This window comes from Gallinula chloropus (genome assembly GCF_964237585.1).
Source record: "Gallinula chloropus genome assembly, chromosome: 2".
Taxonomy (NCBI): domain Eukaryota; kingdom Metazoa; phylum Chordata; class Aves; order Gruiformes; family Rallidae; genus Gallinula; species Gallinula chloropus.
This window is the reverse complement of record NC_140086.1, coordinates 133013507-133590222: the sequence shown is the minus strand read 5'-3', so window position 1 is coordinate 133590222 and position 576716 is coordinate 133013507. Positions and strand designations below refer to the sequence as shown.

The 576716-nt window shown below is 36.7% G+C and overlaps 2 protein-coding genes across 8 annotated transcripts; both read right to left on the bottom strand.

Annotated features, from left to right (window-relative positions):
• Positions 1–19361: 19361 nt before the first annotated feature.
• Positions 19362–83384, bottom strand: ETV1 (ETS variant transcription factor 1; the record flags this gene model as incomplete). Of its 4 annotated transcripts, XM_084280530.1 has the most annotated exons (13): positions 19362–19704; positions 22199–22300; positions 25967–26136; positions 29150–29218; positions 31581–31649; positions 43638–43885; positions 47677–47865; positions 49395–49524; positions 69922–69975; positions 79893–79940; positions 81723–81810; positions 82614–82747; positions 83309–83384. In XM_084280530.1, the coding sequence occupies 12 exons, from the start codon at positions 82656–82658 to the stop codon at positions 19483–19485; spliced, it is 1434 nt and encodes a 477-aa protein (XP_084136656.1). In that variant the 3' UTR covers positions 19362–19482. The 4 variants fall into 4 exon arrangements, with proteins under 4 accessions (XP_084136656.1, XP_084136657.1, XP_084136659.1 ...); XM_084280531.1 differs by lacking the exons at positions 79893–79940; positions 81723–81810; positions 82614–82747; positions 83309–83384 and adding an exon at positions 79355–79415; XM_084280533.1 differs by lacking the exons at positions 47677–47865; positions 79893–79940; positions 81723–81810; positions 82614–82747; positions 83309–83384 and adding an exon at positions 79355–79415.
• Positions 83385–138735: 55351 nt separating this feature from the next.
• DGKB (diacylglycerol kinase beta) lies at positions 138736–455323 on the bottom strand (the record flags this gene model as incomplete). Of its 4 annotated transcripts, XM_084260022.1 has the most annotated exons (25): positions 138736–138843; positions 148407–148467; positions 150333–150453; positions 212112–212307; positions 217828–217918; positions 274069–274133; positions 334668–334828; positions 337757–337846; positions 339113–339198; positions 350721–350795; positions 357768–357841; positions 362332–362448; positions 366165–366197; positions 375113–375211; positions 379323–379439; positions 379520–379608; positions 382356–382473; positions 392708–392827; positions 393357–393431; positions 394808–394857; positions 398141–398281; positions 402643–402796; positions 418437–418457; positions 424640–424716; positions 455254–455323. In XM_084260022.1, 25 exons carry the CDS (start codon positions 455321–455323, stop codon positions 138736–138738), a joined length of 2409 nt encoding a protein of 802 aa, XP_084116148.1. The 4 variants fall into 4 exon arrangements, with proteins under 4 accessions (XP_084116148.1, XP_084116150.1, XP_084116149.1 ...); XM_084260024.1 differs by lacking the exon at positions 366165–366197; XM_084260023.1 differs by lacking the exon at positions 418437–418457.
• Between the last annotated feature and the right edge of the window lie 121393 nt (positions 455324–576716).

Genomic DNA, 576716 nt, shown 5'->3' with positions numbered 1-576716 from the left:
TGTGAAGTAGGTCAGGTAAAGATCAGAATAAAAAGACAGGTCTCTTGGCATTCAGCACTGTAACTCATTCATTTTTCCTACCTGTCTGTAGTTTGACTGTCTGTAGTTTGATCACAAATTTTAAACATACTTTCCCCTGATAAACATCAAAGAAAAGTCCCCTACCCAAATTCTTTCATACCAAGATGAAAATATCTCACCTAGGAACCAATTCCTCTGCAAAATAAGGAAACATACTACACCACCAATAACATCATGCAACCAAAGGAGTTAAACTGACAAGGAACAAGCAAATAAACCATATGTGCTCATGTTTCTGGGTTAAGAATTGAGCCCCTGGACTCATTAATTTCTCACCTTTTCTCAGATGGTTCACCTGTAATTGCCATCACTCTACCTTCCTGTCAGAGAAATATATCTGCTGATACTCATACAGATCTTTGCAAGGTCCTACAACTGCAGTCCAGCTGCACCAATAATACTGCAGAGGGACTAAAAAGAGATTGCTAGGGATTTCTTTGATTCTGCACAAGATCACACAAAATGTTCTATGACTGCATAAGAAAAGATTCAACATCTATCTCAGACATGGAACAGTAGCTGTCACAGTCCATGCAGCATCAACTACACAACCACTACAACACATTACCTAGCTCTCATTACCTATTCCACATTAATTCTAAGATTAAAAAATTACATTTACGTGGAAATTCTTTCTCAGTTACTCAACATTGTTTTTAAAGGCAGAGTTCGAAGTTAAATAATGCCATTTTTAAAACAGTAATCTGCATATTTTATGAAAGTCACATAGCAGAGATCTGAGTGAAATAAGTCATGTAAAGTATTTTTCTGTCTCTAATTAATTATTTTTCTAAGCTGCTGTGATCAGGCTTCCCTCATCCTTGAATGACAGAATTATGCAGTTGGTCCTTGCATATCTTAAGCTGACTTTTAAGTTTTACTATTTTAATCAGGTAAAGATTGCTTTTATCCCAAAACATCAGCATCATTCTGACATTGCATCACGGTTTACAAAACTTCTCATGGTGTTTAATTTCTTTTTAATACACACAGACACGTGTACACACAAAACAACAACACAGGCTTTCAAAATTAACTCTGAGGTAGAATGTTCTCATAAAGATGGAAAAAACCTCTTTAATCCTTCTCTACTCTTCAGCTTCTCACTTTCAAATTAATTTGCCCTTCCATTCCCCAAAAAGCTGCTAAAGACAAAAATTGCACTATAATGAAAGCCCTACCAGCATCTTACATCAGAAAACAAGATTTGTGTGCATGGAAGAGACAGTAGTTGTTCTTTATGTAGAAGAGGCAAAATATAGACTATACAACATATAGTATATAAATAATGTTATATGTATATTAGCTAATCATAATTTCTTTCCATATTCAAACAATTAGTATATTTTCTTTTCTATTCTGTAGAACAGAAATATTCTGTATCCAAGCTTACAGCCAGAGCCAACCTTTTCCAGCTGGTTAAGAGTTTAAGGAGCACTGCCAATACTTGCTGATTCACAAAGTCATGTTACTTATTCTCTCTTTGTCTATCTTCCACATTTTCTCTACTTTTGTCTCTACTTTTCTGATCAGTATTGTACCAAAGAAGCAGTCTTTTCTTTCTTTGCATATTTGTTCTGGAAGAAAATATTGTTGATGGTTCTGATAATGACCAGAGTATGATTTTTCTTGAAATGTTCCAGATTTGCATTTCAGAAAAAAATAAAGCACTTTTTCTTTTTTTGTCCACCCTCACATCTTTAATGTTCTACACAAACAGGCAACTAAATGAAGGTTTATATACTTTAGTTTGAATGGAAGCCAACTTTATTTCTTAAGAACCAGACAACATTTTCCATCTTCTCATTTCTTTGCTTTTTGCTTTTCACAGTACTTAGGCAATTGAGCTTTCCGTGTGTGAATATGCAGGGTGAGTTGCAAATAAAAGTTACAAATCTAGAAAAAGTTAGAAGTTACAACCACAGGTTTCACAGTAAGGCTCAGTATTTGCAAAGTACATTATATCACATCACTGCTATTTTTAGTACGGCAGCAGCAAAACACAGATTCCAGACCCACTTCACATGTATAGTGTAAAAACAAGCTTTTTCTTCAGAAATCTTATTAACTCAGATCAACCTACTATGGACATCAGCGGAAACAATCCTATTAATTTTATTTACCTCCATGTTGATTTGGGCTTAATCTGTAATCTACATTATAATGGCTACAACTCACATATACACCTCCAGAAAATTGAAAAGGCTTTTGTGAGCACAGCTAAGACAAAAGAAAAAATAAAGCCACAGAGAATATGTTCACTATCTGACTTTGGGAAAGTAATTTGGGCATGTTAATTGTCAGTGTTGTTTCTAAAAGGAAAATCAGAACAACAAAGGTAGGAGAATTGCACTACCTGTTGGCTCTGTGGCAGATCCTCCATTTCTGTTCCAGATATTTAATAAGATAAATGAAGTAAAAAGTTAAGAATTACAACTACAGGATGAATGGAAGTAGAAGAGAATATGATACCTGGAGTTGCATGTAGCTGAGATACATAGAATCATAGGTGCTGGAAGGTACCTTGAGAGATCATCGATACATGTCACTCCAGGTATCATATTCTGGGCTCAGTGCTTCACGGCATGCACCATGAGCACCTTTGTGACTGAATGATGGTGCCTGCTGCAGCCCAGCAATTCCAGCAGTCACTACTGACTCGGGGAGGGGGCATCACCTACTGTAGTCGTAAGAAACCACAAAGGCACCATTTGCTGTTTGCAGCAGCTGTGACAACCAGTGCCTCAGTTCTGCTAGAGCAGATGTTTCACTGCAGCCCAACAGAGCTGGCACCTCAGGGTAGATTCAACATGGATTTACAAACAAAGGATTTCCTCATCTTACCGACAAGCTCAATAGAAGTGAACAGAAATTTCCTGACACAACCCTTTAAAATCACTATGGTAATTCCTATTATTGAAAAGATTTTTTAAAAACATCTATACATAATATTTTGTGTTCCATTACAAACCTTTTTATTTTACATTAAAGTCAATAGAAACCTAGGGGTTTCAATGCTGTTAAATTTTACCGACATTTCCATGTGGAGAACTACTATTGTACTGGTAGTAGATTCATTGATATATGATAAATCTTTTGGAGCAATATAGTCATTTGACCATGCCAACACATAGAAGCCATAAAGGCACACACTTTCCTCAGTGCTTTTTTTTTCTGCCTAAATTTGAAGACATTAACTAGCTAGTAATTCCTTCCCTATGAATTTTTACCTCAGTAAATGATAGAGGCATGAAATTTCTGAGTGAATAAACAAAAGAAAAAACTCTAGGAACGATTTTCTATCCGACAACTCAAATGATTGCAATTAACAGCTTTCACATTTTCATGAGTTTAAGAAAGAATTTGACCTTAAAGAATCAGAAAATGAGTACTCTTTCTCTTAAGCTCTCTCTGAAGCCGAGCTAATTTAATTCTTGGATGGCACCAATTTCTTTGCTGTTGCATGAGTGCAGAATTTGACCTTATACCTTATCAAAATTGGTTTTCACTGTAACTGCATCAGAGATGTTTTCATACAGCATTAATTGATGCTTATTGGATGCTGAAGGGCTGATCATTTAAAGTTGCAGTATCAGACAAGCCTCGCTTGTGGGCCTTTGCGACATGACAGCAAGTACAAAGACTATTAAAATCTCTTTGTGAAAACACACAAAAATCAATCCTCTTCCACAAGGAGGTGCCCTCCAGCACAATCAATACAAACTGGTACAACAATATCTTATGGCATTTGTCAGCTACTTTAAACCTTTTTGCTCGGTAAAACTCACAAAGTGCCGCTGCCTTTCATCTGTGCTGGATTGTGCAGGATGAAGATATATTTCTAGATGAGTTTCAGGGGCAAATGCTGCCATCAGTTACACCCCCACACACCCCCCGCAGATGGCTTTAAATTCAGCAAGTTTGTAGAGGACTCAATTCAACTTGGATTTTATCCAGTAGAGTTAAAGAAGATGAATTTGTTTACTGCTTTGAGACTTTATTTTTTCTCTACTTTAGTTATATGTATTACAGGTTCTTGATGAAATTTTTGTTTGACATTATGATTCTTGCATGCCAGAGAGCCCAGAACAACAAAAGAAACTAATGACAATCAACAGGTTCTTTCACCTTTCTATTACTAACCAGTGTTATTAGCTCTAATTACAAAACAGCTGTTAGAAGCTAACTTCTTCATGAACTGTATGTTTTGATCAAGTCAGCTTGATCTGTCAACTACTTCAACTTTGTTTTGACTCACTGGGGTGGTTGTGTGCCTGTTAGCACACTTTTAACATACATCTGCGGAAATCTTTACTAGAAATCAAATATTTTCCCCAGCTAACTATGAACCAGGGACCTGATAAGTGGAACAACTTGGCTCCTACTGCCTATCATCTAGTTCTATCAGTTTTATCTTTGGTTACGTATTCATTGAAAATAAGCACCACAAAGACCAAAGTAATAAAGAGCTCTAGGTTAACATAACATTGCTAAGCGTTAGACACAGGAAATGCTCCACTAGCCCAGGACAACATACCTGCACACATATTTAATAAAGACAGACAGTTGATAGGCTTGTTTAGTAAAAAATTAAACAGCATTCTCTCTCCTTGTGCTGTATTTCTTTATTCAATGAGACATCAAACACCATGACTGAAACCAAATCCCATAAAATCTTGTCCAAACAAGCCCAGTCAAATCAAAATCCCTTTTATGGAAATTAACCTTCTGTGAGAAGAAAAGAAAACTCAACCAAATAGGCAGCTGCGTGGCAATGTAAATTAGTACATTAGCCTCTCAGCCTTAGGAGAATAAAGTTTAAGTTCTGGCATTAGGTGCAAAAGCAAACAAATTTTGAGGTCTCATATGAGCCATGCTCATGCTGTACTTCTGATAATGCATGTTCAAAGAAAGGTCATTGTGATTTGGATGGATCACATAGTAGATCTTTAGCCTACTGAATGAATTTATTAAGAGTGAAAAATTAAGAACTGTCCTTAATTCCCCACTTTTACGAAAAAAAAATATGCAACTGCTACACAGCCTGGTTTGTGAGCCAGGGGATGGTACTAAAAACGTTACTTATTCAGTATTGCTCCATCATTCCTTCAATTCTACAAAATACTTTAGGCATAGATGGAACTGTATGAGACAAAACAGCCTCCTAGTAAATGCAGACCATATCTGATGTGCAAGGACTCCACTTCATTTTTTCTCTTATTAATATTACAAAACCTCCAAAATCATCAACTTGATCCTATCCTTTTCAGTTGAGTGGAGCTGCCATTATGGATCCTGATTAGCAGGAGATGCCTGTCCTGACTGCGCTCCTGCAGAAATCTAGGATTGGCCCCTAACGTCAGATGCTAAGACATCTTGTGAAAATTTCAAATAGGAGGAGGACCAAAACACGACAATAGAGTACTTGGCTCCCTAAACTCCTTGTACCTAACAGTTGTATGAAACTGCTTATCAGCCAAAACAGTGCTGAGCTTTCCATGGGACCTGTATCTTTCCCTTCCCACTGAACTCCTGTCAGTTATCTTGACCTCCAGTCTAGGAAAGAACTGCAGTCATGCTAAATTCCACAGCAGACAACTAAGGTGGGGTTGGAGTTCAGTGCAAGGGCTTTGTCTGAATGTACTGCTCCTTATGAGGCTCACATAGCCCCCGTCAGAAGAATTCCTTAGAGACTCTGTGCGTGGAGAAGTAGGAAATTGCATCCAGTGCACAGTCACTAACCTAAATGCAGATGGATTCAGCTCCAGATCAAATGAATCCTTGTGGGGCCATTCCTTACCCATATCTCAATATGTACCTATAAAGCAGGAAATACACTTTCTGATCCTATAATATTGTGAGGAAGAATTGTATAGCATTCAGTGAAGTTACAAAGCTCATACCTGCTTAGGAATATGGAGAACCTCAGGTAAATGCTTATCTTTTGCTGTATCTCCGAAGTACAGAAGTCACCTTGACTCAACTGACTTTTAGTGAGGTAATGTCCTCTAAAATAACTTTGCACATGGCTGAAGGCTATTCATATGCTGAAACACGCGCTATGAAAGGTATCGACTTTTCCCAATAACTCCCATGCAAACATATTTTTATACTTCTCATGCAATTTTTACAATGTATTAGTCACAAAATAGATACTTAATATTTCCTCGGGGAGCTTGTCCCTGGTAATACATTAGGTGTAATCAGGGCATATTTCAATGAAGAAACACAAGTTTTCTTGTTTTGAAAAAACAGCTCATGATCCAAAGGTACTAGAACTGAAAGCGTGCAAGTTGAACACCAAAGGCTGATATAACCTGTCAGTGGCATTAATTATTAGCTGCTACAGAATATTTCTTTCTGTAGATCTCAAACCATTTTACAAAGACAGGAGAATCCTGTGTGTCACAAGGGGTAACAGAAAAATAAGGAGCTTTGCAAAAGGGCACCAGCAGTGCTGGAAACACAACCCAGACTGCTTGGGTCACAAGTTGATGATGAACATCTTTCCCTCTTGACCTAGCAGGCCAAGTAAGGGTTTGAAATGGTTCTGTCCATATGTGTCAGCAAGCAAGATGTATTTAATAATGTATAATATCCTTGTATAGAATTCTAATGGTGTTTATGTTCAAATACGCTGAGACTAAAGGTTGTGGAAACTTGCATTTTGTATTCTCTGCCATGTGTAAGACACTTTAACCCATCTGAATACATTGATATATCTGTCTTAGCTTCCTGAGAAGGGAAAAGATGGAAGAAGAACCCAAGCCAAATGAAGTACATGGAACAAAAAGAAAAAAGGATTTTTCTTATCTGAAGAGAAGAAACAGCAGATACAATGCTCTGGTGGTGACAAGAGAGGTATGGAATAAAAAAAAAGTATAGCCTGTTACAGCTCAAAAAACACCACAAAAGAAGAAAAACTCTTATATTTGCATGGAGAAGACAGCAAACAACTGCATGTCACAGCCCAGTTCTTTACTTATCTTCATTTGCATTTGAGCTGATTGGTTTGACCTTGCTCGATTCACACCCTCTATACAAGAATAAATGTATAAAGAAAGGGCAGAGGCAGAATGAATCAGTGTCCTCATAGCAAGTAAACACAAAAAAAACCCCTCCAATAAGGCATACAAGATTTGCTTCATCCATATGATAATGAGGTAGAGTAGGGATATCTTGGATCTAGTCTAGTTGAATTCAACAGAATTCAGGGTTCTTGTTTTATCTAAACTGTACAGAGAAATTTTTTGCAACACTAAAATGCTGGACATTTTGCCAAGGCATTAAGTGGAGTTCTACTGTCAGCAAATGTTGACAAAAAAATGATGCTTCAGATTGTGTTTGGCCATTAATTTCTGTCCCCTCACAGTTCAGACTTCCCACCTGGCCCAGAGAGTGTTTGCGTGTTCAGGAAGCCACACATCACAGACGTGTGTAAAGGAGGCAGAGGAACATCAAGTCTGTAGATCTTAAGGCAGACTGAGAGAAAGCATTTGAACTGTGTACATTAAAACATTGTGACTAAATATTCTTCTCTCTAACTTCTTGTGACAGGGTTGATATTTCCAATCCGACAGTCTCTGCTACCTGTCATAGTTATTATACTTAACCTTAAACTCACTAATTATTATTCGCTTCCTTGAAGTCTTCTGAAGACTCTCTATTTCACAATTCTCAGGGGAAGCTGATTTTTTTTTTCTATTTTTAAGCAGAAACTTGCAGCAAATAAATGGATTAACTCATGGCAGTAAGAGGAATCTGTTAAATGTTCTTCTTGGAACAGATTCTCAGTCCTTTTCTAATTTCCACATCCATTTTGAAACTGCAAAAAGGAGAAACAAAAAGTTTTATGTTTTTTACCTGAATATATTATATATTGATGCAGGTCTTCCTCTAGTCTGTTCCTAAAATCTGACTGTTGTCAGTTTGGTTTAAGTTCTCCTTGGTCCACTTCCATATTTTTTTCTACCTGCCTCACCAGAAATCAAGCTGTGTGTTCCCTTTCCAGGGAAGCAAGACTGGCTGCTTCTGAAATACTTTTATTAGGAAATTTTATGGGCTGGGAAGAATTTACTCCAGCTTTTTTGCCTAATTTTGACAGACCGGAACAAGTATTTTATGGGGATCACACTAAGTTGTGCCTTACAGCTTCAGGATGGCAGGATCATTAATGACATCTCTTAATAGAAGCACTTATATATTAATAATGTATACATTAATTACATGGCTATTATATAAAGTGCCTATAGAGTCTATGTACATGAATAGCATCCATGTTGTAAATCACAAAGCTATATGTCAACTGTAATTATCAATGAATTTTTAACTTTATTTTTCCTGCTCCATCGGGCAACCTCCCATTCCAGCATGCTGAAAAAAATTATTTTTTTTTTTTTAAGGATAAAGTTTTCTTTCTTTTCCCACAAAATGTACTTTCTTGCCTAAATTACAACAGACTAAAGATCAAAATTGAGTAATTTTGTTAAAACTCAGATCCTCCTTAAAAACAGTTTTCTTCACCTAGAAAACCATTCAGAATGTTATAACTGACATCTTAGTAAGCTTATAGACCCTGAGATTTTCAGATGAGGAAAATCCTAGGAAAAGTCCTCAAAGCCTGAATTCTCAAGGCATTTTTAGAGTATCCTATAGCCTTATCATGATAAATTTATAGCTTGAAATTTCTGAGTCTTTACACAGAAAATAGATGATAACAGTAATATATAAAATGTCTCAAAGGCCCTATTGTTTGCAGGTGAAAGGTTTCTTCTTTCCTATTGCATTTCTCTCCATTTCCACAGCCACAACAGAACTACTTCAGCCTGGCTTGGCCAGGTCTTCTCCTGAAGAACCCCTACATTTCCTCAGACAATTTAGGCACAGAGAAACCCATTACAGGGAAGATGTAAGACAATTTTCATTGTTTCAGCAAAACAGCAAGAAAACAGCTTGAGATAGACTCAACCACATTAACTCAGCTTCTAGTAGAAGTTTAGGCAAGACAGGAAACATCAGCTTCTATCTTACAAGTGTTTGAAATGATCATAACTTTTCTTGAAAGAAGCACTTTGAATATGCACGTGAGTGCTACTTCTCTAAGACACTCTGATCTCACTTCCACATCCTGTGTCATCAGGACCTTAGACTTTCAGTTGCAATTGTTAACTTCATAGGCAGACAAATTACAAAACCTGTGTCATTATTAAAAAAAGGCTAAACATTTGAAGAACAGTTTGGTCCTTTTTGTTTTTTTTTCCCCCCCAGCATATGAGGCTCAGAGAAAACAAAAGATGCCTGTGAATGTTGCTATAAAAGCCTTTTCTATTTTGCAAGGAGGAGCTGTAAAATATACTTCTGCTTTCACAAATAAACATCATGGAAATAACAAGCAGCTTGGGTACGGTAATATATCTCCTTCACATCCATGTCAATGAAAACCTTACACCACACAGCTCCACGATGTATTCTATAATTATGGCGTAGCAACAAAGGAGTGGGTTACATGCTTCAGCTTTAAATCTGAATTTCAACTATAAGATTAAAGAAAAATATTAGGAAGTTTGGCAGCTATTGGATATTTAAGGGGAGGCTTATTTTTCCCCTCATAAAGCAAGGTCATGTGAAAAAAGGAAGCTACCCCATACCCACATAGACATTAAAAAACCTGAGACATTGGACGGGCTTGCTTTTCTTCATGTCCTTTTTGCTATGTATATAAGCTCCTCTGGATCCTTTTCTTTAGCAATAATGTTGCTGTCTATGCACCGATTCCCATTATTTTAACTTACCAACAGAGAGTAACAGTTTTTAACATGATGACTTTAATACATCTGGCCGAATATTCCAGATGGACTTTTTCTCTGCAAATTTGAGAGCATTTCATATTGTGCAAAAAATTCATTGGCTTGAGCTCCTGAAACATCTAGACAGAAAGGGGATCCTGGATGTGCTGTACACCAGAAGCTGAATTCATCTGATGCCCCAGAATTCAAGGTCTCCAAGCAAATCATCCTAAACTAATTTTTATTTCTTGTGAATTACAATTTATAGCTTGTAGATGCAAATTTTCAGTAAGACCTGTGCTTAATGGTGTCAGGATTCTTTCTTTGCTCTTCCCTACAGGATAGAGCCATACGTGACACTGTCCTCCTAATATATGGAACTCCTAACTGTCCCATATAGGCTTGTATGGGAAATCAGCTCATGCTTGCAATGATATTTTAGACTGACACCATTTTGGGACAATGAGTCAGCAGGTCATGCTTCTCTGCCTAGATCCTCTTACATAAATTTTCAGAAATACTGACTTCCCATTACATTTTATGCACAGGGTCATCCCCAAGTAACACAAATCAGCCAAATAATCCTGCCTTTTGTCTTCCAGCAATATCCGTAAGTGAAGACACCACATACACAGCATTTCTGGAGCTTTTTCTATTATTTTGTGTGAGACATTTGGGTCTCTTGCTGTCTGTGCTTGTCAAAACCATCCCACCAAAATCCAAACCATCTTGTCACGAGAAATCTCTGTGTTGATCCACACCTGCTTTCAAAGAGTCAGATGTACTGGTCTGTTGATAGAATTGATATAAATGCATGAAGTCACCTAAGGTTTTAAGCAAGAGTCCAAGTCTGATGAAATTAGGATATGTACTGCTTAATGTTATCTGTTGAGGATGGAACTTAGAGCATTATGGAATAAGTTATTGATACAGTTAGAGGCAATATGAGAAGGGAAAGAGCTTCATTAGTGCGTTTTTCTCTCTCTCCTTACTTCGAGGGGGTTATTACTTCCGAACTGGGCTTCAACTCTATATGTTACTGAATAGCCTTAGCTTGCTATGTGCACAAATACCACACAGAGAGAAAACACGGTGAAATGCCAGGTGTTACATGACAGGGACATAAAACAATATAAAATTTTGTTCTTGGTTGTTTATTCTTTGGGGTTTGTGGGTTTTTGGGGTTTTTTGGTTTTGTTTTGGAGACATGTAATTCCCAGCTAAACACAAATGCAGCAAATGTTTTCCTTCTCCCTTTAAAATTAACTCCAACCCTAATGTCAGCAGCTTAGTAATCACATGCCAAGATGACAATAGCTCTTTGTAAAGGATGTGTTTGTTACCAAGGAAAATAAATTCTAGAGAAAAAAGATTCCAGGTTCAAATTCACAGATTTAGTGCAAAAAAACCCAAACTCCTTAAGCCAGTTGTGTTACATCCTTTTTAGTTCAATCGCAGGACCAAAACAAAATGCAGGATACAGAACACTACCTTGTACCACCAGAATGTTGTGCCTTCATTTCAAATAATACACACTTCCAGGAGATAATGCTTTACTCACCTGTAGCCAAAGGTCCATCCATCCAGGAGAGACCAGCATCACTGTTTAGAAAGTGCATATAGAAAGAGGGTGACTCTGAAGTCCTCTGAAGGTTTGACAGTCTCTGCATTAGGGGCTTCCTGATTTGGAGAATTCATAACTGTAGTTGGGAATGATTCTCGGCCATTTCTTCCACAGAATTGTCTAAGCAATTTTTCTTAATTCATTTAAGACTTGTGCCACCCAAAATACATCAATAAATTTCACAGGCTAATAATCGTGCTGTGTGATAAAGTACTTCCTTAATGACCCTTACATGCCTCAATGGCTTTTATTTTTTCGATTGCCCCCCTCAATAAACTTGTTATGAGACCCCATAAATTTTGATTCCCTATTCTTTTCTCCAAGCAATTCGTGATCTTATAGACTTTGATTTTATTCAACTCACAAGTTGAATCCCTCTAAGTTTCTGCTAATATAACAGCCATTTTTAAGCCTTGTTGCTTCTTACAACATCTGTCAGTATATTTCTAGGTATCCCATAAACTAGCTGTGGTGATCAGAACTGCAGAAGCAGTCAGAGGGACAAGAAAAGGTTGCATGATGTGGGGAGCTGCTTTCCTGGCATTTAGCTGGCATAATGCATTAGTAAGCCAAATTGAGGTTCAAGGACTGGTTGTGACACAGCCAAGTGATGTCACTTACCCAAGGCTAGATCATGATCACAGAAACTATTCAATTTAATGGATTGCACAGTTCCAGGAACTGACATTTCCTTATGTGGCAGTGATTCTTCAATCAAAGCTACACTCACAAAAAAACCTACATAAAGTAGAGCTTTACAGTGTTTAAAAGATAATTTGTTACTGATCAGAAGATTCCCCTATGTATGAGGAGGAATTAAACACCAAAAAAACAAGTTCGTGAAAGCTTGAATGCAAGAGCACGCACATGCATGTACAGAATAAAACTAACAGTTCTTTTCTGGGTGTAGGTATCTATTCTGGGGTCCAAAGAAACATCCAACTGCCTCAATTCTTATGAATTCCCTCCTGCCGTGTCAAGATGAAACCCCAAAATAGTAATAGAAAAGTATTAATTGTATTTCTGTGTAGATGCAGGTCTAGATCTTCAGTCATTTTGTCTCCTACATTTCATTCCTGCTGGAAGCAGAAGAGCCCTGGTTCAGCTTTTGAATGATTTTGTGGAGACTCTTAGATATCCTAAATACTTATGGCTGGCCTCACAGAGCCTTGTAATTTGGAGCAGAGTAGTGGCTGAAATTCCTTTGCAAGTCTAGTCTTCGTGGCTAAATCTGCAACATACCTGAAATTAGCTAGTCCTGAGAAAGGCTGGAAGATCAGTGCCCTCCTTAAGACTTCTAAATGTCCACATGATCTTCACAAAGAGCGGGGAAGGCAGCCTGACCCTACTAATCCCAGCCTCCTTTGCAGAGACCAAAGCCGAGCCACATGTAGCAGGGACTCCAGCATGTACAGTCTGCCAGCATTGGTCCCAAAAAAGACCACAGTAAGAATGAAAAGGATGCACAGAGCTCCAGCAGAGAGATTTATACAAAAATGGAATGAGTTGGCTACATCAGTAGAATTCAGAAGACATACATTTTTCTTTAATTACATCTTTTATTAAAGTCTCATCCTATGCCCCAGGTCTTGAACATTTGTGTATCTTTCTGAATAACCTAACGTGTCCTGTGTATATACCTCACTAAACACACACTACTAAAAAAAGACCACAGATTCTGTTAGCATAAAACTGCTTAGCTGACTTCAAGGAAACCGAGTTGATTTACATCAACACAACACACAATTTGATCCATTATTCTGTAAGGTATTCTGTTTTGTTTTGGTTTGTTTTAATATAGCGGGACAATAAAGTCACTACATTTATAGCCCAGAACACTCTCTGCATATTCCAGTATCTTGTTTGCTCTTTTAACAGCTACCAAACACTGTGCAGATGGTTTCACTAAATTATCAACAATTGCTCCAAAGCCAGTTCTGATACTCCTGTCCCTCGGGATGTACTACCAGGGCCAAACGCAACCCTAGTGCAGCTCTGTTAGTTGAACACATTTGGCCCACTGACCACAGAGTGCACTGCCACCAATTACCTTCTCTCCCTCGCTCTTATCTCAGTTTACTGACTCTAAACTTATCTCAGTCCCTTCCTTATCTAAAACACTGCAATCTTCCAGGTCCCCTAATGCAGTTCATGATTTGACTCCTGTTGTTCTCATCTATTATTATTGTCCCTTTCTGTGCGTTACTTTCTATCTTCCTTTTCCTGAAGCACTCCCACAAGCACTGGGGTCTTAAAAAAATCACTGCTGTTTACAGAGTTTATTACTTTCCATCATTTCTTATGATTCTCCTGCAGCATGTCTTTCAAATAATTATCTCTGTGATTTACTATATTGGCCATATAACCTCTTCCTTCCTGTACTAATCAGCTCTGGATTAGCTAGTTGGTAGGGCCAGATTGCCCCTGACAGACTTCTTCCCATCTCCGTCTCACCCAGGCATGCCAGGTCATGCTCTTTCCAGCTTTCTACATGCACACATAGCTCCTCACCAGGTCTTCCAGGGCAGGGTCTCCCCAGCCGGCCAGGCAGCAGCCTTAACTACATATTTGAGCAAAGCTCAGTGTTTGTCTCAAGCTCCAAGGAGCTGGCACCTCTGCAAAAACACCTCCTTCTGCCTCTATTTAGGTCATGTAGCCATATGCCACTCCCCATGCATGGCTTTGACTGAAAGCCACCTTAGAGAGCCCATTGCAGTACATCTAAAACACTCAACTCTGTACCTGAGCTTCCATGAAGTGCTGCCGAACTAGCTAATGAGCACAATATTCACTAAAGTATCATGGGTGAGCAAAGAATTGGTTTAAACTATCTTCCCATAGATCAGTTGGGTCCTATCACATAAGGGAAGGAGGAAAGAAGAGCAGCATATCACCTCTACTCTCTAGATAGCAGGAAGGAGCTGTCACAGCCTGTATTGTGGATTAGACAGCAAAAATGCTATTTCAGACCCAAAGTATCCACACAGTTACCTGAAGCGTGGAAAAGAGAGAAATTTCTTCTGAAATGAACAGCTCATTGCTACTCCAACTAACAAAAAACCCAAAACAAAAACAAAAATGGGGAAAAAAAAATCTAACACACAAACCCAAATGACAGCAGTAAAGACAAAGAGTTGCAGCTCAGCAGATCCAAATGCTTGATTGTGACCGTGCCTCAGGGGTACCTTCCTGTAACCTCTATTAACAGCGGGAGCTCATTTCCAACAAAATCTTCAGGGTATGCCATGTATTTTTGAGAGCAGTCCAATGGAAGTAGGTAATTCTGCTGCCGTATTGCGGGCGCCATGTATTTCTAGGGCAAATATCCCTATCATTTGGAGAACATGATGTATAGATATCTTCTCAGAGTTTATTTACCCCTTCTTTTGGTGCTGTTTGCTGTGTCATTTTCACGCAAAAATAGTTGTTTGGGAAAATGTCAACGAGACTCTTCATAGCCATTTTCGGACTATTACATAAGAAGATGGCACAGATATTTCCTTCCCACAGAAATTAAATTGATGTTCAAGGGCGAAACCAGTATTTCAACCTCTTGAAGTAAAAGATGCAGTTAACTACACCTACCTACACAGTCACAAAAGCTGGGTGGAAGGGTACAGTGCTTCACTGATACATTTATGGTTCTTAGGCATCTGAAAGACATACACTGGGTATTCTTGTAATTTTAAAATGCTGCTGCCCCTAGTTTGCTCCTCCTGCTCTGCCAGAGATTACCATCCCTCCTGTAGCAGAAGCAACAGAAGATACACTGTTCTGTAAGAGGACAAGGAAAGCAGGGCTCAGTTATGCATAGCAGATGCTCTAGTTCTCAGCCTGGTATCTTAGCAAAATGCAGGGGACTTTGAACTGGATTTCCTGAGGCATAGGCACCTGCTCCCATCTGCTACCTTCTTTCCAAGCAGAGTAGCCTCTGATTTTAAAAAAAAAAAAAAAAAAAAGTCAAACCACCAAAAAAGCAAACACACAACAAAACCTCCAAACCACCAGCAAAGACAACTGAAAAATTAAGTTACCATATTAATTAAGACTCCCAAAACATCTTTGAAGATTATTTGGGAGAATCCTCAGTGCTATTAATATGAGCACTGAAAAGGGCTGTTCATGGGTGCTATTACCTCTAGTACATGAACTGAAGCTAATGCTCTTCAGAGCAGAAAGTACAGCCATTAGCAATTCCAAGTTTTCCTCTTCATATCCTCAGGCACATATCGATGTATTTCCTGCTATTAAAAACCAAATAAACAAAAAAAGCCACCCCACAAACAAGGCAAAAATATTTACTATATTGTCCTGTGAAGATGGACTTGCAGCCCAAACAGGTCAGATGTCACGGGCAATAAAACTCTAAGCACTAATGCCTGGGGAATTGTCCCAGGTACCAGAGGATCCCAAAGATGAAAAGATTCTATGCAAAGGGCTCTTTTTGCAGGGAATTACCAGAGAAAATGATCCTTTATGTTCCTGTATCCCAGTTTCCCCCCAGTTACCACAGCAGCCGACTGGAAGTAAAGCAGGCAGACTTGGTCTGACAAGCATACGAAATTCATGCTTTCAGAGAACGTAATGTTAAGATTTACACTGTAGTTGGTGTGTGGTAAAGTTAGCCTGGTGTGACCTTGGAGAGAAAAGGCTTAAGGTGTCTCAGGATGTCATATTCCTAAAGCAAATTTTTGTGTTGCTGTAAACCTGTAATCTTAACCCTCTCAAATGGACCCCGAGGGGATTCGCCAAATCCTTATCAGATTTCACCTCTGTTCAGCCACTGGTGTGGGACTGAAGTGTCAGGGCAGAGGAGTCCCGTGCTGTCCCACAGTACGTGGGCCTTGCTGTGATCCTGCCTACCGCCCTGGGCGGCAAAAGCACACGCAAGCTAACTCCATTACGGCTCCTCCTAAAACCAGAGGGGAACCCTGCCTTCTCTCTCCAGTTGTGGTACAGCTTGAAAACAAAAAGTAAAAAAAAAAAAACCCTAACCCAATGAACAAAACAAAACCCCAACACCCCCACCCCAACCACCCCACATTCAAATTCAATAGGGTATTAAAATGCCCTGTAAATACATCTAAGTGCTGTTTGTTGGAATCACTCTACATTTACATAGACCATCCTCCCTTTTGTCAGTCAAATACAACGCTTTGGCAATCTAAATCCCGGCTGTAATTCACATGTGAATTGAACATACTCGCCACTTTTTTCTTTTTTTTGTTTTGGTTGCATTTTTCAGGAAGCCACTCAAGGCACTAGGAACAGACCTCTACCTTCAAAATAACCACCTTACTGCAGGGGCCTCTCCAGTCCAAATGGTTATGAATCCAATACACAACAATCTTGCAGAAATCAGCTGCCAGATTTATTATTCTACCTGAAAACCCCAAATGAAAAAAAAAAGCCCAAACCAAACAAAAAACCCACCCCCAAAAAAATCCAACAAACCCCAAACAAACAAAAAAGTGGAATAAAAACAGACTTTAAATAAACCTCTTAGGTACATTTTAAAAAGGGTTAATCAGTTCAGTGAAAGACTTTTATATCTTCTGCTGAGAGATCATGTAATGTTGGTCTGATTGCTTGTTTTGTTCAGTGAGTCACTACCGTATACAGATATATATATATTTCTTCTTAAATATTACACATTTGATGCATTTTTTCTTTTTTTTTTTTCCCTTCCCCCTCCTCTTTTGTCCAACCCCTTTCCCAAATACCCACATCCTGCCACAGGCAAGAGGCGCTCCGTGCTGACATTAAAGAACCAAAACCAATCCAAGGACTTTTCATCAAAGCATGTTTCATTTGAACCTTATTTCAATGGAAACCACATTTTTTTAAAAACAATCTTACTCAACCTTTTCCCTTTCCTTTTTGCCAGTTCTGCAACTTTAGACTACTGATTCTGAGTTGATCACTGAAAATTTAAATGCCATTGAGACTTACGGATGACAGAATTAGGTGACATATTAAGGCATATATACACTCCCATAAAATATTTTGTCTTATGGATCTGAGTAAATTAAATACCTGCCCAAATGGTTTTTATGCACCTGTGGTTTCTAGTGACCACTACTTGGCTACTTTTGATTAACTGCATATTAAAATATTCATAGATTAACTAGCATCTTAACTGACAGAGGATGGAAAATTAACCCACCACCTAGGATTGTCTTTGAAATTCATCTATTATGATGAAAATTATTCTTGTTGTTTTGTGATTGCGCATTCATTTTCCTCACGATTCTTGGAAATACAGGAAAATGAGGTACTCCGTGTAATGCCTATTGAAATTTCCCTGGGAAAAAAAAGATATCCAGATCTTACCCCTTGTCCCCCCCCATTCAAACTAAGGAATACTATATTTCTGAAAAGGTGCTCATAAATACTTAAAACTTCTGGGGTTTTGTCAGGGCAATTTTTTTTTTTTCATTTTACATACAGAATAGCATGTGTGGCTTGTGGTAAAGATTACCCCTCAAAAAAAGAAAACTATTTGATAAAATAACAACCAAAAATAATAAAAAAAAAAACAACCCTCAAAATTTAAATTGTCTTCCGAGCATATCTGATCACATTTACATTTAGTGTCCAAAACAAGTTGATTGGTAACATCAGTGCCAGCACTACAACGTCATACAGCGACTTCATGGTATTTCTTTGACAGTTCGTCTAAATCTCTGTTCCACCGAAAATTACAAAAGGTTCTGCAGAGCTTTCCTTAGCAAGCTGAAGCTTACTAGTCATTTGTGGATGCGCATAAAAGCTGCTTATAGCACAGCTATGGCGTAAGCTATTTTTCTAAGCAATAAATGGTTCAAGTCATCTATTTTGTCCTGAAATGCTACCTGTAGTTACAGCATTGCTTATAAATGGTCATAGTAAATTCAGCATCAAAGAGAATATTACAGAAAAAGACAGCAGCAGAAGCATTAGCATTATCTAGTATTTATATATGTTATCAACATAACACAGCAGTAAAAGGTTTAAATGCATATTAATGGGTACCGTGTCTAAAAATTACTAAAGTACCTATTTAGTGTATTGGATATTTTTCTCAAGGAGTGCTTGCTGTGTCTAAACAGCATAATTAGATATGTGACTTAGTACAGTTAATTCCTATTGATTAAATAACTTATTTATGTACCAAAGGAAATGGAAGGATACAAAATGTTTTCTCCCTCCTGATCACGATCCTGTATTTAATGCTGACATGATCATCAGAAAGCCTACCACATGTAATTACTACCCTCAAATGGATCTTGAAAGGTCTAAGCCATAGCATGGGTCATATATGTGTGGCAATGTGGCACCAGATACGGCATGCGGCTTGCAGTCTCTAGTCAGGGATTTTGCTGCTTGGTCACTGTAATTATGGCCACTCTGTCATTAAACAGTATGTATTTGCAAGGCCATTTAAAAAATTTAAAAAAGAAGAGGGGAAAACAGATACCTGCTCTCAGAGGCAAGGTGCAAGGTCTGCCACTGAAGGCTTCTAAATTAAATGCTGTGGTATATGCTTTGCTTCTCTTTTATAACTGCAGAAAGACAATTAAGAATGGCAAGAAACAAATGCCCTAGGCATGCTGTGCCGATATCATCATCAAGTGGTTATTTTGCACAATGAGAATTAACTGTACTACGGATACCCAGAGAAAATGTACAATATCTTATGCTGATATGAAACAAAACAGACATGATATAGCTTTTTTGTACTTAAAACCTGTATGTTCCCTTCCCAAACTTAAGTAAAAAGTAAACCCACCCTTTTCCTCCTGTTACACAGAATAACGTTTAGGTTCCAACCCTCCCCTTTCAAATAAAGTGCGCTGTCCATGGCAGACCATAGGAGTAATGCAACAGGAAAAGCCCCTTTTAGTGTACTATTTAAAAAACAAACTGAAGTCGATTCAGCTTTCCTCTGGGTCTTGTGAAAGAGGAGAAGCCTAAGGGAGGGGGAAAACATCCCCTTCAATGTCACTGTTGTTAATAGACATAGCCTTCATTATAGGGGTGGGTGTTGCAGCAGCCACCGTCCTGCATGTAGACCATGCTCTCATCAAAGTGGGACAGAGGCACAGTGTCCTCCTCATTGATGTGGCGCTCCATGTCAGTCTTCAGTAAGGGGCGTTGGTTGTCTGGAAAAGCCATGGAGAAAAGCGCTTCAGGGTCGCAAACAAACTTGTAGACGTATCTTTCTCCAGCAACCTTAGGACAACAAAAAGAAGGAAAAAATAAAAAAGGTGCGGCATAAGGCCTCGTGGCTTACGCAACTAATAACGCAGCAGCAGACTTCTTAAGGCAACAACACAGCAAAGACAACAGAGATCTCCAGAAACAGACTGCAGCATGCTCTTGATTTTGCCAACCATGATATCCTGTTGGAAGATGGACTAGATATTATATTCTATCTTTACTTTGTTTGCGATTGTTTCCTATACTTAACCACAAATGGAACCATTCTTAGTGGAAAATGTAAACAAATTGTCACTACGGTGGCAAAATAAAATGACTAAGTCCAACACTCTGTGTGCAAAGTGGAAAAAAGAATCACGTTGCATGATAGAGATCTGAATTTCACTTTACGTAGATTGATTCATACTTGAGTATAAAAGCACTTAGTTATAGTGCATGCTGATTGTACAGGGACAGCGTAAGCAAATACGTAGGCTAATATGTACTTAGCAATTGCTCATGCAAAGCTGGGACATTTGGATTTGCTTATGGAGGGGCAATTTGTCCAAAGATCCTAAAGTCTCCCCTTATTCAGAAATAGCACTGAATGTCTGTGCTTCATCTAGTTAAAAGTTAAAGAATGATAAAAATCATACAGAATTGTTTTGCTTTTAAGAAGTCAATATATTGCCTTCTCAAACACCTTATTTAAAGAATTACGTTAAAAAATATGAACCATGCTACATGCTTGCTATTTATGAAATTTGAGGATTGTACTGTCTACTTCTTGCAACTCCAGCCAGCACAGCATCAAAAGTGAGTGAATCCAAGTGGCAAAAGTACTGCAAGCTTAACTCAATTCTTATGGGTGCAGAATAGTCTGAAGCACCTCCTTAAAATTTCAGCTTGCTTATTCTACAAAAAATGTGAAGTTTTGGTATAGGCCATATCTGGAGTAGAATTTTTTTCATCCACCTAATGTCAGCAAGTTTGATAGCACTGGGCATGTGCACAACCTGTTATCATTGTTTAACTTAAAACAAATGGGGAAAAAATGTACATGCATACACAAAACATGCACTAAAAGAAACCTGCAATGAATCCATAAGCCCCATTAGTTTCTAGCATACATCAACTGGCCAGATAGGGTGATCCCAGAGCAAAACCTCAAACACTACTGTCAGAAAAATAAGCATCCAAACTAGCTTTTAAAACGTGTGTTAAACAAACTCTTGTAGATATTAAAGTAGTAGTTATAGATGTAGCAAGCTAGCTGGCAGAAGTACTTGTGAACTTTTCATTCTAAATGGATATGTGGGCTGGGCAGCACTATCAGCATCCCGGTATTCCCATCCCCACCTTTTTGAGTTGTTCCACTTTCTCTGCTGCTTGCTCGTGCCTCTGTGCTGCTTTTGAATGGTATCAGCACCACTGCCAGTGCAGCTGAGCTTTACCCTGCAATGAACATCTCCCCTGCCCAAAGCACCGCCTAGCAAGATCAAGCATTTCTGCTTCTCCCCAGACTCAATGCCCAGTTTTGTGATACACAAAAATGATGAGACACTGTGCTGCTGAAGCACCACCAGCCAATACTAGCCCAGACCACTGTCCAAGTTGGCTCGTGGGTAGTGAAAAAGGAGAGCACTACAACAATCTCATAATCATAGGAAGAGATCTTGTCAGAGGCAATTCCAAGCCGAGACTTCACAAACCGTGCTGGAAAAGCTGCCCAGTAACTTGAGCTGAGAGCTTTGTTTCCATTCATGGAATTGGCAAATGGCAGGTTTAAACGCATTAGTCATCACAGGTCACAAAGCTACCGCGAAAAGATAGGGAACAACTTGTATAACACAAGATGTTCATTACGAATTTTGAACACATCCACTAATTCTACAGATGCAGCAGAAAGGTCTCTCTCCTACTGATTTTTCAGTCCATCTACATAGTACTACATGGCAAGGTTTAAAAACATCCATGTAAATTAGCAAGCCACCATAGAAGAACGAGTTGAATACTGTCAGCAAGACCAGATTGTTATACATAAATTATTGTTAAATATTTCTCATAATTCAGCCTATTATAAAATATTAAATTCCACTTAAAAATGGTATTACAACACCACTATTGGTAAAATATTAACGTATTTGGTATTTTAATAGGTATCATTTTTCTCCCCTATCTTGCACTTACCAATGTACCTAAGTGCTGGGTAGCTAATTTAGATCTGCAAAACATTATTCATATCGTACTCTACTGTTTGCCTTTCCCAGGTGCCAGGAAGCTCTTTTGGATATTTTTGAATGCTACCTCTTTCACTATAATCATCATGTGCATTGTGTGAACTAAAGCCACAGACACTTTTTACATAGAAAAAAAACATCCCAATGGTAAGTGAAAAAACTTAGCATTTGCCTAAACAGATGAAGAACCTACCCAAGCAGTGCAGTTTACAAGTACTCCTTGTACGCGGAATTATGGATTAACATGCAACACTCTGATGTAATTTAATACAAAAATAGCTACTCACCTTTTGCATGATTCCCTTTTCATAGTAATAGCGAAGCGATCGGCTAAGTTTATCATAGTTCATAGCTGGCCTATTTTTCTGAATCCCCCAGCGACGTGCCACCTGCCAGAAAAATGGATTAGCGTTGATTTGTTAAATGCATTTAACAAGCAAAACTTATCATCAAATACTTTATTTGGGGACAGAGGAAGGGGAACCCTGCAGGTGCAATGAATAAACACAAGAAAAAAGGTTGCTGTGACCTGAATTTCCCATGTGCTACTATGATTTTTAATTTGACACACAGTCATCCATTAAACTTGAAGCAGACTTACTTATTTGCAAATGTGGTCAAAGGTTGAGGGTTTTTTTGTTCATTTTTAATAAAGAAAACTGATGAAAAAATAAAGTCATATAAAAAGATGATGGCCAACAAGTATTTATCAAGTCCCACCAAAAACTTTCATGAAAGATGAAAAATTTTCTTACTTTGAATACGTGGATAATTGTACTACTCCTGTGTTTTCCTTGCTGCCAGCAGACTAAGAGGCTAAGTGATACTAAACACACATGCATACAACACTTAGTTCATGAACTAACACAGACTGTACTTGGATTGACAGTGATACAGAGATTATTAGGAGAGATAGAAATCAAAAGCCCACTCCCACTCTCAAATATTACTCCAGCGAAGACAATGAATTATCAGAGGAGGCACGGTAATCTCTTGGAAGAACTACACACAGGGTAATAAGAAAAATGGGACAGAAATTTCATAGTTGCAGTTGTAGAATTTCCCTTAAAATAATAATAATAAAAAGGGAGTTGCAAGCAAGTCATGAAGCCATTCCACAGGGAACAATATGCCTTCTGCTCTGACTTATGATTTCTACTTGCCTTTACACTTCCTGTTTTATTGCGAAAGGTAGTTCTAGACAAAGAGACCTTTTGTTTAAAAAGCTTAACTGCTTATTCCCCACCTGAAACTACAATCGGCTGTCAGTGACATTTCAATTACGGGCTGTACAAATGACTATCATGTCACCAGAGGGGGAAAAATATTCGGAGCTCATGAACTCTTGGAAGCGCACGTTATAAAAATGTTTGCGAGGTGCACATGCATACAGCTGTGGAAAAAAGGAGAGAGCAGCCAAGCAGCTTCTCTGCAGCTCCACGAAACTTCAGCACAGGTATCTCGAGCCTTTCGATGCAAACCAAAGGTGACATGCAACACTGAGAACTGAAGGGCAGTAAGGAACAACAAATCGATGCCTTTGACCTCCATCTGGACAGTAATTTTTAAATTTTCTTTTAAAGAATTATTTCTTTTCAGAGCTACAACTTTTCAGGCTTATGTAAATTATCATTGCTCTGCTAACTTCAGCGATGTTATAGCTATATTGAAACACACCTCCAATCATGTCAATTTATTCCAGCTGTAGATTTGGCCTAGATGCATAAGCCTGATTCTCCTATCCATCTTTGTAACACATGCCTACATCATTCTTTTGTTTATTCCTGCCAAGTTTTTTTCTACATTAGTCAGAGTCCAAAAAACCCCTAACATAACAGGCTTGCATAATAAATAAACACACACCAAAGATAACTACAGCAAAATAATAGTTGAGAATATGCTATATTGTGTGGTACTTGGACATTCCTAAATATTAAGCAAGTCCTGAAGTAGTCTCGTTAAGTGAGTCTTCCTGTCCAGGAACTGCACGGCATTTATTAAGTCTTGCTCTGTGTGAGAGATTCAGGCTTCCAGCCTTTCACCCCACCTTCCTACTGAAGGCTGTTGTCCCTATGACAAGGCAGCAGAAACGGACCTACACCCAATTCTTAGTCTCCATAGTTCAGAGTTACCTACTTGCTGAATGAACTATGGTGCTCAAGGAGCTCATACATATTAATTTTTTGTTGATACCCTTTCTACAAGGGAATAAACCTCCAGAAAGGGATGGGATGGAAAGGTCATGTCATTGACATCCTAACCTGCCACAGCTGAACCAACAAGGTCATTGACTTCCAATTTTCACTTGGCAACCAACAGAAGAGTGCAACTTCCCATAGGCTATTCTTATTTTAATCAACGGTTTCTCTCAGATCCATGACATTCATGTGAAAACAACTCAGGCTCCTTTGTACTCCCCTGAGAGCACACAGGAGCGAGCAAGTTTCAAGTAGCCTGTCTTCTCCAGATCTGCTTAAAAACATAATGCAACTGCCACAAAGCTGGTTAACTTAAATCTGAATATCCAATACAATAAGAAAATCCTAGGGCTTTGTTTTGTTATTTTTCTTTCCTTAGCTAATAAAAATCTATAAAGTTTTTGCACCATCTGCTGGAAACCATTTTTCAATAAATTTCTTCGATCCTGAAAAATGTTGGATGTACCCCAGAACAAGACAAAATTTAGAGGGTAAAAAATACTGAGACCAGGGTGTGTGTGGGGGGAATCAGATATCTTGCCTACGATTTCACACTGTTCTGGGCCAGGCCACACAACAAAGCAGTCCACGTAGCCTGCTAAGGCTGAAGACTTGCCAGCAAAGTTTCAGTATCAAATTGACTGAAATTGTTCTGTGGTCAAATCCTCAGACATCGAGCACCAGTATCTGCCATCACTGGCCATCACTATTGTAAGGGATGCTCAGATAAAACAGAGCCAGCACGCAGGGCCCTGCAGCAACCTGCCCCTCAGCCAGACCATGTTAGGAAGGAAAGGGACATCAGTCCTGTCTCCATCCCCAGCTACTCTATCATCCCCGTAGGGCTGTTGGCAGACAATGTAATGTAAATGCAAAAAAGCTTTCAGATTGCTTATGCCAGCAGATGGATGGTAAACGGCAGAAATAGCTGGTGGAACGCAGAAGCAGCCTTACACCCCCAAACCTTCCTACTCAGCTCTAACTCAGAGGGGATCCTGACAGAAAATTGTCTCCTCTATTACTCAAGCCTGTCCAAGGGGCAAAAATGTAGACTAGAATAACACTGCTTTCTGACAACTCTAATGAAATCAATTAAATTCTGGCACATTAGATTTTCTAACAGTTTCCATGGCTGTTTAGAACACCAGGTCGATTATTTAATGTTACCTAGTTCAAAAAAGTTTACATAATAAAACGTTTGATTTATTCTTGTTTATCACACAAGTGAACTAGGCCATGCTTCAGCAAATGTTCACCAATACAAGTGATTTTACCTACCCTATAAGCCCTTCATGGTTCAAGGGAGCTGTGCACGTGCATGACCTAAGTATGCACTGAACAATATAACAGTACAGATAAGCCAGAAAATTCTGAAGACAACTCTAGAGACAGGAGGGTTTATATAATTTTGATGGAATTTTACCGTCTAACATTCTTAACTTCCTCTTCTGCCATCTGCTGACTTAAAGGTCTTTCATTCTACAGCCGAAAATTTCCAAGTTACTACATCTTCTCACTGAAGAATATTTGGTGTTCAAAGACTATTCAGGGACAAGTTTACAGAGGATTTTGGAACACAGTTCTACCCATGAAGCGGTTCTGAATAATCTGGGCCCCACAATTATTGATGAGTATTTTGTAAATGTAGCACTTGCAATGTTTTTATTATTTTGTGGGAGTAGGAATCAAGTCTATGCTAAACCACATCTCTGTCCTACCTGAAGCACTTCCCTGGCCAGTCCTTTCTGTCATCATCCTAAAGTGGTACGGAAGTAAAAAACTGAAGAAACACAAGACCTAAGTCTAAAGGAGTATTATTCAAGTTGCAGGGCAGGGCACGTTGTCAGTCTAACCCACCTCCTCCGGCTCAATCAGCTTGAATTCCATGCCTCGGCCAGTCCATGCTATGAAGTGAGAGTTTGATGGGTCGTCAAGAAGAGCTACCAAGAACTGCCACAGCTGAAGCGAGCCTCGCCGTTGATACGTAGGTCCCTCGCGGTACATGCCTGGCTCCTGTTTGACATCACCTGCACAGAACAGCAAAAACATTAGATGAGCCACGTGCAAAATGTATCATCACTCGGTTTGTGGGGATAAACCAGTAATCATTAGGCTTAATAAAATAGAGGGAAAGATTTCCTCCTACCCAATCACCCATAAATGCAATATTTCCTTGTCTACTGTTAATTGTAAACACTCTTACAGCAATACATACTGTATTACTGTATACTAAAACTATATATGCATATACTAAAAAGTGCCTAAATTCAGTGATGATTTATGGAAGTCTCCCTAAGCCTATCCCTGCTTACTTCTGATACATGCAAATCTCGCTTGCAAACCATTTTGCAATGCCCTCTATCTAAAAGAGCATGAACTATTTTTGTGTACTATACTTTGCACAAGCCCCAGTTTGGGAAATGTAACGTATGCTTCATATAGCTGCAGAACCCCATTGAGTGAAACTTCTTTTGCATGCAAATACTTCTAAGGAAAATTTGACAAACAAATTCAAACAGCGTGTGCTTTATGTATAGGTATGCAAATCCTGCAGATACGCGAGTTCCTCTGTGGCATATTGGACTTGCATATAAGTACATATTACTTTCAATCCTATCTACATATTAGATTAGTATTCCCCGTGAAAAGCAGATCTTTTCTAAAATTTCAAGTCCAGAGGAAGCTTTTAAAATATAACAATAGTCTGATAGCTGCTCCAAAAACTGCCAATGAAAAGCCATCCTGCAACATCCATACTGTGCCCCTGTTGTTTTTAAGTCATATTCATACTAAACAACTCATGTAAACAACAGCTAAAAGGCCTGATGCTGAAGCAGAAAACGTTTTTTTTTTTCTGCACACAATGACAGCAATCCTTGATATGCTGGTAGAACTCCTCAACTACCAAAACAGCAATACCCTCCAATAAGTAGTGTGACCTGTTTAATACAGAAAGCCAGGACTTTATGTTCAACCACAACATTAGGATGCTCTGATGGCAATTGCAGAACAGCTCTGTGTAGTGAAAATAAGAATAATAATATTAAAAATGGAGCACTTCCTTTTGTAATCAGGAAAGAAAATTGAGTCAATAGCTGTGGAAAACAAATAAATCAACACAAGGCTTTTTGGTTTATGTGAGGTTCAAGTTCCAGTCCTGAGAGGCCTTCTTTCTCAAGGACAGAATTTTTCTTTTAATGATAGCTGAGCAAGGCACAAATAGCAAGTGCAGTATTACAGAGGATCAGATTCTTTGCCTGTGCCGATCTTTGATTTCAAACAAAGCAGCTGGGAATCTATTTCTGAAACATCAAGACTAGACCTGAGTTTAGCCCACTTTTACTTTACTAGCCAAAACCTGACAACACATGGGCTATTTTTTCCTCAAAAGTCATCATGCTACAAGCATAAACACACTTATTTGTACCACTACATCAGTCTTCCAGAGTACTAGCTGTTCTCTCAACAGTCATAGAAGCTAGCAGCAAACTGCTTGCTTTGGAAGCACACAAATATTACCAAACATTTATTTCTTTTACTTTCTATTTCTTTTCCATTTTCATTCCCTTCCCTGTACAAACCGAAACAAACAAAAAGGATTTTCAAGACAGAGAGACAAACACTACTCCTGAAGAGTTTTAACCTCTTTTAGTACAGGGTGTGATCCCATTCCCATAAATGTAAATGTGAATTTGCCACTGGTACTGAAAGCAGATCAGGTCCACAGATGTTTTTGGGGAAGAAAAAAACCCTGACACAATGTGCTTTAAAAAGAAAAAAAAATGAAAAAGCACACATTCCAAAGCCAGGGCATAAAGCAGGCTTTCAATAAATCACTCTTTCAGCAAACACATCAATCCAGTGACAGTTCAGTACTGGATTGAGCAATCTTCAGTTAGGGTCTAATATTATTTTAAATCCTCTATTTCTCACTTTTCCTTACCAACTCCAAAAGGCACGTGATACCCCCATTTGAGGAATGTGTAATGCTTCGGGTTACTTTAATTTTAGTCTCTCTCATTCTTCAGCAAACACAAGAAACGCTGCTAGACACGCAATAGTTTTGTAATATGTGTAAGTGATCCTCGGGGGAAAACAAAACAAAATAAAACACAAGAAAAACCCCAAGAGTTTTCTAGCTCTACTTTTAGCTTATGGTCAGAGAGCTATTCATAAGTTTATCAGAATGTATCTAATCTTTCCTGCTAAAATAAATAAAGTTGGACATACAGACACTAACACAAAGAAGCCACTCTAGCAAATTTCAGCAATTGGCTTCCAAATTACTTCCCAAAGTTGCAGACTAACAGAGTCACCAGCAAGAAATATTGAGTCCATCTACTTTGTCTATAATGAAATAAATCTGAAATCAACTGAGTTACACCAGGAAACTGATTTTACATCAGAGTAACTGAGAATAATTTGAGCCATTTATTTTAATTGACCTCAGAATCCCTCTTGAAAAAAAAAATCTGTTATACTGGATAGCATTGTGAAAAGCTCATTGATTTGTTATCAATCTCACTGAAAAATAAACCACTAGTGCAATGTTTAACATAGTGCAAATACACTGACACAAACACAAAAAATGCCCTATACACTCACTCCCCACTATTCATCACTTCACAGACAGCAGGACAAGAGGCTTAATCCTCAGTAAAACCAAAACTGCTGCTTTCTCCACCGTTCTGTTAATTACAAGAACAGCTTTCATTAAATCTCAAACAACAAGCAGTATGTGATCATCAGTGCAATGGAAATCCTCCTATTACTTCTCAACAGCACAGGAACTGAGCTCCTCTGCCACAATTCTGGATACAGCATCTCTCGCTGGCAAAAGGCGAACGAGGTGCTATTGAAAAGGAGACTTTGGTTTCAAGAGACAAAGGTCAGCTTTGGTTGGGCGCACCGCAAATGGTGTGTTAAGGAATCCTAAATTGGAACGTTACCAAGCTTTTTTGATCAGCAACAGAGAAAAGTCCCTCATCTGCTCCTCTTTCATCTACCCACATAAGAAAACGAGAGATGTGTCATACATACCGTCAAACTTCTCTGGAACAACGCAAGTGTCATCATAAAACTGCCTAGGTCCCTTTTCATACATGCAGCCTGTAAGTTGAAAAGAGAGAGGTGTTTATATAAAAGATGCATGGAGAAAGAAGACATCACAGGCTTAATGCCAGAGGGAACACTAAGTCATAGAGGAATTAGATTAATATCCCACATCCTTTACACACCACCCAATTGCAACATTTTGGCCTCAGTACAGGGGTGTTTAATTAATGTGTGCATTCCCAAAAGACTGTTAATCTCCACCTGCAAAAATGAAAATGCACCCATTTTTCTCTATGATTTATTCCAAATTGTTTGTCTCATTTCCTGCTTGAACTAGCATGGCTTTGACTTTTAACCATTAGTTCCTCCGGGTCTTCTCCCCGAGAGACTGAAAAAGTCCTACTTGGTATTTCCTCCTCACACTCACAGAAGCTACTCCCCCTTGATGTTCCTTCCAATTAAGATCCTTCAGTAAAATTTACTTTCTGTTGTTAAGAAACACTCTGCTTTCTCTCTTGCAATCTCTTCCGTACACACTCATGCTTTTCAGTATTATTTTAATGTTTTGCTCAGCCAGAACTGTGTTGCATGCCAGTATCAGCCTCACCAGTGCTACTTAGTGAGACAAAACATCTCCTCCTCTCCTGCCTCCCTATGACCCTCCTTTTGACTGTGCAAATATTAGAGAAGGCCTTTTTGCCATACAGTTGCAATGTTTGGTTGGGCTGGTTTCCCACTGTGAAGCAGAGGAGGTGGCCCATCTCAAAATCATTTTTTCCAACACACTGTTTCCCGGTTCCATAGGTCTGGTCTACATTCATCATATTAAAAAAAATTTTGTTTAATGTGCCCAGATTACCAAACAATTCAAATTGCTTTGTGTGACTGCCCTGTCCTGCCCGTTATTTACCACTCTGCCTATCTTTGTGCCATAAAGTTATCTATTAACTTTGCTCTGTATCTTTACTGAAAATGTTGAATACCAACACTCCTGATATCAATTCCTACACAACTATAATAGAAACAATCCATTCAGAGATGATTGCCCAGTGACAGCCACTTTTAGATCTGTCAGTTGGCCAGGTCTTAATGTATTTAATGTGTACTTTATTGATAATGCTTTGTGCTAACTTCTTAATCAGAATGTAATGCAGTGGCAAATTGAATGCCATAAAAAGTCTAACTATAGGATACAAGTATCTTTATCAATCAAACTTTTAATCTCAGCAAAGAACAGAATCAGATTTGACACGACCTTTATTCCACAAAATTGTGTTGACTGATTTTTAAATACAGAAACCAAATATTTATTGAACATCACTGCTTTTTCTACGTCATTCATAACAATTTTACCACCTCCAAGTACTTATGGGTGCATAACTTTGCTAAGATTGTTTCCCCTACCTGTGCTGGGATTAAAACTCAAATCTGTTGACCTTAGCCCTGCAGTTTGTGGATTTTTCCCTGATGCCTTTCACCTCCCTTATCAAGCTACTGTATTTCATATGGTTTCATATACTAAGCCTGTTATAGATTTCCATCTCCGATTTCACCCTTCACATTCAACATTACCTTTTATTTGTACTTTCTGCCTTTTCCTCTCCATACCAGAAGCAGTTAGGCTTTTAGCCATGTTTGTTATCTTTCCAGTTGTCTCTTTGTCACTAGTGAATGAAGTCTTAACTAGAGGGCTTTGGTTCATATATATGTCTGAACTCTCATCAATCTCAAAACTAATTGCCCTCATGTTTGTGAAACTTGCCCCTTGGAATAAAATCAAACAAGCCTTAACAAACAAACAAAAAACCCATATACTGACAAGAAAGATACACCAAAGCAGGAGAGTGGAGGGTATAGCCTCTCTTTCAGTGGCCATTTTTCCTTAGTTCTGTTTGCCTTCTTATTTTTAATAGACATAATGTGCTTTTACTAGTGCGGGGATTTTGGTATGTTATGTGGCTGCACAATTTAGGCCTAAGCAGTACCAAAAAATAGTGAAAATCGTAGCAAAAGGAAAAGCCAAAAACCTTCACTGAATTAAAAGTACAGTAACGGCTTACTTAACAGTTAACTGAGCCTGTCACACCAATAGCCTGGAAAATATCACTTGAGCAGAATGGGTAAAATGGACACATTTTTAAGCGTCTCTTCCTTTCAACAGCTACAGACTTTGAAAAACAGAATGAGTAAAATCATAATGTAATTGCTGCTATCCTGATCAACCTGTGGCACCACAAGAAGTTACCAAAAAAAAAAAAAAAAAAGTGCATTAAACTCAGGACTGGAAAGGGAGAAAAAGATGATGTGAGTCTTCCCAGCAGCAGAATTAAACCAGTGAACCCCAAATCCCTCCAGGCTTTTTAATTTTTTACGTTTATTTCTCTCGTAGAAAAGTGATACATAATAGAAAACTTAACTTCTGTTCTGTTTGGGTGAGCCAGGAAGCCTTCTTGCCTCATGTAAATGGAATGGCAGCTAGGCACTTCTGAAAGGAGAAGACGACAATGCTAGTCAAAAGACTGTCTGGAATTAAAAGTGTGCAGGTTATCAATGAGACAGGCTGCAGGCAGAGGAGCAACAAAAAGGATGGAAGTCACAGCAAGGGAGGACCTGTCAACAGCCAGCTTTTCAGAGCAGCATGCACAAGGCATGGTGGAGGAGAAAAATCACAACGTGAGGTTCACAGATCCCACATAGGCACTTGAACTCAAACCCTTATTGTGATCAACTTTGCTAAAAGCTGACTCCTGTGACAATTACATTTCAGAACATTTACAGACCAAAATATCCACGCGAGGCAGTAAGAATATTTTAAACCCTGTGCTTGTATATCTGTCTTTGTAACTAATTTGACCTAACATTTTTAATCAATTACACAGAAAAGCCTGCTGATGACAGTGGAGGCTTATAAACTCTACATTAATACAAGGAACGTCAGAGTAAATTTACAGTGGGATATGGCTTTTAGACTCGGGTTAAGGATTTGAAGGGTTAATGACATTTTCTGCAATTGCTGAGCATTTAATCTGGGAATTCAGATGCATCAATTTCACCCTCCAGCTGTACATCCTTAAACAATAAAAAGACACTCCCCCCCCCCCCCCCCCAAAAAAAATTAACATGCACGTTCTAAGCAATACAGATATTTATTTGCCATTCCCCACCTCTACTCAAATCTTTAAGAATAAGAAAAAACCCAAACAGAACTAATGAAAATGGTGTTCTTTAAATGTCTGTCTATTTTTTCCCGTGTCTTGCACTGTCCCCAAGTAGCCACATCCTGTGCAGAGGGACGTGCAAACAGAAATACACCATAAATGTTTGCCTTTCTAGACCATGTTTAACCCACTTCTTGGATATCAAAAGTCTTGCTTAACAAAGTCTATTTGATCTTGTGATAAACTCCTACCCTAAGCTATGCAATCTGTTACCAGTAACTTGTAACTCTTTAAGAGATGCAAACAGAGGTCGAAAGAGCAGACATTATTTTTCCAACACTGCCTACAGACTCTTTTCTGACTGTGATTCCAAATTTCACTGTTCACTGACTAGTGATGAGTATCAAAGATTTGGCAGGATAAGAAAATGAGGTTTTACACTGACTTCACAAAACAAGTGAAACACAGGGCAGTAATAATAAATATCCTCCAACAGTCTGCAGCCTCTCTTGCACATCTGTGCCGAACTCTTCATTACCTTCCTCTCTGGACAAAACACTCAGTGCCTGCCTGCTCAGGCCTTGAAAATCTCTTAACGTCTCACGTAGCTATTCCGAGCAACCACAGGAATCAGTGATTCAGTGATCACCCAAGACAAGTACAGCTCTCTAGGCTAGAAGTCAAGGCTTAACAAGTAGTGGTTCACCTGCAAGGAATCACTCATGTTACCAAGCCGTTTGAATTTTAAGGGGAATGGAAAAATCTACGTATAAAAAGAGGAAGTTGTAGAACTGAAACAGATGCTATTTTCTATTTTAGGTAAAAATTCACTAGTATTGGCAGCAAAACCCTTTTTGACTCATGAGCTCCACTCCTGCAAAGTGATACAGCAGAGTATACAGAATAAAGAATTACGTACGCATCCAAGAGGTTCTGTTCTTAGCCAATTTCGGGTTTCATCTCCCCTGCTCCTAAGTCAATTATAATTAACATCTGGAGTCTTTTTAAGGCAAGCATTGTTTGCACCAACATTACTTAATCTTCTGGTTAGCTTGTGCTTAAACAGTCCACAGAGGACCGAAAAATACAGCAAGGAAGAGTTTATTTCTCATAAAGTAACTAGAGTCTTGTTATCCTAAAGTGCTATCAGTTAATTTATGACTATCAGAGTGGGTCAGACTCTAATCAAATTGTAGAAACATTTCCAAAGTGATTATTCAATCAAATGACTAACATGGTTAATTAGGAGCCATAAACATTGCTCTGAAGTTCATCAAAGTAATGACTTGCCCAGAAAAATTACTGCTAATTAAATTGCCTGCTGCTTTCATTTCTACCTTATCTAATAAAAAGTCCAACCAATGAAATTTAGCATTGCATTTTTAAATTGTACTAAATGCTTGACTAAGACCCAGAAGTATTTTTACTAGCTAAGCGGAGCTACTTCAAAAGAAAACATTTTAGTGCAGAAATTACAGAGCAATTATATGTTTTCTTCTTCTTAAAACATTGTTTCAAGACAACAAATGAGACAGAATTAAGCATAAAATACTTCCAGGGCAGGATCCAAGTGTTTGAGGTGACTGATTCTATCACCTCTTAGTAATTTTTAGTCTTTGAAGAAAAATGTGCTGGGATTTAAGACACACAAGAAGCTTATTTCAGACTTTTAATGAAGCAATTCACATTGTAAATTTACATCATCTCAAGAACAGTAGAGTCCTTTTAAAAAAAAACATAGTAAAAATATGGAGACATAAAAAAATTAATTTATCTTTTATTATTAATTTGGAATACTTAGAGGTCATTCAACATAGCTCCTCTCGCTAACAGCAACACAGCAGTCATCTTAAAACAATGAATACGGCCTGTTGGTTAGAAATCATTTTTTCCCCAGTAGATGTTAGTTTAAAATTGAGATGTTATTTTTGAAATTGAGTGTAATCTAGGCAGTGTAGAATCCATTCTCATGTGGGAACGTCGGCGAAAAATACTGGAAATAAGCTCTGCTCTGACTTAATCAAAATACATCTAAGCAGAAAAAGCCCAAATAAACTTGCTCAGGACAAGAAAAATCTGCTACGGAATTTAGCAGGCACAGGTTCTAGGTTTCATGATTAAGATGCTTGAGTGATCCCTTGGTAAGGATGTCTTTCACAGTAATTACTGTAACAGAATTTAAAGGGCTAGGTTGTCTCATCCCTGTATAACTCAAAGTAGGTAAGGGATCCTTAAATCCTCTTTTATGATTGTTTTTTTTGGAGATAGGGAACAGGTTTCAGAGCCTGCACAGAAACAGACAGAATTTCAGCCTGCATCCCTCGCCCGGCAAGGCGCAGGGATGAGAAAGCTTCTGCAGGCAACAGGATAATAAAGTGACTGTCTTCTCCTGAATGAAGCAGAACAAAGCAGGAACTGGAAACCTGAACCAGGATTTATTCTTCGTCCATTCCTGTTTGTGAACATACATAGCTTTCCTAACTAAAGGACATGTTATATTACACATACTGAATTACTTTTTAATTAACTTTATCAACATCAATCATGAGAAGATTTGAAGGCCCAGGGCACTGCCCATGTGCAGGTGACAATGCACATGTGCTACAGAATTACTGTGATATGTATGCACATGGGTATAGAGAGAGAGGGAAACAGGGTGTGTGAAGAAGTCGAGCTACCTGCCTGACGTTGGACTCCGCATGGCAGTTCAGGTGACCTGTACGTTGTACTTGTGAGCTGCCTTATGCAGCAAGCCCACTAAGGAGTCACTCAAATTCAGACACCTCAACTTTTAAGTGGAACTCACCTACTTCCCTGCAGGTATAAAGCAAAGCAATGACACTACAACTAGAACTTTCTTACTGTTTGCCTGCCTACTTCTCTGATTCATACTTTAATACCAAGTCATATTAAGAAGAATTCCCACAAGGAGCTATTCCCAAAGAAGCAGTTCCCCAAAACTCTGGAGGGACTGCACTGGCAGCAGATACAGCCAGGTCTGTAATTTAACTCACACCACACCCTCCTCAATTGTCCTTTTGGTCTAAAAAGTAACGGTGGGTTTTGGCTCCTATTTCAGCAATTCAGAGTTGGTCTATCTATACAGACAGACTTACATATGTTGTGCCACTTGTCTGCGGGAAGACAAGAATACAGTGCAGGCATACTCCTTCCCTTTGTGGTATTGACCACAGAAGGGGATGCATAAGCCCTCTGGGTAGCTGGGACAAGCCAAGATCCCAGATGCCATCACGTGTGTCAGCCTGACCCTGTGCTACACACCCCGAGTACACCAGTCCTCCCTTTGGTGCCTTGCAGAGCTTTGCACAGTGGTTACTTGAGCAATAGGAGCATTTCTCTGGTACTTGGAGAGGTGGTTGGTGCAGTGGGTGAGATTTTCACCAAGTGTAGAGACAGAGGTAGCCTTTTTTAAACCAAATGTTCAAGGCAGAACACATCATACTTTTGGCCTCTAACTCAGAACATCACAATCACACTGCAAGTAACTTTTCTGTTCATGGATTTCCAAGAGCACTGACAAACTGTTTACAAAGAAGCACTTCATCCACCACTGAAATACATTTAGCCTTCTGGTAGAAAGCAGCTGTTTACCACCACGGAGAAGCTCTGACCAGCTCAAGGGTGAAAAGCAGTACTGAAATCACTGGAAAACAGACAGGGGGTTCTATGTAAGAAAGGCAATTCTTCAACCTAGATTGCAACATGTGGCTAAGGGGGCACCAAGCATCACTAAGAAAAATGCATGATCTGTGTTTTGTAAAGAGAAGTACCAAATGATTCTTTTTGTTCATGAAACCTATGATTTTGTAAACCTGCCGAAAACATTTAGATTAAAACTTGTCTCTCCAAAAGAGAAATTCAGGTAGAAATACTATAACTTATTACAATCACCCTATACAGGAATTGCTTGAGCGTACTTCACAGCTCAAATGCTGGGGACAGGTTTTTGTTAAACCACTTTTAAAAGCACCATCCCCTAAGAAGCTGTGTTATTACAAGAGTCCTACAAATTGGTAAAATCATGGTGATACAGAAGTCAGCACTACTTTTACATTAGCAGGTTCAGCATGAAAAATGTAGGTGCACTGAAGTTACGTCGGTGAAAATAAAATCAACATAAAAATTAAGCAGCATTTTCCCAAATCATTACATGCTTTTAAAAACATTCAGTAGGAAAGGTTTTCTTCATCGTTTTGCCTGTCACTAACCTTCATATCACCAAGGGGGTGGGAAGGGAAATATCTACAAGTAGGTGCACTCATAGACATACATACATTCCCTTCTAAAAAATACCTAATTAAATATGTTAAGTTTAATTTCTTACATCTCACTTGACAAAAACCTACAAGAAAACTAGGTTTTGGCCTCAGCAGCTCACGTCTAAGTGGAACTATTACACACATACAGAAAAAAAACAACCTTAAGCAAACAGCTTCCTTTCCACAACTTTGGTTTTTAGATCTATGACAACATCTAATGCATTTTCTGAGACCAGATGTCAACAGCCTGTCTAGGCGATGTGTAACTTTTTATACGGCAGAACAGGAAAACAAAGGCTCATACATTCAGCTCTGAATTGAAATTCCACATGGAGCTGATCTTTTGAGCATACTTTAAAATCATGTATTTGCTTTTATTAACCTCAGTAACTGTAAAGTTTATTTTAAACATCGCTTCCCTTTGTATTTAACAAAGTAAAAAAGTATTTTTGCTCTCCCTCAGTCCTTTTTATTGGTAATTTCACTGAAAAAAAAAAAGAAACAAGAAAAAAAGAAAAAGAAAAAAGAAAAAAAGACTGTGTTGCTTTTTCTCCCCCACCCCATCCCCTGCCTGTAAAATCGAAGTTGGACAAACACTGCACGGCTGAAGTGACATATTTGAATGGAATTCAGACCAACCAGTTCCTGTTTATGTTTCTGATTTGAGAATGTAGCCTTCTCATTCACTATACATTAGAAACACACCAAGGCCATAAATGGTGTCAGGTTACTGGCAGGCAGGGCCAAGCAGCATTAATCATTACTTTAAGGCAACTGGCAAAAGCAGCAGCTGAGGGAACACTACACCCTTCAGCTCCGCATAAATGGACATTCCAGGGTTTGGCGTGTGTGGTGGTTTTTCTTTTTTTTTTTTTTTCTCTTTCCCTTTTCCCCTTCAGCATCCATTTTATGAATGAAACTTCAGGCTGCACAGAGTCCATTCATATAAAAGCTATGCTCACAGGGCTCCGTCTCTCGGGATCAATCGGTCTTGGGTAAGGCTGATGTGATTGGTTTAAGGCAGGCTTCAGCCTTCCATTACTGATTTAAAATGCAGCCTGTGTCCATTTGACCTGCGTTAATGCACAAAGAGTAAATCCAGACTGCGCTCTCAATCCTCAAATCAAATCATTAGCCAGTGCCACTTACTGTAACTGTAGATTTAGAGGATATTTATCCATTTCTTTGAAAAACAGGGACTGCAGGACAATTTTTCAGATCGTACTGTCTGCTTTGAAAGGAAAATAGATGTACGGTCGGTCTCCTGCCTATATGCTCGCATTAACTTGGCATTCAAGTTTTCCTTTGTTCATGAAGATAGTGTTACAAGAAGAATCCTGTGCTAACTACACACTTCTTTCAGACAGAATTACTGAAGAAAAGAAATCAGCTCGATAGGAAGCGAGGAGTTCAAATTCTGCCTTTCACAGCAATCTTCTGGAGTCCAGGTTTCCCAAGTTTCCCCTCAGATGCTCCTACTGTCTACTGTCGTACCATCCAACAGCAGATTTGTTTTTATGTGTTTTAAGAACAAGTACAAAGTGCAGCGCAGTTTAACTACTGAACAAAAATCCACCCTCATTCACTGAAGGAACACAGCAAAGACAGGCTCCTGAAAGGAGAGCCTGAAAGCACGGAAGCGAGACTCGGGAAAGCTGCAAAACCAAAAACAAGGAGTGGAAACTTCTTACAGCTACTGAGCTCACGAGCAAACCCCTATCCCTTCTCCCCTCCTGCCTTTATGCCAGCCACATTTTCATTAAGAACCTTCATACAGCTGTGTAAAAGAATTTCTTTAACGTGGTAAGGAGATGCAGTTTTAAGGCACATGTACTGAAGCACCATATCCAGGAAAATGACGGAGACGGTTCTGTTTCACAAAGCATTTTATAAAACCACCTTCAAAAACTGTGCAAATATTTGCAGCCTGACCAAAAAAAAAAAAAAAAGGAAAAAAAAAGAAAAAGAAAACCTAGAGAGAATCTGAGGAAAAGATTAAGCAGCTGGAGGATTTATGAAGCAAGATCTCAATGACGAGTCACACAGACAGACTGAGCATACATGCAAACTGTCTACAGAGATTTAGAGGTGGTATGTTAATACCAAGGAATTGTTTAGGATGAGCCAAAGAGGTGTAGCTATGAGCAAGGGAATGCAACTGATCAAAGGGAAAATTTAGGCTTACCATCAAGAAATATTTCTTAACTGTGAAGTCTATTAGTGTGTGAAATAATCTCCCAGGGGAATAATTGTAGTAATAATACTTAGCACTCATAGAACACTTTACATTTTCAAAGCACTGTACAAAAATTAGCCAATATAATTAAAGACAGTAGTAGAAGCATCATGAACTGTGTCATTTTAAATGCTGCACTGGTCAATGAACTAGAGAACATCCTGGAACAAGCAAACCTGCACTGACTGACTGACAGCTAAGATTCCCTTTTTTCCTTCATACTAGGATCTCTCAGTGCCTAAATGGTACCTCCAAGAAGTACAGTAGAAGATCCAACTGTTATTAAAAAAAAGAAAGAAAAAAAACCCCTAAACTAAATATACTTCCAAGACATAAAATTAATGTTTTCTTTTCTTGAAATTTTAATTCAACACAATTATGGGGTTCTGCAAAATCCCAAATTTAAGGGTGTCAGACAATCTCTATGATAGAATGTGCTTCTACAGGTTTTCCATGTTGGCTGACATTGATTTACTTTCCAAAATACACCACATGAGGTATTTGAAAGGACTCTGTTTCCTGACACTGGCTAAATACACATTTGTAACATGGATGGTACAATGTCAACAACATCCTATACCTATAAGCGCAAATTTAGGAGGCTAAGTATCACAATTACAACTTCCTGGGCAACCTTAATACCACTCCAGTGTTGCAAATGAAGTGCAACCGCAGGCTCCTGCCTGGGCACTCCTGCCTCTTGGGTGCACACGTCAAAACTGTTTGGGGGAGGGAGACCCATGCTGTAAACAGCTTTGCAGGTGGAGCCCCTGCTTCATTTGTTACAGAGGCTGGAAGTTAATGAGGCAGAACATTTCAAGGAAGGGAAAAATGGCCTCAGCTGAATGGTCAGTTTTAGGCCTCAGCAAAGTGCATTCCAGTTAAAGCGAAGTTTTCCAAAGTAGTCATGTCACTTCTGCCAAATTTTTTTGTATTATGCATTTATTTGTGCAGTGCTTACACAGGGAACCTGGTCTGATGTTCCCATACTTCCTCATCTGGAAACATAAAGACAGTAACTAAGAGATCAGCTTTGAACATACATAATGTTCTTTAAAAGGTCCTAACTGGGTACCCAAATAAACAGGTGCATTATATATCTCATGTGTGACTCTGCCTCCATTTTCCACCTATTTTCACATGCCAACACAAGGCATTTATTGCTTGTGAGGCATCAAGAATTAAAGGGATGAGTGACTTGCAAAGCAAGACATGGAGGCTTATAATTCTGTCTGGATGGTTCATTCTTTAAGTGATGTGACTAGTATCTTAAAAGAAAACTTAGGAAGTGGCAAGTAGAGAATCCGAATTTTCTAAAGTCCATTCAATCATGAAGATACCCCTGATAATGCCTACAATCTGCCCAGGAAAGACTGAATCTAACCAGATTTCTTTCAACAGATCCATTCTTGGCACTCAGTACTAAGTACACACAGGGAACATCTCTTCTACTTAGATCTCTAACACCACCTTGCAACAAATTTCAGAATTCCAAAAGACATGGTCACAAAAGAACTTCCCTACCAAACTATTTCCACTGGGCAAAACAAAATATGAGATTTAAACTTAATACTTCAAGATGTCATTGCCAAACCAGATTTTTTGTACTAACTGATGCATGCATAGTTAAAGGTCATAGTGTATTCACAAATACTATTACATTAACTAGGGAGGATCAAGCCAGCAAAGATCTTGCTAAAAACAAAGCCCAGAATAGGTGAGGTATGTCAAGTTCAGCCTTTTGTTTGAGTACCTGAATACAAGAACTGAATTCTAAGAGCGCTACCTGTACAGGAATGCCCACTATTAACTGTAAACAAAGGTCTTGGGAAGCCTTCAGGCATATACTTATGATTCTCAAAGCTTTGTATGTTCTTGTCTGCACCTTTGTGCTGCATCTTTGTGCTTAGAGTTGCTAGATACAGCATCAAGTACTAAAAACATCTGACCAGAAGCCGCAGGGGAAAAAAAATAAATCTGTGGCAGAAAATAAGGTCTGATTGATTGAACATATATGATGCACTGTGACTTCTAGAAGTGTGGATGGATAAGGAAGAGCTTATACTCTGTTGACATTTTTCTTTTTCCATTATCTCAAACATTCTGCAGTAGAAATTGCATACCTGCAATTACAATTACAACTAATTGATCTGCCATTTCCCATGTCATAATTAATGTCATGTTTTAATAGAGTTATAATCATTCCATAATAATGCTTTTCATTCACCAGCTTCCCACAAAATATAAAAGTATAGTGCACAAAAGCAATGAACTTTTATGAGCCTCTTTCAAAAACATCCCAAAAGGAACATCTCAGTGTATTACAATGAACTTTTAAATATGTTTCTATATTCTTATCTGAACTGCAATAAAATACCATGCAAAAAGACTTTTCACTCCAACATTCCTCCTTCCCTGAACATCCATAGGTGAAAAGTGAAATCAATGATTCAGTGACAAATACATTATGTTTCCTAAGGGGTTATTTAATGTACTCTTAGCAAGGATGGAAAATGATGGTTTCTCGAGAACAGATGGTAACAAGACAAAATATCAACAGACCACAGTTGTTGACTGCAATTTATGGAGTGTACAGATGTGTCAACTTAAATGCAGTGATTCTGAGGCCGATAAAAGTACTTCCTGATACCAACAGATTAATTTTTCATGACCACTGGTTACACAGCTATTACATTTTTAAAAACTAATTATTCATCTACAAAAGAAACAACAATTTTGCTTCAATGTCATTACTATAAAGTGTAATGTTGTTCTTGTGCGCATGAAAAAAGAAGGCAAAACAGAATTAGAGACAAGTTTGAACATCTTCCTTTCTGAATAAAATTTCTTGCTTTTTTACATAAAGAATATTCCAAAGAAAAATGAATGCTAGAGTCCAACCCAGATTTAAAGTAATAGTATGCAATAAGGAGATCGCACTTCGTAGCCAAATATGAAGCATGCTTACAAAAGGGCCTTTTTTCAGCCTTTAATTTAGCAGGATGAATAACGGTGCTTGTGAAGGTTGCAAGGGACTGGCAGTGCCTGAAGCTGCAGTCCCCCATTTATTATCCATTGCCACATTAACTATGCAGACGGTCTCTCCTATGCTGCTCTGTACAACTAAAGATACGTGACTGCCAAAGCCACGTATCTCAGAACCTTCATCAATGAACAGGTGGAGTTCTAGATTAGATCCTTGTAATCTGCACCCATTTTCATCTTTTCTTATATTTCAACTTGGAGAGATACTTCATATCTGATATGGACCTAACTCAAAATTACCTAAGGACTGGTTCTTTGCCTGTCAAGAAAGGAGAAAGCAGCTCTACTTTCCAAATTCCGCTATTCTAACACAGAGATCAACTCTAAAACAAGCACTTTAACGATACCCCAGAACAGCTCACCTAATAGACAATGTTAAGTTAGCTGCAGAACAGACAATATAGAACGGTGCTCCACTGTATCAAACTGCAAGATAGTTTGTCATGGGTTAAACTTGCAAAGGAAACCTCAACTCAGCTCTCATGTAGCCTTGGGAAAACAAACTGCAAAAGCATCTAGCTGGGGACTGAACCAGCAGAAAAACACCACAGGTACTGCAGCACCCTGAAGAAGACAGGGTCAGACCACCGTCAGAGAGGGCCACCCATTCTCCTTGCCCAACTCAGCATGCATGTGTACAAAAGCAACGTGACCTCATCCAGAAGAACGGTAAGGACTCACTGAAATCCCTCCCTTCCAACTGTGTGGCATATACAGAGCAGGACAGAGGCAGAAACTGAAGAGGAGTTGCAGAAAACTCTTATACCGAAACTGAAAAACGTCTTTTGATTTCATTTTCTTGGCTGCATACTGATCAACTGTTTACCCCACTTAGCCCACCATGCTGTTTCAATCTCAGCTTCTCTCCACACCACTCTTCCAGTTTCCTTCTCCTGATACTTCATACTCATTACTAAACTACTTTTTGCTTTCCCAATTCTCTCTTTTCTCAAATATAATATAAATAGTGTTGAAACTATGGCAAATATTTACAGTGTTATTCCCTTGATTTATGTTTTTATCCTTTCTATTGCTTATCTTCTCTCTTTTGACCAGAAGCTATTGAGAGAGGGCTCTGCCACCACCTCCTCTGTTCTGTGCTGCCCGTAGAGCAATAAGGCTCCATTCCAGTTGCCCTATAAGCACAATCATAATAAACATTATTAATAGCAACAGCGTATTCTCTACATCAGCAACCTGGCATCGCAGATTATGTACCTCCACAAAACACAGCAGTATGCACAAACTGAGAAGCTGACACCAATTTGGCTGATTCTTCTCCCTCATTGGTTTTATAGCTGTATAAACCTCACTTCAGCGGAGTTACTTCTGATTTAAAGTAGTGCAAGCAAGAGGAGAAAGAGCCCTCTATTTCTGGCAGACAAATGAAAGAGCTCGTAAAAACAGAGCACGCAAATTCAGAGGTCAGAGATGAGATAGTACAGAACAACCCTCCTCTTAAGCAAAGCTCAATTTTGCACCCATGATTTTTTTCTTCTCTGGCTTCTTTAACCTGTGCACTTTCTGGACAGAGAGTTCTGGAAAGTTAAATCCTTTACACAGCAAGCAATGGGGGCACGAGTCACACTGCACTGTGTAGTAATCTTACTGCTTTAGTAAGTTATCTCAGACATGAATTACTTTGGGAGACTTAGAAGCCAAAAGAGCAAGTTTCAATTCATATGATCAAAACATCAACAGCACTGGCTTGGACTCGTTATTTTGCTACACAGAACTAGAAGTGTTTCACCTACCTGAATCATATGCAAAATCTCTAGGTTCCTGTTTAATCATCAGAGGAGGGGGAAAATTTTGACTGGCTGCACTGCCAACCATAGCATTGTGTTCATAAACTGGATCGTGGTACTCTTGCTTAAAACCTTGAGGCGGGAAAGGGATGTTTGGCTCAGACATCTGGCGCTGATATATCGGACGTCCTTCCCTTGGCATCGCCGGCAAAGGTGGAAAAGAATTGCAAGGTTCAGAAAGCTGGCGGCGAAATCTAGGACACAAGTGAGAGAGGACATGTAAAGGGCTTGAGCTACATTCCATTTCCCAAAGATCTTCATGGACTATGACAAGTGGCTGTGTTGCTTTCTCAGTAGCAAACATTTTGCTTATAATCATGCCAAGCACTCCCATCAAGATTACCTGCATTGTAGACCTGCAACAAAAAAGAAACAAGACACCCACCTATTAACACCAGCTCTGAGGACCTGTCCCTACTACCATCCTCTTTGCTTTCAGCACCTTCTCTCAACAGAAGAGGCAAAGAGAAAATGCATCAGCTTCAATCAGTGAAAGACTGAAAGCCTACCATACTAACACAAAGGAGGCTTGGGTGGAGTTCTCTTCCACAAGGATTAGTGATATAGTGCTTGCACCCTAATTTAGACTTGCGTTACACAGAAATCACTCTGACCACAACACACACAAACATTATGAATAAAGAGTATTGCCTGCTGTGATATCCAGAATCATTCCAGGGTAGAAGTCTACAGTTCTGTCCTCTAGAGGATAGGACCATGGGAGATTTGTCTGCAAGGCTGGCACTGCATTCCACCTCTAACAAGAAGGGCATGTAAGCACCCCAGAAAAACAAGAGGGTACAAATTTTCACTGAGAAGAACAATGCAAAGAAATTTCCCTCCTGCCGTTACTTGTTCCCTTAATAATTTCTGCACAAAAAAAGTTATCCATACAAGCCACACTGCCATTTGCTACTTCCAAATGCTCTTCATTAGGTATAAAATTTGAGAATTCAGTTTTAAATTAACTACATTTGCATGCAACGCTACTCAAGAACCTAGGCTTGGCTTTTCTTCCAGAAAACAGATATACTTGAACTATAAAGCCTTTATAAAATTACTTGGACATCTGCAGGTTCAGAAACATAAAGAAGAATACCAGGATGCTATTCTCCCACCGTGCCCCAATGAACTGCACAAAGGCTTCCTGTCATCTTCAGCAGATTACCACAGTAGTGGTAACGACCACTGTACTAATATTGTGTCTGCAATAATCCATAGCAGACGCAACGTTCTTACGACAAACTGCTTACTAGTCCTGTTATCACTCATCCTGAACAAGACATATTAAAAAAATAAAGATAATAGATCTATGCCTTTCTCTGCAAGTTTCTCCCCGTCTCACACACACACACACACAAGAAAACCAAACCCCAATATTAAGAATTCCTCAGCTTCCTGTATTTGGAATCTGAACCAAGTTCAGCTCATGCAAGTGAAAACAGGCATTCTCAGAGAAAACTGTGTAAGTGAAGAACACAGGGGTTTCACTGCACGGGCAATACAATCCCTAACTATCAACTCATGTGTACATTTTTCTGAAACAATTTAAACTCCACTACTCTGTGTGTGATAATACTGCTATGAACTTAGTCTGACAAATATTTACTGGTATAGCTTAATTACAAATACTGTGGGAGCTACAGATAGAAATTATTACAATGTAGTAGTGGAGACAAAATGAATTTTTTTAATGCTGCTGTAAATATTTTGTTTTGCAGTAGAAAGAGTACTGCACTGCAACACTGGGTTTTGCAATTCCACCTACACCTGCAGAAAATAAAGTTAGAAACTCAAATGTATTATGAAACAGTTAGGCTGACTGGCGCTGCATTCATTTCCCTCTTTTCCTTTTTTCATTAGCCAAAAAAAGAAGCAGAAATTATCATTAAGAACTGTCAAGGAGTGAATCAGAAAATTGCAACTTGAAGTTAAAATAAGAAACAGGCTCACTCACAAAGCCTCAAAGGAAGTTAATAATACTTGTTGTACTGGAAGCTTTGTATGGAATCAAGCCATTTGTTTATACAAGTGGATTTGATTCCTGTTGGTACTTGTTAGGACCACTTATCGTTCATATATTCATGCCCCATATGAAGATGTATGGGCTGTACGTCCTAGATACTAATGCTATCTTATGCCACCAATGCATGTTCCAAAGAAATATGCCTTGAGCTAGAGATTTATCTGTGAACTCACGTAGGCAGGTCATTTGTTTAAATGACATTTTCTGAATACTCTCATTGTAGTAGCGTATCACCTCGTAAATGGGAAGATTTGAATTTCACAAAAATACCAAGTACGCACTAGCTTCCAACAACTGGAATCGAGACAATTTGAAATAAATGAGAAAATGAGGAATAATATCTTCCTCTACAATTGTGCTGTTCATTAAAAGAGGAGAAAAATTAGATTTATTTTCTTTTGTCTGAATCAGGTATTTCGGACTTCACTAAAACACATGTTGCTCTATCATGGAAGGGAAGCGCTAGTGCAAAATGCTCTCAAGAACATGATGCAGGTGTGGCAAAGGGGAATCATGTAAAGACCTATAAAGCTTGTGCAGGACAATTGTTATGTGTATAGATAAACATATATATATAGTAAGATGTATGCAAATGTCTATAAACTCTCAAATTAGGACTGACATACGGTTTCAGTAGTCTCTTGACAAGTTGTTCTAAATCAAAAGATTTTTTCATCTGAAAAAAAATACTACTATTGCTCTCTGCATTGAAGCTATTTAGTTTCTGAAGATTCGGTGTAGATGCAGAAACACGCTGTCCTGTAATCAAATCAGGTGCTTGGCTTCACTGGGGGCCTACAGAGTTAGACCACAGTCTGTGAAGGGAGAAAAGATGGTGACTAGAGCAGCTAAAGGGGCCGATTCACTGCCAGGAGGGCTTGTAGAGAACATTGAGTGATATTTAAAACTCTTTCAGCAGAGCATAAAATAGGAATATAAACCTTAGCAACTCTCTTCAGGAGTGATCTGCACAAATCCCTGGAGATAATAGCCCTTATTAGAGCAGAAGCATGCAAATCGCACTCCCAACAACTGTGATTTTCTTTTCAGATGCTTCTCAATTTGCTAATGCTTAAGCGATAAGTCAAGTTTCTAAACATATGTATCTCTTCGCATGCAGCTGAAATTTTAAATGCTCAGAGCAATCACAAAACACATCAGACAAAACCAGGTTCCTGCAATAAAGGTTAGGATAAATAGAATTCCAAAAACAAGTGTTTGGTCTCAAAAATCAGGGAAATCCACTGAGCATGTGTGTTGCAAAACTGAGCTAAGAAAGGTAGTCAGTTGTCTGGGGATTTCTAACAGATCAGAACAAAACAGGGTGAGTTAAGGATAGTTTAAGCTTTAATTCTAGTCTCTAACTCTTGCGGCTTTTACTCAGACTAATGTTATTTAAGCACAGTTTATGTTGGCATCTTAGTTTGTTTGAAATGCTATATTTCAAAAGGGGCTGGAAAAATGATCCACCCTTCCAAAGAATATTCTGAAGCATGGCTACTTATCTCTTAGATAGGTGAATTGCTTAGCAAGAGGTCAGATACTTATAGCCGGGATCATGCCTGCTAGAAACTTCATTGCCTCCTAGGGCTTGCTAGCCTTAAGTGAATCACAGAATGGACCAGGTTGGGAGGGACCTGGAAAGACTATCTGGTCCCACCTTTCATGGAAAAGGGAGTGCAGATGAGATTATCTAGCACCCTATGATCACTCACACAACAGAGGCAGCAGGTCAGTAGAGCTGTGTCACTGCCAGTATGAGCTCCTACCAAAGTCCACCAAGTCAGGTGCTGGACTTTCATAACACACATGCATTTGACACTCTGAACCCAGTCAGCTTTTGTCTTGCTCCCCTAGCCCAAAAGGGAATAGTTATGGGCAGGAAACTAGTACTACCCTACATAAGAGACTTGCAACCACAACTGACACGCCTTCTTGCATGGGTGTTTTGTGTTTTACCTGTGGTCCATAGGGAAGCTGTTGTCTTGAATGGACTGGGATGGAGGGAGATGGGTAGGGAAAACCCGGTCAGGTTTAGGAGTCTGAGCTGAGTTTGGGGAGGCATGGTGCAGTGGTGACACAGGAGTGCTGGATGGCGTCGGTGGGTTGGAGGGCCTCATTCCCACTTGTGGCTTCTGATCATAGGCACTATCAGTAAGGCAAGGAGAAAGAAGGTTATTTTCCTCTAAAACAAATTATAAATAATAATGTAGCATATAAAAAACCCCTCAAGTCTCACATTTATAACCTTTTTATTCTAGTTACCTTATTAACCAATTTTGGGCAGAGAAACTCTACATTGCAAAGAGCATAGGAAAAAAAATCTTGGTTCAACACAGCATTTTCTTCTCTGGGGCACAGAGATGTATTTTTAAAAGATTCAGTCTTACAGTGACATTCTAACAGGAGATATACAAAATACATAAAAGTAGAAGCACCTGGACTAGAGCACAAAGAGCCGGCAGTGCCTGTCAAGACTTTTTTTTAGAGCTTGCACAAACCACAAAGTGAGACAGTAAAACAATACAGCTAGAGGGAAGGGATCTGACCCAGAAAAACAATGGTATGTTGGCTTAGCTAGCCGCACTAGGATGTCAGCAGCCTCTCCTGACAGTTTTGGGTTTTTTTTTTTTTCTCTCTCTCTCTCTCAAAAATAAAGTGCTGGTCCTGCAAATACATAGATGCTATTTTCAAAGGTGTCCCAAATGAGGAAAAGATTTGAACACACTTTGAACATCCCTCATTCTAAACAGGAAAAATGCAGACATTAGGCAGCTAATAAGCACAAACTTGCATACTTTCCTGTCAGGTCCCTTAGCACCTATCAAATCCATCATTTGATTTTTGAAATCAACATCACTCCTCTATGACTGCCAAAGGTGCCAGTTTAGGGTTTTTTTCCCCCTTTCATACCAAAAAGTTAAATGTAAATGCTTTAAGTGCTAACACATTACTGAGAATAAAAATGCACAAGCTAGATGAAAGATTCTAAAATAGACTGAATTGTCAATAAGAAACCCTTCACTGCTGACACTAAAGGAAGGAGTGACACATAAGTGCAAACCAAAAGAAAGTCAATAAAGAATGCCATGGTATCAAGCCCATCCACCACCCACAAATAAATACAGCTTTTATTATCTATCCTTATAAAAGATGACAACTTGTTTTTGTAGAAGTAACGTAGATGCAGAATGTAATGAAATACTGTTCAAGTTGTAATCCCCACAAATACACACATATAACATCTGCAAAATTTGTTAAATGCTGTGTTGCTCAGACCTGCCAGTCTCTTGCCTGTGACACAGATACCTCTCTCTTTCCTAATGCATGTAATGTGTTTTGAAAGTACTTTCAAAACAACTCGCAGAAAACAAGACACTCCTTCCTTCTGTGTCATGCTTGCACCCTGGGTTTTTAAACTCTGGCTATCTCCCATGGATAAAGAATGGAGAACATGCATTTTCATGAAAAACACTGCTTTAAAATGGTTATATAAGTGTTTGATACAACTGTAAACAACTCCATCAGTGTTCATCAGCTAAATGCATTATCTCATCAGTCTGTTATCTGCTGAAGAGGTAACTTTTATAAGATCTCTATTATGGTTTTATTACTCTTTAGTCAGTCCTCATTTAAATCAGCAGTTCTCACTGCAAGCATGCTCCTGATTGCTTTACCTGACATTGTACAGGCACTTTTCCCCATAACTGAACTTGAATGGTTGCTCTTGACTGCAAGCGGAGCCAAGTTCTGAACATGGGCTATGGGGTTCCTTCTTGATTTTCACAGGGAGACCATGAAAAGCCACTGGAAAGAGAAAGAAAACGTCATTAAAAACCCAAGTACAATATTAACAATGAGCTTACTCAAGTAAGCTAGACACTGCTAATTAAACACGTGATTAATTAAACCATTGTAATATTAAAAACAATATAGGAAATAAACATTTCAAATATTTCTTCGGGTGTCTACTGAAAAATAGACACCAGAGAACCTTCACATTGGCTATTAGCACATTTATTGTTTAATAGAATGATGGCCAGGATCCCATCTCATTAGCAGGAAAATAACAGCCCACTTATTATTTGGCTTAACTACTGTAAATGTTGTCAGAGGCAAAATACTTCCCAGGCACCAAATGTTTCTAAGTAATATTAGTGAGGTAGCTTTTAGCTATAAATGCAATAGTAGTTCACTTCAAAGAATGGCACACGGATGATAAGATTTCCAAAATAAATTTCTCCTATATCAGCATTAAGTAATCTTTCTGTCCCCTAGAAAGCCTGAAAATTTTCAATGAAACTTATGAAACTGGATGATTACATGCAACTTTAGTAATGTCTGAAAAAAATACACAAGAAATGTCTTCAGCATTTTTTTTTCAAGAACAGGCATAAAATCCTGGCCTGATCAAACTCAATAGCAAATGTGATATAGGCACAAACTGAGGAAGAAAAAATACCATACTTCTTTAGAAGGTAAAAAGAACAGAGGGAACAGAAATGCAGCATTAATTAGAAGCACAAGTTGGTCTGGATTAAGAAAAAGGCCAAAGGTAAAGACAAGGTTAACCAGCATGTTAGTTTAAGCCACACAACTTTGCTTGTTTCATATCCAACCTTAACCAAAATTAAAGCAGAAGAAAATTCAAAGTTCACCTGACACAGACAGATCTAAAGTAAGTGGCTAGGAGGACAACAGACTAAAAGACAGCTTTGAAAACACACCCTTTAAGTTTTAAATAAAATTAGTTTGTAAATACATTTTTGAACTCCGAGAAGCCTAGAGTTTGGAGATCAATTTTATCACTGATTTTTGATGTTGTCATCAAAACACAGTAGTTTGAACAGCACTCTCCAGCCTGACACAGGCAACTTGTGCCTTTGTGGAAATCCACGTACAGGCAGCAGTCTCTGTTAAGAGAACCTCAGCGTGAAATCAGGTCTTTATTAGATACCATCAAGTAGCATCTTCCCTCTTCCCTTACACCTGAAGTTAGGAAAGATGATTTGTTATGCACTGTACGTTTCCTGATACTAATGCACCTGCATGCCTACACACACATCTGTTCGATGGGGAAGGGGATGTAAATAAAATCCTGTCTAAGAAGTGAGCATCAGAACCAGTAAATTCTGTATTTAGAAGTATCTGTAAGATCTGGATTGCAGATTCTCACTACAGGTTTTCTCATGCTTGGCCAGTGTTCAGAGAACTCCTTCACAAACTGGTCATCTTGTACCCTATAACACTATTACCTTTCAGCAGAGACACCTGCAAGACAGCACTACGTTATTTTGCCATGTGTTTTCACACAACTCACAAGAATTTTCTCAAACTGCTGTCCAGCTTTTATATTTGGTGGATAATAGTCAATTATCTATCAGAATTACAAAGGAAAAGCAGACAGTAAAACAGGTACACACACGCATAGCACAGGAACTTAAAAAACAGAGATGAGAAGTGGTGAACATCACAATAAGGAAAGAACTTTCTGAATAAAAATGCATGAACTTTCATTAATATAGAAGACCACACAAACTTCTCGAATAAAAGATTCTCAAATTCAGTAATACAGCAAAATGCAACCCAGTCAGCTTTCTGCCGTAATCACAAAGCAGGCAGATATCAAGCAGTTTCTTTTGGGTTTTTCCTAGTGAACTTTGCTGACTTTCCTTGAACATCCTGGTCAGGTAACGCCCACCCCCCATTTAATGCATACAATGGGCCCCACAACTCCAGGACGGTGGCTCCAATGCAAAGGTAGGCAATCTCTTTGACTGAAATCAGAGAATCAAAACACAACTGCAACAAACAAGCCCCTCTTTTTAAAGCAAGTATCACGTATTTGCACAAAGGCCACATGCTGCTCTATTTTTTTTTTTAATTTTTAAAAAAAATTATTTTTATTTTAACTTTGCTACTTCCTTGGAGTTAATCTGTTATGAAAAATTACTTCCCTTATTTATTTTTAAATAACGGGAGTACAGAGACTCCCACACCACAGCCCTGTGCGGAGAACTGGCTGGGTATTTCATCACAGCGCTGAGAGCCTGAACGTCTGCTAACAGGCAGTTTTCCAGCTCACTGGCACAGGCACAAGTGAAAGCAGCACATTCGTTTTGTGCAATTTGCTTTACCTTCCCACATGGAGTTGGTGCATGTAAAAGGCTGTTAAGTACTAAATTATTCCTTATCAAATCACCATCATCTGGAGTCATGATCAACACTAATTAAATTACTTTCACTGAACACGGCTCCAGCCTGCTGCCTCGGCTGCGAGGTACATTTTATTTTGCTTACTGTACAGTCCTAGCTAGGTACAGGGCACAGTGCTAGAGGCATCTGTGCTGTAGTTTTAATTAAAGTTTACCTCACCTTCCTCCCAGCTTTATAAGCTACGGTAAAGTGTATCAAATCAAGTAGGTTAACGCCTTCATTTCATTTAGGTAAAGCATTACAGTCCAAAGTGATTTTATATTAGATCTTTATCTTAACTATGGCCAGAAAGATAATGTTGCTGTAAAATTTAAAGCCTTCCTCGGGCGGTCCCCCGACACAGTCACCATGCTAAGCTTTATCTGTAACTCCTTAAGTGTACACTTTCAGAGGCAGAAGAAAAGAAAAAAAAAAAGAAGAAAAGCCTGAGAGAAATACTTACTATATTTGGGATAGGGGTTGGGGAGGGGTTTCTTGAAGGCTACTCGATGTTTCAAACCACATCTTAAGCATGGCTGAAGATGACTTATTCCAACAATAAAATTTCAAACATTCAAAACCGTTCTCATTTCATCACTGAAACCCTTCACCCGTCACTCTTCATTTCAGAGTGACACTCATTTTATAGTGCACTCATTAAAACAGATTTTAAACATATACCATTTTGCTAAGCTGGATTTTATATCATGCTTTCAATGCGTTTTCTTTTGAGGAGAGCAAGGTTGCTTATTTATACAATCTAATTTTAGTGCAGCATACCAAGCTACCAACACATCCAAATTAACAAAATGACATTTGAAACAACCAACTCCTCATCATTTTTTTCTTCCTGATGGCAGATTCATTTCACTTAACCCCAGAACAGAGTCTCAACCCTATTAAAGTAACAGGTACTCTGCCTTAATCACGATCTTATTAAGAAGTGACCAAGGGCCAAGATTTCACCCGGAGCGATTGCTTACAGATAACTACCTCTGAACTTGAAAGGCAAACAATCTTACAACACATATTTAGATGGATGGCTTCAACACCTCATCTCAACCACTGAGGAAAGTCAAGCTTATCACTATCAGGATGGACCTAATCCACAGACCCTGTCCAGAGCTCCGCGGAAACCAACATGCAGCTATAAGGAAAGCAGAAGGACTGCTACCATCTGCAGCAAACTGATTAAGGTATAATACATTACTGTATGCATATTCTCTGTGCATAAATATATGTCTATATCTGCAGTGTAAGAGGGCTTGCATGTTATACATAATGTGCCGTTGTACATACCCAGATTTTATACAAAACAAGAACAATTTCACCACGATGCAAACTTGCACACAACAAGCAAAAATACAGGGTGAAACCTGCTACCGCTCATTTTAAAGTACTGTTCTCCTTTGCTGTCAACAGCCAAATCCCCAAACATTTAGTTCATAACATTCAGTTTAAGACCCAAATGAAGAACAAGTGTATTAAGAACTCTGAAATTAAGGGAGGAATCATTTTGTTTCAGAGAACACTGATTTGAGCTACTTTCTAGCCCAAGAAACAGGAAATATACAACCTCTGTACAGACAGAACTGAAGCATTTCTTTTGAGAAAGCCCCGGAAACACACTGCATCAAATATGAAAGCAATGGTTTAAAATATTTTTCAAGATGATTATTCAAGATGAAGAAGAAATGAGGAATATTTCATGTGAAATTGCAAGTAATTTCTCCTTTGAGCAAGAAGTTACAAGTCTCAAACGTCATATTCCTGCCCAGAAATCAAAGTCTGATTTTATTTTCTGAAAACAACTTGATTTAAACATATTGTTAAAAGCATGAAATATTACTGGTAATTCAACATCATTAGCTAATGGCAGGCATTCTTGACTCCACCAACCAAAGAGACTAACATTTCTTATTATCAACACTTGTAGGGCAAGCACATTTACTACACAGTATAAAATCAGCTGACAGCTGCAACCTTCCTTGTGGCAACGAACTCCAGTATCTCCTAAGTCTACTGAGTTGAAGGACTTTGTGTACCTGCAGAGAAAGGAAGTCACTGGGAAGTCACCCTAAGTCATGCCCTTAACATATCCTCTGTGTGTTTCTAAACTGCTTTTCACATTTATGCTCTCAAATCACCCTCTAAACCCAATTTAGTAAATAAACTCGTTCATTTTTATGATTGATTGAGGCAAAACTGTTCATAAGCAATGTAAGTTTAGAGAGATTTCTTGAACACATTTGAATAGAGGGGATTTGATTTTCTTAACAGCAAGATGAAAAGACAGAAGATGTAAAAATATTTAAGTTAATACCACTACAGGTTCAGGTGCTTGACTGAATGAGGTGACCCCGAGGTAGCACTTGGTCAAATTTCAAAAGCAAGAAGAGAAGGGGCCCTGTCCTTATAAAGCCAATACTGTCACACTTTAAACCTATCTCCCAACACACAGAGAAATGTAGCAGGCACTTCAGATACATCAGAGTCTCTCCAAGGTTCTTTTCCAGTACATTTACCTCTGCCAAGCCCTCCCCTTCCCCAACACACAAAAATCCATTACTAAAGGGTCTAATCTCAGCTATCAGCACAGAGTGCCTTTTATGGAGCCATTAAACCATTTCTCTTGTTTACAGTGCCTGAAGAAAGATGTGAATTATGTCTGTGACAAAACAGGCGATAACATTTCTAAACTGCTATCAAAATGCAAACTGAAATACACTTAAGGACAGGGACCCTAATTCGCGTTTTTGCAATTTTCCTCACTATAACTTAACAGCACTCACCTGATGATTCAAGCAAATTATTTATGCTGTAAGTACAACAGGTAGGCATTTTAATAATAATAAAAAAAATCTTCTTTCAATAAATGAACAGTTTATTGAACTGTTCAAGGAGTGTAAAGCACTGGTCACTTCTCAGGTGACAGTAATGACCAGAGTGCTCTCATCAGTAGGCATTTTTTAAATATCCAAACCTCGGTACTGTGGGTTCATATGAGGCCCAAGATGCTCTATTTCTGCAGCAGTTATGTACCATTTGAACCATATAAGCAGTATAGGTATTTCTACATCTGATGCAATGAGTTTTCTGTATGACCTTCTAGGTAAGATTGCCAGGCTTTGCATGTATTTTCTGAGGAGGTTTCAAAAACATCTATTTAAGTGATGAAACCAGAGCCTTTTGCATTCTGGAAGCTATTTAGTGATTATTTCTAAATCTTTATGCTTTAAGCTACAGACCTTTGTAGGAATCTGATTAAAGATAAGGGGATGCCAGAGCAGGATGCTCTTACTCTTTCATTCCACTATACATTAAGATGAGAAATGTTACCAGCAATCTTTGGGATCCAAACGAGGAATTAGCTAAAGCAAGTACTGGACCCAGCTGACTGTTCCGTCATACTTCAGAGGTTAATGCTGCTGCAGATGAATGTGGCACGCAGCATGGTATACCAATAAAACTGAAGTAAAAACATCATGTTGAAGAGGTGACAGATGAAGATAGGTAGGGCAGGAGGATGGAAAGACAGCAAAGGCTGGTAACGGAGTCTTTCCAGCTAAACTGTTTCCAGTGATTGTGAATTAAAGCCTACGTACGCACCACTGCAACAGCTGAAGACAGAGGTGACTGCAAACACGGGTAACTGAGGGAGACAGGATCTGAATTGTTTTCACCTTAGGCAATCTCTTGCCTAGATGATGGCAAAAAAAACCCCTTTTGTTTCTGCATGCTGCAATGGCTGCAAAGATGAGCAAGACTTGAAAACTGTGTGCTGATTTAAAAGTGGATGAACAGATTACATCTACACAGAATCCACAAAGTTCTTCAACCATTTGATCTATCTAAGTCACCTCTATCAGATCTTAGCTAAGCTTCAAGTCAACTGAATTTCATTTAGGTCTTGCTCTCTGCCAGATACTGGAAGAAGCTGGTGACAAATTGGATATCTGACACACAGATGTGTATCATCATTGTGGTTTCTGAGACAATCCTGGCAAGTTTATATAAAAACTGAGCACAGACAAAAGACCTGAGTGTTCAATATCTCACAAATGCAAGCTGCTATAAAGGGGGAGAATCTAAGCAATCCTGTCAAGTAGTTTTTTTGAAGTACGTTATATTATTATTATTCTATATTTTATGGTTGCACCTAGAAAACTAGAACTCATTTACGAAGCAGAATTCAGCCCTAAAGACAACTGACCTCCATCTAGTCCCACTGAGTGGTGACTGTTCACCTGAAGCAAAGCCTGCACTTGTGTTGGGGGATTTGTGTGTGAGCACATGGGATAAATTGGAAGTAAGCATACCGGATGTAAGTACGCATGCCTCTGCAATGATGCACTACGTATGGTCAGAATATGTGTGATATGGTAATAAAGGGCGGTAAGTCCTCTTCAAATGCATATATGTAACTGGGGAGAATATGGGGAAGCAGCATGCAGAAGGGAGGAACAAAACTAAATGTGTACAAATGCATCCAACAAAATGCTAGCTCTTTCCTACGTGGTGACCTGGCTCTAAGTCCAAGGAACGAAATCTGAGGATAGCCTCTACCATGGCAAATGCTCTGCCCCCCTTCACCTCAGTGCTCTTTCCCAGAAAGTGGAACTTCATGACTGGGCAGTACTTGGCAAACCCGTTAGATATGATTCCATCAATTCAGTCTTTGCCTTGGCTTCAGATCAGATCCTTCCAGCCCCTACCAGCTCAATAGATAGAAACAGCATGGGACCTCATTTTTTGGAAGCTAGTTCTGAACGATGAGCCCAAGCACCAGCTTTCAAAGCCAACTGGCAAGAATAGAATACGTGGGCAAGATGGATCTATTTGAGAACCTTGTTTAACAAAAAGAAAATACCAGCTTTAAAGTAATCTGTCACCTTTACTGGAAAATATGCAACTACAAATGCACTTTAATAACAGTTAGAACTCACTCTGCAAAATGAAGCAAATTGCTTATTTTCTCTTCCAGTCTACAGCATATAATACTGTGCATGACAATTAACGGTCTACTTGAATACTGCATTGCACAAATGCTACATAATAGTATAGTCTTTAAAATCCTCAGGGGGTGAGGAGGGATTGGGGGAGTGGGGAGAAGGATAAAAGACATCCCAAATTTGTGGGATTCTGTCCTCAAAGTCTGTCTCAGATGACATGGTATGAGAAGAAGAAAATATTGAGTCTGAATTTGAATTAGGAAAATGTAGCAAAGCAGGTGAAGATGAACTGCATTGAAAGCTGGAATTTATCCCGCTTTATATTGCTAGAGTTCCAAGATTGAAATAACAGCATGTTTTCCAACTACTAATATAACGGAATTCTGGGCCTTAAAATCTGAAGCAATGTATTCATATTAACAAGCATTGTTCATTAACTTCCTCTTTGCTTTGACGTGTGAGAAGACCTTTTCTTTACTTTTTTTTCCAAGCAAAAAGCACTACAGATTAATGACTAGAAGACAAAAAACAAGTACTGATGACAATCAATTTTGAATTAATTGAATCACCTGTATGTTAATTGCATATATCCTCCATAATTTTTGCCTACCTTTACTATGATCTGGCATTAATAAAAACCTTTGAAAATAACAGGTGCGGAAAAAAAAAAAGGTTCAAGTAGAGAATAAAGATGGATTCACTGTACCTACAGCACATCCAAGTTGCATCACTATGCATAAAGCAGGTTTACATGAGGGCATTTGTACATGGGGAACAGTGACCAACAAAATCATCATTATAATGCAGACATATGCCACTTCCATACAGTACAGCTTATTCAACTTCCAAACATGACACTCTTGCCCCTGTTCAGGGGAGAAACTCTTCTAGATGTTTCTTCACAAATAGAAATAAATGTCATTCTTTAACTGAAATGTGCTTTTCTTCTAAAGCTTGCGTGTTTTAAGACACTAAATTTTTTTGCCAGTTTAGCTATTTCCAGGCAGCTAATCTAAGACCCCTGCCATGATGGATGCAGCCTTCCTGAGAGGTGGAGGGAGTTACAGCTAGTGTGGAAAAGGGGGCACAACATCAGAGGTTGTACCCATAAAGCTTAATAAGCTGTTCAGTGGTATAACCCCCATTTTTAGAGCAAGATATCCCACATTTGCTTGTCAGTGCAGTTGCAATTTCTGAAACACTCATTAGAGTTACCAAGGGTACACCTGCAGCTTTCTGATGCTGGAAGTGCTGAAGGCACTGAGATAATTCAGATATTTGTAGCCACTTGGCTTCTCATTTCAAAGGACCGTGCCAGTTGAAAATTGAAGTCTGGGGGTATGACTGGTATATCAAAAATTAAAAAGCCCACCCACCCAAAGAGTAAGCCACCTTGCTAGATAAGGATGGGGGCAGGGTGGGGCAAGGGGTGGAGGGTGTGTGTGTTTAAGGGGGGGGATAAGGGACAGGCAGAGGGAAGATTTCAGTAAACATCAATAAAAGTTAACCTTCTCTCTAAGCCAAAAGGCAGAGCAATTGCAAGGCAGATTTTTCAAGAGTCTGCTAGTAAACACCTTGTTAGGACACTACAGGTCCTTCAGCCTAAACTGACACTGTATTTGGGCAGCTGCTAACCAGCTGAGCTGCCACATAGTATTAGAAGACTGTCTCTTCTACCTGCAAGCAAAGAAACAGTTTGACACAATTTTGCTTAGCTGACCCCTCTTCTCCTCCATTCCCAAAAGACTTCAGCTTCTAGTTAAGAACTGCCTAGAAGGTATTTCCATGCAGCAGAAGCTGAAGTTTCTGACACAGTTTCTCAGCCTCCAAAAGCAGCAACCTCACAGGAATGCTGTCACAGGCACTGGTTTATTCTTATTAAGTTCCCCTTCGTGCAGCGCTCTCCTTCCTTCCCACACAGGTACCTGTCCGGCTGTAAGAGATGGAGGGGAAAGCGCTGCCAGAGGGGCTCTGCCTTCTAGCAAGTACCTCCAGGGCAGGAGTTAACCTGCTGCCAAATACAGGGACACTGGATAACTCTGAGAAGAACGGAAGGAAATTTGCAGAACATTGGTGGAAAGGGAGGATTAAGCTAGGAGGAGCAAACTGGCTTGCTTTGATGTTGGAGGAGAGTAGGTGAGGCAGGAGGAAGAGCTCTCCCTCCCCCCCGCCCCCAAAATAAACAGAGGCTTAGGGCTCTCTGGAGGAGGAAGCAGTAACCTAATAAAAATTAAACCAGCTGAGTTCTGTAGCAATTGATCTAAAACCCGTGGATAGCATAAAATGATTGAGGGGGTGGGGGAAAATCCACTGAACTTTTAATTCCTCTAGGCTGGATCTGCAATCCCCAGGACCCTACAGAAAAATGGGGTGGTTCTTCATCTGCATTATCTTTCCATGTTATAAATCCTGGGAAGAGATCAGGGGCATTTGCTCCTACAGTTAATTATAACGTAGGTGGCTCCAAAGGCTCTCAGGCAGGGCACAAAGGGAGGTGATCCACCTTTAGAGCTCCTGCTAAGGAAGAAGGTCTTCATGTAAAACCAAGCCTGGGAGAAGATCTAAATTGTATTCCTACCTGGGAATTATCAATAAAGTTAAATGCAAAGAGGAGAGCTGGCCACTAAATCAGGGTCTGTGTGCGTTTCTGAAGACAGGGTTTCCATTTGCAGCAATTTCCAAAATTTAATTTAAATTGTAAGAGGTAATGGCTAAGTACTGTGTAACTTCCATTACTAAAATATCCAAGTGAGATAATATCCTGGCGTTTTGCACACACACACACACTTTCCACTTAAGGTAAATCTGCAGTTTGAGGGTTTGGGGTCTGGATTTTAATAGCTTCAGTAGAAACAGAATCATGAAGAAAACTTTGGAAGTTAGAAAAGGTGTTTGTTTGTTTGTTTTTTGCCAGAAGTAGCAATAAACTTTAAAAGAAAACCATTTCATTTTTATTTATTTTTTTAAATGTACGATCAGCTTTATATTCAGGAAAGCATGCTTACAGCAGAAAACAAACAACTGATTCTGCCCTTCCCTCCCACCCCTCTTACAGAAAAGTTTCAAGTTAAATCAATCTGGTCACTATTTTTTCATTGTTCTTTTCTGATGTATTTGTGCAAAGAGCTAATAGCCAGCTACAGATGAGAAGGCTGCTGGTCCTATACTTACAGCTGGATGAAACGTGAAAGAAACATGGTTTAATCTCTGGTTCAGCCATTTGTTGTTCATAATCTAAACAACTGGTGTCAGAAGGTGGCTCCTCGTTTGAAGTAGCTTAGTCTTAGGAGCCTACCTTCAGAGATTCAAAACCGGTGTGTCGGTTTGCTTCCCTATAAAAATAGGAATACCCTCATAATAAAAGAGCATCATAAGAAAAGATTATCCTTAAGGATAATCATGCCTCTCTGTCAGTTATCTACTCAAGAATATGTGAAAGCAAGAGAAGGCAATAAATAATGAAATGGACTAGACAGCAAGCTCTCTCTAGCATGAATTAAACAACTAATTTAAAAGACTGTTTACAGTTTGTTTTTGTTTTAGCAACACTCAATAATAGGCACTAAAAGGAACAAAATTGCATTTTGAGAAGATGATTTTTAATTTGATTTTGCCTTTAACAATAAAAATGTATAAATTCATAAAACAAGTATACACTAACTCAGGGTAGCTAATGGGATTTTTGTTTACTTCATTGGGAGAACATGACTGTCACCACTCAAAATATGCATATCCTTCATGCTTCAACTTTAAGTTTACACAAACGCTCACCAGTGAGGGAACTCTAACAGATCTAATCTCTAGTTCATTAAAGCAAGGCTGAAAAATCTAAATCTTTAGTTCACTACCAAAACCCACTGCAAGAACTGCAGCCTCCACTGGAAAAGGTGCGGACCATTGAAATAAGTCAACAATAAAATTCAGCTCACAAGTTTTATCACTGATTCAACAGGGAGACAAAGAAGCCATTGTCAGAAGTGGTTACATCTGGGAACATAAAGTCAGGACTTAAATAAGTAGCCCGATATCCAAAGACTCTTAGCAAAGTGCTCTTTCTGGAGCTGGTGGAATTTTGACCACCTGCAACCAGGCTCTGGTTTTCAGCACACACATTTAAAGCTTCTGCCGCTACTTAAAGCACTCTCAATGTATACATTAAGACCAGTAACTGAATGTACCAATACACACACTGCATATTTTTTTGGAAAAAAATATTAACAGAAAAAGAAAATCCTGAAGTTGTACAATTATTTTACATGTGCATGCAATCCTTAAGACTGACAATTGTGGGGGGGGTCTATTTCTTACATGCATGTATGAATATATAGGTATATATATGTATATACAGAGTATGTATACGTACACAGAGTATACACTGAGTATATATATGCGCACACACATACACTTGCATAAATCCAGCTCCTAAATTCTAATCACAAATGCTTGAAGCTTTTGGTCTTTACTGAATACTGACACTTTCCAAAGTCTCTTGTCTCCATGTGTGTTAGTGCTCTGGTAATGTGAAATTCTATTTACAGATGGATTAATAAGGAATCATTGCACTCAGTCGCAGCATGAAGACATAGTATTACAAAAAAAAATTAAACTGTTTGTCTTCTTTAGGTATACATTAGAAGCAGAAAGGAAACAACATTTGAGCAAAGAGGATCAAATTAGCAAGACTGGGAATTGTTTTTGCACACATAATTTTTCAAATGTCCTTGACGACTCATAATATATAAAGACAAAAACCTGGCCAGTCAGTAACCTTCCTATTCAGTGACTGCAGGACTTGGCAGTAAATGTCACTGCTAAAAAATATTTCACTACATTAACTTACTGGCAACCACATTTGCTGAATAAGTTCATAAACAGCCACGGGAAAAAAAGACAAGTGGAAATGAAGTTGCTAATGATTCACTCTTCTCTAACATGCATAATCCTCAGCTTACAGAACAAATACGATATGTAAGAATAAAGATATCCTTTACCAAGACAGTTCACTTTTCTGTTCACCTCATCAAGGTCAAACTGTAATCCAGGAATAGGTAAGAGTAATGTGTATCAAAGACAAGAACATGAAGAGTAAATGAAAGGAAAAGAAAGAATCCTTCTCAGGGAAAAGACGAAGCACATGCCTTTGAAAAAGTAACCAGTTTTCCATTGATCAGTTTAGACTAGGTTTAAATAATTCCTAGAAAAACACAACCCACTGATGACTACTAAAAAAAAAATAAATCATAATTTATGCAGTATACATTACTTCCCAGTACTGAAATGCATAGGACCATAATAAAAGGACATGGAACCTGAAACAAGGATTATTTTTTCTGTATGCTTACAGAGGGCTAGTGATATCGGTCCTACATGACATGAACGTGTCAGGCTCTCCAGTGCTTAGCTAATGTTTTTAAGGACTGTCGTTCTCTCCTCCTATTTTTTTTTCCTGCTACATCCTTTGAAAACTTCATGGCAGCCTGTGGGAGAGCCTGGGATTCTGTCTTCTGTTGCTGAGGCAGCAAGCAGAAGACAAAAAAAATGATACAGACTGTAAATACATTTTACCAATGAAATAAACAGAAGTGGATGGAATCAGCTTGCAAACTGCCTCCTTATTTTACACCAACCCAGAGCTTATGGATTTCCAAATCATTATTTAGGCTGCTCTTCGAATACAAAACACATTTTGTAAAAGCACTGATTGAAAAGCAGTTTAAGGAGAATAGCAGTTTGTATCAAAATAGAATCACGAAGACCCTTCAATCTGCCTGGTTTCGTTTGTGTGAAAATACAGTTGAAACAAATTTCTGCATACTTTGTTTAATACAACTGGAACTGAACAGATGCTCTAATACATATACATACTCCTGATGAAATTAACTAAACAACTATCTGTTTTAAAACAGAAATAACTGTAGTGTGTCAAGAAAATACTGCCGTGCCTACAAGTTACAATGTGAGGCTCGCCTGTATTTCCACAGATGGGATCTTCACAGAGTCCGTATGGGGAAGGGAGGAGGGGAGGCTTCCTCAGAGAGGAAATAGAAGGTTTTTTCAAAACTGAAAATTCAACATTTTGAATAAAATATGTTTAATGTTTTTGTTTTTATGTAAACAGACCTTAGGAAGTGATCTGACAGCCCTAAGAAATTACCATTTGAAAGAAAAAAGGTCTACATGCTTCATCTTTGATCTAGGAGACAGATTTATCACAGGACAGGATGACTGAAGTTTATTCATTAGCTGATAACCTCCACATGCAACCCAAGCCTTTAATCTGCAATAAAACAGCAGAAGAGGATGGGGCTCTGAGGAAAGGAAACTAAGTCAGCTCGTCTGAGCTGGGACATGCTGTTGGAAAGCCAAGGGACAGACAAGGGGACAAAACCCCACAAGAGCAGCTCTGTCCAGCTGGCTTGGGCACCTCCATGTCCCAAAGCTTTGGAGACCATCGGGTTCAGAGAGGCCCCGTGCAATTAAATGACGTGCACAACGTGGCTGCTGGGATACACAGATACACCTTTCGGTCAGTGATAAAATTCACACCACGGCATGCAGGATGCTCTGAAAGGCACAAATTCTGCTTTAAAAATCAGTTTTAAAAATCAAAAGCTATGTACTTGATAGGGTCCTGTCATTTGCTTCACAGTGCTACTGCCACCATCACACTACCTGTGAGCAGCTACCCCTGCTCCAGTCCAGGAGACCCTAAGGCCTTGCACCTTCAAAGCTGGAAATTCAGCATAATAATACAAGCAGAAAAGCAAACATACAGCAACGGCTCAATAAAATCAAAGGAAACCCACAAATTCTCTACTATTAAGATCACAAGTTAAAGGCATTACAGTCAACAGCCTGCCTCTTTGTAAAACTTTGTCAAAAATTAAATCTTACAGTTACAGAAAAAGCTGCAACTGTGGCAGATTTAAATATTTCCAGAAATCCTCTAGAGGAGAAAGGAGGGAAAAAAACTAGGTATTAGCACAGGCTAATGCCCGATGATGAACCACAAAACGAGCCCACAAAGTTATCTGAAAGACACCAATTCCTTTTTTTTTTTTTTGAATACAAGTTAAAAAGAGAGGAAAAAAAAAAGAAAGTTAACAGCTGGTAACAGTTTCAGTCCTGCTTTAAACAAAGGAAACAAGTGCTCAGGGACACAATGAAAGAAGTGAGGCTATCTAAGGTAACTATGAAGGGAGATAAGGTGGTCAGCATCGACTCCTCAGTTTGACCTCTCCAGCTCTTAAAACAGCAATTGCATTGGACACTCTTTGTAAAATGCTTTTGAGATCTCTAGATAAGTGATCATTAAGCAAGCTGTGTATCTCACAGCAGCGTGATACATGCATTTCTGTACCTACTTCAAACCGAGAAACAAAAGTGTTAAGCAACATGCCCAAGGTCATGCAAAGCTAAGAGCAGGAGCAAGCCGCAGAGCCTCGACTATCACAGCCCTTTAAAACAACCCCTCAGTCGGGCACGCACTGAAGTAAGTAAATGTCTCTGTATCTGACAACGTCTGACCTACGAAAGGAAGTAGTTTCAAGACAAGTGGCACGAAACAAAACACAGCTGCAGAAGAAAGCCCTACCAGGGAATAGCTACGCACCAGGAATAACCAGCACCACCTTGCTGAGCACTTGCCGGACTGCCTGCTGCAGTACCGCGCTTGCCAAGGCTCACCTAAAGAAAAGGTGATGACAGACGCTCAAACCGCCCCCCCCCATCAAAAAAACCCACCCCAGAAGAAACTCACAACGCAACAACAAAAAGAAATACACACTCGTGTGTGCAACTTGCCACCACACAGAGAACCAAAACACCCCCAACTGCAGTTTCTAGGACACTGTGCACTACCAAGACATGACTACCAGCTGCCTGTGTAGTGAATCATCGCATTAGAAAATGTTGTCTTTTTTTTTCCCCTCAGTCCACAAATTTTTTCCTAGAAGCTCCAAAATTAAACTATTCTGCATCATAGACAAAGCCAGTGAACAGACCTCTTTGTGACTTCAACAGGCCCGTCAGAACTTATTCTGGTGTCTTCTATGTTGTTTTAATTGTATGGGGCTTTTCTCCAAAATATGGCAAAATAACTGAAAATTAACCTCTACCGGTTGCTCGCCAGCTCTTGTTATACTAAAGCAAATGGGAAATGACCTTCTAGTTCTGAAATTTGCTTTTGAAATTTAAGTCACAGAAAAAGAAAATAAAACAAAAAGCATTTTTCCCCTGATACAAAGAATTGTATGCTACAAATATGTAAATAAATACTAAAGCTTTTCCTTATTTAAACTGCATTTGGAATATCCTAAGCCATTAGTTAAAATGACAGAAGAATACAGCTACCTGAAGCCTATGTAAAGAATCTCTCTTTAACAGGCTTTTAAAGATTGCAAGCCTGAGCATCTAAAAAGCACATCCCTGAATAATTTAAGGCTCCTGGCATCTACACATTGAAAGAGCTCCTTTGCTAAACCTGAAGGTAAAAAAAAAAACAAAACAGAACAAAACAGAGGTAAGAGAAAGAATAAAGGTCGTGAAGGATCAGCATCAAAATCACTACTAAAAAAGTATTTTTTTCTATTTTAAAGTTTAATCAGACATGGAGGAGCACGGATTTTACAGCCAGCCCTTCCCATTTACTGTCAACAGCTGTGGTCTAACATTAACATTTACCCCTTGGCAGTGTTAAGTTAAGGCTGTAATGGTCAGGGAAACAATACAGGAACAAAATGAAAGAGAAGGAAGGAAACCCATCAAGAAGGTGAAACAGCACAAATCCTTATTAGCAGAAATTCAATAAACAAATAAAAAAGCAAAAAGCTAGAGTTTATCATTCATTTTAAATGGGTAACCTACATTTTAGGGCAAAAGACAAAAAAAAATAAAGAAAACAAAAGTTGGAAGAACAGACCAATGTAAAGACATTATTAAAACAAAACATGATTACACTATTAAGACACCAGGCAATCTGGTTTGGTGCAGGGTAATCCCCATTTATAACCAATTGTACCAAGGTCAAATTACAAATCAGTGTATTGTTGACAGTACCAAGTTTTCTCTGCCAACTACATCCTTTAAACATCAGCAAATCCTACCTACTTCCTCTTGTGTCTGTCATAGAAACCATCCAAACAATGGGAGCAAGCAATCTTCACCTCAACAGCTATTGACTTCGAGCAAACTGAACACTTTATTCATTTTCACCCCTAGATTGGAAAGTCTTTGCAGTTCTACAGTATCTGAAAGCCTCACCACTGATTACAACCAGTTCAGGATCTGGCTCCTCCTCAGTATATGAAAATGGACTTGAAACAATAGGAAACCTTATCTGAGGAAGTTAACACAGGTCACCCTTCTGAACACGTGAATGCTGATCTTGTGTGGACAGAAAAACAGTCTTACAAATTAGGTAAGAATTTGGAAAAAGTGTCACATGAAGAACGTGGATTTAAAAAAATAATTAAAAAGCATTAATCATTTTGGAGAAACAGGTTTCAGATATTTGCTTTACATGACTTTTCACGTAATGGCTAAGAGGCATTAGGAAGTCACTTGAATATACAGCTAACAGGTCAGCTGAAGCACAGAATAAGGGAAAACCACGCTGCCTAGGACAGAATTTCCAAATAGTGCCTTTAAAAGCGATTCTTCCCTCTTTTTGTGGAATTTTTATTTCTCAAGAGACTGGAAATGAAAGACAATTACAGTATTTAATATGCAATTATGATATTTTTCCACTGTAATTACAAGCTGGGAAAAAAAAATGTGACACACATTCTTTCTTAGAACTCAAAAAGTTCAGTTGTTGCAGAAAGCAGAAGGTTACGAGAAACTAAGTGGCGATTTGTTTTTCAAATTTCATTAGAACAGCCTAATTGTTATCTACTCTTCATTCTGCTCACTCTGAGCTAAACTAAAAATTGTTCTTTGTGATAGGCATTCAAAGTTTAGGGAAAAAAACCCAAACAAAACCAAAACTGGCAATACAAGATGGGGCTTGGGATGCAGTGACCAAAAAAAAAAAAAAAAAAGGGTGTGGAAGTGCAGGCATTTGTAAGATTATTAATGGTATGAAGGACCTCTTTTCAGAAGACATAATGAAGTAACAAAATAAATTCACCTTTAAATAGGTGAACTGAAGTTTAAAGCATTAAGGGGAACCTTAACATGGTAGATTCTTAGCTAGTAGAAATACGCATGGTTCCAGTAACGTCAATAATATCACATGAAGTTATGCTAGCTGTTGATCTCACTTGTAATATCTAAAGCCCACACCTAACTATAAATACATATATATTATGTTTGCTTTTTGAAAACTGATTGAAGTTTAATAGCAACTCATAATTGAAATATTCATGGTTCCAAGCTAGCTTTGATGTTAAATCCGTAAGTGGATAAAGTGGACTGTATATCTAATCTAAACTAAATGTTTCCCTTAGTTACTAATACCAGTGTGGTTTCACTAGTTAAAATCATTATTGCAGAACAGAAATGCAAAACCCACGGCACTTTAAGGGACATTTAATCCCACTCAGCACTAGGACACAGTGCATGTTCTTGGCAGTATCAGTTCCTTTGCCACATTCTACATCTTCACTTCTAGAGTGGACTAACCCCGGGATCTCTAAGCAACAAACTTTTAACCATGGCTTTCCAGCACAGACACTGTTACTGATGTTTCTTACAACTCCTTTCAATGTTACAAGTTTCAATTTGAGGCCAGCAATCTACATCACTTTTAAAGCAAATTTTTCAAGCGACGAAACTAGAAAGAAAACATCACTAATTTTTGTACCTGGAAAGCAAACTAACAGTTTCAGTGCAGGAGTTCAGTTTTCTTCACATATTCTACAAATTATACACACAATCCCCTATATATAGCTCCATAAATGAAATCTGTGTAGCAAATTTAAATGATGTGGCTGGCCACAGTTTGGTTGCCCCTGAAGTAGCAAGTGGTTGTGGCCTCCTTTACTGGTCTACAAATTCTGCCCTTCACCATTTTTAGCTCAATTAAATATATTAAACACCAAACCTATTAAAGCTTGTATATCCTCTCCCCTGTTTAAAAATAAATAAATAAAGTGCTCCTGCCAGGCTGCTGCAAGTAACAGGGTGAGCACTGTACAGACTTATAGATTATATATAGTAAGTCATTATAATAGAGTTTGAAGGCAGGTTTGGATCCAAGAGAAAACAGTCAGAATTGTGCTACTTCTGCCACAGTAATTTCCCCATGGCTTTGGTTATGTTGATCTCCGTTCCTGTTTCGCAGAGCCCACAGCTACATACATTATATCCAGTATATGTCTGAAACTCCATAACCTTTGCCAGAGTAACTCTCCAGGAAGCTCTCTTGACCTTTACGTAAGATAAAGAAACCAACTGAAATGAAGAAATAAATGTTCCTTTGATAATACTGTGTAAGCAGTGGCTAAGGAACTTTGAAATACAACAGCATTAATAAAATAACCATATTAGGAGAATTTCTTTATCACCAAAAGCAGTGACTAACTTCAATGGAGCTTTTCATTCACAGTTCACAAATTATTTTCCAAGAATCATTGACTTGTTGTATAACGATAATTGTGGGTTAATAGAAGCTCCAACTGAACTTTGTACTCTTACACAAAGGACGTATGCATACATGACTATATTTGGACACAGCTCCATATGTAGGATAACGTATCTGATTTTCAACTTATAGTTTTGGCTTTCATATTGCAATTTAATTTTTTAAAAAGGTTTTTGAAAGCACAAGAGGAAAAAAAAAATAAAAATCCAGTTACAAAAGTCAACTTTAAAAGTTTAAAAAGTGACTGTGACTGTTGGTTGTTATATGCACCAGAACTTCTAGAGAAAAAACAAAAATAAATTGAGTCCAGAGGACAAAACAAACTTTTTGAATCTCCCCCCCCCCCCCCAAAACCCACATAGTTACAAATACTCTTGATAAATTCTTCTCAAAACAATTCCTCAATAAGTGAAAAAATACCCTAAAAGATTTATAAGAAAACTCAACAAGTCCAAACTTGGGTTTTTTGGGTTAAAGACTATTTTAATGCAAGTCCTAATCTCTTTAATTTTAATCCTAACATTGCAGTAGGTGAATGCTGCATTTAACAGCTATCTGGTTTAGTGAACTGCAGTAATTCACTCTGATAGGATAAATTATTTAAGTTATTTAGCAAAACAGAAAAGCTACCACATGCTCTGCTGCAATCAGCAGACGCTGTTTAGAAAAGACCTTTATGACAGAGAGAAGCCTTGCCACAAGGAAGGAAGATGCATAAAGAAGCTGTAAGAAGTCTCTGACATTTCTTTATTACACCCTTGCAACCACTCAAGCCCACCGAACAGCAGGTGTAGCGAAGGAGAGCCAGCGATTGACAGAAAAGTAGCACTTCAGCAGGTGAAAGCAAGATTGGAGGGGTACAGGCTTTAAAAAAAAAAAAAAAAAATGAAAAAAGTTTGGGCATATGTTACAAGAAGTAGCAAACAAGGCAAAGCATCCAGCTTAAGGTGACTTCTGCTTCCTCCCATTACTTCATGGGGAAATTTTGTTAGAGTAACAAAATGCCACATACTACAATGACTTAAAAATGCTTCAGCAGTGCCTGTAATGATTATATGGAGAATTTATTTTATCTATTTATACACAAAACATACCAAGCAGCCTGATTTCTGCTCAGCAGAGTTACCTCCTACGTTCCACAGTATCTGATCCATATTGGCTCAACAGGCTCTTCACATCACTCTACGGACAAACTCCCTCCACTTCCACATGGTATTTCCTTGCTTGGCTAGGGGTTGAGAATTACAAGAAGGGTCCCCCTGCTAAAGGTTATACCCTTCAACCCAAACAACAACTTCTGGCTGCAAGTCAAAACACCACTTGCTTTATCTATTCATCACACTGATGTCACCGACTGGCAAAAGGAGCTATCACATGACTGCAAATGACAATAAATAAAAAAGTACAAAGACCCCCAAATATAAATACACAAATACACAGTTTTTAAAAAGTGAGGAGTCATACTATACTTACAACTTTCAGCCTGATAGTCTGGCACAAACTGCTCGTCATTGTCAGGTACCTGAGCTGAAGAAAAAAAACCAAAAACAAACAAACAAAAAGAAACAAAAAACAAGGAAAGAATTAAAAGAAGCCATTAAAGCATAAATAAAGACTCTTGTGTAATTAGAAGCACAGCCAAGATTAAAACTAGGATTTCTTTTTTTCCGTTATTGTTGGGTATGAAAACCAGGCAAGCACATCATTTTAATATCAGATAAACCCCGGGGTGAAGCTGTACGATGCAGCGTGAGTCCAGAGCAGCCCCGGTACAGAACGATGGGGGGTGGGAGGGTGTGAAGGCTGACACTGGCACTGGCCCTGCCTCACTCCCCACATGAGGGTCTGGACCTACCATGCCACTGATAAAAACCATCAATGCTCACTTTTAAAATGAAGTCTGCATAAATCCAAATCCCAGCGTTTAACACTTACTCATCACGAACCCCAAACTACCACACCTTCCGCTTACTTAAAAGCGATTCCAGTTTTTCATGGCAATCAGCCAGCACAGTAGGGTTTTTTGGTTATTGTTTCTAATACTCAAAAAGGACTGTTTTACCAGACCACAGAATTCCTGGTTCAATGACAATAATTCAGGCATTAAAGATATGTATATATTTTTTTAAATTACTTTAAACAAGAATCATTATTATCATCCCTTCACCTTGTGTAAGATCATCCTCACTTTCAGGAAACTTTCATCACAAACCTGAGCTATAAAATACAATCATTTCACGGGCTGCTGATACATAATTTTGCATCTGTGGTACCGGAGTTCCTTTTCATTGTATAGCTAAGACATTAGCCATCTCCCATTAGCCGTGTTGTAAACTCATTTAAACCATTTAAGCTGAAATGCCATTGAACACATATTATAGGTGAATACAGCCGAGTAACTACAGGACATTACACTGAGAAGCGGCACCCTCAGAGAAAGATTTGCACGGAGTACATCCCGAGAGAGATGCAGCTTACTGCCTCTGAACTTGGTCATCTTGTCCTCAACATACAGTAGAATCATCACAGCAAAGCTGCCTAAAATTATGTTCAAAAATATCCCAGTTTACACAGTTCTTGTCTAAACACAAGGAAATAATTCATATGATCTTAATTAAAAGTTAACATCTGCAGTCATCTGGTTACCCAACAAGATTTGAGAGGTAAATACTGGTTATATAATCATTTATGGAAACTGACTACTGCGCCATTAAATACATTAAATTATAAAATATAACTTTTATGCCATTCAGAACACTAAATTTACAATGCCTATGTTCCCCATTATATATATATGTGTGTGTGTGTGTGTGTAATTGCTACTAGTTTTAAGAGAATTTGTTTGAAGTAAAAATACATATTTAAGTCTAATTACAATTATTTTGAATAGGCACCACAGTACGCTTCATGGACCAAAACTCCACTCCTTATTCAGGAAATATTTCTAATGACTTAACTGAGAGATTTTTACCTGGGTGAAGAGTTCAGAATCAGGCTCAGTATACCAAAAAATTACTTGCTTTCTGCTTTAAAATAAATGTTTAAAGTCCTACTGTCTTAATTGTAGCAAATACCCCATAAGAACAAATGACCTTGGGAAATCTCCAAACACAGATTTGAAAAGAAGGGTAAGATAAATACATAAAGTGTAATTGGCATTACTCTGGAAAAAAACAACAACAACAACAACAAAACCAACCCACAAAAAACCCCATAGTTATTGTTGCTTTGTTGTTCAGGGTTTTTTTAATAACCTGTCCTTTAGTAGTAACTAGTACCTCTGAGGATATGTCAGGTCCTCGAAGTTTGAAGCCATAAAAACCCCACGTATTTTACCAAACCAAATACTACCTGTGTTTTTGATGCATTAAGTTTTTCTTTCCTCCAGAGAAACCACAGGACTTTTACCAGAAATGAACTTAGGGGCAATACAAGCCCAATTTCTCTGCAATTTCTGACATTTCATGCAATTCCCTGCATGTGAATGTTAGGCACTTTCCTTACAAAAATGCCAAACATTTGACTGTTACAGAAGAATCCAGTTATGAAATGAAGGTATCCTACTTAAAAAATCCATTTCTAAGGATTCCTTACATTTCCAATTGTTTTTGAAGGGTTTGAGAGTACATTCAGTGTTAAAGTGATTGCATCAAGTAATTCCTTGTTTACAGAATGCACATCCCACACATTTTTCTTAAGCCAGCTATCATTTTCAAATGCAGCAAGGAGGCTAGTATGACTCTCATATTTTTTATACACACGTGCCTTTTTTTATATATGCATGTATATATGTTAATTTGTGAATCCAGGATATCTAAAAAAAGGCTAAAAGAAAACAAAATCCCTCCTGTTAAAACTGAGAGGCTACATTTAGTGATTGCAGAACTGGGACAGCAATCTTATATAACTTTCTAGAGTGTACTCTGAGCACCAGACTGTTTCACCGAGGCTTTACTCGGGTTTTATCTGTTTAATTTGTCTTGCTCCAAAACAAACCTGTTGTTGAGATATATGCATATATTGGTACATGAGGTGGTTCTTTTTCCAGCAAAAGAAAAAAAAATGAAATAAAACATATCTGGTTGAACTGTCACAGAAAACCTGTATCTTACTTTAGAGATACTGTCATTACACTTGATTTGGTCTGGAGTAAACAAGAAAAAAATATACTGCATTCATGCAACCCCCGAATTTATGAAGGATTATTTAGCACAGAACAAGGTGCATCACTTTATCAATACCGTAGAAATAGGTGGAGACTATGCTGTCAAAATGTATTTTTAAATACAATATTGACATAGCCTTAAAAGCCTCTGTACAAAAAGGAATACAGCAAGTTAAGAAGTGTTTTAAACCCTGCCAAATACAAACAAAACATATCACAATATCCAAAACATTCAACCCAGGAACATACATTTCCTACTGGAATCTAATTTTAGTAGCATCAGTACCTTAGAAATAAACTCACAAGCCTATACAAGGAAATTAAAAGGAGCCTCTAACTGTTGGAAATGAGAGTTTAAATTATTCCTTTGTTTAATCTGATATTCTTTTTAAGTTACCAGAGCTGAAATTTGCACATGATCATGCTGCAGAAATGCAAGCAAACATCAGCAGCCCAATATACAGACATCTTCTCCAGCATCTTTCTGCAAGAGGGCAAATCATTGGGATATATCATCCTGTTACTCAGAAGGGAAGAAGGCTTTCTGTACCTTGAGTTTGGATCATTACAGGCGACTCTGTAGTGAATTAAGAGAGGTAAAGACACAATAACCTGAATGTCCCAAGGGAAAATGTAACTTACAGTGTTGCAACTGCCTGCACATTTATATACGTGTGCCACTCATTTCCTCTTTTATTCACCAATACTGCAATTCAGCAGGGCTGACATAACATCTTCTTCATCGGTCTTCTGTTAACATACTCAACGCAAGACACAACGCATAAATCACCAAAACTTTCTTTTTTTTTCATTTTACTTTGCCATTCAGGGGAAAATTGGAAAATATATCCGAAATGATCATCTAACTGAATGAGAATATTTCCCTGAGCTACTTAATTATGGGGGTTTGAGAAGGCAAGTATATTCCAAAAGACTAATAAAAGGTTTTGAAGGATATTAAGCACGTGGCTTTTACTGCTAATAGCAGAAGCAGCTACATTAGTTCTTTCCACATTCAGAGCCATCAAGTCTCAGACTCCTGAAGTAGACAACATCTGCAGCATAAGCTATCCAACTCAGTCTAGATTATTACCAAAAGTTTTATTTTTCTTCTGATTATAGCTACAATGTCTCAAGAGGATTTGGGAAGCATACAGAAATATTAATGATGAACTTGAGGATGTTACCAGTTTAGATTTTGCAGTTAAAATACCTACTGAGTTAAAATCAGTTTGCCAAAAGCAAACATTCACGACAAGAAAATACTTAGTACTTGTTTGTAGTTTTTAGAGCTTTTGAAAAGCTGAACTGACAGCTCATTTTGCAGAGGGAAAGCAATTTGGGAAAGGAAAACAGAAAGAGTTTAAAACTGGGGCCTGTTAGCTTACTTTCATTGCAAGTAAACAAAAATAAAAAGTCCCCATTAACAAGGATCCAGGACAAAAGGAGTTAATATTTAATTAAAACCAGCTCTATCCACTGTAACAATGACCTGGAGCCAAACAAGGCAGAAGATGTATGAGTCATTCTTTCTGCCAGTGAATGAGACAGCTGATCTCCAAAGCAATTCCTCAAGACAAGCAGTCAGAACTGGAGTTCTGCCTCCATTCACAAAAACACAGTCCAGCATGAACCATGTGGCCCCAACCACAAGCTTTTCATGTCACACCCTTCCAGAAAGCTACAGCAAAGTAAACTTGAACTTTAGGCATAAACAGACTGATTTCACTGCTTTGTCTCAAGATGCAGCACAGACCTGCTGAGGAACGTATTTAATAAATGAAAAGTTAAGCGAACTATAAAGGGCTTAAATTTAACTCTTCCTTCTCCCCGTCACAAACTGCTTCCAAAAGCTCAGCTGCACTCCAGGGAAAGGTATTCCTGTTAAAAAACGGAAACTTTCCAGAAAAACAAGAAGCTGCAAACCTCCTCGCTCCACTTGAAACTTTATTTTGGGTAGCAGAACACTTCCTGCAGCCCTGTGTTCTCTGACCTCACGCTTCACTTTTAGAGCTAAGAGCAACTCGGTTTAAAATATCGATGATTTATTCAAAGTGGCAAAAGACATTGAAACGGACAGGAAATTATATACGAACAGTAGTATTTTGGCTTCAGCTAAAATAAGACTTCAGGCTTCAGCAGGAGTGAGTCTATTGAGTTTTCTTTGATTCATTGTCACTTCTGAATATCTGAAAAACAGTACAAATTTTAAGTGTTCCTGAAGGGCCGGAGGGTGGGGGTTGTTGTTGGTTTTTGCTTGTTTTTTGTTGTGGGTTTTGTTTGTTTCTTTTTTTTCCACAGGAACAACTGTTTCTAACAAAAGAGCATTCAGAAGGCAAAACAGTGACAAATTTCAAGATAGTAAAAAATATTATTTCCCATAAGCACTGGATTTGCTGTGAAAACAACCCAAAACCCTTTTTACATAAACTGAGATGCTCTGACTAATAAACTTAAATGCAGTTCAAAACTAGCTCCAGATCTTAAAATTCTTCCTTATGTGAATAATCCCTAGGAATATGAAGATGGGTTTGCAGAATCTGCTCTTCATTTGCTGCTATACCAAAATTGAGAAAAAAAAAAATTAGTTTAAAAGAAACACTCACATTTAACATTTCACTACATTCCTTGTGGTTCACAAACCCCACTATGCCTTTGAAAATTATTATTTTGAGTAAAAAGCATCTACTTTTCCAGCAAACAAGAAAAACGTTAAAACGTTTATTACTACACAGGCTTTCAGACTTGTAGATTTCTGCTCGTTTCCTTTCTGATCGTTTCTTCCAAATCTTTCAGATTTCTTTTACAAAGAACACTCCTCCCCCCCTCATTTTTCCTAATCTTCTCTTTTTTGTGAACAGATATTTAAGTTCAAAAGTTATGAGTATTTGAAAGCGAAATCTGTCAGATCCCTAGAATCCAGGAAAAAAAAAAAGTGATATTCTCTGTATTAGAAACTTCAAAAATGAAATTTTTTTCACTGTTTTTTAGAGTGTCTGTCCCCACTAGACAGATTGAAGCCATGGAGCTATTAAATTATCATTTCTTGACTATTTCTGCTCCTAGAAAAACGCTTAGTTCTTGAACATGGCTACAGAGGTTGCCTTACACTGGGTACATTTGAACTTTCTGGCAGAAGAAAGCTGTTAGCCAGAGTGTGTTCCTACACATCTTCACTAATTTAAATGGAACCTCCCTAGATCCGTAATTTGAAGATCCAGCACTTCATGAAAAATAATCATCTGAGTACTAGAAAATGCTTATTTTCATATTTTATAAGAAATAAACTAGAAGTCAACACCAGCTCACACAACATGCCGACGCTGGTACATCCTTCACAATAGAAGTGAGGGCAGAACCTTGCTTCCTTAAGTTCATTCCAAATTTGGATATTAATTATTTGAGAGAAATAACTTACTTTCAGACACAGAGAACTAGCTTTTAAATACTGGTAGTTTGTAGTAGCCATTCACTCAATTTAGCTAAGCCGCAGTACAGGCATGAACCCATTACCTGTGGCTATTATTTCAAAGCACTTACTGTTCACTTAATCTTTTTCTATTTATTCAAGTCGCCCAAAGAACAATGTATTTTATTTTTCAGTTTCTTACCATCCGAGGAGCGTATTATCTATTGCCTAAGGAGCAAATCTAGCGCACAAATTCATTATTTGTCTTTGCTTGGGATGTCTTTTATGTATCTTTAACAAGCTGTAGGAGAAACTAGTATCCGAAAGAGTAATTTTAAATTAAAGTCTGGGGGGTTGTGTTAATCTCTTATTCCCCCCAAACCAAATGTTTTCACCATGGAAAGGAGACTTTTGCTAGGAATTTTTTTCTCTTTCTTAATTCCAGAATAATAACAGTTACTATGATGAGATAACCTTAGATTAATATTTGAACCATTTTATTTCCAAGTCACTGAACAATTGCTATCTGCCAAAACCAATCTGATTCTAAATATAAGGAATCAATAAAGTCATTTTATGATACTATCATGACAAAATGTTGCCATCAAGTTATTTAAATATGAAACAAAAGTTAAAATCTGAATACTATTTTCCTTTGTTAGCAATAAGCAATTTTAACTATTTCCTTTCTAATTGAAGGTTGAAACAGTTATTAAAGCCTTCTCACTTTCATTTTCTGACATCAGGAAATAGTTATAATCTATCTTCTGTCCAAGCTAACAACTGACATGAGGGAACATTATTCAGAGTAAGTTTTACATCAAAATAGTTTAGATTCTTTCTTACATATTTAATACTACACAGAGTAAAAAGCAAAACTCATTTCCATAAAAATCTAGTATGAAGCTAGAGGTACACATTCGTAAGTTTTCTACAGGTAGTATTCACCTTGTTAATTATTGAGTAATAAAATATTAATGAGGTTACTGAATTGTTTACGTTTTGGATTTATTCTTTAATACTTGTGAACCTCCCACCATTTTCCATAGGAAAATAATACATTTCTTTTTTCTGTTTTTTCTAACTTGTTTACCACCAACTTATCACAGGTGTCACCAACTCTAAATCTCCAGGCTAAAATATGTGATGTAGTAAGGACAGCTTCAGGAAAAGCAAAACAAAACACCACAACACCACAGTATTTTTTTGCGTGCCATAAAATTCAACTCATTTTCTTCTCCTAACTAATAAGTAGATTTTTGACCTGGTTACTCCCCAGTGGGGATCTGAACTCGTGGGAGAAACCTGGTCAGCTGCCACTGCTTTTCTTAAAAAGGGTCAAGATGTTTTAAAATTTCATGGTCATTTCCCTGGCTCCAGCGCATTATGAAAAGAAATATGTAAACATTACTGATGCTGCCAAATTGGCAGACTTCTAGCCTATGAAGGTCCAGAAGAACATAAATGGACATATCTAGCAATGGGTAAACAAGTCTGATTTCAAAATCTGCTTCCTGGCTAAGATCATCCATGTAGACATTTGAGCAAAGCTACAATACCCTCAACAACTAATACATTGCAAAGACTACCAAAAGTTGTTTGGGGTGGGGTTTGTTTAATAAAAATTTGGGATCGAGTTAATAGCTCAATATTTGATTTTCTTGTCTTGACTTTTTCTTTGCATTTTTAGTTTAGCCTTAACTGTGCTACGTTTGTGTTTTATGGGACAGCCAAAACTACGGTGTGGCCTGAAACACATAGATTTAGATTAGAACATCTAAAAGTCTATAATATATGTTTGTAATATGCCGTGGAAAAATATAACATTCTTGACCTTTGTTATCCTCTGCAACTTTTTTTTTTTTTTCAGTTTTAAGTACTTACCAGATGATGCTATCTGCTTTTACAAAGGTTCCTCAATCTAGCTGGCACGGGACTATACACCTTTCTCTCTCAAAGCCTATCTAAATTTATTAAGTGAAATAGACTCAGCTAAAGAGAAGAAAAGGCTTTCAAATAATTCATTCTAGTCTCAAATAAGCAATGCCTCCAGAATAAAAATAGCCATTGCAGTAATGTATGTACCTGCTTTAAGTATGAAATCAGTTTTAAATTCCTTATTACTTTTTCAAACTTAAATTTCTGTCTGTGCATGCATTATGACTCTGCCTGCATTGTTCTGTCTTATGATCAAAGACATCTAACAATTTTCAGAAGCAAAAATTTCCATGCCAGTGAAAAATCACACTAAAAGTTCTACTCTCCATCAAAAAACTGTATCTTTTGAGGAATATTTTAGCATACTTTTGGCTTGCTAGAATGCATGAGATGACAGAAAATAAAGAGATCCTTATGAAAATTACCACAGGGAGACAGTTACAGTTGTATCTCATCATTATACTACAAAAATGATCTTAGTGCAGGACACTGTTTTCAGTGATTAGGAAAGAACCATAAAAATATATCCTCTGACCCATTAAAGAGGATTTTTGATTACATACCAAATAACCACATGCTAAATATAATGCTAGAATAAAAATGTCAGCAAAATAAACAAGACCCCCACAACTTACTTAAGAGGTTAAGAACTTGACTAACTATATATAAAGCTGTTAAAACAAAATCAGTATGTAGGCAAGTAGTCATCAGCAGTTATTTCCCTCTTTCTATGAAAACCAGCAGCAAGCACTTCACCCCAACATCCCTCCTTTCCCAAAAAAAGCATAACATTTCTTCTATAGACAACTGTCCATAGAATAAAAATAGATAAAAATTAAAAATACTAGGACACACACATTCATTTAAATCAGTTTAAATTTTAGAGAGATTATGTTAACTTGCATCAAAATGTTAATTTCAGATGCAGAAGTTTATATAAAAAAATTCAACCAGAAATATTAAGAACAGACAATGCATAAAAATCCTTCTGCTTGAAAGAAACAGTATTGTAAATATATATATACATAAAAAGAAAATACTGCTGAAGAGAACAAATACACTTCAACAAACAGAAAGCTACATTGCATTTTATTAAAGTTCTCTTAATGCAGCAGCTCCTTTTTTTGCTATTGTCAAATGAATCTCTCCACAGCTACTCAAATTCAGATTCCTACAATATTGTTCTTAAACCTTCTCTTTAGCAGAATGTGCTCTGCAAGATTATTTTAAATACTTAAAAGCACAAGCAGGTGTAAAACAGACCGATGACAGTTTTCTAATCACCCAGTACACAATCTCACAACTACAAATCTGAAGACAAAAATAGCATGCAAAATATTTAAACGTTTCTAGAAAGGAAAAAAAATAGTACTTTTTAAGTATTCCATACACACCTAATGTTCTGTGTTGTGAACAAGGTGGAAAGAAGACACTTGCACTTAAATCTTGAAGCATCCCGTCCCGATGAACCCAGAGAAACTAATTTCTGCCATCAGAAAAGTACTCCACCAGAACACCAAATAATTATACGTGCTGCTCTAAAGGAAACAGCAAGCCCAGTTCTGGCTGTATGTAGTCTCTCGAGGTACAATAATATAAACCTGATCAATTGCAATTAAAATCTGAACAGAGGCTTAGAACTTGAAGTCTTGGTGCATTAGTTCTTGCCAAAAGCAGATGTGATTGTGAGCTGGAAGCAATTTCTCCTGGTAATTTGTGATGACACTGGGTAGAGCAGCCCCAGAGTCCCCAAAGACAAACTCATCAGAGGCTCTAATGTATGCATGACACATGAGGTGGCTCTTTTAGAGCTCAATTAATTGGGCTGAACATTAAGACAGCAAGTTCAGGACTTTTTTTTTTTTTTCTCTCTCCCTCTTTTCCCCCTCCAGAGTTGTTTTTCCTCTTTCTACAAGCAGTTTTTTCCCTTACCTTCTGCAAGCCATGTCTCCTGTAACTGGCTCAGATCTTGAAAGAGTTCTGCAAAAAAATGAAGACATATAAAAGACTCACACCTTTAATCTCTTTGTAAGATTAAGATATGCTCAAAAAATATTTTTCTTGAAGAATATACATTAATTCTATTTTGACAGTCAAACATACAAAGTAGATATTTTCAGGTTTCAGTTAATGATTTTCCTACACTTGTTAATAAAGTACTTACTGTATTCATTTATCAATTCTTGAAATATAAGCAGAACCTTATCCAAGTTCTATAGTATAAAAGGGTTGTGCAGCGATACATAGAAAAGTTAAAAATTATAGTATCTCTTACAGGTGAACTATTTTTCCTTATACAACTCGGGCCTCTTCCTGCAATATCTGCCCCAGATAAAGCTGCCTTGCACTTCAACAGGAGTTCTGCCTGAGCAATGACTGAGTATTGTTATTAGTAGAGTTGTAACTATCATATAAAGATTTTGAAGCAAAGACCCAACATGCTGCATTAGCAAACAAAAAAGGGAAAATCTTTTGTACTTCCCCTTACGTTTTACTTTAAATGACAAAAGAAGCTTTTCCCCTATGCTGCACTCACTATACTTTTAAAGTGAAACCACTTTCTACATGGACTGAGTTTTGCAGCCGCTTTTTTCTTTCTTTCCCCTCAATTCACTGAAATCAATTGCTTATAATCGGTGTTAATCAGAACAGCTTTCGGCTTACTTGCAAAGCTCAGAACCTCAGTTATGAAAATTCTGTTTACTAAGACTAAGTAGGATATTTGAACTGACAAATGGTTTATTTTTAATTTACTGTATTTTGAGAGAGACTTCCTCTTTTATGAATGCTGACAGATAACTATTTACATACACTTAAGTGACAGAGACTATTCATTTATCCTGTGGACTGATACTTCACGTTCACATCAGGAAATCATTTAACAGAAAATCAAAAAGTTGTTTTTCTTTTGAATATAACCCAAGAATAAACTTTTCCAAACAATTAAGTGGGGATTTTGAAAGGTGTATCAATGTGTCCTGACCCTGATAAAATTCATGTAAATGTTACTAGTAGGGCCCCGTGTGCTTTCCTGCATGACTTAGGTACTTACAGGGGTGTAGGCGTAGCATCTATACTGATCTTGTCACTTAAACAAGTGTTAACAGCTATTGCCAGACCACAGTTCTCAAGCTACAATCATGTAAGCAGCTACTGATGGGACTAAGTTGCAAATCTTTGGCTCTCCAAAATTTCTCCACCCTACACTTCCTTAATTGAATTTCCTAGGTTTTTTAACCCTACCAGTGTCACACAACAACAGAAGCAGGCTGGGGGACACCAGGACTGCCAGCTCTACAGTAAAGCTGGAGTGAAAACTGACAGTCTCCACACCAGCGTTCCCACTCCTGCTACCACCAGTGAATACACATTAGTGAAATGGATGTTAAAAGATGGGAGGCACAAGGAAAACCCTGAATCTCAAGAGGCCCGAAGGTGAAAGAGCCAGGTGCCATGACCCCTGTCAGATGCCGCAAAGGCTTGGCATGACATCCGTGTGCCACATGTGCAGCAGTACCTAAAACGCAACAGGATAAGTCAAGGAAAGAATACCAACTTTATCTGTTTATTGCCTTTGCCAGTTTGTTTTGCAGTAGTAAATGCAATTTTCTTGTCTTGTTTATTCAGATTGATCTAGATACATTTATCTCTTAAATAAATAAATAAATAGCTCTCGAAAAGCTTCTCTGCATTAGTAAGTATGCCCGGGAGGGGAAGGGGGAGGGGGGGGGAGAACACGATGGGACGACAACAAGCCCTCACCTTCTGAATCATGAGCCAGGTCTCTGTTAATGAATTTTCTTTTCCTGACATTTGTCGGTCTCTCATTACAGTTTCTCCCACGCGGATTCTATAAACAGGAAAGATCAGTTACTTCAGAAATCTGAGGGTTGTGGGCTTGGTTGGTTTTTTTTTTTCTTTTTTCATTTAATTAAGAATACTTAAAGTCAGCATGAATTCTTTACACTTTCAAACAGGGAAATTATTGTCTTGCAGCCTGCAATTTCTCACAAAAGGTTTTGCTGAGTACCTAACATCCTCCAAAAGACCCCTGTGTCTAAATGCAACACATTTCTATCTATGCAGAAATCTATTTGTGCAGATACATATATACTGTGTTCAAACAGCAACAGTCACCAACCATGTATTTTTAGCATCTAAAGTACACAAACCTACACAATAGCACATAAATCCCCGCTGCATAATCCACGCAGGAGAACCCAGATATGAGATTATAATAGACTGCTTTGTTTCCCTGTGTTACTTATAACACTGTTTGCAAAGTCCTGAAAGAAAAAGGCGGGGGGGGGGGGGGGGGGGGGGAAGAGAAATGTTAAACGTTTGCCTCAACTTCATTCTTCTGAGCGTTGCAGGCAAACGCAGCCAGAAACTTTGAATGCAGCTGCTGCTGCTCCTGCCTCTCTCATCCGCTAATCATGTGCATGATTTTTTAATCATCGCAAAACTGCCTTTAAAGAGAACATGATGCTTTATTGAAATAAGTAAGAAGATAGACTCATCTCGCAGGCAAAGCTCCCAGATGAAGAGTCGTCCCTACAGCGGTAACAAAGCAGAGACTCTTTCTGCAAAACTCCCCCACAGAAATAAGTCGGAGTCAAGTTTATAAACACCAACTTTGAACTGATCACTCACATTGGTGACCATGTAAGGCACTTGCTGGTCATAAAATCCATCCATTCTGCAGCTCTTCCACAAGTCTTAGCTCAGTGTTTTATTTACTGGGCATTTGATCGGGAGATTTCTTCAGGATCTGGACTCCAATCAGCCTAGAGGGGAATACAAGATGGCTTTTAGATTTAAGGAAGGGGAAAAAAAAAAAATCATGAATGAACTGCCTGAATTTGCATAGCTAATTAACCTCAAAGAGTCCCATTCATAAAAAACAACCCTCCCTTCTCTGCCTTCACCTGGGTTACACGCTTCTGCCAGGAAAACACGGAGCAAAAGCACTTGGAGGCAGCAGCAGAAAGCAAGGCGAGAGAGAAGCAGGGTTTTATTTACACTCCCCGCCGTATCCCCCGGGCGATCCGCGCAAGTGGCAGCCCCGACTCTCGCAAACGTGTGCTCAACTCGTAATGGCGAACGGCGGGGCTGGCCGCGCACCTCACGGCAGCGGCGGCAGCGCCCGCCAGCCGCAGCCACGCACGCACACACACACACGCACCCCCCACACTCACAACCACAACACCCCCCCCCCCCCCCCCACGCATCCAGCCACCTTCCCTCCACCTCCCCTCTCCCCCCCCCTTCCGCCCCAAGAATCGCTTTTGCTGCCCAGTACCACGCAATCCTGCGGGGCGGCGGGCAAAGTTGCGGGGAAGACCCACCTGAAGGCCACGCGCGGCGATCGGCTGCAAAAAATTCCCTCCAAATTTAATAAAAACATTAATTATTCCCCGGCACTTCCCCCTTGGAAGCAGCGAGCGCCACTGACAGAGCTCAATCCCGTGGTTTTTCCTCTCCTCCTCCTCCAGGGGCCCCCGAGCCGCGCCGGCGGATCCCCGCCGCCCATTGGCTCCCCGCGCCCCCCGCCGGATCGCCGGATCGCCGCGCCGCCCGCCCCGGCCCCGGCCCCGCCGCCCCCCGCCGCCGACGCGGGGGGCGAGCAGCCTCCGCTCTCCCCTCGGCTCCTCCGCCGGGGGTGAGGAGGGGGATCGGAAATAGCAACTCGGATGCGCGGCGGGGTCGCCGCACGGACCCCGGGATCCTGCTGCGGGCGCACCGTGGCCCCTACACCCCCTCCAACCCCCGGGCAGCTCCCTCCCCTCACATGATTTATTTTTAAAAATAATAATAATAAATTCAAGAAGGGGGAAAAAAGAAAAGAAAAGAAAAGTTTAGTCTCCCTGACTCCAGAAGGCAAAACAATACACACGCCTCTTGTGATGGCAGGGCAGTCCCGCAAAACTTCTCGGGAGCCCCGGGGTGAGGAAGAGGTGAGCGCGGCCAGAGCTCAGCCGCATCGGCGGAGGCTTTGCGCGGCTCTGGCCGCGGCCGGTGGCATCCCAGGGTGGCTGGGTGGTTTGGGGTTTGCCTTTTTCTTTTTTTTTTTGTCTTCTTTTCCCCTCCTCTTCCCAGCTGAATCATAGAAAGCAATTGTTATTTCTACGAGGATGACATAATTTCTAGGTTTTGTGGACAGAAGTTGGCAGCATCCAGGCACCGGATCTAGGGTGTTGGGTTTGGTTGTTTTTTTTTTTTTGGTGTAGTGGTGCCAGGACATATCAAGCTCAGGATTTCTGAGGGCTTCTCAAAGAAACTGAGTTTTCTTTTCTCTGTATAGAGAGGCCGTTGGAGGGCAACGTCCAAAACCTCTGCCTTTCCAAACTGCCAAAACACACCAAAGCAGATTGTGTGGTTTCATGGAGCAGCTATATTTGTCTTCAGCGTGCTAAATTCCAGGTATCATGAGAAGCAGGGAGTAAATTTAGGTATTCATGATGCTGCCTTGCTGCAAGATATGAAGTTTCAGATTTTTATGATCTGATATAATTTAGCAATTAACAGAGCCCAAGCTAGCAAGCCCAATTTTGCCTTCAGCCCTTCCTGAGGATTTGCTTTATAGCTGGGGTGTAAAAGACAACTAAAGAAACCTACTTTTGCATGAACTGGCTGCAGTAGTATTGAAAATATTTAGGTTACTTCTCTTATGCTACTTTGTTTTGAAATTTATGCTTGTTTTACTACTCTCTATTATGGAGCATGTTACTTTCTGTCACAACCTTCCCCTTCCTCCTTCCTGATCTCACTACTCATACTCACTTGCCACTTGTCCTGTCCAGCCAAGGCAGAGGGAAGCACCATGCTCCCACCTCTTCTGTCCTTCCCATACTGCCTCACCAAGGAAAACGCTCACCAGCAGTGGCTTGTTTTCTGTGTTCTCCCTGCTTCTGTTTCCACACATGCACACGCCAGCACACCTGGAATAACAAGAAAGTAATGATATTCTAAATGTCAGATAAACCTATAATTATTTTATTGTGTTTTGGCCAAGTCTCTGAGTTACCACTATTATAAGCCACTTCTGTGACACAATAGGGGAATAAAACTCTACCAAATGCACAGGTATAAATAAAGTTTTCTGGATAATGAGGCCATCATTTTCTTATTTATACCCATACCCAGACTAGAGCACCTGCTGAGCCAAGGATGATGGCTACAAATCTGTTCCTGGGGAGCATGTGGCCACTTTAGCCCCTCGACCAGCAGAATCAATGAAGCTACTGTCTCCAGTCATCTCCACCTCATCTCCACCTTGCTGACTAACTCTCAAAGCATCTGAGTTCATTGTGCACCCCTCCTAAACTGAAAACAGGGATGGTTTATCTGTAAACAGAGCACTAAAAATTGTTGGTGTGTCAGTCAGTCCAAATGGAAGTTTCCAAGGGACCTCAGACCCATCAGGTATTAGGAACTGCCTGTGAAATTTGCACCACTGGATACCATCTTGCATTTCCCAGCACCATAGACTGCACTTCACAGCACCATGGCCACCCCCCGGCATACACACCCAACAGCCATGGGTTTGGCATGCCAGTTTATGGAGCTAGAGGACGTCAGCACTCTGCAACAGCCGAGCTCTCTAGGCTCCTGGTTGGGCTGTAACTCCAGAAGAAGATGTGCATTAAAGGTGTCCTGACAGGAGACACCCTGTATGGCTTGCTCTTACTCCGCACACTACACATCTCTTCCTTCCCTCCTCCCCGTACATGGCCTTTTCACATATGCTGGGGAGGAAAGGAAGAGTAAAGCTATTCTGAAGCCCTCTTTATCCTCCTCTCTGTTCATCCACTGTGCTGAGTGGTACTCAGGGAAACTTCATTAACTATTAAGAGGTAGATGCTTACAGGAAGAAAAAAAAAAAGTGCTACCCACATATCTATTGGCAGCCCACTCCAGGGTCTGCGTGCAGAAATGCAGTCGTATACCATTCACCAGTCATACCTGTCTTACATGCAAACAGGTGCAGCCACAGTCATTTTGTAATTTTGCATGTTTGTCCAACATTCCTGCTAGTTTTTGTTGTTGTTTCTGTTTTAACTACTATTTTCAGAAAACTGTACTCTTAATTATACAATTTTAAATAATCCTTTTAGAAAGCTAAAGAATAACATCAAACCCACTATTTTAGTTGAAAAAAACCAAACCGTTTTTATCAAATTGAAAATATTCTACAAAAAACCCTGCTGCATTAATTTTGCTACAAAAGTTGTTTAAAAAATTCAACTTTTCAAATGGAACTGCTCTAGGTGGAAGTTCTTATTTTCTTTTAGAAACAGAAATGTTCAATTCCACTATAAAGCTTCACAATATATTGGAAATTACATATTATTTCCATTTCATAATGGCAATATATATTTCAGACACTTATCTGAAAGAGGACATTGAAATATATATTTCTTACATGATCTGACACAATGTGGAGCTACAAATAATTGCTGTAACATAAAAAATAGAAGTAAATCAAGACAGACAGAGCAAAGAGAAGATTTCATAAACACTGGCTTCTGGAAAGTGTGAGAAGAATTTAACCACAGTTTTAAATAAAGAAATAAATCATCATAATCCAGGACAATAAAATCTAAATTCAATGAAAAAAAAAAAAGAAAAAAAGAATATGAACTGACTTGATAACAAGACAGAGAAATGCAATCAAAAATGCTTTATGCTGAAAAATTAAACTTTTCAGACACCTTCATAACATTACGCTTAGACCAAAGCAAATCCTTCAGAAAAAGGATAGTCACAATCGAAATAAAATAGGCAGGTAAATTTCAAAACAGCATTAAGTTTAAAAAGTCCCACTTGTTTCTCTGAAATTGTTTAGCCTAACCATTCCTTTCAGGCATTTCCCCAGTAACTATAGGGATGCTGTCAATCCAGACAACTGTTGAGCGGCAACTTTTAAAACATAGCCTGTAGCAGACTCAATAAAATACCAACAAAGTATGTGACCGACTACAGCAAAATCATGAAAACCTAATGAGATTTCTGTCTGGTAAATTAACCCCTGACCACATTTTAACCTCCTGATGCTGACTCTTTCAGCAGGTTAACGGTGCTTATTTTATCATGATGCTACTGGCATACAAAAAAGTAGTATATAATGCCAAATTAAAAAAAAAAAAACCAAAACCCAAAACAACACATAACAACAACAACCCACCAAAAAAACAAACATAAAAGAATAAAGCAGATACTTGCCCAACAGTATGGCTTTTTGTAAAGCCTATGAATCAAATGCAGTATCCAGGACTGAACCTTGAATTAGGAAAAAGGAAAGTACCAGTAGGAAGAAACAGGTTATGATTATATCCATATGCTAAACTATCAGATGTGGAATTAAAAGTACAAGCAAACAAGTATCTGAAAGAAGGAAGGAAAACAAAGGAGTAATCCCAGTTTAACCATTTTTAATATATAGGTTAATAACATATCGTGTACATTATTATAATTTAGAACTAGTATTGTACAAACCCAGAGGCCTCCATAAGTAACTGTAGTTAAATGCCCATTTACCTGATAATGCAGTGCAAGGCAATTTTCAGTAAACATTTACATACTAGAAAATTATACTAACCAGGAAAACTGAAATGAAGGTATTCCACAAACAGTTCAAGAAATCAAAAGCCCAAACAAATCCTTTATGGCAGAAAGGTGAACATTAAGCTTAGTTTAATAACATTTTCAGCCTTCATACCTATGTTTGACTATAAAAGTTTTGGAAAGGAAAAGGCCTGAAAACTCACTTAAAGCACTGGCACGTTTGTTGGAGCAAAGTAACCTCAGTATTGTTCCAGCTCTGCCAGTAGTCTTCTCAGTAATCCCTGCACAGGCAACCCCGATGATCTCATGGTGGGTTTTGTGCCTATTGAGTGAGGCAATGACATTTTCTTCACTTGAGAATTCCTCTTGAAAATAAAATTTCTATTACTATTGATTGTGGAGCTCCTGGCTGCTCCTGGCTGCACAGATCTCTTTGGATGGTCCTAATCTACACTCTCTGAATCAGTGAAGGGCAAAAATCAGGCTACACGTATGTAGTAACTTCAGTGACAGCTGCTAGAAAGCAGGAGTGGGTCATCTAGACCGATGAATTGATGCTCAAGAAAAAGCACTCAGTTCTGCATACCATCACAACCAAAGCAGTAAGCAGTCCCCTGCCATAAGCTACTAGAGAACAAGTTAAAAAACAGCTTGACTGGTATAAATCAAAATACAATAAAAAAATAAAAATATAGCTCAGGACCTAATATAGGAATGTATTAGGAATATACAAGCCACTGTAAAAAAAAAAAGTAAAAACACGCAAATATAAGTTGTAATAAGTTCTTGCAGGGTCAGTGAAGTTCCAAGCTTGCAATTACGCTTGCAAAATGGCCAACTATGATTAAATGATAATGAAGTAGCCTAGAAATCTTTTGGAGATCAGGCCAGTCAACAAATTTCTGCAAAACCCCTATTCTCACAGATGGCTTTAATTTACATGTCCTCCCTTGTGAATACTAAGAAAGAATCATGCAAACACTTTTGAATCCTTCATGTACTTTATGGGAGATTTTTGCCCCACTAGAGTTCACAGGACGTGTAGAAAAACTCAGACCTCCTGATGCAGTTATAGTCAAAGACAAACATCAAGGAAGGAAAAGGAAAAGAAACGCTTAAAGATTGTGTTTACCAAGCTTGCTGGAAAATCTGTTGTTTAGAAGCTGTTCAGCACACATTAAATGTCTTTGGTAATGATTTAAGCCCTCACGATAGCCTGAAATCCAGAAGACACAAAGATGCTAGATACAAAGTGCCCTTTCAGAATTACAGACTCTCTCTCAAGATCACTGTTGGACATGCTCAGAGCTTAAGCACAGACATTAACATAGCAGCAAGAGGCCTGTAGGAAAAAGCAAGGCCATTTATTAAATGAGTGGCTATAATGACAAAAAAACCAAACAGGCTTTTGGACTCAAGGAAGAGCTTTAAGTTTATCTGCGCTTTTTTAGTAACTGCATCAACTGGGCCAGTAAAAAATATAACCCCTCTCTACAAATGTTCATTTATGAATTTTGGCAGTTAACAGTGATGATCAGAATTACTACTGTTAGCAGACAATGACTGTGTTGGTACTACATCACATTATTTGCATTATTAATACATTAACTCTCTGTGACTCTCTCATCTTTATATCCTAGTCTCCCCATCTGGAGCTACACACATACATGTGAAATCATAAACATTTATATTCATTGCGACATAACCATTCACTTTCTCACGTCTACTGTCCTGAGACCCAGATGTTTGAATACAAAATCCAAGTATTCCAAGAGCAACAATACTAGATTCAAAGGAAGAGGACAAAATCTAACCCCAGCTCCAAGCAGATAGAATAGCAAGATAACTGAAAATCAGATATACATTACTTAAAGGAAAAAATAAGACAGTGAATTTCTCTTAGTGCTTTTTTAAATAGTAAAAACTTCCCTTAACAGCAGAAACAAATAATAAAGACCTAGGTAAACCATAACCATAGCTGCATATTTGTTGCAGGTGCTGTTTTAGAGAAAAACCCTGCCCCAATCTTCAGCTAATTAGGAAGCTGCTTTGCTGGCAAGAGGGCAATAGGTATGTGCTGCCATTTTTGTTCAGGCGAGGAATTAATTCTTTGTGTCCTTTGGCAGCAAGAAGCGAGTATTTGTTATGGAGTAGCTAATGCAGGAGAAACGGACTGTGTTAATGTATACGACCTGATCATCGTTATAAAAGTTATGTTCTTAGTTTTGCCATATTTAATGTTTTCCGTATGTTTTAGCTGCTGAGAATACCAGCCTGGCGTTTCGTCTCGGTTGTGCCTGTGAAGGCGCTGGATAAAGATGCCAGTCTCTGCCCTAGAGAGCATATGAGTTTGTTCATCAAACAGAAATGAAAATGTGTCCTCCCTCCCGCCCCGAGCAGGTAGCCTTGAGAAGCAGAAGTAACGAAATAGGCGGTAGCTCAGTATGGTGTCCATCTGTGCCAAACAGAGGCATTTTAAGTCAGAGGTTTTAAGACAGCATTTGAAAGAACACAGGGTATGAGGTTCCCGAGCTTTTTATGGGAACCTTTCCCATACAAAGCAGAAAGTAAGCAGCAAATGTGGAGCACTGCAGGCTATTACAGCTGTTAGACAGCTACCCAGAGCAGACAATATCACAGTTAGGGTAAACTACATTGCAAAGAGCCAAAGGCAGAGTGCTTCTGTGAAAGATGGTTGAGGAAAGCATAGAAACAGGAGAAGAATGATAATACAAAGAGTTAGTCCTTGGTCATGCTACATGGTGTGTGCAAACTGAGGTGCCAGAAGACAAAGTGAAGTTCAGAGACAAAAAAAAAAATTGCAGGCAGTCAGTGACTGGGAAAAGCTGATATTTTCAGAATGTTTAGATCGAGGACTAGACAACTATTTCATTAATGTGGTAAGTGAATTCATTATTGGGAAGAAATTACCTAAAATGGAGCCTAAGATTATAGGTACAGGTGGAATAGGATGTACAGGAACTACAGGCCAGCATCCCCTCAGATGAATTGTGCAAGTCTACACAGAAATAGTAAATGTCACAGAGGATATACCAATACTTGAAACCTTAGAATTATAAAACATAGCAGGCACAGAACGTTTAGAAGCAGGAAGCAATCTTTTCATTCACTGAATTTAATGTGCTTAAAAACTTTCATTTGCACCTCCCAAAATCTGTTAGCAAGATAGGAAAGCATAATTACCCCTGTTTTTCGAAAAAGGAAAATTGGACTTTTATGAGCATACCAAGGATCAATAAAAGGGACAAATGTTGCATGCTGGGAGAATTTTAGTCATATTCAAGGACTTCATTGCTTCTCTGACCTAGCTATATTGGGTCACCAAACTCTGCTCTGATTTTAGAGGCTTCTTCCACGTAAAGTGCACAAGGTTACCCTCATTCGGAACTTTGCAATTCATTAGTTTTCAGTATTTGAAAAAGAGGGGAAAAGGGAAGAACATGCAATCTTTGAATGTTAAGAATTCCATTTTTTAAGTATCATGTTTTAATAGGACATTCTTTTCTTTAAATTACTGGTTCGTATTGGATTTTATTTTGCCCTAAAGAGGTTTTTTTGTATGTTCTAAAGAATAAATTATGTTTTTTTAGTATCTCCTGCATTCAAACAAACAAACAAACTGGAAAGTAGGAGGTGGATTTGAAACCCCAAATAAGGTGAGGTCTAGCCTCAGCTGATACAGCTTCTGTTAGAACTACAGGTTCACCATAGGGAGGTAAGCAAGGTGAACTGGACGCAGCTTAACGGTATATGCTCAGAAAAGGAGCATCTTGCACTCTGAAATATCTTGCTGTAGGTCCACGCAGAAATGGTTTAGGTTTTTCAGATCTGCCCAGCCATAGAAGAATTCACCAGCCACTTCCCATTATTTTATATTTAAAAATTGGTTCTATAACTGAAGTAATACATCTTCTGAGAACTGTCTGCTGCCTTAATAAGCAAACAGCCTGTGTACCATACAAAAAAAGCAAGGATTCTTCTAGCATAGTGACATTTCATGGCCCTACATTTCTAACACACTGAAGACTGGAGAAATCGTTCTGTGGTAAATGTGAAAAGTCTTTTTTTCCTCATAAGCCACTCCAGTCCCTCCGTTCCCTTGCATGTAGTATTCTATCTATTCATTTTTATCATTAAAAAAATTGTATTTGAGCAAAGATTTAGAAGCCAAATTCTGTAGAATCTCCTGTTTTGTTTTTAAAGAGAAGGGGTCAAGATTTTAACAAATTTTGCACTGATCTTATTTGTTACTGTAGCTTTTTATGTGATGTCTATTTTTTAGGCTGTCATGGTGTTAAATTGGGTGGTACCTGCCCTATATAGGAGTTTGGAAAGATCGAGACTCAAAAGTAACTGAAGTTGTTTGGGTTTTGCTGTTTGGATTTTTTTTGTGAGGGGTTTTCAGAGCATCTGCAGGGAAAAAATGTACTATTGTGAAAAACATCCACAGAAGCAGCTGCTCTTAAAATGTCACATGTAGGCACAGCAAGGGTTGCACAAAGTTTCCACTACTTTTTCAAAAGAGTGTTAAAATAAAATAATAATAATAATAATAATGGAAGAAAAAAAAAATCAGTTCAACAAATGCCAGTCAGTCTGAATGGAAATTTTCAGTTTGGCAGAATTTCAGAAATGGAATGGCAGAACAGAGGCAGAAGGATTTGACATTTACTTGCTTGTGTTTCGAAATCACATCTTGGTTGAGAAAGAGGGAAGGGGAAGAAATAAACATCTCTAAGAAAAATAGCAATATAAAAGATACAGTTTATGTTTGATAGGACTCAGATTATGTAATTACGTTATGCCATTCACATAGCGATCCATTATATTTCTTAACGTAACATTTAAAATACAGTAATCATATTTGGCTTTTGAACATAATAGGCTTCACTGGCATTCATTTTTTCAGTTTTGGTTTGGGTTCATCTTTATTTATTATAATTTTAGTTTCAAGTGCTAAGTTTAGCTCTCTTTCAATGTTAATTGCTATGTTTATTTTTCTTTTTAATTTTAGAGGCCTGCAGTACAGTTTGAACTGGAGATTAATTAAATTCCTGGTAAATCATATTCTAGCAGGAAATGCTGGAATCCCATTGTGAACAGGGCCAGGCTGTATTTAAAAAAAAAAAAAAAATCCTTCTCATTCAGTTAGAATCCAGTGCAAATAAGACCAGAAACTCAAAATGCACGAAAAATCCTCAGATTGTAGATTTGCCTTAGGAAAACCATAAGACTGTAATACTTCTTATATCTAAGGTTACAATCTCTGGAATCTGGTACTTTATTCAGGATGTTCCTGTTGCAAACTCTTTTGACTCTTTCTGTTATCATCACTATGCTTTTGATGATGGCCTAAGGAAGAAAGCTGGCTTCTATTCACATCTTACAAAGGACAGTTCAAATTTACTAAGCACAATCTTCTGAGTCATTTCGATTTTAGGTTTTCCTCCTCACACAGGAAAGCTCCAAAGGAAAAGATACCTGAATTATGGAACTTGCTTGCTTGTTTTTTCTTAGTGTTGATTTGTATTTACAACTCTGATTACTAAATTACATTTTGCAAATGTAAATCATCGGGGGAAAAAAAAAAGTACCAACTGTTTGAGCATTAGCACTGGGCTACAAGGGAAAGAAAAACATTCCCAAGAGGACTTTCAGTCTTCTAAGTGGTAACGATTTTGTTGCCTTGTTCTTTGGACTTTCTTTACTGTCAAGTTCTTTTCATAGATTCTCAAAAAAACTAATTTCAAAAACTAAAAAAATGTACGATGAAAATTATCCTTGCCTCCCAGGGAGGTTCATGTTATCTTAATAAAATGCCATCTTTGGGACAACTTCCTTGCATAATACAAAGGAGCAGCAATATATATACAAAGAAGCATGTATACACATAGACACACCTAAAATTATTCAAAAACTAAATATTCCATTCTCAATTCTACCCTTAGGATAGTAAAAAACTGTGTACTTGACAGATACTGGTAGGTTTGTTAGGACTTTATTATAAAAAAGCATTTGGAAGTTCACAGAAAGTGGAGAACTTACCAGATGTTTAAAGAAATTTTGTTAATAAATCTTGCAAATGTCCCCAACCAACATTTTTGAGTGGTACTGGCTAGTTTTTCCATATTTATTCTCCTTATCTCTGGCTTTCTGTTTCTGCAATCGATCAGAGAAAGAGGACATCTTGGTTTCTTACTGTGGGCACCTCCTTGATCAGAATCTTAGAAGCTGTTGTGAATTGCCTGGAGACCATTTACTTGGTCCTGAATTGTACCAGCTGCTGAAATAAATTGGATAGGTTACCTAAGTATGTTGCTAAACATTGAGAATTGTGCCACTATCTCATTTGCTTTAGTAGTTTAACCAGGATTATTTGGCATTTGAAATCCTGAATTGGCTTATCTGTTTGGTATGGGGCAGCAACTCAACAGTAACATGAAATACGTTTGAGACTTTGGCTCATATGTATCACTTCTTCTAATATTGCTTTAGTCCATTTTTTTAATTAGTTCAATTAATTTACAGTATACAGTGATACAAAGGAGAACTGGGGAGTTTAAAGCTACTCAGTCCACGGGTACTAAAAGTGACCCTATCTCTAACAGTAATCCATCTGTGAAATTCTCATTGTTAACATCATGACTTTAAAACCATTCCGCAGCCATTAAGCAGATATATTTGTTGTTTTTAAATCATCTCACAAAACTGTACATTTCCCATGTGCTGTTGCATGTTTGATAAGTAAACCAGTGGAAAATGTTGGATGGATGACTGAGCTTCAGCTCCTCTTTAAATAGAGTGAATGACTGAATACTACATGTAGCAGACATTCTGGTGCTTCCTAAGCCATGTTTTTCTAGCTACACCAGAAGGATTTTGCTATACTTGTTCTCAGTTAAGTTTATTACACAAGACTTTTTCCCCCCCCCCGGGAAGTCCAGTTTCTGGTATACCAAAATGTATCACTAATTAGTTTTTCAAGTATTCCTGGTTTCTTTTTATTAAAAAAAACCCCAAAACCTCACAACCCCATCACCTAAGTCTTAAAAAAAAAAAATATATATATATATCAAACCAACCTTTTTGTTTTGACATATACAAATATTAAGTTTCTTTCAGTGATTTCTTTAGCTTTTGAAAAATATTGAAAAAATATTTCAGATTATCCTAAATAATAGGTTTTATGTTTAACAATATTTTATTGACTGCATTTTAAAATATATTTTAGATACTCAGAAAAAAATAATCACATTTCAAGTTTTTGGAACTGCCCTCAAAAAGTCAACTATTCACACATTTTTAATCTGAAACGACTAGTGACCACAAAGAGGAATGCTGGCCTAATTTATAGTGTACGGTACAGTAACACAGGGTGATTTAACTAGTGCTTCTGTAATTGTTTTAGCTTTCTTCCTACTAGAAGAGGGCAATTACAGACTGCACTCATTTCTTCATAGCTGAAGAATGGACTTGATCTGAGGTCACAAAAGACTCAGCCAAGTTTGTAAAATTCCTTCCACAGCTTTAGAAAAGGGTTGTGATTTCACCATTTTCCTAGTGCCTTTTGATTCTACAGAAGGCACCTGATGATATGGAAGTAGTTTCTGCATAAACTACTTTAGGCTCTTCCTTCAGTAGTCTTTCCAAGACACGTTGCTGCAACGGCATAGGAAGTCAAGACTATTAGAGATAATTTATTATAACTTTTAATTATTTCTTATTTATTCTATGGGGTTTTTTAACAATAAGTCTTTTATTGCACGAGTCAGTCAGCTAAATGCAGCTTATAGGGTTGTGCAGCCTATGAAATTTTGCAAGCTTAGAAAAACTCTAACTAGAGTTTAAATTCAGTTTTCTCCTTAAAGCACAAGCACCTCTCTGCTCAGAGCTAAGAGAGACCGAATAGTGGCATTTACTTTAAGAAAACAACAACAAAACAACCCCCCTCAAAATGACCACGCACACAAAAACCCAAAACAAGCACAAACCAACCAAAAAACGAAGAGAACATAGCATCTTGGAGGAAGCTGAGCACTTGGGAAAATGCTGGAATGGCAACTCAAAGAGGCATCCACATTGCACATTTAAAAAGTAGCAGGTTTATATTAGGTTTAATATAGCTGAGAAATCTGTGCTGCCAGTACTGTCTGACAAACATCCCTCAGCTTTTCCAAGGGGAACACTTCTAAGGCAAGAGTGCAGTTGAGTCTTGATGAGCATTTAGGCTTAGGCTTCTGAGCAAAGACTGTCAACAAGGAAAGTATTCTTGCCAACTGTAGTGGTGCTTCTGCAAGACCACTAAACACAATTTATTTTTTCTGTCTGAATATAGCATTTCTTATGTTTGTCATGCTTTCCATATGGATATCATCTGCTGTTCTGAATGTTTAATGGTGCAATAGAAGTATATAGAAACATGTTCAGAAGCCCTCTCTTATCTGTACAAACACCTCCAGAATCAACTATTACAAAAATACTACCCACAGCTTTAGATACTAAACGTATCTCACCTCAGCATGAATACAAAACCACATTCATCCTATTTATCACTGTTATGATAAATTATTAAATATCAAAATAGCAAGTAGAAAAAAGGTGACTTGCTTGCATAGACTGATGATGATTGTGTCATATGCTGTTTATTAATAGCAGTATTTTTTAAAACACTGGTATAGTAACTGTTAGAGTAAAAAAGAAAGCACTGTCCAAAATGTTCGATACCAAATAAGCCACATCTAGCAACCCTAAAGAAGTGATTTAAAAAACTGCAAGAGCTGACCAATTCAACGCCATAGTCATCAGCTGTGTGACAGTGGCACGACCTATTATGATCACCTCAGCTTCCTCTTTTTCTCTTAAAAAAAAAAAGCAAGCAGCTAAGAATGTTGTTGCTTTAATTGGTCAAACTTTGTGAATCACCCCTTGGAACAGAGCACATTTGACTAATTCTAAATCAAAATTTGCTTTGTCAGTACAAGCTTGATACAACAGTTTTTATTTACATGGCAATTATTGATACTAGTCTGATTTCCTGCCTAACACAGTAATTTTTTCGCTCTGAATAAAATTTTGACAGAGATGGCAGTTATGCAGAATGAGCCCAGGACTTCTTTCATTTAGTATGACAACTAGAGGGCCTATCCTTGTTCATGTCCAGCGTAACTAATGCTAGTGGGATCCCCAGGTTTTCAGATGGGACTAGGAAAGCACATTCTTGTCATGTGCAAGTATTTATTTTTTAACAAAGAATGGAAGGCAAATCTTTAAATTTTCTGTAGCCTTATTGTTGTCTGAAACCAGGAAGAGGAAGAACATTGTCCTGAAAGGGACCAGGAGGCTGAGGGAAGGAAATGTAGAATAACACCTGAGGAATCACATTTTTTCCTCAGGGAGATGGACAAAACAAAGAGCATGTGCAGTTAAAAAAAAAATCATGTTATCACAGCAACACTAGACAGTCAGATGGAATGGGCATAACCAAAATAATAGTACTTGAGATTTTTATACTCAGAAGTTTTGTTTAAGGTGTTCAGATACACTTCAGAATTTCAGTGAAAAATTTTGAAAAACATTGATGGAGATGATGGGAAAATCTTATTCTTCCATTTCATATCAAAATGAATTCTGATGTTTAATCTCAGCTCATAAAGATGAAACACTACTGATGAGGTGGTAGCAATGACCATATTTAGAGCTAGCTGTGTAATTGTATGTTCCAGCTCACCTAATTTGCCTAGCATTTGGGATAAATTAATTCCTAAAATTGAAAAGAGAATGCAATTCAAATGTTTGTGAGGTTTTTGTGCAATATGGTATATTTTCCTTTTACTGTATTTAAACAGAACAAGTGTGTGGGAAGAAATGAGGAGACAAAAAGCATGGTATTTCTCTTGACCATATCAAACCAAAGAGACTCCCAGAACATTCCCATGTTTCCCAGAAACATCACCCACACAAGCGACACAGCTCAGTGTGCCGGGGAACCAAAGCTGGGACCTCATCCCTGCAAGTAAGAGTCCTCACAGACTCACAGTTTAAGTGCTTCTGAGAACAGAGCCGAGCTCTTCGGCGTGCCACAAGTATGCAGCCGTTTTGTTAAAAAGTCCCAGCTGTACAGTAATCAGCACACATTTTAATCCATCCGTTCTCTGCTATGAAACTGCAATAGAGCAGAATAGATAATTTTAACAAGCATCCACTACATTCAGTTATAATCTTCACTTGAGCCAGGACTTCATTTCAGTAGGTAATAAACCAGTATATATTGGAGAGGGAGTCTTTATCGGGGAGTGCAGTAATAGGACAAGGTACAACGGATTTAAACTAAAGGAGAGTAGATTTAGATTACATGTCAGGAAAAAAAAAAATCTTCACCATGAGGGTGGTGAGGCCCTGGCACAGGTTTCCCAGAGAAGCTGTGGCTGCCCCTTCTCTGGCAGTGTTAATGGCCAGGTTGGACGGGGCTTTGGGCAACCTGCTCTAGTGGAGGGTGTCCCTGCCCATGGCAGGAGGATGGAATTAGGTGATCTCTGAGGTCCCTTCCCACCCAAACCATTCTGCGATTCTGTACCACACAGGGATTGAACAGGACTGTTAATTTTAGATTTCTAAAACATACTAGAGAGGGATTTATAGGGACGGAGGACATAAAAGTAGGAGGGTAATAAGGATGTCACTCATGCCTATCAACACTGATCAGAATTATTTGTTTTCCTTGTCATGCAAGATGATGACAGTTATGGTGCTACATAGCACACACTCCCTCTGTCTTCCAACTCTGCAGCTGTGCCCATCCCTAACAGAGATCTGCCCTTGGTAGCAGCATACAGACATTCAATCTGTGCTATCTGCAACTGAATGTGTCTGTGGGGGTGGTTGTTGGGTTTGTTTGTTTGCATTTTGGTTTTTTAAGTCAACAGGAATATCTGGGAAAAGGTTTCATTAAGGTCTACTATTTAAAGCACTATTCTTAAGTGGTAGAGCAATTTTTTTAGAGCACAGCCAACTGTAAAATGGTATCTGACAAAATGGCCTGTTATTTATGTGCACAATGACACCTTGAGTTTTCCAGTATCTTAAGGGGAATTTCCTGCAAATTATCATCGAAGGGAGTGATTTGAATAAGTAACAGCCTTTAAAAGTGAGCACCTCAACTACTACAGGATGGACCCCAGAAGGTTCTGACAACTACACATGATCACTTTCTCCTGGGAAAGTATGCCAAACCACACAAACATCCCTTTTCCAAACTACAAGGCCTTTGACAGACTGTAACATAGACTGCTGCAAAGAAACAAGGCAGACAACAAGTCATGAGTATGGCTGTTTTTTCCACTGAAAACATTCAGTTTTGTACATAAATGAACTTGAAGTGGACTGTTCTGGCTGGACACATAAAACCAGATTATCTGTCCTTGAGCTATCATCTTTATTCACCTGGATATATTGTGCAGCCCCACGCTCTGCTGAAAAGAATCAATGCAAAAAATAATTATGTATAGAAATATTAATTAAAATATTATAATTTGTTGATAAAACTGGCAACAATGACTTCAAATTATTCTAAAAGAAGTAGCAAATTTTACAATAATATTTAGCTTAAAATTATCCAATGAGTTGGGTTTTATAGTAACCTGCAGAAGCATTGGTATAATTTTTAAATTCTCATTGATCATAAATTGGTGAATAAAAGATTTCACCTCAGTCATGTCTGAACAAATATGTTTCTCAAAAACATAGTTAAATCTATTGAAGATTCTATTAGACTAGATTGGTAACCAAGAAAAAGAAAATGATTAAAATATATTAATAACATACTACAGAAATTGAAAAGAGCATAAGTACATCTCATACATAGATTTTTAAAATTTTGACACAAAATCAAAATAAATGTTTGTATTTTTGTACTCTAAATTTCAGTTGAAAAACAAAGCTGAAAAGTATTAAATATTTTAAGAAAGTTATGTCAATTTATAAAAAATAAATTTATGATTTAGAGAATTTATTCTTATGTTCACTAACAAATTTATTTAAATCCTCTGTTTTTGAAAGGAAATGCTTTGTATTCAGAGAACTAAAACTATGGTTATGAGAGAGAGAAAGGTTTCTAAACACTGATGGATATGTTGCTCCTAATGCATACTGGAATCAGTAGGGACTGTTCTTTACCAATATATTCAGAAGCCTAAAGACAAATTTAAATCTAGTCCTAAATGTTAACAATTTGGAAGAAAACATTATTATCAATATATGTGTATGAAATTGTGTTCCCTGTTTGGGCAATTTAGTCCACATCTGTTCAAGTAATACAAAAAGGCACTCCTTCCTATGGATTTTCCAACAGACCACATACAAACTTCAGTAGTACTACTGCCTCCTTGAAAAAGTATTTTATGTTAAGTTTCTTAATGCAAGGGGAAAAAAAAAAAAACCCAAACAAACCTCACACCAAAAAAACACCACCACCACATTTCACAGTACACCATAGGCTAATCACCTTGTTCTGTCAACATTAGGAGTTAAGGGAAGAGTCTGCCAAAAGTTCCAAGGATTTTGAGAACGTTTTAAGAAAGAAATTACATGGAAATAAAGGCACCATTTGTGATTCACATTGTCATGTCTATTGGGTTTTAGAGACTGATGTTTTTAGATACTGTTAATTATTGTTAAAGCATTTCACTCTTTTCTATTCTTTTGATTTGACAGCACTTCAACTATAGGAGTACTTCCTTGGGAGGTCATGTGTGACATACAACCATAAATACCTGGCATCTTTTCCAAAGCATGAACTGCGGTGCATCTTCTAAACTATACAAGCATATAAACTGCATCTTGAGAATCTTAAAAGTGCTTAAAAATCAATAATTGAGTGTTTTGTATGAGCATCATCAACTCTCTAGTGATGGCTTAAGAGGACTTTAAAAAAAGGTCATTGTGTAATACTTGAGAAAGTATAACTCCTCTCACTCTCAGCATTAAAACACCTCTTCATCTTAAAAATAATTGCATAATAATTGCATATGAAGCAAATAGTTTACTTCCACATATAGATATTGCATACCAAAATAGCGTTCCTTGTAGGATGACTAAAATTTCACTGTAGCTACTACATGCACAAACACATGGAAAAATCAAGTATATTGCTTTTGAAAGGAATATAATCTCCATCTATTTCAAGACTAATTCTACAAAGGAGTAAGGTAATTCATTACACTGTATTTGTGGGCCATGTCAACTACATGGAGGCTGGGCCATGTCAGACCATTGTAACTTGTTTTAATCTTAGTGGCAAAGCTTTTCAGAGACATGGAGGTAAAGGCATGTGATGAGTCACTTTGTACCAACGCATGGGACGTAACCAGCTATAACAAATGATGGTGTGGACATAAACCTTACCTCTCCAGAGAAGTCTTGAACAAAGTCTACCAAACTGATTGCATGTAGCTACTTGGTCAGAAAAAAATAGTTTCTGGATGCAAGTTATGCTATGTTGCACAGTGACTCTTCAGCTGCTCTGTCTTTTCACTGATACCTAATTTCGGATAACTTCAAAATAAGAAGGAAAGAAGATATCTATTCTATTGACCTCCTCTAGAGAAACAAGGCAGAGAGGTAGGAATTTGTAATTTTCAACCTTAGCAACTAATCTACCTAGAACCACTTCAAGTTTATTTGATCTTTCCCCTAGATCTTCATGTAAAGCCATATAGAGTTGGTGGAAACATTTCTCGTACCTGCAGAAGAGTTTGGTCACAACAAAAAAATTTTCCATACTTTCCATCTTTCTCACTGTTCCAGTACATTTTTTCTAAGGAATATTTGCCCTAATTTCACATATAAAATATTTACATAAACTGCTGCATTAACTTTTTTGAAGGGATTATTGCTAAACTTGGTTTTGTAAGTGAATTTTAAAAGTGTAGCATTGTGTAGGCAAAGGTAGGCATCTGCTTGCTTTAAACTTAAATGGAATTGAAGATATATTCCTTGAGAATATTTAGCTTCAATAGTAAATTAGCAATTTGGCATAAGGGCTCATCCAATTATCCATTTAATTTTCACACTATACTTAATTTGTTTTCTGCTCTCCCTTCCCCCTCAAAAAAACCCAAACCCAACCCACAAATAAAAAAAAAGCCTACTAATATTATCTTCTCCAAAGAGAAGAGTTTTCTCTTTGAATATTCAATGACCTCAGCTTTTGTCATATCATAAACATGTTTCCAGGCATTGTTAACACTTAGCATAAACTAGTCACAATAAGCAGCTTGTTAGTTTTACACTGAGGATGCATGCTGTGACTGAGGCACTTTCATACTAAGAATCCAGTTTAATACTGCTTCTCTGGAGGACAGGGATAAAACGAAGGGATGCTGGGCAATTTTATGAGTGAAGTTTTTGCTCTGAAGCTGCTCTCCCTCAGACTGACTTCAAAGCCCTGTGACCCTCTGTTTCACTGAGCATGTCCATGGTAAAAAGCTGAAGATATATGCAGAGGAAAGTGAATTGGATTCCACTGTAGAAATAACATGGTGTCATAGAAATGGCATAGATGTGTTAGGAATATATACACCTACCTCAGGGGCATCTTATAACATTGCAAAATAATGATCTGCAGATTATATGATGTCAATACTCTTCAATGGAAGTTTCAATGCCTCTACTCTAAATGCTTCAGTTTTTGGCTTTGCTTCAATTATTCCTAAGGAAAGCCTTCAGGAAACATGCAATATAGTGGCACAGAGGTAAACAAAATAGAGTTGATTTTTGTTTAGACATAATGCACACTAATGAATGGCTCTATAGAAATGCACCATAGTAATTTTTAAAGCAAATCTGATTTATTAGTTAACATTTGAGCTTTCAGTAATTCAAAAACAAGTTTCCCTCAAATGTTACGCTGTATTAAAACAATCAAGTGCCTGTAAAATACCTATTTGGGGTAATAGGGCTTGCTAATTTTAAATAACTAATCCACAAGGACTTCTTTAATTCTTTACAGGATCTGTAACAGGGTGCACTCAGTTTTCAGGTGCGGGACAGGATGATGGTAATGTTGGGCTCCTACAGTCTCCATACCTCGCAAAAATAAAATCCTACCCACTGACATTTTATTGCTAATGCAAATATAACTAATGTAATAAATACAACTATGCTATTGTAAATGTATGATGCAAGTTCTGCCTAATTCAGGAAAAAACCTAAAATACATCTGACTTTCTAACGGGAGGAACACATAACTCTTTGTTCTTGGATTTGATTTCAGGACTGAAGATGCCAATCTTAGAGAACAGATACTCAAACTGTAAGAGACCAAAAGGACAAGGAATATCAAAATAAATTAATGTAATAAAAAATTGATAAATTTTATTCAATTGTCTTTTAAATTAATGTTTCTCTTCTCAGAACAGAATTTGCTTCCACCCATTTTAGTGTAAAATGCTTATAGACTCTGCAGAAAAAGAAATATGAGCATCCTTAAAAAAATCTTTTTTTCTTCAAATCACTGATTTGCTACTAGCAAATAGAATTTAAATCTACATTGAAATCCACTTTATATTTTATAAATGGAGTTTTTAAAATGAAGATTTTAATTCTCTTTCCAAGTTTTTGTAGCTAGCTGAGACAAATTGTTCATGGCTTTTTCTCCCTTTCAGATTTCCATAGGGCTACTATACAATATAACATTTCTGTTTTTAAGAAATTCATGTTAACATTACAGATAGCAAATGCCTGTGTGATTAAAAGGACTAAAACATCTCATATTGTAAGGATCTCAAGTGTAGCTATATCAAAGCACTTCCTCACATAGGGGCACTGGGGGTTACGTAAATCATGTCATGGGTATCTGTCCTGGTTTTGGTCAGGATGGAGTTAATTTCATTTGTAGCAGCAGATGAATGCTGTGTTTGAGAGTAAGATGGGAGTAGTGCTGATAACACCCTGATGTTTCTAGTTGCTGTCAGACAGTCAAGGACTTTCTCAGCTCTTCATGAGAAAGGAGGGGCAAAGCCAGGACAGGTGACCCAACTGACCAAAGAGAGTATTCCACGCCAGTTACGTCCTGCCCAGGATATCGGGGGCTGACGGGAGGAAGGCCTGGGGCGGCGTCGGGGACGCGCGGTTCTTGGGGGACGGTCGGGTTCTGGGACGGCTCTGGGTGGCACGGCCTGAGTTGTGTGGTTTGGTGAGAAACTGCATTGTGTATCAGCAGCTTCATATATTTTGCTTTGAAGTCCTGTTAGTATTGTTACATTGTATCTTTCTGTTATCTTAGTAAACTATCCTTATCCCAACCCACGGGCCTCTTAATTTCTTGATTTTGGGGTTATTTGCCCCTTTCTCTTCCTTTTCCCTTCCCTTACTTCTCACCCCCCTTCCCTCTTCCCTTTAACCTGCTCTTTTCCTTAAAGGAGCAGGCAGCTGCGTGGATCTTGGCCCTCAGCCGGGGTGAAACCACGACAGTCTTTTTGGCGCCCAACGTGGGGCCCGAAAGGTTGGGATAACGGTAGATCTGACCCTGACCCGATTGTAATTAAGTCACTGACCACGACAGTATCTAATGTCAACTGCCTGCCACAAGTCCTCCATACTGTGAGGGGTTGCTCAGGCCAGCAAAGAGGCCCTGGGTAGACCACTGAAAATGGTGAATGGATCCATCAGCATAAAAACATGTTAGGAATGGAAGAGGCCTGCTACATGTGTTGGTGCTCGGTGGGATGAAGAAGACTACTTTTTCTTCTTACCCAGTCAAATTTAAGTAACAAAGGAATCAATACATAAACACTTAGGAGAGAAATAGATGGTGAATGATAAATTACAAGGTTCAATTTAATAAAACCTATCAGACCACAATAAACAAAAGATGTATCTGAAAAAATTTAAAAGAGGTGGTTTGCTGGGTAAAGTGATTTTAATTGTTTTAATAGAGTTTAGCAATCTGTCCTGCAAGCTTTATTGAAGAAATGGAGTACACATCAGGAGGCCATCTAGTCCATCCCCAGGCCTAATCCATCCACAGAGCAAAACCCACCCCTATCACATTTATCTAACCTGTTTCCAAAAGCCTCCAGCAACAGAGACTCCACAATCTCCCTGAGCAAACTAATCTCGTGTTTAACTGTCCATGACAGTAACACTGTCTTTCTTAACAGTCAGGCTAATCACATCACTTCTTGCCCGATCCATAAAGAGCTCATTCTTTCACTTTTAGCATCCACCTTTACCTGTTGGTGCCCTAGAATTTCTTGGGATTTTTTTGTTTTCTATTGAGGTTCTAAACAACCTCAATTCTTTCATCTTTGCACGCAACCCATCCTCTAGCTCTTGGAGTAATGGTAAATAGGTAAAACACAAGGTGACATACTGCAGATAAAAACCATGAAATAGTACTCATTCTAATATTACCAATACTCTACAGTTACGTATTAAGAATTATAAAGAAAGGAGAACATAATTATGTAGGCATAGGTTCTTCCATGAAGGCAAATGGCAACTTACTTAATAGCCTTATAACCTTCACCTTCACAAATATCTTCTTATTGTTTATGCATGTATCATCTCCTTACTACAGAAATGGAAGTTAAAAGTCAGGTGTTAAGAAAGTAGCTTTTTTCCCAACATACGGCATTCATAGCTACCTGCATTCAAATGAAGATCACCATTAGCTGTAAATGGGATTTTAAATAAAGTAGCACACAGATAAAAGCTACATTCTAAACTTTATTTTAAGAATAAAATATTGGAGATATAATATCTCCAGTACTATAAATGAATTGGAGATTATTGCAGTTATGAACTATAAAAGAAACTATGACTTCAAGTCATAAATTAGTATTCACAACAAGTTCCTTAAAAGCATATGCAATGAGATATTCCACAGAATTTTGTTATCAGCCTTACTCTCATCATCGTCTACAGAGGTTTTGTTTTTCATATGACAGTTGCTTTAAATTCCAAGAAGCCGAAATCTGACATGAAAATTGTTAGCCAAAACCAGGATTTGCTTCTAATTTTAGTTGTTTTTTACTGACGTCTTTCAAACTGTAGAAGAGTCAAACGCAGTATTATGTCTACTCTGAGACAGCTTCTTAAAAATATAAAATAAACACTTTTTTTTCTTTCCTCACTTCACCTCTTGATCTTGTACAGGGTAGCCGTTGTTTACTGCCCTCTGGATTCGATCTCATGTCAGTAGTCTTACTCATGTGAATAGTTGCACTCTGTGCAACTGAACTTAAAGTTCTTTAACAGATATAAAATATATAGTATCTTTCATACTGGTATTTATATTTAATAAATACAATATCAATGCAGATACATTTATATTGTAAATCCTGAGCATTTTAAGAAAGCATGCACTGTAGATACATTTATGACCATCTATACATTATAGAATTTGTCAGACCTGCAGTAGCGATTCAGAATTACATTAGACTATGTCTATCCATAGCTATATCCATACATGTCAATGAATGTATCTCTGAAAAAAATTGCTTTTATACTTCCACTGTGGGTGCCAATTGCAGAGTTCATATACGTCCATTGATATTATAATAGACCACTGTCTCCTACACTTCCTTTGACTTCTCAACCATTATGATGTCAATGGAAAAGTCTATACATAATTTGGCTACTGAAAGGAAAGGAATAATAGAAAGGGCATTTTTAACATTATCTTTCATATTTAAAATGTAAATATCCAGCATACTTACAAAGTCCAGTAATAGAGGCTCTCTAAACAGCAGAAATGTAAACTTTCAACATGAAAATTAGCTTTATATTTCTGATATACTCTGTGAGTTATGAACAGATAGCTGGTTCTGGGTGTGGGTTTTTTTTCCAGCAAGAGGGCTTTTTTTGTGCCTCTGTAGTAGAAAGGGTGAGTAAAAGATTGTGGTTTGAGTTACATGCATAAAAGAAAACAAAGTGTTAATTAAAGAAGAAAAAAAAAAGTAAGTAAAATGTTATCCTGCACTCCAAAGTACTACGTACATATTTTTTTAGGATTTTCCAAAATTAAGGAGGGAGAGAGAGCTTTACAATTGTTATTTTACCCATCCAAATAAAGAGCTCCAGAATACACTACACAGTTCATCTCAGTCTGTACAAACCCTTTCCAAATGGTGTAAACTTATTTTTTGGCCAAAAAAAGAAGGAATTCTGCTTAAGGCACAGAACCATTGAAGGCTTCTACAGTGTCAAAGACCAAGCCAGTCATAACAGACCTTACTCAAGAGCTGCAGGTTACTTTTGAAATAATGAAATATGACGCTGCAAATCTAACTCTAAAATTCTTCCCTTTCCTTGGCTTAAGTCAGACCTTTAATTTCATTTTACTTCAGGGTGTTTTGCTAGTTAATTAAATACAATTTAGCAATGCAGAGTCCAGTGGAGATCTTTTGTGAGTACGGTTCTTCAGATATAGCACCTGTCTCTCAGATGCTAATAGCTTCTTCAGCATGCAGAGGCCTCCAGCATTTGGGGGTGGTGTGACAACATACATGGAGACAGAGGTATGATTGTAACCTGAACCTTGGTATAGATCTGTCTACTTCCTACCTTATCCTTAGTTTTCATGTCTCTTCATTGCATGCTGTATCTCACTCGACTTTCTTTATATTGATGGAGACTTGAAAGCCAAAAACCACTGTAAGGGCAGGAAATGCAAAGTGTGGTCACTTTCTGAAACCTATTATGAAATAAAATTGCTCAGTATCCTTTGCGTAACATGAGGTTTCATTTATTGATTCAGAGTAGCAACATCATGACAGAAAGTTCTGTAATGTATTGCTACTGTTCAGCAGTACAAAGGAAAAAATTTTTTAAAAAAGAGAGAGAAAATGGAGAGATAAACATAGCCTTGTGCTCTATTTTTTATAAAAGTCTTATCTACCCCATATATGTTATATCAGCAACTGCAAATAGGGCTGAACTTCTCTTTATCAGGCAGACATCTTCCTGTAGAAAGACCCCAAAACCTCTAGCAGGTTCATAACTTTTCTGTACTGGAATTTGGACGTTCCTATGTTTCATACACTACCCTTTGAGGTAGATACATCTATTTATATCTTTGTAAAGTAATTCTGCACATTCAAGAAAATGAGCATGAATATACTTCATTGAACCCTGTCTAGGCCTAAGAAAAAAAGATGTATGGAAGCAACTGGTTTATAATTGTTGATAGGTATGTGCAAAACAGACAAAAGCCACCTCATCATATTCTTAAATGGCCCAATCCAAATGGCAGAAATACATGCCCTTTAGCACAACTGTTATCTTCTCTCTAAATTGCCTTCCTTGTTTTTTCCATCTCAAAAGACCCTTTGTATCCCCCTGAAGATTATACAAACATAGAACGGTAGTGAATAGGACTCAATTTCTTCATATTTCTGAAGACATCAGTAATTAGTGGCTAAATTATATTAGAATATTCCAATTCTATAGGTTCAGAGAATGCTCATATTTATAACATTCCTTTCCTATGAAAAAAGTGAGCGTTCACTTCTTTTACTCCATTCCTAGGAACAATATCTTATCTTAGGGATTCTGGTGTGTATCGGTCAAAGATCAGCATAATTTTGATGGACGAGGTAATTATAAAGAAATCCACAACATGGGTTTCAGCTATACGATTTACAGGACTTGAATTAAAATTTTATCTTGATGCTGGTGTACAAGCAGGTTTCAGGACCTTTCTACACTTGAATTTACTATTTTACACAAGTCATTCACAACTTCCTGATTGAACTGTAAAGGGCACCAGTCAAGAAGGCTGCTCAGGCACAAAACACTAATTCATATTCTGCTGTCTATAACTTGCTGAGAAGGAAGTCAACACAGGTGAGCAATGAGAAGTTTCAGAAAATATTTCGGAGATGGACAGAAAGACTGTTCTGCAGTGGATTATTTATTGTGCTACTAATTTTCCAGGTAAAAAAATAGATGAGCTCTAGACAACATTACATTTGGTAGCCATTACAGACAGAGTATAAATAAGGATTGCCTAATATTCCTGGCAACCTGATCAAATGGCTGTGAACCCGAAAGGAGGAGGAAAAAAATCCAGTAGGATAACCAAGCTCTCAAGTGTGACCCTATACTGCAGGAGGACAAGTGAGAAATTCTCTTTATTGCCTAGATTTTCAAACAGGTAAATTCAGGTGCGATGAAGAAATAAAATTAGCTTTAATGTATTTTATCCACTATAGATAGAGGAAAAGAAGTGTGCAATATTAGAAACAAGTCGTCCTGCTTGGTTTTTAACCCACCTTGGTCTTAATCCACCAGTCAGCAGGAACTGACTTCTGCTGTTACCCATGTAGTAGTGTCCTGGTTTTGGTCAGGATGGAGTTAATTTCATTTGTAACAGCAGATGAATGCTGTGTTTGAGAGTAAAAGGGGAGTAGTGCTGATAACACCCTGATGTTTCTAGTTGCTGTCAGACAGTCAAGGACTTTCTCAGCTCTTCATGAGAAAGGAGGGGCAAAGCCAGGACAGGTGACCCAACTGACCAAAGAGAGTATTCCACGCCAGTTACGTCCTGCCCAGGATATCGGGGGGGCTGACGGGAGGAAGGCCTGAGGCGGCACCAGGACGCGTGGTTCTTGGGGGACGGTCGGGTTCTGGGACGGCTCTGGGTGGCACGGCCTGAGTTGTGTGGTTTGGTGAGAAACTGCATTGGGTATCAACAGCTTCATATATTTTGCTTTGAAGTCCTGTTAGTATTGTTACATTGTATCTTTCTGTTATCTTAGTAAACTATCCTTATCCCAACCCACGGGCCTCTTAATTTCTTGATTTTGGGGTTATTTGCCCCTTTCTCTTCCTTTTTCCCTTCCCTTACTTCTCACCCCCCTTCCCTTTAACCTGCTCTTTTCCTTTAAGGAGCAGGCAGCTACGTGGATCTTGGCCCTCAGCCGGGTGAAACCACGACAAGTAGGTTCACAGTATGTTACAGCATGGCTTGGCATATACATATCTAGCTTTTGGGTACAATGTGTACCATTTTGAACCTCAAAATAACCTTCCTCTGGTGTAACTCATTTGAAAATGCAAGCAAACATCTATCTTTCTTTTCAATGGGACCAACAAGTAAAACCAAAATTGTATATTGAACTAAGCAAGAATCTTTAGGATAACTATAATGCTGTTGACATCTTTAACATTTCTAAGAGTTACCTGGTTCCCAGTGAATGACTTTAATCTCAACAGAACGCTAAAAAACTTGTCTTTAGCCTTCAGAGGTTTTTTATTGTCTTTACCACCAACCATAAATTTATCAAGACTTCCATTGTAGCCTTACCTAATATTCAACCATTATTGACCGTCTGCCTGAGGTTTTATCGATGAGCAGTATTTATTCACTGAAAAGTATAGTGATGAGGCAATAGTTGCGAACATCTACATGCTCTGTTCCTGCTTCTAGCAGAGGGAAAATTTGCCTTTCTGGAAAGAATCTCAAGCTTTCTTCTTTCCCACTTCAGTGATAAGAAAAAAAAAACCCAAATGGTTTTGAAATCAAATATGTTCTTTTCAAAGTTGGATATATTGTCATCATTGTCAGTAACTTCCAGATTATGAGCTCCTGAGGTTGTTAATCGGAACCGTACACCTAATTTACCCTACCTCTTTTCCCCAGTGCAGAGAGAAAGAGAGAACAAGTACTGCATTATGCACGTCTGTCCATATTTAAGTATGAACTGTGTACAGATGTTAAATAAAAATTTCAACTTTGTATAAAACACACATTGAAAGGAGTAGTATTGTGAAAATGTAAAAGACCAACAGAAAACAAAGACAACATTTAGTACTACAACAAAGACAATAAAAGTTACTGAGCAGCAGGTCCAAGGAGTTATTTCCACCTGGATGGTAATGTGTGTTAGGTCAGTTGTCTTTGTCTAAGCAGAGGGCATTTGACCTTTCCAGCAAATAGAGTTTGCTAAATTGCTTCCTGTTTCAGAGACTGCAAAACCACAGGGTGAACATCCTCAAGAAACCCATGTGGGTTGAATATGGCCAAAGTGGATGCTTCAGGAGCTGCTTGTACTAGAGGAAACTCTATTTACAACAGAGTAAAGGTTGAAAGATCAAAGATCATGAAATATAGACAAAATAACAGTACAGACAATGACTCTTCTGCTTTAAGTTGCAAAATCCATAACAACAAAAAGGTACCTTGATTCATCTTCTGTATCACAGCAAAAAATTAAAGTAGAAAGTGTTCCTCTATGAACAAAAAGCATTAAAAGAAATTAAAAAAAAAATAATCATACTAGCTTGTTGCCAAGTTTCTTACTCAACAAAATAGGTCTTGCATAAGTATTGAAATAAGCTGTACATGCACAAGTAGTAAGGTTTACATGAGGAAGAAAAAATAGGCCTTTTTGAAACTGAATTTTCACTTAGTGCACAGGTTCTAGCGTTTGAGCACTTTCTATCTCTGTGTTGAGGTACCAAATGTGGCCAATTAGGTGATAAAAATCAAAATACGCGGGGAATTCACAAAATAGAGTTGAAATGTGTGTCACAGTCTGACAGCACGTAAATTAAAGGTTTGCTTTTAAGGCATGCCTTTTCATTGATATTAAACAGGCTGTTTACCACATCCCCCAGTCCTGTAAGGGCATCCCACAGCTGAATAGTGCCCAACTCCACAAAAATATTGACAGCATGACAAAGTGTTGTAGACAGACACATGTAGCTGTTAGATATTCTCTTAAAAGTTTAAATTTCACTTAGATGCTGCTTAAATGTCTAACAATGCATCTTAAGTGTTAGGTGAAACTGTACTTCTAAACTGGTATATTTGTAGAGATATTTAGTTTCAGGTAAGCAATTGCTTGCACCAAGAGATACACATATCACATTACCCAAGAACTCAATTGTTCCTCATTCACTTTCAAACTAATTTTCTTCACTTATAATAGAGAAGTAAGATCTGAGAGTGTTCCCAGTCACTGAGGACAAGTACTTAGAAGAATAACTAAGAGAAAAAATGATTTTTTTTTCATCTATTCCTTATCTAGTAAGATAGGATATTTTTTTTTCTCCAAGGGTTTGGGCTGCATTTTAATTTGGTTACTTTAAAGCCCAATTTTTATAGCATTTTTATGTCTTCTCCGGCAATATTAACGTGGGGCTCAACATGTTTAGTATTCCGTTATTAGTGGCCAGTTTGTAACCAAGAACAACAACTTGAATGGAAGTAGTACCAACGTGTATTTTGAGTGCTCTAGGAGTATAAAATTACAAAATGCTGTCAAAAATTATAAAGCAGTCATTTTTACATCCATGAAGTTCCTGAGTCCATTGTATTCTTGTGCTGTATGAGTAGGACTGACGCATGTTTGTGGCACTTATATGATGAGAACAACATTTTTAATAGGTATGGGTTTGTAACATAGTTAACTACGGGATATAACAGAGTTCAGCTAGAAATCCTGTGATTGAAATCTTCAGTGCATCACAAGAGAAATCTCAGGAAATCATATTTCCCTTTCCAAAAAGAAATCTCCCTTCCCCATCTTGCTGGCAGCACACATTTTTCTCCAGAATTTTCAACAGACAAACAATGTAAGTGATATTCTGCTTTACAGAGTGTTTTCCTCAGCTGTTTTATATATTATATTTAACCAACACTAAAAGCAGATTCACTTGCATAAGACATGGAACTGAACTCTGTGAGAATAGTGCTTGCTATGCGAAGACTTGCTCAGACCTCTGTGTGACCAGGAAACTTGCATCTTCACTCTCACTAATGCTGTTATCTTTTCCTTACTATTATGTGACTATAGCAAATACTAGTCAACTGTGCTGTCTACAAGCATGTTCTTAACCTCTTTCAGGGGACCAATAAGAGATGTAGTACACTTCTATTATCAGTAATATTCATATGGTTGGTGAAACTTCTGAACTAAACCAGACTTGAACAGTTTACTAGGCTGCCTTGTGACCTATGTACACAAGAAACATGAGCTGTATTTGTGTATTCTACTAATTTAATTGTATGGAAAATCTAGATGTCCAATGGAACTGAGAAAGTGCTGTTCCTTGTGCTTGTTTCAAAACAAGGAACCCACTAGACCAAACTCATCCCCAGGTAAAAATAATGTTAATTTTTCCAGTGACTTCAGGAAATATTTAACTGTATTCAGGATACTTAGGATTCGAACACCTTAAATACACAAGCTGTAGGTTGGGAGATCTTTCTTCTGACCTACTAAGTAGCAGCTATCATCTTGGCATGGCTACTGTTCTCAGCAGGATGACAAATCCCACCCTAAATTGAGAGAATCCGTATTTGAAGTCTGAAACCTAAGGATTCTGATGTTCTCAGTAAGAGGTTCTTTTCAGCATAGTACTTTGCACATCAAATGTACTTGACTCCAAGAAAAATAGATGCCATAAAGTCAGCCAGGAATAGAGAAGTCAAACTATGTCCTCCTTTATTATCATCATCACCAAAATAAGGGAAATAAAATTTAAATTGGGCCAATAGTTCTACTGATGTGGAAAGAACTACTACAACGTGTAAGTATAGCAAAGCCATCCCTCAGTCCCTACTGATGAAATTAATAGGTATGTTCTTTGTAAATAAAAATGTATGGTACACCTTTTGAATTGGAAAAGAGCATTTATAAATTGTGCAAGTTTGCTTTAGAAGGTTAAGTATGCAATGCATTGTTATAAGGGGGGTTTTTTAAGTGTTAATATAGTAAAAATTAGTAAAAACCCTCTGAAAATAGGTATCAGAAATTGTCATTAAATAGCACAACCTTTCAGAATGGTTTAATTCAAATCAGACATACAGCTGCAGAAGTTTCCCGTGATTATTTTAACCAATGGTATATGTGCTCAAATTAAAAGTTAAATATTGATCATTATGCTGTTTGAAGGAGCAAAAATGTTTAGGAATAATGCTAGTCAGCTGCTGATAAAGAGCATTTAGATTCCTACTCATGGACAAATCATTTAGGTGGATACTACAGTGTACTGCAGAATTCAAGAATGTGAAAGGTTCAGTTAGTTTACAAAGCAAACTGAGATGCATAAGGAGTTTAAACCCAGCCTAATTGGTATTGCATTCTAATTTTGCTTAAAGGTAAAATACCTGGATCAACTTCTTATCCACCATTAACTTCAGGTTTTTCTCTATAAAGCTGCTGTCTGCCTTCTGCCCCAGTGTATTATCAATTCCTAGTCTTATACAGTAGGTTGCACTATTAGCTCTCTGGGTCCATATATCAGAGTGCAATAAACACATGCATATACGCATTTCTCTCTCTCCCTAGTAAAAGTCAGAAAAAAATTAAAAAGTTAAGACTGCTTATCTGCAAGCAATTAGAACTCAAAAGCATTTATTGAATAAAAAAATAAAAAGCAAGGTGAAAAATGTTTATTATAAGCAACACAACAGTGAATTTTTAAAGACTCGGCAATCGATGATCTTTTCCCGAACTGATGAATGAATTTAGATCTGTTGGCTGGCATGAAAAAAATTCAGATTCCTGTTAACAGGATAGTCTTTGTTATAAATACAAGTCAAGTATGTTATTTTGCCTCAGCCAAAGTAGCCACCATTTGTACATCTGATGTCCACAAGCGAGACATCAAGGGAAAACTGTAGCCATATCCCAACAATTAAACCTTAAATGATATGCAGTAGAATGAGGGGTTATCTTGTTATTTATGAATATCTGCTTTATGGATTGTCAGAAACTTTACTTTTCCAGGAAGGTCTAGTTGTCACTTTTCACAAGCCCTGAATGCATACACAGAAGATGATAGAAAGCAAATAGTATCACAAAATGATGTATCTTAAGGTCATGCCAAAAACAAATGCCACTTACAGGCAGATAAAAAAGAAATTGCAACCAGAAAGAAAAGTGAACATTTTGTTCCCTTTTAAGTCAAAAAAAGGAACAAATCAAGATCAAAAGTACACTGTGTTCTAAATTAAGACAGAGAAAAATGAAAATGTGTTTCTTCTTGTGTGCTAAATGCATTGAAGAAATAGTTTGAGAAAGAATGGAGATCAGATTTGAAAACTCAGAATTCAATAATAGATGAGATGGAGTAACAAAAGGCCTATTCAAACAACCAACCAAAACAACCCCACAGATACCAACAACCGAACAACCAAGAAATCGAATACAAACTTATTTGCCACTCATAATATAATGTAAGGTAAACGAATAAACCCATTGTGCTGGAATGCCAGAAATGCACATCAGTAAATGCGAGTTGGCTGGGTGTATCTGTGCCTATTATCACAGCCGTACTGTGACAGCAGCAGCATTGCTGCTCCCACGTCTGTCTGTCCTCTCCCTGAGCCTGTGATGGGACCAGTCAAACTTGTAATTATTCACTAAGACAAAAGCTGGCATTATGATTCCTCCACTTCCAAAAGAAGCCCCAAAACCTCACCAAGCCAACACCTCATATGTGACACAAACACACACTTCAAAGGTAAACAGCATGAATATCTGAGTATCTCAAAGAACAAAGAGTAAACAGAGTATCGTTTTCATTCCACTCCCTATCAAAGTATTCCTATTTATACTCCTGACCTGACTGAAGTTTAAAGCAAAATCAAAGTTCTTTGTTTCCACAGGTCCTTCTATCCTTCTCAGATTCTTGTTGACTAATTACAAAAGCATGCAGAAGTTCACTTTCTCTTTATAACAAAAAGGGAGATTGTCACTGCTTTTATTATGTTATCCATGGAACTAGTGCTCCCCTCTCTCAGCAGCATTCGATTTGTGAACCCAGTGACAAAAAGCTGGGAAAAGACCAAACAAAGTAAAGAAAATGTTTTCACTTCTCACTACCTCAATTAATGGACCAAGTAGATCAATGAGAAACCTGTTCATACAAAGAGGTGACATATTTGTCTTCCGCATTGGATGAGGGAGTAGGAAGAAAACATGCTCCCTTTGCTGGCCAAATCACAATTTTTATATAGAAAGAGAGAATAAAAAAAGAGAGAGAATCAAATCCCACTGACCCTCAATCTATTCTGTGCCAGAGCCCACAAGTTCCCTCAGAGCACTGCTCCTTTTTAGGATTTGCCTCCTGTTTGTGGAGCATGTAGCATACAAAATGTCGAGACAGCAGCTGGACTGCACTACAGGGCTTAGTGACCAAAGAAAACTGCTAAAATTCAGAGCAGAAACAATACTGAGTCATATAATAAACAAGCTAATCAACACAGTTCTTAAAAATTTGCTTAAGAAAAAATTCTGCAGCTGATTCTAAAACAAAAGGCATGAAATAAGTAACAGATAATTCGAAAGATGAATGTTCCTATTCAGTATTGCTCAATTAAAAAAAAAAAAAAAAAAGTAGAGACTATAAATTCCCCCCCACCGGTTTTCAATATTGTAATACTTAAATTTTAACATTCATTTAAAATAAAAGAGATAGAGACATTGGGTCAAAGACTACCCAAATATTTCAGGGAAGCATTGATCTTTTTCTTATTAGAAAATAGCTATTTTTTCCCATTGTAATTTTTCTAGATTTATATTCTCAAATGATTTCAACTTCTTTGGAACTGTACTACTTCATATATTAATCAACAAAATTTAATAATATTGTAAAGAAGCACAAAGTATTATTAGTTTTACTGGACCCATAAGCAGCTAATACAGTTTTGTATAAAGACAACAGACATCTTTGTTTAAAAATACAAATCAGAATAGTTAAATGCTACCACAAATTCACTGGGGGATGAGAGATAAAATGAATGTTTTTGCATAGGAACTAGTACAATACACAATAGCAAAACTGCTGAGGTACACTTCTTCCAGAAAGGTATTCTTAGCCTGAGCATAGAAGATTACAACACGTGGATCTCATTTGCAGTAGTTAAATATCTATGTTGCTACACAACAGTGAAATCCAATTCCATGAACTTTTGCAAAAATTTTCAAAAAGCCTTAGATTTATTCTTGGAAAGGCAAGGAAGCAGAATGCTCAAAGACTTACAGTCTGAAAGTGATGAAAACTTGAAAGGTAATCTCCAAGTTTTATTGCCAGATGTTTGTGAATTAAAGGGTTCCAGAGAGTATGCCAGACAAGCAGTTATAGAAGTAAGAACAAGAAGAGTGGAGTAGACTGTTCCCATCCTTATGAAGTCTAAGCCTTAATTTTCTCTCTGATCTTTGCCTTAATGCTTTGGTAGGATGCTTGTTTAACTTTTAATGATACAGACTTCCAGACAATTCAGAGTTTCTCCCCAGAGGTCTCTTATGTACCTCTTGAGAAGCTTCTTTTCTAGTTTTCTTGCTTCAGGTTTCAGAAAACCTTCATTATATGCTCCAAAATTTGCTGGATGTTGTTTGCATTTCTGATTGATCCAACAGACATTCCAGTTCAAAGTCAGAAATAGTCTGGAATAGGTCATCACGGAAAGGAAGCAATCCAGAGGGATGTTGACAGTCTGGAAAGGTGGACCCGGGTGAACCTCATGAGGTTCAACACTGCAAATGTAAGGTCTTGCACGTGGGCCAGAAGAATCCCAGACATAGATACAGGCTTGAGAGTAGCCCTGCTGAGAAGGACTTGGGGATTCTAGTAGATAAGAAACTTAACATGAGCCAGCAGTGTGCTCTTGCAGCTTGCAAAGCCAGTGGTATTCTGGCCTCTGTCAGAAGAGGGTAGCCAGCAGGGACAGGGAGGTGACTGTCCCTCTCTACTCGGCCCTCGTGAGGCCCCATCTGAAGTACTGTGTCTCGCAATACAAGAAAGATGTAGAACTGTTGGAGAGGGTTCAGAGGAGGGCCACAAAGATGATTAGAGGGCTGGAGCACCTCCCCTACGAAAAGAGGCTGAGGGAGATGGGCTTGTTCAGCCTGGAGAAGAGAAGGTTGCGGGGGGGACCTCATCACAGCCTTCCAGTACCTGAAGGGAGCATACAAACAGGAGGGGATTCAACTTTTTGAAAGGGTAGACAGTGGAAGGACAAGGGGGCATGGATTAAAACTAAAGGAAGGAAGGTTTAGATTAGATATTAGGGCAAAGTCTTTTACAGAGAGAGTGGTAAGGTGCTGGAACAGGCTGCCCAGAGAGGTGGTGGATGCCCAGTCCCTGGAGGTGTTCAAGGCCAGGTTGGATGGGGCCCTGGGCCGGGAGGTTGGTGTCCCTGCCTGTGGCAGGGGGGTTGGAGCTCTATGATCCTTGGGGTCCCTTCCAATCCATGTCATTCTATGATTCTATGATCAGTAAGTGGGAAACCCAAGTCAAAGACAACACTGAGGTAAGAACATTAAATTAGCCTAATAATTAATTGTTTTTTCCCCCACCCAGCAGTTATTTAACAACTTATAAATGTCCAGTATCCCAGCCTCGCTTGACTAATGCTAGATGAATTTAACCTGGTGTTCCTACATGTATCTATTCCCACTTGATCTGCCTTAACAGGAAGTAGCTACTTTGCTCAACCAGTTAACACACATTTCTATTCATGCTGCACACAAACCTATGGAGATGAAGTTTAAGAAAAAAAAAAAAAGAGGAAGGCGAGTCTCAGTTGAAACACAAAGAAATTTCTTTCCAAACGAAGCCATCAGAGTCCTTTAAATCTATAAAGCAGGAGTCAAAATTATCGTGAACAATTCACCAATCCATGAAGTCCTGGACATCAAAATCTGTCTTCAGATGTTGATAGAGGAGTATGATTTGATGATGAAGCTCACTAGACTCACTGTCTTAGGTGGATCTAACTTCTGTATGGATAATAACTACTCTCTCATGCATACTAGCAAAAAAATAAAAAAAGCTAATAGAGCTATTTCCTCCACAGAGGGGAAAAAAATTGCTATTTTTACTTTTAGAAGCAAAACACCCAAAAACATGTTGAACTTTAAGAATGGTGATAAATCTATTTTTTTAATAAAAGCATTCACATACTTAAATGCTCTTTTAAAATCAGCTACCATCTTCATTTCTAGCAACTAACCTGCACTAATTTTACCAAACTGTGGAAATATCATTTTATTTGAAATATTTAAAAGAAAAGACAATCCAAAGAGGGGTTTGCTATAAAGCAGAATTTTCCACTTGGTGCAGACAAGTGACAAGGATGTTGTCATGTCAGAACTGTTCCCAGACTTCAAGAATACACTGGAAATACTTTTTGTGTTTTTAGAGGCTCACAAATGAAACTTACATTTATTAAGATTTGCAGAGTCAACTCTGGCCCTGACACTGCTTCCAGTCTTTGCAATGTAACTGAATAATTCTACCTTTCTGCTACTTCAAGCTATTGCTCAGGTTTTTCTAGGTATTCAGCAGCTGCTAGATGAAAGCTTTGACCAGCAGAATAGGTAAGAGGAACACAGGACTAGGAAACTGCTATTTGTGTTTTCTTCATTTAAGACTGCTGTGAACTTGTGTATGAAAGTATTTTGATTCCCTCAAGACAGAATCAGCATTTTGTTCTTATTTTATTTTGATAAAAAACCCCAAGCCTACTCCAGTTTATGTTGTTTTGTTTCACCATGAAGATGAAGAGCAAACTCCAGTATCACATAAAAGGGTTGAATCTGATGTGTAGCTGACAGAAGCCCTTCTCTTGAGTCTTGCTTTCTAAACTCCTCAGAAAGGAGCCCAGGTGTGGCTAGGTCCAGTCTTAGTACCAGACTTAGTCAATGGTTTATGTTTAAAGGATTTTCTCACCAACGTGGGGGAGATCATTAAAGGTGTTAAGAGTGGAGACAGCCTGGACTGCAGCGACCATGCCCTGGTTGAGTTTGTGATCTCGAGGAATGTGGGCCTGGCAAAGAGTGGGATCAGGACTCTGAGCTTTAAGAGAGCAAACTTTAGGCTGTTTAAGGAATTGTTGGGCAAGATCTCCTGGGAAGTGGTCCTTAGAGACAGAAATGTTGAGGAAAGTTGGCTACTCTTTAAGGATGCCTTTCTAAGAGCTCAAGAGCTCTCTGTCCCTCTGAATAAGAAAGTGGGCAGGAAGGGCAGGAAGTCACATGGTTGGCAAGAACCTGCTGGTCAAACTGAGGGAAAAGAAAGGCAAGTACAAGCTCTGGAAACAAGGGTGTGTAGCCTGGAAAGAATCCAGGGATGCTGGTCGAAATTGCAGAGATCAGGAAAGTCAAGATGGTTCAGATGGAACTGAACTTGAAGAGGGATGTTGAAAACAACAAGAAGGGATTTTACAGGTACATTGGCCAGAAGAGACAGCTTGTGCATTTTCAGCCTAGAGAAGAGAAGGCTGTGAGGGGACCTCATCGCAGCCTTCCAGTACCTGAAGGGAGCATACAAACAGGAGGGGATTCAACTTTTTAAAAGGGTAGACAATGGAAAGACAAGGGGGAATGGATTAAAGCTAAAGGAAGGAAGGTTTAAATTGGATATTAGGGGGATGTTTTTTACAGAGAGAGTGGTAAGGTGCTGGAACAGGCTGCCCAGAGAGGTGGTGGATGCCTCATCCCTGGAGGTGTTCAAGGCCAGGTTGGATGGGGCCCTAGGCAACCTTGTGTAGATCCAGGCCTGGAGGTTGGTGTCCCTACCTGTGGCAGGGGGGTTGGAGCTCTATGATCCTTGGGGTCCCTTCCAACCCAGACCATTCTATGATTCTATCATTATTTTTATATAACCACGTATCTGAATCAAAGTTTGTCTCATTGAAAGTCCTTTGGAGGAATATGACAGGCAGTTTCACAAAGTTGAAACTAATAGAAAGTTTATTACAGTGACAGATACAAAATGTTTGAGATTGCCATTGATAAATACAGTAGCACTAATATAAGACTGATTGTAATGCTACAAGACATTCTTGTATTCTTTTCCAATCTCTTATCAATTATATATAGGTTCTTTGGGGGAGAACTAGAAAGTCATGGGAGAATTCTCAGCATTCAGAAAATGTAGACTGCATCCTACTACAAAACAAGGGCATTCAGATGATCCTTGCATCCTAGACAGCAAAGTTTTAAACACTGAAATGCACAGATTATGATGTTTAAAACAAGTTCTAGCCTGAGTAAGCTGTTTCTGTTCACCTTATCCTCTTAGGAATAAAAAATGGACAGATAAGTAAATTTTGTGTTCTACATTTATAGTGAAAAAACATTACAGAAGTAGTTAAAGATCATACTTTGACGCGATTAGACATGACACTATGACTAGAGGACTGCAATGGATGGATGACAGACCACTTGATAAAGAGGTGAACAAAGCCTTCTTGGAAAAAAAAGCCAGAAGCCTTGTAATTGTGGGCCCTCTTTGTCAAGGACTCGAACCACACTGATATCTGCTGAAACAGGCACATCTCAGTACATAAGGAAACCACAAATTTTATGAAGCATGTCAGGGACATTTTTTTGAGAACAGAAAGTTGAAGCAATGTTGGGCTACCACAAAACATTATAAAAACATTTCCTGGTCATTCAGTAGCAAAATTAGGAAAGCCAAAGCTCAGATGGCAGGAGATGGAAAAGAACAGTTAGAACCTGTTGTTGTCTTGGAAGAAAGACTAAGTATGGGCACATTGGTGAACGGGAAAGAGGAGTTAATGATAGAAGACAAGAAAAGGATGAGAAAAAATGACACCTTCTTGCTTTGTTTTAACTTGTACAGGCTTCTTTCAGGTCTGCCTCCTAAGCCCTAAGGAACAACACTGGGAAATGTATTATTTGTGTTAAAAAGAAAAGTGAAAGACTTGAAGTAAGTTGTACGTATAAAGCCATGGATCCAGACTGAATGATCTCAGAGGCTGCTGAGGAAACAGCAAGTTTCATTGAGACACAGTCTTCTGTAGTCTTTGAAAGGACTAGCATATGTGGGAGCTCTCTGAGGACTGGAAGCAGGTGGGTGTCATACCTGGTTTTGGGAAGGACAGATCTAGAGAAGTACAAGCTGATCATTTTAACCCATGGAGCAGGAAAGAGGCAATACACAAAATTTGCAGGAAAGGAATTTTCAGTTAGACACTAGAAGAGATCTTCCCAAGGAAGGCAGTCAGGCATTGAAGTAGAGTCTTAATAGAATCTCTATCCTTGGAGATATTCAAAACTCAACTGAATGTGGCCATAGTCTCACCCCAGAGATGTTAGGCCCACAGGTCTTTTTTATCCAGGAGGCTACAGATAATCTCAGGAAGTCTAAATCTAAATTATTTTATGATTCCAATTTGTGATTTTGTGCAAGAGTATTTAATAAAAATTGGCAAGAACTACATGAATAATTAAAATGAAAATGGAAGATGCCTATGAAATCTTTGCAATTTTGAGAAGATCAGAAGGCCTAAAAGTGTTAGGAAGTATATATTTTGAATAAATTTAAATGAATTTAGGACAGAAAGATATCCAACTACTGTCCTACTACCTTTTAAAAAATGGTATGTATTCCCTATGTTGAAGTTTAATTCTCAAGGCGTTCAGCATGCTGGTGAACTAGACAAAAAGCCTGTCAGTTAAAAAGAGTAACCCAAGCCCCTCTAAAACTAAGAGCACTCCTCTTTAACAAGGTAGTTACTAATGGCTTTCAACAATTTGTGCATCTAGGAAAAAAAATATATGTGGAGCTCTCATGTAATAGTACAAAGGAATTTGAGATTTGGATCCTAACTCATTTGTGTGTCTCTGAAAATGTGACTGCTTTTTCAAGGGTATTTTGGGTTGGTTTGGGGGTTTTATTGCCAGTATCGAAGGACATTTTACAATAAGAAAAAAGTATCCCAAATTCTGTAGCCAAACTGTTGCAAGTGACTGCTTCATCTGTCATTTGCTTTATCAGCTGGCATTCCTGCAGATAAAAGAAGTCTTAGTGCCATGAGATGAGTAAGAAATTGGGTCCAATATAGTATGCTAGCAGACTGATTTTTCTCTCTCACACGCCTTCATATTGAGTGGGATGCGACTGCTAAACCAAATCCAGAAGAAATAGTGGATATGAATGTTAGCAGAGATGGGGGATGGGGGGAAAATCAACATTATCATTAAAGCTGCCTGCAGTTCTAACTACATTTCAGATTATGAATACACAGCTCAAGGACTTCTGGTATTTTACACCTTCGTCTGTGCTCCCCCAGCCAGTGTTTTTTTTTTTTCCCGCCATAAGAGGAATGCTTGGCATCCTTAGTTATTAAGACAATATCAATACAGTAAAGATGAAAGAGAGGAAAAATGGGACTTCAAGACAATCCCATAGCTCTATTCATTGAAACTGCTCCTATTAATTAATTGTTACACATAAACTTTATTTACAGCAGTTTTCAGTTCATAAATATTCATATATATAGCTTTTTTTTCCATTTTGCTAAATGCTGTCAGCTGAAATAAGGACCAAATTCAATAATCTGCAAGTCATGTGAAATGCTGACATAAAACTACTTATTTAAAAAGTTGAGGAAACAAAATATTTTACAAGCTGTGGCTTCTTTTATTAAACTAAGCTATTAAAGAGGAACAATGGTATCAAATACACTTGAGAAAAACTTAGAGCTTATCAATATAGTCATCAAATATACTACTTAAGAATTTAATTCTACATGCTAGAGTACTTCAACTACAGCTGAGCACTTAGAGCTTAAGCGTCCAATATGCCACAGGCATTTTGCTCTTCTCCTGTAACATCGTGCACTCTTGCTTGACTGTCCGGGAGGGAATGGAAGGCCCTGGGAGATGGGGCTGGGGATTGGTACACAACACCTTCTTAGCCTGCCACAAATGACTAAACTCCTAATTTCTTCAGTTGTCAATTAGCCCATCAATTCAGAGAGAAATCCAAGGTTTGCCCCAAGACAGACTATTTAATATTTCCTTCCCCCTCCCCAAAACATACTCTAGGCTTGCACTAAAGTATATTTAAACTGTAATGTGGAAAGAAAAGGATACCCTCCACCCCAGTATATCAGGCCTCATTATAGAAAGCTCTCACAGAAACTGGAAGATCAAGGCACAAGTTCCTTCAGGTAGACAGGGTTTGAGGCTGACTCATACCATGGAAGTGCCCTTCTCTCCATAGAAGATGCACAGCCACCGCATCCTTACAGTTTCATTTACAAAAAAAAAAAAACAAACTTGTCTTTTTCTTTCCTCCTCCCCTCCTCTAGTCGAATTCTTTCTCAAAATTTGCAAATCGTTTCAGGCTTCAGAAAACAGACCACTTGCCAAATCACATAGACATACAAAACCTCCACTCAGGCCCGTTTAAAAGGCCCACTCCATTTGTATTCACTGAGAATAACACATGTCCTTTCATAGAGACCAGGACATTGTCGGTCTAGAGCTAGCCTTTCAGCTGGTAATAAATCAACTCCACTGACTCTGAGGCAACTACTCCTATTTACCTCAGCTAAGAACCTGTCCCCAGTGCCGAAATGTCGATCTGATGAGTTAGTATCTACTTCCCTAAAATTCCTTCTGGGTATTGATTGTTTTCCCCTTCCTCTTTCACGCTACTGTGCAAAGTTGTTAGGCAGCGCTAAACACTGGAGACTAATTTTAACAGTGAATGGAATGATCCTTTACATCAACTATGGTGGGCAAAGTAAATGTTGATCATTCAGAATGATAGTGTATAAATAATGACAGATAATAGACATCTGATTGATCAAGATTTTCATAAGTCAGTGTGAGTAACGCTAAGTATTTTGTTAGAATAAAATGAATATAGAGCTATCCTTAGCATCTTCCCTCTCTTTACAAATATGATACAGATATTTGATTTTTCTCAGTATTTGATACTATAGTGTTAAAATTATATACATAATAGTAAATCATATTTAATATTTGAAGACAGGCTCATATCTTATTTCAGCTGAAATGTGACATCCTGTAGAGTGATTTGTTTGTTCTGTATGCATGGGACAATTTATATGCATCTTTTTACGAAAATATGAGTGGAGTTTGATCTCATTTAGCAAATCTTTTAATGAGGTTACTTATCTCCAGATGGGATAATTACTATACAGATACTAAGGTGGTGGTTGTGGGGTTTGTTCTTTTGTTTCTTTTTTGTTGTTTTTGTTAAGAGTGAACTTCCCATGTTCTTTTTTTTTTAGTTTATGTTGTTGTATTTTGGCCCCAAGATTAACATCTTTTTTTTCTTTCTTCATTCTGCCTGAATTTCTATGCCAGTAAAATTTGGGCTATTTAACTTCTGAAAGAACTAGGCATTAAAACATACAATTCTCTTTCATAGGTAAAGTAGTAGAAGCGTTCAACTAGTTGCTGCTTCTGGCAGACCCCTTACCTTAGCTTAGGCTATGTGACAACAAGAACATAAAAAGTGCTTAACTGCATATCAGTGATAAAACTTCAAGTATTTGCACTTATGATTTAATTTTGGAAGTCACATGTGCCACTTCTACCTGTTACAAGCAATTCACAGTCTGTCCAACTAAATTGAAATAACCATTCTCTAGGATTAGCTTTCAGAGTTATTCCTACTGTGCAATTCCTGGAAGCAATAAACCAATGCACTTTCGAGGTATCAAGTTTTGCATTCTAAAAGGTTAACCCTGGTGTCCTTAGGTAAAATCCTCTGAGTCAGAGTTCGAATTTTACTATAATAGGGACTGCAAGACTGAAGAACTACTACCTCTCTTTAACCTGCTGTTCTAAGAGTTTCTTTTGAGTTTCTGTGCTAATCTAATAGCTCTTTTGTTAAACTATAGAGCAATAAGAGGGGGTTTTATGCTTTGTGTTATACTGTGGAAACATTAGCAAATGAAATAAATGTGAATTTGGCTTTCTAGCACTTAGAAGTATTCACTTTGAACTGTAAATTATTTATGGTACTCAAAGAGACACTTTGTAAATAACAGGAAAACATCAGAAATCAAATGCAGATTGTGGTATTTAGTCTTGTCTTGCCATCATTAACCATTTCAGTCCCACAAAGTGGTTCAATAAATCAAGTGTGTCTTTTAGACATCTCTCCTAAAGGAATTGGAAATCAGCAGAAATAAATGAAGCTGTCTACAAGTGACAGCTACAAAGGGAAACCCAGGGAAGGAGGGGGAAAAAAAATCCAAGGTGCTCCTGTGAGCAGATGATAAAGCAGATGCTGTAAAACAACAGGGGGATTGCACCATTTCTTCTCCAGAATTGACGATGGTTTGATAAACAGCTAGTCATGCTCCTGGAAAACCCTGTCCATCAGTGCATATCAGTACAAATTAATGATGACATGTCCTGATTAAACTTGCTGTGCTGTGAAATGCAATGCATTATCTGCATGGCAGTAAATGAACAAATGCTCACAGGGAGTGAAAGAACAAGTAAAACCACACATCTCAGGTTAGGCCCCGAGTCCTAGCTGCCTGTGGTGAAATAGGTGTTTAGCTGCCAAAATCAGTCTTGTCTAGTGGGTTTTGCAAGCTACAGCTTTATGTTCTGCTTATTAGAAAGAGTTGTCTTGATAATGCCATTTCTGGAAGACTATTAGAAGTAAAATTTTTGTATCTCCTCTTCAAGAAAACCTTAAATAAGCTTGCATCCTGTGTACCTCAGCAAGACATCCCTGTTCAAAATAAACTGGATGCTACAAAAGCAGCAGTGACGACAACCTATCATCATACAACAGGAACTTTGCCTGAGTAAGAATTAAGCAGTTTCTCATTGAGAAACCCAAAAATTCATTTGTTAAAGGCAAATATATATTAACTAATATTCCAGGTCAGATTCCATTCTCATATAAAATCTAGAAAAATTTAGCTGATTCCTGTGGACTTAAATTACAATGAATGAGATTCCAGTCCAGTCATGCATTCCTTTTGACAGAAATTACAAGGCAGCGATAGCAGCATTCCCTTTACACTTTCATTCAGGGAATGGTCATCAAAAAAGAAAAAAATTATCTTGGGAATTTTGGGAGAAGTAAAATATTTAACCTTTTTAGTGCTTAGCTTCCTCTGTATATGGTACATGGCCAACAAATGAGTGGAAGATAACACACATTTATTTCTCTGCCCCTAAACACATGGTAGAGAAATACTGTACACAAAATTCTACTCTTAGGTTTTAGTTCCTAGAAGGAGAGAATTAGCTATGCAGGAAAACAAAGAAGCAAGCACTGCAGCTGCATACAGCTATGTAAACCACCCTGCAAAGTCTTTGTCCAAGAAGGTGTGAAACGCCAAAAGCAACCCTTAAAACAGTCCTAAATACTGTTCCTGAGTTTTAATAAAAGGTGCTAGGAGACCACACTATAGAGGAGGATGGAGTAATAGGCAAAATGTAGATTTAATACAGTGCTTCCATCATACGGCAGGCTGAGAAAATTGCAGAAACCCAGGCTATTATAGAGGCAGCCAATTGAGAGTCTATCACCAACCACTGTTCCCTTTACCTGGCTGCAGAGCCTGTGATGTACCAGGCACAGCCTGGCACAGAGAATGCCTTCAGCTTGTAGGCTGTCTCTGAAACAGAAAAATGCAAGACAATGCAACTTTTCTTCTCCCTTTTCTTTCATGTGGACTTCAACCTACTTCTTTTATTTGTGAAATAAAGGGTTTAATTAAAGCTACCTTCTATACAATGCACTGCACTTCAGCTCTGTTGCAAATAACACATTAATTTCCCCTGACTCCAAGTAATCTGACTTTCTCTCTTTTATCCCTGAACACATCTTGCCTGGGCGAACACCAATGGGAAATAACAGGTGAGGGCAACAGAACTGAGGTAGCTTACTGGAAGTAAGCATTTTGGCATTTCTCTTTATTTTAAAAATATATACTGCTTTATTCTTGCAGACTTCTAGTAACTTTATGGAGTAAGCCTTAACAATACAGCTTCTCACTGGAGGAATGGAAACAATGTAGTCCCAAAAGGGAAAACAGCAGATAAATAATACCCGAAGAGTACATGCTCCACTACTGTGCCACCCTGTAGACTATAGGCACTCTAAGCCACAAATCTCTCTTTGTGACCTCAGGTCACATTTGGCCCTCAAGCTCCAACCTCGGATGCCAGTATCACGGTTAGGGTAAAAGGCCTTGCATTTTTACCTAAATACTGAAATAAAAAATCCATTTTTTTTCTGATCCTGGATCACCTGCAAAAAAAAACCCCAACAACCAAACAAACCACAAAACCAAAAAGCACCACTGCAAGAAAATTTGCAAGGCCAGTTTCACTTCCTTTCTCCCCCATATATCACATATATCTCTGTTGCCTTAACCTTTAAATGATGTAGCTCTGGACCAGAACTCCTGTTGTGGTAGATGCTCTAGCACCACAGAATATGGAGCTGCCTTCTCCCCTTCACTAAAAGAAAGCTTGCAATTTGCAAACAGTTAAGAAACAGTACGTAGTTATATGAACGAAAACATGTTCTGATTTAAGTAGTAACAGCTGAAACATGGTCTTTTGGTAGATAGTTGAATGCAGGATTTGAAAGAAGGTAATGAAGTAGCTTTTTAGATGTTGCCAGAGGAATTGTAATCAAATACAAGGTATGCCAAAACCCCCAAAGCAAAAATTTTGCTTTAAAATCTAAAACTACACATTACAGAATGTCATCATGGCTTGATTAGATATAGATGATACAAATAGGTACCAGTCTTTATGTTGAGCGAATTATATACAATGAGAGCTCTAAGAATGATTTTAGGTATAGACATAAAAATACTTTTGATTAAGGTGGGCATAAGCCACTTGAATGCTTCATAAGTGAGGGTAAATAGCCTGTGCTTAATGCAAAAAGAAGAGGGAAAAAAAAAAGGAGGTCTGAAGACAATTCCTGAGAAAAAATAAAATTATGAACTGATAGACCAGGAATCCTTCAGAGGTGGACTCTGAATAGGAAAGGAAATTTACAAGGGCTGTGACTGAGATCACAATACAAGTACTTTAATTAGAAATGCACAAACAAAGCAGAGGAAAAACAAGGTGAAGGAGAAACAAACAAAAATGTCAAAGATTGAGGAGAACACAGATAATCAGTTATTTTATAACTGAAGGTAAAATACAACAGTGATGAGCCAGAAGCTGGAGAAATGCTAACTAGCAGTCCATGTTAATGACATGAATGGGAATAGCTGAATGAACTAAACAGTGGACAGTGATGGAAGGCAAAGAAGTGAGGCCAAGAACCGTGTACCTTCTCTACATTCAGTATGGCCAAATCACAAGTTCAAGGCTTACTTTAAAAGTGGTCTAAATTCTCCTTTACCACTGGATTAAAGCAATGAGTTAACTTTAAAAAAAATAAAATCATAATTCCATATGCATCATTTTTCTAAGCAATAAGACCAGTAGTTTTTAGGAAGGATTTTCTGTTTGTTTTTCTTAAGGTGAATAACCACTGTTCTTCCTTAGATTACAATTGTAGGAGAAAAACGTGCCACAAAATACATTTTGTTGTTATGTTTTACTATGTTGCTTTACACTAACTGTTAATTAACAATCTAATAACATTGAGGCAAATAAGGTATGAGATTGGCTTTATACCTCTGGACAGCATAATCTTGAAGGTGGACAATAGCTGCCAGAAATGACAAAAGAGCAGTCAGATTGCACTGACATTAAATGATACTGTAAAGGCAAGAGATTGAATGTGTACATTGTTCCCAATTTGCATACCTCTGACATATCACATGCTATTCAAGGTTTGCACACGTCTTGTTTAAAAAAAAAAAAGTTTTTATATAGCACCTAGCACTGGATATTTAAGCCCTGGCAAAAGCCTGACTCACTACTGCGTCACTGCTGTTTTAAGCATAAAAGACAAGAAATCCAACAGCAGCAGCTACTCTAGGCAGAAATAATTAGGAGTGGGCTGCGTGATGCTGCACAGATTTGGTTTTGCAGCGCTTTGTTGGGGCCTCTTAAGGCAACAGTATGGAATTTGATACCAAGTCAACATTCATCTGAACAGTGAAGCCTTAAGAGCTAGGTTTAAAGAAACTATTTATGCATATTAAAGTTTGGTGTTACATTACCCCAGCAGTGCGATTCAAAGCACTGATGGTAGATTTTTAAGGCTCTGAATAGTAAAAAAGGAGGAACATTTACTCATGCAGTCTATAAAATTTACATGTGAATTGGCAAATACAAAATAAAGTACTAGGAGTGAAGTCCACTTAGTTGGAGCATCAACATCCTGATGCCTTTGAGATTCAGAAGGTGGAGTTTAAGGACACGTCCTTAACTGAGCAGGACTCACCTGTAACATTACTTATAGCAGTTATACTTTGCTGAGAAATAGTCTGACTTCTTCCTTAATCTGAGAAATTTCAAATTTGCATTTCAGCATAGTGCTTAATCACCAAACAATAGAACCACGTGTATATTCCAGCACAGTATGTTATGGCTAAGGTTTCTAGAGACAGAAATACAGGATTGCTAAGGATACGGGAGAAGTGAGCAAGACTTGAGTACTCTGCAGAAAGGAAGAGACCTGGCAGCCTGTTTCCAAGTCAGTAGCATTGGGAAATTTTGCAGGTGTAAGCATTCAGTAGGCTTTTACAGATGTGTGAATGCACAAAACTACTCAATCTCTTTCTTGTATTTCCTTGCAGACATTTTACTTGAGGCAGGAAAGATGTTCTGAGCCCTAATACAAGACAGCAGAAATAAAACCTGGACTAAAATGGTAAACCAATTATTTTCAGTGGAGCTGGGTTTTCACTTTCACATCCTTACTTCACTTGAGCATTGTTTCAAACAAGGCTATATTTCAACCATAATCTCCAAAGCTATGACTTACTGTCACATTCTACATTAGGACTTCAAATGCTCTAGAGAGAATCCACAAAAGTGTAGCAGAAGTGGAACGACAGACAAGTTATCCCTATTATATCCTGCCGTCTCCTATACAATACATTCTTCAGCGCTGATTATTCTTGCAAATACTCACAGTAGCCATTGAGAAGCTATGCTAAAAAATGTTTTAATACCTTAAAAGGAATCAAATAATCAAACAAATAGTAATCACCTCTGTGTTTCTGTAACTTGCAAGTAGATACAGGTTTCCTTGCTTATCAAGGAAAATTTGCAAAGAAATTCTGTATGGCAGGGGAACCAGAGCTGGCAAAATATTCTCAGTCCTCCCCTAGGCAGTTGTGGCTGCATATTCTGGTGTAGTTGATAGCATAGCAACTCTCCAAATTAACTTATAAAAAACAAGTTAAAATGAAAGAACAAATGAGGCTGTAACTTGGCCAGAACACCCCTCTTTTCAAACTTTTACTGAGAAGGGACGGAAATGACACTAGGTGATTTTTCCTGCAAATCCCTTTGCTGTCCTGTGGTGTTGGACCAGGAGGTATCTTGGGGTCCTTAAACCATTATTTTATTGCACTTGTTAAAATCTGCTTTTATTTATATTATGCTATTGCACTGTGTTTTGTGGAGGAAGCACACAGTAGAAATAGTTAAAAATTACCATTTGTGCTACATTTGAGATAAGAAAATCATACAAATATAGAACAGAAGAATGAGTGTTATCAGTCGTAAGTTACAGATGTATTTAGGACAGACTTGTACTCTTGCATTTTTAGATAGACATCACTCTAGAAGCAGGTGAAGAAAGTTTAATCCTTTTTTGTACCTCTAACAGTTTGTTTCAACATCTGCCCCTGAGTCTGACCTCAGGTGTTCTGCACTGCTCACAGTTGTCTGCACAGCCATTCTGTTTGTGTTTGAATGCTTTGACTAGCTCTCGTGGTAGTACCTATTTCTATACACAAACCTATTTCTATACACAGACCAACAGAGAATGATTGGCATCTGCCATAAGATTTATTTTTTTTGTCCAAGATGTAGCAGGCAAGCCAAGGAAAAACTAGAAATCATTTCACACAGATTAGTATCTTAACTTCTTGGCAAAGCAAGCTGTTATATCTGATAAAGTGACAGGATTCCCACTGGAAAAAAGAGAACCTTATCTTGCGCCAAAGAACATAACATTTTCTTAAAGCCCCATTAACCTCATACGAGTCCACTCACCTCTTGTCCTAAGGCCATAAAAATAAAACTGAAGATTGTCACAGCAAGGATTCTAATGTTATATCAATTCAGTTAGACATTACTTAGTGACAAATGTGCAGTCACCAGAAAAGGAATAGCAAAAATCCAGACAGCATACACGGTTTGGGTAACTGTGAGGCAAAAAGCATTCACAGATTAGCTATCACACAGTATTAGCTGATAATTCACCCAAAAGATTGAGAGAAATTTTAAGGAACAGAGGATTTTGTGAATTAGAGTGATGCACTAATGTATTGGCAGTAATTGTTCAATCACATTGATAACTGAGTTACGGTGTATTCAGTACCTTAGAAGAAACACCAACATTATATCTGCATTGTTAATAATTTATTTGACAATACCTAGACCAAAATTTTGCCATTCACTTATTTTATAAGAATTAGGTTAACTTAATTATTGGATTTCCCTTCTTTAACTATCTGCCTGCTCTATTCTAACTTAAAACCCAAGTCAACTGCTGGGTTTTGAGATAACTATCAAGATATTTGATAAACTTTTAGGTTATGTGAAACAATCCTTCGTTTAATATTATTCTGTTATCAGTTTTTCTTCAGCAAAAAGATAGACCTGTACTTAGAGAATAATCTAAAACCAGAAGAAGCAAGAATCAAATACCAACTCCTCAAAGCTAACTTTTAGGACTTGTGCAGCTATTGGAACAATATAAATACAGAAGTCTTACATAAAGATTAGAATCTGATGTGTAGGCTTTTAGTCTGGTGACAACTGCAGCAGCACAGAGGTTCAGAGTTTCATTTCAGGGTCTTGAATAAATAGGAGAACTTTAAAAGTCTCCTAATGGAAATAAGAATTATACTCATATTGAAATAAGTGAATAATTTGATTCACTTTTAGCTTTTTAAAGTGAGAAGTCAGTTATGTTACAATATTAGTTAATCACTACATTAATGAAACAGAATTAATGAATGAAACAAATTAAAATCTTGCATTTCCTTTGACATTCAAGCACAAAATATTTTGACACTTAAAAAGGTAAATATGATTTGGAAATGGGAATTGGGTGAAGAATAGATCGATCAGGGAAGGCATGTTCCTCCCCACAATTTTGTATATTTTGATGAAATAGATGCAAAGGAATTTTTGACTAGCACTGGTGACAAATATGAAGGCCACAATTTGTATCTCAATACAAGGCTTGACTTTATAGAATAGACAGTTGGACTAAATGTTTGAAAACTTCCTCTCCTAAACTAATTATATTGAATCATTAAGAGACAGGTTAAGCCTCAAAAAAATTACTGTTCAGAATACAGACTCAGAAAAGTGATTGATATGTGTGTCTGTGTGTGTGCATGTGTATATATATTGTTCTAACAAAGTCATGCTACTCAGGAGAAAAACCCAACACACCCATCTTCCCCCCCCCCCCCCAGTTACTCCCAAGGTACCTAAAATTAACAAGTTGTTGTTTTTTCCTGCAGTAACAGGACTTTAACCATATGGAAGTAAAATTCAGCTTAAATGGAATCGTTCTTCTTGCATTTGCTTGCTTGCTTGCTTACTTATGTGTACACCATGAAAATATAAAATATGTGTCTGAATCAAAGTTTTAGCTCTGTTTACTAAAAAAAAAAAACCCATCCCCAACTGAACAACAAACTACACACTGAAAAAAACCTACACCACACCCTTTGCAATAGCCAACCCGATGGCTAGGCTGAAAGTACAGTGTTGATGCTCATTTTACAGAGTCCAATTACCTCACTGAGCGATATACAAATTGCCACTATCTTTCTGCAGATACAGTAACTTAAAGAAGAATTGTTATTACATATGGATTTTTTGTCGATAATGTAAAAAAAATGACAGGCTGGAAGATTGACAACTTGTATTTTCTTACTGGCAGGCAAACATGGGCCAGAAGTATGAGTTTCACTAAAAGAGTATGAAGTGTTCACTTCCTGGTCCAGAAAAAGCTACTTACTAATGCAAACTGTTATGTTCCTTGAAAACATAGGAGTTTGGCCCTAGGTAAAAAAAACCAAACCAAACCAAAACAACCCTGAACAAAGTTTTGTTCCAAATAGGTCAATCAGTAGCTAAGTATTAGCTTAGATGAAGTATTGACCTGAAAATTCATTATCTTTGCATCTCACTCACTCAGACCTAGCAAATAATTTTAGATGTTTATTAGAAACAGGTACCTTGCTATGAAACTGCTGCCACCTTTCTATAAATAACAAAGTCTGGTGATTATCACTTACTCTTTGTGAGTCATATTTAAACAGAGCCCTGAGCTGCTTTTCAGGTAGTGTCTTTGAATCATGAATCAGAAAGGGGAAAAAAAAAGCAACCCACTGAAATATCACCATGCACAGATTCTATATCTCTAGAACATATCATCACCAATTTATAGCTTCAAGCTGTTGGGCAGCTTTGCACAATGGACATAGCCAGTGGTCATAGAAAAGTTCCTCTGTTTCAGCTCTATCTGCAAAACTAAGAGAACCTGATAATGGTACAGAAAGCTCCATCTGTATCCACGACACACAAACAGAGGAAATGTCAAGCCTCCATATTTCAAAGTCAACAAAAATCCATGATCTGAACATAAACAGGGCATAAGAGCAACAGAGCTCAACATGGCAGAAACCCATGTTGGGCAGACACCAGGAAATCTTGACAAGACCTGAATGGAGATCATACCATCAGTCATTGCTGCACAGTACACCCTCAGAGCCTCACATACTGTGGATTTGAAACTGTTACAGCTCATTAACAGATTCAGCTTCCAGATCTCACCTATGTTTTATTTATTTTGCAGCCACTGCTACCATAAGCTTTTTACTCACCTCAACAGTACCACAAAAAGTTTCCTTCCTTATGGACAGAGAAAACAAAATGCTTTCAGACCTGATGGAGCTAGAGACAAGCAGCAATTATCTGACAAGAGGCTGACACATTCTTCACCACTCCTGCATAAAACATTGACCAGTGCTTCTCAGGCCCACCTCAGCTTTCTAAACTTATTTATTTATTTTCATGCAAACTGCTATTTAAAAGCAACAGCAAATGTCTTCTTTTTTCAGGGTATGAAAGTACTTGGAAATAAACAAAATCCTGGCAAGTCCTTTACCTTTGACCATCTTTCACTTTCTGCTTGTTTGCTTCCTTCACAGAAAGGCCTTGGCTGTTCCCCTTCTTGCATCTAAAACCTCTCAAACAACCTTTCCTCCAATGAAAAGCGAAAAAAAAAAAAAATCACTACCCAACTCCTTCAACCCCAAATAGGAGGTGTCTCTAATTAGCTTCCTTGGCACACCAACACTTGTTAACCATGAGTACCTTCATCTGGCCTCCCAGGCCCCACAGAGCTATTTTTGTTGCCTACCTTGGAGCCACCAATCCCTTTTGCACATCACTTTAAGCATCTCTTTCCATTCGTTAGAAAAGTTCTTGGATCTTCTCATACTTCCTTGTCTAAAGACAATTATTCCTGACTTTTTTTCCCCCTCAATTTTCATAGCCATTCTCGCTAGTCATTCTTCCAGGGAGGTAAGGGATGACACTGCTCTAAAGTAACTGCTTCCCGGAAATCCTGTCTCTTAATATGATCCACCTCAGACTTACAAACCCCAGAAGCCAGTTTTTACAGAAGAGCACTAGTACCCCAAGTCACTAATAATCACTTAATAGCTATAGTTTCAGAAAACAAACATTAACATAGAGATTTTTTTTAAAAAAAGTATTTTTCTTCCCTTGTAATTATATCAAACCCACACAGTCTTTGCCTATGTTACTTCTTACACTGATATTTTGAAAAGTGTTGAAGTCTGTGACTTTATTTGCCTCAATTTTGGATATCAGCTAATTTTGTAGCTAACTGTGGTGACTTGCATACAATACTACAGAATTGATAAGAGTGAGGAAATGTTACAGAACAACTACTTCTGCTTCAGAAACTAAGTACTTCCTAGTTCATCAAAGTCCTAAAGCATATCAGCATCTTACCCGATCTAGCATGCACATATACGTACACACACCAATGAACCTAAATCATGAAGTCTAACCCCCTTAGCTTTAAAAAATTGTGATAATTCGCATACAAATATCTTGCACGTACTGGAAACTATAATTCTGTATCTGTCTCTGGAACAAATTCTGCTTCCAACTCCTTTAACAGAACTCATGCGAAGTGAGAGTGATGCTAACCAATTTCAAAAGTTAAGATTTCTTCCTGAGATGTCATGTTCTTTCCTCAGCACATTGCCCAACTGCAACGCTCTAGTAGGGAGATGAAAAATTTGCAACCCTGTGTAAGATAAATTTCCTACATATTTGTAATTTCCACTTATGCTGCAAATTTCATTAATGAGGCCGTAAAGAATGCCTCATGGTAAACAGTGGAAGGTTTACAGCTACTACTTTTCAGTCAATGTAAGAACAGTACAGCTATTTCAGCTCTATGAAGATACATGCATATATTTTTAGTTTCACTTCATACACCTGTGTATAATTTCATTATGTTAATACTGTGCATATTGAAGTGAGAAAAAAAGAAAAAATAAAGGAAACCCTCCTGAAGTTCTCTCTCACTGAATCAAGCATTTTCCTTTCATAATAGGTTTTATGTACTCTAAGATTTTTTTCTTGATCATCAATAATTTCAACCTGTGAATTGCCTTAAATTATTAGAGACCATGCTAAAAAAATCAAACAAACATGATTAACAGACAGAAGGTCATTGTTACAATAAAAGCCAGTAGAGTAAAATGGCTGTTCCATTGTATTTTGCTGCAGTGAGAATCTGATATATGCTGACCATCTGATCTGATTTACCTTTCATATGTCTGGTCAGAATTGTATGTAATTCTGATTACATGAACCCATGTACCATCTAATCATTTGCTATCACAGACTGCCACATTTAAAACTGCATACATTATTAAATAATAGCATATGTAGAATTTTATTTGTTTTCAGAGTTACAATGTTCATGAGATAATCATAGAGAGCACATTATATATTATCATTAAACACATTTTTGCCACAAAAAGTTAAGAGCATTGGTAGAAAATACTATGTTGAGTTATGTGAAAATATTTATCACCTGTAACCATAAGTTCATAAAACCAATGTACACTTTATGTAATATTATGTCAGCAAATTCCTTCTTTTTGCAAATATCTTTTGCTCTATGCTTAATGTATATTTGCAGCTAAAGAGCATGTGTGTGTTTGCAATGCACAGGAAAAATACTAGTTTACTCCTACGGTAACTGTAATTGTCAACACCACTGGACCCAGGAATAGGGATTACAAGATCTTAATTTTAGCAAATAATTGCCCTCATATTTTTCTACCTAATGCTGAACATAACATTAATTGGTATTTACCTCCTAATGTTTACAGAACACAGACTGTATATTTCAAAGACATAATCCTTACCAACTATATACTGACTTTTATTTCAGTGTCTATTATATAAATTAGGACTCTGTCGAATTCATATACTGAGGAACAAATGATAGTAACTTTATTTAAATGCATGCACAGTACCGTGCACTACAGAATGATGAAACACTATTTTTAATGGATGAATGAATCAATAGAAAAATAGATTTAATAAATCATTAACATTTTAAAGTCTAGATAAAAATGGGAAATCATGCATTTCAAGCAAAGTTTTATTTTTTCCTTGTCTGCTTTTTGATGAATTCTCTGAGAACTTAAGACATGCAGAGCTGAGAAGCAGCTCAGTGAACAATGTTAAGACTGCACGTAAAGTTTTGATTGAGACTGTTTATATGCAAGGCTGAAAAAGTTGCCATTCTTGGACTTCCCTTCAACATTAGACAGTGCTGTGCAAACCTCAGACAAATCCCTGTATTATGATTTCTAAGCTGTTAGGAAGTCTCTCAGAGGGCTAAGAAAACAAAAACCTGAGCAACTGCCTCCCCAAAACTTCCAACAAGAAATGTTTTGATTCCAGAGAGCAGATCACAAAAGCAGAGCACACAACAGTTTATCCTTTCCTTAAGAGATTAATTTAGGGGATGAGTAAATTATGGATGGCATAAATTTATAACTAATATTGACAACAAAATTAGATATAAGCTGAATTTTCCAAGCTTTTGAGTATGTTTCTATTGTCTACATATTTAGTGTATGTGTCTGTGTATATCAACTTATGAAACAAATAAAAAGTGAGTATTTATTTGCAATTAATTTAATGTTTTTTCCTACCCCAACATTTCTCTGGACATTGCTAACGTAACCAAAAGAACTGTAAATTTTCAGAAGTGAGTTTACTCCAGTGAGCTTGATTAATTATGCATTAACCCATTTCTCTGAAGCATCCTCCACTAAATCTTTGGTGGGAAATGCACTTTATCAGGCATGAGCTTTGGTAATTTGTGTGCATATGCACTATACTATCAGTCAATATGCAGAATGATTTAAAGTTTGCCACGTTACAGAGATGAATTGCTCATTAAAATAATTGTACTGTTTCAACAAAAAAACACTGATGGCTAGTTTTGCAAGTATTGTTATTGTCACTCGTAGCATGATCTCTTTTAGCCTTATAGGTTTTGCTTAAACTTGCACAGATTTCCAATCTTACAAAAACTTACACAAGAGTTAATCATGATCATTTGAATACTGCACACATTTTTCAATGTTTTTAGTGGGTACAGTTGTTTACATACACAGGAGTTATCAGAATAAGATAAAAGATTTTAATGCTTATTAGAATCAAAATATTCTCAGGGTAGAAAGAAACGATAAACTAAAAGTACATGCAAATGAGACCTGTAATAAACTTTCCTTTGAAACAGGTCTAATTGGCTACTGACATGAAGATGTTTGGTTCAAAAGATACTATTGAACCTATGGCATATGTTCATTGTAGTAGAAAAAGTTGAAATGGTTAACAAAGAAAATCAAATCATCCATGGCATTCTCTTCCCATATTCCATGGCAGAATTAGCCCATAAATTAGTAAATGGTAAGGCATGCAACAAAAATATGCTGTATCACTTTATGTAAACATCTGCTTTCACCATGCAAAATGCCTACAAAACTGTGACTATTTTTTTCTAATAGCATAGTTTTACATCAGCTTGGTTACAGAAACTGTTAAACCAAAAATCCATGATTTTGCAAGTAGAAGATATTCTAAAACTCTTGAAAGATTTCCAGCATAAATATTCCAAAGCCCAACAAAGCTAATTGGTTTTCTAAAAACTAAACTACATAGGCTTATTCCTTGCTGTGGTTCCTTGTCCTTTTGATGATGGAAGAGAAAAGACCGGTTTTTGGAGGAGGTCCCATCAACATGGGAGCTTGGTTCTTGTGAGTAATTTTTATCTAGAGGAAGAAAGAAGAAAAAAAGAATTATCCCTTGAGCTAGTTCAATTCCAAGTATCTGAGATGCCCGAATTCCCTTTATATGTAACTTCCAAACCTTCTTAATTTATTCAAAGATGAAAGGAAAATACCTGCATTTTTACGAATGCTGTTACATGTGCAGTAAAGCAATCTATGTGCATTGTTTCCACGAATACTCAAAATTATACATACAATCAATATTAAAAATCATATGCGATAAAATACAAACCAGTATGTGATTTTACTTTTTGAGTGTGGGATTTATTGCTAGATGTTGAATGTTTTAAATATCTACAAGAGGAATGAGAATTTAAAAGTTGGAAAGAACGTACATGCTGACAGGCCAATCTGTTGCCTACTATTAAGATATAAGCTGTGTCTTTGTATGCTTTATTTATACATCTAATCAAGCTGTACTTCTTTTGGAACACATGACATTACTTAATTTCAAAATAACCATTATGAACAAAGTCAAATATTAATACACAAAAAAGGTCAAAAAAGATGAACTAGCATTTTAATTTGTTAATTAATTGTTAATAGAATAGATTCAAATATTGAAAAGCCTATTTAAAACACTTTGTAAGACTGCTCTAAAGCCACCCGTTTTGATTTCTTTCATATAAAACTACGAATCACCTTAAATGAGACAACCTTAAAGTAGATTATGTCTGCAATTTTCTCTAATTCAAGTCTAAATTAGAGAAGACATTTTATGAATGTATGCTATGCTCAAAGCTAATTGAAAGCAATTATCAAAGTGGCATTTTGTCTGTGACTTTAAGATACATTGTAAGATAATAAATGATTCTCATTATGTAATAAAAAGGTCACATCTTGCCTTTGGGCTAGTGACGCTAAGAGTTTTTCAAAAGCAATCTGAGACATTTTCTTTAGTGAACTACGACTAATACAAGAACCATCACTTATTAAATATCAGTTGTCACCTGCATAGTACCCACATCAGAGATGGGTATTTCTTTCAAAAAGAAACACCACCTCATTAAAAACTGGAAAAATATATCTCTTAAAGTGCATACCTGACATTTTCAAGTTAAAATGAATATCCTTCACTTGTCATTCACTAATAGTAATGAAACAAAAAATGTATGTCACGTGGAGAGGCTCATTAAAATATAGATCAGGACATTTCTTGGGGTGGAAATTTACTCTACAATATGAGGAGACAGAAACATAAAAATCTCAACAGAATGAGTGGGTTGATTTAACTCTATTAGAGCCTTTACTTTACTCTTCAAATGCTCATTTCCATGCCACCTTAGTTCATTAGTCTCAAGTTTCATACATGACCTATTTTTGTCAACATTGTTCATTAGTATCAAATTTAGCATACGGGATTTTTTTGGCAGCCTCAATTAATTTCACACAGATAGTAACTCTTGCTTTCAAAGACTAGCATCAACATATTTTCTCAGAAGAAATTCTGCTTCAGGCACTACTCTGGAAGCCAAATCTCTAGTTGGGGTAAACTGGCATTATTCCATTGATGTGACTTTATACCAGCTGATGATCTGGTCCTGGAAAACCGCCTCAAGGATTCTTGAAACTTTCACATGCCTCATAAGACGCATTTTGGGGCTCAGGAAGAGTGATGATATCAGCCTGATCCTGAGGATCAATACATGAAATATTCTGCATGCATGTGTGTGTGAGTGAATTCCTCGAGAATGGTAAGAGTTCAGCTTATTGCAAGATTTGGCCATGATGTGGCAGTAGGAATGGCCTCAGAGCTTCCTTTCAGAGGTAAATCATAGTAATTCTTTCTTAAAATGAATAAAAGAGCAAAGCTGAAACGATGGCTTTAGTATGAAGAGGTGAGGTAATCCTGAGACCCCATACAGATTGCATGTTGGATTGGGGCTGTTCAATGCTGCTGAGGATGAATGCAATTACATATTGAGAAAATGTTTCTAATTTGTAATGTTCTTTTTTGGCTTGAGCCATCTGTTTCAGAGACCGTGACCTCTTCAGTATGTTGTATCCTATCAGCTGAGATCAGCTAAGATGCCTGAACATGATTAACCACTCATGTGGATGGTGGTGGAGTTCTATATGCATTTCTCCAAGACATATTTTTCAACTGTTATAAACTGGCATGATTCCAGTGATGTAAAATACATTTTACATGCTGATAATACAAAAAAAAAAAAAAAAAAAAAAAAGGAAGCATAAACTTAAAGTATATTTGTTTGCTTATGCATAGTAGTGTATGTTAACACAGCACTGGTTAACAATGACAACCACTGATTCCTTATTTTCCTGTGGAAAAAAAGTAATTAAAATTTCTGCTAAAATTTGTGATAAAACCAGATCAGTGTGTTTGTAATACACGCTGGACCATTGGACTACTTCACCTGAAATAGGCTAATTTTGTCTTTCTTAAAACTTTTAGACTTTGTGTTGCTGCCTTGGACTCTCACTATGCTTCTGTTTTCAAACTGGCAGCACTGTCAGAGTCGGTGTTGTGAGTTTGGGTGACAAGTGACAGTACACTTTGAAATGGGAGGCTGAGACCCTTAGTAGGTCTCAGAAAGAGAAGTAGTGTGGTAGGTCGGAGTAGGACTGAACACTGGAAGTGTTGTATGGAAGACTGAAATGGGCAAAAAGGGAAAAAAAAGGATAATCTTTAATTACAAGCAATAGAGATTTACTTTAGTTAAAAACAAATCACTACTTATAGCTATATATAGATTCTCTGTACATGCATATAGAGTGTGTAAAGCCTAACATTTACCATTCAATCTCTCTTTCAGCAAGAAACCTCACAAGTTTTTTTGGTAGAAGCACGATTATAAAAGCTTTAAATAAGACCTTATTTATTTATTTATTTATTTATTTTTTTCTCCTAGGTGAACCTCTGATTTAGACACACATGAGAAAAAGAGATGCTCAGGGCAAAAAGCCCAAAAGCTCAAACCCTGATCTAACGTTTTTAGGAACTGACGATATATTGACAAACACTCATACAAATGACTACGGTATTCTGGAAAAGTAGTTTTGAGATCACTTAGTTTTATTGAAAACATCCAAAAACTTAGAGAAATTATGTAGGACATTTTATTCCTATATTAGAGGAGTGCCTGATTAGCAGCTTTCTGTTTGGCATATTTGTCAAAAAGTAAATATTTAAAAATAGGCAAAATAAGGAAGTAACAAAATTCTGCTTAGAGGGAAAGTAAAAATCCACATGAATTTCTAAGATGTTCTGGAACATTGACGGAAGCCTAATGCACAATGTTATAGCCAATGTATAGTTAATGCACAACTGTTGAAGTCAATGAAATGGATGGATGCGACACCTCTGTATCCAAAAACTTTTATCTTCCCACAGGTGACCAGGAACTTCACTGGGTATGGTGATATGAGTAAGACCTATAGAACGTAAGCGGTGCTAAACAAAGTGCTACCTGTGACTTGCAGTTTGTGGGTCATTTTGGTCAAAATATCTTCTGGTCTCAACCAATTGTTTTAAATATAGCATTATGCAACACAGCTTTTAAATAAATTTCTTAACAATATTATTGTGCAAAGTGCAATCAAATGTAATCAGTTCGGCATTAATTAAGCTCTAATAATATACTCTAGTCTCTCTTCTAAGTAGTGTGATCCGTTTCCCCTTCACACAGGTAGATTGGAAAACATTACGGTGTCATCATAATTTTTAAACATACCGAGAAAATGACAGAGCTGCAAAATTAAAATAAATGATTAATGGCATTTTTTTCATGTTTTGTACTAATAGGTATCACTGAGGTTTTAAATTAATAGAGCTGTCAAGCTCAGGGTTGTTACAGATCCAGTGCAGAACTAAAATGGAAATTATGTATTCCACAGACACCTAAAGATGACACTTTGGAATATTTTAAATTTTAATTAGTAGGTGCAATTGTTTTCCCCCCTCCTCCCTAAAACCACTGCAAATTAATTGGCAATTAGTCACAACTAATTCTTTTCTTAACAATCTGAACTGGAAAGAAAGGTGCATTACACGTTAAGAGTATTTGTATGGGGTGCAGAAAGCACACATGCAGTAAATTGCTTTGTCAATTACAAAAACTACTGTTGTGAAATAAAGAAAAAATATGCATAGGTAAACAAAATCAATTATTATTCAGTGTACCTGTGAGAACATAAAATAATGCCCAACTGCAAAATAAAGTGTTAGAAACTCAGTAAATCTCTCTGGCCTTGAAACAGAAACTTTGTTGCTTAAAAGAGAAAAAAAACATTTTAATATAACCTTTTTCTAGTGATTGACTGCCATTTATGGGTTAGGTATGTAATAACTGTCTACTACTCTACTAAAATTAGTTATCTTTGCTTTAAATAAGCAGACACAAACCTTTTAATTCTCTCCTTATAAACAACTGATAAGAAAATATTATGCGTTCAATGATATGGAAAGAAGATCCTTTACAGGGAGAGGCAAGAAGGCACCTGTGGCTTCTTCATTCATTCTACAGGCTATAGGAGCTATGCATTAAAACAAAAGCAAATCTGTGACTCTCTCAGTTTTCTCACCCAGCCCTGGTATATAGTGGTTACTGTAAAAGTGTCTTTTGGTTTGGTTTTAGTTCTTCAAGTTTTTTTATGTGGATATAACTATTAAGGTATGACTTCTGTACTCAGGCTCATCACATCTCTAGAGACTCAAGGAAAGGCTGCAGTGAAATAAATTATTCATTCAAAACTTGTTTTTAAGGTGCATTCAAATTATAATATTTTGAAAAGTTATTTCTGAGCTTCATTATTAAATGGCTTACTACAAGCACACCCATCAGTAAATAATTAAAAAATACTACATGTTTCAGACATTGATGAAACTGTATTTCTGTCAATCCATTAGGTGGGGTCTGACTATGAATTGTCATTCCTTTATTTAGGCAATTATCTTGCATAATCTATAGACGTTTCTGTCTTCTAGTTTTATTTTAACATTGTTAGCAGCTTGACACTCTATCAGATATGATGCCAACCAAGTCAGGAATAGGTGAAAGAACTGAAATTTCAGTTATTGCTCATTAAAATATAATATTCTTAGAGATTTTTTTTTCCAAAACAATGCCTATAATTTATGTAGCTAAATTGAAAGATTACTTTTCTTAAAAAATATCCTGATGGCTAAACCTAGAAGCGTATTGAATTAACTTGAGAGTCTTTGAAGTTTCATTACTATTAATGACCTGTTTAGAGATCAGGTGAAACCATAGATATCTTTCATGTTTCTATATTTGTCTAGGAGAGCTCTGATAGAATTTCCTTTTCAGCTAATCAGACAAGATGTTTAACATAACATTATCAACTTTCCTTCTCTGAAAGACTCCTCTATAAAAAACCCAGTGAAAACGATACAATTCGACACTCAGATTCTGCAGCTTATTATATCAGAACAGAGCGACTTTGTCAGACACTGTAGTTGGCATATATTCAACATACTGAATAATTCTAGATGACAGATTTTTAGACCAAGCCCCTCACATTTCTAAGTATGCACAGAACGTGCAGGAACACATTCCTGCTCTTGTTCAGGGATGCTAGGTGCACGAGCAATGTAAGAACATAAAAGATGCTAAAAGAAGCACACAATTTCTTTAGTTCTAAGACATCACAGGAATGAAGAAATCACAGATCACAGCTTCTGGGAAATCACTGCATTAACCTTTGTGTCCTGGCAATGTTTTCTCAGAGCACACACTGTCATTTTGGGGAAACATGGTCTCACATGCATGAGAAGGGACAGCTATCAGACAGCTATCTGCAACTCAGGATACTTGTATAAATTTTTTTCCAGTCAGAAAGAAGTAGCAAAGATAAACTTGATGATTCCTTCAGCTGGAAATAAACTTCTGAGCCTGCATGTGCAGCCTACATCCCATACATAATAGGGATTTGATGTAGTACTTGTTTTCTTTAATATGCATAATGGAATAGCTGGAAAATTTTGATCAGAGTGAACTCCATATCTCAAAAAAAGAATTCGTATAACACTCTCTTTTGTATCAAAATCTGAAACCGAATCAGAAGAGTACTTCTGATCTTAACCACTTGCATCTTGGGCCAGCATAATTCAATACTTGCTGATCATATGAATTTCTTGATCAGTCTCTGTAATTTTTATAGTTCAGTCCATAAAACCATTGAACTTACATGACACAGAAGTTACTTGGACTGTATCAAAATAATGTGCTATTTCAACTTTCTAAAGGACAGCTGGAGAGGGATGGAAAGCAGTCTTTTTTTTTTTTTTAACACTAGTTTTCTGTCTGGAGCACCAAAGAATCAAAACCTGAGACTCAGCTGCTGTGTCTACAGTGGTGTACATGATCTGTACAATAGAATAAGTTGCAGGGGTCTCTCCCCTAGTACTAGTGAGATGGTATATCTGACTAGGCCTTTACTGAGTGAAGACAGTAGCTCCTGTCCTTAAAGCCATATAACTAGTTAACTAATAAGCAACTTCCCTCAGCAACCTAATGAGGAGCAGCTGAGGGAACTGGCATTGTTTAGGCTGGAGAAAAGGAGGCTGAAGGGAGATCTTACTGCTCTACCTCTGAAAGAAGGTTGTAGCCAGGTGAGTGTTGGTCTTTTCTCCCAAGTAACAAGATGAGAGGAAATGGCTTCACATTGTGCCAGGGGAGGTTTAGATTGGATATTGGGAAAAATTTCTTCACTGAAAGGATTGTCAAGCACAGAAACAGGCTGCCCAGGGAATAAGTGGAGTTGATACCCATGAAGTAAAAGCATGCATAGATGTGGTGCTTAGGGACATGGTTTCACAGTTAGGCTTGGCAGAGTTAGGATAATGGTTGGACTTGATCTTAAAGATCTTTTCCAACCTGAGTAATTCTAGGATTCTAACACAAAATAAGAGGTAGCATGGAAATGTCACCACCATGTCTCAGTGTATGATATATGATTACTAGCACCTTTGTATATAAACCTCAGTTCCTTGTAAGAGCTAGGGAAAGAAATTTCTTAAGAGGTGAAAAAAAAAGGAAAACCAAACTCTCATATACTTCCCAAGGAACTAAACTCATCGTTGCAGTTTTGTGAGCATCACTTTTTTTTTTTTCCCCATTTAAAAACTGGTAATTAATAATTTGCTTTCAGGTAATTTTTGGAAAAAAATGCACTTTTGCCTCTAGAGAAGACAAAAGCTCATGATTCTTACATTTTTCTCTTTCTTTTAAGCTTCTGCATGTTCAAATAACTGGCTAAACAGTTGGCTACATATAAGAATTCATTTGGATTTTATGGGGTTTTTTCAGACTCTGGTTTTGGGTACCCATCACTCACATATCATCCTGATACTTACATTATCAAATACATTTTGGTTTCCAAACAAAGACCTCTGAAGTATACAAAATCAAATCTTAAGCTTCAACTGAGAGAAAGCTACCATCTACATTTATCATTGTTTCAGGAGGCTTTCCTAGGTCCTTTCAGAGAACTTTTAAGGAAAAACTGCAGTGTTGTTAATATTAATGGGGAGGAAAGAAATTGGACCATACATTTTTTTTTCCTTTGTAATATGTAGAAAACAGATATGGGTAGATGTACAATAATGCAAAAAAGCAATTGCAATAAGTACATTAAGCTCCCCAGCAGAGAAAAAATCCAACATTTCCTGAAAAAATAATAATATAAAATAATAATTCTGTATCTAAATTCATAGGGGTGCAATAGTATAGACAAATAGTTAATGTATTTTATTCTCAGAGGAAATAAATACATTCAGTGTATGGTTTTCTTGTGCAACATAAACTCTATTCTCTTAACAATAGTATAGCAGAAAGGATGGGTTCCATGGAAAAGTAGATGTCATTTCTACCACCTTTAAAATGGTACTTTAACTGGACAGCAGTAATTATCAGTAATAATTTACTGATTCCCCAAGGCAGTAATTGAAATGTAAGAACTGTCTCTTTTTGCAGGTCTGTCCCCAATCGTGCAGGCAGCTTCTGCTAGCATTATCAGTCAGATAGCAGGGATTTTGCACAGAGCAAGCACTCAAGGCAAAAAAAGCACATGTTATTGCCAGCATCCTTCCATAAGTTCTCTTCTGTAATCTGGCAACTGAAAAATTACATGTCTTTTTCTTGAACAAGTAACTGCTGGGTTCAGTACTGTTGCTCTACACTGAGCCATCACTGTAGAAGAGGTAAAGATAATGATATCTCTTAACTCCAAAAGATTTCCTGGAAAACACCTCATAAAATCCCCACTGTTCTGCCTTCACATGGTGTGTGTTCACATGGTTCTCCTCTCATTGCAGCATCTGAGCACTTACCATAGAGAATTAGAGTTCAGTGACTCTCCCTGCTGTTCAGCTGTACTCTATGTTGTACCAGGTAAACAGGAACTATCATATCCCTTCTCTGTCATCCTTACACAGACATTATCAGCCGCCGTGCCTGTCAGCATCTTATTGAAGGCGCTCCCTTTTGCTTTTTTGTGTAGTTTGTAATTCTACAGACATAAAGTTCATGAAAGTGCTCCAGTACCCCAGTTTGGAGAATTACTCCTGCCTGTAGAGGGATTTCTTCCTAGGCACATTACTGGTTTGTCATACCTGCAAGCTACAAGGATACAGCAATTCATCAACTTAAAAACAGCCCTTATTTATGGAAACAAAATTAGTAGACTTGTGTATTATACCATCTTACTGAGACCATATTTAACAATAAAGACAACATCTTCAACATCTTCTCTGAGTGCTCAGTTAGCCTGTATAATTCATTGGAGAGAGGTGAAAATGGAGAGACCTTAAACATACACCTTTCGTGTGCTGTCAGAAAACATTTATTCAAAAATCTTCCAGAGCAAACTAACTATCCTATCCTATCCTATCCTATCCTATCCTATCCTATCCTATCCTATCCTATCCTATCCTATCCTATCCTATCCTATCCTATCCTATCCACTGTTTACTTCATATGTGTGGGCACTGCAACAAAAGACTAAATAATTAGTTCTATCATGTAATTCAATCAGCACAGTCGAGACTTCAGCTTTAAATAAAGCATCCTTGATATGACTTCTGAAAAGCACAATGAAAAATCTTCCTAAATTTTTGAAAAGTAATTAGTTCCTTTATACATTTTAGCACCAAAATGAACATTATTTTTTCCTCAGCAAAAGAGACTATAAATCTGATACATCATCATAAATAAACAAACATGTTGGGTACAGAGATGCTGGGGTTTCACCCTTTGAATATTTTCCAAACTTTTAAAATAAATGCCTTTTTATTCCATCCTGATCTGTGGGAAAAAGACAGCATGATGACTGAAAATGCAGTGGGTGTTGAACTATATAACACCACTGTGTGAAGATGTTACTTAAGAAAATTGAGTTAATACTAATCACAATGATTGTCTTTTAAACCAAAATATTGTCCTTTTGTCATTGAAGAAGTGAAAATAATTAATATTTCTGACTATTTTAATTTTTGTAACTCATAAAAAAGTTCCTTTTTTATTTTCCTTCAGCACTCTTCCTGGAGATAACAGCATCCTTACCGTGCAAGGAGTTTGCATCCAAGGTTCTCCATCTATCTGCATAGGCAGAGACTTGCTGGTCCTAAAGGGAAATATTTCATAGTATAAGAAAGAGTAACTAGACACAATTGATAAAAACATTTATTAAGGAGGCATACATACAGTGGCACACACAAAATCCTGATTTACCCCTAAACTTCTGTTATCTCCAGTATGACCCAAAATATTTACAGAAGTTACCTAGTCACTTAGCAGGCCTAGTTTGATTTTCAACACTCAAAGAAGAAATTCTGCAAACATTCACACTTCTTGATACACTACCATCTCATGGGCAAATGGTCTGTAATTTGTGAAATAAAGAGAGAATTATGGAAGAACTTCGGGAATAAACCTTATTAAATTAAAAGCCAAAGGAACCTCTGCTATTTATATATAATTTAGACGGACTACTACAAAGGAATTAAGGAATAAATTTGAGCTCTATTATCACCATTTATCAGAAAGATAAAATGTGCTTTTTACACTTCTGTCTAACTCTGGGTTAGACAGAGCCCTCACATAACATGACATCTGTACTATACATGTTATAAATTTAAATCTCTAGTAAAGGGGCACTGATTTTAACATAAAGTTGCAAACAGTGTTCCCTGTCTTGTCTTGGACACCGCATTAAGAAAAGTATAGATAAAATGAGAAAAAACCCAAATCATACAAGAAACAAGAAAGGATTATATTCTAGGGTCTTTTCCAACCCTCTGTTTCTTCATTTAAAGAGTTTACACACAAAAATTACACAGAGTAGATAAACCTAATAATGAAAAAAAGAGTCAATTGAGCACTCATGTTGGTCAATGGAAATTCTGGCTTGGACATTATTTGAAATTGACCAACAGTTTGTGTGATTCTCTGGGATCTGAATTTTTTGCAGTTATGATCCTGTTGATATCGAATTATAAACATTATCTCTTGGTATCAAGAGAAGGCTGTAATGTCTCTGTGATCTTCCTCATCCACATGAAAGTTCTTCTGAAGTCAACATCACCCAGTACTTAAGGAGAATCAAAAAAACATGCCAGGCACTTTAGCAGATCCTACTTATTTTCTTAAAAGTTATTACTACTGCTCTTCAGTTTTATGCTCATTTTAGGCTTTTGATACTTACAACTGTACAGGTTATGGTTTTATTAAGATTTTGAAAAATTCTTCCTGACAAATATCTTCACTGAGAAAGAGTTGACCACCTCTCTCTTTTCCAGTATTTATCTAATCCAAAAGTTAGAATAATTACTTTTTTCTTCAGTCCTAACCAATTTCCTCTCTTATGAATATTCTGGTCCCTTTTAGCATAGCAAATGATAAAACACAACTAAATTAGTGTGCTCCACCCTTAGTAGCTTACACATACTAACACATTTATTAATAGTGGCTTGTCAGTGTTCAGTAAATAACAAATAAATTAAAAACAGAGCACTTTGACTTCTACAGCTCAAAAAAGTGCTTTACAAATACTAATTACATGCTACTATTCCCCGGTGAGGTATGCATTATAGATGGGTTAAAATGTGTCAAAGTAATGGTAAATTACTTCTTGCTCAAAATTTCATGGAGTGTACGTCAGTAATAAACCCCACAATGTTCATGCCTTACTTTTCCTGCTCCAACTGCCTGACAGTATTTGTTCATAGGATGAAATGACAGTTGAATACAACATGTTAGAGACTGAATGTGAACACCCTATTTCTATTTTTTTCACACATTTAAAGAAAGGCAGATGTATGGATATAGAATATGGATGGAATGCATATATTTTATATATAATAATGTTACTTTCACAAGCAATAAGTACACTAATAGTGGCTATTAAACTACTAAAGAAAGTGTACTGATGATATATAAAACTTCACTGTTTCATTACAACAGCACAGTGCAAATTAAAGCTGCTGATACCTGATGACAACAGACGAACACTGGGCAAGCCGTCTTCCAGCACTTTTCAGTCCTGTGTATATCTGTCCCATCTCCATGGCTCCTTCCAGACCAACCACTTCCATAAGTTGGTCACTTAGATCTACAAAAATTGGAAAAACACATTTTTTCCAGACAGTATTTTGACATTGGTCATCATGACGAGTAAGAATTTTCAGAAGACCAGATAATAAAGGATGTGGAGAACAGAACTGGCAAAAATTATTATTTCTAAGAAGTGACCGCACTTTTAAAATTGAACAGCTTTGAGGTTGGACACATCTGGGCCTGTTGTCCCACCATTCTAAAATAAGCTGACCAAAATGATTCTAAAATACAGTAATTATCTCCCTGGTATATTTTTATACTGAACAGATAATCTTATTACATGAGAAACTAGGCGAGATTCCTTCATTTAGGTTACCTGGCACTCATAAAATGAGATGATTTCAGTTTAAAAGTTTATGCTGTTCATTCTTTCAACAGATACATAGAATCTGGCATAAGAAAAGTCAGTGATCTAGACACTACTGGATTCTCTTCTACACAACCATTTCCAGATGATGTGTACAATGCTAATTCAACCTTTGTGTGCATGTGTTATTACAGTCTTTAATGTTTTACAATCTTATGTTTTTACATTGGATTTTTGTCTCAGTTAGAACACAGATTCGATGCAAAATGGACAGAAAACTCCCTTATATCAGCAACTATTCATCTAGCTTTTCTGAACTTTGTAGTGCTAGTTTGCACCCAGTTATACAATTTTGTTTCACGTTGCTTTTTGATTGTTTAGCATTTTGGAATGAAACTTCAAAAATTATTTAAATAAATACTCTCTGTGGTAAAATAAATATTAGTTTTCCTGGCTTCAAGGAACAAGGACAAATTGTGTCAAGAATTGTAGATACAGAGATACAAGCAAAAACCTAAACAGTGATATAGCAGTCTGGTTTGTGAAGCAACCAAACAAGGTAATGAAATATTATCCAGAATCAACTAGGGTGTCTTGTATGCAATGCTTTATATGTTCCTGTTTATATACATGCTGCCAAGACCAGATGGACAAGAAAAAGAAACATTTTTTTAGCTGCATATTATGTGCGTTTTATAGATTGGCTGTTAACATCCATGGTTCCAAAGGTACACTATTCAGTGAAGCACAGCAATGAGCTAAAATGTTAGTCTATCATCACACTGAAAAAACAAAGAAAGGAGAGCACATTAGTCTTTGTATATTTTAAACCCTTCAACCTTTAATGAAGGTAGAATTTCATGCTAATTATGTCTATGAGGCTAGTCCAAAGTTTCAAAAGGAGTCTTTTCTGTTCACGTCTTTGGGCTTTGAATGAACGTAATTAACTGAAAGAAGTACTGTGTTAGGGAGAAAAATAAAAAGTATTAAAAGCAAATAGGATTTATGGTCTGGATTATTCTGCTTCCAACCAGAAAATCTGATGCTATCCAAAGCCTTCATTTTTCTTCTTACACTTTCCTAATATTCTTTGCTATCTTCATTTTCTCCTCACAGTGAAATCAGTTCCATATAATATTAATGAAGCAAAAGTAAATCCTATTATTTTCTATCAAGAAAAAACAATAAGATGGACAAAAGATCATAATATAAAATATGAATAATTTTAACTATACATTTTTATAGTTTATATCCTTGAAACACATGTAAACACAATTCTTTATGCCCGGCTTTCTTCTGAATTGTTTCTCTCTTAAAATGTTTTCCTTACGTTACTCACTTTTAGACTTACCTCAGATTTAAATAAATTCTGCTAGCCACAGGGATTTAAATGGGGAAGTCCTACTGATTTGATAAAGCTATTATATTATAAAACCACACAGAACTCTGTAGATGTATTTCCAGCCAAAGAAAACATTAAATTCCTATTCACTGGGTTATTAGAAAATTATTATTTTTTTTAAATGGGAGAATAATTAAGAACAGATTTTTATTACTGACAGCTCAGGCAACATATGCAAGATTCAGAATAGTGACATTTGCAGTGATATAAATTTGATGCATCATTTTTCAATAGCTGTGAGATTAGCGCCAGTAACAGCAGGTAACAAGGGCCAAATCCTGCCCTTTGCTCTATACCACACATTGCAAAAATGGGTTGTATTAACCATTGGGAGATGGAACTAAACAATAGTCTTACCTACAAAAAAAGTGAAGTCTTTTGGAAAACTTTGCATTTGCAATGGCACATTCCCAAACAGGGTTATGTTAGGCCAAATACGAATATTTTTAGAATCAAGCTTAAATTAGATGTAACCTTCTGAAGTAGTAAAAATCAAAGCAAATGTAACATGCAATTATCAATTTAGGGTTAATTTGGGCTCTGGCCCTTGTTAATATATTCGACCTGATGGTTTTGCATAGTCATAACTATTTCAACAAATCCTTGAGCTCTGTTGACTTTGATAAGAATTTAGAGCGAGCAAAAGTGGAAAAAAGGAGTGTGTATATCTTAATCCCATTCTTCACAGACAGCTACAGGTACACTGGTTGAATAAAAAGGGCCATGACATCAATGAATGGATTATGTTTGCTCATAAATGTTCCCACCAAAGACTCCGAGAGACTGAGCTTTATTAAAGAGATCAGGTATTCTATTAAATTAAAAGACAGGAAAGGGGAAGCCATTCTTCGTTCTGGTGATCAGCTTATGACTGATTTCTCAGAAAGATCTATGGTGGCCTCTGTACTGCATAACATATTCCCCTAAATAATCTGGAAACATCAGTAGTGAGTTACTGAGGGTTCAAGGAAATAAAGCCAAATGCCAGTTATAAAAAAAAGGTTTGGAATTTTACCATACAAAGGGCAATGAAAAGGCAAAAAATTCAGTACATGCAACTTAATGCCCATGAGAAGAAACTGACCTAACTACATATAACAGAGCCAACTACATATACGAAGATTGTTATCTGCATATATATCACATTCAAAAATAAATGTGTGTATGTCTATGTGTATATACCCATATATATTTGTGCATTTTGCTGGGCTACAATTAATACCGTCATGAAGGAATTAGGATTATAAAGTTACTGCAGCTACTTCTATGAAAATGTAAGCTCAGTAGTAATCAAATATCATCAACTATTGTGATTGGTACATTCATACAGTAAGGAGCTTGTAGTTCTGGTCCACTCAGCAGTGCACAGGAAGATATCACATAACTGGACATAACAGAGCAAAAAACACAGTAACAAATATGGAACAGCTTGTATATGAAAAAAATTAGACTAGGACCCTCCAGGAAGTAAGGAGATGAATGCAGGAAAGATGATACAGGCAGAGAAAATAAGAAGTGTCATGGAGTAGGTGAAGACAGAACTATAATTCAGTATTTCTCAAAATGCAGGAACTAAAGAGATTCATAGCACAAACAGGAAACCCTTTTTACATAATCTTTTTCTATATCACAGTGCCATACTACACTTCAAAATTCCCTAAATCACAAATTGATCCATATTTGCTAGGGTACCTTAATAGAAGGATCACTGTAAGTTTGCCCTCTTATGCTTTCTTTCTAATCATGCAATACAGTTTGGAGTTAGAGGTCAGACACTGAGCTACACAAACTCATGGGTTGATCTAGTATCACTATCACACATCTTACAAAATGTAGACTAAAATAATGAATACTGTTCACTAAACATCATTCATCTCTTAAAATAGCTTATGTGGACTTTTCCGTGACACGTATCCCAACTCTGTTCAAGACATAATTCAGAAAGTCACTTCTCTTCAATCCTCAAATTATAGTATAAATACTTGTGTGTGTATCTGTGTGTATCTCTACCAACTGTAGAGCAAAAAATGTACCATTTTTTAGGCATTTCTTGTACATACTAGAGATTTTATTCTAGAGAGAGAATAATTAATTAGTGATTACACTGATAAAATTCTCCAATGCATGCTTCATGTATTAGAACCAGTTTTAGGATATTTACATTTAGGAAAATGAAGGTTACATTTTCAAAAAGAATTTAGCCAGCTAAATGCACTGACAGCAACTATCAGATACTGAGCAGCTTTTCAGTCCTGCCAGGTCATTTAGTTGCCTAAATGAGAGCTAAAGTCTCATAGGTAAGCTATCATGGAGAGCATCTCAGCATTAGTGCATTAGGAAAGTGTGTTTTGACTGGTGCCTTGGGGTTCTTGAGTCCGTTTGTTCTACTTTGAGCTTTGTGAAAGAGCTGAAGGCTCTCGCTTGTTTTCTATGTGAATGAGCCATTAGAGTGTGTGGGAATGTTTTCACAGCACCATGCCTCTCCTGCCCTCTTCCACAAACCAAAGTACTTCACGTGTCTCCTCACATTAGCCCCATCAGTAAAGCATGCCAGCTCTCCCAAGGGAGCGCTGCTGTCAGCAGACGGTGACTAGCATAAAGAGGGGCATCTGACCCCTTGCACTCATTCCTGATGGGGAGATAAAGTCACTAGGGAGATGACTGCCCATTTTTTCCCATCAGGCAGCAGGAGAAAGAGAAGTCCAAACAGAAACTTGCACAAGTGGCAGACAAAACACCCTATGTGAACATAAGCAGTTTCCCAAGGCATGAAGAAAAACGCTTGTAGACTTCAAAGTTTCTTAGTGAGAAGTTTACATTATTCGTTAGCTTGTCATTAGCTGAACGCTTCAATATTCAAAGTGAACACACAAGAGAAAAAACACATTTGGAATTCATCTATGAAGATAAAGCAAGGAAAGAGAAAGGGGGTGGGAAGAGGCATGGTGTGATTAGAAATGTTGATTTACATAGAGAACTTTCCCTCTGTAATGGAACTGGTTTTGATATCCAATTTATCTTTGCAATATATAAATATTGCTGTCCTGGCAAGAGATTGAATGACTCTATTATAACTTGGGGTTACTGCACTCACTCAGGCACATTTGCATAAAAACACTGTTGGTCAGTGGTAAATCTGTCTCTGGCAGCAGTTTGTCTTCCAAGAGAACGGGCTCCACGGCTTACTAAATGTAATCAAACCTTACTAATCATCACGCTGGAAATCTTTTTGTCCAGTTAAAATACTGGATAAGAATTTGAGAACTGGTATGATGCCAGAGGATCCTTGAAAATCTCTGGAGCTCAATGCTCTGCACATGAACGTTTCAGTATCTTCCTAGAACACAGCCTGCATTAACTCTGTAGTTTCCCATTATGCAGAAATGTGGGGTCTCTTCTATATGCAGGGATAGGCACCGTTGCTATATAAAATGCTAAAAATGCATTTAATGTCACAGTATTCTCCTGATTTCAAATGAATGACTTTTCTAGATTCCCAGTTGCAACAAATGAGTGGATCAAGAGCAATATGTACATCCTATTTTTGTTATGCTTTGCTTTTAAGAATCTACCCAAAGTAATATATGCCTCAACATTTGCAATTGTTTATATTAAGAGTTGTACCTGGAACTCCAGATGATATCAAGGCTCTGTTTTGTTATTGATTCACAGGCATATACCAAAAGACCGCTCCTGTCTTAAGAATTTATAATATAGACAAATAAACCAGACAAAGCATGAGAGGAAAGTAACATTATTACATCTGTATTACAAAGTGAAAATTGTAAACAGACAAGTTTAGGTCCTGCAGAAGGTTTGTTCTCATATTCAGCTGGATATATTGTGTGTAGACCCACAAGAGTCATAACATTATTTCTACCATGTAAAGTTAAGCGCATGAGTTCATAGAACTGACCTGGCCAAGATCACATGTGAAATTTGTGGCAGAGAATGGAAACAAATGAGCAACTCCTGAATTTCAACCTCTGCTTTTAGAAGTCTGTTCTCCCTCTTAGTAGTGACTTTGAGGATATATATCAAATCCTATGTCTATAGGATATATATCAAATCCTATGTCTATAGGATTTGACCCAGTTTTGAGTATTTTGCATTGCTAAGTTTGCTTGTAAACATTAATCATCTCAGGTGGCTCCATACATTTAGAACATTCTTAAGTCTCTACTCCCGTCTTCATAATTTTTTCCTGTTTTTAAAACAGAACAAGATAAGCCTGCCTTAGTGTAAAGAAAGGAAGATATAACACTGCTGTAATTTTCGCCCGAGTGAAATACTCAGATACGGTGACAATAAATTAAGCAGGTATTTTACATATATAAGCACACACAAAAAGCTCCACAGATTTTATACCTATATGGACATGCACACATATCATATATACCCCCATTTATGCATATGAGAAATTCAGTACATGTTAGCTCCACTATCTTAATTGATGAAGCACTAAGCTTGAATGGGGTAAGAATGCAAAGGTGCTACTTTTTACACTTAAAATGAATGCAATCAGTAAAATTCTTTCTCTGCCAAATTCAGTGGCAAAACTCTTACGGACTTCAGTGGAGCCCAGATTTCACCCAGTATCTTCATCAGTCTAGCACAGAGACTCCATCCTCAGATGGAATAGTTTAACAGATACAGCTCAGCCTACTACTGTGTAATGGATTTTTTTCTGAATGTAATGATCTCCTGATTCTCATTTATTATTGAATGACAAGTTTCCCCAAAAAATAGGAGGGCAAAAAAGGAAGAATTAGTCCTTATAATTAAGTATTTTACGAAACTTTTTAATGTGGACAGAAGGCCTTTGTAAAACTTTTCCTTAAGTGAACTTTTTTTTTCCAGATTGCCAGAGGGAAGGAGAGGAGAGTTTTTCATTGAAACTTTTTTGTTTAACAGTAAAAGAAGAAAAATAAAACATCACCAAAAAACAGCCCACTCCAGAACATTCAAATGAAATCACTTCCACCTAAAAACTGTTCCCAAATACCAATGTTCAGATGTTCAGCATTTGAAATAAGAGGTTTCATCTTCCAGTTCAGGAGATCATTATGGGTAAGTCTTTTATGGTAAAGCTTGGCAGACAAAATGTATTCTTTTTTTATAGATTTATTCTTTTAATAGTTTGAGGTACAATTGCATTGAACATGCTGCTGCACCAAAAAGTCCCCTATTATTTTAATCTGTATTCTTTTAAAAGTTATTTGTTCAAAAGGATTTCACTGTGTTACTCTTATACCCCCTTCATCCAGCAGAACAAAAGCTGTTCTATGAAAGGAGTCTAAACTTGGACAAACCGTAAAAAAAAAAAAAAAAGGCAAAAAAAAAGCAAAGTTCCTCTCTGTTTTTATCAAATTTGATTGCTGCAGCTGTTCCCAGTTTCTGTATTTTAAAAATAGCCTTATTCAGTGCCTTGTTGGCTAAAGGCCAGAGTACCATTAGAACATGCTGTACGGAAAACCTCTATTCAGTTACAGATACAGAAATATATTTAAGATCAGTGGGGGTCATCTGCAGCAAACACTTGTATGGGGGAAAATGGAATTTTAATGTGCTTGGACTGCTCACCACTTTTAACAGATATTTAAGAACTTCAAACCGGATATCTTTCTATTTGTATTGGTACTATCATATTACTGAGCATCAGGTACAATACGATATGAACAAGTCAAGATCATTTCAACTAACAAAAATAGATCTAATTCTCAAATTACTCCTTAGTAGTTCTGGCATTCACTTTAAATGGCTCCTAGTAATATTGGATATTTGATTAGCCTATAAAAATGCCACAGCCTAGAAAAGAAAAATACAGTAATATTGATGGAAATGTAGAAATCTGATCAATGAAAACCAGCTTTGATTTGTACATTTCTAAGAGGACTAGTACTAACAGGGGATAAATGTTCCCTTTCTGCAGGGTAGCAAACACTAATAAATGGCATTATCCCTATATTTATCCACCAAAGAGTTTTTTAGCTATCAGCCGGAAAGAAATCCTCATTCCATCTACATGAGTATTAAAACTGGTTTTGATTAAAGTGGTAGTAATTTTGGCCCACAAGGTCAGAACTCCCCTAAAGATGACCTACATTCCTCTTCCTCTTCATGAAAGATATTTCCATTTGCTTTTTCCATCATGCTACTATTCCATGGTGCTTGGAGATCACAGTATGCAAAATGGCTGCTGGTTGGAACAACAGCGATTTTTAGGAATCAACCAAGAGCCTAACCCCAGGAAAGTATTCTGGAAATCAACGAAATGTATCATAGACCACATTTAGCCATTAAATTGGTTAATGGCCACTAAACCAAATGTTTTTTGCGGTGTCTAAAGTGCCATAGGACTCTCAGGACATTCACAAGGGGCTGACAAGTCTGGTATAGGAGCAACAGAAGCAGATAAAAGGATGGTATCTTGAGAGGTCCTCTAATTGTATTAGGAATTTATATATGGAGAAGTGAAAAAAAGCTCAGTCTTCTCCACACAATGAAACCGGAAGAATCCAAGAGGTCTGTTTTTCTGGAGGAGTGTGGTTTTTTCTGTTGCCACTGAGAGGAATCTTGGGAGACAAGCTAGCAAGTTTGATCAACTTCAAGTGTATAAAGCTGAATTTCTGCTAAATGTACCGCCCCAAAATTTCTAAATGTGTTGGTTCCTTGGTGGAGGCTATGTAAGGCCTGCAGAAGTGATATACCCTCTACTTATTGTCTGATGGGACACAAGTGTGTTTGTTACTTCTAGGACTGAACTCCAAGTATGTGAACAGATTTTCCCAATGTCTACTTTCCTTGAATTTGTTCTGTTCTGTCGTTTTGAGTTTTGGTCTCTGCTACATAATCCACTTAGACACAAGCAACTGCAGGTATTTTTCTTCCTATCTGAACTACATACATTGCTAAAAAGTCAGTATTTTTGTATGATTACTGATTTACAAGATGACAGCTCCCTTTGCTATTGGTGAAGCCAAAGGGGAGAGCTACCTTTAGTAGTACCACAACAAAAATAAACATCTGTTTTGACAGGCATGCTTTGCATGGAAAGACATTGAAAAGAATCACAATAAAACAAAAAGTAATTTTTTTTGTTATATCTTTCAATATTTTTAAGTATTCATGACTGACATCAAGCCACTTTTCAATAGCTTTTCTCAACATTTATTTACAACACACATAGGAAAGACAGGTATTTCCATAAACATGATAAAGACAACTAGAAACCAGTGCCAAATTTCTTCAAGGACAAAAAGACCAGATCCAGCTACAAGTATCATGGTAGTGACACTCAAGTTAGTTTTAGTGCTCTGGTCCTGAACAGTATCAAATAGGAAAAAACAAACTTTATTTTGTTTCAGACAAGAAAAGATGACTTATCAAAAAAAACCTAACCAAAAATAAAAGAGAAAAAATGGATCATGAATCTGGAGATAACATTATTTTATTATAATGGTGTGCCATAAAATAAAAGGCACAATCTTTTACTACAAAACAATCTAAACACACACTATTCAGCTATAACACCACTTATGATGTTCCTAGGTGTCAGAGAAATATAGAAGTAAAGTCCTTGCCCAGAGCTAACTCATCCTGAGCTGAAAACCTATACTGAAATGTAGAGCCTTACTGAATTTGTCTTTAGAGACATTTGACAGGGTAAGAAAAATATATCCTGATAAGAGTTTAATACAAAATAGGGGACCTAAAAAAACTACTGGAATGGTGTTCATCTTATTTTAATTCTCATTTTTCACTCTCACTTTTGTTCTGAATGACAGAGAGCAAGAGGAAGCACAAGACAAACAGATAAGGAGATCAGAATTGCATAAATACATGTGTGTTTTGGATGTTTTCAGATGACTATGCTAAACCTGAATATGGCAATCCTATTCTAAATAGCGGCAATCAAACCTAGAGCTCCTCAAAAGTTCTGCTATCATTCCTGACTAGCTATGTTTAGACAGCTAGACAAGCCTCCTGGTTACTTGTTGGCATTGTGATAAGATGGTATTTCAGGAAAGGATTTCTACTTTCCAGCTTCACTAATTCATCTTCATGAATGTATCTTTGCTTAAATTCCTTTTCTAGGTATCGGGGACAAAACTGAAACAGTACATGTATAGGATTACTCTTTCTCAGTTCAAACACATATGAATTTGAGAAGTTATTTGGGTTAATTTAGTGCATGACATTCTAGGTGGGTCATGGTAGAACACCCTGTTGTGTTATGTTGTTAGTTCTACTGCATGTGCTAGTTGCATGATATATGCCATATATTGCTCGGCAACACTTGTAGGGAGAGTTAATATCCATCATGATGCTAACAGATACAGAAGGAAAAGACACCTTTCGAACTTATAAGTCATACCTCCAGTCCAAAACAGAAGGAGCAAATCTCAAATTGAATTCTAGTTTTGAACAAAGGTTCTGGGTTTAACTAATTAATTACCCACTGGAAAGTAAGAGTGGGTCAGTTGCTTTTTCGTCACATGTGGAAATTAAGATTGTTTATTAATATTTTAGAATTCATACCTTCCAGGTGCCAGGATTAGAGACAAATTTTTAAAGGAGCTTGATTTTGGTCTCTGCCCCAAAAATCCTCTACACATGGTTATCCAGTGATATCAGACTACATGCATGTTTCAAGCATGACTTAAGTGCTCTGTTTACTCAGGCCTGTCTCTATGGTAACCGCTTTATGGTACATGATTTCAGACAACTAATTATAAAGCAATATAAATAAGGTTGTGTACAACAAACAGGTTTGCATTTACATATTTGAGCCATCTGAAAATTCAGCCTTACCAGTATAATATAATATATGATTGATTTTGAAAAATATTTGTCATTATTGTAATTCATGCATGGTAATAGTAGCTGAATTTTCCATAAGACTACTTCGCACTAGTATCAGCGGCACAAGGGAACTGCAATATACTAAGGGAATTAAAGAGAGTAGAAGATGCAGGTGCACTAATAAATGGGTGGCCTTTGGATTACAGTATTTATGTGTGCTATGCCGAGCTAAACAGAAACCTAAATGTTACACATAAGAAGTGGTACAACAAGAACATCTGTGTTGGGGGACTGAACTGGCATGGCTAACACCTCCAGTGCCAGGTGCAAAGGAAATTTCAGTACAACTTGAGTAATTTTGACTGCTAGCATCTGTATACATTGGATTATCTCTCCTCTTCCCTCCATATTCCACTAGAGTATTTGTATTATACATCTGGCTTTAGAGTCTAGCATAGCAAAAGACAGGTTGTAATCCTTCCATTCCTGGATCCTAGCCTTTTTTTTTTTTTTAAATTTGGGTCTTGCTTTTCACAGATGCATAGGCCAGGGTTGCTAGCATTTTCTAGAAGTATTGTTAATGGAAATGAACATCTTTTCCCTAGGAAAGGAAGAAACATTAAAGGAAGAATTGTACCTTTCATCTATTTAAAGCTGATCAAAATGCCTGTAGAGAAAGCTTTTCCTCTCTAAGATACTAAAGTTGGACCAACACTCCATATTTCTCTGAGAACATCCACTCTTCTGAGAAATTCTAGATTTACATATAAAATCACTTTTAAAAAATCAACCTTCAAAATTAAATGAAAAATTTAATTTCAAGTTCAAGTGACATACTTAATTCATACAAATATTGATGATATTTGATGGAAGACTTAAGTACTTGGAAAAACAGGACAGCTGGTTGAAATGATCACTAGGAGATGCAAAACCTGTCACATGTAATGTGCTCATTGAAGTCCAGTCCTAATAATCTTCAAAAATACGTGAAAACCTGACGGAGACCACTGAGACTATAGTAAGTGGCTCAGGCTCAATCTTTTCTTACTTAGACTAAGATTTCAGGAATCAAACATATAAAACTGAAAGCTTACAAAAACTACCAGTGTTCATGTTAGTTCAGGTGGAAATGAATGGTTTGATCATCATTACCATGTCACCAACAAAAGCTGACACTGTTCCCAAGAGTAAATTTTGAAATGGAGGAAAAGAAAAAAATAAAATATAAAGTGCTTGTATTCTGGGACCAGAAAATCTACAGTTGGTGCACTGTTAATGTGTCTGAACGACAGCTCTACATTTTTGTCCAGCACTTTTGACAAGACCTACATTTCTATTCATGACAGGAGCAAAATGTTGTCAAGAGTACAACTGGACATATTGAGCTTTGAAAGAATTTCCTCACAAATGTTTGTGGGTAACTACTTTTTCTTGGCAATTTCAAATCACCTCCTTCCTTCCCCAGTCACTAATTAAATATCTTGAATAAGTCTAATAGATAATCTAAAAACTGAAAGGACAAACTATTTTAGATCTATATGTCTCTAGGAATTGGGAGTTTGTTTCACCACACGGTAAATTATCTTTGCTAACAAGGTGCGACAACAGTGCAATAAATACAAATAAATCCACAGGGAAGAGACTCAAAAACATTACAAAAGTCTGATTTTAGGAGAGAAAAAAAAAAGCTGTAACAAATTTGCAATCCCTAGTTACTCATCTTTTCTTTTTACTTCAATTCTAATGCCAAATTCCTTCATTATTTTTTGACCTGATACGAAACACCATCTGGCAAAAGCATGTTGCAATAAATGAAATAATTGGATGGTTGCTTTAAAATATATTTCACAAATAAGTACTACTATATGCTAGCAAAACTCACTTCGTACCATTTCTGAGCTTTATTGCTGAGCTATGACTTTTTGCATGCCTAGAAGACCTGGGATTCCCTTGTCTTCCCTAGTCTTCGATCAAATGCCAGGCAGTCATGAGCCTGATGAGCTTCCACAGTCGTACAGTATCAGATGCCCATATGTTTCATATCTATTTATTGTATGCATTATCAGTGTTAGATAAGGGTAGCACTACAGACTCATCAGAATCCCTTCCCTGTTGGAAAAGATTGTAGACTATCAGTCCTGTGTGCAACAGATTATAAACCATATATCTTACATTGTTAACTTCGAACAGGCCAAATGACTGTGATTATTCAGGAGTCAAAGTGGACCAGGTGTCCCTGTCATGAGATATCGTCATCACAGTTCGTAAGACCTTTAGAATAATTTTGACCTACCAATTACTTTTAATCTACTACCACAAAGCTGTCAAGGTCTGAGGAGACTATCCTTTTACTGGAGTCCTATGGATGGACTTTGTGCCTGCACAGTCTCATTTGTTAGTCTGGGGGATCTTCTGCACTGTGCACACCTCCTTAGGTACTCATCAAGAAAAGAATCAGGCCAGAAGACACGAAGAGGTCATTGATTAATTGGATACATGTTACAACATTGCTCATCGACAAGTTATGACAAGCATGGAGAAATAGTGAAAACCAAAATATTTGCTACTGATGAGAAGTGGTATACAAAACAGCAGTTGGTCGTAAGCAAACATTTTGCAGCTATAAAGACCCAGCTGCTTTGGCTGACTAAAATGAAAAGGAACAATGCTGTAAGGGTTGTGAAAGAGAAATCTCACAACTGATGGGTTAAATGGAAAAAAATCCTTCCTTATAAAGCATGAATTCTCACAGTCCTCTTTTCATCCATTTATAACGTATCTAATTTCTTTGAGTCAAGAGTCCTAGGTAAGTGTGCCATGCACTAAATGAAACCCTGTTTACAGCTGTTGAAAACAGTTCATTCTGTATGCTTGGTTTTGTATTTCATTAAATATTCATTTATTGATATTAGACTTATGAAAAATTCAGCATAATTTTAATCTTCCCCTATATGAATAGGCAAAATTAAAGGAAAAGGTAGTTCATTCAGGTTTATATGTATGTGTGATACAGCTTGTGATATTTCCAGAAAGTGACAACAATATCAGGAATCAATGAGAAAAAATGTCTTGTGCATCACCTAAATATTTAACTACAATATCAGCTTATGTTAATCATATTTCAAGAGTTGGGTTGAACATGCTGTAATTGTGCCATCAACCCACATGAATCAAAGCTTTATTTAATAACTGTAAAAGCTGCCATTTGCTACTTTTAAAATATCTCGTTTCTCGCGGCCTTTATTTGATAACGGTCACTAGAGTTACAAAAAGCTAAAAATATGAATGTTCTTGAAAACCTTATTTGAGTTCTTACTGCAGAAGCTGAAACATCTGTGTATAGCAGTTATCAGCTTCTTGTAATTTCTGGCAATGTTCAGTTAAAAAGGCTTTAAAAAGTGCAAGTAAAAACATTAGTGTTTTGACTACTTGTAAGAAACTGTTTTGTATACAATTAATATAAAGGGAACTGCCAAGTCAATCTGAGCTTAAAATTCAGGGGTTGTGTTATTTTTATTGCATGTATTTTTGAATTTGCAAAAATACAGAAACAAACCCCCAAGCTGTTGTAAAACCTAATACTAATCAAATATTTCAGGTATTCTATTTTCATTAAAATAGAAATATATTGTTAAATTCAACAGATATACAAAATAATAAGAAAGAGTAGAAACATCACTATACAGTTAATATCTGAGCAATCCAACCAAGATTCCTCATCCTGATTAATGCAGGAAAAAATCAAACAAAATCAAACTCTAAGAATAAGTGTTCTTTCAATAGCAAGCATAAAGAAAGTTCAACAAAAGTTTAACTCAACTCATATTCACATATAATGAGAACTGGACCCAGTCCTAAATCTGTTGAATAAATGGAAAAGTATCTTCTCAGAATAAAATAAAATTAATCAATGCTATTTTGGTTATAGCATGAAAAACAAACAAAAACAAAGAGGAAGATAAAAGAAGAGCAGTGAGGGAAAACAGAATTAATTGCTAAGTTTTGAGATATTTTTTCCATCATATGTTTTTTTCCAAAATATCCCTGAATATGACATTGCCAATGCTAATTCCCAGTGCTTAAACAGTTCTTTATATCATCAAAGCACATTATACACACTGAAGTTCATGGCACTTGCCATGGAAAAAGTACAACACTATGGAGTCCAGAAAATTGGTCTTCACAAGATTACTGAATTAAGGTTGGACTATCTGAACATTGGCACTGTCTATGTTTTGAGTTCTAACTGTAGCCTTAAGATTGTTCTTTTAACTCGGTTTTTATGGTCAATGTACATAACACTTCATAAAGTAAATTCACAGAATTTTCCACATGCATATACACAAAAATATATAAAATGTTTGTTGTATCTAATCCTACTACTTGCCATTTCAATTACATTTTAAATTTTTTAATTGGCAAAAGCTGTTGGTTAAAAATTTAATTAAAGCTTTATCAAACTGAAATTACTTTCTGCTTAGCCCCATCACACATAGATTTCCTTGCTGCAACACTTCAGCTGTAAAGGCTAAGACAAAGACTGCCTATTGCTTTTCCCATTTCACAAAATAGGACCATATTTTGAGGTTGTGTCGTGGGAATCATGACTACTGCTAATAATATGAAGTATAGATCTTTATTTGGGATCTGCTCCAAAGCCTGCCAGTTCTGTGGGAATAAAATAACCACCATGTGTTTGATATCTTAACTTCCTAAATGGGTATAATATCAGACAAGTCGTGTAAGAAATTATCACTTAAAGACTTTACTTTTCTCATCTTTACCTAAATATTAATTGCAAAGTGACAAAGACACAGGGAGAAAAGTCAGGGTTCTGCAACACAACCTCAGGAAAGCCAATATATCCCATTTACAACCCTGGTTCAATCATAACTATTGAATTAATAGAACTGTTTAGAATTGCTATAGGTCTGGATTCTTCCGTATATCACAGGAATGGGGAAACCTTAGTTTACATACATTTCTACAAAATTTTCCAATAGCTCTGGCTTAATACGTGAAATCTATGATCAGCTGTGGTCACCAATGAAGCACTGAGCAGACAGTAAGCTCTCCAGGGCATGGATTGCTTTTTTTTTTTGTTTGTGCAGTAGTCTGTTCCTGCAACTCTGCTATTTGATTAGGCTCCTTAGGAGGTACTGGAATATACATAAATAATAAGCAAGAGGAGACAATTAAAAAAAAAATAATTGCTACTATTAATCTAAAAGATTAAGATGTAAACTACACACTTCGTATTGCACTGCTGACTCCCAAGGGGGGTTTGTCAAAGAGAACATGCACACACGTGCACACCAGGCAGTGCCACTGAACAGTGCTCCCTTCCCAGTTCAGCAGAAATTCCACCCCAGTGCAGCCTGATGATTTGCGGCGTATTTTTCTTGGCTGACATGTGAAGTGTTCCTCACTTCAGCTCAATCACTCAGCCTTCTTGCAAATGCCAGCTTATTTTTCACAACTATTTTTTTCCATCCATGGGGATTTTAATAGACATGAATGAGTGAATGAGGACAGCTACGAAGGAAATTCATAGTACAAAGGAAAACCTTGAATTTCAGTTCTTAACTGGGCACCCAGGCTTCACATGCTTTTCAAGCTGACTAGTCCTGCTCATTTGGACAATGCCAATGATCTCTTTCTAGGTTGCTCATCATAAATACACTTGTATGCAGTAGTGTGGCTTTTCTCTGAGCTTTTGAGTGTGCCTGCAGCTCAATAGGACTATTCACATGAACAGATGTTACTCAATGTGAATACTGGTTGCAGAATTAAGACTGTCCTTGCTCTTCCTCTTGCTAGAAACATCAGCTGCTCAGACATCCAGGCTCATGTTTTTGGTTTTGGGTTTTTTTATGGCTTTTTGCCATACACAAAGCATGTAGACGACAACTTATGTAATTAAAAAAAACACCCTGAAACCTCCCATCTTTCATTAGCACTTACATAAACTACGGTTACATACTCCTCCATGTAGTTTCTTGTAAGGACGACGATAAAAAATAATAAAGTCCAGTTAGTTGTGTGGCATGATATTTAGTGGCTTTCACAGATAAATAGGAACACCTATCTGGTCATTTAAAAATATATACATGAATGTAAATGGCATGTTGGACCAACTTTGAGGTTTTATTTTCATGCTATACAACAAAATCTGATAAATCTACAGATTATGTTTGGCTTGATAGATTTAATTTTCATCACAAAACAATTTTTGTCTATACCAAATAAACCATATAATTTAAAAAGTATGTAAAACAGTTTTACATCACTGAAAAACACTTTAAGTATTACTAGTCAGACACTTAACTGTAATATGTACCAAATTTAAATATTAAATATATCATACTATTTCCTTATCCAGCTATCCTCAGTTTTAACCCAATTATCACTGTTAAAATGAAAACTCACATTTGGTGTAAGACATTCCAACTTAAGACATGAAGTGATGAGCGTTACGCTTCCTTGTAGAAATAGATTAAATTTCATGTTTGAAAATAAACAGTGATAATAATAATAATGCTTCCCATACTTATTGCCCTCATATTTGGAAACTGAAGACATTTTGTTTAGCATTTTACTTTTAGGTGATGGTAAAAACCGATCATTGATATTAGTATCTTTTTGACGATTTATATTTTTAAATCTCTGCGATTTGATTCTGTGCTGAATGCACAGCTGAGGCTCAGAAACTACTTAGAAAAGGTATAAAAAGATCCTTTGATAATGAAAAAGAAAAATACCTGCAGAGAGCAGGCTTCAGAAGCAGCAACTATATAGCCAGGTTTAAAGACCCAATCAAGCTTGTGGAGCTTGTTTTTGTTTGTGTATTCTTTCCTTTTCTGTGTTATAGAAAAGCCTTCAGTTATTTCTCTTTGTTACAAACTGTGAACCCAGTAGCCTAGGAATAAAGATCTGGGAGGAAAACTTTGAGGGAAATACATTTCAGATCCAGCTGGACCAGGTGGTGAGATCTGCCAGTTTACAGCTAATTGGCAAACCATTTGCTCTTCTTCAGACCCCTGGTACATAACCTGTTGTTAGTGACTTGTCAGAATTATGGCAAGTGGATCTATGATTTATTCTGACAGTTCTTTAAGAACCCTTGACCAAACATCATCTGGCCCCACAGATTTATGTAAATATTTAGGTTTTTTAAGTATTCTTTTACTTCCTTATTATTAATTTCAAATGATTCCCATGAAATGTTAACTCACTGTTCTTCTATGTTTTCATACTGAGAAAGAAAACCAACCTGAACATAGGGTGAGGAAGGAGAAGAAGAAAATAAACCCTAGAAAACCCTTAAAACAAATCCTTATGGCCATTTCCAAAAATCTGCAAGTTCCCTGTTTCTTCTTGGTTAGTAGCACAACATGCTAAAAGGAGGCAGAGGGATGGATCTGCCATCTAACAGAGTGAGCATTCCTGTTCAGCAGGCACAGCCACACTTGCTTTCCAATGAGGGAATCTGGACCATTTACTAAGCCCTTCTCTTTATCATCCATGCCCACAAATTACTCAAGGGAAAAAAATCCAGAAATTGTACTGATAGTTTCTTAAGTACCAGACATAAAATTTTACCATAATTTACACACCAAAGAAGAAAATAAGAAGATTCAGGATGACCAGCCAACTTCTCTCAACCAAAACTTTTAATAACAATGACCATTTCCTATGGTGAAGTGTGCATTACCTTCTTCATAGTCTATTATTTCTGTCAGGCTTTTTGCATTACTGTCTCTCACTTCCTCTGGAAAGTGCCATTATTTTTGAGCCTAGTATTTTTTGTTAGCAAAGTTAGTAACATATACTTACTGGTGTTTCCTTTTTTTCTTATTTCATATTAATTCCTTCATTCTCTCAGCTTACAGAGAACCATGTTGGTACTTCTAGTACCAGAACTGCCATCTGCTGTGCCTTTATTAGTGTATCATTCATTCTACGCAGTCTTCCATGTCCTGTCACCTCTTACTAACACTGCTTACTGGATCCTGGCACACTGATTATTTTAATGTCACAGTATCTTTTCTAAAATTCAGTGTATTTGATTTTGTTTAAACTTAACTGGTTTATTCACTATTACAGCAGATTGCAATCCACTACAACTAAATTCTAGCACTTCATTCAGGGGGCTTTGTAGGACAAATGTGCTGGAGATGAGCATATATAACCTTTCTACAATCACACACCTAAGTTGCCCAACTCATCAACAGGGAGAGATTGACTTAAATTAAGTTTAAGAAGATGCCCAAGTTAGGTTGGTCTCTTTCTTCACTGTCAGCACAGGAAAGTGGCAAATGTCAAACTGTCTCTTCCACTTAGGATCTGATCCTCCCAGCCATGTTACAAGATGGGCACTGGTGGATCAGGGTTGCCTTTTATTAAGACAGACAATTATAGCCACAGCAGCAGTACTTACTGATTAGCTCCTGGAACTAGGTGAAACCCTTAGGCTTTAAGCCATGTAGAAGGGCGCCTACCAGGTTCCGCACCATCATGAGGCATTGTCAATGTGTAACCACAATGTTAATTGTGATAGGATTGCACAGAAAGCAAGAAAATGTATTCCTGAAAACAGGACACATGGATTCAGCTACATATATCCATCTATCTATTAATATTAAAATATTAAGATATGTGTCACCAAAATGACTGGATTATTTTGTCCTGCAGATCTTACCACATGCTATGAGCTACAGTGAAACACTATGCTACAGAGTAATTATTTTGAATGACCTATGCCCAAGAATTATGACTTCTTGAAAATCAAAGTTTATCTTGAAAATGAAACAGTTCCTAAATTAAATACTATCAAACTATCCAAGTTTGAAACAGAACACTAGGATGAGCTTCAAAATATGTTTTTTGGCCTTGAAACTCCCTGAATGTCATGTTTTGGCCTGAGGAATTTCTGTTGCTGGATTATAAGCTATTGGTAGAGTGATGAAAACACTGAATTATTGTGTAACAGACAATGATAATATAATACTCTACTGAACTGTAAGAACTATGCACCTTACAGTGGAAACAAACCCACTCCTTCAGCAATACTGAATGAAAATTATAAATGATACTGATCCAAGGGACACTGAGAATCGTGCTGAAAAGCTGTATCCCCTGGTAGTAGGAAGTAAATGAGTTTTTATCCAATTCCAAAGTAGTAATATAAAAATGACACCTTATATATGCATAATAAGCATTCTCTGCTAATAATTTGCTTTGGGCCCAATAAGGACTGAAGAAGTTCTACCTCAGCACATGCTATGCTAGTCTGTTACATATACTATCATTTTTTTCTCTCCTCAAAGTGATCTGTATCATGTGTTAAGAAGAAAGAAGAAAAAGCATGCCTAAATCCATGCACAGAATGCCTACCAAAAATAAACAAACACACAAAAAAATAATGAAAAATCAGTAAGACACATAACATTTTCCAAATAGTATACAGACCCTTATTTTTTTTCAAGAGTAGCTATTTTATAGTGATGGAAACCTGGTCAAAGGAAACTTTGGAGTATACATTTCACTGGGGAAAGAATGGGAGACTCCTTCCTCAAAAGCAGAGTAACATAGAAGAGGGGCAGAGAAATAGTAAAAGCATAAATACTTGTATTAGACTTGCATTTAAAAAAGCATTTTAAAAAATAAACAAACAAGGTCTGATCTCTTGACTGATCTGGGAAACAATTCAATTAAAATAATCAACATGCCAGATCTCCCTTCCTGATTTGCTTAAGTAAGTTTGCATTTGCAATTGCAGAATTAGATTGTGTATATATGTGAGTGCTTCCCCCCACCTCTTCTCCCTCAGGGTAAATCAAACTTACAAGGGGTCATTTAAAAAATGTCATGGGGGATTAAAGTATCTTAGGTTCCCAGTATTTTGGCTATGTTAACTATAGGATTCCTATGCATTAAAAGCAAATGTGGTTCAGATTTAACTCAACTGTCTCTTTGCTAGCCCAGCTAACCAAACTTCCACTGGGTCAAGTACGGTTTTGGTCAGGAACTCTCCATTTGCTCCATCCACAGTGGCTGTAATTTTTATTAGTTTCTGTTCTACCTACATTTAAAAAGTTTAAACATGCATTTTGTTTTATCACCTTTGGACTTATCTGCACAAATCAGATGCATGACTAAAAAAAAATTAAAGATAATAAAAAAAATTAAAAATCTAAAATAAATAATCTGTCTAGGAGAATGAAATATGACATGATGATACATTTACCACTTTGAAACATAAATCCCTGATCCCAGTCAAACATTTCTTAAAATATGATAAAGTGTTAAAGGTCTGTAACAAAACCAAAGGTTATATTCATGGTAAAAGATACATTTCAGTCAGTCAGACAGAGTAGATTATGTCTTTAGAAATGGGAAAACAACCTGCTGCTTAGAGCTGTAACAGAAGAAGATACAGGAATAGCCGTGATGGCTATAGCAAAGCACACTGATAATGATAAGAGCATTTTCTGATGCTCTCTAAGACTTTCCCCACACAGAGTAAAGCACTTTGCTGAACAGACCTGCAGACCGTAGTCTCAGCAGGAATAAAGTACCAGCGATATTATTGTAAGTTACGTTAAATACCATCTACAATAAAATCATACGATAATGTAATGATGTCTCTCAAGGAGTAACACACAAAAGACTAAAAAGGCTTAGCTACTAATAACCACACAAGTGACGGTAACCCACAAATTTACGGATTATGCACTTTTTTCTATTTCACAGGATTCACACTGCTTGTATTTATAAACTTTCCTACACAACAGTATTGTCTGGCAGTTAATACTTTTCTGAAAAAAAATATGATAATAGCTTGACTTCACATTTATTGAAACTTCATCTTGGAAATAATTTCCCTCATTTCTCTAGTTATTTTAAAATATCGTATTATAATTTTCAGAAAACTTTCAAGAGATTTTTTGATAATTATTAATTTGCAATGACATTTTTGCTCCCCTCTCCCCCTCAAAGAAAATGATCTTTTCCACAATTAATTCGTTTCAAGGAAACACATATCTGAACTAAAAAAATCCTTATCTTTATTTTAACAAGGGCTACATATATACATTTTTCTATCCCATTTTTCACACAAAGCTAATATTCAGAACTATTTGGCCTTTATATTGATGATTTAATCTTCACTACTTGAATCAAGATGAATGAAAACATGGTGAATTAAATCACAAACCTTCATATATTATTATCGTTATTTATTTGTGTTTTGCAATTTACAGTTTTAAGTTGCTTCTAACATGACACTGAAGCCATGTCACAGCAAGGACAAGCAAAGATTTTAGTGAAGATTGAGCCATTAAAACTCACTATGATCTATATCATTCAAAAATAATCTCACACTTTAGAAATGTACTTCAAGTAATTTGCAATAGCAGTAGAGATTACTGTTAGTTCTACCTGGAAAAAAAAATCACTGGATTTTCCCTTTCAGATTACTGGAAACTATTTTCAAAAAGAGCTGAAAATTGCCCTTTCACCTGCTAATGACTTTATTTATGAATAAATATCTAATAATAATCTTTAAAAACCAGAAAACACCAGAGTCCCCATGGTTTCACTTTGTACAGGCACAGGCAAGATTCATGGTGCCCCACCTGGTGCAGATCTGAGTTTCCCGAGTACCACTGCAGATCATTGCTAGGAGATGGGAAGTGCATTCAGAGCCGATATAATGGCATAGATTTCTCTGCTCTTTCTGTCAGAGAAGAGTGGAATAAATGACCATGAAAGCTGTTCTGTGAGGTCTGGCAAAGGAACAACGAAGCATGCAATTTGGATTTCCTGGATTTGGGAATGCTATTGCTACTATCTGAATTAAGGATCGATTTTTAAATTTTGGTATGCAGTCTCTCTCAGGCAGAATTGCTTTGGAAAACAAATGAAATGTAAGGAAATGTACGCTGAACACACAGGGAATAAGTATATTCCCTCTCATGATAGCACTTTAATGAGGAGAGATAAGCCATCAATGTACCTCTCCTTCAGTCTGCTGAACTTAACCATACCACAACAGCTAGGGGATAGGATCTTGGCTGCCTCTTTGCCTCTATTACATGTTCTGGGAACCTCCACAAAAAAACTTATTTAGTATTACCCTTACTATTAAAACCAGGAAGAAGTCCTTTTTGTCACTGTGGCATCTTAATTTCCAGGTGAGCATTACAACTCTGAGAAAAAAAATAACCATAAGCAGCAAACCCAAACCCCCACAGAATTGAAATTTAATGTCTCTAAAGAAGGTAAATGTTTCTAAAGAAGGTAGTGTTTCTAAAGAAGGTAAGATTAGCATAATTAATACTGAGGTTATAGAATTGGCATCTCAAAATCCTTAGAACTGTTTGTGTACAAATAGAACAGGTGGATAAGTATCTGTATTCACATATGGTCCAACTTATAGTGACTTAGTGCTGTAATGGTCTAGCATACATATCCTGTCACGCATGTCAGCTCTGGAAACCCGTAACTGTAAGTCTATGTTTGGAAATCCAAAATCTAAATATACATCATCTTCCAATATGGATATCCTTTCAAAGTTGTAAAAAACAATCCCCCCAGAACCCCAAAAGAAAACAAGAAAAGCCCATACAAACAAGCTTGAAAATATTATGTACATTAGTGTGATAGAGCAAAAAACTTAAAAAATATGGGTATGTGTGTGCGTATGTGGGTATATGTTCAGTTGCTTGAAGGGAGAAAGAAGGCAGAGAGGTATAAGGACTTACCTAGCTTTCATTGCAGAAGTTCTAGTTATAAAAGGTTTGAGACTGTATTATGTCATAAGTCTCTGGGCTTCACTAATTCCATGACTGCAGGCTTCTTTGTGATTTTGATTTTGCAATTGAAACTGATTGGCTGGCAGACAAAGGGACAGAAACAGCTGCAGCTGGTATTATTGATTATTTCCTCAATTTAAAGGAAGTAAAGCAGGAGGCTAACAACATTGAAGGACAAAGGCTAAGTTGTTGCTCTACATCTCTGGCAAAGCCAGTCACTGTCCACTGCAACATGCTCTGAATTAATTGATAAAATGTAGCTATTATCATTTTAATACCATAGATTGCTGTAGAAGTCATAGGGACCTGCCTGTTATGATGGTGAGCTTTTAATCTCGTTATTGTTTTAGTAAAAACTGAAATCTCTAATATGGAAAGACACTAAATCCAATATAAACATTCTGGAAACTGCTTTTGGGCTGTTATCAGGAACATGAATAACTCTCTAGTGATATGCTGAGGTTATAATAGTTAATGCCTACCCTATAAGGTCTTGCCCTCAGAATGAGAATTGTGTCTTCCTAGAGAAAACAGAAGATAATTCTTGAAAACCAGAAGATACATTAGTAATCCATGGGGGGTGGGGAGGAGAAGAGAAAAGAAAAAAATCAAATTAGAGCAGGAAATGTGTAAATTTAGAAAGCAAATTATACAAATGTTGTTTTGCCCTTTTTCCTTACCCCCTGCAATGCACTGACTTATTAGCCACTGTTTTCTTGTGTCGGTCTTCAATTGGAAGGAAGTAGAAGAATTGAATAGAGCCTATCTACATTAAAGAATCTTATGTTAATATAGATGCATGGCATAAAGAGCAGCATAGATATATCCCCTTGCTATAAAATTAGGTTTGCACTTGCACAGCCTCCTCTGGTGAGTTACTGGATGGAGGCCTCTCATGCTACACAATCATAGCAATTTATGTTAGGCAGTGGGTATTCTGCTGATCCACGATGCAAGTTTTGAGCAATAGCAGCAGAAGGAATCCAACGTTCCCTTGTAACCCATACTTTTACAATAAATCTTAAAAATGACCAACACAGACATCTGTAAAGAGCCACAAACATTAAAAGCAGAGACTTGCAGGACACCCTTACTTACCTTTACCACTCAGCCATTCTCACAGCCTTGCTGTGATACAAACTCCTCCACCTCCCCAAGCACCTTATTCCAGTCCCTTGCTCTGATTACAATTACAAACTTTTTCTAGTCTAGCTCAATCTCTTGACAGAATTTAAACCCATTACTCGTTGTTCTGTTCTCCATGGGCATATAGAACAGATGATCCCCTTCTGCTTTAAGGAGTTGAAAGCAATCCTCATGTTCACTCAGTCTTTCCCAACTGTGCAGCAATCTTCTAAAAAAAATGCCCTTTAGGATCTGAGATTGTGCTTAGGTGATCATTAAGACTGGAACTGTGCATTACTGGATCATCTGATAATAAATATTATCTGCACAAGCAGATCTCAACATTTTTATAGAGAACATGCAATATAATGTCTCCTACACCCACGGATCAACTGCTTGTGTTCTCCATCTGCATTTTGTCTTACTCTCCTCTTGCCTTCCAGTCAAACTATGCTGTCTGTAATACTAAACTAAACAAGGTCAGGTTTTCTGACCCTGAGGCTAACTGGCACAGAATGACTTCCTTCCATACAGTGAAACTCTCTTATCCCAGATAACAGTATAGCTTTGTCAGAACTGCATATTGGGAACAGTCCCTGGCCTATGCCCAGACATTAACTAGGAAAGTTAGTTTCCACCGGGGTGTATTCTTGCTAATGAGCATGTGCCAGGGCTTGAGGCTTTTCCCTGTTTAATATACAACCATAAATGTAGCCAAGGATATTGACTCTATCAGGTTAGAGGAGAAGTTGATGGCTGCTAACACTTTGTGATATCATTTTTGGTTCCTGAGATTAGCTACCACCTTAGAAAAAGTCTCCAGAAGAAGAGCTATGCCACTTCCAGACTGCTAGTTTTATTTCATGAATATGACACCACCAGGCTATTTACATCTCCCCACTTGTTATGTATCATATTTAGGCTAGCCTAAGTAGCAAGTTGTGTATGGGTCTATATCCATGCAAAATCCCCTTTTTAGACACACTATTAGAGAATGTGAAACCTTTGATCCCATGCTGAGAAGCCACTATAGCTGAGGTGCTGGTGACTCCCGTTCTCCACTGTTGGAAAGTTCTTGGATAGCTAATAGAGAAAGTTAAGGTAGGCTCTGCTAATGCCAATCTTGTAATAGCATCAGGATTTTCTAATTACATCAGAAGGGCTTCAACTTTTCTGGCCTCTCCCAGTTCCTGAGAGGCAGAAAGGTATACTTCCGAAATGTGCTGAGGCTCTTGTGGAAGTTGATGATATCCAGAGAATAGGTTGTAGAGACTGGACATGCAGGAGAGGAACAGCTCCAGGTACTGAGGAAGCTGCAACTTATGGTTATGTCTTGAACTCTAGAAACTACTGTCAGCATCAAGGGCAAGTCCAGTCCTGTACCTGGCCCTACCACTTTTACATGGTACAACTGTACCACAATTTAGTAAGATTTAGTAAAAAACCTTTAGTTTTAAAGATTTCTCCAGCCAGTTAAGACATAAGGGGTTACACTGTCTTGTACTTGTGACTATTCCCATCATTTTGCTTCCTTATGCTAATATTTGTTACCTATCAGCACTACCAGAGATTCAACGATTAGGCATTTCATTTGATACTGTATTTGTATTAAAAGCAGATTGGTCCACTATCTTGGCTTGAATGTACTTAAAATTGCCTCTCATCACACACAAGTGTGTAAGGAGTTCCGTAACTTTGTTAACTGTTGTGTAAAAAACCTTTCTTTGATTTATTTAAAATAAACTCTTTTATTTTAAAGTGAGCACCTCAATTTCACCAGCTTTGTTTGATAGCTCCTCATTTCTTTATGAGGAGAAAGAAGGAGCGGGAAATTCCCATTTGTCCTCTGCAAGTATCTCATGATCCTACAGGCTTCTATCATAATCCCTAAACCTCTTTTGCAGAATGAAAAGGCCTATTCATTTTTTTTCTCAAAGAATCCTTTTCGTATTTTGGCCTTGATGTATTTTTATTATTACTATGTTTTAAGTATTTTAAAATAAGACTTAACATTGCATTTGATCATAATTTACTGATTTTGATAGTGCTTTTTTGTAATATTCAGTAATTAAATTCAGACGCCATACTGGTGGCTAACTATATACTGTATCTGGTAATTAAGTCAGCAAGGAGACTTTAGTGCATGTATGCATGACGGTATATTTGGGTTATTATTATGTATTTTATCACAAAGTTCTAATGTATGATTTTTTTGTTATTTATTGAGTATATATGCTATGACACTGCGATGTTTGAAAATACTACAAAACTCTGTATGGCTTACACGTCCCCATATGATCCTCTGTTACTATGAACAGTCTAAATTGAAAGGCACACAAGCTATTTTTACTGCATTAATTTTCACCTGTGTGTATAATCCTTTTGAAAGCACACATAATGGTGCAATAGGACAGATGACAGAGGACGTTCTCCCAGCTCACACAGAGACTAAAGGAGATGCCTTTAGATTTACCGTGTCCAGATGACTGTACATGTCCTCCTGCTGCCTCCTCTATGCTTTTGGGAGTCCCTGGAGACTCCAGCCCAGCATCGTCCAGGGTCCTCAGCCTTCATCAACACCCTATCTGTTTGTCCTCTTTTTACAAGAAGGTCTATTGGAAGATAGAAGAGGACGACTGAAGAAGTGATGCAGATTGCAGTTCTGATTCAGCACCTACTTTGGATAACAGCAAAGTTTCCACTGGTTAAACTGGGAACAGGATTGGGATGGATATGTGCATGTGTGACTGTAGATTTCTTTGTCTAATGTCGCTCTCACCTCCCCCGAAAAGACCTAATCTATTCTTGCATACTTAAAGAGGTATTTATTAATGTTTAGCTTCCTGTAGATAATTTGGCTGCTCTATGCAGCCATAAAATTTTATGACAGTAAACATGAGAGATGTGCCTAAATTGCACAGAAATGTTTCCAGACTGCCTGCTTTATTTTTCTTTTATAGTGTCAGTCCCATTAAATTTACATTGGTGCTAATTTTACAAAAACTTTGTGTCAAAATTATTAATGTGACAAATATGCTGAGTCTATTAATTTTAGCTATGCCCCCTGAATGACTGTATACAGTACTTTTCAGACTGAAGTGTATGTATCTGAAACCTCTACAGCAAATGCTGCTATGCTTATCCAACTCCTGCAGTTGTCAGAGGGACCAGTGATGACAGCAAGAGATCATTAAAATGAGTTTTTAATTGTTCAAATCTGAACATGACCATCAAAACACGATGCCTTTCAAAATAAAGATGTGTATTTTTCAACATTATGAAAAAATGTGCAGTGAGTTCAATAGAAAATATAGTTATTTAATAACATACTTTGATATAAACAAATAGCTGAATATTATACTACTGAGGTCAGCTGATACATCAGCTGCTAGACCTTCCCAAATACCAAAGCAGAGCACTCGTGATATATAGAAAGTACTACAAACCATTCCAGAATTAGCACAGCACAGATTTCTATAAAGATTGTGGAGAAAAGACTGAGATTTGGAAGACCTCATACAGAATAGTGTATCTTTTGATGAGGGAACATTTCTGCAGAATCATGCTCAGGGCCTACTTAGCTGAACTTTCCAGCCTGGGTATCCTCACCTGATAAAAAACAAGATAAGGCAATATAAGTCTGTGCAAGTCAAAGCACTTTTTCTTCATGCTGAAATTACTTCAAGCAAAATAATTCTTCTTTCTCCATTTTATCCTTGGTTTAAGGGTTAGTACGACTTTTAATCCCATCTGCCTGAGATAGGCACAAAAATACATGCGGGTCAATAATTTCTCCCAAATCCTAACTGAAAACACTACCAGTTTGTTTACAGTCAACTCTAACAAATCTGGCATGACAAATAACACACACCTCAGTTCTTTAATACTGGAACATTATTTTTCTGTGTATTTTCTCTTTAAGTTTTTTCCTTTTGCCTGCCTTCTCTTTTGATGTCCTCCTTTTTTCGGTCATGCTTTGGTAATGGTAATAAATTTGAGTTAATCAATGGTTTAGTTAGAAAATCATAAGGTAACAGGTTTCAGTTTTGCTACATGATTACTGTAAGATATTTTTGTCTGAGGAAAATATTTTTGTCTCAGTTCACAAAGTAGAACCTTGGTAGTGTAGTTCTAGGTTATTACTAGACATCTCATCAATAGTTCACTTCGACCTCCACTCCCCAAAATGTTCAGCAAGTACATATGCAGATTTTCTCCTGTTTTTTGGATTGGGGGTTGGGTTTTTCTTTTTTTTTTTTTATTTAGTTTTGTTTTCTTTTCTTTTAAATGTATGCCCAAAGCAGACAGGTATGTCTGATCTTCTGATTGTACCACAGTGAAGAGACAGATCAACCATGACACTGGCACAGTATTTTCCCAGGAAAATGATTAAATATTCCCAAATTCTATTTTCCTGAACTCCTTTCCCTGTTTGCTTCCCCTCATTCATTTTGCATTCATCTTTACCTTGTATCTGTTTACATACTAGCCTGTTACTAATCCACAGCATAACGGTGCAGCAGCTACCGCATCCCTTTCATATAATTTTTGCAGCTTTTGTTTCCAACTTGCTGGATTTTTAAACTTATATATGCAATCAAGCCAAGAAAGGGTATGAACACATAAAACAAAATGTAGTTTGAACATCAAGCTTTTACAACTTAGGCAAGGTTATTGCTGATGCCAGAGAAAAGCAATGTTAAAAATTGTCTGCTGGAAAGTTTAAGGCTCAAAGGCATGATAAATGAGAAACGCTAGGGATCCAAGATGTAGGAATCATAACAGATTTCTGATGTCAAGGATATATGACATACTTTACAGGCTATCTGTTTTTGCTTTGTAAAGGTAGCAAAACAGAGCTCCTCCAAACAGTACAACAAAGTCTTTGAGCATAAACTTACAGAGACTATACCTCTTTACCTACAATCTTCCATAGGAAGAAGTGATTTAAGAAAAGTCTAAGTAAATATCACTAAACCCAAAAGACATCCTTCAGCATCTCCACTATACATCTTTTTCATGTGAGCAGCAGTATCATCTTGTCCCATTTTCTCTGTCATAATCGGACGTGATCTTAGCTTTTTCTCTAAATGCTGGACTTCAAAGCTTCCTAACTAGGCCTATGTACTGTTTTGTAATGGAAGAAAAGCTACACACTCAAAGACAATAAAAAGGAAGCAAAATTAAAAAATAAAATAGCACCAGCTTTCTTATGAAGTAAATTACTGAACCCAGATTAGAAAAAGGTGCTGAGGAAACGTGTAAAATGGGATTCTGAAACAAAGTTAAATAAATAAACTCAGTAGAATTATTAATTGAGCCATGATTTCAATTTGTGTGGAATAGAGACTTTGTGCCTAAAGACACAACCCTCCCATAATTTACTTGAAGTAAGGAAGTAACTTCTTTTTCAGGTATTCATACTTACCTGTTGTGGGAATTCTTTCCGTCTCTGTTAAGCAGCCAATAGAGGTATTCAGAGAAAAATGAACTGGATCAATGAGTCAGTGACACAGTTTGTTTAAATAGCAGTTACTATCCTAAGACTTTTGTGCTTTCCATATTAAAAAAAAATAATCCTTTTCTCCTAAAAGCTCTTAGAAGAAATATTTTTGAGCTGTATGGGGGTATATTTATTTATTGAATTGGATAAGCTTATTGCATAAGCCAATTCTCTAGTCTCAGAAAATGTTAAAGGAAAAATAAATCTACTAATTGTCTGAGAAAAATATTAAGACCACATGGCATTGCACATACAAGACCTAGAAAGAATGAGAGGTCTAAAGCATGTGTCTGAGAAAGAGTGTCAAAAGCCCTTATTTAAGAGGACTATAAAAAGTGAGTAAAAAAGGAAATAAATATAAAATACTGCGCAGCAGGTATTTTACTAGCAGCAGCTGTAATATAACAAATATAGAAAAGTATAACAAATTGCAGTGGATTACTGAACAGCTGTAATTTGTACATTTCCACACACACACTTACATAAGAGTCCGAGTGCAAGGCAAATCTACATTCTTCCGTTCAGACTACGCAAGAACCTACACTACGTTTTAACTCAGTCAATGACCTGCCTGCAGGCTGACATAATTTTCCTTCGCTATCACTAGCCTCTGGCAGATACTGATTTTGACTTCATCTTCTACAAAATGATGTTTATGTAAATTACTGAGCAATCCAGATTTGGACATTAGGCCAAATAAAAACATTCAAGCCAAAACAGTTGTAAAAAAAAAAATTGCCCTTACGTTGCCCCAACAGTGATCTCCAGACCGACTATGTTAAAGGAAACAGAATTCAGGATACAGGCTCAATATGTTCATCCTTTTGTGGTACAGATTATTGGCTGCAATGTCTGGCTGCATTTGTGGAGTCAGATGTTGTCCTTACAGAACCAATGGTAAAATCCACAGTGGCCAGGTTTTCAGTTTCGGCATGGGTTATTATTTCAAACAAGGCAGAGACCTATCAAGCTTGCATTCTAGTCAATTTAGGTCAGGTTTTCACCAAATCCCAGGCCCATCTGGGATGTGAAATAAACCTTTAAGAAATAACTTATGACTATTCATAACTTGCATCACTAACAGAACAGAGGAAAACTACTCTCCATAAAACGTAATTTGTGATCTCAGAAGAGTGCTAATACCTAAAATATAACTACCCCTTTTATGACTTCCCAAATCAATAATAATGATGTTTGAATATGAAGTTAGACCTTCTAAATTCAATAGAAATGTCACTGACAGTAAATTTTAAGGAGACCTCGTACCCAAAGACATGAAAGCTCTTCAATAAACAGAAAAAAAAGATCAAAAAGTCTTCTGGCTCTTTCCCAAGAACACCTAGTGTATGTTGAGTGTAGAACAGGAATCTTCAGTTGTTCAAGAAATCATCCGTCTGTCCCCTCAGAATGAGGCTTTCTTAAAAACACAAACATACAGCTTAGAGGAAGAGGACTTTTTTTCAGGTTTAGGTGCTGATGAAAGAAATATTTCCAAGCACTCCTTTGTGCTCACAGAGGCTGAAAACATTCTTTTATGTTTCAGGGCTTTTTTTTTTGTTGTTTTGGGTTAGGGTTTTTTTTTTTTTAATAAAATGAAAGATATTCTTACTGTGTCACGTGATTCCATGATCTGGGGACTGAAGAAAAACACCAAATGTCTTGAGAGCTGGCAGCAATGAGAGTGTTACAAAACAAGCCCCTGAGCCAACTAGACTGAGAGATGTTGGCCTCGCACAGTTGCTATAGCGTAACGCTAAATGTTTAAGTTAAATGTCTATAGCACAAGGAAGCTGCCTCTGACTTCAAATGTTTATGTAGAAACTCGATTAGGATAATAGCAGATGCTATGGTATACAAAGCTCTCATGAGAAAACATGCTCCACGGTTCCCCCAAAGAGGACACGTCAGTGCTCTGGCTTTTCTGGCCCTCAGCCCTGTGCATCAACCAGCAGAAAGGCGAAGACAGAAGGCATGTGTTGTCCCTACAAATAGGTAACAAGTCGCGTGCCCTAAGAGATGTCATTATCTCAGGAGAGGGTGACTGAATCTGGTTGGGGCAGAGCAGCTCTGTTCCCATCTAAATGATTAATTGTACTGAACTGGTGCAACCATGCTGCACAGTTTTATTTCAGCCGTTGCTATACATACATACATACATATATCCATACATATATGAATGACATGGAATCATTCCTAAAATTCAAGTTGCAATTCTCTTCTCCCACTGGCCTTTTTTCTCCTCCAAAGAATGGGGGGAAAAAAAAAAAAAAAGAAACCCCAAATTACTTAAAATCTATTCCATCTCTGTTCTTGCTGGCTTGTCTCTGTTAGTCATTGAACAATTGTACTGAAATGAGTAAAACTACTCAAACCAATTAAGACAACAGAATTTGGGTCATTCTCTCATTTACTTTGATCTAGAAGATTGCTCTGCTGTGAAAATGTGGTCTCAAAGCATGCTAGCAAAGATAAAAAGGCACACAGCTGTGAGCTGAAAGAAATGCAAATGTTACCTGTGTTCAGTCCACATCCAAACTGAGAAAAGACTGAAAAGCTACTGGTCAGCTAATAATTCCGTTGTGTAGGAAAGAATCTTTCCAGCACTTTTAGAACAAAAGTACAAAACAGTGATTTTTTTTTTTTTATAATTCGTAGCAAATTTGGTTCTAAACAAATTTAAGTGTTTCCTTGATACCACTGAAGCTATTATTTTGGTACTGGCAAAGCTATTTTATTATATAAACAATATGTATTATCTGTGTTATATTTAAAAAAAAAAGTAGGATGAATATCATAAACACATCTCAAAATAAGGCAAGAGAGTAAAAAAAAAATTAAATTTAAAAATCCGATTTAATTCATTTTAATAGTATGCATTTCAAATAAAATTTCAGGGGAAAAGATATTGCAGGTAAGCTTTTAAATGGAACTGTGATACCATCTCCCTGTACTATTAATTATTGCTTTTGCTAGCAAAGGGTTTGCCAACGATGCTTATTACTTTCTTGCTGATAATCCTGAGCTTTTCTGGTGCTGAGATCCATCAGTGGTATTCTAATTCCAGTGAGGTAAATTCATGTGTTTACTCAAATGATGGGCAATAACGGGCTTACCTATCAAAGTATGTATTCTCTCACATAACATGTATTTTTGCTGGGGTTTTTGTGAACTTGGTCTACTTCTGGTGTTAATTATATTCCATTGAGCTGTGGGCAGGAGGTCAAGTGAGCCAGATCCAGTCTGAAACTGTCAGGAAAACCTGCAAACAACTAAGTGAGAAAATACCTACTACACCTTTGTGGTCTTCCCTGTGATCCAGACTTTTTTTCTAAAGAGTAAGATCAATAAGAGTTAATTACTATTAATTCAGATACAGTGCAGTATCAAATGATTCAGTTGACATTATATGCTTTCCTTTCTATTTTTCTTACTGTGACAAAGAGGGATCAACCACAAATTTCAGAACTTTTAAGGGTGTGAGCTTTCTGTAAACATGTACTTATATAAATTCATGGTTTATGTCAATAATGGATATCCTGAACTATAAATCTTATCAACATGTAAATTACATTAATGAATTGATGGGGTCTCACAGCCGGAGAAACTGATGCAGGTATTTGTGAGAACATTTAGTACCTGTGTAAATCCAGTGAACACAAATTGAAAACAAATCACAAGGGTGTGTTCTTAAAGCTAAAGACACAAAACCATTTAATCAAATCAAGATACATGTAGGGTTGAATTTGGTTTGAATTTTAAATTAGATCACTAAGGCTTTTATTAAATAAAAATTCTTTTGGAGAAGATAATATTGAAAGTACTGCAAGAGCTTAGAGGACATCAGCTCTGATTAATTACATAATACAACACATATATATGATTTCAGTAAATTAAACTTTTTAAAAGTACGTGGGGTGGAGAGGGTGCAGTCGGGGAGGAGAAAGGGCACCTTCACTCCAGTTGCTTTTAGGCACTTAACACCTGAAGTCAGTTTGTTTCTCACTCCAGGTCCTCTCCACAACAAATGGAGAGAAATGGGCAGTTCCAGATGGCAACTCTGTATGAGCCTCAAAGTGCTTAAATACTTAGGAGGTCTCACTTCCCAATCCTTCCTTTAATGACCCTGAAAACACAAGGTGTCTGCAGACACATCAAAAACTCATAACACCCTATGAAGAACAATGCAATCTGTAAAAGACACCAGCCATAACACCTCATTTCAACTTTTCTACTCATATAAAACAGGAAAGACATGGGAAGAATAAAAAAAAAATCTCCTGATATTAATTTAAAGATACATGAAGAAACCGCTGCTGAGACAAAGATTTTGGAAGTTGGTGATGAATAAACACATATTTCCAATCCAAAAGGAATTTTTACTGATCTGTATTTCCAGCATTGCCTCTCCTCCCGCAACTAACAGTGCCAGAAGTGACAGCAACACCTACAGGATAGTAAACAATATGCATTAATCTAGCAAAAGAACATCAAAATATTAGCAACAGAATAATTTTAGTAATAGCAAGAAATGGTTGGAGACAGAATGTGAAAGGCCACTGAAAGGCAGGTGCGAGTCTCTAATGGAAATATGGCATGTAACAAGGAAGGTTTGTAAAAGTAGTTATAACATTGCCCATTAGTGCCAATTGGGCTGTGAGGAGGATGGTTTATATTTGATAATGTGGTCATTGTCACTGACAAACTAACCTCTGCAGGTCTTCTTGCAATAAATGTCAATTAGGAGCAAAAGAAGCAGTATTTGGGGGCCAAGAAAAAAGAGAGACAAGGCTAATTCACTATTTGTTCCTGGGATCAAGGAACTGAGGGTTATCAGAGAAAAAGTGTTTGTTGATTCGTGATTCAAAGGCAAAATTGAACCTATGCAGATGGAGGTCATTGGGAATTGTTCTAATTAGCAAAGAGCAACAAGATAGATCATCTGTTTCTGCTTCCTCTCCCAAGTGTCCAAATATATCTCATCAAGAACAGCTGCCAGGAAATAAATAAATAAATAAACCACGTGAGATAAAAGTGTCATGAAAATTAGCAAGCGGCAACCATAGCATCTTTAGAATCTGTAACTGCGCTTCGCTATGAATTCCTACTAAAGTCATGAATGTACCTCTGCACCAAAGTTTCAACATAAACGCACACTGGAAGTGTATTCCTGCAGATTTAATCTAGCTGTTGTCAAATTAATGAAAGAATTTATATGTAATGAATACTAAACTGGTATATACAGATATATGCTCTCATTAAGCTGGTAGAGACTTATGCAAACAACATTCTTCTCCAAGGCATTGTGATAGACCTACAATTCCACCACTGCCTTACTCTTTGCCTAGAATTTATGTATGGAGCCAAAAATGCCCATAAAAACCAGCATAATTTGACATGCTACAAAATATGCTTTCACAGACAAAAAAAGAAAGTACTCTCCACTATCTTTACGATGCAATCATAGTTCAAAACATCTTACATTGTACGTAAGTTACCTTTATGAATGTGTTGATTTTGAAACTTCACATTGCACAGAAACATGGTTTATTATGGAAGAGAGGAAGAAAAAGAAAGCCTAGAGTTTACTTAGGAAAAAAAATCCTAAATAAATAATTCATACTTGGATGAACTGAATTCTAGTCTTTTAGAAGGTGCCAACAGATGGTTTACATTTATAGAAAGCACACTTGCTGACTTTGAAACAGAAATTAAAATTCATAAACTATATCATTAGTTCTCCTTTGAAGCACCATTATGTTTATGATGAAGATTTGGATTTTCCCAGGTGAACAATCTTTAATCATAATTTTACCAAGGAAAACGTTCAACATGCTACTTTTTAGCTACTGTTTTATGTTTGTAGGTTTAAAAAACTAATCTAATGTTCAAAGGACAAACCTAGAGACATGGAAACTGGATTAAGCTGATGTTTTAAGCTATTACAAATTTGAAAACAGTTTTAGAGTTTTCCAATTCCTTAAGTGAAGGACATTGCACTGTCAGTCCTAGTGTTAGGGGTTCATAAACTGTGACTTCACTTTATAATATCTCTGCTTGCACTGAACACTGTAACCATCACAATAAGCAGAGAGCTTGCAGATCATGTAAAAGTGGGCATGGAGCTTTTCTCTGTTAATTTTAGTAATTCCCTAGTGTAAGCACAGCCAATATAATAGCCTGGTATTATTGCAACACTTCATTTTTAGCAGACTAAACGTTAACACCTAACAAGGGTTATGATTAAGGCTTACTTTACACCTATAAAATATACAGCCATTAGTTTTCATTTAGTATTGTTATACATCTCTTTCCTTGTTCTGTAGCAAATTTACTGTTTAATATTTATTTTTGATATAGCAGAGTAATGCTAAGAGGTATGGAAGAATCCAGCAGATGGGAGAAAAGTTTGCTGTTGCAGTGCCAGTTTTCTCACTGGTGAACCTGGTCTAGTCAGCCTAATGAAGGCATTTCTCATCAGCCAATGTGTGAAATGAAAATTACTGACCTTCTTAACTAACTTTTCAAAACTATAAGCCATCAATATGGTGTAACCCATGAGAAAACAAATGAAGTCCCAGGTATCAAAGAAACATTGGGAAAAATTAATGTCCAGGTCTCAGAAAGATTAAAATTAATAATAAAAAAGATCAATTAGCTGAAAGAGAGTGGAACTCTTAAAAAGATCTGAAAGGGAAAAGGATTCTAGGCTACTCTCTATGAATACACCAAGGGTCTAGGATCACTTGCAAAGTTAAAAAAGCCCAACAGCACTGGCATAAAAACTATGGATCTGGACACTCATATGGAAAGGCTTAAGATATAGTTTGGTAGCTTTAAATTAATGTATTAAGTAATTTCCACACAGCAAGCCGATCATATCACCTATAACCCTTGTAGGTTCTCCTTCATATGTTCAAGGGATTTAGCTCCATCTCTAAAACCTTTCTTATTTTCTGCATAAAGGAGCTGCTAAAATCTAAACATATTATCTATTCACTTCACAGTGTGTATTTGACGCTGATGATAAAAGCAAAACTGATTGCTATGAAGGTAAGTTTCTTCCTGATATCCAATGTAGACACACACAATTCTTAAAACAACTTTTTTGCTCTAAGTACATCTGTGGAAGACAGTCTGTCTAAATTGTTGAAGAATGAACAATAGAATCACGTCTTATTTGGGGGAGCTTGTCTTCTAAATTTTCATATTTCATGTATTCTGCAAGGCTTCTCCTGCCCCAATCCCGATCAGATATCCTTCAAATCAACTGGAAACTGTAGTTTGGAAAGGAAATGGAAGAGAGTTTCCTGAGCAGCACCCCAATGGAAACAGGGAATGTTCACCACCTCTAGATTGCTGCATGTTGTATTTATGAAGGCTATCACACAAGGACTCAGGGTCACAATTCTGCAAATTGCTCAGGTCATTTGGATACATGGAGAATCATTCTGGTTACTGCAGGACTTGATCTGGTTAAAATCAGAACGGTATATAGGTATGGTATATAACACAGCTTATAAAGATAAATATATTATCAGTTTCATACAAATAGATTTGAATGGGAGGAGTGATTAGTGCTTTGTGACAGGATAGCTTTTCACCTGTATGAAACACAAGCTATTCTGTCAAAATGCAGCCTGAAATACCTTCAATAACAAGCCCCAGGCAAGCACTGTGTATTATACTCTGACCTGGATCAAGACCTTCACTCTTCATCCTCCCATACACTCTTCAAATGAACACCTTTTCCCCAAAAGGCTTAATCTTATTCTGGAGAAGGAATACAGCCTTTACATACCAGAAAATTAGGGGGGGGGTCTATCATTTAAACAACAACAAAAGACAAAAATTAACACTGCTTTAACTGTAAATTGCTAAGATGTGAAAACAAGCTACTTTCTATGACCATGTTAGAGACTGGTGAAAATAAAATACAGCCTGAAGGAAAACAGTTTTCTTAAGACCATGTTTTGGTACCCAAAGCCAAAGGCAATGTATTCAATTAGAGGAAATAGTTATTTCCACTATAATTTATAACTACTACTGCATTCAACCCTGCTATTGCTCTCTTGGGGTTTTTATGCATTGGAGTCTATGTAAACTAATAAAACTGAGATGCAATCATGAAAATGAGAATGGGATTTCTTGATGGAAAATGATGGAGAAGCTCTCAGTTCAAACAGTTTGATACAGGACTCATTCACAAGGCCTTAAAGACAATAAAATAATTTTTTTTTGTCTCTAGGTATCTTCCATGACTATGAATACATACAAACCCAACAGTATACATGACACTGTTTCAGGTACCTGCTCAGTTTAGGTGGTACTCAAGAGCATGTTTGGCATAGAAACAGTTCTTCCTTTTGTTTTTCCTTTTAAGACAGTGAGACACACTGGCCTTAAAACATCTGGAAAGTTAGCTGCCTTGCCCTGAAAGTGGCACTCAGATGTGGAAATAGTTTACTTTGTGGGATACTTGAAAAATTAGGCTTGTATGTGCAGGCTGTCCTGTACATAAGTGATTTAGCTGGACTGTTTGCATGGTGACATAAGCTGTTTCTCCTACTGAGTTCAGAATACAAATGCTTCCAAAGCTCTGGAGTATTTCACTGGGTTGGATTCAGGTCCATTATTAATAGCTAATTTCCTGACTGATATTAGGAGCCTCATTAATACTCTGAAATTTGACCATTAATATCACATATTGGTTTTTAAAGAACTGCAAGCTTCTGATCCTTAAAATATTTTTTCCTCTCACAATTCAGACTGTGTATTTATATATCTGGGATCCAGGTTTCCTGGAACTCAGAGAAAATTAGGTAAACTAAACAAAACAGCCTATTCATTGTTTGTTTGTACAGAGGCTTATTTCAAACAAGAGATAATATATTGATTAGGTTTCTTGAACAGCACTTTTAAATTACTGTGTTGGAAATCTGCCTGCTCCTAAAAAGGTTAGGAATAGCATAAATAATTTCAGGTGCAATCTGCCTTATGTAGCATCTTATTATGTATTTTATACTTTTTCACTTAATAAGGGGACAAAATAAGGAACATTATTGAATCATTCAATTTGCCATCACTCAGATGCAACCTCTTTGTCTGTCCAAGTCCAGACACTTGAGGGCTCTTGGCCTGCTTGAATGAGTGAGGATAACTTTCCATATGCAGACAAATAAACTCGCATATATTTTATTTGCCTGGTAGCAGTGATATTCACAAATGTATCTCTGCTGAAAAAATAATCAGTCACTCAATGTTATTTCTACCCTGAACTTATTTTTGAATGGCAAATCCTTCACAGGTATATTGGGTCTTATGTTTTTAAATATTTCATATGATATCTCATACAAATTATATATTGGCATTTCTGTAGAGAAGAGAGGAAGAAATTCATGCCTACTTCCACCTTCACATGATGCTGTTCTCATTATCACTATCAGTCCTAAAGCATATTTCTTTTCCTAAATAATATTAGTATTGCTACATCTACCGCAGTGACTTTGGCTGTACCTTGGCCATTACTTGCCAATTTCTATTAAAAAAAAAAAAAGGTTTTCCAAAGGGTCACAGACAATTTGGAAACAGAAAAGAATCTCTTGATCTTTCTGAAGAAAAGATATCTTTAACAACACAGCCATCAAAACCTTATAGTCATTACCTAGGAGTGTTACAGCATATGGATCCACTGTACAGTGGATGTGCCTGAACAGATATTCCATCTTGGTCTGGCTACCTCAGCTGCAGCTGTTTTGGCCCCCACCTGCTCCTTGTGGCCTCTCTTCAGTGCAGGGGTGGGTACAAACAGCTGGGAGGGCAGAAATTTCTGGGACAGCTGCTGGAAAACTGTGCATCTGTCCTGGCCTGATTCAACTGAGTCTCTCACCTGGTTTGCATCATATCAACTCCCACACACAGAAAGAACTCAGAATGATTTTAGCATCTGGAAGCATTATTAGCATTCCCTTCAGAGAACGGTCACACAAATATAAATGAAATATCGACACATTAAGGAAACCATTAGACAGTAGGAAGGAGGATTACTAGAGGAAAGCCTTTCAGGCTTACCTTATGGTCCTTTTAGACTGTCCTGTCACAGCCACATTGGTGGGAGGGCTATAGGGACAACTTTTGTTTCATCGACTTTGTCTTTGCAAATATTTCTGAAGGCAATATTACCTGTCGATAGTTAATCCGGTTACTCATCAACATATCTGAGTCTCTGAACAACAGACATGACTATAATCTGATTTATCTAATCTCCTTCAAACACCTACATCAGGAGGAGAAGAGGAACCATGCCCTGGTCAGGCAGCTAGCTACTGTGTAGCTACTTTCAAAACATAGGTGTGATGAACATCAGTGCTGATCTCTGTACCAAGACTGTACACCTAGAAAAATGTACTTGTCTTCTTCAGTTTCCACTGTTGTGCAGAAACAAAAACTGATGTTTGAAGACAACATCCTCTGTATATATGTACTGCATTGTGCATAAATAAAAATATATTATAAACGAGTTGGAATTATCTCTGTTTATAAAGATCCTGCATAAAAAGAACAGCTCCTAATTCTCACTGGTGGTACTCCTTATTACAAAGCATATTATTATAAGAAATAAATAAACCCTCCCCCATTATTTTACATTCATTTTTATAGTTAATGCTATCTAATCAGTATTTATTTCTATAGAAAGAGGGGCTGATTTCTGAGAAATTTCTAGTTAATGAATTCAAGATTTTTCTTAAGAATTAAGCATCACTCTGACGTTTTATCTTAATTTTGGGTCAGATTATTAAATGAGCTTTCACTAAGCCTTCATACTACATTAACAAAGTGGACTATGCATGTGTTTAATCATAGATGCAGTCAGTAATCCAACAGAAACCAAGGAGGTTACACACGGCTGAACAACTCTTTGGCCTTACTGTGGCTAAACTTAAAAAAGAGTGGAAAAAATAATTTCAAAACTTACTACAAATCTCAAACCAGTTGATCCTTACTTTTGTCTAAATAAAAAATAATACAGGCAGCAGGATGCTCACTGTATGAACAGATGTACTATTGTCCTATACACTGTTGGAAATGAAAGCCTGTTGTAAGACTGCTCTTGAAACATCTTAGAAATTTAAAGGCAGATCTTTCTAACAAAAAAAGAAAAAAGCTTTTTTTAAAAAGCATAGTCTGTATGCAGGTTGCAGATATTTTAGATATATATGCAGAGATTTTTGATGAAGCTGTGTGTGTTTTCCAACAGTTGTTCAGAGACCTCTTTGCAGTTGCTAGCGAGATTGGCACTTACCACTGTCATTCCCTTAACTATGTCTACTGACATTCCACTTTTGTCTTCAAACCAGATGTCATCCATTACAGAGAACATTCTCTCCACAGGTGCATTAGTGTCTCTGCATGCCAAAACAAATTCAGCAAGGAGCGGGAGATTTCAGAATGTATGGTATTTTTTTTTAAATTATTTACAATTTTCACCCATCTTTCAGTGAGCTTTCTGCACCCAAAACCCCATGACTAAGGGAAGAAGAGAAACCTCCAGCTGAAGGCAGACTTCCATTTCAGAATGTATAAAGGCTCCATTATTTAAAAATAAAATAAAAATTAATTTACCCTCCCTGTGTTTTGGGGACTGTGTTCTGCATGCTGTTAAGACAACACAGGATTTTGATTTAAGAAAAATCTCAGATTTGAATGCTGATGCCCAAGGAAAGAAACGTAACAGAGCTGTGCTTAGTATTGAAGAGAAAAAATATATACTTTTGAAGAATAGGCATGTGTAAATCTGCATAACCAAGTTACTCCAAGTAACTTCTGATACTAAACTTGTACTGTATTGCAATGTACAGGATTTAAGCCTCTGTTACAGTAAATGAGGCTGCACTGCAAGTCAGAAATAAGTCCATTCAAGCGCTATTCTATCAGTGTCTTAACACTGGGCTATCTCCTTAACAAGCATAACCATGGTCATAACTGTATGAAAGTCAGTGGGACTGGGGCTGAAATTCTGATGTCAAATAAGATGTGCCCCTGCTTGTGCTGCATTATATTGCTTGTACGTCCCTCACCTTCAGTCTCCCACCAACTCGGATCCTGCCTTCCTGCGAAGCAAGCTGGGATGTGCACTTAAACAGCAACTCCTTTTTTGACACTCATAGTTTATACTAAAAATGCTGTTGTGTGGGACAGTGAAGGAGCACTTCCAGTGCTGTTAAATCATACATTCAGCAATTCTTCCTAAGTAGAGGCCTATATATTCAGTACTAATTACTGCTGACACTGCATGGATGCAGTTGCTGATGGCTGTGATATTAGTATAAACAAAGTCTGTAATTAAAAGACCATGGCTCTTCCTATACAAACATTTCTTCCTGAGTATCTCATGCAGTGACGCAGTTTTCAATATCCACTCCGTATGTCAGGGAAGAATTGAAGGAACACCTCAGGTGAAAGCACATAGGTTTCAGATTTTCCTAACTTTCAATTTACAATGCTATTTCTAACTTTTGAGTTTGGAAATTTTTAGTAGTAAATAATGTATTGCTTTTCTTACAAAAATCCAGACAAATACATAAATTCTGGTTTTGCTATTCTTCTTTATAATGGGCTGCAAAAACTGACAGTGACACCAGTTTCAGGCAGTCAGAACATACAAGTAATATCCCATAGCTATGAGTTTTCTTTTTTTCCTCAAGAGAAATAAAATTATTTATTACTTTCCTTATAGTTTTTGAGTCTAAGTTGAACTTGGGTATTTTTCTGCAACCAGAATAGCCAAGACAGTCCTTCCTTACTGAAGTGGGAGTCTTTCTGAAGACCTGGTGTAGAATACACATGGGGTACAGTACGTTAGGAAATGCCTGGTCCTCCACGAAGAAAGACAGCAGGTACTTCACCTAATAATTCCATATGAGTACTAAACTACTTACATCAGTCTAACTCTTGGTGTGAAAGAGTGCTCACCTTTTATTATTGCTTCCAGGAGACCAGGAGATGACTTTCAAGGTTGTCTTGTACAGAAAAGTGTCAATATTTTTGTATTATAAGGGGACACAAATCGATTTCCTCTTATGGGGGAGTTCATTACATGCCACTCAGACACACAACTTCTATCCCCTGGACTGGGGAAAAATAATGTAAAAAGTTGCAGGAATGTACTTGGTTCTCAGTGGGGGGAAAGGTGACAGTGCTCCGAGAGCCTTCCCTGCTCACAGCCTGTTAGGTTGGAGGGTTATTATTATTCTTCGAGCCAGGGGATGTGGACATCTGTCAGCTTGCTTCCCTCACATGTGCAGCAACTGTGTGTGGTCTTCTAAATGAAACTATTAGCTATGCAGTTCTGTATTCATGTACCGATTCTGAGCAGGCTGAACTCTTGCCAATTAGAAAGTATTTTGTTATGGGTGGGTGAAATGGGGATACATAAATACTATAAGAAAACAAACTGCTTTAAAACAACTTTTTTTTTTCTTCTTTAACCTCCTCTCCAAATTTTTAATGTGTTCTCTTAAAATGAAAGCATATGTTAAATTAACGGGTCTGTTTTTAAAATGCGAGCTTGTTTTACGGCAGCATGCTCCACTGGATGATAATCACTGTATGAACAGCTGCTGTGGGAGGTCAGAGAAGTCAAAGAGGAGGAAAAGTAACCATGGACATGAGAAGATGGACAATCTCAGGATGCAGTTGGTTTAATGCACAAAATCTACATTACTATGAAGATTGCACTAATAAAGTCTACTGGGAACCAACGTTTACATACAAACGCTATTACACAACGAAGGATAGGCTACTAAACTCATTAATAAGAATCCTGTGATTCCACAGGTGTTTATGAAATACTTGTTGGGAGGTTGTCAGCTGATGCATAGCAAGCACAGATATGCTTCATAACACTGAATTAAGAGGTTTGCTTTGTTTACCGGTTTACTTAACTTTTCAGATTAGGGCATCCTTCAAGATTACATTCAAAACAAAGCAACTGTAAACACATATACTTTATAGCATAAATCTTGCAAAGCTGTCACAACAGCAATGTCCAAGCTGTATGAAATACCTTTTTGGGGTCATAACACACAGCAAGAAGCATTTTCTAATGAGGGGCAGAAAGACACACTCATCTTACTTCCTATTCCTGCCAAGAGAACCCAGCTATGCTACTTCACATGCTCTGCCACTTTTTTTTGTTGCTAGATATGTAACAGTGTCAGCCATGCTGTACAAGTAATATATGTTAGTTAAATGGATTTTTCTTTTTCAATTATCTAGCAGTATTTTGTCAATTATCTAGCAGCTCACATTGGCAAGACTTGTCATAAACTTCATAGATCTGTCAGATTCCTATAATGATGGAACGTATGTTAAGAAGACCCCAAAATCCCTTAAAAAAAAAGAAATCAAACATGTGGCCTAGACCAAAAGATATTTAATGCATGTACAATGAAAGGAATCTAGTGATTTTTTGAATTCACTGGTCACAATGTCACTCTTTCTTTCAAGTTGTTGCAAGTAGTTCCTCCACTTTTAAAGCTAAAAAGGCCATCTTCTCTCCTATTAGCTTTTGTTTTAGCACAGTCCTTTTATTTCCCCAGCAGAACAGATCTTTTTCCATGAGCCAACTACCAAGTGAAATTTTCTTTAACTACCTATCTCTCAAATCTACCCAAAGCCTTGATATTACCCTCAAGATACATCTGACAATTTGGGGATTTTTTCAGATTTTGACGAGACATACTATTCAACACATTTTTAAAGTTATTCAAAATGGATTTTTAAAAATCTTTTAGTTAGCCTGTAAAGAAACAACTTTTGAACACCAATGTACTAAACAGACATACTACCAAATTGTTATAAGCAGTCATTACAGAGTTTTGGATGATGTTTTAAACAGATAATATATGCCATTAAACTGACTTTTTTCCCCATTAATATAATAAAATACCTCTAGGTTCTTTTTAAATAACAATAATAAGAGACATACTCAGAAATGTGATATACAGAAAGACAAACAGAGCTTGTAAATATAGTAGTATTTTTTTACATCAGTGATATCCTTTCATTCTAGCTAAGTCAAATTAATGTAAAAATTAACTTGATTAAGACCCAGAACTGATAATCATTCAAACAAGGAATTGCCATCTCATCCACAAAACCTTTGCTCCACAAAAAAAAAAATTGAAACCTTATCTAGACGAATAGTGACAAAGCCCTTAGATCTTCAATAATGTTAAAACAATTGATCAGAGCAGACATTATTTCATAAAGGTGCAACTCAGAGGAGTAGGAAGTGATTTAGAACTTACCACTGGACCAACATGGTTATGTATGTGATGACAAATTTTCATGTTTAGAATATGTCTTGTGTAGTAAGAACATGTCTGAAAAAAGTCCAGCAACATTCCGTGTATCACATAGACCTTGGAAACCAGCCTCAGCAGCTCAGAGCGGAGGGTCAATGGAAACTGTTTGAGACTGCTTTCCATGGGGTTCTTGTGGGGCCAAACACATGCCCAGGTGAAAAAACCTTGTCAATCACTAATTTGCATTCTCTTCTCTCTAGGTTCAGTCTTCCTTTAAAATACAAGTTACATTTTAAGATATAAGTTACTGGAAAGTACTAAGGGTAGTAGGCTGTTTTATGTCATTAGTATGTAAACCCAGATAGAGCTTAGGTACTCATCAAAGTTTTGCAACACTGGACACATATATGAACAAACAGAAGACTACATCACAGTGATATTCAAACTGAGTTTTTGTTCCTCATTGTAGGATAAGGCCTGTAGGCTTAGACTATTTAAAAGCAAACATCATATATATGCTCATGAATTGATATCTAAAAAACTAGCTCTATACGATGATAATTGGGTGACAATTTTATAGCTGAAAATCCCTAAGTATACAGACTTTCACCTGTAGAAAACCATAGTTTCACAAATTGCTTCAGACAGAGCTAGACTAATCAACTCCATCACCCCCAAATTAATTATACAGCAATTATTTTCTGATGTTTTAAATGTCTTCTGATTACGTCTTACTCAGTAATTCTCAAAGTGTCTACACTTTAATATGATTTCCGATGTTATAACAAAAATTGCTGATTGTTTCTTACTAATGTAACTTTTTCATGCTCTAAAGACTTATTCATCAGTTCTTAGATAATGGGTCTAAATATCCCCAAACTGGCAAAGAATATTTTTAAGTGAATAAATTTAGAAACTTGAAACATGAATAGCTTCTCCACTCCCCTGCCCCAAGATTACAGAAAATGGCTACCTATAAGAAACTTTTGCCAGCCTGTAGAAGGCCATGTAAATGCGAGGCCCTTTGCATGCCAGCGAGCTTATTGCTATTACTTTTACACATCTATAAGCCTTTTAGGATGCAGAGGTTCTACATTTTCAGCCACTTTCTCATTAGAAAAAAAAAAAAAGAAAAGAAATTAAAAGAGAAATAAAGTAGGTCAACAAGAAAAACTGGAAGACTTTAGAAGCAAAATTATATTCTTGGGTATATCTAGAGTTCAGATAAATGGAGGGGAGGCCTTCGAGAAGATCCTATGGGTGGGTATACTGAGGCCCTTTCGCCAGCAGAGAACTCTTATTTCTCAGAGAGCTGTAAGAGCCCGTGGGATAGGATTGCTGGGTCAGCTAGGTCTCTGATCAAGTGAGTAAGAAAGATGAAAATAAAACAAATGACATACTGACTGCCTGAATTAGGGTCACATACACCCTGCATGAGATTGGACTTTTTAACCTTGCATTCAAGAACCAAATCCTTAGATTTTAGCAAATTAACTTCAGATCGTAAATTCTTATACTCTTTAGAGTGCAAGTTCTAGACAAGCCCCTGAGCAAGCTGATCTAATTAGGCCTGCTTTGAGCAGAGAGGGTTGGTCTAGATGACCTTTAGAGGTCCCTTCCAACCTAAATTATCCTTTGGTTCTGTGATGCTTCGAGCAGGAAATGTCCATTTGATCTGTGTTTATATAGTGCCTTGTGTCCAAGACCTTCAAGTGTTACCACAGAACGAATAAATAATAATCACTAACTGCCAATTTGTTCACACAGTTCACATAAAGCAATACAAGGAATGGTTTGGTCAGTCTTAACTTATCTATTGGGCTCTAAAAAGGCTATTTTTCTTAAGCTTATAAGTTTTTTCCCTGTACTTGATAGTGTATTAGCCTCCCTCTCCCCCCCACCCTCACCCCCCCAAAAGAAAGAAAGAAAAAAACAACCAACCAACCAAAAAAAGACAGACATTGTCTATGATTTATTACAAATCCATGGGTTCACTAGTCTATATTTTAAAGCATCTGTTGCACTGGATGGCAGCTGAAGCCACTAAAAAACATAAGGAAGCCTTTATGACAAGATGAGAAGTTACTTAACTAGTAACCAGAGTGTTCATTCTAAAATAATGCACATAGAAAGTACTTACAAGTTCCATTGAGGATGTGCAAACCAAAAAAAGAAAATTCAGCTCAAAGCCATAATTTTACCATCTCTGCAGTGCTAACAACTATTAAAAGTTACTGAAAGTGTGAAGACATGTGTCCGAATACTGATAAGGAGGATGATGGGACAACTCCTGAGCCCTGCACAATGTACCTCTAAAAGAGTTCAATTATCCTCTTGCAGATTTTTGCAGCACGGAACACATTGCCACAGGGTCAACAAAGCCTACATAGTAGCTTTAAGCTGTGCCTTCTCAATATCAGGCAAAGCAGCACAGCCAGAAAATGTATTGCCTGCAGGAACCACCCACTGGGGCTATACATAGGTAGCATGATTTAGTGCTATCAGAAATCACAACATATACAATAAATGGCAAAATCTGTACCTACCTGGATTTCACAATTAAGTATATACCTCTGCTTTACCGCTATTTTTCTTATGTCAAACTTCAAGGACTTCCGACGATAATAAAAACCCTCCCACTGACACATATGAAAGATAAGCAGTGTGTTTGTAACCCTGTTGCCTGGAAATAGTAGGTCCAGAAATAGTTGGCGCTAAACTTTAAATAAAATTATAGAACTCTTTCAACCTTTCTACTCTCACTGTGTAAATGTGAAAGTATTGTAAATCTTGCTGACAGTTATTGCCATATCTATTGGCACACAGTCAGCAGCAGTCTGAAAAGTGTTGTGCAGTATAGTTAGTGCCCATTACCTGTCTCCCTGTATTTTCTTACAATTTATTTTCACCCCAGCAGGCAGCACCTCACAATGCCATTAATTTTGCAGCTCATACTTTACAATACAGCCTACTTTACAATGTGCTCTTATAAACAACCTGGTGGTTTACTGGCAATGCTTAAGAGTGTCAGGAGGGAGGCTACAATTTAAAGGCAGCAGGTAAAAACAGAGCAGGTCATGGAGATGACGTGGTCTGACTGAACCTCCTCTTCTTTTATTTGATTCACCAGCAGTGCAAGTGCACAAAATCAACAAACTTACACTTGGTCTACATAAATATGAGATTGAAACAATGCTACTATCAGACAGGGATTTTTGTTGGCATGGTTGGACACATGCTTCTGCTACACAGTGTTCTGATAACAGAATATTTGCTAGCAGACCACAGGTGATTATATGAAGAAAACAAATAGAGAAGGAGGAAAAAACCCAACAGAAAAAAATACTCTTTAAATTGATCATAACAGCAAGTATGGAAAAAAAAATGCCAAAACCTCACAACTCCCTCTTTTCAGAGTAATTAGGCACTAGCAAAATACTTGCATAATTCCAACATATATTTATAGCTACACAAATTTGAATGCTTTGGGTAACACCAGTCTTTGCAGAGTGAAAGAAAAAAAAAACCTAACAGAACAAATTCAGCTTTTTTTAATATAACAGACTGAACTTGACATTTTTGCTTTAATATATGCTTATACTTCTGCATCTGTCTCATATGCAAACACTAATTTTCTCCTGTAAATTCCACTTCTACCTCTAGCAACAAATGGAAATTCATGTAGATCCAACCGATGGTCTTGGTTCTTCATATCATCAATATTTTTAGAGTATTTTACTTTTTTTTCCTAGTAACACTAATATGTATATTAACTTTAGCTGTCTTTCCTGTTCTTACTCAAAATTAAATTGCTGTCAATCTGACACCTTTTCCAAACATTCAAGGAACTCGAAGCTTTCTACTAAGAAGTAATAGAAAGCTGGAATGGATCAGAGGAAACGATTATGTGTCACATCAGCCACAAATGATCAGCTGGGTTATTCTATTTTCATTTCTGTTTCTTTAATCTAAAGATTCAGGCACCTGGGGCAGGGTTAAATGAGCAAACAATCTAGGTAATACACCAGCAAGCATTCCTTGGGAATACCTGTCTGCCATTAAACAAATTTAATATTGCAGAATGGTTACTGCAGCTTTTGGTGCAAAGGTCACAATATAAAAACATATGTTTGTCATCAGAAAATATTCCTGCAAATCTAAACCATATACCCACATATCAAGTCACATTTAGGATTTTGTGGGGGCAACACCCCCAACATTCACATGTGAAAGAACGTGAAATGGTTAAAGCTGCCTCAGTCTTCAATTCATCTAACCTTTCTACTTCATTTTTATCATTTTCCTTGAGCTTGCAATGTTTCTAATAACAGGCCAATTCCTTAACTCACACAGGAATCTAAATTACAATAATCTTATGCATTCCTTTCCCCAAGAAAGGAAACACCTGTTGTAGTTAGTTAATTGAGGACTTTTTGTAAGCTTTTGGAAGAAAAGTAACATCTACAAATAATTTATATCTGAAAAACTTCAGAAGCAGAGAAACACATGAATTATAGAATTGGTATGAAACTCAAAAACTATGTTGAGACAGTAACAGATGTTTTCACTTTGTTAATTAAAGAAAAAACTCTGTATCAAAGTACCATAATAGGATATGGTTATTTTATAACTAAGATGGGGCTGCTTTCTGGTCTCAGATGGGTTTAAAACTTCTGCAATAATTGTTACTCATTCTTTACAGCAGTAGGAAACAAAAATTAAACTCTACAAAACCATAAGAATTCACGCTTATATATATATATATATAAAAAATTAAATATGTGGACAAAAATCAATATATCATGTAGAAGATATATACAAAAAAGTTGGGTTGGTTCTTTAAAAAAATTATTCACTTGTTTGTTATGGAATACTTGCTGAAGTGGAGGAAAAGGCACATATTTATGTGATTATGAAAGCCAAAATGTCAATTAAACATAACTTGTCCTAGATACACACATTCTCAATCATTCATTTTTTTAAAAATCTGAAAGTTGTTAAGTTCTTCATGCACATTTCAATATGTAGAAAATGCAGAATTCTGACTTAAACCATGTTATTTTATTATTAATTTACATAAATCCGACAATTTTAGTGGAATTACCGCAAAAAGGACTTACATGCTGTGCCAATGCTCCTGTACAAATGCCCATACTTGATATATGGCAAAATAAATTTTAAATACCAACCTCTTATCTGCTGTGTTAGCTAAATACGAGTTCCAGACTGACCACGTCACACTGCTGCTACTATGCTGGATGAGTTGCTGAAACATGGTGGCAGAGTTCTAGTCAGAGCAAAGACCAACATGGATGGAAGAGTCAAAGAGTTCAAGAAAGGCAAGCTTCCCCTCTCATGTACAAAAGAGCTAATTATTATGGAGCTTTACATCCTGCAAAGTGTATTTTCAAGTCAAAGTCAAATCTTTACACAGATACATACCAGGAAAGCTGTTGCATTCGGTATTGGAAATGAGAGGAGGGGAAAAAAAAAGAAAAAAAGCAACCTGGGTAAGCAGGTCAACTTTGCTGCAATGAAAAATAGTATTTTGTTACTAATTGTGCACTGAGTAGGGAAAAAAGAATTAAAATCTTTGGCTATTCCATTCAGCTCCCATATCATTTGCCACATCTTAGCTAATGGCTGTCATACTGTGGGTAAGCAGTCATCCACCTAGGCTAATAAGGTGCAGGAGCCATGAATTGCTCCCAGCAAAGCAGAGCTAAGTATGTGTAGTACAGTGGAATGGGTCATATGAGCCTTCTGCAGGCACCGGTGTTGGGATATGACACAGAAGCAGCTCAAGTTGAAGCTAAAGGCATGTATACCTTGTGCTAGGTTAGACAGACCCAGGCTAAATTTACCTTGAACGCTGTAGAAGAGCCAGAGCCTCCTCTAAGTAGCTGGCTGAGTATGAGCATCTCAGCCTCATCAGCAAGGTGATGTTTCTTCTGTTCAGCAGCCAAAGTGAGCCCTAGCAGAGTATCGCACTAATGCTGCTGGCACAGAGATTGGCTTGATTATTAGGACATTACACTGTAGGTGTGCCCTAAAACACTAAGTAGCTTCCTACTTCTCGGTTGCTACTTAACGTGCCATCCCTCCCACCCTCACCTTGTTCTCCATACAAACCAATTTACTGGGACTTTTTTATACAACAGTTAGAGTTAATTTCACCTACTGCATTTAATGTCATAGGAGTTATACGTGTAAATCCCTGTACTTAGAGATAAGATAGTCCTTTATGCCATTTTAATCAATCTTTGTCATGGGTATGTTACTTAATAGCTCTGTCTTCCTATAGAAAATGAGCAACTTAAGGGAAATGAAACTTTTCAAAGATACATTTTCCTTCTGGCAGTCTGTGAAATACACCATAATTATCCTCTTTCGATGAATAACGTTTGAAAGAAAATGAACATTCTGTGCACCAAAAGGTATAATACAATGACAATCTCAACTGCCTTGTAAATAAAAGGAAATTGTTTTTCTGCTGTGATCTATATTGCACAGAAACATATATACATGCTTTATAAATACAAAACCAAACCAGACTATCAAGCCATTTTTCAAGGTCCCACTACTTCTTAATAACAATAAAATCACTATTTCACAGCAACAAGGAATTGTATTTATATTTTAAGAGGTTCAAACTGTGTTATGAATGATGGACTCCATCTCCCAGGCTGATAAGCCTACTTGTACAAGTAAGCGCTTGCTGAACACAGCACCTCCTTAAGGAATGTCAGGAAAAGATAAAGGTATCTAGAGGGGAAGAGTGAACCCCAAAGCTTTTCTGTTCTCTGTGTGTGTGTAAAGACAGGAAAAGGCTTTTTTAGTGGCATAATTAAATCACACCGGTCTAGACTCCATTTTATTATTAGAAAACCCAAACTTGGTAAAATAAAAGTTTGAATGCAGATCTTAAAAACTAATGGGTGCAATGCACAATTCAACTACAAGGTTAGGACAATGGGCCATTTACATCTTCTTGATATCTCAACCTGTTGTTCCAGGAAATACACGTATGCAGTACAAATCGGGAGCCAAGACCACACAACCTGCAGTAGCCAATATGGGACAAAGGCATTTGAATACCAGCCTATCATTCAGATAGCCAAAGTCCAACTTCTGAGTTAGGAAAACTACCAATCTACTGAGAAGGAGCAATTTACTAATGTGGAAAACCTGTGATGTTTATTTCTTAACTTACTTGTATTTTCTTTTTTTCTTTCCTCTTTTTCTCCTTCTGTCTCTACAGAGACAAGATTGTGCTGAGTAGTAGCAACACATCACAGCATGGTGCATTATGTTCCACAGTTTCTAGAAGAACGGCTGAAACCTGGGAACTACTGTATCAGTAGAAGCACCTTCTGAGTTGCACCCTGCCTTACACAGGCCCCTGATTTGCAGGAACAGGTACTACCACGGGGACAAACTGGCAAAGGTTCCTTGCTGTATTGAACTTACAACCTCAGGAAAGCCAGAGATCAACACCTCGCACAGTGATGAACTACACCATGTGGCTGCCTGGTGGGACACAGCAGCTCCTGCTGCCTACCGAATTCTCTCCTGAGCCAGGGAGCAATATGCCCTGAGCGGTGGCCAGTTACTGCTGTTACCATATAGAAAAGGCATTGCACAATGGCTGAATGCTGCAACACAAACAAGCCAGGATAATTCAGCATGGCATTTGGATCTTTAAAAGGTGACAAAATAATGCAGTCTCAACTAAATATGGAATAGTATGTAACACTACTGAATGCTGTCCTGTTTCCCAACACTGCTTATACTATAATCCCTCAAACTGGTGCTCCCCTGCTTCAGTTCCCAGCACTTGGAAACAATATAGACGGGTCTTTTGCCATAGTCTTTTCTGCTCAGCAGATTAGTGACTACAGTGCTCACGAAAGATGTGGGAGACATCATCTGTAGAAGGCAGCGTGGTTCAGCTCAAAAAGGCTTATCTGGCAGGGCAGTGGTCGGTTCCTGTCACTGGTCCAAGAAATGTTCCACACTATATGATGTTGTGCTCAGCATATAACACTTGGGGAAGGAAGAAAGGAAGGGAGGACATTTGGAATGATGCTGTTTATCTGCCCAAGTCACTGTTAGGCTGAATACCTGCCAGTCCATGGGAGGTGGGGAATGAATTCCCGGTCTTGCTTGCTTGTGTGTGCAGCCTTTGCCTTACCTGTTAAACTACCTTTATCTCACTTTCACTGTACTGATTCCCTCTCCCATCCCACGGAGTGGAGGGGGAGTGAGCAAGCAGCTGTGTGGGGCTAAGCTGCTGGCTGGGGCTAAACCATGACAGCTCCACTTGCAACAAATGCAGAGAGAATCACCTCCAGTGGGCATTTTATACTGCTTACCCTTGACCTGTATTTAAGCATGGCATTAACACTTTCTTAAGGTGACTCTGGCTATAGGGTTGATTTTTAGACAGTGAAGTTAATGTCATCCTAACTTTAAGAGGTCTTACAAGGATTCAATTTTCTGTAAAATGACACATGCTCACATAACTGAAATAAGAAATTTCATACAAATATAAGAAGTTTAGGTTAAAGCTTCAATATATCCTTTAAGATGCTCAGGTGAATGCTTGGAGAGGGAAAAAACCTAAATAAATCTAGGATTTTTTTTTCTAACAATCAAACTTTGAAGAAGTATCTGAGTTAGAAGGTTTAACATTGCTATTTACTTAGAGTATTTCTTTGCCTACCTAGTTTCAATCAAGGACAGAAAATATGCTGCTATTTTCAGAGCAATTAAACAAAATTTAGGAAAGAAATTAAAATTTCATTCAAGGATAATTTTGTGTTATTTTCCAAGCAAAGAAATTCAGCTACATAACCAAATGAATTGTGAGTGAAACAGTCAAAGTGTTTTAGATTCATGCAACACTATAACTCATCATATGTACGCTTTCTAAATTTATACCCTAGAAATAAGTTCCACTTGAGTGTTATAGTAGTTTACATTGAAGTAATAATGGACTTTTCTGAACTTCATACTCTTAATACTTTAATATATATCATCAGTAATAAGTCTTATTTAAATAGGCAAAGAAGCACAAGTATGGTTCCTCTTTTTTACTTTTTTTTTTAAACTGAGAGATACAACCTGCCATAACCCCTTTAAATTTAACTTATTTTACTGCTTTTTTGAGAAACTTGGTTTCTTACTTTTTCTGATCTGTGTGTTAGACAAGTTGCAGGTTTTCTTGGGTTGCTTTCATTAGGAAAAGAACATCTATGCTGGATTTTCATTATTCATACTTCTTCCTTACCATTACAGATAAAAAAATCATTTTCTTCAAATGTAGAAACACCTGAACAGAAGGGAGCCTCTGTTTATCTAACAGTTCTGTGGTCAGAATTTGGCTGAAAAAGCTGTCTTTCTGTTAAGTTTTTCTTAGAAATGAATCAACAAGTTTTTTTATTACTGTGTTCAATGCTTACTCTTTTCTCTATTCTTTCTCTATTATTTTTAACAGAAATATAGACATTTATGTATATTATCCAGCAAGGTATTTCCAGCATATATGCCTTGCTTGTAAATTTGTTTTGGATAGAGACATATACCTCAGTTTGTGTAGTCAGTTTCTGAGCAAGCTAGCAATCCATTTATGGTCCTTTGTCAAACACGAGAACGTGTTTTTACATTCCTGTTATCTATTCTAGTAAGTTTGAGCCTAGCTCAGAACAGTGTGTAATTATTATTACCTTTGATTAAGTCATTGCTGTTCATTAGCCAGACATATTTCTGCTTCCCTGAATTCTGAATACCAAATATATTACCTCCAGTTCTTAAAAAGATATTGTGATCAACTCAAGTTAGAATCATAGAATGATTCACTCGACAAGTCCCAGTCGACCTGGCCTTGAACACTGTCAGGGAGGGGACATCTACAAACTCTCTAGGCAACCTGCTCCAGTGCCTCACCACTGAATTTCTTCCTAATATCTAATCTGAATCTACCTTTTCTCAGTTTAAAGCCATTACCCCTTGTCCTATCACCACCTGCTCTGTAAATAGTCCCTCTCTGGCCTTCCCGTACATCCCCTTCATGTACTGGAAGGCTGCTACAGGGTCTCCCCAGAGTCTTCTCTTCTCGAGGCTGAGAGTTAATTCACCTGTTTTTTTTTCTCTAAAGTAACTCCAACACTGATTACTAAAACTGGTAGAACATGATTATATCATTACTACTTCCTTTCATCAACCTATATATGTAGGTACATAGAGATACCTAGTTAGAATTTTTGAGGCAGCAATTAAATGATTTTCCTTACATACTCTGTCTAAACAACATTGTTTCTCTAAGTTGAATGTCTTAATATAGACCAGCTATGCAATAGCTATAATTAGATATTTTTCTCTGTGTTAATGTATTAATGGCTATGTTGCCCCAAACTATCTAAAGAAGATACAAAATTAGTGTGATTAACTTATCTAGCCATTACATTGCCCATAGCTTTTAATAAAAAATATTAATAAAAGAGTTCATTATGCATGCCTCATATCTTGTCATAAATAGCCTGAAGTATACTTTAGTCTACATATTCTGTGTGTGTAGAACAGTTTCTAACTTTTTCAACTTATTAATTCATGGTCAGAGATCTCAAAATTCATAATATGTCAAAATTTTATATTTAGGGAGTTATAAGCAGCAAGGAGAAGTCACCTGGTCAGAATGTAGTTTATGAAAGACATTCATAAATTAAATCAGTCTGCTAGCCCACAAAGCTTGTAAGCTGTTTAGAAAACTTGGGATAAGTTTTTTCCCTGTGGAGTGGAATTTTCTCCTCTCTTCCTATGGATACATTGTGTGAAGTGTTTCAAGGCCTTCACAGTCTCTGCACGTCTCCTGCTTTTAACTGTAGTGAACTCACTCTATTACATTATTCTATTTCCAAAACTTCTGTGTTTCTGTTCAGAAAGTTGTAACTCCGTTATTAACAGTGATTTCCACACAGAGTTCTTGAATCACATTGGTAGGCTTGGTTTATGCCTCGGTGCTGTGACACGAATGCTCATTTTCTTGAATTAGTCTTGTAGTCTGACATGTTGCTGAGCAATAGCTCACTGCAGCTCTTAACAAGCTGCGCAGATGAACTTGGTAAGTACTTGGTTAAGTATCAGTGTGCCTGGTGATGTACGAAATAAATAGGAAGAAAGTATTGCACTGAAATATTTATAGTCTGAAGGTTTCACCCATTAATAGTTCATAGATATTGTCTTCAGGAATGAGTCCACTGAGGTGACTGGAACTACTCGTGCAAAAACAAGTTACATATATGCTTGCAATAAAGTCTTAAGAGACTTTAAACTTTAAAAGAGATTCCATTTCAGGACAGGGCTCTAACTGAACTTCAGCAATAAAAGCAAATCAAAACATAACAACATCTATCCCAAAGGAACCCTACTCCACTCAGCAAAAAGTTTAGTAGAGATATTTTCAAAAGAACCATTCCCTTTTTGTCACAAAAGGTTTGAAAATTTTATTTAGTATCTCTGTGAGGAAGAAATTTTTGCTGTTTAACACTTAACATAAGTGGTATATATATTTCATGTAAGATATGTTGTAATGATTCAATTTATGTTTTAGATGTAATTTCCTAACAACAAGTAGCTCAGTTATTTACATTTATGTTTCTCAACTCATACTTTAGTTTCTATGCAGTATGTTCATCTTTTTAAAGCACTGGTTTTTGGCATTTATCAGTATCTGTGTATATCCAAACAAAAATCCTGTCCAAATAATGTTCAAGCATAGTTCACAGTTATATGTAAAATCTGTACTTCAAAAAAAATTGTTGTGGATAGAAATATGATATGTACATACTAGAAGATTTTAAAACAAAACAACAAATGGAAATATTGCAAGTGTCAGATTCATAAAGTCAAAATACTAATTAAATAATCTACTTTCACAAATTGGTCGCGTATATCTGTAGTTATATTTTTTCCTAATGCATTGATTTTGTACAATAGAAATGATAATGATAAATTAGATATGAAAATTAAATTAGAAAAAAAAGACCTGATTTTTACCCTAATAACATTTGTTGAAAGGCCCTCTATACATCTGCACAGCAGCTGAAATTAAAACTGTAGGGTATTTTTTTTCCATCAGCAAAGATTAGGATAGTATTTAGTATTTAGCTAAATAAGGTTTTCTTTCCAATGAATTATAACTTAATCAAATAATTTTTCATATATGTTTTATATTAAAATATCAAAGGCAGATAATAGAAAGAAATATGATATACGCAGAGACACACATATCAATAGATTACCAATGACAAATGTTACTCTTTAGTGTACATGCACAACTCCTAAAGAGAAGCAGGGAACATAGTTAAATAAAGCAATTTTAAATTGCTACATTCCAATACAGTGTTTTCCAGAGTATGTGCAGATAATCAGATGTTTTCTAAGCACGTGTCCATTTGATTACTTAAATTCCAAATTGTGGTCTCTCTATTGAGTATGCAGAGGTAACTGGAAGGGCAAAGAAAATACAAGCATTTTTTGCATCAACAGGTGACAACAACAAACTGGTGGGGGTGAGAGGGGGGTAGGGTCAGAGGACTATACCTGCCCTGAATTGTACAGATAAATAAGAATGAAAAAAGATTTGGCAGAACTTTGACCCTTTTTCCTGCAGTGATGATCATGTTGCATGTACGTGGCTCGTGTTATGTGATACACATGAGAGCAGAGGGAGGACAAGAGCAGGACCACACACAGGTCTCTTCTTTGGATCTTCTCAAAGTCCTGCTGTTCCAAGTAGAGTGACTCAATGCGCTCAGAACTGATAAACCACCGGGAGTGAGGAGACAGCTTTCACTAGTCTGTACAAGTATCCTATTTAAGGGCTCAAACTTTGAATACTAAACTCCAGTTTAAACCACAAAGACTTGTATTTTCTTTGCACCACAGCACAACTGCAGTTTTTTAGCTGTGTACCAATCTGTATTCTTGTTCTCTCTTCGCTTTCATGGTCAAGTTAAGAAAAAAAAAAAACAACACCACTGCATTTTGTAAAATGTTTCCTTCAAATTAAAAAGTACGATCCAAATGTACTTAAGAAAACAATCAGCTAGACAATACAGGGCTCTCAGATATGCCTGTACGAAGTTATTGAAGGATTCATGGTGCTTTCGAAGTGACAGGCAGTCATTTCTGCAGTGGGTAGATTTAGGGGTATCTAGCAGTAAAATCGATTTAATTCCATTATTCAGCAGTAATCTTGAATACTGAGAAGAAGCTGCACACTCTAACCTGCGAGCCTATCATAGCTATCAAAATTAAGGAATTATTCTTTGCAGCATAAAATAGGAGTGGATCTGTGGAGCAAATTAGTTGGTTTTCCAACATCCATGTGTTCATTTTGGAGTTTTACTTAGAGCTGTTTTAACCTGGTTACATGGACTGAACACCCACATGCAGTCAGAGCATGTCTGCCCCTCCATTAAAAAGGAACCCAGTTTGCACAATCAAGACTGATCAGCATAGAATCATAGAATGGCATGGGTTGGAAGGGACTCCAAGGATCATAGAGTTCCAACCTCCCTGCCACAGGCAGGGCCACCAACCTCCAGGCCTGGATATACACAAGGTTGCACAGGGCCTCATCGAACATGGCCTTGAACATCTCCAGGGATGGGGCATCCACTACTTCTCTGGGCAGTCTGTTCCAGCACCTTACCACTCTCTCTGTAAAAAACTTCCCCCTAATATCTAATGTAAACCTCCCCTCCTTTAGCTTTAATCCACCCCCCCTTGTCCTGCCATTATCTACACCTTTAAAAAGTTGATTCCTCTCCTATTTATATGCTCCCTTCAGGTACTGGAAGGCTGCAATGAGGTCCCCCCCCAGCCTTCTCTTCTCTAGGCTGAACAAGCTCAGCTCCCTCAGCCTCTCTTCATAGGGGAGGTGCTCCAGCCCTCTAATCATTTTTGTGGCCCTCCTCTGAACCCTCTCCAACAGTTCTACATCTTTCCTGTATTGGGGGCCCCAGACCTGGACACAGTACTCCAGATGGGGCTTCACAAGGGCAGAGTAGAGAGGGACAATCACCTCTCTGTCCTTGCTGGCCAACCTGATGGAGCCCAGGATACCATTGGCCTTGCGAGCTGCAAGAGCACACTGCTGGCTCATGTTAAGTTTCTCATCTACTAGAATCCCCAAGTCCTTCTCAGCAGGGCTACTCTCAAGAAGCTCTTCTCCCAGTCTGTATCTATGTCTGGGATTCTTCCAGCCCAAGTGCAACACCTTACACTTGGCAGTGTTGAACCTCATTAGGTTCACCTGGGCCCACCTTTCCAGCCTGTCAAGATCCCTCTGGATGGCTTCCTTTCCTTCTGTTGTGTCAACCACACCACTCAGCTTGGTGTCATCCACAAACTTGCTGAAAGTGCACTCAATTCCATCATCGATGTCATGGATAAAGATGTTAAAGAGAACCGGTCCCAAGACAGACCCCTATGGGACACCGCTTGTCACTGGCCTCCACCTGGACATAGACCCATTGACCACCACCTTTTGGCTACGTTCTTTCAACCAGTTTCTTATCCACTGGATGGTCCACCCGTCAAATCCACATCTCTCCAATTTAGAGATAAGGATGTGATGGGGGACTGTGTCAAAGGTCTTGCACAAGTCCAGGTAGACAACAAGTCCAGCATTGCACACTGAAACGCAATGAACATACTCCTTTTAAGCACTAAATTGTAGATGCAACTAATAATACGATCTGTGTACTCAGTGACAAGATAGAAGTTCTCTAGTTTATGATACTGAGAAGTCAATCTGCTTTGAAATTGCCTTTTGACTGGAGCTATTTCCATCCACAGTGCATATAAAGTGACTAGAACACTAAGTCCTGAGACTAGTTTTTCTAATGCGAGGTGCATAACAGATAATGCAGAATCTTCTATTCACTCTTTAATATTTTAATTATTATTTTATTTTCTACTGTCCAGGAAAACAGAAATGGGAGTATAAAAGTGCCCTTCTAATACTCCAAAAATAGTACTTTGAAAGTGCTGTTAGGTACCTATCAAATACATATATAACCTAAATAGTTAGAGAGACTATAACATTTTGTTTCACTATTGTCAAGAGGGTGAAATGTCCTGTGTCCCTATGCAATATAAAAGCAAAAGTTTGGGGAGTCCATTACCCAATAGCCTTCCTCCATCTCTTAAAGCCAGGACCTTAATACAGAAATTGTAGTTCATGAAGAAGCTCAGCAGCTAAGACTTCAGCTGTCAGTGTGTTAGTAAGTTACTTCGAGACACTGAGAACACATGTCAAATTGCTAAAACACACAGCAACTTTGCATCTTAATATCCACTGCAACTTCCAAGCTGTAGAAAACAACTTTATTCCTAAACTTCTGTGATCCAGATAAATTAGCTGGATTAAACTACAACACATACTAATACATATCTAGTGACTTAAATTACTGCTAATGAAATGTAAAAAATAGGATATCCAAAACGAGTAAAAGGATCGCAGTAACATCAGACAGTTGAAGTCCAGGTCTGTACTCAGTTTAAATAAGGAGAAGCAGGAATATACTCTGAAGCAGGAGATACTACTCCATAGGATAAAAAAGAGAGGGGGAAAAAATGTTTTCAAGTCTGGTCTGCTCATCCCTGGGTGTGAACAGAAAAGTGTTTTACAATTACTAGAGTTTGTGATATGCAGTGATATGCTACTGTAGTATTCAGTATACAAAGTAGACTACAAAGTACTATACGCTGTTGATTTAGTCAAAAGTTCTGATTAATATAAAAAATTATGAAGCATGTGGATCCAATCACCAGGAAAGTATATCGGCCCTGAAAGGATGGATCACACCCCTGCAAGCAAGCTACAGCATATAGTTAGCAACGGCATACAGCATCACAGTATAATAACATAAAATGTATTGACAGCTTGCTTTTGTTACTCTGAAGTCATTTTCCACAGCCTCTGCCCAAAGTTTGTTACCAACAGACTGATTATCCCCAAATTTTATGCACACTGTTATTAAAAAGCATTGTAAATGCTCAGCAAGCATTTTCTGACTCCAAAAACTCCAGGTCCTTCTAGACCAAATATCATAGCAGCAAACAGTGCCACATGGTGTGTCTAATCTGCTTAACAGGTAACATCCAAAGCAGGTTTGCAAGTATTTAAAATACAATTATCAGCATGTCTTTGTTTATGCTTTTGCTCCAGTACTTCCCATCAGAAAAGCTAAATGCACAAGAAAAGAAATAGCTAAGAACCATCTATCCTTTTTCTTGACAAGAGGCAATACAATAGCAATTATACAACTGAGTTGACTGTATGGAGCCAGAGAGTTTATAGTAATCTGTAATTTTACCTTGGCATACAAACTTCAATTCCTTAGCATCTGTGACCGTGGTTCTTTTATCTGACCTCTTCTTTTCTGTCCGACGGTGGCTCCGTCTTTTCTTTGTCTCTCCCCAAAGATTCGATCCACCATGCATGCTTGGGATGTTCAGAATGGCAATTCCTTCCAGAGAAATATTGATTAAGTCTAGCTGAATTCCATCACACTGATTAGCAAGAAGAAAGAAGGGGGAAAAAAAAGAGAAAGCAGTAAAAAAGAAAGAAAAGTTAGAATATTCTACCTATCAGATATTTTTCTTCAGCAGTTCATCATTCTTAACACCATTAATTGTTTATTCAATGTTTATACCTAAGATACATACTTGAATCTAGAAAGGAGATAGGAACAGATCCTCATTCAGAAGGCAAAACATGATTTCTATTGAGCTCTTGATTGCTTAAGTGTAGGACTATTTGGTAGAGCCATGTTGTTATCTGATACCTATTCATTGACCCAAGTGAAATATATTTGTAGTTTCACTACAGATATTAGCAGAAAACCCTTTATAGTACAAAAATTTCTATAGCAATAACTGGATGTTTTCTGTTGCTTGTTCCAGATAAATTGCCTGTCTTACAATTTTGTAATGATACCTGCCATCATAACACCTGAGTCCCTTACACATGAACCTGAATATAGAAGTCCTTGCATACAGATCATTTACAGTTTCATGGAAAAGGGTCTAAGCAGGTCCTAAGAGCACAGAACACCATACCAATATTAGTTTCAATCCAAAGGCACAACTGGCACATTATCGTAGGGCTATGCCTGACTAGGAACTCTCACTAAGAGGTAAGATTAGTAAAACTGGGTATAGCAAAACACAGCTGCAGTAGCAGCACTTCTTACCCCAGAACACCAGTCAGTTCTCTGAAACAAGCAGCACTGCCAAAGGAAAACATGGGAGATGGAGCTAAAGAAGAGGTAGCAGTGCTCTAAAAGCCTCCCAAGACCTCCTGGATACACAAAAGAATTCTTACTCTGCAGGATAGTCCTTTCGGAGAGGGAATCATTGCTGTAAAGCACCTTGCATCACTAGTATTTCTGCTTTCTATAGCAACACTGGGCATTGAAGCATGTTATCAGTGTATGCTCCTTGCTAAATTTGGCTTCAAATTATATCTTAACTTCCAGAAGAATGGTTCAAAGACCTTATCAGCCTGTTCAGTGACAAACCACAGGATCTTCTCAGGTAGCAAAAGCCTACAACATTTGCAAACATTGTTCACCTGAGACACATTGGATGAGATGTACCCTGCTTGTTAGGCTACATCTAGCCTTCACAGGCTGTAATTTACTCAGGCTAAGTCCTCCTCCCCACACACTGTTTTAGGATTGGGGGGAAGCTCCTAACCCATACAAACCAGCAAAATACTGAAGAACCTCCACATAAGAAAAAAAAGACCCAGCTTCATATAATTATAGTTGAACCAGCAGGTGGAAGGCAAAGCAGCCAGTTCTACTTATTAATTCACTAAACCAGCCAAAGTCCCCCTAATTTATATACTTCTACCTTGGATAGTCATAGATAGGTTCTATGCCTCATAACATAACTAAAGAATATAGATATCCTGGTAAGTCACATCCTGGTAAGTTAGTGTAAAGAAGCATGCTTTGAAAACAAAAAATCCTACTCCTGTAATGTTTTGCAAGCCAATGCGGGTGGGGGGTGGGTGGGAAGGGGCAATCATGCATTTAAAATTGATTAGAGTCTTATTTTGTAATTCCAATATACAATAATCAGGAAGAAAGCTGGAAAAATAATTAACCATGCTTCAGTAACAGTCCACTGACAACTTGCAGTTTGCTGCTCTGTGGGTCACTGGCACTTTTTCCTCTCTGCCTAAACAGCTCTGAAGAAGAAAAGGAAAGTGCATCTCAAAGATAACTGTACATAGTTATTTATTTACCCTGAAAATTTCTGATATCACAAAACAGATCTGTATTATACTACATATTCTGCATCTTCTTAATTCTTCTAAGAAGTTTATAAATGTGGGTAGAGAAGAGTTTCAAAATTATGGTTTCCATTTCATATTTGCTCTTCAAGAATTAAATATTAAACCCGTGCATTGTATTTATAGAGGGGAACCTTTAAAGTCAAAAGACCTATTTGGAAGTGAGTTGGCAGATGTGTCAACTTCCATAATTGAAAGTGTAACTTTTTATCACATTTTTCTTATAAGAAAAAAGGCATGGATCTTCCCTGCTATTTTGGAAGCAAATTCGTAGTTCCCCCCCTATATTTTATATCTATTAAATATTAAGATGATTTTTTTACTAAAAATTCTGCTCATGTGTATGCTCACTTACTGCTATACATTCTAGATAAACAGATATTAATTTCATAATTAAAAGTAATCTTGTGTAAATACCCTGCAGGCCTCAATGAATCAAACACATACTGTGTGTCAGGCCTCCCACTGTCTTCAAGTGGAATGTACTGGCTGGATAATTAGATAGTACATATTTTTTAACCTTATTTGCATGCATATTATATCTTTTGCACACTGACAAGCAGCAGTAACAACAAAAGTCAGATTACCACAGGGAATTCCCACAAAGAAGTCTTCATTCCTTATAATTTGCAGCCTAAATTAAAATAATTTGATCTTTGACAAGGATGAAATGTCAAGCAGAAGGGGGTCCTCTACAAGCCACGGCCTGTGGCTTCTGAAATCTGCCTAATTTATGTCAGTCACTTCTTAATACATATTTAAGTATTACACGAGAAAGATGATAAATATGCAATCTGACACCTTTGGTATTTCCCTGCTGTTAATTTATAAAGGTCTGGCGTCCCCCAAACTGACTGGAATTATTTAAATAAAAGAAGAATTGTGAAATAGGATGGCACAGGGTCTGGCTTCCATTTTCACTCAATATTGAACACAGCAGGTAGTACACTAAGACAATTATTTGACTAGGCCTCAGAATCCCACAGTGACGAGGAACTTTCTGAATTAGTAAAGGAGGATTTCTTTTGTTCATACACAGAGAAGTTTGCGCTACAGGTAGCTCTGTGTTGTCCTAACACATTCATATGCTACAACAACAAAACACAGATGTGTTCTGCTCCTTTTTCTACCCTCTCCCCACCTCCCCAAATAATGCAGTGATGCTGCTAAGAATAAAAGCATGTTTATAAAATGTGGAGCATGCCTACCTAGATCAGAACTGAACACTAGCACTTCTATTTCTTTTTTGTCTTCTTTCCTAACTTCAGTCCCTTTCCAGGCATTATCTTTTATCATTCATTAGATCAAAATCTTTCAGATCATCTTGAAGTTGAGAATATATCCTTCCCTGAAAGCAGCTGAGACTAAGGCTTTGCTGTGCAACTAAGTGCACTATCATGCAAAACTATACAATCGTTCAGACTCCTTCCCTCAAGCCATCAATACCAGCTGGTACAGTAGGCTTCTTCTGGTCCCACAATGCTTTTACAGGGCTGCAGGTATGGACCATGTCATCTCCACTTACATTGGATCTATGCCTACCTTCATTAAATACCATTCACATGCCCTTTTTTCTGAAGTGTAATTAAAGTGTTAGTGCTCTAAAAGGTAGTCTCGTTTACTGCCACATTATCATTTTTTTTTCCCCTTCCTTTAGAATCTGTATTTCTCTCGTCCACTCCTTGGATCCTGATTTGGAAATAAAAACACTTCTTATTCTAAATAACACAATAATTTAGTGTTCCAACTTTGTTCTGTGTCTCACAATGAAAAAAATACAGGCAATGAGTGAGGCATGAAAGTCTATCAGGAAAGCCAAGCTTAATTAGGTTAGAAATCATATATGGGGTTTGCCTACAGAACTTTTGATCACTGTCTCCCAGCTCAGAGATACAGATCCTTAATCTTCATGGTCTTTGCTCATTCAAAATTTGGCTGTGGAGCAATTGCATTCTTTGTGTATTTTACCTGAGGGAAATGCGGTATCATACACCAGGCTCTCATTTACAGCAACATCCCCGAGGCAAGGGGCAGCAGGTTAAAAATCAGATGAAAACAGTGCTACTCCCAAGTGTTTATAACATACAAACAAGAAACATTACATACAAGCATAATGGCAAGCACTGTTCATTTAAATGCTATTAACTTATTGTAAATAAGTCTGTAAATAACTACCTCCTAACACTTCTTGTGTAAACACTTTGTAAACTCTTTCCCTTAGGATTTTTGTTTGTAAATGTAGGACTAATGATAATGACCAGGATAGATGAAGTGAATATTAACAAACATGTCTCATATACTGGCAATGTAACACTTATTTGGTAATAACGGTATTATTGATATGAATTGGTAATAATTATACAACTGGTATCAGCAGTTTCACAATCTTCCATGCATACTTTTTTGCTTTGGGATGTTAGTATTTCATACTTGGTTGCACGTGAATGTTTTCAAACATCACATCTTAAATGCTATGTAAGATTTTTTGCTGGATAGAAGTTTTTTCTTAGAAACCCCTGATCAATTCATATTTAATCAAGGTATTTATAACTTGCAATATATTAAAATCTAAACAAATGTGGTAAGTATGTATTACAAAAACTAATCAAGTGTCTTTCAGGCTACACATACTTAAACCCAAATGTGTGAAGCTGCATCTTGGGATGCAAGAGGTTTGTTTGGTTGACTTGTTTTAACCAGGGTTCTTGTTTGTTTTTGTTTTTTCATTTTTTAATCTAACATGTGAAACATGTTTCCACCTTAGAAATGAAACGTAACCACAAAACAGGTAAGTCTGGCACCACAGGTCTCAGTTTCAGTCTCAGTATCCTTTGCTACTGTTTTACTACCAGACCCTAGGTCCCTTAAGATCATTTCAGACTTTGCCTTTCAGGAACCTTTGTCCAGACTCTCACAGCTCTCAGCATACCTCTTCAAGCACCTCCTGCTGCTATACAAATAGTCCATTGACATGTACAGTTTCTCATTACTACTGGAAAGGAAAAGTACCATATCCTCTTCAGAAATTATTTCATTACTTAACTTAAATACTCAGGCTTGTATCTTTCATATTTTTCATTTACTTATTTATAAATATCAGCCTCCCCAAACAGTTTACGTAGTGTAGCCACTTATTCTAACAGCCAACAAAGCAGCAGTGGCACATTATTTTAAATTCCTATTTTGTCTATAACTATCCTGTGTCTTTTCAGTTAATGTTCAATGTGTAATGGAAAGATGACCCCTTGTGCAGAGAGAAAAGCTATTTAATGAAGGGGAATGATTCCAAAAAATATATATTCTTTAACCTTTATTCAGGAAAGTAAGTACAATTTTAGGGAATTGAGTTTTAAAGGTTATAAAAACTTGGGACCTAGAAATAATAAGATTTTTTTTTTATTTTAATCCTGCAGCAGCTCTCACTCCCTCCAACAGTCTTTCATTTTTCCATCTGACCTAGCCACACTCCCTATTGATTTCTAATGTTATATTTCACCTCTTGACCTCGTCTACTGTATTAAGACTTCACTAATCATCAAACTGAACTTTGTTCCAGTGTGCAGGGCTACACTACAAATAGACACGATAAAAATATTATTTTGGAATATAGGGTCGAAAGGATGCACACTGCTTTGCCTTGTTGGATTCAGGCACTCTGCACCCTTGCTCCCTGCATTTCAGCCAAACTAGTGACATTTCAAGGAGAAAGGCAACAATTAGTTTCTTACTTCTATTTCTACAGATTCATGCAGCTTCTTACAGGTGGCTGAGAAAGTTTCCGACGTGCCAAATTCAAAATACCAAAATTTGTTCTTCATTCTGAAACAAGAAAAAAGAAAAGAAAAAAGAAAGATCTTATTCACTATCAATATATGACAAAAGTGATCATCCTGTCTTCCATTATAAGTAATGGCAAAGGCTTGGGAACATGTGACATCCCATTTGAAATAGATGAGCTCATAATTTTCAAAGCTTAAATGTTGGTGTCAAGTTGTATGATATCCCCTAAAGGGATAACAGGAATGTGTTGAACTGACAGGTTCAAATGTACCTTTGACTTCTCTTTTTCAGCGACTATCAGAATATTTTTTTGTCACTTAACCAGTGACATGCCTCAAAAAAAATGTATCGATTTTATTTCATGTCTTACACCTACTATACAATTTCTGATTCATGGTTCAATCTGTATCCCACAAAATACTAGAATGTGCAAGCAGAGCACTCCTATGACGAAGAAGAGCCGAGACAAAAACATAGCTCACCTGAAGTTAGCTAAATGTAAAGGTAAATGCTGATCATTCATCATGACAAACAAGATATTCCAAGAAAATAAAAATTCCAGATGTAACAATCTTTAGATATTTTGCAGCAGGAGAGCTGTATTACCAGGAAATTAACTCATAGAAACATTTTAAATGAGTGATAGAATCTGAATTTTGAAGCTCATTAACAGATTCTGCAGAAGAATAAAACTAGGTATAAATGCTAGTAAATTACTTAGTTTATCATGACAGCAGGTAGAGATTACACTTTTTGCTTCTTAAACGCATAAAGGCTGCACTTCTGTTTTACCAGATTTACTGCACACTGTTAAATACAATCAGGACACCAGCAGTACCATTTCAAATAAGTACATGCAGTTTTGTTTAACTCTCATGAGTAATTATTATTCTGTAACAAAACAAGAAGCTAAGCAAAAAAAAAAACCCTAAAACCCAAAAACCCAGAAACTATTAGAATTCATTATTCACACTTAGGAATCAGATATGAAGAAAGTTCATCCACTCATAAAAGCTGTTCTCCGACACAGACACAGCACAGTGTGCCAGGAACTTGAAAATGACTGAGTTTGTATGAGCTACAAGTGGAGGAGGGTGAAACGCAGCTGTAGATGACTGTCGAACATGTCAGCAAACGTACAAATCCTATCCTTGGTACTTATTTCAAATTACACATAAAAGTCTATTTAGTGAGTCTTAAAGTCCATGTAATGGTTCTTAAAGTCCCAAAGGGAGAAGGGGCACTACAGCACTGTCTGTTCCCAGAAACCTGCAGGCACATGAGCCAGCAAATCCTGGTGCAGATGGGCCAACCTGGGCACCTGCATGGGGTGAGGAACAGACAAAAGTAGAGGGAAAGTGATACATCTCTGAAGAAAAAGGTACAGGCATTTCCAAAGTTTTTTGCACATGAATTCTGAAAATGTTTAGAAACAGTTTTCTGAGAATGTGCACTGGGATAAATGGCTTATTCTCAAAAGTGCTCTAACAACCAAGTGGGGTTAGACCAGATTCAGCTTCCAGACTCTAAAAGGCTATGAGTGGAAGTGACCTATGTTCCTTCTATACCTTCTATTTCTTTTGAAACAAGTGTGGTGAACAATGTTTTGAATTCCTCTTTGGTCTCTTTGGAAAATCTGAATGCAGCTATTTTGCTGCTACTTTCTACACGGGGATGATAAATAATGAAGCAATAAAAAAACCCTGCCACTATAAGTATTCATAGAAATATTTTGTCATTTCTTTTGACATTATTATTGAGTAAGATCAACAAGCCTTTGCATCATCTCCTCTGAGAGCCCTTCCTCTTGCTATTCTTTAATTTTTACCTCAAGTGAAGCATCTTTTCTTTTTCTTTATTGAAAAGCCTGATTTAAATTGACTTCTTAGCAGTCAATATAACTCTTAGACTTGCACGAAGATTAAACAGACAGATATATTTTAGAGTAATTCAGAATATATTGTGACTAATTATTTTGAGTTCAGGAAAACACAATCCAGAATTTTCAGTGCACTCAAGGATTAATAAAAAGTTTAAATCTATAAATAAAAACCTTGTAGAATTACATGACAGAAGATTAACTACATTTATCAGGTGAGGTTTTGATCTTAGATGTATTTCTCATTATTGTAGCTGCCATGGTTTTTACCCCTATCTGGCAAATAAGCACCACACAATCACTCGATCACTCGCCCCAGCAGAATGAGGAGGAATAGAATCAGGATGGTAAAGTGAGAAAACTAATGTATTGAGATAAGAATAGTTTAATAATTGAAAAAAAAAATTACTACTAAATTGCAATTAAAAGGAAAATAAAAAAATAAAACCCAAGAAAAAGAAGTGATACAAATGAAAAGAATTGCTGACCAATGCTCAGTAAATCCCAGACACCCCATCTAACCTTCCCCCCAGCCAACCTTCTACCCCAGCTATATATGCTGAGCATGATGTCCTATGGTACGGGATATCCCTTTGGTCAGCTGGGGTCAGCTGTCCCAGCTGTGTCCCCTTCCAACTCGTTGTGCACCCCCAGGCCACTCGCTGGTGGGGTGGGGTGAGAAACAGAAAAGGACTTGGGTCTGTGTAAGAATTGCACAGCAATAGCTGAAACATCTCTCTGTTATCAATGCTGTTTTCAGTGCAAATCCAAGCCAGAGCCCTAGACCAGCTGCTATGAAGAAAATGAACTCTATCCCAGCCAAAACCAGCACTGTAATATACACTAAAAGCTTCTATTAGACAAAAAAATGTAGCCTTGTGAGCGTATGCTCCTTTCAGTAGTTGACTACATCTGTTTTTAAGGACAGAAAGACCACATACTTGACAGCTTTTCCAGTACAAAGATAGATATAAATACAAATAATTTCATTCTTCATTTTCAAAAGGATCTACCAACTCCTTTCACCATCCATGAAATCGATTGTGTGGTTTCATTCAAATGCACTATATATTTTTTATGAAACAGAAAACTATATTAGATTTTCTATTATATGTACAAACACGAAGAATCAAGACAAATTATACTAAAATTTCCATAAGGAACACCAGTCTTTTTATTATAGTAAATATTTTTCTATTAATAAAATCTCTAAATTCATATCTTCCACTTGAATTCCTCTTTTGAATATATTTAATGACAAGTTTGCAGCAATAAAACTGTATGAAACCAAATCACAGGCTGCTGTCATGTCTGCTTTCTCTCTCTTCTAGAGAAGCTGATAATCTAGACTTGTTCAAACTTTTAATAAGAGATGACCAAAATAAAAATGAAATCTGTTTCAGTAAAAGGGAAAGGAAAAAAAAAATACAGTAGCACTTTTCTTTATGACTGGTTTTGTTGGAATAGGAAAGGGAATAGATTATTGTACAGGGAAGTGGTCTTGTATATGCTTCAAAGTGCATAGCTAAACTCTTAAACAACTTTGTGTTTGAAAATATGATATAAATAAAACATCAATCATGATTAAAGACTGACCTATCTAATCCTGCTATTGCATTACAGTATGTCAAAATATATATACAGTCTATGGAGGCAAGAACAACAAACCAAAACTGTACTTCAAGAGCCTTAACACTTTTTATGCTGGCGATGTTCCACACCCTCAAGTAACGGTAAATTTCCTGATGAATGGGACAACCCTCTTAAACAGGGATGAAAAAAATTGGCAAGACAGTATGGGAAGACTAATGCTGCCATTTTTTACAGCAATTCTGCAGTGTGCATAAATATCAGACTTAGAAACTTGGATATGTTTCTTGGGAAAGTTCAGCCTAATATTTGGTAATCAAGGCAAAACGATCAAAATAGTCTGTGATATGGGTTTGCTCCATTATCAGTTAATCAGAAACCCCCCTACTGCTAAAACTATTTTATCTAACCTTTCTGATTAAGCAATTACAAGGCATATCATTGAAAAATTGTCCTGTATCTAAATATGGAATTAGTAAATACTTTATTCTACACCTGAAAAGCATCCATACTTCACTGCAGTATGCACAAACTGTCAGAACATGCATAACAATAGAACAGGTACAGGCTGCTAATAAAAGGTCACAACAATAAAACAGGAATAAACTTCTATTCCAGTATTAAGGGTCTATAGTTGGGGCAAGAGCTTATTTGTAAGTTTGTCACACTTTCTAGCACATTCTATTTATACTCCTTATATTTATTATTTATATTTATTATTTATATTTATTATATTTATTTCCACTTTATATTAATTATGCAGTGTCAAGTTTCAATGACTTGAGCGAGCTAAAAATTTCTCCATCAGGAAATTTTTGTAAAATTTCAGCTGAAATACTTTGACCATTTTTGAAAATGACTGGAGAAAAACATGTATATTTGCTCATATTAGGCATGCTTGATAACATACACTTTGAACTCCTTTAATACAGCTACAGTCTTAGAGAAGAGATTTTAAATTTAGCACAAGGATGGCCTTGCATCAAGAATAAGCCTCTGACCATCTGCATGAAAATACATACAGAATTTAACTATATTAAGACCATTTGAAAATACATTCTGGGAAAGCTTTCCCCCCACCACCAATATTCTTATATGGCAGAAAAAGAACAAATTTTTGTCTTCAGTTCTGCCATCTTTTACCCTTTAACTCATACAAAGTACAGGGATTTTTATCCATGAAACTACTTGAATTTTGTTTTTTTCCAAGGTAAAGTCCTTGACAAATCCACTGCCAGGAAGCAATATCTACCAGAAATCTGTGCAAGAATGTCTGCTCATGGACAAGAAGCACTAGCTTTCCTCCTATACTGTTCCATAAAACATAATCCCTAAGCACTGCCTTTTGAAAACACTTCTTAATAAAACCCCCAACTATTCCAATTATGTTGCAGAAGTACTGTTTGTCACTGTGTGTCAAGAGTTGGTCTCAGTCTTTATCTCATACAGTTTCCAGCATAAAGCATAAAGCTCTCATTCTAAAAGCAGCATTCATGAATAACAGAATGTAATGAATTAAAAAAGAAAAAAATAATCCTTGGCCAATAAAAAAAAAAAAAAGACAGAACAGAAAAGAAGTCATATAGAGTGGATGCTTATCATCTCATTCACCACATTTCTGGAAGATGCTCAGAGTCAGGGGAAGTATTTAAAAGGAGCAGGTTTCTTTGGCTCCTTTTTCTTCCTTATTCACTTTTTTATCCACTGTTCCAAGGAAATGTGGAATAATGTGTAGAACTACCTCTGCAAGGTATCAAAAATACCAGAGAAATGGTCAGAAATGGAAGTGTGGGATAAAGGTGTATTTCCACAGCGGAGAAATTGTGAAGAGTCCAAGGGGATAAAGTGGCTGACAAGTATATGTGAGAAAAAAAGAGGAGATCATCATGAAGGAAAATAGAGGAATCAAGAAAGAAAAGGATGAGAAAAAGATAAGTACCTAATTTCAAAACACATTGAAGGTTTGCAATGCTGAAAGAAGAATGATGCTAAAATAAAGAAGGGAAGAAAATCATCCTAAAGGAGACCCAAGTAAAAACACATATTTCTGAAGTCTGAAAACACAGGTATTAAGGCCTAAAAATGAAACTGGGAATACAGGAAATGCCATATTGGGCAAAAGAGCTCAACATCTGTTCCAATATTCTGTCACTGACAGTGGTTAGTACCAGAGATTTTGGAGAACAGTATAAAACTCTGTGTAACATACAGCTGGGAATAATCTAGCTATAAGGAAGATATATTATTATTATTTATGATTCTATCAAATTGAAAGAGGGTATGTCTACCTTAGACATAAGGAAGAATTTTTTTTATAACGAGGGTGGTAAGACACTGGAACAGGTTGCCCAGAATGGCTGTGGATACCCCATCATTGGAAATGCTCTGCGTCAGGATGGACAAGCCTTTGAGAAACCTTGTCTGGTAAAAGATGTCCAGGGGGTTGGACCTCATTATCTTTAAAGGGAGGGGAGGGGAGGGGAGGGGAGGGGAGGGGAGGGGAGGGGAGGGGAGGGGAGGGGAGGGGAGGGGAGGGGAGGGAAGGGAAGGGAAGGGAAGGGAAGGGAAGGGAAGGGAAGGGAAGGGAAGGGAAGGGAAGGGAAGGGAAGGGAAGGGAAGGGAAGGGAAGGGAAGGGAAGGGAAGGGAAGGGAAGGGAAGGGAAGGGAAGGGAAGGGAAGGGAAGGGAAGGGAAGGGAAGGGAAGGGAAGGGAAGGGAAGGGAAGGGAAGGGAAGGGAAGGGAAGGGAAGGGAAGGGAAGGGAAGGGAAGGGAAGGGAAGGGAAGGGAAGGGAAGGGAAGGGAAGGGAAGGGAAGGGAAGGGAAGGGAAGGGAAGGGAAGGGAAGGGAAGGGAAGGGAAGGGAAGGGAAGGGAAGGGAAGGGAAGGGAAGGGAGCCAAATTCATGGATGCAAATTACCCATTTTAAAAAGAAAAACACACACACACACACACAACTTGTTTATGTTATTCCATGGCTGTGTTCTGCTTTATTAGAGTTTGGAATCTCCCACTGCCTTTTAAAAAAATACAATGATATAGAAGCCCTGGTGCTGGTTCTTATTGTATGGGGGAAAAAAAAAATATGTTTGCACCCAGGAACACTTGAGGCAGAAGCAGGTATGGAGGTCTGCTCCTACAACTGGGAATAAAACTGCTTGGAAACTCTACCATCTGTTTTTTCTCAGGTCGTGGAAAAGTTCCCTAAGGTGTGCCTGCAGTTGCTGCTTTTGATTTCTTGAGTCCCAGCCTGTGAGACATATATTCAAGAGTGAATGAAGTAAAATTTACAGAAGATTGTATGTCATTGTAATTGTACTTTATATTTCTGGTAATAAAAGTGTTCTGATATATTGGATTTTATGAAATTAAATACTGAATATCTGATAAATAAATAAAACAAAAAATATTTGAATGCTTCATACAATTCAAAATAAAGAATATTCTTATCAAGTCCTATCCATCTCACAGAAGTTTTCAATAGACAACATATTTTCCATCTTTTCTTACTGTTCATAAATCTATTATCTAGGTAATTTTATACTTAGGTAAAAATGATTTCACTGCAGCACATAATATATATTAATAAGAATGTATGACTTTTTCTAATGTTCTTCTTTTCTTTCCACTTCTGTCTTAACAATCATATAATTCCTGTTCTGCTTTATAATGAATCATACGCAAAGGTAAGGAAATAGCCAGTGGAGATGCACATCCATAAGAGATTTATGTGTGACTGGCATGATTTTAATAGAGACATCTTTGTCAATTTTTTTCTTTTTCTATTACCAGCTATACTAAAAATCTAAGTGTTAATCTCTTATGGAACATAGCATAAGCAGAGCCTGTAGAGATAAGTGCAGAAAAGTTTTAATCCTGAAAGAACAGTTCCAGTTTTTCACAATAAATAAAATTTTCACCTTATCACACAATGGAACCACCCATAGTTGGAAAGCTACACCATAAAAGCTTATGCCATTAAGTAACACTGTGAGATCATCTCTTCCTGACAATTATTAGTTCTACTGCTGCAAAGCTGCATTTGATTCCATTCTCTCTCCTACGTCACAGCACTGTTTTGCCCCGTAGCTTGCACTTCTATAAGCAGCTGGTCTGCACTGTCCACCTGCCTACCCCAACTCTCCAGCTTTCTGCCCACATTTTTTCCAAACTATATGCCTCTTCACTTCTACTCCTGTCTTCAGCTGTGCTCTAACATCCATCCGAGGAGACATTCCTGGACACCTTGTTCACTCTGACCACTTTCAGTAATGAGTACAAAACCCCAAAGAGTTGTAAACAGGGCCTTGCTATACTGAGTGACTGGGGTATAAAAATTCAGATGTCATTTAAAGTGATACACAGAGGAAAAAGACAAACAATCCTAACTTTAAAAAGGGATGGCTTCTCAGGGACAAGGTCTTGGGCTTAAAATAAATTGCTGAATGAAATGTTGGAGGAGTGCTTAACAACATTTGGGTGAATTGTGTTGTGATGCTCTAAATACTATGCAGTTTCCCATTTTCCAAATGGGAAGTAGGCATGACAAAAGAGAGAGGGGGGAGAAAAAAGGAAAAAAAGGAATGAAAAAAGGGGAGATTAAAATAGTACTGGGAAAAGTATGGAGAAAAAAATGGGGACGATCAAAATATTCAACACTTTGAATTCCTCTGCCTTGAAGGACGTAAAATCATGTATGCCATGTGGAGGATGAATAGGTATAACTAGACACCATCTCTCCCAAGAAAAGGCTAAAACAGGTAAGAACCTAGCTGGCAGTGGATACAACAAACAAAAGGTTTCTTAACAGAGCATGCTATTATGATGCTGAAGTCTTTGCAACAGGACGTTAAAAGTTAATCAGTTAAAAATGATTGGAAGGATTCGTGGCAGAAATAGCCACTGAAGTCCACATAAAAGCACCAGGAGGAACTTGATGACTTTTGAGCTGTGCCGCCAGCTGCATCTGTTCCGTTGCAACAGGACATTCATGAGAAGAAAGATGATGAATTTCTCCTAAAGTTACAGAAAAGTGGTAACACTCAACTGAGACAAACTACAGGAGGTTAACCTACATCACCTGTGATAAAAAACAGCTATTATAAAACGGTGGGATACCTGACTGATACAGTTTACAAGAGATTCCTCCATGTAAGAAGATCTCATCTGTGATAAAAATACCTGATTTAAATGAAGAATTTTGCTTTTGAATATATTAACAGTTATTAGTAGGACCAAAAAATCCACAGTTTAATGTCTTAAAATGTTTACTTAGAAAGTATCTTCATTATGTGTGTGATTTTGTCATTTTGCTCCTCTAAATGAACATTTCTGTAACACTTCTTAAATCCTTTGTGTCCATTCTCTATCATGAAGATTTCTGCTCTTAACATTTTATTTATTTTTATCTTGATATTTCCCCTCAGTTTCTTTCCCAAATTCCCCAGTCTTGGGAGCAGATGCTGAGGCACCAATGACTCATTAATCTGAAGAGGCTTTTTTATCATGAACAAAAATAAAGCCTCTAAACAGTTCCACATTTACCAGCCTCGGTTGTACTGGAGAGCCAACAAAGCTTTGTTTAAAGAAAAAAAAAAAATAGCCCTCTCTGTATATGTTTTAATAGCCCTACTATATCAGAGCAAGGTCATGGACCTTCACATTTCATCTTTAAATTGTGTCAGATGAATAAAACAATTTTCCTTCCCCTTACCCACTAATAAGGATATGTAAAAGCAGATATGACACTGAGTAGTACTTAAATTAATGAGACCATTGTTAAAGCAGTTCAGAGGTTCATGGACAGGTTTGCAAGGAGCAACTCCTCATTCGCAGCTTCACATACACAATTATCACTCTGTTTTGGAAAACAAACAAACAAATAGACATATAAACCAGTTTTGTTTCCCTATAACACAGGTGATTGTATGTACTTAAATAATCTTTTTTCTACCCGATATTTTAACTCCCACTGAAAAAATAAAGTATCTCAATACTGCTATTCAATTTTTGCCAAAAAAAATCCTTCCATTCCCTTAAAATACTTGAAGCACTATGCTTTATACCATTCCCAAGTAGGACGCAATCAGGAGACCAAGGGAAAGGAAAAAAGCAGCAAGCAATCAAATGCTTTAAGGGAAACAATGAGCAGCTCTTCTGTGCACACACAGGAGAAACATCAGATGCTGTGTAGGAGAAAATGTTTGACAAATTATTTTCTCCTTAGGATCCCTCCCAAAATACTTAAATCTCACAGGACTGGGGCAGGACTAAACACCTCTGCCCATCTGATTGGGATTCACAGGACTTCAAAGTTTCTTGGTTTTTTACTGAAAGAGCAGATTTATGAGTTTAGGAAGCCTTACCCTTTTCAAGCTTCATTGCCTTCTGATTCCATCATATGAGAAGGCAACTACCAAGAATTAAATGGCTTGTCTGAGATTTGGCTTAACACCATATTTAGCCATGCCAATGCATTTGTCTACCTGTGAACTAGACAGCTGCATTCCCACCAAAGATAAAAGACATCTACTCAGTGGAACTGAAGGTGTGATTCACCAGTCTTGAGTAGGCAGAACTGCTCTCCAGGCTTCACGAGAAATAACTGGCTCTCCACTGAACACAGAGAGAGCACTGACATCTAGTTTGTTTGTACACAGACACCATTAGAACCCTACACTGAGGTGTCTAATCTCTAACTGAAAAGCTATCACTTCAAAACACACCTCATTGGAAGAGACCCTTCCTCCCAAACCCTCCAAGAGAAATGAAGTCTCATTACTCCTCATTTTGAAAGTGCTTAGGTGGGACAAGGCATCCAAGCCTCCTTACACCTAAGGATGTCAGTAACTTGCCACAGAACCCAGGAACTTAACCCAGTCCACCCATGTTCCCTAAAATACCTTATAAACCAAAGGCAGCATGTCCCTCCTCTCCGTTCTCATCTTCCAGGAATTTACAAATAGGCATATAACCTCTATTTCTCTCCATGATATACATGGACGTTGTGCTACCTCATTTCCTACAGAAGAGCACAGCTGCCAGCTCTCAAGAAAGAACAGGTAGGTGAAACATGGGCCAATATTCATTCTCTTTGTAAAAGAAAAGTTCACAGTCATTAAATAACAGTACATTCATTTCTACTTTGTAGGGTAGGATGGGATCAGTTTTGGTTTTTTAAAAGGCCACTGATTTTTTAGAAACCTGAAAATATTACAATTAATGCTATATTTGTGAGTCTGTATTTTTAGGCAACGTTTTTTCCCCTGAAAACAACGCAGTCATCAGCTGTGGTTAAAAATGCTGCTCTGTAAATGTGCAGAGACTTCAGAATGCATTTTTAGTGTGGCAGCAGGCCTTTACTTAGTAGAAATCAGGACTTAGCATTGAAAATGCACATGGCAGCTGTATAAATAATAAATTCTACTACTATAACTACTTACCACCTTACTCTTCAAAATACAAATTTAGAAAACTTTCTGAACAGCAGCTAAAAGGATGAGGCAGGCTACCAGGCAGCGAGTAAAACTGAGAACACGGTAGTGGTTTCACTCCTTTACAAAGCTTCGCGACCAGGATTCATTCCATCAAAAATCTTGTTTCGGACTATCAGCAAATAACTGCTACATACCTGGCATGTCATTTGTTTCACTTGTTAGAATCCTGTAGTAGGCACACATATTGTTTTAATCCCTGCACTCCATTACAATGGAAAATACATGCAGCCAGGAAGAAATTTATACATGTTCAGAAGAATACCTAAAATAAATCTATGTGATTATATACATTCCACTTTGGGGAAGTGAATAGATATAGATCCTTTTCACTGGGATATATACAAAGATCACTTCAAGAAATTTTCTGCTATTCTAAGTTTTGGATAATCGTGTGCTACCGGGAGGGTAAATTTAGCATCAATGTCTAGCAGGACTCCTTCCTAGAGCCTGAGAATTGATGAGGAATCAACCTTTATGGGTGATAATTCTAAGCTATCAAGTAAGCTATCTAGTAAGTAGACCTGTATTTCTGCCTAAATTATTTGTTCTCTTCAGTGCTTTCAGTTTTACTTATACTACAGCTCCATATTGCATTTCTAATCATTACTTCACCCCAGCTTTTTAAAATCTCTCAGCTCCATGCTACCAGCTGTTGTTTTCTTTCCTAATGCACTTCACTTACAAGGGAAAAAAACCACCCCCACCCCCCCACCCCACCCACCCAAGATTTAGACTTCTTTGAACCTCATCCTTATTCACTGCTTTTCAGCTCCTGAGACAAAAGGAAGCAATCATTCTTTACTTTAAAGTTAGCAATACTTTAGGACTTTAACTTGATAAGGAAATAAAATATGGTCAGTGAAGATACTGCCATTTGGAGGCATTGGTCTGATTTCTTCAAATCTGCAGGATTCCAAAGACTCATTTTCTTGAAACTTGTACTAGTTCAGCCAGTTTTCTAAACTTAAATGAGTACAGATTTTTGGATGTATGCTACTAAACTAAGAAATGGAAAGCAAAGGTGCTAGTCATATATACAGATAAAATGAAGCACTTCAGTGCTCGCAGAATTAGCACCCTATTTCAGTATAAAACTTCATAACTTTAGGTTATTTAATAATTTTCTGACTGATCTAAATCAAGTCAAATTAAGCCACTCTGAAATGAAAGCTAAAATATATCTACTCTCTGATTTATTCCAGTTTAATCTTTCTATAGATCAAATTAAAAAAAAAAAGAAAAATAAAACCAACAGACAAATCTTGTATTAAACCAGCACTTTAAAAAAAAAAAATCTGGACATGTTATTCGTCATACAGAAAGCATCAGCTGCTCATCTGTTAACACACATGCATAGCTTTTTTTGAACTGGAGACATATCAGTAAGGATATACAAATTATCAGCACATAAAACGCTGCTTCACAGGGCTCACTGTAGCTATATGGGAACTGCAGGTAACATTTCCATTGACTTTCCTAGTTGTATAATGCTCACAGAATTTAGCTTGCAGGCTTGGCTTCTTTTCAAAACCCCAAACCTTAAGAGTATATTAAAGTATATAAGCCTAGCATGTAAAACAAATCTGAGAAATGTACTCAGTCATAAACTTTTTGGGAATGAAGAAAAGTAATAAAAAACAAAATATGCTTCTACAATATTGCAGCTGAGAAAGGGCAAGTGAACTTTCCCAAAACTTAACAGACAAAAAGGCTTAGAGAAATCACATATGAAATGTAAAATTTTCTGCTTGGGACTCAACCGTATATACTAAATTCTTATGTGAAAGCTTAGCATGGTGACAAAAGACATGCTTTAAAAAAAAATCCATCCTTTTTCATTTTAAATGTTGAGTGAAGAACTAGGATGGAGTGTACACCGAAACTCGGCTTTTCTGTAGTTCCTCTGCATCAGTCTACAAGTACAAAGGGTCAGTAAAAATTACCACTGTAGAATACATACCAAAGTCCTAATGACCCTTACCTCACAGTAATGCATTTTTTTTCTGTTGCTTACGGGCTTGGCCAGAGAAAGGGAAGATGGGATGTTTCTTCTTCCCACCAGTTCACAGCAATGTAGCACAGTGAAGAGGCTGAATCAAACGTATCAGTGTAGGATTAATGATTTATCTGGTAGGAAAGGTGGCATAAGACACATGTAGGATTTGAAATATAACTTTCAGATTTAAAAATCCATATTTATACATTCTTGTAGAAGCCTTAGAGCTCACTGTAATTATAGTTTCCAGGTTAAAAGGTACATGTTTTTGCATTAAGATATAAGCAGCACATTAACCAAGTATAACTCCCTTCAGGGAAGGGGGTTGTGAGGATGGAAAAAGCCAAGCCTGTTTAGTGAAAACAGCACTGTTTGCAGTAGACAACAGAGGCTATTCTGTTAAGGCTGAGCAATGCTTTCTGAAAAAAAAGTCTTATCTTTGCAAGTGGACTTCAAAAAAATGTTCCTGCAGAATTTTCCTAACTATTAATTATTAAACTATGTGGTCGTAATTAATATAGTAGTGTGGCTTTATCTCTAGAAAGGGTTATTATTAACATACCAGCTCCACTTTTGTAAGTTCCATGCAAACATGCCAAAGAACGATTTTGGTGACCCAACTTTTACATTCACAGCGCTAATACATCTGACAGTCTTTTGCATAAACCTAAGCCATTTTCCAGACAGGTTTTCTCTAGGAAATAAAAAACTATTAATTTTTCTTTAGCTGTGTCTCTAGCTAAAGACAATTTGTTAAAAGGACATCTAATTTTGAAAATACTTCATTCCAGCATTTTAGCCTGCTTTCTATCAGAGTTGTTCCTACAGCTAGATTTGTGCTGTGAGTATGAGGTATCATGGGCAATTGCCACGTGATAAATTACTGTTTTCATCCATCAAATATTAAAGCTGCTCACTACTGACCTTGAGCACCACTTATGCTCCCACAGCCGCGGCCCTTTTCTAAGTCAGCAGGGTACAGCTGGCACAAATTCAGCCAAGCAATCAGATTCATACTGGATGACAAAAGTTGGGACTGTTAAAAACACTGTTTCACATAGTACAACCAGAGACTTGACTACTCTTGAGAAAGGTCTCCAACACTAGACCGTTCCTACCGAGGAGTATTACCTGCTCACATTGATTTGCAGCAAAGTATTTCTCAGTAAGTATTTCCACTTAACATTTACTCTCAGGGAACCTGTGTAGTGGGAGATATTTACGAGTTGCTTTCAGCTTAAAAATAAATCACCTCTAATTCCTCTAAGCGAAATCAATCAAAAGTCTGTAAAAAATGGACTGGTTGTTTGGTCGATTCTGGCAGAAAAGTAAACAGCACTTCAGCTTTTCTCCACCATTAAGGTCTAAATGGCCTAGAAAGTAAATCAATATCTCCAGTCAGCCTTCTGGCTATTGTTTAGCCAGTAGATATGGATTTTCTCTAGCTTACTGCACTCCTTTGGGACTAACCTGTAATCCTCAGAGAGTAATAATAAGTTCGTTATCTAGTTCAGCTCTCTGTTGTACATTTAAATGGACCACATCCATCAGCAGCACTTGTTAAAGTTAAAGGACAATGACATCCAATTCAACCTATTTCACGGTGAAATACTTGAAATTCCTGATGGAGAAAATTGTTATAAAAAAATCTTATTTGTTGTCAAGTTATTAAAAATGAAATTTCACAAATGAGGTAAACAGTAAATAAGGATTTTTCTTATATATGTAACATTGTTTCTTCGTTAATGAGTTAAATTGTGGTGAAATTTATTTCTGTCATACATCATGCAATCGTTCATTATTCATATCAATCTGTTTCAAATATTTCTGGTTAAATACCGCTGCAATGCAGGCAGCTGTCAGAACCAATCAGTACTTTTTTTCCATTCCTGAGCTACCAGATGTTTGCCAGACTTAAATGATTTTCCCTCCCTCTATCTAGGAGCGCACAAGAAAGCACTCTCATTTTTACACTCTAAAGTTTTAAAAGGCTCTACTCCCAGATCACGGAATTTCTGCTATGCTCTCCGCCAGGGAGAGTTATGGTCTGTGATCTGAGCACTCTGGTTTATTGTGAGCACACATTTTCCTCTGATAAAGGGATACAGTTCACCACAGTATGACAAACCAAACTACAACCTTGTCATCCATTCAACATTATAAAAACCCCACCACCCAAACCTAGTAACTATTTTCTAGATACTTTGAGCATTTAAAAAAAACCCACCACTTACTACTTACTAGTCGCTATGACTAGATCCATACTGTAAATTATGCACATGAGGACTGCTGTCTGCTGGGGAATATGCTGCATTTTATCTACAGCCCTCAGAGGGGTTACACAAATATGGGTATGAGAGTCATAGCCACGACTACCACACTGCCGCAGGTTCTCTTCTACAATTCAAGAATTACAGGGAGGAACAAAACAAGGCTACAGAACTGTTCAGGCAAGTGGTTTGATGAGCAATAGTTTCTATAATAAGCAAGAATTCTTTTTTTCTTTCAGAATTGTCTATTTAGATTGCAATCACACTTAGGTGAGTGACAAATGGTCCTCAAAACAAAAGGAGTGTTGACAGATTCCTAAATAAGGATTAAGGAATTGATCCTTATACCGAATCATCTAAATTCAGAGGGTAAATCCGAACAGCAATGCTTTGTGGAACAACAAATGGAAATTTATGACTGGCAATTCCCCTAATTGCCAGCTTTAGTCTCTGGTGAGCTGCTGTTGGTACCAGGAGTCAGCTAGAGAGTAGCCAGAGCTCCCCTCTAACAACTTTGCTTTGTTCCTAAAGTAATTCACTTGGTTTGGTAAAGTTTTTCATCACTACACACAGCACTGTAATGAAAATCAATAGAACTCAGGTTCCTACGTATATGTCACTTTGAAGATATCTATTACTGCTGTGTGGAATACGGCTTATACACCTTAAAGTCTTCTTAATGTCACTAATCTTTGGCAGTGAATGAGGTCTAGTGAAAAAACAAGTCAAAGAAATCAAAGGCACAGAATGGAGTGCCTGAAAAGACATCACAAAAGGTATCCTTCTAAAATAATTCACAAAAATGGTTCTTGTCCTTTCTCTTTTGCTATGCAAGACATAAATCAAAAATAAAACTCTCCTCTACTTTTCCACAGGACTTGGGGGTTCACATTTCCCAAGAAACCAGTGATACAATAATATTCTAGGAGAGGGCATTGCTTTGCTTTTGGGATTCTGATTGTGGAATGCTGTTCCCTAGTTATGTTTGTTCTCTGGAAACTGTGTTGGCATTGACTTGAGAGACAATTCTTTCAACAGTTAATTACACTTACCGAAGAACATTTCTGTTCTTTGTTCCTACAAGAAATCTACCTACTTGCACCTTCTGTGCCTTGTAATACCTTCGTTTTCTAAACTGGACCGCCCTTGACAATTAAACAAGATGCAGATACTTGTTATGATCATCTCATACTTTAATCTCTTTCTAATGAGAAATTATCAAAAGTCAACTGTTTGGTGTCTTTTTCCAAACTTTCAACAACTTTCAGAAATCTTTTCAATTTTTAATGTTCTTTCTAAAGACTGGACACTGGAATTGCCTACATCATCACAGCAATGCTCTCATGAATACCACATAAAGAATCACCTTCCTACTTATAAGCATTATTCCCCTGTTCATAAAGCCAAATATATATCTGCTCTCCAAGCCCTCAAATGCTCCTGTTCAGCTCATTCCCAGGCATGACCATTTAATCCTTTGCAGAGTCAGTGTTCTTTAAAATAAAGTCCTCTATTCCCCTCAAATAATATACATTTGTGATTTTCAAATGTTTGACCATGCATTTAGCCATTTAAAAAAACACACGGACAAATTCAGCCAGACAATGGTGTTATTGACCTTTCTTCATTATTATTTACTACTCTTCCATTTTTTATAAGTTTAAAACTTTGCTAGCAGCACTATCTTACAGCTCTCTGACACAGACATTATGTTACACTGTAAAAAATATTTACTTAGTTTTGTATAAATTTTTGGACATGCAAATGTAAAAGAGTAATTGTAACTTTAGATTAGCCTGTGTAGGTTGTACACTTTTAGTCTGCATATCAGTTATAAGAAAGTACTAGAAACAGAATATACATAAAAGGAACTTTGGCTTTCATGCAGCATATTATAGGCTCCTTCTAATCAATACACTTGTAATCTCCTGTTACATTAAAAAATGCTGAAACCTAAATGCTGTTTAAGAAACTAAACCCTTTAGATATTTTTTTGAAATAATTACACCTATCTACTGTGTTCAGTTTTGTATCCTTATCTCAGTCCTATTTAAAAACAGTTTTGTGCAGGAGTCTTCACAAATTGCATAATTTAATAATTATTTTAGGCATTTGTAACGCTCATGTCCTAATCGCTGCTAGGGGAACTTATTCCCTAATGTTTTGTATCTAGAATGAAATCTGACTCTGCTAACTCAAAAGTAAAATTCACACCAATTTCAATGAGGTCAGTATCTCAGTCTTGATCTTCCAAGGCATTAACCTAATGCACTCCTGAAAGTCTGATTTTAGCAGCATTCTTTACTTTGTATAATGCATGTGTTTGTAAAACTACTTTTTTTTTTTTTTTTGCCAGAGAGCAAATTAAAAAGAAAAATCAATTTGGTTATTTTTAAATGCGATTATGTTAAGAAATTGAGCTCTATATAAACCATCCTTTTTCTTCACTCATCTACTCCTGCTGTCTCTGGAGTCTGAAGTAGAATGTTTTACCCAAATGCTGGGACTCAGGAAACCAAGTTCTTTTGAGAGCTTTGCTGATGAGGTGTAAAGACATACCCAAATTTACCTGTAGGTAAGAGTTTAAGTTCCATGTGAATATAAGGAGAAATAAAGCACTGGAACAGGCTGGCCAGAGAGGCTGTAGAGTCTCCTTCTCTGGAGATATTCAAAACCTGCCTGGATGCGTTCCTGTGTGATTTAGTCTGGGTGATCCTGCTCTGGCAGGGGGGGGTTGGACTAGATGATCTTTTTAGGTCCCTTCCAACTCCAAACGTTCTGTGATTCCGTTACTAGATTTTCAAAGCTGATCACCATTCTCAGATAATCAATATATAAGCAGAAGTCTTGTGTTAAAGATAAGAAAGAAAATGAGCAGTCTCACTACATACATAAAGCACCAAGGCATTAACAAAACAGAAGCATTACAAGTAACACTGATTATCAGAAGTAGTGGCAACAAATCCTCCAAATAGAAATGGTTTCAAAGTTGAGGTAAAGAGACTTTCCCTAGTGCAAAGCCCACAACAGGGAGCTCAGCTTCAAGATGCTCTGGGTTTTCTTTGCTGTGTTTAGATAATGTGAGAGAGCAGAACTTATTCTATGAGACAAGGGGTGTGCTCTGAGCGCAGGTGCTGTAGGTGGTAGCAGGAGGGTCACACATCCAGCTAGACTAGCACAAGGCATCCTGACAGCACTGTGGGAGATGTAGCTGGGATAGGTGATTTAACCATGGGGGGAAATGGGTCAAAGGCCCCTAAACTAGGACTCCCTTCAGTTATTCAGCATTTGGGAGCAGGCAGACAGCTGTTGAACTTGAGAAGCTTCTTAGCTTTCTAACATTCCTCTTTTGAATGAAATTCCAAAGCTCATGTCATGCTATGGAGAAAAAGGAGCTTGTGCATGTCATGTGGCAGGCTCTTCTTTCAAGCAACTAAAGAAGTTTTCAAAGCTGGGAATATGAATTGTAGCATGGTTTCCCTTGGCATTAAGGCCTCTGCTGAATGTAATGCAGTGTCCTGGCCTCACAGTCCCTCTGGGGTACTGTGTGTCAAGTTCTATTAACCATGGGCTCCTGGCACAAGGAGTTCTGTTCTAGGTTATCTGACTGAAGGCTAATCAAATAAGCACAAAGGCTTGGTAAGGAGTAATGACAGGCAGAGGAACCAAATAACCTTATCAGTGCAGAACAGAGCACAGACAATCTTAACATCAAAGGAGAATAAGTTCAGCATGAGACCATCAGATGCCACCAAAGTGTTTGGGACGGATGCATTTGTCCTATGAGGAGAGCCTCAGGGAGCTGGGCTTGATCCAGCCTGGAGAGAAGGACATTTTTTTGGGGGAACAGGTAAGATCCTGCTGGTGCTTACAGGACTAACCCAGGCTTTTCACAATGGTGTACGGTGGCAGGAAGAAACAGAGGGAACAAATTGAAATAAAAGAGGATGTGACAGGCCATAGGAGGGCATTTTTTTTCACCAAGAATACCTGAAGCCTAAAGAGCCTGTGCAGTCTGCATCCTCTCATATCTTCAAGGCCAGGCTGCATAAAGCCCTGAACAACCTGATTGCCTCTTAGCTGACCCTAGGATCTGAAGCTACATCTCAAAGTCTGTTGCTTTTACCACCCTACCACATGTTTTTCTAGGCATTAGCACATTTTTTACTTATGGCAACAGTGAAGTAAATCTCAAGAAACAGTCAGAACCTATGTTTTCTCCTGATAAAACCAAACCTGCATTTATTTTTGGCAAAATAGCTGAGAAGCATCCCAGAATCTTGTAATTTAAAAATGTGTAGATTAGAAGACACATTAGCAAAACCTACATACATGCCTAAGTGAATCCATCAGTGTTAGACATGAGTAAAATCAACTATTTATGGAAAACAGCATTACCAGGAGGTATCAATGACCTTCAACCTCTACAAGTCTTGCAACAGGAAAAACTAACGACAAGGGAAATATCCAATATTACAGAAAACAAACTGCTAATCAACATGTTATTGATCCCTTGTTTTTGTCAAGGTCATTTAGTGTTTTAAAAAATGATCTCATCCTAAATCTTTATAGAAAAAGTGGGCTAATTTGATTTACAAAGTAAAGTGCTATTAATTATGGAAGACAGTCAATAAAAAAGCTGATTCTTCTAAACACAAGGCAGATATTATGGCTTATGATTTATGATGATGATTATGATGGCAAAATATTTGCAGTTCTCACTATCATCTAACTTGCATTGGCTGGAACAAAAGATGCAGGTAAGATATAATCAAGCATCAACACAAAGAGCATTAGGAGACAAACAACCTTTAGAGGAGTAAAGGTAAACATCTGGATTAAGAACAGTACACAAAAAGAATGTGGCCTATTGTTTCTTTTCCTTCATAGAGCACACAAACCCCTATCACACACAAACTGCTGTCTTGGTCTGAGGTTTCCTTATGTATTACAGTCCCTAAATGTCTAAGTTACATAACCAGACATCTCAAGGGCGCACAACACAAATCTAAACCAATGTACTCATTGCAAATTTTCCCATTTGAGAATATTAGTATATCAATAAATTCTGGCAGTGAATTTCTGGCAGTCTTTTCACAACTAGAGCAAGCCTTAGATTTTACTAAAAACATCTTGTGGGATGGGACTTCAAAATATTCAAAAACCTAATTCCCTTTTAACAAAGTAATATTATTAAACCCTTAATGTAAAGATTAGAAAGAACATAACAGACATTTTAATTTAAACTATTTAACATTAGGCATATCTGTCATAAACCAGAAATAAAACTACATAAGGTAAACCTAGAAGGAAGCATGGGGAGGCCAAAAATGATTTACAGAAGAAATCAAATTTTAGATTAAAGAATAGAAAAATAAAGAAACTGGAAAAAAACAAATGCCTCTATCACAACATATGCAGTTTTCCTTTTGCTTTGTTTTTAGTTTGCAAAGTGAAAATGGGATAATTCACACTTCTTAGAATAATTGTTTCAAGCTGCCAATAGACAAAGACAGAAATAGTATTGGTTATGACAGGTCATATTTTCAATTTTTTTTCATAACCACAACATTTAAAGAATGTTTCTGTCACTGATGTAATCAAAGACCTACAAAAGCCAACATCCATAGCTTCAGTTTACACTATATGTGCATATGTGTCTTAATTCAGTCTGGATTTTATAGCTATTTCTTTAGCGCAAACAAACAGTTATTTATCCCACGTGTGAATAGAATAGCCTTTTCAAAGGACTTACTGAATTTCAGCTTACCAAAATCATCTGATTTCTTTATGCATAAGCAGTTGTTTGAATACAGTATCATTAATGTATAGTTGCAAGGTGCTGGCAAAACAGTCTAAACTGAACCTGTGCCTATCACTAAAAGCTTTCATCGTGTTTGCTTTGTTTTCATGTGAACAACATGGCACTTAATCTTGACAATCTGTCATTTTTCCAGCATGTTCAGAGAGCGGTCAGACAGAGTAGTACTTTTATGTTTTCCATCAAAAGCCTTACGATGCAGAACTGCTTGTCTTCTATTAGAGTCCTTGTCAAGCCCAGTGAGCTGTTTAGGCTGAGAGAGGACTATGTCATATTGTTTCAGGCTCACGTGTCGGCAAAGAGAGATATAGATCTAGTGGTTTCTATCAGCATTAATGCTTGCTTGTGCAATCGTATACATCAGATATCTTTCTTTGCAGGATGCAATTGGAGAGTGCAAGCAACCTATAAAAGCCTCCATCTTTCATGGTAGGAAAGGGCAGTGTAGCATGTTCTCCACTGGCCCGCTCTCCTGGACAAGCTGTTTGCACCTGTGCAAAACCAATGGCTAGCTGGGACATGTCTAAGCACTGCACATTGATGCTGAGCTGACAAATGAATTATGGAATGTTATTCATCAGCTCTCATTTTTAAGTTTAAAGAAAAGTTGGGGTTTTTTTCCATAGATTCACTCTCTTTTCAGTCTTAAGTAGTTATAAGACTATCAGGTAATTTCTTAGAACGTCCCCCAAAACAATTCCGTAGATTATTTCCAACTTTATAAAGTTGTAGCCCTAAAATAAAGTCTGTCTTTATTTTCTAGATCTCTCTCCAGGTCTTAATACTGTTAAAAAAGAAAAAATGAAGTCAAATAAAAAAAAAAAAAGTCTTTCATTTTTTAATAGGAAAAATATAAAAAATCATTTGTTATAGCCTGTGCACAAGAAGGAGCAAGCACACCCCAAATATTATTCTATTTTCAGCAATAAATCTGAAAGTTCATAACGATTTTGCATTATTTATCTAAATAAATAAGACAAAGGGTTTTTTATGGCAACTATGTAACCTCTTTTGGCTTTCTACAGAAAATAAATTGATATTCATACATCATCCTTTCTGGTGTTAAAGCTCTGCACAGATGATACTTTAAGCTAACTTAAAACCAGAAAAATTACATCTCTGTTTAAACCTTTGTTAACTAGAGCTCTGATGTTACCTACCATGCTTTGATGACTTCTTTAAGCACAAAATAATAAATTTAAATTAATTATACTAAATTACAGAATATACCATTGTTAAAATGAATTGATGTAACTTACATCACTCAAACTGCCATATGTTCCTGAGATCTAAGTTACTTCTAGCTGCACAATAATTTGTGGGTATATCAGTAGCATCTCTTTTGTATGAGCTCAAACCCACATTCAAGTCCCCGCCTGCCTTGCTTCCAAACTGTTGTACATCTGTGGGAGAGCTCAAGGGAAAGTTGTGGTTGCTTATGCTGCTGGACTCACAGATGAGTCACCTAGACGACTTCTCAGGAGGGTTGAGATTTGATGAAGACTGTACTCGGACAACTTACAGGAGCAGTAGAGGCAAGTGTACGGGACATGGTATAATCTAGCCCAGGTCAGGATATGCGCTCTACAAAGTAGAACATGCATTGCAGAGTATAGTCTAAGATGGCAAGCTGACGCTGTCAGTCCACATGAGTGCCTGAGGACTGGGTAGTTGAAGTTGTGCACGCGCAACAGGGCTGTCTGCTACATTTATTGGTTTGTTGCTACATCCTCAAATTATACCAGAGGTTTGCAGTCGTATTTAGACTGGAGCTTTGTTCAGCAGCACTCTGCAACCCACATGCTATAAAGCATTTTCCCAACGACATAGGTATGCATGTCCCAGGCAAACACCCTGACTGTGAAGAAAGCTTTCTTACAAAAATCAGGTACTCCAGGTACTCCAACTACCTTCAAGTAGGCTAATTTGAAGTTATTTACGAGCTTTATTTAAAGAATTTATTTAAAATCAAAGTGCAACTGACCAGATGGTCACAAAAGCAAAAAAAAAAAATAAGTAAGTTTTTATATGAATAGTTTTCCTGTCATTCTTTTTCCTACAGCAATGAGAAACCTCTGTCATGGAACAGGACACAATTGTGTCAGAAACACAAAACAAAAAGATGGTCTGTGAATCAGAAATCCCTTACATTTAATGGAAATGATGGGGTTTTTTCACATTATTGATCAGATAAGAGGCTTCTATTCTCTAGAAAGATAGAAGATTTCTGAAAGAATGCCAATGTTATTATTTCTTATATAATGGTGTTTTCCGATTTGGAACAGTGGTATTGCCAACTCTAATATTAAAAAATCATGCGTCAGGCCTCAAAAAGCATGTCATTTGGAAAAAATATATTTGGATACTTTATATTTGTCTTATGCTACTTTGTTTAAGGGAACATTCAAACCATAACTTTAAAATGTTCTCTACCACAAGAAAGACAGATAAACACATCTGCAACTGAAAGCAGGCTTTTCTGATAATCAGGAATTCAGAATTGCGACCAGAAAGCACGTCAACATTTTTACTAAAAAAAAAATCAATACTATTTGCCAGTACTGGAACCAAAAAGCCTGTGTTCCATGAGTCACTTGTAACTCAAGGACAGCCTCAAAAAGTCCTTGGGTAAGGTTTTGTATTGCCAAAGGGAGCTTTTGCAAGGAGCAGGCCAAGGTTCCTACAAAAAGGATCATGCAAAAAGAGGGATGAACACTAAAGATTAAGGATGAGAACAATATTGTTGTGTGTCACCCTCCCGGATAACAATTTGCATTTATTTCAGTTATTCTTCAGATTATTTTGAAATGGTTTTAGTCTGTATGTCCAACTGAACATGTTCTTTAGAAAAGATATTTAGGAAGCCAAGGTGAAAGAGGTATGAGAGGATAAGAAAAGAAGTTAAGATGTGCATCTTAACTCTGGACAGATGCAAACCACATTTCCAAGAAAAAATGCCAGTCAGGTAATACCTTGACAAAGAAAAGGCAAAGAAATGGTATTTCTTTTTACTATCAGAGATTAGGTGGTGACATAGCAAGTCAAGACAAAAGGCAATATTCATTTTCTCTGACTCATGCCTAAAAACACAGTGGAATGTGTTTCATTATTTGCCTAAATTACCCATGAAAAATGACCTACAGCTCTTAAACATTGATGCCAAGAGTCCCAAAGAGGGAATGTATCTGGGCTGTCAGCTCAACATCCCAACATTTTAGTCAAAAATTACCTATGACCACTAACGCCCCTGTATGAAGGGAAGGGAGGAAATATTCCAAGGCCCTTTGCTATAACTCCACAAAACATCTTGAGATTACTTCTGTTTAATATTTATCCCAGTCTTCTCAGTAAAAAGATTATTATGTAGATAGGGCTAATCTTCATTAACAATAATCTATTATTTTGACTTGGCAAACCAGCCTCAAAAAACAGCCAGCTTTTGAAAATACAATATGTGAGATCCTGCTCCATTAGATATTTCTAAGTATTATGATTTCATGTACAGACTCTTTGAAGGCAAAAATGAATACTATCAGAATACAGCAAGGGTCTGCAGTTGAAAATAAGAACAGATTCAACAGCTACCACAGCAAATAAAAAAAAAAAAAACAACCCAACATGTTATGATGTTATGCCACATGCACTGCCTGGCATTCATTCAGCTCACTGTAGCTGAAAAATAGCTGCGAGCATCTATGTTCCATTAACACTATGTTAATTATTATCATTGTCTCATCAGTAGTTTGTTTACGACAGCTCTGGGTGACAACGATACTGAGATGCTCTGTCAAAGCCATCACCTGATGAGATTTTTATTGGCATAAGATCTTTCTTTCCCTTAGTTAGCTACATTACAAAAATCACTGTTTCATTAAATGCAAATACTATTGCCTGCCTTTGGCTTTTTATGAGATTCATATGACTGATATAATAACTGATCTGGTACTGCATTAACCGGTTTCTTCTCTAAGTGAGGATAAACTACTCTATTTGTCTTCTGAAGAAATTCACACTGGAACGGTAAAACATCAAGTGGACATGTTGAAGCTTGCTTAATAAATCTTTTATTTCTGATTCTCCCATATATGAAAGACATAAAATGAACTGCTATTGTTTAACTAATAGTAAATTCCCTGGAAAGGTTAGCACTAGAAGGCAAAGATAGTAAATGCTTAATTATTCTTCATATAATGTTTACTTACTGTTACATTACTGAATCCTTAGGCATTCAGTTTAGATTATGACTTCGCTAATGAAAATATTCTAGAGCTCTTTCCTAGTTTCCTTCCTTAATTGGCCATGCCAATAAGAACAGCCCTTCCAAAACAAAATATGTTCTAGCAAGGTAAATGGTCCAGAGCCAAATGAATAAATAGGGGGATCTAATCTTTCAGTTTTGCTGAATGCTTTGGTAAGTGCTGTGGCTATTACTGAGAGGTCTTATATTTTACCTAAAAATGTATTTAAGCAGATCTTATACATGTTAATTTTAGAATGATTCTGACCAACTCCCATGAATTAATGGGCACTATATACTCCTTAAGCACTGAGACACCTGTACTAGAGCAGATAGCCTGAATCTACTATCTTTAGCTTCACTTCTCTTTGCCAAACACAAGGTATGACAGATCTAAAATAATTGCTCCTTCTTCTTCTCTTACCATTTTTTGAAAGGCAAACCCTGATACCTTTAGTAAAAATCAATTCAATTAGTATTTGAGGTTGTGAATAACAACACAAAACAAATACTGCTCCAGTAAACTGTATCATGCTAAGTACTGGGCTATTTCCATACTTCATCTTATTATCTTTCATATTTATCTAACAGTTTTTCTTCTGGCAGTTTTAATTATCTTTGTTATTAAATAGCTACACTATGTTATGCTGAACTGAGAACTGGCATTACTATGGGAAGAACATCATGTAACTCTCCTTTGCAAGCTACTCCTTTAGCAAACGTTCCTCCAACATGATGATTATTATTTTGTATTTGTGGTGTCTGTCTTCGCAGAATCATGGAACCATTTAGATTGGAAACGACCTTTAAGATCAGGTCCAACCATTTCCATAGCACTACAAAGTCCACCACCAAAGCTTGCCCCTAAGCACCACATCTACATGGCTTTTAAATATCTCCAGGGATATTGATTCAACAACTTCCCAGGGCAGTCTCTTCCAGTGCTTGATAACCCTTTTAGTAAAGAAATTTTTCCCGGTATCAAATCTAAACCTCCCTTGGTGCAACTTGAGGCCATTTCCTCTTGTTCTATCCCTTGTTATTCGAGAGAATAGACCAGCACCCATCTACCTACAACCTCTTTTTGATTAGTTGTAGATCTCCCCTCAGCCTTCTTTTCTCCAGGCTAAACAACCCCTCAGCTGCTCTTCATTAGGTTCCCTCAGCTGCTCTTCATTAGGTTGCTGAGGGAAATTGCTTATTAGTTAACTAGCTATATGGCTTAAAGGATGGGAGCTACTGTCTTCACTCAGTACAGCCCTACTCAGATATACCATTTCACTCCAGTGCCTGAATGTCTTTTTTGCAGCAAGGGGCCCAAAACTGAACACAGTACTCAGGGTGTGGCCTCACCAGTGCTGAGCACAGGCAATCACTTCCCTAGTCTTGCTGGTCACACTATTTCTGATACAAGCCAGGATGCTGTTGGCCTTTCTGGCCACACACACCACTGGCTCATGTTGAGCCGACTGTTGACCAATATGCCCATGCCCTTTTCCACCAGGCAGCTTTCCATCCACTCATCCCCAAACCTGTAGCATTGCATGAGGTTGTTGTGACACAAGTGCAAGACCCAGTACTAATCCTTGTTGAAACTCCTACAACTGGCCTTGGCCCATTGATCCATCCAGTTCAGATCCCTCTGTAGAGCCTTCCTACCCTCAAGCCGATCAACACTCCCACCCAACTTGGTGTCGACCGCAAATTTACTGAGGGTGCAAGCAATCCCTTCATCCAGATCATTCTTCTGTTATAGGAAGGATAACCCACATTCTGATTATGGTATGAACATCATCTTAACAGTACTTAGCTATTTCAAATAATTGTCATCATTCATCAAACATGTATTTCATTTCATATTTCTTGGATTAGCATTTCAAATATGCATAATTCCAGTCCATTCTATCTAAAGCTACAGCTGATAGTTTTGCTTATCATCACCAAAAGTTGGCCTCAACAAGTCTTTCCACAGTGGAACTTTTTAAGAAACCACATGTGAGATTAAACAATGTCCTTTGTATCAAACAGGAGTTTCCTTTGTATATACATTTCCAGTGTTCATGCGTGATTCACCAACAGAGGAAGTTCTCACATTAAATACTTCAGAAGCCTTATTTTTTTGAAAATACAGTATGAATATCATATTAGTGCTTACCACATAAACAAAAGCAGATCAGTCATCATAAAGAAAAAGGATCATAAAAATTAGTCTGAAAGTACCAGTCTGTTTCATGCAACTGCCTTTAATATGCCTTAATCATATAATATCCTTTAAGTGGCCATGAACAATTAGCAATATCCATCGAGGTTACTAAGAAACAATATCTGAAAAGCATCTATAAATTCAGAGTATAATGTTTACGGTTTTATACTTTAAAATAGTGAATGAAGGTAAGGCATAATTACCAGTAAAAAAAAAAGAGAAGAGAAACTTCTCAATGAAGCTGAATTTACAATTTCATTTATAATTTAAATTTTATAAATTATACTTTGTAATAGAATTACTTGCCTTCTCCACATACATGTTTCCAGACACTGGGCTTTGAAACTTTCAGTATTCAGGTCAACCGCTTAAAAACAGGAGCCAGAGAACCACCTTATCTTCAGTTTAATACATATCTTATTCTTTTTGCTCACATTAGTCATGCTTCAAATTAAACTTCATTATTATTTAGCTCAAAGTGATTTGTCTCCATTTATGATCTAAATAGTTTGGTAACAGAATCTACGAATTATTCCAGACCATTGCCTCAAGGATTTTTGTCACAGCTTGCTTGGCTTATGTATGGCTAAACTGAATTATTTGGTAGTTGCTTGCTAGAATCATGTCTGAAGAGTTAAAGTCAGCTGCACTGATGTGCCTTTGCACTTCTCTCTCACCAATTTTCAGTAAATTAAAGATCTCACCTAAGAAAAACAGTCCATGTAAGAAGAGCCAGTCATTTCTTAAAAAGAATTCGCAAATGCTTAAAAATAGGATGTATTTGTCACTTTTGCATCCAGAACTATGAGAAATGAAGACAACTAAATTTTTTACATTGATGTTCCAGGGATCTTGGCCTATTCTGTCATTCTGTACATAACAAAACTAACTATCATAAATTTTCTCAGCTGGTTTGAAAGGCTTTTGTGTTGTCATCATGTATTTTTGTTTTGTTTGCTTTTGCAAATCTGTATTTCACGAGTAAGGCAGGTACTAAGATTCTAGATTTTAAAGAAATTCATATGATTTTAATGAGCTAGATCTAAGAAGGAAGCAAGAAAGTCACATGCAAGGTTTGAAGATAAGTTTGGCCAAGAATCTGACCAAGAACTGATGAAAGATCTCTGGAGGTCTCATGAGTTTCAGGGTTCCAGGATTCCTCTGCTGATGGAGTCAGATCCTCATGGAAGTTTACTCCCCCTGAGTTTTCTCCCTTTGCTTTGGGATGGAATTGGAAAAGTATCTCCTGAATCTGTAAGTACACATTTCAAAGAAGAAATTCTGCTTAGCTTTGAACTATGATTAAAGGCTACAAGTCAAATGGACAATGGGGTGAGATTTTGTGTGTCTTTCAGTGTGCTTGTACTGAAAACATACCTTTCCATCATCCTTTAATCTATTTATTACTTACCCAAAGGACTTTCCTAGCCTTTTATGATGTCAAGTTTCAGCAAGGAATGACTTTTTATGACCCTATTATAAACCCATAAAAATGAAGGTTTACAATGGAAAAACTAACAGATGTTTATTTCTAGCTTTAAAAGAGGGAGCTTTGGACTCCAGAGTGAACATTGCTTTTATTTAAAAATAGTCAGTCTTCACAGCTATTTGGCATTTTGTGCTGGAACTCTATATTCCGTTTCATACAGTTTCTTCAGCTAGATCTATCATTCTTACATCAGTACTATTTGTCCAGATACACTGCAGTCTGCCTTTTCCTTTAAAATAAATTCTTATTCTTAGCTCTTAAAAATATGTTCTACATTTAAACTTGTCACTAAAAGTTGGGCTAGGGATGAATTTGTTTACAAAACTTAATAATGAAAAATACGCACCTATTTTTGAGTTTTCAATAAAACACGGGAATGAATGACTTAAAGCTTAAAAAATTGATTTTTAAATGGGTTTTTAGAGGCAAATAATTTGTACATGGTACTAATAGATTTGTTATTTTGGAAACAAACCCAGAACAAGTCAGTTCTTAAATATAGGTCAGAGTGTTTTCAATGACGATTTTATAAGTTAATCGGTAGGAATATTTAGTCCCTCCATTGCATTAAGAAGCTAGTGTCTGTAGAAACTACGATCATGTTACTGTGAATGCAAGCAACATTATGGCTAACACATCCAAAACTATACATCTATTTCTACATGTTACACCGATAATAATTCTGAACGAAATCCTTAATTTGGTTAAATTTCCAGGACTTTTCAAGACTTAACACAGTAAACAACAAATTTGGGCTCTAAGTAATGATAAATGAAACAATATGCATAAACCAATAAAGTCAGTACCTTTCCTATTAAATCAAGATCAAAACACAGGCCTTGAATTTTGGTGACATGATGCTGTAGTTCCTGGTAATAGAGGAACACCTTTAAGATTGTAAAAAGATGACACACAAATGCAAAGTGCAGCATATCTGTAGCATACAATACTAGGAAAATTGATGGGGTATTGCAACACAAGCCCAGCATTACTCATTTGCAGATGTATTTTAAACAGTCATTTCCTATAATCTCTCTGTATTTCCTCCCCTGCTTTTGCTGACTTTCCCTATAATGACTAGATTAAAAGGAATGTACTTTGTCAACAGCAAAGAAAATGGGCCTAATTCATTCTCTACAAATGCAAAAGCTTCTCACAATTTTGCAAAAGCCTTTTTCTATAGGGTTTTTGGATACACTGTAAAATGGCTCTATAACAAGAATCTGAAATTATTATGCCTGCTCAAAACAGAATGATTAGGCCTAATCACAATTATGAAACTTCACACAGAAAACAATCATAGTTTTACTATTGTACAACCCTGATGTACAATATCTTATGTGTTCTATTCTAGTTAAATTAGTATTATTCAGAGTTTGGGTTCCCTTGTATAAGCTTTCTCAGAATGGAGTCTACCCAATTTTGGTGGTACTCTTGAAAATTAGAAAGGTGACTCAAAATATACACTGTTGTGGGAAAGAAGGAGAACAAAGGATATTGAAAAACTACATAAAATTCTTATTTGGATAAACAAACGCTATCCACACCGAGATACTCAACTGTATTAAAGCAAAACATTATATAGTGGAGTGTAGATATGCTGAGGAAAACAGAATATTACAAATTAAATTACATGAAATACAACTGCAAAAAAACTTTTTGGTAGTTGTTATGGTCACCATAATTTCCCTGAGTGCAGCAACCATTTGATTCTTCAAAGTATGAAAGAGAACTTTAAGTTATTTCATTGCATCAGTGCATGTAGGCATACTCTTACATATATGTAATTCATACATATTTCTATACATTACATAAATAGCATAAAATAATACTAATGAAACAGAATCTTCTTAGGGCAGCGACACAATTTATTGTTAGCTTTTATCAAACTTCTTGATGATTAATTGATACCTCCACAAGAAAAGGTTCAATCAAAGAAAAAAAGATGACACTGTTTACTCATGTAGTTGCTCACAGAACACCAAACAACTATTCAACCACTTTGTGTTGTCAGGAAACAGCTGATTTACAGGTGCTCCTTCACAGGAACATATTAACAAAAGTTGCTGAATCTGAACAAGCAGTACAGGGCCCATAGTGTATGGCTAGGCTCTATACTAACGTGGAAAAAAAGACTACTCTTGTCCAAAGACAACAGATCACAAATGGATATGGGCTGGCAGAAGCAGGAAAAAACCCACAACAAATGAAATAGGAAATATGGGGCTATAAGGTAGAGGGTAGTATCGGAACCTGGAAAACTGCTGCAGAACATTGCAATGGTGGCATTATAAGGACAACAATTAAAACAGGAGTGATCTGAAGTTCATAACTGAAGTAAATTTAAGGCAGTTTATATTCCCTACTCTCATAGGAAGATTACAAATTACCTTGGCTGCTTTTGTTTTTCACCTCATATTGTCCAGTTTAAAGCTGGGGCACCCTCTTTTGATCACAGGATAAAAGGGTCCAACTTATTTATGATGACAGATGTAGAAGGAAACAAGAAATCATACAGTTAATCACTGAAATCTTTCAGTTAGGACATTAAATATACTTAGAAGAAAAAGAGGTATGTCATAAGACAGTGTCTTGTAAAATGGTTAGTAAATGAAATTAGGAAAAAAAACAATCAGATTGACAGAAATGTTATTTTATAACATAGATTTTAAGATTATTTCTTCCTTCTCTTCCAGGCAATCCTATTTCCTATTTAATGTTCCCATGAATCTACTGATTAAGTTTTATAAAAGTTTCAAGAGACCCTCATGTTCAGAAAAGTACTTCAAGTTAAATGCACACCACAGAAATGCCCTTGCATGCTCATGTGCAAGGTTCAGTAGGTATATTTGGTACAAGGAAGCATTACAAGGAAGACACAGTTCACAAGTAGATGCACATCGATACAGGTATGTAGGACCATAGGCATAGACACAGATGAGGGCTTAGCAAAACCACAAACAAAATTATAAGAAGTAGGAAATGTTGTTTGACTATGTTTTGTTAATCGATCACAACCCACTTTATGTAAATCATTCATTGGTGCACTTTATTCCTTCAAATGATTTATTAAAAAACTAAGACATTTACACAGGTTCCATGAATGGACGCAAGTGGCACAACACCGATAATTAATTTCCTTGTAGGGGTTTAGGAAGTAACTTGCCTTGTGCCCTCTCTATGCTAAGGTTTTCATAAGGGCATTTTTAGGCACCATTTGCCTGGAAGGAACAGAAACGGTAAGATACATGCTGAGGCCTGGGCTGGGCTGAGAGGAAAGGAGAGCCAGAAGAACTTCAGCAGGTGAGACTGGGGAAGCATGGGCAATAAAATTAAGAGATGCTGAAAATGCTCACTCTTGTGTGGGCATGCACATACAAGGTATCCCAGTGGGAGGGATAGTGTCAGGAGTCAGAGGCAAGACAACATTAGGGTAGAGATGTCATGCATGTTAAGAGAAAGAGATCTGAAACATTAACATCCTGATTTTTTTCTATACAATTATCAGTTGCAATTACACATCAAAAGAAACAAATCTACCCCCAGTTGCGATGGATGAACATCTGCACTTTCCAGACGTTCTTTTCCACAGGATTTCTTTGCAATAGCATAGAACAACCAATCAGTCATTTAATGACAGCATTATAACCCATTATGTTCAAGAGTCAATTACTCTAAGGCCTTACAGTTTTATCACATACAATATGTCTAAATTGGATGCAATACTGTGGATCAATCAAATTCCAAATTTTATCTGAGTCTGGCTGTTTAAGGCTACAAATGATTTATATTGGGGAGTGGGGAGGAGGAACAGTCAAAATTGCAAAATACCAAATAGTTGATGAGCCCTTAAAGAATTAACTACTTCTTTCATTGATACATGGCCCATACACAAACAAGATAATTGCAGTTTAAAGAAAGTGTCTGGCATTTTTTCCATTTGTACCAAAGCCTAGAAATCAGCAAATACTGATTGGTTAATCGGAAACACACAGTACAGATCAGCATGTGGAACTAGACCATATGTGAAAATGGGATTGTCACAGCAAGGACACTAAGGGTCACAGGACATACATCTGTAGGAAATCTGTCTTCATTACTTTGGTTGCTCATGGAACAGTTTGTTAGCACTATGTTCATCTATGGATGTAAAAGCACTAATAAAATAGAGCTGTAAGTTACTTTTCAGGAATGGAACACTATATATGTGGTCTGCCTAAGGAACAAAAGAATCACTAGAAACACAGATCAGATGTATTATTTACAAATGTTATGTTTTGCAGTATCTTGGCATTTGCCTGTTTGTAAAGGCTATGGGTGATAAATCCCAGGGGACAATAAAAGCATGTATTCCTATAACACTGGAAAAGAGGCTATTTTCTATCTGATGGTCAACATAGTTGCAACTTCATTATTAGAAAATATGATGTTCGCTGGGTTTAAGTGAGCATTACTCCATCAAAATCAATACTGTTGATTTTAACAGGGGGAGTGTCAGAAACATACATCAAAATTTCCTTATATTATCTGTTTTGGCTGAGATAGAGTTAATTTTTCTTCACAGTACCTGGTGTGGGGCTGTGTTTTGGATTTGTGCGGGAAACTGTGTTGATATGAGCGGGGTGTTTCAGCTATTGCTACACAGAGCCACAGCCTTTTCTCCTTTTCCCCTCCCAACTCCTGTGCACCCCACCAGCGAGTGGGCTGGGGGTGCATAGGAGTTGGGAGGGGACACAGCTGGGACAGCTGACCCAACTGGCCAAAGGAATATCCCCATACCATATAATGTCATTCTTAACATATGAAGCTGGGATAGAAGAAGAAGGGGGAAGCATTCGGAGTGATGGAGTTTGGAGCATGATGGGGCCCTGCTTTCCTGGAGATGGCTGAACACCTGCCTGCCCATGGGAAGTGGGGAATGAATCCCTTGTCTTGCTTTGCTTGCATGCACAGCTCTTACCATACCTATTAAACTGCCTTTTGTCTCAACCCATGAGTTTTCTCACTTTTACACTTCTGATTCTTTCCACCGTCCAACTAAGGGGAAGTGAATGAGCAGCTGAGTGGGGCTTAGCTGCTGGCTGGGGTTAAACCACATCAATCTGGAAGGAGAAGAGAGTTCTTTGTGGGCTTGTTGTTTGTTTGTTTGGGTTTTTTTAAATAATAACCCACATACACAACCATTCCTTACTAAGAGTTCTACACATCTCAAATAGGTACATATGGAATACAATCAGTGTAGATGTAAGTAGCAGCTCATTCAAATACAGGCCAAAAGAAGGGCCAAAATACAATCATCATTTTTTCAGCTGTTGTAGATAGGTGCTGTAAGAAGCATCAGAGGACTGGAAAGGCTACTTGGATATTTAAACAGCATTAAAGCAGCTGAAAGTAACCGTCAGTTGAGTTTATGACCACGCGGTCATACGTGAAAAGCAATCTGGTATAGGGAAGTTAATAATACAACATCAAATCTATGGCAGTGTTAGCCAAAGCTGATCCTACAAATTCAGAAACCACAGTAAATACTCTTGATCTATTAGGCTGGTTTGAATTCTAGTTGCCTGAAGTTGACAAAATATTTTAAGACATTAAATGTAATAGAATTCAGTTATGGTTTTGTTTAATAGTATTTACTAAGTAGGTGCTACCTGTCTCTTCTCAGGCAAGGGACACCACTGCCTTGAGTTTTAAGTGTGTCATCCTTTCAAAAGAAACCAAACCACTTCAATAAAAGCCACCTTTAAATTTCTTCATGCAATCTCCCCTTTCTTCTCCTACCATAAGTGGAATGTCCTCATTAGCTTAAAGTAATGGGATAGATGGAACTTTAATTTAAATAATTCTAATAATTAAAAAGTTAACTGTAAAATCCAGAACTCTATGGTATAGGTTATGTTAATAATAAAGATGATTTTTCTTCTTGATACATGTTGTATGTAACCCTTCTCAGATGGTGAGTTGCTCCTTCTCTCTTTCTGCCTAGCACTTGGCCAAAGATAAAGAAAGATTTAGATTGGTTAGATATTTGCCAGTGCTCCAGATGCCATTAAGTTACCTGAAGCAGCATATAACAGCATCAGCCCCATGGTTTCATCTGGAAGGGCTTGAGTTTCTACTCTTAATTGGGGTTTTATTTATTTGTTTGGATTTTTTTTTAAATTATATTGCAGGGACATAGGGCTGCAGGTACCTATGATCACATCTACATTCTTACTGTTGCAAAATACAATTTTGTGTCTCTCATTACTTGTTTTAAATTTCTGGCAGCAAGTAGAGAAGTATGTAACAGTACTGTGGATCTGATACCTGTGGTCATTTGAAAGTAATTTTATTGTATGTCATTTGTGACAGTAATGCATTGAATTTCATGTCTCAGATGTTTCCTTCAGTTCCTAGCTCCATAAATATGAAACATGCAGAACAACACTTACCTTCTAGATTTTCACCTCTAGTTTCTGGGCATCATTAGTTCAGAGACTTTCTGTACTGCAAATTGCAACTAAACTATAATTTTTAATAGCTCTTTTTCTCCATCTTCCATCTACTTGCTTAAATGCTATGACATTCTGTGGACTGCCAATGCTAAGTCAGGAGGGCTTGAACGACTCCTTCAGGTTATTCTTTCTGCCTTTTTTTATTAAAAATATGTTTTCATTCCTATAGTAAAAAGAAATTGAAAACTAATAGATTTGACTCTTCTATCCACAATAAACCTTTGGACGGATACTTAATGAGAATTTGTGTATCTGGGATAATCAAAGCAAGCAGATCCCCTAACCAGCACATGTTAGTGAGGCAGGAAATCCTACATTTCTTACTCACAGTTTCCATGAAAACAAAAGAAAAGGTTTCGTTATCCTCTAATCTAGTCAATGCACATTCTCTATCAGGTATTACAAGAACTGCACTGCTTCTGGCTCAATATGATCCACTCTCTCCCCGCACTTTCAATATCAAAGCTCACACTGCAGCTTCAGCAGCTTCATTAGGATTCCTATTCTATGTTTACTAGGAATTAGCTTTCTGTAGCCAAACCAGTAATAAACTCTGTGATAATGTTATTAGGAAAGTAGGGCAACCCAGATTACAGATCTGTGATACCCAAACAGTGTGTATTTGAAATTGTCATGTAAATTAAATAAGATGAGATGGTCAGTAAGAATATAAATCCCCCCCCCCTCAAGTCAGAAAGTACCATACTTAAAAAGAGGGGAAAAAACAAGAAAGAAAATATCCATCAAAGGAAGTCCTACAACAGGATATTTGCTATACTCACACAAGCTTTTCTCATACAGGAAAATTCATGACATGCTGGGAAATTCATGACAATTTTATTTTATTAATTTACATCCAAATGAATGTCTGGAAGGCATAATGGGACACCCATAGAGAAAGCAGAGTCACAACATCAGTGCCCTACAGTGTGTGAATCTGAAGGAATGTTCCTCTTCCTGTGGCTGTCTGTGAGCCACTGTGAAGACTCTTTGCCTTGCTTTAGGTTCACCTAAAGATGAACTTCTGTGGGGTTAATCACAATAATTAGGTATTTTCTCCCTCTCTAAGAAGCATTATTTGCTCTGCACCTCACACCAGGAATTGTGACGAATGGAGTTAAACTTGTGCATCAGCTGTTTGCTGAGTGCTGACTAACCCCCCCCATCCTGCTGTCCTATATAAATATGTTGCATAGTGTGGGTGAAGAAGACCTGGATATTGTTCATTGCTGTTTTTCTTCTCCAGAAACGTCATTTAAGCCATTTCTGTAACTGCTATCTCTTCATCCTACTCTGCCATGCAGCAAAGCACCTATCTTTATGACAACATAGAACTGAAACTATGTACAACCTGAATTTAAAACTCCACTAAGCAAATCGTATCAAGTTTCTCATTAGAAAATATTTTTTATTTACCAAATGTGATTGCACATGCAAGCTTTATTTAACTAGTTTATTATTTTGATTGCATACCTCCAAAATATGTTTTCAACTAAGGTAATTGTGTTAATTTGCATCTTGAAAGGGCACCTTTGCAAAACTGAGCATTTTATCAAGGTTATTCCTGCTGAATCAAAAGAAATTCACACACAGAGTTGTAATAATTACCTTCAATAGTAACATTGACTAGAAAAAAAAGAAAACCAAAAAAGCTCAAATCTTTTAACCCTAATATGGTTAAAAATGAAAAACAAAATTAATTTTTCAGTGGGACAGATACAAAAGTATATAATTTCTGGTTTTCAGGCACTTCTTAAGAACAAGACCCAAACCAAGAGGATGTGGTAGAGATAGAATCCTTTCCCCAAGTCTAGAGACAGAAACAAGTCAACTGTCCTAGGCAACAGTTAAATAAGTGGTGGCTGTTCAACAGAAAGTTTAACAATATATTGTTAAAAATCTCTTTAAGTTGCGATTTAAGTCACCTCTTTAAGGTGATTGATTTTGCTCCTTTTCACTTAAACTTTTACTAACAGTGGACAAATCTGTATTTGTTAGATTAGTTCTAAGGGTGGGGTTTTTTTGCAAGTCAGTACATAAAGACTTTTTTTGATTCAGTTAAAATGCCCTTAACACAGTTGACACCTTTTTCAATTAGGAGAAACAACATCAAGGTAAATTTATATTTAAAGTCAAATTCAAATGTTAGATTATATCACTTTAAATTACTAGAAAATAGACTGAACAGTTGAATTCAAATGTCTTTTGAGCCCAGACAACTCTAAAAGACTTCTGATTAGTGACTTCTGCCAGCTGAACCACTACTTTGAACTTGTTCTCTCTGAACTTTGGACACCCATGATAAGAGCAAATGTCACATAGTGCGTATGATCTCTTTTTGGGTCTTGTTCATACGTGTGCCACTGTACAAAAGAACCACAACACTGATGCTGCTTTTTTGGGTCTGCGGACTGTGCAAAACTGAGGTAGAACAACATGGTATAAGGAATCATACTGGTCGGTGTATCACCACATTTTTTTGTCTCTACAAATGATAGAGTTGGTTTACTAGAAATAATACTGTATGTAGACATTCAGTAACACACAGATTAAACAATCTATTACACACAAAACCGGAATGAAAAATCCAGATTAGCAACATAAAAGATCCCTTTGGATATATTCACAGGTGAGTAATTATGTGAAATCTCATAAATTAATTACATTATTCCAAATCTGATGAGTTGTATCAGAGTAATGGTGATATACCCAAGATTAAAAAAATTGGGATGTAAAACCCTGACTTGTTAGCAGCGAGTATGCTGTCACAGCTTCTCGGTGAACTGTGACTGAGATGTATTAGCAGGTCAAAAGGGCAAAGCTCTTCAATTTTTTACATTTCTAGAAAATGGATGACATTCGAAGAAAAGCTTAGTCTTAGCAGGGGACCAAACAAAGGGATTTTTTTTTCCTCTCTATATATTCCTAAAGAAGGAAAAAAGCAAACAAACAAATGCTGGGTCTGTTATTAAAAGGTTCTACTTCATGCTAGGCTTCTTCTATATGTTTATTGTGTACAATTTACTCCTTAAACCCCCTATAAAGCCCGCACAATGATTTGGATAAAACCAGAAAGAAAAGTGCTATGAATCTTGCTTCCTGGAGTGACAAAGGTTGGTCCAGAGGTGAGATTTCAATGAATTACACTCATAAGTGCCCATCAATTATAGATAACAGTATAGTTAGATGCATTATTTTATCTCAAATTAGGGCCATGCAATTGGGTATTCATAGGAGCTCGCTCTAGCAGCTTTATGCAAGTGTTGGCAGCTGAATGAAGTTGGACCTGACTATATCTTCTTTAAAGAAACAGATAATTAAGTATCTCCCAATCATCCGGCCTCTTCCCGCTCCCCCCCCCCCCGCTTTTTTTTATAAAGGTTAACACTTGAATGCTTTAAAATCTGAGTAATAAGAAAAAAATCTGGTGACCTGCTAAACTTCCTAACCTTTATTACTCTCTAAGACATTTTTAACATTTACAGTCCCACTATAATTTTGCTAATGCTTAATATTTTTCTCTGCTTGGCCTCTGTGGCAATATGAAGACCCAGGATAGCAATGTAATCAATAGAGGAAACACTGCAATAATCAAGAAGTTTGTTGCAAAAGGGGACAAGAGGGAATGCTCACTATATATTTCTCTTCCATAAACTATTTTCACAAATTACATCACATTTTTCACTCATGAATGTGTTTCCAGCATACATAAAAAGGATGAAATATCCTTTGATAGTTACGCCTTGGGCTAAATTTTGGAGGGCATTGCTTCCATATTAGACTCCCTGGAAAATCATTTACATCTTTATATACATGCTTCACTATCCTTGAAGATCTCATCTGAGATCTTACACTTTCACACTATATGATAGAGAAATTGTAAGTACACATAGAGCTAATGTTGTAAATATAATTGAAATTTAAATTATCTTCCTTATTTTGGAATTCTAGGGTATTTAAGCACAGATTACGAGCTGAAAGACAAAGACTGGCCTCTAAAGGCAACATTAACACTAGAAATGGAGCAGGACACAGTGGATCTGTACACATTTTCTCTTTCAAAGTCCAGAAATGCTTTGGAGTTGAACCTGGGTCTCAATAAACCATCTACTTGCAACATGGCGATATTTACTATGTGAGGAAGGCCAGTCTTACCCGGAGCTGTGACAGGATTTCTTCACTTGCGTCTACAGGTCCTTCTTTTAAACTGTGAGGAGTTCACCATATCTAGAAGGAAAGACTTGCAGCCCGCAAGTTAATGGGAGACCATCATGCTTCTCCAGAAATGTTTCACCTCTGGTACTTTGTAGGTGTCTTGTGTTCAGAATCCACTGGACAGGACTTGACAGGATACTCCTGCTATCCATATTCTATTAGCTTACTTAGAAAAGTCAAAAGTTCTAAGGGGAAAGCTTGGCATACACCTTATCAAGCTCTGGATCCTAGAGACCAAGGTTGAATACTTATCCAAGGAACACCCTGCCTATATTAGCTTTTCCCTCAACAAAGATGGACTTTCACCTAATGACTGCTACATTGAGGAATTCAACAGTTCAGAGATAATTTACAAAATGCCATTTTTTGGATGCTTTATAAGCACTTCTTGTTCAACCAAAAAAGATTTAGAATTAAATATTATAAAAAATGTCATTCAAAGCAGCTATTTACCATGATGATTGTTGTGAATGGTCTATTTAGAAAGGGAAAACTGTTAATTTTTTTCTAAATTGCTGACCTATATGCTTAAAGAGCCACGATTGATCAATTTCTGGGTAAGAGCACAGGGTAGTTGTTGTCATGGGATTTACTTTAAATGATAAGAGATGTGGTTAATATTTGAGGACAATTAAAAAGAAGACTTAACAATATTAAAAATATATTTTATAAATCCCTTCATGACTGAGTATATAATATTAATCTAGTGCTGTTAGATCAGTCAGTATTGCATCCCCTTCTGTAAATGGCTGCACATTTGTCCTTTTCAGTATGTATATTTAGCACACCAGAAAAAATATTCCTCCACTTCTTCCATAATGATAATAAAAAGAAACTGATTATATTTCACTTGTCCATAAAAAATGTCCCCACAGCAACCTGAATGTGATTAAGCTGGTATATCAAATATATATATGGAACTGTGCACACAAAGTAGGGCTTACAAGAATGTATATACAAATTAGATGATTGCAATATTTAATAACCCAGTGAACCCTTGCTAATGTAACCTTTTTTTTCATGCATTCGGTTATTTGAGATTGAAATAATTTCTAGCAAGAACATGCCGTTCTTTTAGTGTTTAAATCAGGCCTCCTTTATCAACACACTGATCATAAATGCTGTAATGAAACATCTCAGACTTTGAAAGTTTGCAACATACCGATGAAATACCAAGATACATTTGTGAAAACAGATTTTCTTCTTCAGTATAGGACTAACCTCATGTCTGTTGTAAACAAGACCAAATTAACAAACAACCTCTTTTCTCTCTTCCTACAATAAGACTTCATTCAACTATACTAAAAAAATCCTCAATCTTATTAAAAGTGATGAAGCTGGAACACTTAAAAGCACTTTAAATGATCTTAGCCTGCACACTTCCCACATTGGGCTTAGGACAGGAAGTTAGTTTTAAGAAGCATTTAATACTGCACGAATCCCAAGCAAAGGAAATTGGCTTCAGTGTTTTAAATCTTAAGGTCAGTGGATATTGCACTGATTCAATGTGATAGACACAAGACCCAACTGTTTAGATGTGAACCACTCATTTCACATTCATTGTTACTTTTCTATTGCTTTTATTTGAGTCTAGAAGCACCAAAAAACCTAGTCTGTGTGTGCTCTACCTCAATAGTAACCGCATTTAGTTTTGTGTAAAATACAGAATAAATCACTGCCAATATATTTTTTTCTTTTTTTTACTCTGACAGTGCTTCAAGTTTGCAGTGGAATTAGAAAATGATTGTTAATTTACACATACAAGATAATTTTATGTGACTTAAGAAAGATTAAATGGAACAATCAGGAGTGACAGTGGAAGAAATTAAATCAGGATATGAATGAGCGCTGTTTTATACTGTAGGTGTTCTTGCAAAACCTAATGCTAATACTTAAACTCATCAGTTAATCACTTCCCATATTCTTTTTCAAATATTAACCTTTTAAAAAGTTGAATTAGCTTAAGAATAACTCGATACATTATTAGGATCCATTTAAAAAGTCCATGCCGAAAAAGAATGCTTCTCTTTTTAAACAGTTTTTAATTATTGTGAGGCTTATATGAAGAGGAAAATATATTTTAACAAGCATCCACACAAGTGGTCTGATTATGTTATTCTAATCTGCAAACCTAATTATCACCTTCTTATGGAGTACAAGGAACAGCTTTAGAAGAAAATTAATGTATCTTAGCAGTGGGACAGTTTGTCACTTTATTAAATAATCATCTTCTTTGCAAATAAAATTGTTAGAAGCTTCATTGTATTAAGGAAAAAATAAAACCCCTCACACCATTACATATTAAAATTAACTTCCCACCGTTTCTTTAATGGTCTATTAAGCCTTCACTGTGGTGGATTATGAAGTACAAATGAGGATATCAACTGTTTCTAAAACTGTAAGAAACAAATATGTTCTATGCTCGTTTTTTATTATTGTGAGATATAATTTAGCAAACATTTAAACTATTTTCACCAGTTTCCAATGTAGAAAGCGTACACTAATAAAGCAGATAATGCATTTTTCCCCTCTTTTTTGATCTAAATCAGATAAATCTGTGGAGACAGAAGTGATATCTGTCTATGTCTATCTTCCTTTTTCTGTAAAACAGACAAATCACATTCTGTATTTCAATCTAGAAGAGAAAAAAAAAAAAACCAAATGTAAGCTGAAGAGTTGCCAAAGATGCCCCTGGGAGTAATCTTTAGACTGACCTATGGCATGAAAAGTGGAAATCATGACAGAAATTTTTAATACATCATTATTTAAAATATCATTCTACTCAAGACCAAAATTTCACCTCCGAATCCTCAAAGGCCTTCCGTACAGTAATTGCAGAATGTCACAGTTTGTGAATACATACAGGAATCTTACTTGTCTGCCCCGTAACAAAGAAATCTTATTGGGCTCACCAGTAACTAAAGATTTTTTTTCACTGGTCACTGAAGTATAAAACTCTGGTGTGGGTTGGTGCCTTTGTTTTTATTCCTCTCTCAGGATACATATTATGACTTTCACGTAGACCTAACCTGGATTATTTTTAGTTACCTTTAATTAGGCTATATTATTCATTGAAACAAAAAAGTACATAAAATGAAGCCAAATTTAATGGGATTTTTGTCTATAAAGAGGTTAGCTAACACATGGAGTACCACCTTAAAGCTACATATAAAAACATACTTATCAATGCACTAATTAAATACATCTGATGAGTCAATGTAAATCACCTGGTATTTAGGCAACACAGTTTGCATGTCTATTTGAACTAAAGACTTGAACTAAACCTCCAACATCTCAGGCATGTGCTCTTACTTTTGCAATTCTAGGCATGGTTTTCAATGTTACCTGCTGGAGTTTTCACCCTGGCAACAGGACAGCAGCATGAAGAAGCTCTTGGATGGACCTCTACTGTATCCAGTAGTTCCAAGCTGTCCGCTTTGGATAAATAAACATTCACCACTGCAGACTTAAGGAACAAATAAAACTCCAAACATCTCATCAGCTTTCTTGGTTTTTTAAGGCAACTAGTACTTAAGCAGCACAGAGGGAGAAGAGGAGTCCTTGTCAGGATGTTGAAGCTGGGGCTCTCTCATTTCAAACAAACCCTGCAGCTCTGAGGATAACAGCCACTGTGGCAGAGACAAAGCTCTTTTCTGTAACCAAGGCTTCATCAGGTTCTTTTTTTTTAAAATCAAAATTAGCCTTCCTCTACATAGGAAAGATGTTCTCACATCAGGGAAACTACTTCTGGCCCTGCACTATCATCTGAGGGTGCCTTACAAGCTACTTATTTTTTTCCTCCTTTGAGAAAGCAGGATACTGTGTCCTTATAAGCAAACCAGTATTTCCCAAGTTAAAGAACTCAGGATTCTGTTGTTTCAATATGTTCCATAGTTCTTTTCTTCTTTCCTATAAGACTGGATAAATGTCATAAAAATATCAAGTCTTGAGCTGTCATAAAAGTTTGAATATTCTATCCATACAGAAAATTTTTTAAGAAATCCTATCTGTCTTGTCATCAGAAAGATGGATGAAACTGGTCACGAGAGTCAATAATTATTTCATTCATAAAAGTGTCATTCTGGTTATCAGTAACATTTATATTCTTTGTGAGGAAAAGCTTTAGCCTGTGTCTTTATACACTGATTTTCCTCAAGTATTATATGATGCAGTTAAATGTTGACCTACTCTGGTTTATGGGTAAGGTGTGCCCAGCCATCAAAAATGTCCAATATTCTGTGACATGGGACACGATGAGTTCTCTATAAAATAAGACAATCAGATTGAAATATTGGGAGGTTACTTAGTTTTAATGTACAGGACACTAAATGAGTTAATGAAACAAACTGTAAAATCAATGGTTTAAGATAAACTCTACCTTTCTGTGTACCTTAATTCATGATAAAAAGTATTCCTTGTAAGAAAAGATCAAAAATACAAAAGCTCAGATAGATCAAGATTTCAGTGAAACATTGGTTCACCTATTATAACTTATTTTTTTCTGACATGTTTGGGCTTATATCCAAATCTAAATTCCTGAGGAAGAGGACAAGATAATACCAACGGTTAGCCATTTCAAAGCTCTCTCAAAAAAAGTGTAAAAGTGACTACTTCTAGAAAAAGAGGATAGCATTTAGTCTGCACTGGCATTGATACTTTGTGTAATACTTCCAAACAGACTCCAGTGAGGAAGGAATGTTTACACCTTGATGTCATTTTCCCAATTTTGACAGGATGCACTGGGCCTTCATTTCTACATGCTTTTAAGAAAGGTTGCATCACTAGAAGTCCTCTCAGAATTTGTACTGTACACCAAAATCTTGGAACAGAGACTGCACATGTCCTCTTCCAGGCTACAGGTTTTAGAGTGCTACCAGTTCAGGGTACTAAATTGGTATACTTTTGTTTGATTACTTAAATTTACATTATCAAAGAGTATCCTGGTGAAGTATACACCACAAGCAGCTGTACACCATCTTATAATTTCATAGAGAAGAAAAGCATTATGAAAAAGATCGTTGTTATACAACAAAGACTTCAGAAAAATAATAAATAGACTGGTCAAAGCAATACTTAAGATTTCAAGTAAGAGACACAGCTGAAAGACACTTCCCTCTTGCTCTGTCAGCTTCTCCGTTTCCTTTTTTATTAAAATACTAAACCATGAGCATTAAGCAGCTCTTAATTTAGCTTTATAATAAAAATTGAAATCCTTCTTAACCAGGAGTATAGTTTTGTGGAAACCTGTATCCTTGATTATTTTATAAGGTGAAGGAACAAAGTAAAGTCAAGAAAGGCAAGCAAAAAAAAAAAAAAAGACAAAAGTAGAAAGAGAAACAAAAGAAATCATAAGATGCCAGAAGAAGGAAAAAGTAGGCAAAGGATGAATGTGCCTTTTAGCAAGAACAGACTTACAAGTTAAAATTTCATTTCAAAGACTTCCTTCACTTGAGACAGCTGAAAAACATTTGGTAAGGATCAAGAAGCTGCTATAATGTGAGAGACAAGTGGTCACTAGCTTGTGAGCCAGAGTGCTCAACCACTGCGTATGTTTTATTCCATACTTCAACCGCATCTCCAGTGTGTAATCCAGCATGCTTTCAGGACTGCAGAGCTAGTGCTAATATCTATACTGCAAAAAGTCAAGCAAGACAGTCAGAGGGCATTGCTTTGTGCTGGAGGTAGCCTAAATATACTCCAAACCACAGAAGAACATGTACTGGCGTGCTCCATGCAGACCCTGCAGTGCCATCCAGCTTAGCAGCAGACATGCTGTTCATTACGCAGGAGGTCAGCTGTGACTGTCCATGAATGATTTTGAGAAATGGCAGTCAGAGAAGGTTCAGAGTAGCCCTGACAGGCATCTTCTTCCTGTCACTCTAAATACTTCTCTCTTTGGCAGTGCTTGCTGTGTCTGGCTAATGTCTTTCCAACCGGGACTGTTCTGCATCATGCCTGTATACACTTATCCTATAATTTGAGTGTCTTTGGGCATTGTAGGTGATGTTAAAGGAGCTTTGACAGACAGAAGGAAGACTGCTGCATGCACTCATGTAATATGTCAGATTGCAAATACTTTAGATTAGAATAGTTTCCTTATTCTTTGTCTAACAAAAAACAAAACAAAACAAAAGTTGAGAACCTCCCACTCTGATATGCAGATACCAGTGCACTACACATAAACAATCACCTTTTTAGCAGGTGTGTCCGGTTTCCATGATATTTATTTTGCTCATGAGAATAAAGTAATGGATAAATGTTGTTAGTAATTAAAAAACTTTTTATCCAACTTTCAATAATGCAGAAATGCTCTTCATGGGGTTAACGCCTGGCAATCTGATGACAGAGTCAAATTCCCACCTGTTTACTTGTTTTTGGCTTTTCTGCCATAGTTCTGTAGTTGCATTGTAGTCCAGCTGCTATTTTGCTTTTTGGTCATTAAAAACCTTCTCAAGCATGTCTGATTGCTCCTTGTCAGAAAAAGAAACTGACCCCCAGTTTATCTCTTCCAGGGTGACTGCCGTCATACTCATACATATAAACATACTCCCGTGGCTAGAGTAGCACAGCTACTTTGCTTGCAGTAGCTTTTCTACTGCAAGGTTTTTTGAAGCACAAGCCCAATTTAGATCAATCCACTCAGGATTAATTTTTAAAAGACCACAATTTGTCAATTCATGTTCCCAAATCACTTCCACAGAATATTTACACCACAACTCTCTAGGAAATCAAAGCAGCTAAACATATTGAAGATTTCATTCGGAGAGAGTTGTCAACTGTCTCATACCAGCAAGAAGAACATATTTCTTTGATTAACACACTTTTTTTCTTTCTTTGAACATCAACAAAATCTTGATAAAGAACTGGATTGACAGTTTAACACAGCTTTCAAGGCTTTACTATCAAAATCCAAATCACTTAAGAACCTTCTCCTACTTCTGCTGCTACTGTAGTTATTAATATATCATCATAACTAAAAGAAAAAAAAAATCCAATAAGTATTTTAGCTCATAAAAAAATCCATGCTGCCCTTGTTTTTAATATACTGTGAGCACAAATATTCTAACCACACAGAAAGTTCTTCAGTTGGCCATTATACTCCCAAATCACAAGTTACTGTTCCAGAGAGCATTCGATGCCTTTAGACATCTTCATAATTGGCTCAGAAATAGAATGCTGCAAGAAAGGTTAACAGACCTTGCTGTTCCTCATATGGACAAATCTTTATTAAAAAAGCATAACTGAAAGGTTCTCAAGAACCAGGAAACCATATTACTTGCAGCTGTTCCCTAAGTCTAATTTGAACAAAAAATGGCAAATCTAATGGACAGCTTTTTCCTCTGACTACTAAAATCGAAATCTTAGGCACCTTTTACTGTATCTACCTATGTCACATGGATTCAAATGGTGCCCTTGTCCTGAATTTTAGGTACATCGGCATAACAATTTAATGTAAATTCAATATGACGTTAAAATACTGTATTAATTTCTTAACTTAAGGAACAATATTAATCGTTGGCATATGTAAGCACCCTTCCAGGGACTGAAACTGGATATAATTTGAAAACTTTCCAAGCTTAATAAATTCCAAGTAATTACTTGGTAACAGTTTTTATGTCCAATGATTTTATGCTTTTTATATCATGAACTATTTTATGCCATGACATACCAACATACCACAAGCATCTGGCTCATCCTTGCAATCACTGATCAGTAAATGAATTCAGAATTCTGTAATTACTGTTCATTAAAACTCTGAGAAACAATACCAAAATTATATTGTTTCCCGCATGTTTCTTTGCCTGTCTTGTACCCCGTCTTGACAGTTTCCTCATACTTGGAGCTGGAAGAGGGGTGTATTCTGATCCTTTAGCCAACATTCTGCCACATACTTCATTGATCTGAGTCATTTTACCCAAACCAGAGCTGAACATTAGAGAGCACTCAAGAGAGACAGGTAGCATTCATAAAATGTGTATTTCCTGAAGCATAAGAGTCCTAACTAAAACCAAACCATTTTTGTTGGAGCAGGTTAGCAACACTTTCTAACTTCCCACAATTTCTCTGTCTGACAACAGAAAAAGCTGAAAGAAGGATGAAGGTACCCTGAACACCGTTGAGATAGCAAATTCACTAATCTAGTTCAGAAGCGGATGCAGATCAATAGTTGCCAATCATTCAGAAATATAGTAAGAGGAGAAACCAGAGAGGTATTCTTTCAATGCAGTGCTAGTTTACAGAAATATCTTAATATGAGTAAGCCTATGTAAGGAAGGGCAAGAACATAGGAAATTTTGTGATTTAATCTCAAATGATGTAAATCACTAAAACAGTATTTGCAAAACACATCAGATCTCTTGTTAGGCAGACAATGATGTCTGGCGAGGGAAAGACAGGCTGTATCACTTCAAACTACTCTTATCTTTTATTTAAACTTGGCTCCGATAGTAGCAGTGTCACATATCAGAATAAGCCATAGACATTCTCTTTAAACAACCAAGTCAGCGAATATATTTTTCGGGTGATTTTTCCCCCCCCTTTTATTTCTGATAATGTATTTAAAACTATGTAGCAATTTCATACACAGAGACACACACATATATGCAAAGATATTAAAAAAAACTACACACTTTGGGTATAAGTATATAATACAAAACATAAAAATTAATTAAAATACAATGAAATATAAAAATAGAATTAGAAAATATGTGTACATCAATGCTAAAGAGAGTCAATATTTTAACTGAGGAATATCCACAGGATTGATCTTATATTGTAAGATAGACAAATTATACTTTACTATATAAGTTTGGAAATATTTCTAGCTTTACAGCTTACTTAGAAAGGGCTATGTAACCTGTTGCAATAAAAATAAAAGATTTGAAATCAGATCAGAAATCTGTCCGATTATTTACATAGACATGAGCCAAGCAAACTCTATTCAAACAGAATAAAGAGGAAAATGGGAAATGTTCTCTAAAGTGATGGGACGTGGTGCCACAGGCTTTTTATTAGATACATTAAGTACTTAAAATCACTTCAGTTTACATAATTATCAAAGATAAGAACCATAGGTTACTTAATCAGGGGCTGGCATATTGCTTGAAGGAATTACTTTCCAGGTAATCTAGCAAAAAATGAATTTTGAACAGAAGTACCAAAATAGGGTTAGGATGATTGGCTAATTTTTTTTCAGTGATTTCCAATTACCTAAGTCTCTGTAATATGACACAAACTAATTTGCAATTTCAGAATGTAGAGTTGAAAGCCTGGGGTATATTAGTTGTAAGACTTTGGATCTGACGCAAATCTGGGAACCAATTTCTCCTAACTTTAGCTACAAGGCAAGCAAAGGCACATGCTGTATATCATGTCAATCTATGAACTAAAGGAGTATTTGGGCTCTCCCAATTATCTATGTGCTGTAGTACATGCCTGGATAACAACATTCTCTAAAAATAGGGGCTTAATTACTGGAATTAAAGGATTTAAAAAAAAGGTCCCATAAAGCACCCACAGTTCAGAGTAACGGTTTTCATGTTTGATTAAATTTTAATTTCTTTGTACTAAAGAATAATGTGTTTATGATTATTAAGTAGGAAGTGTAAAATTTAATCTTTAACAATTCATTTCATTGCTTTTAATGGCTTGGATATTGTCAATAATATTATACATAAGTGCACTGTGGCCACTTAGCAACCTTGACTGGATTTTGAAAGAAGGTTTTGTAATGTATATTAGAAATGGTTGCTGCTTAACTGTTTAAAAAGCCCAGCATCTGTTGTAAACATGAAAAATATCCACATAAAACTTAGGTAAAGTTTTGCAATTTACTTCAGAGATTTCAAGATTAATTGATCCAAAATGAAGTTTGAAAATCAGCTGCAAGTTACATTTTTAGTATTCACTAGGTCTGACTACAAAAATGTCACCCTTCCACCCCCCAAACAGGTAATATTCGATAAAAACCCAATTGTATCATAATGCATTCTAGTTAGTGTGTGCTCATGAAAATCAGGAAAAATAACCTTATTCATTTGTGTAGAAATACCTGACCATATTTTAACAGCAATAAGTAGCAAGCTGTAGTTTGGTAGTTTTGTTAAGGTGTTTCTCATCTCTGTTACAGACCCTCTTCACATGTGAATGTATTACAAATGAAAGCAGTCAGAGAACTTTTTCTGTCAGGGTTTTTGTTATTTCAAGCAGTGCGACTAAACAGTGGAACAGATTGAGATTTAAGTCCTATATAGCTGTTTGCCATTAACATATAGTAATAAAAGGCAGCAGGTTTAATTAATTAAAGAATGTGCGGATCATCCAATAGGCACTTCAATCCATACAAAAGGCTCAATGACTACTCTGAGTTATGAAATATAATCTTCAATAAATTCTTTTACCTACCTGACATCAGTTGAAGAAAATTAATTTTATTGACCTTGGCCTATAGTATATGGATAGATCTGCTGTGAATCAACAGTTTGTTTCTTGTAGAAAGCATGCTGGGCCAATCCCTCTATATGATCTTCCACCATGTTAAACAATCCTTTCTCCAAGACAATGCAACAATTTTTCCCCTTTTAACATGGCTATATATTTTACTTGACAATTTCTGAATCAACTATTTCTTTAACAGCTAGGTATCATTGTGTATCTTTAAAACACCTAACTTTCCTTAAAGGAAAAAAATCCACTACATTCCCCTATCTTGTCAATATTATAGTACATATTTCTGTTGTTTGTGTTTAAAAGTGCAGAATGGGGGAAGAATGTGTGTGTGTGTGTGTGTGTGTGTGTGTGTGTGTGTGTGTGTGTGTGTGTGTGTGTGACAACAACCTCTTCCAATGGAAGTGCCCAACAAACAGGTAGCCGTTACCATTATATCAGTACAAAACCTGACCCCGTTTTAGTCCTGCAGTAGTGAATTTGACAGCTGAGGACCCTGAGAAGTGTCCAATAAACACATAGCCCTTACCATTATATCAGTACAAAACCTGACCCTGTTTTAGTCCTGTAGTAGTGAAATTGACAGCTGGGGACCCTGAGAATACAGACATAAATTCACTGCTCCGCTTAGGGCAGAGATGTACAGTGACGTACTTTGAAATGCTCAGGACTTATGGATGCCTACATAAAATATATTTTATACAGCACACTGCCTACAGTCCTTACGAGTCCAAGCCTGAGGTTCCCCAGCCACACCAACCTGCCAGATGGCTACTACAGGATCACGTTTAAGAAAGTAAGAAGTCTCTCAAGCAGAGGGCATTAGCCCATTAGCACTTTCTGGAGAAATTATGAAAATGTGAAATCTTGTATCAGAGATGGGTGCAGACACTGCAGATCCACACTGCTGTCATTTTGCTCTGTAGACACAGGTAGGCTGAATCAGCATTATACCCTATCTATCTTCTTTTGTCTTAGATCGGTAAACTCAAGCATGCATTACACACTTCAGGCATTTTTAGATTCGAAAGATGAGATACTACATGCTTGAAATTTGACAACAGAACATGTTGATTCTTTGTGGGATTTCTCTTTCTGTCTATAAACATTATAACCAAGAGCTAGACAGAGTAAGCTGTCTAACTACAAGCCATCTCTTGCTCAAGTGAAAATATTTCACACTCTGTCATAAATTTTTTTCACCTTGTGTTGCTTCTTCTGATGACTATGATTGCAGTAACATTGCCTGAGTTCAGAGGTATTGCTCCCTGGAGTCTTATCATTTGATGAAAAGAAACCTGTGGGTTCAATGGGACAGGTAACAGATGTCTGCAATCTGGTCTCTCCGTGGGGCCAGTGTCTTCTTTACAAGTGTTCTCAGCTCAGTCACAACCAGAGAGGAAGGAGACATTAAAGAAAAGAGACTGAAATGTCTGCAAATTAGGAATTTTGAGTTGATGCTTAGTACGTTCACTTCAAATATGCAGTTGTGATTCAACTCAGGAGACTCCACCACTTAAGCTGAAAAGCTGGAATAATAACGAAAAATATCCCAACAGTTTTGTTCTATGAAACCTTTTGAATTTTAAGTTCAAAGCTAAGATAAGACAATTTCAAAACCAAGGCTAAGTAAGTGCATTTGAGAATGAAGCAATTTATTCACCCCAAGACAAACTATTTTGCTGTTAAACTGAGGTTGCCTTATTAAAAAAAAAAAAAACCAAAAAAAAAACCAAACCAAAAAAAAGAGGAAGAATGTTTACACTGATCTTTTTAAATCTGTGTCATTCAGTCACCAAACTTGAACTAGTACTTGCTATCAACATCAAGTGATTTGGGGACTCTCCAGTATGCAAGTGGAATCGTTGCGTTCTAACTCTCCTGCTACGAGGCTAGATATGACACTATTATGACTATATTGGATAATGCAGTACTCAAATTAGGACACATGGAAGAACTTGCTAAAGACTCGTTTACCTGCCATGTCTTCCACATTTTCTTACTGTGACTGCTCCAGATTAAACCAGCATCACATAACATGTAGGTCAAAACAAAAGCATAACTTCCTTTACTCTTATTCATTAAAAGAACACATACTCTTGGAGATCATTTGCAAACACTAAATAAGTATTTTCCATTATTGAAACATTTCCTTAGAGATGAAGTGAATAGATATTGGGACAAAATAAAAGCATAATTAAGGAAGTTGAGAGGGAAGCTTAAGAGTTCATGATCAAGAACATGATAAAAATCCATTTATTAGGAATAGGATCTATTTCTGCTTAGAATTTCTTCATAAAAGAGGAAAATAGACTGATGTTTGCAAATCTCATAGAAGATATACTTAAGACTGTAAATGCAGTTTATGAATCCTACTTCAGTCTACTGAGCCTAAGAAATACCTTGTATGCTACTGTGTGCCAGAGACTCAAATTAGTATGCCTAATTTAACCGAATATCATTTTACAATAGTTAATATCAACTTGAATTCTTTTTTGTTAAACATTTTCTTTGTTTCTGTGTGTATATTCCAGTCACATAACTACTACATCTGTTATTCCCAGCATCGAGTCTATGATGTTTACACATATCTCCCCACAGGGCATTTTGGCCTAACTGAATCGTTATTTCAACAGTATGTCCTAGTTTAATGATACTGTTACTTGGAATGTTGTCTTTTGCAAGTTTTCTACCCCTCTGCGGGGTTAACTCAGCTCTTCCACATTGAAATCAGAAAATGTGACCCTATGCTCAAACAGGAGGGGCTGGGAAGTGAACCCTGCTTTCTCCAGCACAACGTTCCCAGCACTTCATGCCTGTAGAGTGGGTAACGTGACAGCTGAAATTCCGGGTTTTATGAACCCATTTAAATCTTAATGCAATGTCAGTACTGCTTTCTGATAATGTCTGCTAATGGTCTGAAGATAATATTACTTAAAATGGCATATTAGGATTCATGCTTTTGACAGGGGTGAGATGCTACTGGGTTCTCACTTCCATTCATTTCTATTTGAAAAGAATAAACATTCTTCTCCTGAAGATCCATTTTTAGAAAGAAGTAAAGAATATTTTAAAATCACTGTCAGACATTTATGCTGAGACTTATTTGGAAAACAATATGGAGCCATTCCATATTGCAGCTTACAAGTATAACATTTTCAAGTGATTAAGGCATTTATTAAGGTTTTTTTCAGTGAAATTTAAGCTTCTGAACAGAGAAGACCATTTTGACAAAGGGATGTGATTTCAATTTAATAAGAATCTGAAACAACCAGGTGTTTCATTGAAAAGATGTGTCACAAGGTAGTGGCTAAGTCATTTTAAGATTTAAGAAAAAACAGACAATGTGCTTATTTATACATACTTAATCTTAGATATTCCAAAGAGCTAAATGTCTAAGTATCTCTAGGCAGTTTAGAAATCCACACATTTATTTATTTATTTCTATTTTTAATTTCAGTAATATTGAATCTTTGTGTCCAAAGTCTCTGAACATTGAATTTTCAAAATCTGCCAGAGTTCCAAAGCATTGCACAATATTGGCTTGTAGTCATTAAAACATTCCTTCTAAGCCTTGTGATATGCGCTCATCTTCATTCTGAGAAGCTAAAAAAGTGCAGAAAGATTCTGCTTTCACACACAAGAGCATGTCAGGAGTTTCCATACTGGTGTGCTCTATTTACACATGAAACTTGGGATCAGCATATCAAGGAATATCCTTAGGAATCTGAGGATCATTACCAGAATTTAAAGCAAAAGATTTTCCAACCCAAAACTTCACCTAAGTTACTTCACTGAAGCAAATACAACACACTTGGGTTTCAAAAGACTTCTGCGCACAATGTAAATTTATAGTTTCTCTTCAGTGAGGAAACTTTTTATGTGTTTACTTTCAGAGTTGAACCTCAGTGCAAGGACCTGCTTTACAAAACTGTGGGATCTCAAAACCTTGGAGAATCAGGCAAAAGAAAACTGACATAAAACCACAAAAGAATTATTTTTTTACATAATGGGAGATACTCGCATGTGACAATGTAGGATTTTCAGAAGCGTCAGGGTTATCACTATGCAGCCCACTGTGAATCTGACATGAGTTGAACTTGTTGATCCTAAATCACTTAGGTTGCACAGAAAATTCCACACTCTGGTGAACTAAGTCTTGTAGTTTAGCAGACATCTAAAACAGGGGTTTATTTTCACACACTGCAGGAAAATGCTGCTGCAACATATTATGGAGTGTTGCCACATGCAAATAACTGTTAGTGGAACAAACTATTTGTGAACTAACATAATCTGGAAAATTATATTCAATCAAAATAGAAATCCTTATTTTTTTTCAATGTAGAAGGGAAACATTTTAAAACATCAGTCTCTACTACAATACTTTACTCAAGTCTTTACATTCTTTTTTAGAAATGCATAATCTTTCTGAATGGTCTTTCAGTAGCCAGTGAATCATTGCTTTTTTCAAGTTCTTTCAATATCGCAGTACCAAAGCACGTAGGGACTGGAACTATATATTTTTGTAATTAATTTCCTTAAGATAATGTTAGAAACATCAGGTTCCTTAAAATATAGATGAATTTCAAGGTGAGTCTGCTAGCAGATGTTATTAATGGCATATGATTTATTGTGACATGAAATCTGATCTGAAACTCATGTTATTAGCTGAGCTTTTTATAAATTATAATTGCCAACCGCTGAAAATATGCAGAAAGACCACTGATAAACTAGCTTCATCTTCAGGGTCTAGAATATCTGCATTTGCTAAATGTCCAATATCTGTAGTACTGCTGAATGAGTATAATACATTGGGATGTGCAGATCAGGCTTAAGTTCAGATCTTTTCACAGTATAATTCTTTCTGAATGAGAAGCATTGGACGTAGGAAGAGGAGGTCATAGAAAATACATGTTTACTGTGGAACTTAAAAAGAAATATACACTCTGGTTCATAGTATGTCATTGCACAAATGCTAAACAAATCGAACATTTAACAAAAAAGCCCTCATCTCTGACTGTTAAATGTAAAATTTATCCTTTCAACATAAAACCAGTAAGAAGATAATATTTGAACATATTCAAACATCATTCTGTACTGTTCTAAGACAGAAGCACAAACAGTGTATTTTAGCATCCTAAGGTCTATGAAGATTTGCATCTACACAAGATTTTCCAGGTCATCCCCATGGAAAGCTAGAGAAAGTTTGTAAGTAGGCTCAAAATGACAAAATATTTGTACTAATAATTATTTCCAGGCATTCCTTGTTTATTCCCAATAATTTCGTGTCTTACTTTCCTGTCCCTACGTGCCTTTAAATGTTATTTAAAGTTTCTGAGATGCTGAATATAGCCATTACAACTTATGTGCTAAATTACCTAAATAAGAAGAGAGAAACATAAGTATTGCATCATGAATATTATCTACACAACAAACCACATATTAAAGAAGGTGAATTTACAGAACATGTTGTAATACATTTTTAATCTCCAGAAAAGCTCTGAGATAACATTGCAAATTCAAAAAGAAACACAAGGAACAGATGCAAAGTCTCATTCCTGACTTTTTTTTACATATTCAAAGCTGTTTAATGATAAAAGCATTTATGTGTAAAATGGCATTCACATGCCCTTACTAAGAGTATATATGGAAGAGCCCCCTGTCAATGTACCAGTGTGCGTGTGGGAATGAAACATAAGGATCACCATCTGCAGCTGTCTAATAAGTGTTCTTCAGTGCCTAATGGCAAAGTGTCAATTCAGGGATTCTCAGATACCACAATGCATCATCTTGTCCATGCTAGTCTTACAAGTCAAACACTTCGCATGTGAGAACAGTTTATTTATAAAGCTATTCACTTCAGTTGAAATACCAGATATAAAACAGTTACACTACAAGCAGTCTGTGAGCATATACTTCATATAAAATGCACCAATTTCCTCCCTTTTTTAAGAATCGATATTTAAAAGGATGTGCAAAATTTAACCCCTCACAAAACATACCTTAATGACATGGAAAGAATCTTTTGATATGCAAAGATTTTTACATTCTTACCTACTGTTGAACTTCTCTGGGTGTTTTTCTCTCATGATATGGAATCTGTGGGCAATTGAAGCATCCTAATGGGAAAAAGAAAACCGTAAATCCATCGTGACAGGAAAACAGTCAAACCTAAGACAATAACTGTAAACAAGGCGTATCATTTGTAAGGTGCTCTGTGAACCATCATTTTCAAGAAAAGCAATACTCTTGGCACTTAGAAAGCTTACAGGTACACTGTTCCAAGCACAGGATATATCTGAACTTGATTATTTATTAAGTATTACTTGTCAGAGTCTACATCATTGAACATGATTGTTACGTTTACTGAAAGCATCTTTGACTTCTGTACAGCAAATATCACCCAGATATGGCAACAGTTAACAGGACCATTCATACAGTTCTTTTTTGCTGGAATACTAAATAAAGTCAATGAAATCTATTCCTTTGGTACAGCTGAGTGAGAGATTCAGCAGCATTGTATACCTTGTTATTTGCATATGGACATTCAATAGTTTTCTGTAAAATATGATAGAAAAAAGAACTAAATGCCAGGAGATGCCCTGTTTGCTTTATGTCAGGATGTGAAATCATGTGGGGAAAAATTGATTTTTTAATATAAAATAGAGACTTTTAAATTAAATTAAATATATTTTATAAAAAATACATTTAAGTATAGTAAATTATGCTAACAATACATTTAAATAACAAGTACGTGAAATAGAGTCGTTGTATGAAATCCTCATGCATGTACAGCATTTTAAAAAGAACCAAACCATTATGGTGGTGGGAGTTGCTGAAAATAGAATATTTGGAACCGATGTGCTAGAATCAGTTTTCACAGCACTTTTTTATCTTCTTTGCTCATAAGAAAAGAATGTTTTCCTCATTCCAGATCATGTAAGATTTATTTCACAGATCAATAATGAAAAATTTGCAAACTGGGAATTAAGAAAGTAAAAAGTTTTTTCATCTTTTAACATATTTATTAAAGGAGGTGTTAAAAGTATGAAATCCACCAACTATTCAGTCTTAAACGAGATAATAGTCACAGAAAAATCCATTTGGTCCATGATTTTATAATTATGTCTTAAAATACTTCATATATAGGAATACAAATATAAGAAGAGTTAGTTCAGTTAGAAATTTAAATGAATCTCAGTTTCCACATAAAAAGAGTTTGACAAAACCTATCACTGTAATCAATTACTCTGTATAAGAAAAAATACATTAATTACCATCTTAAAAGATTATGGAAATATAAAACCTAGGAATTTTAGAGAAGTATCAAATTTAGTATGAAATCTGTATCTAGCAAAGTTTTAAATTATTTTCAAAAAATTAGAATTTGCATTTGGAGGAAAAAAGGAGATACTTAAATTTTATCTTATTGCTGATTCTAAACATGGTTAAAATATTTTGTTTAGAATAAGTTTTATTTAAACCAATCAATTGTAATATAAATCACAAATAAACAAGGAAGCCTTTAGTACAGATATATAGGTACCTAATAACATTAAATGTGGCTGCAACACCTTATGACTAACATATTTTAATTCACCTATAGCTTAAATAGTGCATACCCCATGGCCCAACCACCTTCAGGTTTGGTTTACTAACTTAAAGGTACTTTGAAAGTATAGATGTATGAAGTTCAAAATCATGTCAAAGAGAAACCTGTTCAGACAGGTTGATAATATTTAAATAAAATTTTAAGATTATGAATAATAAAATAAAAGTGACAATATTGTAGATGCACTCTAAGTACCCAATGATGTAGCATAGTACAGAATTTTTAGGGAACATCTTGTGAACACTGATCAATTAAAATCAGTTACTGGCATCACTCAATATCCTTGCCTCACTGAAATACCAACTTTATCAATGATTTCACTATGTAGCTTCTACACATGTATAGAGTTTGTTGGTTATTTACTTATTTTCCTGTTATATATCTTTAATGGACATTTAACATTTGACTGTTCTACAAGGAAATTACAGCAAAAATGGTTAATAACTTGGTTAGTCATAAAATGCCTTTTTGCTCTGTCCTGTCATCCAAACCATCAGCTGGAACTTTCAGTGTTATATTCTCAAACTGCGTTCATCACTACTCTAAATTTATTTTTATGCACAGTGCAATTTTATAAGGCTAATATCAAAAAGTATCCAGGTGATCCTACAGTTCTTGGAGAGGGATGAAATAAAGCTGACAGTAAACCCTGAGACATCACACTTCTAAACAAAGCCTGCCAGCTGAACTAGAGTAATAACTCTGTTAACTTTAGAAAGACCCCATCATTCATAGTTTATCCCAACATTAGATGTGCCAACATTAGAAAAGTATATTTGTTAGCCAGTTCTATATGAAAAAGAAATAAAAGGATTACTGTCGTGGTTAACAGTTAATTTTCTGCACTCTGAAGCAAAAGAAAAAGACAGGCCCAAGACAGAATGAATAAAGGAGTAGTAATGTATTTGACAGAAACTAGGAAACACTAATCAAGGACTAACTGTCTAATGAATGAAATGAAAAGGCTAATGTGCTTACTCATGCATAACAAATGCAAGGCACAAACAAGCTAGGGATCAATGCCCACTGCAGATGGCAAACAGGCAGTTGTTTCCATGCAAGGTTGATTTGATCAAAATTTTCCCCTGCCTGAACATTTGCTGACTCCAAAACAGATCAACTAACTTAATGAGCCTAGAGGTAACAAAAGTAATACGCAAAGCTAATTTTGACAGGCATAACACAAGACAGGAACGTCAGACTGATTTTATACAAAAGCTGTTGAAAGACTATTTTTATTAATGGAGAGTAAGCCAGAGTAGTAACTACAGCTCAGAAGAAGGGGATCTGCTAAGGTTTTGCTCAGTTGTACTGCCCAACTGCTCTTTCGAACACTTGAGCACAATGTACAGAGTCCTTTGATTCGTTAGCATGGGGACCTCTTCCCAACTGTAACTCCACACACACTACAGGAAAACCTGGAAACCTGAAACCATCCCATGCTGGTTAAATGTCAGCAAAATAACACTTTGATTTAGGGGAAAAAAAGAAGAGAGAAAAAAGAAAAACCTAAAATGAATTTTCTGTATTCCAAATGTCAATCATCTTTTATTTGTATATGATAGTACCATGAGTCCTAGTATAAATGAATGAAAAATGACTGGAAGAACTAAAAGTAATGGGAACTTGGGAGGGGGTAGGAATGCAAGCTCTGTCTCCTAAGAGCTGCACCCCTGAATCCCAAGGAACAGTCATTAAAGTTTTGTATTTCTGGATGAGGAGAGTGTAGGGTCCTTCACTGTCAGCTGGTTCACCTACCTTTGAAATAGGACTCATTTTAGCCATTTCAAAAAGAGGCATCTAGCCTAACCTGTGTAGAGCTTACAACTATTGTTGGACCAATAAAGAATGAATTTCTTTCTGTGTCACAAACTATATTAAAATCACCTAATTAAATAGAGAGAAAACCAGAGCAATATCCATAAGCATGGTAAGTCGAATAGTGTTTGCAGATTGCCGCCTGACAATGCTGACCTCCCCAGCTACTTGATATTGTGCATGGCCAGTAAAATATGAGAAACTACTTCTGTATTTGATAATAAAACTGATGTAAAAGAGAAAACCCAGCAGTCAGTAAAGCAAACTGACATGCCTTATGATATTACTTATCCAGGTAACAAGTGAACAGTTTTTTTTTTTTTTTATAAAGGTCATTTGACAGGCAGATACCACTATATAATTAATACCACCTGTGGGCATTATTTATTCATTTCTATTAATAAATTGTATGCTAGCCTGAAATACAATTTTCCAGCAGTACTATACTTGACTCTAAATAATTTTTATTTTTAAAAGTAACACATTGAAAGTGCATACAAACATGCCTAAAATCTGCAAGAGCTTTATTTTTAATTAAAATCTGAGGGGACAATGCTGTCAGGCTGGTTGCAAGGTGAAAGGAGGAGGAAGGTCTCATGGGATCACTGTAACACGAAACGAGTACCATGCTTCAGCCACAAATTCCATTTTATACTTAAAGCATTGTAGTATTTTTCACCAAACATCCAAGAATGGAGATAACTATTTCAGGAACACTTTCACATCAAAATCAATGCTGGTGCACAAAGTAATGCTGGATAGAGAGCATTTAAAACCAGAATTAAGTAACTAATTAGACCATTTTATGTTTCTGAGAATAATATATGAATATTTAGGTCATATGCTATTAGTCTAAATACTTAATTTTTTCTTAAGATATATAATTTTTTTCTTTATTTATATGTCAGATGTAATATATGGCAATGGTGTAGATTATGATAATTTCTTTGGCCTTTCATTTTACAGCATCAGCAATCTAATCTGAAAAAAACTACCATGCTTTATTGCCTTTTGTATGCCTCTCTAGTTTTGATGGTTTCCACTCACTGCTGTAGCATTTTGAAAGCAGAGGTGAAGGAATGGGTGTTTGAAGAACACACGATGCAGTTTATCCCAGTTGAAAATTACAAAATTGTAAACATACTTTTAAAAAAGTACCTCTTTATCTCCCAAAAATTCAACATGGACATATGTGTGATGAACATGTAGACACAGACACATATATACACCCTTTATTTGAATCTGTTCAGAGTCTGAAGTAGCTGAACTATCCTTCTTATATCTCACACAGGTTTGTTTTAAATCCTGACAGTGAAGATAGAGAACAGACAGAGCATATCTGAATCTACTCCTAGGAAATGGAAAAAATATTTTAATTGAACTAGGACATTTCTCAAAGTGACCTGCCAAGAAGAAAAGAAGCTTAAGTTGCTACACCTCTTTAATACCTTATGATTGACTTACACACATATATATTCATCTTTTTAATGGGTATTAGCATTACCGGAAAGCAATCTGAAGCAGTCTTTTCAGAGGAGTAACCTTATACATTGTGAATAACCTTATAGAAAGATTAATGCATTTAATATATGTCTATCTATAAGCTTGCTGTGATTAAAATTTCCATTAAATAATAATTTTTATGCTGGTGAACAAACAAATGACCAATGCGCATCTTCTTTGGATATAAATGGTCTGATTATTTTTTTTTCTAAGATCCTTCATTAATTAAGGCTTAATGGATCCACAAGGCTAGGAAGCTTAAGGGATAATTCAGCAACCTGTAATCTCTGGATCAGAATGCAAATCTAACCTGAACAACCAGTTAGCACACATCAGTTATTAATGTGGAATAGTACAGATGTACGAAAAATATAATTGAAAATAGATTAAGAAAAGTTTGCTGCAGTGGCTTTAAAACTAGAAGTTATTTTCTAAATAAACAAACATCCTTATGATTATGTGTTCTACTGTCTGCACATACACACAAAAAGCAAAAAACGTAGATACATCATTTGTTTTAATATTTCCCACCCCATAACAATCCACAGTCTCAAGTAAGCTAGTACTGAACCATTCAGTGATCTAAATCTAGAAAAAAAGGTACTGAAGGAGCTTCAGGTCAGGTCTTGCCTTGTTTTAATCAAGTCTTCATTTCATATGTAATTTCCAGGTATTTTTGATTCAATTATGTGCATTAACCTGAGAGAAAAAAATTCTAGCATCCTCAAAAAAAAAAAAAAAACCCACACATAAGTTTTTGGTTAAACAATAATTATGATAGTAATTTTTTTCATGATATTCTGAGCAAGTGTATCTGAGAAAGGTGATAGCTTGAGAAGGTCAGAGATTTCAAACTCTTGGATACAGCTTTACTAAAAGTTAATGAACATTCACTTTCTGGGGAAAAAAAAAAATCTGAGAAATTTGTGTTCCTGGTTTTCCAAGAAAAACATAGAAACTGTCAAGATAATGCTATTCATTTTGTCAGTGATATTCTTAACAGCCAGCCCTCTGATGGTCATGTTTAAATACATTTCAGCTCTACATGTATTACTAAGACAAGTGACAGTTCATATTTTAGATACTCATTTAAACAAGTAATATCTCTAAACCCAGGACGAAATATCAGCAACCAGAGTATTTATAAATCATAGGTAAAAGACCAGAAGATGGTATAGTTAGAAATAATAACAAAATATTTGGAATGGGCCTTCAAATGTAAGCATGTTTCCCCATCCTTTTCATGTGAAGTCAGTTTTCTGTTGAATTTCTGACACTATATATACATAATTTAGTACTAGAAATATTTCACAAAGACACAGGATCCATTTTACAGGGTAAGATTTGTTGGTGAAAAAACCCAAACCACTACTGTGTTCTCCCTATGTTTAACTATAACATCCAACTAGTGGACATGTACACAAATTGACTCATCAGAATTTACTATTGATCAGTTCATATAGGGTAAGCACACGTCCCAGCTGTGTAAAGGCCAGTCTAGGGACTAGTCCTGTAATATAAGCCTCTCTACCAGTACCTCAAGGATTTTCTTCGAGGAGCTATTTTGGATTTTAGAAACTACACTAAATTTCTATGTATCCATATTTTTAAATTACTAATCAAATTCATGGGCCATCAAAGAAGACTGGAAGATAAGGCAGTTCCGTTATTACTAGAGTAGATGACTAAAACAAACAGTGCTCCAGGACTCAATACAACGCAGAGGACATGTACCCTGTAAGATGATCTCTGCTGAGGATACATTGTGCTCCTGAGCACATCTTCCTTTCTTTATATTTGGTCACCCTAAATTTACTGTAACTAGAGAAGGGTTTTTCTAGATCCATGCTGAGTGTTTATGTGGTCACTAAAAACAGAAGAAAAGTGATCACGTGGCAATTAGCCAACATAGCCATATTGAGAGTGTATTAAATATCTGTATATTGAAAAGACCTCTGTGGTAAACCTTTAGTAGCATTTCTGATAACTGCTATGTTGAAATCGTCCCAAATTATTCTGCACAATGAGTTTGAGCATAACACAATCAAGGACACAGCTCAGATTGAAAGTCAATGTAAGAGATGCAATGTAACGAAATTGGCTGTTATTTTGTCTGTTCTTCAGAAACACACAGTGATGGCTCAGATATCTTCAGTAAAAAGCACAGCAATGAAGTTTACATTAAGAACCTGTATAGCTTGAAATGAATGCCTAAAGAGGAAACAAATGAGTAATTCTCCCCCCTAAAAAAAATTACTAAGCATTTTTTTGTGAAATACTAACTAATGCAATCACATTAAAAACATATCACAAAGAAAAAGTTATTATTGGGATAAGGATAAATTGCTTATACCTTGTCTTCAAAAACCTATTTATGGCTTTCAAACAATGTCCTAATAAAAAAAAAAAAAAACAAAATCCCTTTGAGTATTGTTATTTTGAGTTTTGATTAATTTGGCTTTAGTGTAATACTCTCAGTGGTTAAGTTTAGGCCTTAATTTTAGGTGCCAAAACTGTCAGGGTGGTATCTTTATCGTCCCGATATGCTCAACAGCAAGAACTAAACTCTTTGGAAAGGTTCTTCCAAAAAACATGTAGATGAATTTCTGTTTTCAATCATTGTTTGGAAATCTTTTGTTAGGAGCACATCTAGCTGCTCAACTTTATGAAGCTATGCCTGAAATGCAGCAGTTTGAGGAGTCCTCTGAAATCTTCACTGGGGTTCAAGCCAAATCTTGTATCACCACCCATTTTTATGCTCATTTGCTTGATAGGGATCAAATAATAAATGTTCACCTGACTTCTCCTTAGCAACTCCCCATAACTTGTTAGTCAAAGCCCTGGCAACACAGCCTTATAATTTTCATACATATTTATGTTATTCATTTGTTTCCATAGCAGATATTTATTTTTATAAGAAGTATGCTAACCCTGAAACATCTCTCATTGATTTACACTCTGAAAGAATATTTTTCTCTTAATTGAAAAAGGTCACTGTTTTCCTCATTCATTATGTTTACAATTTGAAATTTAAATTTTTGCATTAGAATATTATTTATTATCTTCCCTATTGGACAAATATTAATTCATAAAAACCCCAACATACTCATAAATTAGGACTAGATATTAGATTATTTAGTTACAGATGTTCTCCCTCTCTCTCTCTCTCTCACTGCACTAATTCACAACAAACTTTAAGATCCTCTCCCTCACATCTTTTAAATAGCCTCTTAGCTCTTTCTTGAAGGTGTAAAAGCAACTTTCTTCACTTCTGCTCAATATCTGCACTTGTTCTTGTGTTGCTTTGATAAAAATAGTTTCTGAATCCTTCTACCTTATTTTCTCGGGTTTGTCTTCACCTGTGTAATACCAACTAAGCAGACACAGGTTTTCTGCATCTCCTCATAACTCAGACTTTCATTTTCAAGTGTTTTTTTCATTTGTGTCAAGCTTCTTCCTTGCAAAGATTTCAGGATTTCCCTGTTCACCTTTTCTAATTACATTATTATTGACCTACTTCACCTTCATTGTCTTCTCCATTTGACTTTTGGTAAATGAGCCAAAATTCTGGGAGCTTTTGCCCTTAAAAAAGGATAGTTATCTTGTATGTTCCACATTATTTGATAAGTAGCTCTTTTAATGCCAGCTCTCTCCCTTTCAGGCAGTTCTCCTGGAACCTTATTCCAGAACTTCTATCTCTGACAACAGCTTCCAGGATCAGTGTCAGTACACTTTCTTCTATTCTCCCCGCAGCATTTTTTTCCCAGTGCAGATAAATTCACCAGCACTTTTCTGACCTACAGGAGCAGAGTCCCTGACAACACCACTAGCCTGCATTTTCCAAGTGTCTCCACTGATGAACAAGTGATGACTTCAGAGACTTTGTGAATGACTAAGATATTTGTTCAGTGTATTCAGCATAAGTGTTATGTCTAAGAAAACACTGTCCTCAGACTTACTCTTTCGATGGTCTCTGAGTCATAAGGCTAGACATTCAGATGCAAGAACCACCTACCAACAATGTACTGGCATACAGGCCTTTATTTTTATTTGAGATTTACACCCTGCACAAAAAAAAAAAACCAACCCACAAAAAAACCCAAACAAAAAACCTGTTTAATTGATACTGCTTTTAAGATTACTATATTCGTTTTCTCCTTTTCTTTTGCTGCACAGTTTTTTCTTCGTATATTTTACTTCTGTAGTCTGCTATTTAAAAACATGCTGCAAAATATATGGAATACCAGAATAAGCTCCATTTTTTCTCGTGGAATTCAGGACTGCTTAGGCTCAAATGCAACATCACAGAAGTGCAGTTAACTCAAGCAGAGTCTTTATGTTGCCTATATTTCATGTGTTCTTAATCTTAACTACACAATAAGCTTCTTGTTAAGTGTGCAGTTGTAGAATACTGTTTCACATGGAAAGAAAACCAAGTCATCACTGCCAAGCTCCTGATGTAAGTTCTAGATGACTACACATTAAAGCCATGGAAGCACCACACACTGAGGGCAAATTCTTTTGTCTACAGTTTGAGTGGGTGACGGTGTCAAAACAAGAACAAGAACAAAAGCCTTCAGTTCTTGCCATTGTTTGGTGACAAGTCTTGGTGTGAAGTCTGAGCAAAGAGTACAAGATTCCCCATTCCCACACAGGCTTCTATGGAGGTTACTTAAAGCTTCCTTTCTCTTCCACTGATCTAGACCACTTCCTTTTTAACCAGTAAGCACTTGGGATCCAGTGGGAAGGTAATGACAGTAGCTGCAGAGCATTCTTGGAGGCACTAGATAATACTGTCCTGGTAGGGAAAAAATGAGATGTATCCTACTCTTTTCATGCATTTAAGCATGACAAATATTTGCACAGCCTTTAAGGGCTTCCAAGTTCTGAAGAAGCAGTAGAAGAGACTAATGGAATGATTAATGGCTTGGTTCTCCCTAGAACCAGCTTGCCTTACAGCAGAGTGAGGTCATAGCAAAATGGCAGAAGAGGTTCACATCAAAGTGAGACAAACCTATTTAATAAGTAGTGCGAAAATGCCTGGGTAACTGAAAAGCCTCCAAGCATGAGCTAGAGATACAGGAGTCACTCATGCCAAGCTGACCCCCAACAGATTGGTTTCTCTGACTACCTAAAAGGGTACTGCAAAAATACAATTCAATGTTTATAGAGGTATTAGATTGAACAGATTAGACCCTACCTCATAGATCATCTTCATCACATATTGGTTTTATTGCTACTATTACTCTATAATTGTAACTTTGAAGGCGAATGCATACTGGTCTTCATACACAGTGTAAGTGGCCAGACTCCTTCCTGGAGTGCAAAAACCTATCTAGTTCCAGCCCTCTGCCATGGGCAGGGACACCCTACACTAGACTAGGCTGCCCAAAGCCCCATCCAACCTGGCTTTAAACACTGCCAGGGAGGGGAAAATCAAATTTTATATATTTGATTTTCCTCCTGAAACAGATCAAGCTTTCTCTATGGCTGCTTTGATTAAATAATTTAGGTATGTAAAACATTTTACAGATATGATCATTTCAGAGATGATGTATGGCACACAGAGGTTATGCAGTATGCATTTTCATAGTCTCGACATTAAAAGGCTTTGAGGTTAAATACATTTATTTATTCCACAGAGAGGTTCTATTATGTGGTATAAGGGGAATAAGGTTATTACCAAAATGTTGATGCTTAGTGACAACAAAAATTGCCCTTTATTGTACCCAGGTCACTAATAATTAAGAACTGTAAATGTATTTAACAAAATTAATACGCAGTTAAATCTGGCTTCAGCTAGAAAAGAAAAAGCACCCAGAAACTACCGATTCTATTTTTCACTGTTGCTTTATGTAGTCATACATCAGTAATAAGCAATCTCACTGAAAAATAAAAATATGGTTCTTGATGCAGTCAGAAACCTTGGAAAGTGAACTAATGCCCTTGACTATGATTTCACACATATGGATTTCTGAACCCAAGAAATCAAAATGTCCATATTGCTTTAGAAGTGCTGCACTGATTCTTCAAAGAGGATAAAAAAAAATGTTTTTGTTGCCTTTCATACGCCATAGGTCCCAGTCTGCAGAAGACTGCTGAAAAGGTCTAGAGAAGTGTATGATGAGTAGATCTGAAAAATTCCTTAACTTTTCTAGCAAAAAAAAATTCCCTCTCCCGAGTGTGCACTTGCATAATGCTTTTTGCTTAACCATCTGGACAGGCTCAGTGCGTCACGGTTGTTTAGCAACTTACGGCTTTCATGGTAGCTTTGAATATGTTATACCAGTATCCTCAGCCTCAAATTGTTTGGGAGGATTCTATATCTGCATAAAAACTCCTTGCCTAAGTCCCATTTACTCAGGATTTCCAATACAGATAAGATTTTCAAGCATAATAAGTTATTTACACTAAATACTGGGGTACAATTCCCCAAATTAATTATCTAGTTTACAGAGTAACTTTCCAAATGATCAATCAGCTGAGGGTGCAGCAAGCTGTAATGCAGGAGCATGAACAGCAGAACAACAACAAAAAAAAATTGTTTCCTTCTCCTCTGAAGCCAGCATCCCTTAAAATAATGCTCTCAGTTTGAAAAAAGCCATGGACCATGGAGTCACATAGATACAGGAGAAATATTATAAGTGAGCAAAAATTACAAACTATGCTTTTATTTCCATGGTCAGCTAGGCCCATAAAATTTCTTTGCAAAGAACTCGAATGGGACAATTTCTTTGAACTCCAGGACAGACAGTTATGTCATAAACATTTTTTACAGATGAAGGACCACACTTTTTTGGTAACAATAACTCAATCTGCTTCATGAGATAGACATTCTAAATAAATCTTTGGTCCAAATGAAAACATAATCAAATCACTCTTCAACTTTTCACCTTAAAAACCAACAATGCAGTAGGCTGAAAGCTGCTCCTAGAATTTTATAAATTTGTAAATCGAAGAGCACCTGTTTCTAAAATGCTGATTTGCTCAGCTACTTAAATAATGTAATCAATACTAAATGACAAGTTAGTATTCCTAAAGTTGCTGCACAGTAAGCAAACACTTGTCTTGCCAATGTTTGTAATAAGTAATCCTTGTAATTATAGCAAAGACAAATGTAGTTAATATTAACTTTTTACTCAAGCATATATATCACATCTATATGACATCAGCAGTTATGTAGGAGCAAGAAGGTTTTAAATATCGAAGTATTTTGTATAGTACTAGTATTAATAAAGGCAATAAAAATCAGTTAAATCCTACTTTTGTAAGGTTAGAATTTTGTTAATGAACAATCAAAACTTTCAAAAACTTCTGCAATATAAAGATCAGTGCAAACAGAAAATTCACAAACTTTTAGAAAAGTCTGAAGCCAGGCTTTAGTTTTTCTTTTAGTTACAGATAGGTACATTGTTTCAAAGCCATTTCCTATCCAATCACATGAAACCTATTATTGCCACATTCCTTTAAGGACAGCTTGGAACACAGCAGACATTTCTTTCTGACAAAATGCAAGCTTCAGTTCGAGCTGCCATGACTTTCCAAAGAAATGAATCCATGTCAACGTTCCCCAAAGGGGAATTTCATAATGGCCTTAATTTATACATTATCTGTGACGGAATCACTGCTTCTGGAATAAGGAGCATTTTTTGCCCTTAGTTTTCTTTCAGAAAAAATACTTACACTGTTTGAAATTACTAAAGTATCATCTACAGCAATTTCACTCTTATTTCACAAATTGTAAATTATGCTTTCTGAATTATGGATGGAATTTTTAAAAGGCTTCCATTTTTATAGTCTTTTGAAAGGACAATGAAATCTATAAAAAACCAAGATTACAATTTCAGCATTTAAAATCTACACAAAGTAATTCAAACAAATGTTATGACATTTAAGATAATGAAACCCTTCATTTATGCCAATGTGTCCTACTTCACATATAAGGAGTCAGAACAGATGTCCAAATACTGTAATGCCAGAAGAAAGTTAGGGCATATCTTGATTAATAATCTCACAGAAGTCCATGGTGTCTCTTTAAAACTGGCATGCGTTACTTGAAAACATCTATTCAAAATCCATTCTAGGAAACACAGCTAGACAAAGTGTTCCCAAGACAAAAGGAAAACAATAAAGCTCTGTATAACCCTTTTAGCAATGTAAGCTGCATATTATCGACAGACCATTCATTGCAATCAACAAATGATTAATTGCAAATTTGTTGCTAAATTGACCGCGAAAAAGACAAGCTTCGGGGTACTGTTAAAGAGGAAAAACTTATGTTAAAAATGATTGGAGACTTTTTGTAGTGAATTAATTCTAATCGATACTCTTGTTGACTACACAGTGGAATAATGACTTCCTTAAATAGCGTGTGTACCCATTATTGTAGACATTCAAATTAATATTTAACCTAATGTCTTGCTTTTTTTTTCCCTCCTTTTGAAACAGCATTTTTCTAATTTCCCCTTTAAGAAGTACAGTCTATCATCAACTGCAGCAAACCCCAGCTTTTTTGATATGTCTAATATCAATCGAGAGGCATAATACACAAGTTATAAAAAGTTCTAATACAGAAGTAATGATGTTTCTTTAGATTATTTACATTAACGTCTTTTTAAGTACTCCTGGCACGGATGAAATGCCATTAAGCATATCTACCTTATAAATTACTGACAACTATGCAATCATTGCAAAGGTATGATTGCAGATTTTCCTGGCTATGCCATTTTTCCCCTATTGTACATGCCATCATGTAACTAAAAGTTAACTTTGTAATGATAAAGACATTTCATTCCTGTGAGTGACAATGTACTAGTGAAAAATAGATAGCCCTTGTTGAGACTTGTGTGTTGGGGTTTTTTTTTGCATGGTAATGTTATCTTGAAAAGTGCTTTGGCTTCTTACATTTGATCAGGATTCTGGTTCTCAAATTTTCATTCAAGAGAAAATTCCATTCATTTACAAACATTGCTATTGATAAAGAAATCATTTAATGATTTAAATACATTCACAGCTAAGGCCTAACTTACAGTTTTGACTATGAATGGACTAATGCATATCTTTAAAAGTCTCTCATTAGTAAAAACTTTTCAAGAAGTAAGTTTCTCATAAATGTGGTATAGACTGCAGAGCTGAACTATTTTTATTCTATTTTTTTTCATTGTAATATTATAGAAATATTTTTAAGAGAATCTATTGAATAGCCATTACTACGGCTTGCGGGTTTTTGGGAGGGAAGAAAAAAAATATTTCCAGACACTAGAAACCTTTTTCTTCTACTTCACAACTACTCCTGAAACATAGATTAAAAAAAAAAAAAAAACAAACAAAGATATAAATTTGAAAAGATTCAAGTTTCTTTGACTCCAAAGGAAATGATAAATTTATCTAAAAAGCACAAACAGACAAGCTAAGGACACAGCTCAGAGCTGAGAGTTAAGCTGTTTACAAATTAATATCACTGTTAAATGTCTATCCAGGACAAATTTTTTACTTGTTAAGATTTCTGCTTTACAGATCTCTGAAATATTGTTTTCTTTGAGGAATTACGTAAAACCCCCACAAATTCTAGCTTTCAGATGCTCAGCTCAAGAGTAAAACCGGAACCCCACAACCATACCCAAAGCTCTATATGACCAAGTACTTCAAACCTTGACTGAAAATCCAGTATGTGTTACATATATAGATATATATATATATAGTCAAATATATCTGGCCATAACACTGTGTCCCCTCCACTGGAGCCTTCAGTGAAGTTGTTCTGCTCGCTCTGTATCCAGAGACTTGCAAGGAGTTACTCAAGACTATTTAGAAGAATTTAGCAGCGTTTATAAAATAACTCCATCTAGTCCAGTGTCTTGTTCCCTGTTGGGGTTAAAAACGGATTCTTGAGGCAAAATTTAGAAAGGCAAGCATGAGGTGATACTTACTCAGCATACTCTTTCAGCCTTCAAAAATCTTTTGGCTCGGAAACTCAGCTGATGGAAACCTCCTGAGTTCCATCTAAAGCAAATGCAAAAACTTGCATCTGGGATGGAATAATGCCACAATACAAGCTTGTGCTGACTTTCTGGGAAGCAGATCTCCACAGGTCCTTGTGACAGTATATTGAACGTAAGTCACCAGTGGAAACTTGCAGTGATGGCCAACAGTATCCTGGGCCCTATCAGCAAGAGTGACCCTTCCCCTCTGTTCATCATTTATGAAACCACATTTGGAGTACTGTCCAGTTTTGGGCTCCTCATTACTAGCAAGACTATGGACATACTAGAGCATGTTCAGCAGAAGGCCATCAAGCTTTTCAGGGATGGCAGCACATGCTCCTTGAGTAGCAGCTGAAGCAACTTATTCAGCCTCAAATCAAGCTGCTAATGAGAGATTTTATTGCTCTCTACAGCTATTTGATCACAGGATGTAAAACAAACAGCTAGACTATTGTCAGAGGTGCACAGTGATGCAATGAAAGGCAAAAAGATGCAAGTCAAACACTGCCCAGACAGATTGTGGAATCTCCGTTCTTGAACACGTTCAAGATCCAATTAGAGAAGTCCCTGAGGAAACTGATCTGATTGGACTTGCTTTGAGCAGGAGGTTAGTTCAGAGGATCTCCAGAGCATCCTTTTCATCTGAATTATTCTCTGAGAGCTAGAGGTCCCTGTTGAATACTACTTCATGAACGTCTCTTCCATGGTCTCTTAAGCCCATTCACTGGGAGCATCTTTGGAGGAGTTCTGCAGTTTAATTATATGCTGTGTAGAGAAATCTTTCCTTTTGTTTGCCTTAAAGCTGGAACCTAATAGCATCATTTGATGCATTTCAGCTTTTAAACTAGAAGAAACAGTAAACAAATTCATAACTCACCCTCTCCTTCTCACTCATAACTATATAGACCAAATATCTTTGCTGTGCTTTCTATACCAAAGAATTTTAGCTTATGTTACTGATATCTTTATGGAACTACTACTTATCTGTGATCATTCTTCTTGCCTTTTTATTAAATCTTCTTCTATTTTGATGACATATGTGAAATGAGAGAATTAAAACTGTACACACTAATTCAACAGGTAGGCACACCTCAGGTGTAATAGTAATCTTTTGTTTTGGTTATGAATTTCCTAATAAGAAGCCTTTTATACAATAAGCTTGAATATTAAAGTCACCCGAGAAACAGAAGACTGAGCTCCAGGAATATGTTCAGATATTTATGTGGGTTGAAACCACATTTTCATTGTCTAAACAGAACATATCATCAGCAGGCTAAATTGTTTATTTTTACAGGGAAAGTCATGCTCTGATGAAGAATGGATAAAAGATTCATTGAAAAGGAACACAGGAGGAAAATGTGAGCCAGAAAGCAGACATGACTACACATGTATGTGGTGCTGGTGCATGCAAGGAACAGAGCCAACTGATATAGTGGCTTAATGATGAAGTTTTGTTGACTGATTTTATAGTATATGGAAATTAATAATTTAAAGTAGCATTTAATATTTCTGGACTGATGAGTCTTTACTCATTCTGGTTCTATGGGGATGTTTTTCCTTAAATCCATAATTATATGCTCTTCATTTGCTTGAATATAATAGATTCAAAAAGTTTATTTTAGACACAAATTTATGAAGACAGTTCCTGGCGCTATTAGAATTAGAATAGAATTAGGAGTAGGATGATTCAGTTAGAAGTGACCTCCGATAATCCAACTGCCTGACCACTTCAGCACTGACTAAAAGTTAAAGCATGTTATTAAGGGCATTGTCCAAATGCCTCTTAAACACTGTCAAGCTTAGGGCATCTACTGCCTGTCTAGGAAGCCTGTTCCAGTGTTCCACCCTCTCAGTAAAGAATGCTTCCTAAGGTCCAGTCTAATCCTCCCCTACCAGAGATTTGAACCAGTCCCACACATGACCACCCTCTCCATTTACACCCTCAGGAAGCTGTGGAGAGTGATGAGGTCACCTCCTCAGAGTCTTTTTCTCTAAACTAGACAAACCCCTGGTGGCTCCTCACAGGACATTCATTACAATACTTTCACCAGCTTTGTTGCCCTTTTCTGGATGCCCTTCTTAAGTACCTTAACCTCCTTCTTAAACTGTAGGGGCCAGAATTGCACATAATAATCAAGGTGAGTCTGCCCCAATACTATACACAGGTATGTGGTTTCCTGTGTCTACCCTCATAACCTCCCTGTAAAATGGAATTTCCTTTCCTTGTTTTTCTTTTTTCAGGGGGGGAGGGTAGTTGTTGGGGTTTTATTTAAGCTGATTATTAGTGTCTGCTGTATGTACAAACCAGTGCTCTGTATTTACCATTCTCACTCTGCACCATTCTACACTTCATAAATACCCATGGCCTTAGGTTGAAACATTTCTCAGGGATATTGACTCTAGCAGTTAAATATTATTCATTACAACAGTTACGGGTTGTTGTTTTCAAAAACCTGTACTGTCAAAATGCAGCATTTCTCTTCCTGCAAACAATAAGAAAAACTAATAATGTGTTCTCAAAACAGTAACAAAAAATTCAATAAAATGATGTTTTCTTAACTAAGAAATGAGGAATTATAGGATAGGGCTGTGTTTGTAAGCAAAAGTGCAAATGTTCTGCCTAGTTGCCATTAAATAAAGAGATATAAACAGCTATAGCATGGCACAAAACCCAAACCACTCATATTACAAAGTAGACTCCATTTGGTATAAAAATGATTTTAAATTTAGACTTTAAACTGTATCTTCACAAGATTTTTTTTTGTAGGGTTATGTTTTGTTTTTTTTTTTTTAATAGGAGTCCTTTGTAATTCTGATACGTTAACCAAAAAACTGATATGCTATGTGAATTGAGTAGCCTCTTTGGATTCCAGCTGGCTTGGCTGTATGCCTTTCTAATGGTAATGAAGTCACACAGCTGCTAGGACAATCAGCTGGAGTTCAGATCATCACTAGCTAAATGGATATCCACTGACTGGCTTCTTATCAGGACTCATTAAAGTTCAGTGTTAACAAACTGTAGGGTTACTTAGGTTTACATGGTTACAGCAAAGTGCCTTTTAAAAATGAACTTGTTGGAGCTGAAAAAAAAATCTCTCCTTTTACTGCCTATAAATGTTACTTTGTGCTGGTCAACTCAAGAAACGTCCAATCCTGCTCCCAGTGAAGTGAAAGGAAAATTCCCATTCATTTGCATGGAAGTAAAACAAATCAGTTCCCAATGTTTCAGGGATTTTTGAAGAATACTGCTATTCAGATTACTTCAGAATGCCTGAGCTAAAGGGTCACTAAGTATTCAGCTAGGTCCAGTTTTCAGCTTAGAATGCAGTGCACAGTAAACCTGTGAGAATTTACCAGCTTTTGCTATGCCCATCAAATTGTTAGCAAGTTTACGCCACATAAAATGGTGAAGTTTCACCATTTCCAAAAAAGGACAATTTTTTATTATGAACACACAAGTAAATGTAAAATATTCTTTTTTTCAGCCTATCAGTACTATGCAAGCTTCAGTGTGAACACAATATATTTCAGTATTAACTATCTTCCCTATAGATAACTAGGAAAGTACAGTATGTATCAATTTTAATAAAATCATTATCGGTGTCTTTTTCACCTCTCTAGTTTTTGTCATCTGTTTTTAATGAACAAAATAAAAATTACTAAATCTTAACAGCACATGGAATATATAATGGTGCTTGATTGGGATAATAAAATGGAATTAAGGGTTGTATCAGTCTAGTGTGAATGAGCAGCAACAGAGCTTCTAAAGCATTCTCCACATTCTTCAAAACTGATGCAGTCCTTCAACAAAATTTCAGCTGCTACAAGTAAAGGAACCAAATGGTTTCCATCATGGGAACAAATATCAACTACTTTGCTAGTGAACATTTCACTGAGAAATAACAGCAGTCAAACAACTGAGCCTCTTTAAGTGAACGAGACAGTTTTTTACAGATATTCAATTGGTTGGGATTCTGGTCATCAGCTTTATGAGTCACCTCACAACACAGGAGCTGCACAATATAAAATTTGTAACGGACTTAAAAGGATCTTACAGTCCTCCTATATAATGACTTTATCTTATCTTTATCTTTATAGTGATTTATACAACAAGAAAAAATCCACCCAAGTTACAAACACACCACATCCTGCCCTCCAAACAGTTCTGACTTTTGATCTCTCTCCTTTTTAAGGCTCGCCCTGCTCTTTCCCACTGGGTTTCCTCTAAGAATCAAAAGCTAGTCAGAATTACTTATGTGAAACTCAGACGAAGGGCTTTGGCAACACCTCCAGATTATAATCAGCAAAATATCATACCTCCCACTAACCAATATATGGAAACTCACCCACGTAAATGATATCATCCTGATTCAACTAAGCATGCTCAAACTGAGCAGTGACATTCATGCACAGGGAGAAGTTCATAGAAGGAAAATAACAATACTCCTACAGTTAATTACACTCAAAGAGAAATGGGAAAATAATTTCTTTACACCTGCAGATACTCTGACTTCTACATCATATCTCTTGCTAGTAGCAAAAATATTATTCTAGTTTTGATTTTAAAGTGATTTTAGTGGCTAAGAAAACTGGCAAGATGACAGCATTTTCTACATAACGTCCTATATTTATCCACTGAGCTAGGTTCCTTGCCAATATCCTTTGGCTTTTACCTACAGGAGCTACTTCTGCTGGCAAGCAATAAGTTCATTTCCATGGTTCACAGTTGAGGCTGTCAACAAATGTGCCAACTGTATGACATGGATATCTATTCAATATAGAAGACTCAGCGGAATTATTCTATAGGTTGTATAAATGTCATTTGGTGATAACTTTTGGTTACTGTGTACTTAAGCTGAATTTAAACAACTTATCTAAAAAGGAAAATTTTTGTAACCCATTACCTCTCTCAGAAACTTATCCCAGAAAACAACCAACCAACTACATGTATCAACTGTCAGTTGACCTGATTTTGTCCACTAGGAAGCACACCATGTACTATAACGTACAACTCCATCTAAAAACCTACTCGTATCGGGGCAAATATTAACTTCTGTGGGTTCTTGATTAGCTTCTACCAAATTAAAACGAACAAGTATTTTTTAATGGAAAACAAGTGGAAAGAGTTTCAACTCAAACGCTACAAACTTTGTTTTTCCCTCCTTGGATTTAGAAAAGGTAGCTTTGGTAGCAAAAGAGAGTTAGGAAGAGCACATGATCTTTTTCTATTTCCAGTCACTGCAGTATACAGGTATGTCCACAGGATATAACAAAGTGTTAAAGTGGTGTCCAAAAGAGAAAGACTTCATACAAAATCGGAGCCACTTGCAGTGTTTTGCAGTGTAACCATCTAGAGCAATTGCTCTTGGCACAGGTCTAACCAATTTGTGAGCAGGCAAAATGCCATCTGAACAGATGGCATGAGGTACACAGCCAAATAGCCATGTATGTGCATCGGCTGTGGGTAGTAATGGCATGATTCCCAGCCATGAAGGTCTAAACAGTTGTCCATCCTGATCTTACAATCTCATGTTTATAGAGAATTGCCATCAATAATCCAGCTTTGTACTAAATTATCTTTCAAATAAAAAATGTTCCTGGAGCTGAAAATGGTAGGTAGTTGAGTTTCAAGAAAACTGCTGTGTTCATTTCTTTGTTACTTCATTTAACAAATAATAACAAGTACAGCTATGAAAATGGGCCCCAATTTTCCAGACCCATTCTACTTGTTGCTTGCTGCTGTGGTGATTCTGTGCAGCCAAAGATCTTGATCTGAAGAGCAGAGACTTAGCCTTTGGGTAAGGGAATCCCTGTGCTGCAAAACTGCACATTGATTGTGTGAACATCCTCCTCTTTCTTCTTGTTCCCAGATTATACAACTGTTCCCACGAAATAAAAGAACAAAATGTTCTTCTGCTCTAGAGATTCACAGGACTTATTCAAAGCACTACAAACACACCCATGGCTGGGTAGAATCAACTGTACCTGGAGCTTTACAAACCTTATCTATCCCTATAATCATGAATCTACAGAACAGCTATAATTCAACTTTGCCTGTAGCTGAAACACACTGTTTGGATCTGAAGATCCAAAACAATGATTTTGCCTAAGTAAATTTAATTTAAATCCTTCAGCACTCCAGCACAGCTAATAATTATTAACCAGCTATTTTTTCAACAGAAAAAAGATCCTTTTCTGCTTAGAAACTGCCCTAAGACATATTAAGATATCTTTGTGCTCATCAGTCGCTTGAAATTATTTTTCCATGTCATTTCAGTGATTGGTTCTTATCCTTAAATCCCCACAAATTTTCATTATTTTTGTTTAGCAGTTAGCATTGAATTGGTTTGTTGACTCTAAACAAAGGTTGCAATGACAATGTTTTTGTCATCTGTTTGGATGAGCATAAATTCTTAACATCAGGACTTTGATACAAACTTTTGTAATTTTAAGTTCCAAATGAAATCTTGCAAGTAACTACATTTTGTTTTTCTTTAAAATGCTCCCTGGTAGTAAATGAACATCCATGCAACACAAATATTACTTTGTTATTTTTATCTTTCTGAATGTTGGGGAAAAAAAACCACAAAATGAAGGAGAGATGTTCTGTAAACAGAATTGGCTATCTGAAAAGAATGAAAAATGCTCCCTTATTTTTTCAAACTAATCTTCTGATGCTTACTGAACTTTCCTTTCAGGCAACAATATTGCATTCTGTATCAGCACCCATCCAATGGTACAAGTTCTTTTTGCATACACAACATGTAATAGTATAACTTTTTAGGGAAAATCTTGCCAGCTGCAATTTATTTAGTTTTACTAAATGATTCATCCTTACAAATTCACCAGTATAGATAAGTTGACTCTGTGCAGATGACTCGGACTGATTCGATAGTGTACCTATTCAATACAATGCACAAAACACCATCAACTATAGTCTCTCAAGACATTCCTTGATGGATGCTTTTTGCATATGCCAAACAATCTGGGAAGCAAGAAGACAAATTTGGCGCCCTTGAAAAAAGAACAACAAAAAGCTTACTACTGCTTTCAATAAGATCAGGAAATGGCCTGTAAACATATTGCAGATTATAAAGATTTCAATATAAGGAATCACAAAGAATCACAGGACTATTTGTGGAGGAAAAAACTGTGTCATTACAGGTTACCTTTAGCAGCTTATTTTTTGACTTGTGCAAGGAACTGACGGAAAGACAGCAGTTTGCTTGAAACATAAAATAAAATTCAGAAAAAAAGCAGCATAATCCCAAAGAAAGTTTTAATCATCAGGAGCATGCTAAATTACCTTTTGCTTTTGCAGCATATCTTGAACATAGTTAACATTTTAACCTTACAGAGAGAACCTGTCTATTCTTAAAAGGATTAAATGATACAAATATATGAAAATAGACTAGCAGAGATGAAGCTTACATAAGCAAAAACTATTTTTGCTCACATAGCTAAAAGTTTCAAGTAGTTTCCAGTAAACAACATATATTTGCAGTTAGTTAAACTTTTTCTTCCCAGAATACCTTGAAAAAGAAGTTTGGCTTAGTAAGTGGCACCAGAAACAGATAATTGCCTGGATTGTTAAAGTCATCAGGCACACAAAAGAGAACAAATTACATATATATGCAGATGACAGGGATGTTGCATGTTGAGCAGAGGGATAAATATTTGACAATGGCATACATCCCTCTACTATAATACTTATCATAGCATTGAAAGTAAAAGCCTTTCAAATTTACTGTTTGTCCAGGGCAGCTGTACCAACAGCAGATTGTGTAATATGGTTCAGGAATCCAAAAGAAAGCCCATTTCTCCTAAATTTGCCCTACTGAGAACCTGGAAGCCATGATGGATTTGACATTATAAGATGAAATTGGAGGGTTTTAGTCCTATGTAGGAGGAGAGTGAAAAAATGAGATTCATGAATGACAACTATCTTTTCAGGCTCACCAAAGAAAACCTGCAGAGCTGATTAAAATGGGAAACAGAAAAAATCAGAATGAGGACCTACAAGAAATCTCCAAATGACAGCAACTTAGGTCTGAAGAAAAGACCAAAAGTTTAAGACAAAATGCTAGGACTGTTGAAAAAGAGAGACATTTTGGAAACCAAATGTTGAAGAACGTGAACTACGATGATGTCAAGAAAGAACTTAAATAACCATTGCTGCACTAAAGCTGGTAAGAGCAAGAAAGCCTAAGATGATAAAATAAAAATCAAAATAATCCTTTATAATAGAATATTATGCCAATGATGTATTCCACGAACCAGATAAAAATTGGTATAGATGAAGGATCTTTTAGAAACTGTTTTTCAAGCAGCAGAAGGGATGAAATCTGGTTTCTTACTGATGTATGTCTGTTATGTTTACATACCTATCTGTTATGCTTACGTACTTTTAATTCCCAAGACAATCCTTCTGGCCAAGAAACTGTGCCTCTAGCATCTCTTTCAAAACTAAATGTATGATAGTTAATGCACTATTGCTATGAATTAGATTGACAGCTGAATTCTGTCTCCTTTTCTTTCAAAGACAGCTTCTCTCCTACACTAGCTACTGATTTTCACAAATAAATGAGATCTTTACATGTCTAACTTTCCTGGAATCAGCCCAATGCTCACACAGATATACAATATGGTCATGTACATTTTATTACATTAGAGAACATGTTTAAAATCAATGAAGCTGCAAAGATGGCTGAGGACAGAAAACAGAGAAGGGTTGAAGGAGCTGTATGCCAGAGAAATCTCTGTTGAGCTTATCCAAGAGAGAATGATGTTTAACACTATTCCTTTTCCAGTAGCAAATCTAAATGTGGAAAAAAAAAGATAAGGAATTGGAAGTGATAAGCCATGAAAAAAACCCAAACAAAACAACAATTACAACACGTCTTCTTATAATAATAAGGAACCCGTGTAACCCTCATGTTTCAGTACAGCATTCGGCAAAACCACATTCCTACCAAGTCTTAAAACTAAAGCAGTAGCCTTCTACCAGAAGCGAGTCATAAATTTCTATGCTGAAACCCAAGATGTGCTTACAGTGAAGGGCAGGGTATTTTATGGTCATTTAGCACCTTCTGGGAGTTAGAAAGTACTAGCGTGTCTTTGTGACCTTGCTCAAGTCACTTACAGAGAAACTGTCAACTAAAAAAAGTAATTCATACACTTCTGCCTCAAAATGACTTAGCTCCTGTTATTACGATTCGTCTGGTATTAGTGTGCATAAATCTACTACCATTAAGACATACATGAAAAATAATGTTCTCCATTTTCCATTTCGCTAATATAGTGAACTTCAGAAGTCTTTTCCTGTATTTTAGTATTTACACATGTAATTTTTGTTCTTGGTATGAGTGTGCTAAGACAGCAATGGAGCATAGTAAAATGAATAAATACCTAAAAAAAAATGAAAACAATTTATCTTCCACAATGCCTAAGAATTACTGTAGGAGATTAAGTAGAGTTATAATGATTGAGACCACATTAACATCAGTGTTGCAAATTGCACAGATTTGGATTTAACTGCTCACTTTTTCTATTCTGTATCTAACTTTATCCATTCATAACAAGGGGACAATTACATACTTACCTCGCAGATGTATAATAAGGCTTAATGTTAAATGATTTAACATCACAGAAGGAAAGGTAGAGAAAAAAAAATACATACTATTCTGTTACAATCCCTACATACAGACAATAAGGTTTATATAGATTGAAGAGCAGGACATCAGCTCAGCTCTACTGCACAGTGACTTACTTTACTTATGTTAACAGGGCAATTTTACAATATCTAATAGTTTTGTTCACACCAAGAAAGCGATGTATGAAGTCCAGTTCACCAACAGAAAATGTGGCAGTACATTGCAATTTCAGTTCTTAAGGGACTGGAAAAAACAGTAAAAAAAATACAGGATCTCTTGCAGAACGTTACATTTCTTGGGACCTTGGTCAATACTGGGCAAAATGTGCTTGTAAGATGGATCCAGATTGGAGCCCACTATTTGAATCAATTTATAGATAATTAGAGAAGCCCTCCACACTGCAGCCAAAGCATAACACTTTTGTTGTACCCCACTGACAGTTCTCAGACTCCCTTTGGATCCACATGTGCAAAGCATGGCAATAAAAGGGTTATTCAAGTATCTTAAGCATCTTCTTTTGTGATTAGTATTTGAAAGGAGATGAGTGCTTCTCTTGCAAGGCACAAAATGACATGGATTATAACAGGTACTGTTAATGACAGTATATTAATGTTTAATAATGCAGAGTGATTAAGACTGGGTCTGTACTTTATTATTCTATCTTCTACATATGTCAGAATGGCTTGAATACCTTTTGGCATTATATTTAATTAAAAGTAAAAGTTAATTTTTCTCATTCATATCAGGTATAAGAGTTATTACTTATGATTACGCTAGATTTTCTACAATGACTTTCTTTGTTTAATTGATTGCTTATGGTCAGAATTAATACAATTTTATTTTGAGTTTTATTTTTACTTTTATTTTTCTGCAAAAATGTACAAAAGTATGACAAAAACTAAAGTACAACTAAAAATAAGAAAGTTTTTCTAGACTATCGTCTAATCTTACCTGCGTTTCTTCAAACAAATTCACTACAGAACATGTTTTCTTGAAGATTCAGGTGCTTTTAAATTCTTGTGCTCAGTCCCTGGGTTCTGTAAATTGGGAATACTATTTTCTTTTATGAAAATACACTGTGAAATTATATTCATTTGCAACCATTTCTACTGCAAAAAGAGACATATAAAAATCTATAAATAAACAACACTGTAAATCCCATTTATTCAGTGAATACTTGCCTACACTAGATTGCAACTCTGCTTCAAAAAATATGTTTGGAAGCTCACGGGATAAAAGCCCATATGTTTATCTCCTGTATATGAATGTACAGAGAGGAATAAATTAGTTTAGACATTCAAAATCGTACCAGGATTGATTTAGCTGATGTATAGCTCCCTGACCTATGCAACTGAAGGTGATACAGCATGGGTAAGGAATAAAACAAACTACAAATCCTTGTCAGGTATCCACAAAATTTTCATCTGATTTATATCTGTGATTTTTGTTCTGGCCACCTTTGAGGCTTAAACAAGATGTATTTCCTAGGTATTGCAACATACTACATCTGTGCTTTCATACCTTTTTTCTAAATAAACCTTGTGTAGGTCTGGCAGTCTATACTCACATCTACTCACCTGTTCCTGCCATCTCCTCAAGCTCTTTCCCTGTACCCAGATTCCCTCAAAGTGATGAGATGGACAATTGTGGCAGACTTTGGACTATTCAGAAGACTGGCTGATAAAGTTCCATGGGAGACAGTCCTTAAGGGCAAAGGAGCCCAGGAGGGATGGACGTTCTTCAAGAAGAAATCCTGGTGTCACAAGAACAGGCTGTCCCTGCATGCCAGAGAAGGAGCCAGTGAGGGAGAAAACCAGATTAGCTGAGCAGAGAAAAAAAGAGAAATATCTATGAGCTTTGGACGAAGGGGAAGGCATCTTATGAAGTAAGATCATGTAGAGAGAAAATTAGAACTCAAATTGGCCAATTCTGTGAAAGATAATAAAAAAATCTCTCTACAGATATATCAACATCAACAGCAAAAGGAGGGCCAAGGACAATCTCCAGCCCTTACTAGACACAGGGGGAACTTTAGTGACAAAGGATGAGGACAAGGCTGAGATACTTAATTCCTTCTTTGCCTCAGTCATTAATAGTAAGGTGAGATGTTCCCCGGATATTCAGCCGCAAGAGCTTGAAGACAGGAAGGGAGAGCAGAACAAAACTCCCATGATCCAGGAGAAAATGGTTGGAGAGCTGCTAGGCCAAATGGACATTCACAAGTCAATATGGGTTTACGAAAGACAGGTACTGACAAGCTAACCTGATTGCCTTCTATGAAAAGGTTACCTGCTTAGTGGATGAAGGAAACGCTGTAGATGTAGTGTGCTTGGACTTCAGTAAAGCCTTTGACAATGTTTCTCACAGCATTCTGCTTGAGAAAGTGGCTACCACTGGCCTGGACAGGCACACTCTGTGCTGGGTAAAATACTGGCTGGATGGCCAGGCCCAAAGAGTTGTGGTAAATGGAGCCAAATCCAGCTGGAGGCCGGTCACAAGTGGTGTTCCCCAGGGCTCAGTCCTGGGTCCAGTTCTGTTCAGTATCTTTATCAATGACCTGGATGAAGGGATAGAATGTTCCCTCAGTAAATTTGCAGATGATACTAATCTGGGAGAAAGTGGTGATCTGCTCGAGGGTAGGGAGGTTCTTCAAAGAGAACAGAACAGACTGGACCAACTGGCTGAGACCAAAGGAATGAGGTTCAAAAAGGCCAAGTGCAAGAGTCCTGCACTTGGGACTTGCAAACCTGTGCAGTGATACAGGCTTGGGAAGAGTGGCTAGAAAGCTGCCTGGCAGAGAAGGACCTTGGGATGTTGATTGACTGCCAACTGAACACGAGCCAGCAGTGTGTCCAAGGTGGCCAGTAGGGCCAATGACACTTTGGCTTGTATCAGAAACAGTGTAGCAAGCAGGTCCAGGGAAGGCATTGTGCCCCTGCACTCAGCATTGGTGAGGTCACACCTCAAATACTGTATTCATTTTTGGGCCCCTCACTGCAAGAAGGACATCGAGGACCCAGAGAAGGGCAAGCAGGCTGGTGAAGGGGCTGGAGAGCAAACCTTATGAGGAGTGGCTGAGGGAACTGGGATTGTTTGGGCTGGAGAAGAGGAAGCTGAAGGGGGAGCTTCTCACCGCATACAGTTACCTGAAAAGAGGTTATAGAGAAGTGGCTGTTGATCTCTTTGCCCAAGTGACAGGTGATAGGATGAGGGGGAATGGCCTTAAACTGTGTCAGGGCAGGTTCAGATTAGACATTAGGAAAAAGTTCTTCACCAAAAGGGTTATCGGGCATTGGAACAGGCTGCCCAGGGAAGTGGTTGAGTCACCAACCCTGGATGTATTTAAGAGATGAGTAGATGAGGTACTTAGGGTTTAGTAGAGGACAAGTATGGTTGGACCTGATGATCTCAAAGGTCTTTTCCAACCTAGTGATTCTGTGATTCCATAACAAGGCAGTTAATTCGGCCTTCGGGCACTCCATGCAGAAAGACTGAAAAATCCCAGAGAATGAACAATAATGCAAGAGAGCAGAGGAAAGGTTCATTTGCCTTCTTCCATCCTTGACCTTGCAGGTCTGTTTCTAGCATTGAATCCAATTGCGTGTGGTCCAGAAGAGATGAGGATCCTGTGTTGAACCTCACCTTGCCCAGACGAGAACTGCTACTGAAACAAAAGAAAAATGCTACTGATACTTATAAACCATTCAGTTCTTCATTTGCTGTTTAAATAAACATGGCAGCTCATAAATCTCTACATCTGAAAAATGTTTTCTGAAGGTGACACAAGAAGAATACTGAGTTTCTATATACTGTGTAACCAACTTCTATCAGCCCTATTTTTCTTCACTAAATTGCTAATTCTTAGGACTATTCCTTTTCATTAAAACTAAATTTACTATTATATGAATAGATTTCCTCAACTAGTTTCAGCAAGACTAGATCTTACACTTTTAGGCAATCAGGGAAAGCAATGAAGAAGAGTTGAAATTCTTATGGTCCCTCTTGCAATATATTTAGATATGTGGATTATTATTTTGTGGATCCACTAGAAATTCATCCTCAAGCTGAAGTTTTAATGCAGCACAACAGAGGACTATGTAGAAATAGAATCCTTCTACATTACTGTTTCCACAAAGAAACCAGTTGTTAACATTTTGGTTTTGTTACATTTTAATACTGTTTCTTCATTTGCCCACAACAGACCCAAAAGAACCAGACTCCTGACCTCATGCAAACGAATACCACTAAACTATATGCCAATACTTTTACATTTTCAATAATTATATGTATCTAAATCTGTATATTTTTATAAAAACTCACAGTACTATAAATAGAAATATAAACTTCAAACGGGAGAAAGATGGGTTGCTACATTTTGTCAACAACCTGATAATAAAAGGTTTATTTATACCATTATTCCCTTTCTATTTTAAAATCTGAAGCAGATGAAAAAAATCAGATCGATATGATTAATATAATAATATCTAATAAAAAGGAGTATCCAGACAGTCCCCAGGGGCGGAGATTAATTTTCTTTCAATGCTTTTTCTCCATATTTTTTCTCTAGGTCTCCTTCTAGGAGATCTGTACAAAATCAAACAATGATGTAGGCTTTCTATCTGAACCTGATTACTGATCTTCTCTACACCTTCTACCCACACCCCTGGAAAAAAAATACAAACAAATAAATATTTATTTTTTTAAACCTTAAAAAAAATACCAAGGAACTATCTTGCCACCAGTCTGAGTAGTCTCTACAAGCATGGCAGACTTCTCTAAAACTTCAATACTATGTCTTGCAATTTAGATGTCGCTTTAGGAAACGAAGACGTGAGTGAAATAAGAAAGTGGATATGGTTACACATTTGTGATTTTGTATTTTTAAAAATACCTCTCCAGCAGACAACCTCATAGCAGTAAACATTTGATTCCTCTGACATCTGCTAAAAATGAGTATGAATTATAAAGAATTTAATTTTGAAACACAATACTTTGACAATATTTAGAAAAGATGAATATACAGACATTAAACATAAATGTCAACTGCAAAATCAGGAAATCTAATGGTCCTAAGTACATTTGCCCAAAAACAAATGGAAAACTGCAGGCACTTGCACACTGCAGCACCATGAAGTTTATGCTTTGATACGCATCCATCAGATGATTACACAACTACAGATATTTCTTTCCTTCCTTTGTTCCTACTGCCTATAACTCACACCTACCCTGCTTCTCAAGGCATCCTTATCTTGTGGAGCCTGATACAGTTGCACAGCTCTAAGCAGTTAGTTATGCATTCAACTATTTTACCCAATCAGAACATTCCAATTTCCAAAAGCATTTTATAATCAGATTATACCATGCTGACATTTATATACAAATTATAGTGTTTCCATGTATCATAACCCTTATAATCGTGAACAGCTTTAGTAGAATTCTCTGTGGAAGACAGCTTTGATAGAAAATCGTTTCTGTCCTCCCAGTTAATTACTGATTTTTTTTCCACCAATTAGAAATTTGAACTCAATCCCACAGATTTATAATTTACAATCAGTAGCCAATGCATACAAATTACTCTTGCTTCTCTTTTAAACATGACTAAAAGTTCAATTTATTAAATGTTAAATCATATGAAATATCCACAGTAAAATGCTGTGTAGTAAAACCTTCTCTGGCTACAGCAGAATATAGAATAGTTATTTATTTTAACTAATCAATCTTAAAAGCTACTGAAGACTTTTCTACACTCAGCATATGTGTTTGCACTCTAACCTACTAGATTAGTATTGCCAACTTAAGACTCTTAATCAATTTAAATATATATATTTAAAAGCACTAGGATAAATAATACAAGTTAAATAGAAAATGTAGATTGAAAAAGGATGATTAACCTCCTAAAAAACCCACAGCAGTAAGCAATGCAAAAAGAGAAACATTAATTTGGACTTCCTGCTCAAGTAATTCAGCCACTGAATCATAATAGACCGAGGTTTCAAAATTTACCTCAGTCCCAAGGAATCTGCATTTCTCTGTATTTATTTCCTTCCTTCATTCTCCTTCCCACCTGACCCTCCAGTTTTACAAGGGAGGATTCTACACCGGATGATTTCAAAATACATGAATAGTGACAAACCATCACTACTTGCAACTATGCTCCCAGATACAGACCCCCACATATATGGAAGTTCCCAAATTTAACACTGCTAACGAATGCAGAATTCATGTCTTTTCCTGAAAGCCCCTCCAGCAGACTTTATGAAAGCCTATGTCAGCAGCTGTTACAAATATGCCGGTAGAGTCTCTTCTTCAATTAATGCATCAGAGAATACAGCTATACCAAAAAATCATTGGGCAAAACTGACTTTGTAGCATCCAACTTAGGCCAACTATATGTGCAGCATTTTAGCAGTTTGCTTATTTACTGACTATAGTACTACAAAATGTAATTCATAAAGAACTATTAAAAACTCTTGATTAGATTAATAGAGTGCTTTCAAGCAATTGTAAAATGAAGAAACATGACAACATATATAGGAAGTACCTTACACGTCATGGAAAAAGTACTGCAAAATATAAGAATAAACCTAACTTGAGCTCTGCATTTTACAGATTTGCACTCAGTGCCATCAACAGAGATGGGTATCTTGGTTAGAAGTTAAAAAGAAACATCCAGTGCTGTAGTTTCAATCTGTGTCGCTTCAGTTCATATAGCTTTAGTGCTACCGATTAAAGGAAATCTTACAGTTGTTACAAATAAAAATTGGGCTCTTTAGGCATTCTTTTCAGAATGAAGACAATCCTAAAAATATCTGAGTAACAAATTTAGAACAGCAATCTTTTGAATAATTAACTTACTGCAGTGCTTTCCTCACCCTGCCTGGAGAAGAGCTGATCACTTTTCTACTTCAGGCCATCACCAGTAATACGGCAGAAGGTGCTCTTGAGAATCAAATGAAAACTGTTACTAAAAATATTCATATCCAATTGATGACTCGATCAATATTTCTGATCCTTACAGAGAAATTTCCCCTCAGTCAGGTTTCTGGTTTCAATTACACTAGATTGTGATTGTAACAAAAGATAAACACTTTGCAACTTTAAGGAGAAAATTCCTTTACTTGTGAAGTAAAACAGGAGACGGTAAAAGCTTTTGTAGTGGTAAAAGTACTGTGAGCACAGCTATCCATACACATACTAAATACAAATAATTGTGAGGCTACTGCAGTGAAACCCCTCTTTATATATTTCAGGTATGTGCTAGATATATATTTCCAGAACAATTTTTTAATTCCAAAATCCACTCATTCAATTCTTATCAACAAACCAGTAAAATTTAAGAAGACTCCCAAAAGAACTTTCTAATGATTTCCCTATAACTTTTTCACTACACAAGTGTTTAAATTGTGAGTAATTCAGCTGAAGACTCTCTGTATTTGGATTTTTAAATACACAGTGTTAAATCCTGGTGGAATTAATGATAGAAAATCCCTATGCATTAAGTGAATAGTACTTTTGTCCCAACAACTGTAGTGAAAAATCATTCTTTATTCAACTGAAACACTATTTCATCATGAATTAGTTATGCAACACACCTATTTTCATCATATACTCATACTACTTTATTTGCTAAACTTGTTTGGAAAAGAATAATCACCCCTTTATTAGAAAACAGAAGTTCAATACCAAGGATGTCCTGAGTAAAAGAAACTATCATGGACTCGATAGCCATATTAAGTTTGAGCCGCATGCTCAAACTTAATGTAGAAAGAATTCAGAAAAGTTATTTTGAATATAATGACTTACATATAATAATAATAATGAGGATTGTAAAATATCTATTGCTGCTAAAAGGAGATATAGTCTCCTGACTTCTTGATAATATTGTAGTTGCTGCTTCTTTAAGTGACTACTTTAAAACTTTATGCTATTTTTTTCGTTATCAGGAAATCACTGCCAGAAGAAACTACCAAAAATACAAATGAGACAAAGCAGTCAAAATACTCTCTCAGATACGTTTACTAAATGGTGTTGTTTATTGCTACTCTTTGGGATTATTTTTTTTTACTTTTTTAATAAAACAGTAACACAGTGTTAATGGGAACACTAATAGGTTCCCTGACCAATACTTTTACTTAAAAAATCAAAGGCTCTGTGTGGACTCTACTGAAGTCTACAAGAACACTCTCCTTGATTTTAATATGACTGGAGTGTGCTACAACATTTACTAAGTATTATCCTCCTAGACTCACAGGTGGACTTGGTTCTAATGTTGACCACTGCTTTTCCACATCATTCTACTGTGAGGTCAGATTTATTTCCATTCTCACAACCCACTTGTCTGTTCGTACTTCAGCCTTTTCCTGGTCTGATGTGAAGAAAGCCAACACCAAGTTTCAGGAGGCAGACTAGGTGCTGTCTTGAATATGAACTCATCCTTCATAAGCATAACATAAAACTGTCCTGAGTGGGTTCAGTCCTGGTCCACAGAATCCCCAGTAACCAGGAAGCTGCCCACATAATTTTATTCTTTCATGCTTAATTGTGTTCTCAGCTGTTTAATGTCATCCACTGCAAAAAATCAAGTCTGCAAGGAAGGGATACATCAAACGGGGGAAATCACAGACATAGCAAAATCACGGAGTTGTATAGATGAAACTGATGTGAACTGCATGTGTAGCAGAAAGCATGGGACAGAGGGGAAGGGAGCAGACCCCTCGCTCATGCTGACCGGGCTATACTGACAGAGATGTATCTACTGAGAGTCAAAAGCAGGACAAGCAAAAGTGTCCTGGACTCAACTCACAGCCAAATGCAGACTCTACTGGGCAATATTTTCTTTTTTGTCTCTGGGGAATGGAAAACAGAGTTTCATAAACCAAACCAACAAAACACTCTAACTTTGTAAAGTGAAAAAAATCCCTAACAACTCCAAACAAAGCTTCCCATCTCACACTGGCATGTGACACACAGCTTTTTTCAGTAAAACAAATTTCTAGTCCTTGAGCTATAGAAAACTAGACCATAAAGAGAGCATTGCTAAAATAATCACAGGTAAAGGCATAGAGTGATGTTTGTCAGTCATCCACAGTGAAGGACAGACTCCAAGTGAAAGGCAACTTTAAAATCTCTTTCCTGCTCTTACTCAGCTTTCCTTTTTTGCTCTGTGGGGGAAACCAACATTAAAACTTAAAGAATACTTACAGGTCAATTTTAGATGAAAACTAACAGTTCCTAAATAAAAATACACATCTTTCTTAGATCATCATACAGATTGTTAAATTTTATTTCTGGTGTAAAGTTCCCATCACACGCTCCCCCTGGAAACTAGGTAGCACTCAGTTCCTAACACTTAAACACATCAAATTCAGCAGTAATCACTGGTCACAGATGAGAAATACTACTAATGTGAGGTTTCAATATCAGTTAAATTATTCTCAAAAAACCCTCTCTTTGGTTTATTAACCACTATAAACTTAGTGTCACCCTGAAACACAGTCATTTTCTCATTGACATCATCATATCTTGCTGCCATGGTTTCCAAACGGCAAGGGTTTAGCTGCTAATGACAGAAGTTTGCAGGTATATGTTATTCCCTGAGCAAAACAGCTTGACACGGACACTGAATCCTCAGGCTGCTGAACCTAATTGCATAGAGATTAATTCTAAAAGATTAAATCTATTTGGTTAGACATTTTGGTGTGAACGCAGAAAGCAGTACTATTTGCCTTACAAAAATACTGCCTTGTGTGGCCAAAAATATTGTGATTGCCTCCATGAAAGTTCTTCCTCTTGCCCCATGCCAGGACACATTTATTTATTATTTGTATTAGCACAGGATTTAAGAATCATTGTCATGATTCCCAGTGCAAAGAAGAGCTACACAAACACAAAATAAAAGGTCAGTTCTTGTAATGACTGTCCTGGATTGGAAGCGTGAAAAGCTTTATGTGAAACATCATTTCCTTTGGATTTAGTAGTTCTGATTAGATCTTGCATTTGTAATTTATTCACACTAAATACTAAATATCTTAAATGTAAAAACAAATGTATTTTTGTTAAAAAAGGGCCAAGTTCTTGATTTTAAAATTCAAAAGTCATGACAAGTGAAATTTAACAATAAACAACATCAAAACACATTTTGAGACTACTTTTAGTGATAATGATCTTTCCTAAGTGCTATAGCATTTTGTCTGGTTTAGGCAAGATAAAGTCCACTCCTAATCCGTATGAATGACTAAGCCTTGAGGGCTTTGCTTTCTTTTTTCTTTTGTTTGAGGGTCACTCACCCATTTACCTCTCAGTCAGACTTATATTACTATTCAATGTAGATGTGACAATAAAGTTATCTTCCAGTTTCCTCCTTTGACTAGGTCTATTTTTTTCTCGTTTAAATAACAATCAAGCTCACCACAGTATTTTCAAGAATGTCACAAGTCACAGAGCACAGGTCTACCATAGATGCCCAAATCAGGGAATGTAAGAAGTTATCCCTACTAACACATCTTAAATTCACAATCTTCAGTTTATCTTCATATCTTCATAGAGACCAGAGACAGCTTATTAATTACAGAGCTACAAACTTGGCATTTAGAGTGCTCTCACCCTTCCCTCACAGCACTTGTCAGTTTTGGGCTCTTGCCATCACCACTATACTATAGAAAATCAGTAAATCAGAATTCATTATAAGATTCAATCAGTTTTCCAAGTGCTTAATTTACCCACAGAGAATTTCATGGCCTCTAAAATTATTTTCATAATCCTTTTTCACTCATGTTTCAGTTTGTACATGTTGTGTAATAAAACACAACCTTTTGAAACAAACCTAGAGATTTAGATCAGATATATAAGATGTTCCCCAACCCTGCCAATAAAACACAGCTTCTAATTTCACACCTGAAACCTTTAGTAAAAATTATGGTCAGTGTATTATGTGAGATGAGCTGTGATTATCTGTCTTCCCTTTCAGCCTGGATCACTCCAAAAGACTGCTGAGAAAACACTTCTACTTTCAAAGACTATATGAATATTTATTTGTATTTCATAACCTTGATTTTTAAATCCTTCTCTTTACATCAGCAAGTACATGCCTTGATCACAGTATATAACATGCAGATTCACTCAACTGCTGTTCAATGCACTTAACAAATAAACTTAGTCCAAAAACCAAAACTTTGGTGGCTGTCTTTTTTTACTGTATTTTCTACCGTTGGATGGGACTTTGGGCAACCTGGTCTAGTTGAGGGTGTCCTTGCCCATGACAGAGGGGGTGGAACTAGATGGTCTTTGAGGTCTCTTCACGTCCCAAACCACTCTACGATTCTATGATTCTAATATCTAACAGTGATCGGTTCTACACTGATGTGAACCGGTGAGCTATCAGTTCTGCACTTTAGTAATTATCCACTTCACAATTGCTATGCATGTCCTTTACTGTTAAAGTTGAAATTAGCTAGCCACTGTACATAACAGAGGCAAATCAGAAAAATGTGGAGATTTCTTATCATTTGGGCTCTGTGTTGCTGCCTGCCAGCATCAGTAGCTACAGAAATCCATTAAGGCTAGCTTGAAACATTAAACATATACACATCTATGTATATGGTCTAGTCATACGATCTTTAATGTATATGGCTGAGACATTTTTTCCCATTGTTTGAATCTCCTGGGGTTGTGGGAACTAACCGGACAGTGTTTAAAAGCAGCTCATGTCAGTCAATCAGTTTATCTCGAGAGACAGCTGTGAAACTTGATTTGGATTCAACAAATAGTGTATGCCATGTGGATAGATGCCTAAAAATCAGCTAGAATAGGCTACTTAATTAAAGCCATATGTTCCCATCAGTTACGCACCGCACACGGAAGCAGCTGGTCACAAGTTATACAACTTACATGCAAAGTGCTAGTAAACCCTTTATGTGGGAAATTAATGTGTAGATGGCATACTGACAGTGCTGTTTAGTACCCTTTGATACCTGGATGCACTCCATCCAGGTTCAGTGTTGTATTGTACTTACATGCTTGTAAAAATATTACTTAAAGCTTGATCAAATGCAAGAAGAAAACATGAATAAGTCTCAGAATTTCTTGTAATGCAGCATAGATCATTCAGAAATTAATATTACAATAGCACCAAAAGCTAGAATTACCTGTAGTAGTTTAAATCAGTAGTTACACTGATGACCAGAGTAGCTGGAATTTAAACACAGGATTCTTTAAGGCTTCGATAAGACCACAGGCTTTTATCAGACTTACGAAATCAGTAAAACCTTGACCATGTGCCTCAAAACTTCACAATCAAATCCCAGTATCCAGAAAAAACCACTGACCAAGGGCTAACTACTTATGACATGGTAGTGACTGCTATTTAGTTAATGCCATAATTACTTATTGGCTGATACTTGCCAATGGCAACGGTCATGAAAATATTGTAGACTATAGTTTTACTTGCAGTGAGACTCTTTGTAATTCAATAAGTATATAAAGATGTCTTATGTCAGTGCAAATTTAAAAGCGCAGTTAAAAGCACTTTGGCCTGTAGCTCATTAGAAAGTCTGGATGGAAAAAAAAAGTTCCTCTGTTTTTTCGAGGAAATATTGACTTCATCTGGCTGACTTTGTGAGATCTAAATATAGGTACACCACAGAAAACAGAACTGTGCTAATATGTTTTTTGGGTTTATTTTCCTTTTTAACAAATAAAATATACGCAGTCTAGTTCAAACAAAGAAATGTCATTAATACCCTTAAAAAACCCAAGCAAATTCTGTAGGAAACTCAAAGGAACCTTCTTGAAAGCAACAGCTTATACAGAAACTAAACCAAGAGTCCATAGGCAAGTTTCATGATGAAACTGTGAGGCATCTTACCCTTTGGGGCATAAAGTTGCCAGTATTCAGAGACACTGCAGCTTGATGCATATTTGAGAAAACCAACCCTGGTTCTCCTCTTGATCAAGCTTTTGGGTCACTCACAGTCAAGGGTGGTAATGACTGGACAAATCAGAACATAAGGTTTCAACCAACTGGCTAGAAAAACAAAACAGGAGAGGAACATATTATCTCTCTCCTCTATCTGTTCAGGCCATAAACTGAAGCTATTCCAGTCCTTTAGCCTACAGATGATATAAATAATATTGCATAATAATGCTTTCTTTGGCAAATGTGATAATGATGTTATGTAATTATCTAGAAGATAAACTTTCATGCCTGTTCTAAAACCCAACAAACTAATGTACAATTCATCATGAGCTTTTATACATAAGACTGTGCCTTCATAATCAAATGTTTGTGATATTAAATTTGCTGAATACCAGAAAGGTTAAGATGTGCATTACTCTGGGAATAAAAGGGCTATAGCCCTATTAACCATTTCACTAAATTTTCACTGACATAGGACATCTTTATATTCTGACTGAAATACAAAGAACCTCACTACAAGTAAAATAATAGTCTGTTGGGTTTTGGGTTTTTTTTCATTGCAATTACTATGCATTTTGCATCCATTTGAGACATTAGCTACCAGTCTGACCTTGGAGTCTTGTAGCTGTTCCAGTACTTCAACTAACAATACCAATTTTTGTTTCTGCTACTGAAAGCTCAAACAGGAATCCCCAAGACAAGAATCCTAAATCCACTTGGCGTTTGTAACTGGTTCAGTATATACATGTGTATATATCCAAGTTAGCAGAAAATGCAGATTTTTGCAGTCATCCAGGGGATTTTACATTCTACTCTGAAGGAGTAAATGCCTACACATTTTCAGGAAGAGTATAGGGCCCAGTATGCAATCTTCTAGTTTGACCTGACCAGACAAGCTATGTAATACATCCTGAAGCTAGAGATTTCTCAGCAGCACTTCCATAAGTGTCTGCATTCTACATTAGAAATTTTATGCAAATTACTGGCAGGCAGCAGCTTCTACAAAGTCACCTCTCGGGGGAGTATCAATTGCCCAGTCTCCTTTTATCACCCACATACAAGAAATCTGTGTTATTTTACATGTGTTTTACATATAGAAACCTTATTTTTCAGCCTTAATTTGAAAAAACATCTTTAACTGCACGGCTTAGTTGTTCTTGGCAGCTGACCATAAATTATCAGAACAAGGCAATCAATAAATATACATGTTAAAACTCAATGACTGTAGCCATCAAAACAGTCATTGGAATATTTATACTCAGTGAAACAAGGGAATTATAGAAGCTGTCACTCTTTTTGACAGAAAAAGACACCATACATGCTGTTTAACTTCAAATATAGTTAAAGAGAAATGGTACACAAAACGATACAGCCCCACACAGTTGAAGCAGTGAGCCAAGGGTGAGGCAGACCTTATAATTATTCTATGCTGCTTTTCAACTGAATTTCACATATGTTCATGCTCTTTTTCTGCAGCATTCTCAATTATTCTTCTTCTCTGAACTAAAAGATTATTCTTGCCATTAACCCCTCTTCTAAATTGCCATATGAATCAATTGGGCCTTTTAAATTTAGCAGTCTTTAAATAGCTTCATTGAAGCTCCACATGCCAGATATCAACTCCAATCACTTTTTGAGGAGATTTCAAACAGAAAAGGGAGTAAAGGCTGAAGAGATGGGCTGAAATGATGTGACCAGGGAGAACATTTAAAGAATGGAATGTTTTTAACTTAAGTATTTGCTTGGATGATACTTTGGGAACATTATGAACCATCTCACAAAGAAATATGCAATAGGGTTCAAATCAAGTGAGCCAGCTTTTCAAACATCAAACATCTATATGTTTTAGTTTTGCAAGAAACAGGAAGTTTACCTTCTAGCTTTCCACATATTTTCCTTTACATAAAAAAATTCCTTCTCGTGATAACTGACAGATAAAATTTTAAAAAAATATTTTTTATTACACACCAAAAAAGTGTGTTTTATAAGTACTGCAGTCCTTGTGTCCCTATCATCATAATACTGTAGATCATTTTATACTATGATACACTTAAACTATACTATTATCCCTACTGCAATATTTTTCAACTCAAGTTACTTTCACAAGACTATGTCTCCTTAGAGATGTGTATCTACCCTGCCATTTCAAATTTCTTTTGCTATACATGCACAGCAGTATAGCAGTATATATGCTGGAGCAGCAAACAACCATAGGCAGCCAGAGGACGTAGGAAAGCAGAGGAGCTTCAGCAAGCTTGAAAGGGATGGGCTGGGGCCGGCTGCCCCAGCGACATCCCACCTGTGCACTGCTGCTTCCCATCTGTCTGTCCTTGGGAATGAGGATTCCTGGTAAGGTCCCAAGGCCCGAGGATTCACTGGTTACTCAGAGTTAATTATGATTTCCTAGCTCAATGGGAAATAGCATTCAGCACTGCCATTCCTAAATGAATAACATTTCTTTCTGAGCTTCTTTTTTTCCTTCCCAGAAATGGCATTCTCTTGAGTTGAAAACTGAAGTGATGCAAGTGAGCAGATTGTCTCCCTTATTAATTTGCTTCATTTTTAGGTTTCAGTGACTTGTGTCCAACTTTAATTTATATCTTGGGGATCTTTGCTATCTTAACAGACTGCTGAGTACTGCATATTTTCTTCCCATTAAGGTACATTTAGACTGATCAAGTTGTCTCCTCACTGTCTTCTGCAATAAAGCTCGTAAACCGTCGTCTGAACCACTCCTGTCATACTTTTCTGAACTTCCTTGAATCTTTCAACATCCTTTTTGAAATATGGATGCCACAGCTGGACAAATTTAGCAAAACTGAATCCAGAGCGTGCTACATTTACTCAGTGTTCCCCTCAGAAGAAATTCAAGGATCATATTTGCCATTCTAGCTACAATTTATATTCAAGTGATTACTGAACATGACCAGTTAGTGCCTTGGAGTTGCTGCTTTGGGGTATGCAGTCTTCTAACTGTAATTCCCATGCTTCCCATGTAATTCAAGGTATCTGGCATTGTTAAAACAGAAAATGCTCAGCGGTGGCTGGTAAGAATTGCTATTAAAATACAAAAGGTGAGATGAAAGACTGAGGTTGATCCAGACAACTTGCTTATCACTTAATTTATTTTTTCAGATTTTCTCCCGACATTTCCAGTATTTGATATTTGAAAAACCCTCTAACCTTTCTGGCGGGCTGAAGTGTACACTCATTAATGATAGTGAACTCCAAGAATACATTCTGTGCCCTAATAGTGAGTTATTCAGAGTGTTGTGCAATGAAACAGAGTTCATCTGAAACTATTTTTTTTGTTAATGAAATTTTGTCTATTGCAGTCTGTTCATCTAAAACAATTTTCAGAGGTATTCCAGAATCAGCCTGGTCCAGTGATTAGGTCTCTGGAACAAAAAGAATATCTGTGGGGCTCCATGTTCTGATGAGAAAGAATGGGAAAAGACATGCTAAGGGTTTACAGATGTGAAATGTGCTGATTTATCTAAATTAATTTAGACAAAATTGATGCACTCATTTGTGTGGTTGCTTTTAAAGTGGTTAAAGAGTGGTCAAAATTGATTTAGTTTAATTGGGTTAAGCTAAAACTGTTTTAGCCACTTTTAAACTGCTTCAATGTCCATACAAAGCAGTTGAACCTACTTAGCTAAATGGAATTAGAAACTGATTTTGTTAAGCGGGAACAATTCCTGTCACACAGAAGTGACAGTTAAGTGACAGAGTTAAAAAGAGAGAGTGGTGAAGATGAGGTAATAATAAATGGGCATTGTAGGATAAATGAATGAACCATGAAAAGGAGAAAAGAGTGAAGGGCTGAATACAAATGAAGATAGATAGAGAGATAGAGAGATAAAATAGAAAAGAAGGCCAATCACATAGTGGTGAAAGAAAAGAGGATTGGCTTTAAACTTCCTAGAGAACAAACAAGGAGAGAAATAGTAAAGACAAAATAGGGATTTTATAAATCATGTCTCAGTCATACAAGTCTTGGTCTAGCAAAGCTGCTATTGATTTTTGCCTGAGTAGAGACTGAGTCTCTAATTTGGCTCTAAGAGTGGAAATTTGTTCATTCTTGCCATGTAACATCTCAATGAACTATTGTAAGAAAACATGCTTATTATGATCTTTTGCTAAGATGCCAGGTGGTAGCACTTAAAACCTCTTGCTATGGGAGTAGAAAGGGGATTTATTTTCATTATTCATGAGAGCCATTTTTAAGGGATAACTAGTAACATGAATGTAGTTGTGACTCAAGTGACATCAAGTGTACTCACTTCTGGGTTTAAAAAATGAAATGAGGTGAGGTAGTTACTTAAATTTTTGACAGTTCCTTATGAAATGCAGGTATACTGTGGCAACAAAAGTTACAAGAACACAAATTCATTAGCCACATGTTTCTTTTATGTTTTGTTTGTATACATATATGTTGGTGCCATATAGGCAAAACTAGTGTCTAATATTTTGCACACAAGATTAAGTGCTGCTTTGTATTGTAAGATGCATTTTAAAATCTCATCTGATGATTCAGAAATATTGATCCTCAAATTTGGGGCAGGAGAGGAAAGAAAAGAAAAAACAAAAAACCCAAGCCAAATCAACCCAAAAAATCCTACCATGAAAATAATTTGTCAGTGGTAGCAAGAAATTTTCAGATTTAAATATTAAAATTTGATAGACAAATATGATTAGAATGAAGTGGCCCACAGCTTTTAAGTCCTGAAAAGGAAAATTTCCATTTCAGACACTGGTAGTCTCTCTCATTCAAACAGATAAAACTAGACTGAGTAAAAAGTCTGAAAATTGGGTTTAAATAATACAGTCATGACCCATTTACTATCTCTTCACTTCAAGTCCAAAAGCTGTCAGCTGAGAAATTGAAAAATCCCAAATAAAATGTTCCTTCTTACTTCATCAAGAAACATTTAAAACAATTTATTTGCTTTAGTTTTTGAAGACATTGTAAAAGTAGAAGGTTTATATGGCTCTGTATTGTATAAAGCAGTAACAAATTTTTTAGGTCAAACTTTGTAAGTATATGGCATCTTTTTTCAAATACCAGGACTTGGGATAACTTATCTGAAGAAAGAACGAGACTAAGCCGTGTATCATTTAAGCTACAAAGACAGAGGAAAAAAGATGGAATGAAGAAAAAAAGTCAGTTATGCTGTGACTGTGCATCTCTAAACTATCTCTGACCTGATCTGGTATGCACCCACAGAACAACAGTATTACATGACGTGGGCTGCTCTGATTCTGCGCTCATGCTCAGACAGCACAATGTCTATCTTTACTCATGTAATGGGAAATCCTCAGCACGGATTACTTGCAGATGATCAAAAGTACAAGAATAATGTCCCTATTTTATCTGTATTTAATAGTATAAATTCAAAGCGTGCAAAGAAAGTTATGGCAGAAAAATAATTTTATTCCACAAGTGGGGAGTGGACTTAAGAGCTCAAAGGAAAGCACTCTGAAGGCAGCGCTCCCTTCTAGATAAAATTTGCCTAAACCCCAACAGATCTGACTGTTACCAGTTCTACCCATGGCCTCCTGAGTGACCTCTTTAAAGTCACTTTAGCTATGAATAAAACAGAGATAATGAAATCTGCCTCTTTTCCAAGTGCTTTGAGGTTGGGAATTTACTGAAAAGTACTAGTAAGTGCTATTGTCTGTAGTGCCTAGAAGCTAAAAGGCAAGTGATCCCCCTCCCCCTCTGCTGCTGGTGTCACAACGCTTTTAACTGGACATAGGCTTCAGTATTGTCACAGGTTCAGATCACTGAGGATGTTAATTTGGTGTCTATGCTCTAGCCCTAAAACCAGCTTAAGTTACAGAGAGAGGGATTCTACCAAAATTTCTTCCTTGCTGAAGCAGAGATGAAACAGTAGTCTGCCTTTCCCTTAGAAGTAGTGAAGGAAGTGCACTGTGATGATTTTTCTAACATGATTTTGCCCTCTGAACTCACACCAAAACATAAGAGACTAATTTTAAGCAGTAAAAGAAAGCATTTCCTAACAAAACCCATTAGTAAAAACAAAGGTCAGAAACAGGAAGTTTAAGGATTTGTCTACTTGTCTGCACTAACATACAACATACATAAAATTTGCCTTTTTTTCAAACAACATTTTTTTTCCATGAGAAATCACCATAAACTCAAATATTAAGGAGATCCTATGTCTGACAAAGGAAAAAAAAAATCAGTATCTTTTTCCATGCATTTTGTCTGGGTGATTGATTAAGTTACATTGCAAGATTCAGCTTCAAACATTAACTCATACAATTAGCCAGACATAATTAGACAGTCAAGTGAGAGAGTATTAGTCGTCATTCACTGAGCTTTTTCATCTTATGACCTGTACAGATTTCCATAAGGTGAAGGCCAAAATGGACTACAGCAGTTTTATTTGACTAGCATTTAAGAATTCATGTATCATTATATAAATATTACCTTTGATTGAGATCTCAATAAAGGTCTCTCTGTCTCATATCAAAATGTCAATAACACTTGTAAGAAGAGAAATGTCATTTAACTAAGGCTATGCTTATTAATCTAATAACTTAAAAAATTATCATAGAAAATGACTTTTTTCTCATTAGACCCCATTGTTTAGGTTTTTTTCCCTTCAAAAACGCCCAACTTTCTTCAGAGACATTTGGCAATGAAAGCAGAAAATAGTCAGCATTTGAACTGACAGTTATCTTCCTGAACTGAAGAACTACCAAAGAAAACTCCAGCCACAGTGTTTCTTTTTGACTTAACAGCATTTTTTCTAGACATTAACAGGGCCCTTCCTCCTTTCTTAACATACTCAGTATAAAAGTGACAGCATGAAAAAATAGGATCACCATTGCAAAACTCTCATTGATATCAAAAGAGGCAAGTAGAAACCCAGAATCCAAAGACAAACTATTTTTAATGTTACCTAACTTCTACCCAGGCATCAATGCTTGTGGCTGGGGAGTTTCACCTCCCCAGTAATTCTTCAAGCACTGCCTGTTTGAGAATCAGGGAACCTTCTTCCCTGTAAACCTAGCAGGAGAAAAATGTGGAGTGATGTATCAGTTGGATGTGTCAGGTGATGGACAAGCTTTTCAAACAGAGAAACATGTAGGGGTCAGAAATGACCTCTCAAGCTGTGTGTTTTACCGATTTTTTCGTGGGGCTGGATCTATATAACCTATTGTACCTTGCTCTTGCTAAATACTAGTTCTTTAGAAGTTCATAGAATCCCAATTTGCACCTGTTTCTCCAAACACTAGGACATCTGTTACTTTCCTTTAGCATTCTACATTACCTAATTGGTTTGAGTGCCAAGGATACACCTAAGAAAGAAGAAATTGCAGTAATATGCAATACATATGAATTAATTACTTTTTTAAATGTGGGGGAAATGCAGCTAAGGATTTTTAGCGTAAGATCTCTGGAGAGCAACTGTAAATGGCTAATACCATGACTGGCTCTGAAGTGACAGGTATCAATTCTGACGCTCAGTTACTTGCATCATGAGTTATGAAGTATAACATTATAAATTAGAGAGTACAGGGAAAATGAAAACATGAAAAGCCAGAGCAGAAAACTAAGGTGAGCATATACAAATGCTCTAGACAACCTGCCAGCTGATGAGCTCTTCCTTCATCTTTGTAGAGATCAGACTGACTGCACAGTCTTATCCCTGCGGCAGTACTGCATGTAATGCCAAGGATGGCCCTCTAGGTGGGAACCTCATTACCGGGATGGTATCACAACCAGCCATGGAAAGGGTGCCCTGTCTACATTACCTGGTTATTGAAGACCTGCATGTGGCTTGGTGGTGCTAAATGAAGGTGCAATGGCTGCATACTCTACCACGGTGCACTGCCTAATATGTGTCGATGTCCTTGCATGGTTCTTGATGGGAACATCCTCTAACATGCGGAAAAACTTTTTCACAGTGAGGGTGACAGAGCACTGGGACAGGCTGCCCTGGGGGGTGGTGGAGTCTCCTTCTCTGGAGATATTCAAGACTCTTCTGGACACCTGTCTGTGCAATATGAGCTAGGGAGCTGCTTTGGCAGGGGGGTTGGACATGATGATCTCTCGAGGTCCCTTCCAACCCCTACAATTCTGTGATCCTGTATGGTGACACTACCTAGCAGGATGCACTGGAAAGCACTGACTGAAATTTGCAGTCCTATGACTTATACTCTGGAGTGCCACTTCATCCTATTTGGCCTTGGTGACAGCATCAGTAGTGATGAGATGACAACTTTAAGGGCAACAATTTTGACCCATTCTTTAGCATGTTATAAACCAAAGTACTCTTGGGATTGACACAGAACCAAAAGATATGCAATGTTTCACTCTCAGAACTCCAGTTTAAATGAAGAAACACTAAAATCACAAATAGTGACTAGAGAGTTCTTTGGCTATGTGTCTGTAGAGGCTCTTTAGTACAAATTGTTCCAGTAAGGACATGGAATAATGTTCAGTAATTTGCCTCGAGTTCCACCTGGTTCGGATGGTAACATAAGACTAAGTGTTTCTTGGCTAAATCCACCCACTTTCAGTTTAGTTAAATCATGTTCCTTTTGGGACTTTGCCATAAAAATGGAAAACATGCAGATCTGGAGATATAAAGAATATTTTTGTACCACTGCAATCTCAATTAAGCTATCAACTCTAGACATGCAAATAATGCTAAATGGCTGACAAATCTAGGTCTCTGAGATTTTTAGATATTCCCCCCCATAACACTCCCTCCCCATATAACATACACCGTAAATCAATAATGCACATAGTATAAATGTCTGATATACTGTTGTTATTTTTACCCATTATGTAGCATGAACTCTTCTCAGATATATATGTTTCTTAGAAGTAAAATCTTGTTCCTAAATAGGGTTTTGCTGGATTTTTAAAAAAGTAACGACTCTGCTATCTGGGCTCAAAATTGAGCAGAGACATTGTATTGTACATATGATTGCACAGTAGAGCCTGAAACAAAAATTTCTTGCGCTTGTTTAACATCCAATCCACACTTCAGATTTCTCTCTTAAATCTGCAGAGGTGCCCACTTCAAATCTCAGAATTCTACATGTTTATTTCTCCTATGTATCCCTATGTCTGTGGCCAGAATGCCTTTCTTACTCTTTTTTGATTTATCTTTCTAGCTCCTAACATCAAGAACACAAGAGCTATGATTACATAACACATGCTAAAATAGCATCACACCATATTCACCGAAGGATCGATACCTTAGGTGAATATTCTAGTTTTAACAGTAATTTTTACTGTAATCAACGGGTAGATTGTTCTTCTAAACTAAGCTAGAGAAAGGCAAAGAAAAAAAATATTCCAATGATTATCACACTGTTCATGTTCTAAGTATTTTTAAGGAAGTAATTAATTTAAGAATTTGTTTCTTATATGTCTATGCATTTATTTTTATATAATATACATATAAAATGGATCTCCCTCTTTGTTACCTGTAATAGATTGGGTTTTATATTGTATTCTCAGAAAAACCTGCACTTCATATCCTCAATGGGCCCTTGAGTCAGCAAGGTCATGATTCCTTCAGTCACTCTCGGCTACAGACAGTCAGTCTGAAAAGACTCAGTAGGTCTCTGGCAGACCTGTGAAAGTAAAGTTCTAAGACAGGATCTTTAATGGCATGGGAAAAGGTAAATGGTGTTGTCAGGGAGAAGCTGGTAAAGTCCCTCATTCACAGAAATTTAACTTGTTTACAAGTCAGGATTAACTCTCACATAGAAACAGAATGATTACAATTGAAACCTAGGCTATTTTTCACATAGTTTTACATGTGTACACAGAGACATACATTTTGTAGCTTTGCCAGGTTGAGGTATCAGTGTACACACAGCCCACCTTACGTTCTGTACAGCTTGCATGTTTTGCAAACTCCTTTTCCAGATGCTATTTACCTCTATCGCTAGCCTCACGCGTCTTCAAAATATCTGCCTTTTTTCTACAAGTGATTTTCTCAGTCCTCTAAGCTTCCTTCCACTCATCATGAGTCTTATAACCAACCTTAAACTTATTCACTTTACTCTTTGATTTCATTATTTATTTGATTTATTATTTATTGTTTGCTTCTACCTTTCCTTTTTCTGTCTTCACTAACAAGCAGAAACAAGAAATCAAGACTAGAACTAAAATTTCAATGTAATTTGAATACAGATGCTCCTCAGTCTGTGTGCAAAAAAGCCACATCATATTTTCCCAATATCCTTGACATTTCTTTTAAGAATAACTAAGAATAACAGCATTAACAAGATGAACATACATCACAATTATATTATGATAATATGAATGAAATACTATAATGAACTCTTAATCATTACTTAGTACATTACAAATTTCATATGGAGAAAATAATATCTTACATATATAATGAATAATATTGTACTAGGACTAATATAGTTCTAAGTTAATTACACACTGTGTAGCTGATTTAGTTGCATTTAGCTAAGGAGCCGTTCTGAGCTCATTGCAGATTAATTATGTCTTTAGGCATATATTCTCATTTATAACTGTCACTTGCCATAGTAGCTGTTGGCTACACTGCTTCGTAGACCCTTCCTTGATGAAAACAAAATGCACATGCAGTCCCCCCACAATAAGAAAACAAACAACCTCCCAGCAAAATCTCTGAACACACAATACTCAAAATCTCTACTAGCTAGGGTAAACTAGTACAAAACACTAGAGGTCTGCAGATTTTATTTTACTTCCCTTCTGCCCAGAAAAAAAACCTTTACAGTATCTGCTTAGTAAAGTTGCAATGTCTTGTTGCATTTTAACATAACCAGCTTTCACAATCATGAAATTTAACATATATCTTCTGAAGTCTGTAAATTGCTCTATTTTTCAAATCCTTTAAAAATTGAAGGGAAAGGATTTAGGTAACTACCAAAGAATTTCCCAGTGATTATTCTTAAAGTTTTTACTGATTATAGAAAAGAGTCACTTTTAGCCTTTGATTTCACACCAGAAGAGTAATTTTACATGGTGGGAATGGGTAATAAGTGATAGCAAGTGCATTAGATTCTCATTAATCCAAAACAAGCTATTCTTTCTTTGCTAAAGGTATTGAGCATTGTTCTAACCTCACCATGAAAAGTTAAGTGAAAGAGAGTCTCAAATATCCAAAATGCCAAAAGAAAAATAATCTATGGGGGAAAATAGAAGGGGAAGAAGGAAGGTCAAAGTTAGACACCCTATACTTCTATATGACTTCTTCAGGTTTATTTCAAAACTGTTGGAGCAGCAATGAAATTTTAAAGCAAATCTCTTAATCACCCCAAGCTGTTGCGATTCGGTTTGAAGAGAAGACTGGTGCCTCTCAGATACCTTTGGAAGGAAACACATTCATGCTCCTCCCTTATATGGGAACACACAGGACCAACCTATGACCAGTCTATTAGGTCATTTTAGGACAAGCACGTGACAGAAGAGTTCATCGCAGGGGAACAAGCTATACCCAGTTTGAATTAAGACTCCCAAACTGCACGTTTTGTAGACAGAAGGGACTCAGCATCAATTGCTGCACTCCTACTGAGCCAAATTACTTGCTAATGTAAATATAGCCCACAGAACTGTATTGTCACTGAACCTGACAAAAACCTACAGTGAATTCAGCACAGTCCTCAGTATTCTCACTGTGCTATAAAGGAAATTACACACACAACTCTTAATCTATCTATATGATATACATACACGTTTTCAGGAATTTCCAGCATACACTGGTATACATTCACAATTCAGTATTCCAATATAAATAAATAACCAAACTGTGGGAATAATCTACAGTCTTTGAAATTCTTTATACTTATTTTTTGTAGTAGGAAGATTAACGAAGCAGCAAGCTATGAACCTTCAGTTCTCTGAATGAATGTACCTTACACATTGCATGCAGTATGGTGCAGGTCTCTTGCTACAGTACCTTGATTCTCCCAGCAAATGGCAGGAGGTTACAATTGCATAAAGGATTTATAAGACAAACTAAATCCACAGCGGTAGAAGGAAACTAGCTAGCAGGAAACACCAACAGCAGTGTTGCAAAGTAGATATTGCCAACTCTGAGGCTTAGTATTTCTAGCAATGGAATTGACATTCTCCATGTCCAGGGAAGTATCATCACACAGGAGCAAGGAGAAACGTTCAGACAGGGTCCTACTTCTCCTTATCTATGAATTATTCTATAGAATATAAAGATCCAGCTTTCCATGGCACGTGGTATGTGCTTTTGGCTTTCTGCCATATGAAAAAAATAACCACCTGCAATAAAAAAAACTTGCATCACCCCTTTTTGCCATAGATTACGTTCAGAATTTCTGCAGAAGAATTTCAGTAGCAACAACATACAAAAAGACTAAAAATGTTTCAAATATGCAAACAGCAAAAGCCTGTAAAAATAATCAATCTGTAAAAGATTAGCAACATTTGGAGATTAAATAGGATAACTAGAGATTGAACTACCAATAACTTCTTAAAAAAATGGTATTTTGAATCTGGAATTGAAACTATTCTGAACCTGCTCCTTCTGAAAGAAAGCAGAATTCTTTCCACAGATAGAGCAGTCACTTCTACAGATTTGGCTATAAGACTAAGGCTATAATGTACCAAACATCAATATTGATCTTTAAAAATTATATTTACATTCATACATAGTTGAATTGTTCATTGTCTTAACCCTTTTTGCAGAAAAGAAGTGATCCAGATTACAGAGCAATAATATTATTATGAAATGCTCCTTCCCTCATTGGCACAGAAATAATGAATTCTATTAGCAAATTCAAAGTGATGATTAGGATTCACAAAATCACTTAAGCATGTGCTTGTATTCATATTAGTTCTGCAAACCCATAAACATGATTTTTAGTTATGTATACCCACATGCCTCTCCTGTACAATTAACTAGCTTACACCAAATGCCCATGCGTATTTGTTCAGTCGTACTAATAAAAATGCAGAAAATGGTTAAAAATTTAGGCAAGTATTTAACTGCTTTGCTAGATCAGGAAAGTTTAAACACATACTCAAATGTCACATTGAATTACTGTTAAAATGTGTGCATGCTTAAACTCTGCATGGAATAAAAGCCTGAATAGCAACTGTTCTTCAGATTTGTTCCTATAGAAAAAAAAAAATTCCTCTAACCACCATGAGCAGCAAAATAATGTGAGGCTTTGAAATTTCAAAATATGTGGCTAACACAAAACTAAAATTCATGCCCATTTGTAAATTATGTATACCATAATAAATTCATTGTTTTCTAGAAATAAATATATCCCAAAATAACATAAATGCAATAAAAAATGATGGGAATACCTTGACAATTAGAGGATCAACCTTACTTAGACTCTGATATTTGTGATTAGAAGTTCTGATAACCAAAGTTTATTGATGCTATTGAGATACTCTTTCACAAGAAAAGCAAACAATATGGCTTCTATGTAAGATTTTTCTTACAGGTTTGTTTTTTGCCTGGTTGGGGTTTTTTTCAGTTTTGAAAAAAAAAATTAAGATGTAATGGAAGTGTAGGTTGATGACTTAGAGTACAGTGATGGGGAAGCAGACCCATAACCTGTTCAAATTTATGATTATGAGAATTAAGCAGTTGTATTTTTCCCCACTGGCAGAATAAGAGGCTCTTACTGACTGGTTAAAGCTGAAGGATATTAAATCACAACCATGTAAATATCTATTTGATAGTGCATTTGGATAGTAAAATATTAGGTGTCATAAAAGTACACTTGTCTTTGTTGTAGACCTTTACTACTTTGTGATACTAATTTTGCACAGAACACATCTTGACTGTAGTATTACTTACTAGCATTAAAGAGGTTTCCCCTTCACCTGATAACTCATTTTTCTGTTTAAACCAGCATATAATACTAATTTGTTCCTCCAAGAATTTAAAGAACATTTCCAGGCACATTCAGATATCTTTATTGCCTTAACTAAATACACTTGCAAAAAAATATTGTTGTTGTAGATCATCCAAGTGAGAATATCACCATATTGCTATGAAATAAATTATCACATATTGTAAAGACTGAATGAAAGACTGAGGTGTTCTACTTCCATAAGTTCTATTTTGGCATTAAAATTCTGTATCGATGTTTGAAAAGAAGTCATTCATACTAGTGGAAGTTTCTGGATTGCCATTTACAAGTTAATCAAATGGACAAAAACAACAGATGGAAGAGGAATCTGGATATCACAGTTCTCTTCCAGGTTACTGTCTTAATTATTGTCCTAGAGCATTCTACTCCTTTTTTCCCTCCAATATGTTCTTGTGTATGTGTTCACACACAGACTCAAAATTTAAACTGGTAGGATGCTGGAAGATTCTTATTTAAATCCTATCTCAGTAAGTAGACAGATAAGTTTTCCAAATGTTAATTATCTTGTGCAAGTTAAATAGTCTGAGTAAGATTAGCTATAGCTTTAAGATTCCTAAGGAGCTTGAGTCTGTTGACAATGACTCTTTATGGCATGTATGCAGAAGTGTACCAACAGCTAAGATCCTTAGTAGGCTCAAACCTAAAGCATGTACCCAGCTGATCACCCTAGACAAAGAAGAGGCAACTCTGGATCTACAAAGAATGTCAGCCTCTAAGGGACTCTGCTGTTGTCCTAAAAAAATCAACATCTCTTGCAGTCCTGGCCAGACTATCAGGCAATCCAAGTGAGAGAATAGGCATGTTCTTTACATACGTAACACCTACTTAATTTGGAGAAAAATGTAAGTTAGTTTAAAATTTGAATGGAATCTGGCCCAAGAGGAACAAAATTGAGATGAAATTCAGAGTTACCTAATCAGCATTCATACAGAACATTTCCAGTTAAACACAAGGATATACAATGGTTGCCAGTATAATCCCAACAGCTGCTATCTGTAAATACCGATCATTACTACATTATTTGGTTTACCCTTACACCTTGAACACTGCACTGATGCCAATGAGAACTGCTTTTATTTTAGAATGGTGTCTAGTGTTTTAACAGAGGGAAGGATGTACCATGCCACACTTAAGATAGCATAATTTTCCTTAAAATCTTGGCAATTTTTCTTTCTATACAATTTTGTGCTAACAAACAATGCAGATGTTTGCAAGTTCAGTTTCTTCTGCTCCAATACAAATTACAGAGCTGCAAGGGGCTTAGTAGCATATGCTCTGCAATACCCCACACAGTTACAAAAATTCAAATGACAGTTAAACATCATTGTTAATAGTTTATCTCCTATTAACATCAGATAACTGTGTGATTTATTTAAAAGTTTAAAAAAATGAAAAGAACACAAATGAAGAGGTTTATAGTAGAAGATTTTCAGAACTGATTCATGTTGACCTAAATTTTGGCTCCAGAAAGACTGAACTCTATATTAATTCCATGGCAGAACAGTAACTTCGAAATTACGTTTTCTTCTGGAAAACCTATTTTAGGTCTCATCTTATCAGCAATGCAAACCTATTCATAATTTCTTTCAACATTATTACCAATAAAATGGAAAACAATACAAAAATGCTATGAGTAACTATGAAGGAAGGCAATAGGAAATAGATTAATTGCTTGGCTTAAGTGTTTTTAGCCTTTTTGAAGTCAGTCATATACTTAGTACAATATTTTCAAGTTGTTTGCATAATAAATGCAAAAGATCATGGTCCAGCAAAACTGCCTGCTGCAGAAGGATGGCTGGTACTCAGCTGACCACCCTTTGTGCCTTTGGTTTGACCTACAGCCATTTGTTCCAGTGAATGATCTTACCATAAGCTCTGAAGTCCTCTCCTATTTTTAGGAATAATTGTTTATTATGAGATATCAAATAGCATTGAGTCTTTTTTTTTAAAGGACTCCATTATAATTTTTGTCTGATTTTTCTGTGTTTTTTGCTTGGTTAGGTTTTTTAAATCTTCAATAAATGTGTGGCAAGTACAGCACTGCTAGTACTCCCAGACTTAGAAAATTAGGATGTTTTAGCCAATTTTCTGGAAACCTTTATTAACTAATTCAAGTGGAATTGAGTTACCAAAAAAAGATTTAAAAAAAGAGCATGAGTGAATCGCCCATCCTTTATAATCATATTGGTGAATGGACTTAGCTCATATTAGTTCTGAGCTTTCAGTCAACCAATTCCAGCTCTAACCCTCCACAGTGTTTTTGCCTGCACATCTCTGCCTTCATCCTGCATGTGCATGGCTTGTGCGTACAGCTCCTGTGATTCTCAAGCCTCTCCTAAGCTTTAGAAGAAAGTCCAGGTAGAGTGAAACAGTTGTTTCTCCTGAGTATCCATCTTTAAGAGAAATCACAGCAAGCCTCAGTAGCAAAGGTTTCGTGCCCTTCCACCCATTTTTCCTATTCAACAGTACATAAGATGTTTTCTTCCCCCTTTCCAATCAAGTGTTTAGTGCTAGTGAAGGTTTCTAATGTTTAATCCCTGTTTGAATTTAATGAGACATTCTTCAAGAAAGCTTTTATCAAAATACTCATTTTGTCTCACTTTGAGACAATCATTTAGGAAACACTAAAAACAGGCATCGTAACTTCCCTGTGTATTTAACATTCTCTAATAACTTCCCCATAAAAGATGCATAGCCTTGAGAGTCACTCTGTTTTAATTGATTATCTAACTAAAATTGCTTGAAAACTAACCTACTTTTCCCTTAGTTTAAAAGGACTGTTTCTTCACATCTTAGAATTATGTAAAATTTTTGACCATGCCATTACATGATTTGATGAAGGTGCAGCTAGATGTCATTCTCAAGGTAACAAGGACTGTTCTGAAGACCTTTTGTATGTTTCTTGGTTTTATACAGGAGCCTGATTTGACTGTTGGTCATTCACCTTCCATGTCATACTGCTTAGGTCTCAGTCAGCAAATATTTCATCATCTTCCATGCTTATCTGTTCTGTGTCTACTCGAACTGGGTACATTTTTTGTGATTTTCACAGAATACATGCCTATCCACTGGTACCTTTGTAATTAGCAATTATGCTTTATTGTGATGGTATGACTTTTTCGTTAAAATTATTTAATCCTGGCAAGACCTAACTTGCGATCAAGCGCTTGCAAAACCAGGGTTTAGTTCTCAGATTATCTATAAACTTTTTTTTCTTGCTATTTTTGCCACTTAAAGTAACACTTTGACACTTGGAGGGGTTTTTGCCTTTTTTTAAGTTCAATCACCAAACTGAACAGTTATTACACAATACTGTGAAAATATTTCTCGATGCTAAGATAGCATGATATATAATTGATTAGTAAAGTTGTTTCATTTTTTTTTAATACAAGTCTGGGGTACAGACATGGAAAACAGGTAGGATGAAATGAACCAGACCTGTAGGGCTATTACAGTAAACTTAAATGCAGTAACTGTCCAGATACACATGTTGACTGACTGTTAATGGGAAACAGCTGAATGCTTGAAGAAAGTAGTGTAAGCTGCATTCTTTTATTCATGGGAGAAAATCTAGCCATGACAAATCATATGCACAAGCTGACAATCTACACACAAACTCCCTCTAATAGTTTATAGCCTCATGAGTTTAGCTAAATGGTGTGACACAACCGAAATTCTCTTACTTCAGCAACTGCAGAAATGCATCAGAAGCCCACTGCCTAGAATACAGTCAGGGATAACACACCTATACTAACATCATTTAACTCTGTCTTTGATGACCACTGTGATAAGATCAGCCTAGGGCACGAATGTATGACTGCGAAGGCAGGTTGTGTAGATTACAGTGAAAAGCACTTTTTATTATGTCCAAAATATGTCAGTAACTGTACTTGCCACTGACTGATAGTTGTCCTGATATCTCTTGTCTCTATCACACCTGCTAATCTCTCTTCTAATATTATCAGTTATGTTTGTCCAGCTTACCAAATTTGTGACTTTCCAAGTCATGCTTCTGTTTTCAGATGGTCCTACTATATTCTTGAGGAGGGATTTTTTTGTTGTTGTTATTATTATTTTGGTTTGGGTTTTTTTGGGGGGGGCATCGGTGGTGTTTGTTTATTTTTTTAAAGCAAATATGACTTGACTGCTTTAATATAAATTTTTTTGTCTTGGATATTTAGCTTGCTTCAGTGACTCCAGTAGTATTGGGAAGCAGATGGATCTTCTCCCCTGGTATCTTGCCATCCTGACAGCATGATGGATGTGAGCACTTGAAAAATCTTTATCTTGTTCTACACTGCTCTTAGATGTTTTCTAGTTCCTGCTTTGAAACTGACACACAGCTCGGCTTACACTTTGCAAGGATCTTCTGTGATTTGTGCTTTCATCAAGTTGAACATCGAACATACTCATTCAGCTACCACATCTCACTTTGTTTCTTACTTTCTTCCTCGTACTTATACATGTTATAGTACATATACTTATGTACATATCAGAGCTCTGAGACTGCTGTAGAAAAAAGCCTTTTTTCACTTGAACATACCAGTCAAACTTTCCACATACACACGCTACTATAAAGCATTCTTTTTCAACTCAGTGCACCATTTTGCTTCCAATAGGTAAATTGCCTCATGATTGCCACCTATGAGAAAGCAAACTAGACTGGCAGATGAGAACAGTTGATATCATGCTCAACTTCAGTGAGGTTTCTAGCACTGTCTACCCCAGCATTTTGTATCCAAGTTGGGACATTGTGGTCAAAAAAAAAAAAAAAAAAAAAAGAGGACTGGCTAGCTGACCTGGCTGGGGCTAGAAGAGAAAACTTCAGTGAGGTCTAACAGCAGCCTGCAAATACCTAAAAAGAGGTTATAAAGATGACAAAGCCAGGCTCTTCACAATGGCACACAATGGGAGGATGGGAGACAAAGAATGTAAGTTGAAATAAGAGAGATTTCAGACTGGAAATACAGATGCAATCTCCATCCTTGGTTTATAAGACCCAACTGGATAAAGCCTTGAGCAATGTCACCTGCTGTCATTGATGACCCCGTTTAGAACAGAAGATGGGACTAACAACTTCCTGCCATTCCTTCCAACCTGAACCATGGTCCTAAGGCAGTAAAAGCCCCATGTCAAGCACAATTTTAATGAGTTTTATTCCCCCAGCCTTTCTAAGTATACATTCAGATTGATTGTTGTCAAATACAATTTCCGCCATACTGTTACAAAGTTCGTACAGCAGAATCTATTCATATCATATTGGAGACAGCACTTATTATTTGGCATGAATCTATGAGGCAATCTGCAATATGTTGTAGGTTATCATCAGTTTTCACAGTGCCTAGGAGAAACAGCAAAACCAAAAAGAAGGTGTAATTCCATTAAGTGTAAGTTTCTGCACGTAGGCAGGAAGAATCACCTATGAAAAACCCAAATCAGATATGAAGTAGTGATTCTTCACAATAGCATCTGAAATTAACAACGAATCACAAGTCAAATATAAATAAATTTATGCTAATATTAAGAAGGATATTTTCTTAAATGAAATTATCCTCTGCAAGACATTCATTCCTCTTTTCCATTCAGTATTAATAAGACACCAAATGCAGCCTTGTGTTTAATCGGGAGCACTATGCTTCCAGATGATATGGACCAAAGGGAGTAAATGAGTTGAATTCTTATGTTTTATCTGAAGACAGATAAAAGCAACACATATGATCAGATGTCTATAAAACGTTCTCTGTGAGGAAACGTTGAAGGAATTTGAGATAGAAAGGTTAAGGAGCACAAGAGGAACTTCTAGTAAGTAATAAATATTTTAACAGAGGAATGGAATAATTTGGCTTTCCTCTCCACCCTATACAGTACAAAATGACCTGCGCTCAGACTATACCATGACTATTAAGGTTAGCTCTGACAAGATCTTTCAGAGCAAGGACAAAAAAATTAATACAGTAAGTCATCACAAGCAAATTTCCTTGATTGGGAACTTTTAGAGAAAAAATGGTTAAACATCTGTCAGGAATTAGGCAGGTCCTACTGATGCTATCTTAGGGAGAGGAATGGATAGATGACTCAATGATTTTCCATGGTTCTGTGAATGGCATCATCTCTGATATCAGTCATTTTGTTTTTTCTTATTATAGTATTGCTGATCTTAATATCAAATTATAAGTGGCACTTGCTACAGGCCAGACTCCCATTATGGTTTTGGGTACATCACATCAGCAGCTGTGGACTGGTGTGCAGCATGGTGGTATGTTGTCACTTTCTCAATTCAGTACTTGCCAAAATTTGTATTAGACACCAAAGACTGAGAACAATTTTGCTTTTATGAAATTAGGTTTACTTTAGTTGTAGCCAAGTTTGAGTACTTTGTCTATTTACATAGACAAACATTGTGCCTGCTTTTTCAAGTTATTAGGAATGCTACCTAATACAAATGACACTATTTTAGTAGGTCTAAAATCCAATTAGTGATTTTTCTCATTTGCTTTGTCTTGTTCACACCAATGAAATTGAGAAGCAACCATTTTAGATCTTTACACATATGACAAACTTGGCAGATCTTACTCCTTCAAAAATGCAATTTTACATTTTTAGAGGCTTTTCTCAATGCAACATATTGTGATGTCCATTCCTAGTGTAATTTTCTGGTGCTCAGACTTCTATTACATGAAGAATCATAAATTTTGTGTTAATAAATTAATTAATTTTAAGGTTTTTAACTGAAAACTAAGTCTTCTGGTTGTTCCTGGAGTCTGATGTATAAAGCCTACTATTTTTTTCAGTACTCTATAAGTAGTTTACATTGTCCTTAATAGTATTATGATCTTGCCACTACATAATTTGAAAGTTTGGGTTTGTTTTTTTTTTTCCAATGAAATTCAGTTTTCTTCCCTTCATAATACTAAAGGATTCCTTGAAGCCCAGCACATTCATGGATGTCCCAGTATCTACTTGACATTCAACTTCCTGTTTCTTTGCTATGTCTTTACATGTGGTGTACTCTACCTTTTAGAAATTATTTAAATTGCACTATATTAAGACATAGGTATAAAGTCTCACCTCTCCTCCCTCTCCCTTCTTGCTTGCTTCCTTAGTATATGTCCTGGTTTTGGTCAGGATGGAGTTAATTTAATTTGTAACAGCAGATGAATGCTGTGTTTGAGAGTAAAATGGGAGTAGTGCTGATAACACCCTGATGTTTCTAGTTGCTGTCAGACAGTCAAGGACTTTCTCAGCTCTTCATGAGAAAGGAGGGGCGAAGCCAGGACAGGTGACCCAACTGACCAAAGAGAGTATTCCACGCCAGTTACGTCCTGCCCAGGATATCGGGGGCTGATGGGAGGAAGGCCTGGGGCGGCTCCGGGACGCGCGGTTCTTGGGGGACGGTCGGGTTCTGGGACGGCTCTGGGTGGCGCGGCCTGGGTTGTATGGTTTGGTGAGAAACTGCATTGTGTATCAACTGCTTTATATATGTTTGCTTTGAAGTCCTGTTAGTATTGTTACATTGTATCTTTCTGTTATCTTAGTAAACTATCCTTATCCCAACCCACGGGCCTCTTAATTTCTTGATCTTGGGGTTATTTGCCCCTTTCTCTTCCTTTTCCCTTCCCTTACTTCTCACATTCCCCCTCCCCTTCCCTTTAACCTGCTCTTTTCCTTTAAGGAGCAGGCAGCTGCGTGGATCTTGGCCCTCAGCCGGGTGAAACCACGACAGTATAACTTTTCTTTTTTTTTTTCCTTCATCTGTCAGCGTTAGCATCGATATTCTCTTTTGACAAAGTCACTGAATATGTTCCCCTGTGCTGGGCATTTTCTGTTACCATGGCATTATTTTTTCATTAAACAAATATTTTCCTTTGCACTTTCTCTTCTATTTATGAATTTAATTTTGCACTGATTTGGGTGCATAAACTTTACATTTTTGTCCTTTATATACTTATTTCTGCTCTTTCTATTGCATCTAGTTGTTTTCTGCACTTGCTATGAATATCAGAGGCTAAAATCCAAATTATATAATTTTTAAAAGCCTCAACAATAACTTCTTCTTGCTTGAATATCTTAACCTTGGGGAGATATATTTTTTTTTTTCAGCATTTAGGACTACACTTTACAGTAATCCAAGGAATGTTGGTAAGGAGTAGACTGTCTCTGCATATTGTTTATAGGGACTATGTCACAATTACAGAATTGCAGTAAATATGTAAAAATTTCATTCATTAAATTTGGAGCAGAACTTTGCTAATGGTGAAGAATGGCGATCAAATAAACTAAGCACACAGCCTTAATTTATTTGTTTTTACAATGTTGTATGTTGTACTAACCATTAAAACACTTATATATAGCATTATGAAATACTGGATTGCAGAATTAGATATCCCATAAAAGTTTTTTTTTATTTTTAGGAAAAAAAAAGTATACAGAATCTTGTAATGTACGTGGAATGATTTAACTTAAAACAGCCAGCACTAGCTATTTGAGGGATTGTTCCCAAGTAATTTACAATACATCTGTGTCCAGGTCAAAAATCTTATTTATGAATTATTTGATCTGTGAAACCTGTCCCTCATCACAGTCCCCCTTCTGCTTGTGTTTGAAAGCATTTCCAAAGGAAAAGGCTGAAGAGTCAGACTGGACATGCTTAATTCCCTTCATACATGCACTGTGGATAGCAGATATAATAGGAAACCACAGAGAAGCACAAGCTGGAGATGAAAGTCATGTTCTAGGACACAAAGAGCTTCTTAAACCCTTTTTCCTTATAATTCATTTCAACTATGAATATCCCCATAAGACAGAACCAAGAAGATACTTGGGAGGGTTTTTTTACATAATTTTACTTTATTATTTAAAACTGCCCATAAGAAACAAAAGAATGTCAGTGTTCTCTTTCAGTTATGACTGTATGAATACTAATAGAAAAGGTTACAGTTCTTAAGGTCCTATTTTTATAGGACCTTCAGAATGACAATCTAAATTTAGTGCTGTGGATGCTCATAAACTATTAGGAACAACACAAATATCTTTATTATAGATGGGAATGTAGAAGGTCCTGAAAAATAATCCTGGTTTGAATGTGTGGAAGTAAATGTATGTAAATTGCTGTCAGTCACCTATGTATTCATTTCACTAGCAAAATAACATTATAAATGATCTGTAGCCAACAATTCTTCAGTTGAAGACATGCATTACAAATATTTATTCAAAACAGAAAATCACTTAAGGATAAGCATAAGTCTTACCACACCAATGGAAAAGTAGTTATTGATGATGTTGTAAGGCACTGGGTCTCCTTTCTCATCTTTATCATTGGGTATTACTTCAAATTTCCACCTGTCCAGCAAAATCTCTGAACTGTTCTCAATGTCTTTTAAGATCTTCATCAAATTCTCACCTTCATAACCTAGCAAAACATGAACAGTTATTTAATCAAGCATACTAAAGTTTCATTCTGTTCTCTGTTTTGATGAATGGAAAAATGAAAACAATGCATAAGACCTGAAAACCAGGATTGTGCTTGAGGTAATAACGATTTTCTAGTATCTGTCACTAAAAGGAGTACAAATACAAAGCTGATTTCTATATTCAACTAAAGTAATGTAAATTTAAATTATACTGATTTCACTGGATACCAGATTTATACTGGAGAAAATTTTTTCATCTTCAAAACCTTGAATTTTCCAAACAATTACAGGAGTTATCCAAAAAAGTTAAGTTTTTACTTCATAAAATGTTCTTGCTATGAAATCAATCTTAAAATTTAAATTCCTTTGATTTCCAAAATTTATTGAAAAAATATGTAAAATAGATTTTTTTCTGCTTAAATTCTGACTGAAAGGTTAAAAGTGGTCTACCATTTCTTGTCAATTGTTTCAATGTGGTTTAGCATAACAAATACAAAATTCAAAATCCATAAATGATGACTTATCCACAGAATTAATGTTTTTCTATCTTTCAACAACTTTTTTATAAGCCTCATCCTGCTCTATACAGAGGTCTTACTTGCCAAGAAGGACTCACATGCTTTTAGGTAATTCTCTAGTAGTCATAGTAGTCCACTACACTGTATATTAAACTTAGTAGAAAACTTATGTATACTCAAGAGTGTTTAAACAACAGTGGTTGTGTAGCAGAGTCTTGTTAGTTACTGCCAACCACTGTGTAACAGCAGCATGTTTAATTTCATTTGCCTGCATCCTTTAGATGACTCACCAGCAAATAATTTTCTGGAAGCCCTATTTCCTCTGTCTCATTTATGGAAGCTCCAGAAAATCTGTGTTACTGCATTGTATACCACCACGAAATGGGGCAAAGAATGATGAAAGTCAGAGTATTTTCACAGTCTTTTTCTACTTAGGTCCAGATGGAGTAACTCGAAACAGAAAGTAAATAAATAGAAGAGAATGGCAGTACTAATATACTCAAATGCTGTCATAGCTGACCCTACTCAGAACAGAAGAATGGACTAGCAACTTCCTGTGATGCTTTCCAACCTGAACTAGTCTATAACTTGACTTTGTGAACGATTGAGAAAGTAAAGCTAGGCTGATTGGATTTTTGGGGGTTATTTTTCTTTTTTTTTTTTTTTTTTCTTTCCTAAGACTATCATAGAATGGTCTGGGTTGGAAGGGACCCCAAGGATCACAGAGCTCCAACCCCCCTGCCACAGGTAGGGCCACCAACCTACAGGCCTGGATCTACACAAGGTTGCCAAGAGCCCCATCCAACCTGGCCTTGAACACTTCCAGGGATGGGGCATCCACCACCTCTCTGGGCAGTCTGTTCCAGCACCTTACCACTCTTTCTGTAAAAACCTTTCCCCTAATATCTAATCTAAGCCTTCCTTCCTTTAGTTTTAATCTATTCCCCCTTGTCCTGCCATTGTCTACCCTTTTAAAAAGTTGAATCCCTTACTGTTTATATGCTCCCTTCAGGTACTGGAAGGCTGCAATGAGGTCCCCCCGCAGCCTTCTCCTCTCCAGGCTGAACAAGCCCAGCTCCTCCAGCCTCTCTTTGTAGGGGAGGTGCTCCAGCCCTCTAATCATCTTTGTGGTCCTCCTCTGAACCCTCTCCCAACAGTTCTACATCTTTCTTGTATTGGGGGCCCCAGATCTGGACACAGTACTCCAGATGGGGCCTCACGAGGGCAGAGTAGAGAGGGGCAATCACCTCCCTGTCCCTGCTGGCCACCCTTCTGATGGAGCCCAGGATACCATTGGCCTTGTGAGCTGCAAGAGCACACTGCTGGCTCATGTTAAGTTTCTCATCTACCAGAATCCCCAAGTCTTTCTTAGCAGGCTATGTTAATAAACCATAACTAGTCATCACAAAGAAAATAAAGGAAGTTCTCATATGATTTGATAGAACATTATGGCTAACAAAGAAGTTCTGTACCATGGGAACTACCGAAAATTTGCTAAAGACTATCTGGTATCAAGGCAGACATTTAGAAATGAAACTTGCTATGAGACGACAGAAGAACGAAGAGATATCTACAAAGACTGAGAAGTTCCAAATAAACAGCCAAGTTCCAAATACACATCTCAACAGAAACAACCAGACAACTGGCTGTGAGGCTGTAAACTGACATGCTTTTACCAGAGACTGAGTCTTGCCTAAGACTTTCTTCTTTGTGTCTCCTTCAAGTTATCCTGCAATGCAAATCCTGAAAACGTTATTGGTGGAACTAAGAGTACAACTCCATACACCCAGAAATGGATGTAAAGGCTATTAAAAATTTGACTTCACACATATTCTCCTTTCAGCATTCTTTGCCTTCTCATTTCCTGATAAATAGCACCACAGCACTTATTGCCTGGAATCCTCTGTAGGAGAAGAGAATGGGACTGGATTAAAGGAACTAGTCTGAGGCAGAGACATATTTTTCATTTAATATTTATAAATATTAAAAAAGATTAAACCACTCAAAACCCATTATTGGCTGTTTTCAGTAACCCTTTCAGAATAGCCCCAATTAAAATCTATTTAAGAATACTCCCTTTATAAGGTATTGATCAAAGAAATAAATGCAATATAGATGGTAAAAAGCCAACAATATAGCTATATACTACTATGATTGCACCTTAGAGCCTTTTTTGTTTCAGCAAAAGCTACAAACAAGGCATGAAGTGTAATTACGACCTTTTTTAATATCTATAAAATTGTTCGTAGAACATCTACAGACAGCTAATTCCAAAAAAGAGGAAAGGTGTTAAAGGTTCTTTACATACATCATAAAAAAGAAATCCAAATGTTAAGAGTAGACTCTGAAGCAAAGGTTATTTTTTCCCTGTTTGATTACATAATGCATTGTACATTAATTTGTGTTTACCTCCTCCCCATCTCAGACACCTTGCTAAATCATTGCCAGTCCCAAGAGGCAGGATAGCAACTGGAGGATGCTTAATCAAGTTTGCTTTCTCTGTGAATAAAGAAGGAAAAACATAACTAATGAACAAAAAATCTAATTGTATGGTATTGGTATAGTAACTGTGTAGGTTTTGTTCCATGGAAAGACAGTGATACAGGTTTTGTATATGAGATTATGCTGCCTGATAAGCAAAAAACATTTCACCAAACCACTCCAATATGCATCCCTTTATCCAGTCAACATAACAATTGAGTAAATTAGGATTAAGGTTGTAATCTCAAGGATTTTTGTAACTCATAGATGTGATAAATATTAATAAACAACGATACTCAGGATCTTTCTAAGACTTAGCATGTGCTCTGTTGCTGTTGGCTTTGACATTCCCAGCTATGAATGCAAAAGAGTAACAAGAGCAGGAATAATAAGATTTCATCTGTATTTGAAAAAACGTTTTAGGTAGTTTTGTCAGATTGTTTTTTGTTTTCTTTTTGGCTTTTTTTTCCAAACCAAGATTGGAGATATACATTTCCTGTCATCCATTCCTCTATGCCATCATTTTTACTTTTCATTCAAGTCTACAAGGTTTTCTGGTGCACCCCTCCCAGAAAAACACTTGTTTTAAGCACCCTTCATCCAAACTTTCAGTTGATTCTTTTGACCTCTTTTCATCTCCTTCCTAATTTCCAGTCATACTTTTTTTTTTTTTTTTTTTTCCTGCAGCCCCTCTAAGGCCAAGTAAATAATGACGCAGCGCAGGAGATATTCTCCCTATTAGGTCTTGAGAAGTTTAAATCTAGTTTCTTGACTTTTGTGCCTCCCTAATGATTTGCACAGAGATGTTTACAGCCAACTGACAGCAAGAACTGCAAAACTGAAATGATGCCCCTATGCTGCACAGGTATCTACATAGCTGTCAGAACAGTCCTTTTCAAAGGACTGTTATTCCTTTATCTCCATTATGGGATAAGGGAGCATAAACAAAAAATTGGTAACAGGATTAGCAAATGAACTAAGGCAAATGATCTTAAAAGAAACAACTTAGATTTTACTCAGTTTGGGGAATAGACTGAACTGAAATAGAAATAGATTTACTTAAATTTCCTGTTTTCTGGAAATCCAGAGGACAACAAGCACTGGGCTAGTCTAGGGATTCTGAATATCCTTTAAAATAATCATGTCCCAAATGAATAAATTAAAAAAATTTCAATGAACAAGAGATTTTGTTTGAAATAGCTGTATCCATACTTTGGAACACAAGAGCAGCAGTAAAATGAAAAACATGAGTCAAGCAAAAATTATGCAAATGTTATTGCTCACCTATGCAATCCAAAATCCAGCCTACTGTTCCATCTCCACCACATGCTAGTACTCTGAACTCAGGAACATCTCGGAAAAAATTTAACCTAAAACAGTAAATGAAGATATTTAATATGACCATTCTTCTTTTTTTTGGACAATTTTGTATTTTTCACACAATTTTGTATTTTTTTTCACACAATTTTGTACTTTTCATACAACTTTGTATTATTCACAGATTCACAAAATTGTAGGGATTGGAAGGGACCTCCAAAGATTGAGTCCAACCCCCCTGCCAAAGCAGGCTCCATAGGACAGGTCGCACAGGTGAAATTACTATCCCAGAAATGTAACACGAAATTGTTAGTTCAATGGTTATTATGGCACACTAACATTTGAAATAGCTTGGACACAATGGGTAATCTGTCTCTGTACAAATCTTGTTTGAAACTACTGTCAGGAAACATACTCTATTACCTACTTATAAATGGATATGTAGTCTTTCAAGACAGAGAAGTCTAAGGTGGCTAAATGTATTAGCCACAACATTTCCTTGTGAGGTGCTGGCTATAAAAGCATATGAAAACAACACACTAATACGTAATAAACTGAGCATTTTGTGGTTGATAAAAACAATTTTGCACCTTGGTTTAATATAAAATGAGTAAGCATCAGATTGAATACACTCATTCCATCATCCTAAAACCGTATTTTAAAGGTGAAATATCTATGGTAATATTTGCCTGGCTATTTCTGCTTCCATATCCATTGAGTGCTGGACAGTATTAAAACCTCATTATCCACTTCATTCAATACCAGTGCTCCATAATGCTGAAAAGTGAGGATATATTAAAACAATTCTAAGTTTCAATGTTTTAAATTTAAAGGCATCTTTTCAGGATAGGTTTTGACACATACTTAAATTAGTCCTTACACAGAAATTGTGACTAGACCAAAACCTCATAGTAATTCTTCTTAATTACTCTATGTGTGTATATATGTGTGCGTTTGTGTGTAATAGTCAAGCATATTCTATTCATCACTGTCACAGGCACCTTAATGCATATTGTGACCATGCCTGATTTCCAGTTTGCAATCTCCTAATAAATGCACAATTAGTATACTGTACCTAATTCCTTAAATGGAAATACATATGTATATTAACTTGCAATTGTTTAATTCAAGCTATTTTCCATATGAAACTTTAACACTGCACATGCTATTCCTGTCCCTAGACAGTCTTAAAAAAATTTTGGCCTCTCAATAAATCTGCAACATATGACAAACTAAAGAGTAAAAGAAATAGCATGGAACAAGGAAACAGAAAGCGTAATGGTCATAAAATGTTATTTAAGATGTAGAAGACAACAGGACAACTTCTATGAGTTTTAGACCAGAAATTCAAGGTTAGCAAACCTACATAGAATTAAGCCCATCACATTGCTGTCCCACTCCAATTGTCTCTGATCAGAAGAGCTCTTAGTGAGTTTCAAGCATCAAGTATAATGTCTGAAGGATGCTTATTCCTTCTGTACCAAAACTTGCTTCGCCCTTCTCACCTCTTATGTTCTACTTCACACATCTGCAGGACAAGTCCTATAGGACCTCTTCTGATCCAAAACACCATGTGCCAAATCAGACCGAGTACACTTGGGGAACACATCTTCTAATAAGCAGATGTGCTGAAAGACCCTCTGCTGGAAGTCACACCATGCCACACCACTGTAAGAGTGGGGATTGAGATATACCCTGGCTCCCAGGTCTACACCTGTCACTTCACGAGACCTGGCAAAGAGAGAAATGCCTCCCATCATCAGCTTTCTCACGTGGACACAAAGTGCTGGGTCTGTAGAAAGTTAGCAGTTTTAATTATATTGTTCCCAGTACTGAGGATATTCCAGATTAATTTAACTCAAATTGTAACCCAAAGGTGATGGCAGGGTACTAACTTCTATAAATGTTTAAGTATTTTTATCACATGTAATAGATGTCAAAAATAAAGCTTGAAAGTACCCAAACAAATAAACAAAATACTACATCAAAAGTACAGGGTTAGCTCCTGCATTAATCCAGATAGAGAACATAGAGCTAAGCCTCTGTCTCCCTTTTTATAAACAAGCATCATCACCATACGGCTATCAAACATCCTTCATCAAAAGAATATAACTTCCCAAGAAAGTGGGGAACTGAAGAATCTGACAAAAACATATTGTGAAAAAGAAACCTCAATATGCTTCATTCATAGTTCCCCTGGAGCTTATTATATTCTTAATGAATTTTCCAAACAATGTCATAGTACATCATTAAGTTCGCATGACTTTTTGTAAATTTAAATATAAAAATACATACATCAAATAAATATACAATAAATACATGAGTATAATATACCTCACATAATATATTTGCATATATCAGCAGAGCATATAAATATACCAAATATAAATATTTATAAAATCTAATTTATAAACTTAAATAGTTATATAATTACATATGCAAATAAATCTGATTCATTGAATTTGAATGTGCAGAGTTAAGACTTGGGATGGGGACATGGTTTTCTGTTTATAAGGTCTCACTCAAGTGCAGTAAGTGTTTTAATTGTAAAGAAAGATTTGTATAGATTTCTTAATATACATATATAGTATATATATTGCCTATTGAGACAGCATTAGTCAATTAGTATTTTAATAGCACCTGTTTTTACATGATTTAAAAAATATTGTTGGAAAAGAACTTAATAAAAGTGGTTTGAAGTGGAAAGAAAAAATAGAAATAGAATAGAAAATAGAACTATCTTCAAATGATTTTAAAAATTGTACAAAATTTCTAGGTGCATATAATAAACATCAAATAACATAAAAATATAAAACAGTATTTACAAGGGGTCTCTCCCCCCAAAGTTTTATCTCTACTTTTTTTAAAAAAAATATGGTTTCTGTTTACACAACACGTTAAGTACAATATTAAGTTCAAAGAATGTATGCCCAGTACATCAGAACCTTTACAGACACTACATCAATGACCTTGACAGAAATTAAATAAATAGGATACATCAAACAGGTAAATCAGAAACATCAAAATATGCATTTTAGTGGTATTAAATTAATTAATACTATAATTCACACAGGATCATTTTATATAATGCATTGTTTTGATAATTTATTTTCTATGAAGAAAAATGCTCCCACTATTGTATTTCTATCATCAAAACTGACAAGATCATCTAATTCTTGCCCGATGATTGAATTACTGTATCATTAAACTACCCCTTACGCCCGCCCTTTTTTTTTTTTAATGGTATCTCCCAACTTTTCATATTCTTCAAATTTCCTAAGCATATATGTAGGTCTTACTCCATGACCAATGATTAACATAGTAAATGGGCTCAGTCATAAGACTGAGCTGGAAAACCTATCAATTGTTATCTTCATCTCCATAGCTCCCTTGTAAATTGAGCTGTGTTTGTTATCCCTAATCCAGTTTCCTATTTCCTGGAAGTAAAACAAATTAATTTAAACCACTAAACCTGTTTGATACCAGCCTATTTTATTTTTCAAGTCACAAGGATCACACACATAAGTAATTATTGAATTTCTGCTAGTAAGTTAGTAATTTTGACCTGAAAGATGCCACCTGTTTCAACTACCTATACTACTCTAATTCAGTTTGTCATAATAACCTTGTCAAATTCAGATTAATAAAGAGAAACTGTCTATGAACAAGCACCAGTACTAGAGGATGTAACTATTTGCTGTTGCATCATGCATTTGATTGATTTATGCACAGATAATAAACACCCTCCACACCCCTTATTCTTATAGAACTGTTTTAGGACACACTGTCCCACTCACAATGCAACTATTTTAAAATTTATGTTACAATGCTTTCCATTTAGGTATCTGCACATGAGTTTCTCCTACCCCACAGGCATTGCACTATGCAGAGACTTGAGGTGCTCAACCACACAAGGTGGCGTGATAGCAGCCCCGTATGAAATCCATCAGCCAGACTTCTTCCCTCACAGTGGAAGCAAAAATTAAAACTGCCAATAGTCCAAACAAGGAATAATCCACTGATGCAGGTATCTCAGGATAGATATCAGCTATGTGTAAAGTAAATTGCATACTATCAGTGGATATAAAAATACTATTTAACTTGCTAGACTTCTCCACTATACAGAAGATCAAAGTGCTAAAAAAAGGGAGGGGAACCCACAAACCCCGCCCCTGGAACAGAAATAAGTATCTGCCTACATTAGAGATCTTAAATACACTGCATGGCATTAGAACTACTTCAGCTCTTGTGACTTAAACCTCATGATTTTACTGAGCTGCTTTTACAATTACCCCTCAGTATTTTGGATTCAGGTTTTGGAAAAGGAGAATAATTTATAAATAGATGACTAGTAAAATGTGTAAATACTCTTGTCTCATAGCTTCTCAGTCAATATTACTATACACAGTACACGAACTTTGACAGTTACAATACTTGCATCTAATTGTAATAAGCTGCAAGACAGACTTTCTCTGTAAATCATGAAGGTTTTTTTATATGACATTTGTTTCAAAACTTCTATATTCAAACTAGTAAAGTAGGCTGGTCTTAGAATTATTGAGACAATAATATTGAACCAGTAAATACATAAAATCATTAAATTCAATAAATACTTATTTTTCATAAAGTGTGGCGTTAATAGCATACATTTATAATATAAAAACTTTTGGAATGGAATCTGTATACTATCAGTTTGATAATTACAAGTGAACCAGTATATTTGTATATTGGAATATAACTTATGCTGGGTGTGAAAGAAAGATGAAGTTCACCCTAAATATCACCATGTTAAAACTAATTAGAGCCTACTAAACCTTCATTAACAGATTTATGTTAACAAAAGAACAATCTAATAGATACCTCAATGCTTCCAGATGAACCCTATAACTTAAAAACTTTGACTGCTTGTGAATTCACAATGCTGGGTTTAATATAGCAATTTCACTAATTTAATGTTCAGATCTGATTCTTCTTAAACTAACTGTCCAGATGAAAGTATCAAGTTGAAAGACAAAGCAATCACATTGTTGCAATGTTTACTCCTTTATTGCAATGACTATAATGTCATTTTACTAAACAAAGCGAACACAGTCCCTGACAAACAGCCATTAACTTGAGTATATGAATGAAAACTGAATGGAGTTTTTCCTCTTCTAGACTGCCAAACTGAGTTGGCCGCTTAACTGGACAACATACAGACTTCAACTCTCAGTCAGTTTTCTGTATACTGCAATGACACTATGAGACAGTAATTCCAGTAAATCATGCTAATAAAAAACAGTTTCAATAAATCCAGTTTTTCATTGCATGGGGCAGTATATTCCTCTCCTGGAATGGCATTTTAATGTGCAAAAGTTAACTGAGTAGAGGCATATATTAAAACTGAAAAGACTTCTTCAGTTCATACTTTCTAAATATAAAAAAGGCTGCCTATTTCAAAACACAGGCATGCTAAAAACTTTGATGGTACATTTAGAAAAACACGTTCCCAGTACTTCAGTGTGTGATCCCACGCACTATTGAGTGACTCCAAAAATATAGGGGACATTTTATGGTCAGGTACTCACCATCAAAAACATTGGTTTGAGTTCAAACATACCTTTGAAGATCACGTTCCTCTGCCATGGAGAGGGAGAGTTTTCACTAAATCAGATTGCTCAAAGTCCTATCTAACCAAACCTTAGGTTTTCCTTAAATATTGCTTAATATGTATACCAACCTATTTCTACAGCACAGCATTATAGTCAGTAGATTGCCCCAAATAATTTTGATACAGATGTCAAACAGTAACAATAGTGTCAAACCTATGACCCTGCAAGAAACTTGAAGCAATAGAAAGTTTTGGGTTGTAAGAGACCTCAACAACCATGTAGTTCCAATCTGCTGCCATGGGCAGCGACACCATTCACTAGGCCAGGTTGCCCAAAGCCCCATCCAACCTGGCCTTGAACACTGCCAGGGAGGGGGCAGCCACAGCTTCTCTGGGCAGCCTGTGCCAGTGTCTTACCAGCCTCATAATGAAGAATTTCTCCTTAATATCTAATCTAAATCTACCCACTAGCTTAAGGCCATTGTCCTATCACTACCTATCCTTGTAAACAGCTCCTTTATTTTTGCTTTTTCTGCATAATATCCAGAAGCCTTGCAAATCTGGGAGAGTGATATGCCAGTCAGAAGAAGAAATAGAGAATAATTTGTGGGAAAAGTGACTCAATATATCCTGGGTAGCAGGTGGAGGAAAGACGCTGGATCTCATACTGTCCTAGTTTCGGCTGGGATAGAGTTAATTTTCTTCCATCTAGTTGGTATAGTGCTGTATTTTGGATTTAGTATGAGAATAATGTTGATAGCACAGGAATGTTTTAGCTGCTGATAAATTGGTCTTACACAGAGCCAAGGCCTTTCCTGCTTCTGACACCACTCGACCAGGGAGGACACAGAGCTGGCACAACTGACCAAAAGGATATCCCATACAATGAGGTCATGCTCACCATACAATCTTGGGGCAACTTGGCTGGGGGTTGGATCACTGCTCAGGGAGCAGCTGTGCATTGGTCAGCAGATGGTTAGCTTTTCATTGGCATCACTTGTTTTTCTTGGCTTTTATTTCTCTTTGTTTTTGTTATTTTTCTTTTCATTACAATTCTACATTACAATTATTATCATCATCACCACCACCACCACAACTACTGTTCTTATCTCAACCCACAAGTTTTCTCACATTTACCCTTCTGATTCTCTCTGCCATCCCGCTGGGGGAAAGAACATTATTGAGTGACTGTGTGGGGTTTAGTTGTCAGCTGGGGTTAAACCACATTAATATACGTTCAGAAATAACTTAAATGTGATAATCAAAAGCTTATGTTGGGGTCACTGAGAAAACAGAACCATTTCAAGAATGTGAGAAGAAAAGGGTAAAGGATTGGGCAGAGGCTCCTTTTCAAGCAAGGTCTGTAAGGGTGTGGCAAACTACTACTGAACAATTACAGTTGTTAAGAACGGTGAATAAACCTTGCTCACAACTTTGGAAGTCTAGATTGGACTGAGATAGCAGTGGGATTGGCGCTACTTACAATATTTAAAGATTGTGCTATGTATACAGCAAGCAGCACAGTTGTCATAGAAGTACAAATATTGATAAACAGCTGTTTAAAATATATCTCTGAATCCAAGTTTTAGGTTTCACATGAGAAGAATTCCTGAGTTCTAAATACTGTGGCTTGCTTTGCCATCCTTTGGCAAAAGTGTAATTCCTCCAAAGAAATACAGACCAGTTTCAAGGTTTTGTTCAGGAGAAAATAATTATGCAGTTGTTATCTTCTAAAATACTCTTGGTGTCTGTGTCTTCCCAGAATACTCTGTATATTCCAACTGTCCAACAGCAAAGAAATACTCCAGCAATCAATTCAAATAATCAGGGAAAACAGTGTAATTTTGAAAATAGGCCTGTTGCTTTGTGAAGTTGTAAAGGCCCAGGTGCTGCAGATTCCCAACCAAATTACAGAGTAAGTCAAGGGATTCAGTTTGGCTGTCTTGGGCATCTTTTAAGTGGACAGAATTTAAGATTTCAAAAGGCACATTGAGGTAAACTTGCGGATAGAATTTTAAAAATATATGCTCTCCAAATTAAATGCTTAAGGGAGTTACAAAGAAATGCAACTTTTGTGGACATAATTTCTATTGTAGAGTATAAAAATAACATAAATTAGACATTTTAAATAATAGACTTAAGGAGACAGGAGCCTTTTCAGAGGGACAAAGCCTTTGTGAAATGGTGACCTCTCTGGAGAGTCATGTGGGTCTGTGGCTCGACTGCTATTCATCCAGCTATTATTTACCTCTCTGTGAGGTGAATAATAACTGAATTTCAGATTCTTCAAGATCATTAAATCCACAATAACAGTTGTTGTCAGAAGTAGAAGACTCCTAAGGAGATATAACAACCAAACAGGGAAACTCTTTTCAAGGCTAAAAACACAGGTGCTAGGCACAAATTACACAATGTATCAGCCTGGCAATTTTCATGTCACTTTGTTAACTGCGGCAGTCTGTAACTGTGGAGTACCTTTTATGCCTGTGTTCAGCTGCAGAGTTTACAGGGTTTCTCCAGCTCACCCGTATCTCTCTACTCCCAAATAAAGAATGTCTAAACCATTAATTATTATGCCAGCGTTTAAAGCGTGCTGTTGCCCTTTGGCTGAGAGCTCCTTGATTTTCAGGCCCCACAGCAGGTCAGCTTCCGTTCTTGGAAAGGAACCGGTGTCACAGAGTCGGCTGCAGTGCAAGTTATTTGCATCATCTACATATTTCTATTTGGATTACGTACGTGAGTCTTGACATAGCTTAGGCATGCTAAGAAGCTACAGGAAATGCCTTTGTTCCTGTCCCTGCAGTTCTCTGGGTACCATCCCCATCTATTATGAAAGTAGGTGATGCGTCCACTTGATTAACTGCACATTCAGATGGCAATACTAAAATTGTCACCTAAATAATTTTGTTGACACAGGACACTCCAGCACATTCTTAAAAACTGCACAGTAATGGGTATTATGAAAAGTGTTTGTTGGATTTTTTTGTGTGTAGGGTTTTTTATTGTTTGGGGGTTTTTGTTTGTTTTTTAAAGAGATGTAATTGAGAGGGAAAATGGAATGCATCCATTCCAGATTTGAAGAAAATTCAAATATGGGACTTCACTAGTGGTCCATCTTTCTCTGAACAAAGATTATTTTAACCCTGTTACAGTTCAGGTCTGCTAAGGAGCCCTTTATTCCAACACATTTCTTTGGAAGAACATGGTTCTCCACCAAAGAGAAAAAACGAAAGACCTAGCGATTGAGCTGTGGACTTTTTTTTTAAAAAAAAACAACATATTTTTCCTATTCCCCCTAAAATTTAGGGTTTTACTGGTCTTCCAGTTCTCTTGTCTGTCTCCCTGTTATCTAAACAGGAAAAACTTAGGTTTTTGGCAGAATAGTAATTCACACCAGCCACAGATGTTTGGAACTAGAGTTTGAAACTTGTGAATCTTATCTTCTTGGTTGATTACAGAAAAATACCACCCTATATAAAAAATAAACACTAATTTGTGGGTTAAAGCTTATTGTTTTGCTCTACCAAAACCATGCAAATTCCACCCTAATATTATAAGTATTCTATGGGTTGAATAAACATGTCTGAAATTAGTACTCAAAAGAAAAAAACTTAAAATAGACTCAATTAAAATATACTACAATAATCATAAGTGCTTTAAAATAAATATACACTATGTTTATCTCTTTCCACTCAATAACAGCAACTGGCACAAAGAACACACTTTTGTTTTTCTCTGTGCTGTGCAGTCCCCCACTCTGTTCCATTTCAATCTAAAAGATACATATGACAATATTAAATAAATGTACCACTTTGATTGACAATCCAGTATAACTGGCATTATAGAGATGGATGAGTGAATGGATGGATAGGCAGGTTTTATTAGGCAATCCAGCCCTCATGGAAAGGGAAACAAGGACTGGTAAGCAAAATGCAGGGCTAATTCAACTGCTCACTTAGAGGACAAAATTATATACTGCCTACATTGTATATCCAGGGGAAAAAAGTATAAAACTGTATAATTTAGGATTATTGATTCCTGTGGAATAAATGAAAAATATACCAAAACAAGCTTAATAAAATGCACTGTCTGTTTCAGAATTAATTAGAAATTTCTTCGAAGTGACTCTGAAGTAAAACTGTTTTGATTACTAATTGGAAGAAAAATTGAAAACATCTTCTAAAAATCACTGTCCTGGTTCAAAAGACTGAAGTTTAAATTGCTTCTGTGCAGTTTCAGTTTGAACTTAACACTGCCCTCTTGTGCTGCTACCTTAAAGTACATTTTCCTTTACACATAGAGCTATACGAAAACCAGAAACAATTACAGACTTAAATGCAGTCAGTAAGTTGGTTTTACTTCTTTTTTAGTTTGATTAAAAAAAAAATCTAAATGAAACAAGAAGTATTTGAACAAATATTTTTAATTGTTTTAAAACTTGTCATCTCAATCTCTTGTATGGTATTTTTATTATAATATATGAAAAAAACCCAACAATTTTAGTTACTAGTTTTATCTTGGGTAAAATTTCTTATGAACTCATGAAATAAGTTTCTGCAATTTTTCTAGCCTATTCTTGGGACTAAAATTATTCAAATTTTCCATGTGTGCCAAGACTGGCACAGCAAAACACAAACAAACAACACTTGAGAAACAGAACAGCCCAAACATTCAGGTACAGGATAAAAGTACAGGCATGAAAGAAACCATGCATATCATTGCTTCCATTTTTGGAGCAGGTTTTTCACCTTTCTGCAGGTTGCACATTAGCCTGAATGTAGCACAAGATATCCCGGGAATCCTAACTTAAAAGTCGATCAGGCCCGTTCTGCTTCTTGCTTTCATCAATGCTATACACATCCCAAGTCTCACACAATAAATGAATGCACAGCTGATGTAGAATGGTTTTAAGAGAGAACAGCTTCCTGTAATTTTGGCCTTTAAAACCAGCCATACTGGCAGAAACTGTAAGAGCATACTCTATCCAGCAATCTATCTGTGATAGCTGAAATATAACTTTGTGAAGGACAAACCATGTACGTTTCAACCTTTATGATCTTTTTGTCCAACTCAAAAGAAAAAAAACCCTAACCAAATAAAAATTCCCACTATTAAAAATAATAAAAAGTATTCAAACAGCATAAACTTCACGTCTTTGAACATACATCTGCTCATAAACTTCTGCAACTCTTCCCACTGACGTTAAATTTCATGTATCAGTGACATAACTAAATAACATCCAATACATACAAAATGATTCACAGACCAGATGTTCAGTGCTGTTCTGTCTATTTTCTTCTACCAAAGTACCCATGACTTCAAAAAAAAGAGACAGTTTCAGGTGACAAAAGTTGGTATTTGATATACTGCAATTCTTCTGTCTTCACATCAATGCAAAATAGGAAGAATCTGTGACTCGACCGTGTCCAGGTAACACTTCAATCCCCATAAAAAGTCACTGCCAGCATACTCTAACCTGTACAGTTATTTTCTGCCCAGTACATCCCTAAGGTTATGGAATCGATAAGGACTGCGCAGCCACTATAATTTGAAACATCTGACATATGGAATAATATATATGCACACTATATATATATATACACACACACATATATATATATTACACAGACACATACATGTAAAAGAAATGCATGTCCTGCATTTCAGACTTTGAGGCTGCTTGGTATTTCTAACTACAGTAACCCTCAGATGAACCCCGCGTTGCTGATAGAGCAGTAAAAGCCGCAAACAGAAAGAAGTGTATCACACTGCTCTTAGACACTGCTCTACGGTTTATCAGTAAAATATCTGACACGTAGTTTTATTTGCACATGTAAACAAACAATACCGGTCCATTTCTGCAGCCATCCAGCGGTCTGCACTGTTGATACATTTAAAACATGCTATATGTGCCTCAGTCTGTTCATTTGATTATGTAGCATTTTATTAAATGAGTTCCTGGTAATAATATTAACTGTGACTTACCCTGGCATTGGTCCATTTCCAGAAAGACTATAAACTTGACGAGGATTTAAAAGGTACTGAAATTTTCTATAAATTCTGGAGAGGTAAAAGAGACAAGGACAAAAATATTTACTTATACGTTTGCGACTTTTTTTAAAGCTAGCAATAAAAGAATTAAAGTTAACACATACTATAATTATTTGAATTGCAGGATCTCATTTATACAAAAAAAATTAACATATTTGATCACAGCAATTATAATTCATACAAACAGTGTATTATGGGCATAAAATTGAGACAAAAGTGCTACAAGCTATCTACAATTCAAATGCTGTATATAGACAGAAAAAAACCCCAAAAGCTGGGTAAGGAGATACAACAACACAAGATAAGGTGAATTAAAAAGCATTTAGAAAAGCACATTAGTTCCTATTAAAGTAGCTCCATGGTAAAGGAGAGATTTCTTCCTGAAAGTTACTGCTAGCACAGAATTTCAAGTATAATTAATTGCAAAAGCAAAGCAGTTTTGCCATCCACCAAAAATGACCCCATAGGTTGAGCAGCATTCTGAGAAAGCAAATCTATTGTCACCTTCCATCTCCTTTGGATTATTTTTGAATGGAAGAAAATTAAAGATTCAAAACCATTGTTTTATTTGAACCACACATATTTTTAAGTTATCTGAGTAACAGGAGGCAATTTATTCATACAGCAAGGAAAGCATTGTCCTATCCCGTATGGGACTCCATTTGCTGTCCCACCCCCAGTAAATATTTCCTTAAATGACAGAAAACTGTAACTTTACCAATTTGAGTTTACTTACTGTCAAACTATGAAAACCATTTTGTTCTTCGCTACAAATATTAGAAATGTAATTTCCAAAATTGACTACAATGTGGTAGCTGCTTCATTTCTTACACAGAAACAACTAAGTACATGAAAGACTTGGAGCTCAGAATGAATAAATATAGGTACCTGGGATCTAAGACAATAGTTTAAATTATAAACCTCCATTTCCTTTTTTTAAATTTAATGTTTGTATCCCCACTCTAATGGTTTAATGTTTTTAAGAAAGCATTCACTTTTTCCAGTGAAATTTCTCTTCCTTTCTTCTTATGGCCTTAAAATATTGGCATAATAAAAGCTGAATTTTGGGTTAAAATGTCCACATTTTCAAATCCAGTGAAAACAAAACTGCCTAGACACAATCTATGTGCACACTGACATTCTTTTTCTTTCCTTAATAGTAATGCATAATTTATGAGGCTAGGTGGAATACAAAGGTATAAGAATATTGAATACAAACAAATTTATAATTATCTCTAAAATTGCAAAATTGGAACATTTTCTTAATTTCTTGATTATTTAGTGATTACCAGCTTCTTCATAAAGCACTGCCATTCCTGACAGAAAAAAGTCAATGTGAAATGACTGGTTTGACTTTGCAAGCAAGCACAATCATTGTCAGTGGTTGTGATGATGACTACATCGGACATTTGACAGTAGACTTGCAACACACTATTTCCATTTCAGTTGCAGCATCTTACTAATGTAAAAGGATCCTATTTTTAATTTTCTATCCCGTACATGTAAGCTGCTTCTCAGAGACATACATGATTTAACCTGGTCAAAGGGTCAGCTAATTTGATTTGTGTAACCAGCCATAAGAAAGTCATGTATTGATATGAAGTCCCAAAAGCCTGACGGTTATTTCCCTAAAGGTTTGGTGCACACACACACATACGCTCACACCACTGTTGTCAGGTATCTGTGAAATGCTATAAAAGCCTTCCTAATAAAGAGGGAGCCCAGTGTCTCTAGTCAAAACCCAGAAGTCCACCTGCATTAACAAGACATTACATTGAATCTTATATGATTCACTGCATGCCATTCATAGGTACTAGCCAAATATCAATGACAGATGATCACTCCATAATGACTCACTGCAAATGACACATCATGCTTTAAGTTATTATAACATATTTATGTATGCTAGTCTGTGTAAAATTTATAACTTGATGGCTCATTTCCATTCACACATTCTCCAAATAGAGGAAGAATCTTTCTGTAAATGCTTCCCTGCACACTAAACTATGACTGGACCTAGCAGCAACATACATGCAAGACAAGGAAACACACAGTAATTTAGTCTTCCAACTTTATACCTACTTTACCAGACTATTGGTACTGACATGTCTGAACTTCCTACTTCTGCACGTATGGAAGGAACTGGACATGGTTTCCTTGTGACTGAAGATTTGTGCAGACAAAGCCATGGTAACACCTCAAAAGACCACTTTTTGTGACAGTGGAGAATTTTAAGAACAAAGCCAGTGCATGAAATTTCCTCTTGTCCCCACCACCTCCAGATGGTTCTTACACCACAACACAATTTATCAACAAACAGCTATGCTTCTGTAACTGTTTACAGGGTTATTCTGTGACCTGGAAGACTAAACAGATTCAACTTAAAATACAAATCCTTAGAAAAGTTTCTCCATTGTCACTTTTTCCCTTCACTTAAATTGTACCTGTAATCTCATATGAACCTCAAATAGCTACAGTGGCATAACTGAGGAGGTAGGAAAATACAACAGGTCCTAGCCAGGAGGTCTGGGATCACCTTTAAACAGCTCTGCTGCTGAAGAAAATGCTCTTGAGCACACATTGGGCTGAGTTAGACTGAGCTACGTTCTGAAGTCCTAAGATCACTACTTTAGAGAGATAGAAGACAGACAGAAATCCACTGGGAACTCAAAACTGGCAGTAAAATAGACTGCACTGGGGAGGAAGCTGGCCACAGTAGTGCCTTGTGCCAAACTGGGGGATGCATCTTCAGTCACCTGGGGGATCATACCTGAAGATGTGGTCACCATAGACTTAATCTAACCCTAATGTCAGAAAAGAAAGAACCAAGGGCTCCTCCGTAAAAGTACACGTTAGCAATCTTCTCTCCTAAACATACAACATTTGAAAAAGATAATTTGAAACTGCTTCTACGTTTTGTCTCAATGCTAAATGAAAGCTTAGAATGGCAGACTAATGAGAGAGTAGGAGGGAAGAGCTACTCTGAACCAAAGTTATTTGAAAACAACAAAGGTCAAATATATCATCAACCTGTACTGCACCGACACTGAATGTGGAGTCAGCAGGAAACGTCAGTGTACGGAAGCTGATCTCCAGTGCATCCAACCGCACATTTCTCAAGGAAACAATTGTTTAAACTCACCTGCTGGTCAGAAAAATAAATTGGAAAATGGGGAAGTGGAAAACAAAGTAATGAGTACAGCAAAACAACAGCATGATTTAGAAGTACTCTTATGTAAGGAGCATTACCCTTAACAATAACAGTCTTCAGAAGCACTACGTGCTGCTTGTATATTCTTTCTGTTGAAAGAAACTGTTCATCAATGGTGTACTAAATATACACGTTCTATTCATAGACTATTGAAAGCTGTTGTCTTGATTAGTCAGATCTTAAACGCCGACATATAGGACTGTTAGCTCTACGATGAAACGGATGTACTGCAGGGGTTTTTTTTGGAGTAAATTACCACTCCTGTCCATTTTATGCACAATCACTGAAAACATGTTACAGTGCCACACAGCCTGAGGAAGACACCTGACTGGGTTTTCTAAATTCCTATCCAATCTCATGCTTAATTAAAATCTATTTTTCATGTGCAAAAAGCTTAAACTCATCAACTTTAATTCTAATTAGCTACTTTCTTCTTAATAGACATTGACTTATAATGTTTTTCTGTTTTATAAGCATATGTGTTATCCATTGGGCTAAATAATTTAAGTCCAAATGACTAAGTGCATTTGGGTTTTAGGTGATGGGCAGCAAGTATTAATCTCTCCATTGAGAAAATAGTATAACCAGGTTATTCTCATAGTTATATATTTTGCAATTATATCCCAAAGTCATAGAATTGTTTTTTAAAAGAGAAACCTATTAAAGAACAAGACTACATGTTTTGCAAAAACTGATTTTTTAAACAGAACTGAAGTTTTAAAATGTATTGATAAGGTAATTAGATATGGTTGTAGACAAAGTATTTTTGTGTTCTGAATGCACTTTTTCTACATATCCTTTTTTATCTCACCACCTGTCCGTTCCAGTATTCAAACACCCAAACTAAAGTATTCCTTGCCTTGAAGTGATCCTCAGCTCTTTTCCTTTGCATTTGAGAAATTAAAAAGAAAAAAAAAAGTAAAATATAAAAGCAGACAGACTATTATTGAGGGAGTACATTTATTCAACTGGTTGTCAGATGGATGCATACACTCTCACCAAGTCTAAGGGCAATGAAATGGGCTGGGTTACCATATGGCAGGGCATAGAATCTCATACAGGGAACTGTGGGAACACTGGAGTCTTGTCAGTATCTGCAATAACCTTTCTCTGTTCAATGAAAGTCAATTAGAAATAACTTCATTCACCGTGATCTCTCAAATGCAGAAAATCCTAAATAAAGACTGAAGAATAGATTTCCATAAGAAATCACCTTAATCTGAGTAAGTCAAGATAATGAAAATCTCATCCACAAAAATTAGTAGGTTATGGTTTGGGTTTTTTCCCTCTTGCTGCTGTGGAAATCTTACTTTAGTTACAGCCCATCCTCTACTCCTAGCCTCTCAGTACCTGAGAAGATTACAAAACTGCTATAATCCAAAAGTCTGACTTGAATCACCATGACTGTGCATTTTAGAGGGCTATTTATGTCTTCAAAAGTTCTGTGATTTTACTTTTCACCACATGTAACTGCCACAAAATTGGAGGTGCAGGGAACATGGAATTCCTCTCTGGTTACTAACTGTGGAGCAGCCAGATAAAACCCAGGAAAAGTTAAGTTGTTGTTCCCTGAAAATCTTTTCATCCCTTAGATTCAATCTTCAAGCTAATATGTACTCTTAACATCCTTACTTTATAATTTTTTTATGTTACTGGCATTGATATGAAACATTAACACCTAAAAGGCAGGGGGCAAACCAGTCCGTATGTGGACAAATACTCCTTTTTAAAAATTTTAAATCTAGCTTTAGAATTAGCCATGAGATATTATCTCCTGCTGGTGAATGACTTGAGATATGTCTACCTGACTATGCAGCTGACCTTTTGATGTCCTCCTCCTAACACAGAAATATTGAGTGCAACCTTGACATATTAGCATGTAATTTAACATTTTATTTTGTGTTCCATCAAAGCCAATTTAAGAGGTTCTCATACTTCACTATACTCAGCTGCTGGTGCATGGTCTCATGCTATACACTTCATTGTGTAATGACACTTGTAGGTAATGGTGTTAGTGAATGAGGAGAGTCTAAGGCATTCATTTTTTAAATTCAAATCATTCCTGTGATCTGCTTGGCCTCAGTAACGGTTCATTAACATGAACTGAGAAGTGTCAGGCAGCAATACTGAATGGAATAGGAGATTGGGAAGGGGATCAAGTTTTAAACTTGCTTTTACTCTGCAGAATATCTAACATTAAACGACATCCGTCATGCATTAAAGCCCATTCAGACAGTAACACTTGAGACCAATTATGAGCTGGGAGCTGAAAGCTGTGAAACAGCATTTTATCAAGTTGTTTCTACATTATAACTAATATGTAAGTGCAGATCTCTAACCTGTCTCTCACCTACATAATTCCAGACTGGATCCCTGATCTACTCACTGCATATCTGTACTACAAAAAAGTCAAGCTGAGTGCTAGCATGTTCCCTTCCACCTATGCCCCTAACTGCAGAAAAGACCAGGGCTACCTCATGCTTCTACTATGTCTGAAGCATGAATGTTTAGGGCAGCTCTTACTGTTTTGTTGTGATTGCAAAGGCATGTTCTTGAAAATATTTAGGATTAATATTTTAGGTCATTAATTGCATGAGTTGCTGGCATTGCTGATATCTAGGTATACCAATCAAGGGATTACATCATCAACTCCTAAATGATATCCTGCTCTCTCAGAGGTCTTGGAGTGCACTTTTGGTTAGATGATCTTCAGCTCTGAGAACTCCCCTAACAACTAAGCTGCCAGATTTTGTCCCACTTGTCAGTCACTTTGAATCAAATGACGTAACAGAGGCAGTGAGGAAATGGTAGGGAAAGCTGACCCACTGCAGTTTACTTGTTTGGCACCAAGTTTTAGAAACCCACAGGATCCCTCCTTTTGTGCTTTTGGGTACCCACATCACCCAGTTTCCACAGGTGACAGTCTGATCTTGGCAAAAAGACTGTAGCCTCTTTCAGGACTTGAAGGATAAATTACAGCACTGACATTGTAGTCTAGGCTATAAAAATTGGGGGATTTGTGTGATGATAAAAAATGGCCATATCGCTAGTACTTCTGAAGTACACTTTGAGAAATCTGCTTGGTGGGTAACTAATTCAACATTTCTATGACAGAGTAGGAGAAGAATGCTCCTCACCTATATTTTATCATGCCTCTGATACACTAAAATTTAAACTTAGGCACTTGGAATTTAAATCAATATAATTACTGGCATATAAAGTTAAGCATGTCTTGAAAGTTTGTATGACTGAACTTTAGGCACTTTGACTGGATTGTTAGAATGCTTGCTATCTACAAAAATGATTTCTTTTCTGTAGGAAATCTTATGGAGAGGCTGGAGACCCGGGTCACTAAATCTTTGAAAGGCAAGTCATATATTAGAAAGTGGAATACTGTTTCCAGTTTAAATTTTTTGGCCTCTATGCATGATTATTATGAATTAAAAGAAAACTATTGTAACTTCAAAGTTGCAGTGTAAAAATGTAGTAACTCATATTTTCACGCAACTAACACAAAACCATAAACTGAATAGCTGCTTTTGCTCACATGAAATGAAGCTGCTGTATAAAATTGCTCTGTTTTTTAGCTGCAGAATTTGTAGTTATATGTGAGTGTGTACCTCTTCTAAACAGGGCAATGAGGTGTTGAAATGGGAGGCACAACAATATAAAATATTTCTTTGCATATATAAAATTTTAACATTTATTTTTAAACATATCACAGAGTTCAGAGAAACAGGAAAAAAATAAAGAGAGAAAATAAACCTTACCTTTCTCCTTGTTTCCCACCACTTTTAGGATTGACAAAAACTAAAAGTGGATGAGTGCCTGGAACTGGAGTGATCTAAAAGAAGGGAATAACACAGCCACTCATTAATGCTGTGTGTTGTATTCATTTTTTTCCTATAGTAGACAGAAAACAAAAAGCTTAATGCAAACTCTATGTTATGCTATGTAATCCAGCTGGAAGCAAATCCATAATGTGAAATAATCCTCACTTCATTAATTTGCCACATATTGCAAGTGCCTTTTTTTATTTTTTAATGCTAGCTGCCTGTCTTACAGCTGTGATGCCTTTTCAACCTATAATTCCATTGAAATATTGATATATATAGGTTACAACCATCAATAGAAAACTCTCAATGCAAGAAACGCATTACTGATTTTGCCAGTAATTTCCTACAGAAAAAGCTAAGAAGAATCTGTATTTGTTGTGAGAAACAACACTATACTATAAAGGTCAAATACAGCAAAATAAAATTTTAAACTTAACTGAGTAATTTTTTTTTTTAAGTTACAGAAACCTTTAATATTTCATATGATTTGAAATAACACACCTTTAAAATGCAATAAGCAAAACAATTGTAAATTCCTTTAAACAACTGAGAAAACTTCAAAAAGTAGACAAGAAAACGTGAAAGGAGGACAGGCCTGAGGAAAAAAATGGAAGGGAGGATATACTGAAGAAAACAATGACTACAACCATGTTTTTAATTCTTTTGTGAATGGAAAGTTTTACATGACCACACTAATGTTTAGCTTCACAAACTAACACTTTCCTTCAAATTAATAGTGTTAGTCTGCACATTCAGATACCTCAAGACATCACTGGTTTTGCTCCATAGACTTTGAAGAACATAAAAAAGTTAGATCAGATGGTCTCTGTAATACCTGGTTTTGAATCATCAATCTATGTTATTCATAATAAAAATTATCATACTTAGACAAGCATCAATTCCAGAATGTTTAAAAGCATATTAAGTGTTCAAAGTCAACATCTCCAAAGTCATGCACTAACAAGTTCAGAGGCAAGGCTTAGACTGTCTCTTTTTCATAATGATACTTTGAAAGCTCTTGCTTCAAATCCTTATTCGTAATTCCTGAAATAATAAAATCTTTTCAGCTGAATATTTCAGAAAATGTAAGTTAAGCCAGAAACCAAGAAGCTAAGCTAAGGAGACATACAGGCATCCTATAGTCATAGGCATATAATCCTACAGACATCTAAAAACACTTTTCTTCTTGTATGAGGTGTTAGGAACTAGTGTGTCAACTCCATCCATAACTTTAAAAACAATAGATCCAAATCTGTTTCAATATATTCAGCAATAAGTAAAAACTCGGCAAAATCAGTAGAATTACACCTAGCATAAAACCAACCCAGTATTACATTCTGTCACAGTATATTGCTACAGTAAAGTGCTGTATGTTGAAACATACATCAAATTGCAGGATATAGTGAAGTATGTCATATATTTAATTTTTATCTACTGTTTTAATCAATTTTAGTTATTTAGCCAATTCCCACGATGTTTGTTCCTGTGAACTAAGTGTAAACCAATGGTGCTCATTGTGACAGAGATGGACTACCTACTGAAATCCCTTAGGACGCAGGTTAATTAATGACACTCATCCTAGGGTTATATATGATCTATTACTTCCTCTAATTAGAAATAATAATCCTGATCATTATGCTGGTTAGCTAGAAAGAAGTAAGATGAATGTGCTTAACTATGATTAATTGTCTAGAAGTCACGCAGATCTCCATTGCCACTAAGTTATCTGCTCAGTGCTGTCTGATGGAAGGGAGGTTGTGTCTTGATACTTTTCTCAACAAAAGCTAAATGATGAACTTATTTCTATTTTAAATCTTTTATTTCAAAATTTAACCATATTATTACAAGTAGAAGGTTTAGCTCCATAAAAAAATCTGATAACCACTTTGAGTTCCACTCAAATCCAAAATAAGTTCCTTTGAATTAGTTTCTTACAGCTTTTCCAAATTACTTTTCTAGATAACATTGATCTTCCCATATAATAAACAATAGAACTAAAGATTTGGACTAAATTAATGAATATTTTCAAGCCATAACCTAGCATGACTTAATGGCAATCTCCACAATTTTATCAGAAAAGTGACTAAAATAAACCAAAACAAAACATGATGTAACAATTACATATAGCTTCTTCCAAACTGAAAATAGAGGTGTGACAGGGGTAGTACGAAGATTTGGTCGCCATCTTTCATTAGCTATCTTGGAAATTTAAATCAGACAAATGCAGTTAACATCATGATCAAGTATTTAGAATAAAGGCGGCTCCAAAAAAGAAGTGTCAGAAATCCTTTTCTTGTTCCTTGAAATCACTGGAGATCATGTTGGAAGTAGCATAGTCTGGCCAGATATAGGAGAATTAGTCTTGAATGCTTTCATCAGCTACAGCAATTTTTTTCCTCTATCATCTTTAGGAAAAATATTAACATTAATTACTAGTTATATTTTTGGAATCTTATATCTTTGTGGAAATAGTTAGAAAATATACAACCTGGGAGTGAAAAAAAACCCACTGTCTCACTAAGCTCAGCCTATCACTATAGTACCCTTCAAGTTCCACCTGATCACAATGATCAGGTTATCAAAAAATTAATAATTGTTGCTAAGATTAATTCCTGTTACTCCACACCAGTTTTATCCAACAGAGAAAAAACAAAGCAAATAAGGGTCATCACTGAAGAATTATTTCTAATGTTACCACTATGATTACCATTATTGCCTTGTGTGCTACATTACAGGTGTGACATTACTGAACAATGTTGGGCACTTCAGAAAATATTTAATACATTTACCACACATTTAATACATTCTACCATCTTAGTCCTCACTCTTTCTTTCTCTCCTCCTCAAGCAATAATAAATAAAAGCAACAATAAATTCTAGGCTTTGGATTCATCTTGTAAAGAAGATAAAACATACAGTTTGGATCATACTAACAAACTTGTAGAAAATCTTATGCCATAACAACCTGAAAGCAGAAGTTTTAATTATTTAAGGTTGTGTGTGCAGGATTCAGTGGTGCTAGGGGTTTGCTGGTTTCAACAGATAAGGCACTACATCCCAGGCACTGTACCCTGTAAGTAGGAAACAGAGACTTGAAAAACACCTGGGCATAAACAATCTAATGCTTGGGGTAAAAACCAACATTCATAATGACAAACAGTGTTGCTACCAAAAGGAGGTATCAGAGACACTCCTCAATCTGGAGCAGCTGGGCGCACTAGAATTGCATGGATACCACTCAAGGGTTAGAAAACTACGTGTGCTTCCTCTAGCACCAGTTCACTGGTTTATAAGAACAAGTCTTCGCACTGTGACTGATTAAAGAACCTGAGTTTTCTGTCAATGGATACTCTATGCCTTTTGATTCACGTTGTATCTGTCATGGATGATCTGGATAGCAATGCAGCCTGTGATGCACTGTCTGTGATGTACTTACTCATGGTAAGTACAAGCAGACAACCTTGAAAGGGATAATGATTGCTTTCAGGTTCTACTGGACCATCAAAGGAGCAGCCATGTGTCTGCAAAGGTTTTAAGGTTTGGGGTTATTTCCTTTTTCTTTTTTTTTTTTCCCTTTGGGTTGTCATAACAAGAAAGTTGCACTAACCTAAAAAGATGAAACAATAAAATAAGCCTTTCTAGCCTGACACAGTAAGTTATATAAATAAATATGTCTACAGCATTTGATTGATATATACACACATTTTACTGAACCTCAATTGCAACACATTAAAAGATGCAGAGAACAGTCTACTATGTATAACAGATGATTATCACATTGTTATCATGATGCTCATTGAAGTTCTGAGGAAATAAAGAAGCAGCGTCATATACATGAACATCAACTTTATTCAAAATTATTCATTCTCAAGGGAAAGAAGTCAAGCAGTCCAGACAGAACTTCTGCCATGCCTCCAAATAACCTCCCTACCATAACATTAGCTCCTCACACACAGAGGTTTTTCTCTTAAGTAGAAAAAGCTTCCATTTTTATTCTAGATGTCACCATTACTGAAACCATCTTGCTTCTCTCCACTCTTAATTATGATGTACCAAATACCCTACTTGGAAATATGTGGACAAATAATATCCTTGAAGTTTAGTCCACTCATCTATTGTTAACAGGTCCAAATGAAAATAATGAACAGTTACTTGGACACAGACTCAGAATTATAACGTAAGTTCACAAAATGGTGCATGATAGACACTGAAACAATCAAGTTCAGCTTCACATCGCATCACAGTGTTTTAAAGGTAGTTTCCCCTCCTTCTTAATCTGTTTGGAAATCCCACCAATCACATGAGAAGCAGATTTGCTCCACAGGATTCCTCTACAGGTAGCAGAATTTACCTTATCATTTTATTTTCAAATATGCAAACATAAAATAACAGGAGGAAGAGTATATAGGAAAAAAAATCATTTTACAGATTGCTCACTCTATCACTGTCTCATACACCTAAAAGTATCTTCTTAAAATTAAAGTAACAATAATCACACCTGAAGGCCTTGTCCATCTACAGTCACAGAATTTGCTCTTTGCATTTTGTTCCGTTCTCCTAGTTTGTTCATTTGCTGTGGGCAACTCTTTTCTTTTTTCACTGTTGCCTGTCTTTCCTTGAAAATAAAAGAGAAAAGGAGAAAATGGAATATTTAATAAATAATATAATGCTATACAACTGTAACCAAGACTGTGCTTCACAAAGTTCCAGAGTAATGTCAGATTCTGCTTTAAATGAAAATGAGATCTCAGTCAAGTTATTACACAATGTCTGGCCACTTCACATAACATCTATCTATGTGCCTGGACATTCCATAATGACTAGGCAATAGATGGATGAAAAGTGTGCAGTCACAACACAAATTAATGCAATGATGTGAAAAGATAATCTGACATTGCCAGGATGGCATTTTGAACCTTGAAAGCCAATCATACAAAATACTTGCTTGTTTAATAAGCATTTCATAAGACATCATTAATTTATCAAAATTTCTTCCTAACTGCTAGCAAAGGTTGGATATTTCAAGAATACTTTACTGGTTTGGTAAAATAAACTTGTTTTAAATGTATCATAACCAATTGGATAAGTGGCTTTTAATAAAGTACGTATTTTCTATCAGAAAGAAACCAGAATCTACATCAGATTCTAAGCCATTGGCACCTTTTGATGCTAATAGCACAATCAGATGATTATTTGAAAGACGAAAGCTCAGAAGTATGTTGCTGTTATATTTTCAACTGTTGTCAGGTCATTTCAGAGAACTCTAGGTGAAAAGAAAAAAAAAGTCCCTGCTCTTTGTGTCTCATTTATCCTATTTATAAACTGCACCCAGCATGTCCTTTCACGTTGTCCAAAAATGCACCAGAAATTAAGACAGCAGATGTTTATCAAATAGAATCAGTGTCCCCAGTCCCGACTGCACCCCAGCCACTTTCCTCACTTCACCAGTGCAAGGAGGTTTTAAACTAGTCAGGGGAATGGGCTGGCACAAAGCTGCCTCACTAGAAAGGAGCATGAAGGACACTGTCGCACCCCCTGCAACTGCAGCTAGTAAGCAATTCATTAAATGTTACCATTTACGTTCAGTACCAGGCCAAACCCATCTCCGAGGTACCTCTGATAAAGCCTTAGGGACTGCAGGAGCAATTAATCCACACCACTCCCTCTGGAACAGTTTAAACTGGTAAGAAACACTGACACAGATTCCCTGGCAGGAAGGGAATAACTCCTGGCTTAATACAGTGCCTCCCAACTATTCCTGTAACACAGATGCAGACCATCAGTACTTTTATATCATCTTTGGTTTTCTTAAATTTGAGCCTGACACAGCCTCAACATAATCCTGATGTAAGTAGTAGTACAAGTCACACCAAGGTGCTTTGGGCAGCCAAGCACTTTGGGTAAATGACAATCTGACCACGTTTCCTATAAAAGGACTGACAAACCTATGTCACAGAATAAAAACCACAGGGGAGTCTACAGTATTTCCCGTATGCAGTGTGATTCCTAAGAGGTTATTTAACTGAGCTCTTGGATGCTTTGAGTAACTTGATGAGTTCTAGAGGAGGTCCAAGAGTCTAGACTATAGTACCATTGCTTTGAACGGAAAACACTAAAAGCAATTAGAGGTATTCATCTCAGCCCTAGCCTTTGAAACACAGACAAGCACTGTCCATATCACTGCCTAAGAAATCATCGACCACGCACTCATCTATTTGATTATTTTTTGGAAACTAGAACTAGGATGAGGCACGCGACAAGAATAACATTTGTGAACTAACACAAAACATTAATGCACAATGGTATTGGTTACTACCAAGGTTGGAGAGCAAGAAACTTCAGTATGAATGAATCATCATACTTCATTACAGATGTAAGATGCAGCTTTGCGGCTTTAAAAAACTCTGCAACTAACTACCCTTAAAAGTCACTACATTTTATAAAAAGTAAGCATATCGTGCTAAATGGGATTTTATATGGCAGCCAGATCCAGCTCTTGGATATTGGAACATCTTCAAAAAAATCAAATCAGATTTGTATCAGTAATGCAGACACAGAGTTAGTAAAAAAAAAAATCCTGATTTTAAAAACAGGGTTGGAGAGCAAACTTTTTAAAGTCTAGAAAAATGCTAAGCTATAACAGCATATTTGTGATAGTTCAAAGAAAAAAATAACATAACAAATTCAGCACACTGAGTATGTGCACTTAGGTTAAAAAAATTACTGTTCAAAGGAGGCCTACTTATAAAGTAAGCACTAAAAGTCTTCTTGCATACATGATGCTATTACTTAGAGGAAAAGTATTTATACATTGCTGAGAACTGTCTTTATATAAAGGATGTATACCACAGTGCCCAAACCTGCTGTTATCAATCATTTACCAGCAAAATGCAGTAACGATTACCTCAAGCAAAGTTTTGTATATTGTCTGTTTGGGTTTTTTTGTTCCATCATAAAACAGACAGCAGCAAAAAGCCTCAGCTGGCCCTGGCCCTATGACTGCTGCATCAGCAAAATTCCTCCTCCAATTTATATTACCTGTCCCATAAGCAAAACAATTACTTGACTCAGAAACACAGCTTATCCTAAGTAGTGACTTAGATTCAGTCATACAGCTTACATAATATAAAGGAAAAACTATATTCATGAAACAGAACTGCCTAAAGTGTTATTAAAAAAAAATTAATATGGATAACTTCACCTCATTACCATTGAAGGTCTGCTTAGTTCAGTGATTTTTCAAGAAAGTACAAATAAAGTGTTTTGCATCACTCATATGTGTGTGATTCCATAACACATGTCAACACATGAACAAATAGTGTTCTCTGAAAGACATCTGAAGAAGCTAATAGGAGATTCTGAAATTCCTGTAATTATATATCCTATAATTTTTTTACATGTGTCGTACAAGTCAGCATCAGACTTACAGTTTGTATGAAATAATACAATGTGGATCTTAATTCTACTGAATATATCTATTAATGAAGCAAAGATTTACCATTTTATTAAAAAATACATTTTAAATATTCTTGCACTGGTACTTTGTTTTATATATAAAATAAAAATCCGATCCAGTTGTTCCTTTCTGGAATTATGACATTACTAAGGTACCCAAAAGTGTCAGAAACTTAACAGTGTCATTCTTTTTAAAGGCAATAACAGTTAAATAAAATTTCCTGAGAAAAATTCTAGTAATGTTAAGAAAAATTTGACATGCATTGAATATGTGTTTTTTAAAAACATAAAAAAATATATTTTTTCAAGGTCAGAAATGTTTCTACAACAGTTGTGCTGTATTTAGTATCTTGTTAATTAAAACATACAAATGACAAATGTATCTGTGAACCATTTTGTTTAGTGGACATGCATGAGGTTGATAGAGATACTGAATACAGCATTTTAAAAGCTATTGTACATTTTGATGGCTCAAAGAATCAAGCTTGTCTGTTCTTTCGGTGTGTGCCAGAGCACAAACCTTTCAAAATAGTACTTACCACAACAACAACAAAAAAATTTCCACCCATTTTTGCACCTCTCAAGCCTTCTTTCCTCCCCTTGAACTCCCACTTTGAAGTCAATATCCTTCAACTGGAGTTGCCATTCAGTATTGCTCCAGAGAGATCACTGTCAGATGAGAACTATTCAATTTCATCTACCCCTTATTAATCCAAATAAGAAAAAAAGAATTGATAACTAAGGGCCTTTCGAATGACAACACAGAATACCATGCCTAGATTTTTAGTTCAGCCCCAAAATGCACTTTTATAGCAAGAATGCACAGTATCATGACCGTTAGTACTCGTGCGTACATGGATGCCTCCCGTTACGCACCTCAGGGAGCAAACCTCCTAAAGTGGGTAGAGTCTGTTGGAAAAAGAGAATGTTAGGCTGCAACACCAAACAGCTGGGATGGCAAGGGGCATGGCGAGAGCGCTCATGAGGAACGCTGCCACGGTTGTACTGAACTACAAACGTAAACGGCGCTTTTTTACATGTTTGCACAACTGTACTCCCCCAATGTTTTGGCTGTCATATTATATAATTTATATTCTGGGAAATGCGTGGGATCATTTTTATCAACAGCTAAAAATATTAGAAAACCTGAGGACTATATTCCTTTGGATAGTGAAAAGAGCTACTTGGTACCTCAGAGTATTCTTTATATATTATCTTCCAAGTCTTTGAATCCTCACCCAAAGCAAGGAATCTTATTTAAAAAGCTTTCTTCTACAATTGACAAGCTATACAATATTCATTCTCAAAAAGTACTTCTCTTGTTTCTTTATATAGACGCATAGCCTTTTCCTTTACAGAAAACATCAACATTTAGAAATACCCAATTCCATCACAGCTGTTACAAGAAAACAGATGAAGTAACCAGTTGCTTACTAAATAGTTACCTCTTAATATTGTAACTGTAGATTCAGAATCCAGTGCCAGGGCAGCAAAAAATGCTTTTCTCCATCTTGTTTCTTAATCAGTAAATGTACATTTATTTTTCTGGATTGTTTCTTGTACAGCTAATATTATTTAAAACCATTTGTCTCATAGATCAAAAATCAACTTATTTATACATTGAATAGAACTGTAAAGCCATTAGTGAACCGTTAATACCATTACAGTTTATCAAGTAACTAATGAAAACTTGACATTCCATCTTATAATTACTTCTTTTATACTATATGCCTTTCAATGAGGCACATAAACTATGGTCCAACTTGAGGATGGGGATACATAAGGAGAGAACCAAATTCTATGTTAATATGCATAAAATGAAATGGATATTAAAAATATATTTTATTTTAGAACTCAAACTTGAAAGATATTTATCAGGGGAATCTGGCCCTGGAAGATCAGATGGAATACATGGAATACCATGTAAAAGGTATCCTCAAATGTTTGCAGGATGAAGGCCATGGAACTTTAAATATGTGACTTGAATATCAAACTGATGCTTTGGATTTTTGTAGGAAACTTGGAGAAGGTTGCTCCACGATTCTTTAAATCTATTTTATTTAATCACACGTGAATCTCCAAGGAATGAAAAACCTGTGCTTTAATATGCAATGAAATATTAGGATAGGTACACCTTGACTGTTATTTTGTAAACCTATGTGGCATTCAAGACCTCATTTGCAAAAATTTAATTCCATGCAATTTCTGTCCATAGTTACAGAACAGCAAAAGAGTCAAAGATTCCAACTCCCTGAAAATTGCATAACTCCCACCACCACTACCCCAAAGCCCTGGGGAGCAGTATATTTGTAGTATCTATTAGATACCACATCCAATGCACTATGATATAGATGTGCTAAAATATTTTCAAAATTTACTCTGTATTTCCAGATCTAACCATGTGTACATACTAATTAGAAGGGTCAATATTAGGACACCGTGTCATGCCACCTTGAAAGCTCACAGACCTGTAGCACAATACCCAGCTCCACATCCATGGGCTGAAGCTAAGTGTCATCCCATGGACAAAATTAGTAACCAATTCACTAGCAAAAATACAGTCCAGTGAGCTGTAAATGTCTATACTCTAAAGGAAAAGTAATGCTTCCAATTTATTTATTAATGTTTCTATTTATTTATAATTTTGATTATAATTTATTGTCTTGCTAGAAACATTTGCAGCTAAGAAAAAAGATAGCTCATCACATTATGTCAGAAGGTGGTATTTTGTCACCCATATTACTAAGCCAAAATATGTAGAACAGAAACAATGTGATTTGATTTCAGATTTTTCTGAAGATCGAATCACTAGATGATAACTTATATATATATTTTATGTTGGTTGTTTACTATGTCTTAATGAAGATGTAAAAAACCACACATCAAAATCACAGTCAAGGATTTCTCATTTAGAATGTCGGTCTCAGTTCATTTAGTTGGCTGAAGATAACTTCTCTTACAGCTTGCACCCATTCAATATATGCATCAACATGCACCACCTGTACGGCCAAAGACCTTAAATTTAATCCACAACATAAAACGAAGGTAAGGTATAGCAGACAATTATGTACATCGACCAAAAAAGAAAAGAGTTGGAAAAGAACTTTGAAAATAAAAGATGTTAAATTCCAATGAGAGAGGATGTAAGGAATAAACTTAGGGACAGACAGTAGCGATGAGTTGTGGGCAGGCAACTAGATATAACTTAAAATGATTGAATGGCTGCCATTTCAGTTTATCAGCATCTTATTATTTTAACATTGACCTGTGTTTGCTGAACAGATAATTAGTTAGGAAGATACATTTTCCTCCAGGGCAATTATTAATTTCCTTCTGACTTCAAAGAAATGAAAAAGCTCTTAGTGTAGATAAGCACACCATTATATTTCAAGTCTGTTTTAGATTCTCAGAGAACTGAATCTGCAATATGATATGCAATTGAAAAGGAAAAATGTTTTGTTTTTTAAAAAAATGTTTCAATTGCTACATCATTACCTAATAATGAACAACCTGATTTCAATTTCCCTCCCTACGGAAGGATGTATATTCAAATAACTAGTTTTTGTAGTATCTTTGCTCAGAAATTCAGAAAATGGCTAGTACTCAACTTCAAAGGATCAAGTTCCTCATAAGGATGCTTACATACTGCACTGACTTTCTGCACTCCATGTTGAGCTCAGATTCAAAGGAGTTAAAACTGATCTCTACTATAATGAAAACAGAAGAATAATTTCAGGATTAAAACTGGAAAAGGGATTAAGACATCTCATTCTTCAACCAGCAACTGCCAATTCCCTTTTTCTTTGTCTACATCTCTGCTTTCCTATGTTAGTAACATTCACCTACCATAGAGAAAAATAGTTTTAGTAAAATATATTATAAGACATGGAAAAATATCTATTGAACTATGCAGCAAGTACAACAGAGCCATCAGCTAGTGTATCTAGTCTCTCTAAATACTGATATACAAAGAAAATTCTTGTACAATATTTTGCACTTAAGTTTTGTATTACTTTTTGCCAGTATCTCAATATGCTATTATTTACACAAGTTTGAAGCTACAGATTATAATGTATATTGTTCAGTGGCGCAAGGCTCACTGTTTAACTAAAACATGTGTAATCTGCTGAGTATATTGTTTTATGTCCCTAAATAGAACTAGTCATAAAAGACTTTTTAACATTTATGTTCTTGAACAACAAAATGATAGACAAACCCAAAGCAATTCAAATACGTTTCCTCCATGAAAAATAAATAGCCATTTATAGGTTAGAGGTCACATGAATTTCACTTATGATAGTATTCTATATTAGATCTATATAGACTAATTTATTCTGACATACATATGTTTATGTTTACTTTATATGTAATGAATTCTGTCTCCATATATTCTATATTTTTATGAATATAATTTATGCTGAAATTATTTTGTCCTAAAAAGTTAAAAGCATCTTTGCTATACATAAGAAAAGCCAAATTCACTCTTAAGAGAAAAGAAAAAGTGAGCTAATACAAACTTTTTATCATGACAAAGTTTGTCCCAGAATGCTGAAAAATGAAGGTGAAAATTGGACACAAGGTAACTTACCCAATATCTAATTGTATTTCTTTAAGTTTTCTCTTCAATATTACACAGAACCTCCTCCTTTGAAATAAACTGGTTACTATGGAGACAGTAATAACTGCCATACAGTAACACTCACACTATAATGAGCATACCTTATGTTTTACAATTTACATCATAATTTTCTTTTTATTCCACGATTAAAAATTTTAATTATAGTTTTCAAAGCCAATGTTCAAAATTAAGCAAAAAGTAATTTGTTGTAAAATTCAAAATCAGAATATATTATGAAATAAATATGTATTTATCAAGTATTAGGCTGTTATTTGTTGATTTGTTAAGGCTTTATCTATCTGGTGGGAAATAGAAAAATCTAATTACTATTCTACAACCTTATATATGAAGTAGAATATTATATATGAAGTAGAATATCCTATGTGTTCAATAAAAACAGCAAAGTAAAGCCAAAATATATGTTAGCATTTCTCCCTTTCTGCTTTATAAACAGGTGGGGGGAGAGAGAAGCTGTATCATAAGGAGAGACCAATCTCTTTTCTTCACTACTCACTCATCTCATTCCAATACCCACTTTTTAACCTGGTTATGATCTAATTCTGTACTCTTGGTAGGCTAGGATTCAATTGAGTTAAAGATTTTTAAACTCACTGCCAGTCAACCTTATCATGAACTTTCATTATGTGCATGTAATTAATTGGGTCCAATGAACAATATCAGCACTGAGTTATAGACTTTTCCCCCCACCATATAATTAGAATATAATTACCCACAGGATATCAGAATGATGCAAAACCTTTCATCTAAATGTGCCCTCATTAGGAAACAAGTCTCAATGTACATTTATTCAATCAGTATGAATTAATTAAAACATTACTGAAATAAAAGAGAGTAACATTAAAGTGTATCTGACATCTATTAAAAGACTATCACTTGAGATCTGCACACACAGTTTATAACAAAACTCATTTAACTTGAACAAAAAAACTTCATCATATAAAAAGCCTTATATGCAGTAAAGTAAAAAGGACTAGTTTTAAAGTTGACAGACTGCAATTTACTAAAACATTTGTAAGTATTGCAGTGCAATATGTAAAGTGGAACCTCAATCCGTCCCGTTCCTACCAGTTTGATGCCAGTACCAGCAATACTGATAGGAGTGTCCCTGATCCTCCAGTGCTGGGAGGAGGATCAAGCATCAGCAGGAGAGCACCTAAGTGCTGCAGAAAGGAATTTGAGCCACTCCAGCCAGTCAGTCAGCTTCAAGGGGCCCAACTTTAATGCCTCTCTGCAAGTGCACATAGCTGGGGAATAAGCAAGGGGACTTATACACATGTACGTGCCTGAAGGACTATGAACTTATTGGTATCATGGAGATGTGGTGGGGTGGATCCTATGACTGGAGTGTCAGAACAGAAGGATACACCCTCTTTAGGAAGGATAGGCGGCAGGGGAGGGAGGGGGTGTCACTCTCTATGTCAGCGGCCAGCTGGAGTGTATGGAGCTCTGCCTGGGCATAGATGAGTAGCTGACTGAAGGATTAAAGGGAAGGCAGGGACAGGTGACACTGCAGTAAGGGTCTGTGACAGGCCACCCAACCAAGTGGATGAGGCCCTCTATATACAAACAGGGCAGCCTCATGTTGACAAGCCCTTGTCCTCATGGGGGACTTCAACCACCCTGATATCTGCTGAACAGGCAACACAGCAGGTCATAAGCAATCCGTGAGGTTTCTGGAATGTACTGATGATAAGTTCCTTCTCAGGAACCAACAAGGAAGGGCTGGTGGGCAATGTGAAGGTCAATGGCAACCTTGGCTGCAGTGACCATGAAGTGGAGTTCAGGATTGTCACAGAAATGAGAACGGTACACAGCAAGCTCACTACCCTGAACTTCAGGAGAACAGACTTTGGCCTCTTCAAGGATCTGCTTGGTAGAGTACCATGGGACAAAGCCTTGGTACTTTTGGGAGAGGGGTCCAATACTGGCTAGTATTCAAGGATCACCTCCTCCAAGCTCAGGAGCAATTCCTCCCAACAAAGAGGAATTCAGGAAAAAAAAGCCTGGAGGCCTGTGTGGACAAATTTTGCCCAGGAGCTACTGGGTAAAAATCAAACACAAAAAGGAAGGCTGAAGAGGGTGAAATCAAGGAGAGGTAGCCTGGGAAGAATACAGAGAAATTGTCTGAGCAAGCAGCAATCAGGTTAGGAATACTAAAGCCCCGATAGAATTAAATGTAGCCAAGGATGTCAAGGGCAACAACAAAAGCTTCTATGGGTATATCAGTGATAAAAGGAAGACTACAGAAAATGTGGGCCCTCTTCAGAAGGAAAGATGAGACCTGGTTACCTGGAATATGGAAAAGGCTAAGGTAGTCATTTAGCTTTTTTGCATCAGTCTTCACTGGCAGGTGCTCCAGCCACACCACCCAAATCACAGAAGGCAAGGCAGGGGCTGGGAGAATGAAAAAATGCCCACTGTAGAACATCAAGTTTGAGACCATCTAGGGAACCTGAAGGTACACACACACCCATGGGACCTAATCTTTTTTTTCACTGGAGACCAAAAGAAGTGGGACTAGCAGGTCAAGGACGGTGATTCCTTGCCCCTAGTTTGCTTTCATGAGACCCTACCTGGAGTATCATGTTCAGCTCTGCAGTCCCCAGTATAAGACAAACATGAAGCTGTTACAGTGAGTCCACAGGAAAACTATGAAAATCATGGTAAAACAGAAGGATATGGACCTGAACAACAAATTGCAGTTGAGAGGCCAGTGTGGTAGCTCTGGCATAACACATGGTGCTGTAAAATACAATTTATTAATAAATTCTCTTTTCCTTTACAGAAATAGCTTAGCCTGGACTTCACAAGAACTGAAGTTAATGATGAGAAGGAACTGAAGAAATGAGATATGTTGGATGAGAAAGGTAAAAACATGAATGTCCTTAGTTCCACAAAGGAGAAAAGATGACAAAGGATTTAGCCTGTAGTCTTGAAAGAAAACTTGCAAGAAGACATCCTGGGCTGAGACATATGCCGAGAGTTTTCTGGAAGAAGTCTGGACTTCCTAAGTTACAGATTGAAGGCAGGGCCAAAACTTCAGGGAAAACAAAGATAAAAGATTTCTCAACATGCTGTTTTCCATTCCATGGGAAAAGGAGATTCGTTTTCCTCCATTACCTCAAAATACTCAGGGATAAACTTAGTACAGAAATCATTGTGGTTATGCTTTTCTTTACCTTCTATATATATGTGGCATTGCAAGAACATTATTACTCAGCTGATCATTGAAGTTAACTATGTGTCCTAAGTGAATGGCTCTTCTACTTTCAGATATATCAGTTTTTGCATGTCTGAACATACCATTGCTATTAACAGACACACTTCCTATTGTACCTTTAGACAATTTTGACATGGATACATTCACTAGTTTGTTGTCATTATTGAGAACGCTGGTTTCACATACACTGAGTTATTACGTTTCTCAACAGGAAATGGAAGAAACTAATTAAAATATTAAGATAAATAATATGTCCACTGTAATAAATCATTTCTAGGAGGAATTCCTATGAGCTATTTATAATTTGTATTTTTGTAATGTAAGTATACCCAGGATTTTAATGAATTTTTGGAAGGAACTTCTAGATGAACAAATATACTACAAAATTACAAAGTTCTCATTAAATCACAGTAAAATATATTTCCATACCTAACAATATACATTGTGTTGAAATAGATGTTTTATGTTACATTTTTAGTATGTTATACTGAAACATGATTCTGATACAGGAAAACATATTTACTTCTACTTATGCCTTCAAAATTTGCAGATAAAACAAACCTATTCAAGGGTGATTTGACTCTAGAGTGGTTTTATATATCCTCTAAACAACTTAGCTAAACTCCAATTGTGAAATGAAAATCTTAATTCCTCTGTCCCTCTTCCTCTCCTGAAAAGAAAATGGAGTTACACAAATGTAATTGAAGATGAAATTTCATGCTAAGGCTTTATTCAGCTTATATGAATGGCAAACAATAAATAACAATAAAACAAAACCAGCCCAATTACTAAATCTGAAGTTCTATATGTTAACTTCTGAAGTATGACCTAAAATCCTGAAAATTAAAGAATGTAATGCAGCATGTAACCATCCAACAAACAAAATATATTTTACAATTGTTATTCAGAACGCGTTCAGATAACATCAAAATACTGCGACAAAACTTCTCTTAGGACTTTCCAAAAATATTGAAAAACATTTCATCAATATAAAAAACAGCTTTCCATTGCTTTACCTTCATTCATAGCAATGGAATAGTTCCAATTTACTGAAGTGGAGGGCCAAAGTCTAGCATCAATCCCTTGGCAGATTTACAAACAAACAGCCAAAAGTATCAAACAGAAAACAAGGAATTTAAAATAGGCATGAATATTATTCTTAATGAATAGAAATAGGTTTAAGATTAAAAGGTACATTTTCTTGGCAATAAACCATTCTTTCTTAAGTTCAAGTATATTATGAAATAGACTTAAAATAAGAGGACCACATGTCTGCTTTGCTACAAATATGATGCTATTACTTTCATCAGCATAAGACATCAGTTTTAATATATGAATACATTAGTTAATTCCAAAGCTCTTTTTTAATGATAAACTGGTCAGCTCTTTTCTATACAACCTACACATAGCATGCATTTTTATTTTCATTGAATTGAGTTATTGTTTTTGTGGACAGGGAAATTTACTGTCCACGACGGCAGAATAAAATATACCATAATGTTGATGCATAGCTTACTGCAAGACCAGTGTCATCATTCTAGGTAACCTCCGGCTTAGATCAGAGACCTCAGCATTGCAGATATACAATATGCATCCCAAGCAAAAACTGTCCATAAGAGTAACTTCATTATTCTGGGAAGCTGGATCTATAAAAGATGTAAAATGTAGAAGTGTTCTGCCCATACAGTTTCTGGTAAGTACAATCTGAGTAAGTGATAAAATCTGAGTCAGCTTCAGTTATAATATGCCCTACAGAAAGTTCATTCTCACATGAAGGAAAATGCAATATGCAGAGGATAAAGCACGCTTGTGCCTATAAAATCATCAGCCAGGATTACCCACAGTGTTTAAGGTTCACGCAGTTAGGTGAAATTACAAAACGCTCTGGCAGTACAGTACCAGCATCATTTTAGTCATTACCTATGACAGAGGATTACATCTGAAATAAACATACAGACAACTCACCAATACTACTGGGCAGATTGACGTGGGTGGTAAAATATGGTCTTTCAAAGGTCCACAGTCACATTCAGGTTTTAGATGTGAAGCGCATTTGTTATGCAACTAGAGTAGGACAGAAAATGAAGATTCAACTTAGCTGTTTTACTACTACAGTCGAACAAAAAGGGCATCCTAGAATGGAGTGAGTTTAGATATGCTAAGTTAACCTAATAATTACTAGAGTAGTACAAGGAAAATGAAATACACTGTAGTGGAAAGCCCCTTGGGATTGACAGAACTGACGAATTTATATTGAAGCAAACAACAGTGGATAAAAACATTTTCCAGTTTGGAAATTGCACATGTGATCCAGTACACAAAATGAGAACATCAGCATAGTTTTATTGGTGATCAATACCTTCATTTCAGAAGACAGCTTCTTGCATAGAGTCAGGAATCTGGGGTAATTCAGGGCAGCCTTTGACATTTTTGGTATAACTCTGCTCCCTAACCGAAGTTGGAAAAGTCACTACCTACTCAATTGCAATGCTGCAATAGGTATGAATATATGTGAAATATACGACAGTAATGTATGAATATTTAAGTGCTTTAAGCCAGTTGGGGAAATTTTGGTCCTGACTGAATCAATGTTTACACTTCCACTGACTGCTGAGGAACCTGAATTACCCTCCTTTTTCTACTTTATTCTTAGCATTCACCCAGCTTCCCTGAAAGCAATGAGAACATTTGTACTCTTGAAAACATGGAAATATCCTCAGGTCTGCTGACTAGAGAGAATAGACTTACTTTCATATTGCTAAAAAGGTGGAAGGGAAAAATAGGTATGTATTATCAACATAAAACAACAAATAATGACGTATTTATTGAAATATAGCAATCAAGAGATCTTCTTGGTATTGAAGGATTTAATTACATTCAAATGTTTCTAAATAGAATATTTCAACATATATATCCAGACACAGAGTAGAAAGGCACAGTTGGGTGCCTGGAACATGCAAAAGCATTCACATTTAATTTGTATGCTTCATAATATTATTAGAGATAGTCACAATGCATTACAGCTTTATATTGTGAAATTTGTTGAAAGTTTACTATTTCTGCATTGATTCAATAAACTGTGTATTAAGTTCTTCAAGTAATAGATGCATTTCCCATAGAGATGAATTTCTTTTTTAGAAGGTATGTGTATTTGCATTAAAGGAAAATAATCAGGAACACAAACATGAACACTTTGAAGAAAAATTTTATTTAACAAGTTATTTAACTAGTTTAATAGGTAGCATGCTGCATTAATTCAACGCCATACCTTCAATAGCTGTTTTAAAATCTGCAGTTCAGTGTCTGCACCTGTAAATCTCAGTTTTTGAATGACTGATTCACTTTCCCTTAGATGATTTAACTATGTTAGTATGAACTATTAAAATTACAATAAATTTGTACCAGTTGCTGATGTATATAAGCTTTACTGGTACTATGTTCTTTTTAAGTTAAGTTATCTGGTACAGCTAATGTTGACATTATATTTCTGAAATTTGAACTGAATGGAACCTAATATTAGCCGTGTCCATATTCATTTATACAGCAAAGTTACCTTTTCAGGCAGTTACTTAGCAACAGAAAATAAAAGTCTAACGAGTTTCGATTTACTCTGAGTATTAAAGCCTTATTGTGAGGGTATTTTGGTAGCCCTGTAATCTAAATCATTTGTCATGCTAATTCTCTGCCTCAGTGGTAAGGCTACTTGTACCATAATTAATGCACACCAGGCCATGTTACATCAAATAAAAGTATCTTCACACATTCAGTGGTAATTAGCAGCTTTGCTACTCGGTGGCATGCAAACTTATCTGTAAAAAAATAGCTTAATCTTCTTATTAGTCTCTGCTGATCTTTGACAACAGAATTGGGTGTGTAGCAGACAACAGGAATGGTAGAAGATATGTGACTTTAATAAAAAAAACCCAAACAACCATTTTTTGACACAATGACATAAAGTAATACATATCTCTTCTCATAAATATAGTTTAACAGATTTTGAAGATGTTTCCCAAAAATTCCCTTACTCTGAACCTAGCTCCTTTAGAATATTACCACCCTCACAAACAGAAGCCTGCAAAGTCGGAAAAAACACATATTTGATGGAGAAAAAAGATAATAAAAAAAACAACCCAAAACATTTGCAAGACCATGGTAAAAAGCTGCAGAGGATATGGAAGAGGGAATCATGGGTCTGTGTGAGAACTCAGTATAACAAGCCTCCTTAGCGAGAAACACCTCTAATTTTGGGGATTTTGGTTCAGTGATTTGACATTACAAGTCCATATTACGTTGTAAGGCAGGGAGAGATTTAAAATGCATGAAACAGACTCAGAATCACTAACGTAACAACTAGTATCCTCTTACATTGCAAATAAGCCCTAAACGTGGTGTTGTACAAGTATGAAAACATATGAAGGATGTGATGGATTTATATAACTTCAGAACATTCACTCAAAAATCAGGTATCTGTTAGAAATTTAAACTGGTTTTTTTTTTCAGTATTAATTAGTATTAGTAAAGAAAGTTATTTCAATAGAATGTATAGATTATAGAGAACTATAAGACATGAATAAAAGATTAAAAAACAAATAATTTGCATTATTTTTTAAAAGTTTTAAAATACTGTTTATTCACTTATGTGTTTAATTTATACCTGAGCCATAAAAAAATAAATAAAAGGATTAATAAAGTATTTTGGAAAATACAATATTTCTTTCACAGAAAATAAAAATCCTTAAATTACTTACAGAAATACAGTTGCAAAATCATAAACATGATAATTTTCAAATTAATTTTTGAGAAAAATAGATATTTAAGTTTTTTAATATGCACAGAAGTACCTAAGATATTTTCAAAAGAATTTATACTGTTCCTTCACAGTGATTTCAATTATAAACCATTGCTTGGTATTTCCTCAGTGATTCTCAGTTCTTATGGGAGTCCTCTTGAAGATATATATAAAGATTTAGAAGTAAAAGGTCTTTATAAACTTGGTCCAAATTCACATAAAAAAAATGGCAAAATAATTTTTCTAAGGAGCTACAGAATTTGCAACTTTCTTTGACTTCGAGAGGGAACCTTATATAACACGCATTACTTGAATGATATACCCATATCATACAAACGTAAACATATCTATATAGAAATCAAAACACTCTTATTTATCTACTGAAGCACAGATAGCCATTGCCTAAATTTAATTATCTGCAAGCAAAAATTTTGGATTGGGTGTTTTAGTCTCTACATAAATTATCCAAATTTTGACAGCAATCTGGACTACATATTTGCTTTCTTCTACAATATCATTTTTTAAGTAATTATAACAGCTTATCCTTGAAAGTATCCTGGACCTGTTTTCTTTGATGATGTTTCATATTTTGCATTTTTGTGTTAGGAAAATATGTCATAAAACATCCAAACTTGTATGCTGAAAACAAACATTCACTAATGCCTGAGTCTCATATTATTATTTAAAACACTGAACAAACAACTGCTGTTCCATAACAATAACAATAATGATATCAGCAAAAAACCCCAAAACTCTAGAAGGCAGCTGAACCTCTTCCCATTTAGATTTAAATCCTGCCCTGGGTAGAAACAGAAATACTGGCATTGCTCTTTCTAGCATGAAGATCTCACTTATAAGTGCAGTGTTCCTTGAATGTCATTAGTTCCAGTTATTGGTTCCTGCTGAATAAGGAGCACACAAAAGTTGTATATATTAGACTTGGTGCACAGATTAGTATATTACCAAGATGTCTGCGCTATTATTCCCAGACACTTGAAATCACTGTATCCTACCAGATGTCCTCAATTTCATTTGCCTGTCAGTACACCACAAATTAGGATTTTGCCCCAGTGTCACAGTGACCTTGACTTTTCCCAGAACCGAACACTCTTATAATCTTTCTATAATGCAGATTGAGAATTCTGCTCGTTAAAGTGACATATATTATTTCCATTTTTATATCATCTTGAAGCCCAGCACACCTTTAAGTGTATTTGTTTGCCGCAGCTAAGGACTCCTACGAATATTCCTCATACACCATGTATTAAACACACACTATCCATTCCTGATGACAAAACTGAATGAAATTGTTTGAATCAAGAGGCTATAAAAATGATACGCAGATTTCTGTTTGTTGTGCTAAATGTTTTACTATAGCATACTCACTGTGATCTGACACCAAACACAGTGAAGTCCAGTCAAGCCTTGGTAACATTTTATAGTTTTGTGACACTTATCACATTTTGTTGGACAATTTCCTTCTACCCAGAAATGGTGCATTACCTGTAAAAGAAAAGTGTGGATATACACGGGGTTACTAAATTAACAGGTACATGGCAAAATTAACGCTAACCCAAACTTACATCAGTATTCTTTTTGGACTTCACATATGTTTTGATGCAAGATGCAGGAGCTCTTGAGACACAGCGTTCATGGACTGTATACTTGCAAACTGAAAAAAGAAATACATTTATAAATGTTGAGGCAATGGTGTTTCTGACTGCATTTTTATGAAACAAATAACGTTACCAGCATGCCATCTCTATATAATCAATCCAATCAGTCAACGAAAACTCAAACTAGACTGCTTTTTCCATGGAATACAAAAGGCCAATTAGAACAGGAAATGTTATGCAAGTGAGAAATCCAAGAATGCACTATCATTGCATAACAGGAAATGCTTAATTAAATCAGAGCTCACTAAATTTTTTTCATAATAAATCCCAAATGACAAAAATATTAAAGACAAATTGATGACTGCCAAATGGTTTGGTGTCATTTGCTAGTTGAAAGAAATCTATATTTTACAAACTATAGGCATAAGAGCAGCTGGCAAGCACAAAAATAAAAGCCAATGAGTTTATGTTGTTCCTTCTATTGATTTATAAATCTTAAATGGTTGATTAGCCATTTTCAGATAGGAATTGTTTTCACGCATTTCACGTAATCACCCCAACTTTAACTCTTACTTTCCCAAAAACAACCTTCTGATAAGCTTTTTTTTTTTTTTTTTTTTTGTCCAAACTCCTCCACACCACCTTTAGGAAACTATTATTGCTGACTAGTTCTGTAAAGATCACACTAGCCACATTTGGAAAACACAAATGTCAGGGTACAATGCAAAGCGCTCCTGACTCAACTATACAACTGTGCCTAGATGAGGAAATAAGGCTACAGCTTATACCTGCATTCAATAGAGCCAACTATTAAAAATGGAGAATGAATTTCTCCCTGCATGGTATATGTCTCACGCTTTTGACCTCGAGAGCAATTAAGCACAAAGTACTTCTAAACACCTTGCTTGCACCTATTACACAAACCCAGTGGGAGGCGCAGCCATTAATCAGACAAACTGCAGGGAGTAACATTGTTGATTGGACCATGGAGGGATGGTGAGGACCCCTGCAGTTTCTTTTTTTTTTTTTTTCCTCCCACACAATCTAAAATGCAAATAATGAAATCTATAGCAATGCTTTGAAAATATATTGGAGAAGCAGCTTAGCGAGAAAATAGTGTAATAGGGGTTTTTTTGTAAGTAAACTCATGCCCCTCGCTGCATGAAATAACTGAAAGGATGTTCTTCAGATACTCTGGGACCACTGTTCTCACCAAATAAATGCCAAGCACCATGATGAATAAATTTTAAAGAGGTACACTGCAGCAGAGAAAATCACAGCTCTTGGAAGGCTGGACTTTTCAAGTCAATTTACATAACTCCTCTACACAGCTCTGGTATCTAATGAAGATGATGATCTATATTGGTTTGCTCAGTAGAATTTCCTTTCAGACATATATGGGTGTTACATTTCCTCACACAGATGAAGTTTACATCAGCCTGGCATTAAAGAATATTACTAAAGAATGTAACATTTCATGATCGAGTAGTCAATTCAGCATTCTATATACGTACTCCAGTTACAGTCACCAGCATTTATTAATCTGAAGTTTATGTGATTACTTATTTGTTTGAATTTTAATAAAGGTATCTCCTTCATTCCATAGTATTGTGAATGACATTATATGATGTGAAAACACATACACAAAGATTTACATGTGAATTATGCTTTAGAGAGGCCCACAGAGGAGAGAGAAATGGTGGATTCTGAAATCTTCATTCATTCAGACTAATCTCAAATTAAATCAATAGAACTGTACAGGCAGAAAGAGAGGTCCTGATCAGCTGTGATGGGTTATCATTCATACCAAAAACGGAGAAAGTAAGTTACACTAAGGAACTGACTAATTTATCAAAAAGAACAATGAAAGGTGACTTGATACCATCATGAGAAGAATACAGTGGGTACTAAAGATCTCATTAATCTAAGAGAGCAGGGCATAACATGAACCAATCATTGGAACCGTCTACCAGACATATTCAAATCAGAAAATAGGTCTTCGTTAAAAAAAAAAAAGATGATTAATCATTGGAACACACCACAAAAGAGAGATATGGAATATCCATCTCTTGAAATATTCAAAGACAGACAAGGCATCTCTCGGCAAGATTTGGTTAGTCAAGATACAGGTTATGAGCTGGTCAAAGAGATTATTAGGAGATACATAGATATAACTCAGGGAATTGAATGGTAGTAACTGCATCTAATAGTTTAATGAAGGTCAAATTAGATAGTTTTTCTGTGTTCCTTTGCCTTAAAAATCTATAATCAGTTAATACATGAAAGGCAAGACTGAGATTTATGAACACACACCAAGTAAGCCTACGAAACTTTAGAACTGTAACAGAAATTTGATTTCTGGGAAACTGGAATTATGACTTCCACAATTAACAAAGTATTCTGTGCAAAATTTGAGTAAACAAATTTGGACTCAGATGCTGGTGAAGAGTACAAATAAATATTAAATATAACAGAAGAATAAATAATAATTAAAAAAGGTTGAAACTTAAGCATGGTACTCATTATGAGAAAAAGAAAGGAAAAAAAATACTCCAAAGGGAACTAACATTGACAGCTATTATAATACAGAAAACTTCCTCAAATTATACCTGGGAAAGCCCAATATCCTGAAAAATTAAAAATAGAACTGTGAGTGCTCAAAGGTAGAAGACAAAGGGGGAGACACCATTGTTCTGGCATTTGTTTTCTACAGGGAAGCTACTAGTTCCTTGCTATGCCATGAGCACAACATTTCTAGGAATGGACTTGTATGCAAATGGACACCTGAAATGTTTATACTCACAAGAACAGCAGAGACCTTGCTTGCCTACTCCGATTAGCATGTTCAAACAAAGATTACAGTAGGCAGGCTTGTTAAAGTGTTTCAGTCTCCACACATGCTGCCCATCATCTTTCACATTCTGCATAGAACATAAAAGAAACAGATTTCACTTAATAAAATAAACAATGAAATATATGTGCCAATAAAAATTGGAGATTGACTCAAGAACGTAAAAGACAAGCTGTTACTTCGGTTAACACTCTGCATCAGATCACAGTATAATCATTCTAAATACACAGGCAATGATAAAATAAAATATTCTTCGGAAGCTCACGGATGTCCAATGTGTTTCAAAAACAGCTCAGAAAAGCCACCATTCTGCTGTCACCACTGCAGTGCAATGCAATGCTAGCAATAAATCTAGGCTGATATTAAATTACAACTAGCACTAATGCTATCTAAAATTTGCTCTAGACCAATTATAAAAATAAAATTGTTGCAGGTTAGAAGGTAAAACTCCCCAAAATGAACAAAAGAAAGGATTTTGTTTTTAAAAGTACAGAGATATTTGTAACGACCTTCAAAATTAGGGACATTATCAACATATGGGAACTGGGAAATCTAACCACACCAACTTTAATTTATATTAACCTGCTGCCAGTAGTCTATCAAAAAGCAAGTATTCAAAGATGAAATGTACATACTGGACCTCCTCTCTAAAAATTGAATTCCTTACATTTGAGCCCACATTTTTCAACTAGCTGTAGTACTATACTCAAATCTTGCATGAACTGACTGATCAACTGACTGGCACTTAGAACTCAGGAGCCCACTGTAATTCACACATATAGCTAAAGTATTATCAAACCCTCTACACTTATGGAGGTAGGCTTTCAGCTGCACAACCCTCCTTTCTTAATGGAATCATTCTTAGCCCTCACTGTTATTAGAAGGTTTTTAAAATGATGTGCACTCGGTACAAATGTTAAATTAATTCTGTAAATTCCAGTGCGGCCACCATTTTTTCCTTTTTACAATCATCACAGGCCTTGACTGTAAAAAACAACAACAACAAAAAACCAGATGAACTGAATGTAATATCACTTTTTTTTTTTTTTTTTTACACATGTAATATCCAATGGAACAAAGGCAGTTAATGTCTATCAGCTGAAATGGTCTGCAGGAGTTTGATTTTTTCATTGTGTATTACAGAAATACTATGGGAGTTTTGGTCATTTCATTACCAAAGAAAAATTGTCACATAGCTAAAGGAACCCACATAAACCTCTGGTTCTCAGAGCCAACAGCTGTCTCTCATCCAGTTTCTAATTTCTCAGGTAAAACTATAAAACTGTTGTTATCATGTATATACCATATTCCTGTCTAGATCTCCAATATTATGATGGTTTTTATTAAGGACAGCCAACATAAGTCAAGGGACATAAATTTTAATCAAAATTGTTTTCTCCTGTATTAGCAAATACTGCATGAGTTAGGTCCTTAAAAAAAGATCAGTACAGCTCTATTCTAAGAGTCTGCCATTAGTAACAAGTCAAAGATGATTTTCCTTGTGGGGGAAAAAAAATTACCCTGAAGGAAAAATAGTACTCCAAGAAATTAAAAATGTTTGGTTCAAAGCCAGGTCCAGCCAGAACACAACTTTTAATAATTCCTAGAAATTACCTAGGAAAAAAAGGAACTGAAATCAGCTGGAATTTTTCTTCTCTATTGAGGTATCAGAATCAGAGCCTAAGTGGAGTTCCCCCAATATTATCAGCAGGAGTTCAAATACCATCTCTGACAGCTGGGCAATGTCAGGGTCTGCTTTCTGCAGAAAGAGCAGAGCAGATGCCTAACGTGGGATTCTCAGGCTGGCAAAGGGTGTGGAAGATTTCCAATTTCCCCTGAAGAAGCAGAAATAGATTCTGCAGCTGTGGAGCACTAGAAGCCTGTCAAGCTCCTTCATGACTGGCAGCTGAAGAGGATGTATTTCATTAAATGGAGCTCTAACTTCTATTTTTCTCTCCATCTTACTACCACATTCCACACATTTTTGAAGTATAGTTAAACTACAATATCGTATATGATTTTTAAGTCAACTGAAAGTAGACAATTATTTGGTAGACAATAAAGACCTTGCAAATCCTTCTGAGAAAAAGCAGTAAACAGTGTATGCTTTCGTTTTAACGTTACTCAGGTCATCAACAGATACAGTCATAAACCACAAGCATTTAAAACACAGGCTGACCAGCCTTCCTTAGCAAAATATTTGCTATTTCTGAAAAGTAACAAAAATTCGCAATTATGCATCGACTTGCCCTTCTTCCACATTAGTTTTGTATTACTTTTTCATTTTAATTTTATTTTTAAAGAATGGCCATTACATGTGAATATGTCGCTTCTTATTTGAACAGAACATATGGACTAACTTAGCTGGCATTTTCCTTATCAGAAAAACAAACAAGTCTTGATGTGGGTGTTCTGCCAATTAAAACACTTAACTGTGTTACAGACTGCAACTGATGCAAATCCATTACATAAACACAATGCACTTTTGGAAAATAGCAAATTAAATTTTTGCTCTTGTGCACTGCCAAAAATAAGCAATAAAGTACTGCATATGATTATGCATGCACATAACTTTTTAAAACACTGCCAAGAAAAAAAAAAAAGACATAATGTGAAACAAAGCCTCCTCGATGCAAGTCTTTAAGTATGAATAAAATCCACAATTCTGACACATTGGTGCATTTACTGACATTCACTCATTTTGCTTCCATATCCTGAGAAAGAGTTTAAAAACAAATAGTCATTAAGAAGATCTCAAAATAGGGCAGGTACAGTAAAAATCTCTTCCTCACTTCATTATACATCACTGAAAATGAAGCCTCCATATGCCATACATAGACTGTAGCACATAATGACAATAGTAACATTTATTTTGTTAACAACGGTTCTCTTAACTTATGGTCATGACCATTCTACCATGGATTTGATTGCCAAAAGTACTTGACCTTAAAAATCAAGTCAACCATGAAAGAGCTAGCCTTAGAATTAGTGGAAAAATTTATGCAGTCACACAATTTAGCTACACATCCCTAATTTGGTTTAAAATTAATTTACTTCAGGTTTTTAGATATTTCCAAATAAATGTAGCCAAAGATATCTTAAGGTTTCAAGCACAAAACTCCAGATTCTGAGACTTAAAAAAAGGTAATGAAATCACTGATAAATTTTCATCCTAGCAACTCTCCCCTCACAATAACTGCAGAGTGTCTGAAATACCAGCAAGCTCAGTCTTTTCTAGACGAGTCAGTAACAAGCAGCCAAGGGAAAAAAAGGCTGTTAGCGAGTCTGCTAAGTTATTCTTTCACTGCTTACTGTTATTTTGTTATAAAATATTTACATGACTTGAAGACATCTTTATGACTGATCTTTGGGTATTGTTCAGTCAGTGGGAAGGTCAGAGGAGTGTCATTAAACCACAGCACCTCCTTTTAATGCAGACACAGTTATTCCTTTGGTGGCCTTCAGCAAAGAATTCACATCAGGTTTTGTTTTGTTCAATTTGGTTTTGGGAGATGGGGTTCTAAGACTGTTCTGGTTCAACTGGAGAGGGAGTAACCACATCCAAGAGACAACGCTATTCAGGAGGGCACCTCGCTTGTAAGTTTGAAGGTATTGTGTGTCTGTTCATGTGCTGGAGAAAGGAAAAATTAAATAAATCACTTCCCCAGCCTTTATCCACACACTCAGAAGCGTAATGACCTGATCACACAGAAATGCTTTAAATAAAGCCTTTTAAAAGCTTTAATCCACACATGACAAAATGACAGCATAGAAAAGGGAGTACAGGAGAGGAATTTAATTTGTTCAAACAAATTTCATAAGTAGCCATGCTACAAAGTTTCCCTGTCCCTAAATTGGTGGTCACCGGTCACTTGCAGACACTATAGAAATTACATTTTAAAACCAGTAAATGTGTATACCTGCCATTATTTTACACCTTATACACAGAACAAGCTCAAATTACTCCTGACTTCTGCTGGGCTTTTACCAGCATACAGGCAAACGGAAAAGCGGGACTGTAGTAAGGAAAGGCACTTGCAAAATTCCTGCAAAAGCTTCCCAAAGTGGGAGATAGCAGAGCATGCAAGTAGACAGCACTGTCAAGAAAAGAGAGCTGCACTTTTTTAGCAGCTCCTACTACGAGACCTCATAAAGCATTTACATTCCCCCCTCTGCCGGCAATGCAGTGAAATGATAAGGGTGAAATAGTTCCTGTTGTCACTTAGGGTGACTGCTTCCCGGCTGGCAAAGAGCTGGCACAAAGAGGGTAAGCGGCAGCGTCTTCTAGCAGGGGATACGTTTGGCCCTGTGTGCATATGGAAATAACATATGGCTCATGGGCACTTCAGCCTTTTGGAAAATTCACCTGCTAGACTTCTGATACAACTTAGAAAAACACCACTAGGGAAAAATAAAAGGCCAGATTGCCTTAATTCCTTGCTGAATAGAAGAAATAGAATTCTAGCAAGCTGCCCAGGTATTAAACAGTCACACCAGACTTCAGCCTGAGAGGGGACTCCTCATGGTTCAACAAATCGCACATCAGACCTGTAAATGTTTGCAAGTCCCTGGTTTGGTTCCACTTTTACATACTCACAGCTCAAAAAGTAACCTAACAGTAGTTTAATATACAGTATAAAAAGCAGTGTTTCCCAAGTGTAGATACATATTTAAGTATTCCATCCCACATTTAATCCAAAATGTCAAAAATCAGTGACCTTTAAAATTCTTTGCTTTTAATAACATAATATTTGCTGCTTGAGGATCTAAACCAAAATTGTAAGAGCATTTCTTTCTGATTTAATAGCAACACCGAAACAAATATGTTTATCTCACTGAGGTTCACCCTGATTTAAAAGGTGAAATGGGTTGAAAATGACAGTTGTTGATTTAAAAGAAAGGCATAGTTGCCTAGTTTCAGATTACTGATGACGTTACAAAGCATTTACTGCTGTTCAACTTCGTTCTCAACTTAGGGCAGCTTTTCAGCAACTACGCAGCACCAGATACAGGGCAACCATGACATCTAGTGGCCAGTGAGGAAGGAATAAAATAATTTCCAGGATTTTTTTTTTTTTTTTTTTTTTTAAACACCAACACTTGTGAACTAGCAGTTTATACCTACCTTTTGTACAATCACTGACAAAAGAGAAAGTAACCATCCGGTCGTTACAAGAGTAGTGAGATCAAAATGTCTGGCATGGAATTAGTTTAGAAGAGCATCGTACAAGTGAGGAGCTCCTAGCAAAGCAGAGTACAATCCTCACAGCTGACAAACACCCTTAAAAGCAAACTGTCATTAAGTGATTTTCATGCTCAGATTACAAAGAACATTTTAAGCAATGTTCAGAGATTTGGTGGGGTAAATCTCAAACTTCCCTGACAACGTTCATCTAGGTAATAAAAATGTGAATGTGCATAGTGAATGGGAAAAGGTCAGATATTTTGAAGGTTTCTCTATAGTTACCTAATTACTTTTTATTTTTCTTTATAAAGTTCTCACTTTTCATGAGAGAATTTCTTGGAGCAACTTCCATGAAGTGAGGTGCAACTAAACCTGGTCTTAAACACAAAAGGGGTAGTGTAGGTATGGTACAGAACACATTCAGCCACTGTTAAAGGTAAAAAGTTTAGTCATACGAGTATGAATGGATTATACACATATGCAATTCCAGGGTCTTTTCTCACAAGAAAAAATTCTAAACAGCGTGTGTATCACAACTCCCCTATAAAATGAAAACTAATTAAGTTCTTACATAAACTCCTTATTTTGTACCAAAATTGATGTTTAGCACACCAATTGCCTTGAAAAGCACCAAAGGAAGAATACATTTTTTTTCTATCTTGGAATATTCCCTGAGATAAAACTCTAAATTCTACCTTCACAGCAACTCTAAACTCAAGTTTTAAGAGAAATAGCATAAAAAAAAGTAGCACAAAATAAACTGAACATTTAGGTTGATTTCCTAGAGGAAATAGAATTTGTTTATGCATTTTGTCCTTTTACCTCCATGAGTCTAAACTGCTCCAGCAAAGTTTATATTAATCTAGCAATCTCAACCAAAGGTGGGAGGGCACTAGAATTTTCATGAAAGTATAGAACAAGGGCAGTGGGCAAGAGACCAGAGAGAGATCAGAAGTAAAGTCAGGCTGCTTCTTACTTGGCAATAGCTGGCTGGCTAGTATTTGTAATAACAACCTAATACTACTTTTTCAGAAAGGGAATACTGATTAAGTCAGAGGGCAAAGACCATAAATCTGTGAGTGATCAGTCTATCTCAACCCTGTTCTTAATAACCACTAACTTGTTTTTTGGGTTTCTTTTTTTTGTATTTCCATAATTCATTTAAATGCGTCTTTGATTTTTTTTTTATTGTAAGTAAAACTTATAGTATGTAATAAACACTGATTGAAAGGTTTTAAATGTAATATAAAACTTTTACACGGTATCTGACCTTTTTATACAGCTCCTAAAGGAAACTGAAAATTAAGTACAAACAATGCAGCTGAATTCTGAAGGTATTAGACAAATCTTAAGATGAAATTAATTATCATAGCTTCACTGATAATAGCATAACAAAATTTCACCAGCTGAGAATCTTGCATAGTTTGTACAAGCTCTATACTACAGTTAAGTATATTACAGGAAGTTAACAGACCCTTAACCCAAAACAAATTAAAAACATGACTGGTTTCATAATGTTTTAAAAATAAATTGCAGTGACAATTCTTTATCAATATTATACTGGACAGCTCTGAATCTAGTCTCCTGGACTAGAAATTTCATCAGTGTCCAAGTCCAGCCTAAAGCCAAAGCATAGGTGAAACAATTGTTTGGTTGGGGTTTTTTTGTTGGGTTTTTTTTGTTTATTATTTTCAACATGTGAAGAATACCTGGACATGCCTAAGCAGCATAAGTCAGTAGATAATGCCCTTTATGTTAAGATACTAATCAGACGTCAGAAAACATTAAGATATCAGAACTTTATTATCTGATTACTGAATCCAAAAGACTTTTACCGTATTTCTCACTATTGTAACTAAAAAGACAGAGAAAACCAGCCCCAAAAAAAAACCAGTTCTGGGAAACAGGTCTGCAAAAACTAACAATAGCATGAAAGAAAAAAAAGTAACATCCTTCCACTAATGAAAATGAAGCATGGGAATAAAAGCTCGAGTAATGCATTATATGCATATAACGATGGATGGGAATAGAGTTTTAACTTTCTTGATTTTAATTTTCAGTTTCCTAAAGTACACTTAGATATGATAATTTAGAACAGTATACATACAGAAACAGCAACTTGTTTTCCTGATTTCATGAAAATTTAAAAAATCTGGCTTTTCTCTACATATTATGCAAATGGTTTAAGAAATCAAGAGCACTTTTAAACATGAAAAGAAAAATGGGAGCCCTTTAGAGGCTGGCATCATTTCCTAGTAAATCATTAACAAATGACTAGCAATTCAACTTGTACAGTTCTGTAGGTAATAGACTTCATTCACAGTAAAGTAAAATATTAAAAAAGCATTAAAAGCCACCCCATCCATTTTTCTCCAACTTTTGATTAATAAAACTATGCCTATTGATCAAAAAGATCATTTGCATAACATTATCATATTTTTTCACAACTGTACATTTATGTCTCTTCAATACATAAAGGACAGGGAATAGAAACACCGACCCATGCTGATAGCAGGCTACAGAACTTTGATCACTGTTCACATAATTTTATTATTTCCATAGTGAAGCTATGCACAGCAAGATAAATTATTTAATAACTAATAAAACTAGCAAAAGGATAAAATGTCTGATAAGACATATTTAAATAGCCTCTTTCTAATACCTTCTGCTTCTTTCTAATAGCTTTTGCTTCGATATGAAAATAAACCTCTAAAGAAGGATCTGCATTAATTTATCAGACAATTTAAGGAGCTTTAACTTTTGAAAGAATGAAATGTAGACACTGAAAAGTATTTGCAGAGCATCTACACTACCTGTCACAAAAAAGAAGTCTGTACCGACAGTAACTACCAGGCTTGAGAGCCTTTGCTCCCTTTTGTTTAGAGTAATTCTGTGCAAAAAATGAAATTCAGCCCAAGAAAGATTTGTTGTTTTATGACAAGGAAGTAATGCAACATTTTTGTTACTCAATAGCACATACAGTATTAGGAATCGGTATTACTGATCCAAATTTAATGAAAGGTATCCTCAGTTCAGATATTTAGCTAGTAATTTGTCTAACAAGATTTTGCAAGATTTTAGATCTTCTGATTAACACACTGTCTTGGGGCATACTTCTCTATAGAAAGTCTCAATCTGGCCACACGCTGTACAAATAAGATGCCACAGAGCAGCTACAGCAGTCTAGGTTTAGTTCAGGCTGTAGCAGTAGGCAGAAGGCAAGTTTTATTTCAACTCAATATCTGAAAAAGAGTTCAGGAAAAAAATATTTCTCTCAAATAACAGAGAAGCATTTGAAACGTATGCTATGTGTATTCAAAATCAGCTCAGACACTGGACAGCAGGTGGCACTGGCAACATGCCAGTCTTAAAACAGCTATGTTGAACTGGTATAAAATCGATCATACTATCTCTGTCCTATCTTTAATGCAAAGTTGTAAATGTACAGAACATAAGCTCTTCTTTCATAACACTCCATCCTTTGGTGTAAATGTTCTCTTTGATTTTGCTACTTAGTAGAGTTTATTAAGATAGTTACAGAAGTGGAAGAAGAATCTTCACAGGGATGTATCATGACAGGACAAGAGCCAACGGGCAGCGATTGTAGAAGAAATTCCATCTGCTCATAAGAAAAGTTCCTTCCCATGAGAACAATTTACACTGAGAGAGGCTGCCCACACAACTCAGAATCCATCTCACTGGAATTGTTCAGGACTGGGAATGACAGGTCCCTGAATAACTCAATCTGTGGCCCTGCCCTTAATGCAAGGCTGGATCAGATGATCAGTGTGATCAGTGGCATGGAGTCTACCTGAAGGCCTGTAACAAGTGGTGTTCTTCAGGGGTCCTGAGTCCAGCCCTGTTCAATATATTCATCAACAACTTGGATGAAGGGACACAGTGTACACTCAGCAAGTATGCTGATGATACAAAACTAGGAGAGGTGGCCGACACGCTGGAATGCTGAACTGTCATCCAGCGAGATCTAAACGGGCTGGAGAGTTCAGAAGAGACTAATCTTACTAAATTCAACAAGGGCAACTATAGGGTCCAGCACCTAGGGAGGAATAATCCCATGCACCAGTGCAGGTTAGGGGCTGACCTGCTGGAAAGCAGCCCTGTGAAAAAGGACCTTGGAGTCATGGTGGACAACAGGTTAACCATGAGCCAGCAACGCGTGCTCATAGCCAAGGAATCCAATGGCATCCTGGGGTGTATCATGTGTGGCCAGTAGTCCGAGGGAGGTTATCTTCCCTCTCTCTGCACTGATGTGGAATACTGTGTCCAGTTCTGGGTTCCCTGGTTCAAGAAGTATAGGGAGCTACTAGAGAGAGGGTACATCACTCTTACAAAGACAGGATGAGTGATATTTTAGCCTAGAGAAGATTGAGGGGGAATCTCATCAATACTTATAAATACTTGAGGAGTGAGTGTCAGGAGGATGGTCAGCCTTTTTCAGTGGCACCCAAAGACAGGGTAAGAGGCAACTGGCATAAACTTGAATACAGGAAATCCCACCTAAATGTGAGGAGGAACTTCTTTACTGTGAGGGTGACAGAGCACTGGAATAGACTGTGCAGAGAGACTGTGGAGTCTCCATCTCTGGAAATATTCAAAACCTGCCTGGATGCATTCCTGTTCAACCTGAGCTATGTGATCTTGCTCTGGCAGGGGGTTTGCACTAGATGATCTCCAGAGGTCCCATCATTCTGTGACTCTGTGATATCCAGAAGTTCCTTCCAACCTAGATTGTTCTGTCACTCAGTATGGTTAGGCTTCTCAACACAGCACCATGCTGAGAAGCACAGAGACTGCTCCAAGCCAGTTGTAACATAGACATGGGTAGTAAAACATTCTTAACAGATACTGCTGCAGTGAGAAATACAATATACTGTTAACAGGACAAATAGACCAACCAGTTCTAGAACTGGTTTATTTGGTGTTGCTTCAAACATGCTTATGTACCACTAACTTTGAAGACACACTTCTGTTCTTTGCATGTGATTCAGTCATAATAAAGAAAATAAATGACATTTTTCAGACAGGCCACAGAGAAACCAGCCTGAGGGCCACAGCTGACATGCAAGCAGAAATATGACATTCTTATATTAAAACTTACATTCTCTAACCCAAGGAGGACCAAAAGCGGGATTGTTGTCATTCCTCCTTGAATCCACTCTTCTAGAGAAACAGTGCCATCGTGATCATAGTCAATTTCTTCCATCATTTCATGAAGGATCTACACAATTCAATGAAAAAATCTCATGAATTCCACTTTCCAATATAGCAACTTCTTGTTAGAACATGTGCAGATCAACAAATCCCTCATCCACATGCAAAAAATAAGGAAATTATTATTTACACGGCACCTGCAGTAAAATGAGCAGTGACAGTTCAAAAAATGAAGTGTCATATTCCTATTTACATTTTTTTGTCACCTGAAGTTCCCAAACCAGTCTGTGCCCCCTTGTGTACTTACTATGGGCAATATAAATAAGAGGTAGTTATTTTTAAGAAATTTTCAGAGACAAACAGTTGTATTATAAATGCTAATTACTACCATGCATTGAAGAAAAGCTTTAAACTGTAGCAAGATTCAATAAAAAAAAAGATTATTAAGTGCTAACTGAAAATTTCATAGTGGGGCACAGACCATTATTATTTCTATCTTACTAATATATTGAATCAACTGTTGACATGAAGTATCACTAAATGATTAAATGCCATCTCTAGAACCCTTAACAACTTGTAATAAAAATGGAGCTTACTGGACTCAGTTCAGTAACATCCCATTCAAGGTATTCTGCAACATGCATCATTTGAGCTATGATATTTTCCAGCTCCTACAGATGAAATAAAAAGAATTACAACATTTCACATAGTTTTATGAAGACAAATGCTACTGAAAGCAATTTATAAAATTCAAACATATCGCATTCAGTGACACTGTTTCATCAATGTTCCTAAAGAAATGCCCTTTACACTGGAAGCTGTCCTCTGTTATGTGAATATGCTTTACAAGCAAAACATCAGGCATGTACCGCAAAGCAAAGAGGTGAAATGCAGCCCTACAACCAAGAGACAGCGCCTGGGTTGAAAGTAGCAATAAATTCCATCCTAGTTGATCATTCAAGTATTGGTATCATGATCTGAAGTCCACCCTGTGACATAATGACGTACGGTCCTTTACATTCCAGCCCTCTAACAAACTACTTTTTGGACAGCAATTGTCCAAATTCACAACTTTATAATTGAAAGAAAGCATAAAGTAAAGGAGATAAACTAATACAGAGATATTTTCTTACTGTTACAGTGTTGTATTTTCTTTTATAGAACTAGTGATCACGATCTCCTCTTCTTCAGGGTGTTTAGTCTGGAGAAGAGGAGGCTGAAGGGAGACCTTATCACTGCCTACAACTACCTGACAGGAGGTTGTACAGAGGTGGGTGACGGTCACTTCAGCCAGGTGACAGGTGATAGGACAAGGGGAAGTGGCAAGAAGCTGTGCCAGATTCTGTGATTCTGTATCACTAGTGCTTTTCCATATTCAAATATTTTCATATTCATACATATAAATATTTTTGCAAACATGCTCATAATTATCTAGAACCATTCTGAATTCTTAAGTGTATTTATTATGCACTAGTTATTTAATGAATATTTTGTATCACCTCCCCTGACATGCTGGTCACGCTTCTTTCGATGCAGCCTGGATTAACAAACCTCTGATTTTCCTTCAAATATTTGGTTAGGCTACTCCTCAAAACGTTGTCTTTATTATTGTTCCTCTGTTCTTAACAGTGACATGAAAGTTCTGACATTTCTCTACATACATCCACTGTGTGACTCTCACAATTTCCCCTTTTCATGAAGTCTTTACAAATGGTGCTTTCATGCACAGCTCCCAACAGTACACTAGAATTCTAGGAATCATATGAATGCGCCCCCTACAGTAACATGATTAAAAATCAAAGACAACAGAATAGCCCAGCAGTGCCAGCATTTGAAAAAACTTAACACAGTTGTAGAAGCAGCATCCTAATGGAAAAGAAAACTAAAGAGTTACTTTCAAAATGGGTGACTTTTTTATAGACTATAGTTTATACTGCTTCTATTAATTCAGGATAAATATAAACTTCATTCAGATTAATGAAGTCTTGTATAGGTATGCCATTATGACATACTCTTATAATGCATTAAAATACATAAATAACATTACCGAACTATCCAGGTATCCATTCCCATCTGTATCATACAAACGAAACATAACTGAAAAGGAAACAACAAGAGAAGGAAATAATATTAATATTTAATAACATTATTTCATAAAAGAAACAAACCCAAAATAAAACCCAAATCAACCAAACCTGAATTACAGAGGCAGGACAAACATTAACACTTTCTTCAAAGATCACCCTAACTGCAGAACCACCAAACACTGCATGTTACGTGAGAGGTTCACTCAGCAACTACCCTGCCACAAGACCTCCAATGAGACACTAGCAGGACAGTGCAATTGCACCTTTTTCCCATCATCTCTCTCCAACAGCTAATTCGGTTGGTGAACTTAATTCTGGCTTTTCCTAGAGATGATCTATATTCATGGTGAGTACCACCCAAGTCTCTTCTCTGTCATCTCACCATAGTAAAACACACAGTTGGTCAGGCCAATCTTGATAAGCCTGCTGAAGTTACAGTGCTACTCCCTTATTTGCTGGTATTACTATTTACCAGTGATGCTGCATTAAAAATGCCTTCTGACCAACTAAATGAAACTGAGGATTTTTATCTGAAGTATGCAATCAGCCTAATGCAACAGTAATTATTTCTCCGAGACCGCTAGCGTGACTCCTCAAAGGACCAGACATGCTTTATCAATTTGAACATGTATTTCCAACATTTCAGGGAGCTATCCAACAAGAATAGCCACATTTTACAATATCAAGAAAGAACATATACTTTCAAGTTTGTTTCATTACTTAATTCCAGCCACAAGAGCGAGTATGTCCACTATTACCAAGGCATTTCAGAGCAGCTTACTCAGCTGATCACATACTGAATCAGATTGCAGAGCAGAAAGAAGCCTGAGGCTTTGGAAGGAATACTGTTAAAAGGCTAAAGATGAAAACCAGAAGCCTATGAATGCCTGACTCTCTGTCCCTATCTTCTGGGACGGTTTGTCAGACCTCTGAAATCTAAACACCAGTCCCTTTCGAAAGTGCTCATTATTTCCCCCTGGATCTAATTTCTGAGGAGTAAGAAGAAAGCCTGTGTACAGATGGTTCCAGGACACTACAATGCCCTGACTGATAGCAAAAATCAAGCAATCTGCTTACAAACTGTCTTATCAGATGCCTTCAGAAGCATAACATATGACCTATTCGACAGTGAACAATCCCCTCACATTGGAACCAAAGCAAATGCTGTTACAGTCCAATAAATTCTGTGAGCAAAGCTTAACACGGGAAACAATATAATGAGAAGTGAGACCAAATTCTTCTTAGCAATTAGAAAGTAAAATTCAAAAAGAATTTTATCTTTTTTTTTTTACTTACAGCAAAACATACTTAACTGTTACATGGATTGCTTTGCTTCCCTTAAATCCCCCATCTTATTCCAAAGTCGTTCACCTAACTGTGGGGGAAAGAGCTAAGTACTATACTCCTCTACCACTTCAGCAATTTTTGCCACTACATCACACTGCTCTTAAGATCTGTAATGTCAGACTGAAGATACTTACTATAGTACATTGTTTCAAGCTACAAAGGTTTGTTATTCATTAGTCACAGACTAAGAAAACATGTAAAAATATCTTTATTTGCCTGTGAACTACATAGCAGAAACATTTCAGTGTAAAGAGACCGGTGTCCCTGCTACTACACCTTCTACCAAAGCTGCTCAGAGTATGGCAGCTAATGTTATCCGTCAAAGGTACCATTAAATATTCAGTTTCCATAGGGATGAATCCCTGAATCACTATACTTTTCGCCTGCAACCTCTGGATTTCTAATCTTGGCTATGACAAAGGGTGGCACCCCATAAATTCCCAAAATAATTTTCTTTGGAGAAGAAATTAGGGAATTCTTTCTCAAAAACGCAGGCACAAACAAGGGCTGAATGCACTTGCTATTTTCATCGGGGCCTGTACTTTGTAAGGCTTGTCACTCTCCACAGCAGCCCAAGTGTCCAAAAGCTGCACAGCATCGCAAGAACACAGACTATAACTAATCATACTGCTGCAAAAAATACAAAAGAACAGTGTGGTATTCTTGAAGCTTCCATGGCTATGGAAAGAACAGAAATGGAATAACGTGGAGACTTTCTTGATACGGGAAAATGGCTCCAAAAATCCACCCCAGAGCTCGTAATAGTTGGAGTGTCTCTTCATAAGTGTGGAGCAAAGTTTGAGCACCTGCAAGCATATTACGTTTCTAAAGATATGGTAGCTATGGAGGTCGTATGCTTCTTCCACACCTAATGTCTAATGCCCTTCCTGCTGCCTCCTGGCATTTCTCTGAACAGTTTCACAAGAGACATGTCTGGGATCCATGCTTATACCGATAAAAATTACATAAAATTTGAGGACGAGGTTGTGCTCATAAAGCATCATGTAATTGCAAGCTAAAATAATTTCTGCTGTTGGGGTCATTAAAGGAACAAATTTTGAGCTAGGAGACGCCAGCATTCAGTTCTTAGGAATCTTGCTTATTTTTAAGTGGCCTTTCTTTCATGTTCAGGAATCACAGTGTGGACACCATCAAGCAAAGCTTCGTATGCATGAAAACAACGTGGAGAGCAGAAAGTGGTTTCTGTGGATCAAGTCTATAGGTAGAACCACAGAGCATGAAGTTACTTAACAATATATAGATACATCTGGAGCTATCTGCAATATGACCTCAAAAAGAGAATTTAAATTCTTCAATACATCTCTCCTAGGAAAGTTAAGGATATTCTTTATATTCAGGCCTTATACAGTATATTAATAGATGCACTGAGCATGTCAAATTGGTGAGGTGCACAGTTCTTAAGACCTCTGGAAACACACTGCTAATAGGTTAGAGAATCCACTTATTTTCTGGAATATTTATAAATCTATGAAAAAACACCAATCATACAGATCCAAAACATGAACACTATTTACTTGAAGAGTATTTTATCTTAAAAAAACAGATTTTATTTGAAAGCACCACTTCCATGTTCTGCTTCTCATGAATTAAGCTATGATTCAGAGTGTTTCCATTTTGTCTCAAAAAGAACCAAAAAAAAAAAAAAAGCTTTAAGATTAGTATTAATATTAATTTTGGCAACTCTGGTATAAGCCATCCTTTCTTTTCTCACTCCACTGCTACTAATTTAGAATTCAATTAAAATCCCATCAAATTAATACTATTAGCAAGAATAAAAGATCATTTCTGTAATAAGTCACCTAGAACCATATTTTTATAATGCAGCTACCCAAAACTGAGACTTAAATTCATAAAATTTAGGAACTTCATTTTTTTATGACTTATTGAAATAAATACATTAAATTAACTACTAAAAAAGAACATACATTCTAGCTTATCTTCAGGTCTTCCTCTTTCTAGCAGTGACAAATAGCAAACAATATCTTTCAGCTGGATCATGTCTGGTAAATGTAAGTTGGCAGGAGTAGGTGGTCGGGATGTAGAGGTACCTTTGTTAAGTCTCAGACCTGCAAATTAGACATAGCCTTTATTAGTCTTAGCATATTATACAAGCAGAAAATTAAAAGATAACTCTTGCATACATGCATCTTCATTTTATGTGAATCTCAGATGACTTCTTAATTTAAATATAAATGTAAAGTTTTAAACAATTCATGTTCATAGTTTATCCAGCAAAAGCAGAATTAAAATCAGAGTGAGGTTTTAAAATATTACATGTAAATCCAAACTATTAAAAAAACAGTTAGGGAAAAGGCATAACCCTTGGTTTCATTTTTGTTGATCTGATGTCACTTGACTACAAAAAATTTTGGTGAATATTTATTCTACTACATTACACATTAATTTAAGTATTAAAACAATCCCGCCCAATGCTGCATCCACTTCCCTGTGCTTGTAGAAGCTCATCAAAATTCTGGACTGACATCAGCTACACTAACTGGAGATGGTTTTAGTGTCAAACAAAACTCTGATAACACCCAATCTGTAGTCCTCCCAAAACCACAGCCACATGTGAGACCAACACATATTTAAAATATGGAAATCCCTTCCACAGAATACTATGAAAACAAACAGAATTTTATTAATTGCTCAAACATGGGGAACAAGAGCAGTTCCAACATACAACTTGTATTCCAAGTTTCAACATTGCCAAACTTTTTCTTTTAAGAAAACATTAATATGATCAGGTCTGCTATTATTACCAGAATCTGCAGGACAAACAGATAAAGGAAAAAAAGGGAAAGAACAGAAAACAGAGAAAGCAGTAATGAAAACTTCCTTACACCATTTGTTACATTTCTCACTGACTGTAACGATGTTAAAGATGAAATTTTACAAAAGGATTTACTCTTCTTAAATATTTTCTGTAATTCAGAACAGCTTATTCATTACACACATAACCTGCATAGATAATTTCTCTCTTCCATTTTTCCTGGAAAAGATAATTACTGTAGCAAATGGAAACAGAGTTCTTGTGGGTTCATCTTCCCCCCCCTTACTTTTATCTTGAAAAAAACTTCATCACAATCTGAAGAGATTTTCAAAGGCTACTGAGGTATCGTAAAAAAAAAAAAAATAATATTCAGGCTATACAAGCAAATTGGCATGCAGAAAACAGATCTCTGGATCAAGTTCATATTCATGGTTTCAGGCAGACATTAAAACACCGAATGGAAATATTTAAATTAAAAAAAGATTTTATAGGGCAATATTCTCAATGACCTTGTGTGTCAGTTAAGTGCCCTTAAAATTAGGACATTATAAAATGTTATTTAATTAAGATGTTAGGTTTAAACACACAATTACAAAAAAGGTTCACATTTCAGCCTTCCAAGAATCTTAAGCATTATAAATCTTGGGCTTGCTGATCTCAAGAAATGTATAGTCCTGAAATCCAAGTGGTAAGGCACACAAACTTCAAGGTGTCTTTCAGCTTATCATCAGCTGCAAGGTACAGGTTAAAGTATTACTTCTTAACCAGGAGTGGGAGGGGGGTGGCTACAGATGACTTACAATGCTGCTGCTTACCTGGCATCTGTTTCCATCTCTCTTCAGACACCTTAACTGAAAATACAATTTATAAACAGACATCAGTCGACCGTAGACACTAAGTAAAAAATAGACACATAACACAGATTTATGAACCCTCTTACTGTCCTTGTGATGCTCTCTAGCTCTTGTGTGCCTTTCCATTTTGCAGAAGAATGTCAAAAGTTTCTGACAAATTTATTTCCCAGGATGGTCATTTTTTTCCACTACTGGTAACATTTAAGAACTACTAGATATCCTAAACAAAAGGTTTCCATAATTTTCATTTGTACATTGAAATGTACCAATGCACACATTTTCCCTTTAAATGCTAACAAATACAAAGATGCAACATGTAGTTTAAACCTAATGCAATGGAGTTATTACATGAACAGTATATTTTCAAGCACAAATAACTCTTCTATGAGGAACTGAATTGTCTCTCTGAACATGCTTTGGATATAACAATTTATTAAAGACACCTTCTCATATTACCCTAAATACACAAGGAAGACTACCAATCTGGTCTCAGCTACATTATATCTGAAGTTCTTACTAAAAGAAAACAATGAAATTTAACTAAAAACTGGAAAGAGTGAAGGAGAAAAGCTAGCATTAGAATAAGAATCTCAGCATACAGATTATACAGCAAGAATAATAACAACTGTTGTTCTTACTGTTTTGGTTTGTTTGTTGGTGTGTTTTGGGTTTTACATTCTCTACTCTGTCCAGGTCTTGCTGAATGGCAGCACAGCCTTGTGGTGTGTCAGCCACTCCGTATCATTAGCAAACCTATTGAGAGTACACTCTGTCCCTCCACTCGGGTCAATGATGAATATATTGAAAAAGACTGGACCACGAAAGCTGATTGCAGCTTATACTGGGCAGAATTTAGCTGTAAATGCGGCAATGACCTAAAACCAGCTATCATCTCTAGATATGAAAAGTCAAAACCATATAAATATTTTTTGATAATCGTAGTCAGACAACATATGTAAAAACACAGCGTAACAAATAAACATGCATCACTAAATGGCTGCTGCTATTACAGTCATCAGGCAAAGTGTTATGTGCAAATAATTACAAATTTTGATACCTGGTACAGACCATGTTTAATGCTAATGCCACTCATTGATGAAAACACAATGAAAACTTCAATGAAAAATTAAAAGTAATGAAAGTGGCAATGAAATTTTGGTGTTGAGATTTTATAGGCGACAGAATCTATATTCAGCGTTGAAAAAATGCAAAATATACCCTGCAGCATAACATGAATAATACATTTAGACACGCCCTTAGAGAATATTTTCTGAAGTATCTTTAAGGGCAAGGGACTGAATCACTGGTCTAAATGACTTGAGCAAACCTGTGAGCTGTAATTAGCAACAGAAAGCTTTGAATACTGACACAACTGGTTACTCCAGTCTACTAAGCCTAGGAAGCCTGCACATGGAACCAGTCTAGATAACTAACAACAAAAGCCGAAGAAGCCAAAATATACTGTCTACACAACAGATAGTTCTGGAAAGAGATGTATCTAATTGCGGTTCTGATTAGAAAGGATAAAAAAAAAATTAAGAAACTGAATAATTCAATTCAGATGAAAAGAAGTGTATGAAAAATCGTATCCTCCATGTGGTAGCCAGTTTTGCTAGCAGAAAAGTTTCTTCAGTTAAGTCTACTTACAGTTCATTACTATTTTTTATAAACATATGCTTGTTTGCTTGGCATTTCTTGCCAGGAAATATAAAACTAAGAAGTGTTGTTATTTCACATCTAGAATAGTAAGAAAAAACAGGCCAGACTCAACAGGTGATATCTAAAAGCTTGTAATATTGTACACTGAGGCATCCATGGAAATCTAGCACTTGATATCTGCCAGAAAAGTGAACATTTCAGCTAGCAGCACTTGTACCAAATTTACCACTTCTGGATGAGTTGCAATTTCACAACACCTAATCTTCATATAAAGAATTAAACCAATTAAGTACTCATCAAACCATTTGGTAACTTGCTCTAAGCACTTGATTATCCCAGCTGTTCAAAATAAGCAATTTGTTTCATTAAATTAGTCTAGCTTCTGCTTTTAGCCACTGGGTCTTGATAGAGCACCCAAATTACTAAAGTGCTAGTAAAGATTTGAAGTTAGGGAGGTAACCTTAAATTTCCTGTGTGAATTTTCTTTTTTAAGTTTTATAAAATTTTTGAAGTTAATCATTTATAACACTATTTTATATGTAAGTATTTTAGCATGTTATGTCCTCTGAACTCAAAATCACTTTTAACAAAAATGTTCAACTGAAATCATGAAAATTCCAAACTGCATTAAAGAAAATCTTTACAATGGGAAAAGAAATACTTGTAATACTTGTAAGACATTTAAAATATCTATAGCTGGTAAGTATGTAGGATTACTAACAGCAGTATCACACTTAGTTAAGAGAAGCCACAGTGTCTGGACACAGAAACCGTAGTGCACCAGCAGAAGCCACATTGCATGAAGGTCTGAAGTTTTTGCAGTGTTTATACAGTAGAGTAGGCAGCACGATCATGTAACCATAGCAATCTGATTAGCATTAGCATGATAAAGATTGTCCACTTGGTGTCTCAGCTGCATCATTATTGTGAATTAAAAAGGAAAACCCATTTAATTTCCATTTCTTTTCACATTATTTCTTGTTCCTGATTTAGTTTGTCCAATTTAAAAAAAAAAATCAGAAAAAAACTCCAACATGTAGTTTAGAATTCCATATACGTATATCCACTAAAAGGAAAATAGCAGGAGGAGGAAACTTTCAGCCTTTATAAGTGTGATTTTTTTTTTTTTTTTTAGACTTACCTCCAGAAAGGTGCTGGGGTTTGTTTTTTATTAACGGGCTGCAGTGAGAGATTTTGTTGCTAAATGATGTAAAAAGATGCTCAATGAAATCATCTGGTAACTCTGCCTCCAGAAATGTCTTCATGAACAGCTTGAACCCCTCTAAATCAATTGTCTGGAAGTGGGGAAGAAAAAAAGTATTGTTAATTTTTCCTTCTGCAAAAACTTTCATACAATCCATCAGATAATATTCTGTTTACAAAAATTTTAGACTGTCTTTGAAAATATTGATTTCTGAAAATATATCCTTGCATGCCTATTGTTTAAACTGATTACTGAATTAACACTTTGACAACTCACAGTATTGCTACTATAGCCCAGAGCACAGAAGATAGACCAGAGTAACTTCAGAGGACTTGTATGAGGACCCCGAAACTAGCTTTTATTTTCTCTAGTTTCTTAATTAGAATATGGCTTTACAGCAAAAAACAAAACTGCAACAAAAGGCTCCTATGGAGCTTACAGGGACGTACCTCACAAGTCTTAGCTTTTTCCGTGATTAGGCAGACAAGCAGCAAGGGATTTTTGCATGCTCCATTCAGGGAATTGAAGGCCTCCTATCCTTTCCTAGGTGGCAACATGTTTTGCTGCTGTCTGTCAAAAAGAAACTGATCACCCTGTCTTAAAGAGTTTCTAATAGTCAAATGACAGCTCTGAGACAGGCAGCATTACTTACAAGAGGAAAAAAAAAAAAAAAAGAGTTGTTGATTTGAAACATTTGTCATTTAATTTAATTTGGTCTTGCTTTTGACAGCAAGCTAACAGCTGATTAATGAAACTTTGTTGACGGTTTCTTCTGGTAAGACAGCAACATCTAAGTAATAAAATGAATCAGAACCACAGCATATTTGAAGTTGGAAGGGACCCATAAGAATCAGAGCCCAACTCACTGCCTCTCACAGGACTACCTAAAACTAAACCACATGCCTAAGAGTGATGTCCAGATACTCCATGAACTCTGACAGGCTTGGTGCCATGACCACTTCCCTGGGCATACTGTTCTAGGGACCGACCACCTTATCAGTGAAAAGCCTTTTTCTAATGTCCAACCTGAACTTCCCCTAACAGAGACTCATTCCTTTTCCTCGTGTCCTGTCACTGGTCAACAGAGACTGGACCAGCACCTCCTTCTCTACAACCCTCCTTGAGGAAGGTACAGACAGCAGTAAGTTCACAGCAGTGTAAAGCATTATGATCTCGTCTTACCCTGCTAATGTAGAACCACTAAAGATAAAGGTGTCATGAAATGTATTTAGAGAGTTTAAGGCACTTCCAGTTTTATCTCAAACAACTGTGACAGCTGCATACTTATCACGACGCTACTCAGTTACCTACGTGATTTTAAAACATCTTATCAATCATTAATCTCCAAAACATAGTGTTGCTGTGTTTGTTTCTAGATGAAACGAGACAGCAACTTTCACTGTGAAATAATTAAAGGAGAATGCCACATTACACCACAAAATCAACTTAGAGAAATTTCTCTATGCTTCAGAAAGACTCCATTTATCCATAGAAAATTCTAGTGCAGCTTCTTTAGTTCAGCACAGAGAATGCACCTTTAGGAGGGAAAACACAACAAGAAATCAGCTTGAAACCATGCCAGGAAAACTCAAACTAAATTTTTTAAGTGCCTCACTGACTTTGGAATCTGATTCACAGTATAAATAATTTTTAATGACTTCAATATCCTTTCACTACTTAAGAGCAGGGATTTCTCTCCTCCTACCTTTACTTATTTTTATTTATTTACAAGATGTAGAAATTTTATGACTACATGAAATACAGTGTTTCCAATTAAGGTAAAGACCTAACTGCCCCAGGGTGATGTTTTAAACGTTCCTCATGAGGAACCAACACCACAGATAGAAAATTTGACTGATCGCATGCAAGTCATTGCAAACTTGGCAATCTGTGCTGAGCTTCTAATTCAGAACACCTCATTTGAGAATAAAGTTCGATGAAAGTTCAGTTAAACTTTTACCTATTGAACACAAAATAACAGAGAATGGGAAAAATTGCATCCACAAGGCTAGAGCTAGGCATAAACTGGAAATAACTTGGTCAAAGACTCACCGCCTTGGTCTCATCACAGTTTCAGCTACTCTCTTCTACTTTGGCAAATCATACACTGTTTAACCCATGCTACAATCTTTATGTTTCTCCTTGATAATAAAGCCATTAACATATAATTCACTGCTTATAAACTATGAAACAACAATGGCATAAGGATTTGTATCCTTTCCCAAGTACATTGGTCATTAGTTTATACTGTATAAATGCATTGTTATCTGCAAGCATAACAAATATATTAATCACTAAATCAACTGACTTTAAGAATGTGAAATTGCTTTGTTAGATGAAAGGTGTCTAGGCTATTTCACTGAATTACATACAAAAAGGAACAACCATGTGAAAAAGGAAAACAGAAAAACAAATTATAATCCCATAATCACATTTAAACCAAGGTTTATAGATGGACATATAAAATAAAATAAATATGTAAAATATGTTTCACATAAAGCTTTTAATCTTGTCTCTGGATAAAACTATTCCTTGAGTTTACAGCTATCTTCAGTTTTGTAACTGCTGGTGAGTGACCGCAGTCCACCAAACTGCCAGCAGTAACTAAATCTCTAATGCAAGATTTCTTTCTATTTATGTCCTCAGAATTACTCCTGTGTAACAATATGGATTAATAAATAAGGCTATAATTGTGTGTTTGCTTCTTCCTGAAGATGCTCTTTCTGAAAGATGTTAAAACTTTTCAATATTTTCTAACAATGGTCATATTATAATTTATGCCAGTGTTCTTCAAAACAGGAATTCCAAACTGCCTTGTATTTTCTGGGCAGGAAAGACAACAGATATCAAAGTAACACATAACTTGGCTTCCATGACCATTTATTATATTTGACATGCTGACTGTCACTGTTTTAGGTGCTCAGCAAAGGAAAAAAGAAAGTGGGTGGTGGTTCTGTAAGGTTGTTCTACAGTCAGATTCCTTTAGCTAAAAGTGCTTTATCCTCTGCTCTAACATGCTTTGTGAACAGTAGTCCCCCTGAAAGCAGCAACATTCAGACACTGCACATCCAAAAGCTGAAATGATGCTGAAAGTTAGCTAGGAGTAAGTCTTAAGGAGTTAATTTGGAGTAAGTGGTGTCTTGGATATGCATCAGCAATGTTAATAATAGTCCAAAATGCAGATTCAAAACCACACAGTATATCAAATCAACGGGCAACAGCAGTCCCACCTAAAAGAGCCCTGTGATTAGGTTCTTGGCCTATATGAGAAAAAAAAAAAAAAAACAAAAAAACAAAACCCACAAAAATCTGTGATTTTAATACTCCATAGCTGACAAACATTTTCAAGACAACATACTTGCTTTTGAATATCCAATTACAATCGAGCTCTAAAGCAAAACAGTCATTTCTGGAAATATATACAGTAAATAGCAGAGCTGGGCTAAACTACAGCAGACATAGAAGTTCAGATTATAAAGGGATGAGCTTTCAAAAAAAGGCTCACTTTAAATTACACTCAGTGCTTTATCACCTCTCGTAATCTGCATAAGCCATTTACATGACTGTAGAAAAATTGAGTATTTTTGTAAAAGAAACCCTGTGAGGATCACGGCAGAAGATTTTAGATGTTAGAGCACTGTTGCAAAGTAGAGGTTTTTGTATTGAGCATGGCTCATTTAGAACAGAACACATAAAGATGCAAGATATTTGCTCAGCTCATTTTAAAGTAACTTTCACAAAAGAGCGAACAACACACAATGTTATGAACATTTCTCTATTCTGCAATTATACAAAATTTTCCTTTTTTTCACATGGAACTTTACCCTTCTGAAATATGAAAACAGTTCATTAAGTAACTACTCTTCCTTTTCAAAGGAACCACATAATGTTTTGGTAACCAAAAAGGCAAAAAAAAAAGGAAAAGAGAGGACAGCAATTTTCCACACTAACATGGATCATGCTGGCTCTGCTATATAAAGCCACAATATCTTCCTTTTGAGTCTCTGTCATATCAGAATGTCTCAGATGAAAAGGTCAATAAATTTTGCTATATTTGAAAATAATTTATTTTCTTAATGAATTTTCAAGCATTAAACAGTTCAGATCAGTAATATCAGAATAATAGATAAACCATAATGGTGGATGCTGTTTTTGTAAACATGCAGGCTAATTGCTTAATTTTCAACAGTTGCTTGGCTTCCAGCAGCTCCAGCTGAATTCAAATGAACCTGAGAATAGAAGGATTTAGCATTTCAGAAGGCATTTTCCATGATGTTTCCCAAGTGAATGGATGAGAGCGCTAGAGGATGTACCAAACTGACTACAATTAACCTGGCACATGAATTAATTCATAGCATTTCACAGGAGATTATCAGGGCGTTGGGAGATTATGATCAGAAGTTTAGGGATCTCAGGAAAATTTTCAACATAAAAACGAGTCAATAGTTATTCAGAGGAACATGAAAAACATTCAAATCATTGGCCTAGATCTTCTGAGGGAGGGACGGGGAGCAGGGACAGAATAAAAATCTGTGCTGTTTTAATTTTGATTCAAACAAAACGGTACCAAAAGCCTCACCTGTAGGTCACAGGAAAGTATGTGGGTTTACATTAATCAAATAAAACTAGATTCCACTTTTTATATGTTAAACAACTGATTCACCATGTTTACTGGAAAACCCTTTCTCATGACTTACACTAACAAGCTTTACAAAATACTTTATAAATAATCTTCTATGTTATTATGTAAAACTTAGTTTTGTAATGAAGCATTTTGGGGTAATCCCAGAGAAGTACACATTTGAAAACAGCACTGAGTTTCATTAATTTAAACTATAACATTCATAAATAAAATTAATTCTATTAATATTATAAAAGCAGTCCTTATAATTTCCCATTTATAGTTTTTATCAATGTTCCCAATTATTGGATTATTTTTAAAATATATATCTATCTTGAAAAGGAAAGGAAAAAGTTTAGAAGACAGAAGCAAAACTGTAGTTTTAATTTCTTTTCAGCATATAATGTGTATCAATCATTAAACACTTTTTAGCTTTTCTGAAAGCAAACATGAAAGAGGACTAAATACTGAGGAAAATTTAAAACATGCACCTTTATTTACATGATAATTTATCAGGTAAAATACATAAAATTTAATTAAGCATCCACAAAAATTCAAAAATAATCCCAGCATTAATCAGCCAATAAGGACTTAATCCATTAATATCACAGCTTTTTTGTAAATACCCCCGAACAAATAGGTAGAGTAAACTGAAAGAGAAGAAATAGACCAAAGTTTCTAATGAGTTCTGATTGACTGACCATAGGAAGAAGGTGCTGGATTTACCCCACTGCATTGAAGTACATAACATGACAGGTTTACAAAGAAAGGCACCCTACAGTGTCTTTTATGCCTTTAATAATTGTGCCCATGAATTAATACGCTGTGATAAGGTAAACCTCATGAAGTTCAACAAGGCAAAGTGAAAGGTTCTGCACATGGGGCAGTGCAATCCCAAACACAGCCCTGAGGAGAAGGGCTTGGCTGATGTAAAACTCAACGTGACTAAACAATGTGCGCTTGCAGTCCAGAGAATCAAACATATCCTGTGCTGCATCAAAACAGTGACCAGCAGACTGAGGTGATTCTCTCCCTCTATTCTGCTCTCATGAGACCCCATCTGGAGTATTGCATTCAGCTCTGAGATCCACAACATAAGAAGGACATGGAGCGAGTCCAGAGGAGGACCACAAAGATGATCAGAACGCTGGAGCACCTCTCCCTCAAAGACAGTCTGAGTTGGGGTTGCTCAGCCTGGAGAAGAGAAGGCTTCATGGAGGCCTTACAAGTACCTTAAAAGACCCTTCAAGAAAGTTGGAGAGGGACTGTTTACAGGGCCGTATAATGACAAAACAAGGGGTAATGGGTTTAAACTAAAAGAGGGTAGATTTAGATTAGATATAGGAAAAAATTATTCTTTTTGAGGGTAGTGAGATACTGGCAGAGGTTACCCAGAGAAGCCGCGGATGCCCTGTCCCTGACAGTGTTCAGGGCAAGGTTGGAATGGGCTTTGGGCAGCTTGATCTAGCAGAGGATGTCCTGTCCATAGCAGGGGGTTGGAACTAGATGATCTTTAAAGTGTCTTTGAACCCAAACCATTCGATGAGTCTATGACTTTTACTTCACAATGTTGTTCAGGCTAAGAAACCTCTTATTCGATTTCCTAACTGTAAAACCAAGCAGTTAATTACAGTCTGATGGGTCAGTTCACAACAGTAATGAAGATGCCTAAACGTGTACATCAGTAATATACTGATGCCCCTATTCATACTGGGATCTTGAAGGACTCTCTCAAATGCTATGAATCCATAAAACACTTATAGTTGATAAACCCTTTAGGTTTTTAACTTCCTAAGGTGTCCATAGGCTTGTCTTGTTTCTGAATGTGAACAAAAACATTATAGTCTTCACTGGATTGAACACTTCATTCACCTTAGATCTAATACAATTAGGGTACATAAAAATCTGTTATCAGGTTTCATTATACATGTTCACAAAAAAAAGGTATCTAAAAAATGCACAATGGAGACCACCATTTCCTTCTGAAAGCACAGAAAAAAAAAAGATATATTTTCACACCTTTTGAAAAAAAAAAAAGAAAAAAGTAACTCTTAGAAAGACCACAGTGGGGGTTACCTTAGCTGAATTCCCATAATATCAGAAAAGAGCTGAAGATTTACTGAAGGAAAAAGAAGTCACCGTATGTCTATGCCAACAAAATTATTAGATATTTACTTGTATGTGTGCTTGAATGAATCACTGAAATAATCCTTTGAATTAGGAAGTGATCTGAGTATGTTAAAGAGATCAGGCTCTTCAAGAAGATGTATCAAAACAGATATCAAAATGCTTCAGCTGTTAAGGCAGCACTTTTGGACACACAGATGAATTTAAGGTGCTTAGGCAAATTTTAAAGAAAATGGCTTAGAATTATTTTCCCCTTTTTTTTTAAAATTTATGTACCAGTGCTAGGTAGTAATGACACTCAGTGGAAGTAACCCATTTTGGAGCTACGTCGCTGCTAAATGAAACAGAAAAATGTATGTATTGCATATATGTAAATATTCATGCATAGATATTATATACAGTACTATTTACACCAAGTGAAGCAGCAAACAGCAATTATAGATTGTTCAGAAAGGTCATTCAGCACCTCTGGAACTGTAGCAGGTTATCTCACACATTGCATATGTTTTATAACAAAATTTTGGCAAATATGCATTAATCCAAGACACTTAACAAGGTTGGTTTTTTTAAATGTTACTGCCATGAACAGATTGCATACAGAAAGTTCTGTAAGTGCAAATAACTCGCTACTACTTTCTGCAGAAGCAGTTTTTTGTAACAGTAAGACAAGACAGTCTAATTTGTCTTATTTCCAGACACCACAAGAACATTCCTGTTGCAACGTCTGACTAAGCAAATATAGACAGACTTGCCTAGATCTTCAGACAAATTCATCTTGTTAAAGAACCAACACCCAGCCAACGGGTTGTGGTAGAAATTTTTCTGAAGCTTATGGCATCCTTCACTTTATGAGTAAGCAACAAACACAATTTGGTCTGTGCCAACTCCCATTACTTTGAAGAAAATTCCTTCCCTCAAATAGCTTTAAGAACCAGGATAAACCAGAAGTAATTAGGCCAATAATTATCCTTACAATAATATTCTTGGAATAAGATCATAAACAGTTACTCAAGGAACTGAGTTACAATGGTTTATAGATAGTGTAAACTATAAGAAAAAAACCCAGAAGAACACCACCTATATGGTTATATAAAGTGGCAGCTGCAAAAGGTAATATCACATAGCACCTGTTCTCTAAACTAAAAATCTGGAGAGAAAGAAAGAGATGGAGAGAGATCTGCCCCATGTAATGACAGCCTCAAGTATGTGGGGAGGTAACACCCGAACCAGCCAGGCACAGGAGGATGCAGCAGCAACTATTGATCCTTCATCCAAACCTGTCAGCCTCTCTGTCTCCACTGCATCTCTGCTCCTTAACTTCTTTCCTCCAATGTAGCAGCAGCCAAGGAAGCATCACTGAGTAAACAGGTATGGGGTGGGAAGGAAAGCTGGAAATGAGCTACAGATGTGGACCCCTGAGAGATTTCAACCACATCTAAAGATAACTGATTTGCAGCAGCTGCCAGACACTATTAAGCAAAATGGTGATGGGGCAGATGAGGAGGGGTTTTTGAGTTATAAGGAATAATCTGCACTCAGTGGAAGAACTGGGTAAAGATATAAATGAAAGTCCTTCCATAAGAAACATTGTTTTTCTGTATTCCCCAGCTGCTAAAAGCTCTTGGAAAACTCCTTACTGGCTTTAACCAAGGATTCTGAGAAGCTTTTCTATTTTTCTATCACAATACGTTAAAAAAGCCAATTCTGTAGACAAATCTTTAAACCTGGGTTTTTTTCTCCACCTCAGGAATCGGATGACCAATGTCCATACCACGGGAAATCCTATGTCAGAACTGTAAGCACACAGAAAGACAGATACAAACAAATGACAATTATTCAACTAGAAAAAACTCTAAGGAATCTGCACTGCAGAGCTGAAAGTCACCAGGAGATTAAAGACCTGGCAACTGGCAAGATAAAAAAATTACAGATTTCAGGATAAAATGATGACACTGATCAAATAAGAATACTCAGCTCTGAAGAAACAAACTTTAAAAATATTGAAATTAGTTTTGGATTTTTACGGGTTTTGAAAATCTCTCTTTAGTATCAGTTAAAATAGTCTGGAATTCTATTCTTCTATTACTGCACAGAATATTACAAAACTGACTATGAAGCAATCGCTATTTTCAAAGTACTATGATGACCATTTCACATTTCTTTGCAGTTATCCCACATATCTTACAGATACATCATGAGAAACTTTCTACCTTACTAATAGCACTAAAGCATGTATAACTTATTTCTCTTTCTATTCTACACTAAAGGCATAAAAGCAGCACTTTTACTTTGCACCCTTCAATTTCTTTTGAATCTCAGATTCCCAGAATATATGATAGTCGGGTGAGGGAAAGGGAGGAGCAGGGGGGAGGTCAGTGTACACTTAATGTTTTAAAAAAAAAAAAAAATCTGTTTCTTCGCAAACACTCACTGATAAATGTTGCACTAATTTAGTGCCTATTCATAGATTGTGACTCTCAATCTCAGGAAAACCAGGAATTGAAGGACTGGTTCACAAGTAGCAGCTATGATCTTACTTGAAAAAATAACAGACAATTTTAGGTGTTTCCTGGTTTTGCATCAGACATACAGACCAAAACTCAACTGAAAATATAGTGACTGCTCACCTCTCTGATGTTCTAATGATGGCTGCCACAGCCTACGGAGGTACCTTAAATGCCCAGTTTTGTTCAGACAGCAGAATGGCTTCTAGCATCTTGTAAAACAGACAGGAGGAGAATGAACTCCATTGGCATTGCCATGTTAATAGGTTGTAAAATTTTCCTTAAAACACCTATCCTGGCTAACTGAAAACATAGGATCACTTCTATGAATTCCAGTCTCTTTGCAGAGAGTACAAACCTGTCCTTCCACAATTCAAAGAAAAAATACAGTGTTCTGCTCATCCTCTTCTACATACTGAACAGGACTGATATCCCATGACTGGTCATATACAAGTGTTGCTTTCTTCTTTCTTAAAATTGATGATGCTACATAATTTCCCACAATTTATTTGTTTTGTTGTGAAAATCTGCACTGAAGGGACCTGAGGGAATATGTCCATGGGACCCACAGGAATCATAAGCAAGAACACCCAGGAAACTATAAGCAGCAATTTAACCTACTGTCAGCAATTTTAACAGGCCTCTTACTTCTTATAAGAAATGAAACATTCACACAGCTATTGCATCCCGCCCCATTCAAGTTTTTCCCCTTCTCTGTGGTAAGCAGAAATTAATATCCTTTACGCCTTTCCGATTGGGGTGTACCTAGCTGTGAGTGTGCTAACTGATAAGGCAAGCCAGATGCAGGAACTCATCCATTGTTGCTCCATCTCTCAGAGCAGAACTGACACATGGGGCTGGGGAGGGAAGAAATGGGGAACCTGTGAAAAAGAGGAAATACTATACCACGAGTATTTGACTTCTTCCTTTCTTCTACTGTAGTTAAATTGTACAATTTTATAATTTGCTCCTCTGCTTTACTGATGGTACACAGAAATAGGAGATCAAGAAAAATCCAAGACTGCATATTGTGAGGATTTATGCATTTATGTGTATGTTCTGTGCCAGTACACGGAACTCTATGTGGTATAGACATCACAGCTCAGTTTATCCCAATACTGGGAACACACAAAGCACATTTTTCTCAGTGAAAAATAGGATACAAGAAAAGCAAATTCTGCATCCTTTCTTGTATTATGACAAACAGTTGTTCAAACATGTATATTTTAACTCCTACCATGTTAAGGCATTTGCAGAGAACAAACAATTTAGTCAGAAAACTGTCAGCTTTTGACACAAGATCTACCCTAATCTGAAACTGCAACAGAAGGGGTCTAACGCCACCCTGTATTTTCCTAGCTGGCCTAGGAAGGAAGAGAAGCTGTGTCACACCACTTTCTACTCACAAGATGCAGAAAAGCAACTTATTAATAGTCTCTTGACAAAAGAGTTGCCATTGTGGATCAATCAAGGCAGGGAGGGTAAAATAACTTCTTTATTCCTCCCCACGACAGCAGCCACATAAATGGGAACAAGGCATGAGCTAGTGTTTGGAATTAATCTCCACCCAAAAATTCTTTTAAAGTACCACATTCTCTTTGGTCTTGCTCGTCTTTTAAATTCATACAAAATATTTTAACAAAAGTCACTGGTTTTGATATCCTGAAAAACAGAATGAAAGAGGGGCAGGGAGCTGGAAAAAAGGAGAAATTGTTCATTCCAGTAGAATTCCATGAAATACGTTTTTCCCTTACTGAAAAGAATCTTTCAAAGATAATGGAAAGAGAATTCTGTTGAAACCTAATTTTCAATTAATTACTTTTTAAATTATGTTACATGATTTCCAAATGGTGCCAAAATGTAGAGTATAATCAACTTTAAACTACTGACAGTAATACTTCTGGGATTTCTTTGTGGATAGTCCCCTTAATGATTTTTTTTTCTTAAACAATGTATTTTGACCTGGTATCTGAAAATAGAGCTGTTAAAAAAAGAACTAGATGTTACACAACCTTCATTCACTCATAATTCTACGAACAACTGTACACATTAATGCTAGTGACAATTACAACATTAGCTTGAAAAACAATGCAAAAGCATCCCCAGTAGAAGTCCTAATTCTGAAGATTGATTCTGACAATGTTTGAAAACCTGACTTTTGCCAAATTATGTGGAAAAACACAGATACTATATAGAGAAGGTTAGTAAGCTAGAAAACATTCAGTACATTAAAATACATAAGTTTTTTTGTGTTTAAAATGTACTTCTTATGTTCATATAGTAGAAATTCAAATTAAATCTGGAATTCCTTATGGAGCTTGCTTCTGTGCATCAGGGTAGTTTGGTTTAAATTGAAAGTCTTTAGCATTTTCTGATCAAAGGATTAGATTCAATACATTTTTTACATAATTCATTTTGAAAGTTCTAGTAACCAAATAAAATTACTTCTTAGATAACGCAGCATCCACATTATCATCTCCTGAGATGAAAGCTTACAGAAAACAAAAACATTAAAAATCACATGGTCTCACAGGCTGCTCCTACAAAATACTCTAAAATGTCCAGATAATATTTGGATATTACTAATACTGCAGATGTATACAACTGCTAAAATTTTACCTTTATGTCTTCTATCAGAAACAATTACTTTGCAATATTTGAGAGAAGCTAGCATGTGTCTTCAAAGAATAAATTCAAAAAACATCTAAAAAGGAAATGGGAAGACTCAATTTTTATGCAGTATTTGTAAGCAAAACTATATATGCCTGTACTGTATTTTCATGTTATTAAAATAAATTGATGCTAATCACTAAAATAAATCTGGAATTGCCAAACACTGCAGTCTCATCCCAGTCTTATATTTGGGTAAAAAAAACCCAACCAACCAAACACTTTACTACCAGCAGGTTTTTCTTAACACATGGTAATGTGTGTGCAAGTATTTATATCCACATGGACTATACACATATTTAATACATAGATTTTCAAAATATACATACAGAAGTGGATTTTTTTTTTAAGAGGAAAGAGTGGTAATGTACATATTTCTAGAAAGATCTTGTAGAAAATTATCACCCAGGGTCTATTTTACCTGTATTACCAATAAAGAATGTTAGAAGAAATATACCTAAATTATTACATAGTAAACGAAGTGAAGAGTAGATGGTTTGCATTTTGCCACAGCAGAATTGGTCATCTGAAAATTACAATTACTACAGAACTTGGAAAAAAATGGGATGAGTTCCATGCATCAAACTAAAACCAAGTATAATAGCAAAATACATGAAACCCTGAAAAATCCTTGTGTTTGACCAGGTAACAAACACCCCTAGAACTGTTTACAAGCACATACAGTTAAAAACAGGATGTGAAACAAAAAGCACTATAGCAGTGACACAGCACTCATTTGATGGGTTCAGAATTCTCACTGTTACAAATTAAACAGAATTTCAGCATGAAATTTTGTTCTCTTAGGAAAATATGTGTCTTTATTTTTGTTTCACAGCATCTAAATAACCATTAGCCAAATACCTCTCCTCTGTTATTCATTTTGCAATAACAATTCAGTCATGTAGCAATCAAATGAAGGCACAGGGTAATACAATTAAAATTACAATAATAGTTTTCCATTGAGGGTAATATAATTAAAATTACAAGAATACTTTTCCATTGATGTTAAACACATCTTAGTAGTTAAATATTAAGAAATCTATCACCAATGACTAGAAGAATAAATAGCTGCGATTCCTAATTACGCATAAACTTTGCGCCTTTGCACATATACTTGAGCCAAAATGCATCAATTTTAAATGTTCATTAATTGCAATAGAAAAATTAAAAAAATACACTACGTGTATCATTTCTGGAGGAATTTACTTGTTTATTTCGCTTTAAGAAGAACATAGCTGATACTTCAAATAAATAGGAAAACATGAGGATACTATTATTTACACTTTATAACTCAGTACCATAATTGCTACCATATTTAATACTCTGTTCTCATGCTACTGGAGGAGCTGTCACTCTTCAAATAATATATTAAAAATAAAAGAGACGCCAGTGTGACCCTCCACTTTTTATTTTCTTTTTAAAATGGTGTAAAGCAGCATATTCTTTGAAACAGAATGGTCTTTCTGGCCTGAAGATCAAGAAAATTCTCAATTAATTTTTATCTAAATATTGATGACACAGGCCAGAATGGGAAAGTAGCCCTATTTAAGAAACTATGAAAACTAAACAGGTAACATGTAAATGGAACCAGTATAAGGCACATAAAGCTTAAATGTAAGGTACTGCACAATGTAAAAAGGTGGTGGGGGGGGGGGGAAGGATAAAATGGGGTCTCTTAAGGCAGAAAGAGCAAGTATCAAAAAGGAAGGAAGATATCAAAGGGACAAAGATGTTACCACAGGCTGAGGGAAGGAGACAGAGGGACCACTAAAGATCATCAAAAACGTTCAATGCTGAACAGTTTTGAAGCAGAAATGGACTATCTGAAACATTTTACACCTCAGTGCCCTCAACACTTTCCACAGAAAGCAGGCTCACAGCCAGGCTGCCAGCATCTCTGCCTGGCTGGCTTCCCAACTCTCTAGGTATCCTGGAAGCTCTTTCTCTAGAAATCCTGGCCAGCCAGCCAGATTAACACTGAGTGCTCGGTATCTGAAGGGTAGGTTTTTCTGCTGGTGATACTTGCAGGTTCCTAAGTTTTTATTTTTTTTGTAGCTAGAAAGATAAAATATCCTTTCTTGTTCCTCAGTTTCATGTGAGAGACAGGCTTCTCCTACAAAACAAAATTCCCTGCATCCTGCTAGTCCCCTCCTGTAAATTATTCCCAATTTGAGTTCACTTTGTTCTATCATGTAGTCAAAAGCAGAAAGATGTGGTCTCTGCAATACCTTCTTTATAGAAAATCAATTCTTCCTTAACTATAATAGAAATATTTCACTTTATGTGTTGTTAGAAGTAAGATCTTTAGAGCAAATTAGTATCTTCCATCAAGTCAAAGAAGGTACCCCTGGGAAAGAGCACAGGAATTCTTCTCTCAATCCCCATTTCTGTGTGCTTCAAATTTTAACTAGTTTTCCACTTACACCAATTAGCCTACCTTTTCTTACAAATCATGTCTTGTTCTCAGACCACCATGGCTATAGGAATAGTTACAATGTCCCAGTAAGATATTTCTTCCCTTTTGTGACCAAACCACAATGATGCTTTGCAATTATCTTGCAATCAACTACCACACAGAGCAACTTCTCTAACAGCACCACTAGTCCCAGGGTACATACCACACAACACTCTGCACTTGTGCATTTCACTCAATTTCCACTTACTATAGTCCTTAACATGATCAAGCATTTCCACCATAATATTCAGATTTTTCTCCTTTTTAGCAAAACTTCCCAAAATTATTTTAGCGAGCTGATTCTGTTAGTATTCATCTATGACTTTTGACAAGGTACTAAGGAAAGTAGTCTCAAGACTGGTTCTAGACACACCACTTTAAACTGAATGCGTTCTCTTTCAGGACACATTGAAATCTCTCCAAGAGCTTACTGAAAAAGTAACATTGGTCAGCTGGAGAAAAGTGAGCCCTTCTGTGAACATGGAGCACTGCTCTTAGTAACACCTACAAAAGCTCAACTGGCTTTCAGCCACAGACACTTGTCCTCTCAGTCTCTTGACTTTTCCATTGTTCCTTGTGTTTTGGCAGCCTCTTAAGACAACAGCAGAAGTGGGGTGGCAGGGGGGTGGGGAAGTGGGTGCCTTTTTAACACGTCTGTGTTAAAAAGGAAGAATAACAAGGTCATTTAAAGAAAAAAAAAACAACACCCTAGTACATTTGATTAGTCCTTCTTCTCTAGCTTTTTTCATTCACTGCATTCTTATACCTGGCTTTAGGCTGCTGAAGCCTCTCAGTAGAATCTCAGGTCAATGATCAGCACTCTAACAATTTCTACTCCAAATTGCGGTAAAGTCACAATCACTTAAAGAACACTGTAAGCCTTATTCAAATTATAAATCTGCAATTTTAAGCCTGCTACATATAAATGGCATTATATGGTTCTAAAAGCAGTATTTACAACTTTTTGTTCCTGATTGTTATTGTCATTTCAGAATAATACAAACCATTACAAGATCTCACTAGTAGGCAGAAATTTCTGTGACAAGTATAGAACATGTTAATCACTTGCTCTTGACAAGTTATTCACTTGCTCTTGAATATTTTCCATATTCCTCTCAATCTTAGGAAAATTATATACTGTGAATGACAAAAATAAAATTCACCTAGTGAAAAAGTCTGCCAGCAGCAAAAGAGTGCACGTTGCTCTCAGCTTTAAATATTTCTCTATTATCTGACAGCATTAGCTACATGCAGTATTTATTAGTAAGTGACATCTCAATGGAAGCCTACAAAATAAAAGATATTTCTCCTATGCATAACAAAAAGGGAAAAAAATCAAATTAAGATTACTTACTTGATTAAGTATATCTTGTTTCTGTAATGCATGCAAGGAAAGAAAGAACACACATTAGTGCAGTGCCATAACACTCAGGCTCTGTTTTTATCACAGAAATATTTTTGTTGTAAGGTTAGAGATGTAAACAAACAGGTTTAAGACATTAGATGAAATATCCCATTTTCTTGCATTAGCACGTATGTCAAGAAAATGGTTTTAAGTCAGCATTCTAGCCTTGATTAGAGAGTGCAAGCAATTTATTTTTAACCATGCAATGACAGAAAATGAAGAAAAAAAAAAGTAAGTACAATGTTTCTCTTTCATCCCTGTGTACTTTAAATAAAAAAAAAAACCCACATTAAAAAATTACCTGTTGCCAAGAATAACTGTTAACAAAACAACTTAATCAGAAGTGTATGCAATGATAAATTCCATAAATACTTTAGCAGCAAAAGGATGGCTAAGGAGAATCTCCATCCTTTACTAGATATGTGTGTGGGGAAACAGTGTGAGAAAGGATGAGGAAAAGGCTGAGGTACTTAATGCCTTCTTTGGCTCAGTCTTTAGCATCAAGACCAAATGTTTTCCTATGTATGCAGCCTCATGAGCTGGAAGACAAGTCAGGGAGCAGAATGAAGCCCTCACAATTGAAGGGGAAATGGATAGAGACCACTTAAGACACAGACACAAGTCTACACGTCCAGATGGGATCCACCGATGGGTACTAAAAGAGCTGGCTGAAGCACTCACTAAGTCACTTGCTGTCATTTACGACAGGTCCTGGTTAGCCAGTGAGTTTCCAGTTGACTGGAGGTTAGCCAGTATGACACCCATCAACAGGAAGGACGAGAAGGAGAACTCAGGGAACCACAGGCCTGTCAGTCTGACCTCGATATCAGGGAAGGTTAAGGAGCAGATCATCTTGAGTGTCATCATGCCCAGTCAGCATGGGTTCAAGAAAGCCAGGTCCTGCTTGACTAACCTGATGAGCTTCTATGACAAGGTGACCCCTTGAGGGAAAGGCTGTGGATGTTGTCTACATAGAATCACTGGGGTTGGAAGACACCATCAAGTCCAACCACAGCCTAACCCTCCCTAGGCCACCTCTAGACCATGTCCTCAAGCATAACATCTACATGCCTTTTAAGTACCTCCAGTGATGGTGACTCCACCACTTCCCTGGGCAGTCTGTTCCAGTACTTGACTACCCTTTCAGTAGGGAAATTCTTCCTGATACCTAACCTAAATCTCCTCTGGTGCAGTTTGAAATCATCTCCTCTTCTCCTATCACTTGCTACTTGAGAGAAGAGTCTGACCCCACCTCTCTACACCTTCCTTGCAGGTAGTTGTAGAGAGTGATAAGGTCTCCCCATATCCTTCTTTTCTTAAGTCTAAAGAGCCCCAGTTCCCCCAGCTGCTCTTCACAGGACTTGGGGTCCAGACCCTTCACCAGCTGCATTGCCCTAACGGACTTTACTAAAGCCTTTGACACCTTTTTCCACAGCATTCTCAAAGCTGCTTACTGCTTGGACTGGCAGATTCTGCACTGGATTAAAAAAAAAACAAAACAACTGGCTGGATGGCCGGGCCCAAAGAGTTGTGGTGAGTGGAGTTAAGTCCAGATACAAGCCAGTCACAAGTGCTGTTCCCCAGCACTCAGTACCACTTCCGTTTAATAATTTTATCAATGATCTGGATGAGGAGATTTAGTGCACCCTCAGTAAGTTTGCAGACAAAACCAAGTTGAGTGGGAGTGTTGATCTGCTTGAGGATAGGAAGGCCCTACACAGGGATCTGGACCAGACAGATCAGTAGGCCAAGGCCAACTGCTAAGGTTTAACAAGGCTCTGTACCAGGTCTTGCACCTGGGTCACAACAACTCCATGCAATGCTACAGGCTTTGGGATGAATGGCTGGAATGCTGCCTGGCTGAAGAGGATCTGAGGGTTGACAGCAAGCTGAATATGAGCCAGCAGTGTGACCAGGTGGGCAAGAAGGTAACAGCATCCTGGCCTGTATCAAAAATAGTGTGGCCACCAGGACTTGGGAAGTAATCATCCCTCTGCACTTGGCAGTGGTGAGGCTGCACCTTGAATACAGTGTTCAGTTTTGGGCTTCTTGCTACAAGGAGGACACTGAGGGGTTGGATGGTGTCCAAAGAAGAGCAATGAAGCTGGTGAAGGGTCTAGAGCACAAGACTTACAAGAAGCAGCTGAAGAAACTGGCATTATTTAGCCTGAAGAAAAAGAAGCTGAGGTGGGACCTTATTGCTCTCTACAGCTAACTTAAAGGAGGTTGTATCTGGGTGGGTGTTGGTCTCCCAAGTAACAAGCAATAGGACAAGAGGAAACAGCCTCAAGTTGCACCGGGGAGGTTTAGATTGGATATTTGGAATACTTTCCTCACCAAAAGGTTTATCAAGCACTGGAACAGGCTGCCCAGAGAAGTGGTTGAGTCACTATCCCTGGAGGTATTTAAAAGACGAGTCAATGTGGTGCTTACAGACATGGCTTACTGGTGAACTTGGCAGTGTTAGGTTTATGGTTGGACTTGATGATCTTAAAACTAATTTCCAACCTAAGCAATTCTATCTTTCTATAAACACTAGCAAACGCTGTCACAAAAGGCATCATTATATGTTGCTTTAGTTTCTAGTACTTTTTATTCCTTTTATTAAAGGTGCCATATCAATTTTCTACCTTAATCACAAACTACTTCTCAATTAGAGGTACTACCCTAAAATTATAAATACAGTTGTATTCTCTTCATAAATTACACTGATTGTGCCAGATTTTTTCTAAACTAGTTAGCAGATGTATCTTTCATACATTCACAAAGTTAGAAAAATGCTAAAACCTCTAGAAATCAGAAGGACCCTGGAGAAAGTTTCTTAGAAGTACATGCACTACATCCAAAAATGCAAAAAACCTTTGGAGTAGGCAGATGATTGCAACCTGACTGACAACATTCTGACAAACTTGGGGTTCACCTCTAGGCAGAACAGAGAGTTGAATAAGCCTTATGTCCTGTGCTCAATGTCAATCTTCCTGGAAGTTTTTGTTTTCTTGATCTTTCTCCATATGCATTGATTCTTATTATTCGTATTCAAACTGCAAATCTGAAGCACTGAGCTGTTCCACATGCAGACCCAAGCTGCACACCAACTGCTTCTCTGTCTGAGATACCTCCATGCAACTTCCACCCTCCCACTTCACACAGTAAGAGCTCTAGATGCTAAGCAGGAAAACAAAAAAGTATGATGTTCTCCAACAGATCCCTCAAAAAGGATGATAAAACTAGGACTGGAAGCACACAATGTGTATTTACCTCCTATTTGGACACAGTCTTTAGCTCCATCTACTTTCCTAATTCTTGCTAGCCTATTCAGTGCTCCCCTCAAAGTGAAATGGCTGAAACTAATCAATTTAGATAAATCTCAAATGATGGAAAGACTACTTGTGATCACAGCTTTCCAGGACGCTCATGTTGTCCTACCTATGTGTCTTGAGTTATAGAATCTAGTCTTAATTACATATATGACATTGACTTACGGAAGAAGGAAGGGTAGAGGTTCAGTAGCATTTGTAGAAGTTTTAGTCATCTCCCTTATACTGAAAGCAGAGAGTAAAAGCTCCATAAATAAACTCCCTATACTGGATGACCTTCTGATAATCAGATACATCACTTCCACTAAGCCAAAAACCACTCACTCGACAAGATATAAGATAATGGAAAAACAAACCAGATGACTTCAGGTAACAAGCTTCAAATACCAATAGCTTTTGTTTTGTTATCTGTGACCCATTAAATCAGCTTGTGATAAAAACTGCAATATAAAAGCAATGGAGTGGAATAAATTCCTGAACCCTTAAGCAGGGAGAAGCCTGAAACAGGAAGTTCTTAAAAGCTTTATCCTAAGTACATAAATGCATCATACTATTAAATCTGTTATAGTGCTATACCCCATGTTTATTGGTAAAATCTGGCACCACTTTTTGGTAAAACAATTATGAGACTTGAAAAATACTTGGGAGTGCTCATGAGGTAAGGAAATAAGGAGATAAAATGGAAACATGATGGTATCCTCTACAAAACACAACAAGAAAACAAAGTGATGCCTCTAGCATGTGGAAGTAAAAAGCAGCACTGATTTCAGTTGGGTCAGTCAATTTTTGTCATCTCACCTGCAGATTATAGTTGCTTAACTTAATTAGTACATCCAACATACGACCAGAGACCATCAACTTGTAAATCATTCTATAAAGAGTTTATCCGTGTAGCCGGTTGAATGTATGCCAAAAATAAGCACACCTGTGCAAAGGCAGTTCTGTCTAACTTGGATTATTTACTCAACTGCAGAGGAAATTTCAGCTACTTTGCTTCCAGTTCAGCAGCTTATAGCATGAAACCTGAGCTAATAAATCGTACTAGCTTCAGCTTCACTGCTAGCTATGTTTTCCTTATGTTGCACTCCCTGAAGTCTAAGTGCTAAGCAGCAAAATCCAAAAGCTGTCAGGGTAAGCCAGTTTCCAATACCGACCCAGTAGCAGTGAAGAGCTTGGCCCTTGCTAAAGTCACTGAAGCCACCCACCACAGTGTGCCCTGACTTGCAATCCCCCCCGCCCTTTTATCTTACCATTCTGCTCACTGGCTTGGGTGTTCTGCTGCTCAAAAATCCTTGAATGTTTCAGTACATGGGTAGGATTCTTCAAACAAATTGCTGTGAAATTAAGAATCTTGGGAAATGCCATACTGAGTCACAGACCCAGCTCAGAACCAACTTGTGTATTCCGCCAATGTACCTGGCTGCAGTCAAAACAACTGTCCCAGGTCCCCATACTGATCACTTTTCACCATGATTCAACCCGAAATTGCAGAAATTACTTCGTAAAAGGGACTAATTACACAACTTTTAATACTGATGTTTCTACACAAACATTAGTAATTTCAGAATGTGTTACCTACATGGCAACATGTTCTTTAAATATGCATAAGTTGCACTTCACAAAATGAAACCATTGTTATGATGACTGAAAAGAAGTGACAAATTTCAAGAAATAATGTGATTAATAAATTAAGCTCATTTTATCACATACACAGTGAGCACAAAGAAAACTGCAAAAGTTAAAAAAAAGAGCAAACACTGTATTTGTTCACACTTTTCTAAAAAACCCAAAGATACATGTCTCTAACAGGAGTCAATTAAGGGAGGTCCTACTGCCTAGGTAACATTGGAGAATAAATTAAAAGGATCACAGTATTCCATTCCTTTTATGGAATTGAAATTCATTATTCTATTTATACTAAAATGATGGATCTTTAAGTTGATAATTTACAAGATCAACTCATATTATTTTACTGAATTATGAAATATTTTCCTTAAAAAAAAATTACTGAAGTGCCCAGCATTATGCTTTGCAAAGCTCAAAGTTTTGAAGAATTTTTCGGTACTCAATGAGTCATAACTACCTTACTTGACAATAATTCTTATCTCTTATATCCTGATGCATAAGATCAAGTAATTAATTTTCATAATGGTTAGCCATTTTTCTATCCTGAACTCCAAATAATGCAAGCATATTTAGAAACACTACTGACACAGATTTCTATTTGGCCTCATTTTGAATCACAGTATTAGGATGTGCTAAGCAGACAAAAATTGCAAATGAGGATAATAAAACATCCTGACTTTTTCTACCAACCAAACCAGAATATTTTGTCTAGTAAAGAATCTGTAGTGACAATGCACACACGCACACTTTTTTTTCCAGCTGAATTTTTTTTCCATAATATCAGAAAAAAATCCTCTTTAATAATAGGGATCCCACTACCAGAAATCATGTAAGAGAAATGGAATCTTAGAAGAAATTTTAACTGAACAGATTTTACTTTTCTACCTTTTGGAAATTATGTTTAACATTTCCAATCTTTATAAGAATGGGGAAACACATTAACTTTACCTTATTTTTAAGGGGGTTTTTTTTGGCGTCTGTTTAAATCTTTAAAATGAGAATAAGGTTTTATGTAAATTAAGCTGGCCTTTAGATGCTTATAAAGTTTTTAGTTCCTAAAAATATTCACATTTTTTGCTTTCCAAACAGCTTTAAATACCACAAACATCTTATTTATGAATAATCTTCTAATAAAAATGCTTAGATTTGGTACATTTGTAAATATTTTCTCCCACTGTTTCTTAACATTGAAGAAAGAAGAAGAATTACCCCTTCAGGATTATATTTTGCTAACACACCACTGCCATGGAACTCTTCTAAGACATCCTTAATTTTCTTGGTGGAATCTGGATAAAGAATAAAGAGAGAGAAAATGAAAATACAGAAAACTGATTTACATAATACAATCTGTAATTAAAGAAATGACAGCCAAACTGCTAATAGCTTTTCTCAATGCACATTAGTAATTTTCTCTAGCTGTATGAGAGCTGTGGGCACAAAGAAAATGAGAACATACTGTACCCTCTCATGAAATACTGTAAAAATCAGCAAGTAAACACAATGAACTCAGAAATAAACAATCTTTGACCCAATATTTAACTATTGTAAAGGAGTATATTTACAAAGGAGTTGTTTGCAAGAACTATTTCAAGTGACGTTTCTTGTCCTTCAAACTGGAGTCATCTATGGAACACAGTCATTATTCCCAACAGTGCTACTAGATCTCCTCTGGCATAGCTGCCATTGAGTAGAACAACAGTCAGAGCCTGACAATATCAAGATAAAGGGGAAGAAAAAAAAAAATATTGCTACTAACACCTGAATTTTAGCAGACCTTTAAGTTATTCTAACCCATCAGCTACAGTAACTTTAGTAATAGTTTTGTTATCAGAATTGTGCAACATTTCCGCTGTTCAAAAGCACATAGGTCTAAGCTCTCCAATTTATTTTTAATGATCTCCTTGAAGAATAAAAAGCCCTTTTATTTCATTAAGTAGCTGATACATAAAACCCTTAAACTCAAATTCACTTAGAATACATCGTGCACATAACCATCTCTTCCACCTTAAATCTCTCGGTCATACAACAAAACTATCCATATTTTTTTTTCTTTAAAATGCAGTAGTTGAATGTACAATGGTAGAATTGCCACAAAATTGAAGTAAGCCATGAACTAGTAACGAGTAACAAATGCATTACAGAAGAAAACAGGTACATCTAAGGGCTGCACATGTATTTCTACAAGGAAACCTTGAACAAAAGAACAATGCACCAAGAACAGGACCATCACATGAGCAATTGCTTGAACACTTAAAAATACAAACATTAGGACATACTGATTTTTGTTTTTTAAATTACATCAACAAAATCCAGCATTTGCAATAGTTCTTAAAGAAATTCAACACCTAACACCTGACTCCAAAACATACATTTAGTTAATCATGTGACCTGAAAAGAGAAAATGTAGCAACAAAGGATTTGAAAAATAGGTTTGGAACAGTTCATAACAGCTATAAACAGGACACACCAGTAAAATTCAGTTTTAACAGATGCTGGAGGAGTTGTTTCTCCCCATCCCCGAACACAGTTTAGGTTGTAATAAGAATGACTTTTCCCCATGTTTGTCATTTTGTGGATTTTTTTCTTAAATGAAATCATCCAAGACTCTGTGTGGCCTCAATAAATGAGTTTATTTGCACTAATCAGTTGAATTTCAATGTTTCTGTCAGCTGTACGTAATGGAGTTTAGCTGATCTACTGACCAGTCACAGCAATTATTTACTTGATCAAGACATCCATAGTCTTATTGCCATGCCATGTGAAATACAGCAAATAATTAGAACTTTATGTGAAAAAGACAAAAAATATAAAAAAGAGTAAATCCATATGTTAAAAATTAATTTTGAGACCTGTAATTAGAAACTGATGGGTTATATAGGACTGACAAGAATTTTCTTTTACTTGGTGACCATTCATTATGGTTTCCAGTAGTCATATACACTGTTGTATATAAAATTCATTGTATTTTATGGTAATGAAGACAATAATCATGAAAATGGCAGTGTGAAATAAGCAGACGCATGACAGAGGTAACCAAGCCTAATCCTAAAAAAAGGATTTCTGAGCTTTAGAGAAACTGAGAGATGGCGAAGTCTCCCCACATGCTTCATATTATCAAAAATTAATAAATAATTGGAGTAGAAATGGCCCAATTTCTAGCAGTTTTATAACAGTGTCTTGAGGTTTTCACCCATTGAAGACCATTCTCCTTTCATTTCATATTTTGCCTTTAAATTCTATTCATATTTAAAGGAGATTTATGCCTATGTAACTGTACTTGAACCCAAAAAAACTTAATTTTATTCATATTCTTCTTAGTCAAGTATCAATAAGATTGAAAATAGCCTCTCTTCAAAAAACAACTGTTCAGCTATTTTGTACATGAGCTTAAGTCAGTCCCATCCAAACCTCACCATTCATTCCCTGCTTGAAATAACCGTCCAGAAAAAAGGGTCTGCAGATGTAAATTCTGCTTTGGTTATCTCAGGAAAACTCTTCAAGGGATTTCCACATTCTGGACTGGAGCTGTATTTACTACAAGCACTGTGACATACATTCCGCAGCCAAGGGAGAACCATTTTTCACAAGCTTTTGTTCACATTCAATCATTTTTTCAATTCATTTGAATGTATCCAGACTAGCATGAATAGATATTTTTAAAAAATGCTCTCAATGGCATATCAATATTTTAAGTCAAACATTAACTGACAGTCTTCTGCATGCATACTCTTCAACAGTGCTGACATTCCTCAGAAAAAAAATAATCTCCTTCCTCAGCTTCTAGTAGGCAAACTAGCATCAGGAACATGTTCTGTCTTAAATAAGTTGACTAAAAGAATATGAAGAATAAGATAATGTTCAAGTTCCACTTTAATTTGGGGATCACATATGAAAAGAAAAAAAACAATCCAAACAAAACAAAACAGAGAGAGAAAATCAAATAAAATGTTCACAATTCTACTTAAAATAAACAAACAAAATAAACAAAAAACCCAAACCACAGCAAAACTAAGTAAATTTTTTCCTTCAAAAATTGATTAAGTTTTCCAGAAATTATACACAGAACTATCTAGCAAGTTTTTCTAACTTTTTTCCTAAGTTTTCTAATAAGAAAATAGTACCAATGCTATAGGTTTATTTAGTTAATCTAACCATCCACATACTCACTGGAAAATGGTAATGTAAACACAAACAAGACAACAGACCCTGTGTTCTCACTGTTAACTCCAGGTAAAGATATTCTGAATAATTTAGCAGCTTACTACTTTGTGAGCAGCCCCAGCAAATGCATAAGCACCACTTGTGTTAAAACACAAATATGGTCTTAATGTCCACTGAATACTCTTATCTATTGGTTGTTATTTGGTGGTGGTTTTGTTTGTTTGTTTAAATCCAGGATAAATCCTTTCTTTGTCTAAGTCTCCGTATTCCAAGCTCTCTCATGAGAGCCAGTTGCTTATATGTGTATATATAGCACACAGCCTATCACGGCACTGCTTAAATCTCATGATACCTGCAAAGTTATAGCTGACACAGTATTATTTTTCAAATAGCTTTAAATATAAAGTTTGTTTCATGAAACATTCTCTCATTCTCAAAATTTTCTTGTTTATATTACCCACTAGCCCAATGCTTTGGGCATTCAATCAAAACAGGTAGACCTTCAGTTCTCTCCTCTGCCTGAATGGATTTAAACTTGTCTTCTGTTGCAATTTGGACAGACTGCAGCAGCATTCTTTCAGACAGGGAGGTGGAAGGAGAAAAAGGGAACCTGTGGCCCAGGAATCAGAGCTTTCCATGGATGAGGTAACACATGGTTTCCTATCTTGTGCTCCAGTGAGTTTGGGACAGAACGAACAGGCTAGGTATAGTGTGGGAAGACTGTTAACTCAAAAGGTATTATTAGTCCATGGGAGAAAAACAGCTGGGTTCCACAGAGTGCTTTTTCAATTTTGTTTTGAATTAAAGACTCCAAAATAACAGGTATACAGGTGAGACTTGGGCTAATGTCACATTGTTTCAGGTTAAAGGAAAAACAATTAAAACGATGACAATAAGAATATGAAACCTACGTATGTAACAGTGAAAGTGTCAAAGTGTCTTATTTTTCCTTAACTGTCTTTCAGTCCTAACAAAGATACTTTTTATAACTGAAGGCAATTTACATACCAAGTTCAAAAGCATTTAAGATTTAGCCCACATTAAAAATTATGATTCATATTTTAAAATGACTCTACTGTAAATGAGAAAGATTGAACTCTCAGTTGAGAGTGGAATTTGATGTACCATTTCTCCCATAATCAGAAAAAGTAAAATAGAAGGAAAGCTGTCCCATATCACACTATTTGTCTACATTTTCTCACCATCCTCCCATAAAAATCTTTGAAAAGGATTTTTGCTAAAAAACAAACAAAAAAATCCCCAAGCACCCAGGCTTATAAGACAATTTATATAAAACCCAGCATGAATCATGTGCTACATACACAAAATTATTTTATAATTTAAAGGGAAATAAGTACTAGAAAGCAATTCCTGGATTATTAATAATCCCAGATAAGTTTTTTTCAATATCAACAAAAATTCATAATAACCTCCACACTTACTGTACTAGGTAGTCATTTTAACCAACAATTTAAAAAAAATAGGGTAATAACAACTTTCTACTTTTCCCTTTTGAAAGCCTCATACAATATGTAATTCCTTCCTTTATGGCTGTAGACTCACTGGCAAAGCTCTTTTAACTAGACAATGCCTCAGTTTTGGTTTGTGTCTTAGAAGTGTTCTTTCGATGCAAATTTCACACACAAAAAAAATAATCCAAACATTTTAAGCCTTAAGCGGAATAAACACTCAACTTTGGGTTTCTTGCAGTCGGAATTTTAAATCTTCTGTAGCCTTGAAAAGAGTGGGCAGGCTAGGAAGGCAGTCCCTGTTCAGACATGTAAAGGAGACCTCCCCTCACTAGTTGCTACCAATGGTTTGGGTAATGCCCCCTGAATAAGTTGACTATACTCTTCAGCACTGCCAATCAGCTGTGACAAACAACTAGCAAAAAGCTTCTTAGAAACGCAGGCAGAATTGGAAGATGCTGCCTAAATAGATACTGGTGACTTTTCCAAGGGGAAAAAGAGGAGGCAAAAGAGGCAAGAGAGGGAGATGGGAACATCAGCTCCTGCTGCAGAGGACAACTTCTTCCTGATGCCCCAGGCAGGAGCTTCCTCCTCCACCCATCCTCCTTGCTAGGACTTGTCATCACGAGGAAGGAGACAGATCCATTCTACCTATTGCTATATACTTACATGATACTTATATAGACAATTAAGCACTTCTTCATGGAAAGAAAGCAATATTGACTGCACGTGCCAGCAGATCTCTAGCCCACATTAATTAAAAATGTCCACCAAATCCCACTTCACTATAGAAGATGTTCAAATGAAAGTATAGGGCAAACAACAGGAATTTAAGGGACAGGAGGAAGAGGCCTATTTTTTCTGCTAGTGGGCTAAGCTTTGAAAGGAAGAAATAAAGGACAAAAACGTACTCCATGTCCCTCATAGCAGCTGGTCCTGCCGCCAGAGCCAGAAGCAGGTAACCCCAGAGGGCAGTGGGGTCAGCCCCAGCCATAGGGCCAGAGCCAGGCTGAGGCCTTTGGCACCATCTGTGGGCCCCACTCTGGAGAGCTGAAGACCAGCCCCGCTGTGGCATCACTGGTGAAGGGACATCCAGCCCTGAAGGACTGACACGGGTTCCTGGGCTGTGGGCAGGGTATGGAAGCCACAAGGGATTATTTGATTATTTGTGGGGAGATGATCCGGACAGTGAGAGTGCTTTGGTCAGGGATCTGACCAAACATGGTCATGGCTTGCCCAACAACAGCAAAATGATAGCACTTGCAGTGAGCACAGAAACCGCCACGGGAGGGTAATACAAACCATTCCCTGAGAGTCCAATTTGAGCAGTCCCAAGGAGCAGCCAGCGGACATCTCAAGGATCTCCCCTTCCTTTTGACACCAGGAAGCATGCTCTCCTGGGAACCGAGTGATATTTATTACATAGAATAATAAGGAATGTAAGGAATTCGGAACAGAAGCAGAATAGTCCTTGGATGGTATAATTGTTATAGTAAGTGCCTTATCCTAATAAACTGCACTTTGTGCCTTGGACTCAGAATCTTACTTCTTCAAGGGTAGATAGTGAAAGGTCTGACCATAGCAGATGGGCAGGCACAGCCAGTCCTGGCAGTGCTCTCAGGGCTCAGAGGCATCGTTCCCTCATCCTAAATTCATAAGGGGTGAAAAGCGTTACACTGCAAGTCATTCTAATATTTGTCTTTGAAACAATAGTAGTGCACATAGCTAATACGTCCTACTTCAGAAACAAAAAGTAGGAGATGCCTTAGGAGACCTCTCCAGCCTTCCAATCCCATCATCCCCACTCCATCCTGAAAACTACTACAAACCTTCAGTAAGGAACTTTGTGGCTCGCCCTTTCTCTGTTCTCCTTTCCTGCTTATTTATAGCCAGTCACAATATTTGATACAGACACCCAGCTCATAACCTTTTAAGTTAGAATGATGATAGCAATTCCTATAAAAATAATGAATTAGTGCTGTTGACAATATATTTCACTTCAAATACTAATTTTCTAACATATCATGGTTTAACCCCAGCCAGTGACTAAGCCCAACACAGACACTTGCTCACTCTAACCACAACATGATGTGGGAAATAATCAGAATGGTAAAAGTGAGAAAACTCGTGGGTTGAGATAGTTCAACAGGTAAAGTAAAAGCCTCATGCACAAGCAAAGCAAGGTGACGAATTCATTCTCCACCTCCCATGGGCAGGTAGGTGTTCAGCCATCCCCAGGAAAGCAGGGCTCCATCATGTGTAACTGTTACTTGGGAAGACAAATACCACTACTTCAAATATCCTCCCCTTCCTTCTTCCCCCAGCTTTATATGCTGAACATGACATCATATGATATGGTATATCCCTTGTCCTGGCCATGTTTTTTCACAGCTTCTTGTGCACCCCCAGCCCACTCACAGATGGGGTGGTGTAAGAAGCAGCAATGACCTTGGCTTTGCTTAAGCCCTGATCAGCAATTATTAAAACATCCCAATTATCATCATTTTTTCCAACATGAATCCAAAATATATCCCAATACTACCTACAACGAAGAAAACTAACTCCATCCCAGCTAAAACCAGTACATAACAGCAAAGACTCAAATCAGTTTAGTTTGAAATTTAGCATGTATTATTTCTGCTAGAAATAGGGGAATTGCTGTATAAGTGTGAGAATATTTGCAGTGTTCTTGAAATCTAGGTTTTTAAAACACAGTAGTTTGCTTCTATTTGTCCCCAAATCATCCTTTACAATTTTAATATGTATACTTTGAACTCATTACCTGCTTAACCTAAACTAACTGTGGATTCAAAGATATTGAACAGAATATATGAACATATGGTATATTCTTATATACTGTCATACACATACAAGTTTATTTAAATAAAGTAATTTTTTTTTAAGTTATAAAAAACTAGCTTAAAAAAGTGAAGTAAAAATGGATTACACATCTGAAATTAAGTATTTTGAATTCTGTGTCCAAAATTATAAATATTTTGAAACGTTCTGCATAACATGGAAGTAGATATCTAGTTGATATTTAATAGAAATAAAAAAAAAAAACCCACAAAATTTAAAAAAGGTAAAATTAAGAAAGCCTTACCAAGCAATCTTTCCAAGCTGGTACAGATAGGGCTAAGATACTTCATTTCTACCTTACACATTATTATTAAGCCTGACCTTTTTTCTATTGGCAAACTTTAGCTCCCCGAACTCCTCCTTCAACATATGCTTGCTAAGAAGTCTTACACAAATTACTCATTTCCACATATAACCCAAAATCTACCAAAGTGGTTATGCAATACCAAGGCATACAAAGATGTTAAAAACTTGTAGGTTTGTATTTATATGACCACTGAAATTATTGCAAATCATATGAAATACAGTAACTGTGAAAAGGGAAACCATGAAGTAATACATTTCACCTCTTCATGAGGGTGAAAAGAAAATGGGCAACACATTTTAACAAGGTAATGTGGCTCATTTTAATTGCCTGCCTTTATTTTAAAGAGCTTGAGGGAAGCTCCTCAGGTGGTATAGGTTGCCGCATGCAATTGGGGATTTGTTTGTTTTGTTGATGTTTGCTTGTCTTCCACTGTCACCCTATTGCCTTATAAAAGGCTGCCTTAAACCCCTTGTTTAATTTCAAGACACAATTTCAAAGCTACATTTGGCTCTTCCATTCTTCCATGCAGAACAGTACGGTTCTTGAAATGGTTTTGTACTCTTCTTGAAGCAGAAAGATTTAATAGTCACTTTTTTTTTTTTTTTCTCATTTCTCTTTATCTTGTTTCTGGCTCCCAAAGTATCACATTCATTTTACTCTTCTTCTTACAAAGTTGTAAGCTTTTAAACAGTGACAGTTCTTGACATCCCATGTACTGAAACCATATTTGAGAGATTAAAGTTTAGCTCTGTTGACATTGGAGGCAACACTTCTGACTTTTAGCTAAGGCAATTTTCTTAACATTCAATAATTTATTAGCTTTTGAATAAGGGAATATAAATGTTAAATCAAGGGATTATTTTTAAAACTCAAAATCAAACTCAATTTGGTTTTGACTTACAGATTTCTGATTCATTAAAGACACAACTTCAATTTCAAGAAGTATTTACTATTGTAAAGAAATGCTATTTAATAACAAAATGTGGACTTCTTGCAATTATTATTCTCTATTATAGTTTATCTAGGGAGCAAAGACTTTAAAGTCAAATACTTACCTAGAGCATAAAACCAGAAGAATTAGCAAGACATTGCTCAGCATCTGAAACTACAAACGATGAAGGCTCCTGTAGAGGGTGACCCTGACAATGGCAAGGAGGTTGGAGCTCCATGGTCCTTTTAAGGTCTCTTCCAACCCAATCCATTCTTTGATTCTACAATTTGCTGAGGATCTGTACTAGTAATAAGCAGTTTTGTTCTTTGTCTCTTCTAAGTATCTTACCTAAATTTTGCTCTTTGAGATAACATGCTTGATATAGTAGTGAAGAGCATCTGAAAGAGCATTCACTAGAACTTGGTCTCCTCCAGACTCAAAGGAAAAAAAGCCTTAACAGCTCTATCAAACTTTTTTTCAACATTTAGCGGCAATCAAAGCTATCAAAAACTCTATCAAGCACCGTAGTAGTTATTGTATATATGGCACACCCAAAAATTCCCTGGTGCCTGACTAGATTTGGATGTGGAGTTATATTTATTCATATACATACATAAAATGTCACCAAGAATGTTGCCGAGCCCTTCCATTTTAGTTCATATATATATACATATATATGCAAATACACATCTGTTCAATTTAGTGAATTCAGATCAAATTTGCAATCAGTAAAATATTAATTGATCTAACATATCCAATCTCCATAGAAATTAGCTTAAGGTTCCCATATCCAGTCTAGGGAAGGGAAAGAGAGAAAGTCTTTATGTTCTACACATCTTGGGACAGCATAAACAGATTTGGCCACTTGGGGCATCATATGGTATTTCATATTTGTTAAAATTGTACTCCAGTTTACATCGTTAAAAAATTGCCTGAAGCTTCACGACTCCGTACTCCTGAGTTAAATAAATAAATAAATAAATGATGCTTCTATAAACTTCTCCAATTTGTATTTCCTTTGTAGAGGGCTTTTAAGTGTGTTGAAAACCTTGACACTGCAAGAGCTCTTCTAATTTTCCACCATTTTGTCTGAAAACATTGCCATAGTTGTGGTTTAGATGCAGTCTTGAAGTACCTATACTATTACAGGTGTTGACTTGTGGAAACATTGATACCACAGAAAGCCTAAAGTTAGTCAGTGAAAAAATAACAGCTGTGCTGGCTATAGGAATGAGCTGCCAAACCAACAGCTGCCTAGGAGACACAGCCTCCTAAAAACTGCTTCATTGTAAAGGCATGGTCTGATGCTCCAATTGTTTACTCTTTAACACATGCAGATATCTTATAAAGCAATTTGAAAAGGACAGTGCTAAAGAGACAGAATTAAAAATTAAAACTCCAGGGAAAAGGTTACAGACTGAACAGTAAAAATTAAAAAATAAATTCCGCTCCAACTTTGGTGATAATACTCTCCTCCTAATGCCCAAGGACTTGAGATTTAATGAAACAAAAGGCTGATAAGAGCCTGTAAGTTTATCTTAATTCCCTATTAAGAAGATTTGGAATTTTGCTATGTTCATTACCACAACAAAGTAACGCAGTATTTATATTTTTACCTTCATGCGTTAACTAAGGCATATATGCTTATTTTTCTTAACATTTGCAACCATAAACCTATTCTGGGAAGTCTGTTTTATGTTCAGTGCTCTGAGAAAAAAAATGTGTTTCATGTACTACTTCCAAATACCTTCTAGCTGTAGAGTTCAAGATAAAAAAAAATCCATTTCCATTCATGACAACTCTGTCTCCAAGTTCAGTACCACTAAACAGGTCTTTTACAGTGCTGTTAGATCAAGTGTTCATTTTCTCAATATTAAATCAGTTAATATGAAAAGGTATTGATCTCATTGATTGTTGAAAGTCTTTATGGACAATGTTGACTGTAACAGACAATACTCAAGAAACAGAGTACAGGATAAAGACACTAGGCATAAACATTAAGGGCAAGAGAGCTGCTAAGACCAATTTATGCTACTGGAGAGTTGTGTTCTACTGATCTTTGCTTGACACATCTCAAATCCTTTCCCTTTCACTATAAATGCATTAGTCCTGAATTCTAGATCTGCTTTTATTCCAAGGGATTTAATCTTCCACCTTTTCAATTTAATACCAAAGCTGGAATAGGATAATTCTTTGCTCATTCCAGGACTCTAAGCAGACAACAAGCAAGAAGAAACATTATAATATAGTCCACTGATAAACGCAGCATTAAACTCTACTATCAGAACTACTTCTGTCTTTATCCAATGATATTTTAATGTCAAGAAAACCCAGTCCTTGGAGGGGGACACTCCTGGGAAGACTACATTTTCATGGCAACTTACCTGGCTTTATTCAGGTAAGTAGCTCCCTCAAGCAAGATTACCTAACTCCCTAATCATCCTGAACAGTATTTGCTAAACTATATAATTTAAGTAGTTTAATACACTTGAGTTAGTTGGTCTCTGCAGGATTAGAAGCTAAGGCCTCCTTGCTCTCAATTTTCATTTCTTTCTCCAATATCCTTTTCTAGAATGCCCTATTCTGGTAATAAAACAAACACACAAAAAATATAATACATAAAGTCTTATAGTAAGTTTTGGTTTAGTACTTCAGAAGTATCTTCAATCCTAAAATTGTCCTATAATTACTTTTCCATAATTTTATTCCTATCTGTTCTTTACTTGCGTTTTCCCACTATTTCATTTGTCTCCCATCTTATTCCTCAGGATAAAGTTTGCTCCTTTACTTGCTACCAGCAATTAATAGTTCTTGTGTGATGGATATAGTGGTACATAGATGTCTGCGCTGTAAGACTTCTCCGCCCAGCTGTATAAGTCTACCTCTGTGCCTTTGAAAGAATCAATGTTTTACTTTAGGGAAATGCAAAATGGATTGCTTTGTTCTATGAATTCTGAACACGTACACAGTAGAAGCGCTTCTTACCAGAAGAACAGCAAGAACTATTCCAAATAAGATAAAGAACTGGTTCAATAGATACAAAACTTCCAGAGTTATGTTGTACTAACTTGGGGTCTATTCCTGGTATTTCCAAGAAAGGAAATCATCTCTAAATGCATTTCTAGTATTCACAAGAGCTTTTTAGCCATCAATTAGTGGTCTCTGCAATTTATATGGATTGAACCAGGATAGAAAACAGTCCGTGACTCGAGTCAAGGAAATTTTATGTTCTAAAAGAAATATTTTATTCAAAATACTTCTATTATCTTTGCTTTAATAGTTTTGTATAACATGCTGACATGTATTGAAGTCTACTGAAACTACAAAGCAATGGAGGTTACTATACTGATGAATGCAAGATTTCAGGTCTTTTGCCAGGGTCTAGTAGGATGGGAATCTTTAAAATAAAATACAGTAGCATCTGTCTTTAACAATACAGCACAGCAGTTTCCATTTACAGCAGTAACTGCTGTTATAGACATTCTTGAACTAGTTACCTTAGAGACGTTATACCAGAGGCATACCCAATACACCAGTACCAGCATGTCCTTACATTATGCTTTCCAGTTCTCAATAACAATCTATATTAAGGTTAGAAGTATATCATCCTTTTACAGTTCAAGTGACAGTGTACGTCAAATCAAGTTTTTTCCAATTTTATATATTTTTTTAGAATAAGATCTTAAAAACAATGACTAATAAACAGATAAATAGGATCTTTCATAAACAACACACTCCTGCTGCCTCACTTCCACATCTATCAATCATTTGGCTTTCTCACCTCATTTAGAAAGAGCTGCATGGACTTCACTGAGCTGGAAAGTCCTGTGGTGGGTTGACCTTGACAGGAAGCCAGGTGCCCACCACCAATGCTGTTCTATCACTCCCTCTTCTTAAATGAACAGGGGAGAGAAGATATAACTAAAGGCTTGCGGGTTAAGATAAGGACAGGGAGAGATCACTCACCAATTATTGTCACGAGTAAAACAGACTCAATTTGGGTAAGTTAATTTAATTGAATTTATAGATAATCAAATCAGAGTAGGATAATGAGAAATAAAACCACATCTTAAAAACACCTTCAACTAACCCTTGCCTTCTTCCCAGACAACTTTACTCCCAACTTCTCTCCTTCCTCTCCATAAGTGGTGCAGGGGGACAGGGAATGGAGATTGGGGTCAATTCACACCTTGTCTCTGCTACTCCTTCCTCCTCAAGGGGAGGACTACTCACACTCTTCCCCCTGTTCCAGTGTGGGGTCCCTCCCACAGGAGACAGTCCTCCATGAACTTCTCCAACATGACTCCCTCTCATGGGCTACAATTTTTCACCATCTGCTCCAGTGTGGGTCCCTTCCATGGCATGCAGCCTTTCAGGATCAAACTGTTCCATTGTAGGTCCCACCCTGGGTGACATGTCCTGCCAGAAAACCTGCTCCAGCCTGGGCTCAATCCCATTGTCCATGTCAACAACAAAGTGGTTTAAAAGTGCAAGTCCCAATACTGACCTCTGAGAAATGCCACTCATCACTGCTCTCCACTTGGACATCAATTTATTAAAACATCTTTTCTGTCATCTATGCTTCAAACTACAAAGATATCTCCATAAGATAAACTCAAGTTGCATTTAGAAAAGAACAAAAAAAAGTCTAATTATTGTAAGCTTAGTATAAATTTAACATCAGCTTATTGAAATCTTTCATGAGCACGTAACCCTAAAATACAGGTCTTATAACAGCATTAAGTTGTCTAACCTAGTAGCAAAGCACCAGTAACCTGACACTGGCATTCATCAACTTAATGCCACCATAGACAAAAGGCAATATTAGCAGTACTGAACTAACAACACTTCCAGGTCCCAGGATTCAAATTTATATCTCTTCCTAATCCATCCACTTCTAGCTCAGCATGCTCACACAGGGCAGGTTTATTTAATTTTATAGTCTTCAGAAAGAAAGATTAAAAATTATACTGTCCAGAGCATCTAAGATCAAGATAGCTTCAGGAAAGATGATCAGACAGAGCAAAAGCAGAGGAAAGACAAGAAGGAAAGAAGGGTGAAGACTTAATTACTAAAAAGGAAAAAAGGAATAAGAGAATGGGGAAAAGATGGGGAAAGGGAAAGACAGAGACATATGCGACCACAAAACCAACAAAACAGAAGAGGAAGAAAAAGTTGATTCTTCATATCTTCCCTTCCTTCACCTTTCTTTTCTTTTGGTCCTTCATACCTTTTTTCCAAGTTGGAACTAATGTATCTTAAAAAGCTCTCAAAAATGCTGTCTCACAAAGACCTTGAAGTCTGATGTCATCATTTTCCAATTTTCCAGAGATCTTAACTTTCTGATGATCTAGAAGTATTATTTCCTTTTCAAAATAAAGATACTCTATCATGAGAAAAAAAAATTACACATTAATATAAGAACATTAAGAAACTGGAAGTTATGGTCACAAGCAGAACCTTAACTTTTCCCTAATTTTTGTATTCATCATTAATCTGCAGCTAAACATTCACAATGCTCCGTAAGTCTGATTATTAAAATTATTAAAATACAGTAATATGTTTAAAAACATAGTTTGATTTAAGCAAAGAAAAAGAGGCAAAATGATGATTGCAAATATGTGCACAAAAAAAGGGGGAGGCAACAGACTAGCAGAGGGGGAGCTACATTCCAATTCCGATGGAGTTACATTCCAAGTAACTGGAAGAGCAGACCATCTATAGACTTCTTGACTCAACTGCTTGTGGAGATCAGGCTTATTAAGCACAGCTTGCCTTGGTTCAGGAGACGCTGAAAAAAGTGAAGTTACTTAATCCGCTGTACAACATCAGAGAACATAAATTTAAAAAACTAGAAGTAGGCTTCAAAGCTTTGCCAAAGGATGGTAAAGGAAACGTAGACTTTTCCCTTGCTTCCCTTCCTGTGTTACATCTTATTTCAGAATTAGAGAAAGAAAAACATTTTAATACCTCTCTTGAAAAAATACTCATTTTAATCCAAGGAATGTGAAAGAAGACATTGAAGTCCTGAGCCTGGCACACAGTTAAGTGCAATACACAGTAGGAAATATCTTGTGGAAATAACTAAGACATTTAATCTCAATAAAAGATAAACTTTAATGTCCATGAGGGTAAGGTGAGCTGTATGGTTTTCCTTAAGCAATTAGAGCCTACCATATGTTTTATATGCCACTGTATAACCAAACATAAAATAACTGTAAAACCCGAATTTACTGAATGCTATTTAGCAGGTAACATGTTCCCCTAACAAATATTAACAACAATAAATACAGGATTTGTCATTTTTATTTGGCATTTAGGATGAACCAAGCTGGGTTGTTCCAGTCCTCCTTCAGCCCCAGCCCCGTATGTTCTTGTTCATTCTCTTCACAAGGTAAATCCTATTAAAAGGTATGCAGTCTCACATTAGGCACGTAAGAAAGATGTAGTTACATCTACACTCCAGTTTCTCACTGAGCAAAGACTTGGGTTTGTTCTAATGCTTTTCTAACGTTGTGTGAGCTTAGTAAAATAAAGCTGATGCCAGACTGTGCATTAAAAAAAATGTCAGAGAATAAATGACTTACTATCTTTCAATATGTATGAGATCATGACTTCAAGATAAGTCATATAATAAAGACCCAGTCTCGTCAAAGTAGTGACGCACAATCCTCTGCACCATTAAGAAATATGCCAGACCCTTGTCAGAATATCTCAAGCTTAGTGTCACTCACAGATAGCAAACCAGAGAATATAACCACACTAAAATAAAGAATCTATGATTTACACCCCTTGTCTCTATCTTCTAACAAATTTTATATCAGAAAAAAACCTCACAAACCCACCCAAGATAAGATAGGGATATAAATAAAATGGCTAGACAGGATGATAAATTACTTTAGACAGCAAAGTAAAGGTTGAAATTTTTGGAAGCTGGTTTCAGAAATCTGAGCACCCAAATAAAAATCTGAAGGCAATACAGAATCTCTCTTTAATGATGTCACATTAAATACAAAACTGTACAAACTATTTCCTTTTGCCCTATCAAAACAACCTGATAGTTTTTTTTTAGTACAAATTTCCTTTGTTAAAAGCAAATGCTTCAGTAGGTAACATTCCAATAAAACCAACAGTCATATAGAAATTTCACTTTACCTTCTCCCCACCCCCCCAAGTAAAAGATTGAAATATGTAATTCTGTAAGCATCCACATGTTTCAAAAAGGAACAGTGCAATGTTTTGTTTCATCAAAAGAATTTGTTGTTCTGTGTGCCTACAAATGGCACTATTATGTAAAGATAGTCTCATTAGCTTGAATCAGGCACTGGAGGAATTCTAGAGCTCCTGAAATAAACTGAAAATAGACTCCAGCTGCGCTGCTGCATCGGTTTACTGCTCATTTCTAGCTTAGTAATCTTTACACTGCACTGCAAAGTACAGCAGGAGCATGCTGCTTCCCTAGGAAATTCTCACACATGACAGCCTTTTATTCTTGCAGGAAGATCCAAGTCAGAAACTACAGCACAGGTTCCTAGACAGAGCCCCTTTCAGTTCTACATAGATTCTGAGTTTCAGCCATGAATGCTCTTCCCTTGCCAAGCAAGGTCTTAAGGATGGGCTGAAGCAGAAGTGGAGAGCTGCTCCTGCGGGGACAGGACATGGCACTGCTACAAGAGGATGCTGGAGAGTGAAGGGGGGAAGGGAGAAAGGATGTGAATCCACAGAAGGGAGAGGGGGGGAATGAGGACATCCCTTGGAAATGGGCAGGGGAACAGTTTCTAACCACTGCTTAGAGAGCGTGAATTAGGAGGAGAGCCTGAAGGCAGCCAGAGCTTCTCAAAAGCTCAACGGAGCAACATGGTTGCCGGGGCTGGGCTTGCCCTGCGCACAGAAAACACACCATTTTCTTCCCATGAGAATTCAAGTCATTTCTCTGGAAACTTTAATCACAAATATAACAATGTGCATCATATGAAGTTAACTGGAACCACATAAAAGCGGGAAAATCGGAATGAAGGCTTCCTATTCAGCCTGCTGGGTGTCCTGTGAAGGCATTGAGCACTTCACAAGGATCAAGAATTGACTTCTGTCCAATTTTAAAGGAAACAGCTTTAATTCAAGCTGTTTAAAGATTGCATGCAATTCAGTAGATAATTTGAATACAGAAAAACAAATGCATTTTTAAAAGTATTACTTCTTACATTTCTGAGAACACGATGAACTAATTCCTCCACCAGATGAATACTGTATATTTTTTTTTGTTCTCACCTGACCTTCTTTCCAGTTCTGTAGCTTCTCTTTATTCCAACCCTGACATAGACTCTTGATCAGTTCATGCATACTACCTTGCTTCCCATTAAATCTGCTTTCCTCTTTTTTACTTTTATTTTATCCAAAATTTCCCCATTCTTCTTAACTGCTACTCCTTTTTCACCTATTTCTTCTACTTACTTGTTTTATTCCTGATGGCTACATACTTGCAATCTTTTAATCAAAATTGCAAGCAAGTGAAAAATCAAACCTTATCTGTCTCCTTGCTCACTCTCTCCCTGTTTGTACTCGATCTCCACCTTTTTTTAAGGCAACAGTCTCATAATTTTTAAAATCTATGATGTTCTGTCTGTGATTAAAAAAAGAGAAAGCATGAAAAAATAGAATCGGATGGTCTTTTCAGAAGAAATACCGATAATGAATTAATTTCAGAGAGCCCAGTGATGTATACCATGTACAAATTAACACTGTTAAGACTAAATTTAATTTTTATGAATCAGAAATATTTAAGACTAATTTTTTTTTCCAAAACTCCAAAAGAAGACTGCTAAAAACTCCTTAACACTAAGGCAGCATTTGAATTTCCAGACCTACATATGGAATCAGAGCAGAACATTCTATATTCCTCTAGAATGACTGTTTCAATTACTAGTTCAACAGAATACTGCATAAAATTTCAAAATGAAACTCCTTGTTGGAAAAATCTCAGCTCTGTTAATAAGTCCCAAAGTTATCTGCTGATGTCCATTTGGCGAGGGCCGGGAGAACCCACTTTTACATAGTTATGCAGCATAAGCCACTAGACCTTATCTAAGATTAAATATGTATAGTGAGGGAGAAATAAAAAGTTTGTTATGATAAAGGACTTTTTTCATCCCTTTCACAAAAGGAGAAAAGTATTTCCCATTTCTTCCACCTGTTTTGTCTTTAGACAACAATCATGGGGTTGTAATAACTAAGCAGGTGGGAGAAATGAGAAGCATTTTTATTTCTTTTACATAAAGAAAAAGAAAATGAGGTAGAATTCACTCCTCAAAATCAGACAGCATTTATGGAAAAGGTTGATCACATAAACACAAACATTTAGTAAAACAATACAAAAATCAAATCCCCAGAGGTGCTTGGCAATCTGCAAAACAAAGCAGATGATCAACTCTTCTAAGCTAAAACTATTTGAGACCTGTAGGGATATGGAGGGTTTTTTTAATTATTATCACACCGTTTTTGAAAGACAGAAGTATGGGTATGTGGTCTGTAAGAAGCTTGGCCTAATAACACTAGAATGCTATTAGAGGAAATATCATAGTGACATTAGCTGTCTGAGTAAGAGGAGCACTTAAAAAAAAGTCACCTGCTGTTATAAACAAGACTGATCATAATTAAAAACCCTAACAGAGTTTGCCTTAATCACGACCTCAGAACACCACTCTCTGACACTGTAATTTGTGTAGGAGCCAGCAGCAACTGAACACGACTTCTCTACCACTGGCAGCACAAACAGCAAATCCATACGAACAGAGCTCTTGTGTCTTGCTGGGTGCTACCACCCGACTCCTGAGGAGGAAAAACAGGACACGAAAAATTCTTCATAGGACAGAAAAACTTCCTGTACACCTCAGGTGGGTATTCATATTCAGTAAAATTATATCACTCCTTGTCTTAAACATATTTTAGGATAAAAGCTGAAGTACACATTAACTGGCAAGTTTAATATAACAAAAAAGACGTTCCTGAATCATTAGCCAAAATTATTTGGAGCAGTTTATGCACTTTTATCCACTTGAAGGAACACAACACTTATTGAGGTCTGACTCAGTTTCAGGCCAAAGACTTTCTATAGTGCAGAGACCATATTGCTACTTTCTACTAAAGTAATTAAATGGAGACACGATTATAACCCACTGTGCATAATTATGCAAATTTTGGAATTGCTTTTATTTCAAGACAGACCCTGAATAAAGATTAATATATTTGTGATTGGAACCCTTAGAACTTTTCAGATGCGTGCCTCCCAGGGACAGGATGTTAAGCTGTAGAACTGACTGGATTTGTCTGAGCTTTTTTGTTTGGGTTGAGGGGGTGGTAGGGTGGTGGTATTAGCCAAAGATTCTACACAGGTTTTGTGGCTAGATAATAAGAGAGAGAGAGAAAAAAGGATGGGAGGAGGGATGGGGGAGAGATACGAAAGCTGTTCATGGTAGGAAAACCACAAAATTTGAAATAAACTTATTCAGATTATTTTTAAAAATAGGAGATTGGCTAACATTAACCTCCAATATGTATACAGAGTTGCAAAGAGTCTGTCTTGGACAGTTTGCAATTTGAAGAGCATCTTAGTAGCACTCCTACATAATCAGTCATTACATGTCCAGAGCACTGTTAGAAGGAACCGCTAATCTGGCACTTGCTTCTTGAAACCTATTCCAGAAAAACTTGCATGAATACTTTAATTTAACCACATAGTTGCACCAGGAAATACTTCAGAACACACTTCTGTACCACTTGGGACAACTTAGTTATAATTTGTCATTCTTTCTGCAAATCTCTGGAACTCCTAGCATCCTCTGAAAGCACTTATAATTTAAAATTATGTATCACAATGTCATATACTGCTTGGAGATAACATGATCCTGTTTGGAGGTATCACATGTTAGACCATAGATGATGTAATGAGCTTGACAAGCAATGCGACAAGATTCATTGTGTCTGAAACTAAATATAAAAATACAGTTCTATACATAAAAAAACCCCAAAGAAATATGAAATGGGTCAGTGTTCCTTTAACTATTAGCAAATTCCCAATTAACATCTTATCTACTATAAAAATTCTGAATGAATAATCATTTCTCATCTATTCCTGAATAAGAGCACCTCCAAAGGGAATGTAAGTGGCTTATTTCAAATTCCAGTTTGTGTACTTATTTGGAATCATCCTCAGCCAAAATTAGTTAAATAAGCAGTCAACCTTTGAATCAAAAATAATAGCATTTGTGCACATTTTCAGAGTTTATTAATGAAGAATTTATAGGAAAACTTCTGCAGGGCTATCTACATCAAATGGAATAGTTATCTTCGAATAATTTAAATCTTTGTTATAACAGAAAATTTTGCTAGCCAATAAGGTTTTACTTTAATTCTTTTCCTTCTGGCCCAGGTCATTACCCTCAATCTCTTAAATTTTTAATAATTTAAAAAATAAATAAATATTTTTTTAATGACCAAACACCCAAATGTGAAATAATTTACAAAAAAATAAACTTTTAGGTCTGAGGTGTGTTTTGGCTCCTGTCTGCTGTTCTGACTCTTAAAAAAGGCTACTTTTATTTTGTCCTAATCATCTCTTTCTGAGATCCATTCTTCTCTCAGTTCCCTTACATCACTCACTGCCTGAAGTGCAATGTTGTAAAAATAGCACAGAACCATGAATTCTGGTCTAACAAAAGTTGGTCGATTCTAACTGTATTTGAAGCCATTTGTTTTGTTTTCCCATGGTTTAATTTTTCAATCATCTTTACAGTTTTTAACCCCTTCAGGACTTTTGTATTTTTCATCCCAGGAACTCTGAATCTCTTATATTCATGCCACTAAAATGGTACAGTTACCATCTATTTGTAACCTGAGTTCAAAACTGGAGTAACGTACTTATCTTGCGTCTTTGTACTTATCTTTTCTTTGCGTCTCTTCAATCTGCTTTCATCGTCTCTAGCATCACTTCAGTAATTCCTCAAACTCTTAGACCTATCCAGTACTGAAGTGCCTCTGTTCAATAAAGCACTCAGACACACACTTAGTATATAAACTGGCTTCCCATCCTCCTCTCACAACTAAAATTTTCAGTGTTTCCTTCCATTCATTTCAAGCTTCACAATATCTCATCTCTTATACAATGTACAGCCTATGCTTTCTTCTAAAACACTGATGTCAATGACTACCAAGGTCATTAATTAATCTATTCTGACACAGGTAAGGATGCTAGATTCTGCCCTATCTCTGTAGTGGATTTCAAACATAAATAACATACTAAAAGCAGAAAGTACCCTCTACTAAAAGAAGCCCCACAAAACACAAGTGAACAAAAGCAAAACCACAACAAACAAACAGCTAAAGAAGCATTTTATAGCTATTTGGTATGCCTTCGTGAACGAAAATATCAATTACTAGGCCAGTTAAATCTGGGAAATGCATTCTTCAAAACAAATTCATTGTCAGTGACTATCATTACTACAACTTAATATGTCTGCCTCAATAACACAAATTATTTGTTACCCATTTTTAAAAACTAAAATCAAGAATTTATATTTTCAGAAACTATTGAAGGAAATATCTTGGAATTTAATAAAGAATTTATTAAAATTAGTCTGGAATATTGAGAAAAATTATAAGCTATAAGCCATGCAAAATCTGACCGTTCTAAAAACAAATGCAGCAATCAGTAATGTCCTCAAAAAGCCATTACATTTTGCAATGCAGCCAACAAAACTATGCAGTGACACTCCATAACACCCACTAAAAATCTTCCAAAGCCACACAAAAAGCAATATATTTTTAGCGCTTGAAAAAAAACAATGAAAACATACATAATTACAAGCACATTTAAAATTTTTGCTTCTTTTAATTGCAGAAAACAACAGAGAAGAATGCAATCCAGGGCACTTCAAGCCCAACAAATGGCACAGGGAGTGATGCCTCCTGAAACCACCAGGCAACCCTAAGGCCACTGTTCCGCCCCCTCCCCCACTCGACCTATGACTTTCTGTGTTTGAACTATCAAGCGTTTATCTCATCTCCTGTTCTCAAGAGCAACAAAGAGGGCAGCTTTGGCCCTCCTTTCAGAAATCCAGGTACAACTGGTAGCTCTAATAGCAAAGTATCTTTTTTCAGCAGTTGTATTATATGAGCAGCTTTCCCCTTCTCCAGTCATAAGAAGTTTCGCTGGGCAGAGGGATCCCACCATGAGCTACTAGTTCTTTGAGTTCATATCCTACAAAAGCAAGGAGAGATCATTCTTTCTCTCAGAGCTTTTTTTCTTTTTTTCTTCAGTTTCTCTGATGAGTCATGGATTGTCATCAATTGAATTACACTTTCAAGCTCTTCTATAGAAACACAAGGACTAAAAATACATGCTTTTAATGAGAGCTGAGATTCTGCCACAGTCACACGGCTCCCCAATTAGTTCATTCTTCCTTTGTTTTGTTTCTTCAAGGCTTGGTGAACTGTAATTCTCTGTTTGTGACATCAGGCTCATTTCCACAGCAACCAATTGAATTATCCCCCAAATCTTTATAATAGGGAATAAGCAATAGGAACAGATGAACTCTTAAGAAACAAAAGCTTCTCGCTATTTACATGCAAACGTCCATAGAAACAACCAAACAATAAAGGAAAAGAAATATGGAAGATACATAGAAACACAGGAAATATAACAAAGGTTTACTCAATGTTTCTACATTTTACAGTGTATAACTACACGTTCAGTGATTTTATGACCGTATGTCAGACTTGTAATAACCACGATATGTGTTCAATGCCAGTAACAACTGATGCTGCAACACCAGGCATTAGTGACTGACAGTGTATATCTGTGCAGCTTCAACGCTAGAAAGAAATAATTATTTTTGACAGAGGGAACAGAAACCAAGGTGAGATAACACCATTTGCCTTTCAGGATTTTAAGACAGGAGGTACTGCTGCCAGCCACTGCACACCATACATTCCACAGCCACAGAAACTTGAGAACTAGGGTTTCTGTTCTGGACTTTGTAGGAACTCTTCAGATTTGCTTCTTGCAAGTCAATACTATCCTGCCTCATCCAAACCAATTCAATATCTGCATTATACTGAACCACTGTGGTTCACTGTAATGTTTACTCAGTTTCACTGTGTTATCTTATGGGGCTGTTGTGACTGCCTTCTCTCCTCCATTCTCCCAGAAGCAGCAAGAAGTGCAAAACAGTTGGAAGTTAACTGCCAACATCTAGTGAGGCCACCAAGTGCTCCTGATGATGAGACAGCATATTACATGCACAGCAAGCATGACAAGTGCCTCTCTGTTCTCAAATGATTGGTTTGCAATAACAGCCTTTTCTAACAGTATTTTCTCTCTAGATTTGGGAACAGGTTGCATCAATTTTTTCCTTCTCTAATTCCTCTAATATTTCTTCTATGAAATCTAAATAGGTACAGAACTTGGACATTTTCACTAGCTCCCCTAAATGGATGAATAAAGAATATGAGCACTAGCATAACTGAGAACAGTTCTTCTGTAATACTTTTGGTGACCCTAAATGAAAGTTCTAAGTCACCTTATTTTTAACCCTGCCATTCAATCATTCAGAAAGCAGAAGCAGCTCCGTTGGACAGGAATTGAAACTAAAAACAACTGGTGCTTCATTGAACTAATCCTAATTAAAAATGATGAAAGGGCTGGAACACCTTTCCTATGAAGACAGGCTGACAGAGCTGGGCTTGCGCAGTCTGGAGAAGAGAAGGCTCCAGGGGGACCTTATAGTGGCCCTACAGTATCTGAAAACTGCTTGTAAGAAAGCTAGGGAAGAACTGCTTATGAGGACATGTAGCAATAGGACAAGGGGTAATGTTTTTAAACTAGAAAAGGGGAGATTTAGGTTGGATATTAGGAAAAAGTTCTTCAATATGAGAAGTGGTAAATCACTGCCCAGAGAGGTAAACTTCACTGCCCATCCCTGGAAATAGACAAGGTCAGGTTTGATGGGGTTCTGGGCAACCTGATCTAGTAAAGGTGTTTCTGCTTAGTGCAGGGTGTTGGAATAGATGACCTTTGAAAGGTCCCTTCCAACCTACAGAATCATAGAATCACCTAGGTTGGAAGAGACACTTTAGAATCCAACCATAGCCTAATCCTGACTAGTCCACCTCTAGATCACGTCCTTATGGACTTCATCTATATGCCTTTTAAATACCTCCAGGGATGGTGATTCCACCACTTCCCCGAGCAGCCTATTAAAATGTTTGACAACCCTTTCAGTAAAGAATTCCTTCCTGATACCTAACCTAGCTCTCCCCTGGTGCAATTTCAAGCCATTCCCTCTTGTCCTATCACTTGTCGCTAGAGAGAAGAGACCAACCCTGACATCTCTGCAACCACCTTGCAAGTAGTTGTAGACAGCAGTAAGATCTCCCCTCAACCTCCTATCCCAAGACTGGAAAGCCCCAGCTCCCTCAGCCGTTCCTCATAGGACTTGTGCTCAAGACCCATCACCAGCTTCATCACCCTCCTCTGGACATGTTCCAGCATCTCAACATCCTTCCTCAAGTGAGGGGTACAAAACAGAACCCAACATTCAAGATGAGGCCTCACCAGAGCTGAGTACAACGGCACTATCTGTATAGAATGTAACTACTCTATGACAGTCACAAATGCATATAAATTCACTATTTTCTTCTCTTAAAACATGTCTCCCTGTAACTGCCATACAGCTTTTTGCAGTCAGAATACAAGGGAGGATCCCTGAAATTGGATAAAACTTGAACATAATACTTTAATATGATCACTTAGTAAGTCACTCAATGTGACATTACTTTGTGCCATCACAGTGTATAATTCAAATAAAGTTCTAGAAAAGCCATTAGCTCCTAAATCATTGGTTTAAGTTAGAACATAAATGATACTGAGAGGGACTGAAAAGACTCTGAGGCTTAGGGAAAAGTGGCAGGAAAGCTGCGTGGCAGCAAACAACCTGGGACTGTTGGTCAACAGCTGGCTGAATATGAGCTGGCAGTGTACCCAGGTAGCCAAGAAGGCCAACAGCATCCTGGTTTGTACCACAAACTGTGTGGCTAGGGGGACCAGGGAAGTGGTCTACCCCCTGTCCTTGGCACAGGTGACTCCGCACCTCAAGTACTGTGTTCAGTTTTGGGCCTCTTGCTACAAGACAGACATTGAACTGCTGGAACATGTCCAGAGAAGGGCAACGAAGCTTATTATAACTATCTTGTATTCTCTTCAAGACCTGACGCGGTCTCTCCCAATGAGAGAAAGAAACACATCAATACTTCTGCACCTGACAGTGGTGCCCAGCTCCTCACCCCTCCACACACAACAGCTCCATCTACATATTAATCTTCCGAAGCCAAGTCCCAACTATGACTGGTTAAAAAATCAATAAATTCACAACTTTGTTTTCTATTCTAGATTTCAGTCTAACACAAATCGAAGTTGGATCCAATATCCTTATTAATGCAGACATATATATAACCACCTTTCTTTGGACAGAGTTCAGCTTTTTTTAAGACTAGAGCCTAAACCTATCAAATACAGTATTTCCATCCCATTTTCTCTAAATTGGCACAATACAGGAATGTGCACTAGGGATTTCAATTCACAGATCTTAAGAAAAAAGTTACAGCGTTGCATCCATAAGCATAGTTCATCATTCACCTCTCAGAAGAACTAAAGCACGTGCCCCACCAAACCCCTGAGCAGGACACAAATTTCTCCTAGTCATATTTTCAGTCTGCAGTCACGGACTCAGAACAAGGATTCAGACTCTACAAATCATCTGCTGCCCCCTTCTTTTGGCAACTCCATCCCCAAAACGCCCAAAAGAGAATCTCTCACGAGACCCATTATCCTTCTCCATGAAGTTCTTCAAGCGTATGGGATACTGCGCAGGCAGTGCTGGGAAATTCCACCATTCAGCCAGTCTGACAAACTCTGACAAAACTTAATCTCCTCCATCCTCACTAAGAGGCACAGAACACCTAAATGTCTCCTAAAAGCCATTGCTTGAGCTAAAACTATTCTAAGCAAGCAACAGTAATTTTCTCTCTCCACTTTAAAAAAAGACAAAACTAGTTTGCTTTAGCAATCTCCACTCTTTGATGAGGCCCTCAGAAGAATTAGCTCCATTCAATGTGTCTCTGAGAAGCCTGGGACTGTCTGAGTGATTGCATAATGGCCCATAGCTGATGGTGACCAGCTGACACATGCACAAAGTTCCCTGCAGGTTATCGTCTATGCCCATTGTAAAAGAAAATCTTTTCCATCTGTGACAACCATGAAATCTAACCCACCCAAGAGTCTTTGGCAACTTAATTCTGGACCAAAACTTCTGCTGACCTCTCTTTTCAGGGACCTTTTTCACAAGCTTCTCCTTCCTGTTCCCCTATCAAATTCTTACACTGTCCAGTTCTTGAAGTAGCTATTGATGCACCAGTAAAAGATGCTGCAGCTGCTGATGCTGTTCCTGTTCTCACAGCCATTTCGGTAGCACTCCAACATCTATTTCTATCTTCAGGCTGTGACAGCCTGCCCAAGTTCTCCTCCACCAGCCTGGGAAAAAATCTCTGCCAAAAGTTTTGCAAAAAGTCTTTTTCAGGCTTTTTCCTGAGGGCACATTTTGTTGACAAACTCAAAAGTACAACACAAAACCAAGCTATTTCCCCAGAGTGCACACACTGCCAGAGCTCAGAGGCCTTTTCCTCCACCTCACCCCTCCTACTAAGGGAAGGGCGACCTTCCCTTTCTTTTACAGCCTAGCTGAGTCATGGAACAGTCTATCTTTAACTATTTCAATTCCTTTCAATATTTTCTCACTTGTGTTCAGAGAGAGATCCTCTACACTTCCCTTAACATATAATTTGGACTATAACAGATATAGTTTCATGTAATACAAAGGAGATAATGTTAATAAAAAGGTTACAAAACCCCTTATCCAAACTAATCAAACTTACCATACAGATAATAACCACAATGAAGCTATTTATATTGTTTCTTTCCAATTTCCTTACAGTTCAGGCTGCTGTTAGTAGTACAGAACTATGCATATGCCTGGTACTATACAGTTAAGAAGACATAATCTCTGCTGGAAGAGTCCTGTATATATGTTACCCTACTCGCTTGAAGTGACCTTTTTAGGGACAAAATGCCCTTCATCTTTTCATCTGTCTTTCCCACAGCTAGTATTGGTCACAAAATATAAAGGAGAGGGGAGAAAAAAAAAAAAAAAAGAAAAAAAAAAAAGAAGAGTTTTCATCTCCTGAGTGCATGCATTTCCCTAGAATCTTCAGGATTTGGTGTAGGCTACATAATTGTTGTTGCTGCTATTATTATAATATAATGAGCACACCAGTTATCTCAGTTCTGCTTTTCACGTATTCTTCTGAGGAATTTTTAAACATGCAAAGATCTAGTGCAAAACACTCTCTACTATTCTCCCTTCAGAACAGGAGAGGAGATTTTTAATTTGACCAGCAAGGAGGACACAGAGAAACTGTCTTTGGAAATAATTATTCTTCAAAAAAATACACATATTTTGCATATTAAATGCAAAGAGCCAAGAATTAGGTAACATGCTCTTTGAATTCTAGAAATACAATTTTTTTATTTAAATAATATTTAAGGTATTGAAAAAAACTTATTTGAAGTCCGGAATAATTTAAATATGGTGAGCAGATGAAGAAATGTCTTAAATTGGGAGCATAAAGTTGTCTTGCATTGAGCTCAAAAATAATTCAGCAAAACAAAATTATGGATATTCCTTAGATTAATTTAATGGAAGACATTCACTTACTAGAAGTTCCAATTGCTGCTGGAGAGAAACGTGATTTGGAACAAGTGATGGAGGACTCATTTGCCTTTGCTGTTCAGTTACATTTATAGAAATTGGGAATAGCCAAGCTGGTACATATTCAGGAAAGAAATTTTACATTCAAGGTTTGCATTCACTAGACAATACACTCAGATAAAGCTAAGAATCATACTATAAATATGCAATGAAGGTGACAGGCAGACAAAATGCGGTAGGAACTTCTCAATGGGATACCAAGGACCATCTGTATCTTGCCCACAGAGCTAGGAGCAGGCCCTGTTCGTTTAACTATACTTACAAAGAATAGGCAGGCTATCATCAAGATGATGGACCACAAATTAAAAGCAGAACTACAGCTTTGAACTGAAGCAGTGTCTTCCTGTCATAAAGTGGAAAGCACATACCCCTGTCCAAGTACTAGAATCCATGAGAGTAGGTTAACAGGCCTTACAGTGCAAGACTGACACACCTACTTTGGTGAATAAAAAGGGGGGTTAGGCTGAATTCAGACCTCTAAGCCCAGGACAGCCAGATCTATAATGTCCACACTCAATCAGCACACATAACCTCAGTTCTGCACACATAACCCAATTCCGGAAGTACTTTAAGCTTATTATCTGTGCAGCCTGTGTCACAAACTGGCTTGACAATTCCTTTACATGATTCAAGTCAGTTGATGCAGAAGAGAAGCAACTCATCTAGGTTCCTTCCTAGTCCTGTTACAGACTACAAATAAGAAAAGGAAGTTAATTCCTTTCTTAAAACTTGGATTGACCTGTTCCTCTGCTGTTCACAGAAACTGGAATACTTGCAGATATGCCTGATTTCAGCAAAGGCCCACAGCAAGTGTCATCTTCCTAAAACACATGGAAGTGAGACAGGCTTGCAATTCTGGTAGAGGAAAGACTGAAGATACGGGTTCAAACTGAAGTTCAACCTCAAAAGATTCACGATGAACTCCCTCAACTCCTGTGAGCATGCCCTGCCTGCCTATGCAGCAGCACAGTCTGGGTACCACCACTTCCAATAGTGGATCAACACTAAGGATACCAGATCAGATAGGTCGTGTGTGCTGGAGTCGAGGACATCAGCTGGGGTTGTCACACAAGCAAAACACTACCTCACCCTGTAGACAGCTTAGGTTGAAGGGATTCAGCTTCAGAAAAATACTCTGAGTGGTTTTCACCACCACTAAGTAAATATGCAAAACAGCGCCAAATGCATTTTAAAAAGAGTATTTTCTCGGTAGATACATACATGAAAGGCAGAATGCTGACTTCTCTCCTGAAATAAATGTGCAAACTTTCTTTTTTACTTAGGCTTTAAAGAGAAGCAGAAATCAAAAGACACCATGTGCTTAAAGCTTCCTGTTGGTTAGTGTAAGGCAATTCATAGTGGTTGTAAGGGACCTCGAGAGATCATCGGGTCCAACCCCCCTGCCAAAACAGCTTCCCTAGGGCATATGACACAGATATTCAAGACCCATCTGGATGCCTATCTCCCAAGAAGGAAACTCCACAACCCCCATGGGCAGCCTGCTCCAGTGCTCTATCCCCCTTATTGTAAAAAAATTCTTGCTTATATTGGTGTGGAACTTCCTGTGCTCCAAAAATTCAGGACACCTCCTTGTCGGGCTCACCTACTAGAGGTACCTGGTTTGTGTCAAGAATGGATGCCATGAATCATCAACACTTAGTATTTCAGCATGGCAATATGATATGGAGGTATGAGTGTGAAATCTGAATTCTGTTCACTGGGCTTAGGTCAGTTGGGTACACTTTTCTAACTGCTTAAGAATTTAATTATGTTTTCTTTTAATTCTTTACCATCCTGTATTATTACTCTTTATTTGCACACCAAAATGTGTGGACAGTAAGATAGGAGGAAAAAAACCCTCTTTCTGTAGGTCTTATTGTCTGAAGTGCTGTACTACTTTTAGTCTTATGCATATTTTACTATCAAATGACTGCATACATTGACTCAGATTAAAAAATAATGCAATGTATGTTTGTATAATCAAATTAACAGTTCTTTTTGAATTTCAGCTTGCTGTTTTATTGTTTTTGTGTGGGCAGCTGGTTTGGGTATGAAGGGGGCTATACCCCTATCAAAGGGTGGCTTCTGTGAAGCTGCCAGAAGTTTCGCTCATGTCTGACAGATCCACTGACAGTCAGCTCCAGAATGGACCCACCACTGGACAAGGTCGAGCCCATCAGCAATGGTGGTAACACGTAGGATAACATAATTAAGATTAAAAAATGCTGCACAATACCAGTTGGAGGGAGAGAGGAGTGAGATGGTATGAAAGGAACACCTCTGCAGACACCAAGGTTAGTGAAAGAGGGGCAGGAGGTGCTTCAGGCATGGAGGCAGATGCCATTGCAGCCCATGGTGAAGTGGCAAGGCAGGATGTCCCCCTGCAGCCCATGGAAGTTAATGACTGGGCAGATATCAACCTTCAGCTCATGGAGGACTCCACACCAGAGCAGGTAGATGCGACCCTATGGGAAGCTCACACTACAGCAGGCTCTGGATCATATATACAAATCATATGAGATTTTATTCATTTTTAAAAATATAAATTCGGATTTCTTGTACATGGAAACTTTCTCAATGTTCCTGACCTCTTCCAGCTCAGTTCTTATCAGGCCTCATAAGCCATCACTTAAACCTAGCTTCTCATGGTCAGTATCTGTCCTCTAAACATGTAATTCTTCCTTTAAGTTGCTCAGGCAACTTAAAGGAAGTTTTGCCTGAGCAGTAACTGAATCTTCAGCTTTGAGAGATTTTTCTTTCCTACTCCTTCACAGGACAACTCCTCCTTGGCATTGTTTATAGTATAAGAATCATCTCCACACTGAACACCTAGATGTGTTTCTCCTAGAATCCCCATATTTCTTCCATGACTGAGCAAGCCATCTTTTTTTAATACAAACCCAACTAGTGGCCTACAAACTGTTAGAGTGAATTTAAGGTGGCAAAGCCATAAAAATATGCTCTCCAAAAACCCATCGACAAATAACCCATTGTCTATCTACACAGTACCATGCTGGATAATAATTTTTCCATTAAAAAAAGTTACAGACCCCAACTGACGCTTTTTTCCATCCAAAGAACACATATATGAATTAAAGACATAAACTATAATTTAACATCTTAACAGTGAATGCTGTCCATACTATAATCATATTATATTAATTTAAAACATTCTTAATTTTTAATTAGCCATAAAATCAGATATTTTAAAAATTACTTACATTCTGCATATTTCTGAAGCTGTGAGAACTCTCCTGGACTAAGGTTAACCCACTTCTCCTGGCTCGTCATACTGGCAGTAAGGGTCTTCTTTAAATATCAGAAAAACATTCCCTTTGACCCAGGCAGTATAAACTCCATAAAGATTCTTAGCTTCAGTTCACAGTGCTTGGAGACTGGAGAGATGCATCAGCCAAGGTGGATGAAGTTTTTGATGCTATGAACTGCTCCCAATGTCTTGGTTCAGTGGTGAGTTACAGCACTGTTAAAGGAAGATCAAGCATTAGAAGTGTAAATACCAGGTTTAGTACTGAAATAATAGTAATTGATAAATATTTTCTTATACAAAGTTTAGCTCAAAATATCCCCATAAAATATTTGTCCCTAAATAGTTTTATATGCATCTCCAAATGTCATTTGCATCATTCCAAATGCTTATGTGCAGCACCGATAACCAAAAATTATCAACTGTTTACCATCAAACTGTATTTCTGTTTGGGGAAAAACCACTGCAACAGTAGACACTATTTATCAGTAAACTTTATCAGTAAATCACATTCCCTGTGATTTTAAAATGGGATTCAAGTAACTTAATCATATTATTGTACAGTGCTGTGTGGCCTTTCCAGAAATATTCAGAAGCTTCTAACTCTGCACATCAAACCAGAAACGGACTCTGCAGTTTGGTGTGAAATTCACAAGAACTACATAAACATTAACTACTCTCACAAAACAGTAAGGGTTTGGGTTTTTGAATGTCACAACACTGCTGAAGTCACCACTGAAACTCAAATATCATTGTAGGCACTGTTGCAAATCAGTTCTGGAGAAAAAAGGATCAAACTGAAGCACGTTATTCTAATTTTATGCAGCTCTTACCTCTGTAGGACAGACCTTACAGAGACAGTGCATTACTAACACCACTCACACAACAGGTAGGATACTCTTCATCTAATTTTAGCCATCTGAAAGTCAGGTACCTCAGGCGAGATTGCCACCTAGGACTCTCTTTAATCAGCAGAAAGAGACAGGTGGCCCAGACAACAACTAATCCCTCCAGACAAAACCACAAGTTTCAACATAATCTTAAAATGCGCTGAACTGCCTTCTTGTGGTATTTCTCTTTCAATATTGATTAAAGAGGCTGCCTAGATGACAAGTTTAGACTAAAACGCTAATTTTAGATCACAAGTGGAATCTCTTTATATGCCTAGCAATGTGCCATTTACAAGGGTCAAATTGCAAAAAGAGCAAGGGAAAAATTCAGACCAGAAGAGACTGACACAGACTGACATAGCAGTGGAAACAGTGCTAAGGAGGAAGATGTTGGCAGCTGGGAGAGGACAGAAAGAGGAGTAAGATGTCATGAGGGCAGAAGGGGAAAAAAAAGGAATAGAGTAGTTAGAAACAAGTATGTTGTGGTTTAGCTCCAGATGGCAACTCAGAAACATTCAGCCTCTTGCTTACTCTCTGATGGAGGTATGGAGGAGAGAACAGGGAAAGTGAGAAAATCATGACTTGAGATAAATACAGTCTAAGAGGACAAAAAAAGAAAAAAAACCCAAACAAATAAGGAAGACAATAATATATACAAAAGAAATTATGAACAGTACAAATTCTCACCACACGAAGTCAATGCTGCACAAGACCCCTAGCCCACAACCCCCAGTTATAAAGAGAGCATGACCTTATATAGTATGGAGTATCTCTTTGGTCATTTTGGGTCAGCTGGCCTGGCTGTATTCCCCCCCAGCTTCTTGGATGCACCCTTCTTGTTGTCAGGGCAGTGTGAGAAGCTGAATCGTCCTTGACTGCTTTTCAACAGCTGAAAACATCAGCGTGTTATCAACATTATTCTCATCCTAAATCCAAAACACAGCACTAAACAGAAAGAAAATTAACTCTACCCGTGCTAAAACCTGGACACATATGAAAAAGGCATGTTAACCCAATGACAGACAATCCTTTTTATTTTTGATCTTACATATATATCATTCCTTGACAACGAAACTCAGGAACAAAGTTACTTTAGTCCCAGAGCATGCTTTCATTGCTCTCAGGCCCTTCTTGGTGAATGATTTATGTACCTATATTATGAGCAAGTAAGGCTATCTAAATACAGTAGGGCAGCTGCCTTTTATATATTTGAACCAAAAGGTTCCTATGCTCTCCAACTCAAATTAGAATAAAAGATAGCAAGTCAAAAGAGGCAAGATCTAGAAACAGTGACTGAAAAAACAACAAAAACTAATAAGACCATGGAGACTGGAATGGAAAAGCGACTAATGTGGATAGCGTTGGCCAAGTGCAAGGCACATCAGCCCTCAAACATCAGTGAATCAACATCACTGCCAGGTAAATGGCAGTAACTACAAAAGCTAAAAGTGATATTCAGAAAAAAAAAAAAAGAAATCATTCTGTCTTGAGAAGTTCAGTCCAATTATTTATGACAAGAGAAAGTAACTATGATCAATGGGGAAATTTTAATCAAATAAGAGATGTTTCATTTTTGAGTTTTATTAGATTGCATTGAAGACAGTTTTATTTCTTCAAATAGATATATTTTTCTCATATTCTTGACAAGTGATTAGGTTTTACTGAAAATGTTTTTATATTTGTATAATTGATTTAAAATAGCCAAAATTTTCTACCACAATTTCATCCAGTATTAATTTCGTACCTTCATCACCTGCAAAAGCTAACATTGCTGAATGTTTTACAGTTAGAGATTATCTCAATTAATTAATATGAAAACTGGTGATAAGCAGCCTACCATTACAATTGCTATCACTAGCCAGGAAATAACTGCAGTACACTCTAAACTGATCAATGTATTCACATGCAACACCTTTAGCTGACCACTGTCTACAGGGTTTGTACTACAAACAGTATATGGGCAGTGAAACCAATTGTTTTCTCATTGACTTCCTCCTCTCCACCTTCAGATCTAAATTACCACCTCTGGTAATCATTAACAGACACCCAGGCTCTACTGCATATAGTGTTGCAAGAAAAGTTATATGGCCTAAATGAGAGGGGAGCAATTGAAAAATTGAGTATCAGTATGGCAGTCTACTGGAAAGAAGATGCAATCCATGTGTAAGGCAACACAGTTACCATAGAAGATACAACAGGGTTTGAAGCTACAATGATTGTCTTGGAAAAAATCCACAAATGCAAGATCCTTCCTTTGAGAGGGAAGACTGGGGGGATCTAGTGGAACTATTTTGCACAGTTCAATTCAGGAGCAGTAACAGAGTGGCAGGCAGTCCTCTGAGAATGACTAGCTGGTCTTTGGACTACAGCTGGGTCCTGTACACTACCACATACTGAAATATAAGGGCAAAAGGAACTCAGAGATGCTTCTTTTTTTAGCTGCCTATGAACTTCTGTTGCAGGGGAGCCCAAAATAAGTCAAAGTGCCTGCTCCCTGCATCCTTTAGGTTTTGTAGTGAAACTTTTTATCGTGGCATTTTCTCATTTTATATAGAAAATAATGGAGCTATAGGAAATCAAGCACATTATATAGATGCTGAGGACAAAAGTCATCAATGCATCTTTGTGTTATATGATGCATACCATCTTAATTTCTGTAGAAGAAAAAATTAATTTATGCTATCTTTTTCAGTAGTGTTTAATTTAAATGCATTCTTTTGAACCTTTAGCTGTCCTTTTCCCCAGCACTCCAGGTCATGCAGTGAGAAACCTATCCATAAGTACATGAAAAGGAAAGCAGTCACAGGGATAGTACTATCACATAGAGGTGAGGGGAGAAAAAGAGAGACATCACAAATGAATTAAAATATTAATCAAATGTGCTTGCTGGTTGGCGAAATAAAGATCAGCAGCACTAAATAGGTATCAGATATGGAGCTCTTTCACTTATCTTTTAACAGTGTGACCTATTCCAGGAAACTTGTATCTGTGCACACATTTTTGTATTTGCTTAGTCAAGATTCACAGCCCTCTCAACATGACACACATTAGAAAGACTACATTAATAAACCATTCACTGTATCACACAAAGAATTTGGAAAAAAAATATTCATCCTCCTCCATCCACTGACAATACTAAGTTTTAGAATACCAGTCTATTTTTATAAGTCTTTTTCTTTCTCGATTTGAGGGTTTACTAAGTTTTCTGTGAGGATTCCTACCAGGCCACATAGCCAAACTAGGAAGCAAAGCTTTGTTAAAAACTCGACACATTAAATTACTTAGCATTCAGCCAGCAACACTAACAAACTTAGACCTCCAGGAATTCCCTATGCCACCAAAATTCTCAGTTGTTCTGCAGAAACCAGTCTGAAAACCAGAGAAGAGAAAGGAACATACAATGGAGAAAAGAAACAAGCACAAAGGCACATCCCTTCTACACCAACCCCAACATTCAAGTTATCTTGTAAAGTCCTCTCTGCAACAGGAGTTTTTGGAGACTACAGGAAAGAGAAAAAAATACAAAATTACTTTCAGTCCTACAAAACCAATCAACAATACTGGGTATGGCTTTGAACTTCAATTCCAGAGGACTGTAGCCAGTGCAAGTGCGTCCAGCTCCTCCACCACTCCAACTGCATCCTCTCCCTTCTGAAAGGCAGGAGGGCTTCTTCTGGGGTCTATCCTCACTGTCACAACTGAAAGCAGGCCACCCTTAACACAGGCCTTAAAGTGACCTTGCTCTGTTCATCATACCAGGGAAACCTAAACCAGCCTATAAGTTGGCTTTTGGAATTAGCCATTTTTTGTGTTCTACCAGTCATTCCAAAATGTACATCTCCCATAGAATTTAATCATTAATTGTCAGTTACTCCATAAATGGGAGACAGGGTAAGGTTGGTGGCAAGAAGGGATGTAGGTGAGAAAAATCACAGAGCTTATGTAAGCTTCTTCCATTGCCATACAAGACTGAGACCTTCAAGTCTTTCTCCCATTTCACTCTGGTTTAGTATGCTTATGTTCTTATTAGGAAAGAAGAAAAAAACGAGAAAGAAGGAACATGAAGCCTAAGGAAACCAGTTTCCTTCCAGGGAAATTACAATTCTCCGCAACATGACTGATTAGTAATTTTTGCCTGAACAACAGAAATAAATAGCAAGGAATATTTTATACCTTAATTGCTATGGAGGCTGAACTAATTATGCTTTTCAAGACCCTTTCTGTACAGAACGTACTTGGTACTTCCTTCAGTTGGGTACTACACCTTCACCACAGTTAGCTGGATCCTGTGATTCCAGCGTGGGTGACATCATGGATTTTCCAAAGAAGAATATTTTAGGTGTCAGAAACCACATGCTGACACACATACATGAAACAGTTCTATTAACTCCTGCACCCCACTCAGAAATCAAGTATATTCTGAAAATGCAGTATCTTTTGTAGGTTTTGCAAACAATAGGAAAGCACATATTTCATAAACAACACGACCTTTATGTATAAATATATTCTCTTGTGATCATATTTTTAAATCTACATAACATTTATGTATAAGGGATTATGATGCACTATTTATTCTCTGTTAATCAAGCTGTTAGGATAATTACATAATATTTCCTGTGCACTGAAGGGTCACAATTGCTATTGAGCACCCAAGGATATTCTCTCCATTAAGGCTGGTGTTGTCAAAACAGCTGAAGCAAAAAAATTTAGAATGTATACTAACATTCTCTAATTTCTTGAAATGCAGGCTTTACATACAGATAAACAAGACAATCTGTGTAGGTATTCCTGCAATTCATTTTAGAGCTTATAGAAAGCAACGCCTCTGATGTCAGAAATACTCTAAATTTGCAGAGTTGGAAGTTTAATTCTGAAGATTCTAGGGTGGAGAGGAAATCCAATCAAAAGCATCTGCTAATCACCATACTGGTTTCTTTACTTTCTTTCCTCTTGAATACAGAAGTATTATGATTATTTATAATTGCTGTTGGATGAACAGCACGGATGGGGAAAATAAAAAAAAGCCGCCACAACAAAACACATCTTTTTCCTACATAAACTGTATTTTACATAACAGCATCCTCTTGGTTTTCATTGCATTTAGGATACATCAAGCTATTTTAATAGCACAGGTTGTTTCAACTGAGCACAGGATTCTTACTGATATAAACTAATGGAGTTCTAAAATATAAACTCTAAACAACAATACAATCGAAATCAGTGAAAATTTTCTTACCAAGTTGCAAATCTCTTCATTTACAGGAATGATTTCAACACAACCCAAAAGTGTACATGTTTTCCTGACTACTTTATCCTCAGGTGTACTAGTCTGGGTCATGTAAAAACATCTATTTAAATTTTAATACAAAGATACGGGCTGTATTCCTCAGAGAAGCAATTATTGAAATTCACCTCCTCAAATTATTTATGTGGAATATATTAGTAAACACTGGGAATACATGCAGCACAAAACCCATCGTGACAGGATAAACAGAGTACTTGAATCTTTCCAAAAACATTTTACTAATACTGCAGTTTGCGAGGGAGAAACATTAGCAACAGAAACGGAGTGCCAATAAAAATGAATCAGAATGCAAGACAGCAACATCACTGAATAGAGTTACTCACATTTATATTATAATATAGGCTTCTTTTTTTTCCGCTTTGTCTTTTATGTACCTTAACTTTATCACATGACTTCTTTAAAAGCAACTTCAGATAGCTGTTGGTTTTTTTCCAACTCCTAGGATTGCTATTTCCATGTTGCTACACTAATTACCTTCCAAGTCAGAAGAATGATATTTCTCAGCATTTTCTTCACTACAAGAAATATTGAAATAGATTAAACTTAAGAAGAATCTGGGACAAGGAAATACCAGAATGTATATAAACCTATGATGCATCGGCACATAAATGTTTTCTTCTTGCTTTCAAGAATAACACTGAATAAACTAAACTGACACCATTTCAGACAGGAATTTATGCTTATGACAGAAACAGTACATAATTCAACAGTCTTCTTTATGTGAGTGTCATGGAGCTCGGCCCAGTATTAAAAACTTCTCAATAACAATTTTAGGAAAACAGATTTAAAAATAAGTGAAAATTTTAAAAGGTAATTTGAGGAGTTCATCATTGAAGGGCTAGTAATTCTTTGCATCATTTTACATCACTGAACTAGCAAATTTGACCATAGGGCTACTAAAATTTCATACCATTTATTTGAAACAAAAAAACAGAAATTCACCCCATCAAAAAAACAGACAAACTGTTTAGACAGAAAAATTTCTAGACAGCTGTTAGTATTCTGAAAATGGTGAGTTTCAAAAATATACTATTTCAATATTAAAAGCCTTAAAGGCTGGACCACTGAGGCTTAGGACCGGTATGCTTTAATAACTGGTACAAAGAAATCTGGGTCAGAAAGCGCAGGATTTGCTAAGTATAACTATGTAACCTGCAGGAAGTTCTCTGTAATACAGCACATTTGGCTGTCCACCGGATAAATCACTCTGTAGAGAGGATTAATCACAATTCTTTCCACGTAAACCACTGCTATTTCTATGCATCCATCAAAAACTCTACCAATATTTAAAGTGACACAGAATAGGCATCTTAAGAGCAATCTCTGCCACCGTCCCAGAGAAAGCCAGCTCCAGAAGCACACCCCTAGGTGTCAACTCTACAGAGATCTCCCCACAACCAGCATCACATGTATAAGAGCCTGTATCAGCAGTGTGCTACCCTCTTCAATGAGCATCTGCCACGTGTTCTTCCTCTTCTTTCCATTCCCCTCTCATGGGGTGAACTGTAAATTCTGCATAACAATTAACTTTTGTCAGTAATAAGCTGCAGGGTTTGGTTTGTTTTTTTTTTTGTTTAATTGTTGGGTTTAATTAATCTCTCCACATTTAGGTGCTCTGAGGGTGATTACATTAGAGGAAAGCAAAGCTGAAAAGTGTAATTTACAACTGGGGAAGATTTCTGATGATCCTTAATTTCCTGGGGCAGAAATTCCTACTTCATGCTCGGAAATAAGCCTTTGAAGAGTTGTGCTTTAGTCTTGTGACAAAAATGTTCCACTGCGCTCGAGGAAAAGATTTGTTAACTGCTGCCCTCATTTCAAAGCTTCATGCACTTTTAAAATAAACTGGGAACAGGGCACTGGAGTTCCTTTTAAACAACTTGTGAAAATATGAACCCAATTTAAATCTTCAACAGGAAATCTGTACAGAGAATAGAGATCAGGTCAGCAGGCAGGTTAATGGATTTTATAGTAGAAGTTCATGCTATGTTGTTTTCTACTAGGTGGATTACTTTTTTCTTTTTTTTCCCCTAGGGAGAGTGCTACATGCAGAAGTTGATTAAATTATTGCACTCCTGGGATATGAATAGCTGGTGCTATGTCACTGTCCACTGGGATAGCATGGAGCCTTCTAGACAACTACAGTTTCATATTTATTCATTACTATTAATATAAAAGAGTTCAGCGATAGCAAGCTACCAAAAGGGATATCTTAAAGCAGAATGGGCCCTTGCCTACAAGAATGTGTATCTGCAGCCAAAGGAAATTACGTGATGGCAGCAGCATCTCAAATCACTATTCCCCGTTCACCCACGCAGTTCCTGACCTGTTTCAATTCAGCTCCCAGGAGACAATAATTTCTAGGTTTTTCAAGGCTCTTTGACCATGGCCACTCATGTGTGATCTCTTGCTCTGATGGCATGTCCACACTGCTGCCAGAGCCGTGGATGTGCAAAGTGGAGCACACACAAGACTGTTTTACTGAAGCAAAATCAGAAGGGAACAGCCAAGACAGCCCAGCGCCATGAGCACCAGGGCACGCTCCACACCTCTGCTCAGCCTCCTGCGTGCAAGCTCAAGCAATGCTAAAGTCCACACTGGCACAGTTTCACAACTCTCAGTACCTGGAACTGCTACTTAAAGGTAACTTGGCTTCATCATTTTTCAGTGGCTACATACTGCCACTGACCAAACCAAACTGGCATTTGTGGAAATGACACCAAAAAAATCTGATCAGGGATGGAAGTGCAATTTAATTGTGGAACTTTCATTTGTTTGTCTGCCTATCCCACCCAGACAGAGTTACAGTCGTAAAGACACAACCTTAACACATCTTTCAGATGGGACATCGTCACCTCTTTGTGTTTAACAGTACTGATTATTTCAGAGGAATATGAGAAGATAATGAAATTTCTGTTCTCCACCTACTGATTTCAGCATATTAAGTTATTATATTGTAAACATTCAACTTTCCATCCAAAGACTCTATCCTAAACTCCATCATTTTACACATGTTTAGCTACAAAGCATTCTGGAGACAACATTCAAATGTCAACATTCTCATGGGTTTTTTAAAAAAAAACTAAAAGGTGGCATTTAATTGCACTTTTAGTTAACAAAAGATATATAACTAGACTTTTATGTAACTTCAGTTTGTGTTCTTTTACCGTGGTGTTCGGTTTTCAATATGAAGTATTACTTTTGTTACTTCCCTGTGTTTTTCCCATCTTAAAGGGAAGAAGAAAAAAAAACCCACAAAACATTGATACTGTCTCCTCTTTTCCTTGTGATTTTTTTGGCTGAGCTAGCTTATATTATTCTTACATTTTAAAAATATTTTTTTCTCTAGAGAAAGGATGTGCATTTCTGTTATTTTTGTGTTTTTCTCTAGAGTTCTACCTAATTATTTTCTCTCCTTAAATGTTGCAATTAATTCTCCTCAGACTTAGCTTATGTTTTTACACAGTAGTCCTTGGCACTAACATTACTGCTATTGTAAGTGCAGTTATCTAAAGATAGGAGAAATGTGGGACTGGCAGAAAGTAGTAAAGTATTTTCTAACACATGAAGCTTTCAGACACACCAGCCTTTCCTCAAGTCTTGAGAACAGATGCAAGAAACTTCAAGCTAAGTATAGGTTGAGATCAATTTTGAGTTTAACTTACATTATGTTATGATACAGTGTGAGAGAAAAGGGTAGTAGCATCGTATATCAGGTCTGGATCACATGCACACATCATTCAGTATTTGGTTTGCTTGCTTTGCCTGTAGACTGCTGAATATACTGCTGGAGAGGCTACTGGTGGTACTATGCCCTTCCTGACACCTTGAGGATGACAGCATCAACAGTCCTCACAGGACTATGAAGACAAATTTCCAAGTCTGACATCTTCCAGATCTTTTTGCATTCTAATAAACTTAGGAGCAGCCAGCTTAAAATACAGTAATAAAACATGTCCAAAATTACCTGAAGAGGCACAGGATAAATTCAAGTAAAGGTCTTTCGATACTCAAGTGTGCAATTTCTTTCTACGTCCAACAGCTACATAAGTAAAACTGAACTCATTTTACCCAACCATAGCTTGAAATGTGGAACAATTCCACCAAGTTTGCTGAACCAACCTTGATGATTGCATTTCCTCATTTTCTGCTATTCCACTGGAGACCCATAGGATTTCACCCTAAGGAGTTTTAATATTATCCACAAGAGTCAAGAGCCAAACAAGCATTAAATAATCTCAATTTATCTCGATATGTAGACACCCTACAGGTCATCCTTTTGCTATTACTGTATTTTTGTTTTCATAAACTAAACATTATCTATACATATACTTCTGAATCATAAACATGGTCATCTGAAAACAGTTAATTTTCTGTGCAATTCATTTTTACTGCAGCTTTAGAAAGCAGAAGACACGCAGTATTTGATACACTTCCTTTTGGTTTCCTTAAAAAAATAATACCAGGGTGGGGGGAGAAAAGGGGGAACCCCACACACAACCAATTTAGTCCATTCTGAGAACACACGAGTTGGACTTTGTGATCCTTATGGGTCCCTTCCAACTCAGGATATTCTATGATTCTACGAGCATTTTTAAGCCTTACCTCAAAAGGGTTACATATTAGAATACAGTAACTAATGAAAATCCAGAAATCAAATGGGATGCTACCTTTAGAAAAGCAGAATAAACAGACAAAACCAGAAACAAATCAAATTCTTTTTCTTCCCGTACTTAAATTGTTAAAGATTGCCTCTTCAAAGATGACAAAAAAGTATAATAAAATGGATGGCAGCTTGGTAACACTACATTTGTTCTTCTATAAGTGGAATAATTATACGATTCAATCTTCTGGACTCCACTCCCACACAGAACAGAGGTATCAGATAACAGTGCTACCACTCCTGGTAAAATTAATTACGTATGTTCTGCCTCTACAAACGTACATTCTTATCTTTTGTAGCAGCAGCACTAATTACAAACAACTGCAAAACCTATTTCACTGTTTTATATCTATAAAAGTCTTTCTGCTTTCAGCCTGCAATCTGTTTTGCCTTGTTTAGTTTCTCAAATTGAGCACTGGGATATACACACTGCATTTGATGCATTAAGTCAGTGTGATAAGCCATCCCTCTCCCAAAAAAAACCCAAACCACCACCCAAATTAAAAAAAAAAAGCTGAAACCAAGTCCCTAAGACCCTGCTCACTCAGAAACAGCATGCCAACCTTACATTTCAGTATACAGAAACGTAAAAAAGTTTCAGCACTGGTCACTTTTGGCATAGGTTTTAACACATGCTGAGCATTCTTAACTGACCAAGAGACTTCATAGTATTATGGGACATCTCCTCTGTAAGGTGATAGAATCTATGTTTTGGGGTAGGGATGGCACCACAGTTCTCGTAAAAGCATGAATATGACAAAAGTTTCCTTTTGTTGTGTTTTAGTTCAGTAGTAAGTATCTTTTCAAGAAAAAGTCATACACAGACACATTAAACACCATTCACTCTCCACTATGCACTGTAATAGCTTTTGCAATGAAAAATACTACTTCAGAAATGTTAATCCATGGTTGTTCAAGTCCTTTTGAATTGTTTCCTTTGTTTCAAACTTTATGATCTTACAATTTATTTTTTTATTTAACAGTATAAATGAAATTTTAGACATTTCTTTTTGACAGATCTTTGTTTCAGTGCACAGGCTTTCAAGTACTTGGCCTGAGAGAGGTATACATGCATGTTTTAAGTGTGAAATAGTTTGCCCCACAGAACTTCCACATAATCCTGCTAATTGTAAAATATTCTACAAGGTTTGTGCTCAACTTTCTACAACTAGGGAGAAATTAAGGAAAACCTTGCTACTTATGAATAGGCACAAGACTGTTAAGTCACATTTCATCTTTTATTGTTTTTTCAACATTTTAATCCTATTATAGCCTTACTAAGTAGAGACTGAGCTATATAACTGTAGTACTTGCTCTTCCACCTACCTGTACAAAGTTTGTCACTAAAGGTATGGATGTTTTATGAAAAGAACTGTACATGAAATGTGCATCACAGAGCTTGGATTCCACTGTAATCTTGCAAGAGAGACTATAAATGCTATTTTAAAAAAACACAACCAAACAAACCAACAAGCAGATATTTTGGGGGGATTAAGAATTTCCATCCTGAACTGATCTATGAATGCTTTAAATTTAAGAGATTTTCCAATGTTCTTTGTGTGGTTCACTTTTATCTATACGTATAACACTCTTCCCAGGACTCACCCATGTAAAACTCACTTTCATCAATTAGAGAACTTGTGAACTTTAAAAACAGTTAAGAGAAGTAACAGTGTTTATTAAATGATTTGTAATTTATGAGTCATTCCTTTCACCTGTTCTGTACCAAAACATAGACAACTGAATTCTTCTACTTATGAAATAAGCCAAAAAAACCCCTGCCAACAAAAAAAACCTACAACTTTGCTCCATTTGCATCTGCATACCACAAGAATATTACAGCTATCTGATCTGTATGGCACTCAGTTTACTAAGGTCATCCAATTTTGGAATAGCTCATGACATTTAAAAACAAACAAACAAAAAAAACCAATAAAAAAGACAATTTTTTCTGTTGGCTATTTAAAACTGTTCCATAGGTAGGTCTTACAAATATATTTTAAATAGTAAATTACTATAAAGTATACTAAACCAGAAACTGAGATAAAATTGACTATGACACTGAAAGTGTTAATATAGATCTGGTGCTGAATTTGAAAAAGTGGCTAGATCTCAGTTGCCATTAACTATTGCATTTCAAATTCACTAGACACTGTGACATTTGCTCTCAAATAATTTCTTCACTATCACATAGGAATCATGTGGAAAAATCAGGAAGTGAACTGAGATCTATAACTGAATATATTTAAACACATGAGCTGTGCTAATTTATTTAAGTCTAAAACAGTCCTACTTCTTCACAGCTTTATTTTTGTCTATCCTAACAAGTTTGAATTGGTAAATTTACGTCTAAATGCCTAAAAAAAAGTATTCAATAACTTAGAATAAAATTGTAGATCATAAAATCTGTCCTTTATACCTAAACACCCAAACCACAGAGTTTTAATTAAAAACCCGTCTTATGTACAGATAGCTTTAGTTTATACTGCATTTGTTAATGAGAGCAGTGATTCAAAGAAGTACATACTGCTGAGGAACTGTTATCACTTAAGATTTAACTGCATTCATCCAATGGTGTCACCATTCCAGAAATCTGTGGCTGCCTTTAAGTTACTTCAGTGTGTACCCTAGGGTCCTGCTTTTCCAGTCTCCCATGCTGGAGACCTTGTCAGAAAATGTCGCAGATCCCACCCAGTTCCAGCAGCTCCATTATTCTTCTGCAGAGGTGGGCCAGCATAAACCCAAGCCCTGTCCAAAATAGTACTGGGAAAAGGTTCACAGGATCTGACTGGTACTACAGCCCAAAGGCCAGAAATACTCCTAATGAACCAAGTTGATTATCCAAGTGAAAACAAGTGAAAACACCATAAATAAAATGAAGATGGAGATTCTGAGCAATGCAACTTAAGCTACAATCAAACATGGATCACCAAGTCTCAGCTCTGAACTGCTTCCTTGTTTTTCCCTCGAAGGAAGGAAAAGGTAAGTATCTTGAGTAAAGAGAAATCTAGAAAAAGCTGCGGCTACTTGGATTACAAAACTGCCAAATGCCAGTCTGTTTTGAGAAACAAGTCAGAATTCAGTGCATTTAGCCTTTTTCAGTATCTGGCCTTCTCAGGGATACAAAACTAAGACTATTCAAGATATTAGTATACATCTCTAACAGTTGTTAGCAGATTCCAGTCCTCAAGGTTCCCAGGCACCAATTGCATCACTAGATTTAGCTTACATTTCTTAAATCGGCACATCTAAAAAAAGGTTATTTCTTTTGGCATCTTAAAAGAATTAAAAACAGATTTAGCATACCTACAAAAGTCACTGTAAAAAATACCCTTTTATGAATATATACACACAACAATTTTGTTTCCTACTTACATTTTTCTTTGAGAAAATTATACCAAAACAATACTATTATATCTTGCTAATATTTTAGAATCATACTTACGATAAAGGTGAAATTATGAACATATATTTTTATGTACACAGAAAAATATTCTGATGAAAATAAATATCCTTTCATATTGCTTTCCACAGTTCTCCCCTATTTAAATTATTCATTTAATTTTTCTAGCCTTTTAAATAACAGGCATCACCAATAACCACAGTAGACTTTTTACAATATTTTTGCTTAACAAATTACTAAGTCCAAGTTGGCACAAACAACTAAGAGATGAAACAGATACTATCATTGATTATTTGTGAACCAGAAAGATGACTCACGTATTTCTGGTTTGATATCTATACAGTATGCCATTAATTAATTTTATGTCTTTAAAAATTTTACATATCAACTAAAAATTCCAGTAAGCAATATTAAGAGAAAGTAGTGGGGTTTTTTCCCTCCCAGATGGGAGGCCTAACTTATCTTCTCACTAGTCATTTTTTCCAGATAATACTTTATTTATTGATGTTTAAGACTTTGGATATATAAAGTTTTCCTGAACAGTCAAAGCAGTTACTAGCAGTTTCAAAATAATTCAAAACCCCCAAAATACTTTACTGAAAATAGCAAGCTTTGCTTGTTTGGCAGAGGCGGCAGTTATGCATATTTTTCAGATATATCAAAAGTTGCAAAAACACATCTTCTGTTTTATGGGACATCACGATTGCTCCATTTGTGGTAAATGTGCCCTGGGACACAGCATTTTACAAAGAAAATTGCGTTACAATGGCCCACATTGTGCCATGTGTTTTAAGAAAAACTCTCCAGTGATTTCTGTGGAGAATAGTCTTAAAAAATAAATGGAACAAGATGTCCCAAAGTACTTTTTTTTTACCTAGCTTAAATACTTTTGATTAAAAAGATTCTGAAAAATTTAGTAAGCTGTAGCATTACTACTAAATTATGTCCTTGATCTTCATCTATTCCCAAACAGATGAGAAGCTACATGGACAGATGCTCACATGGCCACACGTGGCACAGCTCTGTGACTGCAGAGGCAGGTGAGGACCCCCATGTCACATGGGTTGCATGGGGAGTCCCAGCTTTCCCAGGACTCTGATTCCCTTCCTTTCCACTGATACACACACACCACACCCCCATCAGTAACACCCTGTGCCACAGCTACCAGCAAATCCAGTGGCAGCAGCAGAACTGCCAACAGCATCACCCATGCCAGCAAAAGTAAGTAGGCATGGCCACAGAGGCCAGATGGCCACTAGCAAATTTTGGGATCTGGCAGCCTAACATTACCCTCATTTGTGAGCAGTGTCATCTCAGTGCTTTCAGAGAATACAGTGCAAACAGCACAGATGCCACAGCCACTGAAAGGGTAGGGAGAGGGGGACTTTTCCTTTAGTCTGTGTCAACACTGTGAACAAATTTCACCATGTCAAATACTTTAGATGTACTTCACCTTCTCTTCAGAACATCAAGAAAGGAAGAAAGAAAATATCATCATGTCTTGTTATTGTCTGCTCTCTATTTCTCTGACACAAAATGCAGCTATAAACCTTAATCCTGCAAAAACACCATGACTTTCCTTGTTCACTTACTTTTAAAAGTGAGATCTCTGTAAAATACCAAAGTAAAGGTCTGATTTAAGTCTAAACCAAATACTTTATATTAGAGGCATGGTGTCCTTATTTACAGTGTACCAGCACTGTTATTTTACAACACATACACAGAAGAACACCCCAGAAATCCCCTGGTGAAATCATCTGAAACCCCTTTCACAAGAACAATAGCCTTCTGCATCAGTACAGCTTCATATTATTTCATGTCTGACTTACAATTAGACAAAAGCTTCCATTACCTTCATTAAACAGCTATTTATCTAAGAATTCCAGTGTTTTCATAGTATAACCAGTGCTCTTAGATTATTAGTCATTTTTGGTTAAATGCTCTAGTTCAAAGGCACCATATCCTTTTACACAACAGTCCAGACAGCAGGAATGTAGCCAGAAGAGAGTGAAAGCATTACCATAGAACTTAAAGATTTTTCACCAGTTCCATAAATCACTTCAGTTTTAAAGACAGATTCAATATGCCTTTTATGCATTTTGAAGTTATTACCTAACCTCTACCTTCTGCACATTGCACAGATATCACTGGTTTTGCGATGCACACTCCACATGGGTGTTCTGGGGTAGGTTCATTTGACTATCAATGAGGTAAGGCGCTTTTTTTTTTGTTGTTTTTTAAAATGCATCTAGAATTGCTTTAGTCATGCACATGATGCCCCTGTCAAAATACGTCCAAGCTGAAACACTAGTAATAAGAAAGTGACATGCAAAACATCATAAAAAATTTCTAACAACTTGATATGAAATGACAGCAATTGCAGCATCACCATGAAGACACATCTGTCTTTTCCTCATCAAAGAGCCTTTCCCACTTCACACGTCCCGGACATCACAGTCCCCAACTTATCCTCTATCCCCGTGTGCTTCTTTCTTCCCCGCACCGTTTCACATCTCTAACTGGATGTTACTCAAACACTCACCACAACAGTTTGCTCCTCTTGGGGTTTAGTTTATGCCCTGAAACAAAAAATTCCTTGCTTTACCCATGCAAAGCCACAGCACATCACCTCATTCACAGGCTGAGCGCTGGGCCAGCTCCTCTCATATTTGAGGAGGAACATGCCCGTCTTGAACCTTTCATCTACCAATCTCACATTCATGTGTCTCCTTCCCTGCAGCAGCAGCTGCAGTTTTCCTGCTCTGCCTGCGCAGGATGCATGAGACTTCCACTCAGGTCAACAGGTTTTTCCCAAAAAAACCCACAACTGAGTGAGTCTCAGACCATTGCAACCATTTCCCACTGTGCTTTACTTACCAGGAAAATTATTCTAAGTATCTCTCACACACAATTGAGAGAGAAATAATTTAAAATTAAAAAAAGAAAAAAAAGGCAGTGACAGATTTTATTTGATTGTGTGTGGTTGTTCCTACCAACTTTTCCTGCCGCTTTGCTCTGGCAGTCTATCTGTTATCTGCTTAAACTATCCTGAACAGTAGCACTTTGGCTCTCTGAAGAAGCAATCCTCACAGAATGCTATTTCCACAAAACAATATAGTCCATACCTTCATTTAAAAAGCAAAGACTGAGTCAACCCTGACCACCTCTGCCCAGGACCTGCTCACTCTTACAGAATGCAGACATTTTAGCCCCAGCACTTCATAAAGAGGAGCGCAGACTGACTTTTCACATAACACTAACTGCTGTAATCATCCCAAGTAGAAAAGTAAATATTTTGAAAGGGAAATACACCCAAAATAGTCTGAAATAAAATGCAATTCAAGCATGACTGTGCATATGACAACACTGTTAGCGCCTGCCCACTGCTAGCAAATAGTTTCCCCCTCTACCACATCTACCCGAAACAGACACGATGTTCACAGGAATTGAAAGAAAAGATGCACAGTTAAGTCAAACCTGGAGTTTATGCCACATGGAGGCATCCTTAATTTTTACTGGAATTCCATTTCAGAGGAGGAGGGAAGCCCTCACCATCTGCTCAAGACAGTAAGTGTTTGAAAAGAAAGATGCAGATTTTAGAATTCTCCCTTTTCTTCCCTCCCCCCCCCATCCTTCATTTCCTATATACAACAGTTCTTGCCAGTCTTTAGGAAAAGGGGAAAAACAAAACAAAACAACTTACCAAAAAAAGACCCAAATAACAAAAATTACCCCAAAAAAGCTAACTGGAAGAGTAGAAATCCAGTTCTGTGCTGCAGCCACTCCACTGCTGTCACTGCTGGCAGTGTCCCATCAGCCTTTAAGATCAGCCCAAGCAGCTCCCACCTTCGCGGTTCATAATCCCTGGGGTGCACTATCAATATCCAGTGGAAAAGGAACAACTCAAGGGCACAGAAAGCAAGGAGGCAGCAGCATATACGCAAAAAACAGGGCTGCAGCAGCAGTTAAAAGGATGGAAGACCAGGGGTATGAGAAAGACATGGCTGGAATTGCCCTCAGCTGCTCTTTTGGTGGTCTATTTTAGGAAATGTTACAGGATTTTTTTTCTAAAGTGCTATAAAAAAGGGTGGGCAATGAGGAGAGTAACTCTGAGCTGAGCTCAACCCTTCTGTCATATATTTCACTGCACCTACAGTGATGGTGTAAGAAGAGGCTTACACACATAGATTAACATATTAATTTTGTAATGCTGACTTCTACTTATAAGTGAATATATATTTCCATGCAGCAAAAGAAATACATAATTGTCACTAACGTACTCCCTAGATTATACTAATATGTTACTATGTTTCCAAGATACTTAGCACCATGGCACTGATGTAACAGAAAAATCTATTGTATAATGCATAGTTGATACATAATATGCAGCAGAGGAACAACAGTGATCTAGAACAAAGGCCCATATCTGAAGGTTGATAACTGAAATACTCATTTTCTAAGAATTAATGCATCTATTTTACATATTCCTAGAAGGCAAAGTTATAAGCACTGTTCAAATATAGCAAGATACAGAAGAAAACAAAAAATTAAGAACCTCATACAACAGTTCAAGCATATTTTTCTTGTACTAAAAATGAAAAAAACACCTTACATAATTTTCACATCTGTACGTGCATATCCTTTCAAATGTACAAGTCCATTATGAGGAAAATCGCCTAAAGAACTGAAGGTTATATAACTACTTAGCTATCAGCTCCATGTATCTTCCTGCTTCGGTTCTCCAAAATGAATGGAGTTATGATTGGAAGCAGGGCATTTCGAATACAGCTCACAACCAATTCCCACGTTACTGACTGCAGATCACTTAACTGAAGCCTCTCTCAGGGACTATGTACCATGACTGCTCTGCACGAGGGAAATTCTCACCTGCAGCAGCTCCACATACAGAAGGAAGAACACTGACATTTCCAGAGGCATATCTTCGTCTTGGTCTAAACCCTACTCCTCAGAGAAAGGTAGAAGCTGCCTGCGTATGCTTTCTATGCATCTGCTATGAGGTTGTAGCAGAAAAATAGCTTAGGGAAAATATACGGAAAATAAACTTGACAAATTTTAGCAAAATACCCCCAGTGCTGGAGGTCATATCTCAACAGGCAGCATTATGATGTGTTGATTTTATACTTCTTCAAACATTTCAAGCATAGGAAACATTACTCGGTCTACCTCAATACTTCCATGGTAAGTGGATTTTGTAAAGAGTAGTAACTGGAGTGAGACAGCATCAGCCTTCCCCATTTACTATTCCCTTGGTTTATCATTTTCACCCTTAAAAGTTTGGATCCACAGAATAACAGGATGTCATTTGATAGTGTTCGGTATTCCTTAAGTTTACTAGCCCACAACATTTCAGTGGTTATTATCAAATACATATCTTAGTGAGCTAAAATTGTGTGGATTCCTTTGTAATGTAATTTTTTGTAATGTTCATCTAACAGGGTGGCACCAGTCTCTCTTATTACTTCAGCCTAGCTACAAAATACTGAACAATATTTCACTTAGATTCATATAACATATCACAGAACTGTAACTCCTAGCAAAAGTATTAAAGAAATGATGTAATGCAAGGCTATAGCCTTTATTATTTATAAGCACTATTATTTACAAGCATTATTTATAATGATGAGTAGTTCATACAGAATAATTTATGGGAAATGCATTTTTTTCAATTAAGTGTGATGACCAGCTTCACAGAAGTATAATTCTTGGAAACAGACTCCCAGTGAGAACAGTCACATTTACAAATTAAGATGTTATATTGTTGCCAGCTTCTCCAATACATTAATTTAAAATAGCAAACATTAAAAAAAAAATGTGACAGTAACTGCTTCGCTTAAAAATCTTCACAAATGAGCACTGAAGGCATATAAACATAACTGAAGTATTACATTTTACTCTGAACTAAAATTATCTCGGTATTTTGCCCCCTCTTTTCTTGTAAAGTTATTGTTTTAATGTCTCGGTCTTGGATTATAAATCTCAAGTTACTTTTTTTAGACTGCAGGGAGACATTCTGTGGCTTGTGGTCAGGGTGTGCAAAATTGATGCTCAGTGAACCCCATCTGAATGAAGCATCTATGACACGGTTTCCTGAGGCATTAAGTGACTAGACACAACGTGATCCATTCCAGTTTCATGTTCCCATTGCTATACTAGTCATTTAAAAGAGGGTGAATATGGTGACGTCGACGACAACAACAACATACACATACATAGCACCAATTACTTACAAACTTTGCTTCTGTTGGACACATGATCTAGATAAAAACAATGTTTCTGTCAGGTTTTGGACTTCATCCAGAACTATTGTGATTCCAGTTAGGGCCAGTCACTTGGTTGGGAACTGTTTCTCTAACTACAACCTCAAATTTTCAATCCCTGTAGCTCAACTCTGGTAAACATGTTCTGACTGCTATAAATTTACTCATGTTCATAATCTACCATGAATACTTCCTGTCACATTCAGCATGAAGTCAATATAAATTTGTATAGAAAGTATGAATACCTATATATACACATCCATGTTCTAAATTGACAATGTCAAGGTATTTATGAATTACAGAACAGAACATTTTGTATTAGATTATGGTTAGATAGATATAGATAGTTTCTCAATGGATGATCAAGTCATTCTTTCATTTATTATACTCATATCAATGAAACTTTGAATGCAGCTACCACAATGTTTTAAAGGATAGATACGGGAGAAGATTTATAGTGTTGAAACAGAATTTAGGTATAATATAGGCATTATATCCCCTAATAGCCTAACAATCCTTTCTCTTGCTTGCTAATGCTACCCTCCACTTCCCACTGGAATAGCCTCAGATGCCTCAGCATTGATGAATATAATGTACATATTAAAAAAATAAATAAAACCCTAGCAGTACACTTAAGGTGATGAGCAGTGAGCTCATCAGTGATGAGTTATCACTCAGAAATGAAATTTTGGAATTATAATCAGAAAACATCAGATCAGTGCTCAACAGCATTCAAGAAAGAAAGGAACCAGTAAGAAAAAAAAAATATTATCTTTTACAGATCTCTTGCACTTTGAATAACATATAGGGTATCTGGATTTTCAAACTGATTAGAGTGGAACTAGAAAAAGAGGACACAAAAAAAAAAAAAAGAAAAAAAAAAAGACAGATCAACCTTATCATAAGGAATGAAAGAGTATAGTAGAATTCTTCTGTTTCCAAAAAGCAGCAATGGGCTATGGCACAGATCTGTAAAATAATAAATGTGTATAGTGTTGGCGTCTGGAGGAATACCCTGGGGATGCTCAGCCTATTCTCATATTCTTCTCTTGATAATCACTGTTAGGAGACAGCATACAGCCCAGACTCCTAATCTCATACAGTAAAGCTATCCATACACTTCAAAAGAAGAGTGATGAAGAATGATCCCAGTCACCCACACCAGTAATAGTGCCTTGTCTTGATATAGCTATGAATAAGCCACACTAAAGTTTAAGGACAACGTGCAGAATATAATTCTGCAAGCACAAAAAATCCAGACAAAAGTGGTTAGTAGTAATGATTTCGCTTTTTAAAAAAACTACAATTGCTACACTGTTCACTGACTGTACCATATGTTCACTTGCCATATATACAGTACATACTTCCTATGAACATTGGAGCACATAAGCAATAGGATTTACTGGCAACAAGTATACTTTTCAAAAGTAAGTAAATAATAACTAAAGGAAAACATCCCTCTAAGTTCTAATCAGGCTTGCAGGAATTCACAGAATCCTACTGCAACTATATTGAGGAACGGCATCTGCACTACCAACTCTTCAGAAGAATCCATCTACTATATATTTGATTCTTCTGCATGAAGAACCTAATGACAAGATTTAAACCTCCATATCATGCTTTTTACACGTTTTAAGGTATTTAAGGGTATTATGGGGCATTTAAAGTATTAAGACAAAAAGGATATGCTGCCTTCTTCAATTCTATTACGTTATCCAAAAAAAGAAATATTCAGTGAAATTTGTCTTAAATCTGCAGAAACAATGACAACATTGTTAAAAGACAAGGTAAGACTAAGTATTATCTTCCTTTCTACAACACCCACAGGTTGAAGATCATCACCACAGCTGCTCTACCTTCATTCTGCTTGATTTTTGCAGTTAAAAATCTCTCCAAACTTTGTGCTTTGCACAAGGAATTTATCTTTAAAAAGCCTTAGTGTTTTTCACATAACCCTAAAACATTTAAAATGGATGTAGTAGATACTGGGTTTAAGTGTTACAAGACATTTAGAATCTGCAAAGAAAGCAGACATAGGGGTTCTATCACAGAGGTTCTGTACAGCTCTGTAATCCTCAATGCATCCCACAAACACTGAACTGGGACTCAGGCCACCTATACAGGATGAAAATCAATTTTCATATCAATGTGTAACAAGAAGCTACACATGTGATTCCCCTTCATATGTTAGTATCAAGTATGGTTATCAAATTACATGTTGATATGAAAACATGAGGCTCGGCAAGTACAGAACATCCTACCAGGATACACTATTTCCCTGGAGAGGAACAGCATTTTGTTCCTTCATGGGTTAATAATTTGCTCATAGTTTAAAAGAGATGGCACCTGCTCTGCCAAACACATATTTGCATTTCCAAAGAAAAAGAGCAGTAAACAAGACAGGGGGAGGAGCACTGAAACTTTTCCTGAATAAATTAAAGATTAATAATCTCTATGGGATGGAGCATTTGAATCTGAATGAAAACTGCAGAACATGCCAAGAAATATGTACAAGAATTGGCAAACCTTTCCTGCTTGCATTGCTCTCCAGTGAAAGCTGGCCAAGAACGTAAATAATGCAGGATGAACCAGACCCTGACCCCACAGCAAATCTAAGAGTTGTACCTTGTCAGCATAGAAGACATACTAGAAAATTTTGATCCGATTTTAGTACAAATAAACAAAGCAAGAACCTCTTTCAGTTGGGTAACTGCTGTCATTATAGACCAATGCTTCATAGTAGTTTCCTTTAGATTTCGCAAATAGTGGTTTTATTTAATTTTATAGTAAGGTAGTAGATGAATTAAGGATGGATTACAGAAGTTCTCACAGTTTCTAGATGATGAAAACATTACTCCACCCTCATAGCAGTTAGGGTCCTGGACTAATAACACAGAATTCACTGTCTTAATACATCATTGCGTTAGGTCATCTGTTCCATTAGCTGGCCAGCATTTTGAAAGTGGATAATCATAGAATGGTCTGGGTTAGAAGGGACCCCAAGAATCATACAGTTCCAACCCCCTGTCACAGGCAGGGCCACCAACCTCCAGGCCTGGATCTACACAAGGTTGCCCAGGGCCCCATCCAACCTGGCCTTGAACACCTCCAGGGATGGTGCATCCACCACCTCTCTGGGCAGCCTGTTCCAGCACCTTACCATCCTCTCTGCAAAAATCTTCCCCCTAATATCCAATCTAAACCTTCCCTCCTTTAGATTCAACTTATTCCCCTTGTCCTGCCATTGTCTACCCTTTTAAAAACTTGATTCCCCTCCTGTTTATATGCTTCCTTCAGGTACTGGAAGGCTGCAATGAGGTGCCCCTATAATGTAGAATCTGAAATGAAAAGGCTTTCCTGATCAACTCTGGTCATTCAGTGAAGTGTCCTGAACTGAGCTAAAGTCAGAAGGACTACAGCCCAAACCCTTCAAGACTCTGAGATCTTTTATATGGCTCATATATTCTCATTTCCTCTACAGCTATCTGATCATTAAACTACACTGGAATATGACGGAATATTTCACTGTTAGTTGGAAAATTGTATTTGTATGATTCTACAAATTCTTCCATCATTGACAGATAATCGACCCAAGTAAGAATGCACAGAAATCCTTACTAGAGAATCTAAATTCCTCTAGTTCATTAGAGATGCAACTAGATAAAAGTACTGGATCAAGATTATTTTTCTGAACACAGGGTGGGGAAAAAAAATAATCTTGATCGCTCATACAAGTAACCTCACAAGCTGTTTTTATAGTTTCTGGACGCTTAAATTATTTATAGGAAACAGTCTTTGACAGAACATAAAGCTTTCCTATGAGTCATTATTTTGAATTCACAAAGGCAAAAGAAAAAATAATTCATAACTGAACATGGTATTTTACTGTGTAAGGAACACCAGATAACCACTTGGCATTTTAAATTTGAAGAGGAAGCAAAGGAATATCCTTACCAGAGTAATCTGCTGTGATTAATAACATCTAATCTTCAAAGCTGGGAGGTTTCCCCAGGATTCTTCCAGCCATGTTATTTTTTATGAAGAGATGGTTGTGTCAACAGCACTAAGCCTCACAAAGGACAGTACTAACTTTTCTCTCTGTTACGTAAAAGATTACATTGTTTAAATTCTTTGACATAGAAGCTGTAAGGCTGTTAAAACACAAACATTTTCATGAAAGCTTTTAAAGTAAAAACTAGAAAGTAAAAGCCCAACAGTCCATCCTGAGCAGAAGTCACGTAGTACTACATAGGTTTAAATTTACACCAGCATGTAAAGATAAACCTGGGCACAGCCATAGTAGTTTTTCAATTTGTGTGACATGTTAAAATAAAACTAAATTCCTGAGCAAGCCTTTGTGGTTTCAAAGTAAATGTAGAGTTTCAAATAATTCTATAATTTTATCTCCACTAAAAAGCGTTATTAGAGTATTGTCTATCTATAAGAAATTAAGACAGGCTTTCTTTGATAAAAGCATATCATAAACATTTTAGGACATGAAGAAAAATGGAAATGCTCCAAAGTACTTGTTTATTTATATATATTTAAAAATAGGTCCTTTGATATTTAACTTGTGGTAAGTGGCCTATTCTAAACAAGTATTTTTTAAGGCTATTTTACTTCGTGTTTATTTTCAGTAATGCAGGGAAAAGATATGATATATTCTTAGGAGTTCAATTCTCCTTTACACTTTTCCTTCTAGTTGACAAAATACCCAAGGGTACAATTTATCTCACCCAAAGCCGGATGTCTTAAAATTAGACCTTGAACTGTGAAAAAGTCATCCCAGCCAGGCACCCTTTATAATGAATTAAGATACTTGGATATATCCAGACTGTACTTCAACTGACCTATATAGGATGCGCATCTTAAAATTAAAATTTCCCTCAGCAGGTGCTTTCTTGTTTCCATTAGCAATAATAGGAGAGACAGAAGGTAACCAGATGGTATTTAGATACTGAATAAGAGACAGACTAGTCTCATTTATGTATATTTTGGACATTATCAAAATTTTTGATTCTAAATGTTGACTAAGTTATCCAAATAGAAAGAAACAACCGAAGTAAAAATCTTGACTAAAATAATTCTAGGAGTACAAAGAAGCAGCCTTCATGCAAGTTTCACATTTCTAATCATAAAACATTTTCAAAGAATTCATTGGCTTGAATTCTCTTAAATTTTAGAAAAATATTTTCCTTGAAGATAAGACTTTGAAAAAAAACCCACCATACAACAGTAACCATTAAATTCCCTTTTACATGCTTAATTTATTCCTGCTATAAACACATTTTTGGCTGATTTCATCTACTTCAATATCAATTTTTTGGCTATTAATTCTGTTACCTCCTTTTATTTTTTATTTTTTTCCTTCCTGGCTTCTTAAAAACATCTTTCTGGCCTTCTCCTAATATTACCTCCCCTTCAGTTGACAAATGAAACCATTCATGCAGGAAACATGAGAAAATCCACAGCCGAAGAGGCAAAAGATTCCAGAGGAAAAAAAGCAGCAGCCTCTGGATTTTTGGATTGCAGTGGTTCATCCCGCTTACATCCAGGCCATAGCCCCTACCTGCCATATTTACAAGACACCACTTCTTTTCCTTTCAGAAGATAAGGCAGGAAAGCCAGCTGCTTTCACATCTTCCATAATTCTTCTCCGGGCCGATATAACTGCCTTACTATTTGCCATTTCTATCTTTTGCTGAAATTTAGCTCGTCAGCCATCTAGGACCAGAAACACAGTCTGCATGTAATTGCATGAAAAAGTCACATGTACTTTACCAGCATTCAGGATTGATTTCAGGTACTTTCTATACAGGAACCAGCATAAGCATTGGAAGTGTACACCTGAAGACATAGTTAGACCAAACAGAAGGCATTTGACTAGCTGCTTTTCCTTTACGCAACACCTTCTATAAGACAAAGTAAAAAATGCTCACTTTTCTGTGTTCTCTGAACAAACCACAACTACACTGGACTCCACAATGCCCCACAAGACAACCCAAGAGGGAAGCAACGCCCTATTTCACAGCAGAAGACTCACAGAGTTCCTTACACGTAGTGCAACACAGACTTTTGTGGAGAGGACACTAAGTATCTGTTGGGATTCTTCCTACTATAAGGACTAGAGAGAGAGTCAACTAATAATTACCGCTGCTGAGCGCCAGACATCCCATTGAACATACAATAAGAAATGAAAAAAATCACAATTTCAAACCAAGTAATAATCAACATGTAGCTAACAATCAAAAATTAAATAATTCATGGTATTTGCATTAACTAAAGATGTCTATCATCATATATAAAAGGCACAGTCCTGAAAATAAAAATCACTACCAGACAAGAAAGAAGTATCTAGAGGTCATTTTATTCATGGTTTACTACAATAAATAGCAAACATAATCTAAAAACGTTAATCTGCCCCAGCAATTAGACGCCCAATTAGTAACCCCGAACTGAAAATTGTGCTTGCAAGCATGCTTTTCTTTGTTTTATTTATTTATTTCTAAATAGTTTAGGGCAGCACAATAGTGTCAGAGTTGCACATTTACACTCTAAACTGGTATTAAGAAGTTGGACAAGAAATAATTAAACAGTTTCAAAGTACTTACATTTGTTAAGCTTTTAAACTTGTGGCAAACTAACTAAACAAGACTATATCCCCTCAGGACTGTGCTGCTGCAAACATTTTTTCAGAAGAAATCTACTGTTTCCTTCAAAAACAATTTAAAAAGGAAAACACATTCTAGATTGCATAAAGCTGTTTTACTGGGTGTTTGGGGACAGTTATTCAAACTTATTTCAAATAAATAAATAAAAGTTTACTTCTTGACTTCCTAAATTGACCTAAATATCTCACCTGCATCAGATCACTTCTACCTGTAGTAAGAACATCATTAGCCTAACGAAAACTAGGTCAAGTTGACAAACTGACGATACAAGTTTCAAAACCCGCATTTATAACTTTTCTCATTCTCACAGACAAGGTATCAAAAATAACTGCAAACATCTTTCTTTCCGGTACGAACCAGCATGTCACTTCTTCAGCTTTCCTCCAGCACTATGTATGAATTCGCTGGTTAAGCTATAAGAAGGCTAGTCCCCAGTGAGAAAATTAACAAAATACTGTTATGAAAACCTACAATTATGGACAAATAATTGTCCTAAGTCTACTATTACTGTTACTAATTATTTTGTAAGTGCTAGAGGAAACAATGGAACAGAGCTGTCTCACTGAAGAAACTCTCAACTGAAGGTCAACAGATCCTTTATGGGGAGTTGTTCTCACAGAAAGAATTTTTGTTAACCTCTTATATCATGTCCTATTGATTATACTGGCTGTGAAATGCTGTAATTCCTACAGAATAAGGCTTAGAGCTCACTCTGTGCAGGTATAATATGTCCAGAACAGGGCCCAGTATGCTCTATTGATTTACTTGTTGTTTGAGACAGTGGTGCAAAACTCAACTGACAACTCCTGAAGTAAGTTGCAAGCTTTACTTGATAGAAACAAGTAGTAAAGAGTTGGAATCCAAAACTAATGATTTCAGGAAGCCAGTATCCTGTTCTTCAATGGCACTGCACTCAGTTGATGTCTCCCAGATTTCACATCGTAACTTTAAAATAAACATAGATGTTTCTCCCAAGTATCTTCTCCTTTCCAGGTAAAGTCTGGCTGAAGCTCTTTTATTCCTGGATACCAAACTACAAAACAAGACCTGTTCTTTCTGGTTTATTCTCCTTTATGATTGTCCATTTCATAAGTCTTCATACAGATGGGAATGCTTCATCACACACTTTGCACAAGAGTCCACAACTCTCACAGTGACTAACGATGAGAAGATACCCTGTGAATACAGATACCATCACATAAAGTGCTCTTTGCAACTAACTTAAGTTTAAGGGGGGAAACTTCAGAAATAATTGATGTTTTAAAACAACTCATTAAAATTGCAGCAGAAGGTGTAATTTATCAATGATATAACTTATAACAAGGATTCTAAGCTTGTAACAATTCAAAGAGAACGAAACATTATGTATAAATATGCTGTTAATGGTTATTAATTCAATTGTAAAACATAACTTAAACCCATTATCTTTCATTCTATGTGCTCGTCATGCAAGAACAAAGCAAAAGCAGTCCTGTTCAGCTATCCAGATGACTGATTTTAAAGTTTTCTGTTTGTGACCTTTACTCCCAAATGTGCTCTATTTACACTCTGCTTTATGAAAATGCTGCTCTAGCAGGTTTCATACAACCCTCTTACCATTCTCCTCATTCCTGTTCCAGTGATCTCATTCCACTGGCAAGAAGTACCTAGACCTGTCCTACAGTCACCTGAATGACACCGTGTTCCACAGCAGAAATGGTGCAGAATCTTTTTATAAAGAAAAAGCTGATGCCTAGTGCTCCTCACTTTGTTGTGATACTACTTTGTTGCTTTCAACTGCAAGCTTAATAATGTATCTGCTTGTTTATGCATTGCTACTGAGCATGTTTTGAGACACCTGTGGGTGTTTACAAAAGATTATTTCAGTTTCTAAGTAACAGTTCACATATATTTCTTCTTTCCTAAACAAATGTAAGAAAGTGTGCTTTTTCCTAAAGGTAGTGAAGAGCAACTTCAGCTGTCTGCAAGCACCTAAATCAGATTTGGGCCCCAAATGTTTCACATCCATAGCATAAAATATTTCACTCCACACACGTTTCAGACTGTTGAGTAATTGTTGTAGGACCTCTCTGCCATGATAAAGTACAACACCCTTCCACCTTGACAAATGAACAAGGGTCGACGGAAGCCCCAGGAAGAAAGCACTGCTTTGTGATGCCCTGTGGTTCTTGAAACTTGTTTTCATTCTGTACCAGACAGGCATTTCAGGCTCTGAGCAATACTGGATTATCACTTCGGGGAGAAACAGAACGTATTTCCTGTCATGTTGTCCATAAAGCACAGCATAAGTCCAGTCATTTGTGAATGTGTATTAGATTCTTGGTGTGATTTGTTTGGGTTTTTTTTTCAGCTATACAATGACTTTTTAATACATATGGAAGCATTATATTATTCAAGTACAAAACCCAAAAGCTATTACCTTGCTACATTAGGCCATCTGACCTAAATAAGAGTAGAAGAGAAGTTTTATTGGCTTAAAAAAAAAAAACAAACCCCACACACCTCAAACTTAAAAGACTTCTGCACGAATTACTGTTTTTCCTCATCCTGTGGCACTACCTGCTTCTACGATACACGTTTTATAAGCTTGTTCCACCCGCTTTCTGAAGTTACATCAACCAGATAAAACTGCTGTTGAAAATTAATAAAGTTCTCAGTAAATTTGTAGAAAAGCAGTCAAACAGGAAGATGAATTAACCAAAACCTACAATCTGCTTGTTTAACTAGGGAAAAAAAATTACTGATACAGTAATCAATACAAAAATTATGATACAGTAATCTCCTGAGAAAGCCTTCCATCCATTTCAAAACCAGGATACGCACAACGAAAAATGTAATTACCTGCACCCCCGATAAATAAAACTCTTCAACAAAATTAATCAGAACAACACTGGGCCACACAAAACAGGGACAAGCTGTATCTAAATTTACTTCAGACATTCAAACGTTTTATCAATTAGTACAGGTTTTTTTAATTCGTCCTCGGAAAGACCCTTAGACAGACAGACAGACAGCCTGTCACATCAGCACTCAAAGTTTCAGCACACCAGCTTTCAAAGCCTAAGTTTGCAGTTCCATCTTTTGTTTCCTGGGCTCTCTACGTTCTCACCCACACCGCACGCTTCAGCGATTCACCGGTCTGAACCCAGCTACCCCAAGAGCCCGGGCAGCATCAGGACATTGGCTGGGGTTGAGCAAAGTGATGTAGGTCAACGAGGCAAATTGGCATTAACTAGAAGCCAAAGCCACAAGTCATGACAAATTCATTACGGCGCGGTTAGCTACAACTTTCTGCCTGGCCCCTCCACTACGTCCACACACACGCACCCCTACATACACGGTCGTGCGTGTCCCCCCCGCCCAGTTCCGCGATTGCGACCAGTTCAGCCGCCCAGCGACTCGCGAACTTACTGCAGTGCGATGCAGGAGGAAACGCACGGCCCTGGGATGCGAGCGAGCCCGGCGCCTTGGGCAGCCGCGGGAACCGGCCATCCAGCCGGGGGACCGCCAGCGACGGCGCCACCGCCACCAGCCCTGCCCGCCCCGCCGCCGGCTGCCGCAGCCCAACGCGCTCGGTCCCGCGGGGCCACCGCCGCCCTCCGCCCCGCTCCCTGCCGCCCTCCGCGGCGCAGCGCGGATCCCAGCAGCTGCCCTCCTCCCGGGAACAGGCAGCCACCGCCGGGCCGTGCGGTTTTAAGCGGCTGTGCGCCAGCACATCTCCCACCCCCTTTCTGGCCCGGCGGCAGGGGGGAGGGGACAGGCGACACACACACACAGACACCCACATACATACATATACACACACACTCGCCCACAGCCCCTCCCGCCCCCCGCGCAGCTGCAGTACCTGTTGTCCGGCGCCTGCATCCCCCGGGCGCCGCCCGCCGCGTCCGCGGCCCCGTGCCCACTCCGCGCTCGGGCGGCGGTGCGGCAAGAGCAGCGCACCGCTCTGCTCCCCCTTCCCTGCCTCCCTCCCACCCACCCGCCGGCGCCGAAAGACGCTACCCCCCACACCCGCGCAACACTTAGCCAAAGTTTACCCGCTCTCCCTGCCGGCGGTGGCCGCGCCGGGCTGCCGGTCGCCCTCCCGCCCGCTACGAGGCAGCGGGGCTGTGACAGCGGCCGCGCCCGCGCAGCCGCGAGGGCGCGGAGGGGCTGCGCGCGGCCCGCCCTGCGCACCTGCGCGGCTCCCGTCCTCGCGTACCTGCCGCCCGGGGTGGAGCGCGCTGCTGCGGGGCGGTGGGAGGACGCAGGAGGCAGAGGCGGCCGCGGAGCTGCTCCCATGCAGGTGCGCGGGAGCTGCGCTGCTCCGGTCAGGGGGACCGGGGGAGGCTGCTCCCTCCCCTCCGCGGCTCCGGCCGGTCCGTGACAGCGCCCGTCCCCCGGCAAGGCCGGGCCGGTGCCTGGCTCCGCGTCCAGGAGCCTCTTTAGCGGCTGCCAGCCGTGCCCGGCCCGAGAGCCTCCATTTGAAGGTCCCTGCCGAGGGACCTTCCGGAGTCTCTCGGCACGAAATGCTGCCCTGTCTCCCCGCTCAGCTCCGGCACGTGTTTGGGAATGTCTCTTGGTAGCAGCAACGGAGCTGGGGCCCGTAAGAAGGTGCAGGTTTACTCAGAAAAGGAAAAAGGAAGCAGAGCAGCAGTGGTATGAAAATTACGCCAGTGCCCTCCCAAATCGCAAAGCACAGAACAAGGAAGCAGATCAAACTTTCACCGACACCTTCCCAGCCTGTTCGATGGCAATGTGCCTCGACCAGTAGAAGTTCCCCTGGGACAGCGGCAAATTTCTAAGCCAAATTTCTTTCCACCTTCCCCGATCAGCCTGGGAACATCAGCTGGGATCCTGAGGGGTTTGGTTTAATTTCTGTCTAAATACACTTTGTTGGTATATGTCACTAGAAGGACTTGGCCTTTGAAGAACGTTTCAGGCAACCCAGATGAAATTTAGAACACTGGCTGTAATTTTATGTAATAACAAGAACATACAAGTGTGAAAACACAAAACATTTTACCAAGATTTTTTGTTTATTTTGCAACTGTATCCTTTCTTCCTTTCTGAAATCTGCATTCAGAGGGTTTAGTTTTCACACAATACACGAGTCCTAGAAATCTTCAGAATCCTCTTCACTAAAATAGTGACCATGTAAAAATCTTACCAGCCTGGTTTTGTTTATAAAACTTTTTTGTTTGTTTGTTTGTTCTTTTAACGGAGAATTCCTTCATTCACTTAGCATACTCTAAGTGGCTTCCTCAGACTGCATGGCACCCACTGTCTGTAAATTAGCTCAGACACAACAGAGTAAACGACGTTTAACTGTACATTTCCAAAACTCAGAAGCACCCCAGCTTTCTGATAAAATGAAAATTTGAATATATAGATGAGCTTCAAGTGTACAAGTAAAACGTATTTTATTATATAATGCAATAAATACATATTTACACCATACATTATTGATATAAAATTCACATCTAAAATCTCAGTATGATATAGTTTTGATTATCCTTAATAAGCTCACTAATTATTAAAAAAGTACATTAATACCTCTTCTAATGCACACAAAACCAAAATAAACAGAAAAATTTATATATCACTGGAGAAATGTGTTTTAGGTATTTCACTATCACACACGTTAGCCTTTAAAATCAGATCCAGTAGTCAACTTTATAAATATCTTTCCAAACAGCAGCTTTGTAGTAGCATATGACGAGTACTTGGCTTTAGTCTCCCATGTTTAATATATTGCTTTCCCTTTAAAACACTGATTTCAAGAGATTCTTTTTTCTCCCAGGGAAGGAATTCAGTCTCAGTATATTTGAGCCTCAAGTTTCTAAATATGGATCAAAACACTAAAGTACGGCAAGTAGTTGTTTAATTGTGATAAATCATTCCAGCATAACACAAGATTTTTATAGGCCTTGCAATAATATGGTTTGCTGTATTATCTGGGGGAGGAAGGCCTGGCTTTGAATGACCATATTGCCTTAAAAATTGGTTTCGGGCATTCTCAGTTGTATACGGTCATATTAAAGTGAAAACTGCTAGGTAAGATTATGTTCACAATCACAAACATTATTTCATATTGTACATAACTTTTGTTTATTCACTTAAGTTGGGCCTTTACTGGTCTCTTCTACTGTGTATCAGAACACTGTCCGGCTTCGGTTCCTACTGAAATGGAAGAGGTCTTCCAAGTTTGTGTGCAGTGTGGAATGGCAAATCCATTGACACCTGCAGCTTTAAAACTACAAAGTTAGATTTGAGGTCTTGTGACACAAGTAAGGGAATTAACGCCTTCATTACACACCTAATTTGCCCTAGAAAAGCAGCAATCATTACACAGGCCAAAGCCAACTCACTACAACTGAGCTGTAAAAGATCAGTATAAAGGATGTCAAACTAAAGGAACACTGAAATTAAGATGGGTTTGTTTGCACTGGAGAATACTTCAGTAGATTTCTGTCCACAGGTCTAGCCTTAGAAACATGGTTGTGGTATGTGCAGTTCTGAGCATAGGTCAAGGATGGGGGAAGTTTGAAATATGGGTACGAGCTGCTTCCCCAGCGTAGAGCTCAGTGGCAGCATTTGGGAGGAGCATGTTCATGTACAAAGCTTTGTTCTGGATTCAGTGCAAAGCTGTATCCTGTTCTAGAAGCAGGATGCTGCCCAAACTCTATGTGCTCCTGTCCTTTCCTTTTTTTTCAAACTGCCGCAATAAACAGATTAAAATATGCAGAAAGTTTGTCTCTTAACAGCTCACTCCCTCACAGCAAAGAAAATAACAGATGTCTAGAATCCACAGCCAAAATTTAAAATATTAAATTTATTATATGATATCCTTACATAAATAAATTGGGTACTTAAATAAATTGTATCATTAAGCACAGATTTAGGTTTCTCATTTAATAACCCTTTGTAATGTACTCGGTTTTGCCATCATTCATGAAAGAATAAAGCACCAAACTTATGAACTCTAACATCAAAACCAACTCTCAGTCTCCAGTATTTTTTTTATCTGCTACTGAGAATTTGCGATGATATCGGTCACCTGCAGTTATTGTATATTAGTACTTCTGGGAGAAACACGATTCGGTCTTCCAAATCTGACTTCAGTCACTGCATGACTGTACGAAGTCACAGGTACAAACTATTGAAAAATAGTCTAACTCCATGTGAATTCAGGTGAGCCAACAGCAAGCTATATATAAAGAAAATCTGTTTCAGAAGATACAATTATCAGAAGCAAATATAGGCAGCAAGTTTGTTAAAGAGAAATAAAAGAGTACTCTCAGAACTTAATTTATCTAATGTAGGCCACTCTTACACATTATGAAGGTTTGTGAAGGAAATGTGAAGAAACATCTTTCACACAGTAATTCTATACTTTGTGTATTTTCATCAGGAAATGTCAATATACAGTAGGACTACTGCTCCCTCCCAGAAATACCAAATTCACAGGCAATCAGTAATAGGGATCCAAAGAGGTATAAAATAATTTTTGTCAGAATTAAAATCTTTCATGGATCATGCTTACATCACTAATTATTGTAGTGATAAGGATATAGCATAGCAGAGTTTGCACAATACACGTGGGTACTTAGAGTAAGGTAGTTAATTGAACAGTTCAAGAGGGAAAAATGACTTGTGAAATACCTGCATTTGCAAGTCTGCTACAACTCAATATATTAAAAAACATTCTATGGTAGCTGAAGGAAAATATGCAACAGTGAAAATATTTGTACTTCAGAAAATCAAGGACTGTTGGCAAACCAGAGGAAATTACATTAATCAGCTGAACTATTGTTTGTGAGCTTGTTATCTCGTGCATCAGATACTCTAACCAAATCCTCAGCTATTCTTTCATTAGTGCAATCAAGCTATAACACTGAAAGCATTTAAATTCACATCTCTTAAATTAACACTTATACACAGGTCTATTTGCTTGATTCCCTTACTGCTGCAGATCAGTCAGTTTCACTTCTGCCCCCAGGAAAATCCTGGAGTGAGTCCACTTGGAACACATTTTGGGGCCCACAAAGGAGAATAGGGTGAGTGGGAACAATCAACATGAATTTACCAAGGACAAACCTGGCCTGATCAATCCGACTGTCCTCTGTGATGAACTGGCTGGACAGATAGATGAGAGGAGACCAGCGGATGATACTTAGCTTGGCTTTTGCAAGCCTTTCTACACTTTCTCCCTCAATGTTCTTCTGTGCAAGTTGGGATGGGTGGAAACTAGATATGTAAGTGGCTGGACGATTGGACTCAGAAGGTAGCGGTTAATGGGCTGTACTCTGTCTAGATGCCAATAGCAAGTGGCATTACCCAAGGATCTATCCTTGCATCTTTAAGGACAAAGGCTCTTACCTTTCCTCTTATCCAGCGAGCTGGAGGACATAAAGGAGTTCTTTGAGTCTGCACATGAGACTCACAAATTAGGAGGACTAATTGACATATTCAAGGGCAGGAGTGCTACCCAGAAGGACTTAAGCATGCTGGGCTGACAGGAACCTCATGAAATGTGACAAGAAAAAATGTAAAGCCCTGCACTAAGGAGGATAAAACCCTGCAGTGATGAGGCTAGGCTGGGCACTGCCTGGCTGGGGAGCAACTCTGTCAAAAAAGCTCTGGGGCTTTTGGCAGCTGGCAAGCTGAGCATGAGCCTGCAGTGAGCCCTTACAGCAAAAGCAAGACAACATCATCCTGGGATGTATGAACAGGAGCACAGCCAGCAGCTCGAGGAATGCTATTATACCCCTTTAATCAGTATTTTATAGATCACACCTTAAATACTCAGTCATAGGATAGTTCTGGCTGAAAAGGCTCTCGGGAGGTTTCTAGTTAGGATCAAATATGAGATCAGACCAAGTTGTTTAGGGCTTTATTCAATTGGATCTTGAAAGTCTCAAAGGACAGAGATAGCATAACTCCTGTGGGCAGCCTGTTTCAGCACTGGCCTGTCCTCACTGTGAAGAAGTTTTTCCTTATATCCAGTGTGAACCTGTCATTTCAACTTCATCCATGCCCATAACCTCTTGTTTTCCTACCATGTGTAACTATGTAGAGCATGCCTCTGCCTTCTTGATAGGCTCCTCATGGGTACTGGCAGGTTGGTGTTATGCGTCCTCAAAACCTTCCCTTTCCCAGGCTGGACAGATCTCAATCAGCCAGTGATTATATGGAATGTGGTATGACTGTAACAGTGCTTGAATTACTAATGGCTTTATCTGTACTTTAGTTTCATAATATTATCTCTTATGCTTTAAGAGAAAGAATGACAAGTATAAAAGAAGCAACGACAAGTGTGCTGTAGTAGAGTGCCTTTCAGTGAAGTAAAAAGATATTCTTTTTCTTTACAATTTACCTTCCATCCCTATGCATTCCCCCCACACCCCATTGTTCCTGTTTCAAAGACAGACCTCAGACAAAAGCTTTCTTAACTCAGTTGGAAGATTTTCAGAGATACTAGTGGGCAGTGGGTTGAAGCTAATAAAATCTACATGAAAGGTACCATTGGTTTCAACTGGATACGGGAATGAGCCCTTAGTCATAGAAGTGAGAAATGTTTGTTCAGTCTGAAAAGACACTATTTAGTTAAAGATTACCTAAGAAGCAGGTGCTCAGTCATTCTGACATACTATAATACAAAGGCTACTAAGCTCTATACAAATTCTTTAGTGCTCGACTGGAGCAGGAGGTAGGGGGGCGAATGGATTTACAGTATATTTCTTTATGTATAACAGTAACATGTATAATTTTTTCATTACATTTCCCTATATATATATGTAGGATATAAAAAAGAAGCATATGGCTACCAGACTTTTTTAGAGACATATGAAATACCTCAAATATGACTTTATATTTTAAAAGATGTTTTTAATACATTAATTACCATCTGTATGTTTACTGAACTGTCTCAACTGTATGAAAAGATATGACATGTCCTTAAACATTTTTTGAATCTTAACACATATTATGGAATCACTATTTAATGTTCAACCACCAATGTAATTTGTTGTAGGAAGACTTCTTTGGTTTATTTTAAACTTAGTTTAACAGCAATCAAAATGTAATATATTCTCTGGTCGATGGTAATCACTAAAATCACCTGATGGATGAAATCATTAAACTTAGATGCTGTTAGTTCACTGTATGCATCTTGCCAAAGATCATTCCTGTTACTAAAATACAAAATGAAAGGCGTATTGACGGATTATTGCATTTGTTGTCTGTCTTCCTCTGTTTTCCAGATTTTTTCTAAATTTTGCTTGGCTCATGTTGCTTATGTTTAACATCATGCCTGCATATGTGCTGCCTGCAGGTAGATCAGTGAAAGGGCAGCAGTAGGGTACCATGTCTCTGAAAATAAATACACAGGAGAGATTTGTAAGAGTCATCTCCCTACGCTATTTCTGATGAGAGGAATAAAACAGAACAGAACTGAGAACAGGTTGGTTTTTTTTTCTTGATTCATGAGTTGACAGAGGTGTCACAAAACAGAATGTATACCTGCCAGAAAGGCTGTATAGGACTTTTACAGATTCTTAGCAAACATGTATTATTACGAGGGTTTATGACAGAGGACAAAGGTGCAGAGCTTACAAAAATGAAGTTGAGGACAACAGTTCACTAACGAGCTAAGGAATCACTAATAAAGACAGAAACAAAGGAAGGATTCATGTGGTGAATTTCATCTAGGAATTTCCATGAAAATTACTAGTGTAAACCATGAAGGAAAATGGTAATATTTTTATGGTTGGTGTAGCACAAGGTAAAGAGCGGAGAGGAAAATAAGAGAACTAATGGTATTGCATTATAGAGGAATATATAGAGAACTATATTTATTTAAGAGTAGTGAATGGAAAACTAATGGTACTGCAGTTTTCCTTAGCTTGAAAAAAAATCTATAAAAAAGTGAGCTTCAGGAAAAGAACAGAATTTTAAGCAATTATTTTAAAGTATAGTTGAAATTAAAAGCTACACATATGCCTGTCACTACAGTTGAGTACAACTTGTCATAAAACAATTAAGTGAACTAAAAGAATTCAGAACCTGCATTTCTTAACTAATTAGAACTAACTAACTAATTAGAACTACTTCATTTCCATTTTCATTAAATGTGCTGATGGGATACATTTTTTTCTGGGGGGAGGAGAGAGAAGTACAGAAAGGAGTTATACTATGTTAGTAAGCCAAAGATATGTATCAAACCATACTAACTTCAGTATACCTGCCTGCAGAGAACAGTTAACAACATTAGCATCAAGGTTTTGGGTACTACTACACTAGCAATTCAATAAATATGTATATGATTATGACTGAAAGTGATCAGAACTTAAAAGTGAGATAGAGGGTTTAAATTTGGAAAGCTACAATAAATCAGAAATAGTCAAGAACATTATCTGTAAAAGGAAATTGAAGGAAAATAAATATTAGAGAATAAACAAATAATTACATTGAATTACTTTAAAAGAAAGGTTTCCTAGAGAGCTCATGGAATGAAGACAAACATATCTCCAAAGATGGTTTGTATCAGCAAAAAATTAAGTATGAAAAGCAGATAACGCCGACTCAACAGTGAAAAAATTAAAGAGAATTTTTATTCATAGCCCTAAAATTTCTCATTCTTTTATATTTTTGGTGGAATTTTTGAATATATTTTTCTCCTGAAGTTGTCTTTTGCTCACAGGGCAGGGATCTATTGTTGTACAACTTAGTTTATGATAATATAATTAAAGGATATGAGCCAAAGGATGGGTAGTAATAGGCCAAAGGGTAATGCCTTAAACTAAAGGAGGCTAGATTTAGATTAGGTATAAGGAAAACATTATTCCCTGTGAGGGTGGTGAGGCCCTGACACAAGTTGCCCAGAGATGCTGTAGGTGCCCCCTCCCTGTCAGCGGTCAAGGCCAGGTTGGATGGGGCTTTGGGCAACTTGAGCTAGTGGAGAGTTTCCCTGCCCAGGGGGCTTGGAACTAGGTGATCTTTAAAGGTGCCTTCCCACACAAACTGTTTTGTGATTCTATGATATTTTGCTATACCTAAAACTGATCCCTAAAACAGCATACCTTTTTATTTGATGTATCATGTACTGCTGGCTTTGTCCACTGGTATCTTTACTGGAAGTATTTATATGTAATATAAACATCAGTGTTATATTGCAGGTGCTTCAAGTAGCTCTTTTTTTTATACATGTCTTGTTAAAAGTTAGTAAACCTTATTTTCTAATATGTCTTACTATCATTAAAATACTTGCATTTTTCAGTGTTTTCAGCAATTTAACATGCACTTCTCCAAGATTCCCATACACATTCCGGGGAAAATTTAGCAATTTATCAGTACATCTGTTGTCTTTGTATTTTGTTTTACAAGACTTCCTAATTAAAAGCTAAGCTCTGTTCTACTTGCACAGCTACCAACGTAGCTTATTCCAGATTTACACCATATAAATAGGTTGAAAATAAAGGAAGTGGTTTTTGAGAGCAGCAAGATCCTGTGAGTAAAGCACTCAGTGGCATGCTTAGATACTTTTGTTGTATACACCAGTTCTGCTGCTGGTCCATTACTTGACTTTGATCTAGGATCTATGCACATAAAACCAGCACTGTGATTTAAGACTGCAGTTTTTAAAATCCTCCCATAACACTACAAACCTCAAGTATTCAGTCAGAAAAAAGATTTCCCTGGGTAACTGAAGTTCTACTTTTTAAAGTCCATAACTTCCTTATTTTTGTTAGTACTTAACAGATCGATGCCTAAGCCTCCAGTGGGGCATTTTCTTTCATATTCCCCTCGGGAGACTAAATATACTAGCCATGCTTCAGTCATTCCCACTGTAAACACACACTCAAGGTCTGTACAGGCGACAAGGGAATTGATTGCATTTTCTCAGAAGTATAGCCAGAGGGCAAAGAGGTAATGTTCCAAAAACCTAGCAAAATCTCAGAACAGCTGAAGTTGGAAGAGTCCTCTGGAAGACATCTGCTCCAGACCTCCTGGCTCAAACAGCATCACCAAGAGCAGGTCACCTAGGATTGCTCAGCAGTCAGAGTACATGATGTAAATGCCCCAGTTCAGACTTGTCTTCCTGAAGGGACAGAAACTTGCAAATCTTACCTCAAGGAAGATAATCCCACTTACTGCCTGTGAATGCCGACCCACACAGAGAAGATGAACTGGACGAAACCCCCAGGAACAGTAGTATACTGGTACTCTTCCAGCAGGGCCAAGAACTTGATTCTGTTTTCTTTTTCTTCTGGGATCCAAGATGGTTTTTCCACCTAGGGGGTCTATAAAGCCATATTTTGAACTAAATTTTGATACAGTAAAATTTCTGTTCTTTAACTCAAAAGAAGTGACAGAGATAGATCCCATCAAGACCAGAATGTTAAAATTCTGGGGTAGTGGGAGGCAGAGGCTTTGAACCCCCTTTAGAAAAGGTTTAAAACAGGTTCCTCCAATTTCTACATTGTCACTTTCACATTCTTCTGACAAGTTTTAAAAAATAAATGGTGATGCTTTTGCAGATTACATGAATACCTGTTGGATATGCTTTGAAAAGCCTATAAGATAAAGCTGTTAAGAGTATGATGGTATAAATCTGCTTTTGGCTCTAGGTCAACTTTTGCATGAGCTGCCATGGTGGATGTCTCAACTATAAAGACATGTGCTGTTTTAGATATGTGCAACTCCAGGTTTCTAAGGAGTTTTAAAGAACGAGAGAGATACTGAATTTAGCATTACACAGTAAGATGCAGGAACCACATACTTAGATTCTAAATGTTTGCCTAGATCATCTAATCAACCATTTATACTACTTTTAGAGCCAGCCTTTTATCTCCTTATATATGTGTTTTACTTACTTCTCTAGGTTGAAACTTTCGGGAGCAGTTTCTCTGATGCGAATACTTAAGCAGTGGCCAGTGCAATGTAGTATCAAATATGGTTTGGTCTCTGATATAAACTGAGTCCATAGGACTGTGTATATTCATCCAGCTTATATAAACTCCGACCATATAACTATATGGCAAAGGATATGTTTACTTCTAAAAGTCAAATTATATGAAAATCAGGTAACCACAAAATAAATACAATACGTGCATTTGCTACTGCCTGAACATGAACCTTAATTATACTTTTTAGGCTAATTATTGTATACTCAGATTTTGAGTATACTAACTAATTTAATGCTTCCTCCATTTTCTGTAATTACTTTAGCGGTTTATAATATATTTTAGTTTTAATATCTTTGCCATGCTGAGTCTGTTTCAATGTACAACAAACACTTTGATGAGCCCTTATTTTCAAGACTAGTCTCTCCTTGAATGGAATCACTTCTGCCTGTCTGCTAATATGAATAAACATTCACAGCCCATCTCAGAACAAAAAAAAAAACAGTCATCATGCTGAAAATTTTGCTCATCTCTATCAGTTATATATTCAGGCTTATTGTCTGGAAACGAACTCCTTGATAATGTATATTTGCATATGTATGAACAGTCATCCACCTGCATGCATTTATTCTTGGTGCAGTATTTTAGCACTTGTTGGTAGGAATTTCAGACCTTATCCACTCTTTACTGTTGGTCCCTGATCCTTCTGTAGAAAGCTTCACCTGATGCAGACACTGAGGAAAGTAGGCCTGAGCGAGAGGAAAGGGAGATACTATCCTGCTCAACAATTCTGAACAGTGCTGCAGCCAGCAGACCTGCTATAATATACGTGGGTCTGAGGTGGGATATAGGGTCTGCTCCAGCTCCTCACCTCAATCACCTTCAGAAAATGTAAATGCAGCTTGCAATTGTCAAAGTCTATCTTCCTCCTCATGTTTTTTTTTTGGTTGGTTGGCTTTTTTGTTTTTAGTGGGTTTTCCTGATGTGTTTGTTGGGCTTTCCCCCCAAATGTATGATGGTTATCTTAAAAGTACAACAGATTATTTTTGTAGAAACAAGTGTAAACTCAGGTCTTACTCAAATGGTTCTCTGCTTTCGAAAACAGCTTTCAGTTTGCTTTTAGTGAAGGTAACAGAATATCTCATGAAAAAAAATCATTGTTCAAAAAGCTGTTTTTAATGTTAGAAAGACTAAGACATATAACAGCATCTTATTAACTAATTCCCATTTGATTTAGTGAAAATGTTGAACTTAAAATAACTGAAGTATTGTTACAGATGCCTCCACACTCCTTTGTACCATTTCTCTTGATGACACTGTGGCAGTTGTTAATTTATCTTAGTACGTGTCATTCTGTTACGGTCCCACTTCAAAACTCAGTTCTGTCAGAATTAACGTAGTTACGAACTTTGTCTACAAGACAGGCAACATTGGCTTTAATACTCTTGGACACTCTACACTGCCCTTCCTATTCCACCTACTAGAAGCCACTGTCAGAAATGAAAAGCCAGATGGGTCCCTCACCAGGGACTTCATCCTAGCAGAAGGGCAGAATGCAGAAAAAAGGCAGAGGAGGAGGAAGTGCAAAGAGCACTTTTGTGGGCCTGTGGTAAGGGCTTCTTGTTGTACCCTGTAGCTTCTGTCTGTGATGCAAGGTGAGCACAGCAAGGGTGATCTGGGGTCTCAGGAATCTAAATGGTGATGTGAATGGATGTACTCCATACAGAAAACCCCAAGCAGTGTGGTCCACAGGAATAGCTTAGCAGTGTGATATAGATATAACCATTACTCATATCTAATTGCTATTAAGTTATTGTATGTTATCAGAATTGAAATATATTGTAGTTTAAATATTCATATGCAACAAAGAATTCAGCAGTGATACAAGCAGCAAGTATAGAAATCAGAAAGCAGGAATAACAAAGGAAGTGCTCTAGTTAGATATGAGGAAATAAATGAAGTAGGACACCTGGGAAGACCAGGAAGTAGGCTATGGTTGTCTTTAAAACTTATTCAAGAGCATTTCTGGAAGAAAAGTATTTTTGAATAGCATTAAGCAGAAGAGGGTGGTATTTGTTGCCAAGAGGAACTAATGGACTAACTGAAACTGGAAGTCTTCTCCAAAGTAAAATGCCAGTTAGAAAAAGGTGAACCTGATGTATAAAACTCTTCAGAAGTCAACACATGATGTAACAATGTCATGACTAGGGAGGGTTTTGCTTTAGCTTGGTATATTCTTATAAATTTTATGAAAATCAAGCAAGTAGGAGACTCTTTAGCACCTTGACTGGGAGAAAGTTTTCAGCTTGAGCAAAGAAATTATCTATTCTATTTGTTCTGACAACTGACCCACATGCATAGATTGGGAACAGGGATTAAGAATAATATAGAATAATTAAGAATGTAAGAATGTTCTTATATTCATCCTATAAGAATAAGGATTCCAGTTTACACAGACTCAGTGCGAGGTCTGGAAGTACTGGAGGTATGTAGCTGGAAGGAAGCATTTGGAAGTAGAGAGGAGTGCTGTACAGGCACTCTATGTCCGTAAGGATCCAGCAAGGTATTGTAGAGTTACTGTGCATCCCATCCAGAGACTCACAGATCTTCACAGGATTTTCAAGATACCACTAAGGACCTCTGGCAAAGCTTGCCACGCAATGACACATTTCCATTTTAAATACAAGTGTTGCAGCCAAACAATTTTAATATGCAAAGACAACCATTAATTGCTCTAAGCTACTTCTTAAATAACTGAGCTGCTTGCTAAGCCTAAGGGACCAATCTATTCCCACAATAGCCAAATTTGCAAATTCTATAAAGAGAGAAAGTACATAAGAGCTGCTTCCCCCCTTCTTAAAGAAAAAGTACCCTGGTTTTAGGAGACACGCTAAGCTCTGATTTGACTGAAATACAGCAAATAAAAAGACCTCAGCTATAATTATAAAATCCCTCACTTCACACTATTTTAAATTTTTTAATTAGATGTCACAAATGTTATCAATTAGAAGTTATTAAATTACACCTTTCATGACATTTTGGGAGGAATTAATCCATTTTACTGAATAGTCATGAAAAAGGTTGGTGGTTTTCCTTCTTTTTTTTCATCATTAGAGACTGCAGATGTGATCCTAGATATATGAAAATGGAGAGATCTTTGTTAGCTAGTATTACAGATATGTACTTTAATCACATTTTTAGGGAAAAAAAATCCATAGAACTATATGCAAAGAGAAGGATGACCTTAAATAAAGAGATCAGAGGAAAAGCTGAGGGATGCAATCAGATAAAATGACTCATATTAACTTTCCATATTTTTAATATACTAGATAATGGCAAAGAGGAAATAGAAAAATATCCTGAAAACACCACAGTAATGGAATGTTTGTTTAATAAGCTGTAAATTAATGAGAATTTTGAAATATATTTAAAAAAAAAAGGAAGATAAGAACACAGAGAATTTCCCAAAGTTAGAATGATCTATCAGTCTGCAACCCATTTTCTTAATAATGTCTCAGTTAGGAAAAAACCCAACAAAATAGTAAGTGTGGTATATACTTTGTTTTAAATATCTATAAGGCCCATAAGGAAGTTATGCAATTTTAGTAATATTTGACATTATATACTAGTGCTTAAAAAAAAGTGAAAAAGTCATGATACACAGTCTTCAGGAAACAGGCAGTGAGATGTTACTTATGCTGAGATAGACTGTGCTGAGAATCTGTATACTATGGTAATTGGTCAAAATCATATATGTCATATCTGCATACAAATTATGCACCAGAATAGGTAGTGGTTAATATTAATTCTTAAGAAAAATAACCCTGAAAACCATGTTCTTATTAAAAGGTATTCAGAATGATTGTCAGGGCTATGGAACAGTAGTAGCAAGTGATGCTGTAGTTAAAAGCATTCCAATTTTCCCACCTGAATTGATATAATAGATTAAAAATTCAAAAAAGTTGCATAATTCAAAAAAGAACTACTAGATCTTTAGCAGTGACGGTAAAATCACTTGCAAGGAATCAACACTTTGGTTTGCTGATGCCCAAGTCCTGTATTGCTTTTTAATGGCACAATGAGCTGTCAATTGAGATTAAGATATTTGAAAGGGTCTTTTCATTGAATTAAGCTTCTTAATAAAAGTAATTACTTTTCTAATTCCCCACTAGGCTATTAAAATATAATCCAGTACCAACTGGAGAAAAAGTAGTGTCTCAGTCACTTCAACTAATATTTGGACTTGGCCCATAGTATGAGAACCAAAGCTATGTCCTTGGCAAAATATTATATAAGCAAGAATAGGACGGAATATGTTGCAGAAAAGAAGTAGAACCAAGAATTTAATAATTGTAATGCAGGAAAAAAAATATTTCATTGCTTAATTATAATTAGATTCCCTTAAATTAGTATCTTTTCAAAAGCAAAGAATAAAAAGGAAGAGCAGTAGCTTTTCATTGCAAGAGTTCGATCAGATAGCTAAGGGCAAGTGTATTCTACTAACCCAGCTAAGAGAAAAGCAGATGAAAGCAAGTCTAATGGTCTTACTGAAATGTTGAGATTTTTATCCATGTAATAGCAAGTGCTTCCTGAAATTTACAGTTTCTAAGAGAGATAATGTCTGGGCAAAGAGTTCCCTGAATTTATAGTGGATTTTACAAGTCTGGGTTTGTTTGTTTTTTTTTTTTAAGTTTTATTTTATTTGTGGAACTAACAGAGTTGGGCAGCACAGCAAGTAACCAAGTGATTTCTGTTGAGAAAATTTCTCCTGGGAAAAGTGCATTGAACTCTGATTAATAGTGAAAAACACTGTACAGACATGAAGCAGTTTTTTCTGTTCCCAGGTGTAGGAACTCAGTTCCTATGGAACAATCAGCTGCTGTATTAAAAATAAAAACCAAGTGGGTTGCAAACCAAACAGGAGCTATCAAGGTGCTTCCTTAATTATTTTTTTTAAATTAGTTTTATTAAGAATCACAAATATATTGCAATCTAAAAGCAAGGATATTGCCGTGAGAATCACGAGATCTTTTTACATCCTGGTCCTGATGTTGTCTTGCAGGGTAACTCACTGATTCCTGTTTCTGCTACCTGTGTTCTGTTTTTTCACTCATTTGTCTTGCCTAAATATGAATTATATAGAAATGCTTGTTTCTGTATAGTGCATAGTGAATATGTAGTATCACTCACTGTAGGCTTATGAAAGACTGGTGGGAAAACTGAGAGACATCCTGGACATAGCACTTAAAGAACTTAAAAAATCCAACTGTAAATCAACCTTTTAGAAGTGTATACATCTATGTAAGCCAGAGAGGGTGGTGTTTAAGTTCTTTGTGGCTTTCTCATTACAAAAGCAGAAGTACTGAAAATGGTGAATATGAAACCACATACTTAATCAACTTTCCATCTAAACCCATTAACTAAATTTCCATTGGTTTATAGTGAAATTTACTTCCACAGAGATAATTGAGCAAACTATTTAAAAATAAGGATACTTTTTTCTACATAGGGTTTTTTCATTTTGTTTCATAATGGACTGGATTTAATATTCACATCTTACTCTAATTCTTATAATTAGAAATCATATCTATTTCAGCGTAGTTTATAAGTAATGAGTAGATTTTCTGCATTAGGCCAATCATCACATAGAACTAAGGATAGAGAAAAAGTGAAGCATAGTTAGAGCCCCGTTCTTCCTTGGATAGTATATAGAACACTATAGAACACTCTCTTTAGTTGTCCCAGTTGTTAAGTTTTAGCTGTAAGAAACACTGAATACTACTAAGCAGAGAATATTGGTATAGCTAGAGACTTCTATTGCAAGATTTGCCACAGACTGACTGCTAGGCTGCTCATAGTTCAAGCAGTGAAACTGCTTTGGGGAAGTGAACATAAAGTAACATGTATTGTATATTAGATGATTGCACCACGGGACGTTCCATAATCAGCTTCACTGCTGCCTCATTATTTCTTGATAGGTATTCCAAAATAATTTGTGTCTTGCAAAATGAATCCTCAGCCTTGGGGGAAAAAAAAAAAAAGTCTAGTTTTCTTATTCATGAATTAACAGTAAAGGTTATTTGTAACTATGGGAAATAATGTCCACCTTAATTAAAAACTAATTTCAAACTTTTATTTTAAATGTGCATGTCTATATAAAAGTTGTCTTTTACGCCTGTTGATTGATACACACAGTATGAAAAGAAACATGCAAGCACCTAGGAGATACAAAGGTCTCCTACTTCTCTATACATACTGTCTAATTGTAAAGAAACCCTTACTGCATTGCTAGTAGTCAACATCCTTCTGGATACCACAGTATATCTTTTTTATTTTTAATTTGTTTCTAAACAAGGAGACTCTTATTGGTAGTATTTGTTTGTATATCTTGTATGGGTTTCATTCTACTTCTGTATATTTTCACTAAATCTCAGACTGATGATATTTGGTATTTTATGTGCATACGAAGGCACCCAATTAAACTCTTGTAGTTTGTGAAGTTACATGACTTTGAGGCATTAAGATGATTGTGTGGTGTTCAAGAACTACTCTCAGTTCAAAGTTTTATGAATTACATACCTATTTACCCCTAAAAGCCTGAGCAGAAGTTCTTCTCTTTTTAAAAGCATACTGATCATCCAAAAATTGAAATAAAATATAAACATTGTCATTGCACACCAAGTTGAAGTGAAAACTCACGAATACACAATAACACTGAAGTTATTAAGTCAAAATAATTTATAGCCATATAGAATTAGTGCAAGGAGACTCAATTCTTGGGATAAAAAATCAGAAACAAACGCAGAACTAAAATTATTCCTGAATTTGATAAGAAGCATGCCTCCAGATAAATGTGTTCTTCAAAGATCTTTGAAAGTGAAAAAGCATCATCAGCTCACTGGACCAGAATTTAATGAAAAAGATCTCGTTCTTTCTAATACTGATTTATCTCAAATTATTTTATATTAATAGTACATTCTAGATCTGACACTGAAGCTAAAAAAAAGATTTGTTCACACCTGAAAATATCATAGAAAGTGGGTTAAAAATCCTACAACAAGCCTATACAATAAACCTTAAAATTCTTTAAATGAAATTTAGCTCACAGTTAAAGACGACTTGGTTTCCAATAGTCAGTGAAAATACTGTCAATGCTGAGCATAGAACCTAGACATGCTCTGCAGCCTCAATGCAGGTGTTCACTTTGGAGGGAGCTAGACATGAGTCTGGGCTGTATTAGCCACATCCTTACCAGCTGTAATGGCTGTGTATTTATTTTTTTAACACAGTCACCTATATATCAGCATGTAAATTCCCGTGTTTCAGTCTGCAAGCTGAATTTTGCTGTTGTCTGTCTTAAAATTGTTTAAGACTGGAGCATCTCCCTTATAAGGAAAAGCTGAGAGAGTTGGGTCTGTTTCATTTGAAGAAGAGAAGACTGGGAGTGGATCTGATCAATATTTATAAATATATGAAGGGCAGATGTCTAGAGGATGAGGCCAGACTCTTCTCAGTGGTGTACAGCGACAGGACAAAGGGCAATGGGCATAAACTGGAATGCAGGAAGTTCCATCTGAACATGAGAAAAAGCTTCACTTTGAGGGTGACAGAGCCCTGGAACAGGCTGCCCAGAGAGGTTGTGCAGTCTCCTTCTCTGGAGAGATTCAAAACCTGTCTGGCTGCAATCCTGTACAACCTACTCTAGGTGATCCTGCACTAGCAGGGGTTTTGGACTAGATGACTTCCAGAGGCCCCTTCCAACCCTGACCATTCTGTGATTCTGAGTTCTTTTTTTCTTATTTTGCAGGACTATTTGACTTGCAATTTTTTAATAATATTCAGAGTGTAGTTAATTAAAATGAAGTGTGCAGTCTTGACCTTCCTGTAATTACTTTTTTTTTTTTTTGCGCAAATCAGCAGCAGTTCATTTAAATCAATGGAGTAGTTCTGTCTCTCTGGTATCACTGGTTCTGCAAAACTTCTAGTTTAAAAGCCTGTACAAAGACAACAATACTTTTGCCAGTCCAGGTTTTACAAGCACGTTTTTGTGGATGTCATGGCTACACCTGCAATCCTCTAACCTGAAAGATCACAGTAGGGCCATGAGTATCTCACAGACTTGGTATTTCATATTCACATTTTTCTTCCAGACAGGCCATTTGGTCTGACTTCAGAATGCCTATTGAGGCCAGCCACCTTTGTGAGACACAACAGGGCTCTTGGAGGGTCATCTCTGGTTGCCTCTGCCCTTGGGTGAAACTCTAAAGTAACAGGCATAGAGGAAGTATCATGGTCAGATGTGATGAATTTGTATTTTACGTGGCATCGTCTGAACCATGAGACTCATACGAGGCCATGAGAAACACCCCTTCTGGCATGCCATGTCAGAGATGCCAGAAGGTAAGAATTTTGGCTAGGCAGAAAAACTTTACTCTTACAGCCTTGTCAGGGGTTTGCTTCTACACAGCTGTTTAGAGACAACAGCATCAGTTAGGGAATGAGCTGTTTGTTTTAAATACTTTTTTTTTTTTTAATTAAAGAAAGGCAATTAAATTTAATACTTATTTAAAACATAAAACACATATTACCATAAAACTGTAAACCAGGTTGCTAAAAATAAAATGTATGATGCAGGGAATTACCAATTCTGTTGTTTTACAGAGTACTTGATTTACCAGTGAGTTCTGATTTAACTTTGCCATTTGAAGAAGAGCACTGGGAAGCAAGAACACTACCATGGGCTATTGTTTATTCCAAACATGCTAATCACCCATGGCTTTGCATAACTTCCATTCATTTGTAACTGCGGAACATCAGGAGAAGAACAGAACAGCTTAATTACCTGACAGATTTGATCCAGGTTCCAAAAACTGTCCTTGTTTCTGCATTCAGTTTCTTTTCATCTGCAAGTTATAACATTTCAAATGCATTTACATATCAAGTACAACACTAAATAACAGTTACAGCAACTACACTCTTGTTAAAAAAAATAATTTGCTGTTACTGATAATGTAGTTCCACTGAAAGCAAGGTGTTTTTTAATCACTGAATCAGTATGTTTTCATCAATGAGTCATTTTACTTTCTATTAAGTCTGCGTTTCTGGGGGCTGTTCCAAGCTAAAATCAAATAAAAAAAAAATAATCAACCATTCATTGTAATAAAGACCGTTTGTAGAATTAGCACTCTAAGCCAGTGATAAAATAGATGAATGTGTGTAAAGTACGGGAAACTGAACCACTGTGAAGTTACAGTAAACCAGTTGATGTGTGATGAAAGAGTGTGTAAGTGAAAACAGTATACAGCAGAACAGGATTTTCCTTATGCCACATATCCCTTGATATTCCCACTAAACTCTGTCTTTGCAAATAAATTTAGTAGAAACGTTATTCGCATATGCTGTTATGGGTAGTCATCATAGGATAGCAATCCAAAGCCATATTGCAGTCCCACTGAATGACACACAATTTACATTATTCTACCACTAACACTTTTTCAGTTTACACAGCTGAAAATGGCTTTGTCTGCATCTTGGATAGCATGTGCTACCTCAGATCAGCAGTTTTCCATTCAAGCTTTAATCAAAACAATACACTGAGCATTCACATGGGGCATTAGATAAGCCTTTTGCTAGAAGCTGACTCAGAATCTCCCCATTCATTCAAATGTTTCTGGAAAATTCATTTTATTTAAATGCACACATTTTGCTAGTCAGTAAGAAAGTTTATTCTATGAAGGTGAACTTGCCAGGGCGGGAACTTTTGTTTGAATTGCTAACTGAAGCAGAGAAAGTATCAAAAGATCAGAGGGAACTTGTATTTCTGTCATGTTAAGTTTATTTTACTGATGGCATCGTAACATATTTCCTAAAGATTCACATACAATTTATACATATTCACTTTATAATTTGGTCGTCAATTTTCAAATGTACCCAGATGAACTAAAGATTAAGAACACAAATTAAAGGTTTATGTTAAAGAAGAAATTAATGATTTACTTCTATAAGAATAATTATTACTTTTATGAAAATGACCTGTAATTCTTCATTTTACTTATTACTAGTAAGTATTTAACAGATTTGTTTACCCTATTAAGATGTTAAAGGATATCAATGGCATAGGAAATCATTGAAGGTCTATATATAACATGAAAAATATCGACATAAAAAAATATTCTGTTGTTATGAGCATTGACATGGTAATAGCACTATCTAGAGCAGTTTAAGGACTAAATTAGTGATTTGTACATAAGAAGTATAGCTTGACAATAAAAAGGAAAATAGAACAACAAAAATCTTATATTTTGACTAAAAGTAGTCATATTCTTTGGAATTGAGAAAATCCAGGTTGTTGCATGTATACAACCAGTTTTCCAGGCAAAAACTGGTACTGCAGATAAACTTTTGACAGTGCCTATTGAAATGGTCAGCAATACTATTTTCTGCAGGAAAAAATATCAAATGGTATTTAATAAAAAGAGTGAAAACCGTTAGGTTTGGTGGGTTGGGTTTTTTTCTGTCTTCTCACAGCATTTGAACAAAGGTTTGCTTACAGGGCAGAAGGGAATGCAGTCAGCCATTAGAGGATCCCAGACATGAGTTACAGTTCCAGCAGTTACGAATAGTTTTTTTACTATGTATTTCACAGAACCATAGAATGACTAGGTTGGAAAAGACCTTTAAGATCATCAAGTCTAACCGTTCCTGTCCTCTACTAATCCATATCCCTAAGTACCTCATCTACCTATCTTTTAAACACATCCAGGGATGGTGACTCAACCACCTCCCTGGGCAACCTGTTCCACATCCCAACAACTCTTTCAGTGAAGAAGTTTTTCCTAACATCTAATCTAAACCTGTCCTGGTGCCATTTCCCCTTGTCCTATTGCATGTCACTTGGTTGAAGAGACCATTGCTCACCTGTCTGCAATATCCTTTCAGATAATTATAGGCGATGATAAGGTCCTCCCTCAGCCTCCTCTTCACAACACTAAACATCCCCAGCTCCCTCAGCCTCTCCTCATAGGGTTTGCCCCCCAGCCCCTTTACCAGCCTCATTGCCCTTCTCTGAACACACTCCAGCACCTTGATTTCTTTCTTGTAGTGACGGCCCCAAAAATGGACACAGTATTATAGGCACAGCCTCACCAATGCTTGAGTACAGGGCACAATCACCTTCCTAGACCTACTGGCCATGCTATTTCTGGTAAAAGCCAGGAAGCCACACTGCTGACTCATATTCAGTCAGCAGTCAACCAACACCCCCCAGGTCATTCTCTGCCTGACAGCTGTCTAGCCACTCTTCCCCAAGCCTGTATGTAGCACTGCATGGGGTTCTTATGTCCCATGTGCAGGACTCTGCACTTGGCGTTGTTAACCTCATCCCATTGGTCTCAGCCCGTTGGTCCAGTCTGTTCAGTTCCCTTTGAAGAGCCTCTCTACTCTCAAAACAGATCTACGCTTCCTCCCAGCTTAGCCTTATTTGTTGTTGGGGTTTTTAAAAACTGTATTAAATAAAAACCCCAACAACTCACAAAAAAACCCCAACCAAACCAACCCAAGAATAGATTTACTATAGTGAAATAGTATCACTTTAATGCCACTACAACTGTGTTTATCTCCACCTGTAAATTTAGGGGATCAATAGGTTAAGAGATAACAGCATCTCTCAAAAAAGCGTATGAAATGCTTCCCTCCAGGGTACTTAAAATAGCAAAGTTACGTTAATATATTTTGGAACAACAAAAAGAAAGCCAAACCTTGGATTGCAGAAAGACCAGCCTGAACCTCATGATGATTATCAGATCAGGACACCATGCTGGAGAACATCTAAGGTGTGAAAAGCCCTACTTCAGCTAATAAATTACAAAAGAAAGCAGTTACCAGGACAGCTCTGCTATGAATGTACAGGTTCAACCTGACTTAGGCACATGTTCAGTGCTGTCACAGATACTTACAGACACATCCACTGTGGCTGAGCACTCTATTAAATAAATTCCATATGGTGAAGTAGGTGGCAGGGTAAATTTCTTGAGCAGAAGTAGGCATGATGAGAAAGGGATTTATTTTTAAGTTAAGCTTTGTGTAATGGTTTAAAACACTTTCTGCTATAGTGTTCTTTCAGAATGTATTTTGTTCTGTCTATTTTCACACAGGTGTACAAGAGCTATTTCTTTATTTTAAATTATTAGAATATACCTAATAAATTGATGAAAAATTTAAAATTAAAAAACCCCAAGAAATTTTAAAAAGTTTTGCTAAGCTGACTGGGACACAGACAATAAAACTGTTAGGATTTTACTTTTGTTCTTAATCAAAACAATCTCCTATGGAAATGCAGTTTGAACAAGATTTGTAGCATCTGGTCTTTAGAGAACAAATGAGCCTCAGGGCAATGAAAGAACAGTGTCTGTTCAAGTTTTACTTTCCACTCTTTCATTTACTCCCTATGTTCCTCCCAAAGCCCCTCCCACCTTGCCCGGTGGTATCTTTAATCTAGGAATCAACTCCCCTGTTTCAACTGGAAGAACAGTGCTGGTGAACTTGAGCAGCATCTGCACAGAGTCTGTTTGAATGGCTATACATGCATAACACAATAAACCCACAGCTGAAAAAACCAGCACATAGATAATTGACAACCACCTCATTTCTGGATTAAGTGTAAATAATGTATTCAAATCCAATTACTAATATTTCACAGGCACAAAGCGGCAGGGGCTATGTTTAGCTCCTCAGTCTTTTCAGTCTTTATAGTTGCTGTAGAAATCTCTCCTCAGAGTAACCCACTTAAGCTCAGCATAACCCATTTAAGGACAGACCTTCTAGATGTTAAAAGCCTTCTGGAACTGTAGTTTGCAGCTTCAAAAAGAAAATGGAATTGACAGTGTAGAATAAGAAATGAACACTTAGAATATATGCTCATCTGTAAATAGGCTTTTTGATGGTGCTATCTGATATCTGTTTGGAGGAGAAACATCACAGTACTGGCAAAAATACAATTTCTCCATATATAAATATTGGCTTCAGGAGCTGTCTTTTTTTTTATTGCCCAGAATAATATGACTATGACAGCTGTTATTTAGCAAACAAAAAAAAATCATCACATATCTGATAAAAATATCAAACTTATTAGTGTTGTATTGCAATAGGTTTAATATAATTGTTAATTTCAAATGCCTATGCAGTGCTGAAATAATGATGACAGACTGAATTTTCCCCAAAAGGAATGTCCAAGGGTTTTCAGTTTCCCACTGCAGACAGTGAAAGCCATATGCACTAAGGCTGCACACTCAAAGCTTATGAAAACGAATTTCATGGCAGCCAGAGCAACCAGTTTCAGAGCTATCAGAAGATGGCTTCTGCATGGCTCTTCTGAGGTTTGAACATCAGAGTAAGGATTGTGGAAGAAATTTGATGCATTCCCAAGTGATGAGACAGAAGTGTGAGTTTTTTGCACTGGTCAACACCACTTCTGAATAACAGGGATGCACAAATTATCACAAATAAACTCATAATAAATAAAAAATAAAATAAAAAGAATTTTTACTTCTGTATAAACACAGAGTCTGTGTACTTCATAATTTGCATTAATATAGTCAAATACTGTCCTGGAAACAACCTATACAAATGACAATCAGAAACTATTTTTGCTAAACTTGTTAAGCAACCTTTCACTAACACAGTCTTACTGTAACAAAATTTTAGATGGAGGTCTTGCCAATAAAGATTTGCTTGATGTTACCAAGATAATGTTTTTACATTAAACAGGAAATGTATAGCAAAAAAAGTTCGAACCTCTTAAGGTCAATATTTAGACCCCAGAGAAAGATAAAGAAAAAAAACCCAAAACAACATTGAAGACCAAATCCCTGTAGGTTCCTTGAAGAATTTTGCTGCCATAGAGTAAGACTCACATATTTGCATTTCCCTAGCCTACATGACATTGTTCTGCACAGCACTTTTTTGGACTCATTTTGAGACTCAAGAATGTTTTTAAAGTTTGAATTCATGAAAATTAACTGCTAAATATTATCTCCAGTGAAGACAGCTTCATCCACAGAAGTACAATTTTTAAAACTGTAAATGACTTATTGAAAAATAATTAGATTGTGTGTATGCATTACTACTCACAGTGTACGTTCTGCTTAACAGAATTTTGGTAGGTATCATTTCACATAGCTAAAATGGAACTTGAAAACAGTGGAACAGATTTTGGCTTTACTGTAAGACATTTTTGTAAAGGGGTAATCTGGCAAAGCAATTGAAGTTTTATTTTCATGGGTGATTCATTATTTAGCTGAAAACAGCTTGGGCAGAAAACAAGCTTTCCAAAATTTCATCTGAGAATATAAAAGATTATTTTTTCATGCATCTTTGATATTATTTATTCTGACAAGTACTTTTGACACTGTTTATAATGAGTTAGATCAGATGTTAAAAGTCTACTTGTTTTAGCAATTCCTCAACTTCGGATTTTCTGAAAGACAGGATGATAATTTTTCTATAATATAAAACATATTAAAAACTTTATTTGTCAGAGCTGAAAAATTTAAGGCACTTCTAATCTTTTTTTATAAATGTGTAATAGTTTTATAAATTTAAGATGAAAGCAGAGGGTTTTATCTATAGTTGTATGATTTATTTCATAATTACTTTTGCCTTCTATATGGCTGTAGCTAGATTTCTTCAATTTGAATAAAAAGTACAGTGAAAGAAAGAAAATAGCAGCTGACCATCTGTGAAGAAAGCATTGCCTCCAGCAACACCCAAAGTATAATGTTTTCCTTCTCTTGAGGCTAAACCCAAGATAAAACAGTTTCTATCTCAAAAGTAATTTGACAATTCTGATCATGCCAGTTCAAGCCCTCCCCCCATTTTATTCAACAAAAATTCTTTTTTCATAGATTTAGCCTAAGGAAATTCAGGTTCCATTCACCTTAACTTTCAAAATGGAAAGATGTCTTTATGTAAATCATCATCACATACAACTTCAGGTCTTTCTCTCTTCTGATTAGACTTGATTATGTAAGCTACTGTAAAATTGAAATATTTTCTTAGCCAACTAATAATTAATTGCATCATATACTCTCCACATAAGTTTTCCATTCCATCAGAAATTGTTGTATCACGTGCCAAATAAAATATACTTTTTTAGAATGTTTTTCAATAATATTTTTCTTGACATTTTTGCTCTTAAACCTGAAGTACATTATCTAATGTTTAAGAAAATGCAATTATTGCATATGTTCATGAGTTTTAAACTGATCCTGAGATGTCAAGGTTTTTTTTCTACACTCCTTGCTGTATTTTCTAGAAACCATAAAGTTTTCAAATTCATTGCAAGTTGCTTTAATCAAGATCTGTCATTCAGTGGCTGAAGATAAGAGCTCTTAAATTAAATTGTATTTGCTGTTCTCTGAATGATGAAAACAAAATATAATTTGCAAAAGCATTTGTTAATACGTACTTTCACACTTAAAATTACTTTAATTTTATTTTCACTAAACATCATGCATTTTTTACTGTCTTCTTGAACATGAACAGATTTAGGTTTTACAGGCCACCATGGAACTGTACACCAGGATGCAGCTGATAATGCAACAGGAATGCCTCAAATAGTCCACAGTCAGATAAGACAAATAGTGCATATTAGCAATGTGAAATCTCGTATTTATACCTCAACCACTGGCCTACTCAGTACCTGTGGGCACATAACTAATTTTTTATTTCAATGAAGGAGGGCAGGAAATCATTTCTTAAAAATATGAGAGACCAATATGAACCATCCCAAAAAAATCCTAGAATTAGGAAGCCCAGTAGGTTGAGTAAATAAAATTTGGTCAAGAACTCAAGAAGGAATTTTACAAAGTGTAGAAACCAAGTCATACAACTAAAAGTGAGAATGCAGGAATATGCCAAGTATGTTGGAACACTATTTAAGAAAAAAAAATAATAAAAGAAATAAAGGAGTGGTTGCCAGCAGAAGTCCATGAGAATTCTGTTGAGCATTTTCATAAAAGGCTTAACAGTAAGAGGACAAAGTTTGATGATGATAAGAAGTTAGTTACATCTGCAAAGTGAAAAACTGATTACAGGGAATTGCAAAAGTACCTATAAAAATGAATGAACTAGAAAAAAAAAAGATAATTATACCAAGTGAAGCATAAAGATACATAAGGAAAGGTAAATGAAAAAAAAAAGTACCAAAAAGCTGATTAGAAATAAAGGGGAGCTACCAACTTATTGCTGGAGATTTTTGTTTTGTTTTTTTATTTGAAAGTGATTGCTAAACTGAGTAATTAACAAGCTACAGGCTACTGGAACCAATACAGGAATGAACTGAAGTAATCTCAGCATTTATTTTTCCCCTGAGAATAGAGGACAGTAGGAGCAAAAGAGGTAAACAACTGTGCTTAACTTTGAAAAAATAGAATAAGAGATTCAGAGAATAATGAGTCAGTGTAACTTCAATTCTTGCTCAGATGCTGAAAGGTCTGTCTTTGGGTGAAGACTGCAGACAAGCCAGAGCAAATATCCACTTGTCAAGAGAAAACATCAATCCTATGTACTTTGTCCCAGTGACTAGTAACAGGTTGTAATAGGTGGAAGTAGTAGATATGACACATGATCATTGTTTCAAAGTCTTTCCCAGTTTTATGAACTATTCTCATAAACACACTGAAAATTAAGTAATCTAGATGACACTATTGTAACTGCATGCACAGCAAATGTGAACCTATACTTAGAGCAGTTACCAGCTGCCAAACTGGAAGGAAATACTGAGTGGGGTTTCGTAGGACCTTTCCTGGATCCAGTATTATTCAATATTTTCATTAATGACCTGGATGATGGAATAGAGAGTACACTTATTAAATTTGCAGACAATACCAAGCTGAAAGCGTCTGCAAGCACTTTAGTGAATAGGATTTAAATTGAAAGTAACCTTGACAAATTGAAAAAATGAGCCAGGAAAAAAAAAAAAAGATAAAAAGATGCAATTCAATAAAGAAAAGTACAAAGTATCACACATAGGAAGAATCCCCACATGGCAAAATAAAAGCAACAACTTCACATCAGATAAACAGAGGGTCATAAACCTCAGAGATACAAAGAGTCAAAAAATATTGTATTATATATGCGAATGGTTTTATGTAGGAAACATGAACTAATCTTATTTGTTTTTAGTACTGGCCATGGTCAATGCAGCCTGTTTAGACAGAGTGCTGAGAAAAAAATACAAACATAAGTCTTGCATTTTGGACTGATTAGCAAATGAGAACTGGTATTATAGTGCCTGACAGTGTGCAGAATTTGAAACCACGGTTGCCTTTGCCAGAACGATTATCTGTCCCAGGTGAATTAAAAGTCACAGAACTGCCATATCTTCAGGTAGGAGAAACATGGTAAACACTAAATTGCAGGTGATGGACACCAGAAAAAATAGTTGGCCACAACGATGAAAGTTTTGGATTAAGCATGAACCACAAAGGTTCATTCTGTACTGAAAATGCTATAAACAAAAGACATGTTTTAACAATAGAAGTTATCTTCCAATTTTGTTAGGAAGGTGTTAGAGGGGTTCTTTTTATTCTCCCAGATAGGTATCTGCATCCAGAATATGCATTTTTAATGTTATTTGCATTATAAGTCACACTACCACCATAGACCGTTAATATTTATGGATTCTTCCTCTACTGTCATCCTTTGCATAATACAGCTTGAGCAGATATTCTTAAGTGGGTAAAATACAAGGTGGGAAAAAACACATTGGAGATTCAGATAAGGCAACGAATTTCAAAGAGCTCATGGTTGAACACTGGCATACTATTGCAACATACACAAGCAGAATTTGTAGGAAACATGAAGTAATTGTTCCATACAATATTCTACAAAATTCTTCATGGCCATCACTTCCTAGAAGTGCATGGAATACATTCATGAAACATAAGACAGTCATGTCACTGGCGTTTGGAATCTGACTGACCAGAAATTATTTTCACTGACAAAAATAATTAAAATCTTACAACTAGACTAATACATTTTCAGAAAATTCCTTAACAATTGGTTATTCAAAGAGCTGTTGAAATCGTTAGAACAAACAAAAGCTCCTTGCATCCCTATCGTTAGGACTATTAAAATACCTTTTTACCTCTTACTATCTAAACTATTTATTTATTACCATTTCACCCTAGCAATGAAACAAGGCAAAATAAATACACACTTGTCGATCAGCAGTTTGTCATGCACAGCCTACGCTGCAGAATGTCAAGAAGCATATAGTTCATTCCATCAGCATAGTTAATGTACTATCCTGTGATTTTTAACTGAAGTAATGAAAATTAAAGCTTTAATAATACTCTATGATCCTGAGACAAGCTTGATCCTTGCATTCATACCATCTTGTTCCTAGTGTATCTCTGCCAAGTCAAATATTCAGACAGGAAAAAATTTATAATTTTTCATTACATTGACATCATTAGAACAGACAAAATGCATTACATTTTCCATTTCAGTTATGCCTTAATAATTTCTGCTCTGCATAATTATTTTCTGGAGTTTAAAACTAGTTGTTGTCTTACCTTTGACCGCCACTGCTGATCTAAATGTTATGAAAAGCAGTCTCCTGAAATAATGCATGAACTCCATCTATTTGTGAGATATCATTCAGATGACTTCTATTTAATCTCTTATGTGTATTATCATGTGTAGTCAGTGTTAGAAGAGATGTTCCAGTAAGCGGTTATAAGTATTGACACTGAATGAGGGTGCTCATTTAATCTATCTGATTTTGGAGCAGTTATTGTCATCATTCCAAATTAATTGCCATATCCAGGCTTCTTTGGGTATGAAATAATTCCCTTACTTCTTGCTAACTGCGAAGTTACAGACCGAAGTCAGAATGCCATAAACAGGTGTTGAACAAATATTTTGTTGTTTTTAAAAACCGAAAATAGCAAGTCACACTAGTACTAGATAACAGTGCTAGTTACCTTTCAGGAAAATGTGGTGACTTTAACAGAGTCTAGGAGTAAAGCACAACTCAGTAGGGAAACATCTGGATTCAATTTTAATGGTAATCATACTAACAATAAAGGAAATCAAGGAAGTGAATTAAGTTCTGATAAGCTTCTGTTGATTTCACTGTTAATAGTAAATTCAAAACTCTTATGGATTTCTGATGCTTCCAAAAGAAGGAATAGAAAGTAATTCAGAAAGAAGAGCTCCTTATCTAGAAGAAAATGCAGTGAGAGACAGAAATCTTGCCAAAGCACTTGAATTGTTGCCATTTCTTAATTAGAAAAATGTAATTATTTACATAGTTTTACACACTGGTTAAAGCATTATATTTTCAGTATACTTGAATTTTTATAAAAATAAACATATATCACCTGCTACAATGAGTCACTGTTGATTATTCATACTCATATAATCAAATTAATTAAATAAAACTATATGCACATTGTATGAAGTACTGCTTTAATCTTCAACTTGTTCTCAGGATGAGATTTGTTGATGCCTGCTACTGGATGAGGCATGATGATTTTATAACTAAACAACAGAAAAGATCTCCAGACTCTGCTGAACAACCGAGAAACAGTTTTGTTCTGCTGTTCTTTTGAGACAGTCTGAAAAGTGTTAACAGAGAAGATATAGGACAATCAGGTTTTTTTGACACAGTTACTCATACAAGTAGTGCAAAATTTCAGTTTTCATACCAGACTTCATCCGTCTTCATTTTTTAATTGCTATTAATACTTGAGATGCAAATAACTGGTATGCCAACTTGTCTTGGAAGTAGTTAAACACAGGGAATTCCTCCTAAGCTAGCACAGATCACAGGTGTAATGTACCATCAGAGTGGAAAACCTTGCTTTCCAAAGGCAAAACCTGATTTTTTTTTTAATAGTATTTAACATCTATTTGCATTCAATATTCTGAAGTATTTTATTCAAAGTACACTGGTTTGAAAAAAAACAAACTTGAGTGTGCAACTCCTGTAAAGGAGCTCAGATCTAGGATGAAAGGCACTCTTTAGTTACTTTCTGAATGACACTGATTATATAAAGATGGACAAAGTGAGATCAAGAAGGGGAAAATCCCAACATTTTCCTGGGGTTCTATCTACAAAACCCCATTGGTTTTGAAATAACCTAACTTTGGCATTGCTGTTCTTCCATAATGTCCTGCCCTCAATCCATTCCATTTTTTTAAACTTTTTATTGCCCCTTTTTCCTGAGATAGTGAAGTTCCTGGAACACAATATGTTTCTAATGTAGGTGATTATCATAGTCTGACAGCTGACCTTTATCTACCAATGCTTTAAACTTCACTTAATCATCGTAGTGCCTGCAACGCAAGTTATTCTTCTGTATGCAAATGAACTAAAGTAAATGCACCTCCTGAATTTCTGCCCAGATGTTAACATGGTAAAAACTATTATCTATTCATGGCAACAGTTATTTTTAGAATAGAGAATTAAGATTGCAATGATTCCAAGTCACGATTAAATTCTCGTATTTCCTCTCTTTTTTTTTCTTTTAAAAAGAAACAATTGATACAACCCACTCACTGCCATTTACCATCATTAATGATTCCAGAATCAGTGAATAATGAAAAATTATCCTCAAGCCAAAAGAAGCTGCCAATGCTCAAAATCACTAAAAATTAATTCTCTGCAACTTTTATGCCTAAACATGGATTTAAAAGTTTGCCTGTAGACAGCCAAGTGTGAGCATCTTGCTGTCTAACAAACTGTCTATATCAGTCAAATTGGATTGGTATTTGATATGCCAGTAAAGATAGGAACTGGGAACATTTTAAAGCATCAAACATTTCTTGGCATCTTTAGTACCTATGGCTTGCACTGCAGATCGGCATAACAAGAGAACATAAACTTTTCTGTGTTGTACGTTGATGTCTATGAAATCAAGGGCAAACTATGGAAGTCTTTTTATATATAAATTACCTTTAATTTGTATTTTGAAGTATAAAATACAACACTTCAATCAGAAAAAGAGAAGCAATCTACTAAAACTACTATCCCTCTATAGACAATGTGTAGAAAAATAGATTTACTGTAGTGAAATTGATGGCCACAAATGACTGTCATTTTAAACTTCATATTGATTTTAGTGGAAGTTGCCAGGTTAAAGAAGTTTTTAGGGAAAAAGAACCCCAAACAACTTCTTAAGGTAATTGGATATGTTTATGGACTCCATTCTCAACATCACACAAGAGTGCTTCAGCTACTGTTAGGGCAGTATTATAATACATTGCCTGGGGAAGGGGGATATGACTGTTACTTAATGGTTCCACCCACCCCTTGCAAACAATATACCATCTGGAAACTGGGTTTTCAAAATGATAATACATTAAAAAATTGGAAGTATTAACAGAAAAAGGGGAATGGAGACGAAATCAGTCTTGGTACCATTTCCTTACAGCACAATTGTAGTTCTCTAAAGCTATTGAAACCAGCATCATCAAACGAAAATGTCACAGACTTTCAAAAGCAAAGGACAGACAATTCTACAGATTATTGGATCATGTCCTATTTATAGACATCTAACCTTTTCAGCCCCAAAGAAAAGCAAACAGAAAAGTGGAGTCGTGTCATAGATCCAAGCCCCAAATTACAGTAATTTTGTACTCTTATTGTATTTTGTTAATCACAGAGACTCAGCAAAACACTAAGTGAGTCACCATTAGTATGAGCAACATTTCTTTGTCAGAGTAAATAAAACTACCATGCTTAAATATTCCTAAAAAAAGAAAGCAAAAAATCTGGAAAGCTCTTTGCCTTGTATGCATTTTTTATCTTACTGCCTTTGTATAGACAACATTTTTTCCAGTAATTGTTTAAATAACAAGCTACATTTTGCATAACAACTGGGAGATAAAAACAGGTACATTCTGCAATTCTGAAGTCAATCAATTATAATATCAAGTTCATGCTCTAATTTAGACTTTATCTAGGAAAAAAAAAATAAAATCACAGACAAGACATGAAGTTCAAGATAAATAATTACCCATCCAGGAACACAGTTCAATCTCAACTGCACATGAGCAAAAATGGGGCCAGGTTGTGCAGCAGAACAAAGAACTCTGGAAGATAAGACCTTTTGCAGTGTTTTCTACATAACCTAATTGCAACGGGCAGACAAAACTGCAAATCCTTTGCACACGTGGGCCTAGCATTGATAGATCTCAGCATCAGTTGAGACAGAAGTAAACTGATTTCAGTTCTGGATTCTTTCCAAGGCTTCACAAAGCTAAGTTATGCTAGAGGATCTTTTTTTTTAAATTTCTCTGGCAAAATATGGAATGAAGCACTCTGTAGCTCAGAAAAACCTCTTCTAAGTGAAAAACTGAAATTTAATAGTTCATCTCCATTATATTCATCACAGTTCTTTAAATTATTTCAGGTGGAATAGGGTTAGCTGTAAGAAATTATCAACTCATGACATGAATTTCTTTCCAATAGATTCATTGAGCTAGAACTGTGATGTGACAAGGAAAGCAGACACCTGTTCACAGTTCAGAACTAAATGTGTATATGTATTACTTTCTATTTTAGCCATTTAGTCACAATTTCTTACAATTCAGTGATGTTAGCTCAAATGACATTTTGATCAAGATGACATTTTTTGGTTTTCTGAAGGGAGATCTTCCTATCTGATAGGACAGCATTTTGACTTCCATTGCTTGACTGCTTGGCAGCTATGGTAGCATATGTGAGATATAATATCATGTGCTGTAGGTGCTATGCCATGGGAAACTTGACAGGGTTTCCACTCAGTTTCTTAAGAAAAACAGCAATATTACAACTGCACAATATTATTGAAGAAAATTGTAATCTTCAAGTATCAAGAAAGGAACAATTTCACTATTAATATAGCTCTGATGTGGTCTGAATTCAAAACTCCTTTAGAAATTCCTGGTATGAAGTATTTACATGATTTAATAGTGTGCTAAAGGAAAAACATATTAGTTCTGATTTTAGCAATATTCTAGGTATCAGAATCTTAATCACTGTTTAAAGGAATTTATACTGGCATCATAAATTTGTCAAGAATTTATGCAATCAGTTGATTTCATTGAAACTTTGACCTCTAAGACTGGGCTATACAGTTTTTCACATGTTGAACTGTGTTTGTGTGAGGATTTTCACTGACATCAATCAAGCAGCTCACATGAAAAAATTCTCATCAGTTAAAATGTATTGTGCAATGTTGCCCTTGGCAATTTCATAACCCCTCAAGCTGTTACTACAAACCAACTAAAAAGGCTTTGATTTTGGTAAGATGGAACCTCACAACTACAGAGTTTTCATATCTTCAAGCATTAAATAGCCATTTTTTATATCAAAGTATGATATCAACCTGGGTATTAGAAAATGTATTCATTGTTTGTGTGCTTGACCTGAAGTCCATTTGCTTGTAATTTTATTCAGAGTCCAAACTGCTTTTTTAACCTGCTTCAGTCATTTAGATATCTTCTCGTTGGGGCAGAGTTTAATGCTTCTGAAATAAACCACACTACTATGTGTGAGTTTATACTCTTGATAAGAATTTTTAAAATCTGTCTCCTAAACTTCTTTCACAGTTACTGGCAAGATACGGATAGTGGCAGAGTGTGAGTCATCTGACCTTTCTCAGGAGGGTATGAGCTGTCCTCATAGGCTGCATTTTTGTCTTGCTAGAGTACAAGGGAGACCGTGATAGCATATACTGAAACACCTTTTTAACATGCTAATTAAACTGTTGGAATATAGGCACAGCCTGATAAAAAAAAGGAAGAAGAAAGAAAAAAGTATAGCGTGGTCTCAAACGGTCATAAAAGCTGACTCCTGCAATCAAGCAATTTCTTTACAGTAATGGCAAATACGTTTATGTCAAGAGTTTGATGACTCAGATACTATGCAATTATTTTAAAGGCAGTGGTTGTAAGAGATGCCACAGGGGAGAAACGTGCTAAAACCCCTTTCTATAATCTATTAGCATTAAATAAAAATGTAACCAAATTAGAATATGTCCTTCAGTATATCTCTCAAAAAATACTCAGTAAGAGTGAATGCTTATGCATACATTCCAACAAGTATAAAGCCCATGGTAAGGTGGGGTTTTTTTTGTAAGCACTGCTGTAATGCTCAGTAAGACTATCTGTCAAAATAAAGATCAGAAAATCAATTAATCAAAAATTTCTACATGAAAGACAACTCACTGGAGTCTTCTCTACTGTTCTCTCTTAAAATAGAATTTGCATATTAGATCCATACGACGTAATGACATAACCTGACAATTCTTTGTTAGCTCAAGAATTTTAATTCAGAAATGGAAATAAGAATGCCTCTTACTTACCTTTATTTGACACAGTTCATCCATATTTTACACAATCCCCTCAAATCTCTGTTAAAAGCCTCTAATTTTGACAGAAACAAACCTGATCAAGATAGCTGTGTAGAAAGAATGGGATATCTATAGTTACTCAACCACCAAGCTGATTCAGCTGTGTTTGTCAGGCAAAACTTAGGGCAAAACTGGCATTCATTTTTCATCTTGTAGAGTTCTTGTTCTTCCCTGGTGCTTTAACAAATAATAAGCATTTCTGTATAACTGTATGTCATAACATGGAATGCAGAAGTTTCAAAAAAAATTGGAACCAAAATTAGTGTAGTATTGGCAAATAATTTTCCTTCCTGCCTGCCTTTCTCCCTTCCCTCCTCTCCCTTTCAAAATTTAAAGCTGTTGAAAGGTAAAGCAATTAAGTACCATAATAAAAGTGCCTCTATTTGTTTCTTTTGCCTACCAATCATTGGTTCAGTTTGTAATATAAAATAACATACAACTATCTGGTTTTGTCTATGAAAGAGAGGTAAGAGTGTCATACAATCACAGAATTATTTTAATTGGAAAAGATCATCAAGTTCAACTGTAGATCTAATACTGCCAAGGCCACTGCTAAATCATGTCCCTTAGCACCACATTGACATATCTTTTAAAGACTCCCAGGGATGATGATTCAACCACTTCCTTGGGCAGCCTGGTTCGAGTGATTGACAACCCTTTCAGTGAAGAAATTTTTCCTAATATCTAATCTAAACCTCCTCTGACATGACTTGAGGCCATTTCCTCTTGTCCTATCACTTGTTACTTGAGAGAAGAGACTAACACCCCCCTGGCTACAACCTCCTTTCAGGTAGTAGTAGAGAGTGATAAGGTCTCCCCTCAGCATCCTTTTCTCCAGACCTAATAACACCAGTTCCCTCAACTGCTTCTCACAACTATTGTGCTCTGGACCCTTTATCAGCTTCATTGTCCTTCTTTGGACATGGTCCAACACTTCAATGTCTTTCTCATAGTGAGGACCCTGAAACTGAACACAGTCTTTGTGGTGTGGACTCACCAATGAGGAGTACAGGGGGATGGGCAATCACTAGTCCTACTTGCTACACTTTCTCAGAAAACCCCAGGTTTTAACTAGAAGATACTACTCTCTCTGAAATACCAAAATAATTACTGTGAACACTGTCAAGTAATCTAGTATTAATAAAAAAGAGGAAAACACTTCTCTCAAGATGTGCTCTTAAAAATACTTTGGGACAAAAGAGTAGAAGCAGGCTTAGAACCTCTGAAAAGCAACAGTGGAAATGCTTTTGATGCTACTAACCACAAACTTAATATGGCTGATATCAACCACAAATTTAAATTGCTATGAAAAAGAAAAACAACTTACTACCTTCCTAAAAGAGTACATGAGTTTGATAAAGAAGATAGAAATATTTAGTTGGAAAGTGCAAGTGTGTTTCTGGAAAATGAGCAACTGCCATGCAGCTTCAGGAATTTTAAGGAAGCGTAAAATTCATTTAGGCAAACAAAATATTAGTATTCCATTGATAAGGTTTTCCTTCATTTCAGAGGTTTCATCTGACAAGGTTTCAGACAGAATATAGTATCTCTCAGACCTGTCAACCCTGAAAAGCACCTCCAGTGACAGGAATCATCATAAACTGACTTTCCTATTGAAAGAAGGCCTTATTTTCTGACATTGACTGAAGTGAGCTTATACCTGGACAATTTTAAACAGAACTCTCTATGCAACTTGTTTTTCATGCTATTTAGAACATAAGACCCATTTTTTAATTTGCAAAGTGTACCTCTCAAATAATAGCACCTATTTCTTGCCGGGGGAACACACCCTAACATAGAACACCTGTCAATGTTAAAACCAAGGTGCAGTCAGTGAAGTTCTGCTCGTGGCACTTAAGCTGTTCTCCATTACTTTGTCTCTCTTTCTTTTCTCTCCAGCGTCCTAATCTCTTCTGCCCCTCTTATTTTAACCTTCAGTATTTCTCATGCACTGAAGTTAACATCAAGTATAGAAGTATAAAATATTAAACACCAGCAGTAAGATTAAAGCTCTTAAGCTTAAAAGCAAGGTGCTACAGGGAACTACTGCTTCTATGAGTTCTGAGACCCAGGAGCAACAGGTAGTTTGAAGAAAACAATGCTGGGCCTGTTTTCAATATTTCTTCCACTTCATAAAACCAGTAAGAGTTAAAGTTTTTCCTAACTTTGCCTAACTTTTGTTCTCTTTGAACAATCCTTTCTCCTTGCAGTGGTTATTCGGGAGTCTAATTCTCCCCTGCTAGAGGTGCCGACACTGTAAAGCACAACCAAACAGCATGTGTTCATTGTGCCCATCTCTGGGCTGATGCCAAAGGTCTGGAAAGAGACAAGTTTATCCTCTTTCCTGCTCTGTAAGTACCATATGTTGATTGATATGGATCCTCCTTTGGAAACAGCTCTGTATGCAGAGGTTGTCTTTTCTGGGGAGACACAATAAACTTTCTGAACAAGCAGCCATGTCTTGCAGAGTAGCAGCCTTTCTCCTACATTTGAAACAGTTGGGTAGTGGGCCAAACAGTAAATAATAATTATTTTTTTTTTTTTTTAAACCCAGAACTATTGAGGAAATCCCTTTGAATCTATTCATCCTTACAGTAGCACATAGCTGCTAAAAACAACATTAATTTGAGCACCAGCTAAATTTCAACAACAAAAAAAATTCCACATAAAAATTTGTTCTATTGCAAAGATCGAGACTCCACAGACTCCCTGGAGAAACCACTCCAGTGTCCAGTGACTACCCTAAAAGGGAAGAACTTTCTTCTGTAAACAGAATTTTTTTGTATTTCAGTTGTGTCCATTGCACATAGACTTTGAGGAAGTTAGGAAGGTTGTGTCCTTAAACACTTAAAGATGTTTAGGATCTAAACATTATGTAATTAAGCCCATTGGAGATGTACCAAACATGGTCTGGCATTGATGAAGATGTTTCAAACTTTACAACACTCAGCTGAGAACACACATAAGGATGGTTTGACATTTCAGTTTTTCACCAGTACCTCAGCATTAAGAGAACTTTCCTAAGTAGAAGATGTTGACTCTAAAAGCCACCCTGGCTCAAGGCAGCCCCAGTCCCCTATGCCACCACTACCCTATTCTGCACAAAACCCCAGTTTTTCCCTCGTCCCACCAAAAAAACAATATGAGATAGGAAGTGGAACAGAAAAGCTTTTAAAATTGTTTTTCAAGACCCAAATGCACTGAGCATCACCATAAATATACCTATTTAGAGCCCGGTTTTATAGGGTTTGGAGGGGGGTGGTGTGGGTTTGTTTTTGGTTTGGTTTGTTTTGGTTGAAGGTTTGGGTTTTTTTCAATTTTACCTTTGTACTGCTGGACATTTTATATTAATCTTTGTATAATATCTGAACTTGTACCTAGAAGGTCCTAGAGCATCAGCAAAACTTACTAACTGAAGACCATGCAGAATCCAGGCTGCTTACATCAATCCAGATATTTTATGATAGTGAGTATCAATGAGAAACATATGAGGGAAAACATCTGACTGGATCTGACAGCAATGCCTATAAGAAACATTGTTTTCCCAAGTTCAGTCAATTTTTTCTTACTTTTTCATGCTTTATGATTTGGGCTGTCAAGATGTTAGCTATTCATGTTGACAAACAGAAACACCTGAAGATATTCCAAAGTGAACTGTGAAGGAATACATTGTATGCTTACATTTCTCTGTGAATCAAAGGGGGTTTTGGAGGTTTGCTTTTACAGTTGTTCAACTTGTGTGGTTATTTGATCAATAGAATCTTCTAAATAAAAATAAATCAAGCATGCTCTTTCTTCTATTAATTGTATGAAATAAAAAGCCTCAAAATTTTACCCATCAGTAAAATATAATCTTATATAATTTGATTTATTTTACTTTTCCTTGGAGACATTTTGACAATATGGTGGTTTTATCATCATCCTTAATGTTTATCATCTTTATGTTTATTGACAAATCCATATATTACATCAAGGTATTGTAATTTTTGTGCATATGCTTTACAATCAGAATTCATCAAATTGAAGGTTTTAATGAAGTTTATAGTCCATATTGAAATTATATATTTATAATTTTTTAAATTTCAGAGATTCTGTCAACATTCTTTCACTGCTTGCATTTCCATAGACAAGTAAATACAGAAACAGGCTTTAAAAATGATTGAGCTATTTGTCACTCCTAAAAGTTCTGTCATAACTGGAATATTCCTTCAGTTATTGTCAAGGATAAGAGTGTGTATATGAAGCTTAGATCCATATTCCTGTGATTTCAGAAATTCTCAGGGTGAAGGTAAAGATAAAATTCTACCATACTACTTGGGGTGGGTTCTTATCTAATTAAAATTTGCCATTGTTATAGTGGCATTTAGAATTTGTGCTATTTGAGTGTTGGCCTCCTAAATTCTTTGTTTTAGCATCAGGGTTGATGCAACCCCATTAGATACCACTTTACTGCATTTTTTTTCTTTTTTTTTTTTTCTCCTTACAAACACATTTTGAAGTTTCGGAATTTCTTATGCACAAGAAATTGGTGTACAAGAAATAGCACAAGATATTTATGCAAAATTTTACACAAATCAATGCCTCAGTTTTCTTGAAATTTGCTTTTTGAGCCTTCAAAATGTGTTAAATAATATGAGCCTTTTATTTTCTGTGTCTCATAGCATCAGTCTATTTTGTCCTTTTGTAAAAAAAAAGTCAAAGTAATATCAAAGTAAACATGTATGCTATATCTCTTTTGTACCTATATTTGTGGATTTTTGGAATCTGCAATGGTAAACTTAGTTTTACTTTTGCGTGACATACGGTTCAAATCTTCCACTCGTATTTTCACATTGTTGCTGGATTTTCCTCTATCAGTGCAGAGGTCTCATAATGGCTTTAGTGAAGATATATTGACTATATCATGAGGTAGCCCAAATCTTTATGAGGTTTACTTTTCTATGTCTTAAGTGAAAGGCTATTTACTTGTGCAAGTACAAGAATAATTTCTACTTTGAAACCCCTATCAAGTTTTTAATGGCTACTTCATATTTTTGAGCTACTTTAAAAACCTTTCACTTTGAAGTTAAGACTATTTATCCAGTACTTTACTAGTGCATTCTTTCTTTTTCAGAGGTGAAAAATATTTTATTAACCTACCAGAACTCTTTTCCTAATAGTTTACTTAATCCAGCTGCATCCCTTCACCCATTTTTTTTGTATTTTACTTTCATCTCCAAACATTTACATTCTTCTGTCAGAAAGAATGTATTGCATGCCACATCAGTACACAGTCAATCCACTAATATTCTCCTTACTTTTGCAGCAGAATAGGGAAGCTTAGACTTGCCCCCTCTGAAAGACACCTGTCATTTCTGATAAATCACACTCCAATCAAAACTCCCATCTCAAACCAGGTTTTCCTACATGTCTATTTTTGGATTTCACTGAAATTTCTTGAACCAATGTAAAAAACCATCAAGGAACAGAGAGCACCGTAATCCCATAGTCTCTCCTATATCCTCACTTTTGCAGAGTTCTGCTTGAAACAATCTCTGTACATGCACCCATTAAACGCAACAAAGCCACTCCAGTGCAGTATGCTGCTGGAGCTACTGCAGCCCATTTTCCAGCAAGACAGCAAACCAGGCCAACATTTGAAGTAACTGGATACGTCCGTTCCACAGTACAGATCTCCAAGGAGAATCAACTCTGTGTGGTACCAGTTTAAAAGATCAAGAAACCTTCCAGCAATAACCCCCACAGCAGGAAGGAGAGATGCAGAACCTGGTCAGAAGTTACCAGTATTTACTGTACTCCATTACATTTTACAATTTCTTTGCACACAGATTATATATTGGATAAAATTATTCCATTTTGCAATAGGAGTTGCTGAGATGAGCTACTTTATTATGGTGAACTGAGACTGGACCATAACATAATGAAAGTTTTATGGGAAAGCGACAAAAAATTAACTCTTCTTGATAATCTCATCTGTAGTGAATGTAATGAAACATAGGAAAACCTGGAAACATTGAGCATGTAATTCCTAGAAACTTTCATTAAGATTTCAAGTGGGTTTTTTTAGCATGGCACTTGTAATCTGCAGATATTAAATAATAAAACTTAAATATAGAAAATAATTGAATGTATTACAACATTATTTACACATGTACATATAAATATCAAACTACAAAAAAAATGAATCTAGTTACATATTTAAGGGACAACAGCTCCCACCATGTAGCTTTACTGCAAGGTGGGAAAGGCTGTAGCAATACCCTCCTGTGAGAGGGAAATTAGGGACCAAAAGCAGGGCCTAGTGCAACCTGAAGGGTCACTAATTGGGGCATCCATCATTGACAATGGTTTGGAAACCCCTAGTTCCTGATACAGTTGGTTTTCTTTTGGGGTTTTTTATCAGAGAAGGCAAACAAAATATATTTATAATGAGTCTGCTATTTACAATGTGGTAATTTAATAAGAATAATTTACCTGATTTTTACTGTTCAGTAATTTCTCTTGTTTTCAGATAAATATGCTGAAATATAGCAGAAAATAAGTGTTCTCAAGAAAAAAGCAAAATAAAACCAACACAATATAGAAATTACAGCTGAAAGTCAGTTAAATTATTACTTATTTCTGCAACACCCCTCTAAGAATATCTTCACATCTTAAATTAGAAGACATTAGTTTCAGAATTCAGAGAAATTGTTAAATATAAAGTTGACAGTACCAGGGAGAAGTTCTAGCAGCCTACCGAGCTATAATTGGGAAGCAATCCTGACAATATACAAAAACCTACTATATATTATAATTTATATAATATCAAAAGATTTCATTGATGAAACTGCTGAAGTGATAGTCATTCAATAATCAGAAAAGAATCCAACATAAAAACATACACACACAATAAAATCACTGACTATATGTTAATGCATAATAAATGTTCCCTTACAACTAAAAATTTCTAGTGTGAATACTAAACATTACACATCTGTTCTTGCTATAGAGGAACTACAGTAGAATATAGTCAAAACTGTAATCTAATTAAGAGTCAGTGCATCTTATCTGATTGGAGAGAAGATTTTTAGGAATTGTGTTTCCCAGTCTTCCTTGAATATTTCATGTCTGCTTTCGGCCTTTCACTACATTGTTAATTTTTGCTTTCTCACTTTTCCAGGTCATAAAATCAGGGCAATGTTTTGCTACAAGCTAGAGGTGAAAACTAATTAATGCTTACACAGTGCTTTAAACATGCAAAGCATCATATAAATTTTAAGTTACTGAAGAGTTACAAAACAATATCTACTTTAGAATGCATTTGTCATTGTTATTGTTTAAGGCTTATATTGGTCTCATAATTTTCTCTTTAAATTGGGGGACATGCTGGATTTGAGCTAAATAACCCTTATAAGTACTTATCTATAATAAAACAATAATATCAGGAAGACAGTAATGGCAGGACTGAGTTAAAGAAAGGCTTTATCAGATTCTGACTTTTGTATAGATTATATGTGGAATGTTTTGCACCAGCAAGAATGTAGTGTTACATCAATCATTACTTTTTAGATTTCGAGGACACCCAAACAAGTGTTTGGGAAAGTACTGCTGCCTGTATGCACTGAAATGAGAAGGTTAACTCAAGCAATAGAAGGGCTTATTTGTTTCCTTCAGTTGTTTTACAAATGCCTTTATAACCATTGTCAGTGTTGCTGATATTACCTATACGGAGAGTGGTTGATGTATACTCATAAATAAATGTATTATAGAAATACATATTCAAATCTGAATGAGAAAGTTTTTTGCACCCTTCACAAGCAGAGCTGACAATTCAACAAGAGGCCCACTTTCTGGATGGGGCTGTACAGAGACAGATATTACCAAACCAGAGAGCTGAAGGACAGGTACAAAGTCAAAGCGTTCACCATTATGTCAGACCTCAAATAGCTCTTGCAGTGAAAAAGCTCCACAGGTTTGTGCAACACACAAGGTATTTGTGTCAAAGGCCTTTGTTAATAACCAGAACAACAAATAACTTACCAATTATTTGTGATTTCTGATATTCATAGTGAAGTTTCTCATTTCTCATACTTTCCTTTTTAGTCACTCAAATTTTTCAGAAGGCATGAATGCTGGAAGCAAATCTGCCCTCTGTGAGAAAAGGTATTTTTCCTCAACTAGTTCTCTGAAAAAATAAACGCAGATTAGCATGAAATATCCAGCATGTTGAAAAAAAAATGTCTGCCCCAGTCAAGTGGGAAATTAAAATAGGGGATCATCTTAGCATTTATTTTTGAAGAGACAGTCATGGAAGATTATTAAAAGCAATTTAAAAGGGAACTTGCAATTTTTCCCTTGTGTATATTCTTACGTGAGGCTTGATTTTAGCTAATGTCAAGTTGCGATTTATTTAAAATTGAAGTTGCCACTGTAAAAAATTAAACTAAATGATCCCTAGGCATCAAAAAGTATAGAAATAGCCACTTAAGGAAAAAATACATATATAAATATTTCACAAATTTTGTGGAGAATTTTAATGATAATCACCAAGACATATGACATGAAAATTTAAGTATTCCAAACCTATTTCGTTTTTTTTTCTTTTTTTAATGAGTGTCGTGGTTTCACCCGGCTGAGGGCCAAGATCCACGCAGCTGCCTGCTCCTTAAAGGAAAAGAGCAGGTTAAAGGGAAGGGGAGGGGGGGGGTGAGAAGTAAGGGAAGGGAAAAAAGAAGAGAAAGGGGCAAATAACCCCAAGATCAAGAAATTAAGAGGCCCGTGGGTTGGGATAAGGATAGTTTACTAAGATAACAGAAAGATACAATGTAACAATACTAACAGGACTTCAAAGCAAAATATATGAAGCTGTTGATACACAATACAGTTTCTCACCAAACCATACAACTCAGGCCGTGCCACCCAGAGCCGTCCCAGAACCCGACCGTCCCCCAAGAACCGCGCGTCCCGGAGCCGCCCCAGGCCTTCCTCCCATCAGCCCCCCGATATCCTGGGCAGGACGTAACTGGCGTGGAATACTCTCTTTGGTCAGTTGGGTCACCTGTCCTGGCTTCGCCCCTCCTTTCTCATGAAGAGCTGAGAAAGTCCTTGACTGTCTGACAGCAACTAGAAACATCAGGGTGTTATCAGCACTACTCCCATTTTACTCTCAAACACAGCATTCATCTGCTGCTACAAATGAAATTAACTCCATCCTGACCAAAACCAGGACAATGAGTAAAAGGATTATTTGTGTGACAAAAAGAAATAATTAAAAGGACAGATATTTTCTAGCCACAGAAAGAGAAGGCATACAGAATCAGTTCCCATTCATGTAAATAACATGATTGGTTTTATAGAAGCACAGTTTAAATACTGGAAAATTGTTATAGTTATTTTCATTTTTACTAAATCTTTCTGATTTTGAAACCAACGTTTTTGGCTTTTTAATTATGTATTGAGATTCTTCCTCTTTTTTAATTTTTTATGATGATGCACAGTGTTTACTTATAGGAAACCAAGGGTCACTGCATTCTTTGTGTGTCACCATTCACAATAGCAGCTACAGAATATGTATGACATCTTTTCTTTAAACTTTGCTGTTTATTGGTTTTGCACATATACAGGGATTCCGTAATTCTCCTGAATAGTGAAAGAACAAACAGAGTCAACTTCATTCCCTCATGTGCATTCACTGACATGATCAAAAGCGGTAAATCACATATTCTGAGAGGAACACCATCTAAAACATAGAATATACTCAGCAGGTAGAAATGCTTCTTAAAGAGACGCCACTATTTCACAACCATTTCAGAATTATGCTGTTTTACAGATTTACACCTCTTAAACTGATTTAGAAAATATGCAAAGTAAATTTATATTGAATCTAAATCTTTCTAAATTTCTGACTTCCATAGCAACAGCTTGTTGAGGAAAAGTTCCAATGAGAGATTCTGCATTTCTAGTATTTTGTCCTAAGAGATAACACATTTTCCCTAATAGTTTTCTTTGTTGCAACTATACCATTTTGTCTCATTGTAGGAAGCATTTGATTACTATCCTGTTTAAATACTAATCTTTCTTTCACACAAGGATGTTTAACACTCTCTTCAAATTTTCATGGCCAGTCAAACTTTTCAAAAGCGCCCTTCTTCTTTCTCTTCTATGGACTTGAAATTGGATCTTTCTGAAGAGAGTGTGGTGGTGATAGACATCTTTTTTCCAACTAGATATTGCCATATTAGAATCACAATAAATTTTCTAAATTCTACAAACTACAATTTTTTTCTGGTATTAAAGTAACGATATTTCTAAAACTTTCTAAGATTTTATCTCGAGTAAACAAAACCTCTAAGCTGTCAGTTCATACCTTAAATTTAAGAACATTTTACTTATTGAGAGCACCACAGAATGACACCCCTAGGAGAATTGAGGAAATGGTGAAAGTCTAAACAAATGGAGAAAGACTAAACAATGCAAAATTAGCTTAATTTGAAACACTAATAAGAGATTCAGCTTCACTTATTTGTGCTACACGTTAAAAAAACCCCAGATAATATTAATTAGTCTGATTATGAATACTTATTCTCTTATTTACAAAATATATTTCATTAATAGAACATACAATAGAACTGTAAAACCATAGGAAAAAGAAATAATAAATCAGTGTGAGCACTAACTGCAACTTGTTTCTACATTTTCCCAAAACAGATTACCGCTTATACCACTTGAAATTGGCAGGTTTAATTAGACAATCTGGGTCCGGCAATTTTTTTTTTACTTTACCTATCTGCTCTTATTTGATATTTTTTATTCTGTCCTAAGATATTGAAAATTCTAATGTCAAACCCATAAAAAACATTAGTGGCTTTATGTTCTGTATTTACATACCTTGTAACTCAAAACATGCAGAGAATCCAAGATGGCACATTTGTATAATATATGGTCATTTCAGTAATGTCACTTTTAAAGAAAAAACCCTAAATCAGAATGTTACTTGCATATGTAAATACATTATTTACTCATTTTTACTGATCATGAAAAAGCTAATGAGTTACCTTTCTAGTGGCAAAATCATAGAATCATAGAATCACAGACTCATAGAATCATAGAATCATAGAATGGTCTGGGTTGGAAGGGACCCCAAGGATCATAGAGCTCCAACCCCCCTGCCACAGGCAGGGCCACCAACCTCAGGCCTGGATCTACACAAGGTTGCCCAGGGCCCCATCCAAACTGGCCTTGAACACTTCCAGGGACGGGGCATCCACTACTACTCTGGGCAGCCTGTTCCAGCACCTCACCACTCTTTCTGTAAAAAAAAAAAAAAAGACTAATCAATTTTAAAAAGAGTTTTCAAATATTCATTAGGACTCAATCCCGCTGTTTGTCAGGTGCAACTAGATGTGATTTTTCAAACCTTACACCATAAAGCAAGGTCAGAGTTAAACTAACCCTCTTTCAGAAGTAAAACTATGGAGTGATAGAACCAGGTCTAGGTTTCTCAGCAATGTGATATACACTAAATTTGCCTGTCCAAAGGACACAAGCCTTGGACCTGAACTGAGCCAGAAAGAAAAAGGCTGGAGGTAGGATGCAGCCAAGGGAAGCTGGACATGCACCTTTCTGAACAGCAAGGAGGTGCTATCAGAGGGATCAACCTCTTTGCTCTTGCTGCTGTTCCTCCCAACCTCAGGTTCCTCCATGGGAACAGTTATCTCCTGGAGTCTAATGCACTGTTGTCTTCCTACCTTGCCTATGCCTAGGATCCAACCACAGAGCAACTGCCCATCACATGCTATTAATGCAACAGGTAAGATCTCTCAACTCAAGGTGAGCATTGATTGCACTGGGGAAGAAGAGAATGACAGAATCATCAAATGCTTTGGGTTGGAAGGGACCTCAAAGACCATCTACTTACAACCTCCCTGCTATGGGCAGGGACACCCTCCACTAGACCAAGCTGCCCAAGGCCCCATCCAACCTGGCCTTGAACACTTCTAGGGAGAGGGTAGCCACAGTTTCCTTCTTTGGGCAACCTGTGCCAAAGCCTCACCATCCACATAGGGAAGATATTTTTTTACTAGTTTTCTTGTAACTCACTTCTAAATAGACACAAGGCCTCCTTAGAAAAATCTCACATGAGACAGTGAAAGAGAGACAAAGGATGATACCCTCTTCCTTGACTGCTGCTACCATGTCCCTTTTGTGTAAAGGTTATATGTTCAGGTGACTTCATTGCAGTCTGTTAATCAAAATTCCAGTATCACTAGTGTTCTTCAACGTGCATGTACAAGAAAAATTTAATTCAGGGTTAAACTACTTTGGAAGTAAGTAACCTAACATATCCTGATGGAGAATACTTAAATGCAGTTACTGAACAAAGCAACTAACTCACTCAGGACATTTATTTTTAAAGCTAATATCCTATGTATTCCATTTTTGATGGGTGTAGAGGAGTGAAGCTTGGTATTTTTTAGGTTTTGGGCTTTGTTTTATTTCTTTATTTAGCAAAAACACACACAGCATTCAACAGCATGACAGGCAGATCTGAAACCTCTGTTCAGAGGAGGAACAACTTGCTTTGATGTTTTTGATCTCTATACATTGAGCACCAAGGATGCAATAAGTATTGCTGTTACCCCAGTAGTTTTCTACCTTAGACAGGATTTCTTTTTATCTCTTGAATACTTATGCCTGTCCTCAAACTCTACATGCCAAAATCCTGTCTCATTACAGTAATTTTTAATTATGTCTCAACAAAAAATATTCGCTAAATGATAGCTTTTTAGACTAAGCATTTTCCCCATTGAATTGGTCTCACTTGGTGAATAAAGAACAGAACAATGTACTTGGGTAATAAGGAAACTTATAAAATCATTGTTGGTTTTATAAATTTTTGAATATTTTATTAGTTAAACGACTATAATTCCCTTTTGAAATCATAATCAATTTAAGATAAATATGTTTGGACATGTTTAGAAATCAACACCAGGTAAATTTATTATAGCTGAAATGAAGATCAAGAGAGACAAGAGATTAATAAATCTGCTCACTTAGGCTTGCACAGTTAGAAGACTGCAAAGCAAACATACAAATGACTTCCCATAGGAGTTTCAGTTCTGGTTAAGATTTATTAGGAATACAAATACCTCTGGGAAAATTTTGCCTAGGTGTATTTCCACACTAATACCCTGTGTTTCTAAACAGCTAATGTAAGTTAAGAAAACCCAAAACATACACACTACAGTGAACAGATTTGCAAAAACATGGTATGTAATTTAAAAAACACAGAAAGTATGGCATTGTTAATATCATAGTATTTAGAGACTACCATTTTTATGAGCCAGTTTGCCAACACCAGTGTAGTATTTCTTATGTGGGAAAATACAGACGTTAAAAATCTATGAGACAGTAGAAATCAGGTAGGTACACAAGGAGAAAATAAATTATGTCTATGGATGGCAAAATACGGTTAAAAAAAGCAAAGAAAAAGTGCAGTACATCACAGATTCTGTGGCTTAGCTGAAGCAGCACAGAAGTGTAAACACATCAAGGTGTAGAGACTGTTTTAAATTAAAAGGGCAGAAACAATTGCACAGAGAATACCCCATCCTCTCGTAAGTTAAATTACACACCACAAATTCCACTTCCAAATGTTTCATACTTCCTCAGATATAAAACCCTGCCACAGTTTTGAGAAATATATCAAAACATTCTTTTTATGCATACAAATACTTGTGTTTGAGAGAATGCAAGTATTTTTCTTCTTGTTTTTACTAGTGGAAAAGTAAAAACATATTGTATTTGAATAGTATATTGTTCTTACCTGTCTTGAAAAGCTAGCTTGTCATTTGTTCAAGAATACCTTGATCCGATGCCTGTGTCAAATGAAACCTTGTGCTAAGGGAGAGGCTTTTATTTCTATTACTTTTTATAAAAAAAAATATAGATGACAGCTCCTTTTACAAGGTAGCCGAGAGTGACTAGTTCTTGTCACAATGTTGTCATAGTGACAGTGACATCAATATACTTCATGACAATCAGTACGACAATTTATCTGGAGAAAACATCAGCGTTGATTCCTGAGTGTATTTTGTATTGATTTCCTTTTAAAGTATCATTAGGTTACTTATTTTTTTAAACTATTCCTTAATTCAAATGTGACTGTACTAATCCTTGAGGTTGTAAGCAACCTTGTAAAAAAGACACCAAACCCCCCACAAAAAGCAAACCAACCAACCAAAAAACTCTGGAATAATATGAAACAAAAAAGTTAGACTGTAAAATTTCTTTATGCAAATTAAAATCTCAGTTATTTGTTAGTATAACACAGACTTCACAGGTCTGATTCTGTGACACTATACTCAATCTGTTTTTAAATAAGATAGAGTTGCTTAGAGCATAAAGTAGAATACACAGATACACACAGTAAACGGAGCAGAAAATCATTCCCTAGGAAAAGGTGATATATTCTTAGTCTCAAGTATATTTTTCTAGGAAATACTGTCTATCCACTAAAGTCCCTCAGTTTCATGGTCATTCTTCACATCATTACAGCATTTAAGCACCCGTCTTCAACCTATAACTTGTCACCTTCCTGCAACTTTTCATGTTTTCCTCTCAGTAATGGCTACGTGACATACAATCACATGAAGGTCTTAAACCAGAAAGTATATATTCCCCATTTTTTCTATCTGGGAACTCAGTCCCTAAAAGTAGGTGAAGGCTGCAGTTCTCCTCTTACCCATCTAATCTTTGTGCCATGTGAAATCTGACAAGGCAAAAAATTAGTGCTAATTGTGGTGTTCTCTATTGATAATAGAAACAATTTTCAGACTACAGGTGATAAACTGGTGTTGATTTAAAATGTTTCTTTCAAATGTTATGACTGTAAAAGAAGTGTTTTCTGATATTAAGGCTCACAAATTTCTGACAATAGCTTGAATCCTGAACCAGGAATTTTTTCCTGTTTATTCAGCACATTAAGTGGGAATTAACCCAGTACAACTCCCCATTTTCTAAATAAAAATGAAATATCATTGTACCAGTACATAAATCCAATACATTCACAAATTTTGAACATTCTATGTATTTGTAATCCCAAATATTTGAAATAAAAGTTGTAATTGAATAAGGAGAAATGCAGAGAAGTAGGATATGCTTTAGAAATAAGATGTTTCTTACCAATTCATATTTTGTATATTAGGTATGGAGTTGAAGATAGTCATCTATGCTGAACATAACCTGTCAAAGAAATTTACTCTGCCACTTCAGCATCTTTGTTAACTGGGATTGTTCATTCTCCAAAGGTGCCTCTTTCTCCCCATTAACTACTGTCTACATTACTTATGTCTACCATAATCTACGGTTATTTCAAGCTAGATACATTACTTAGCCTGTGTCTCTTAAAGGCTAAAGAAACCTGTTGTACAAAAAAAAGGATTCATATATATATTGTATCAAATCAAATGGTCACGTAGAAGGCATAGGAAAATATTTTGTTACTACCCATATTTAGCTAAATACCCATCATTAAAGAACTCATAATCAAAAAGAAGTTTTGAAACTCAGAATATAAACTGGTTCACAAAGGAACAAGGGTCACCAGCAGCTACTCTCAAATGGTCAAACCACAGCCTCTTTCTCAAGAAATCTCTAAAAAAAAGATACATAGAAATATCTCCAGCCCTTATTGGATACTGAGGAAACATTACTGACAAGGGATAAGGACAAGGCTGAGGTCCTTAATTCCTTCTTTACCTCAGTCTATAATAGTAAAGATGGGTATTCCCTGAGTACTCATCCTCAGGATCTGGCTGACAGAGAGGGGAAGAATAGCAAAATTCCCATGGTTAAGGAGGAAAGGATTAGCGACCTACATGGCCAGTTAGACACTAAGTCAATGGGACCTGATGGGATTCACCAGAGGGTGTTGAGAGAACTGGCAGATGTGCTAGCCAAACCCCTTTCCATCATCTACCAGAAATCCTGGCAGACTGGGGAAGCTCCACTCGACTGGAGGCTGGCAGATGTTACCCCCATATATAAGAACCGCCAGAAGGAGGGTCTGGGGAACTACAGGTCTGTCAGTCTGACCTCAGTCCTGGGGAAAATCATGGAGAGGGTCATCTTGGGAGCTATCATGCAGCACATGCATGATGGCCAGGGGATCAGGCCTAGTCAACATGGTTTTACAAAAGGTAAATCCTGTCAAACTAACCTGATGACCTTCTATGGACAAGGGGAAGGCTGTGGATGTGGTCTACCTGGACTTCAGTAAATCCTTTGACACAGTTTCTCAGCATTCTGACTGAGAAACTGGCTGCCACTGGCCTTGACAGGTGGACCCTCAGCTGGGTTAAAAACTGGCTGGATGGACGGGCCCAAAGGGTGGTGGTGAACGGAACCAAATCCAGCTGGAGGCCGGTCATGAGTGGCGTCCCCCAGGGCTCAGTCCTGGGTCCAGTCTTGTTCAAAATCTTTATCAATGACCTCGATGAAGGGATTGAATGTTCCCTCAGTAAGTTTGCAGATGACACTAAACTAGGAGGAAGTGTTGATCTGCCTGAGGATAGGGAGGCTCTTCAGAGGGATCTGAACAGACTGGACCGATGGGCTGAGACCAAAGGGATGAAGTTTAACACGGCCAAGTGTAGAGTGCTGCACATGGGACTTAACAACCCCATGCAACACTACAGGCTTGGGGGAGGTTGGCTGGAGAGCTGTCAGGAAGAGAAGGACCTGGGGGTGTTGGTTGACTGCAGGCTGACTGTGAGACAGTAGTCTGCCTGGGTAGCCAAGAAGGCCAATGGCATCTTGGCTTGTATCAAAACCAGTGTGGCCAGTAGGTCTAGGGAGGTAATTTTGCCCCTGTACTCAGCATTGGTGAGGCCACACCTCGAGTACTGTGTGCAGTTCTGGACTCCCCACCATAAAAAGGACATTGAGGTCCTTGAGCAAGTACAGAGAAAGGCAACCAGGCTGGTGAAGGGGCTGGAGGGCAAATCATATGAGGAATGGCTGAGGGAGCTGGGGCTGTTTAGCCTGGAGAAGAGGAGGCTGAGGGGAGACCTTATCACTACCTACAACTACCTGAAGGGAGGTTGTAGAGAGGTGGGTGATGGTCTCTTCAGCCAGGTGACAGAAGATAGAACAAGGGGAAATGGCATGAAGCTGTGCCAGGGCAGGTTTAGATTGGATATTAGAAAAAAATTTTGTACTGAAAGAGTTGTCAGGGCCTGGAACAGGCTGCCCAGGGAGGTGGTTGAGTCACCATCCCTGGATGTGTTCAAAAAAAGGGTAGATGATGTACTTAGGCATATAGTTTAGCATAGGATGGGAATGGTTGGACTTGATGATCTTCAAAGGTCCCTTCCAACCTTGTGATTCTGTGATTCTGTGATCTGCGATAGAGTGCTTAGGTTGCCATGGTTTATTTTAAGATAATCCTCAGCAGAAAGGCTATCTATTTTTTTTGGAAACGCAATTACCGCACAACATGATAAACAAGGCTTAGGCTCTTCACTATCAGCAGCAGTTAATGGGAGGCCTGACTGCCTCAGGCATTTTATAACTATCCCTAAATGATTATATTCTAGGCTTTGAAAAGTTTGACCAGATCTATATTATAAAGGATGGGCAATAGATGAGAGAGTTCTTGGCACAAAGTCAGGTGCATTTATATCACAGTATGCTTATGCTTTATGTAGAAAAAACAGCCTTACTGGTTTAAAACATGCAAATTGGGAACGAGTACTTTAGTCTATGGTACATTAACAACTCAAATCAAACAAACAAAAGCAAGCATCTTTAGTTTCCTTCTAAATTTAAAGAAGAAAAAAATAACAGGTTTTAAATGCCTAAGTTGCAAAATATTGTTAACGGCATTATAAATATTGGAGTATTTTAGTAGTTGTTTTTAAAGTTGTTCTTCATAACTGATATCTTTATGAGTAGATTACTCACCCAAAAGGCCAACAGAGAGACAACATCTACCAGCTGCTCCTCTTAATCATCTGACACTGAATTCTTCATTGATATCCCTATAAAAGATGCTGTTCCTGTACAGAACAATGTACAAGGCAGTACTGACCTGAAATCATTCTGTGGCTGACTGCTTTAAAAGTCAAATGAGCTTATTTTAAACACCATGATGATATCTGAAACATTTTTTTCTCCAAAGTAACATGAACAATTGTCAAAACAGACAGAAGCTTAAAAAATACAAGAAAATTGAAACCATAAGTTCCCTGATTTTCCACTGGTACATTAATGCCTTGAGAAGACTGAGAGGGGATCTGATCAATGTTTAAAAATATCTCAAGTGTGGGACACAAGAGGGAATGGCCAGCCTCTTTTCAGTGGTCTGTGGAGACAGGACAAGGGGCAATGGCCTCAAGTTGGAGCACAGGAAGTTCCGCACCAACATGTGGAAGAACTTTTACACAGTGAGGGTGACAGAGCACTGGGACAGGCTGCCCATGGGGGGTTGTGAAGTCTCCTTCTCTGAACATATTCAAGACCCATCTGGACGCCCATCTGTGCAATATGTGCTAGGGAACCTGCTTTGGCAGGGGATTTGACTTGATGATCTCTGGAGGTCCCTTCCAACCCCTATAAGTCAGTGAATCTCTGAATCTGTGAATTTAGCATGTCTTCCTCACTGAAACCATTTACTTTCTATGCAACAAGCAAATCTAAATAGATTTTTTTTTTTCAGAATAAATCATACTATGGAACACATGAGAAAATTTGATTTCAAGAGTACACAGAGGTAGCAGACAGTGAGCCTTCTAGCTAGACAAATGAAGAAACCCCCTACTTTATACTGCATTGTTACAATGTAGCCAAGCATCCAGGTTAGTTAAATAAGGTGTTAAAGCAAGAAAACCCATCTCAACTCAGAGATATGTGGGGCAACTTTCAGTGCATTAAACTCACAAAGGCCCAAGTTTTCATCGCAGGAAATTTCATCTCTTTCTGTCCATATGATTGGTTTGGGTGCCACTATTGTAAAAAGATCATGGTTAAGTTTTAGTATAAAAGCAAGTGTGATGGAACAGATTTCCTATTCTCAGTTAAAATTTAGATCAGTCCTCCTCCTAGTCTTATTTTAGGATACTATTATCTTTTCAGATAAAGGAAACATATTTAACCCAGGTTTATGACATCTAATTGTAAACCACTAAAATTTTGATCTTATGGAAAAAAAATCCCCTTGAGGTTCACTAACTCTGTAGTTTTGTAGTAAATAGATGCGTGCTAACATAGACAATTTTAGTTTCCTTGAATTAAAAAACTAAAAAAGAAAATTGATCTTCACACTAAAAGCTACATTAGGGCTTCTTTTTGGGTGTTAATTCAACTTTGGTTTAAACTCACAGTTTTGTAAGCTGACATTTTTGAATAAGTATAAAATTTTTTAATATGAAAGTGACTGCATTTACAAATCATAAAACTGGTAACTTTATTCATTGATACGTATATAAACAGCAGACTTCTTAAAATGAAATAATGGATCAGGGATCAGCTGTCCTAGATATTCACAGTTTTTATAATTAAAGAACTGAAAGAGAACATGTAGGTTTTTGATCATGGCCTTTTATTGAGTCAATAACCCTTCCATTCATGACCCTGTAATTTCTATGAAATATTAATAATAAAATGTAATTTAAAGTCTTCTTACAAAGAACGCTATCATTGCAAATATTAGGTCAGAAATAAATTAATCAAAGCAGTTCCAGTTAAGAAATCTCAGAGGGCAGAAAGAAATGGCAGAGGAAAAGAAATGAACAAATCACAGTAGAAGTCAATTCTGTTCCATCAAAATTTCCCCACCAATCTCATAAATATCATTGAACATCATCGATCCCCTGAGAATGTCTGAATTTACAGTCATCTAATATTGGAAGCTGATACCGTGCATCAATCTAAATCCACTGACCTTGAGTATAACAGAATTTTTTTTAAAGTTATTTTTCACTGCAATCATAAACCCATTGTGCTACACTGTGGGCAGTGTACTGAAGTAGAGAAGCTATCTGGGTGGAGTTCATAGAAGTTATCAGAGGCCAGGTCTTTTATTTTTAAAAGATGAGATTGCTTGTCTTCTTGCTTACTGCAAAACATTTCCATGAAGAAATTGCTTACTGTACAGTGGTTTGATTCAACACTCAGGACATATACCAAACAGACAGAATTTATTTTAGAGAAACACCCTACTAACCCATGGCAAAATAGTTCACAAGTGGCAGGCTGCATAGATATATTGATAAGGTTGCTGAACTGTGTCTCTCAGCAGTTGCCCCAGATACCATATTGTAACAAACAGTACTTACAGGGTAAACACATAATCTTTAAACTCCACAACTATTGTTTTAAAATGTTATGGGCATAACCTGTTTGAGACCCTGCCTTGCGATGAATTTCTATCCATCACACTGTATGATAAACATGGCTGACTTCCATGCGATTTTAAATTTGTTTTTAATTGTTCACCCTCCCCAAAACACATTGTCACTTCTTTAAGCTCAGTGAAGATAAACCGGTGTCTTCATATTCCTAACTTACTTTCCAGAAGTCTCTGACACCAGCCAGCTAACTTGTACTTGACTGCAACATCTCTACTATAGATTTGGGTTTGTATATGATAATGTGAATTCTCCAGCTGGATGTTAGATTAGAATTAGAATGCATAGAATGTAAAGAGCAGATTAAAAACTTGTAGGAAAAGAAGTCCATGGACTCATCCCCTTAGACCAAGAAATCCCCAGCTGCTTCTAATAACTACAGATAATAAGCAAACCCTTTCATGTCTCTTAAAATTACTAGATCCTCAGAGGTAGGCACTTAAGTATTTCCATTACTGATGTTGCTGCTTTGTAACAGGATTAGCAGACACTTTCCTGTGTTTGGATTTAATTCAGTGCCCATATGTGGAGTAATTTCTTCTAAAATAATGTACTGTTAGTCGTGATTTGGTTTAAATGATAACCTGGACATTACATAACTAAGATTATATTTTGTTGTTGTTGCTGGGATACAATAAAATATCATGGACAAACACTTTGATTCCTTGAGAAATTTTGGGTTTTTCTCTATGCTATACTGTCTGAAGTGCTCGCTACCTCTACTGTTTATAGATCAAATGAAAGATCTGGGTAACTCATCCTCAAGTCCTCAAAGGCAGATTCCTTCAGAATCCAACACCAGTTCTTTAACCTCGATGACTCTCTTAACTTGGTTGCCTTCTTTTATGGATTGATGGATGCGCTGCCAGTATCTCTGTGTATAAGGAAACATGAGAGTTCAGGACAAGTATCTCATACTGTAAAGATCATCCTGGCAACAGTTCATGATGACAAAACCTGCTGTGTGGAGTGAGCTTGGGAAACTGGAAAGATACATAACTGACAGGCAGCATAAGACAAGATATCACCTCGATGAACCACCTTCTACACAAAGGACTTAAACCTTTTTGTTCATTCTGATCTGCCAGCATTTAAACTGACAGCCAAGAATATATTTCCAACCAAATACTTGTATGAAACATACTCAAATCCTGCAGTTTCCCTACTGTTTTGTTAAAGCTTGTAGTATTAATACATGTATAAACCACACCAGTGATTACTTTTCCTACTGTAAACACTGATTCTAACCTGTCACTCTGTCCTTTCAATCATACTCTACTGTGTCAAACATGTCAGCTTCACCTCCAATTCCAGCCTTAATTATACACATTGCAATACATACGCTAACTCAAGTGGAACTAAAAGGTCTATTTTTTTTTTCACGTTCAGACGACCTTCTGCGACTTCAGCTATCTTAAGATGAGATTTCTTTACTACTTCTGTAGAAGTTTATTTATTCACAAACTCAAACCTGACATTTGGATTTGAATTGTTTCTAACATTTTAAGGCTTCCATTCTCAGTGATGGCTTTGTTCACATGCATACAAAAAGAAATTTAGGTTGTGGTTTCTCTCTTCCTACCAATGTATTTACCTAGACAATTAGTCTTTATTCTCTTTTAGCCTACTAGTAGCACGAAGAAACCCCGTATATTTGACAACAGAGAAGCTTGAGAAGTAGAATATAAATGGATAGGTTAAAGGGGCTCATCTTGAACACTCTTCACAAGTAATCCCACCCACTGCTGCAATCAGAAGTCTGGGCTGTTTAAAATATCAGTGAGTCATCAGGGCATCTCCTATACTCTTATATTAAAATTTTTTACAAGTCCTAAGGTGTCCTATTTGTCTCAAGGATACAGGTCTTTGTGTTCTAATTGGACGTTTTAAGCATTTTTTTGTGTGTTTTATCAAGAAAAAAATGTCACTGCACCCTTTTCAATACTGCAGTCAAGAAGAGAAGCCACATTATTGATTATAAAACATTTTCCAAAAGTTTAAATTGTTATAATATTACAAATCTGCACATTAGTCTGTTACGTTTCTGAAGTTCAAAATTTCAGTGATGTAAATAATTTACTGCAAACCTGCACATGCAGGCACATGCAGGACAAGCTTTTGTTGCATATACCATTTTACCATTTTATATTGCTTGCCCTCTGCTGCTGCAAAACCAAACATCAGCCCACTGACCAGAAAGGTAATACAGAGAAAATAGTTTCTCACTCAGAGAAAAGAGGAATCATTACAGATGAAAACTGAAAATGTATTCTATGAGCAGTAGTACCACTTTGCAACAGCTCAGGAATATACCTGCTTGAGAGAGGAAGACCCAGCTACCAAGGGTAATACTGATCAATTAGTTTTCGCCAGATACTTCCCAAATCAGTTTGTAACTGCTGTCCTCTTTACGGATGAGGTGGTTCGTAACTTCCAATTCTGAATCTTAATTTTGAAGTGCAAAGATTAAAAACGTCCAAGAAAACAAAACAAACAAACAAAAAAGGTGGAAATAGAAGTGAAGATACCTTAATCCAACATCAAAAAGCAGGAAGGTGAACTCTGTAAAAAACATCTCTTTACTTCAAAAGCCTGCTGTCTCCAGAATCATGGGGTTCTCTTTAGTGACACTTTCTCATCTCAATGCCTGTAGTTGTGCAGCTTGATTTGGTTCACACAATGGAAAAGCAAACCTCTCATTTTTGTAAAAGAGCCTGGCTTATATCTTTTTCAATGGCTACTCTGACCATCCATTCTGCAAACAAACATTTCACATTAAAAATAGGAAATAAGGAACAGGTTTGCTGAACAGTTGCTTTTGGATTAAATTTATAAAACTGCAGTTATCTCTAAAGTGATATTTCCTCCCTATTTAAGACCATTTGTTGAAATAGAATATATCCTAATTTTTTTGAAGTATCTGCACAAGAGGAAATAAACAGTATAAATAGCATTTTCAAGATTCTTCTTGTCTTATGCTTACACAAAACCATCCTTAATTTAAAATTAACTTTGTGTTTCTGCATAAAAAAGGTGTACATTTTGAAATTCATCTAATCACTATACAATTACTTAATCAGGTTAACAGAAAATCAAAGAGCCAATTAAACAACAACAAAAAAATCAAGCCTACCTAGGTAATTAGACAGAACTGTGGCAGATAGCATTTGTGGTAGTACATTCAAAGTCAAACGTGCTGGACTGAGGCAGAATATCTGAACTACTCAATTGTGAGTGATGGAGATATTTAGACAAAAAACTCAATATCCTCCTGCAATCACAAAGACAACCAGGATATTAAGATATAAAATGAGGATTGCAAAATAAATCTGAGATCAATATGATGTTAGTGCTATAATACTCAGTCACCATGTATAATGTGTTTGTATAACAACTTTCAACAGATATTATACTAAAAAATATTTCAGATAGACTTCAATTATTTAATAAAAACAGAAAAAATCCTTTCACATCAGGAGAGGACTAGATATATTTGGGCTGTTTACCTAGAAACAGACTGCATAACAGGATAGAAGAAAGATAAAATAAAATTTTACAAAATTTTGAGAGCTGTCTTTTACATTAAACAGGAACAGATGCTTAAAGAAACAAAAAAGAGAAATGTTCATTATCCCCACCTAAATTCAGAAGTGGAATATATTGCTATAATATATGACTTCAGGGAAGACCTTACGAGATGGAAAAGAAAGGGGAAAAAAAAGATTGATATATACAATAAGAAGCAGCACATTTCACCAGCTAAAAAAAAATATAAAAAGAATCATTGGGAAACTGAAGTGTCTTGTTTGAACTGTTAATTACTTAAAGCAATTTTCTATTTTTGGAGTTTCTGTACTCTCAATGGCAAGACACATTTGTCTTTGATCAAGTATGACAAGTCTTCAGCTACTATAGCTGCTCAGTTAATAAGCATGGCTCCCAACTGCATTAGGTTGCACTAACTCAAGAAGAGCATGATCCAGACTTACACATTTACCTAAGGACTTCTTCAGTATGCAGTTTATGAACTGACGTTACCAGTTCGCTTTTGAGAGGTTATGTGCTTGAAGACTTTCTTGTTTTGTGTTCCTCCTTAAGAGTTAACTGATAAAACAACCACAGGAAAGATATTAGAGAACAAAAGGCGATAAATAGCTAATTTTTCTGTATCAAACAATGGATGTACAAAGAAAATACTATTGCTGAGAAACAAGTGGTCTTAATTGTGTTTGATGGAAGATATTTGGGTTCAGTAAAAGAAACATCATAAAGTTTGGTACAGAGACATGGCATGTTTTCATAGCAGAATAATCTAGGTTAACTCGGGTCACTTTAGCCAAGAGTATAGCAAGATGCCCAAGATAGAGAGGTAAACAAGCCATATACTAGAATGCATGGTACTCAGGAAAACCATCAAATAGTGTGGGGATTACTGCTACTCTTCTAGAATTTACAAGTAAGCATACATAAGGACACACAGCCATCTAGTGAGTGCTGAAGGATTCTGGTGCAAAGTAGCAGATGGCCAGAACAGCCTAACTCTCTTCTGCTGGGAGGTAACTACCCTCAGATATTGGAAAGTTTAGTAAGAGTTAGTAACTTTTAGCATCTTTGCGTGCTTTGTTAAGTATGGAACAACATATAATAATAGTGACATTATTAGACACAGAAGTACAATATGGAAGGAAGAGTATTTTGAGAACGAAAAATACAATTAAGCTTTGCTCTGAAGACTATTCTTGGTATCAAAGTAATATTTCTGTTTGAAGAATGTTTTTTTCATGCAGAGATTATGATGCTAGCCTAACTGGATACAGAGGAGTGAAAATATTATTTTCCCTATACATGAGTAAGACAAATGCAGAGTTTGTGAGCAACTGCAACAGAAACACAAAGGTTTCAGTTGCACAGGTGCCCTTTAATGTTATTGATCTTACAGATTGTTACCAAATGTGGTTGAAAAAATAGAAGACATAAACAGAGCTGAAAATGGCTGAGCCTAGTGGTATTAAAAGAATTCATAATAGATTTGAAGGTTCAGAAATGTGATTTCTAACTGCTTACATATGCTACTCTGCCTTCACCAAATCCAAAGGAAAATGACTCATTTATAGAATGAGATGACAGGCTCATAGCCTATACATGTAGCAGATTACTGCAGCTCAATTAGTGAGCTATTTACTAAGCTGTGCTTGATCATTGAGATTCCTGAGAGCTTTCCTCCCCATTGCTGCATTTGAATTGTTTGCAATCTGTTTTAAAGATGCATCTATGTATTAAGCAACATGCAGCCCAGCCTAGACTGGATGAATTTAATGGATAATACTTCAAAACCATTTGGAAAAATATTCTTGATAGTTATCAGTTTTATATTTAAGCTGGAAAGCTGAGTTGAATCAATTTTTACAGAGATATCCTGGTTTTCATTCTGCACAATATTTTTAATGATGACATTCAATAGAATCCGAGAATCATAGAATGCGACAACAGAACAGAATCATAGAATAGTGTCAAGAATTTCAGTATCACCCAATGGCTTAACTAATAGAATAGATTTTTCAGACAACATCATGCTAAGAAAAAAGGCTTAAGAATTGTTGCAGACTTAAGGCATAGAAAGAAAGTCTTATGCAGATTATATTATTTTAGACAACTCCAGATGCATCTATTCCTGCCCAGACATGGTATAGGAGACAGTTGATAAGGTAATTCTGCATATTTTCGATAGCTTGGTATTGACTAGGCAAAGCAGAGGGTCTGGCGTAATAAAAAATAATTTACAGAACATCAATTTGAAATGCTACAGAAGTGGACCTAATGGACCTACAAGCTACAGTTTAAGGTAAATATGCTTACTTTTGTTTACTCACTTCTCTTTTATATGAAGTTATATAAAGAAATCTTTCATCTGCTCATCATCAAACACCACAACTCCTTTTTCAATTTCTCTTTATCCAGAAGTGGGAGAAGCACTCCAAGCTACCCCAAGCTGTGACCCAGCATAGTCTCTGCCTCCTCTAAAAAGCAGATGCTTAACTGGGATGTTCCTGTAAACGCATATATTGTTCAATTCAGCAGCCATCCCTTCATAAAGAGTTTATCTGGGACAGAGCTAATATCATTCAGCAAAAACTACTGTGACCTTTAATTGCACATCAACACCTCTAATTTGTGCTGATGTTCATTTCCTGGATATGCTTCTGAGACACAGTGCTCACAATGAGTAATTCCTGACCTTTAGCCATTGAATTAACACCTCTAATTGTAAAAGAGAGAGCAGTTAAACCAAAACTCTTCCCAATGAAGTCACCTATGTGACTATTATTTGACTGGTCTACTGAACATCAATTGCTTTAGAGACTGGGAAAGAAAATTTCCACCTCCAACCCCCCCAAGGATCTCCTAATTTCTGTCCTGCAGGAATTGTTCTGGCTGTATAGGCTTTGCACCACTGCAGTTAGAAAGGTTATGTGTATGCTGCATCCTGCCTATCAAAAGTGTGGTAATATAACAGTGCTGCTTGCCATGTGTCTTTGTGTGTGTTGCGATGCCCATAACCAAACCACAGTAAGTTGTGGTCTTGTCAAATATCACAGGGGAAGAAAGCTTAGCTTGGCAAATTCATATATGGCAGAGCTGGGAGACATTAACATTACATGGACATACTTTTCTACTTTCTTGCAAGACTCCTGGACTACCCTTTCATGCAGAGCTATAAGCTTAAACTTAAAGATGCTCAGGAAAATACAATCCCTCTAACATCACACTATTGCTGACCTATTTAAAGCACAAATTACACACAAATGACACATTTATGACCACTGCCTATGAAAGACTTGTGTCTTCTGGGCATCATGGTCTTGCACTTCTGTAGAACTTTATAGGATTGCACACAGTGCAAATAAAAACCTAAAAATCTTGTGTTTCAAGACCAGCTAGAAAAAGGTGTTGCAACATTTTTTTTTGTCTCCCATTTAAGCAGAAATATGTATCATCTTTCCCAGAAATACTGTTTTGTTGCCTTCTCTCTTTCTGCCACAGGTCTCTTGGGGATGTCCAGTACAGGCTGAATCCCGTTAATCTTCTATTCCAGAAGCCCTTTTTTCTAGGCTTGTTCAGCTGTTGTTAGCTTTTCTCCCCTTCAAGTAAAAGCCACTAGGCAAATCCATTTTCCTCATGCAGGAATTGTCAGTGCTGCTATGTTCAGTTAAAAGGAGCTTACTTCTTACAAGCCTGTGTTACAACAATAAACTCATAATTGTATTTAAAGGAAGATGCAAAGTTATTAAAACTAGAGAAATTCTTCTCAAGAATAAATGTTGAAAGCATTTTTTGAGTTTTAGCAATACCTGTGTTCTGTGATATCCTTTGAGAGAAGTTGAACTGGAAAAAGTATTTGTTCAAATATATATAAATTAAAGTTATCAACACCCATTGTCTTGGGGAAAGAAATAAAATAAATGTGTGGACTGGTGAACTCCCAAAAGGACATGCTTTTCCCTCATAGCCATTAGGATAGCTCCAGCATATCTACAGTTTAGGGGTACTCTGAACTGCTGAACTAGTACACTTAGCATACTCGCATGATAACGGAACTAGCTACTAGCTTATCAGAGCTAACATAATGGAGGATTTGTTACCTTAAGCACACTACAAAAAATCGGTGCTCTTTTTTTAAATTCCTTCCTAGGCTATAAACATACACTGTAGTCTCAAAATTTTATTTTGAAATCACCCGTTTAGGTCACCAGTTTTACTAACTGTAGTCAACCCAGATTCCCTAACTAGATTAGACATTTGATCCATCTGAATTCCTATTAAGTTTCCTTATGCTGGAATTCCCAGGTAAGGTGGTGGAGAAAAAGGAAAAAAGAAGAAAAACAATGCCAGTTCAATGTTTCCATCATGGGTACTGAAACACCTAGAGGCTGATAACATATATTAATCCTTGGTTATTTTTGGTGGCATGTTGGAATATAAAGCTGATGTTGACAGAAACATCATTCTGACATTATTTAAAAATATATATGAGTTGTTTTTTTTTTTTTCTCAAAAACAGTACCTTCTGTATGTTCTGTTGAACAAGCATTACATTCAAAGCAGTATAAATTAACCATAGAAGATCTCTCTTAGAAGCATAGAAAAAAGAAACATAGAGGACATGGAAGGAAAAAGAAAGCTCACAAGTGCCTTATCATGACTTAATGCAAGTCATAATATTTTATACATCACTCAAAAAAATCACAGTAAGAAACAGTGTATAAAACCTAGACATACTGAAGGTTTTCTCACATCTAGGAACTGAAATAATAAGGTTTAGCTTCATACCAAAATATCTAAAAAACTATTTTGCAGAATACAAATACTCCTCAAAAATCCATTTGAAGACGACAAAATTACCTATATAAACCCAGCTTTAAAGTAAGAAAATATGAATTTAAGTGGCTTCTATTTGGAGTACACAAAAATCTGCAGCTGATGATTTATTTTTTTGTTTCAGTTGTGATGTACATAGATGTTATAAATTGTAATTGGAATTATAACCTCTTCTCTGTGGACCTCAGTTCCACAGAGAGTAAACCACAAAGCCTTTGCTTCTTACAGCCTGGGCCAGGTCCTAGTACCGTATCACCTTGCTTTTTCATCAGCAAATGAAGAAAAGAGCTATTAATACTTATACTATGGAAATTGCTGTCACTTCAAAATATGTTGTTCATCTACACAGCTAAAAAAACCCTGACAACCTAAATATATTATTCAAGCCAGTTCTGAAAACCATTATAGAGCAAAACTAATTTTCTGCCCTTTTATTCCCAAAATCTAGAATCTGAGAGCTTATTAAAATGACACAGAAATCAAAACAGGCCTGGTTTATGCTCCCTTCCTATCCTTTTTTCCTCAACATCAGCACAATTTACAAATGTTTTCTGTCAGCTTTTTTTCCTTCATGACTGTTTTCCACTGTCATCAAACACTTTGTTTTCATCAGTCTCTCTGCCCTTCTCTGACTGTAGTAACTAGATTTCTCCAACTTCAACATCCTATTAAAGACGTGTTCAAAATACTTACTATGTTTGTTTGTCTGTGCTTCTGAAGTACTGACAGTGTACTGGTTTGAAGCCCAGATCACCTACTGAAGATTTGCCAGGCACTTTCTCAGCTTCCTATCTAAAACCTTTGATACCCTGTTTCTGGTTGTAATAAGTTGAAGGTGATTTCTGTTGTATTTGAAAATGACTTGAAGCCATTCCTTAGCTGTGTTTATGCAGACTCCAAAACCTTAAGAGAAATTAGGACAGAGTTCCTGGCATCTTTCTTCCTCCAATGAGCTTAGTTTAGGAGTTGCTTCTATGTATACGCTCAGCAAGGCTGCACATTTATAATCTGGTTGAAGTGTTAAAAGCTTGTGAGCAGCTATAGAAACAAAGCTGGGGGGATTGAAGCTTTCCTTTGTGCTCTATCAGTTTAAAAGCATTCAGCATGCAAGTGGTGTTATTTCCCTCCCTGCCCCCCCAGTGTTGTCAATAGCAATGAAATTCCAAAAAAGGGCTGATAATATAGAGAGGGGTAAAACAGAACTGAAACCATTCCTCAGCTGCACTGGACCTGAGGAGTATGACACTGACCTCAAAGCAGAATCAATTTATATCCTGGAAGTGTCAGACAATTTGTCAATAGAGGAAGAATAGTTATAACTGCCTGCAGGCAGAAGAATATAGCTTAGGATCCTTTATTAAAGCTGTTCCCACTATTCACTAAATTCCTCTTGCCTACAGCTCAGGTCACAGCTCGCTGTCAGCAGCGTACCATTGCCTGCTCTCTATAATGCACAAATGACAGCATCATAACATGCTAACAGAAACACTTTTTAGCCTGGTTTCCTAAAATGTTGAGGTCTACACTGGAATGCATAAATATACTTTAGTTTGATTTCCACCAATTTTTCACAGAATTACAAACCCTAATAGTATTATATTCTTAAAAGATTTGTGAAATACACAGTTGGTTGGAGGAAAAACTCACTAATGCCTCCCACTGAGCTCAATTCTCATTAAAAAACAGAAAGACAGAAAGAGTATGAAAACTCCAACCATGAGGCGGGAAGGAGGGACACAGACGGACACCCTTTAATGATAGTTTTCACTATATTAAGTGTGAGAGAATTCAACCAGGAGACAGGTTTTAACAAAATCATGCTAATTCCTTTTGCTGCCAACAGAACTCTTGTTGATGTCTCTGTGCTGCGTCACCCAGAGCTGAAAAATGCTTCTGTCACAGTGAAGGACGCTTTAGCATGTCTCAGGCTTTCTGACAAATACTGTTCTCACAATGGAAATACTTCATCCTTTCTTATTCAGCTCTTTGAAATCAAATTTCAGAGTAAGAATCACTCCAGAGGAAAGAAAGCTGAATGCAAGAACTTTGGTGAATGGAAGTAAGAAGATAAAAAGAAGAGTTAAGCAAAGAAATCCAGTAGCCAGCGAGCTGCTATTCAGAATTATTGTTTTCTTCACTTTAGAAAAACTTAAGGGAAAGAAAAATCTTTGGCACCCTCTTAGGCTATGAAAAAGAAAACATAGTTAAGCAAAAATTTTTGGTTTAAAATTGAGTGCTCCATTTAGTCATAAAAGCACCAACGTTGCTATTTCTGGCAGAGAAATTATTCTTTCTTGTATATTATTTTGGTCTGACCTTATAATCTAAACCAAACTACATGAGATACATGGTCTCCCCAGAACTTTCAGAAAAGCAGATAAGTCACAGTATTTAATAAAGTAGCATTCTACTTTTGTAACAGTTTTCATTTGAAGATTTAAATGTACTTCAAATTACTTCAGTAATTAAAAAAAATAATGTCTGGACTAGTTGCCACTAATACATTCCAATATTTTCAATATACCTTCACTACAGTTTGGCCATATTATAAATTCTGAAAAGTGTTTAAAAAATAGAGTAGAAAATATTTCAATTTTCATTTATTTAGACTAAAAATTAATTCTCTGAACTCAATTTTTGTTTGGTGCTTTTTTCTAAAGCATCTTTTTTAAACTGACTTAAACTTCAATATGCTCCACTCCCAAGTATAATATGGATCATCATAAAATTGTTTGGGTTGGAAGGGACCTTAAAGATCATCCTCACCATGGACAGGGACACCTGCCGCCAAACCAGTTTGTCAAACGCCCCATCCAGCCAGGCCCTTAACATTGTTATGGAGAAGGCAGCCACAGCTTATTTGGGTGAGAGAATTTTAATGTCATTAAATTTGCTACATAAGCCATACAAATGTATACCACAACTTTTACCCTGAAATTCTATTTTTGTGTATGTCTTGTTTTCCTCATGTTTTCATGATTGGCCTCTTATTTATCTGACTAGGTGTGACTCATAGTATTATATTTTTTTAGTACTTTAGAGTTTATGAAGCATTTGCCTGTGCAGATGTCTGAACATATTGCTGTACAAACCCAACATGAGTTTCAGACTTTTAACAATATGGTACTGGGTTCTTCAGAAAATAATTTTATATGAATAGTTTTCTGTTTAGGGTATTATGTAACTCATATAAATTACTTATACTCAGTGCTGAAATACAAAATAAATCTGTGGCTATGAGTATAACAGCACATAATTAGCATTACACTGAATATATCTCTATATTCATACTGGTTCAGGTAACGCAAGATGAGGAAAAGCAATGTAATTAAGGAAGCAAAAAAGGAAGCAAGTTAAATGAGCTATAACAAAGGAGAAGGAAAGAAGTGGAAAAGGGGATTGAAAAGCAAAACAGCATAGCAAAAGATATAGAATTTTCTATAACATTTTATACATGTGTATAAACACCTACCCAAAATTTTTAACAAGCCTGTAAAGCATTTGAAATAAGACTTTAAAAGTTCACAAGTTCATCTCAGTTCATGTTGGTCTAATAGTTTTCAATGGGTGCAGTGGCTGACCCTTTTAAATACATCATTCCCTTGAAGTGCAATAATTATTCAGCTGAGATATAATTGACTAGTAACATTAGGCTAACATTTGGCATGTTAAACTCAACTTCAGCTTTTCATGTGTATTTGGACTATTGCTCGTCACCCAAAATGGATAAATCTGTTGCATCTGTTCTTTGTGAACTATATTTATTCCAGCTTATTCAGTATCAATGGAAGAACAACTATAGGATACCTACAAACATGGACCTCTAGAAAAAGCGTACTAAATATATTACTAATTCAACTTGGTATGCACGGGTAGGATTTGTGGAAATCGGTAGAATGGGTTGTCTTGCCTCACTTGGCAAACAGAAAACCCAAAAGCATGCCAGACAAACAAGAGACAGAAATGACCCTAGGAAAGTCAAAGCTACTTGGCATACTGCATACAACTTCAAGCATGGCGTTACCACAAAAAAGGAGATATGGGACTCAGGTATTTTGGCTGCATGCTTTAGAAAATGCTTGCAACAAGGTGTGCTCTGATATTCCTTCTAGTGACTCCCTTACAGAGAAGTAGTGTGAATATGCAGGAAATCCACAAGAGAAAACAATAATGATATCCAGACACATTTTGTTAATAAGTTATCTATGATTAAAGGAGAAAATGAGGAAGGAGGGGGAGTGAACAAGAGGAACAAATGCACTAAGATCACAGAAAGAATAAGATATTACATTTTTAAGAGCAAAATATATTTACTCATCATGGGATTACCAATGTCATATCCAACATAGTACAGGGCTCCACTTCCTCCAAATTTCATATACAGCTTTATCGGCCTTTAGAGAACCCAGCTATGTCCTTCCTTGCATCAAGGCAATTTTCTGTATGGAAAATGTTGTATATAGTGCCAGAATTCTCCTTTTTTATAGGAATATAAATTAGATGAAGACCCCCACCCTACAAGGATAAAAAGCCATGCAAATCCTTAAATCCTAACCAAGGAGGATCACTTGCTTGATTTTCAAAATTCTTCGTATTACACGCACTTTAATGTGCTGTCACTATGCTTTCCAGATGTAAATTCTGACATTACAATGTTTTTGGTTTCTTTGCAATTTATATAGCAGACTCCATTGTTTCACTTCAGCCTGCCTGTTATTATGAGGTGAGTTTCTGAGCAGAAATACCATTAATCATGTTTAATCATGACATAAATGGCCTTATGTAATAGAGTCTATTATATCCTTGGGAAATTATTTTAAACACATAATTTTACTGATTAAAATTTAAAAAAAAAACAGAAAAGCCTTACTAGTAGTAGGAGTTCATGTTGGTTTAGTTGCCCTTTTAATGCCTTTGCATACTAGAGCTAGAAGTGTTTCTAACAGGATTCTTCCAGACAGACCATCTCCTGGATCAGTCCATCCATTCTCTTCAATAAATAGCTAATGCTGTATGAAAAACAATTTCTTTTTGGGAAAACTGTCTGTAATAGACCCAGAATTTATTAAAAGGAATACATTAAAGGAGATGTGATGTGCTTTGTAAACAGCATTTTAGAGAGAATTCTGTTTGTTTTCTGTAACAACCTTGAACCTTTCAGACCTTTCAACATAGTGGGCACATATCAAAGACATTTCCCATTAATAAGAACACGTTGAGTATTATTTGAGAAGATACTGTTGGCAGCATTAAAAGCAGTGAATTGATAGCACCACATAGTGATGTGCTGCTTAATTAAAGAAGTCTGGTGGGTTAGAGGTTTGTTTTTTTTTTTTTTTTGTAGGGAGAGGCTTGTTTTGGGGTTTTGTTTTTTATTTTTTGCTTTTGTTTTTTAATGTTCTGGAAAGACTGAATGTAGTACCTATGTAAATGAAGGTGTAAGAGTATCTGCTATGTAAAAAACCCCATTAAATTTCAGGCCCACAGGAAAATAATGTGGATTTTATTGTGCTTGTTTGTCAGGAACCACACATTGTACCAATGTTTACTTTTCTTCTAAAGCACATACAGTCAATAAAACCGCTTACTAGATGAGCATAAATACTATTATTGCCATTATAGGACATGAGTATTTGATGTATACTGGCTTTTTATAGTGCTACTGCCAACTTATGTGTGCAGGGCATATGGGCAAAGTAGAAGCTCTGAAAATTAAGCACATCACTTTTAACAATTTATGTTATCTGTCTAATAGAGAGAACAGCCACTAGCATCTCAACTTGTGAAAGGTAAATAAATATACACTCTCCCTACTGTTCCTATTAAGATACCAGCATTCATGACTATGGAATCAGTAAGCTTCAATAGAGCAGCATAGGGTCTGACTAGAAAAGGGAAAAAGAAATAATATGCACAGGAGTAAGTACCATGTTAAATAATTAAATTACTTCAACATACAACTATAAGATGAAGTATGAAACCAAATTCTCTAGCGTCATTCACATACAGCTTAGACAAAATAAGCATGAATGTGAGAAACCATATCTCTGATGGTCTTAGTGTTAAATTTCCCAGCTTATTTGGCATCAATATTTGTAAAAATATAATGAAATGTAATTAGAAACAATACTTGAATAGTTATAACATCCAAATAGATTTATAAATCCTCTTGTCAATTTCATAAGCAACATACTATTTTTTTCTTAAATTTGCAAGTCCACTCACCAAAAAGAAAAAAGAAATAATCCTGGTGTTATGTTTGGAAGAGAAAACAGTCAGGGAAGTCGAAGCATGGCATTCTCTTGTGCATCATCAGTAGCCAAGGCCAATGAAAGGCCAGCCTTATTCACTTAAATTTTCATTGAAAGGGCTTAAACCTGACTTACACCTCTAAGACATGGAATATATATGGTGGTAAATATTTGATAACAGCAACAACCTTACTTTCTCCTTCCCCTGGCATTTGTAAAGAACAAATCTGGACCTGCATTATTAAAACTATATCAAACGGTTTCAATACATATTTTGAATATATGAGGCTAAAGGTTAAAGACCTTCACAAGATAATAGTCATGAATTCTAAGATGTACTTGCAGATTTCAAACACTTTTTTTTCACCTCCCAGACCTTTTTATTATCTAGCCTTTGAAGTAGTCTGAATGAAAGCAACTTTTTTCCTCCCTGCAGTTGAAGCTGAGCATCTGTACTCTAAGATTATAAAAGGCAAAGCAAGTTTGTTTCAAATGCAGTTTTGATTTCTGATCAAGCTGCAGTGCAAAATGGCTTGCATTTTACTTTAGAGCCAGGATCGGGGAGACAGAAGAAGCCACCAATAACACCACCTGCTCCAGCCACTTCAAATATCATGAACCACAAAAACTCTTGGCTTAAAACTGTAGTTCAGTGACAGTAAAGATGACTGAATTTAGAGAAGTTGCCTTCTTTCCCACTAATCCATATAAATTTGCATGCCTTGCTTGTCTCCTACCTTCAACAGGAGCAAAGGAAAGACTTCATGTGACCTCACAACATGGTTAGGGCATCCTTTGGGCTAAAGGATCCCTGGGTTCAAGCCTCATGAGGTTAGGAAAATCTAGAGCAGAAGCCTTTGCTTCCTGAGAGCCACAATCCAAAGTGATGCATTTTATGCAATAAAGCATTTCCTCCTCTTTTGTATTCTCAGAAAACAGCTCCATATTTAGACTGAAGCAAAGAGGTTTGGAAAGGGAAGCCCTAAGAGATACTTGCTGAGGCACCCATTTGTATCTGGTGTTCTCTTCTAGATGGTTTTAGCATGCAAGATCAGCTGTAAGAACAACTGCTATCAGATTTGCAACATTTCCTTTGCCCAAGTGATTAGCAAAGCCTTTAAGATGAATTGAATATAATTAGCTTCAGCTGAAAGCAATATATCTCAATCAGGTTTGAAATGAAATTTATTTGTTCAGTTTTCCTTTCTTTGGAGGTTTGTTCCCTGTGCTTTCTTCCTGTTAGATCCAATTATTAACCATATAGTTTTGTGGATGGTAAGTGAATGGATTGGTTATTTGCCTATTTTAGTTCTCACATTATTCCATATTTTACTTTCTTCCACATTCTGGAGACGTGTTCATTTAGCACCCTTGCCTGAAAAAAAAAAAGAAAAAAATCAAACCCTGTGAATTTTAGGTCCCATGTCTCCAACCCACCACATGATCACCTTCCCACTTGCAACCGTGTGCTCAATATTACCACCATTAGCTGAATCCTGGTGTGAGGCAATTGATTAAACTAAGGTGTTCAAGATGTATGCTTTGCCCACGTCAGTTAAAAAGTACACTATAGGTCAGTCATGGCTATTTTATAATCTTAATTCCATCAATATGTAAATTGAGATAAAAAATTTAATAACCAAAGCAATTATTGAAGATAAAGTAACAAAAAAACCTGGAGAATTTGCCAAATAATAGTTTTCTCTCATTTCACACATTTTAATTTGAGGCTTCAGTGCCAAAACATATTAGAGGCACCGAGTCACTTGCTTTATTTTCTCTTTATTGTTAGGTTTACTCTGAATATTCATAGTTCTCAACAAGCTAAGATTAACCAGCACCTTGTCATCCTGCACCATTTATCTCTCTCTGTAATAAATGAAAACAGAACATCTATAACTTCTCAGAATGTGGTCCCCCAGCCTTCAGATTAAATATTAAATCAAAATTTAATGTTGAAGATCTTAGTTTTATCAGGCAAAGATATTTTTGCTTTTAAAAAATGAAATTTTTTTGAAGGTTATAGAATAAACCCTGAATAAATTTATTTTAAACAGTGCAACAGCTTTATCTGGGGCAGGTATTTTCATATAGGCTTAGCTCCAAGTCAGAAAACCATAACACTGCAGTGCAGAGGGCAGCCTTATAGATCCAAACAAAACCTGACAGTATTTACATTTTTACTAGCACCCTAAAAATAGCCCCATACGAGACTATAATACAGTTGGCTGCCTATGAATAAAAAAGAATAACCGCTAAAGGCACACTACAAATGAACACAGTGCAAATTTATCTTGAATGAAATAAAAGTATTTGTATATATTTTTAAAAGTACTCAGCATGTCACTGTCTGAATATTTCTGTAATATTCAGTATTTTCAGAGGAAAGCCTTTATGCATTTTTCAACCATCTAATAAGCTTAGGAAGGCTTATAAACTGCTGGACTTCTTGACCAATATCTTTGTACTGAATTTTCCAGAAGCATCTAGTACTGCACCTTGTAGTGTCCCCATAGAAGAAGAAAGAACTGCAGAAAAGCACTCAGGCACTGTAAGAGATCAGTGGGGATGGAAATTAAAATTGGTAAATATGAGAAAGCATGAGTTTACACCAGGAATAAAGGTCTGAATAACCTTTCTAAAGTCCTAGATAGATAAAGGCCTACCACACACCCTTTATAAATTAATATTGACAGAAATGTAAGTAAATGGAAGATTCTGTATTGAAAAATACAGTTTGTGTTATTCATGTCTGGATTTGACTAAAAAACTCCAAAACATAGTGGGAAAAAGTTCTTTTTTCAAGCAAACTAAAATGAGAAGGAACAAATGTATTAAACACATTATAAAGCTTTAGGAGCTTTTATTTTTAGTACACTGGTTGCTAAATTGGAATGCTAAACTTCAACTTGGGCACCTAGACCATGAATAAGTGATCTCCAATTAGTATTTAATGACAGACAGTAATAAGTGCTGAAGAAAATTACATTCTGAAACCTATGCCCTCTTTTGGGGCAGATATTCAGCTGCAAAAAGATATCCTTGTCCTCCAGGACCCATGATCTAGATGCTTTTATTGAAGAATATCTATATCTTTGAAAGAAATTAGGCTGCTTCTCTTGAAACACCAACCAGAGAAAGCAGTGATTTCAACCAGACTTGATAACTTCCTTTATGAAGGAGACAAATTCAAGCCCTTCTCAGGCAAGAAGAATGGTACCCAGCTGTTGTAGGTGATTATTTTTTAGTACATGAGGAGAGACACCTTCTCTTCCTCCTGTTTAAGCTTTACCATTCTTCAGTGAGAAGAGCAGAGAGTTATATATTAACCAGAAAATACACAGCCAAGGTCTCTGAAAGACAGTGTCAAACTGATAAGGAGATTCACACTCTAACATGTTGACTAGAGGAAGCATCTTAGAGAGGTACAATTCCTACTAGTAAAAAAATACTAGACTATTTTTATTCTTAAATGATGATTTGAAAAGATTTGGGTGCATTTTTTTTAAATAAATCACTTAAGTGTATTTCCTCCTCTGAAGGAAAAGCTGTTTCAAGCTGTGCTTCTGCCATTCTTGATTGAAAAGATATTTCTATGCTGTAATTAAATAGAATAGCTATTATGGTTAAACCCCAGTCCGCATCCCTGGTGGGATGGGGATGAGAATCAGAAGGGTAAAAGTAAGAAAATGTGTGTGTTGAGATAACAATGGTTTAATATGTAAAGCACCACTTCCCATGGGCAGGCAGGCAGGCATTTGTCCATCTCTAGGAAGGCAGGGTTCCATCACACGTAACAGTTACTTGAGAAGACAAATGTCATCACTCTGAATGACTCCTCCTTCCTTCTTTATATGAGCTTGACATCAGATGGTATGGAATATCCCCTTACCAGTTGGGGTGAGCTGTCCCAGCTGTATCCCCCCCCAACTCCCCATGCACTCCCAGTCCACTCACTGGTGGGGTGGTGTGAGAAACAGAAAAGACCTTGGCTCTGTGTAAACACTGCTCAGCAATAGCAAAAACTTCTCTGTGTTACCAACACTCTTTCCACTACAAATTCAAAACATAGCCCAATACTAGCTACTATGAAGAAAAATTAACTATATCTAAACCAAAACCAGAACTGTAGCATAGATGAAGAAGTCAGAGGAAAACCAAACCTTCCATCTGGGGGTCCAGGGAAAGAAAGATTCTTCAGTCAGGAGAAGCATCCATGTTGATAAATAGGTGAATGCAGAAATTAACAAACGGTTCCAATGAAGAAGAAATATGCAGCCAGAAACAACTAAAAATATTTCAGAAAGCAGAGGATTTTTTATTAATCAAAAAGTAATTAATATTAGTCAACATATAAGCCATACTGTTGATAAGCTCGGAAAAATAAATAAAAAATATGTCTGGGCTTTTAATACATGGACTCCCACTCTTTACTTCTAAAAAAATACCACTGAGTAACTTGAATTTGATTCAAGTTTTTATGACAGAGAAAGTTCTCCTGTCTCTGGAAAGAACATCACCTGTATACTAACAAGAACAATAAACGGTAAGTGCATGGGACCAAATGCCCTGCAGCGTAAAATCATTAAAGTGAGCCTCTCCTGGAGGGAACATAATTAGATAAATATTTAGACGGCAATACTGCTGAAAAATTTATAATTGAATGACAGTGAAGGTGGACTGACTGCAGCAGGCAGCAACAATTTGTTTTGGTTGGTGGTTTAGAGCCTATTGAGAAAATTTGAAAATTGAATTAAGAGATGAAAGCCTTTGGAAGAGCAGCCTTGTAACCACTTTAAAAGAAAAATGAGCTTTATTGCCAATGAAGCAAGTCAGTTTAAAAGAAAAAAAAAAAAAAGCCCAAAATACAATTCCATTCTCCCATGACTAAATATTAAAAATATAATCCTTGCCTCCTTCCCTGTGAGTAAAGAAACATTTATGAGTTGTTCTAGCAACTCTAACTTATTACATTAAAAGTCCTCTATTTTGACTGCATCACAAGCTGGACTTGAAAGCTATCAAAGGTCAAAAAGTGAAGGTATTTATCTGGCTAAGACAACACTACCACAGCAATCAAAGAGTTCCTACAACAATCATTGAAATCATGTATCTAATCAAATCATGTATTTCAAAGGGTCCAAATAATAGGATTCTTCACACTGCATAAGTGGAGGTATTAGTAAATCCAAAGCTGAAGCAATAAATTAATACATTTACATAATTGCACCCTCCTTCTCCCCAGTACATATCATTTCTTCTCCACAGAAAATGGATGCCAGTTGCTTTTCACTTCTTTTATCCACTATTACGACAGTGGTGCAAAAAGACTCAAATTTAGCCTTTATTATTAGTAAAGAAAAGATTTTACTTATTTTATGTGTTGTTCTCCCTATTTCAGGTCCAAAATTTATCTTGCATCCCAAGTTGGATAACAACACTATACAGAGAATTATTTCTTAATGGCCATCTATTCCCCTCCATGTCAGGATGCCAAAAGACTCAAACAAAGGAACAGTCAGGTGAGAAGAGCAAGAAGTAACCGCAATATTTCTCTTCCATTAGGACTCCATGGCAACTACATTTAGCACATGTAGCAAATTACTGTGGATGTTAAGGCTGTGTATTTCTGCATTTAAACACCAAACTTCAGCACACAAAAAGTGTGCAGTTGATGTATCAGTATCAACAGAATGACATGGTCATGTTCTCGAATGGCAGATATCCATGGGATTCAAGCATGTTTCCTTTGTATAGCGCTTTCACATACTTGGGAAGCAGGATCAGCAAGCCTCAGATAAACTACTAAGTAGGAGAACCTAGGCAGCTCTGTCATGCCCTTTCCATGGCTGCTTGATTCTCAGAATGTCTGGCAAGCCTAACGAAAACAATTTGTGAAAATAATCAAGGATGTCAATGAGAATAAAGTTAATTAGTTAACCCTATGCCACAGAGTTTTACAGTGAAGGGGAACCTTGCATGCTGTTCTTGAATTTAACTCAGTTACAGTTTGCCAGATTGATTTGAATGCTGCAACAACTGCATGTTGAATTGCCTGGAGCTGATGTGCTGTTGTATTTAGAAAGGAGAATCCAGTGTTGTCACTTTGTGAATCCTAGTGCCTTCATATCTTCCATTCTTTCTAGGGTGGAGTAAATGGTCTTCAGCATTAATTACCTCAGCATTCTGCATCAGCTCAGTAAGTTTATTACAAGTTATATTGACATACTGCTTGTATGGCAACTGTTTCTACATAACTCTTCCAGTCTCCAGTTATATTTGACATTCAGAAACACCTCAAGGAAGATGTTTGTATTTCATAGCCCTTAATAAAACACTTGATACAAATCCATAAAACAGAAATTTTTTGTTGGTTGCTTTTTGAATTTACTAAATTTTCATCAGCCACAGCAGTCAAGCTGTAACAGGTAATCCATATGTTGTCATTAGTCAAAGCACAGGTACAACTGCTGCTGCAACTTGGGGAAACAAAAAAAAAAAAAAAAAAAAGACATTAGGGAACAGCAGATAAGTACACAGCCTCTTCTTCCCCTTTTAGGTAATTTAATGCGTATGTAGACATGCAGAAGTCTCCAGAATATAAACCCAATGTCTGCTTCATCTCTTGTTAACTGTGATTATGACCTATTTAACAGTATATAACATTTCTAGTTTAAACTGATGCTCTTCTTGCCTACAGTCTGCTGCAGCAGAGTTTTAAATTTCATTTTCATGTACTCCCTGACACCCATATTGCTTTGATTGTTTCACACAGTTTTCTACACCAACTACTTTAGTAAATCATATTCAGCATAAGTGGTATTTATTTTTCATACCTTTCTGCCGCAGTAATTTCTGTTAAATAGAATTCTTTCCCCATATGCTTCCTCTCAGGAAGGTTATTGGTCATGCATATTAAAGGATAACAAATTCTTCCTTCTCCCATTTTGTGCATTCACCTGAGAGCCCCACTCCTGACAGAATTCAAGCCTCAAGCTAAAGTTGTACTATTAGACTAGTAAAACCTAAGCATTATTTGAATTGTAGTTGCTGAAAAATAACAGTGCTATTTCTTCTGAGAGATTTGTAATCTAATGAATGAAAGTAATTTTATTAGTCTGCAGCCACACATAGAATTTACGTTCTGCAGAATGATAGCCCCTAATAGCAATCCCAGCAACACTAAGCATTAATAAAACCCTTCCACTTCATGCTTTCCAGAAACCAGACACTACACTAACATCAAAACATCAACTTTAAATCTAAAGGCCAAAGGGATTACTGTGTAATTTTCCACAAAGCTAAACACTGTCTGTGCACACCATATGATATTTCTTCATCAAGATGGGTGTGAGTTTGCTGTACTTTCCAGTAATTTCCATATTAAAAGTGATTAATGCCATTAGACCCCAGAAGCAAGGGCTAGGGAGTAGGAGTGTGTGTGGGTGGCACAACTATAACTTTAGAAAACAAACTGAAACATTTATAGTGAAAGATTTTGGCAGCAAAGATTAAGACACCAGATTTGCTTCTGACAAGAAGTTGACCCCATTTTCCAACTAAACATTTATATTAACCTTAAAATATAAGCACAGGGGAAAGACATCATTCCTTTTCCATAACAGAAAACAAGAATAACAAAACTTGCAAAGTTATGCCTTTTGGAAACAAACATATCTTATTAAGGGTGACAAGGGGCTCAAGAATTACTTATTGGAATTTGTGCTACAGGTTATTTGCTTTACAGGTTATGTTACAGATTACAGAAGATTACATTTTATGAATCTATGTATATAGTGGTTTCACTGACAATAGGGGTTTCAAAGACAAAGGACCATAAATAAATTCTTATTGGCAGCCTAATTACAGTCAGTTGCAGTTTTTTACAGGGGGGACAACTAGCTGTAATAGAAGATTGTTAGATAGTATACACATAGTATGTCTGAACACCAATGCCCTTAGCAAATACCTTATTCCCAAGGAGCTACAGCTATTTTAAAAGTAATATAAAAAGAATCTCCAGATTTCTTTAAGTCTTGGTTGAAAAAGTGTGAGATACATAGCAACAAATTTCAGCACTGTTTCTGCTTTTGATAGTATCACTTGTTTTCTTATAAAGGAGAAGGGGGGGGGGAATGGATGAAACAAACAAAAAAAACCCAAAACAACCAAACTCAACAAAACCTCAGAAACACACAAACATCTTGTTTAACCACATAAGTATTGAAATGAAGAAAAAACCCCCTGAAAAATCGCTTCTATTATGCAAGTATGACCCCTGCAACTAACACTATAGTTGCAAAGAAGCATCTCTGGTGTGATATCTTTCATGTTTATTTACTCTATGTCTGTAGATTATGCATAAATGCTGAGATGTTAACAATGAGGATCCATGACCAAAACCAGTAGGAAAGTCACTATTTTTGTAATATTTAACTTTTATGCTTAATATTTTCTGCTCCATGCTAAGCTTCATTAATACCTTTTTTCCCTGAATTTCTTCATCACATATACCTAGCAGAACAAGAGGATCTTTGCTATTGTTAGCATACCTACATATATACTTAAAAATCAAGTGTTTGTAGTATTTGGTCAATAAAAAAGCATATTTCATAATTTACAGTCCTTCAGTGTGGAAAAATAGAGAGCTTTGTCCTGTGGTTCATTATCACCTTCTTTGTCTTTATATCTTTGGGTTTTTTCTCTTTTTTAACCATTTTCCTCAGTCAAAAGGCATTACAAATAATGTAAAAACAATTAATAAACCAAACCAAAACTGAATCCAGCACCACAGTTAAAATAAGGATTTGTCTAGGGCTTTACAAAGTAAGTAAATTTTCAGGTGATCAATTATCTGGTAAAACAAAGACTAGGAGAGATTTGATCTTTTCTCTCCTTTGAGAAATCCCTGCAGAAAATAGTGACCTCTAAGTTTAAGACTTTAGCTGTTCTATAGAATTTACATAGATACTCAATCATTTACAATTCTAGATTATCATTGTGTCTTGGTGAGCCTTTAATAGAGTCTCATTGTTAAATTATGAATTTACTGACTTATAACGTGTTTTGATAGGATACATTTAATTTTGTTAGCCTTTCAAAGCCTACCTCCCACTCCAATGTTTGCAAATCAGGCACCTGAGCACCACAAAAATAAGACATTTCCTCAGAAGCAGAGATATCAAAGAAGAAGTAAATAGGTATATTTCAATCAGCATTGTTTTTCTAACCAGTTGATTGCACAGTCTATGAAGATAACTGGTAGCTTAAAAACATTCTGTAGGTCTCATCCTTAGAAACTATCCATGATTTTCATGAGAAATATTGCTAAGTTGAAGTCGTATAGATGTATAATGAAGCTAGAAGAACTAATGTTACAGGTTTTCTAACAGTACTTAGGCTTCCATTATCTCCACCATCTATTTCAGAGTGCCAATGGACTGAAGATATCAGGTAGGTTAGAGTTAACATCTTCGCCCTACCCAGTAAGACGGAATTTTACAAGCATTCACATCATGTACTCTCAGCAGGAAATTCCTTTTAACAAACAGGCAGACATATGTATCACTTTAAAGTAACAGAAAGATACACTTCCTTGTTCCTCAAGAAAGTTCAGCTGCTCACAGCCAATGTGGTGGGGATAAAGTCTTAATTTGACTAAGACGGTGTCTTTCCCACATCACTCCCTTCACTACAAGCCCTTTCCAGCTACAGGCTGGAAATGTGAGCAACATGTAGCAACCAAATAGCACCCTTGAGTTGCAATTGCATTCTGCACTTACAGAAAGAAATATGAGACGTGCTATTAGTTAATCTAAAGGAGATAAAGTAAAGTGTTAGCCCCAGCCAGCTAATGTTTGTTGATATTCCTCCTCTGCTGGACACAGTGTTATGGATCCTTGGGGCATGAGGACAGTGGTGTCAAGTCCAAAGGAAATGTGTGGCATGCTATATTTTTGCACTGGGGATGCAGACTTCAAATCGTAGTTTAAACAGGCAAAATACCCAGAGAGAACTTCGTGATACTTTGAGAGAAGTATATTTACAGCACATAAGAGCAATTTTCTGCTTATTTTCTCCCCACATAATAATGAAAAAAATGCATCAAGATGCACATCTTCTTTAAAAGCCTGTTGAAGTCATACCCATAAGTTTTGTGCAATTCAAAGCTATGTGATAGTTTCTTTACTTAGTGCATTTTTCCTTCTACAACACAGTGGGCTGTTGGACATCAGGCTGATAGATGAGCTATGGCCTACAGAACAAAGGACAGTATGGAAACCTTATCCAGGAAAGCTTGTAGCTGCAGAAACCACCCTGTCTGGAAAGAGCCCTGCAACACACAGGGTGAGGGCAATGACCATGGAGGACTACCTGAAGTACCACAGTGTTCCTGCAATCATCATGATGAAGACTTATTTGAATGTGGTGCCAAGGCCCTGAGTGTCAGTCTCACCTGGGAACCTGCATCCACTGGGTCTCAGGTCCCAGTTTTTGCTCCCGCACCCACCCGCAACAACAACAAAAAAACCCACACCAAAAAACACCAAAACCACTTGAAACTCATGATAGATGACTGATCAGTTACTTATACACACCCCAGTTCCTAGAGGGTATCAATCAAGGAAAAATATAATCAAGTTCTTCTGCAACAAATTGTACTCAGGAGCTACTACAATAAATTTCCAGAAAGTTGAGTTTTAGGAAGAGAACAAAACCACTTTGTGTCCTCAAGGCAACAGTTTTTCTTTAAAATGTATGAACTGGCCTCTAGAGTATGACTCAAATCATATTAAATTTGGAGCATACAACTGTAAAACGATGGTTCCATGACATAGAGTTTGCAACCTCTGGATAAGAGAAGAGAACATATTCAGCAAAGCTTAGGTGTCAAAGACAGAAGAAAGGCAGGTACAAACAGGGCAATAAGCAATTTTCACAGCACATGTCTGTTTTTCTGCTGGTACATAATATAATTACTTCAAAGGTACTTTTAAGGTGGAAAAGAAAAGAAAGTGTCCTTTGAAGCTCCCCTCCTAAACTTTCTTTCAGTTCTCCAGCAGTCTTCCTTTCTCTTCAAAGGGGTTTTCCTCAAGGGGGTTGGCTAAACAATGCAAACACTTTGGTGCAGTTTATTCTGACTGCTGAAGTTTTTATAGGTTTCAGGTAACTGCAAATAGGAGCAAGGAGGATTCTGAGGAGCTGCCAGGTCTCTAACTGTGACCTCAAGTGTCCAAGTTCTTTAAACTCTGGCCCAGAATCAGAGGCTCTTAAACCTGAGCTGGACTGTTACATAAAGTGATATTTAGCATAGCAAATGACTGGATGGTTTTTCAACAGCAATACTCACTCACAGATTTTACTGTCCTCATTTTCTTTACTCAAAATTTGTCCCAGTCTTTCTTTAGCTCTATGAAATCTATCTAAAAAAGATAATTATTTTCACCTGTAAAAACCCCTTATGGTCCATACATGAAAATATTGTTAAACTTCAACTTTCTTGAAGACAGTTTTGAGATTAATGTGATATCAGCAAAAGATGCTAATAAGTGCTCAAGAAATACTACCAAAATATTTATTGAAGTCATGCAAATAGGAGTTTAATTTCATTTGCAGCAAAATGTTATAGATTGTTATAGACTAAAGCCTCAGGTAAATGGGTTATAATTATTTTTTTCTTTTGCAGCCATGCTTAAAAAAAAAAAAAAAAGAGAAGCCACCACTTAAACCAAAAATCAAATATTGAAATTTGTCATTTATAAAGAATCACAGGGAAGGGTTCTGACAGAGTAAAGGCTGACAGAGGGGGCATGTGTTAAATTACTTTCCGCAGATGAGACTACTTCTTCAGATTTTTTTTTCTTTAAGGTATCCAGCATCTGAAACATACCTATCTCCTCCTCGTCCTCCACCCCCCAACACATAGCTTTAATTCCAAAAGACTGAAAATAACATTCCACTTCTATGCTGCTTTGTGCTCTAAGCAATGAATTCAATGAGCCACCATGAAAGGAAGTCGGTCTACAATCTTGCATATCTTTCTGTTTTCAGGTTAGTTTAGCCATTTTGGCAGTTGTGAATTCAACCCAGCAGACAGCTCAGCCTCCCACAGCCACTTGATCACTCCACCCACCCCCACTGGGGTGGGGGAGATCATCAGAAAGGCAGAAGTGAGAACTCATGGTTTGAGATAAAAACAGTTTAAAAGGTAAAGCAAAAGCTGTGCAAAAGAGCAGAGCAAACCAAGGAATTAATTCACCTGCCCAATCTGCAGGAAGGTATTCAGCCACCTCCAGGAAAGCAGAGATTCATCATACACAACAGTTACTTGAGAAGACAAAAGGTACCACTCCGAACATCTACCCCTTCTCCCAGCTTCTATTGGTAAGCATGACATACAGTATGGGATAACCCTTAGGTCAGTTGGGGTCAGCTGTCCCAGCTGCATCCCCTCTCAACAACTCGTGCTCGCCAAGCCCTCTCTCTGGTGGAGCTGTGTGAGAAGCAGAAAAGGCCTTGGCTCTGTGTAAGTGCTGCTCAGCAATAACTAAAAAACATCCCTGTGTTATCAACACGTTTTCAGCACAGAACCAAAACCACATCCCCATGTTAGCTACTGTAGCCCTGCCAGAACAACTAAAAATATCTTAGATTCAGAAGTAGTTTTTATTATTTCCTTTTACATTTTATTACAAGTCTTGTTTGGTATTGTGGGCTTTTTCTCTCCTAAATGAAGTATTCCATAAAGATATGTGCATTATATATACACAGCAAAACCACTGAAGAGTTTAACGTTAAATGAAAAGAAGCAAGATTTGAATAATTTTGTAGGTCTAATCCACTAGAAAGATCTCCCTCATTTACAAATATCTTTATAACATTATTTACTCCCTCCCTTCCTTTCTAACTTCTTTTCTTTCTAGCTTTATAAAAGTAGCAAGGACTTAGTAGGGTAGCTAGACTCCAGCTCTTGTCATAGTCAAACTATACAAATCCTCCATAAAAGGGTACATCCACAGCTGCACTGTAACTTTGTCAGTATCCCTGCATGGCCCAGCAGGCAAAAGCTTCAGGAAAAGAATATGCATCTCAAAGAAAATTGAAGCATAGTAGTTTTCTCATTCAGAGTATTTAAAAGATATTTTAGGAAGCCATTAAAAAATTCTACAATTTAGTATTTGTTAACCAAAAGAAATGTTTTCATTTTTGCTTACAGGTACTTCCCATGAATTTCATTAACCATCCATCTGTGAAGAGTCCTTTAGCAATAACATACAGATTTAATCACACATTTGACAGTGACATTCTTTGGCATAGGTACTGGCTCTAACAAGATTGTTATAAGCATTCAGGGTCTGATGTTTAACAAGATATAATCACAATGTGTTTCTCCAGGGGAAAAAAAAAAAAAAAGTTAAGTGGAAAAGTTTGAAGGGGAATAATCTTCTTCATTCTAGATGTTCTAAATACGCTAGCAAATTCTTATTTCTCTGGTATGAATGGCAACTATCACCCTAAAGAAAAAATAAAATTAGAGAAAGGAAAAAAAAAACAACACTCTCATTTTCTGAGTTTACTTTGCTAAGTATTGAAGGCACGTGGCAGAAAGACTAGATAGAGCATAAGAGACACCCTGTAGTTACAGGCAGGGTAAACACTAAAGATCAACCATTAAAAATACCAAAATCAGCATTTCCACACTACCCAGTTTGTATCAGCAGATCTTTGATTTTATCATGATTAAACGATAGCAACAGTACCTGATCATTTCAAAAGACAGAGCATACATCTTCACATCTGCAGCTGTTGGCCACATCCAGAAGCATCAGATGCACGCAATAACAGTAGATATCCATAACTCCACCAGCAGGAGAAGCTGTATCCTGGTTTGAGGAGTATCTGGAAATACCAATACCTGAAGTAGCCACAGAGGTCCCTAGGCCACAGCTAGCATATTGTATTTAATACCACTCCTCTCTCAGAAAGGCAGGAGATTACAAATAATACCCTCCTTAAGTTACTCAGCACTCTACTATGCCTTGATACACATTTACTACTGCTTGACCTTCAGAAGTAAACAAAATTGGTCCAGGTACCTCCTCTTTCTTGAATGGAATGCCAAAATCTAAATTAGACACCTGAAAACCATTTCCTATTCTTCCCTCCAACCTTCCTAAATCAACTCCCCTCCCCCCAAAATTCCCCTTTCATGACCACTCAACTGCTCCTCACCAGAACCTCTCTGTTTTACAGCAGCTACTTCCAAGGGGTTCTTGTTGCAGTAGGAAATTGTTAAGCTTGTGATTAACCCCAAGTGGGTTGCTGCTATCCTACCCCTCTTCTTAGAGTCCAATGGCTTATGATTGCAAGGTACAACTCTGCAAATCTTTCATTATCAAACTTGATTTTTCGTGTGTTTATATATGCTATTGAGAATAAGGAAAAAAAAAGAAGAAAATGTAAATTTCCTTAACATGGTAAATGTTGCACTAGAGTGAAAGTATATAGTATTTATTTATTTACTTTTCCTGCATATACACTTTGCTCAGCTACATGATAATTATTGTAGTTGCTTGAGGATTAAACTTTGTTTCAATTTTCTTAGAGGAGGTGCAGCCAGATAACATATGAAATGTAAGCAGATTTTACACTCTTAAATGATGCTAAAGAGATTTAGGTATTTATATGTAGTTAAACAGAACATTTATCTGATGGGAAAAAAAAAGGAGAATTTTTAATGATATTTTAAAGAATTTGCAAGGACATGACTCAAAAATATGTGATTTATGTCATACAACTTGAAACAAACAACAATCTTGCCCTAAGTGTGAATGACAATGCACTAGGCAATGAAGTGACAGATGGGGCATACCTTACAGCTAAACCGAACTGGCTTCTAGAAATTTAGTTTCATACCCTTGAAACTTTCACTGTCAGTTTTCAGGTTACTGCCATAAATACGTAAAGTTTTGATGACAGATTGTGTCATTACGATTTATAAAGGTACAAATAAGTGAACAAGTAGACAATTAAATTAGTTTTTTTCTGCAAGCCAGTTGTTTACTATGGCCTGATACTTTCATTTCTTTTCACATGGTCACCTCAGAGAAATGAACTGATACACTGCTAACTTTTTGTCACTTCTGAAATTCTGGAAGTCATTCGAAATCTTTGAGAGCCATATTTCTTCCTCTTTGCATGTACATGTCTCTTTTCTTGCTCTGGAGGAGTCTAGGAAAAGATGGAATCATGAAAACTACAGAGACAATAGTTCATAAATATTCATAAGCTAATGAATTCCAGATAGTTCATGATTATTCATCAACAAATCATACACTGAAGTGAAATGAATTATTCACAAAGTTAGTTTATGGCTTCAGCAGCTTGAATTAATTATTACAGGTTTGATTCCTTATGAGTCACTCCGGATAGCATCCGTCATGATTAACATGGCTAGAAAGCACTGTTAGACAAATCACGGAGCTCTGGAGACCAAGAAGCGGAAAGAATAATTTTCAGTTGTTTATTTTATCTTTAATCACTTACATTTCATTAGTTATTAACTGAAAATTACACTATATGGGAATGGCATAAACCATTTTCTATTTTAAATTGAAATAAGTAAAAAGTATAAAAATATTACGAGCAATTATAGTTTTTATTTCTGCTTATCTCTCTTTCTTAGAGGAAGATTAAAATGATGGTTTGGGTTTGTTTGGGTTTTTTTTTTCAAACACCTTAGTAAAAAATACAGATGCCTAAAAATAGTTGTATTTTTCTTTCTGGAAAGCACAGCTCACCAAGGAATGTCTTGTGTTTACACAGAATATAAGTTTTTTCTTTGCTTACATGAAAACTCAGCTATTATATTGTTCAGGAGTTTTTTTTATAGTTTTTATTTCTTTTCAAAACTTATCAGTCATAATTTACTTCCCACATAGTTATAGAAATGTAGGTGAATTAAAAAAGAACACAGAATCCCATATGCACTATAAATATTCACATGAACCAGTGTGACCTGAGGAAAAAAAAAGGAGTACCTCAGGTTATTAAGTCACTTTCTTTTTTTAAAATATAAAATAAATCTGTTTTCTGATAAGACTTTGTGAACAATGATAATAGATATATATCACAAACTGTGAATGTATTTCACCTGATTCCTATTAAAACTGTTACCTTCCATGCAATGATGATACATCACTTCCACATGGCATTTTGCTGTAGCCCTAATTTTTACTTATTTACCTTTTCATGAATACTGAACTGGGACTGGCTAAAATCATCTTCTATGACTCAAAATGTCTTCAGATTTAAATTTCCTATACATTATTCTGTTTTCTGGAAAATATTTTTCCCCTCTCTATACTATGTGATTTGATTCAAGTTCTAACATATTTACCCTTGTAATCTTAAAGGACACTAGCAAAAAATTTCTTTAGCACTGTCTTTGCTGGACATTTCATGGAAAGCTTTTATGTTCTACTTTTAAAGCAATGACTGGCTTGGATCCTTCCTTGGTTAGGAAAGCAACTCAGTTTTATAAAACCTGAGGCACTCAAAGGCTTCCAAGGCAGAAGTGGGAAAGGCAAGTCATTCCACTGTATACAAAGTGCCAAGAAATCCATGTGATTTGAAAACCTTCTGCCTGAATCATTGTTTTGTCTTGTCTGCTTATTGAAGAAAAGGTGGGGGGTAAACCACATCTGGGTGCGTACTGGCTTCCATTGGAAGGAAAGACCAAATAGACAAGCAGATGCATACATACAGGGCATACATTGCAGCATGTATGAGGACACCAACATAGACCACTGAAGGCATCACAGCACTGTGAAGAAACAGTCACTACTGTGTTTCTTATAGAAACAACTCCTGTATTTTTAAGTTAAAAGTATATATAAGAACTTTCCAGAGATGTGATAAAACATATTTTGATGTGGAGTTTCCATAAAATTGAAAGTAAAAGCCTATGTAAAAACTACTATGTCATACAGAAATACTAGACATAGTTGCTCTTAAATAATTGAGAAAATGTCATAAATACTTGCAGAATTGCTACAATCAGATGATTACCATTAATAGTTGCTAAATGTCAACACTACTAGAAGGCTGAAGCTTAAGCATCAGCTTAAGCATCATTAATCTTGATTATTCATGAAGCCATGGTAAAGGTTCCTATGGACATGTCAGTTTAAAGTGGAAACAAGGTAATTTGACTCACAAAAAATACCTTTCACTGAAGGGTAAAGCAAGCAAAATTACTTTGCTTAGCCTTCTTGCTTACTGTCCCACATCACATCCTGATTTTCTACTAGTCGGTCTTTGAAAATACGTAGAGGTTGTACCTCTGTTATACACTCAAAACTTCAACTGTTCTTGGTTCCATTATGAACACTTTTAGCCTTAATCTTTTCCTCTGACATCTTTTATGATTACTGAAATTATAAAGAAAATGTGTGAAACTCAAGCATGGGAAAATGTGAGTTTCTAACTAGACAAGTTAGGAGTGTTGCTATAGGGCTTGAAAATTAAAGACATAAAAAAAGGCAGGTGTCACAGATGATGCAAATAATAAAATGAAAAATCCGTGTCACCTAGATAATATTTTCAACTTTATGCAATCACATGTACACAGAAATCATCAAAAAATGAGCTGGAAGAGAACACAGTTCAGTCTATATATCCAGTTTATACATATTATGGCAAGAATTTGATTTACTGAAAAATACATATGTATGTAAAAAATATGCCTTGTATTGTCTTCAACACAGTTCCAACTCAATATTTTTATCAATTTTTGTATTTCTATTCTGTATTTTATTCTTAGGATCTTCACTACACTACTAATTCTGCATCGCCATTTCTCTAAATGAGACTGTTTTAGAAGGGCAATAAGAGATTGTTCCTCAGACTGTTTTAATATTTTTATAGTAAAAAAGAAAAAAAATTAGAATCTATTTGCCTGTGCAGAAAAAAAGAGGTCTGAGATCCATTGGCAACCAATTGGAAATGTGTTTTACCCAGGATGCTGCAGACAGGAGCAGAAGACTAGGTAGAGAGATCCCAAAGGAGAATTTGCATTTGATGTTTCCTGGAGAAATGCTTAAATGCTAATAATCATACAATTCCACAAAAATCTGTCTCTGTGACAGACTCACTGATAGAACTGTTGTCTGCTGAATTGAGTCCTGTTGACCAAAGTAAAAATGCACTCAGAATTAACACGTTAGTTAGCCAATTATCAGATGTTACATATATGCTGAAGATGTTTCCTTAATTGAGGTCTTCAAGTCTTTATAACTCACTGATCGCTCAGCTTTTTTATATATGCAAGGTCTCTATATTTGTTTTATTCCTCTGCTTACAATTCCTAGCTGTAAACCAGGATCCCCTTAATTGGATGGTGTATAGAAATAAAAAACAACCCCTGCCCCAAAGATCTTACAGGCCAACCATAAGAGAAAACAGATGGGCAGAGACAGATGGGGGAACAGAAGGAAATAATGAGACTTCTCTGATGGATATAAGAAATGTAATTAGGCTGATCATTTACCCACGCATGGTAAAGTTTGCCATGACTATGATGCCAGGGAGAGATTTTATAGAACTTCTTCATTACAGCCCTTTCCTCTCTCCTGCTGTAACAAGGGCACTCCTGCCACACAAAATAGCATGGTTCAGGAGTAGTTACTTGCTCAGTAATTGCTTATTCATGTGTATTTTGCTTAAGCGTCTCTTGGAAATTAGCCAACGTCTGAGCCCTTTCACAGTGGGGACATGAGGCAGAGATAGTGTTTAAAGCTTTTGCTGCTATTCTTTTTGGTTTGATAACACTCTGAGCATTGTGCTTCCTAACAAGGGAATAAGAAGATAATAAAAAATATTATTTTCATATATAAGTATTATTATTTCATAAGTAATTTTCTCCTCCCCGCAGTGTTACAAGTTTAGCAGGTTTTCTTTTGTGGGTCTTAAATGTTCACTTATTTTTAATTATATTCAGGAAACTTTGTTTTACCAGAAACCGAAGATCTAATGACTTTGTAGTTTATTAACTACAAAGGAGGGATGGTTATGCCACCTTTGCTTCTGTGCACGAATCAAACTTAAGCTCCACAAGAGAAAAAATTATTAAGTTAAACAAGACAAAATACATTTGTCATGTTTGTTTCATACTACATGCACAAGACATCTGCTCAGCTAGCAAACAGACTGCATGGTTTTGTAAGGCTAAAAAATATATCACAAAGTATCTAAATTAGTGTATTGTGTTTTGCTGTCAAGTAGGAATGTATTTTTTCTTGTCAAACAAAGATATATGAGCCTGCAGAGTGAATATGGTAAATAAAATAAATGGCTAGCATACATTCTCTCTAGAATTCAGTTGAGATATTACAATGACACTTTGACCTTACAGTGCATGTGAAACTCTCCTTGCTTCCCAGAAATACTCAAACCAACAAAAATGCAAATAAATCTTAAAGGACATTGATCATTCTTCTGTTAAACAGAGGCATTCTGCAGGAAACATTAATCTTTATATTAAAGACCTGTGATGTTCAATCTCCTAGTCACCATAAAGGCACCTGAAATTCTTCATCTAAGTTCCAGGTACCAGTGTTCTTCCCTTCTCATGCACAAACTCCTAGTTTTCCTTCTCTTTCCTTGCACAAATTAGGAAAATGGATCAATTCCCAACTAGCCATACTGAATTGAATGCAACAATACTGCCAACTTCAGTGAAAAGGAGTTTCACTGCCTCACAGAAGTGCTGCCAAGTGGTTGAGAGTAAAAGTAATGTGTATATTTCATGTGAAGGACCTATAAGGAATGGTTCAAAGCATCTCGGGTCCCCAGTACAAGAAAGACCTAGAGCTGTTGAAGCGAGTCCAGAGGACGGCCACAAAGATGATCAAGGGGCTAGAGCATCTTCTATGAAGACAGACTGTAAGAGTTGGGCTTGTTCAGTCTGGAGAAGAGAAGACTCTGGAGTACCCTAATTGCGGCCTACCAATACTTAACGGGGTCCTACAGGAAAGTGGAAGAGGGAGTGTTCACCGGGGAGTGTAGTGATAGGACAAGGAGCAATGGCTTTAAGCTGAAAGATGGTAGCTTTAGGTTAGAGGTTAGGAAGAAATTTACTGTGAGGCTGATAAGGCCCTGGAACAGGTTGCCCAGAGAGGTTGCGGAAGTCCCATCCCTGGAGGTGTTTAAGGCCAGGTTAGAGGGGGCTTTGGGCAACCTGGTCTAGTGAGGGTGTCCCTGCCCATTGGAACTAGTTATCTTTGAGGTCCTTTCAAACCCAAAGCATTCTATGATTCGATCTTAAAAAATTACAATAACTGGAGAAAGTACTCCTCTTGAAACAAGTATTCAAGCAGAATTCAGTTTTTCTTCTGCGTCATTTATAATTTGAGATTTGAACTACATTGGTACACTGAAGGTTTCTGACAGTTATTATTAAAACCAATGTTCCCTTAGAATAGCCATAAATTATAGTCTGGCCAAATTTCTAGTCCCTATTAATGTTTCTTTCTACAATTTTCCCTCTCCCTTTCCATTCCACATTTTCCATTCTTTTCTCATCTTATATGACAGCACCCAGCTTCCTTTGCCCTGGTTAAATCCCTTTTTTTTCCCCTCCCTGCACTCAAACACCAGGCTAGACTGCAAACTTAGTCTGCAGCCAATTTGATATATATGTTGGCAAGGACAGCTTCATCAGACAAGATAACTAAGAATCTGATGATTTCAACCTCAGTGCAGGTTAATTTGTCCAGATTCAAACAGCATTTATATTTATACTTTTACTATTTCCATTAATCTTGACATCTCTTAACCCATCTTTCTCACTCAGAGAGAGAAAAACACCACATGGTAGAGTGCTTATCTCCTCCTGTGG